This window comes from Ornithorhynchus anatinus, chromosome 15 (genome assembly GCF_004115215.2).
Source record: "Ornithorhynchus anatinus isolate Pmale09 chromosome 15, mOrnAna1.pri.v4, whole genome shotgun sequence".
In the NCBI taxonomy this organism is placed as follows: Eukaryota; Metazoa; Chordata; class Mammalia; order Monotremata; family Ornithorhynchidae; genus Ornithorhynchus; species Ornithorhynchus anatinus.
This window is the reverse complement of record NC_041742.1, coordinates 21810398-22387113: the sequence shown is the minus strand read 5'-3', so window position 1 is coordinate 22387113 and position 576716 is coordinate 21810398. Positions and strand designations below refer to the sequence as shown.

Genomic DNA, 576716 nt, shown 5'->3' with positions numbered 1-576716 from the left:
AGAGTTGGTAGTCACAATCCCCGCCCACAAGGAGATTGCAGCCCATGGGGGGAGACAAACTTTAAAATAAATTAAGGAGAGGGGAAATTAGAGAATATAGGATATGTACGTAAGTGCTATGGGGTTGGGGTGAATATCAACTTGAGTATCATCATCACTTCCCATAAAAAGTCGCCACCTGGTTCCAGTGATAATTGTATTTTATTATGGAGTGTACCAATATAGAAAGGAGACAATGTAGCTGAGTGAAAGACCATGAGATTGGAAGTCAAGAAACCCAGAATCTAATCTCAGTGCTGCTCCTTGCCTTCTGTGTGACTTTGAGCAAGTCACTTAACTTCTCTGTGCCTGTGTTTCCTCAACTGTAAAATGGGGATAAAATGCTTTTCTCCCCCTCCCTCTTAGATTGTTACTCCTGTGTCTAATGTGTTTATCTTCCCTCTTCAACTGTGGGCCTGGTGTGGGACAGGGATTGTGGCCAGTCTATTCCAGGGGTGCTTAACAAATACTGCAATTATAATTAATGTATCTACCCCAGCCCTTAGCACATAAGAAGTGCTTAAAAAATATTTTATATCCTATCGAAATTACCCCGACTGACTGGTAATCTACTGAATAACAGTGTGCCTATCCTTCTCTGTGCCTCAGTTACCTCATCTGTAAAATGGGGATTAACTGTGAGCCTCACGTGGGACAACCTGATTACCCTATATCTACCCCAGCACTTAGAACAGTGCTGTGCACATAGTAAGCGCTTAACAAATACCAACATTATTATTATTATCCCCTCACTGTCTAGGGAAGAGAATAGGGTCACGCAAATGTGCAGAAGAATCTCTCCCCAGATGTAAGTGTGGACTGGAGAGTCTTCCTTCCTCTCTGGGAATGTATGTGGGATCCAATGCTTAGTTTGTTTCTGGGCTTTGCCCAAGGCACCAAGTCCAGCCCAGATCTCAGGGTGGAGCTGGACTGGTCTTGGTGCCTTTGGGCAGAGGTCTGGGAGGACTAAGATACAAGAGGACGTTAAAAAGGAATAGCCTTTATAGTCTTACTCCAGAAGTAGTAGTAGGAATAATAATATTTTTTAAAGTGCTAGTTAAACACTTACTATGTGCCAGGGACTGTACTAAGGGCTGGACTATCCCACAAGATAACTAGGTCATTCAGAGTCCCTGTCCCACATGGGGTTTGAAGTCATTCATTCATTCATTCAATAGTATTTATTGAGCGCTTACTATGTGCAGAGCACTGTACTAAGCGCTTGGGATGAACAAGTCGGCAACAGATAGAGACGGTCCCTGCCGTTTGACGGGCTTACAGTCTAATCGGGGGAGACGGACAGACAAGAACAATGGCACTAAACAGCGTCAAGGGGAAGAACATCTCGTAAAAACAATGGCAACTAAATAGAATCAAGGCGATGTACAATTCATTAACAAAATAAATAGGGTAACGAAAATATATACAGTTGAGCGGACAAGTACAGTGCTGTGGGGATGGGAAGGGAGAGGGGGAGGAGGAAAAATTATTGAATCTCCACTTTACAGTTGATCGAACTGGAACACAGCTAAATTAAGTGACTTGCTCAAGGTCATACAGCAGGCAAATGGTGGTACTGGGATTAGAACCCAGGTCTTTTGATTCCCAGGCCTGTGCCCTTTCCATTAGGCCGTATTATTTCCTACTAGTTAGGAGCTTTTTTCTCTCTGGAAATTTACAGAAATCATTGAAAGTTGAAAATATCCTTCACACTGGAAAACAGTATCTGTTGGTAAAAAGACTTTCCCTTTCAACTCTGACTAAAACTATTTTACATACCATTAACACTTGGTTTCCTTTGCAATTAAAATTGAACTGACGGTCTTATCAACATTCATGACTTCTCTTATGAAAAGGGACTGCCTATATCATTGATAGGATCTGAAATAGTGTTCAATCCACTGAAGCGCTTGTATTTTCTTGTATTTTCGTGCTTGGAGTGGAGAATTAGAATGTCATTCAGCGAATCAGTCACCGGCCAGGAAAGAGGCAGGGTTCATATTGACCTGCCATCATTTCATGGGCATCTGTGAGTGATTAAAATAATGTATAGAAAGAGTCCCATTTATCCTGATTTCCTTTGGACTCTAGCCCCTTCATTGGTCTCCAGCTATATGTTATCATTATGGGCGGTCATGGGCACTGACATTTCATTTCGAGTTGAAAGCGAATGTCCTTCCAGGGGTTTACAAGGCAGGAAAGAGACTATCAGAGAGCCATAACTGGGGACATACCCAAAGCCTCAGGGCCCCCTGAGGCAGAAGCCTGGAAAAGAGAGAGGGGAAAAAAAGAGCCAGAAAAGCCACGATGAGAAGTTCCAAGGGGAAATGTCAGAGGGGCTCCTCTTGCCTTGACCGGTGAGATGAGAGAACCCGAACTTGCTTCTGCCAGAGTGGCTACTAGGAGGTGTGAATTCAGAACGCGATTTGCCATTTTGGAGGTCTCAACATCTGAGATTAGGGTGCCCCTTATACTCTGAGCTAGGTGGCCCTAAAATGGTCTCCTCCCTGGACTTCCCACAAATCCAAACAGGGCCCAAGGATCTCTGTCCTCAGTTCTCTTGCTGCAAGGTAGAATATGAGGCAGAGCAGAGTGGGAGGAGTAAAGAAGAGCAGGACCTGTACTATGAAACCAGTATGAAAATCAAAAATTACTGTAGTCGTAGAATTTGAAAAAAATATTCTGTGCCCTTGGAGGGCAAATTTGGCTCTACAGTCTTGTCTGCATTGGGCAAGTCCATCGTGATTCAATCTGCCCAAACGATATTGTTCCTTCTCCATTTTAACCATCTACGTAACATGAAATGGAGAACAAGCTTAGATGAATGATTAGGCAAGCTTAGCTGTTTCTGCCCAAACAGATTTGCATATGCACAGCAAGACTGCTTCCACTTCGACTGCTTCTGTCCCTGCTCTCCTTTCCTCCAAACCAACAACATTTTTGTTGTCCAGCCGGTGAGAGACCGGATAGCACTGTGGGTCGCAGGAATGCCTGTGGTCCCTCTGACACTCCCAAGTCGAAGGACTGTAGATACGAATCCTTGAATCCGGAGGGAATACTGCGTCGGAAATAATTAAAAGTCAACGCTGTCCCTTTAATTGCCCATTTTCAAAAGTGTGAAAAAGAATTACCCTTTTCCACAGAGAAAAATATGCACTAGTAGCTTGAGTATCTCAGATGCCAACTTCGAGAGGGGATGGCACACACAGCTTTTTTAGCCAAACTCCCAGACTTGCTCATCCCAAGTCTTTGACAAGATCTGAGAATTTCCTGTCAGTGCAGAAAAGGCCCAAGATGGTGGCTTTCAAAGGCCCCACCTCAGCTGCAGGCCATGCTGGAGGGCTTTGTAGCCCTCAGCCAGCATTTTGCACTATTCGCTAATCCACAGAGCGTTTCTTCCATCCACCCCTCTGCATCCCATCTTGGTTCATCTCGTCACCTAGCTTCCTGCTGTCTTCCACATGCCACACTGCCTGGGGACTGAGATGGGGCAAGAATCATTTCCAGGTGGTTAGGTTGGATGTCTGCCTTGTCATTGAATTCTGATGGAAATCCTCAAGAAGCTGGATGGAAAAGAAATATTTTCTGGTTTATAGCCTCAGGAAAATCTCCAAGCTTCACTGCCTCATGGGGAAATTTTATTTAGAATCAAGCAGTTTACTGAGGCATGAGAATTGTAAAGATCAGAAAATGGTGTTTTCCATTGTGCATCTGTCATCTGTGGGAACTGGTGGTTTGCTTGTAATGCTTTTTAATAATAATGTTGGTATTTGTTAAGCGCTTACTATGTGCAGAGCACTGTTCTAAGCGCTGGGGTAGATACAGGGTAATCAGGTTGTCCCACGTGAGGCTCACAGTTAATCCTCATTTTACAGATGAGGTAACTGAGGCACAGAGAAGTTAAGTGACTTGCCCACAGTCACACAGCTGACAAGTGGCAGAGCCAGGAGTCGAACCCATGACCCCTGACTCCGAAGGCCAGGCCCTTTCCACGGAGCCACGCTGCTTCCCCACGCTGCGTTTTAGTGGAAATGTCCACTCTAGACCTTTCTTTGCCACCTAATAAGAATGTAGGAATCCACGCACTGAATCTGCGGAGCTCACAAAAAGTATCAAACGGCATCAATAAGCCTGGACTTTAGTAGCTATTGAGTTATCCAGAAAAGTTCACCGAGCTTTAGAGAAGAAGCGTGGCTCAGTGGAAAGAGCCTGGGCTTGGGAATCAGAGGTCATGGGTTCGAATTCCGGCTCTGCCACTTGGCAGCTGTGTGACTGTGGGCAAGTCACGGAACCTCTCTGCGCCTCAGTGACCTCATCTGTAAAATGGGGATTAACTGTGAGCCTCACGTGGGACGGGCTGACAGACTGTTTAAAATGAGCTTTTGTTTTGTTTTGTTTTCCACAGTGTACTCAAACTTTACCTGTGTGACATTAGTCATGTACTGTTTCAGTGATTTCAAACATCTTCCCCTTTGGTTCTCACTGAGACAACACACTGTCGATAACCCGAGGGTTTACAAGAATGCAATTACCTGTGCTGTAACAGGAATGCCTTATAATGTAGTATGACTATGAAGGAGCAACTTCAGAAAAGTAGTTTTAAGGGAGTGTTTATATTCTCCAGATGTATCGAAATCATGTTTGTTTTTTCACACCGACTTTCCGTAATCTGCTAAAAGCGAAGCCATCTATGTACAGCATGGGCGCCTTCTTGCTACCAATTACAGGAAGTCCCAGCTGCTGGAATTTTCATTTACCGAATGAAAATTGGTTTTCTTGGTAATCTCCCCAGCGGCAGATAAGGCACTGGGCCTCCCTTCTCACCCGGTGCCAAGGTGAAGCCAAAGCCTAGAGGCCCAGGGTCAGTTAAATATTTTTTTCAAGTGCTTAATACGGTGCACTGCACTTAGTGGATGCTCAATAGATACCATTGCTAATACTCTCCGGTGGGTCCAATCTGAACCCACCTTAATGAGACTCCCTGCCATTCCATGCTGCAAGATTCCCTAACGTAGTGTGACTGTCAGTGCTTTAGCCCAGCGACTCTACTGTGGGATGCCAAAGTAGCAGTAGGAATGTGAGCCCAGCAGGGACGCCTGCCGTGGATTTGGAAATGGAGAGGCCTCTGCTTCCATTCCAGGATTACTCCATGGAAAATAAATACAGGGCTCCTCCTCAAAACCCTTTGATGTTTTCAGCTAAAGAACCTAGATTCTCTAACCCAAATTCCAAATGGCCCTTGGTAAACTTCCAATTCCAGATGTTTTCACTGACAGAAATTGCACTTTACATCTGGATGAAGACACCATATAGAGCATTAAAACTGACCGGATTTTAGGGTCAGGATAAGCAGCATGGCTTAGTGAATAGAGCATGGGCCTGGGAGTCAGACGGACCTGAGTTCCAATTCTGGCTTTGCCACATGTCTGCTGTGGGACCTTGGGCAAATCACTTCACTTCTCTGAGCCTCATTACTCAGAGAAGCAGCGTGGCGCAGTGGAAAGAGCACGGGCTTTGGAGTCAGGGCTCATGAGTTCGAATCCCAGCTCTGCCACTTGTCAGCTGTGTGACTGTGGGCAAGTCACTTAACTACTCTGTGCCTCAGTTCCCTCATCTGTAAAATGGGGATTAAGACTGTGAGCCCCACGTGGGACAGCCTGATTCCCCTGTGTCTACCCCAGCGCTTAGAACAGTGCTCTGCACATAGTAAGCGCTTAACAAATACCAACATTATTATTATCTGTAAAATGGGGATTAAGACGATGAGCCCCATGTGGGACAGGGACTGTATCCAACCTGATGACCTTGTAACTACCCCATTGCTTAGAACAGTGCTTGGCAAATAGTAAGTGCTTAACAAGTGTCATTATTATTATTATTTTCCCATTTTTTCCATTGTCATGAGGATTTTAAACCAAGAAACCTGTCACATTTACAGGTTAATTAATTTTTTAGCATCTGACCCACGAGAAGGCTGGTGACTCGCAGTTTTATTTAATGAAATTTGCATACAGACTGTTATACCTGGTATCATTTTCTGTCAACACCACATTTTTCAGACTTTGCCAGAAGAAGCCTTCAGCCTTGGGGTTATTGGGCCAGTTGAGAATCGAGCTTTTACAAATCCTCCTCCTCAGTCTCATATATTGAGAGTTCTGCAACACAGGCTCCAGCAAAATGAAAATAATCACATCCACATTCTCATCCATTAGCCTCTGCAAGGCTAAGTAGAAAGCAGTTTTAAAGTTCCAGTTTCTTGCATACTTTTTCGTCAGCACAAATACCGTCTTATTGCTCTGACTTACGCTCTGAATGAGGTTATCGATAATAGCTATCCCAGGGTCCCAATCCCTTTCTTCTAGGCAAAGGAGAACCTTCTTGTCTTCACTTTCTTCCAAGTGAACTCGTAACTCATTTATTACCCAGTCGGTCACCAAAGGGTCTGTCGTATCATAAGCAATATACGCATCGTAGACGGTTTTTGACGTGGCGATAGATCTGTAACCTCTAAACTTGGCTCTGCACCAATGATAAATATACCACACGTCCCAATGGAACAAGTGATGAGCCACAGTTATCAGCATAAGATGAATTGTGATCAAGAATGAGAGGCAAAAGAGAACGACCGCAATGGTATCTGAAACACAGGTAGTTAGGTCTAAGCTTATGATGCTTCTCCCTGTTTGGTCTCCAGGTGTGGCACACACAACTTCGGACGCCAGTCCGGGAATGCTGACGTTCTCGTTTTCGTCCATCCACTTCCGGATGTCACCCATTTTGCAGCTACAGTCGAAGGGATTTCCTCGTAAGTCCAAAATTGTCAAGTGATTCGTTACTTTGGTTTGGAATGTCGACTGGTTGATGATTTTCAGGTGATTGAAGCTTAGGTCCAGGTGCAAAAGGCTCAACCCTTCCGTGAGAAATCCCTCTGCGAGCTGGGAAATCCTGTTTCTCCTCAGTACCAGCGTCTGAAGTGAAGGTGTGAACGCAAATACGTTACTGGTTAAACTGGTGAGCGCATTTCCACCTACATCCAGCAGTTGGAGAGAGGGGAGTTGCCGTAGCACTGTCCAATCGAAGAACGTTAATCGATTGTTACTTAGATATAGCTCAGTTAAAGTCTCTGGGAGGTTGAAGAATGCCTCTTCTGGGATCTCATGAAGCATGTTGCTGGAGAGATCAAGTCGTGTTAGGTTGCAGAGGTTACTGAAAATCTGAATGTACCTGTCATCTTCAAGGTTCCACAAGATATCGAGACGGTTTCCTTTGAAAACCAATTCTTCCAGGGACCTGCTGATTAGCTTATGCTCGGTGAGGGTAAAAATGGCATTGTGGCTTAGGTTTAATACCTTCAGCTGCGTTAGATTTTGAATAAATCCCAGGCGATGCGTGATTCCTGCTTCCCTGAAATAGTGTATGTTATAGCTGAGATCTAATACCTCTAGGCCTGGCACTTCTTGGAATGCATTATCGTCATCAAAGTCCAACTTATTATATGACAAATCCAAATATTTGAGGTGAGGTAACGATGAAAACTCGGTGCCGTGTAAAACTTGTCCGATGCCGTTTGAAGACAAATTTAAGCAGGCTATTTCATTAAAGCCTTTAAACTGTTTTTGCCCGATAAAAAAAATGTTGTTCAAGCTAAGATCCAAGGCTTTACCGTAAGAACTGCACTGCGGTTTTATTAAGGGATTGGTGATGTGGTAAACGTTGGAATGCGGGTCGACGTTTGGGTTTATGCTAGCACCAACGGGTGACTCCATCTCGACATCTGTTGAGCGCTTTCGAGTTATGTGAAGCGGGGGTGAAACCTTACGAATATTTCCGTCCCCTACGAGAGGTGATATTTTATTATCTGACAAAGAAATGACCGTCAAGTTGGAGAAATTGTGGAAGAGCATGAGATCAATTTGCTTAATAAAGTTAATTCCCAAATTAATCGTCCTGAGGTTAGGAAGCTTGGTTAGTGGCTGTAGGTCTTGCTCCCTAAGTTCCTGGAACACATAACCTTTGACGTGCAGGGCCTGGAGAGAGACCAGTTTTGAGAAATTATCGGAGAGATTGATGTAGACCGGATATTCCTTAATGGCGTAGTTGAAAGATATGTCCAACACCTGTAGCCCGGGCAACTTGACTAAAAACTCGCCGGAGGCGATTTCGGGTAGCAGGTAGTTAAATTCGAGGTCCAGCACCCTGAGATTGGACATATTGTAAAACCAGGTGGCGGGTATGCTAGTGAGCGAGGTGCTGGACAGGTTCAAATGGCTCAGTTTGTTCAGGTTCTGAAAAGCGTGCAGGTCAATGTGGAGGGATGAGCCTTTCTCACAGGGCTGACAGGGAAACGGGGCGTTGAAACACCTCGGACAGTTCCCGCTCAAGTCGAGGACCTGCAGGTTTGCCAGCGCCTTCAGATCGTCGCCGCTGACGCGCCTGATCTCGTTATTGCTGAGGTAGAGCTTCTCCAGCGACAGGGGCAACCTGGGGGGCACCTGGGACAGGTTGTTAAAGGAGAGCGACAGCAAGGTCAGACCCGTAAGGTTTTCAAATGCCCCGTCCTCTATGTAAAATGACTGTTGGCAGGGGTTGCCGTAATAACAGTTCCATCCCAGGTAGAGTTCCTCCAGTTTAGCCAGTTCGGAAGTGTTTTCTCTGGTTATGGAGACTACGTTGTTGAGTATGACGCTCAGGGACGTCAAGGAAGGCGGCAGACCAAGGGGCAGTCTACACAGCTGATTATTGTCAAGCAGTAAAGCCCGTAGCTTTGTTAAGTTAAAGAAGGCGCCATCCTCGATGGTCATCCCTCTTTGGCAGAGGTTGAGATTGTCGTGCCATTTCTCTGAGTTGGTGTTTCTGTTTAGGTTTATCAGAGTGAGGTTTCGCCAGCCTCTGAATGATTTCGTTGTCACGGCCTGGATGGAGTTGTCAGAAAGGTCCAACTCGGTCACGTCGAGGTCCGTTCTGTCGGGGACCTCCCTGAGGCGATGCGCGCTGCAGTCGGCTGTGAGGGAGGAATTCTCCCTCCTGATATCACAAGGAAAGTTTCTAGGGTAACTCATCTTAGCGAGGGCCTTGTGAAGACCATAGACCAGAAGAAACAGAATGCTGAGTCTTGAAGTTTTAAGGGCCATATTTCCCTAAGGAATAAGAAAAGTGAGAGGGTTTAAGTTTTATTTTTTTTAAACAGCAGTGTAAGTACAGCAGTTAAAATGTTTTAATGGTGGATCCAGTGACTGTAAAACCCCAAGGTAAATATCTGAAAGCGTGGCTTTCTGAAGTCTGAACAGATAATGATCAGGAAAACTGGGCCAAAATGAAGCTTATAATTTATTTTTTAAAATCTCGTTACTCTTTTTCCTGAGTACTTGGGCCTCACTTAAGAAGGAGGTATATATATATGGGGCAAAATGATCCAGCCTTTCCCTTATTGCATCTCCTTTAATTTTGTATGGCCTGTAGCAGTGGTGTGGCGTAGTGGACAGACCACGGGCCAGGGAGTCAGAGGATGCGGGTTCTAATCCTAGCTCTGCCACATGCCTGCCCTTTGACCTTGAGCAAGTTGCACCTTCTCTGGGCCTCAGTTTCCTCAGCTGTAAAATGAGGATTGAATATCTGGTCTCCTTCCTACTTAGACTCTGAGCCCTATGAGGAACAGGGTCTGCGCCTGTCTTGATTATCTTTTATCTTCCCCAATGCTTAGTATAGTGGTTGGCACACGGTAAGTGCTTAATGAATTCTACCACCACCAAAATAAATCCAAACAGGAGAAGTGCCATTAACACAAATAAATCTGATGAGCCAGATCGGCCTCTAGTTTCCAAGTCCCTTACTGTTATGAAGTTATGTCCCAAAAGAGGCAGAAAGCCTTTTAAGATGGGTCATCTACATAGAGAATCCTAAGCATTAAGAGAAATTATTTACCTTACAGTTACATTGTACCCAGACATTACTATGGGGCTCAGTTTTGTAGATAATTTTGAAAGAAAGGCCTGCTTGTCTTCATATGTGTTATTCCCTGAACAGGTTAGCTTAAAAAAGAAGTCTTCCCCAACTACTTTTCGTCGATTGACTATAGATGTGTCTAGTGGCCCAGTATTTAAACTGTAAAGACATTCTGAGGTCATCCAACTCTGATTTGGTTTGCAGAGCATGATCTCAGGATGCTACCCTTTGAAACTGATGAAGGTGAAAAGCAGGTGGTTGCCTCTGAGGAGACAGGTACCATCTCTGACCCGTAGGACGGTTAGGCAACAATGGTTAATAGAATGCAGCACCAGAAATAGAATGGTTTGGCCAGACCAATGTGGTTTCTTCAGTCCAATATTCTGCCTTGGTGAGTGCTAAGATGCTTGAAGAGACAGGATGATGACTGTTCTCCTTGCCAACCCATCGTAACATCCAACATCCCTAAGTCCCCTCCCCATAATTAATCCTTACCTTCCCCTCGAGTACTTTAGGGCCCCATTAGGAACCTCTGCCTCATGAATTCATCTTTGGTTTTCTCAGCCAGCCCAATTTCCCGTGGTATGAATTCCGCCTGCTTACCCCTTTGAAAAGATGTGTTTCCCTTTGTTTGCCAGCAATTAGCGCAAGCACATTCCCCCCTCTTAATTTGCCTCCTCCTTTTTCCTTCCCCCGACAGTGAATACACACCCAACATTACTTCCTTCAAAGTGGGCCAGAGCATGTACTATTTTTTCTATGCTTGAGACCCTCTGTTCTGTCCCAAAGAGGCTAGGGGGACCCAGACTTGACTCCAGGGAGTAACATCACCTCAGGCTGCTCCTCATTGCATTTCTCCTATCAGATTGAGGTTTCGTGAGGCCGTGGGACAGGTAAGCATCATTGTTCCACCTGTCTAAGCTCAGAGTACTTTAAAGCAGTTTTTTTTTAAAGCTCAACTGCATAGGATTAATTAAAATGTATCCATCAGTAGATCAGGACTATCTGTCGAGCACTTACTGTGTGCAGAGACGTGATCCTACTCACGGGGAGCTTACAGTCTAGAAGAGCGCCTGTGAAGTCTACCCCTGAGCTCACTCTCTTTCCTCCCCTCCACAAGCTACTTCCCACCTAGTTCCAGCAGAAGGTTCCTGCAGAGGTTCTGTCCTTGAATGTGATTAGCCCCAGTGCAGTGAGCTCCTTGTACACGTCCCACTTCTGGAGGGAGATGCAGGAGGGAAAGGGAGGGTGGGCATTCATGGCACAGTCTCCCTAAGTACTCCTTCCCCACCCCAGCCTTCCTCCTCCTGAGAGGACCCCCCATCTCTGATGCAGCCCTGCTCTTGGTACAGAGACATTGCGAGGGGATGCCAGGATGGCACCTGCGTCAGGCAGAGCCAGCGGGATATTTGCTCATTCCTGTCCAAGAGAGCCAGGGGGAGAACGGAGCTCAGCGTGCGAGACTGTTTCTTCCTCTTGATTAGTTGTACTCTTTATGAGCCCGATTTGTCATTCAAAAATTACTTAACCAAGTCATTTTTAAAAGACCTTTGAAAACTAGCTTTGTTTTTCAAAGTGAACATAGATCCCTAAAATAAGACAGCACTAACTACTTTTACATGATTTTTTAAAAAAGTAGTCCTTTCAGAAATAATAGATTTCACATTTGTCTCCACCCTGTACTGCCTATTGTAATGGTTTCGAAGTGCTTCTGATGGAAAACATTGGGCAGTGGGCACATTGAATTTCTAGATTTAGTTACAGTTCTAATTAATTCTAAAGAATACAAAAATAAGTAACAGTGCCCGACCCCTTCCATTTTAAACCTTTAATTTATGGTGCTTAGCTTGTTATGGATAAGTTTCATTTAGTCAGAAATTGGTCACATTCTCACTCCTGGGCATCACACCAAATTATGTTTCTAAGTCAGAAATCAGTTGAAATAAAAATTTAAGCAACTTTGGTGAAATAATTCAGAGACTTACTGTGGTTCCTCTGGATTTGGTCTATCAGTTTTCATTCCACTGGAGCATTCTTTGAAATAATAATAATAATAAAATTAGGAGCTGGTACTCTGAAGACTTAAAGCACCCAGGGATCCGAAAGTAAACAGATTAACTTCCCTAAACCAGCCACTTCATCCTCAGCGGAACCTACTTTGCAGAAGTTCATATAGAAAGAACAGAAGCAGATTTAATTATTGCAAAATCGCTTCCCAGTCATACTGCCTCAGAAATGTATTTGAAAACTGTCCGAGCAGAAAGGAGTCCAAATAGGAGCCGGGAGATTTTTTTTTTGGACATTTCAAAGTCACATTGTTTTGAAAGAGCACAGATTTATTAACATAGAAGACTTCAAGTAAACAAGAAACACTTCCTAAGAAAAAGGCATCATGAATGTCTCCAAGGTCAAAATAGAGACCAGTTATTGACTGGATCGGTGTTGGGCTGGATGCCCAAGATGTTCACATTTAATAATAATAATATTAGTAATAATAATAAGGATGGTACTTGTTCAATGCTTACTTTGTACCAAGCATCCCTGTTCTAATCACGTTAGTCAGGTTGGACACAGTTCCTGTCCCACATGGGGCTCACTCTTTTACTCCCCAGAGGAGTTAAGTGACTTGCCCAAGGTCACACAACAGATTTATGGCAGAGCTGGGATTAGAACCCAGGTCCTTCTGACTCTGAGGCACGAGCTGTATCCACTAAGCCAAGCTGCTTCTCACATTTCCATTGCTCTGCCTTAGGGTAAGTGCTAATCAGACCATTTAAAAAAACACACAAAACCAAATGGTATTTGTTCATTCATTCATTCAATAGTATTTATTGAGCGCTTACTATGTGCAGAGCACTGTACTAAGCGCTTGGAAAGTACAAGTCGGCAACAGATAGAGACAGTCCCTGCCCTTTGACGGGCTTACGGTCTAATCGGGAGAGAATTTCTACTTTGTAATGGCGGTGGGTCTTTTCCCACTTACTATGTCTTGCTGGCGGGGAGTGAGGGTTGTGTGGCTTTTCTCTATGCAAACAAGAGAAGTAATAATAATAATTGTGGCATTAGTGCTTATTATGTGTAAAGCACTGTACTAAGCACTGGGGTTGAAACAGTATAAGGAGTTTGAACAGTAAGTACAGTACAATACAGTACAGTAGGTACAGTAGGTTCCTGACCCACATGAGGTACATAGTTTAATGTAATTTCTAATTTGTTAAGCGTTTACTATGTGCCAGCCACGGATTTAAGCACTGGAGTAGATAGAAGATAAGTTGGTTCCAGTCCATGTCCCAGATGGGGCTTATATGGGACCATTACTTGATATACCAATTTTTGCTAATTTGGCAAAGTCAATATTGTAGGACATCCCAGTTTTCTAGGCAACGAACTCCTAGAAAATGGAAGATACTAAATTAAGCCTCTGACTTCCCGGCAGTCCCTTTACAGCGGGAAAGTCAACATACTGTTACAGTGTAAACAATGAATGGGGACAGGCAGCTTTAAGATGGTAGGCACTGCTGACACTCAACAGGGCTTATTTGAAGAGAATGACTCAGAGATTTAGGAACTACTTGCAGAATAAGTAAATCATGCATTGCCAACCACTTTACACTTCCCTTTCCGAAGAACGGGGGACGGCCCGTGAAAACTCACTCCGTGACTTGCAGGTTAAATTAAGGGGGGGCGTGAATAAGTGGTGAGATGCTGAAGCTGAGGAGACCTGACTGCTACTCATCCTGGGAGCTTTGGATGTTTCTGAAGAACCTAAATGGATCGTACAGACTTCCCCAGCACCTTGGAAGAATTTGGTGGCTCCTCCGTCGCCACGAACAAGATGGGAAGCCTATCTCACAGCTCTCCTTAACAAACCTCTCCCAGTAGAGGCTTGCAAGCAGTAGAACACTTGTCCACAGGACTTTGCCTTTTCTGGAACTTCATGGTGGAAGTTGCTGCCGGCCTTTAAAGTCACGAAGCGTGGTGAAGGTCCCGAATTTAATGATCCCGAGATTCTACGGGCAAGGAAGGGATGACTTGCTAAGAGATGTCTGCCATCCCATGCTATGAGTATCTCTGTCAGTTGGAGTTCTTGCCAACTCTTTCCCCATCATCAGTGGAGGAAAGAAAATCTGTGAAGTAGATCCAATCTCATTTAACCCGAATAGGCTTGGCGATGCAAGTGACTCGGGGATGGAATTGGACTGTGCTTCTAGTCCTCTGGGAGACTTTTCCATGGCATCAGACTCTGAGCATCATCCAGACTCCCTGAAAATCAGTCATTCAGGCGTGACCACATGCTGAAGTCAACATTCTGGGAGCACTCACCCAAGCGAACCTACCAGCGGCTTATGAACCGGTCAACGGCGATGATGTTGGAGTTTCCCATCGGGGATGACGGATGGGCCTTGGCCCTGAGACTTCAGCAGGATTGAGGACCCGCACAGAGGAATTGAGTACAGCGACTATGGTTCGTGCAGTACCACTTGGGGTCTGTCTTCCCTGCCAGTTGTGTCCCGCTGGGGCACGCAGTGGCGTGAGCGAGTAGCTGGGAAGTGTGCAACACGTTGTGAGATGCTTGCAAAGGTCTTTTTCGTGCCAGGCCCATTTCGCTTTGAAGTGACCAAGGCGGAGTGCCTGAAGCAACGTGACCCAACAGACAGTTGCCTTAGTAATGGCGGTGGGTCTTTTGCCCACTTACTGTGTCTTGCTGGGGGGGAGTGAGGGTTGTGTGGCTTTTCCCTATGCAAACAAGAGAAGTAATAATAATAATTGTGGCATTAGTGCTTCTTATGTGTAAAGCACTGTACTAAGCACTGGGGTTGATACAGTATAAGAAGATTGAACAGTAAGTACCGTACAATACAGTACAGTAGGTACAGTAGGTTCCTGACCCACATGAGGTACATAGTTTAATAGGGAGGGGGAATGGGTACTGAATCCATATTTTAAAGTTGAAGAAACAGAGGCACAGAGAAGCTAAGTGACCTGCCCAAAGTCATACAGCAGGCAAGTGGCGGAGCAGGAATAAGAACCCAGGTCCTGCGACTCCCAGGCCCGTGCTCTGCCCGCTAGGTCACGCTGCTAGTGGTGTATCGGTCTTTCGGTTATTGAGGGCACTCCAGCACCCGGAAAATGAATTTAAATGCTATTACTATGCCGCTGTTCATCGCAGAAAAGGAGGATGGAAATGGGACTGTGGAAATATTCTGCATGAACATGAAAGTCACAACGATCAGGAGGCTGACAGTGAGGGGAAAGGAGAGAGTCGAGTACTCCTTGGCTTAATTTACCCCTTGAGGTGGCGACTTGGAGGGGCTGGTGTAGGAGTGCCAACTTTTCAGTTGGAGGGTTAGGTTGGAAAGCGGGTAGGGATTTCAGGCAAGAGGGGGACAGGATTCAAAATGTTAGGTTGAAAAGCCCCCATTTTAGGCTTTTTCGGTTTTGATGGTGGAACTCCTGGGCTAATGAAATCTAGGAGTCCGCAGGACTAGGAGGACAGTTGCTCCTCCCATCCCTAGAGATTGGGCCCCCATAGTCAAGCAGCGTGGCTCAGTGGAAAGAGCACGGACTTTGGAGTCAGAGGTCATGAGTCTGAATCCCAGCTCTGCCACTTGTCAGCTGTGTGACTGTGGGCAAGTCACTTCACTTCTCTGGGCCTCAGTTACCTCATCTGTAAAATGGGGATTAAGACTGTGAGCCCCAGGTGGGACATCCTGATTCCCCTGTGTCTGCCCCAGCGCTTAGAACAGTGCTCGGCACATAGTAAGCGCTTAACAAATGCCAACATTATTATTATTATTATTATTATTATTATTAGGATGGAGCTGGTGTCGGGGATTCCCTCAGGCCCCAGCAGCTGCAGGGATCCAGCCCTGAACCAGACCGGTCCTGGGTGCCAGAATGGCTTGGTGACCCCGGGGCTCAGGGTAGCCTCTGGTGAGTGAACTGTACTTTCCGAGTGCTTCGTACAGTGCTCTGCACCCAGTAAGTGCTCAATAAATATGACTGAATCAGTGAATAAGGATGAATTCAGGCCCTCGGGGAGGTAGGCATATAGATCTGGCTACCACAAGAGGTTGTTCAAGCTACCAACATAGGTTCAGAGAGGGATCAAAATATATATATATATATATATATATATGGGCAAGAAGTCCATAATGGTTGCCTTGAGAAGAGGTTAGGGAGGTGGAAAAGAATGTTAGGAGTATAATAATAATAATAATGGTATTTGTTGAGCATATACTATGTGCCAAGCACTGTTGTAAGCACTGATGTCGATGCAAGGTGCTCCTATGGTACTCACAGTCTTCATCTCCATTTTACAGATGAGGTAACAGAGGCACAGAGAAGTTAAGTGACTTGCTCGAGGTCACACAGCAGACACGTGACGGAGTCAGGATTAGAACCCTCATCCGCTGACTTCCAAGCCCGTGCTCTTGCTAGGACACGCCGCTTCCCTGGCGTATCAGGTGTTACAACCCTAACCATTAGGGAGCATGACCAGGGACATCCTTCAAACTGTTCCTCCAAGAGTCCTGTGGGAGCGTTGTCTGAGACAGCATCCTGGGCTGCAGTACCCATTGGTGTGACCCAGTCCTGGCATTCCTCAAGTTCTTATCATCAAAAATAACTTCACCTGAGTCAAAGATCATTTCTCCTTTGTGTCTGGTGAGATGTCATAGTCAGGATTTAATCGATGATAATATTTTTAATCGCCATCACTGTCGTAATCAAAGGAATGGGAAACCAGGTGTGTCGCATACACAGCCTCGTAGAAATCCTGACATGGCTTCTGGGAATCCCAGGACAGTGAAAGAGAGGAAAAGAGCATGGGCTTGGGAGTCAGAAGTCATGGGTTCGAATCCCAGCTCTGCCACTTGTCAGCTGTGTGACTGTGGGCAAGTCACTTCACTTCTCTGTGCCTCAGTTACCTCATCTGGAAAATGGGGATTAAAACTGTGAGCCCCACGTGGGACAACCTGATCACCCTGTATCTACCCCAGCGCTTAGAACAGTGCTCTGCACAGAGTAAGCGCTTAACAAATACCAACATTATTAAGGAGTAAAAGCCTATCTCTTCTTGCCACTTGAGTCCACACCCAAGCCTTGTAGATTTTTCTTTTATGAAAGCACCATTGTACAATTGGAAATTGAGGCAAAAGTAACTAATATTCACTTAGCATTAAAAAGAAAATTAATGAGACTTTCTGAAACCTGCAGATGGGGAATTCCTGCTCTAAGAATGTGGCTAGTTCAGGGCCAGAGGAAAGGTGGAGGAAGACAAGGCAAAGTAGGGCTCCTCCTCCACCTCCTATGATTATTCCAGAGTGGGCCAGGATAGCTCCTCACCGCTCCACTGCACAGTCCACCCTCCGAGTGCCCCAGGAATGAATCAATCAGTTAGTGGTATTTACCGAACGGTTACTGTGTGCAGAGCACTGTACTAAGAACTTGGGGAAAGGTTGGTAGACGTGATCCCTGACCGTGTAGTCTACGTGGATCTGAAGTGAGTAGCCTTTTGCAATGTTAACAGTTGGAAGGGTGTGATTTTCCTATATTTTTTCCATGTTTTCATAATTGCATATGGAAAATAATTTGATGGATGTAGCAACCTTAATGTCATCAGGGGAGTCCAGTTTTCAGTTTCTTGGAGGCAGACACCCTGCGTTCTCTCTGCTCAGTGAAAGTCAGAGTATCAGTCTTTTCACACTCAAAGGACTAGGTACTGAATATTGTGCAGGCACAAGATGCTGGGCAGTGGAGCAATAGAAAAAGAAAAAGGGGGACAAGGGAGTGAGCAGAAGTTAGGAAAGGAAGGGATTAGAGAGTGTAGCAAAAGGCCCAGGACTCGAAGGAGAAACCCGGAAAGTGTCCTGGATTTCACTCATACAACATGGGTAGGGTCTGTGACTACAGGGATGAGCATTTCTCACAATCGTTGAATCTTTCCAAGCCCTGCAACCCCTTGCCCTCGGGATCGACTTGGAGTTCTGGGCACAGAAGCTCCCTTTGAGCTGTGCCATGTGTGTGTCCTCATCTCGGCAGTGATCCAACACCTCCCCCTATCATTGTCTTCAGTGGGGGCCAGCAGTTGGGCTGGTGGTTCTGCTTTCTTTTTCAAAGCACACATACTGACAAACGCGAAGGGGAGCCCACAGACTTCTCCCCTGCCCCAGTGGAGAGCCGAGCCGAATTCTCCGGGAATTCACCTCCATTTGAATAGAGGTGGATGCAAGAGATGGAAGTGATGGAGGATGAAGTTGTGGCTAGGTTTGGAGCCAAGAAGAAGCAGCAGCTGGTCTCTGTTCGAACAGAAGGGCAGAGCCTTTCAGCTAGCCTGAAACAGTCTAGTTTTGGGAGAAGGAATTGCTCCAAGGTGATGAGGGTGAGCGAGTCGTACAATCCACTCGAAAGATCTTTGGGGCCAAAACGGTGGACAAAGGAATTGATGCTAGTGATTTTTGCTTGCTGAAGCACCTGTGACTGAACCATTTGAACCACTAGATGCCAGTGCTGTGCCTTAAAATAGAGAAAAATTAAGTTCTGCCGGCTCCTGGGCTAGCTTACAGCAGCACAGTGCTTCAACGGGAGTTGTTCTAAGTTTGCTTTGTCAGAGTTCCCAATCACTATTCGATAAAATTATCGGGGAGATGGAAGTTTTGGAAAGGAGGCCAACCATTAAAATTGGAGTAAAGACTCAGGAACATCCCCGGTTATATCAGGAATGTTGTAATGTCCAAAGAAATGAAAACCCAGTAATGATTTTCTTTAAAACCGGGAGCCCTAGACCAGATAAATTCTAATTTAGAGAGCCCTTGAGAGGCTACAACAAAACACACACGATTTGCAAGTGAAAGCGGTTTTCTGTTCAGGCTCAGGTAGTCTACTTGAAGGCAGCTTATCTTTGTGGGTCAAACAAAGAAAACTGAACTCACCGAATCTGGAGGACGGTTCAGGGAAGAGGTTAGTTTGGAGCTGGACACAGAGCCGAAGCGTGTAAGCCCTTGCTGTCATCCAGAAAAGAGACAGGCAGATTGCCCAAAGCCTGGAGGCAAGATTTGAATCAGGCTCTGAGCTGTGCCCATGTGACTCCGTTCGGTCAGGTGGGTGGCACAGAAATAGGTGAAAACACCCTGGGTCAGTCCTAGGATCGATGAAGGGCTGACATCCTGGGAACAGGAGGTAGGGTCATCACTGACTGCACTAAAGAATTCCAGACACCTCTTTGGTGACCCCAAAACCTAATTTCCGTTAAATTGAGTAAGTCCAGGTGCAGTGAGGATGCACGAGAAGGTTCTTTGGGGAAATTTGCCAAACTTGCCTCCTTGTCGAGTATGCTGACAGCTGGCCCCTGCGCCCTCTTCGCCTTTCCCCTGGGTCCTTGATCCAGAGCTGTGCCGTTTTCTGCCCAGTTTCCGGTAAACGAAGGTGCCACTTCTGAGCTGCGACACTCTGTAGTGACGGAGGAGACTGAGCATTTAAAAATAAAAATGAGGCATAAAGTCATACAGTGAGGAATTAGCACCGTAAGCTTGTTGTGGGCAGGGAACTTGTCTACCAACTCTGTTATATGGTTCTCTCCCGAATGCTTAGTGGAGTGCTGTGCACACTGTAAGCACTCAATAAATACGATTGATTGATTGATTGACAGACCAGTGGAAAACCCAAGTGCCTGGCATAAGACCAGACAAATGGGCCTTCTCAGCTGGATCCTATTCTAGGTATCTGGGCCTCCTATTAGCTGTTTGCTCTCGCTCGACCCCACCCCTTCCGGTAAGCAAAGTCCCAGCCAAGCTTTGAGAAAGATCCTGAGGACAAAAGTAGAGACCGTGTTAATCAACTTTTAAAATGTAATCTAAATAGGATAGACTGATATTGAATACGGAAAAACCCCTCCTCCGTTGTTGTCTGTCTATTAATAATGATCATTACAGTATTTATTAAGAGGTGACTCTATGCCGAGCCCCGTGCTAAACCCTGGGGTGAACACAATACGGTTAGATCTGACATAGTTTCCATCCCATATGAGACAAACTAATGGAGAGAGGAGGATTGAAGGAAAATGAAGCTTTACTTCTGAAAGTGTTTCCAAAAGAGGGACAGGCAGGTTTGGAGATGGCAGTCTTTTTTGTCTACTTTCAGCCGGGCAGGGTGAGCCCTTTCAGCTTCACCCCCCAGGTCTTCCACCACTGCTCAAAGAACGGGACAGCTGCCGGGCTTGGGACATAATGAGTGATTAATAATAATACTATATTATTGTTGTTATTAATAGTAGCAATGACGATGATAATAATGGCATGAGTTTAATATCTTGGGGAGAGACTAATAATAATAATGTTGGTATTTTTTAAGCGCTTACTATGTGCTGAGCACTGTTCTAAGCGCTGGGGTAGACATAGGGGAATCAGGTTGTCCCACGTGGGGCTCACAGTCTTAATCCCCATTTTACAGATGAGGGAACTGAGGCACAGAGAAGTGAAGTGACTTGCCCACAGTCACACAGCCGACAAGTGGCAGAGCTGGGATTCGAACTCATGAGCCCTGACTCCAAAGCCCGTGCTCTTTCACTGAGCCATGCTGCTTCTCCAGACTGTGAACCCCATGTGAGTCAGGGACGTGAGTCTGTTCTGGTAGTACCGTATACATCTCCAAGTTTAGCACAATGGTAAGCGCTTAACAAATACCACAATTATTTTTATTAATGGTGACAGGAGGATCAGAATTCAGGCTGAATGCAAGGTGAGGAGAGGGTGAGGCTAGCTGGAAATTATAAATTTGGTTTAGGAAGTGGGGGCAGTCTGGGGGGGAGGAGGAGTCAGGGAGTGAGAAATTCAGAAGTGCCGGGCGTATTTAGTAGCTCTGAATGTCTCCCTTGGTCCCTTTAACCTGCCGCTGTGATGTCTTTCACTTGCTTTTGAACTGGCACCCTCCCAGTGAAATAAGCTGTGTGACATCCACTAAACATGCAGACTTTCTCCTCAGAAATCCAATATAGAAGTTTAAGAAACACACAGAAATCACAGAGGAATAGAATCAAGCCAGCTTCTGGGTATTTTTAAACCGGAAGAACAACAGTGGTTATTTTTTTGAAACATAACTTCATGTTAAAATATTCCCTGGTATGGAGGTTTTATGGTGGTAATTTCTCTTCCTTGTTCAGTAAGTGTTTAATTCTACTTAACATCCTGTTTTATGATCATAAAGAGTACTTTACTTTTTCTGAAATAACTGAAAGGACATTCATTTTTAACAGGACATTTATGAAATATTTCTGTTGATTTGTTGTAGTTATCTTTGCTTTCTGCTAGTGGGAGGTAAATTATGTTTTTTAAAAATTATTTTACAAGTTGTTACTTGATCGATAACAAATTCATTACTCTGTGTCCCAAGTTGGTGTTAGGAAGCAACATGGCCTAGAGGCAAGAACGCGGGCTTGGGAGTCGGAAGACATGGGTTCTAATCCCAGCTCTGCCGCTTGTCTGCTGTGCGACCTTGGGCCAGTCACGTAACTTCTCTGTTCCTCAGTTACCTTAATCTGTAAATTTAGGATTAAGACTGTGAGCCCCACGAGAACAACCTGATTACCTTGTCTCTACCCCAGTGCTTAGAACAGTGCTTGGCACATAGTAAGTGCTTAAAAATACCATAATAATCAAAATAATAGAAAGAATGCTACCTACTTCTAAATTCTGATGTCTGGGATTGCTAGATGGCTTAGCAATCTGACACCCCTCTTTCCCTCTCTGGTCTCCTTCAGATTCATCCAGGCTTTGGATGGAAAAGTCAACAATCGTGGCCTTTTTTTTTTTTTTTTTTTGCAAGGAAAAAAAATAAATCTGAGGGTTCCAGCATAAATGATCCCAAGGAGTTGGCTGTATCTTACCTGGAGGGAGATGTGTAAAAATGCCTCCAGTTTTCCACATGACCCCCTACTATCCCCAGGTTCAATTCTCATATGAAGAGACTTAGACGAGTGTTGAATTAAAAACAAAACAAAAAACAAAATGGGTTATATGAAATGCCATAGAAAGAGAGAACTGAATGCCAAGAACCAAAAGAGAAAGGTAATGACAGAAATTCATTAAAGTGCCTATTAAAATGGGAAACCAACCCACCTTAGTTAAATAGAAGAATAATCTTAATGGGATCTCTCTCAACTAAGGGGCCACCCTTTGAGTCTCTCACACACATTTCTAATTTTCTCAAGGTAAATGTCTTTCACTGAGCCGTTTCTTTCCAATACGTAGATGTGGAGCCTTTCAAGGAAAATCCCGTGTGCAAAGCTTTAGCAACATAGTCAAATTAATTTACATTTATATTGCACCTTTTATTGCAGATGACCCAAAACTGAACATGAAAGATTACATAAAATGTATTCATTTCTTTCAAAATCTAGTAGCCCCTGGGAGGAACGAAATGGCAAATGTTTAACTGAAATAGAACAGAGACATAAAACTCTTATTTTAAGTAATCACTGCTCATTGGCAAAACAGAAGGAAGCCAGTTTGAAAATTTCTCCTTATTGATGTCATTAATTTCATGACCCTTACGTCTCTTTTTCCCTTTTCTTCCAGCAAGCAGCATACAATCTGTATATATCTGACTCCATTGAAACATTACAGCCTTCTTGACTTCATGCTCTTGATCAACATCGTGACAAAACACAATGTTTTTGATTTGCTTGGACCTTGAATTTTTTGCCCTCAGGGAGACCCGCTAGATTGTCTTCAATAACAGCCAGTTCACATCCCTTGCTCTGAGGTTCGTATTCTGTGCTTTTGTGCTGAAATCAATACTGCCCTCCAATTTGGGTTTGGGTGATTTATGAGGAAATAAAACTAAGTAGATTTTTGGTTTTTATAGCACACCACCTGCCCAACAGGAAATCCTACCCCAAATACTATTTCTCCCTTTAGTTGACACTGTTGTTGATAGTAGTTTCAGAATAAAAGTTGCTCCTTCAGTTCATGAATAAACCCCAAGTTGAAAAGTTGTATTTTCCATTCCTGTGGGGTAATGGAAATATTGTTTGACTGAAATCTGGGAGAATTTAAGCACCCATGCCAGCCTACTGCTGCCTGTGGTCAGGCAGGTGGTTGGGTTTCCTGGTCCTCAGTTCCTTATCTGTGTGTAAAGATGATAATATTGCTACATCCTGGCCTCTGTTTCGTTTGTAAGTCTAGGTAGGGTTAGCAACGACAGCACAGAGGATTAATCACAGCTCCAGGGAATTTGGGACAGTGTAGAAAATCACCACTGATTCTTACCCAAAATTGTTGCTCCTGGGAGTAGGGAAGGAAGGAAAAGTTGTTGTTTTAGGATTCACTGATCACCCCTTGATGCAGGTCACTCTACTAGGCACTTGGGAAACCCAGAAGAATTTACAACTAGAGTGGTCCAAAGAAATGCATAGAGAGAGTGTGTGAGTCATGGTCAACTGCTCTTCAAGTATATATCTATTGTATAGAATAGTTGAAGATGACTCACTGTATGCATACTTGGATATATAGTAGTAATATTATTGTATTTGTTAAGTGTTGTTAAGTGCTTACTGTGTGTCAGACACTGCTCTAAGCGCTGAGGTGGATAGAGGTTGATCAGGTCGGACACAGTCCCCGTATCGCGAGGGGCTCACAGTCTAAGTGTCTAGTGCATATACTAAAGTTGACAAAGACGAGGGTGCAGCTGAAATGGCCACAAATGTCTTTTCAGCATCTGTGTAGCCCAGACACTCTGTCCCTCTAGAGTGTAAGCTCCTCCTCTGGACTCTAAGCTCACTGGGGACGGGGACCGTGTCTACCGACTCTTAAACTGTGCTCTTCCAAGTGTAGGTACAGTGCTCTGCACACAGTAAGCGCCCAGTAAATATGATTGATTGATTGATCGTGCAGGATGCTTTTATTGAGTTTTGCCCTTTGCCGAACTGTTTGACTGCTGCCTGCAGCCTCTCTTACTGCTTTCTAGTTTGGCTCTGGGATTTTCAGCCTTCCCCAGATATCTGCTCATTGCCCCAAGTCAGACTGCTCTGCCGGCTGCATTGTCTGAGACATTGCTTCCCCGTGTCTTGAAGACATTTGTGCAGACTTTCTTGCTTTTTCAGGACCCTGTTTTATCTCCCCATCCCGCAGCAACGTACTATCTTGTTTTCATTCGTTATCCCAACACCTACCCCAGATGAAGCTGGGTGGCCTCCACCAGGACTAAGCTATAGACTCGATCTATGGGTCTAAAGTAAAGGAGAGATTCACACATTGTCCAGCTAACTGATTCCAGTCATTCTCCACAAACTGGATTGTCTGCCTACCTTGATCTAATTAACTGGATAATTGCCAATGCTACCCTTCATTTTTTGTTGGGAAGTGAGCCATAAAGGAAGAGAACTCAAATTTGCGTCTTTTAAAATTCAGGTTCATCATTTTTAAGGTCCCAACCGCTGATGATCAGCTACTATTCTTGGAGTTTGCAATCCTGCTACCGGCTGATAGACTCATTGACTCCTTGACTCCCCGATAATGGCAGCTCTTCTGCATTACTTATCTACCCTAGATCGATGGTCCTTTCGGGAAGCAGTTTTACTCTGGGTACAATACTGTACAGGCCAGATAAAAATGATTGAGTGATAGAGATGAAGTGCAACAGCTTAACGCTGTAATGAAAATTTCCCATTTGGATGTGGTCTGCCTTTGTTTCAACGCAGTTTTCAGGGAAAGGCGGGCAGTGTATCGTGAAGGAAGTTATTATTGCAGTGCGTGATGAAGGAAAGTAATAGGAGGTGGAGAAATAGCAGATCCTCACGTGGCACTTTCTTTCATCAGGGATTTCAATGGAGAGGGACCTCTGAAGTCTTCCAATGTGCTACTGGGGTCTTTTCCGATTTAGTGCCTTCATAAGAGGAATGGGATGAGCCGGTGGACTCAGCCTGATTTGGTCCTTGTCCGCAACCTCCACTGGGTGGGAAGGAGATCAGGTATTTAATCTCCATTTTACAGATGAAGAAATTGAAGCCCAGAGAAGTTAAGTGACTTGTCCAGGGTCACACAGCAAATAAATAGTGGTTTAGAACTCAAGTCTTTTTTCATCGGGCCATGTTTGCTGGTTTAAAACCAAGGCTGACATGAAAGGTATTTACTCTGCAAGAACTGGTACATATTGTTGACACTCAAACATAAGGAGTAATCCAAGATTTATTCATTATTTCTAAAGAATGAAATATTTGCTAGGAAGGTGATGATGTAGGTTTATGTTCATTCATTCAGTCATTTTATTGAGCAATTACTGTGTGCAAAGCACTGTACTAAGCACTTGGGAGAGTACAGTACAACAACAAACAGACACATTCTCTGTCCACAGCGAGCTCACAGTGAGGCGCTGTTTACTATCATGAATATTATGGCATGCTGTTTACTATTATAATTTTTTAAACAGTTAGAATTCCTAGCTGCGTAAAGGTTTAATTGCAAATAAAAGAATAAAGTAGTTTATGTGGTCCATTGATTCAGTGAGAATTCATAACATTCCAAAACCTAATTGTAACATTAAAATACAGTAACTTTGACAACCTGTCATAGCCAAAGTTAAGAATTTCAGCAGTCCCGTTGCTTCCTCTTGCCTTCACGAGGTACATATTTTATCCAAGTTTCATTTGGAATAGCAAATGGTCATTTTTTTGTGAACTCATCTCGGTACGTTCCCGTATGCTTGGGAAAACGTGAAGAGGAGTGCAGGATTCTACTCCAGTCCAGGTGCCCATCAGCAGTCTATGCCAAGTTCTCACAGTGCTCATTTCCCCAAATCCCAGCCCTTCATAAGTCCAGCTCTCTTTCCCCTCAGAACAAAAGATGCGAGGGTGAATAAGAAAAAAAAACAACTTGGTCAAAATATTTGGAAATCATCTGGGAACCACTTGTGCGAACCTGGGGGGGGGGGGCATAGATTTTTTGACAGCAAGATTGTGCTTCTGTGTGGCTTTTGGATGAGCCCAGGAGTCGGTCTGCTTGACCGCCCTTCCCCAGGAGGTAGAGATTCTGTACTCTTGCCCTGTCCCCAATGGCAGTCTCTGTGAACTCTGGAAATTGCCATGAAACTCCTCCGCCTGACAACAGGTGAGCAGGCTAGATTTCCTTCAGAGCTGTCAATCAGGTGGGTGCGGTTCAGGGTTCTGGGACAACCCCCTCACCTCGGGGACTGGATGAGCACTAAGGTGTGGGTGTGTGCCTATGGCAGCAGCTTTGTCTTTGAGTATGAAGTACAACTCTGTGTATGTGTGTGTGAGAGAGAGAGAGTCAGAGAGCGAGAAAGAAAGAGAAAAAGAGTGTTTATGTGGGTCTGTGTCTAAAGGCCTAGGCCCTGGAGATGCTTTCTGTTTCCAGTGGCCAAGACTCTTCCTGAAATCTGGATCTACAAGCAGGTAGTGTAGTTCATTAGGTAACAAATTGGGCCTTGGCCTGGCCAGTGTCTGAATCATTGGCGTTGCAGAGAGCAGGATGGCCTTCTGCACGCAGCACACCCTTTGGGCCCAGGGAAACAAGTAAACTGCCCACTTCTTGGGCGTCATGAGCAGGTGACACTAAGTATCGGTGATTTCCCAGCAGGTGGTGGACTGCTGAGAGTCCCCTCAACGTTTGAGGGGCTCCTGGCCTAGGGCACTGCTGTCTCAGCGTGCCCTTAGGAACACTGATGCTTTTCTCTGTGGCAGTTGGCCAAAACGCAAACTACACGATCTCTCGGAAGAGTTTCCCATAGGCCGCCTTGTTGTCGGTGGCGAGCGCGCTCCTCAGGCACTGCCAGAAGTAAGGCTGAGCCTGGGGGTTGGCGGGCCACTCGAGCACAGAGCGGCCGCAAAGCCTCTTCCGGAGCTGGAGATACCTGGAGTTCTGTAAAACCCTCTCCAGGAATATCAGGATGATCACATCGACCTTCTCGTCGATGAGCCGCTGGTGAGCCAAGTAGAATGCCGTCTTGAAGTTCTCTGACTTCATGAAGGTGTTTGTCATCACAAACACAGTTTTTTTACTCAGCTGTATGCTCTGGGAAAGGTTGTCCAACACTGGTTGCCCCGGTAACCAGTCTCTCTCCTCTAGGCATAAATTGAATTGCTTGTCTCTTTGGTCTTCCAAGTTGGCCACCAGCTCGCTCAAAACCCACTCCGCCGTGGCCGGGTCCTTAGTGTCGTAGACGACGAAAGCATCGTAGCAAGTGTCTGGCGTAATCAGCCGGCGATATCCTCTGAGTTTGGCGGTGAAGAAGTGATAGCTGTACCATACGTCCCAGAAATAGAGATGGTTCATAACTGCGGTGATCATCAGACAGAGAGTGATCGATACCGATACGTAGTAGAGGATCACATCGATGGAATCTAGCCCACAGGTGTAGAGATCGAGTAAGACTATGCTCTGTCCTCTGTGGGCTCCGGGCCCTGCGCAGATGACCTCAGTAGCAAGGTAGGGAATAGTAACTTGTGTCCGGTTGATCCACCAGACAAACCACACTGCGTCACAGGTGCATAAAAACGGATTGTGATGCAGAAGTAGCATCTCTAGGTTGTTGATGATGTTTTCGGGGAAGCTGGACTGCTGAATGATCTTGATCTTATTGTAGCTGAGGTCCAGGTATCTCAGCTTCAGAGAACCTCGGAGAAAGTGTGTTGTCAAGTGTTTGATTTGATTATTCCTCAGTATAAGTTTCCTGAGGCTTCTGGAGCAGTTGGACAGTTCCCTAGGAGTAGTCGTCAGCAAGTTGTAGCTAAGATCCAGGGTTTCTAGATTCCTCAGAAAGTGGAGATTCCCCCAGTTAAATTTCTTGAGCCCATTGTTGGCCAAGTTGAGGTCCTTCAGATTCGGGGGCATTCCCTCAAAGACGCCGGGAGGCAAGAAACTCAGAAAGTTTTCAGAAATGTCGAGTTGCTCCAAATGGGTCAGGTTCTTGAAGAACTTCAAATATCTGCTATCTCCATCTCTCCATAATACATTTAGGTGATTTCCTCTGAATTCCAAAGCTACAAGCGACTCACTCTCCATCACCATGCTGGTTGAGGTTGAGATTTCGTTCCCATTCATTATCAGCTTCTTGAGGTACAGCAGGTTTTTGGTGAAGTTGAGCATGTGAGTGAGCCCTTCTGACAGGAAGTAGTGGCTGTTGCTACTAAGATCTAGGACTTCCAGTTTCTGAAGCTCCTGGAAAGCTGTTGAGTAGAGCAGATCAAGCCGATTGTTGGAAAAGTCCAGATATCTCAATTCTGTCAGGGGTTGGAATTCACTGCCATTGAGAGTCTGGCTAATGGCATTTCCAGACAGATTGAGGCACTTGAGGAAAGAGAGATGCTGAAAATCAGTGGGATTCACGAAAAAGATGTTGTTCTTGCTTAAATCTAGGGATTCCCCGTAATTTTGGCAGGCCTCATTGGCAGGTGGGAAAGAGTGATCCTCTTTGTTTTTGAACTTGCAACTGCGCCCAAATTCATCGTACATAAAGTAATGTATTTCCCGAAGGAGCTGGTGACTGTGCTGGTTTGCTGAAGCCTTGGGCAAGGAACAGAAACCATTTTCCCTGGATTCCCCCGAGGAGGGTGATATTTTATTCACCGAGAGATCTAAGCTCCTCAGGGCTCGGAATTTTTTGAACACGCTCAGGTCTGCCACTTTGATAAAGTTGGTGCCCAGATCGAGGACTTCAAGGTGCGGGAGGCTGAGCAAAGGAGAGAGGTGATCGGTTTTCAGTTCCTGAAAGACGTAACCCCTGATCCTCAGAACTTTGAGCTTTCTCAGTGAAGAAAACTCCTTAGACAAGTTCAGAAAGGCAGAGTAGACCCGCAGCTCAAAATTGAAGGACAGATCCAGTTCCACGAGGTTGGGAAGAAAGCGTAAAAATCTGGCCTCGCCCATTTCTTTGGCGAGGAAATTCTGTGAGAGATCAAGAGCCTCCAGGTTCTTCATATTTTTAAACCAGCTTTTGGGGACGCGGTAGAGGGAATTGCTGTGAAGGCGTAAAATTTTCAGTTGAGTCAGCGAATCGAAAGCGTTTGCATCGATCCTTATGGACGAGTCATTTGGGCAGGGAGTACAGAGGAAGGGGACGTTGTAACAGCGTGGACAGTTGCCACTCAGATCGAGAATTTGCAGTTGTTTGAGGTCTTGAAAGTCAGCTTTATTCACAACTTGAATGATGTTATTATACAGGTAGAGCTCCTTGAGGCTGGATGGCAAACCGGCGGGAACGGCAGACAAGTTGTTGGCTTTGAGGGACAGCACCGTTAAACTCCTCATGTCCTCAAAGGCAGCAGCATCTATGAAAAATGATACATTACAAGGATTGCGATAATAGCAGTTCTGACCCAGGTAAAGGATTTCAATGTTGGCTAGTTCTGTCAGGTTCTCTTTCAAGATGGAGAAGATGCTGTTGGCTTCGAGACTCAGTAACCGCAAGTTGGGAGGAAGTCCCCGCGGGATCTCAGGGAGCTGATTTCCGTCCAGGTACAGCGACTTCAGGCGGGTCAGTCTGGCGAAGCTGCCGTCCTCGATCTCCAGGCTCTTGATGCACATGTGGTCTTTGGCCCCGAGACGGACAGGGATGCAGTTGCACCTGAAATCAATCTCCACCAGGTTGACCAGGCCGGCGAAAGATGCGGGGCCGATGTTCGGTATGTGGTTAATGGTGAGGGTCAGGTTGGTGGTGTTGGCAGGAATCCCCTGGGGGATTTCGGTCAGGTGCCGTTCGGTACAGTTGACGACCACCGCGGTTTCAGGGGCAGCCGCCGGGGCATCCGTCGTGACGTCGCAGGGCAGGCTTTTTGGAAACCACACGGCCCCAGGAAGCTTGGATAACAGGAACAGTTGAAAGAGGACAAAGTACCATTGGCTCAGTGTCCACCTGGGAAATTCCTGAAAGAGCCAAAGACAGCGAAGAACTGAATACTGAGGGACATGATTTTCTACATTTGTTGTTTGGGTTAATATTTTCTTCTTCAAATTTATCATTGAGCAGTTCCATAACGTTAATTCCGTTAACGTCCTATCCAAGCCCTCATGGTGCTAAGGCTTAAGGAAAGTTTCCCAAACCGTCCAGTAATTCAATTTCAAATGCTTTCTGGACTCCAGGAAAGCTCTAATCTCCTTTGGTGCTAAGACCTCAGGGTGGCCCCTATCTTTACTTGTAATTGAAGTCGATCGATTTACTAGGGTATTTTCATTAATTCTGGGTGAAGTTGGGGCCTTTTTATTGCACTGGGATGTGGTAAATAGTAATGGGCTGAGAGAGGGTTTTAAAACATCACTAATCTCCGTTGCTGGGTATTGTGATTACTCTTCTAGAGCTCTAGGGAATTCTCCCTTCTGCCCAGGGGTAATCTTGGCAACCAAACCAAGTGTTTCATTTAAGACTGGGATTGGGTCTGGCTGTGTACCTTCAATGTCACTTTTCAGCCATCACTTAGCTTCGCCACCATCAACAAGGAAATGCCTGGTGGTTTTTGATTAAAGGGAAAAAGCTGACTGTTCTGCCTGCTCCAAACCCATCTCAGCCAGTTCCCCGTTCCCTTCTTGAAGCCGCTTCACCAGATAAGGACTCCGGCAATGGCCAAATCTGGGATAGACATTTAAAGAGGCATTTTTTTCCCCTTCTTCTTATTTGGATTTCCTTTCTTTGGTAGTTCTGTGGTCTCTTGTCTTCAATTTACATTTTCCAACAGCTCACTGTGTTCCTATCTACCCCCTAGGCCTCTAACTCTCCTGTTCATCTGGGCAATCAATTTTGAGCTCGTTCTCTTCCCTGTTTTGGGGGCACCCAGATGAGACCTACAACTTCCTAAAGATCGCCAAGCACAACCCATCTCTCACTAATTTGATTTTAAAGAAGCGGAGAACAAGCCATCCAGGAGCCAAGTCTCCGGCAGTGAATCATAGGTAATCACACATGCAAATGCGTGGACTAAATTTGGATGCTTTATTAGAGAACTAATTATGTTGAAAATATAACCGTTCCCTTAGCATGCACAGGTATTTCTGTTCTCCCACTTAACCGCATACTACCCTCTTTCTTTATGAAGTGCCACCTTGAAAAATGGAAAGTGCTCCCGGGCAACCTTGGAGCCGCATCATCTCTCCAGCATAGTCCACTGCAGTTCGCAATGGGGGCATTTTGGGTACCTGCAACTCGTTCACTACATTTCCTTTCAACAGATGCTTTCTGGCCTGAGTGGGCCTGGAATGGGGGTCTGTACCTGTAAATGTATCTGTAATCTGAAAAAGGTCCTCCAGGAATTAAACAGAGGAAAATGTATGTTGAAGCAGGAGGAAGTTTGGGGAAGAATGAGCTTAGGCATAGTGGTCAGGATTAGAATATAAAGCACCTTGTGGGAAGGGAATTGGCCACTTCTTTATTCTCTATTTCCCAAGCACTTACACCCAAAGGGCTCTCAAATGCAACAACCACTGTGACCCTACATCTTTGAATGTTGCCTTTTGGAAAGTCACTTAACTTTTCCCCTCAGATCACACATGGGTGGAGAAAGAAAGGCCCCGCGGGTTTCGGTTAACGGGGACTCCGACGACTCTGTTGTCTTTTTAGCCAGCCAGTGGCATCTTCCTTGAATATTTGGGACACCTCTTTGTCTTTTGTTCCCATCTTTAAGATAGATATTTAATAAAAAATACTACTACTAATAATAATTGTACTTTTTATTGGTATTTGTTAAGCGCTTACTATGTCCCAGGCACTGTACTAAGCGCTGGGGTAAGATACAAGTTAATGAGATTAGACACAGTCCCTGTCCCACATAGGACTCACAATATTAATCCCCATTTTACAGATGAGGTAACTGAGGCACAGATAATTTAAGTGACTCGCCCAACGTCAGACAGCAGGCAGAGTTGGGATTAGAACCCAGGTCCCCTGACTTCCAGGTCTGTGCTCTTTCCACTAGGTTGGGCTGCATCTGCGTATCTTTATATGTGCACCTTTAAAGATGGGAACAATATTGGTCCTTTTCCTGTTTCCAGATAATCTTCCTGCCACTCAGTTTTCAAAATGAAGGCATCCACCACTTCCCCCGAGACCCCAATGTGCATATGAGCAATCCAGCTGTTGCTAGTGATTTGAATTTTCCCCAGAAGTCTGCAGATTCTCCCTAATTGTTGTTTTTTTCTATTCTGTCATCATTGATGGTATTTATTGAGCACTTACTGTGTGCAGAGTCCTGTACTAAGAGAATACGGGATTGTATTATATCTAAATGCAAAAGAATTGGAAGACATGTTCCCTTCCCACAACCAGATTACATTCTAGAGATTCTAGTTTAGCTTTCCCATTTTCTATCACAAGTAGGGTTTGTTCTGATCAACAGTTCACATTTAGAAGAGGAAAGGAATGAAGGCAAAGAAGGTCAAAGCTGTTCTTTTCAGTCATCTTCCTACCCAGGGGAAAACAAGATTTCCACTCCCTTAGAAAAAAGACTCCCTTTTTTCTAATATAATTAAAGCAATTGTCTACCTTGTGCTAATGACATTTACCATTTGATTTTACCTGTTCTAACCTTGAAACTAACTACATAATCATGCTCTTTCTCTATGCTTCTCATGAATGGTCTGCCCATTTTCCCCATTTTGTTCTTTTCCGATTGCTCTTTAGTTCTCTGCAGAGTTCTTGCTGGGTATTGCTAACTTGATAACCTTGTTGTCATTGTGATAGCTTGTGCTCGTCTGTACTGGAATAGTTTGTTACTGAGCCTGCAGAACTGTCTTTTTGAAGACAGTTAGTGTTCTTGGATTTCTCTGCCTCCAAACCTCTTTCTATTCTGATCCTCTGACCACTGTGCTAAACCTGTTAAATCTGCTTCCCAAGAATCTTTTAAAGGCAGTATTTATTACCCCTCTCAGGGTCACACCTGAGAGTTTCCTGAGGTCACACCTGGTAGAGTTTCCAGTACTCTATCAGTCTTGGCTATGGGAGGGAGAGTCAAGCAGAGGTCTATCCATTCCATTCCTAGCTTGGGCAGTGGCTAGCGAGTGGAAGGCAATATGCTACAATTCAAAACTCATCCGTGCTGGGCAGCAGCGGCATGGGAGAGAGTCGAGGGCGGAGACTCAAGTTGTCTGCGCGGAAGGCGGCAGTGGTAAAACACTTCCATAATTTTACTAGGAAAACTCTATGGGTACACTCCCACAACGATTACAGATGGAGAGGGGGCGTTCAGGGAGACGTGTCCGTGGTGCCGTTATGGGTTGGAAACGACTCGACACTGCCCATTTCATTCATTCGTTTGTATTCACTGAGCACTTACTGTGTGCAGAGCACTGTACTAAGCTCGTACAAAGTACAATTTGGCAACAGATAGAGACATAAGACAAGACTGTATTTATTAAGTACGTACTATGAGTCATGGATTTTGCCAAACACGAGGTAGATATAATACAATCAGATCATATGCAGTCTTTGTCCCACATGGGATTTACTGCATAAGAGGGGGAGAGAATGGACATTTAATTCTTATTTTACAGATGAGAAAACTGAGGCATACAAGTCAAATAATTTGTCCAAGGTCAAACAACAGCTAAGTGGTAAAGCCGGGATTAGAATCCAGGTCTCTGGACTCCTAGTGCTACGCTTTTTCCCTTAGGTCAGATTTCCCCTGCCTTCTTCCTTCCCAGAATATTTTGAATCCCATAATCTTGTGACCTCTTCCTCAGATTTTTATCCACTTCTTGATTCTGGATTAATTCTTCTCAATCATTCCCACTCAAACCCCAGAGGGCACCTACACAGGAGGATTCACTTACTTTTTATAATAGTTGCGATATTTGTTAAATCCTTATTGTATATCAAGCACTGTACTAAGCGCTAGGGTGGGTACAAGCAAATGGGGTTGGATACATTCTCTGTCCCACGTGGGGCTCACTGTCTCAATCGCCACTTTACGGATGAGGTAACAGAGGCCCACAGAAGTGAAGTGACTTGCCCAAGGTTACACAGCAGACGTTATCACCACTGCTGCACCAAAACCTGCTGACAAGCTGTTCCTTGTTGAATTACTTTCCTAGTGGGTACTAGGTGGTTACAGTCTCCCATCATCAGCAGATCTTGACCATAAAGGTCCCTATGGGGACCAGAGGAGGTTTCATCAACTGTCTCCTTCGTGTTTGGACATCTGTAATGGAATCCCACTGGAATTAAATCATAAGCTCCTGGAGGGCAGTAGCTATTGCTTTTACTGAAACTATACCTTCCCAACCGCTGAGTACAGTGCTCTGCCCAGAATAGGTACTCGATATTGTCACCCAGATCTCTTTCCTAGTGGAAGGTTAGTAGTGGAACTTAATTGCCGGACTTTTACTCAATAGCAGAGTTAATGAAGTAAACCAAGTACAACTTTTTTATTTTTCTTCTTCTGGAGGGCAAGCAGTAAGGAAAGGGTACACTTAGACTTTGGTAGTCAGGGTCTAAGCCTAAAACTTCTGGTGCAGCTTTACGGCAAGTCTAAGGTTAGTGGATGAAAAGGCTATTTGTCAATAAATTTTTCATTGTACTAGGAAACAGCCCTCCAAATCTACATTTCTAACTATTTTCTGTACTCCATTTCACCTGCATTTTGTAATATACGTTATGTGGTAAAAAGAGGAAGGCATTCACTGTCTAAATTTAACCTTTGTAGAGTGACCGAAGTTAAAAATAACAGCTGACTATAAGGTAATTGTGCTAGCTATTTCCTTTTTTCTCTATCAGGGTTACAAAGAGTGAACGTCTTTTCCAATAAACATCTTCCAGAATTAGCACCTGTCTCTCTAAGGAAAAAATCAGCCTTGTGCCATTACTTTGCCCATGCAATCTCCAGCTTTTAAATTAGAATGTGCCCTCGCTGCAAGCTTAGTATTACAATAGTATTTATTAAGCACCTACTGTGTGCAGAGCACTGTACTAAGGACTGGGAAAGTGTACACAGATGGGAATTAGATAGAGACCCTGCCCCTTGAGGTGCTCACAATCTACAAAAATAGGTTGGGGAGAAGAATAGAAATAGACACATTAGGATCCCTGAAAAAAAGATGTAAAAACAGCATAAGGGACAAGGACAAATACACAATTCACAAAATATACAAAAGTTAAGGTGCCGTATCTCCTGGCCATATGGATCAGTATTCAGAAACAGTCCTGTGATAGCTTTCCAGCCCTAGTATTTATATTTTGGAATGTGTTTTTGGTCATTCTTATCCCTAGCCCTTAGAGGAAGAATTTTCAAGAGATAATACACAAACAAAAAATACAGAATAATAACTCGTGGCGTACAGGCGAAAGAGCAGGAGGGAGGCAGATTCACTGAGATTGTGTAGAAATCGCTGAGGTATTACATCTCCACATACCCCAGTCATTCTAGAAAAACTAGAATGAGCAAGTGCTCTCTACCCCTTGGGAGAGGAGCTGTACAAGTTAACACTGGGTCTCTTCTTAAGAAATGGCAAGTTTATTTTTCATACATTAGAGCTTTTTAAGAAAGTGGGAGTCCATCCTACCATTTTTGCTGTTCCTCTACTATGCAATATAAAACTTCTCGTTGGAGAGCACTGGGAACCAGAGGAAGAGAAAACCTGTGGGAGCAAGTTCCAACAATTTTGGCTAAAGTCTGGGAAAGAGGCAGTAAGTGGGCTGGAAAGCCTTTCTTTACTAATACTCAAAAGAGACTGTTAAGTGAAACCACTGCGTATAGTTAGTATTTCCTCAAAGCTGATGTCCTTTCTCCCCCAAAGAACGAAAAGATCTGCTTTCTCCTTGTTCCCCCAGGAATTCCTCTTAGGGATGATTTTCATCAATCTTTTCTTTCTGATCTAACAGAGATGCTGTGTTTTCTTTGCCCTGTCCTGTCCAGCGCTGCATTTTATTCACAAATCGTATATATATTCAAAGTTTTAAATACCTTCAGCGGCTGCATCGTCTGAGCATGGTGCTGGGGTCTCCTATCGGAGGCTGAGCGGCCTTCTGGTGGTGGCAATGCCGGGGTAAGGAGAAACACGACTGTTCGACCAAAACTACCTCTCATTGGCATTGGGTTTGCAGAAGTGCACAGGTTCCTGTTCTTTCTGCCAGTGTCTCTTTGACAACGCTGCAGCCCCGTTAACATCTGCATAAATGGAAGAGCTCGGTGTTCAGAGATTACACAAGGGAGACGTTCTTGGTTGACGCTCTTAAAGGCTCCCTTCTGTGCTTATGTTTTCATTCAACCAGTCCGAGGTCCTATTTTTGCAGATGATTTTTGACAGGGAAGCCTTCCTTGGGCAGGGACCAAGTCCAGGCTCTGGAGCACCTGGCGTGCTCCCGTGCAGTCACCAAGAACGGGGTTAGAAATCCAGGTGCGGAGCTTCTTGGCGTCGGAATGAGTGAGGTGAAGATGGAGGTGTGAGGCTGGGGATGGACCGGTAGAGTTGTCCTTCTGTTCGAAGGTGAGGCTGCCGAGAGTGAGCTCGCATCCCCAAGTGGGAGTGTCTTTGAGATTATCTAATGTCCAGGTTGCCCCTGAGGAGAAAGAGCCCGGACTTGGGAGTCAGAGGTCATGGGTTCGAATCCCGGATCTGCCACTTGTCAGCTGACTGAGGGCAAGTCACTTAATTCCTCTGTGCCTCATTTACTTCATCTGTAAAATGGGGATTAAAAAACTGTGAGCCCCACATGGGACAACCTGATCACCCTGTATCTACCCCAGCGCTTCGAACAGTGCTCTGCACACAGTAAGCGCTTTACAAATACCAACATTATTATTATTATTATTATGTAGTACTTTTCTGGTCCCTTGCCTTTCAGGTGAACACTGCTCAGGCACCAGGGGTGGAGAGGGGAGAGATAAAGCCTACTGTTAGCAGAATATGCTTTTGAGAGAGGTTTTTTTTGCAGTAGTGGTGATGGCTTGCACGGAGCCATCTGCACTCTCTCGGCTGATGCCTCTGTGCTCAGCGACACTCGAAGGGAGATGGCTGATAGGGAGACCGGGTGCAGTCTGCAGTCTCAGATCAGAATATCATTGATTTAACCCCGGTGCCTTTATGGATTTGGTAAGCCATTGTTGAGGACATTACTCAGGCTATAGAAGGGGTTGGGGATTAGCTTTCTCCTTGGAAATGAAAGTTTGGCTTTTCAGTTATTGAGTGGTCTTGGATTTATAGAGGCCATCTCGAATTTGAAACAGAGCTGCCAATTTATTGGGCTGCCTTTTCGATCCCTAGTGAGTAACGGGGAAGCGTGAACTAGCCAAAGATGTAGATCTGTCCACCAGGAATTCACTTTTGTGCCTAAACTCTGAGCCTTATTGTGGGACTGGGACTGTGTCTGTCCTGATCACCTTTTCTCTCCCACACGACTTGGAACGGCGCTTGGCACATCCTAAGTGCTTAACAAATACCGCTGTTATTATTAGACTCATAGTAGAGTAGAAAATGCCCCTCCAAAATGTGTTTCTTTTGCCTCCTTCCACTTTTAAATATAGCAATAGTAGTAACTGTGTTGGTCGAGTAACTTCTGAGCGCGGTGCTTGGGAAAGTCCGACGACAACACGAGACGGGTTCCTGTAATATCTTTCACAGGCAGTCAAGTGCTCGGAACGGGGCTCTGCACATGGTAAGTGTTCAATAAATACCACTGGTTGACTGATGGCTAGATAGAAATGTTTATTCTATTTAGGAGGTTACGATGGTAAACCTCAGTGAATAGAGTTAGGTGAAATGTAGGCTTTATGCTAGGTTTTCTTTCTCTTTTTTTTTAGCCCCTATTGATTGCAGCGAATAATGTAAATTTGCACGTAGGCAAGCGTCCTTTATTTAAAGAGGGCACCCAGATCCATGTGGCTTTACGGAGCTTCCACCTAAGAGCCCAGGCTCCCTGAGCCAGCGAGCTTTTCGGAGGGAAGTCACTGCCTAATTCCAAAATGGCTTTTTCTCTGATCTGGGGCCAGGGGGACTATAATGGGACCTGTCTTGCTTCTCAGCTCTTTTCCCTTTGTTCTAGAGCCTTTGTGTTTGTGGATGTGGAGAGAAATCCTCAGAGGCTTTGGGGGGATAGGGCTGTGCCATGAGAAGATAGAAGACCCACAGTTACCTGAGAGTCAGTTAAAACAACCGAAGCTGCGGAAGTGGTGGGGAGTAGGGTGTAGACTTGACCTCCCCAGTGTAACTGGCTCATCACCGGCTTTTTTCTCTGGTCTTGGGAAGGATTCCGAGGAGACCGAAGAGGGAAAGAACAGTAACGTCATTGTAACACCCGTCCTCTTCCCCCTGCGTGCATCCCTATCGTTCCATTACGTAAACAGGCCCCAGCCTCCCTTTAAGACCGGGAAGGTGCTACCTCGGCCCCATGCGGGAGGCTACAGGTTACATGGAGAAGGGCCTGGCCTCGCGGCTTGTAGTGAGGTGATCTTCCAGGATGCCTTAGTTCAGGATCCCGGCCACGTGATGTCCAAGCGGCTCACGGCAGCTGTTGACGGGCTGCCCAAGAGGCTGGACTCTCTCACCGTGATCTGGTAATTTCAATTCTCTCTGGGTGACCTAGAAAGAAGTCAACTGCCAGTGGACTTGGGAGGGGGATCCCTCTTGAAGTGATGCGGAAACGAGTCTCCACCCCGCGTGGGGGTCCGTCACCCGGCTCGAGGTCTCCCTCCGCCTCACTTTACTATCTTTCTGGCCCTGCTCCCCAAGTCCCATCCCCAGCTGTGGCTTGCAGCGGAGCACTGGAGCCAGAGCAAGACAGCCCTCTCTCAGCCCCTCCTGACTACCCTGTCTCCAGTCAAGAGAGGCCTAGTCAGGGGAAACCCCTAAAAGGCAAGCAGATGAGGTGCTTCTTCCAGCCTCGGACGTGACTGGTAGTAAACGACAGAGCCACAGGGTCCCAGATGAAGCAGTCTCTCTTCCTTAACTACTTGCAATCCAGAAAGCCCAGTCCTAAGGGAGACTCGACCTGCTTCACGCTAGAGGACGTTTTTCCTGTGGTACGACATCGACAGAAAGCATTCACTTGACCATTTCCTTCTAGTTTCTTTTTTAACCTACGCAACGTCACACACCGTTTACTTCTTTAAGTTTCATTTCACTGTAAATTGAGAGAGTGGCCCAAGCCAGGAAATGCATAGTCAGGAAACCAAAAGACTCATGCTTGCAAATGGCCCAGTGAATAAATTAGGGGTTGTGACCATTCTCAGGAGACACAACATTGACAGGAGCTATACTGGGAGGAAAAAGAAGGGGTGGGCGAGAGTGAGAGCGAAAGAGATTTTTTAGGGTTTGACGTTGACGCTAAGGTTGTAGAGGTGGTGGCATTTATTTCGAGTCCTCTTGACGTAGTGGGCTTTACCTGGGAAGTACAGACTGATGCAGTGATGGGTTATCTGCCCACAAGCCCTTGCCTGCTGTCCTTGGTAAAATTGCTTAACTTTCCTGTGCCTCAGTTTCCTCAATTCCCAAATGAGGATCCAATACCCGTTCTCCCTCCTTCTTAGATTGTGAGCCTTATAATAATGTTGGTATTTGTTAAGTGCTTACTATGTGCAGAGCACTGTTCTAAGCGCTGGGGGAGATACAGGATAGTCAGGTTGTCCCACGTGAGGCTCACGGTTAATCCCCATTTTACAGATGAGGGAACCGAGGCACAGAGAAGGGAAGTGACTTGCCCACAGTCACACAGCTGACAAGTGGCAGAGCCGGGATTCGAACCCATTAAACTCTGACTCCCAAGCCCGGACTCTCTCCACTGAGCCGTGCTGCTTCTCCAACACATTGTCTGATCTGGTATCTACCTCAGCACTTACAACAGTGAAGCGGCATGTTGTAGTTGAAAGAGCACAGGCCTGGGAGTCAGAAGGTCATGGGTTCTAATCCCCACTCCGCCACTTCATTCTGTGACTTCGGGCAAGTCACTTAACTTCTCTGTGCCTCAGTTACCTAGTCTGTAAAATGGGGATTAAGATTGTGAGCCCCACATGGGACAACCTGATTACCTTGTAGCTAGCCCAGTGCTTAGAACAGTGCTTGGCACATAGTAAGTGCTTAATAAATACCATTAAAAAAACAGTGTTTACAAATATCATAAATTAATTAAATTAAGGACATTGCATTCTAATTTTTTCCTCTGATTTCCCTTTCCCTCCCTTGAGGGCCAGGAATGCAATCTGATTAATTTTTTTTAAATGGTAGTTGTTTAAGTGCTAACTATATGGCAGACACTGTACTAAGTCCTGGGGTGGATACAAAATAATCCGACTGGAAGGAGTCCCTGTCCCACATAGGGCTCCAAATCTTAGATCCCATTTTACAGATGAGGTAACTGCGGCACAGAGAAGTTAAGTGACTTGCTCAAGTGAGTCCGGTCTTCTGCATGGCTGCAAAGCCTGGTCTTACCCCAGGCACTGTTCCCACGCTCTTGGGAGCATGTGTGTGCACGCGTGTACACACACACACTCTTGCATTCACCTGCCCAGGCGTCTTTCCCCTCTTTTCTGGCCTTGGCATATTCCCATTGACTCCTCCACTCACAGTCCCATTTTCTCTCTCTTCCTCTTTCACGCGTACACACGGACAGGCAGAGAGAGAGAGAGACATACAGTCCTAGACACTTGTTTCCTGGCATCAAGAGGCCAAGAATCAAGCAATACCACCTAGGATTTACTGAAGCCAGTTCATCCTTCATCTGAGTCCCTCTAACTGAACTGAAATATATTTATTATTTCAGGGTCTGCAGAAAGTCAACATAGCTGCTGTTTTCTAAAATCAAGACCCGAGCTGGAGAGATCAGCTGGCTGGGTATGTCTCTCCCATCCACGGCCAGAGCGGGGACCGTGAGTGCTGTGCGACTTTTCGCAGAGTCTCCATGGAAACCTGTCCGAGGTAGTATTGCTGATTCTGGGTAGGGATGGCCCAGGCTAGCAGGTTTCAAAGTTAGGTCAGTTTTATTCTTTCCTCCTCCAGTATAGCTAGACCTCAATCATGAATCAGCTTTATCCCTTCCTCCTCCCGTTTAGCCAGGCCTCAAAGTTAAATCTGTTTTATCCCTTCCTCCTCCAGTTGAATAGGACTTCAAAGTTGTCAGTTTGATTCTTTCCTCCTCCAATTTAGAAGGACCTCAAAGCAAAGCCAGTTTTTCCCTTCTCCAGTGTAGCAGGATCACAAACTTAAGTCAGATTTTTTTCTCTTTCTCTAGTTTAGCAGGACCTCAAAGCTAAGTCAGTTTTCCCCTGCTCCAGTTTAGCAGGATCTCAATGCTAATTCAGTTTTGTTCCTTCCTCCTCCAGTTTAATAGGACCTCAAAAACTAAGTCAGTTTTGGTCCTTCCCCCTCCACTTCAGCAGGATCTCAAAGCTAATTCGGTTTTGTTCCTTCCTCCTCCAGTTTAATAGGACCTCATAGTTAAGTCAGTTTTATCCCTTTCTCCCCTAGTTTAGTAGAACCTCAAAAACCAAGTTAGTTTTAGTCCTTCCCCCTCCAGTTTAGCAGAACCTCAAAGCTAAGTCAGTTCTATCCCTTTCTTCACCAGTTTAGTAGGACCTTAAAGCAAAGTCTGTTTGATTCTTTCCTCCTCCACTTTAGCAGGACCTCAAACTAACTCAGTTTTAACCCTTTCTCCCCAGTTTAGAAATGCCTCAAAGCTAAGTCGGTTTTATTCGTTCATTCATTCAGTTGTATTTATTGAGTGCTTACTGTGTGCAGACAACTAAACTAAGTGCTTGGAAAGTATAATACACCAATAAAGGGAGACAATCCCTGCCCACAGTGGACTTACAGTCTGGGGGGGCAGAGGGGAGGCAGACATCAAAACAAGTAAATCAATATAAATAAGTAAAATTATAGATATATACATTTATACACAAGTGCTGTGGGGCAGGGAGATGTGGCAGGGGGAAAGCAAAGGGAGCAAGTTGAAGGGACAGGTAGCTGAGGAAAAGGGGGCTTAGTCTGGGAAGGTCTCTTAGAGGAGATGTGCCTTCCGTCGGGTTTTGAAGGGAGAAAAGAGAGATTGGAGGATTCCTTCCTACTCCAGTCTATCAGGACCTCAAAATGTCAGTTTTATCCCTTCCTCCTCCAGTTCTGTAGGACCTCAACGATGAGTCAGTTTTGTTTCTTCCCCTTCCAGTTAAGCAGGACCTTAAAGCTAAGGCAGTTTTATTCCTTCCCCCTCCAGTTTAGGAGGACCTCAAAACTAAGTCAGTTTTAGTCCTTCCTCCTCCAGGTTAGTAGCACCTCAAAGCAAAGTGAGTTTTAGTCCTTCCTCCTCCTGTTAGCAGGACCTCAAAGCTAAGTCACTCCAGTTTAGTCGGGCCTAAATCAGGTATATTCCTCCTCCTCCAGTTTAATAGGACCTTAAAGATGAGTCAGAATGATTTCTTCTCCAGTTTAGCAGGACCTCAAGCCAAGTCAGCTTTATGCCCTCCTTTTCCAGTTTAGCAGGCCACAAAGCCAAGTCAGTTTTATTCCTTCCTCCTCTGTTTTATAGGTCCTCGACGATGAGTGTTTTATTCCCTCCTCTTCCAGTTTAGGAGGACTTTAAAGGTGTCAGTTTGATTCCTCCCTCCTCCAGTTTAGCAGGACCTCAAAGCTAAGTGACTTTGATATCTTCCTCCTTCATTTTAACAGGACCTCCAAGTCAAGTCAGTTTGATTCCTTCCTCTTCCAGTTTAGCAGGACCTCCAAGCCAAGTCAGTTTAATGTTTTCCTTTTCCAGTTTAGCAGGATTACAAAGCTAAGTCAGGTTTATCCCTTCCTCCACCATTTTAGGAGGATCTCAAAGCTGACTTAGTTTTATTCCTTCCTCCGGTTTAGTAGGACCTCAAAGATGTCAGCTTTATCCCTTCCTCCTCCAGTTTAGCAGGACTTCCAAGCTAACTAACATTGAATCCCTCCTCCTCCACTTTAGCAGGACTACCAAGCCAAGTCAGTTTAATGCCTTCCTCCTCCAGTTTAGCAGGACCTCCAAGTTAAGGCAGTTTAATGCCTTCCTCCTCCAGTTTAGAAGGACCTCAAAGCTAAATCACTTTTATCCCTTCATCCTCCAGTTTAGTAGGACCTCCAAGTCAAATCAGTTTAATGTTTTCCTTTTATGGTTTAGCAGGACCACAAAGGTAAGTCAGTTTTATTCCATCCTCCTCCAGTTCAGCAGGACCTCAAAGCTGTTAGTTGTAGCCCTTCCTCCCCCAGTTTTGTAGGACCTCAAACATGCCAGTTTGATCCCTTTGTCCTCCAGTTTAGTAGGACCTTAATGCTAAGTCAGCTTTATTCCCTCATCTTCCAGTTTAGCAGGCCCTCAAAACTCAAGCCAATTTGATTCTTTCCTCCTCCAGTTTAGGAGGACCTAAAAGCTTAGTTTTATTCCTGTCCCCTCCAGTTTAGCAGGACCTCCAAGTTAAGGCAGTTTTGTGCCTTCCTTTTCCAGTTTATCGGGACCATAAAGATAAGTCAGTTTTATTCCTTCCACCTCCAGTTTAGCAGGACCTCAAAGCTAAGTGAGTTTTATTCCTTCCTCCTCCAGTTTAGCAGCACCTCAAAGCTAAGTCAATTTTATTCCTTCCTCGTCCAGTTTAGCAGCACCTCAAAGCTAAGTCAGTTTTATTCCTTCCTCCTCCAGTTTAGCAGCACCTCAAAGCTAAGTGAGTTTTATTCCTTCCTCCTCCAGTTTAGCAGCAGCTCAAAGCTAAGTCAATTTTATTCCTTCCTCGTCCAGTTTAGCAGCACCTCAAAGCTAAATTAATTTTATTCCTTCATCCTGAAGTTTAGCACACCCTACAAAGTAAGGCAGTTTAGTTTAGCAGTACCTCCAAGCTAAGGCAGTTTAATACCTTCCTTTTGCAGTTTGGCAGGACCATAAAGCTAATATGGTTTTATTCCTTCCTCCTCCAGTTTAGTAGGACCTCAAAGCTAAGTCGGTTTTATTTCCTCCTCCTCCAGTTTAGCAGGACATCAAAGCGCAGTCAGTTTTATGCCTTCCTCCTCCAGCTTAGCAGGACCTCAAAGCCAAGCTAGTTTTATTCCTTCTTCTTCCAGTTTAGCAGCGCCTCAAAGCTAAGTCAGTTGTATTCTTTCCTCCTCCAGTTTAGCAGGACCTCAAAGCCAAGTCAGTTTTATTCCTTCCTCTTCCAATTTAGAAGGACTTCCAAGCTAAGGAAGTTTAGTTTAGCGGGACCTCCAAGCTAACACGATTTAATGCTTTCTTTTTCCATTTTAGCAGGGCCATAAAGGTAAGTCAGTTTGATTCATACCTCCTCCAGCTTTGCAGATCTTCAAAGCTAAGTCAGTTTAATTCCTTCCTTCTCCAGTTTAGCAGGACCTTAAAGCTAAGTTAGTTTTATTCATCCCCCCTCGAGGTTAGCAGGACCTCAAAGCTAGGTTTTATTCTTATCTCCTTGAATTTAGCAGGACCTCCAAGGTAAGGCAGTTTTATGCCTTCCTCCTCCAGTTTAATCAGGACCATAAAGCTAAGTCAGTTTTATTCCTTCCTTCTCCAGGTAAGCAGGACCTCAAAGCTAAGTCAGGTTTATTATTTCCTCTTCCAGTTTAGCAGGACCTCCAAGCTAAGGCATTTAATACTTTCTTTTTCCAGTTTAGCAGGACCTCAAAGGTAAAGCCAGTTTTATTCCTTCCTCCTCCAGTTTAGCAGGACAATTAAGCTAAGTCAGTTTAATTCCCTCCTCCTCCAGTTTAACAGGACCTCCAAGCTAAGTTGTTTTATTCCTTCCCCATCCAGTATAGCAGGACCAAAAAGTTAGGTTAGTTTTATTCCTTCCCCCTCCAGGTTAGCAGGACCTCAAAGAAAAGTCAGTTTTATGCCTTCCTCCTGCAGTTTAGCAGGACCACAAAGCTAAGTCAGTTTTATGCTTTCCTCTTCCAGTTTAGCAGGACCTCAAAGACAAGTCTCCCCCGATTAGACTGTAAGCCCGTCAAACGGCAGGGACTGTCTCTATCTGTTGCCGAATTGTTCATTCCAAGCGCTTAGTACAGTGCTCTGCACATAGTAAGCGCTCAATAAATACTATTGAATGAATGAATGAAAAGTCAGTTTTATTACTTCCTCCTCCAGTTTAGCAAGGTCTCAGAGCTAAGTCGGTTTTATGCCTTCCTCCTCCAGTTTAGCAAGGCCTCAAAGCTAAATCAGTTTTATGTCTTCCTCCTTCAGTTTAAAAGGACCTCAAAGCTAAGTTTTAGTTTTATGCCTTCCTCCTTCAGTTTAGCAGTACCTCAGAGCTAAGTCAGTTTTATGCCTTCCTCCTCCAGTTTAGCAGGACCTCAAGGCTAAGATTTAATTTAATACCTTCCTCCTCCAGTTTAGCAAGGCCTCAAAGCTAAATCAGTTTTATGTCTTCCTCCTTCAGTTTAAAAGGACCTCAAAGCTAAGTTTTAGTTTTATGCCTTCCTCCTTCAGTTTAGCAGTACCTCAGAGCTAAGTCAGTTTTATGCCTTCCTCCTCCAATTTAGCAGGACCACAAAGCTAAGTCAGTTTTATGCTTTCCTCCTTCATTTTAGCAGGACCCCAAAGACAAGTCAGTTTTATTCCTTCCTCCTCCAGTTCAGCAAGACCTCAGAGCTGTCAGTTTTATGCCTTCCTCCTCCAGTTTAGAAGGACCTCAAAGCTAAGTTTTAGTTTTATGCCTTCCTCCTCCAGTTTAGCAGGACCTCAGAGCTAAGTCAGTTTTATGCCTTCCTCCTCCAGTTTAGCAGGACCACACAGCTGTCAGTTTTATGCCTTCCTCCTCCAGTCTAGCAAGGTGTCAAAGCTGAGTCAGTTTTATGCCTTCCTCCTCCAGTTTAGAAGGACCTCAAAGCTAAGTTTTAATTTAATGCCTTCCTCCTCCAGTTTAGCAGGACCTTAAAGACAAGTCATTTTTATTCCTTCCTCCTCCAGTTTAGAAGGACCGCAAAGCTAAGTTTTAATTTTATGCCTTCCTCCTCCAGTTTAGCAGGACCATAAAGGTAAGTCAGTTTTATGCTTTCCTCCTCCAGTTTAGGAGGACCTCAAAGCTAGGTCAGTTTTATGCTTTCCTCCTCCAGTTTAGCAGGACCTCAAAACTAGGTCAGTTTTATGCCTTCCTCCTCCAGTTTAGCAGGACCATAAAGGTAAGTCAGTTTTATGCTTTCCTCCTCCAGTTTAGCAGGACCTCAAAGCTAGGTCAGTTTTATGCCTTCCTCCTCCAGTTTAGCAGGACTGTAAAGGTAAGTGTTTTATGCCTTCCTCCTCCAGTTTAACAGGACCTCAGAGCTAAGTCAGTTTTATGCCTTCCTCCTCCAGTTTAGCAGGACTACAAAGCTAAGTTAGTTTTATTCATCTCCTCTCCAGTTTAGCAGGAACTCAAAGCCAAGTTAGTTTTATTCCTTCCCCCTCCAGTGTAGCAGGACCTCAAAGCTAAGTTAGTTTTATTCCTTCCCCCTGCAGTTTAGCAGGACCTCAAAGCCAAGTTAGTTTTATTCCTTCCCCCTCCAGTTTAGCAGGACCTCAAAGCTAAATTAGTTTTATTCCTTCCCCCTCCAGTTTAGCAGGACCTCAAAGCTAAGTTAGTTTTATTCCTTCCCCCTCCAGTGTAGCAGGGCCTCAAAGCTAAGATAGTTATATTCCTTCCCCCTCCAGTGTAGTAGGACCACAAAGCTAAGTCAGTTTTATTCCTTCCCCCTTCAGTGTAGCAGAACCACGAAGCTAAGTCAGTTTTATTCCTTCCCCCTCCAGTGTAGCAAGACCTCAAAGCTAAGATAGTTTTATTCCTTCCCCCTCCAGTGTAGCAAGACCTCAAAGCTAAGATAGTTTTATTCCTTTCCCCTCCAGGGTAGCAGGGCCTCAGAGCTAAGATAGTTTTATTTCTTTCCCCTCCAGGGTAGCAGGGCCTCAAAGCTAAGATAGTTTTATTCCTTTCCCCTCCAGGGTAGCAGGACTTCAAAGCTAAGACAGTTTTATTCCTTACTCCTCCAGTGTAGCACATTTTCAAAGTTAGTTTGATTCCTTAATTCTCCAGTTTAGCAGGACCTCAAATTTAAGGCAGGTTTATATTTTCCTATTCCATTTTAACAGGACCTTTAAGATAGGTTTATACCTTCCTCCTCCAATTTAGCAGGACCTCATAGCTTAGTTAGGGTTCATTCCTTCCTCCTCCAGTTTAGCAGGACCTCATGGGTAAGTCAGCGGAGGATGTAATTCCATTATCTCTTTCTCCTAGGAAGGAGTAGATCTTGGACTACTCCTTTCTCCTAGGTGTAAGAGATAGTGCGAGTCCTCAGCTGACTTACCCATGAGGTCCTGCTAAACTGGAGGAGGACGGAATGCCGGGTGTTATTTATTTGGCCTCATTAGTGAAAGAGGAGATAAAGGTTTGCTAGGGAGCTAGAGGGAGGAGGGAAGGCAGGGTGGTGCTACAGGCTAAGAGCCTCACCTTTAGCCCTAGAAGTTGGGTGTTCAAATCCCACCTCTGACTCTGTAGTTGGGAAAAAATAAAATTTTGGGGGATTTTAAAGATGGGGAGGAGGGGAACAAAGTGTTACATTTGTCTTTTCTCTCTTTTTCAAATCTAAGTGAATTTTACTTTTTCCTCCTCTAATTTACCACAACCTCACCCCTCAGTCACTGCTCCTGCAGATTAGCAGGACCTCCACCTAGGTTGTAGTAGGACCTCAAACCTAATTCAATTTTGTTCCTACGCTGTATAACCTTGCTCAACTGGAGGAAGAAGGCACAAAACAAATTGAGTTTTATGCTTTCCTCTTTCAGTTTAGCAGGACCTCACTGCTAAGTTTAATCTTTCCTCTTTCAGTTTAGCAAGACCTCAAAGCTAAGCCAGTTTTATGCTTTCCTCTTTCAGTTTAGCAGGACCTCAGAGCTAGGTCAGTTTTATGCTTTCCTCCTCCAGTTTAGCAGGACCTCAGTGCTAAGTCAGTGTTTATGCCTTCCTCCTCCAATTTAGCAGGACCTCAGAGCTAAGTCAGTTTTATGCTTTCCTCTTCCAGTTTAGCAGGACCTCAAAGACAAGTCAGTTTTATTACTTCCTCCTCCAGTTTAGCAAGGTCTCAGCGCTAAGTCAGTTTTATGCCTTCCTCCTCCAGTTTAGCAGGACCTCAGCGCTAAGTCAGTTTTATGCCTTCCTCCTCCAGTTTAGCAGGACCTCAGCGCTAAGTCAGTTTTATGCCTTCCTCCTCCAGTTTAGCAGGACCTCAGCGCTAAGTCAGTTTTATGCCTTCCTCCTCCAGTTTAGCAGGACCTCAGCGCTAAGTCAGTTTTATGCCTTCCTCCTCCAGTTTAGCAGGACCTCACCTAAGTAAAATCTATTCCTTCCTCCTGCAGTTTAGTAAAACCTCACCCCTAAAATTAGTTTTCTTTCTACCTCACATTAAAGTTAATGTTATTACTTCCTCCTCCAGTTAAGCCACACCTCAAAGCTAAGTGTGCAAGGCCTTGTTAAAGAGAAGGAAGGAAGGCACAAAACTGACTTAGTTTTATGCCTTCCTCCTCCAGTTTAGCAGGACCTCAAGGTTAGGTTTTAGTTTTATGCCTTCCTCCTCCAGTTTAGCAGGACCTCAAGGTTAGGTTTTAGTTTTATGCCTTCCTCCTCCAGTTTAGCAGGACCTCAAGGTTAGGTTTTAGTTTTATGCCTTCCTCCTCCAGTTTAGCAGGACCTCAAGGTTAGGTTTTAGTTTTATGCCTTCCTCCTCCAGTTTAGCAGGACCTCAAGGTTAGGTTTTAGTTTTATGCCTTCCTCCTCCAGTTTAGCAGGACCTCAAGGTTAGGTTTTAGTTTTATGCCTTCCTCCTCCAGTTTAGCAGGACCTCAAGGTTAGGTTTTAGTTTTATGCCTTCCTCCTCCAGTTTAGCAGGACCTCAAGGTTAGGTTTTAGTTTTATGCCTTCCTCCTCCAGTTTAGCAGGACCTCAAGGCTAGGTTTTAGTTTTATGCCTTCCTCCTCCAGTTTAGCAGGACCTCAAGGCTAGGTTTTAGTTTTATGCCTTCCTCCTCCAGTTTAGCAGGACCTCAAGGCTAGGTTTTAGTTTTATGCCTTCCTCCTCCAGTTTAGCAGGACCTCAAAGCTAGGTTTTAGGTTTATGCCTTCCTCCTCCAGTTTAGCAGGACCTCAAAGCTAGGTTTTAGGTTTATGCCTTCCTCCTCCAGTTTAGCAGGACCTCAAAGCTAGGTTTTAGGTTTATGCCTTCCTCCTCCAGTTTAGCAGGACCTCAAGGTTAGGTTTTAGTTTTATGCCTTCCTCCTCCAGTTTAGCAGGACCTCAAGGCTAGGTTTTAGTTTTATGCCTTCCTCCTCCAGTTTAGCAGGACCTCAAGGCTAAGATTTAATTTAATGCCTTCCTCCTCCAGTTTAGCAGGACCTCAAAGCTAGGTTTTAGGTTTATGCCTTCCTCCTCCAGTTTAGCAGGACCTCAAAGCTAGGTTTTAGGTTTATGCCTTCCTCCTCCAGTTTAGCAGGACCTCAAAGCTAGGTTTTAGGTTTATGCCTTCCTCCTCCAGTTTAGCAGGACCTCAAAGCTAGGTTTTAGGTTTATGCCTTCCTCCTCCAGTTTAGCAGGACCTCAAAGCTAGGTTTTAGGTTTATGCCTTCCTCCTCCAGTTTAGCAGGACCTCAAAGCTAGGTTTTAGTTTTATGCCTTCCTCCTCCAGTTTAGCAGGACCTCAAAGCTAGGTTTTAGGTTTATGCCTTCCTCCTCCAGTTTAGCAGGACCTCAAAGCTAGGTTTTAGGTTTATGCCTTCCTCCTCCAGTTTAAGTGCTGTAAGGCCCTGTTAAATTGAAGGAGGAAGGCACAAAGCTGACTTAGTTTTATGCCTTCCTCCTCCAGTTTAGCAGGACCTCAAAGCTCAGTTTTAGTTTTATACCTTCCTCCTCCAGTTTAGCAGGACCTCAAAGCTCAGTTTTAGTTTTATGCCTTCCTCCTCCAGTTTAGCAGAACCTCAAAGCTCAGTTTTAGCTTTATGCCTTCCTCCTCCAGTTTAGCAGGACCTCAAAGCTAAGTGCTGTAAAGCCTTGTTAAACTGAAGGAGGAAGGCACAAAACTGACTTAGTTTTGTGCCTTTCTCCTCCAGCTTAGCAAGACCTCAAAGCTAAGTTTTAGTTTTATGCCTTCCTCCTCCAGTTTAGTAGGACCTCAAAGCTAAGTGCTGTAAAGCTTTGTTAAACTGAAGGAGGAAGGCACAAAACTGACTTAGTTTTATGCCTTCCTCCTCCAGTTCAGCAGGACTTTAAAGCTAGATCAGTTTTATGCCCTCCTCCTCCTTTTTAGTAGAATCTCTACGCTAAATTCGGTTTTATTCCTTATTCTTCCAGTTTAGCAGGACCTTGAAGTCAAGTGTAAGGTCTTGCTACACTGGAGAATGGAAAAACTAAACTAATTTAGATCTGAGGTCCTCCTACACTGGAGGAGGAAGGAATCAAACTGACTCGCTCTGAGGTCCTGCTAAACTGGAGGAGGAAGAGAGGAATGAGTTGGCTTTATTCCTCGCCCCTCCAATTTGTCAGGCTCTCAAAGCTAAATCAGCTGTGAAGTCTTGCTGATTAAGTTGACTTTAGCTGTGAGGTTCTGCCAAACTGCAGGAAGGAATAAAACTGACCCAGCTGATTAAGCTTTGAGGTCCTGCTAAACTGGAGGAGGAAGGCTTAAAACTGACTTAGCTTTGAGGTGCTGCCAAACTGGAGGAGGAAGGAATAAAACTGACTTAGCTTTGAGGTCCAGTATAGCAGGACTCAAAGCTAAATCAGCTGTGAGAGCTTGCTAAACTGGGGGAAGAAGTAATGAAACTGATTTTCGCTATGAAGTTCTACTAAACTGAAGGAAGGTTTAAAACTATTCCTTCCTCCACCGGTTTAGCTGCAAAGCAAAGCTAAATCAGCTGCAAGGTCTTAATAAACTGGAGGAGGAAGGTACAGTACTGACTAAGCTTGGAAAACCTCAAATTTGGCCAGAAGTTCATAGCTGAATCAGTTTTATTCCTTCCTCCTCTAGTTTAGCAAGACCTCACAGTTAAAGTCAGTTTTAAGTCTTCCTCTTCCAGCCTGGCTGGACCTCATGGATAAGTCAGTTGAGGATACACCCCATCATCCCTTCTTTCTAGGAGGAAACGATGGTGTGAGTCCTCAACCCATTTACCTATGAGATCTTGTTAAGCTGGAGAAGGAAGGAATACCAGATGCTTTTTATTAATCATTTTGTGCAAGTAGACAGAAAGGCATGCTAGGTAGTTGTGGGTGGGTGGAAAGCCAGAGTGCTGTAGGAAGGGACTAGCCTCAAAAGCCAGAGGTTGAGAGTTCCAATCCCAGCTCTGGCTTCCAGCTGTGGGGAAAAAGGAAATTGGGAAGGAAATGGAAGGAGGGGAGGAGAATGCTGTGCCTGCCTTTCCACTTTTCCCCTCTCTTCACTGAAATAGGAAAAAAAGGGGAGCGGTGCCCAAACTCCTAGTCAAGACTTACCTTGGGCCTGCACCTGAGGGTTTCATGTAAATCAGGGAAATCTCCAACACTGTTACCTAAATAAAACATGCCAAGGGGATTCCTTGGAAAACGTTGTTGCGTCTTTCCTCGCTCTTTCTGGCTTTCACTGTGGAGAGAAGAAGGGTTTGGCTGCAACTCAGAGCAAAGGGTGACTTTTGGGCTAAAGCTGTTGTTCTATTCCACTCAGGAAAATCTCCCACAGTAGTTACCTAAAGGAAAAATACAAGATGTGGCAGGAGATTCACAGGGAAAAAGTTCCAGATTCCAGACGCCCTGGGGTATGTGTTGTGGGCCACTTGCTGCTGCTTCTTCACAAGGCAGTAGACCTAGGAATAAACAAGTGCTAGACCTAGGAATAAACAAGTGCTTGGGAGTCACTCGCCTTATCGTCTTTCTTTTGAGGAGAGGGGCTCTTGTCCGTCATGAAATCTCACACTGTCTGCCAACGCCAATTTATACACACATCTGCCCAAATGAACTGTTCGGCCTGCAAAAAAGGAGAGGAGCCATGAAAATGCATCTTAAAGACAAGAGGATGAGAGGATTCTCAGAACAAGTGTTTCTTTTCTGAGGGATCCCATGAACCACAAATGACTCCCGCTTTTGATAGAAAACAACCGAGGATTCGGGGAGTAGTGATTTGCAACTGTTTTCGGCAGACCAATTCAAGCCAGCAAGCCCAGGGCAGCTTTATGATACCTGTGGAAATAGGCAGCCAAGAACCCAAGACTCTTAGGGCCTAGGCTCCCCAGAGGACAATGTTATATTTCAGAAGATGGCAGGATGCTAATCACTGACCAGTGGTGGACTGAGCACTAAGGAGAATACAATGGGGTAAAATAATAATAATAATGTTACCTGTTAAGTGCTTACTATGTGCCAAGCGTTGGGGTAGATACAAGTTAATCAGGTTGGACACGGTCCCTTTCCACACATGAGGCTCACACTCTTATTTTAATTACTTCTACTCTTGTTTCCTAAATATGGAGTTGAAAAATGGGGAATCTCAGTACCTATTATTTGCTCTTTGGCAGTTTTCCTGTCAGATTTATCCATCGTAGGAATCCCAATTTAAAATTTCCTGAAAAAATCTTTACATTTCAAGCCCAAGATGCTGGAAGGACTAACAAGCAGGACTATAACTCAAGTCCAGAGCAGTTTATCATTAAGTAAACCCTTTCAATTCAGTGCACTGCACCCACTCAGCACCCAATAAATACTTAAACAACCAGTCAGGGGACATGGACAGTAAAATAAATGATGGCAATGGAAGTAAAGCGTGTAAAGATCTGTGCTTAAGTGGAAGGGGAGAAACTAATCAGAAAAGGACGGTTGGCTGGAAAAGGGGTAGCTGGGGTGGAATAGGAGAAGAGAGTGGATAAGTTAGAGGGAGAGAGGTGATTGGAGTTGGGGATTTAATGCCTGTTCTCCCTCGTAAATAGACCGTGAACTCATTGTGGGTCTTGATTACCTCGTACCTACTCCGGCACGTAATTGCCAGTATCCTGAACCACGGCATCTTGGAGGATCACTTCACTACAAAGGGGGAGGGTGGGGGGAAGGAGAGAGAAGGAGAAGCGGGGGAGGGAGGGGAAAAGAAAAGAGGAGCCCCCGTCCATTTCCATCCCACCTGCACACACACACACTCCTACGCACTCTTCCATTCACACGCCCAGGCATCTTTCCCCCATTTCCAGCCTGGGCGTATTCCCGTTCAGTGGGATTTGAACCTACAACCTAAAGGTCCGCAAGCAGGACTACCGAGTCACCCACATCTTCACCTTTACCTCTCTCCATGTAACAGAAACAACAACAACAAATATAAAATATAAAAGCCATCTTACGCTTTTTCACCACGTAACATACCAACCAATGTATAGACATATGCTTCTTTTATATTAAAAACACCATCTTATTTGTATCCTGACACATATTCAAATTTAGAACCTCACAGTCAAGGTTCTTTCCCCTTGCTCCACGGCATTTACCTCTCACCTTTCAACAGCAGTCTCTCTGCTTCTCTCCATGATCCAGGAACAAAAAGCACCTGCTCTGAAGACTTCATTTATCTTGCAAGAAGATTCTGAACCCTCTTACACGCTATCCTACAAAATCAAAAGCTATTTTGAATTAAAGCAAAACAAAAAAAATACACAAAAATAAATCCAAGACCATGTGAACCAACAAAACTATGTTTATAAGCTACAAACAGCCAAAAAATGAAAAATGTCCTGGAATAAATCAAAACCATTTTAATTACTGTAAAATCCCAATCAGCAAGGTATAACGAACCGACACCCTCTCCCAGTTTCACCACTTGTCTGGTGCGTGACCTTGGTCCAGACACTTATCTTCTCTGGGCCTCAGTTATCCCATCTGTAAAGTGGGGAATAAGACTGTGAGCCCTATGCCGGACATAATAATGTTGGTATTTGTTAAGCGCTTACTATGTGCCGAGCACTGTTCTAAGTGCTGGGGTAGACACAGGGGAATCAGGTTGTCCCACGTGGGGCTCACAGTCTTAATCCCCATTTTACAGATGAGGTAACTGAGGCACTGAGAAGTTAAGTGACTTGCCCAAAGTCACACAGCTGACAAGTGGCCGAGCGGGGATTTGAACCCATGACCTCTGACTCCAAAGCCCATGCTCTTTCCACTGAGCCACGCTGCTTCTCGTGGACATGGACTGTGTCCAACTGGATAAGCTTGTGTCTACCCCAGCACTTAGTAGAGTGCCTGGCATATAGTAAGCATTTAACAAACACCATTTTAAAAAAAGACTTGCCCACATATCGAAACTTGCCAACCGATTTTATTGCAGACGATGGAAAATACCGCCATCCAGACTTCAACTAAAAAACCTAACAAATAAAAATCCTTATGTTACCATTAAAAAAAAGCATGACAATAACACTGAAACAGTACTATGAAAATGGATTGCAATTTATTTATACAAAGACCTGATTTATAAAGCTCCCAGAAAAAAGACACATGTCCAAAGTATTCGTCATTCCCCATCCAGAAAGTAAAAAAGCTAGTATTTTCCACATCTCACTTAGCTACTTGCCTATACCTCATATTAGCGTGTAAAATGGTTTGAGCAACTTCTCCAATTACAGTTGGAATATGTGATCACTGACACTGTTGAACACATAAGAAATTAATTCCAAACACAATTAACGACCACACGAACCTAACACACAAAGTGGCATGTAAAACAGTATTCAGATGTCCATTTTGCCACTCATTAAACTGACTGAAACGCTACTTAAATGACTTATCAAATATCAGACCAAAGTCAGAGAACAAATTGTATACAACCTAGTCACTCTGAATCCTAAACATTATATTACAATCTCCTTAACATTACTCCTCACCACTTTTCTCAAAATCACTTTCTACTTGACTACTAAACTGTATCTACTTCTGGAAGATGTGTGAGGACAGAATAAAAATAAAAACACCCCCACGAACCCAACTAGCAATCCGACAGAGGCTAGACACACTCAACCAACGTACTACTGCCATACAAAGGAGAATGAACTAGAATACCTTGGGCAAGTCACTTCTCTGCGCCTCAGTTGCCTCATCTGTAAAATGGGGATTAAGATTGTGTGCCCCATGTGGGACAGGGACTATCCAATCTGATTTGCTTGTATCTCCCCCTCCCATCCCAGTGCCTGGCACATAATAAGTGCTTAATAAACACCACAATTATTATTAGAGGGAGACTGAGGGTGTGAGAGAAATAACAGAGAGAGGCAAAGATTCTGAGCAACCACTGAATACAGAGCACTCTAATAAGTGCGTGGGGAGAGCCCAATACAATAAGTAGCCACAGTCCCTGCTCTCAAGGAGCTCACAATCTAGCTAACTACCGGAACAGGGCGGGCAGTGGTGTTGTCTATAGGGCAGTGGTGCTGTCTATAGTGGTGGGAAAGTTGTCCACAGTGACGTGGGGCCTCACTTTATCTAATGTCTGGGAAAACCCGGCTGTCGTTGAAGACGGAGTGGTTCTTACTCTGCCTCCCGGGAAGCAGCCGGCCATTTTAACAACCACGGCCCTTGGAAAGCAAATTTCCTTCCCCCTCGCCCCGCGACAAGGAAACCGGTGTCACTTAGGGGAACATCTACCGGTCATTTGATAACCCAGTCAGTTGCGATCTGGGAATCTGATGACCTGTCTGAGCTGGTTCCCCTGCAGGACTGCGGATTTATATGGCAGTTACTGCTGGGGAGTCTAAGAATAATAACACTTGCCTGAGGGAAAATAGAGGGCAGTTGAAGCAGAGCCGCCGATTTCCAATTAAAGAGAGTCTTGACGGAAGGCAAGTGACCAACCCGACTTGCTTGTATTCACCCCAGCACTTTATACAGTGACTAGCACATAGTAAAGCCCGTCAAACGGCAGGGACTGTCTCTATCTGTTGCCGACTTGTTCATCCCAAGCGCTTAGTACAGTGCTCTGCACATAGTAAGCGCTCAATAAATACTATTGAATGAATGAATAAAGGCTTAACAAATACCACAATTTTTATTATTATTCTCTGTCCCAACCCTGCAGGCTGTATCTGTGAAGCAGTTATGTGGTGCCATGACATAACAATGATAATACTAAGTGCTTCACAAATACCAAAATTATTATTATGTGTTAAGTGCTGGGGTAGAAAATCAGACTGGACACGAACGGAGCGAAAAACTGTACATCTCTCTGCACACCTCCAGCTCAGAGGTTTCATTTTCTGTGGTGTTTCAGCACCAAAAAGTTGCTGTCCCCTGACCTAGGGTAATAGAAACACTTTATCTCCCAGGATCACCCAACCCAGTGTTCAAACTACTAGGGCAGGGTTTTCAGTCTTCCTGAAAAGACCTCGGTCTGGCCTATCCCGCCGTCGACCACTGGGCCATGTCCCCCCGCGGTCCTGGAATGCCCTCCCTGCTCACCTCCGACAATCTAATTATCTTCCCCTCTTCAAATCCCTACTTAAAGCTCACCTCCTCCAAGAGGCCTTCCCACACTGAGCTCCCCCCATTCCCTCTGCTCCCTCTACCCCCCCCTTCACCTCTCCGCAGCTAAACCCTCTCCTCCCCCCTTTCCCTCTCCTTCTCCCCCTCTCCCGTCCCACCCCCTCAGCACTGTACTCGTCCACTCAACTGTTTATATCTTCATCGCCCTATTTATTTTGTTTAATGAGATGTACATCACCCTGATTCTATTTATTTGCCATTGTTTTAATGAGATGTTCTTCCCCTTGACTCTATTTATTGCCATTGTGCTTGCCTGCCTGTCTCCCCCGATTAGACTGTAAGCCCATCAAAGGGCAGGGACTGCCTCTATCTGTTGCCAATTTGTACATTCCAAGTGCTTAGTACAGTGCTCTGCACATAGTAAGCACTCAATAAATACTATTGAATGAATGAATGAAAAACTGTACCTTTGGTGTCACTGGAAATATCCTCTCTCCCTCACGTTCTTCCAGGCTTTCTTCCTATTCTTTCCTATCCATTCCCCGCCTCTCACCACGTATGCAAACACCTCCAATATGTCTCTTCTCCCCTCATGTCCATCTCCCCTTCTAGAGAGTAAGCTCATTATGGGCAGGGAACGTGCCTGCGAATTCTGTACTGTACTCTCCCAGGGGTTTAGCGCAGTGCTCTGCACACAGTAAGCGCTCAATAAATACCATCAGTTGATTGCTGTCCCCAGAGAAATTCTAGAGTTCAGGACTGCCCATCTGATAGTGCAGAGAGGAGCAGCAGCCACAGGTGAGGAGAGAAAACCACTGTCTCAAAGCCTTTGGCACCAGAAGTTGCTTTTTTATTATAATGATAATAATTATGGCATTTATTAAGTGCTTTCTATGTGCCAGGCACTGTACTAAGCACTGGGGTGGATTCGGACAAATCGGGTTGGACACAGGCCTCATCCCACATGGGGCTCACAGTCTCAATCCCCATTTTACAACTGAGGAAACTGAGGCTCAGAGAAGTGAAGTGACTTCGAATCCCAGCTCTGCCGCTTGTCAGCTGTGTGACTGTGGGCAAGTGACTTAACTTCTCTGTGCCTCACTTACCTCATCTGTCAAATGGGGATTGAGACTGTGAACCTCACGTGGGGCAACCTGCTTACCCTGTATCTCCCCCAGCGCTGAGAACAGTGCTGTGCACATAGTAAGCGCTTAACAAATACCAACATTATTATTATTATTATTGCCCAAGGCCCCACAGCAGACAAATGACAGAGTCAGGATTAGAACCATGACCTTCTGACTCCCAGACCTGTGCTCTATCCACTACGCCGTGCTGCTTCTCACCAGCTCCTGCTTTATAGTTACTTCTTGCTATCTACGGCCCAGTGGTGTCTGCGACTGCCGAGGTCCGAAAGTCTCTTCTGTGATCACAGAACAAGCCGATTCTCTCTCCCAGCCTTCTCCCATGTGTGCCTCTGGGAGAGAGAGTGCGCCTGGCTGAGTGCAAACCATCACTACTAATGCACAAAACAACCCAAGTCCATGACATTTTTCCAAATCGGGGGTGCCTGAGCTTTGCTCTCCCTGATGGCAAGTGGTGGTCACAAAAGGTACACGAGTGCGTTTGTGGACATGGTCTAAGTGTGCGAGGGGTTCTCTCACTCTCACCATCAGCAACACTGTCTTAAGAGTGTAAGCCCCATGTGGGAAGGGACTGTGTCCAACCTGACTGACTCATATCGATTCCAGTGCTTAGAACAGTGCTTGGCACATAGTAAGCGCTTAAGTACCGTCATTATTATTATTAGTCTAACCGAACACAAGCCTACCTCCCTTTGCACTACCTGTCCCCTCTGTTTGCCACAACCAACCTTTGGAGAAGCAGTGTGGCTCAGTGAAAAGAGCGTGGGCTTCGGAATCAGAGGTCATGGGTTCGACTCCCAGCTCTGCCACTTAGCTGTGTGACTGTGGGCGAGTCACTTCACTTCTCTGTGCCTCAGTTACCTCATCTGTAAAATGGGGATTATCTGTGAGCCTCACGTGGGACAAACTGATTACCCTGTATCTGCCCCAGCGCTTAGAACAGTGCTCTGCACATAGTAAGCGCTTAACAAATACCAGCATTATTATTATTACGTAACGGCAAGATATGTCTCAGGAGAGTCCATGTCCCCTGCAGAAAGCCTTCGTCCTGAAACCTTGAAAGAAAATCCTGAAACCTTGAAAGAAAACCCAAACCCACCCAAAAGCAGGGAGTCCATCACTGCTTTTCAGTTGATTTGCTCTTCCCTTTCTATCACTCAGTTTCCAGAGTGTGGTGAACCAGCCCTTGAGAACCCAAGATGTTAAAACAAGCAAGTCTATTCTCCATCGAGTCGCACTCCTCTGATTCTCCCCATTTCTCTGATTACATACCATGAAAACCAATCGCGAGATTTCTCCAAAGCTGTTCCCACTGAGGGGAAAATCTTTCCTTTCCAAACTTCCAACGGGAGTAAAAGAAGAGAGAGCCATGTAAGTAGGTCGGCGGCGGTCGGGGGTTCCCTGCAGAAGCAGTCAGACCTATAAGATTGGAGACAGAGATAGGTAAGTGGCCCTTCTCTGATTTTCAGCTCCACAAAGTTTTTTTTCTGCAGAGCTTCGTACAACAAAATTCCTAGAGTATTTCAGGGGATTTGAGAGGTCGCGCCGACTTCATCTCTCCATCCACCCGGATTACGGGGAGAACAGACTACAGCCCCCAGATTGTGCTCACCCGTAAGCAGAAAGGGTGGAAGAAATGTTTTACAGACGCAGTGAACCCTCAGACTATGTATGTGGCTTAGTCGCAGAGGTTTGAGAGAGCAGAAGCAGCAGTAACGATTGCCTTTTCTGGTAATGAAGAAGAAAACTAGGGTGGGGAGAGTGAGAGAGAGTGATGCTAGAGAACCAATTTGTATTTGGTTATTTTCTCGCCCCACTGCCTCCACCATCACCTAAATTGCTCCAGACCTAGCTCGGGTGGGGGCTGATGGTATGTGATCGTGGTCCCGGCCCGGTGCGCGGACCACTTAAGCGCTTCTGCCAGCACACGTGGGGATGGGTGCCTAGGGGGGAGGGAGCGGGCTCCTTCCCTGGCCCGCTCGCCTGGTTTCCCCTTGGCGCCTCGGTTGCTTCAAGCCCAGAGTCTGCGGGAGGTTGGAAGCAGCCGCAGCCCCGCCTGTCTTTTAGCAACGAGCGGAGCCGCTGTTTTGGCTCCCCTTTGGCCCGGTAGCGGGTCAGAGGGACTCTGCCGGTCAGCTATTTCCTGCCCAGCTTTCTGTCGTTGGCATGGAATTCACCGAACCCAGTCTGTGGGCGAGGGACCCTATGATCGAGAGCCATAGCTGGTTCTCGAGCCCAACTCCTCCGTGTAGGTCCCCCGCAAAGTCCAACCGGCACCTAGACGCGGTGCGGGGGGTGAAACAGCTCTAGGTACGGGCATCTGTGCCATCTGCCATCTGTGGTGGCGGTTTCTGACTAAAGGACCACTTTGGGCATTTGGCGTGGCGGACAGGCGCAGCGGGAATCCCCCAAACAGAGGGTTGATATGGGTGGTGAAGACCAAAGCGGCTAGAGAAGCAGCGTGGCTCAGTGGAAAGAGCCTGGGCTTTGGAGTCAGAGGTCATGGGTTCCAATCCCCGCTCTGCCACTTGTCAGCTGGCTGTGGGCAAGTCACTTAACTTCTCTGGGCCTCAGTTACCTCATCTGTAAAATGGGGATTAACCGTGAGCCTCACGTGGGACAACCTGATTACCCTGTATCTACCCCAGTGTTTAGAACAGTGCTCTGCACATAGTAAGCACTTAACGACACAGGTACCCCGCCACCAACTGTGGGTTTATGGTGCCCTAGCCATAAAAGGGATATGCATCCAAAGTGCATTCAACACCCAGGTACTTGCTTACCGTCCCTCTGCTCCAGTGGGAGCGTGACCGGCAGAGACGAGAGTGCGAGTGATGCTACACAGATCACGTGGGCTGGTTTTGTCACTGACTTTTCACAGGTTCTCATCCCAAAGTAGTTGGGACTGGACCGAGGCTCGTCCGTCATCAAGGTGGGAGACTCCAGCATCACTGCGCCCAGATGATCTCGGGGGAGTCACTTGGCTTCTTCTCGGTGTCTGTTCTTCTTCTATAGCAAATGGATTTTAAGAGATACCTAAGTTTTACTGCAACAAATGAGTGCTGATGAGATGCTTACCTTCTTGCCTTTTAGATCATAAACTCCTTGAAGGCAGAGATAGTACATGGCCTAGCGGATAGAGCACAGGCCTGGGAGTCAGAAGGATCTGGGTTCTAATCCTGTCTCTGTCATATATCTGCTGTGTGACCTGGAGCAAGTCACTTCACTTCTCTGGGCCTGAGTTACCTCATCTGCAAAAAATCGGGATTAAGAGTGTGAGCCCAGTGTAGGACAGGGACCGCCTCCAACCTGATTAACTCATATCTACCCACCCCAGTGCTTTGCACTTAGTAAGCGCTAAACAAATACCAAAATCAATATTATTTGTTATATACCTGTTTGGTATGTTCCCAAGACCCTACTTCAGGGCGCTGTAGCCACCAAGTGCCCAATAACCTCTAGTGATGATAATAATAGGAAACCCCTATTAGTGCTTCTTTTCATGGTATTTGTTAAGCACTTACTATGTGCCAGGCATTATTTAGTTATTTCATTCACAATTTATGCTCACCCTTGGTAACTCAATCAGTGGCATTTATTGAGCGCCCGCGGTCTGCAAAGCACTGTACTAAGCAGGCACTTGAGATAGTACAAGTTGGTAGACATGGTCCCGGGCCACCTAGAGCTTAGTCTAGAGGGGACATCGACATTAAAATGAATTATTCTTAGGGGAAATGGCAGGGAAACAAAGAGCTGCCGGGCGTATATTTAAAGGGTACAGAGCCGAGTGGGGAGAGGTAGTAAGGACTTAGGGAAGACCTCTTTAGATGAGATTTTAGGAGGGCTGTAAACACAATAACTAGCAATAGCAGGTATGGCATGTTATCTCTTTTTGGGGGGGGTGGGGGGAGGATGGATTTTTTTTTTCCCATTGAAGTGGCCAAAGTATGATTCAGAAATAAGAGAGTGTTTAAGTTCCAAATCAGATTCTCCTCTGGGGATTTTCCAACATGCTATCAACATACTACTCTCCTTACTGGAGCACCCCCTTGGTGAGGATAACCCCAAGGCTTTTATTTCTTGAGCCAGTAATTTTTAAAAATCCCAGATGTCTAGGAAGATCTCCCTTTCTCAGCTGCACCAGCACCCAGAAGGATCTCAAGGAATTCCAAATGCCCAAGTAGTGTTGCGGCTGGCACCACTGTTGTCTTCGTCTGCACCCGGGCCGCGGGCTGGAGGGTTTAATGCAGAACTAGGAAAATGCAGTTGTTGCACTTTTCATATCCCCTTTAGAAGAGGAACTAAAGTGGAACAATCAGCTGCTCTTTCAAGTGGCCCCGACATGTACCCTGGAGTCCAGGATAGATATGTTGACCTAATTGGGCCTTAAATTCTGGGAATTGAGTGGGTTCTCCCATTGTTCCTTAATAATGAATGCAATCTATTTGGCACCCCTGCTGGATCTGAAAAAGAGGAGGTGTGTTCTTTTGGCCATAAGTCTAATAATGGTTAGGGATTGCACCACCCTCCACCTTGGGGCGCCTGAAATAGGGAAGTTGGTTTCGTTTTAGGACTACACGTGGTTTTCACCTGGTAGTTTCATAGCAGGGTGAAAAGCCACTTGGAGGAAAAGGGGATCTGCGCTCTGCTCAGTACAAATCTTTTTTAAACAGAACTTTTAGAGGTCATAGTTAAAGGCAGTATGCTCTGTGGATAGGAAGATATACAGCCACAAACATTTCTGTGGGGAGCTAGCTACAACTGGGCTTTGTGTTTGTCCTTTAGTACTAGCAGTGTTGAATGAGGATCTACTGTTTAGCGCTTAATTTAGTGCTCTGCACACAAAAAGAGCTGAATAAGTACAATTGAACGACTGAATGAATGCTTGCCCTGCGGAAGGCAATTGGGAGCACAGTAAAAGGAAAAAAAAACCCTGTTATTACCTTGGAACTTACCATCTAATGGAGGAGGGCAAGTGGACGTATATTTCAAACGTGCAATAAAGCACAAAGATACAGGCATGTGAGTGGTTAAGGTGGCTAGCTGATGGACTGACATGGGCTGGAAGCGGGTTTAATTGGAGATGGCACACTGGGTCCAACACAGAACTGTAAGCAGAGTAGAGTGTGAGGTGAGGGAAATCTAATAGTTTGGAGTTTTCCTTTGATCCCGAGTGATACGAGCAGCCACTGGAGGTTTCCGAGACGGGAAGCGACCTACTTAGGAACACGTTCTAAAATGATCTCTTCAATCGCAAAGGATAAATGTGAGTCTAGAAATAAAGATGTACCAGGAATTCATCTTAGAAAAGTTGAGTGTGTGAACCAATAAAGAAGAAATATTGCCGAGGAAGGTTTACGACTGGCAGGATTTCAACTGCACCTGCGTGTGGGAGGTAAGAAACAAAGAAAAGTCCAATTTGACACCAGGATGGGAAAGAAGATATTAGCAGTAGTAGAAGTAGTGTGGGATGATTACTAACCAGTCTCCAGAGAAGCGGTGTCCTGCACTCATGACAGGCAAGGATCACTTCTGTCAATTCTGATGTATTGTATTTTCCCAGGTGCTTAATATTTACCATTGATGATCAGCCAGAAATCTAAAAATATGGCAATCACACAATCCCATAAAACATTTATTTATTTTATTTAATGTGGGTATAAGAAGTAACTGATTTGTTTTAAGCTGTGGCAACCCAAGTGTATGTTCAGGAATTGAGCTTCAACCCAAGGTACTCTGCACCTGAGATTTTTTTTCATAGATAATTGCTAACAGAAAAATACAGATCCTTTTATAAACGTGTTGTTGAAGTGACTGGATTAAACTTACCAAGGGGGGGGGAATCTCTCTTCTTTTTTTAGGTGTGGGTTATACTTAATGTCACACACCAAAGATGACCATAAGATGTAGCGTGACTGACTTGAAAATCCACTCCCCACCTCTACAGTCAACCCCAAGGGAAAAGTCGGGACTATCGAGGAACTAGCAAATTTTTTGAAACTATATCAAATTTGCTCCAAACTTCCTTTATTATGTCTGTAGTTGGTGCGGATGAGTTGCCCTCGGGTCACTAAAAGCCCATAAATAATTGGTTCTGCATGGGCTTAGAGAAAAATGAAAACTAGAGCACAACCAGTTGATTTTTGCTCATCAGCCATTGGATCACTGTTCCACTTCGTTTGACCTGTAAAGTTCATATTTTATCATTATTTTTTGTTTTACTCCTCTCCAAGGATACGATAATTAAAAACAGCCGCCACAACAACATCTTCCACCGTAGCCCGGGATTAACAGGAAGAGGAGCTACTAATATCCGTGCTATAATGCAGCATGGAAAAAGGCCAAAAAGCATTCATGTGAGATTGGGTGGATTTTCAGGTCATGTATGGGAGCCTTTGGGCTGGCTGCTGCTTTGGGCTCAGGCTCGAGAACTAGGGACGTTGCAAACGTGAGTAGTCCATGGCTCTCAAGATGTTTGCTAATACTAAGTCAGGTTTAGCCCAGGCAAGAACAGGGAATTTCCACCAGAAAATTCCTTTGGCTGGCTGGCTCTCCCACATGTTGTTCTGGGCCCTGGCGGTAAAAATATGGCTTTTGCTTCAGTGCAGACTCCCTCCCCACTTTGGTCTGTAAACAGTCAGATTCCCAAGGGTAAAATGGGACTGCTGAGAAATCCCCCACTGCAGGCCAGATTTTCTCTGACCCATTACACACTAAAGCACACATTTCCTAGTTCTGAACTGAACGCGGAGGGCATTGGTTGACTACACTTTATGCACCTGTCCTGGGCTTATGTGAGTCAACTCTTCCTTCCCTTCCTAGATGACTAAGAGCTCAAAGAAAATCTGTATGACGCTTTTATTTCCTAGGCCCCAAAAGGATACGTTCTCTTCGGATACTTTTACAGCTCTCCCATGACTACTAACAAGTTTCAGGACTAAGTGGGATTTAGATTTTTAGGACGGTTTCACTTAGACCATCTAATTTTGCTGCTACTCACGAGGTCATTTGTCAGCAGAAACCCTCTGAGACTTTCTGGTTTCCTCCCCGGCTCCTGCCACAGACTGTGAATTAAGCAATATTTAGCATTTCCAATCCGCCATCACACAAATGCACAATCTTATACAGAGGAACAGTTTAACAACACCATTTTATTGAAAATATTTCAGCACAATATTGGAGAAATAATGTGAAATTTCATTTGTAACAGAGACCTGTTCAACAAGCACCATAAATGATAACTTTGATAGAACTAGTTTTGAGGTGAGCAACTTTGGTATAGTGACTACCTGGCCACTTTTAGGGACTTAAAATTTATATAAACTCTAGTTAATACACAAAAAAAATATAAAATCATGTTAAATAATGACAAGACTGTTATTTTAAACTGTAGAATTTTATCAGCAGAATACTTTTTTTCTTCCCAAAGGAACTGGGGTTTGATATTATGGATTGTTTACCAAAGAAGTTCATTATTTTAAGACTTTCACAAAACTAAATATACACAACTTGTTTCCTTATCAGGCTAAGAGGGTAGACTCAAGGGGAGCATTTTTAATTCTGCTGAAAGGGAAGGTGCCTCGTTACATTTTCTCATCTAAATGTTTGGGACTGTGCTTTCACTGTTGTCAGTTGAACAAGTTTTCTGCAATTCAATAGAGCTGAACTTCAACTACCTGGATGAAGATTATAGAACATTTTTTACCTGCCACAAACACTAGAAGGTAGTCGTGTTAACGGTTCTTCTTAGGCCAGATCTACCCCTACACTTCTGGGGCGGAGGGACTTACACTACCTGAGTGCAAGTCATGATTGTTCAACCCTTTCTTTGGCTGAATAGTTTGGCCCCTCGCTGCCTGATTTCCTACCCAGAAAATAAGTGCGGCTTTCTCTTTTTAAACCAAGTACCATCTTCCCACGGATGATGAAAGAAGAGAGCCAGTTGCCTGAGTGATACAATACTTCAGAGTGCAAGTAACTATTAATCCTGAAAGCCACTATATAAATATGCATCTCTAAATAGGCCCCCCTTGGCTATAAGGAATAAAGAGGGCTGGAGTTTGAGAGCATTTAAGGTCTCCACCACCCAACCCCCCTTGCAGTGTTGCTTTAATATAATCCGGGGGTCCATTATTGTGCTTACCTACAAACTGGAAGAGTAGATAGAAGCTGCAGTTAAATTCAGGACAAGACAAAAGACAAATGGAGTGGGGATTGACTGATGTATCAATGCACTGAGGGGGGAGGATTGTACTTACAAGTGATTTCCTAATGCTGGGAATGCTCAAGGGATTTCAGAGCTAGGAAGTTCTGTAAGGAGGGAGATGCCATACCATGCAGCCAAACCCCCAATCCTTAGCACTATAAATTGCTATCAGGTGGTCGACACCTTCTAGCAAAACAAAGAATTTGGTCAAAAAGCTGTCCCAGAGCACTGGGGCAAAGTAGTACTGAAGTCTTCTGATGCTCAAGCAGGGGGTAAGGGGCCAGTCTATATAGCAAGGGCTTCACCTTAATGTCCAGAGGCAGTAATATTAAATATAAAACTAATAAGTGAAATGCTTTAATACAGAAATAAATGCCTTCGGCATTTCCCAGAAACATACAAATAATAGCTAACTGTTGAAATGGAATTACTACTGAAATTGTAGCCCCCTAACTACTGCACAAGGACAGGTGACTTTCCCATTACCAAAAAGTTAGGGGATTAACAAGAAGAATAATCTCTGAAGCTTTAACAAACATTCATTATCTGAGTCCCAAAAATTTAAAGACAAAAAAAAAAAAAAACAAAGTGGAGTTGTTCAGCCAGCCCAGAGGAAGGCACGCCACACTCTGCAGTTATAGAGGAACATGGCTGAACAGGTAAGACACAGACTCTCCGTTGTGTGTTCTTCGGATTGCCTCCGCCAAAATCATTGAGATGTCAATAACCTAAAATGAATGAATGAATTAAAAAAGGGTGAAAAAAACCTCGGCTGAGAGTGATTTTAGCACTAAAAACTAACACGGAATTTCAGTACTTAGTTGTTTTTCTTCTAATATTAATTCCCCAAATAGTTTAACCTAAAGGTTACAAAAGAAAGCATAAATGAAAAGAGAAAATTCTAGTGACTAAGGAATTTGGAGAGGGAAAAACGTTAATTGGACTTGGAAAAACCTCTTCACCTTCCTACAAGGAATGGCCTTTAAGCACCTATCTGAAATAGGTAGCAAGAGATACCTAATGTACGTACTTCTCCTTTCTTCTGTTAAGTTCTTTTTTCTTAAAAAAAGATGCCAAGAAACCTTCCTGCAGGACCTAAGATTGCCGGGGAACCTAAACAGGGTATTTTTTTTTTCACTCTGTTTCCCCTCTCTCTCCCTTTCCTACAGGTAGAGGCAATAAAGTCTCAGCTTTTCTCCCTTCCCAGAGTGAAGATGGACCCTTGATAATGGCCATCTTTCCTAAGGCAGACGGACATTCTGCCATAAGCACTTAGGCCCTGGCTATCCCTTGTAAATAGTCTCAGGAAATGCAAGTGGACAGGGCTCGTGGGCCATCCCAGCACTAGGAGGTTTTCTTCTCCCTTTGCTAAACTTAGTGTTGAGCATGTGGGAAGAGAGACCCCACTTGTCCTCCCTCTTCCAGCCCAGGTCTACCTGAATCTTGGAGCAGTGGTTCATTTTGTCCTCTTGTGGAATCGTGTTTGTGACAACAACGGCCTCGAAAGCAGCGTTGTTGATTCTGGAAATCGCTGGACCAGAGAAGATTCCATGTGTAAGGATGGCATAGACTTTTGTGGCTCCAGCAGAGAGCAACCTACAAAGAGCAAAAAATAAGGTATTTTTAAAAAGTCTTATTCCACAAAATACTCAGAGTTATTCAAGATTGCCCCCCCACCCAAAACCAAACCCCAAAACAAACCCACCACCCAAAAAGGAATAATAATGCTAATTGTGGAATTTTTTTAATGCTTACTATGTGCCACTATTGAACTAAGTGCTGGGGTAGACAGAAGATCACCAAGATCCACAAGTCTAAGTAGGAGGGAGAGCAGGTATTGAATCCCCATTTTGCAAAAGAGGAAACTAAATCACAGAGTTCAGTGACTTGCCCAAGGTAACACACATTTGGTAGACAGCAGAGTCAGTACCCAGGCCCCTACTCTTTCCATTAGACCAAGCTGCTTCTCTGGTCATTCGAATGACTTACAGTTCTTAGCTGACAACTGAATACAAAGTTGGAAGTATGGGTAAAGTCTCCCTGTGCCCATACCCACCAGACGGTGTCTATTTTTTTCTTAAATGGCTCCAGATCAGGGATTCCTTAATATCACACACTTCTTTCTGCCTGTTCAGCATTTTCCTATCTTTCAGCCCATCAATCATTTTGGGTCCCTTTCAAATACTCTATTAAGATGGGGAAGGAAGAGTCCTTTGATGGAGTCTCATTTTGGCTTAAAAAAACCAATTATACAACACTGATGATTCTCATCCAGCTCACCTCTGAGACTAACCCCGAACCAACCCCTTAATGCTATAACTTGCATTTTTCCCTAATGAATTTAATCCGTGTCTTGCAGGACCTTTTCCCAAATTTTGTCATTTTAAAGTGTACTCTGCATTCCCTTTCCAATGAGAGTTTGGAGATTGGTGAGCAGTAGATTTTCCAGACTGCCACTTACTTATCTGCAGCATGGCATATTGTGCCACATGTGTCGGCCATGTCATCCACGAGGATAGCGACCCGATCCTTCACGTCGCCAACCAACACCATTCGGTCCACCTCATTAGCTTTCTTTCTTTCTTTGTGAATCAGGGCAAATTCGACATTTAGTCGATCAGCAATTGACGTGACTCTAAATTGAGAAGGAAATACAAAGTAAAACAAACTGCTGCATTGTACTCTCTCAAGCGCTTTATACAATGCTCTGCACCCAGTGCTTGCCCCAAGGCCTAAGGGAGACCTGGGGCTAAGCACAGCAGCCATCCTCTTTCAGCAGAGAGAATGGCAGGTTTTCTAGTTGCTGCCATCTGAAGGAGGCCAAAAATAAAATAAAGCTGGGCTAGGTCAACTCAGAACACAACAATGAAGGGCATTTCTTATGTTCAAAGATTCACTTACAGTGGGGGGTAGTAAACAAGGAGCTGTAGAAGATTAGGCACCGGCTATTTCCCTATTTGGAGAGGGCAAAGGTGAGCCAGTGGCTACTGCATTTGAAACTACAAAGCACAGTTCACATCATCAAGACAATGCACACTATGTAGTCCCACTAGATTGCAAGCTCATGGTGGGCAGGGAACGCACTTACCAAGTTGGCTCTATTGTACTCTTCCAAGAGCTTAGTCCAGAGTTTAGTAAGCACTCCATAAATAGCTCCTCATGAGGCCGGGGAGAACATTGAGTCTGTGCTTTACCATCAAGACGGGTTTAAAAAAGCAATTTATAGACTGAACTGAAACCCAAAGTCCCATCAATTTGCTCAGTGCTTTCCCGGTACTCGTGTACATACAGTATAAACTGATTTTCAGTTCGCTTTGGCCCCTTTCAAAACACTCCTACAGTGACCTCTTGTGGCTTAACTAAATTTCAAATTCAGAAAATTAACACCCCATCGGTCGGGTCTTCCGCTATTTTTGGACATAGACTTAGTCTCACCCTTGTAATGTCCACTTCAAATCACTTCCGAAGGGGTCAGTCAACTCTTACACTTCACATACAGTATTAGGACTATAACTGGATTTTCCCAGAACCAACCTTCTAAAAAGAACAAGCGATCACTGGTCTACGACAGAGGGAGCATCACGTGCCTCCTTTACAAAGGAGGATTTTAGAAGAAGCACCTGAAGTGAAGCTGGGAGCCGAGAGGAAGACACAACAGCAGAAGAGAAGCGAAGCTCAGGCTGCTCGGTACCTGTGAAATCTTTAAGAGCCTAAAGTCTAAGTCAGAGAAGTATTAAACCCAGGGAAAGGTTAGCATTGTGTGTCCTTTTCAAGTTGTAATAATAATAGTAATAATGTTGGCATTTTTTAAGGACTTACTATGTCCCGAGCACTGTTCTAAGTGCTGGGATAGATACAGGGTAATCGTGTGGGGCTCGCACTTTTAATCCCCATTTTACAGATGAGGTAACTGAGGCACCGAGAAGTTAAGTGACTTGCCCAAAGTCACACAGCTGACAGGTGACGGAGCCGGGATTAGAACCCATGACCTCTGACTCCTAAGTCCGTGCTCTTCCCACCGAGCCATGCTACTTCTCTTGTACTTGTACTTCCTAATAATGTAGCCTGTTAAATACCTAACTCTTGAGCTATAATAAAATTATTTTTAACTTCTGTAAAATGGAAAGTGTGTGCTTCTTGTGTCCAGGGCCAAACCCCTCGAGTTGGGTGGACTTTACCCGAAAGACTCTGGGCGGCCTCAGACTCAGCCTCCTTTCGGCTAAGAAATTACTGGAACCTCTCACCCTTGCTGGGGAGGGGGCCGGGGGAGAGACGCAAATCACTACTTTCATTCAATTGTACTTATTGAGCTCTTACAGTGTGCAGAGCACTGCAGTAGGCACTTGGGAGAGTACAGTGTAACAATAAACAGACATGTTCCCTGCCTACACTGACCTTACAGTCTAGAGGGGGAGACAGACATTAATACAAATAAATACTTCTGCTTTTGTTTCCCAAATTTGGAGTTGAAAAATATGAAATCTCAGTACCTATTACTGCTCTTTGGCAGCTTTTCATGTCAGATTTATCCATCGTAGGAATCCCAATTTAAAATTTCCTGAAAAATTTTTTAAATTTCAAGCCCGAGATGCTGGAAGCACTAACAAGCAGGACTAATTATTTGTTATAACTCAAGTCCAGAGCAGTTTATCATTTTGTAAATCTTTTTAATTCAGTGCACTGCACCCACTCGAGACTCAATAAATACTTAATAATAATAATGTTGGTATTTGTTAAACGCTTACTACGTGCAGAGCACTGTTCTAAGCGCGGGGGTAGATACAGGGGAATGAGGTTGTCCTACATGAGGCTCCCAGTCTTCATCCCCATTTTACAGATGAGGGAACTGAGGCACAGAGAAGTGAAGTGACTTGCCCACAGTCACACAGCTGACAAGTGGCGGAGCCGGGATTCAGACCCATGACCTCTGACTCCCAAGCCCGGGCTCTTTCCACTGAGCCACGCTGCTTCTCTTAAACAACCAATCAGGGGACATGGGGACTAAAATAAATGATAGCAACAGAAGTAATGTGGGTAAAGGTTTGTGCTTAAGTGGTAGGGGAGAAACTAATCAGAAGAGGATGGTTGGTAGAAAAGGGGTAGTTGGGGTGGAATAGGAGAAGAGAGCGGATAAGTTAGAGGGAGAGAGGTGATTGGAGTTTCTGCAGAATACAGAGAAGAACTGAGACCAAGGCAGGCTTTTGCGAAGCGGGGAGAATGCCAGTTTAGAAAAATGATCCAGACAGCAAAGGTTGGATGCAAAGGCTATGTTCTTGTCTGTCCGTCTCCCCCGATTAGACTGTAAGCCCGTCAAACGGCAGGGACTGTCTCTATCTGTTGCCGACTTGTTCATCCCAAGCGCTTAGTACAGTGCTCTGCACATAGTAAGCGCTCAATAAATACTATTGAATGAATGAATGAATTGCAGTACTCAGTCCTCTGAATGGTAGCATAAAATTACCCACCTCTGCCGAATACTTGATCGCCCAAGCCTCTCACAGAGTTGAATCTTTACAGTGCTCTAAACAGGGACAAAGGGTAGTCTGAACAGTACCTTTTGGCTCCACCAGCATCGGGCGATACGATGATACAATTCCTCCACTCTAGGATGTTTTCTCGAATCCACTGAAGCACAGCAGGTTCAGCATACAGATTATCCACTGGAATATCAAAGAAGCCCTGGGAGGAAAAAAGAGAGAGCAATAAACCATGGATAGGCCCCGCAACACTCAAAACATGTTCAAGTTGTCCAGAGCCACTTTAGTGATGCTTCCATTTTCGCTGGATGAAATAAAATACTACACAGCCCCTGAATGCTAATATCCTATTCTAATCCACTCGGCCTGTGGATCGACAGACCGGCCTTCTGGAAGGCCGCATCTTGAGCAGCACTCCGGTGCCGCTCTCTGATGCCTGGCAGCAAGAGCCAGCTGCCAAGGGTCAGGAAATCACTCCATTTTGCAGAAGAGTCTCAGATACACAGTTTACAATTAATTAGCAATTCACACCCATCGAAAATGAAAAAGAAAAAACAACAACAATCCCAACCTAACTTAAAACTCCAGCCAACGGCTCCAGTAGAGATTACAATTTAAGACCTGACGCAAAATTAAAATGCAAAGCTCCTACCAGAGCACTAGCATTTTCCTTAGCCAATTATCCTGCACAAAATGACATATCCACAGGCGACCCCAGGTGAATCTGTCATATCTGACTCCTAGCTACAATCACCTAGAGTGTAGAAATGTAACTACCTGTATTTGTGAAGCGTGGAGATCCATAGTGATGATGTGATCAGCACCAGCTACCGACAACATGTTTGCAACAAGTTTTGCAGAAATTGGAGCACGACTCTAAAAAAAAAAAACAACAAGAAATGCATTTTATAATAAAGAAACAGGAAGAAAATGTCATGATTTTCAATTCTGTTAGAGCTATATAGCAGAAAACCAGATAGAGAGGTACTTCTCAGAGGCATAATGCCTGGCAGTTAAATGAAAGATGTTCTAAAAAATTCTATCTTTCCCTGCAGTCCATGTACTTTTAAATGCATTACAATGAAATATTTTACAAAGTTTCCTATTCAGATTTCCCCAGGTGATAAAATTTTAGAGTTCCTTTTAAAAAAAACAAACAAAAAACTTGCCTGCTAACAAACGATGGGGGCCTTGGGAAGTGTTCAGTTAAATATTACTATTTGGTCAGAAAGGAAAAAAAACCCTGCAATTTCTACAGTAACAAGTAACTTACAATGATTAAACTCCTGAACTCATTTGGGTATTATCTTGTCACCTGTACTCTATTCCAGAAGCTAGAAAATAAGCGATGAGCTAGAAAAGTAATCATTTTTCCTTCTCCCGTCTCCTCAATACTACCCGACACATAAGACTGAGGGTTCAATTCAAAGGAGAAGGGATGGATGGGGAAGCCGGCCTTTAGGGAGCCAGGATCTGGGGAAGATTTCTGGACTCCATTTTTATTACGAAGACAACGATTCTGATAACGCGGCCACGGTGTCTTTGTGAAAGGTTCTTCCCCTCCTCCAATCACAACCATTCCCTCTGTACATTATTCTTACGTTCCAGCTTGAAAAGTCCAAAGAAGTGAAACCATTTCAAAAAGGGTTCACCATGATGATCCTATCTGGGGAACATCCGAGCTCCGGGAGTTGAACAGGCATTTCCCTCGAACAGGAGGTCGTTCCTGTGCACTGAGCACTGGCCTAGGATTCAGAGGACTCGTGTTCCAGTCCCATTTCGGGAGCTAGAAAAGTAATCATTTTACTGGACTGCTGGATGGCCTCAGGCAGATCACAACCTCTTCGTGTCAGGGATCTCTCATTGGGAAATGGGGATAAAATGCCTGCTCTCCCTTCGTCTGGGACTGTGAGCCCCCGAATGCGGGAGATTGTCGTATTTGATTATCTTGTATCTACACTTAACACATAGCAAGCGATAATAATAAATACCAGTGAGTTTCAAATGAGGAGGGCACCAACTAATGTCTTCTGAAGAGAGATTTAGGGTAGGTGATTTTTGTTCGCTTGACAAAATAGCACATATGAACATTTGATTTCTAAATTCAGGGGAGAATTAAGATGAGATGAGGAAACAACATGGCCTAGTGGAAAGAGCATGGGGCTGGGAGTCAGAGGACCTGGGTTCTAATCCCAACTCTGCCACTTCTTTGCTGTGCGACCTTCGGAAAGTCACTTAACTTCTCTGTGCCTCAGTGATCCCATCTGTAAAATGGGGATGAAGAAAGGGACTGCATGTAACCCAATTATCTTGTTTTTACCCCAGTACAGTGCCTGCTGGCACACAGTAAGCACTTAACAAATACCATAAAGAAGTTAACTTGCTCAGACTTTCTAATTTCATTTCCCTCCTTGTCAAAACCTGCTTTCTTTAAAATTTTGCCTCATTCTGTGTTCCAACACCCTTTACCCATTTAGGGGATAGCTTCAAGGAAGGTGCTTTAGAAAAAGAAGAAGAGAATGAACATTCGCATACGTTCTTAAAATGCCAATAGAGTCAAAAGAAGGCAAAGAGCCTTTCTACTAATAATAAAAAGTCAGTTATGCTATGGGGACCCATTTTGGAAGCCCGCCAAATTAAATTAAAAATAGTCCAGACAGTCATCTTAATCTTTAAATAATTAAACACCATATGCCGCCTAGCTCACTTTTCAAATCTGAAATGACCTGGCAATACAAATGAAAGTCAGTAGATTTGACCTTGCTTTCCTACACCCACTGCGGAAGAAAAACAGATGAACTCAACTCTGAAAATTAGCACGTGCCTGGGGCCTAAAAGAACATCGTTTAGTAAACCCCCAAATAATTCTAAGTCTCCTTTCGATGGACTTTCTGGAAGATTCCATAAGGTGGGAAAACTCGGTAAATCTGACTTCGAGTCTGACGGTCGTTCTTCAAATTGCAACAAAACAGAGACTTCGGAGGAAGTGAGAGGCGCCACCCCACCACTGATTTTTGTGGGCCTGGAGATTTTTCATCGATTTGCAAGGCCCAGGTTGTGACAGCCCCCTAACAGGTAAAGCAAGGCTGCACAGCCTCCCTCCAGGTACAGCCCACCTACCTTGTAGAGGGTGACAAAAGGTAAGTTGAGTCAATCAGTAGTTAACACTGGGCAGACACTGGGTGCAGAGCTCTATAATGACTTGGTCATATGTGTGGGGAAATGCCCTGGGCATCAACTGGGACCACAATCAGAATGGAATATGGAACTAACTGCACACGTAGGCTGGTGGTCCCTGCACACGCAATTCCCTCCCATCTCTAAGTTGCTCTGGGCCAGACAAAAATCAAAGCTACTATCAGTCCGACTGCATTCATTCCTTCGTTCAATCGTATTTATTGAGCTTTTACTGTGTGCAGAGCACTGTACTAAGCACTTGGACTTCAAGAGACAAAGCCCGACGGAATTATGAGTCCAATCCCAGTTTGGTTCCTACACTGGAGTTACTAGAAAGCTTTCACTCTCTCGCAGGAGATGGGATTAACCCAGAAAAATACAAACAGCCATGCCTCATTAAGTATTTCACAGCCTCTCAGACCTACACACAAGTGCAGGAGGCTTGTTGGGGTGCTCAGACTGAGGAGAACCAGAAATGGGGCTAATCTGGGATGGCTCCATGGAAGACGGGGGACTTAATTACTCCATCGCTGCCGTCTCTTGAAAAAACGAAGCGCTCAGTACAGCATTCTCCGAGTTCTCCAGCAATACCACTGGTTGACTGAGTAGAGGCGAACGCCCAGAATCCTTCTTTTTCTCTCTACAAACACTAGTTTCAGGACATTTCTCAGGAGGCAGATTGATTCCAATGGGCTGCTAGAACGAAAAGCCCGGTAGCCCTCTGGGATGTCAGAACCTGTAAGGAAACTGTGGGCCAACAGGGTAGCACCACCTGGCAATGAGGCCTGGCATAGATGGCTCGCCCGACTCGGTGTGGCCTCTGATTGAAATAATAGCTTATGGCTTCTCCATCTGTAAAACAACAAATGAAAGCCGCAAAACCTGGCCACTCAGGGGTGATTCAAAGTCCAGTCTATCCATTAACTAAAATAATTCATCTGTTCATACTTAGCCTGCACTCTTCACTCCCCTAATTCTACACTTCTCACTGTATCTCCATCTCGTCTATCTCGCCCACGTCCTGCCTCTGGTTTAGAGCGTCCTCCCTCTGATCTGCTCCCTTTATTCATCCCCCCTTCCAGCCCCACAGCACTTATGTACATATCTGTCATTTATGAATTTACAGTAATGTCTGTCTCCCCCTTAGACTGTAAGCTCATCCTAGGCAGGGAATTTGTTGGTTATATTGTTATATTGTACTCTTCCAAATGCTTCGTACAGTGCTCTGCACAGCATGTGCTCAATAAATACAACTAAGTGACTGACTGTTACACTCCTTATCTTGAAAGTCTTATTGAAGGCACATCTCTTCCATGAAGTCTACCCTAAGCCCTCTTTTCCTTTTCTTCCACTCCCTTCTGCATCACCCTGACTTGTTCCCTTTATCCATCCCCCCTTCCCCAGCCCCAGAGCACTTATGTACATAGTGGTAATTTATTTATAGCAATAATAATAATAATAATGTTGGTATTTGTTCAGCACTATGTGCAGAGCACTGTTCTAAGCGCTGGGGCAGATACAGGGTAATCGGGTTGTCCCACCTGAGGCTCACAGTTAAACCCCATTTTACAGATGAGGTCACTGAGGCACAGAGAAGTGAAGTGACTTGCCCACAGTCACACAGCTGCCAAGTGGCAGAGTCGGCATTCGAACCCATGACCTCTGACTCCCCAGCCCAGGCTCTTTCCACTGAGCCATGCTGCTTCTCCTATCTCCTCCTCTAGACCGTAAGCTCACTGTGGGGCAGGGAATGGGTCTGTTATATTTTTCTACTGTATTCTCCCAAGCGCTTAGTACAGTGTTCTGCACACAGTAAGCACTCAATTAATACCAGTCACTGTCGACTGACTTCTAGCTTAAAGCCCTAGCAATTACCTCTGCAGAAGCAACGTGTGAAAGAAAATGAGTATAAAATTTGAACAAACTTTGGAACGCAACACACCTCACCTACCTTGTCTTTTTTATCTTGCCTGGCGTAGGGAAAACACGGGATTACTGCCGTCACTCTGGATGATGAGGCAATTTTGCAGGCATTGATCATGATGAGAAGTTCCATCAGGTTGTCATTAATTTCTCCACAGCCACTCTGGATGATGTAGACATCTTCCCCTCTCACACTCTCCCCAATCTCTACACTGCAACAGAAAGACGAAGGACTCCGTTAAGTAAATACATTTTTAGAAAAACGGGTCTATATTTGGCTGTGGCTGTTGGCGTGACCTGACCAGGGAATGTCTTCTGGACATGGTTCAATCGGGGAGGGCTGTGGTTTAGTGGATTTGAGTGGGGAAGGGAGTTCCAGGCAGGAGGAAGGACGTGCACAATGGATTTCACATGGAAGGGTCAAGAGCAAATTAATGCCTGATGTTTAGCTTGGAAGAAGTGACGACTGCAAGCTGGGGGTGTAGACTGGAAGGAGTGGAAAAGTAAGCAGGCAGCTGGTGGAGGGGAGAAATGACTAGCTAACGGAAGACTTGAAGAAGGGGAGTGATGCATTCTTATGGCATTTATCGAGCGTTTACTGGGTGTCCTTGGGAGAGAACAATACAATAGAGATGGTAGACATAATCCCTGCCCATAAAGATTTTAAAATCTGGATGACAGAACCAGAGACAGGCATGTCTGTCTCCCCCGATTAGACTGTAAGCCTGTCGAATGGGCAGGGATCGTCTCTATCTGTTGCCCAATTGTCCATTCCAAGCGCTTAGTACAGCGCTCTGCACATAGTAAGCGCTCAATAAATACTATTGAATGAATGAATGAATTCAAAATAAATTACAAATAGGGGACACGGCAGATTACATGTACAGAAGTGGCGTGCGGCTGAAGGAGGGGTAAGTTTCAAAGTCTTTCGGAGGTAATGCACCCTAGACAAAGGGATAGGACACTTAATGGAGAAGATTCACAAGATTTTGAGCCCGTCAGTGGGCAGGGACCGTCTCTCTCTGTTGCCAATTTGTACATTCCAAGCGCCTAGTACAGTGCACATAGTAAGCGCTCAATAAATACTACTGAATGAATGAAAGGAACATGAGGGGGGGAGGCAGAGGGGAAGGCAAATAGGGAGGTGAAATGTGGGGCTATTCAGTGAAGGCCTCTTGAAGGAGAAATGACCTTTAATAGGGCTTTGAAGATGGGGAGAGCGGTGTTGGTCTGTCACACATGAAGGGGGGATGATGATCCCGGCAACTGGTCAGAAAGACCAGTAAGGAGGCTGATGGACTAACTTAGCTCAGTGAGGACGAGGGCTGGAACTAGGGTGGAGAGCGAGGGGCAGAACTGTAAACTCTTGTGAAGGAAGCACCAACAGAATTTAGACCCACTCAAAGTAGGAGGAGAAAGACAGAGATGAATCAAAGGTGGCTGGCAGGTCCTGGGCTTCTCTAATAATAATAATAATGACAGTGGTATTTGTTAAGCGCTTACTATGTACCAGGCAGTGAACTAAGCAGTGGGGTAGGTACAAAATAATCGGGTTGGACACAGTCCCTATCCCACCTAAGGGCTCCGAGTCTCAAGCCCCACTTTACAGATGAGGTAACTGAGGCACAGAGGAAGGGAAATGACGTCCAAAGTCACACAGCAGACGAGTGGTGGAGGTGGAATTAGAATTAGAGAAGCAGCATGGCTCAGTGGAAAGAGCATGCGCTTTGGAGTCAGAGGTCGAGAGTTCGGATCCCAGCTCTGCCACTTGTCAGCTGTGTGACTGTGGGCAAGTCACTTCACTTCTCTGGGCCTCAGTTACCCCATCTGTAAAATGGGGATGAAGACTGTGAGCCCCATGAGGGACAGCCTGATCACCTTGTTTCCCCCCCAGTGCTGAGAACAGTGCTCTGCACAAAGTAAGCGCTTAACAAATACCAACATTAACCCAGGCCCTTCTGACTGCAAGGCCCGTACTCCACCCGCTAGACCGTGTTGCTTCTCTGACAGGGAAGACAGGGGTTCGGTTGTCTGCTGCAGGGAATGCTACAAGATGTAGGTTTAGGAAGGATGAGGAGGAGCTTGGTTATTACAATATGAAGTGGAAGGTGCCATGGGTCACCCAGGTGCAGATGTCCTGGAGACAGGAAGAAATGCAGGGTTGAATAGCAGAGAAGTTAGGCTGGTGAGAAAGCCTGGGGAGTAAGTCAACAATTCCGATCAGTGGTCAAACCTTGATGGGGTTTTTGTCATCTTTAAATAAAGCATTTAAACTTTTTAAACTTTTTCCAGCCCGGCACTTACCTCATCACTGTTCACTCAAACTCTGACGTTTGCTCCCTGTTTCCTGGAATTAACTTTTCATTTTGCTTACCCATCTATTAACCCTTCTTTCGTTCAAGTACTTTTTAACGCAATTGAGAATGGCTTGATTTCCTTAAAATCCGTTCAATCATTCTCTGTCTCAATCTCAGTCGGTCGCGTCGCATCTGTCTCAACGTCTATCTTCATGACTCCCACATCTCCCGCTTTGGGTGTCTGCACAATGTCTCTACCTTTGTATGCTCCTGTCTTTTTTGGGGGGTGGAGGGGGGGTAGGGGACCAGAGTTGACCTAGATCTTCTAAGTGATGGTACTTCCAAACATGCCCAGATGAGACCCAGAACACCCACGGAGATATTATGGTATTAGTAGAAGATAGAAGAGGAGGAGCAGATGAATTTCTTAAATAGATTTAAAAATAATTAGATTTTTTTTTCCCTCCAGCTATGATCTCTCTGCAAGAGTGAAGGAAATAAAACTTTGTCTTTACTTTGCTGAGAGCAGAGCACTCACGCCACTAATTAAATCACATAGAAATGCATTCGAGAGGCAGCTGTCCTAGTGGATAGCACAAGGGCCCGGGAGTCCAAAGGACCTGCGTTCTGATCCCGGCTGCGCCACTTGTCGGCTGTGTGACCTTGGGCAAGTCACCTCACTTCTCTGTGCTTCAGTGACCTCGTCTGTAAAATGGGGATTAATAATAATAATAATAATAATAATGTTGGTATTTGTTAAGCGCTTACTATGTGCAGAGCACCGTTCTAAGCGCTGGGGTAGACACAGGGGAATCAGGCTGTCCCACGTGGGGCTCACAGCCTTCACCCCCGTTTTACAGATGAGGTCACTGAGGCACAGAGAAGTTAAGTGACTTGCCCACAGTCACACAGCTGACAAGTGGCGGAGCCGGGATTCGAACCCATGACCTCTGACTCCAAAGCCCGGGCTCTTTCCACTGAGCCACTAGGCTTCCGTTAATGCTAACAGCCTTATGTGGGACATGGACTGTTTCTACCCTGATTTAGCTTCTATCTACCCCAGCGTTTCGAACACTGCCCGGCACATAGTAAACATTTGAACAAATACCATCGTCATCATCATTCTCTAGAGCTGCAAGGCAAGTCACTTAACTTCTCTGTACCTCAGTTACCTCATCTGCAAAATGGGGATTAACCGTGAGCCTCACGTGGGACAACCTGACGACCCTGTATCTACCCCAGCGCTTCGAACAGTGCTCGGCACATAGTAAGCGCGGAACAAAGACCTACATTATTATTATTATCATGAAAACCCCGGCCTGAACTTCATTTCTATACCGTCCTTCACATTCAGGGGAGTCTTCCCATGCCTTGATCTCTCTCAAATTGACGGCCATCCCACTTGAAGGGGCGATGAAGGATCTTTTCAGATCTGAATATGGCCTAGTGGAAAAAGCACGGACTTGAAAGTCAGAGGACCCGGGTTCTAATCCCAGCTCCTCCACTTGTCCGCTGTGTGCCCTTGGACGGGTTCACTGTACTTCTCCGCGCCTGTTACTTCATCCGTAAAAATAGGGATTAAGACGGTGGTCTTCGTGAGTGGGCCGAAGTACTAAAGCAACCGATTGCCAAGTTATTTTGGACACCTGACTACGAGGCAGAGAAGCTGGGGGCCACCTCGGATCGCAGCTGGGCCAAAGGGTTTACCCCTGCTCCTAGGGCCATGAGATAGCAGCACCCTAAATTAGGGGAATGAATGATTTACCTGCCTCCCCAAAATGCCGGGCAGGGTCTGAGTGGCATTAGACTGTAAGCCCGTCAAGGGGCCGGGATTGTCTCTATCTCTTGCCGAACTGTCCATTCCAAGCGCTTAGTACAGTGCTCTGCACACAGTAAGCGCTCCATAAATACTACTGAATGAATTCGAATTCCACAGAATTCCTCCTCTTCCCCACTGAATATCTTTTTTCACGCCAATGACATCTGACCTAATTCTGTAGAACAAGCAGTGTCTTTAACTGATATCCTGAGGTGACTGCGCAAAGATGCTAGGATTAGAATTGTGGTGTACTGAGATAATGTGGCAGAGAAAACTCTAAACTTGTTTGTTTGGTTAAGTCAGGCAACGACTTTTACTGTCAAAATCCGCTTCTAGAATACTCTTCTTCAATGTCATATTAATAATAATAATAATAATAATGTTGGTATTTGTTAAGCGCTTACTATGTGCCGAGCACTGTTCTAAGCGCTGGGGTAGACACAGGGGAATCAGGTTGTTCCACAGTCTTCAACCCCATTTTACAGATGAGGTAACTGAGGCACCGAGAAGTTAAGTGACTTGCCCAAAGTCACACAGCTGGCAAGTGGCGGAGCCGGGATTTGAACCCATGACCTCTGACTCCAAAGCCCGGGCTCTTTCCACTGAGCCACGCAAAATTACAAAATGGCCCGAAATACTATACGGGAAAAATGGTACGTGTACTAAAGGTTCATTCCTGAACGTGATCGGGCACCGTCACCGATCGTAGCCGGGAGCAGAGGAGGGGTTTTTCCCTTCCTCTTCTTTTTTTTTCCACCAACCACATGATTTTGTTGCAGGTGTCAATTGATCACCGGTATTTCTCGAGCAGCTACACTGTAGAGAGCACTGTATGAATTACTTGGGAGACTTAGACATGATTCCCAAGCTCAGGGAACTTAAACTATAGCGAGGAACACAGAAACTACAATAATTTGCAGAAAGGAGGAAAAAAGAACGTGACTATAAGTTAGTCCTTAGGTGACAGGATTTGTTAAGTGCCTAGTTCATCCAGAATAGTTGAGGTGGTAGTTAAGGCAGGGGGATGGATCCTAGAGGGAAGGGAAGGGCTTTAAAATGAGGGGAGCTATGGTCTGATGGATTCAAAGGGAGAGGAAGTTTTAGGCATGAGCAAGGAGATTGGAGACAGGAGAGTCAAAAATAAATCAGATTGGGTAAAACCCAACTGAAAAGAATCAAGCGGGAGATCAGGGCATAAGTAGAACCTTAGGAGGAGGAGGTGTCTCTCTAGTCTAGGGATGGAAAACTTCCCGGGAAGAGGGTACCAATTCCAAGGAGACGATGGCAGCCGCTGCCTCCGTGGCTTTCTAGCCAGGACGGCAGAGAGAGTGTTTTGGCTCCTCTGATTTCTTAGCCTGGGCGCCCGCTCTCATTAATAATCATGATAAAAATAACAACTGTGGGATCAGTTAAGTGCTTATTGTGTGTTAATCACTGTACTAAGCGCTAGGGCAGGGACAAGCTCATCAGGTTAGACACATTCCCTGTCCCGCATGGGGCTCAGAGTCTAAAGTAGAATTTAATCCCCATTTTACAGATGACGTAGCGGAGGTACAGATAAGTTAAGGGACCGGATCAACTGCTAATAACTCTCCAGTAGAGTACCACTACTGGGTGGCCAGCAAAGACCCCAGTGACTTGTTTGGCTGATATGTGTGACACTTTTTTTTTTTTAATGGCATTTGTTAAGCGGTTACTATGTGCCAGACATCGTGATAAGCACCAGGGTAGATACGAGTTAATCGGGTAGCACACGATCCACATCCCGCATGGAGCCCACAGTCTTAATCCCTATTTTTACGGATGAAGTAACAGGCACGGAGAAGTCCGGTGAACCCGTCCAAGGGCACACAGCAGACAAGTGGAGGAGCTCGGATTATTCATTCATTCAATAGTATTTATTGAGCGCTTACTATGTGCAGAGCACTGTACTAAGCGCTTGGAATGAACAAGTGGGCAACAGATAGAGACGGTCCCTGCCGTTTGACGGGCTTACGGTCTAATCGGGGGAGACGGACAGACGAGAACGATGGCGATAAATAGAGTCGAGGGGAAGAACGTCTCGTAAAAACCGATGGCGACTAAATAGAATCGAGGCGATGTACATTTCATTAACAAAATAAATAGGGTAATGGAAATATATACAGTCGAGCGGACGAGTACGGTGCTGAGGGGATGGGGAGGGGGAGGAGCAGAGGGAAAGGGGGAAAAGAGGGTTTAGCTGCGGAGAGGTGAAGGGGGGGGCGGTAGAGGGAGTAGAGGGAGAAGAGGAGCTCAGTCTGGGAAGGCCTCTTGGAGGAGGTGAGTTTTAAGTAGGGTTTTGAAGAGGGGAAGAGAATCCGTTTGGCGGAGGTGAGGAGGGAGGGCGTTCCGGGACCGCGGGAGGACGCGGCCCGGGGGTCGACGGCGGGACGGGCGAGACCGAGGGACGGCGAGGAGGTGGGCGGCGGAGGAGCGGAGCGTGCGGGGTGGGCGGTGGAGAGAGAGAAGGGAGGAGAGGTAGGAAGGGGCGAGGTGACGGAGAGCCTCGAAGCCTAGAGGGAGGAGTTTTTGTTTGGAGCGGAGGTCGAGAGGCAACCACTGGAGTTGTTTAAGAAGGGGAGTGACATGCCCAAATCAGAACCTGGGTCCTCTGACTTTCAGGTCTGTGCTTTTTCCACTAGGCCATGCTACTTCCCAATGATTTGTCAGCTGCCTGCTTTACCAGATGACTCCCAAATCGACCTTCTCCAGCCCTCACCTTTCCTCATCTTCTCTGCAGTCTCCTATTTGCTGCACCTTCAGTGCACCTGAACGTGTCGCGGCCGCCGTCAACTTAACGTTTCCCCAACCCAACTCATCTACCCACCGAAACCCTATCCTCTCCCAGATGTTCCCATCCACTGTCGAAACCATGACCACCACCACCCTCCCCATCTCGCAAGCCGGGAACACGGGCATCACCCTCAACTCATCTCTCCCTTTCAATTTGCCAGAAAAATCCGGTTGGTTTTACCTTCGCGTCTCTAGGATCGGCTCCCCCCTCCACCGAAACCACTACAACTCTGGTCCAAGCGCAGCGTGGCTCGGTGGAAAGAGCCCGGGCTTGGGAGTCAGAGGTCATGGGTTCAAATCCCGGCTCGGCCACTTGTCAGCTGGGTGACTTTGGGCGAGTCACTTCACTTCTCGGTGCCTCGGTTCCCTCATCTGTCAAATGGGGATGAAGACTGTGAGCCCCACGTGGGACAACCTGATTCCCCTGTGTCTACCCCGGCGCTTAGAGCAGTGCTCGGCACATAGTAAGGGCTTAACAAATACCAACATTATTATTATTAATATCCCTTCTTGACCACCGTATCAGTCTCTTCACTGAACTCTCTGCCTTCTGTCCATCCCTACTCCAGTCCATCATTAATAATCATGTTGGTATTTGTTAAGCGCTTACTGTGTGCCGAGCACTGTTCTAAGCGCTGGGGGAGACACAGGGGAATCAGGTTGTCCCACGTGGGGCTCACGGTCTTCACCCCCATTTGACAGATGAGGGAACCGAGGCACGGAGAAGGGAAGTGACTTGCCCACGGTCACGCAGCCGACCAGTGGCAGAGCTGGGATTCGAACTCATGAGCCCTGACTCCAAAGCCCGCGCTCTTTCCACTGAGCCACGCTCATTCACGATGCTGATCAGAAGACGTGGCTGAAGAAAATGCGATCCCTGTCTCCCCACTCCTCAAAAACCTGCAGTGGTTGCTCATCCGACTCCACATCGACAGAAACTTCACGCGACACTCCAACTCCGGCCTAACTCACTGTACCTACATAGTACAGTGCCTGGCACATAATAAGCGTTTAACAAATACCATAATTATGTTACCTACATATCCTTACATTCTGACTCCCCTGTTTGTAATTTATTTTAATGCCTGTCTTCCCCTCTGGACTTGACACATGCCCGTCTTCCCCTCTAGACTTGACACTCCTCACGGGCTGGAATCGTGTCTAATAATAATAATAATGTTGGTATTTGTTAAGCGCTTACTGTGTGCCGAGCACTGTTCGAAGCGCTGGGGTTAGACACAGGGGAAACAGGTTGTCCCCCGTGAGGCTCACGGTCTTAATCGCCATTTTACAGATGAGGGAACCGAGGCACCGAGAATAATAATAATAATAATAATGTTGGTATTTGTTAAGCGCTTACTATGTGCCGAGCACTGTTCTAAGCGCTGGGGTAGACACAGGGGAATCGGGATGTCCCACGTGGGGCTCGCACTCTTCATCCCCATTTTACAGATGAGGTAACTGAGGCACAGAGAAGTGAAGTGACTTGCCCACAGTCACACAGCCGACAAGTGGCAGAGCCGGGATTCGAACTCATGACCTCTGACTCCACAGCCCGGGCTCTTTCCACTGAGCCACGCTGCTCCTCTACGTGAAGTGACCCGCCCGAAGTCACCCGGCTGACAGGTGGCCGAGCCGGGATTCGAACCCATGACCTCCGACTCCAAAGCCCGGGCTCTTTCCGCTGAGCCACGTCTACCCGTTTTTTATGGTACTTTATTCTTCCCAACGCTGAGCAGGGTGCTCGGAATACACTAAGTGCTCAATAAACAAACACTGACCGTCTCTCCGCGGACCCCTTGCCCCCGTCCTCCCTCTGTCCTGGGACTCCCTCCCGGTACGGATCAGACAATCCAGTCTTCTCCCCACCTTCAAAACCCTCCTAGAAAACCACACCTCCTCCAAGAGAGCTTCCCGGCTTGAGCCCTCAATTTTCCCTACTCCCCCTCCCTACTTCGGTTGAGTCTGAACCCTTTCAAGCACTTGATATGCACCATCCCTTGGCCCTTCGGCACTTCTGTCCGCATCCTCTGCGCACACGGAAAACACTCTAAATCCAGTGTCCGACGGATCGATGCCGACGACTGCGACACCGCACGGTAGAGCCCGGGCTTCGGAGTCGGAGGTCACGGGTTCGACTCCCGGCTCCGCCCCTCGTCAGCTGTGGGACAGTCACTTCCTTTCTCTGGGCCTCAGTTCCCTCATCCGTAGAATGGGGATTTAAAGCGCGGGAGGACCGCCTGATGACCCTGTATTCATTCATTCATTCAATAGTATTTATTGAGCGCTTACTATGTGCAGGGCACTGTACTGAGCGCTTGGGATGAACAAGTCGGCAACAGATAGAGACGGTCCCGGCCGTTTCTCCCCCAGCGCTTCGAACAGCGCTCGGCACCGCGTCAGCGCTTAACCGATACCAACATTATTATTATTATTGATAACAAATACCGTAAAAAAAAAGTTCGATGAGCTCACTTCAACCCCGTCCCGCTTGAGTGTCCCTGGGAAATGGACCGGGGTGCCCAGGCTACAGAATTTCTCCCCAATTTTCAAAAACCTCCAAGAGTTGCCCATCTATCTCCACGTCACACATAAGCTCTTTACCACCCGCTGAAGAGGAGCAGAGTGGTGTAACCGACAGGGACCTGGGAGTCACAGGGTCATGGGTTCTAATCCCGGCTCCACCACTCGTCCGCTGTGTGACCCGGGGCAAGTCGCTTCGCTTCTCTGTGCCTCAGTTACCTCCTCTGCAAAATGGGGATTGAGACTCTGAGCCCCGCGTGGGGACAGGGCCTGGGTACAACCCAATTTGCTTGTATTCGCCCCAGCGTTTAATACAGAAGCCGGCACCTAGTGAGCGCTTAACCAACCCCGTAATTATTATTATTTTAAGGGACTCAGTCGGTGGCCACGCTCTCATCTCTCTTTTCCTCCACAACCCAGCCTGCGCATTTCACACCTCCAACACCAACCTCCGCACTCCGCCTCGATCGTCTCTCTAGCCATCAATCCCTCCCTTCTGCCTGGAACTCCCTCCCCCTCCACGATCGACTGCCCACCCACGTCCCCACCCTCAGTTCCCTCAACTGTAAAATGGGGATAAAGACCGTGAGCCCCACGTGGGACAACCTGATTCCCCTGGGTCTCCCCCAGCGCTTAGAACAGTGCTCGGCACATAGTAAGCGCTTAACAAATACCAACATTATTATCATTATTAAAATCACATCTCCTGGGCGACCGTGGGCAAGTCGCTTAACTGCAGCAAGCCTGGCTCAGTGGAAAGAGCCCGGGCTGGGGAGTCCGAGGTCATGGGTTCGACTCCCGGCTGGTCAGCTGTGTGGCTGTGGGCGAGCCGCTTCACTTCGCTGGGCCTCAGGTCCCTCATCTGTGAAATGGGGATGAAAACTGCGAGCCTCACGCGGGACAACCTGGTCACCTCGTATCCCCCAGCGCTTAGAACGGTATTTTGCACATAGTAAGCGCTTAGCACATACCGAATTATTATTAACGCTCTCCCTCCTCGTATCCGCCAATCGCTCTTCCTCCCTTCAAAGCCCTACTGAAGGCGCACCTCCTCCATGAGGCCTTCCCACCCTTAGCCCCTCTTTTCCTCAACTCCCCCTCCCTTCCGCGTCACCTCGACCCGCTCCCTTTGCTCGCCCCGCCTCACAGCACTTCTGCGTATATATGTATACCCGTAATTCTATTTATTGATATTGATGCCTGTTTCCTTGTTTTGAGGTCTGCCTCCCCCGCCAGGCTGTAATAATAGTAATAACGATGGCATTTATTAAGCGCTCACTATGTGCCAAGCACTGGGGTAGATACAAGGCCGATCGGGTTGTCCCACATACGTCTGTCTTAATCCCCCTTTGCCAGATGAGGTAACTGAGGCTCAGGGAAGGGAAGTGACTTCATTCACTCCTCATTCCATTTTATTTATTGAGCGCTGCCGTGCAGAGCACTGTACTAAGCGGGTGGGAAATATAATTCATTAACAGAGACAATCCCTCTCCGCAACAGGCTCCCAGCGGCACAGCTGACAAGTGGCGGAGGCGGGATTAGAACCCAAGACCTCGGACTCCCAGGCCCGGGCTCTTTCCCCTAAGCCACCCTGCTTCTCAGGCCCGTTGTTGGCAGGGGAGGTTTTTCTTTATTTCGGTAGCGTACATTCCAAGCGCTTAGTAAAAAGAAATGATTAATGACGACATTTATTATTATTATTAATAATAATAAGAATAACGTTGGTATTTGTTAAGTGCTTACTATGTGCCGAGCACTGTTCTAAGCACTGGGGGAGATACAGGGTCATCAGGTTGTCCCACGTGAGGCTCCCAGTTAATCCCCATTTTACAGATGAGAGAACTGCGGCCCAGAGAAGTGAAGTGACTTGCCCACAGTCACCCAGCTGACAAGTGGCAGAGCTGGGATTCGAACTCGTGACCTCTGACTCCCAGGTCCGAGCTCTTGCCCCTAAGCCGCGCTGCTTCTCAGGCCCGTTGTTGGCAGGGAAGGTTTTCCTTTATTTCTGTAGCGTACATTCCAAGCGCTTAGTAAAAATAAATAAATGATTAATGATGGCACTTAATAAGCGCTCACTAGGTGCCCAGCAGTGGTCTAAACGCCGGGGTAGAAAAATGGTCATCGGGTTGTCCCGCGTGGGGCTCCCAGTCTTAATCCCTATTTTACAGATGAGGTCCCGGAGTCACAGAGAAGTGAGGTGACTTGCCCAGCGTCACACAGCCGACAGTGGCAGAGGCGGGATTCGAACCCAGGATCTCTGACTCCTAAGCCCGGGCTCTTTCCACTACGCCATGCTGGGTGCTTCTCCTCCCCTCCCCATCGCCCTAGCTCCCTCCCTCCGCTCTAACCCCTTCCCCGCCCTCCAACACTGTGCATATTTGTACATATTAATTATTCCATTTATTCTATTAATGATGGGTGTCTATCTATAATTCTATGTATTTATTATTTATTTTGATGCTACTGATGCCCGTCTACTGGTTTTCTTTTGTTGTCCGTCTCCTCCCTTCTAGACCGTGAGCCTGTGGCTGGGTAGGGATTGTCTCTGTTGCCGAATTGTACTTTCCAAGCGCCTAGCACAGTGCTCTGCACACAGTAGGCGCTCAATAAATACGAATGAATCTATAATTCCATCCATTTCTATTGATGATATTGATGCCGGTCTACTTGTTTCGTTGTCTGTCGCCCCGCTTCTAAACTGAGAGTCCGTGGTAGGGGAGGGATTGTCTTTATCTGTTGTCGAACTGTGCTTTCCCCAAGCACTTAGTCCAGTGCTCTACATGGAGGAGGCGCTCAATAAGTACAATCAAAAGAATGAATTTATAATTCTATCCATTTCTGTTGATGCCTGTCTACTTGTTTTATTGTCTGTCTTCCCGCTTCTAAACTGTTAGTCCGTGGTAGGAGAGAGATTGTCTTTATCTGTTGTCGAACTGTGCTTTCCAAGCACTTAGTCCAGTGCTCCGCATGGAGGAGGCGCTCAATAAGTACGATCGAAAGAACAAATCTAGAATTCCATCCATTTATATTGAAGATATTGATGCCTGTCTACTTGCTTTGTTATCTGTCTCCCCGCTTCTAGACTGTGAGCCCATGGTAGAAGAGAGATTGTCTTTATCTGTTGTCGAACTGTGCTTTCCAAGCACTTAGTCCAGTGCTCTGCATGGAGGAGGCGCTCAGTAAGTACAATCAAAAGAATGAATCTATAATTCTATCCATTTCTCTTGATGCTGTTGATGCCTGTCTACTTGTTTTGTTGTCTGTCTCCCCCCTTCTAGACTGTGAGCCCATGGTAGGAGAGAGATTGTCTTTATCTGTTGTCGAACTGTGCTTTCCAAGCACTTAGTCCAGTGCTCCGCATGGAGGAGGCGCTCAATAAGTACAATCAAAAGAATGAATCTATAATTCCATCCATTTCTCTTGATGCTGTTGATGCCTGTCTACTTGTTTTGTTGTCTGTCTCCCCCCTTCTAGACTGTGAGCCCATGGTAGGAGAGAGATTGTCTTTATCTGTTGTCGAACTGTGCTTTCCAAGCACTTAGTCCAGTGCTCTGCATGGAGGAGGCGCTCAATAAGTACAATCAAAAGAATGAATCTATAATTCCATCCATTTCTCTTGATGCTGTTGATGCCTGTCTACTTGTTTTGTTGTCTGTCTCCCCGCTTCTAAACTGTGAGCCCATGGTAGGAGAGAGATTGTCTTTATCTGTTGTCGAACTGTGCTTTCCAAGCACTTAGTCCAGTGCTCTACATGGAGGAGGCGCTCAATAAGTACAATCAAAAGAATGAATCTATAATTCTATCCATTTCTCTTGATGCTGGTGATGCCTGTCTACTTGTTTTATTGTCTGTCTCCCCCCTTCTAAACTGTGAGCCCGGGGCAGGGGAGAGATTGTCTTTATCCGTTGTCGAACTGTGCTTTCCAAGCACTTAGTCCAGTGCTCCGCATGGAGGAGGCGCTCAATAAGTACGATCGAAAGAACGAATCTAGAATTCCCTCCATTTATACTGAAGATATCGATGCCTGTCTACTTGTTTTGTTGTCCGTGTCCCCCCTTCTAGACCGTGAGCCCGATGTTGGGGAGGGCTCGTCTTTCTTTGTGGTCGAATTGTGCTTTCGAATTTAGCCTAGCGCTCATTCATTCATTCATTCAACAGTATTTATTGAGCGCTTACTATGTGCAGAGGACTGTACTAAGCGCTTGGAATGGACAATTCGGCAACAGAGAGAGACAACCCCTGCCCGTCGACGGGCTCACGGTCTAATCGGGGCAGACGGACGGACAAAAACAAGACAATCACGAGAAAGAGAATCAAGGGGATGGAGACCTCGTTAACAAAATAAAACGAAATAAATCTGCACGCAGTAAGCGCTCAATCAATACGAACGAATGGATCTATAATTCAATCCATTTCTAACGACGCCGGTCTGCTTGTTTTATTGTCTGCCTCCCCCCCTTGCTGGGCCGTGAGCCGGTGGTTGGGGAGGGAGCGTGGGCTTTGGAGTCAGGGCTCATGAGTTCGAATCCCGGCTCTGCCACTTGCCGGCTGTGTGACCGTGGGCAAGTCACTTCACTTCTCTGGGCCTCGGTTCCCTCATCTGTCAAATGGGGATGAAGACTGGGAGCCCCACGTGGGACAACCCGATTCCCCTGTGTCTACCCTGGCGCTTACAACAGTGCTCGGCCCATAGTAAGCGCCTAACAAATACCAACATTATTATTAGTCGTCGTTGAATTGTCCTCTCCCAAGCTCTTAGCCCAGGGTCGGGCACACGGTAAGCGATCAATCGATACGAACGGGTATCGATGAATCTACAACTCGATCCATTTCTAGCGATGCCCGTCTACTTCTTTGGTCATCTGCCTTCTGGACCGTGAGCCCGTTGTCAGGGGAGGGACTGGCTCCATCCGTTGCCGAATTGCCGTTTCCAAGGGCTTAGCCCAGCGCTCTGCACGCAGGGAGCGCTCCATCGCTACGGCTGGGTGAACGGATCAAGACGACCGACTGAATGGATGAAGACGACCGAATGAATGAATGAAGGACGACCACCATCGGAGCGAATGATGACCGACTGAATGAATGAACACCACCATCGGAGCCAATGATGACCGGCTGAATGAATGAACGCCACCGACTGAATGAAGGATGAGCGACAATGAATGAAGACGACCGACTGAATGAATGAAGACGACCGACTGAATGGATGAAGACGACCGAATGAATGAATGAAGGACGACCACCATCGGAGCGAATGATGACCGACTGAATGAATGAACACCACCATCGGAGCCAATGATGACCGGCTGAATGAATGAACGCCACCGACTGAATGAAGGATGAGCGACAATGAATGAAGACGACCGACTGAATGAATGAAGACGACCGACTGAATGGATGAAGAGGACCGAATGAATGAATGACGACCACCATCGGAGCGAATGATGACCGACTGAATGAATGAACACCACCATCGGAGCCAATGATGACCGGCTGAATGAATGAACGCCACCGACTGAATGAAGGATGAGCGACAATGAATGAAGAGGACCGACTGAATGAATGAAGACGACCGACTGAATGGATGAAGACGACCGAATGAATGAATGACGACCACCATCGGAGTGAATGATGACCGACTGAATGAATGAACACCACCATCGGAGCCAATGATGACCGGCTGAATGAATGAACGCCACCGACTGAATGAAGGATGAGCGACAATGAATGAATACAACCGACTGAAGGAATGAAGACGACCGACTGAATGGATGAAGAGGACCGAATGAATGAATGAAGACGACCCACTGACTGAATGAAGACGACCGACTGAATGAATGAATCAAGAGGACCCACCGACTGAATGAAGATGACGGACTGACTGAATGAGGACCGACTGAATGAATGAAGACGACCGACTGAATGATGATGACCGACTGACTAAATGAATAAAGACGACCAACTGAATGAAGAGGACTGACCCACTGAATGAATGAAGATGACCGACTGAATGAATGAAGTCGACTGACTGAATGAAGAGGATGACCCACTGAATGAATGAAGAGGACCGACCGACTGAATGAAGATGACCGACCGACTGAATGAAGATGACCGACTGAATGAATGAGGACAACCGACTGAATGAATGAATGGAGACGACAACTGAATGAAGATGACCGACTGACTAAATGAATAAAGACGACCAACTGAACGAAGAGGACTGACCCACTGAATGAATGAAGATGACCGACTGAATGAATGAATAAAGTCAACCGACTGAATGACGAGGACTGACCTACTGAATGAATGAAAACCAGAGCCTGAATGACTGATGACTGACTGAATGAATGAAGACAACCGACTGAATGAATGAAGAGGACCGACCGACTGAATGAAGATGACCGACTGAATGAATGAATGATGACCAACTGAATGAAGATGACCCACTGACTAAATGAATAAAGACGACCAACTGAATGAAGAGGACTGACCCACTGGATGAATGAAGACCAGCATCTGAATGACTGATGACTGACTGACTGAATGAAGACGACCGACTGAATGAATGACAACTGACTGAATGAATGAAGACAACTGACTGAATAAACTAAGAGGACTGACCCAATGAATGAATGAAGATGACTGACTGACTGAATGAATGACAACCGACTGAATGAATGAAGATAACCATCTGAATGAATGAATGAAGGCGACCAACTGAATGAATGACAACCGACAATGAATGAAGACGACCAACTGAATCAAGACGACCCACTGAATGAATGAATGAATGACAACTGACTGACTGAATGAAGATGACCGACTGAATGAAGAGAACTGACCCACTGAATGAATGATGACTGACTGACTGAAGACAACTGACTGACTGAATGAATGATGACCGACTGAATGAATGAAGAGGACTGACCCACTGAATGAATGAAGATGACTGACTGACTGACTGAAGACGACCGACTGAATATGACTGACCGACTGAATGAATGAAGACAACCGACTGAATGAATGAAAGACGACCGACTGAATGAATGAAGACGACTGACTGAATGAATGAATGAAGAGGACTGACCCACTAAATGAATGAAGACGACCGACTGAATGAATGAAGACAACTGACCGACTGAATGAATAAAGATGACCGACCGAATGAATGAAGATGACCGACCGAATGGAGAGGACTGACCCACTGAATGAATGAAGATGACCGACTGAATGAATAGGACTGACCGACAGAATGAATGAAGAGGACTGACCGACTGAATGAATGAATGAAGACAACCGATCGAATGAATGAAGAGGACTGACCCACTGAATGAATGAATGAAGATGACCGACTGAATGAAGAGGACTGAACAACTGAATGAATGAACGAAGACGAGCGACCGAATGAATGAATACGACCGACCGAATGAAGAGGACTGACCGCCTGAATGAATGAAGACAACCGATCGAATGAATGAAAAGGACCGACCCACTGAATGAGTGAATACAGATAACCAACTGAATGAAGATGACTGACTGAATGATGTCCGCCTGAATGAATGAGGACAACCGAGTGAATGAATGAATGAAGACGACTGACTGAATGAAGACGACCGACTGAATGAAGAGGACTGACCGACTGAATGAATGAAGACGACCGACTGAACGAATGAATCAAGAGGACCGACTGAGTGAATGAAGACGACCGACGGACTGAATGAATGAAGAGGGCTGACTGAATGAAGATGACCGACTGACTGAATGAATCAAGAGGACCGACTGACTGAATGAAGATGACCGACTGAATGAATGAATGAAAAGGACTGACTGACTGAATGAATGAAAACGACCGACTGAATGAATGAATCAAGAGGACCGACTGACTGAATGAAGACCACCGACCGGATGAATGAAGACGACCGAATGAATGAATGAAGAGCGATAATGAATGAATGAAGAGGACCGACTGACTGAATGAACCAAGAGGACCGACCGACTGACTGAATGAAGACGACCGACCGAATGAATGAATGAATGAATGAAGCCGACCGACCGAATGAACGACCGAAGCCGACCGCCTGAATGAATGAATGAAGACACCCGGCCGAATGAATGAATGAACGAAGACATCCGGCCGAATGAATGAAGAGGACCGATAATGAATGAATGAAGAGGACCGACCGCCTGAATGAATGAATGAACGAAGACATCCGGCCGAATGAATGAATGAAGCCGACCGACCGAATGAACGACCGAAGCCGACCGCCTGAATGAATGAATGAACACACCCGGCCGAATGGATGAATGAAAGGGAGGCGCACGTGGACCGAAGCCGGAAGAAGGAAAACAGAAAGGGGGGGGGGGAGGGGGCGGCGACCGAGGGAGGGAAACTGAGGCGGGGAGGGGAGGGGGAGGGCAGGGCCTGGGCCGCGCCGCGCCGCGCACCTGGTCTCCTGGTTGCTGAATTTCTTGGTGACCACCTTGCCGAGCTCCAGCCCCAGGCGGTCGGCCACCTTCTGGGACAGGTCCTGGTGCGAGCTCCCGCTGAACAGCACGATGTTGGGCATCCTGGCCCCGGCGCCCACGGCGGCCCAGACGGCCCAGGTGGCCCAGGCGGCGGGCGGCAGCGCGGGACCGCGGGGACGCGGAGGGGGCGGGGCCGCGCCCGGGCCAATGGGAGGGGCGGAGGGGGGGAGGCGGGCGGGGTTAAGGAGGGACGGAGCCAATGGCAGGGGCGGGAGCGGGGACGTGGGCGGGGAGAAAGCGGGTCCGAGCCAATGGGAGGGGCGGAGCGGGGGAGGTGGGCGGGGAGAAGGTGGGTCCGAGCCAATGGGAGGGGGCGGTGGGCGGGGAGAAGGAGGGACGGACCCAATGGCAGGGGCGGGAGCGGGGACGTGGGCGGGGTTAAGGAGGGTCCGAGCCAATGGGAGGGGCGGAGCGGGGGAGGTGGGCGGGGAGAAGGTGGGTCCGAGCCGATGGGAGGGGCGGTGGGCGGGGATGAGGAGGGACGGAGCCAATAGGAGGGCGCGGCCGGGAAGGTGGGCGGGGATGAGGAGGGGACGGAGGTAATGGGAGGGGAGGGAGCGGTGGGCGGGGAGAAGGGGGGACGGAGCCAATGGGAGGGGGCGGTGGGCGGGGATGAGGAGGGACGGAGCCAATGGGAGGGGAGGGAGCGGTGGGCGGGGAGAAGGAGGGACGGAGCCAATGGGGGCGGGGCGGGGGCGGGGCTAAGGCGGGCCGGAGCCAATGGGAGGGGCGGGACCGGAGCGGTGGGCGGAGCTAAGGCACTTGGAGCCAATGGGAGGGGCGTAAGAGCTGGGGAGTCCGAGGTCATGGGTTCGAATCCCGCCTCTGCCACTTGGCAGCTGGGGGACTGTGGGCGAGTCACTTAACTTCTCTGTGCCTCAGTTACCTCATCTGTAAAATGGGGATTAAAGACTGGGAGTCCCACGTGGGACAACCTGGTTCCCCTGTGACTCCCCCAGCGCTTAGAACAGTGCCCGGCACATAGTAAGCGCTTAACAAATACCAACATTAATTATTATTATTAAAATGGGGATTAACTATGAGCCTCATGTGGGGCAACCTGACTCCCCTGGGTCTCCCCCAGCGCTTAGAACAGTGCTCGGCACCTAGGTAGCGCTTAACAAATACCCACATTATAAGCAGCGTGGCTCAGCGGAAAGAGGCCGGGCTTTGGAGTCACAGGTCATGGGTTCGAATCCCGCCTCTGCCCCTTGTCAGCTGGGTGACTGTGGGCGAGTCACTTGACTTCTCTGGGCCTCAGTCCCCTCATCTGGAAAATGGGGATGAAGACTGGGACCCCCACGTGGGACAACCTGATTCCCCTGTGTCTACCCCAGCGCTTAGAACAGGGCTCGGCACATAGTAAGCGCTTAACAAATACAAATACCAAATACCAAATACCAGAGTCAGCGCTTAACAAATACCAAGCAGCGTGGCTCAGTGGAAAGAGCATGGGCTTTGGAGTCAGGGCTCATGAGTTCGAATCCCAGCTCTGCCACTTGTCGGCTGGGTGACTGTGGGCAAGTCACTTCACTTCTCTGGGCCTCAGTTCCCTCATCTGTAAAATGGGGATGAAGACCGGGAGCCCCACGTGGGACAACCTGGTTCCCCTGTGACTCCCCCAGCGCTTAGAACAGGGCTCGGCCCATAGTGAGCGCTTAACAAATACCAACATTATTATTACCAAGATTATTATTGACTCGCTTTTGCAAGGCGACCACAGCCGGCAGGGACTCCGGCTGCTTTAGTCGACGACTCCGTGTCAGTTCTTGGGGGGATTGGGGCTCCTGGGTTACTTTCACCGCCACCGACAGTCGCGGCCCCCCGACTTCTTTAAAAAAAGGGAAAGCAGACTGATACAAGGAAGAAAATAGCTATATAAGGAAAAGATGGTTTCAGTTGAGAACTCGAAAGACATTTCTTTTCTGGCAGGGGACTGGGATGGAGGGGCTGAAAATATGCTGGCACTTTATGGTTAAAAACTAGCTACCTAAAGATGAATCTGACAAATAGGAATAACGAATGGTGGTCTTTCTTACAAGCTTACTATGTGCCACGCCCTGTCCTAAGCACTGGGGTAATAATAATAATAATGTTGGTATTTGTTAAGCGCTTACTATGTGCCGAGCACCGTTCAGGGGAATCAGGTTGTCCCACGTGGGGCTCACAGTCTTCATCCCCATTTGACAGATGAGGGAACTGAGGCCCAGAGAAGTGAAGTGACTCGCCCACAGTCACCCAGCCGCCAAGTGGCAGAGCGGGGATTCGAACTCATGAGCCCTGACTCCAAAGCCCGTGCTCTTTCCACTGAGCCACGCTGCTTCTAATAAGCAGAATCGACACAGTCCCTGTCCCGCACGGGGCTCACGGTCCAAGGGGAAGGGAGAGCAGGTGTTTAAACCCCATTATAAAGCGGAGGAAACTGAGGCAAAGATAAATTGATCCACTTGCTTCAGGTCGCCGAGTCAGGTGGCGGAGTCAGAATTGGAACTCCGGTCTTCTGACTTCCAGTCCTCTGTTCTCTTCACTAAGCAAATCTGCCTCCCGCTCTGTCTGGCCTCCCATGTGTCATGGTCCTTATTTAATAAAATGTCAGAGAAGTGCTGTTTTCTTCGGAGTTCAGCAGACTCCACATCGTGCCAAGACAAATGCGTCGATTCCTCGAATGGAAAGTAACAGTTCCCTAAACGTAACGGGAGTGTTTCCTAGTCCCATGTCATCTGGACAAGCAGTCGATCAATCAATCAATCAATCACATTTATTGAGTGCCTACGGTGCGCAGAGCGTGGTACTAAGCATTTGGGAGAGTCGGTAGACACAATCCCTGCCCGTAATGAGCTCGTTATACTTATTCGCGCGGCTCAGTGGAAAGAGCCCGGGCTTGGGAGTCAGAGGTCACGGGTTCAAATCCTGCCTCTGCCATTTGTCAGCTGTGTGACTGTGGGCAAGTCACTTCACTTCTCTGGGCCTCAGTTCCCTCATCTGTCAAATGGGGATTAAGACTGGGAGCCCCACGTGGGACAACCTGATGACCCTGTATCTACCCCAGCGCTTAGGACAGTGCTCGGCACATAGTAAGCGCTTAACAAATACCAACATTATTATTATTCCATTGGAGTGACACACTAACGTGCCCTGGCTTCACAGGTTTGTGTTTTCTGGTCATGTCCAACTTCGAAGTAAAGTATCCCACCCTTTCTAAAGACGATTAGAGGCTCCGTTCTGGCTCCCCTTCTAGTCTCCTTCTACACCCACTGCTTTGCAGAACTCATTCCCTCCCACAGCTTCAACTTCTTCAACTCAGAGAAGCAGCATGGCCTCGTGGAGCGAGCACAGGCCTGGGAGTCAGAAGGCGCGGGGTTCGAATCCCCTCTCCGCCACTCATCTGCCGCGTGACCTTGGACAAATCACTTGACTTCTCTGCCTCAGTCACCTCATCTATAAAACGGGGATGGAGAGCGTGAGCCCTATGTGGGACGGGGACTGTGTCCAACCTGATTAACTTGTGTCTACCCCAACACTCCGTATGGTGCCAGGTACATAATATGCACTTAACAGATATCATAAGACAAACCAAAAAACCTCTACCATCTCTACGGGGATGATTCTCAAATCTATCTTTCTCTTTCCCCGCAGTTTCACATTTCCTCCTGCCTTCAGGACATCTCTACGTGGATGTCCTGCTGACCCCTCAATGTCGATTAGACTGTAAGCCCGTCAAACGGCAGGGACCGTCTCTATCTTGCCGACTTGTTCATTCCAAGCGCTTAGTACAGTGCTCTGCACATAGTAAGCGCTCAATAAATACTATTGAATGAACAAAGCAGAATTTATCTTCCCATCCAAGCCCTGGCCTCCCTGCGACTTTTCTATCCATGGAGACAAACCACCGTCCTCCCTGTCTCCCAAGCCAGTAACCTTAGCATTATTCTTGACTCGGTTTTCTCTCATTCAACCCGTATATTCAATGTCACCAAATCCTGTCACTTTACTTTCGCCACCTCGCTATAATCTGCCCTTTCTTCTCTGTCCAAACTGTGACGGAGCTGATCAAAGCCCTTAGCTATTCCACCTGAACCACTGCTTCAGCCTCTCGCTGACCTCCCTGCCTCCCTCCTCTCCCAAATCTAGTCCTCATTTCACTCTGCTGCCTGGATCCTTTTTCTAAAAAAAGTCCAGTTCACGCCTCCCCACTTCCCAGGAGCCTCCGGGGGTTGCCCATCCACCTCTGCATCAAATAGAAACTCCTTACCATCGGCTTTAAAGCAGTCAGCTTGCACCTTCTTACTTGACCTGGATGATTTCCTACAACCCAGCGAGTTACTATAATTATGCGAGTTATTTCGGGGCCACCCCAACCCTTTTGTATATGTTTCCAGGTGACTACAAATTTGGAGAATTGGATTATTAAACAGACTTGTTTGTACCCACAAGTCTATTTTTTTCCTCTTTTTTTTTTTAAAAAAAAAGGGGGACACACACACACACACACACAACATTTACCCCTTTTGAATTCTCTGGGCTTTATACAAAAACAAGTAGTCACTGGTTTGGCAAAATAGCAACCTATTCCTTCAATACCTAAAAATGTTTGTCCTTGGGCCCTTTGCCTAAATTCTTCCAGGTGAAACGGGTTTCCCTCATTTGCATTTGCCTTTCCAAGGAGGTATCCTAAATGAAGTGGCCCCAGTTAGCTGTTCACATCTGATTCTATGGGCCAAAGTGAAAACCATTAAAAGTTTCCGCCTCTTCACAGTCATCTGTTGTTGGCTTTCCTTCCTGCCTACCGAAAGAATGCCATTTCCCCCCTCCCCCTTTCTGACCTGACACAATTCAAGAGTATTTCTGGGGGCTTTTGGGTCTCCTTCCCAGCAATAGATGATTTTATTTTACCTTCCCCAATGGTGCTGCTGTTTTATGCTTTCTTTTGGCGATCTAACCTGATATCCACTTTTTGTATTTTTCCCAGTCCTAAGTGCCGGAAAGCATATCGTGGTCTGCCTGACCTTTTAAAACTATTTACACTGAAGGGTGTTCCTGAATCATTTTTTCGTTTTTGAGAACGAGCTCAGGATAAAAAATAATAATCTACAGAAGTTTCTTTAGGGCAAAAGTCACACAATCAATTATTAACTTAAATTGCACTCCCTCAAGGGTTCTATGTCTTGAAATAACTGAATGGGCAGATAGCGAAATAGAACAGAACTAGAATTCAACTTTTAGTTTTCAGAGTACAGTCTGTGAAATTTCAGTCCTTTGGACCCCTCATGAAATGATTTTAAATTTCATTAATAAGCTGAAATAAGTTTCCATTCAATTTACAAGCAGTGTTTTCAAAATGCCAGGGGTTTAACACAGAAAACCGAGACTTATCTGAGGAGGGTTTTCCTCTTAATTCACCTGATAGAATTTCCATTTTAAACCCAATTGTTATCTGCAGAATGGTAGGAAGGTTTCAGTCCTGGGGAATTGGAACAGGGTAAACAGGCTGAAATAGGTGATTCAGGCCAAGGAGAGGCTTATTGAAAAGCTTTATTTTGGCCCAGTCTGGTTTCTTATCTCCTTGAATTCACTAGATAAATAGCTTAGCTTTCTGCTATGCCTGGCCACCAAGAAGATCTGTGTAAGAAGTCTTCCAACCTACGGAAAAATACAGGGGGCTTCCAATGGGACCCTGAAGACCAAATTAGAGGGCTCTGATGGTCAGAAAGGATCACTTCCTACTGGGTAAAAGCTAATTGACAAGAACCCAGACTTTTATTTCATTTTCCTATTGCCTTACATCTCTTTCATTTCAATTTCCTAGTTTTTTTGCCTTTCCACCTGTCCTCAATCCAATTGATTGTTCTGTGAGAAAACAATAATTAAAAAAAAAGGGTGAAATCAGCCACAAGGAAATTGGCAAAGGAGTTCTAAAAAAAAAAAGTGCAAGTAGGAGGGAAATAAAACAAAACTGTAACTGGAGTTCAGTGAGAGGGAAATCAATGATTACTACTTTTGCCAAAGGAGAAATTTCACTCAGTATTTCTGGCACATTAACGTGGTTCTGTACCGTAAGCATGCAAGGAATTAGTGTTTATAAACCTGAATATGGAGATAGAATGAAGTTATAGGAAATATTATAGAAAGAAATGGAAAGGAGGGAAGAAGTCGGCTTTCAATACAGTGATTATCTCCAGGAGGCCACAGTTGCTTGGAAGATAATGGTAGAACCATCTTTCGGGGGTCAGAAGGCCCGCCTTCTTCCAAGGCTTCTATCGGCTAGACCCACAACAACCGCTTCCATTCTTATCTTGTCTGCTGGAAGCAAACTCCAAGGCAGTTGGAAAAAAAAAAAAATCTGAGAGGATCCTGCCTATCTTAGCCGCTGCAGTCTTCCCAACCCCAATTCAAACGAACACCAGAAAGACCCGTAATCCCTCTTATTTGTCACGAGGCAGTCCAGCACTTGGAGAAGTCTAGGTAGGACTGATGGTGGTAAGGGAGCGGATTCATGGCTGCGTGAGCCTTCTGAGGGGTTGTCAAGAAGGCATGATGATCACAAGGAATGGGGTTATGACTTGGAGCATAAATCTAAGAGCTTCTGAGGGTCCCAGTGACCTGCTTCATCTCTGAGACAAGAAGTCCTAGGATACCCGAGATCATTCAACCTCCCCATTCCTCTTCAGTTAAGGCCCAAGGCCTGTTCTGGTGGTAATTCTGCCCCTGGCAGTAATTACTAAATGAAAAACTGATTCAACAAACATTTCGCTGCTAACATTCCAATAGATGAGGCCTCCAAGGGCATCTTTCTGGGTGAACCATACCGTCAGTGAAAGGAAATCTTCGGTCAGGCTAGAGGAGGAAAGCTGTATAAGAAGCCGGCATATTTATATCATTCCTGATGTTAACCACGGCTCCATTTCTGAAAGTTCAATTATTTTAAGTTTTAAAAATACATACTGGATCTTCAGAGATGGGAGGGACGTTTGGTACATAAATCTAGTTTTTGCTTCGTTACATAATTCTGCCCATTAAATCTATTTTCTTTTCTAGATGAACTGCAAGTCAGGCAATTTATGATTCTAACTTTACAACACTGATTTACAGGCTCATGGAGCAGTTATATCAGCAATCTATTTGCATCTGCATTTCTTTATAGGAAACAATACTAAATCTCATCATGATTCTCTAGTTTCCTCTTATGGTAACTCTAGGAAATTCATTTTTCCTAAATGCCATTGTTCTGAATTTGGTGACAGCGTAGATTGTGTATTCATTACTCGTGAATTCACAGGCTTCTACATAGGTCTTAGTGACAGTTTTCATTTTTAAGGCCTCTTTTCCCTAGCGCCTTAAAACACTCGTTGGCTTTTCTTGTATTTGTCCCCATAAGCTGGGCATGGGGAGGTTAGGGAACTTGCCTGATGCCCACAGGTAGTGTCAGAGTGAAGGGAACAGGAACAAATTTTCTAGGTGTTGCCGCCATTCCTGGGGAAGAAGTTCGGTTGTAACCAGCTGTGGAGAGGCAAGCGATTTTTAAATTACTCACGCCACCGCCCATACCTCTATTTTAGTCTCCCCCATCCCATATCCCTCTTTACTTTTTAATTTACACTCCTCTCCCTCCCGGCCCGTCATCTCTCATCCCATCTCCGTCTCTGTCCTCTTCCCGTTCTCCCTTCCCAAACCTGGCTTGGGGGTACGGAGGAGAGGGTGGTGAAAGATGGGGAATGTGACCGGGAGAGTGGAAGAGTGGGAAGTGAGACTGCAGTGGCGGGGAGGGGAGGGACCAGAGCCCATGGAGGGAGGCTGAGGCCAGGGCTGGGGAGAGCAAGTTAGAGTTGCTTACCTGAAAAGACCTGGTCACAACAGGAAGTTTCTCCTTGAGAATGGCAGTGACCCTTGTCAGGCTTGCAGGTGTGAGGCCTAAGTGGACAGAGCCAAACGGTTATGCCGGCTCCCTGACTAGAACATTTTTTATGAGTCTTTATGGTTGCCACAGTAATAATAACAACGAGTAGCAGCATAATGTAGCGGATAGAGAATGGGCCTGGGAGTCGCAAGGTCATGGGTTCTAATCCCGGTCCTGCCACTTGTCTGCTGTGTGACCTGGGGCAAGTCACTTCACTTCTCTGTGCCTCAGCTACCTCATCTGTAAAAGGGGGATTGAGACCGTAAGCCCCGCGTGGGACCAGGGACTGTGTCCCACCTCATTTTCTTGTATCCACCTCAGTTTTTAGTACAGGGCCTGGCACCTAGTAAGCACTTAACAAATACCATAATAATAATAATAATAATAATTCTTATTAATAATGACAATTATTGTTATCAACGATAGATACGTATTTAATAAGCACTAGGAAGAGGGAAGGAGGGAGGGAAGGTGGGAGGAAGAGAGAGAGAGAAAGAAGGAAAGAGAAAGAAAAACAAAGCTCTAAATCCAGTCGAAACACATCCAACAGCTTATAACTGCCAAAATAATTCAGTTTTATAGGCTCGGTAACTGAAACATTGAGCAGTTCGATGAGTTGCCTAAGAACAAATGATTAGACTGCAGAAGATCCAGGACTAAAAAGTTGAACACATTTTCCAGCCCACTACTCTTTTAAGATTATCCTGCTATGTCTATGACTCCATTTACCACCGCTGCCCTAAAATCTTTCTCCCGGGATTGAAGGCTGGCACCCACGGTTCCCGTGATTTCCCCCATCCTGGTGCCGTGTGAGGAGTTAACACTTCCTCCCTTGGCTTTCAAACCCTTTAGGGAGGGATCTTCTTTGAGGGACGACTGCCCGCTAAGGGACCAGTGCTGGATGATTGAACTCTGACTTAGCCTGCAAAAATAATGATTCCAGTTGAACAGTCCCCCGAATTGCCTTCTTTAATCTTGAATCTCTTCCTTTTAAATTGTTTTTGTTTGATAGCTTCACTTTCCTATGTTTTTTCTCTCTCTTACACTACAGGGATTATAAAAAACATGTTATGTTCTAGGGCTAATTGATTATTCCAAGATCAGCAGAACACTTAGTTGCTTTGTTCAGGGGCCTGGGGATGTTACTTGGACGCTAGATGGCAGGGATTTGCAAAGAATAACACAAGGCCGCCTATTCTACACCTAATAGAGCGCACCCAGTTCTGCTAAAACACACATTTTCACCACAGGTTTGGGATGAAGTGCCATTATGGAATTACAGAATGTCCATCCAACAACACGAGCCTGTTTGGACACCGTGCAGCTTCTATCTTTTTGGCCTGACCCTATCCTGAGCTTGCTGGATGTCAAGGCCACTCTCCTGCTGATAATAATAATGATAATAAGGATATTTGTTACAGGGCTTACAACGTACATGCTAAGTTCCGGGGTGGAGACAAGCAGATCGGTTTGGAAATATCCCTGTCCTACATGGGGCTCACAGTCTTAATCCCCATTTTACAGTTGAGGTGACTGAGGCACAGAGAAACGAAGTGACTTGCCCATGGCCACACAGCAGGCAAGTGGCGGGGCGGGGATTAAAACTCGTGACCTTCTGACTCTCGGGCCCAAGCCCTGTCCACTGTGCCATAATTGTGGCATTTATGAAGTGCTTACCGTATGCCAGGCACATGGTAGGAAGCAGCGTGGCCTAGTGGAAAGCGCACGGGCCCAGGAGTCAGAGAACCTGAGTTCTAATCTCAGCTCTGCCACTTTTCAGCTGTGTGACCTTGGGCAAATCACTTTAACTTCTCTGTGCCTCAGTTATCCCATCTGTAAAATGGGGATTAAGATTGTGGGAATATCCAACCCAATCATCTTGTACCTACCCCATTGTTTAGTGCAGCCCTGGCACACAGTAAGGGCTTGGGAAGCAGCGTGGCTTAGTGGAAAGAGCCTGGGCTTCGGAGTCAGAGGTCATGGGTTCGAATCCCGGCTCTGCCGCTTGTCAGCTGTGTGACTGTGGGCGAGTCACTTCACTTCTCTGTGCCTCAGTTACCTCGTCTGTAAAATGGGGATTAACTGTGAGCCTCACGTGGGACAACCTGATTACCCTGTATCTACCCCGGCGCTTAGAACAGTGCACGGCACGTAGTAAGCGCTTAACAAATACCAACATTATTATTATTATTATTATTAACAAAAACCATTTAAAAAAAATCACTGGGCTAGTGTCAGGATAAGCAGATGGCACACGGTCCCTGTCGCCCATGGGGCTCACGGTCTAAGTAGAAGGGAGGATGAGATTTTAATCTCCGTTTTCCAGATGAGGGAACGGAGGCACAGAGAAGTTGAGTAACTTGCCCCAGGTCACACAGCAGGCAAGTGGCAGAGTTGGGTTTAGAGGGCAAGTCCCCTGACTCCCAGGGCTGTGCTCCTTCCACCAGGCCATGACGGGATGGTCCGTCTTAAATGGGTTTAAAGAAAACTACCGCTTGATGGATTGAAAGAAATTCAGATTAAACACCTATTCAGTGAAGTTTTGGGATTAAGGTTTTGGCCAAGAGGACTGCTCAGCAGAGTGCTTCAGAGTGAAGGAAGGACCCTTGGAGCAGCTTTCTCTGGCTCTCTTTCTCTCTCTGATTGCCGGCCATCCCGCAATCAGATGCTCACTGAGATCCACTGAGCTCACTGAGCTCACTGAGATAGAGAAGCAGCGCGGCTCAGTGGAAAGAGCCCGGGCTTGGGAGTCAGAAGTCATGGGTTCGAATCCCCGCTCTGCCGCTTGCCAGCTGTGCGACTGTGGGCAAGTCACTTCACTTCTCTGGGCCTCAGTTCCCTCATCTGGAAAATGGGGATTAAGACTGTGAGCCCCACATGGGACAACCTGATCACCTTGTATCCCCCCAGTGCTTACAACAGTGCTTTGCACATAGTAAGCGCTTAACAAATTCCACCATTATTATCCTTCAGTGACCTCACTGTTCCTCAGACCTCTGGCCTGCAAACAGAGCAGGTCACTCCATGGGGCTGGGAACTTCTTTTTCCAGGCTCCACTGAGAACAACAAGAACATAATAATAACAATGTTGTATTTGTTAAGCGCTTACTATGTGCCGAGCACTGTTCTAAGCACTGGGGGAGACACAGGGGAATCAGGTTGTCCCACGTGGGGCTCACAGTCTTAATCCCCATTTTACAGAAGAGGGAACTGAGGCACCGAGAAGTTAAGTGACTTGCCCAGGGTCACCCAGCAGACCAGTGGCAGAGTGGGGATTCGAACCCACGAGCTCTGACTCCAAAGCCCGTGCTCTTTCCACTGAGCCATGCTGCTTCTCCATAATGACCAGAACGTGGAGGGACAATTGTGTCTCATTCCGCCATTAATGTTTTTTAAAAGACTTTGGTATACTGCAGAGAGAGAGAGAAGTGTGGATGGAGGTCTATTCACGGCACATTCATTTTCCCCCACTCTTTCAGATAAGTGATTGCTGGGGAAAAACTGCAGGAGGCCGAATGTTCATATCAGAGAACTCTCTGGCCCATGAACCACCTCTGCAGGGTAGCATTCCTAACTCAGAGATTGGCAGTGCGCCTCCAGATGGAATCACATTTTGTATGTTCATTTCTGTTTTTCCAAACAAACTGAGAAGGGTGATTTTGGTAAGATGGTCTACTTGTTTCGCCTCAGTAAAAATTGCTGTGGAAGACAGTGTGAAAAAAGAATACTAAAATCTTTCCTATGGGAATTCGTTCCTTTGACATCCCTAATAGGCATGATTGTATTTAGTTGGCTCTTCTAACCTTTCTCAGGTAATGGAGTGAAGTGTAACATTATGTTAATGAACAGGATATTAACTGTGGCTGCCAGTCTTCTTCACTTGTAAAATATAACCTATTCTGTCCCAGCCCGTAAATGGAGAAAAAGACTTTCAGTCTTTTTGCAAAATAATGAGGTTCATGCAGTCATATTTACTGAGCGCTTACTGTGTGCTAAACGCTTGGGAGAGTACAATATTATAATAATAAGCAGACATATTAGCCGTCCACACTGAGCTTGCAGAGGTTGGTTCTCCCTTATGTGAGGAGTAGGGTAGGTTCACTGTAAGAGAGTTACCTGGGGCAGAGTTTTTTGACCCCCAAATCCCTGACAAAGTCTCCGGTGAATAGGTGTGGAATCTGGGTCTTCCCCTTCTTTCCAACAAAGCCACCCGTCATTTTCTGAGTCATAATCAACCAAACGCAGGACATTTTTGGAACGCTACAAATAGCTTTAGCGACACCGATAGCTTTCGCCACGCAAAAGATGTGCCAAAATTTAGACCAGACGTTTTCCAACAGAGTTACAAGGTATCCTAGGGAGTCCGGCAACTCCAAGCCTCTTGAGGTGCTTCTTGGTAGCTCCTTTAATAATAATGATAATAATAATAATAATAATGTTGGTATTTGTTAAGCGCTTACTATGTGCCGAGCACTGTTCTAAGCGCTGGGGTAGACACAGGGGAATCTGGTTGTCCCACTTGGGGCTCACAGTCTTAATCCCCATTTTATAGATGAGGTAACTGAGGCAGCGAGAAGTTAAGTGACTTGCCCAAAGTCACACAGCTGACAAGTGGCCGAGCTGGGATTCGAACCCATGACCTCTGACTCCAAAGCCCGTGCTCTTTCCACTGAGCCACGCTGCTTCTCATAATGTGGTATACTTTCCCAACTGCTCAATAGTGTGTTACACTGAGTAGGCACTCAAATGCTAGTATTACTACTTCCACTATAATGCACCCCTGATGTGTAATATCAATAATAATAATGATAATAAGGAGAGTATTTGTTAATAATTGTGCTATCTGTTAAGCACTTACTGTGTGCCAGGCACTTTACTAAGCGCCGGGGTGGATACAAGCAAATCGTGTTGGACGCAGTCCTTTTCCCATATGGGGCTCACAGTCTCCATCCCCATTTTACAGATGAGGTAACTGAGGCCCAGAGAAGTGAAGTGACTTGCCCAAGGCCATGCAGCAGACAAGTGATGGAGCTCTTAAAAATATTAAGAGCTGTACCCAGCCCTCCACCCTGTGTTCCGGACATTACAAAACCATCTGATACTAACAGACCTGGGCTCTGTCAGGTATGTGATGGGGTGCTAACTGGGGTGCATTTGATAGGAATTCTTTCCAATTGCCTTCTATTTTCTTCGGCGTCTCCTCACCCACTCATCCTCCACAACGCATGTCAGGCTAACTCCTCTTCATGAGCTTAGTCCTTTCTCTCGGTTAGTACGGGACAGAGGCTATCTCAACATGGTCCTTTGGTTGGTGATGATTACCCTAATTTAAGTACTTTTTTATGGAAGGAGTCTTACGCCTCCCACCCTTCATTAAGAGAGAAAAATGGAATAAGAAAGCAATGTGTTTCTGTTAAGCCAAAAAGAGCTCTAGTTGTGGAAAAAAATAGCTCTAGTCTGAAGCCATAATCATTTTCTAGCCCATAAAATTGGATTTTCATTTAGTCTGTGCCGGGAAAATAGAAGCAACACCTCCCCAAACGTCCTACTCTACAGTCAGTCTGCGAGTCTGAGATCACATCTCTCTTCTATCCTTTCTCCTCCCTTTATCGACTTCTTCCAAGGAAATAATTCTGCAGTCCTTAAAGCAGAGTATATTCCCGTGAAGCTGGCATAGGAAGGGTGCTCTTGCTCCCCAGGTGGCAGTTTCTGGCTCCCAAGTGCCCTGGGCATCGCTTCCTACCTTCCAACCCTGCCTCCCTGCGGCTGGGTTAAAGCAGCCTGGAACCTGAGGAACTGCCAGGAGTTGGGGGAAAGAACAGGCCCTTTGGAGGCTCGTTAAGGGTGTAATCGATTCATCGAGTGCTTACTGTGGGAAGAGCACTGTACTTGCTAAGTACTGGCCGAGTAAGCTCCTTCGGCCCAGGGAACCTGATCACTTCTTTCTTTGGAACGTTCTCAAGCACTTACTCCAGTATCCTGCACCCGGTGAGATCTCAATTCATATCATTACTACCACTCCTGCTCTTCCTGGGGTTCTGGAAAAACAGCAGCCAGAGTAGGGGACCCATTGGATTAAGGATCAGGAGCACAGCTTTTCAGAGATCCTGCTAGAAATGTCTCTCTCAGGAGGAAACGAATTAGATAACTTTTGCATATTCCAGGAATGTGCAATTGCTGCTTTTGAAAAGGTCGGCTGGAAGGGGTTCTCAGGAAACGCTCGGGTGGCTCCTGAAATTCAATTAATCCCCCAGATGGGTCTTGAGAAGTATGATTTTAGTATTCAATTAACCAGTCATCGGGTCGTGAACGAGAAATGTCATATCCTTTAAAAACTTTAAAATAACCAGTGAAAGCTTTATGGCAAGGGAAAAGTTATTACTAGTTGTTACTGATGGCACATTTTTAATTTAAAAAGGGAGTTTGGTAGGAAAATCCTCTTTCCTAAAGAATGCCTTTAAAAGCAGCAGTAAACATATTTACTTAAGTGCTAATACTGTACATTATTAAATTTGGAAATGAAAAGTTTTAATTTATTGCTCAGCAATGAGTCTAGCGTTCTCCCCTGGGGAGTCATCTTGCACATTAAACCGTAGCCCAACTTTGCCTCCATAGTGCTTTAGGCAGCTTTCTAGTCTCAGACTTTCTTGCCAATTCTACTTCGTATTCTATTTAGATTCTATTTCAAAGAGAATGGCATCAGTTTCAAGGTGCTTCCCTACAAGGAGTTTTTGACTATCCTGGGGGTGGATTTGGGGTTACAGGTAAATAAGAATATAGGGTAATCAGGCTGTCCCATGGGAGGGTCACAGTCTTAACCCCATTTTACAGATGAGGTAACAGAGGCACAGAGAAATTAAGTGAGTTGCCCAAAGTCACACAGCTGACAAGTGGCAGAGCCGGTATTAGAACTCACGACTTCTGACTCCCAAGCCCGTGCTCTTTCTACTAAGCCACGCTGCTTCTCAGAAGGCTCCCAGCTTCATGTCCCCTGATGGGTTGGCAGAGGGGAAACAAAACATGGCATTCTTCCTCCCTTTGTCCCCCAGGAAAACATACTCTCGCATGACACCTCCATCACATACCTGAATAGAAACCGTGATACCCTGGTCTTGGCAACTCCAAATAGAGAAGAGTTAGAATTACTAGCAAGTCATCGACCGTTTGGGCTACTTGTCAGATTTTGTTCCAAAACTTGTAATTTCACTCCAGAAAGAGTGCAATGGAATGATCCAATTGCTATAAAATGCCAAGTTGACAAGGCAACTGATGCAGATGGACCAAATATAAGCCTTCCAAGTCAATACATCACCATAATTAGAGTCACTGACCCCTAAGACCACTCAGCAGGTCACCGCAGGAACATTTCACAGTCGAGTGGGCGGCTGAGATGCCTAGATCACAGTTCGTAACGCAATTCACTGCTGCGGCTTCTGACCGAAGTTCTGAGAAAGAAAACGTACACTGAACTTCAGCATCTAGCGGCTCTTCGGTTCTAACAGCCTCCATCGGAGCACGTTGGCTTTCCTGCCTCTACCAAAGGCACAGTAAGTTGGGCAGAGGATGTGCTATAGGGGCCAAGTGGGTAGAAGAGTCCATGGACAGAAATTGGATTCTCCAAGCTTTCCAGTATTGCCTTCTGGAAGGACAACAGAAGTGAAATTAGATGGCAAAAGGGAATCGGGCATGGAGGCTTCTCAGACTAGTGGACTAGTGGACTAGTGGACACAATGGTCCATTAGAGCTAAAGGAATGATAAACACGCCCAAGAAGAGAACAACAGAGTCCGCTGCGTCCTTTGGAGGCTATGACTGGAGGTAGGTGGCTGAGCCAGAGAAGCTTAAAAGTTACCCTCAGGTGGTTGATGAGGGAAAGCAGGGGGCTTTGGGTAGGGACTAGCTCTCATCAGCATTCAGGCTGAGCAGGCCTGGTTTCCCTTCCAGCCCCAGTGTGATACACAGTTCATTCGATCAATAGTATTTATTGAGTGCTTACTATGTGCAGAGCACTGTACTAAGCGCTTGGAATGTGCAAATCGGTAACAGAGACATCCCTCCCAAGCTCCTACCTCGTTGTGAAATTGCAGGATCAGTCCAACCAGAGCGCAAAAGACATTTGTCAACCGGAGGGTCAAAATGCTAAAAGTAGCGGGAATAGGGAAGCAGCGTGGCTCAGTGGAAAGAGCACGGGCTTTGGAGTCAGAGGTCATGGGTTCGAATCCCAGCTCAGCCACTTGTCAGCTGTGTGACTGTGGGCAAGTCACTTAACTTCTCTGAGCCTCAGTTACCTCATCTGTAAAATGGGGATTAAGACTGTGAGCCCCACGTGGGCCAACCTGATTCCCCTGTGTCTACCCCAGTGCTTAGAACAGTGCTTGGCACATAGTAAGCGCTTAACAAATACCAACATTATTATTATTATTATTACCTCAGTTCCAGTCACTGGTGGTCAAATAATAATTATGGTATTTGTTAAGCGCTTACTATCTGCCAGCCACTGCATTAAGCGCTGGGGTGGATACAAGCAAATTGGGTTGGACACAATCCTACTGGAGTCTGAAATGATCCAGTGTGCACATGCAGGCCAGTCGATATAGAACAAGTGCACACGCACGTGCTAAAGATTTTTAACTTTGGGGTGTATGCTACCCTCGATGGACCTTTTTTATTCAGTGAACTGTTTTATTACGCAGAATCCCCTTGCCGGGCCCGAGATATAAGTATTCTGTTTGAGAATCGAGCCTGAGATTCCCGGATACTCAAATAAAATATCATTCTCTCTGACACAGCTTAGTGGATTTTGCTTAATATTACGGTTAACTGGATAAATGAAAGATAACCCAAGATAGTACGGTGCTCTGCACACAGTAAGCTCTCTATAAATACGATTGAATGACTGACTGAATGAATAACCCGACACTTATCTCCTATGAAAGGGGTCACTCCTGTGTGTCAAGATACTTCCCCTCTCATATCTAGGGCCACAGTTTCAAGATACGCATTAGGCTGTCACGTGTTTCTGAAAGAGCGAGAGAGGAAAGGAGCGATGGAAGGTAGATTCAGGGGTGGGGGCAGGTCAGGTAAGGTATCTTTAGGCCGTCCTGCAGCCGGGCACAAAAGACCATTCAAAACAACTTAGTTCAAAACAGAAAAGAGAGTCAGGTTAGTGATAAACACAAATAACATCCTCAAATTCTGAGCATCAACCATACATGCTATCTAGCCAATCCAGTCCCAGCAAAGAGCTCTAACATTTAGTGGAGGTGAGGAATAAACTCGGTAAACATAGCTAGAGCCACGGCGAAAAAAGACGCAGAGAATGGACGTCTTCAAGCTGGGGGATCTGCCGGCGCAGCGCAATCCAAAATGGCACCGAGCGGAATGACGTTCAGAGTGTTTCGAGGTGAGGCTGGATGATTTTCAGAACTTGTATTAGGAAGTGAATCAAAATCCCAAAGTAGCTGACAGAGTCTCACTCTCTCAAGTTAGCCATGAAAAACAAATTGCAGGAATGAAGTCCTGTGCTATTGCTGCGGGTCAAAAATTCAATCTTGATTGTAAGTACTGCTCTTTCAGCAGATGATTTCTCTTAGGCTTAAGATAATGTTTTGGGGGCAAGGGTCTATGACAATATGAAATGGTTGATGCTAATGCACTGTCTGTGTGACTTTTTATTGCTAGGGCGGTATACTGGTAAAAGGAGAAGCAATGTGGCCCAGTGGGAGAAGTCTGGGAGTCAGAGCCCCTAGGTTTTAGCCCTGGCTCTGCCACTTGCCTGCTGTGTGACCCTGGGCACTTGCCTCGGTTTCCTCATTTGTATTATGGGGATTAAGTACCCATTCACCCTCATAATTAGACTGTGAGCCTTGTGTGGGACAGGGGACTGTGTCCACCCTAATTATTTTCTATCTACACCAGTGCTTAGTACAGTATCTGACAGAGAGGAAGCGCTTAACAAATACCAAAAAAACCCTCCCAATAAAAGTAACCAAAAAGCCCTGCTCTCCCACGCTCCCCCTCCCCTTTCACACGGCAAGAGGCGGGAGAGTTTCTCGAGACTGTCAGCCCGTCTGGCCCTGCTGGGTAGAGACGAGCCGAGAAAACAATGTACTACTGAGGCAGGGAGGTGCCTGATGCAATTCTGCTGCCCAGGACTGCTCCTCCAGGGAGACAGACTGCCCGGGCACCTCCCTGAACATCAACACGGCTGGCCACACCTGGCTCTCGTCTCTGCTGGCGGGCCAGGCCGATGTCTAATACTTGAGGAGTGCATCGTTTCGGGACCTTGCTGTGGCCCGAGGGTTTCCTTGTTATGCTAGACAACAACGGTTACTTTTAGTCTCTATTTCAAAATCCCATTTACCATCTGAATATGTGGTTGTAGGACCAGAGCTATCGTTTCTGATTTCAAAACCTGTCACACTTCAAGAAATGTTTTGCCCAAATGCAGCAATGATGCTGAAGGAACACTGCTGACCCCAGGGAGCTGGATATTCTTCCCTGGCAGTCATCTTAGTCACCTTTAGCCACGGCAGGAATTGAGTTCACGGAAGAGTGTACCGATGGTGATTTTCTATATTACCTATTCTAGGGGCCTGAAAAAAACACTGCAACAGTAACGAGCCCGGTTTAGAGGGCGCGGACTTAGATGTTCCGAGTGAAGGCGAACAGCATTAGTGGTTCTCATTTTCACTCTCCGACACATTGGTTTCAACTTTCCAACATTAGCCCCTTTTGTGGCATGAGCTCCAGGGAAGCAGGCAATAAATCGACAAGGGGCCCAGGGGAGCCACAAGGTACTGAAGAAACAATTTTGGAAGCCATAATGGGAAATTTAAAAAGGGCTGGGAGGGCAAAGTGAGAGAAGTTGGAGTTGGATTCAAGGGAAGAGGGTGTTACCTGGTCACCGGGCGGCGATCCCAGGGACGGTCGACGGGTCCATCTCACTTCCGGTGCGGTCAGAGCCGGCTACCCTATCGTGGAGCCTCTCTGACAATATAAATGCATGAATGTATTCTCTATTCCTACTCGTGGGACCCCTTTCTCCTCTTCTCCCACCACCAATCTCTTGCTCACATCCTCCTGCCTGCCTGGAAATTTCCTCCTTCACCCCCGGCAGATGACCGCTCTCTCCACCTTCAAAGCCCTTCTGAAAGCACATCTCCTCCAGGAGGCCTTCCCTAATTCATCTTTTGTGTCCTCACCCTATTCCCCCCTCTACTGAGCCCTCTGCCTTCCACGTGCCCTGAGCACGTGGCTACTTAATTAACCACTGCCCGGTTGGACTCCTGTTGATAATTTTAAACACAGTTTCCTCCCCCCCGATTTGTGTTTGAATTTAGTCTTTGTTTCCCCTGTTGGCTGTTAGCTCCTTGAGGGCAGGGATTATGCCTATTAACACTACTGTACTCTCCCAAGCACTTAGTATAGTGTTCTGCACAGGTTATAGTTTAACAGATACTATAGAATGACTGATTAAATTTAATTATATTACCCTTCTATAATTGAGTACACAATTCTGGTAAAAAATTGGGTTATCTAACCTTGGTTCGGGCCCGAGTTTCCCATTCACAACATTGTCCCCGTGCCAAAACTGGGTATCTGAACTTGGTTCAGGAACCGATCACCCATTCGTAATGCTGTCCTTACGGGAAAATTGGTTCTGACTTACAACTTTTTGACTCGATGCAGTTTTTCAGGAACCAGTCGGGTCCTAAGTCCGAAGACTGCTTGTACTTCCAAGGAATACCTTACGCCTGGGAAAATCCAGACCAACTGGAGGGAGGAAATTTGAAAGCCAAGTCAATTATATTTTAATCATTTTCTGTATTCACCATAGAGGGTAGGCTGGGCTTTGGGTTTAACAGAGATGTATTAACGGATGGGCCTCTGGGCCTAGGCGAGTTTGTTGGACAGGATTTACTTAGAGCAGTTTTTAATAGGGTTCAGCTCACGTGCAGCATAAAATTCTCTGAAGCGTTCCTCAAAGTAAGAGACAGCTCAAGCAGCCCATCGGAGTGGACAAAAGGAGGGTCCGATCTTATATTTCGATTTCTGTATATGAAACAGATTTTTTGGCCATACCAAGTCAATCAATTTCTCCTCCGGTTTTGGATCTCGTTCATTTGATTCAATCGGGGACCATTTGAAACCCCAGACGATAAATTATTTGGGGTAAATCTGGATAAAGACCACAGCTTTCGCAAGATTCTCTCTGGGCTCATCTTTGCAAAAGAAGCTGGGAATACTGAGGAAAAACCTCCTGTCTTCAGAGCAGAAACCAACCTTTTATTCCCTGGGATTGTCTTTCTAGAAATTACCCGTAGCTCCTGCTCTCAGACCCTTCGCTCCACTGTGCCGGAGATGCTGATTTGCTGTTCAGCTGTAGCCTGCTCTCTGAAAGCACCGCAGTTAGCAACCAAGCCTGGGTTTTCACGACTCTGGGGGGTCTAGAAAATAAGCAGCGAGTAACCGGGCAATATGAACAAAAGTCAATTTATTATATATATATTCTCTAGTAATTTATAATAGCCTCTTGGATTTTAAACATCTTTTTGCTCTTTCCAATGCTTAAAAATTATAATTTTAAAACATTAAATACTGTTTTATGTACATTATGATGTCATTTTCTTATTTCTACACCGAATGGGGTGGTCCTCCACGTATAAACCTGGAGGGAGGAGAGGCAGGATGTATTTATTATTTCTCTGACTGTGGTATTTAAAAGGTCAACAAATATAACTGTAGATTAGACTATATGAAAAATAGCCGACCGTCATGACCTTCTGGTATACTTCTTATATATATGTGTACATATATATAAAAACAGAATTCATCTGATCAACTTTGTCAATTGTCAGCTAATGCAACTTTTTTTTTAAATCCTTGTTCTTTTATATAAAATAACAATATACAGAGAGTGGGGTTTGTTACATTTGTTCATCCTACACATACGGTAAATAAACGTTTATGTATGGCTTTGCAAAGGTAGGTTATGAAGTGACTTTCAGACTTTATTTATTTAAAAGCATCTTAAGAGACCGTGTTAGTGTGCTTACAATAGCAGCCATGGTGGTTGAATGTCGAGCTAAGAGTTTAACGCTAGGGTCACCGTTGTTCTGGCCTATTGCTGCCTGGGCAGCTTTCAGAAGGCAGATGTAGTTTATCACCACCTCCTTGATCTTGGCTACAATTTCCTGCTGCTGTGTTTTCGAGTTCACGACTTTAACTAATCGCATGCAGGCTTCTGTTAAGCAGCAGAGGACTTGAAAGCTGGAAGTCATAGCTAAAAGCATTTCCTCGGGGCTCTTCTCAGCCATGGCCAGCTGCCTGCAGGCACTTCCCAACTGCCTCGACTCCACAGATAACAGCTGTTTGTACCGGGACAGGTCGAGGATGTCGTAGGCTTCGGGACGCGCCTCTCCTCCCTCCCCGACGCTGCCGCGGACCAGGCAGAGGAGCTCGTTGGCGTCGTTCTGGGCGGCGAGGAACCCGTCGGGCATCGTGTACGTGTTCGCCTTCAGCACGTTGATCCTCGCGATCCGGGCGTCGAAAGCCAGACAGCCGAGGCTCCCGTCGGCCCACTCCCCGGGGTCTCCCGGCCCGCCGCCCCCACCGGGGCTGAGGTGACAGGGCTCCCCGGCGGACACGGCGACGGTCCTCTCCATCTCCGGGGACGGGGACGGACGGGCGGGTCCCGACGCCTCGTTAGATATTTGCGGTCGGTAGAGGCAGGCGAGCTGGCGGCCGCCTCCGCCGTCGTCCTCGTCGTCCTCGTCGTCCTCGTCCACCTCCCTCCCTCTGCTCAGGAAGCAGTAGCTGAACGGGCCGCGGCACCCCCAACCTCCGGCCTCCGGCCTCCGCGGGGGCAGCGTTCTGTACGGCTTCAGGACCTTCTGGGCCCACCCCACTGAGGACTTGCTGTTATCTTTACCTCCCAAGCTCAAGTTCAGAGAACTCTGTGAGTGACTTTTGGTCAACTTCTGGCCCAGCGGGAGCTCGGCCCTTTTTTCTGACTTGGACCCGTCTGCCTCCGGGATGTCCGGGCCCTTCGAGTGAGCCATCCGCTTCCGTCGCTCGAGGAACATTTCAAAGCCCGGAGATCCCGTAATGACGCTGCTGCTGCGCCTCAGTAGGCTTCTGCTGGGCGGCACCCTGAAGCTTCCTCCCCTCACGTCGCGTGGCTGGAAGCTCACCGCTGCTCCACAAGCCTGCTTCACTGTGGGAAAATCTTTAGAATCGTGGTTTTGACTTGGCACCTTGGATTCGGAGTGAATGTTGGATGACAGCATAATGGAATCAGCTTTTGGATGTTGAGAAAAAGCCGAAGGCATGCCTCCTCGTCTTCCTTTCCCAGGCTCTGTGAAAGCTACACTAGGGGTAGTAGAAAGACAGAGAGAATCATTAAGCATCTCCCTGACACTATTTTTACACTCAACCAGGTAGCAACCGTAGAGCTAATAATAACAACAATAATGATGTTATTTGTTAAGCGCTTGCTATGTGCCAGGCACTGTACTAAACGCTGGGGTGGAGAGAAGCAAATGGGGTTGGACACGGTCCTTTGTGGGACTCACAGTCTCAATCCCCATTTTACGGATGAGGTAACCGAGGCCCAGAGAAGTGAAGCGACTTGCCCAAGGTCACGCAGCAGACAAGCGGGGGAGCCGGGATTGGAACCCCTGACCTTCTGACTTCCAGGCCCATGCTTCATCCACTGCGCCGTGCTTTTCTCTAAGGCGAGCGTCCGGGGGAAATGGCTATACGTTTGGGTGACAGCTTTGACCTTTTGATAAAGAAGGGGATTTTCGAAACCCATCATTCCAGTTAAATGGACTCACTCATAACTGGGACCAGGGACGAAGCAATAAGACGGAATGCTAGAATCAGATAGGGGTATTTTCAGGAATTAATAATTATGGTATTTGTTAAGCGCTCACTATGTGCACAGCACTGTTCTAAGCGCTGTGGTAGATACAGGGTAGTCAGATTGTCCCACGTGGGGCTCACATTTTTTTATCCCCATTTTTACAGATGAGGTAACCGAGGCACAGAGAAGTTAAGCGACTTGCCCAAGGTGACACAGCAGACAAGTGGCGGAGTGGGGATTAGAACCCACTACCTCTGACTCCCAAGCCCATGCTCTTTCCACTAAGCCACGCTGCTTCTCTATTTATGCTGTGCCACTCACTAAAGAAAGGCTTTACCCCCTAAGAAATCTTTTCAGCCTTATGCTTGACACAGTTTTCCGGGTGGAGCGTTGCCAGTGACTCAATTCAAAGAATTCTATTCAGAGTCGGTACTGGTCTCCTATAGGTGGTGTCACAGAGGTTTGAGGGGATGGGGGCAATGGGGTGCTACTATGTTGAGCTGACGATGGAATTACGACTTTACTCTAGAGTACGTGTTCAAATTAAACCACTGGCTTGGAGAATCAAATCATAAGATTTCCCGCATTCCACTGTCACAAAACTTCCACCTGGCAAGCCATGAAAGGAGGGGTTTGTGCTGAGAAAGTAAGATCCCTTTACTTGAGGGGACTTGCGAAAGCACTGCATTATGGAGAAAAACACCAGAAGGAACCACTGTTTATAGCCTTCTAGATTAAAGGTCACCTTCAGGCCACACACTTTTATTCGCTTATGGACAAAGTAAGTTGAAATTTCCCTCTAAGGAAGCTGGACCAAAACTCGTGATATATTCCACAAGCATAAATCAAGAGAAAATGATTTCTGCAAAAGGATTAGTCTGTAGTCCTGGAAATTTTGACTAGCAATAAGGCCTTCCAGACCCTGAGAGTTTGTTAAACACAGGAATAGGTTCACAAAGGAGGTTGGATTTGCCCTTCCTGGAGATCCACAACTGTGGTATTTGTTAAGCACTTACTATGCGTAGGCACTGTACGAAGCACTGGGTGGGGAAAGCAAATTGGATTGGACACAGTCCCTGTCCCACGTCTTAATCCCCACAGTCTTAATCCCCATTTTACAGATGAGGTAACCGAGGCACAGAGAAGGTAAGTGACTTGCCCGAAGTTACACAGCTGACAAGTGGCGGAGCCAGGATTACAGCACTTGACCTCTGACACCCAAGCCTGTGCACTTTGAGCCACGCTTAACAAGCCCCATAATTTGATAAAGTTGATTCGATTTTTTTTTTAACTTTTTAACTAGTGCTAAAAAAGTCCATATTTTTGAACAGTTATCAGAGTCCACACCAAAATTATTAATAAAAATTAATGTGACATGAACCTATATCGATTTCTATGTGGGCCACTTCGGAAAAGAACCTGGGCATTCCTTCCCCAGAAAGAGAAGGTGGAGGCAGAAAAAGAAGTGAAAGAGAAGAAAGTCATTTAGGAAAAAAAAGGAGGAAGGAGGAGAGGAGGAAGAAGGAGAGGACAAAGCAGGAAGGAGGAGGAAGAGTAGGGTGGAAGAGAAGATGGTAGAGGAGGAAGGCGAGGCAGGAGGAGGAGGAAGGATTGAGGGAGGAGGGAGCAGAGACAGGGAGGATGGAGAGGAGAAGGCAGAAATGAGAAGGAAGAGTACGGGAGGAGAAGGAGGAGACGAAGGAAGAGGTGGAGGGGAAGGTAGAGAAGGTGAACGAGGCATCTGAGGAGGAAGAGGGGCAGGAGGCCACAAATGAATAGGAAGGACAAAAAAAGAGGTGTTGGTGTATTTGGAAATAATAATTATTGTAATGATAATAATAATGGTATTTGTTAAGCACTTGCTATGTGCCAGGCACTGTATTAAGCACTGGGGTGGATACAAGCAAAGAGGGCTGGACAGGGACTGTGTCCCACGTGGGGCTCACAGTCTCAATCCCCATTTTTTACAGATGAGTCAATTGAGGCCCAGAGAAGTGAAGTGACTTGCCCAAGGTCACACAGCAGACAAGTAGCAGCGCCAGGATTAGAACCCATGACCTCCTGACTGCCAAGCCCATGCTCTATCCGCTGGTGAGTCTCCCAGATGCTATAGAGGTGAGTGGATCTGGGCAGGGCAGTCAGTGCGGTTTGGTCTGTGGAAAGGAAGAAGGAAGGGACAGTAGAGACAGGAACTAGAAACCTCTTCCCAAATCCACCAATGAGCTTGCCCGAAGGGATTACTGGGAATTACTGCTCTGCACCCAGTAAGCGCTCAATAAATACAACTGAAATAAAGGGAATTAGGTCTGGGGATCCCCAAGGTTGACACTTGAGCCGACAGCATATCTTTTATTTGAGGTTTCTCATCTTCCCGTGAGTTTCGCCACGGGTTTCCATCCCAAGGTACGTTCTCTTTCTCGTCGGGTGGTCTTGGCAACCCCGCCGCCCACCCCGCCTCGGGAGAGAAGCGCCAGCCCCAGACGTAGCATTTCTCGGTTGCCGTACCTGTGGTTTCCTTAATCTTGGGGATCCGATGACATCCGTCTCTCAAAGTGCCGAAGAGGGGCTCGGCACCGATGGCCGCGTGCACCACGGGCACCGTGACCCGGTGGCACATGGCGTCGGCCTGCTGGTGCAGCTCCTTAAACGCCGCCCCGGCCGCTCTGTCGTCCGCGGGAACGTAGCTCGCGCCCTTCGCCTCGGAGATGATGCGCTTCGCGTCCGAGGGGCACAGAGGGGACTCCACCGGGGTGGCGCATGTGCTGCTGCTGCTTCCGGTGCTGCAGCCCGCGTCCACCGAAGAGCACTGGGAGCTCTGCAGAGAAAAATGGCCCTCGCTCTGTAGGGAAGACATGCGCTTGGCCAAGTGGTACTCACAGAGCCGGGTCACGCCCGGCTCGCCGTCGGGAAGCTCGGGAGGGCGGTCGTCGGCTGCTGAAGCGGCACCCTCCGGATGGGACGGGTCTTTGGCCGAAGACACGCAGGTTAGGTCGGGCAGGAAGCTGTCGCCTTGGCCGAGGCCGGCGGCCCCGTGGGTGTCTCCGTCGGGCTCCCCTCCATCCTTACACTCAGCGTCCATTGCCCCGAGTCCCGGAATTCGGGGAACGGCCTTTCCGGGGCCGGGCTCCGGACCCGACGTCTCCCCAGCTCCGCCCTCGGCAGGGGTGTACCACCTCTGCCTGTCCTGGCGAAAAGCAGTTCTCTCCAGGTTAAAAGCGCCCAGGCGCCGCTGGCCGTCCCTTGCCGACAGAGCCCCGAATTGACCTTTGGCTTCCTCTTCCGCCTCGGCTTTTTTAGCTCCCTGCTGTTTTTTCCCCGCCCCGCGTCCGTCGGAGGCTGTTTTCCCATCCCCGTCAGCTGGCTTGCTTTTCCTTTTGCTAGTGCAAGAATACACCACGGACCCCATGTGCAATTTGCTAAAGTAGTCTGTGACCGATTTGGTCTCCATGGTTTCTGGCTCCATCTCCATGTTATCCGAGTGAAGGATCTGCTTCGAAGGCACAACTTTGGACTGCAGCTCTGCGCCCGGACAACGAGCCGGGGCCTGAGAGCCCTTCAGGGACAGCCCCCCAGCATGGTTTTTAGAGATGGGGAATTCCGTCTGCTCCTCCACGAGGGGGTGGTACCCTTCGCTGGTCGTCAAGAACAAGCGCGTGGCATTTTCCGACTGTTTCTGGGCCGAGGCCAGCTCTGAACTCTCAGTCATTTCAGAAGAGTTTGTTTCATTGCCCGAATCGGAAGAGGACTCGGGGCTATAAGCTCGTAAGATAGCTACACCTGTATGCCATAAGAAATAAGAGCCGATTAATAAATACATCGGAGGCACTTCGATACACGTAAGAAAACGGGACTCGGCACATACAAAAATACATTCTTTTGTCTTTCGCCTTTCATTCAAAGGACACGGTTTATTGCACAGTTGCTCCGGAAACAAAACAAAAAAAGTGCCACAAACATTTAAAAAAAAAAGGGCGGTTCCAGCGCGTGCTATGAAACGGGTCATGCGGAAGACGAGGTGCAACGCAACACAAGGGAGGACGTCCAATGGTAAATGGCTCGGGGATGAAATGGTGGTGTGAATTATCAATGAATAAATGTAACAATCGTGAAAGAACCTGAATTGTCATTGGCCTGATGCTCCTCTGATGCAGCCAGAGCCTCCAGGGCCTGCAGAGTAGAGACTACAGCATCGTCCAGCTCCTTTTCACACTTCCCTTCCGGGTCTGTCGGGACAGCATCGATGAGGGACACCGGGATGTCACTGTTCTGCAGGCTGCCGGCAGGCTCTTGGTCTTCCCGACGCTGGGCTGCTTGGTGCTGAGAGTCTTCCTCATCTGAGCTGTCTCTGAAGCCAGGCGGAGGAGCAGCAATGGCCATGTTTAAGGAATGCAACAGGAAGTCATCTTCATTATCATCGCCTTCGGGAGGGGGCAGGGATGTCAGGTCAATGATGTCGTCACTCGATCCCGAGAGGTTGAGAATGGTGGGCTGGTTCATTTCTCCCACCACGATATCTTCCTCGCAGCTGACTTCATCCTCATCCTCGACCTCATCCGTGTTCTCCGCGTAACAGATATCGTGCAGCAGAGGCTCTTCTATGCCTTCGGCGGCGCCGAAGTTTTTCCCGTCACTGATGTTGGCGTACACCGAATTAGCCACGAACTGAATGCTCTCAGCATCGGGAGACAAGTCGAGATCTTTCATGTCATTGGCATGGCTTAGATAGAGCAGTCTCTGTTTCTCCAACCCTTCCGGACTTTCATCCAGTAATCGTTCATAACCAAGGTGCTGCGGATTAATACTGTCCAAGGCGAGTTCTCCAAAAATGAAGGAGACCTTGGCTGCTCGGGGAGAATCCTGTGCTTTCTTGTTCGTGTCCAGCCCCGAGAGGGACAGAAACGTCTGCTGAGTTACACCTCGGTTTTCGGCTCCACAGGTGGGATCGTCCTGGTCGCTCAACTGACCTTCAAGCCCCTGTGGATTTTCCAAGAACACGTGCCTGTGGTCTTTGGGGGTCAGGGTGCCATCTGCAGTATCGGCGCCCTTCTGGGTGGTGTCTATGAACGTTATTTGGGTTTCTTTATCTCCTTCGGCAGAGAAGGTAGTCATTTTGGGAACCCAGTTCCAATCAGGGGCATGGAGGTTATGCTTCTCTTTATTTTCGGACCCTAGGGAGAGAGTCACAGGAAAGAGAGACAGAGAGAGAAATTCCTTAGAGACACGAAACAGAGGACCGAGGTTTTTGTGACTGATCGGACAGATTCTCCAACTTGAATAACTGTCATTTTAAATGATGCAGGGACACTGGCGTGAAGTTGATCATGTGGCTAGCCAAATACTTCACAGGAAAAGTCATAATAATAACTGTGCTATTTGTTAAGCGGTTATTACGTGCCAAACACTGCTCTAAGCACTGAGGTAGTTACAAGGTAATCAGGTACACCACACAGTCCTTGTCCCGCATGGGGCTCACAGTATCGATCCTCATTTTACAGATGAGGTAACTGAGACACGCAGCAGACCTGAGCTAGGCCCAAGCTCAGGATTAGAACCCAGGCCCAAGCTCTTTCCATTTATACTGAAGCCTGAACTTCTACAGCCATGAAGGGACAGTAAGGGACAGCACTTGGGCACTTCAAGAAGGGCCAGGAACCTGGGGACAGGCCAATCTCTTGGGTTCTAACATTAAAGCGTGAACACAAGGACTTAATCAATACACAGTACTCTGGATCCCCAGAAATGATTGCCATCTAAGAGTCTGCCAGCCTGGTGGTGGTGTAAATTAGGTCCCTGAGCCAGATTCTTTAGGCAAGGCAAGGTGGCGGCTCTCTAGTTTTCTGAGTAAAGAATAATAATGTTGGTATTTGTTTAGTGCTTACTATGTGCAGAGCACTGTTCTAAGCGCTGGGGTAGACACAGGGGAATCGGGTTGTCCCAAGTGGGGCTCCCAGTCTTAATCCCCATTTTACAGATGAGGTAACTGAGGCACAGAAAAGTTAAGTGACTTGCCCAAAGTCACACAGCTGACAAGTGGCAGAGCTGGGATTTGAACCCAAAGCCCGGGCTCTTTCCACTGAGCCACGCTGCTTCTCTTGAGTAAACCATAATAACGGCCTCAGGCAGAATTCGGAGGAGGGAGCCCCGGGGTCGGGGTGGCTCAGGAACCTCCCCTCCCTCCCCTGCCAAGAACGGCAGCTACGTACAAGTCGCCTTCTTTAGGCACCACCAAGGCGGGAGAGCCTAAAGCAGCTATCTCCAACATGAGGCTTCCTGGAATCCAATAACCACCGCTGTACCATGGCATAGTACGGGAGATGATACACATTGGGTTTGTAAACGTAAAATAGGAGGGATTCCTTGGGTCTCTGATGCCATAAGAAAGGGGATTGGGAGACTATAAAAATCATCGAAATATCCTTTGGATAACCCCATTTCTCAACGCGATATGCACCGAATTCTGAAATTAAGTACTTCCTCTTTCCAGTAGGACGAAGCCTTAATCTAATTTTCTTTTTGGGGACGAGGAGAAGGGGGGTAAACGTTCCACCGTTTCAGGAGCGTCGATACCTGTTTCTCTGTTTCCAGCATTTTTCTTGTTGGCCATGTTAAATATGGAACGTCTTGAATCAACCAGTAGCCTATAGTATCCAGCTGTTAAGCAGGCAAGATTCATGGCATCTGATGATTCCATTAGCAGAGTAATAGGCTGAAAAGAAAATGATTTCTTGGTTATAGGCGATCCGCTTTTAATTAACCACCGTATTAAAATGTCAATGCCTACATTTATACCTTTATGACTTCTAAAGGAAAGGAATTCTTTCAAAAGACTACTTTTGAGAAATGAATTAATTGGCTATAATAGTGTTTGGGAGAGGCCAGTTCCTGAGAGAGAAAAATTACGAAAGGGACATGTTAGTTTGGAAATACTGAATCATCTCAAATACTTTCTTACAATGTGAATTTGAAATTAGAGTACATTTATTATTTTATGAAACCTGTCAAAGCCCAAATCAGCTTCCACGATTTAAAATGTGATGCTTTCCTCTCAAATAGCTTATGCTAAAGAATCAGTCGACGTTGGGGAGCGAGTTACCATGTTTTTCATCTCTGCAAGAAAATCTGGAGAAAGTTCATCTTATGGATGAGAGTGGTAACTACTATTAGAGACACTGAGGTTGGGGGGTTAGTTGGAAGAAGAGTGGAAAAGTGACTGAGGCAGGAAGAAGTAATGCTGGTAAAATGCAAATTCCCTCAGAAGTGTGGGTGCATAAGAAGCCAAAAAGTCCAAAATGAATTTGAGATGAGAAGTTTGGGGCTAAATGTTCCTGGATATATCAATATTAGGAGACAGCATGGTCTAGTGGAAAGAGCGCTGGACTGGAATCAATCCTTCATAAGTGAATGATTTATTGAGCATTTATTTATTCATTTATTGAGCACTTACTGTGTGCAGAGCACCGTTATTAACTGTTTGGGGGATTACCATATAGCAGAGTTGGTAGACACGTTCCCTGCTCACAACAAGCTTACAGTCTTGAGAGGAGACAAACATTAATATAAATGAATAATTTATAATGTATAATTTATAGAACTGGTAGTTAAGAGACCTGGCCTCTAGTAATCTCTGTTTGGCCACTGTGCCTGCTGTGTGGCCTTGGGAAAGCCACTAAAGTTCTCTGGGTCTCAATTTGCTTTCCTGTAAAATGGGGGTAAAATACCTAATCTTCCTCCTTCGGATTGAGATTCCTTTTGGGGAAAGGGAATGTGTCTAAACTGATTATTTGGAAACTACCCCAGCACTTGACATAAAGTAAATGCTTAGGATAGTAAATACTAAATAGTAAATGCTTCTCTAGGCCAAGGACTAAGACTGTCTGAACCAATGTCCATTTATGATTCTCTGCAGCCCACTAGAGAGTCTTGTGTTCTAAAAGCATTTAATAAATGCTATTATTGTCCGATTGATTAGTCAATCCTGAAATATCTTTCCATCATACAGAATGCTTGATCGATATTAGTCAACATTTACTGAGTCCTAAATATGCTTACCTTCAAAGGCAGCATGACATCTATACTGTACACACTGGACACACCTCTATATAAAAATACTACTCTAATGTTTTCAAAAGAGGACAGTCTACCATGTTCAGTTATCTAGAGTCTGCTGTAGGTCGAGCACTTTGTGATAGAAGGCCAGAGTTTGAGCTGACAAAAAGAATCAGTTTGTGGCAAACCACTTAGACCCAGGCTGAGGAGAAAGCAAGCTCCAGTAACGAAGGTCCTAAATGGGAAAACTCTCCGTCATCCCTTATCCGGAACTTATATATGAAAACTGCTGACTGGAGTTTGGTGACTTCTTTAAATGGTATTTATTAAGTGATTACTATGTGCCAGGCACTGTACTAAGCGCTGGGGTGGATACAGGCTAATCAGGTTGGACACAGTTCCTGTCCCACATGGGGCTCACAGTCTTAACCCCCATTTTACAGATGAGGTAACTGAGACACAGAGAAGCTAAGTGACTCACCCAAGGACAACCAGCAGACAAGAGGTGGAGCCAGGATTGGAACCCAAGTCCTTCTGACTCCCAGGCCTCTGCTCTGTCCACTAAGCTATACTGCTTCTTATGTGTCATTGGATCTCCTACTCATTCATCTTACAGCCTTCGTGAGGGCTCCCCAAAGAACCATCCCTGTCTTCACATCACCGCCCCCAGCACACTTTCTTAGACCAGAAGCTAACAAGAAGTGAGGCGATAATGCTGTTAATAGGAGATGTGGGTGATGAAGATGGAGTGTCTGTTTAATGAGGGTCAGTCATTATCAAGAAAGGGAGTAGCACCTAGAACCAAAAAAAACCCAAACACTTTCAGAGGGTTATCTGGCTTCTGCCAGGCCTGGGAGTCAGAAGAAAATGGGTTCTAATCCCAGATCTGCCACATGTCTGCTGTGACTTTGGGCAAGTCACTTAACTTCTCTGTGTCTCATCTCAAAAAAATGGGGATTAAGAGTGTGAGCCCAATGTGGGACAGGGACTGTGTCCAATCTGATTAACTTGTACTACCCCAGCGCTTAGAACAGTGCTTGGCACATAGAAAGCACTTAAGTACCACAATTACTTTTATTATTATTCTGGCAGCTTTAGTTTCATCAGTCACCTCAAAAATTTTCTTTTACAGATAAATGAGTTACAGATCCCAAAGGACTGGTGAATATCAGTGGTTCAGCCCCGGAACTATACAAGGAAGGATGGGTGTTTACGGACCACTCACCGGGGGTCCCTCACAGATGCCTCGTATTCCCCATTTGGAAAATTCACAAAGGCATTACAAACCTTGAAAATACCAAGGACACAGCTTTATATCACTCAAAGCATCTGCTCCAGCAATGACATCGCATGACACAATCACCTCTTGGACCACGAGCAGTTAGCGGGATACTTACTTTAACATCCAACACATGGAGCTCGACCCGCACGGAGTTTTCTTCTTCTGTAAACATCTCGATTCGGTTTACGTGACTGAAGTCGGCTAACAGGGCCACCAGGTTGGTTTTTGTGTTTATCACGTGGCTTATACCATACCGGGGCCCTACTAACAGAGTCACTTCTGATCGCTTTTCTGCCTGCTATGTTGGACAGAAAAACACAATTAGAACATTGAACAATTTCCCATTTGGGGTTTAGGATGTTACATTTTGTTTGTAAACTATTTCTGTGTTACAAATGACCAGATCTTCCAGTTAGAAGAAAAGCTAAACACTGATTGCCCAGAGGGCATACGTTACGAGTAATACAGAACAAACATCATTGTCAATCATGGGTCACTTCAGGCTTTTGCTCCGGGTAACTCTGTCTACATGGTTCAGATGAAAAACTCAGCCTTGAAAGAATCAAGGTTTCTATCAGAGATTGCTTCTTAATTTCAACGTAAAATGGAGCCACCCAGTTCCTTACTTCTAACATTTTTCAGATCTCACTGAGGGTGAGAAATAAACGCTCCAAAAGAATGACGCCATATTGGCTTTTGTCATCAGAGTTGAATTTCACTCAAGGAACACTGCCATAATATTTTTTGGACCATAAATTCTCTAAGAAAAAATAATGAAAAAGAAATTACCACCAACGTTGCTTTGAACACACGCCCCCCATATAATCGAAGGTCACTGAGGAATTTGAGATAATGTACCTTGGCTTGCAAAGCAGACAGCTAGGGGGAAAGGGAAACATCAGATGTTATTGCTGTTGCGGAGGGATGTAATAATTCACAGGGGAAACAATGATGGGAAAATTGAAATATGATTACATTGCTAAAGGAGAGTAGGCTAGGACACAGACCCTTTAGAGGGAATAAATGAAAATTGCAGCATGCTTAATTTCCTGATGGAGGAACACGGAAGGAATCTTGAAATAAAAATGCTACCTATTGTGGAGAAATGAGCTCATATGTACGGGACTAGATGAGGGCATTCAATAATCCTGGATCTGTTCTAGAACAAAAAGTTAAAAGTGCTTAAATGAAGCATCTGTTCACAGAGGGTTTGCAAAAGTTGTCTGGAGCTTTCTTGCTGCAGTGCCAAAAATGAGCTTCACACAAACTTTGGCTAACCACTGAGAATTCAGAGTGAATCAATGCAAGGAGGAGTCTATTTTGCATTTCCTAAGAGTATATTTTCTTTCGTGCATGTGCAGTAGGTGCATTGGTTAAGTAGCTTAACCCAAATTCTGCCTCTAAAGGCTTTCTTTAAATAGAGCAATCCTTGGAATTCTTCACAGGCTTTGAGTCACTGAACTTTCTGGGTGCAAGTAAATTGCCATAATGATTTAAATTTTCTAATATAGCATGTTTAATATTTTCTTCACGAGGGAATTTGCATCACAATAATTATTTAAAATTGACATTCAATTCAGGTAACATGTATTTTTTAAATGATAAGAACTAGGCCCCTAACTGTGAAGTACTTAATTTAAAAATCCGCTCAACTCCATGAGTAATGAGCCAATAAATGAGCACCGTAATTCAAAATTTACAGGAGTGTCTACTATTGGTGAACACAATTATCAGTATAGTGTAAATTACCTTCTACTGGAAACAATTTAAAAACGCTTCTCAAATCTGTATGTTGGGAACAATCATTGGTTAACTAACACCTCTGAATATATTTCCCTTGTTGTTCGTTCATTTTATGAAGAGAAATACCGAGGCGTAGAGGAAACTATGCGAAGGATACCAGGCCTAAGAGCAGTCATCAAAATTACACAGGTCCAAATCCCTAGGACTTGAAAGAAATTAGAGTACAATTTAAAGAAATCGGGCTGGGATTTATAGAAAGCAAGCCATGGGAAATCAGCATTCCAAAAAACATGGGAAAATCTGACTCCCACCTCTGGTCCTGGACTTCCCCAGTGACTAAATGGGGAGGAAAAAAAAGCCATCAAAGACCTTCTGGGGGAAAATTTCCCAGAACTTTTAAGACACTGAGATGGTTTCCTGGCAAAGTAATTAATTATTTTTTTAGTGCTCTTGGAAACTTGCTAATAGTCACCCAAAAGTTATACAATATTCCCGTTTCTGAAAATACAGTGCTAGATATTTCATCACAAGGCCAATTTTAAACCTTTCTCTTTAAAATATATTTGCTATTAAGATGCAAATTTAATACCTTTTTACCCGGTGGAACGAGGTTTTGATTTGCTTTGACAAGGTGCGAAAGTGCTTTCTTTATATTCTTTTCTTTCATGCTTTGCAGCACGGCAGATGGGAGGAAAGTCTCTAATCCCCATTCTTTTCTGCAATGAAAAGCATATTTTTAATTTCACATGCGGAGGCTGATCGGCTATCTAAAACTAAATGGTGCTGTGGTGGTAGTCTCAGTTAATGAGCTCCTGAGAATGCAGGGAGAGGATAAAGACTGCAGTTAAGCAAACAACTTACCTTTTGCCTCCAGACTCTATTGGATCATCAAAAGATGCTCATATTTGGGGATTAAAATCAGCTTCTCTCCTGGGATTCAGTGGTAATGGAAAAGGAAATGGAATAGTGTTTCGCACAACCATCCAACCGCGTGTTTACCTAGTCAAGAGATACTTGGGCCCTGATTAAACGCTTGCCCTACGAAGGAATCTTCAGAATCTTGCTTGAACTGCAGAATAGTCGAATAATCATGGACCCACAGATCCGGAAGAGCCAGGGCAAAGGAATGATCTATTTTCCTAAAGATCTCCTGGGAGTTTGCCCTAACTGAAAGACCCTCCTTGAGCCTGAGTCAACTCTTTCCACCTTTAATTAGGGCCTACTTGTTTTTGTTTGGTCCTATAACTCTCACATTCAATCCTGTCAAATCCTGCCAGTTCTTCCCCACATAACGTCTCCTGGATTCGCCCCTTTCTCGCCACCCCAACAGTTACCACCCTGGGTCCCCGTTGGCCTTAACCATCACATACACACTCGCAGGTGAATTTCATCAGTGGAGGTGTCTTCTTCCCATACCCACTTCTCTCATCCTTCTCTCCTTGTTTTTTTTTTTTTATGGTACTTATTAAGCACTTACTTTGTGCCAGGCGCTGTACAAAGTACTGGGGTAAGTTACACGCTAATCAGGCTGGACGCCGTCTATAGGCACCCAGTCTTCATCCCCACTTTACAGATGCATTAACGGAGGCACAGAGAAATTAAGTGACTTGCCTGAGGTCACAAAGCAGACAAGTAGCAGAGCTGGGATTAGAACCCAAGCCTTTCTGAGTTTCCAGGCATGCGCTTGATCCATGAGGCCAAACCACTTCGCCTTTCCCTTATTCCCTTACCCTTTTCACCATCCCCATTTCTCAACACCGCTTGTCTCCCTTTGCTCTTGGTCCTCTTTTTCACTGTCTCCCCCTCTCTACTCTGTTCCCTCCTTATGTCCCAGCCTTTTTTTTTTTGCCCATTCCCTGCCTAAGGAACCAAATTTCTAGTCACTGTTAATTTACCGCACACCGAAGCCAACCAGAATTCACTAACGAACTAACTGGGCTGCTTCCATCAGGCTCCCGATGCAGATTAGTGTCTGCGAGGGAGTTGAGAAATGGATGAATCTGGATAACAAGGTAATTTTTGTTTAGGTTAGACTTGACAATAACAACTGGCCCATAAGTCTGTGACTTAAAGAAAGCAGGTGGCAGATGGCTTGAAAATCAGACAAGTGGGGAGTCCAGAGATATGTGAGCCTACTCTGCCATCACAGGAATCCATGTTTGGGACGAGACTGAGGGAGTTTCTTGTGATGAATGCTCTCGCTTTCATAGGGCTAAGGGGAGAAGCAAAAGTAAGGGAGGATTATTAAAAAGAGAAAAGAGAAGGACATCATGGTAAATTCAGATAAGCCCAAGGCAAGTGGTATGAGGGCTTAATGATTTTCCAAACTTGCAGTGAAATGTGATTGATTGGATGGTACAGATGTAACTGCAGCAAAGCAGTTAATCAGATGCTGGGTGTCTTCACAGAATAATAATTATGGTATTTGTTAAGCGCTTACCATGCGCCAGGTACTGTACTAAGTGCTGGGGTGGATACAAGCAAATCGGGTTGGACACCATCCCTGTCCCATATGGGGCTCACGGTCTCAATCCCCATTATGCAGATGAGGTATCTGAGGAACAGAGAAGAGAGGTGACTTGCCCAAGGTCACCCAGCAGACGAGTGACAGAGCTGGGAGAAAACTGGGGCTCTTACTTAGGGCTCCAGTCTGGGACAGGGTTAATGTGGGAAAGCGAGAGAGGGGAAATGCAAGGACGGGGAAGAGCGAGGGGGAAGTAGTTTGGGTTAACTCCCAGGAACTGGGTCTGCTTAGGAGGTGGTCAGCTGGGACAGTCTAGCCTACTCAGCCTCACCACCAGTCCTGGAGCAACCTGACACTCCAAGGGACACACCAAGAGGTCCCTTAGACCAATGACCCCAAGCCCAAACCCCCTGTTCCAGCCAGGACCCTAATCACAGTAGTCATCATCACCCTCATCATGTTGCCTCCTGGAGGGAATGTACATATTTAATAGGCTTTTCATCAGAGTCAATGGAAAAACCACTGTCTTTTCCTTAGGAGGCCAATAAAAGTTAATCACATTTGATTTAATTTACTAATGGATTTTCTCTCAGAGGACAAAAAGCACTGGCCACGGTTTTGTTTGAACGATCTAATAGTTTTCCCTTTTTCTCAACCACTAACGTTACAGAATGTCAGGATTAAGTCTTGATCTTTCTTCTTCACACATCGCTGCCGACTGAAATCAGAAAACACTGGTTACAGGAAGACATACAACTGAATCTGTGGAGCAGGGAGAACCCTTCAAATCTAAAAGTACTCCAAAACATTCTTACCTTCCTCAGAGTGTAGCATTTAATTTAGTTTACAGTGAGACAATTTGGCTTGCAAACTTTCTCAGCACAACTTCTTTCCAGTTCCACTGACTAGTTTGGTCATGTCTACATGTAGGAAGTGCATTTTTCAAGTAGAAAAATACGTTTCTGCATAGAATCCACCTGGCCCAAATATGACATTAAGGGGCAAGCTATCACCAAGCTGGGCAGACAAGCTCAACATTTTGGGGGGTCTCGACCAACCAGGCCAGGTCCACCTTGAGAACCTCATGTCCCAGAATGGCAGATGGAATTTTCCCGCCATCCCAGGGGGCCCAACCAGCCCAGAGTTATATATCTGTCCATAGCCACAAAGGCCTCTCCAACATCCGAGTGACTTGTCAGGGCTAATGTAGTAGCCCCTCTGCTTCCGAAGCCATCGCAGCAAGTAACACTTACTCGATGTATTTGAGAGAGATTTTCTGAGTTTGCTTGGTGGTCACCGTGGCAATGTACATTTGCAGTGCTGCCAGACGGAGGGCTATGTCGTATTTCAACTCTGGCCCAAATCTCTCCTGAACCACATCGTTACAACTCTATGAAAGAACCAGAAGAGGGAGTAGTAAGTTAGATATCTGGAAACTGGTTTCATTTAAGATGCAAGGAGAATGCGATAGATTTAACAAAAAGTCTTTCAGTCAGAGCTTCAGAGGTAAGGAGGCTAAATATAGAAAAAAAATCCTACGCTTTTTATTGGCAGGGAACTCGATGCAGAACTAATTGCATTCACAAACAAAGGCCCAACATAATACACTTAAAAACTGCTCCCGGCTCCTCTCTTTTCACACTTTCCAATACAGTAATTAGGCGTCTGGATTTAACTTTGAAAGTCCAGGTGCCTATCATGAAACTACAGACTACATAAGGGCACAGATAAATTTTAAAAGATGCCATTGGGAAGAAGTGAAAATGCTCCAAACAAAGGGTTCTTTCAACACGGTTGCTCATTAATGCCTGTCTCCCCCTCTAAACCGCAAGCTTGCTGCGGGCAGGGATTTTTTCTGTTTCTTGTTGTACTGTACTCTCCCAATTGCTTAGTACAGTGCTTTGCACACAATAAACACTCAATAAATATGATTGGCTGACTGGGGCTTTGTAGCCCAAGTGAAGTGAATGAGCAGAAAGATATCTGGATCATTTACACCATGAAGGTGGCCAACTCGATGATAATATATTTTTCAGTGATTGGACCGTACAGTCTGGGCAGTCTACCAGACAATTGTTCAGTAAATGTGTGAGGGCCTATAAGAGCATAGAGACCCACAGACATTCATGACCAGAGACACGCTTCTAAATTCTGGGCAATACACTGTGTGAGGCTGTGTTGGGCAAAATGACGGGTAGCTCAGCATGGCCTGGTGAAAAGAACACGGGACGGAGTGTCGGGAGATCTGGTTCAAACCCTACCACTATCACTTTACCTCGCAGCACCTCAGAGCAATACCTCTTGTTCAGTACCTCCTATTTTTTCTTCTTCTTAGACTGTGAGCTCCACAAGGGACAGGGACAGTATCAGTGCTGAAGATCTTGTATCTATCCAAACAGCTATTACAAATACCATAATTCTTTTTAGTAGTACTTGTTTTCCCTCCCTTCTGGACGGTGAGCCCTGCGTGGGCTCACAGGAATGGTGTCCCACAGGATGGTCTATCTCAGGCCCTGACACAGGAGGAATGGAAGGTAGTTGACAGATACAGGTCTCCTTTCTAGTCCAGGCTTGGCTACATTTCAATCTAATAGTAAGTCACCGTAGGAAAACGGAGACCATTGCTTCTACTTAGTCTATCATTGTAAAAAAAAAAGAGACCCAATGGACAGGTAATAGAAGCAATTTTACCAATGTCCTCTACCTGCTTTTCCTCTGGCTGAAGCTAAATTTCCTTCTTTCCTAGAAGCATCATCTTTGTTGAGTGAAATCAGACCTAGAAATCTACATATATTATACTACCTCCCTTAAAACCCAAATCCCAGATCCACAGGTAGCAATTCCTGGATTAATACAACAACATAATCACCTAATAACCCATTTGGGGCAGGTAGACCAGAGGAAAGAAAGATAGCAAAACCAAATATCAGATGATTAAAACCACTTTAGCCCACAAACCAAGGTCTCATTTTCTCCTTACCTGCACATAAAGATATTCAAAAGCCACTGGATCTCTCCTTAACAGGTCTATAGGATCCTTTGGGACAAAGCTAATTCGGAAAAGACATCTCATCTTATGAGAGCTTGGTTTCTGGGTCACCTGAGACAAGAGATCGATTACACAAAAATCTTTCAATACTGGCAGATGGAAAAGATTTACTAAAAACACTAAAAAGAGGCCCTCTCTCTCCTTGGGAAAATGAAGTGGGAAGTGGCTGAGTTTCTCCAGGATCAGCAATTGAATAGATTGTTCATGTGCCTTGGAAACTGCACATCTTGCTGGCAGTGTCTAGACTGCCTGCTTTGGAACGGAGCTCGCTCAGAGGGTCTGTTCTCTGCAAGCTTTCCCTAGCTGGGCTTAGAGAGTGATAAAACACTCCCATTGGGAACTTGGAATGGGAGAAGGATTTTGGTCAGGGTTTAAACGCACGCCAAATCTGGATTCCAGTCAATTCTTGACTTCCGCTCTTTGAGTTGATCCAAATGTGAATGGTAACTTCTGCATCTTAATACATCATCACAGATGCAGTTATGATGGAGTGAACTGCTGAGAAGAGCAAGCAGGAGGATATTTGTCCTTATTCATTCATTCAATTGTTTTTACTGAGCGCTTACTGTGTGCAGAGCACTGTACTAAGCGCTTGGAATGTACAGTTCAGCCACATGGCAACAATGGGACAGTGCCTTCTTTCTCTCTCGAAGGGATGTCATGTCTACAAATAAAGTTTAACAACAAATTGAAATGGGGTTTGAAATCCTTGGAATGAAATGACAAAAACAATAGCATTACTCAATGTGTCTAACAGGTACTCAGTACATTTTACAATTTTTTAAACCAATTTAATGACATACATATGAACTCTTCTGTAAAATGTAAGGTATTTGAAAAAGAAAAAAACAACACCTAAAGATTTGGCAAATTTTCAGCCATCTCATAATCATTCAAGAGATATTTGACAAACAAATTATTTTGGGAAGATTCTTCACTTTTCTTTATTCATGGGAATATCTGAATTAATACAGCTTGATTGCCTGCCTATATTTTAAGCCTGTTGGTGGGGTTTTCTGCCCAAGGACCAAAAAGGGAGAGAGCATGTATTAATTTCATGATAATTTCATTTTGGCTCTGGTTCTCAGAAGAGTCCCTTAGGGGGAAGAAGGGAAAAATGTTCACTAGTAATAACTCTTTTTCAGTTAGGTCATTCCAAATTAAAAGATACGATACAGGATGAGGGTCAGGTAAAAATGAAGGCTGATATAGCATTTAAAAGGTTAAAAAAAACCCAAACCCTCTGTTCTTCTGAATTGGCACAAGGCTTTCTTTTTAGGATTGTGGAATAGACTGATATTTATAGACTGCACTTATTTTATATTAGATATGGTACTGGCTCTTCAGATAAGTCCATGGAACTTGATAATCCACAGGAGGTATTTGAGATAATCAATCAACGGTATTTATTGAGAGTTTACTATGTGCAGAGCACTGTTCTAAGAACTTGGGAGAGTACAGTGAAACAGAATCGGTCAACACATTCCCTGCCCACAAGGTGCTTACAGTCTAGAGGGGAAGCACACAATAGAATTATGGATTTGTACGTAAGTGCTGTGGGACTGAGGGTGGGAGTGAGTATCAGGTGCTTAAAGGGTACAGATCCAAGTGCATAGGCGACACAGAAGGGAGAGGGAAGCGGGGAAATGAGAGTTTAGTTGGGGAAGCTCTCTTTGAGATATGAGGATCCAGGCAAGGGGTCGGCAGAGAACCTTGTTGCTTAGTACTGAGCTCTGTCCACCGTACGTGCTCGCTAAATACGAGTGACTGACTGAGGCAGACAAGTTTGAGTTAGAGATTGGCATGATTGGAACAAAGTGTGTGAGCTGGGTTGTAGTAGGACATCAGCAAGGAAAGGTAGGATGGGGAGAGCTGATTGAGTGCCTTAAAGCTGATAGTAAGGAGTTTCCATTTGACGTGAAAGTGCATGGGCAACCACTAGAGAATCTTGAGGACTGGAGAGACGTGGACCAAACAGTATTTTTTAGAAAGCCGATCCGGGCAGCAAAGTGAGAGACAGAAGACAGGGAGGTTGGTGAGGAGGCTGAGGAAGTACCCAAGGTGGAATAGGATAAGTGCTTGGATCAGCATAGTAAGCAGTTTGGATGAGGAGGCAAGGATGGATTTTAGCAATGTTGTGAAGGTAGAACTGACAGGATTTGGTGATAGATTGAAAATGTGGGTTCATTCATTCAATCAAATTTATTGAGTGCTTACTGTGGGTTGAATGAAAGATATTTGAAGTGATTGATTCTTTATTCCTACTGCTGAATAAATGTTCATAAAAAAGCATCAATTTACCAGGAAAGTGAAGAATGAGTCATCGTCCTATGAAATCTCTTGCCCTTGTTCTATTTCTTGGGACCCAGAATGTGTGATCAAAAAGGCATGGACAACATGAGTCTGAATATCTGGATATAGAAGACCAGAGGACTTTTTATCATAATAGAAAACATCATGGCATTCAGTGAAAGGGGTGATATAAATGGTAAATGGCAAGGTCACCTATGAAGAATGGGTCAGGTTGCGGGGGCAAAATCAGGCTTTCTGAAATATTCTCTGAAAATATTCTGAAAATATTGAGTATTTGAAATATTCAAAACAAACTATACTCAATGTGTTTGGGACACCTTTAAATGATCTCTAAAAACACAACAAAAGAAAAAAAGACTGACAAATAGCAATACTCCAAATTGAGGAATATGAGACTTTACCAGTATAAACGTAGCTACTCCAGAGTCATATTACCCACTAGCAGCTCTTGAGGCTTTAAACTAAGTATTCACGAATTAGATAAATTGGTAACCTTTAAATGACTGACTAAAACAGTAACAGGACTGGGCTAGTTGATAATCACTTATGGAAATTAGTGATTGGTGTATTCTTGAGCATGGAGGACATGATTATTAATTCACTTAAGGGTTTGGAGAGAGAGATAATTCCGAGATTATTACACCTCTTCTTTCATTAATTTCACAGACCTGAGTTAGAGTCTCCTGTTCATGCAGCAACAGAAGCCGGGTTCCAGGTCCTTCCATCCTCTGTTCCAGCATCAGGGAAAAGTGCTCTATGCATTTGATGGACAGCTTTTCTTGAAGTGTTAAGATGACATCCTTAAGAAACCATTTACAATATATGATCAAGAGCGTGAAATCCCTGAAGTTTAATTTACTGTAAACTCAAAGCCTTTCTAAATTGAGCTCTGGATTTTTTTTTCATTCTAGCAGTCAACTGAATCTGAAGGCTGATGCCTGTAAAAAAATATATAAGCAGAACTTCCACAAGAGATATAAAAGCATTTATGCAGTGGACCTTTTCAATATTTAATACAAATGCTTAGTACCGTGCTCTCTGCACACAGTAAGCGCTCAATAAATATAATTGGTCGATGGATTGATTATAGTTTCTCATACTTGAATCATTTCTGGTACCATTCTCTCTCTGTAGCGTCTATCTTCCTCACTAGATTTGTAAACTCCTCGAGGGCAGGCACTGTGCCTACTAATTCTACTGTACTCTCCCAAGCGTTTAGTACAGTGATTTGCACATACTAAGCATTCAATAAATATTGCTGATTGATTCTCCCTACCTCTTAGATTGGAAGTCCCATGTGGGAACAGGGGTTGTGCCTGATCTGAATATATCTTCTCCAATGGCATAGCACAATGTTCAGTAGAAAGTTGGGCCTAGTAAATACTATAGTTATTAAATAGGAGAATTTTAGGGAAACCTCAACATCTGGGTATTGTGAATCAGTGTTCCCAAATCTTAGACTGTGAGCTCTATGAGGGACAGGGACTGTATCCAACCTATCTTGCATCTACTCAAGCAGTTAATAATAATGTTAGTATTTGTTAAGCGCTTACTATGTGCCGAGCACTGTTCTAAGCGCTGGGGTAGACATAGGGGAATCAGGTTGTCCCACGTGGGGCTCACAGTCTTAATCCCCATTTTACAGATGAGGGAACTGAGGCACAGAGAAGTTAAGTGACTCGCCCACAGTCACACAGCCGACAAGTGGCAGAGCTGGGATTCGAACTCATGAGCCCTGACTCCAAAGCCCATGCTCTTTCCACTGAGCCACGCTGCTTCTCCAAAATACCATGCTAGGCACATAGTAAGCACTTAAATATTATTATTAATAATTATTATTATGATAATTCAGCCTAGTTTATCCTTTCATTTAGATGGAACTACCTACACCCAAGACAATCTAAAACAGTGCCTTGCCTATCTCTAGAGCCTCAAGGTAAGAATAGCCAAATATCTTTCTTGAAAAGCAATTCCGGCATTTCACTCCCCCTACAAGCAGAAAACTCTTCCTCATATGTGACCCAACCTCTTTGTAATACAATTAAATTTCTTTCATTTTCATGCAAGAAATGGAGCAAAGTTGAGCACCTTCCTCCTTAATCAATTTTGAATGACAAATTTTGCTATGAGAGAGCTTCTGTAAGCCCTCAATATTCTCCAGTGTATTTTTGCAGTGCAAAAGTTCAGACATTTTCACTGTAAAAATCAGGGGCTTTTCTTCTTCCCTCTCCAATTTCATGTGCCCACTGTGATAAGAACATTTTTGATCTGCAAGTGAAGTTTGAAAAATAAATAATGATTTTGTACATTTGGAAATCTTGATTATTACTGGTAAGAACTGCTTGTCCTATCCTGGTCACCACATTGCCATCAATAACCCGCAGGGAGGGGAAGTTTATCTAGATTAAGGAAATCGGAAATCCTGATTTGGATAGGACAAACCTTCCCAGCTCTGCCACTTGTCAGCTGTGTGACTGTGGGCAAGTCACTTAACTTCTCTGTGCCTCAGTTCCCTCATCTGTAAAATGGGGATTAAGACTGTGAGCCCCATGTGGGACAACGTGATTCCCCTATGTCTACCCCAGCGCTTAGAACAGTGCTCGGCACATAGTAAGCGCTAAACAAATACCAACATTATTATTATTATTATTATTAGATTTTAATCTTCTCTCTTGCATCCTTACAGGTCTAAGGTGGATATTTTTAAGGGCTGCACTGGAGTGGGGAAACTCTCAACTGTAATGTCTCACGACAATGCAGGAGGGGATGTTCCTGCAACTGTAGGTCTTGGCTATCCATATTGCCTTCCTTTCTTGTACCTTAGAACAGTATAATGCTCTGTATAAAGCCGGCACTCAATACTGTTGTCAATCATGAGTCTGTTGCTCATCACATTGCTGAAACATCTTACTTTTTCACTGCTCCAGGTGAAGAAAATTTACTTCAAGGAAATGAATTATTAGAAACAATTGAAATAATACACCATTTTTGTAGACGAAAAAGATAAAGCCTAATTCATATACACTTCTTCAAAAAGGAATCATCTTTTCAGCCATAACAATAACTGTGTTGGATTATGGAGATCTAACCCAGTGCTTAGTACAATGCTTGGCACCTAGTAAAGAGCTTAACAAATACCACAGTTATTATTATTATTATTGATAACTGCTTTTAAAGCATTTGTCACCTGCAACCAGAACCAGAGTAGTATCGATAGCAGCCTTATTTTATCATCACCGACATGTCTTTTCTATATTTTTATGCACCTCTTCCATGAATAGATTTCCAAGAAATGCCACAAACAATTTAGGCTTACATAATCCTCTCCCCCTCATTTTGCTGGATTCAATTAGCAACCAACATCTTAATCTTCTTGACTTTTGACTGATCTGACAAATCACTCTGGCTTCTGGCAATATCCAAGCCTTCCTAGTGATGACCATGCATTTTTAATTTTCCTACCCTCACGTGAAAGTTGTCATTCCTATCTTGGCTTCACTGGCATCGAATAATGTTTTGAAAAGCCCCAAACCTGAGTCGGTTCTCTTAATTTCTTGACACACTTGACACACTCACATATTTCAGGAAGCAGCCGAGTATGAAATAAGACTGCACAGAACAGGTTCTGCTTCAAAAGGAGCTTCCGATGATAGAGCCAGGACAGAAAGCTCTAAGGGTAAGCGTGGCCATTGGCATGGATTTTGACAAATTTGCCTACCTTTATTGAAGTACTGCAGTCAAAACGGAAAGATTTGGTTTGCCCATTTTCAAGGTAAACCTTCAGAACATTTGGCATGAAGAGAAGAGAATTGTCCTTAACTGATTCCTGTCAAAGGAACAAATCAGTCACATTATAATCCTCTATTAGAGACAACAATAAAGCCATAGGATAGTGAATGGTCAATTCTATTCAAGACATGAGAACAACAGAATTACATCTTATAGATTGCCAGGAGATAAAGTTGCAAAAATAACCCTATGGTTCCTGCTTTCAAGATCAGAATTTACAGCAGAATTGCCTATTTCCAAGTGACAAATAACTCAGCTGTTGCTTCTTGGGCATAAAATATCTCACACCCACTTTCAATTGGGTGGCACCATTTAAAAATGTTTGAATTACATAAATGCTCTGCACTTAAGAAGCTGGGTAAAATTTAACAACCTCAATTTGGATTGAATGTGACAGAAAGAGATGCCATAACACTTGCTAAATCAGATTCAGCACCGCACTGGGGTCTAGAGAAGCAGTGTGGCTTAGTGGAAAGAGCACAGACTTGGGAGTCAGAGGATGTGTGTTTTAATCCCGGCTCTGTCACATGTCTGCTATGTGACTTTGGGCATGTTATTTTACTCTTTTATGCCTCAGTTACCTACTCTGTAAAATGGGGATTAAGACTGTGAGCCCCATGTGGGACAACCTGATTACCTTGTATCTACCCCAGCACTTAGAACATGCTTGGTACATAGTAAGCACTTAAAAATACCATAATAATTATTATTATTGTTAGGTGTCCAGATTTGGCAGTGAACCACAAATATTTGATACAATTCAAATGGAGAAATGTCACGTGGTTGTTCTCCTTTGTGCCAAACTAGAAATGTGCTTGAAATCTACTCTAAGAAATCTTCCTTGCTCTTCAGAGAAATTATGGATATGTCTCTTTTGTGGAAACTGAATATCTCCTGTTTCAAAGTTTAAGTTTGCAACTGCCATTTCAGATATAAATCAATAAACGGGTCCCTTAATCTTTTTAGGAAGGTAGGGTGGAGCTGGAAAAAGGAGGTGGGGCCTGGGAGGAAGGATGGAGGAGGAAGAGGAACAAAGGGGAGAAAGAGAAAAGGGGGAAGGGGAAAAAAAGAGAGGGAGAGAAAGGGGCAAATGGGGTTTCCTGGTGGCTGTGGCTTCCCTGTCTTTCAATCCGTCTAATCTTCCCTAAATATGGAGAGACAGGTGTGTCCTGACAGAGCATGTTCATGCAATAGTATTTATTCAAGAGTATTTATTGAGTGCTTACTATATGCAGAGCACTGTACTAAGTGCTTGGAATGTACAAATGGGTAACAGATAGAGACAGTCCCTGCCCTTTGACGGGCTTACAGTCTAATCGGGGGAGACAGACAGACAAGAACATGTCTTGCTCTGTCTCCCTTCTTGCACGGCCCCTCCCACCGGCCAAGATGTGTACACATTCCAGTTGACCTTTTGTTTTTTTTCAAGTCTTTCAGTACACGAATGTCTCCAGAAATCAAAAGCTGGAGACAGGATAGACCTTGAAATCCAGGAACCGTCCTGCTTCAAGTGGGTTGTCTGGCCACCTTAAGCTCAGGGAGAACACAGGGTGAGATGACAAAATCTCATGAGAACCAGCCCTCAAAAATGCCACTATGTCCAACAGCTCTGGATAAACTGAAGCTACCGGCTCAGGAGCAGAAAAATTGCAGTATGCACATTCTGGATTTCTGTGCTCAGATGCATAGAAAATTACTTTTTTATATTCAAAATTATCTGCTAGACTTTTTCTGGGACAAAGTGAAATTGAAGCACTGTGTAGATTAAACAAATGAAGCTATTTCTGCTTTAGCATGTATTTTTATTACATGATTTGGATAGGTCCCTATGGAAGAATAGAAGATCACAGTTACCATAACACAGCTGTGAATTGGTTTTAAGGGGATAGCCCCGGCCAGAAGTGCTGTTTCAAATAAATGACAGGATGAGGTGGAACAAACGCTTATAACAGTGCTCCGCAATAGTAAGCGCTGACTAAATACCATTGGTTGAATACTGATATGACTTCTTTATTACGATGGGACTAAATTAAAATTATTTAACTTTCCTTGATTACTAGAAATTGATTTTAAGAAGTGCAAATCAATTCCCCATGAGGTGCTAATGATCACTAATCATCCTTAGAGAAATGCCAGAGAGGCAAATGAAGTACAGTGGTTCACATTTTAGCTTTTAAAGCTGGAAACAAGCTAAATTCGGAAAAACACATGAATGAACATTTTCCCACATAGTCCTAGAGAGAGAGAAACATTGTTATTCAGTATATATCTTTGAATAACCCTTACCTTCAGCGATGTTCTTTTATGGATGTGTATCATCTACTCTCCCTCAGAAAGAAGGAAAAATAAGTCTGCACTCACCGAGATTTGGCCATTAATAATGACCTCTTCTGAGAAGCGCACTTTGACAGGGTTAGACTTCAATCTTGCCTTTTTCGCAGCACTTATAAATGCTGATTTTGGAGACTGGAAGGAAAATCAAACCATTTTATCATATACTCCACAAGACCTCATCTTCCATAGAATCCCAGAGAACACCCCAGTCAACCAGATACCAGCAGATCTAAGACATTCCCTTTTACTCAGCCATGCTGGGTTTCTGTGGCCCGAGCCAGAGATTTGGCTTATTGATGGCTTTTTCCACAGTGAACTGAGGGCTCATAAAAATGGTGGATTCTGAGCCTGCAGAACTTCGTGTTCTCGGCACACGTACTGCAAGATAGGAATTTGCTGTTGAAGGGCCTCATCCCCAGGAAGAAGCAGTTCTTTTTGGGATGAGCCTCATGACTAATAGAACCTCATTCCAAAACTTAAGTGATCGGCTGCTCATATCCCACTCTTTGCCTCTGTAATTATAGTCCGAGTTTAGAAATGATTAACAAATCACATAGCGGTAGTTCATTTGCTTCTCTAATACCATCTTTCAGCTGAAGGGAAGACATTATTCTCCCTTAATGATTTTAAGCTGGCGGTATTTACATTGGCACAATGTGTTTGTCATCGCAAGTGAGATATCTGCATCGTCTGTAAAAAAAAAAAATAAGCCCTATTTGCTTACAAATGAAATGAGCTATTTTAACAAATGAGCTGGAAAATCTAAAGGACTCAAGCAAGGCCCTTAAATGTACTGTTATAACAATAATAATGTGATATTTGTTAAGCACGTATTATGTGCCAAGCATTATACTAAGAGCTGGGGTAGAAACAAGTTAATCTTGTCAGTCACGGCCTGGGCCCACATGGAGCTCACCCAGTAGGAGGGAATACAGGTTCTGTTACTCTCTAAAAATGTTAAACTAGTCAGACAGTAATTATGAACTGGCAGAAAATACAACCAACTATAGGCTCATAGGGTTATGGGGCCCAAAGTTCCACCCACATATTTTCTTTTTTGTGGTATTAGTTAAGTGCTTACTATATGCCAGGAACTGTACTAAGCGCTGGGTTTAGATACAAGCTAATCAGGTTGGACAGAATCCCTGTCCTACGTGGCGCTCACAGTCTTACTCCCCATTTTAACAGATGATGAAACCGAGACACAAAGAAGTAAAGTGACATTTGCCGACCGGTGGCATAATGAGGATTAGAACCCAGGTCCTGCTTTCTCCCAGGCCTGTGCTCTATCCACTAGGCCTTGCTGCTGCTTCAAAAGTTTTAGTGAGACATCCCTAAGACAAGTCGGGCTGGTGATCTTACTATTGTGCAAGCACCTCTGCTGGCATTTTCTAGGGATCATATCAACCCACATATTCAAAGGAACTGGCAGGGCAGCTAACAACTGCAATTACTCAGGCCAAGTAAAGGCCTAAAGCACCAGGGACTTGGCAATGAATCTGGGCAACCTTTCCAAATCCATGGCCATTGTTTTGGGTACGACCTTGACAGCATGCATAGCGCATTCATATTCAAACCACTGAGGTACCATTCTGTGGGACCACTAAGGCCTGAACAAGAGGAAATGAGAAACGTTGTGGTCTAGTGGAAAGAGAATGGGTGAGAGCCCTGAGTTCGATACCCCGCTCTACCACTTGTTGGCTGTGGGACCTTGGGCAAGTCACTTTAACTTCTCTGAGCCTCAGTATCCTCATGTGTTCTCCCTCTTCTCTAGACTGTGAGTACCATCTAGGACAGGGACTGTGATTAACCTGATTGTCTTGTATCTACCGAAGCAAGCACTTAGTACAGTGCTTGGCACATAGTAAGCACTTAAATTCCATGGTTATGTTATTATGACTCTCTACTGCAACGAGGGAAAATTTTACTTTTACTTCGAGACAAACCCTTTCATAAAACACTGTAATAGGGTATGAAGCAAGGTTGTGGGACTGCCATTCCTAGTGATCTTAAAACAAAGAAAACAGAAAAAAACCCAACTAGCAATTCTGAATGCTAGTCATTCTCCTGCCCTTGGACGGAGGAGGTTAGACCTGATGACCCACTGACGTCCCTCCCAACTGTCCAATTCTATGACTCTGTGACTGGTTTATTGTGCAGAGCCCTTTACGTAGAATTTAGCAGAAGGGATTCAAACACTGAGTCTTCAGTTTTGGAGGCCATATTATGTGGAAAACCGAAATAAACATAAAAATGCCGGGCAATGGGTTGTCAATATACACAAAGTCCTCATTTTTCCTTAATGAAATAAATGTAGCATTGAATAACTTTTTTACTGATTGGATCATCTGTCTCTGTTAATTATGGCTTCATGCTGAGGCCATGGTTAGCAAAGAAGGTTAGCATCAATTTTTTTTTTCATTAAGAAGGCAGCGCTTTAGAGGTAAATTTTAAAATCACATTTGAAAAATTAATCTGCTTGATTAGTGAGGCTTCTTTGAGCATAAATATGGCATAAACAGCTGAGAAAGCAACCACAGAGGGGCAACTGATCTGATAGAGCATTCCAAGAGCAAATATAAAATTTGGTGAGAGGGCATTTCCTGTTGGAGGGATTAGAGAAGCAGTGTGGCTTAGTGGAAAGAGCACAGGCTTGGGAGTCAGAGGTCACGGGTTCTAATTCCAACACCACCACTTGTCTTCTGTGTGACCTTGGGCAAGTCACTTAACTTCCCTGTGCCTCAGTTACCTCATCTGTAAAATGGGGATTAAAAGTGTGAGCCCCACCTGGGACAACCTGATTACCCTCTATCTTCCCCAGTACTTAGAACAGTGCTTGGCACATAGTAAGCGTTTAACAAATACCATCATTATTATTATTAGTATAGTCCCAAGATTAGGTTTTTCTCCTGGGAAATAATGCAGCCCAACAGAGCCTGGAAATTGCACTTTGTTGCTACTGACAATAATTATGGTTCAGCTATCAGCCATGTACACAACCGACATAGGTTTCCTAAGATGAGTTGCTAATGTTTATTTTAATGAAGCCATCCAAGATTCAAGTCTCTCAGAGTACACAATTAGGACTGTTCAAATCCTAGGCTACTCCCATGTTCAGTGATTCTCTAACTGTGTCAAACTTGACTTTTGAGTGATGTAATCCCAGGAAATTTCTTAAATGACAATCTTTAAAAGCTAGCAAGAGCCGAGAGAATATTGTATAGGAAATTTCCCATCCTTAGAGAAAATGACCAGCCCCGCCCTCCCCCATGACCTAAAAGCATTGCATTGAACAAAATATCACATTTCAACAACCTTTCAAATTTAATCAGGACAGTAATCTTTGTTTCCCTCTGGCTTGAAGTGAAAGAACAGCCACATTTTAAGATACATTAAGACCTGATGCTGCTCCATCCCTTTTTTGTCAGTAAGTACTCTGACTGGTCTCAGAGAAATGCAGTAAATTGAAGAAAACAGTGACTATTTTCCAGTAAGGTGAAAATGAAATGAAGCACTGAATCCGAAACATCTCCATTAGAAAAGTCCATCCGGTAACTGATCTGTATCTTCAATTACTAACTGTAAACAGAGGCATAACTTGGACTTGTTCTTTTTTAATCTGTCAAGATCTTGAATACTTTTTGTCACACTGGTGGCTAAGCACAAAAAGACACACATATGTTGGGGAACCATTTTGTAAACTAAATACAGGGCTCTGGTCTAATGATTAACCAAAACCAAAATGAGGTTTTTATTCATGCTACTCTCAATGAGGGGTCCCACCAACACATTTTAAGGGAGTCTGGTTGTTAGCTTCCCAGTGCATTGTGCTCTGGCTTTTTATGTGATGATTTTGGTACAAGTAGAAACTTTGTAAAAAGGAACTTGTGCGAGGCCTTGGGCCACTTAATTACCGTTCACTTACAGGATAGGGTTGAACAACAGTGAGGAGGATTGATTCTTTGCAGCTTCTGTAAAAGACAACAAAAAACATGCATGAAAGACTGAAAATTTGAAATGTCAAGGCCCTGGCTTTTCTTTGGGTTTCAGCTGTTGTCGCCTGGTGAAAAGGGTCCCTTGCTTCCTGACACCATACATAGAAAGCAGATATGCCAGGCCCCTCACAATGAGGGTGAAAAAAATCACTTGTTTTCTAAGTGTAACAAACAGTTAATTGGAAACCATCATTATCATCATTGTATTATTATTATTAGTAATTATTATTAATAATAAGACATTTCACAGTTTCTGTTGAAGAGGAATGCCTCCAATTCTGAGTGACTTTTCCCTGTTAATTGAATTGATTTTTCTCTCTCACATTTTCTGTTTTATGCTGCTTTAAAATCTCCTCATTTTCTCTGGTTTGTGCTTTTAATTTTTCACGGTGGGTGAAAGGAAAGTTAAAACTATTTCTCTCACTTGAATTCTCACCTGCTAAGTATTTACGTACTCACCACCCTGCCACACAACACTTATGCACAACCTTTAAAGTCTGTTCTTTCCCCATACCTGTAATTTATTTTAGTTTCTGTCTTGTCTGCCTTGTGATAAGCTTCTTGAGGGCAGGGATGGTGCCTGCCAACTCTTTCTACTCTCCTTACTGCTTAGTACAGTGCCCTTAGACTATAAACAATATTGATTGATTACGCCAATGAAATAAATGGAATTGGAAAACATAGAATGGAATGGCTTACTTATTTTGCCAAAAATAACCCCAAATACTTATGCTAGCTTCAGATTCTTTTTCTTAATTGTAAATTATAAATTACTGTCTGATCGCCATTTAACAGAGCTGAAATTGGCTTTCTGGTGGCCCCTCTGACCATCTGACTTACTGCGTGGTTGAATGAAGTAAACTGATCTGCGTGCACCCAAAGTCTCCACAGACAAACCACTACAAATTCCATGTGTTACACAAATTGCTTTGTTGCTGGGCCTTAGTGCTCTGACTGTATTGTTGCAGTGCTCTCCTGACACATCATTGGAAAAAAAAATCAATTGAACACTGGGAAGCAGAAATAGAATAAAGATTCTGGGAAGAGGGAAGAATGATTAGACAACATCAGACCTGTTCAGGCACTTTGCAGCATTCTGTACCTGTTGACCCCCAGACTAACAGCAGACAAGTGGTTGGGAAGGGTTGAGAAAGTGAGAGAAAGGGAAACACTTTGAGAAAGAATTGGGAAATTCTAGGAGTTGTGACCAGAGGAAACTAAGCAACCACCTCCCTTTCCCATGTTCCCTCCCAGACCAGTTTGCCAGAAATTCATCTCGATTTGCTTGTGCCTAACCTAGCGCATGGTACAGTGCCTGGCACACAATAAGGACTTAACAAATATCATAATTATTTTATTAGTCTTCCTATGAAAATGAATTCAGAGATCACTCAAAAACAGTTGGGGGAACAAAGAGGTCAAATGGCCCTTCTTACAAGAAAATGTTTTTACGTCAGTGGATCAGCACAAGGAAAGAAGTTTCCCCCCTTGACTCAGTGTCAAGAGTCTTCCATTATGTTAACTGTTTCTAGTCACTAGTAAATCTTAATTACTGGAACAAGCACATGAATTATCATATGGAATCTTCTTTGTGGACTAAGAGGAACTGGCAATTTTGCGGAAAGAACTAAGGTTTGAACTCATTTGGGCTAGGATCAAGTTTTACTTCAAGACAGCCTCTTGTGAGTTTAGAACTTTGGATGTGGCCCTCCAGCTTTCCCCACCCCTCACAGGCAAAAAGAGAAGACTTCCGCAGACTTCTGGTTAGGAGGATGCATGGCCATCGACTGCCATATTCTCGGGGTACAGTACTAGCCGAAGCTCGCTGGTGTGAAGAACCACTGGGGAGAGAGGGAGAAGAGAGCATTTGCGTTATTAGAGAAGCAGCCTTCTGCCCAGTGGTTCTCGTCAAGCATCGAAGGGTGGGAGAGGCGGGTGAGAATGCCAATTAGAAGGTGTGGTTCTCCACCACTGGGCCATAGGACCGTGGCTTGCTGTCCAACCTGGAATCCTGGTGAAGATCCTTCTCCTGTCGGGAGAGCGGGAGTGGAGAGAGACCTCCAGTCATGGCAGAGCAGTATCAAAGCCCTGAGAAAGATGGGACTGTCCTGAAGGTGAGTGGGCCCTGCTTCTCTGCCAGGCCCTCATAGCTGCTGCTCTTTTCTGACAGACACCTTCAGCAGCTGGGTGGCCTCTGGGGAAGTGTTTCTGCCAGTGCTTCTGATCCCAGAATAAACTCAGATATCAGCAAATGCAGAATCATGCTAAGTTTGAAAGCAGATAACTGGGAAGCTTGTGAAGTACTTTTCAATTGTCAACTATCATTATAGTTTCCTCTCTGGCATTTTAAGAACATTCATCACTCAGTAATATGAACAACATGCCTCAAAACACCTCCATTATATTTACTTAATTAAAACCTCAGTAACACGCCTGGTAGCTCTATAATTGCCCAAAATATATCCAATTTATCCTAATTCCATCTTTTAAGTGAATAAAATGAATGATTCAAATTGAAATCAAATACTCTTCTGTGTGCTTTATTATCAGTAACATGCAATCCTCTCTTTTAACCATGGCATCAACTCTTATCAGCTATAATTCAATTAAAACCTGCCCAAAGAGAGAGAGAAATTCTACTGCATGCTGAAGCTCCTCTCCAAAGACAAGAGAAATAGAAAATGGTTTTGCAGCAAGATTAGAAAAGATAAAGGGGAACCAATCACTGATAAAGTAATTAAATCTCTTCCACCCTAAATGTTCCCACCAAAAATTTAAAATTAAATCAAAACCTGAAAGTGACTGTAGTCTTAGTAATCACGCCTGGTCACTTGTAGAAATGATAGTTCCTCATGAATTCGTTTTCTATTTTCAGAAAAATAAATTCCACAGAAGGGGTCAAATTCCATTAGAATGATTTATTGAATTGGCTGTAAACCCTTTTTAATTCCTGAGTCACTGTGCTGACCTACCCGGAGAAATATAGTGCAACCTTACCTTAAACCTCGTCTGTAAACTTTACTATTAATCCTTTTTTCTTCATTCCTGTAGCACAGGTCCTTTCTCAGCCCTTCTTCTGGAGGGGTCCTTTGTGTCTCCACAGAACCATTCTCGGGGACCCCAAACATCAGTGGCTGCACAGCATGCTGTGTTTTCAGCCTTCATTTTATAATTTCATTGGATGCGACGCTGCTGCAGAGAGCAATGCTGAGTGAAGGAGAAGCCCTCATGAGAGGTGGAGCTCTGAATGAATTACAAATCTCTTTCTCTCAACCGTGAGGGCAAAACTGGTGCCCCAATTCACCTATTAAACCTAGTGCCACCATTTAGTAGGTTTCCTTATTACTCTTCGAACCCCTTCTACAACTTCCTCTGTTTAACCTACCCAGCACCCATTTTGCGCAAGAAAATGCCGGTGTGTATGCATCGATGGGCGTATTACATACAAGTGATGATTTTTTTATTTCCCACAAAGGCTTGAAGCTGCAGATAAGTTCAGCAATTAAGAACCTATATGATCTTGAAGGGAACTGGGGAAAAAAAAGCAAAACACCAATCAATGACTGTGTTTTCTGGGGAAACTTTTTCTAGTTGTTGAAATTCTAATTTCCGCCTCTATTCTCCCCAACATGGTTCACTTTGAGGGTTTGAACTTCAGTTAACAATCAGTGCTGCCAGATGAAATCCACTGATTAGAGCAGAAGGGGTAGGTTTATCAGAAGAGCAACTAAGAGGTTGACTGGGGTAATTATTCTTTTTTTATGGTATTTGTTAAGCACTTAGTAAGTGCCAGGCACTGTATTATTATGCACTGTAGAACAACCCTAAAATGTCCTCTAGCAACTCACTAGGAGCCTCTCATTTACGAATTAAGCCAATCCCTTTTGGAACCTATTAGCGGTTTTTTAGTCTGCCTGGTTGGCAGTGAAAGTGTCAGGTTTTTTCACACTCTCAGTTCTTTCCCACAGCCTGCTGATTCTCCAGGGGGCCACAAGGCACCAAAAAGTTCACGTAGAAAGAACACAGACCTGGGAGTCAAAGGACCTGGGCTCTAATCCCACTTCTGCCACTTGCCTGCTGAGTGCCCTCCGTTTCCTCATTTGTAAAACTGGGGTTGAAAGATCTATTCTCTCTCCTATTTAGGCTGAACCCCATGTGGGACTGTAACTGCATTTGACTTGATTATCTTGTACCCACCCCAGTGCTTAGGACAACATTTGGCACATAGTAAGCACTTAAATACCAAAATTGTTACTATTATTATTATGAGATGACAGGGTACCACATCGGCACCCCCAAAGGTCAAACGGATGCATGGGATGAGGATGCAATTTCACGACAAACAACCCTAGCTGTACGATCTTTGACGCTGAGCTGTGGTGAAAAGCAATACTATCAAACATCCCCAAAATTATCGGGCAAAAGAAGCAGATGCTTTTAGTGCCAGTGAAGTGCACAAAAATTCATGTGCACCGAGAAGACACAGCAGAATTCCCTGGCTCTTGAATTTTCAGTCCTGCTACTACAGAAGTCACACCATTGTGACCTCCTCAAGACAAAGGTGAAGGAAAACATTATTTCCCTTCACTTAAAGGAGCTGAAGGGTACCACAGGGCTACACTCGAAAAGTAGCGATGACAATGGAGGTTAATGCTTCATCAAGCTGACCTATACAATTGCCTGTCCTGTGATTATAATTGTCCATCACAACTATTCCTTACAGGGAGTGAAGTCATTAGCAGAAAGGATTGGAAATGTCTCCGGATCAAATTACCATGCCTTAAAATAAGTCAACATACTACTATTACTAGGTGTTGTTGCTCATGGGGTTACAGGTAGTTAGCTCCATCTTTGACCCTATCTTGGTTTCTGTAAGGTAGAGCGGAGACTCCTGACAGTTTTTGTTTTTTGGCCGGTGACACCATGGGAGAAGGTGTGGGAGGAAGGGGAGGTCATCTCTGCCCTTGTGAAATTGGGATCATATGAATAAATGAAGTTCTGGACTACTCTGAAAACTCATTCTAATAATAATTTTCACCACTTCCATCGCACCACTCATTTGCTCCAGTGACAAACAAGAAGGAATACTGTTGAATTAGATTTTTACCTTTTTCTCCTATCCCTTCTCCTCTTCCTGTTGGAAGTGTTATGACCAGACGGGAAGAAAATCTAAGGATCACGATTAATTCACATATGGGGTGATAAAGAATGGACTATCCAAATAGTCCAACCCCTCAACTCATAACAAAAATGCACAGGCCTAATACTCTCTCACAAAGGTATTCAAGCCACTTCAAATTCAAGCCAGTTGTCGGCTTCTCAAAAAGAACAAAATGAAGCTTAAGCCACTATATATCAGAATGCCGATGTGGAGCACATGTTGTTATGGTTGCTGGATTGGTCAGTATGTGGATGTCCTTTTTCTACAGAAAAACGTCCTTGTGTTTTTAATTTGATCAATACTTATTCAAGAAGGACATATGCACATGCTCCTAGACATATTTTAGCATTGCTGCTTCTCCATGAATCTCACCAATTTGACTTTTTACTTACACAGGCCAAAGTTACCTAGATTTTACCTAGGATGGATGAAGATGATGGCATTTGCTGAGCTCTTACTATGTGCCAAGCACTGTTCTAAGTGCTGAGCACTGTTTTGTACTGAATGGCATGTCACTGTAGGGATAGCGCAGGAGGGGGAGAATGATTTTGCCCTCTTTTTAGAATGTTTCCACCATGAGCAGAGGGGCATTACCCAGAGGCCTCAAGTCACTGGAAACCCCATCCGCGTAGCCCTGAAAGGGAATTAGGGGGAGGCCAGGACATTGTGGGAGCTGAGTTCTCCTGGAGGCTCCAAACAACAGCAGCGGTGGTGTCCCCTCCCATGGCAGAGAAGCAGGATGGTCAAGTGGAAAGAGCCTGGGACTGGGAGTCAGAGGACCTGAATTCTACTCCTGGCTATGATACTTGCCTGCTGTTTGGGCAAGTCACTTCACCTCCCCAAGCCTCAATTTCCTAATCTGCTAGGCTGTAGACTCTGTGTGGGATTGGAATTGTACCCAATCAGATTATCTTGAATCTATCCTGTGCTTAGCACAGTGTTCAGCACATAGTAAGCATTGAATAAATACAGTCATAATAATTAGGAGACTCAGTAGCATCTCATACACAAATTGTATCCTTATCTCTAGCTCAGTTGCAGGAAGAAGAGATGGGAAGACTGGTGCCATGTGGACTCTCTTTGGCTGAGGAACCAGGTCGATTAATCAATCAGTCACCGGTATTTATTGAGCTCTTACTGTGCACAGAGCACTGTTTTAAGCGTATGGCCAAAGAACAATGTCACAGGGTTGATAGAAGCACAATCACTCGCCACAAAGAACTTAAAGTCCACATGTCCTTAGCTTCTGCTGTAAGGTTCATTTGCATATACTGAGTTTATTTTAAGGTTTAACTGGGTCCTCCTTTTTTCAAGGAAATTATGCTTTTAAAATACAATGCAGGTGCTAGTTGCAAGACTGGTAGAGTGATTTTTCTAGAAATTCAAATTTTTTAAGCCTTAACTTTCTGCTTAAATTTGGTTCACCCTACAACCTTTAAAGAGTTCAAATTGCAAATGACAGTTTCCTTAACTTTGCCATATTACAGTTCTTGTTGAATATTTCGTTTCTTATTTAATGGGTGCTCTACTTCACCCCAGAACTAGCTACATTTGAATAATAGATGAAAATGATACCTGTGAGTGACACATATAAAATACAATGCTAGCTTCTAAGATAAAAATCAATGTATAAATTATATTATGCATGCATAATGCTAGTGCACCAGCATTAATAATCGGAATTATAGAGCTCTCCAGGGGATCAGTCAATCCAACCCTCTTCCTAAAAACAATTTGCAATGCAACTATTTGAGACAGCGATATCTCTCCTAGTCTTAAAAATCTCCCATAACAGGTAATGAGTTTCAACCACCAGTTGGGCCCTAAGGACTAGCTAGAGAGAATGAGAAAATGGGATATCTGGAAGAGGTGTTTTTGTTTAAATGCAAATGCAGACAGAACCCATGGAAAAAGGCTATCACTCTGGACAGATGAGGTACCTGGGCCCAAGGAAAATTTTACCCATTAACGCTGATTCACTGAGACTGTCAATCACTACTTGAACAAGGGCAGAAAACTTAGCATGAAAATCCTGAAAGATTTTAACACAAGGTTCTTTAAGAACTTCAATTCCAGCCTTAGAGGAGAATGGGCTGTATTTTAAACAAGAGGATCAGGTAGCAGCAATTCATATAATAATAATAATGGCATTTGTCAAGCACTTACGCTGTGCCAGGCACTGTTCTACATTTTGGGGTAGACACAAGATAGTTAGGTTGCACAAAGTTTCTGTCCCACACATGACTCACAGTCTTAATCCCCATTTTATAGTTGAGGGAACTGAGGCCCAGAGAAGTTAAATGACTTGCCCAACATCACACAGCTGACAAGTGGTGGAGCCAGGATTAGAACCCATGACCTTATGACTCCCAGGACTGTGATCTCTCCACTAGGCCTTGCTGCTTCCCATATAAATAATGCAAAGGATTAACCATATCCCACTTTTAACTCTTCCCCTACAGGGCCTTTGCAAATGCCACCATTTCCACATCTGGCATGGTCCCTTCACATCCCCCTTGGTCAAGCTTTTCTTCTTTCAACTCCTTGATGCCCCATGCTAGAAGCCCATCTCTTCCTCAGCACTTCCCTGATTTTAAATCCACTCGACTCTTGGGCCATCACCCAAATCCAGTATTCCCATGGAATTTAATAGGGTCTTTTTGGAAATGACACCTATTTCTAGACTTTGTGCCACTGTGTTTCTTACAGAAATAAACTTCATTCACCTGTGCTTTACACTTATTTGTAGGTTTCTGTACTTGTGTTTTTCCCTTTTCTCCCCATTCTATTGAAAGACACTTGGAAACCAAACCCTTGCCATCCTTTTTCTTTGTAACATTTATAACTATATAATGATAATAAATTGTAATCCCCTCAGCATTTACATACAGGTACATCTTTAAACTCTGTTGCTTTTCCCTGCCTGAAACTTATTTTAATTTATATCTTCCCCATTTGACTGTAAACCCCTTGAGAGAAAGGACTATATCTACTAACTCAATTTTACTCTCCCAAGCACCCAATAAACTGCATAAGCACTCATTAAATATTATTAACTGACTGTTAATGAGCCCAAACAAATGCACAAATTCCATAAATTAATTCATTTATCAACAGGCTTTTTTGGGGGGTTGGGGATATATTTATTCCTATAGCTTTCCTTTGCAAAAGCAGAAGGATAAACATATTCTTTTTCATATACTACTTCACTTTAAAATCTTCTGAGTCATTTTTAAGAGGAAGCATTCCAGCACTTGGATGGCATCTATTTTGGGTTTTAGAAAGATACTTTAAAACTCATTATGTGAGTCACTAGAGAGGAGTTTTCAGTGTGGGAATAAAGAGCTTCTCTGTAACGTTAGCCATCTTCCTGTATCAATAATAATAATAATAGTATTTATTAAAAGCTTACTAGGCACCAGGCACTATACTAAGCGCTGGGGTGGATACCAGGAAATCGGGTCGGCCACAGTCCCCTGTCCCACATTGGGGCTCACAGTCTCAACCCCCATTTTCCAGATGAGGTAACTGAGGAATAAAGAAGTAAAGTGACTTGCCCAAGGTCACACAAAAGACTGGCAGAACCAGGACTAGAACCCAGGTCCTTCTGCCTCCCACGCCCATGCTCTATCCGTGCTGTGTCAGGAAAATGACAATAATTTATGCAGAGCACCAAAGCTGAAGCCCCCATGCTTTGAATCATTGTGGGTGAAGAGGGAGAAAGAGGCATGTCTAGTGATGGGAAGAAACAGAGAGGCTGAGTGAGACCGTGGCCAGTTTTCAAAAGCCCCCATTGCCCCAGGGGGTGGGAGATATAAGATGGCTTTTTTCCTTTTTTCTTTCTCCCAAGGCTAAAGAGACAAAGAGTCAGTTTAACAGACAATCCTCAAAATTGGGAAGAAGTGGCCAGGGGAGAGAGAGCCAAATAGCAGCACCATTGGGAGGGCTTGAATCAGACTCAAGTCCTTTCTTTTCCCCAGAAAATATTTTTTATGTACAAAAATGTGTACATATTATTTTATTTATTTTATTAATGATGTGCATATATGCTATTGATGCCTGTCTACTTGTTCTGTTTTGTTGTCTGTCTTCCCCCTTCAAGAGTGTGAGCCCATTGTTGGGTAGGGATTGTCTCTATCTATTTCCAAATTGTACTTTCCAAGTGCTTAGTACAGTGCTCTGCACACAGTAAGCGCTCAATAAATATGAATGAATGAATGAAGGCTAGGGGCATGCCAATTCCTCAAGAAGTTCGATTTCTGCATTAGGTCCATCAGTTAAAAGTCCACGATTTATGTTCCTGAGATACTAGCGGTGGTCTAGTACATGTTAAAATTGAGCACTGGAAGCACCGCAAAAGAACAAGGTTTGATTGTATCCCTGTAGGTTGCTGCTTCTCATTATAACAAGTGAAATAGGAAGCGTTTGATTGTGACCGCGTTGTTCTTATCAGAAACAACAAACAACATCAGTCTTACAGTGGTCTCAGGGATTTGGGGAAAACCCTCATTCCACACACGCCAGGAAAGAGAGCTGAAGTCCAGGGTTTAGCTCGCTGGAGCATACCGACTCTGGCGGCCAGACTCGATTGCTTATTTGTGAGGATTTTCAGAAGAAAATGACATTGAATATTCCACAGGCAGAAGTGGATTAACTAAGAGGGCAAGGAGATATTTCCCAAAGCACCCTTCCCTCCAAAGTATCTTTCCACATGAACCAAGAACCCTTCTTGCCTGCATAGACATCCCAACTCTTCCTTCTCCCCACCCTACCTTGAGCCCCACAGCATTTGAGTGTCCCCTGCATATCCACCAGGAGTTTCCAATAATTAATCATTAAGATTGCTGTTTTAGATATAGTAGATTGCTTGTGCTTACCTCATCTACTACTTTTAGATAGTGTTAGAGGATAACAAATCCCTTTACCCTATTTAATGCTTCTCAGACTGATTACGGAGCAACCTTTCCAACTTGCAGTACAGTGATCTTTCCCCCAAATACAGGCCCCGACTATGCCAGTGTAAGGTTATACCACCATAAGACAATGCAGCTGACCATATACAAGCTCAGTTGAATATGCAAAAATTCTTTATCATTTAGGTTACTCCTTCCTAAGGGAGAAAGCGCTATGTACATGAAGATTCGCTACCTGGAACTAAAGCCATTTAGGCTTTGAAAAGACTTCACAACACTGAAAAAAACTAGCGGAAATTTAATCCTCTCTGAATATTAAGAACTATTCAGTCAACCGAGCCAATATTTTAATTGAAAGATGTGGATTCAGAGGCAGCAGATTCAAGAAAAGCTCTTAGAAATCATTCCAAGTTTCAAAAGTCTGTGTTCGTGTGTTGTCAGCCTTACCTTACGAGAACAGCCAAGATGTTAATTGTGGACAGAATTCATCAGCAATAAGTTAGAATTTAAATTACGTTGTGTGGAATAAAGTAAAATTGAGGTTGGGCAGAAATTCTGAATGCTAAGAATGGATTTTGATAGCTCAGAGCATCCCATCTAGAACACATTCGAGGTCAAACACCACTCTGATATTGGTCAAAACTGAAAAAAAAGATAAACTTTTGTATTGGAATTGTTCCCTACCACCTAATGGGCAATATTTCAGTCCCATTCCCTCATCCCCCAAAACCATATTACAGATAAAATAACCAGCCTGGTGTGCAATAATCAGAGGAGAGTTTCCTCTCAATCAATTAATCAAGAGTATTTATTGACTAATTACTGCTTGTAGAGCACTGTACTAAATGCTTGGGAGAGTACAATATGATACAGCTTACAACCTACTTAAGTAAATGCTTCGTGAAGATTGGAACACCGCATGGTAGGATCAATAAACCTAGACAGGCTTTGTTCACACTAACTGATGCGGCACTCACCCACACAGACAGGATGTCTCAGCACCATCTTAAGGTTCACTTATGAAAATGAAGATCAGGACATAGAGAGTGTATTTTATAATGTATTGTGAAGATGAATGATAATAATAATAATATAATAATATATGTGAAGATTAAGAATGATGGATGAATTTCTATCCTGAGACTTCAAGACCAAGAAGCAGTGTGGACTAGTAGAAAGAAAACAAGTCTGGGAATCAGATGACCTGGGTGCTAAGCCCTGCTCTGCCACATACCTGCTGTGTCACCTTGGGCAAGTCACTTAACTTCTCTGTACCTCAGTTCCCTCATCATTCATTCATTCAATAGTATTTATTGAGGGCTTACTATGTGCAGAGCACTGTATTAAGTGCTTGGAATGTACAAATCGGTAACAGATAGAGACAGTACCTGCCCTCTGATGGGCTCACAGTCTAATCGGGGGAGACAGACAAGAACAATAGCAATAAATTCATTCAACAGTATTTATTGAGCGCTTACTATGTGCAGAGCACTGTACTAAGCACTTGGAATGGACCAATCGGTAACAGAGACAGTCCCTGCCCTTTGACGGGCTCACAGTCTAATCAGCAACACGAGGTTTCAATCTCCGCTCTCCCTGCTCCTTAGACTGTGAGCCCCATGTGGGTCAGGGACTGTGTCCAACCCGACTACCTTGTATCTACCCCAGCATTTAGTACAGTGCCTAGCTCATAATAAGTGCTTAACAAATACTAAAATTACTATTATTATTGTTATTAGACTGTGAGCCTCATGTGGGATCTGGAAAAGAAGCGTGGCTCAGTGGAAAGAGCATGGGCTTTGGAGTCAGGGCTCATGAGTTCGAATCCCAGCTCTGCCACTTGTCGGCTGTGTGACTGTGGGCAAGTCACTTAACTTCTCTGTGCCTCAGTTCCCTCATCTGTAAAATGGGGATTAAGACTGTGAGCCCCATGTGGGACAACCTGATTCCCCTATGTCTACCCCAGCGCTTAGAACAGTGCTCGGCACATAGTAAGCGCTTAACAAATACCAACATTATTATTATTATTATTATCTGGTTATGTTGTATCTACTCCAGGACTTAATACAGTGGATGAATATCAATAATATTATTATTTGTTATTATTGAGCTGGGGTTGTGAGCAAAACTATTTGCTCTGCCTCATTCCTGTTAGTTCTGCTCCTGCTAGGACACAGAGTAAGCCCGTCAAAGGGCAGGGACTGTCTCTATCTGTTGCCGATTTGTACATTCCAAGTGCTTAGTACAGTGCTCTGCACATAGTAAGCACTCAATAAATACTATTGAATTCACAGAGTAACAAGTGCAAATAGATGGGCAGGGGCATGGCACAGTGAGAAGTATGCCCTGGGTTCTTTTTACAGGTAGGACTTACATTGGGCCAAAATGGACACAGCATAACGTCGGAGCTCTGCCATAGCACTATAACCCAGTTGGTTCTTCCCTTAGGAGTCACTGCAATCTTTTATTATTAAATATTCATATAATATTAATATTGGTTGTGTGAGAGCCAATTCGCACTGTCCACACCCGATTCCTTTTTTTCTGCATACAGTACAGGTTTTATTGATTTGAAGTGACTTGTAGATACAGGGTGGGGAAAGGAATTACAAACTGAGCAACTGTGCAATTAAAACAAAATTCCAAAAGAAAACTCCTTTCAAGTTACTTCTTGCTGGGGATAGATTAGGCCATCAGCACCAGGGGAAAACAGGATTGAACAAATAGAGCAATGTTTGTCATGCATCACGATGTTTTGAGAAATCCCTTGGAAAGGAAATCATTTCAATCTAATTTATTATCAAGATGGAAAATTCTTCAACCGCTAGCTAATAGGAGAGGACTGTTTAACTATGCATTTACAAACTCTTTTAAAGCCTTTTATTGTCATAACTGAGAAACAGAAGCAGCTTCAAAGGTACTGTAAGACTATTATGCAAACACACATTAAGGATACTTTTAGAAATGCATTCCGTTTGCCCTAAAGAGCTTAATGGCTCCTTTGAAACCTTTGTAATTTATCATATAGGTACATCTTAAAGCCCATGCCCCATAAAATTGGTAGGTAAAGTAATAACAGTCCAGGTGAAGGTAGACACTTTTCATGGTTAATAGCTCGCCATTTAAATACCTTGCCATCTTTCATATTCAGTCACTTTAATGCAGATGAACTATTAGCCATTTTTTTCCTCAACTCAAGCAAGATTCCCAGAAAGCAGTAAAGTCAGATAACAAATTTGAACAAAAAATGTAAAATATGTACTACTCCCTCCTTACACTGTGAGCCCCATGAGGGACAGGAGCTGGTTCCCACCTGATTGTCTTGTAGGGACCCCAGTGCTTAGTACAGGGTTCGGCACACCAGTAAGTACTTAATAAGTATGAGTAGTATAATCATTATTATTTTCATTATATGTATATGCACACATATATACACTTCAGGTTTTTAAATTTTCCTTTAAAGTCAATATTTTCCTCCAGGATTTTATTCAATCATATCTACTGAGCACTTACCATGTGCATAGCACTGTATTAAGCACTGTATTAGACTGTATTAAGCACTGATTAGACTGTAAGCCCATGATTAGACTGTAAGCCCGTGATTACACTGTAAGCCCGTCAAAGGGCAGGGACTGTCTCTGTTACCGATTTGTATATTCCAAGCGCTTAGTACAGTGCTCTGCAAATAGTATGTGCTCAATAAATACTATTGAATGAATAAATGAGGCGCTTGGGAGAGTACAAAGGAATTAACAGACATGTTCCCAGCCTACAACAAGCTTATAATATTATAGCCTAGGGTGAGTCCACTTGACTAAATTATAAAGTCTTCCAAAGAAAAGGTTGGTTGTTTGAGAATTAAACACAGCCAGAGAAAAGAAGTCAGAAATAAAATGAAACATCTTTAAAGTCCATTTTACTATCGCATTCCCACGGAAACTGGAAGCGTCTTAAGATGTTACTTTCTCATACCACTTCAGAGGCCATTCATGATTTAGCTTCCTAATGCAGACCTATAGCATGATGTGAGCTTACAGCACTATCATGATGGGCTGAGGATCGTATCTTAAGGCTCTTGACATAATACCCAGTGAGACAAAGGGCATAGGCCTGACTGGTTGCAGTTTCAAGGTCAAGCTGGTCTGGGCGGGACACAGGGTAACAGTTGCCTCTTTTACGCCCTAGAGCTCTGCATGGCCAGACCCGAAATGTGTTCTGTACCTAGCCCACTTCCTGCTGTGGCCTAATTTTGTTCCGGGGAAAGAAGAGTGAGTCAGTTGATGCAATGGCTTACATAGGGGTCTTTGGGAGTTGCCATACAAATGAGTCTACAGACAGTGGGGGTGCTGCAGCGGGTAAAGAGGGTGCTAGGGTAACCTAAGAGAGGGAGGGACAGGACCAGTGGAAGTTGTGTGTGACTAATCATCTCCCAGCTGTTCTGAGCCTCATGCTCTATCTTCCGCTGATTTCTGCTGAGGCCAGCACCCCTTCAACAGGGTGAAATATTCTGTAAAATGAAAATCAGAGAGGGAAGGGGCAGGCTCGCACCCACCACACCCAAAGGAGGCTTTCCCAAAAGAAAAGGGGGCGGAAATCAACCTCTTAAAACTGAATGTGGCATCTTCCCGCTTGTCAGTTTTTTCAGTTAAATTTTCCACTAAGAATGTTTTTGTTACTTTTCCTTGGTCCAGGGGGAGTCTATGCACAGAAATTGGGCATGAACTATGATGCCCCATTTTTGACAATCATATGCTAAGGACAAAACACCCTTTGGCTGAAGACTTCCAAGTCTGGCCTGCCTCAAAGGGTTAATTTATTTGGAAAGTTTGGGCAAACCCCCTTCAGTGATTTTTATATTGGAAATGCATTCAAGCACTTACTACTGTGCACTCTATCCAGCGGGTGCTCAATAAATATCATTATTATGACTATTACTACATTTAGATTATTCATTTTCTGTCTCAAAGTCAATTTACTTTTTGTCTGAAGAAAATACCAAATAGAAAGGGTTTAAAAGCTGAAATGACTTTAGAAAGCAAGGAGGGAAAATTTTTCTTCACAATTCAAAAATTAAATAGCCAACTACCTGAACGTAAGCAGAGGACAACAATTAAACAGATAGGATTTGGAAATTTACCTTTAGTGAGATAGAACATGTCCAGGGGAATGGCTATTTCATTGCAATTTATTCTTAAATCAATGTGGAATAGCTGAGCAACCTAGCAACCAATTGGTTCCACTTTCTGGCAGATGTGGACAAGTGCTACATAACTTTTTCTTTTCTTTAATCTCTGCAAACTCACGGTCCAAATTTACCAAAATGCAATGCTAAGGATTATAAAACGCAAGCCCTTCCACATCAGAAAGTGGGATTTTAGGGTACCCTCTAACCTCGAAGGAATTTTCTCTCTCTTTCAGCTATTAATGCAAGAGTTAAAGTGCATTCTCACAAGGGTTACTGGTTCCCAGAGCTGTATTTCATTCACAAGACAGGGTACTTGCGGAAAGCTTGTTTGGGAAGTGATATGGCAGTGGAACTTGGTCAATTATTAAAGACCAATATTATTTCTGGTTAGGTTTATTAATGTATAATTCACTTCCCAAGACATTAATTGCCCCGTGGAAATGCTTTGTTTTGACAGACGCACTTGTAGCCTCCTGACTCCAAGACTACATTAAACTCTGTAGTTAACCATAGAAAAATGATCTGCCCTTTTGCTTCAAGACAAAAACAGTGAATGACCTTGCTGCCAACATACATAACTTAGTTTTTGCTCTTGCACCCACTTGCTCAGTCTGTGGTTTAGGGCTTTTGCCTCCAGTACAGGCTAATCTATATGAGTGGCGGAGGACTCGGGCCAGCCTCCTTGGAGGGATCTCAAATTAAAACATCATTTGATTACACTTGCCAAAGCTCATTCACAATACGGCTCCCCCAGTTCCCAAAGGGTCATCCAAACCAATATCCAAATGTTTCCGTTAAAATCATGTAGGACTAAGATGCTCTGACAATGATGGAAAGTCATGGGCAGGAAGAAGTGAGACCGTCCCTCGGTCTCACCTATCCCGCCGTCGACCCCCGGGCCACGTCCTCCCGCGGTCCCGGAACGCCCTCCCTCCTCACCTCCGCCAAACTGATTCTCTTCCCCTCTTCAAAACCCTACTTAAAGCTCACCTCCTCCAAGAGGCCTTCCCAGACTGAGCTCCTCTTCTCCCTCTACCACCCCCCCTTCACCTCTCCGCAGCTTAACCCTCTTTTCCCCCTATTTCCCTCTGCTCCTCCCCCTCTCCCTTCCCATCCCCTCGGCACTGTACTCGTCCGCTCAACTGTATATATATTTTCATTACCCTATTTATTTTGTTAATGAAATGTACATCACCTTGATTCTATTTAGTTGCCATCGGTTTTTACGAGATGTTCTTCCCCTCGACTCTATTTATTGCCATTGTTCTCGTCTGTCCGTCTCCCCCGATTAGACCGTAAGCCCGTCAAACGGCAGGGACTGTCTCTATCTGTTGCCGACTTGTTCATTCTAAGCGCTTAGTACAGTGCTCTGCACATAGTAAGCACTCAATAAATACTATTGAATATTGAATGAAAAGAAGTAGGAAGGAAACTCAGTTCCAAAATATGTTCAGAAATCGTGCTACTGCGGCCTTTAGAGATGAGGGCGAGGTCCTCTAGGCTATAAACTCATGGTGGGCAGGAAATGTTTCCATTTATTGTTGAATTGTATTCTCCCAAGCGCTTAGTACAGTGTTCTGTACACAGTAAGCACTCAGTAAATACGACTGACTGACGGACTGACAGGAGAGGGAAGAGACAGACCTCACTGAAGTAGTCACCTACTTAGTTCAGCAGCCCTGATGTTGGTACACTGTAAAGAGCACTGCTGTGGGAATCAGGAGACAAATGTATTGTTTCCCAGAGTTGCCTACCAAAGCTATGCCATCAGAGGTGAAGATTTCATAACCGCTTAGAGCCTTTCGGGAGGTGGACAGGTCCAGAAAAATCTTGAAAAATACAGCTGTAATCAGGACGGTGAAGATTTCAGCGGCTCCTGAGGCAACTGCCTTCCGGATTATGGTGCTGCAGCACAGTGCTGACACTCTGATGCAGTCGGTTTGGCCAAAAATGGGTCCCGCATGTCAAAGGGAACTTCGCAATGTGCTACACCTCTCCTTGCCCGCCTACCCAATTGTTGCTCACTGCTCCCCAGTGGGGAAATTACTTGGCACGGATGAGAAAGTATAACTGATGCTGTGAAAACCACTAGAATCAATTCCTTCATGCAGGTACTCAGTTGAAAAACTTAAGTCCAACACTAGTCCTTCATTTCCAGCGGGAGAAGCAGCATGGCATAGTAGATCGAGAACAGGCCTGGAAGTCAGAAGGTCAAGGGCTCTAACCCTGGCTCCGCCACTTGTCTGCTGTGTGACCTTGGGCAAGTCACTTTGCTTCGCTGTGCCTCAGTTACCTCATCTGTAAAATGGGGATTGAGACCGTGAGCCCCACGTGGGACAGGGACCGTGTCCAACCTGATTTGCTTATGTCTACCCCAGGGTTTAGTACAGTGAGTGGCACATAGTAAGCGCTTAACAAATACCATTATTATTGTTATTATCATCATTCAGTTAGCAATGGAATAGGCTCCATTTACTTGACAGTCATCGTGGAGGGAAACAATCTGAAAATGGCCTCTCAAGCAGGCCATAATATTTAAGAACTTCAAGTAGGAAAAGCTTCAAATTTTGTTTTAGGTTTAAAAGAAAGAGGTCTTATTTCACTTAAAGAACATTATCTTTGATTATCAAATATTTTACACAAGTCCACGTTCCTAATCCCATCTTCCAGCATATTTAATGAAGCAATAAAGCCAGTTTCTACCAAGTCATAAAGATATTAGCTGGGTTTATTGACTTGAATCTCAAAAAGCAATATTACTGTATCTGTTTCTGTGCTCTCCATAGAGTCATTTCACATTCTCTTTTCCCATTTCCAGACTTACTGAGCAGCTTATTAAAATTTAATTTTGTCTTCTAATCACAGGGTAACATAGTTTCTCCTGAGATAACATAAAGAGACACCAAGGGAATTATGAAAAGCTCTGGCTTCTACTGAAAAGGTTCCTTAGTAGTTCAGGCTTGTGGAATGCCAAAAGCGATAATTCATTCCAAAGAAAAGATGCAAAATAGATCATTCTCTGTCCCTTAATATCCTGAATCCCTTTATGCTGCATTCTTCTTGAGGAGGGTCCAAGAGTTTTAGAAACATTATCAGCTTATTCATTTTTCACAAAATCTTTTTGTTGGCTTTTCAACTTTTTAGAAGAGAAAACTGAGATCCCCACGGTACCACAACAGACAATATAAGATCCCGTAAAGAATGCACCCCTGCTAGCACTAGACAAGTTTACAGGATATCCACCAGATTCTCAATTTGGTTTTATCTTGTTCTTAAGCCGTGGGCAGCTCTCTGGGAGATTGGTTCCGAGGTCCCACGGCTGGGCGTTTTTCTGGCCCAGCCCCGTGCTCCTCTCTTTAATTTGGAAATCAGGGTTGGAGGAGCTGAAGTTCCCACGATTCATCTAGCCAACTCAAGATTTTTTACTTCTTTTGGTCTCTGGAACGAGGGAGGCCACAGAGGGCTGGGAAGGGCTGGAAAGGGCTAGCGGGTTGGAGTAAGGAACTGACTCAGAAAACTGATGCCTCGGATGGCAATTTCTGCTACTAGCTTCACTTTCTGAGAGGAGGGAGAGGCCTGAGTGATCCATCGTGTATGAGCAACGGTGACTGACCAAGTTAAAGAGACATAGCCCTTCCCCCACTGCTACTCAGTCTCTCCACTTCACTTTTGCACTAGAATATACACACCCTAAGAATCTGTGCACTTCCCAAGTAGCACATAAGAACATATCTTTAAGCTTCACTGCCTCTCCCTACCTATAATTGATTTTCGACAATCTTCCCTGTAACCTGTAAACGTCTTGAGAGCGGGAATGGTGTCTAACTCTCTCGTAGTCTTTCAATCACTGACTGCAATGCTTGACACGGGTAAGAGCTCAGTAAATATTACTGATTGATAATGATCACTACCACTCCAAAGACTCTTACTCATCACTTCATAAGCATCCTGGCATCATGAAGAGGAAATAGGTACCGAGGGAATCGTGCAGAGCTGGCAAAAACCCTATAATGATCTTCCTCGCCACTGTCTTCTCTCAGATCTCAAATTGAGATGCTGAATTTAAATTTCCAGGAGTGCGAATCCCCTCTTTGATATAGGTTTACAATTACTTTGGTCTTGGAAATGTCAGTTGAAACTCTTTTCATTCAGGGGGCAGAGAAAGAAGGAATTAGCAATTTTCAGTCCTGATCTAATTTGTTCTTGCCCACTGCTTACTTCAAGTAAGTCCTCTAAGGTTATATACATACTGAGTGATATGGGTGTGTGTATAATGTAACATGAACACACACAAACAAATGAAAGCAGCAGCCATAAATATTCCATAGCAATAAGTTTTCATTCTGCCTAAAGTATGTTTACCAGAAGTGCAATCATTAGCCTCAATTTAATTCATAACCATGATTAAAATGCAATCCCTCATTCTGTAATTACAAAAGTACAAGGAAAACATTTGCAGGGTCTTTGTGCAGAAGATATGCTAATTTACAAAGGATGCAGACCTTTCCAAGGTTTCCTCTGAAAAATTCACTCTAAAATCTGAAATGGAGTTGACAACCTAGATCACTAGGTGATGAATCGAACTGGCCTCTCTCCAATACTGAAACTACAGTTCTTCTGCTGAACATATGAAAACCCAAATTCTTGTTACTATGGCAGTAAACTGGCCTCAGAGACCTCAGCAATTTTCTTAAGAAAAAAATTAATTTCTATAGTAAAAGAACCAAATGATAAGAAAAATAAGCCTCAGTGCCTCATAAAGGTATCTGGTAACAACAACAAAATGAGAGCCGAAAGCAGATGCAAAAGCTGCAATGGGAAATGTAGTCCAAAAATGATGCCTACCCCACGAAATAGAAACCAAATCTTAAATAGAGGGAATTTTACAGCACTATTAAAATGACAAGTATTTTCCCCGGATCCTTTAATGGAGAAGCAAATTGGTTATTTTATTAAACAGAAACAAAATGCATCTTGTGTAGGATAAAGACATTAAAACATCCATTGGGTATATAGGCAGATTAAAAAAATACTACAGTATTGTACATCAGTGCAGACAAAAGACTACAGTTAAAAAAAGCATTATTTTAGAGAAGCAGCATGGCCTAGTGGAGAGAGCACAGGCCTGGAAGTCAGAAGGATCTGGGTTCTAATCTCAGCTCTGCCATTTGTCTGCTGTGTGACCTTGGGCAAGTCACTTAACTTCTCTGTGCCCTCAGCTACGTCATCTGTAAAATTGGGATTAAGACTGTGAGCCCCATGTGCAACTTGGACTGTGTCTGACCTGATTAGCTTGCATCTACCGCAGCGCTTAATTCAGTGCCTGGCATATAGTAAGCGTTTAACAAATACCACTTAAAAGATAAAATTAAAATTTTCCCCCAAAGGTTATGAAATGGAACAGATTATTTTTACTTTCTGGTGCAATTTATTAATTTTAACAACATTGATATATGCACTTTTATGCCTGAGATTGTTGAAACATTAAATTGGCTAATCTGACACTTGAGACTTTGTCCAGTTGCAATTTCTTCACATCCATTACTCCTTCACAAGCTTTGTTAGAAGAAAGAGGTTTGTTCATCTCAACTTGAAAACTGTATAAGCCATAACATGAAAAATAGCAAACATCCTGGATAACTAGACACTGGGTACCCCAAGTTGGATGGGTCTCATCTTGTGGATGCCCAGGGTGAACAAGTCTTATTACAGAAGTCTTATTACAGAAATGAGGAAATCCGAGCACATTTCGGTTGTTCCGTTACCACACCACTCTTCCTCAAAGATGATTTGGCCACCTATCTGTGCAGTTAATATCGTCTCGAATAAGACAGGTCAAATCCCTGTTTTCTATTTCTTCTTGATCCTTGAAAAAATATTGCCTCAACAGTGGCATCTTTCCCTCACCTAGTCTACAATGGAGCAAGGGAAAGGGAATAGTGTGGAGGAGAAGGCAGGGGGCATAATGAGGAGAGGACATTAATCTCCATGATTTCTTAATAAATTTCAAGTCTTTTCTTGGATATTTTCCACACATGATCATTGTCCCATGGGATAGTACTTGGGAGAAAAGTGTTAAATAACTTCCTGAAACATCTGGAAAAAATATGGAAAATTATAGCCCCATCATCTCGTCTTCACAGTCCTGAGCTCTCAATACTGGGAAGGCAGTTCAAGTTGCCATTCAAATTATGAATCCATCAATCAATCAATGTCTTTCCTCCCACCTTTTGCATCTCTGACTCCAAAACCACTGGGTTTAGGTTTCCCTCTGGATCTTTTAATATGAATCAATCAATAGTATGTATTGAGCACTTACTGTGTGCAGAGCACTGTACTACACACTAGGGAGAATGCCATACAATATGGATGGTAGACATGTTCCCTTCCCAGAAAGAGATTACAGTCCAGAGGAATATATCCTATCTTACTGGGAATCCATCATTCATTTCTGCCTCTCTTGCTTTCTCTCAGATTCTCTTTCTTTTGGCTCCTCTAACAGCGCTAGGCTGTAAGCTCACTGTGGGCAGGGAATATGGCTACCAAGGCTGTTGTAGGTTGGGGTAAGAACAAGGTATTTCAGATTATTCCTTTTTTTAAATAACTCACTAAGGAGCAGAAGTCCATTATTATCTTTGTCATTAATGGCACTCCTGCAATAAGAAGGCAACTGATGTCCTGCCATATGGAAACCAGCTTCTGTTCTTAGATGCTTCTAGAGAAATCAGCTTGTTTTGAGACATTTCTAGAGAAACCCGCTTCAGTTCCCCCATGTTTCTAGAGAAACCAGCTTCTGCTCCTAGATGTTCCCAGAGAAATCAACTTGCTTCTCGATATTTCTAGAGAAACCAGCTATTTTACTAGTTCAAGACACACCTCCAACAGTTTCACTGCAATACAAGTATCGAATCAGTCCTTCTACAGCAGGGAACCAATAGCTAAAGTCCTTAATGACAATATAATTCCCAGGGCTTTACACTTCTTAATTCTCAGGCAAAACCTAATATCAAAGAGTTTTGGAGAAGACTTACATCACCAATATTTTAATAATTTTAGAAGACACAAAACACATTTGCTAATCTTCTCTAAAGCCCTGTAAATAAGGAAACAACTAATGCCCAAACCAATATATCGACCAATTTTATGATGATACCTTAACCTTTCCTTCCTCATGGTTTTGGCTCCTTTAAAAATCAGAAAAGTTCAGGAAAGCAGCTTCCTTTTTACAAATGATAATTTGAGGCTTTCTTTTGCTAGAATTGGGCTCATGGGTCAGTTTGGAATCGCCAGTTTTCATCCACAATGGAAAATGTGAGAAAAACAACACATATTTTCAATATAAATGCCAATGATTGTTCAGAGCTGAGAATTCTCCTCCTTCCAAAGTATTACTTGGAATAAAGCTACTTGGAAAATGAAGGGCTCTGGGTTTATCTCTTTTGAGCACAATTCTTTTCCCCTATTGAAGATCTCCAGCACTCACTAAATTGGACCAGTTGGACTAAAATATACAAGCTTTTGGCAAATGCATTGCATTCAGAGAGCTCTCAATAAATGCTCTTACTATTAGTACTATTAGGTTTTTGCCAGGTTCCTCTACACAAGAGAGAATAGAGATCATTCTTCCTCTGCTCAGGTACTGGGTTAGGACAGTGCAGAGCTCACACAGTAGGACAAAAGTCAAAGGTGGATCGACTACCTGACAAGGTCGATGACTCTCTCCCTTGGAGCAGTGCTGACTGGCTCATCATTAATCATTATGATCTGATCTCCTGGGATAAGTTTTCCTTCAGAGGGGCCTCCTGGAAACAAATGAGAGTTAAGTACCAGTTAGCAGATAACAGATAATAACCTGAAAGATTCCTCTACTTGGCCTGCAGAAGCAGTACATTCCACCTTTGCAACTGGCTTTATTCCAGAAGAAGCTCTCCATGCTAAAGGACCGCCTCTCGAATGCTGAAGTTTAAGCTGCTAGCCTCACTAGAATACACAATGGCTCTCCCCTTTCACAGGCCATCCTGGTAATTTTGTTTAGTATTTGAGCAGCCTGACTCAGTGACATCTCTTAGTGACACAGTGAAATACATGAGTGACATATCTCAGTATTTGGTGTTTTGGTGGACTTGAAAATGTTTTTCCCATTTGACTTCTACATGGGGAGATTTTCATCCAGAAAAGAGACTGAAGTCAAATGAGACGGGAATGTTAGCATCAATTTGCAGATGAGGAAAATGAGGCACAGAAAGATTATAAGGATTAGCAGGGATAGAGCCTGGAAATGGATGGTGAGAGATTTAATCTGGTTCTTCTGGGTTCTCATTCGTAGTCCTTTCCATTGCTCAGCCTGCCTCTCCTTCCCCGGTGCACACATAACCCTCTGAAGTCTCTGTCAAACAGGCAGGTTCTTGGAAAGAGAGGAGAGGCCTTGGGCATGAAGAGTTCAGAGATCCCAGAAAGAGGAGTGGTTGGCTTCCTCATATTTGAAGAGATAATTCGACTCCCAAGATAGAACGTATATCAGGAATCACTAATTCTTAAGGCTTCACTAATTCTGAAGGCTTTGCTGAGTCAATTTACAGCACACATCCATTAGGATGGCTACGGGTGATTTAAATCAAGAATTCAGAGAGCTGAAAACACAGCAACTGGTACAGTCTTCCATAGTGGGTAACAGCAGGTCTTCTCTACTGAAGAGGTTCTCACCTAACAGAAAAGGAAATCTGCTTTGCAACTGAAGCTGGGAATTTCAGTAAAGCTAGTTTCATGGTATTCACACATTTCTTCGGTTCAAGGAACTTTTTCCTGACCGGGATAATGAAAACAAGGCTGTTACGTGCTTTTAAGAAGCTTCTCTTCCAAGTGTCTCAAAGATGTCTAGCAACGTGTCTTATTCCTTTTGCATGTGGCAACAGGGTAAAGGTGTAGGAGAGAGGAAGCAATTGATCACATTCTAAAGGCAATCAAAGTGAGAATAGTGGAAGCTTAGTTGAACTGCCACTTGCCATCTCTGATATTATTTTTAGAGGGCCTCATATCGGAAGGTCTCAAAGCATTCAAGAACACGAGCTCATTCCACTCTGCAAATCGCATGCAGGAAGGATGAATGTGACCTAGTCTCAGAAGGTAAGAAAGCCAGGGCACAGGCAGGTTACTTGGTCACACAAGGAAACAGCTGAGATGGAAACCCAAACACTGTTCCATCTTGTGGTCACTGGCCAGGATTACCTCTGCTTGGATTTCCCATTCTGGATATTGGGTTTAAGAGTAACACGCTGAAAAACTGATTTGCCAAGCTCTGGAGATTAATCAGTGCAGTGGGGAGATTTGTTTGATCTGAAAGTAATCCCAAAGCTAATATCAATACACACAAAATCAGCACATGAAATATTCCCTCTCAAGAGAAATTCTGCAATGTTTTCTGCCTGATGCAGAAATTAAATACGTGCACTGATGAAGAAACAATGACTTTTCCCCAAATGTCCAGTAAGTTTCTATGCGTTTAGAGAAAGCATGGTAATTATTTGCAAACACTGCCTTATTTCATTTTTTAAAGACTTTTGTTGAATCCAACAAGCCTTAAACTGTACAAAGTTTTGGTATTTGCATTTAAGCACCTTGTGGGCAGAGATCATGTGACTTCTCTGGTTTGTATTTCCCACGTGCCTAGAGTACAGTAATAATAATAATAATAATTGTGGTATTTATTAAGCCAGGCAGTGTACTAGGTGCTAGGGTGGATACAAGCAACAAATCAGGTTGGGCAAAGTCCCTGTCTCGCATGGGGCTCACAGTATTAATCCCCATTTTAAAGAAGAGGTAACTGAAGCACAGAGAAGTGAGGTGACTTGCCCAAGGTCACACAGCAGACTAATGGCAGAGCCGGGATAAAAACCAAAATCCTTCTGACTCCCAGAGCCACGCTCTATCTACTCCACCATGCAGCCAGTGCCTGGCACCTTGAAGGAATTCGATAAATACTACTGCTACTGTATTTCAGTGACCACAAACTGAATTCAGGACTTCTGCGTAAGACTGGTGGCAACTGACCATCCCTCATGGCCTAAGTTCACTCAGTCAGTAATGGGTCGATTGAAAAACAAAATATTTTGGAGAAGTAATTTTTTTGAAGAGAAATAACGGCTCAAATGGTTTAAAAAAAAGATAATTCCAGCAAAGTCAAATCTCGTACTGAAAAATCTTTAGAAGCCATTTCAATCCTCATGGCAGTCTCACCACATCCATCATCTCTGCCGGTCAGTCAGTCTGCACAGCAAGGCATTGGCAAGTCAGAGTGCTGTCTGTCTCTCATGGTTGCATCAGATGGGAAGGAGGAACTTACCTGGTGTCACTGAACGTACAACCACGGGCTTTTCGCTTCCAGCCACAAAACCGAAACCCAAAACAGGATCCCTCCTCATTTCCACTCTCCGGGGGGCTGGAGGGATGATTTGGCAACTCTCTAATCGAGGGTCTTCAAATGTGGCTGACTGGGTCATGTGACTACAAGTAAAACAGAAACAGCAGAAAGGAGCCATTAAACACTTCTATAAAATCTTTTCCTGGATGAATTCTAAACTGTCAATCTCAATTTGACATGAAATACAAGGGAATGCAATGGAACTCACTTGTCTTGAAAAACAACATGCACATGTGTTTGGTTACCCAGCGACTAGAAATAAAATAGGTATAAGGAATAAAATTCATTTTCTGTTAGACAGCAGTTACCTCTACCGAATGTGGCATCTGGGCCCTCAATCAATCAATGATATTCATTGAGTGCAAAACACCGTACTAACAACGTGGGAGATTACAGTACAATACAGTTGGGAGATACAATCCCTGCCCTCAAAGACCTTAAAATCCTAGTGGAGGAGACTGTCGAAGTAAATTACAGAGCAGGGAAGCAGCAGAGTATAAAAGCATATGTATCTAAGTGCTATGGGGCTGGGGATCCTATCATCAAGGAGCTATTTCCCCACTTGTTTATGGCAATCTGGGCCTTACTTATCCCACAGTCAAGGTACAGCCATTAGAGCAAAACATCATAGCTTCATTTGGGATGGTGATTCTCAACTGTGACATGATGGGAACATTCAGTATCCCATCCAAGCGTGTGATAATAATAACAATTGTGGTATTGATTAAGCGCTTATTACATGACAGGCACTGTTCTAAGCACCGGGGTGGATTCAAGCACATCTTATTGGATGCAGTCCCTGTCCCACATGGAGCTCACAATCTAAATTCCCAATTTACAGATGAGGTAAGTGAGGCACAGAGAAGTTATGTGATTTGCCCAAGGTCACATAGCACACAAATGGTAGATCAGGATTAGAACCCATGACTTCTGACTCCCAGGTCCATGCTTTATCTACTAGGCCATGAATGCTACTTAGGGTCTCATCCTGGATTTCTGCTACCTTCTCCATTCCATATCACAGCCCTCGTCCTTTATACTTGTGTTCCAGCTTTAGGAGTGGAGTAGGTGCATTGTGAATTGGAAGAAAGGGGCCAAAGTGTAAGAAAGCAACAGCGAGAATCAAGACAAGCTATCTTGCAGTAAGGAGGCCCTTGGAAGAGATACTCTTGAAAGTTTTGTACACCCAGTAGGCAATGGGTTCCTGCAAAAATGTAAAGCCTGAAATTTGGTTTGGTGGTAAAAGACTTGATGGGGTCATGTTAGCAACTTCGGAGTAATTCTGTTTTTGGAATTGATCTTCTCCCCCTGATTAATGTGAATTGGCTCATGAAAACATTAGACTTTGAAGCTTATTTTAATATGTCGACTTATTTTTCGCATCCCCCTAATTAGAGCAGTTTATCCTAAAAGAGAATACCCATTCGTTTGAAATCTGCCCAACAACAACAAGAAAAGCAGATTGCTTCTCTCCCATAATGCCCATTACTTTTTTTTCCACAACCTTCCTCAGTAGGTAAATCTTGTCAAGTAAAGCCATTTTATAGCACACTAGAAGATAAGAACACGTATGCCATCTGGACAAACATATGTTTCAAATAATGAAAAAAAGGGATTTTGCTGTTTCAGAAGTCTTTGAAGAAAAAGAAGGAGAGGGAAACATTTCTACTCAAACATTTCACTATCTATTTCTGTGGTTTGAAACATCTAAACGATATAGACTCCCAATAATTGACAGATTTCTGTCAAGCAGGGACAATGAGAAAATTGAACTCATATAGATCGATAAGCAATGGGGCTCGAGGGAGGCAGAAGGCCAGTCCACTGAATAGTAACACTAAAATAAAATGAATGATAACCCTACATTGGAAATGACTATAACAAATAACAATGGGACAATGCTTTCTATGATTTTTGGCATTGAAAAAACCTGATTGTGGTAACTTTGCTTCAAAACTGCTTGCTCTGGGTCATACAAAATATTCCCTCGTTGTACCTGAACTCCGCCCTCAGATTAAGTCTCAGGACAGAGCATCATTTTCTTTCTGAACAGTTTTGAACAAAAGAAGGTCACTTGGATGATCAAAATACGTCAACACTGGTATCATCAGACAGTATCACCCACTTTAAATCTTTTCCATGAAAAATCATTTTTCCCTGGTTCACATGAGCCAAGCAGTTTTTACCCCTGGATTAGCAATTTTATACAAAAAGAAGCTCAAGTACTTTCTTTAATGAGCTGAAAAGGCGGCTTCTCTTTACCTGTCAACCACGCCTCACTGGATCCTCATGCTGACTATACCAGAAGAGGATACACCACCCCCAACACACACACATACACATGCTTTACTGAACGCATAGCAAATTAATCGAGGTTGAAAGTGTATTCTCCAGAAAATGATGAACAATTCATGTTTGTCTGGGTTTTGACAGGTCTCATTCCAGAAGAAATGACAGTAATCCATCTGCTTTTCTTGGCCTACCTTTGCATACCAGCAGAAAGGGATTTGGTGAATCCCTTGAGTGTGCCTTAATCAGAAGGAAGAAAGAATTGATACACCCAATTCATCATGAAGAAACAATTTAGCTAGCAGAGTCTGCTATGTAAGAAACCCTAAAATGAGCCTTTGGCTTTTTCTTGGGCTCATTAAAAATCAGCAGGGCCCTCAAATTAATGTGTGATAAATTGGAAGGCTGCTGAAATAAAACCCACTTTTAAAAGTTGTTCTACTTTGGAGAGAAAATGTGGTGGTAGAACAGAAGCGTACAGTGGGAGAGAAATTATACTGCTGGACCAATATGCTATGGATTATCCCAGCATCAATGTCATTACTGTCATTATTGGGCAGGAAGGAGAAAAACGGTAAGACAAATTTCTTCTTTATCAATGAGTCCATGCAGGTCTGGTGGGGAGATGCCAACAATGAGATTAATTTTTCCAGGTCAAGGCTCTGTATGTACAGTGAATTTGAGTCTCAGTGGGGTTTTAGGGTATGAATGATCTGCTTTAACTATCTACAACAAATTTTATACATAATGATATTTTTCATTTCACAAAGGGCGATAATGAGCCAGGGACGGCCAGCTGTGGGAGATAAAGTGCAGCTATAGAAAGCTGAATATTTAAGCCTCATCTTGTGGGGCCTACATTCCTGCCTGTATTGCTTCCAGTGACATTAAAGGACTGCAATTCCACATTATACCAAATGGTTCTTCCATCCCAGACCACATATCCTCCTAATTATTTTCCAACACCATTTGTGATCACGACGATGGGAAGCCTCCCTCTGAAACTTGCCTTGTGCCTGATTCTTCAGGACCGAAAATCTGCACGAAAGAATGGATTATAATGCTTTGTGCAGTGACACAATGAAAACCATCACTATCATATATTTGACAAGTGAAATGAGTGACAGAGGTGGCAAACAAAAGCTTTCACTTGAGCCATTTAGTTAATTAATTTCATTTTTTATGGTATTTGTTAAGTGCTCACTGTGTGCCAGGCACCATTCTAAGTGTTGGGTAGATACAAGCCGATCGGGTTGGACACACTGGGACACAGTCCACGTCCCACTTGGGATGCAGAGTCAATCTTTATTTTACAAACGAGGGAACCGAGGCACAGAGAAGTTAAGGTACTTGCCTAGGGTCACACAGCAGATGAGTGGTAGAGCCTGGATTAGAAGTCAGGTCCTTCTAAACTCTCAGGCCTATGTCCTATCAACTAGGCCATGATGCTTCTCCCATTTTCTGAGTGGAAGCGATCCCCATCTCCTTATCTTCCAATGGAAGATATTCCTCTTGGCTCCCAATTTTCAGAACATGTGGGGACCAGCCGACCAGCTAATATTATTGAGTGCACTGAAATATGCAAGGTGCTAGCACATTTTAACTTTTGCTGCTGCAGGCAGCAGGATAATAATGTTGGTATTTGTTAAGCGCTTACTATGTGCCGAGCACTGTTCTAAGCGCTGGGGTAGACATAGGGGAATCAGGGAATCTCATTCACCCCACACATCCTATCCGTTACCAAGACCTGCCGGTTTCACCTCTACAATATCGCCAAGATCCGCCCTTTCCTCTCCACCCAAACGGCTACCTTACTATTACGGGCTCTCGTTATATCCCGGCTAGACTACCGTGTCAGCCTTCTCTCTGACCTCCCTTCCTCCTCTCTCGCCCCGCTCCGGTCTATTCTTCACTCCGCTGCCCGGCTCATCTTCCTGCAGAAACGATCTGGGCATGTCACTCCCCTTCTTAAACAACTCCAGTGGTTGCCTATCGACCTCCGCTCCAAACAAAAACTCCTCACTCTAGGCTTCAAGGCTCTCCATCACCTTGCCCCTTCCTACCTCTCCTCCCTTCTCTCTTTCTACCGCCCACCCCGCACGCTCCGCTCCTCTGCCGCCCACCTCCTCGCCGTCCCTCGGTCTCGCCTATCCCGCCGTCGACCCCTGGGTCACGTCCTCCCGCGGTCCCGGAACGCCCTCCCTCCTCACCTCCGCCAAACTGATTCTCTTTCCCTCTTCAAAACCTTACTTAAAAATCACCTCCTCCAAGAGGCCTTCCCAGACTGAGCTCCTCTTCCCCCTCTACTCCCTCTGCCATCCCCCCTTTACCTCTCCGCAGCTAAAGCCTCATTTTCCCCTTTTCCCTCTGCTCCTCCACCTCTCCCTTCCCATCCCCACAGCACTGTACCCGTCCGCTCAACTGTATATATTTTCGTTACCCTATTTATTTTGTTAATGAATTGTACATCGCCTTGATTCTATTTAGTTGCCATTGTTTTTATGAGATGTTCTTCCCCTTGACGCTGTTTAGTGCCATTGTTCTTGTCTGTCCGTCTCCCCCGATTAGACTGTAAGCCCGTCAAACGGCAGGGACTGTCTCTATCTGTTGCCGACTTGTTCATCCCAAGCGCTTAGTACAGTGCTCTGCACATAGTAAGCGCTCAATAAATACTATTGAACGAAGGTTGTCCCACGTGGGGCTCACAGTCTTAATCCCCATTTTACAGATGAGGGAACTGAGGCACAGAGAAGTTAAGTGATGGCAACATTGGCAGAAGCAGTATTCATAGGAGATGGAGAAGGACTGAGTTGTGTCCATTAAATATGGAGTGCATAGTGTAAAGAATGGAGGGGTCAAGACCTGAAGATAAGGACAGAATGCTCTGATCAGAAGCCCAAGCCCCATAGACTCACTTTTCCCCTTCGGGAGCAGAACACTTTAATTCATCTCCACAGTTTTCTAACTGATGGCCCTGATTTCACTAACTGATTTCACTAAAAGATAAGAAGGGAAAGGAAATATGAGTTGTTTTCCTAAATCTCCCTTCGGGGAACATCCCTAATCCCTGATGATTTTTTGTGTTTGCATACAAGAGTTTTTGGGAAAATACAAAAGGTCAAAGCAAAGAAATAACGGGATTTGAGCAAATTGGGAAGAATTTTGGTTTAGTCAGAAGTGAATTAGTCTATTTTTAAATGTGGACTTTTAAGGTTAAGCAGCCAGGACATCAATGACTTGTGCTCACTTGAAGAGTTGAAGGCAAATATGAATTTCCAGGGAGGAGGTACTTGAAGACTTTGTACATTAAAAAATTACTATTTCCTACGAAATTTGGTAGGATATTTGCTTTATATTATTTAAAGAACCACTTACTCTTGAGCAAATTAAAAAAAAGGAGATTAATAGCCAGCCATTTGGTCCATTAATTAAGAATTTGGTACCAGATTGTGAATTTTGACCTATGAAGGAAGCATGAAAGATTAAAAAACAAAGAAAAGGATATTGCTCATTGAACTAATCTTCCCAATCAGCACTTTGATGGTATTTTTGATCTGGATTTATATCATAGCCATTTTGCCCACATTAATTCAGATTCCATTTTTCACTATCCAACACCTGATATTCAGAGAATCAAAAATGATTAATATTGTCCCAATTATCAATGTAGAATAGAAAAGCCAAAGCTCAATCACTGCCATTAAATGTATTCTTTAAGCATTTAGTGAAATTGCATCAGTGGCTACTTTAGAAGCTTTTTTTATAGTTAGATCTTTGTTAAAGTCCAATTGAGCCACCAAATTGATTTCTGTCATCAACAAGTGGAATTTGGGAGAGAAAATGTTGAGGAAATGCTCACTGTGAGTCTGACTGTGGCATAAAGAGGTCAAGATACGTGTCAGTTTGCCCAGGGTAGCAAAACCCCTTAGCCAATCTTGTTATCAACTAAATTAATTGAATCCTGTTCAATATATTTAGAGGTAACTCATACGTTAATGACATTTTAACGTGACAGAAGCAATAACAACCAAGGCTCAGGGCATATCTTTGGGCTGAATGACTTGGCTGGATGAGCACGTCAATGCTGGGGTCCACCTAACACCGTTAACCCCTAAGACACATCATTCTTCAGGAAACATCCTGGTGCCTTGCTGATATATTTTTACTGAGGGGGAAATACAGTTTCAGGGATGCCAGATGGGGTCGGAGACTCAAGCATCCTTTATGATAACCAAGCTGACTGCTTAAATTAATATCCATTATCATATAAATATGACTGTTAGGAGTATTTCTGAGGACTTGAAATAAACTCGTAGGATGTCCTCAGGAAGGCTGGCTATATCTTGATATGAAATAACCTTTGAAAATTGCTTTCCTCCCTCACATTCCCTCTGAGGAAGAAGGGAATAATTACGGTACTTGTTAAGTGCTTACCACGTGCCAAGAAGCACTCTATTTTTCTCAGCTTCTGCTACTTTACTCAATCCAGATAAGCACTGGTGAGAGGAGGAAAGGCGGACATGGTGGTGGAGTGGGAGGGCACAGTGAAGTGACCAATTTGGCGAGCTAAAAACTCTTTGCATTTCATATTTGCTTCTGGTTATATTAACACAAAATATCCCAGGGGAAATGCATCCTTTTATCTGCTTAATGTCCAGTAGGCTAAGCTAGACATAGCAGATACTTTAACAGGCCATGAAGACTATACGCACACTGAAATCTGTTAAGAGCTTAGTGATTTTCCGATACCATTAACATAACTGTGAGTAAAATCAGGTTTGTTCCTATTGAAACGCTAGGGACACTAATTAATATTAGCACCAGGCTTCCTGAATGTCATTTTTTTTAGCAATTCATTTTATGAGCTCTAATTAACCTTTTATAATAATCCCCATTTATTCCAGTTTAAAAGTCTAATACTATTCCAAACTTGATACCAATATTATTATAAACATTTACTGCTTTTGTTTGGAGTTCATTACACCTCCATCATATTAGATACCACTAAATGCCACTCTACCACCTTATCAAATTGCTTTTCATGTAACACTCTCATATTAAATATAAATGAAATCTTGCTAATGGAATACAATGAAGGCATTATTACATTGCAATATGTAGCATAAGCAATTAGCATGGTCTAGTATTAGGCAGCCTCAGAGGTTCTATTTTCTATTATTATTACAACGACTAGTAATAGAAGTATTTGTTAAGTACTTACTATGGAGCCAAGCACTGGGGTAGATAGAAGATAAAAAGAACAGTCACAGTTCCTGTCCCACATGGGGCTCACAATCTAAGGGGCAGGGAAGGAGAACAACTATTTAACCCTTGTTTTATGGAAAAGGAAACAGACACAGACAAATTAAGTGACGGGTACAAAATCACACAGCGGGCATATGGCAGAGCCAGAATTAGACTCCAGATCCTCTGACTCCCAGGCCCTTTCCACCACGCCATGCTGCTTTTCTTATTTTGTGATAATAATGTTTGTATTTGTTAAGTGCTTACTATGTGCAGAGCACTGTTCTAAGCGCTGGGGTAGATACAGGGTAATCAGGTTGTCCCACGTGGGGCTCACAGTCTTCACCCCCATTTTACAGATGAGGTAACTGAGGCACCAAGAAGTGAAGTGACTTGCCACACAGCTGACAAGCGGCAGAGCTGGGATTCGAACCCATGACATCTGACTCCCAAGCCCAGGCTCTTTCCACTGGGCCTCGCTGCCTCTCTGGTGATGGAAGGTTGTGCTGCACAAGTTTGGCCCCAATGACTGACTTTAAAAGAAATCATGTTAATTAACAATTACATATGTGTGGATGAACATGGCTGGTTCAGTTGGGAAAAAAACCCCACATTTTGGGATTATTGGAGAACGAGTAATGCAAATAAAGATGACTGTCTGTCTATCTGACCCATTCAACTGGCCCAGTATCTCCATTACCATGCATCAGGGTTAACAATCTGAGCGGCAGTAACCCTACCAAACGACACTTGAGACATGGTCACGTTTCTGTTGCCCGTAAATTAAAATATTTAAAGGGATATAGGGGTTATGCACTCTCAATTCCTATATGGTATTTGTCCCAAATATTGAGCTAGTCCTTATGATGAAATCATGATAATAGCAAACCACCCGGATCTGGTGGTAGGTGGGATACTGTGGACGGACCGCTATAGGCTACTACAGAATTTGTTTGACCATTCTCTCCCTTAACTAAAATGTACCTTCAGGCATAAAGTATCTCCCAAATGAATGTGAATGTCACTGAACATCAGATCAATCAATCACTGGCATTTATTGTGTGCTTACTTTGGGTGGAACACTGTACACAACACTTGGGAGAATACGATAGAGTTGGTATACATTCAAAGAGCTTTCAGTCTAGACATAGGAGAAATGCAGGGTACAGGATGTCTTCCCCTCGTCACGTTTCTTAAATATTTATACACATCCTCAGTACAGACGCCTGGTGCAGTGGATAGAGCACGGGCCTGGGAGTAGAAGGTCATGGGTTCTAATACTGACCCTGCCACTTGTCTGCTGTGTGGCCTTGGGCAAGTCACTTCACTTCTCTGGGCCTCAGTGGCCTCTCTGTAAAATGGGGATTAAGACTGTGAGCCCCACGGGGGACAGGGACTTGCTTGTATCCATTCCAGTGCTTAGTACAGTGCCTGGCAAAGAATAAGTGCTTAACAAATAATTATTACTATTATATAAACATGCATGTGTATATATATATATATACACATACACACACACATACATATATATATACATATATATTTATTCAATTGGATATTCAATTACTCCTTTTGATTGCTCTGTTGGTACTTTTATGTTTGTTTCACTCATTACAATGTATGCTTCTTATGGGCTGAGAATGTGCCTCCTGCTTTTTTTGAATCTCCTAAGTGTTTAGCACAGTGCACCGCACCGGTGCTCAAAAAATGTTGTTACTCTACTGGAGAGCATCAGCAGAGTTGTACAGATTGCACAGATCAGAGTTGTACAGAACGGTAGAATTGTGAAGCAGTATGGCTAAGTGGAAAGAGCAAGGGTCTGGGAATCAAAGGCCTTGGTTTCCAATCATGGTTAATTAACTATGGTATTTGTTAAGCGCTTACTATGTGCCAAGCACTGTTCTAAGTGCTGGGGTAGATAAAAGGTAATCAGGGTGTCCAGCACTTAGGCAAAACTCTCTTCAGGTTGCACTCCAAGGAGATGAGAGAGTGATCAGTGGTGTCAGAGGGACCAGAGAGCTGATAGAGGATTAGGATCTAAGAGAGTCCACTGAACCTGGCTATGAGTGAGTGGGTGGCATTGGTTCCGTCACTTACCTGCTGTGTGACCTCCGCTATGTCATAACTTCTCTAGGTTTTAGTTTCCTCAGATGTAAAATGGAGATAAAATACCTGTCCTCTCTCCTACTAAGACTGCGAAGTCCCAGTGGAACAGAGTCTGTGCCTGACCTGTTGATCTTGTATCTACTCCACTGCTTAGTACAGTGCTTGGCACATAAGAGATGGTTTAAAAATATCACAATTATTATTATTCTTATTACATAGAGCTAGTCATTGTGAAATTAGGCCCCCTATTTTTTCTGAGCTGACTTTTTTTAACATTTGGAAGTTTTTTGATCTTTTTTTCCCATCTGAATGGAACTCCACACAATTCACCAACATTTACTGTTAGAACCAAAGTAGTCTTGAAATTGCTGACCATGGTTACGGAATTTTGCCTATGTGATCAAAGCTAATAGAAAAGCAAGCTGTCCATATTTCTTCAGTGACCTAGAGGCCAGTAGTACTTTAGCGACCCAGACTTCTGAGAGACTACATCTTCTTGTTTATGTACTTGAAAAGAGTTTATAAATTCTTTGAAATATAAGAAACTCAGCTAAAAACTAGGAATTATATACACTGTGTTTTGTGTGACATATGCACCAAAATTAATTAGAATATTCTTCGGAAGCCTCTGTTGAAATGTTTGATATTGCCTTCACTCTTGAAGTACACTATTTCCAAAGGAGACATCACTGGTACAGGAAATTGATTGGTTGGTCGCATTTTTGACAAGCATCAGATTTAAGTTGAAGCAGAAATAGTAATCGCTATGTTTTCAGTTCTCATAAAACCTTGCTATAAATGGAAACCTGACTACTTTTCATCATTTAATTATAGCTATTTTTATTTTGAATGAAAGCAATGCAAATTAGCTTTTATTATGCTTCCAATCAATAGCTCAGAAGGTTTCAGCCAATCAGTTTTCAGGCAGCTATCAATCAAAAATGAAAAAAAGGAAAATAATTAGCAGAGACATCTGCAAATACACACAATGTCTCTTCAAAGTGTTACTTTTGAAATGTTATGACCATAAGTACCAGGTTATAGGCATCATAAATCCATGTTCAATTAAAAAGCAAATTAAGGTGAAAAAAATCACATTTTTCTTTTCTATATGTGAGTGCATACATATTTAAGGAGTGAAATATCCACTAGGATTTCAAAGCATTATTGTGCTTGAATATTTTAGGAGTTAAACAGTGGTCTTCTGAAAATATCACTTGGCGATACTATATAATTTTAAATATTTCCCATACTTCCCTGTATAAAATAATGCCTGATAGATTCCAGTTGTCTGACATGACATCCGTTTACTTCACACGAGGTAATTGATGTGGAAGATATAACATATCCGAGAAGCCAGTGATAACTCAGTGAGTTTACAGTGGTGGGAAGATTTGCTCTACTTTGCCCAGAGACCATCCCATTGGTGCCCAGCACAATTGAGGCAAGGCAGTAAGTGGTTGGGCTGCTGTATGCTAGCAGAGATCCAGAATGTGACCTTTTCGAGCTGTAATAATGCATCCCTCCCGTGCACTATTGATGCACACCAGAAATACACCTTCTTTTACAAGTTGATTAGATTTGGTTAATTTTTATAAAAGTTTCTAAAAACCTTTTTATCCATTTCTTAAACTCTCCCATTCAGTTCTCCAAACCCTTCCTACCCTTACACCTACTTGCTAACACCCCTTCTCTCTGCTCCCATTCCTGTCCAATGTCCTCCTCCTTGCCCAATCTAGCAGACTCTCTTCTTTGTCTTTGGTCTCGCAGCTACCTTCGGCCATTCCTTTCTCATGGAAATGGTATTAAACCTTGGTTTTACTTGAACAGTTGTCTCCTGGCTCTTTCTCTACTTCAGTCCATTCTTCCTCCATCTTTTTTGTGGGCTCTTCTTCTCCTGCTCCTCCTCTAATGGTGGGGATCCCATAGAGCTCTGTTTTGAATCTCTGGGTCTCCTACTTTACAGTTTTGACACTCGTTCGGGGAGTTCACCTGCCCCAGGGCTTCACCTCTAGGTGGATGAGTGCCAAATTGGTCTCACTTGCCTCCAAACCCTCACCTGCTCTATCTTCCTCTTCTCCTCCTGCAGCCTGGATATCTTCACATCAACGGGCCTTTGGCCCCACAAAACACAATATGTCTAAAACCCCACTATTCACATTCTCCCCCCAGCCTCCCCACACCAACACACCCATATCTCAGTGAGTGCATACTTCAACAGCCAGCTAGATCTTATTAGAAAAACTGGGCTCAGGGCTATTTTTTCCTGGTCGATCATGTGCAATGGCATTTTCATCACCGCTAAGGAAGTTGAATCATGCCACTTTTTCACTGATTTCATCTTCTCAATTATTATCCTTCAACCTCCCTCATATATACCAGATCCTCATAAAAATATATTCACTCAAAAGCACATACCTTCTCTTATGTACATACTTCTATTTGTAGCATACACACACCACCCCCTCTGAGAGTAAATAGTCTTATAAATTTAACTCAGAGTAAAAAAAATTCCAGGATTTACTCTGCTCAGAGTTTACCTAATAAGATCTAGTTGGCTATTGAAGAATTCCATTTCCCTTTCTGCAGGTGCCTAAGGGATTCTAAATTCCATAAAGGACAGTGTTTGGGCTTAGAGAAAATGGCACCTCTTCCAGTACGGCAACTCTCCCTTAATGCAGGGATTGAAAGTGTTCTGTAATTGCTGAGGTCATGATTTGAAGATGAATATTTGTTTTCAAGAGCTAAAAATAGAGACAAAAACCCTCTTCTTGGTTTCAGAGCAACATGGTAAATACAAAAGAATAAGCAATTACACACTCTTATACATAATGACAATTGCATCCCACTGAGGTGTATAAGATAATTTAGTAATGGTGTTTAAAAGGAAGCACCATGCCTGAACCACAAAGAAGCAAAAATGCTAGTCATTAACCAAGCTTTAAGAAAATGCTGTACAAATATCATGGGCGTGTTCGTGCTCACTCCCCAAATTATCTGAAAATTATCTCCAGTTTTTCAAAGATTTGCAGTAATCCCAGTTATTTCAAGGGACCACTCTAACCATCTGGGTAGGCTGCTTGTATCACATATTTTACCTGGAAAAAGATACAGATGTTTAAAGTTGATCTGAAAAAAATCTGGATCCTGTGCTTAATATATATCCAAAATAGCCTGAAAACTTTGCCAATATAACTGGATTTTTTTTAGGCTTTATACAAGAAGTAAATTGAAGAAGGAAAATACCATAAAGTGGATTGGAATCTGGATATTGTTGTCCAAGAGATGACACAGCTAATACATTTTCGGCTAGGTGAGAGCTCATCTCCTCCAGGAGGATTTCCCAGACTGAGCCCCCCCTTTCCCTCTGCTCCCCCTCCTCCCTCCCACCCTCTGCTCTTTCCCCTTCCCCTCCTCTCAGCACTGTGCTCATTTGTATATATTGTTACCCTATTTATTTTGTTAAACAGGTATACATCTCCTTGATTCTATTTATCTTGATGATGTTGCCTTGTTTTTGTTTTGTTCTGTTTGGCTTTGCTGTCTGTCTCCCCCGTTTAGATTGTGAGCCGGTCACTGGGCAGGGATTGTCTCTGTCTGTTGCCAAATTGTACATACTATTGATTGAATGAATGAATATGAACATTCATACAAACCTCCCAAGTTCAACTTTGTTGCTTCCAATTTCCATACACAATGTGTATGAAGCGACATGTCTTGACATTCACAGATGTACTTAGGAAACCATTTTCGTGAAAACATAGGAGGGAAATGTTTCTGTGTACTGACCTGAAAGAATTAATGGATTTTACCCTTTTTATAGTTAAAAATACTAGGACATTAATGCTTAGACCTTCATTGGCCTGGTTTCTGCCATCCCCATCAAGGTAAAGGTATTTGATCCTATGGTTCGGATTCTTTGAGCTAGAGTCGGTGACCCAACATGATGAGTAAAATATGAACAAAAAGCCCCCTCTGTTGGGTACTAATTTTCCTTCCTGTCCTCCTTTTGGGTCTGTAGGCAAAGTTTCCAGGTGCATGGGCCGGTAAAGGGAAATTAAAACTCTGCTCACTAATGGAAACATTTACATAACATGTTTAATCACTTCTCACCCTCTCTCTAGGGATGTGGGGGGGATGGAGCAGGGGAAAGGAATTACTGGGGTAGAGCGTGAAGGAAGAAAAGGGGAGGAACAAATTCACTCTACCTTCCAGTGGAATAATTTGTAATAACTGTTAGTTCAGGTTCTTGGAGTGATAGCCACGCTTGTGATTCTGGGCAGGCAACACTCTGCAGTAAAATTAGCTATTCATCTCCATTCTTCTGTATATAAATGAGCAAACAAGTGAGAGCCAAAGCATGTGCCTGAACAGTCTGCTCCATAATTTAGAATACTAAATTTCCAGAGCACATGCCCTTTAGCTAAATCTACCTCCCAACAGTCAGTCACTGATGCTGGTAAATATAATGCTGGACAACACCACCTAGCATAAATCTAGAAAGTTAAATCACACCGATTTTGGCATTTCATACCTAAAGCTATCACTCGTTTAAGTGAAGCCAACAACACTGGGTCCCCAACATTTACTAAGAAGGAAACTGGATTAAATTAAGCCAGACCTTTAATGCAGGCACAGTTTCCACATTTCAGAAGGACAAAGATCAGAATCATACACTCACAGCATCAACTCATAAGAGAGGATGGTCACACTATGGAGAGATAAAGTTGGTAAAACACTCAGTGCTAGACTTGGCAATTTGGTTGAGCAGTCAAACAATTCAGGTGGTTTTCCAAGGGCCTCTGAGAAAATTAAGATCCTTAGGAAATGCAGTCTTGTAAGGTAAAATTTCAATTTGCTGCATTAAAGAAATTGGTTGGAGGCATCCTTTCCACTGTCCATTCTGGATCTCTGACTCAGTCCTGAATTCACTACCTCAATCCTAGGCCTCCCCATTCTTTTGAGCACCGATTTAGTTAAGGGTTCACTATCTTACCCTAATATATGACAGAACATACCAGTGGGAAGAGATATTTTGACCCAATGTTTCCTAGGGCAAATCTAGTTGCATGTGAAGAAACAAACACATGCTTATCAGGGCCACTTTCTTTTTATGGCAATTGCTTACCTTTGGGCTCAGAGAGGGAATAAAGAAACAACTCCACCTAACAATTTGCCAGTGTGGCTTTGGAAGCAAATGCAAATGTACTGCCTGAAATTTGGAAAGAGGCTAGGCTTATAAAACTTTTAATGGAAACCCCCCTTTTAAAGGCACATGAAATTTCTCCTCACTCCCTCTCTGAAGATTATTGAAAACAATGCTTTCCTATTGTTAGAGGTAGCTATGGCTTGAGGATTGCTTGTTAATATTAGATGGTTTCATTATAAATTTCATTCTTAAGATGACCTCGGGAATAGTTTTGAAACTTTGGACACCTCATTTTTAAAGCCAACTCGATGCTTGGATGGCAGCACCAATTCACAATTAAAGACTGCTGGTAATTATTATTATTATTTTTTTGCCTCAATGGCTATTGTTGAATCCTTATGATCAGTTTTATGGACAGGGAACTTCCTTTTTTTGGTGAGAAAGGCATTCAAGGATCATTGAGAAAAAATCTTTGCAAAAGGGTAATGGAAATGAGATTCTGGAAGACCTGATACTTCCTCCTGGTTCTACAAATACTTTTTCAGTGGTAACAACTTTCATCTTCAATTCACCACCTGTAAAATGAGAATGAAGCCACCTGGACCTGCAGAAAACTTAGGCTAAAATATCATTTTGAGAAAAATAAAAATATTCCAGAAAAAACTACTCACATTGTCAACCATGTGGGACCGGGACTATACTCAACCTACCTATATTGTATCTGTTTATCCCATATTGTATCTATACTGCATCCATTAGTACAGGGCTTGGAACACAGTATGCTCTTCACAAACACTATAATTATAATTTATCCATGCTAGTGAACAACTGGAAAATTTCAGTGATTGAATTCACAGATAAGCCAATAATCTTATTTGAACTACAAAACTGATAGTTCCTTGCACCGCATAACTTCATCTAAATTTATTGGAGCTGCTAATAAGTAAAGGTGTAATAGAGCTGAGAAGGGGCAAAGAGTCTCATAATCATTTCTGAATAATCCAAAATTGATTTGTATAAATCACTGCCTTGAGTTCTTTACAAGAAGCATTTTTTTCTTCCTGAGTGAAGGTTGAATGAACACTGTATTCCTTAGCCTAAACAGAGCACGATTCCCTGAGAGGAGGAACTTGGCATATTTGAGAGTTTGTCTCTATAGAAACTGAAAATTCTACATTTAGGCTAAATCACAGCAATCAGGAATTTCCAAGATGAGTGCACATAAATATGCCTTTCCAAGAGATAAGGGGAAATGAGTGCAAGTTAACTCTTTGGCCATTAAATCAATCAATGGTATTTACTGATTGCTTAATACGTGCAGATCAGTGTACTAAGTGCTTGGGAGAGTACAATATAACAGAATTAACGGACACATTATACTAATAAGTGCAGGGTTCTCTGCCACCTGAAAGACACACAACTGCACAGAAGGAGCATGGCCTAGTGGAAAAAGCATGGGCTTTAGAGTCAGAGTACCTGGGTTCTAATCCCAGCCCTGCCACTTGTCTGCTGTGTGACCTGGGGCAAGTCACTTAACCTCTCTGTGCCTGTTACCTCATCAATAAAAATGGAGATTAAGACTGTAAGATCCATGTGGAATATGGACATGGACGGTGTCCAACCTGATTGGCGGTTCATACAGTGCCTGGCACATGGTAAGTGCTTAACAACAACACAGTTTGCCTGTATCACCTCAGTGCTTAATACAGTGCCTGGCACATAAAAAGCACTTAACAAATACTATTATTATTATAATTATCAACAAATACCATTTTTTAAAAGCTATGGAACCAGGTTTTTTCCTGTAATTCAATAACACTTTTGTGTTAGATAGCAAGCCCCCTGAGGGACAGGGATAGTGTCGAATTTTCACCTGTGTATTCTCTCCCTGGGCTTGCTACAGGGCTCTGCACACACTAAGTGCTTAATAAACACTATCACTATTACTCTGTGGGGATAAAAATAAAACAATGCAGGGAAGTAAAATAAAACCTTGATGTTGGAATTTTATGAGACTTCTAAAACTTTGATTCTATTCTGCCTTATAGGAAGGCTGGTCTTCAGTGCCGTCTAAAGTGTGGTGCCCCAGTGCTGCTGCTTCTTCATCGTCATCATCATCAATGATACTTATTGGAGAAGGCCTCTTCTCTAAGATGCCTTCCCTGACTCAGCTCTCATTTCCTCTTGTCCCACTCCCTTCTGCATTGCTCTGATTTGCTTCCTTTACTCACCCCCCTCCCTCAGCTCCAAAGCACTTATGTACAGATCCATAATTTATTTATATTTATGTCCATCTTTGCCTTTAGCCCGTGAGCTCGCTGTGGGTAGGAAACGTGTCTAGCAAGTCTGTTATATTGTACTCCCCCAAGCGCTGAGTACAGTGCTCTGCAGAGAGTAAGTGATCAATAAATACGATTGATTGACTGAGCACTTGCTGTGTGCAGAGAACTGTATCAAATATTTGAGAATGTGCAATGCAACAGAGTTGGTAGATATGTCCTTTGCCTACAACGAGCTTACCTCTGATGATTGGACCGTGTCCAACCTGATTATCTTGTATCTATCCTAGCTCTTAGCTCAGTGATTGGCACATAGAAAGTGCTTCCGCATCTAATTTCCATATGTGAATTTTCTCCCAACGCTTAATAAAGTGCTCTGCACAGTGTAAGCATTTAATAAATACTATTACTGCTACTTAGATACCATAATTCTTATTAATATCTCCCAAGGGATTACTAGCCTTTCTGACTTCATTGTGTACTTAGAAATAACAAGAGGCCACAGCAGGCTTGGGCTGTGATTGCTCCTAGATTTTTATAAAATGCAAACTATCATCATTACTCTTCATGAAGAGCATGTGAAAGGCATCAGTCAGTCAATCCTCAAAACAACCTTAGAACTCTATAGACCCAATTTACAAATGAGGACACTGAAGCCAGAGATTGATGCATGAAAAGTTACATTAAGCTCCAGAGCTGAGGATCGCTGTAGCCCACATATACTATAAGGGGCTTGAAGATATGGCTATTTAATTTCGGGATGATACAGTTCCGTTAGGGCCTGGGATCCAAACCACATCAAATGATCTAACCAACAGAACCTTGATTCCCACCTCTCATCTGGGAGAGAGCAGAACGTATTCAAAGTGATGGTGTCTTATTTTTAGGAACTTGAAAACAAATGAACAAATGCATTTGACAGTGATGAACTAATCTGCTTTATTATGAAAAATCTAGATTCTCTAATCATACCTCATATTGAATTGTACCTTTTACCCCCTTACTTTTTCTTTGTAACTTGAAAAATCTCCTTTGCACAGAGTCTGTGACATAAAGGTAAGGTCAGAGAATAATAAGCTATCTCTAATCATACCTCATATTGAATTGTACCTTTTTCCCCCTTACTTTTTCTTTGTAATTTGAAAAATCTCCGTTGCACAGAGTCTGTGACATAAAGGTTAGGTCAGAGAATAAAAAGCTATCTCTTAATGTTTATGTGGGTAAACAAAAGGCTTGAATATGATTTGATCTTTTTCCGATAAAAATGACTGCTATTGGGAAGAAAAAAGTTTCTCTTTGGTCTGCTTCTGTTCAGTACAAAAAGGGGATAATACATTGAGCAAAAAGGCAGAAGACTACGCTACTTTCAAAGATGTTCTCTCTGAAACCTTCTTAGATATGCTTTATAATTGCATCGTCAGAGATATTAAGCCACACAATCAAAACAGGCATTAAATGTTTTATCTTGCCTAATCCATAAACATCAATTACCAAACAAGGTGAGCAAATTTTGAGGGACTTTAATGTTGTCAAGTAGAAAATGTCTTAAAAGCCATCCTACTGTTAGGCAATTTGAAATCTATTGACTCATTAGTTTTAGTCTTTTCAGAATGCTGTCATGTCTTTTCTGAAGGTACCATTCACTCCATTTGAAAAACAATGGCCTGCCTCTGAAGGTGTCTCTTAGGTAATTAGCGGAATGTTAATACTCAACTTTAAAATGAAGTTTAAAGAAAGAAAAAAAATCTTTGAGGAGCCAAGACATGACATTTTAGGAGTGAGAAATCCTAAGATATGAATGTTTAATGTTCTAGATTTTTTAAAAAAGGAAGATCTCAAAGTTTCTAACACTCGGTCTGTGGAAAGTAAGAGAAGAGCAACTTCGCTTATTCATTAAAACTCATCTTTAACATGCAGCTTATGCGTGATGACCACCTGATTTAGGAACAGGTGTGCAGATTTTAAACCACCTCAACTTTCGGCCTCCCAGATGACAACTTTTCATTTGGAGTAGGGGGCTAAAAGGGAGTTAGGGGACTTCAAAGGGCTAACGGGACAGAAAGTCAGCATTGTGGGGCTTTTCAAACCTGAATGGAAACTCTCAGTTTCATTGAGTCAGTTGGTCAGTCAATGGAATTTACTGAGTGCTTATTGTTTGCAGAGCACTGTACTAAGCACTTGGGAGAATACAAGAGACCCATTTCCTGTGGAGAAGCCTTGAAAGTCCAATTCCAAAAGCTGAAGGGCAGCATCTACCGGTGACTTAAAACGGAATGCACTTACCTGGAAGACAATTAAAGGAGTGACTGTATGAAGATTGTATGAAGACTGACTGGCCCTAAATCACATTCTTTGAATCCCCAAAGCAGATTGTCTCTCAATGCTAAGCATTTCAAAAGTCCAAAATTCACCATGAAATTCCTCTGGATAATCACAGATAGCAGCATTAATGTGGATGGATATCAAAAACAGACGTTCCTCTGTGCGTGTAGCATGAGAAGCAGCATAGCCTAGTGGATAGAGCACAGGCTTGGGAGTCAGAAGGATCTGGGTTCTAATCCCAGCTCCGCCAGGCTTGGGCAAGTCATTTCACTTCTCTGTGCCTTAGTGCCGTCATCTGTAAAAGGGGGATTAAGACTGTGAGCCTCATTTAGGACAGGGACTCTGTCCAACCTGATTGGCTTGCATCAACCCCAGCGCTTAGTATAGTGCCTGACACATAGTAAGCGCTTAACTGATATCATAAAGTCGCGAGAAAGAGAACAGCTGCATGCCTCCAATATAATGTGACAGAAAAGCCAGAAAATTCTTTGATTAGAGTCAGAATTTGAATTTATCAATGCTAACTACAGGACAGAATTTTGGCTCTCAGCATTACTATACAATTACAGATGTATATTAATGAAGATGGACTTTAAAGGCCGGAATGGTTGGAAGTGCAAAGAAGAAATATAAAAGGACAGCACCATTAAACTGCTGCTTTAAAAAGTGCAGGATTACAATGCATATAAAAGAATAGTAAAAAGGACATTCGTTAAAAATGACTGCCCCAATAATTTTTAATAAAAAACACGGCTGCTAGAGGAATACCTGGCCATGAGTAGCACATAAATATGTGCCTATGAAAGGTAATAAGGATTTTCAGGCTGCTATCATTTGTATGGTCTTCACTTAATAATTTCAGAGGCATGCATGGCTGCATAATGAATTATTCATTATGAGGAAAAAGATGTCCGTAGATGCTCGATACATAAAGGTCAGGCAGGAAAAGCAGAACAAGTGAGGTGGTAGGAAACATTTTTCAGCATCATTTCAAAGCTCAGTTTTGGATATGAGGAACTCAGAAAATAGAGTTTTTTATTTACTGAATTCATTTTTTGTTTAAGTAGTGTTATGAATATACATGGTGTTGCACAATTGGAAATTTGCCTTGAGAACTGAGAAACCCTGGCTCCAGTTAGGACAGAAACTTTGGAGGAAGAATACAGAGCTCATTCTCTAGGTTTTGCTCAGGCCTCACCAAATCAGGTTGGGAGCGTCCAGGCAGTGGGAGGGAAGCCAGATTTTCTTTTGGTCTCAAGAGTGAAAGAAAAAGAGGAAGTGACTGTCCCGCATGGAGATGAGGGGCAAGAATGCAGGGAGTGGTTGAAAAAAATGGAGGAGACTGTGATCTGATACTTCCAGTTCACAGTTGTGAAACCCTATTCTTGTTATTTCCATATATATAAACTACTTAAAAAAATTTTATTCCACTATCGACCACAATAATCCATGCAAGCTGTCTCCAATGGTGGCAACAAGAAGTTTGAAGGAACAGGGAGATGGCTGGCCAATATATCACCCACACCCGATTTTTAAGGATGGTCGTCTCACTTTTACCTCTGCATTCTTGCATAGGTGTGGGGGTGGGAGGACTAGGTGCATATGTCCAGCTCTGCCACCAGCTGCTGTAAGATCTTGGACAAGCCACTTAATCTCTCTATCAGTCAATGTTAAATATGGTCTATTCAGAAGGGCTTTTGGAGGACCCCTTCCTTGCCCTATAAATGACTTTCTGCATTATCATGAATATGATAACACTATCATTACTTAATTCTCTTTGCACATTATGTGTGAATGGACATCTTACCAATACAGGCAGTTGGCCAAAAACATTGAAATGACCTACTACTGATTTGAAAAATCTTCTGGTTTTATTGCAAGTATCCCTAAGTACTGCTTCTGATTTAAACGTAGCTTATAAAATTTTTATCAAATATTTGGGAACCATCCCAGACTCCCTAATAATAACTGACTTTATTTTGTTGTAGTTCATTCTCCAAATTTGTTTCAACTCTTCTATCACATTTGTGACTTGGGCAAGTCACTTGCTTCTTTGTTCCTCAGTTTCCTCATCCGTAAAATGGGGTTTAATACCCGTTCTCCCTTCTCAGAGTCACTCAGTGGTAAATACTACTGTATTTACTGAACACCTCCTGTGTGCAGAGTTCTGTATTAAGTTCTCGGAACTTAGACTCTTTCTAACCTGATTATCTTGTACCGAGCCCATAGCTTAGTACAATGCTTGGCAAATACCAAAATTATTTTTATTATTTGTCTTCTTATTTACCTTCTCTGGCTATATGCTCAAGAGAAGTACTAACAATAGCAGCAGTAATAATAGAAATAGTAGTGTCCGAAGAGCTCGGAAAAGAGCAGCAGGCAAAAATGGCATTCACTGTCCACAAGAAATGTACAACCTCATGGCGAGGCAGGCGTAAAAATACTTGTACTGAGTAAAATCAGAATAAAGTGAATGTTCGATTGAAATATGCATACTTATCCACAGTGCTGGGAGGGAGATAGCAGTTATCAGTGAAGTCCAGTGCCTTAAATTTACCAAACAGCAGAATGTCTCTGTACGCCAGAGACGTCATCAAACTGTATTATGGTACAGTCTGTTCACTTATTTGTATTGAAAAGGTGTTGATGTACAAAACAATTTGAGGCCATTATCAAAACTTCTGACATTTTCTACAAGAATAAGGGCTGAAAATCCTATCACCTACATGCTGAATTGCCTTGCTCGTTCAAATACTATTGAACATTTGTCATCTGCACAAATCATCAAGTTTTTACTTCCCCAGTACATCTAGGAGGGTGCATAGGGCCAGACTAGAACATAAGTCTTCATTTTACCTCCAGAGTCGGATTTAGGGGCAGGAGAAGCAGGCGGCCAAGAGGATGTATGACAGAACTGGGAGTCAGAAGAGCTGAGTTAAAATCCCAGCTCAGCCACTTGCCTGCTGTATGACCACAGACAGCTTGCTATCAAGAACAACAAAGTCATCCACAGAGGTTAACATGTGATGTAAATAGGTGACAGGTCCTACTAATCTCCATTTGGGAGATAGAAATTCTGTAAGAAAGGGTAAAAAATTATCCATATCGGTGTATGGCCACGTAAAGACGGATTTTAGATTAGACCACAAGGAACTGCCATATTGAGTCAATCCAATATCCTATCCAGGTCACTGTTTGGCCTCTGACAGTAGAAACAAGAGCTGGGTAAAGGACCAGTAGATGGTTGCCCTCCTTGACATCCACACTACGGTTTAGGTGTGTTACGTCTGACATTCCTACCTTTCCCTTATAATGGCCCATATATATCTCTCATCTGTGAGCTGTATGAGAGACAGGGATTGTGTCCAACTGGATTATCTTGTATCTATCCCAGTGAGTAGAACAGTGTCTGACACACAGCAAGCACTTAAGAAATACCATCATTATTATTATTAACTTGCCCAAACCCATCATGAATATATTGGTCTTTTCTGTCTGCCATATTTTCTTTACTAAGAAGTGTTTCTTTTAGCTTGTTTCAAATCTACCACCTTCAAGATTCAGTGCACACCCCCTCATTCTGGTATGGTGGGATCTGATAAACATCAATTGCAGTTTCATTCAGTCCATAACCTTCATAATTTTATAGGTTTAAAACAAGCCCCTATTCAGATTTCATTTTTCCAAACAATACAGTCCAAATTTTTTGGTACCATTCTTGAACAGAACCTGTTTTACGCCCCTGACTCCATTTGGCAATCTCTAGCCAGTGTCGATACCCACTGCAATATAATGGAAAGAACACTATCTCAAATCCTGTTGAAGCTTTAGAATTTTTTCTTTGTTTTTATTTAAACTCTTCTTGGGTCCTATATTGAAAAAAGAAACATTTAAAAACTTCTAGAACATTAAAAAAAAATTTCCCATGGAATGTTTAAAAATAGGCATCTTTTTTTCAATTATTTACACGGCAGCCTGTTTAAAACTATAGTTAAATCAATATTTTTCTTCATTAGATTTTCACACATCCAACGTCAGAATCACATGGAATAGCCCTTTACAACACTTGCATTTTTGATACTGATAGAAGCTTTTACAATTGCCAATTATTGGTTCAAAACACAGAATCTTCCCCACTAAGCTCCACTGTTCTGAAACCTGCATTTTCACAGGTGGAAAGCCAAGTGCACATTCAACATAATCTTCCTCTTTATCTTGGGTTCCTGCCATCCTGATCAGCCACAGAATACGGGGATATAGGTTTTCATTTGTTCAAAGGGCAACTCCGAGCTCACACTCATCCATTTTATTTCCTGTTCCATAAATTCAACATTTTCCAACCGCTTCTCAGTGATCTTGCCAGGCAAAAACCCCACAATCCTTCCGGGTAAGAATTTATTGATTAAGCGATACGGCACTAACCTAACTCATTGAACCAACGCTCATCTCTGGAAATACAGTGACTGCTTTCTTTTTTTTTCATAGGTAAATGAAGACAAGACGACAGCAATGGCTGTCTGCATTCAGGGACTGTTTAAGACCTTGAGAGAGTTGGCAGGGGGCAGGGAGGAGATGTATACTGAAAACAGATGAACACCCTGGGCCATTTGGTCTCCCCAGCCTATTTCTCCTCCAACTGGCAGTTTGGCATTTGGATTAACTCCTTCTCCCTCAGTTCACTTACATACATATCTTTACATTCGACTACTTGCTCCTATCGGAAACTTCTTTTACTGTCTTTTCCCCCCACTAGACCCTAAGCTCCTTGAGAGCAGGGATCATCTCTATTACTTCTATTTTACTCTCCCGAGTACATAGTACAGTGCTCTGTACTATCAGAAGCTTTACAGATCGCCACCTGACATCCCAGAGAGGATTAGCTGCATCCAGAGAAAACCAGCCACCTGCTTGCCAACACGGAAGCAACAGATCAATGTTCTGTTGAGGGTTATCTAGGTTAGTCAAAGAGGCATAAGGGTATCATAAGAACATACGAGGAAGCTCTTGGCAGAAATCTGCAGAACCTCGAGTGTGTCATGGGGAGAACACCTATCTCCCACTCCTCATTCCATAGCCATTGTGTTCTCCCTGTAACGGCAGGGAGAAGTAGATGGTCTAGTGGATAGAGCACGGGCCTGGGAGTCAGAAGGATCTGGGTTCTTAATCCCTGCTCTGCCACTTGTCTGCTGGGTGACTCTGACCAAGTGACTTTACTTCTCTGTGCTTCAGTTCCCTCATCTGTAAAATAGGAATTAAGAGTGTGAGCCCCATGTGGGACTTGGACTGGGTTCCACCTGGTTAGCTGAGTCTACCCCAGCAACTAGTACAGAGCCTGGCCCATAGTAAGCACTTGACAAATGCCATAAAAACAAACAAGAAACCACAGGCACTTCTCCAAGTCACAGGATTTGGTGGTAGGAGCTAAAATGGAGGGAGGATGGGTGCTTAAAATAAAAATACCGGAGATAGAGGCATCCAGTGATCAATCAGAATCAGACAGGCCAGACTGGCTGAAACAGAACTGTCAATATAAAACCAGATGAATGACCACCCTGATCCCAGAGGATGATGGAATATGTGGCATAGCCAAGAAAATGGCGATGGGTGCAAGAATGAATCTGGGCCACTGAGCTGGATGTTTTGGGCCTCCTGTTGGTCAATGGACCCTAGGCAAAAGTTCAGATTGGGCATTATTATCATTATTATTATCATAATATTTGTTAAGCGCCACGTGCCAGGCACTGTACTAAGCGTTGGAGTAGATACAAGTTAATTAGGTTGGACACAGTCCTTGTCTCACATAGGGCTCACAGTCGTAATTGCCATTTTATAGATGAGGTAAGTGAGGCCCAGAGAAGGTAATTAACTTGCCCAAGGTCACATAGCAGACAAATGGCAAAGGCAGCATTCCAACCCAGGTCCTCCGGACTCCTAGGCCTGTGCTCTATCCACTAAAGCAAGCTGCCTCTTACCTAAGAGGAAAAGCATCCCTGACTGAGGTACCACCCACATCCTGAGCCATCATAAAAAGCCAAAGCTTATTCACGCCACCCTTCCGAAACCCGCTGCAATCCGGCAATTCTGTCCGATTTTACATTTCCTCTATATGAAATATGAGGCTTGTGCACAACTTAGAGTTCTTAATTTTTCAAACATTTTCATGCAATGAAAAAAAAATCAGCCTACCTAAATATATTTTAAATTATGAGGACTGAGGTCTGTGACTATTCTGTTCTGCTTTTAAAAATGTTATTTTGCACCATTAGAGTCAATGGACACTTTATGGAAGGGGTAGTTGGGGCCACTTGGATAACAACTGTTCACGCCAATGTATTCGGTAAAACCGATTGGAAAGCCAATGGATGGTTTTCCCAAAATAGCAAAACTCATGCATTTCAAAAGCTCTAAACTGTGCAGCAGTGAAAGAAAAAAAAAATCTGTTCATCTTGAAAAGCCAATGCATCTTCAAAGCCAAAGAATGCACTGTATTTCCTTGGGACTCCAGAGTCAATATATTAAATTCCAGATGTCAGCAAATATTTTACAGAAGTGGACAAATGGAGTTACAGCTTAAAAATAGCAAATCCTGATTAAATGATGTGACTCATGCTCTTATTTAAGCAACAGCACAAAACTCAAGGAAAATGCTAATAAAATTCTGCTGATGCACTGAACTGTCCTTCATATTTGCAGTTCCCTTTAATATCTTCATTTTACATAAATACGCCCGAACATTTGTTTTCTGTCCTTTCACTCTTTCATTCTACAAGCAAACAGAAGATTGCATTTTTCTCGTTATCTCCTGCTACAAGCAAAATGATTTTGTACATATAGCATTGCACAATAAAGTCTAGAAAATACTTTTTATGTTCTTAAATCATTTCAAATTCTCATAGTGTGTCGAATTAAAAGATATTGCTAGACACTAAACAGATCAAAATTACCCATCTTCCTGTAAATTTAACCCGGCGAAGTATATAGAATACATTTCCATTGTTGTCTTTGATTGAAGATGGTACTTTTTTTTGCATTTCAGGTAGCTGCGGAGAGTGCGACTTGCACTTTGCTCTTTTATTCTGATAAAGTATCATCCAAACTTTTCTCCTTTTATGTTGTTTTTCAGAGGCATACACAAATAGTACTCAAATTAGTGATTTTACTATTTTATATGACAAAATGAAAGGAAATTGCTTGGTTTTGCTAATGATGGAGTCTCCCATTACAAGCAGCAGAAGAACCTTGGCTGCTGGTTACTTTAAGAAAAACACCTAAATGCATTCCCTTTCACCAGAAAAGGAGATCACAGCTGGGTTTGCGAGGGCCGTTTTAGGGAAGATAACACCAATTCAGTTGGCATCCTGAGCTTGCAAGGAACAAATCTGCTACAGGCCAACCTTTTTTTTACCTTTTATGGTATTTGTTAAGCATTTGCTTTGTCTCCAACACTGTTCTAAGAGCTGGGGGAGAGAAAAATGAATCAGGCCGTACACAGTCCCTGTCTCACATGGGGCTCAGGGTCTTCCAGTAGTGAAGACTGGGCTGAGCAGACAGAGCCAATACTTTGGCCCTATGGGACCCCTGCCATCTGCACATCCACTTGATGGACAGATGTCCAGTGTAGCCTGTGGGTACCTTGGAGGTCATGATAAGCTAGCGGTGGAACTAGGGGTGGGAGGGGAACAATGCAGAATGATAATAATAATAACGGTGGCATTTGTTAAGCAATGACTATGTGCCAGGCCCTGCACTAAGCGCTGGGGTGGATACAAGCCAATCGGGTTGGACACAGTCCCTCTCCCACATGGGGCTGAGTCTTAATCCCCATTTTATGGATGAGGCATGGAGAAATGAAACGTCTTTCCCAAGGTCACACAGCAGATAGGTGGCGGAGCTGGGATTAGAACCCATCACCTCCTGACTGAAATGCTCACACAAGAGCACCAGGCCATAATCTCTCACAGAGAATTCTTATCAAAACAACTCCCTCAATCTTAATAATGGATTGATTGATGCACGTGAGCCTGGAGCATATACATTGCTACCTACTGCTTTTCTACTTGTAATGACTTCCCTTGTCAGAAAATATTTCCCAAAGCACCTTGAAGCAGTCCCAACAATGTATCCTTTCAATTTGACATCCCGGCTCTGCCACTTGGCAGCTGTGTGACTGTGGGCAAATCACTGAACTTCTCTGTGCCTCAGTTCCCTCATCTATAAAATGGGGGTTAACTGTGAGCCTCCCGTGGGACAACCTGATTCCCCTGTATCTCCCCCAGTGCTTAGAACAGTGCTCTGCACATAGTAAGCTCTTAACAAATCTCAACATTATTATTATTATGTGAAGGAGAAAAAATATCAATTCAACAGGCTATTTGCTAGAGGGACCAGAAAGTGTAATGCCTTTTTGTTAGCAAATGCTTTTCCTGAAATTCTTCTCTGGTTTACTGTATTCAAAATGAAGTATTTCATAAGCCAATGACAATTTGAGTAAGTCATTAGCTATCGTGATATTAATTAGTTGTCAATTAGCGAGGTTAACGTGAATATCTTTTTTTCAAGAGTATCAGTACTGACAATAACCATCAACCATAGCAGTTCGATAGAATGCATTTAGGATGCCAAAATTAACAAGATAAGGAGGTGACATGATGACCCATGAAAGGGATGGTTGATATACTAAATCAGTCTAGGGAAATCTGATACATATGGAATGTGATTTGCTCAAGATACAGTAACGAATCAATTGGGAATTAACCCAAGAGGCTCAACTCCAGGTTCTCAATTAATGTCTCTCTTCATAGCTAAAGTAAATGTATACTCAACAATGACCTAATGACACTCTTTAATTGCTTGAATGTGATTCAAGTATGTTTGATTGCAAAAAAGTGATTAGAATGTGTGAGATTTGACTATGAGCTATGCTCCTATAGCATTTCATAATTAAACTGTCTTTGCCTTTAAGGAGTATTTTATTACTTGGCATGCATGTGCCAACTCTTTTTTATATACATATCTAGAAATTACATATTATAAATTATTTATTTACATTAATGTCTGGCTACCCCTCTAGACCGTAAGCTCATGGCAGACAACAGGGAACCTGTCTTCCAACTCTATTATTCTGTACTCTCCCAAGTGCTTCATACAGTGCTTTGCACAGAGTAAGTGCTCAATAAATACTATTGACTATTTTTTATTATTATTATTGTATTTGTTAAGTGCTTACTATGTGCCAGCCACTCTTTTAAGTGTTGGGGTAGATACAAGATAATCAGCTTGGACACAGTCCCAGTCCCATGTAGGGTTTACAATCTTAATCCCCATTTTACAGATGAAGGAACTGGAGCACAGATAAGTTAAGTGACTTGCCCAGGGTCACATAGCAGGGAAGTGACAGAGCTGGGATTAGAACCCATGACCTTCTAACTCCCAGGTCTGTGCTCTATCCAGTAGGCCATGCTGCTTCTCAAGAGCAAACATTCCAGAAAGCATCTTAGGAGACCAAAATCTTCATTCTTATTGTGTTTTCAGTGCAAAAATGATCAAATCACCAACCCTGATTTTAATGTCATCAACCTACACTCAGAAATCAGGCATGAATTGACCTAAGGTGCACAGCCTTACCCTTGGCTACGGTGAAAGCTTTCTGTCCACTCATTCCCCTGCAGGTGACCTTCGTTGCAGTTTATCCCCATCAATACAGCGTTTCACCAATTCGGAGAGCAAAGTGTCATCTGCAAACATAGAGCTTTCACTGTGCACTTGTTCTTCCAGATCATTTATGAATGTTTAAAGAAATGAGCCTTAGCACCAATCCCTGGGGGGGATGAAGGGCACTCTAAGTAGCCATTTATCCCTTCCCTTTGTTTCTGATTTTTAGAGCAATTTCTACCTAAAATAGAAAATTCCCTCCAACCCCAAGCGAATCCAATTTTGTTTGAACACTTTGGTTTGAAGTCTTCTCAATATCGAATATATTATGGCTACTGGGTCCTCTCTATTCATATGCTCATGGATCCTTTTAAAGAATTTAATAATAATAATAATGATAATAATGTTGGCATTTGTTAAGCGCTTACTATGTGCCAAGCACTGTTCTAAGCACTGGGGCAGACACAGGGGAATCAGGATGTCCCACATGGGGCTCACAGTCTTCATCCCCATTTTCCAGATGAGGTCACTGAGGCCCAGAGAAGCTAAGTGACTTGCCCAAAGTCACCCAAATGACAAGCGGCGGAGTCGGGATTTGAACCCACGATCTCTGACTCCCCAGCCCGGGCTCCTTCCACTGAGCCACGCTGCTTCTCTTATAGCGAATCAGTGAGGCTTTTTTCCTTCTGCAGATATATCTTTCCCCCAACAGACTTAGAGATCCAAACATACAGATTCTACCAGTTTTCCCGTTGTAGCATTGATTTTCATGGGTCAGCCCTCACCTTTGGCGATTTTTAAACACAGTATAAATAAACCACATCTGACAGAGAATTGCCTTGCTTGGAGGCAGTAAGAGCACAGCCTCGAATTCAGAGGATCTTGGTTCTAATCCCGCCTCTACTTCTTGCCCCTGTGTGACCTTGGGCATATCATTTAACTTCTGGGAGTCAGCAGGTCAAGGATTCTAATCCCAGCCCTGCCACTTGTCTGCGGTAGGACCTTGGGCAAGTCACTTAACTTTTCTGTAGCTCAATTACCTCATCCATAAAGTGGGGATTGAGACTGTGAGCCCCATGTGGGAAAAGGACTGTATCCACTCCAGTGCTTAGTACAGAGTCTGACAGAAGCTTAACGAATACCAGAATTATTATTATTGTTATTCTCTTTGCTTCAGCTCCCTCATATGTAAAATGGGATTCAATGCCTGTTCTCCCTCCTACTTGGACCATGAGCCCCTTGTGGAACAGGGCCCATATCTGACCAGATTATCTTGTGTCTCCCTAGCATTTTGTACATTGCTTGGCACACAGTAAGTGCTTAACAAATACCATAATTATTATGATTTCTTCCTAATGCTTAACTAAAATTCCTCCAGCTACAATTTTTGCCTATTCGCTGATGTTCTATCCTACAAAAAGGAGAAGCATCTTTAGGCTGCTCATCACTACCTTGCATATGCTTCCTTGCTTATGTATGCGTCCCTGCATCTGCTTGATTTAAATTCTGAATTCCACCCCTCTAATAAAAATGGTGATACTCATTAAGTGTTTACTGTCTGTCAAACACTTCAAGAGCTGTGACAGATACAAGATAACCAGATTGAATGCAGTCCCCGCTCCATATGGAGCATACAATCTAGGAAGCAGGGAGAAAAGGAATTTTATCTGACTTTTTACAGAAGAGGAAAATGAAGGCAAGATATTTTAGATGACTTGGCCAAGGTCACACAGCAGATCACTGGCAGAGCTGGGACGAAAACCTGGGTTTTGGTTCCCATACGCGTGCTCTTTCCACTAGATCACACTAGCTCCCATCCACACACCTCTAAACCTCCTGTCTCCTTTTCCATATGCTCAATAGCCCCAATTCCCTTAGCCTTTCCCCATAAACTCATTTTGCCAATTTTCAATCATGTTCATTGCTCTCTTTTGGGTCATCTTCAGGTTATTCATAATTCACTTAACTTATGGAGTCCCAAATGGGTCACATTATTTTAAGTTCTAACCAATATTGAGTTTAATTTAATCCTTCTACAAAAATCCACAGTCTTCTCCTACTGCACACACCAAGTTCATCATTAAATACAATTATCTGCTTCTTTCCAAATTATAATGCTGACAACTTTGCCGGAGGTGATTATTTTAGATGTCCCACATACTGCATGCACGTAATTCCCAATGCAGACCCAAAGATGCTGCACTTCATTAATTAAAGGCACACAGTCAAGAACACTCTTGTGTTTGTCAAAATTTTGTCTTCCCTTTCTAAGGTCAATAAGTCCCTCTTTGAAATCCTTCAAAGAATCCTCTGCTGATTTATCCTTTTCTATTTGGTTAACTTTCAATTTCCTAAAGCATAAACCATCCTGGCATGTTTTCATTTATGTCCCTCTTCATAATGCTCTTGATGGCACCAGGACATAAGTAGGGATATTACTTGTTATTTCATTTGTGCTGCCGTACCAAGCGGATGCCCGATTTTGAAACGACCAAGTGCAAAATCCTCCGGGCCTTCTTGAATACCATTATCTATTAAATGTCAAAATGGGTTCTAGTTAGGTTAAAATTCAAAAGCTGGTCATGGCTATTGCCCAGTGGGGCAAAATCTGAATTAATAGATAGTACTTTATTAATTCTCTTTCACTGTGGCAAATTCAGTTTACTTTAGAAGACGATATATTGTACTTGAAGAATGTCTCCTTTCAGACTGTTACGTACCAGACCTGAAGGAAAAAATATCTACTGGTCTAGTGGTAGTATTTATTAAGCACTCATTGTCTGGAGCAGTGTATCCTAGTGGAAAGACCTAGGGCCCGAGAGCCAAAGGACCTGAGTTCTAATCCCAGCTCTGCTGCTTGCCTGTGTGTGTGATCTTGGGCAAGCCATTTCATTTCTCTGTGCCTCACTTTCCTAACTGCAAATTGGGATTCAGTGTCTGTTCTCCCTCCTACTTAGACTATTAGCATTCTATGGGAGGGACTGTGTCTGATCTGATTATCTTCTATTTACCCCAGTGTTTGACAGAGAAGCCCTAAACAAATACCATAATAATTACGTGCAAAGCCTTGTACTCGGCACTGAAAAATGAGTATAAGGATGAGATACAGATACAGTCCCTGGCTCTCCAGGGACTTACAGTCTAATAATAAGAGAGAGAAGGAGTTGGTGACCGACACGAGAGGAAAGGCAAAGAACAATACAGAAAGCAAGGACGACGATCAACTTGAAAGGAGCATTAGGATTTCAGGCTCTTCACAGCTCAGAGCGCTCTCTCCCCTTTGTAATGTCAAAATGCTTGCCCAGTGTTTATAGGACAATGTGACACCCATACAGTGCTTTCCTTTCAAAGTCAGTTCCAATAGACAGGATTTGGCTAGGAGGGAACGGTAGGGATTGGTATGCACTTCAGACTCACCATCTTCATTAAAAGCTGGAGGGAGGGTGGTAAATAGCTTGCCACAGATATTCATGGATAATATTGAGCTGTAACATGTTGCGAACACCAGGGGAGTGAGGGAAATAATATAAAACCACCTAGGCAAATTACTCTTATGGATAGGAGGTAAATGGAATTTAACTCAAAGAAAGGTGAACTAATACCACTGCAGTGAAAACAGCAACCTGAATGTAGAAAATCACTGGGCAGGAGAAAGCTGGAAACGACGGAGCTACCCAGAATCTTGTGGATAACTAGTTTTCAATCTTATCAGGTGGGAATGTTCCCTACAGAATTATAAATCTAGTGCAATTTCCCTTCGTTTTGAGGGCCATGTTTACGGAGAACACTTTGGAGGTCAGGGTAGTCAATTCTCTTGATGTTTTCCGAGATACCCCGACACCAAAGCCATCTGCTCTCTCTTCATTGATCCACTTCCCTTTGGAGTTGCCATTCTCTTACTCAATAGAGATTTGCTTCTCACCACTAGATTTTTAAACTCCTAGAGAGCAGGTATTGTGTCCATTAACTCTACTCTCCCACACGCTTAACACAGCATTCTGCACAGCGTTCAGTAAACACTACTGACTGATGTTTATGAAGAGGAAATGTCAGGAAATTTTGAGATGCAAAGTAAAACTAGGCTAAATTACCTAACAATTGTTGAACTGATTTAGAGGTGCAGGTCTTTGACTTCTAGGTGAGTTTCAATCAGTGATATTTATAGAGCACTTACTATGCACACAACACTGAAATAAGTAGATGGGAAAGCAGCACACAGTGGAGTTGGGGAAAGCAGCACACAGTGGAGTTGGTAGGCACATTTCCTGGAATTCATGACCACTCTAAATGTGCAGACAGAATGTCTGTAGGTTCAAGAAGGGCAGGGATGGATTTCTGGACGAAGGTTCCGTGACAGGTAATGAGGGGGAAACATTAGGGATGTTGAAAGTCCATCCCTAACCATGACAAGGGGTTATCAAAGAGGGGAATGATCACACTAATAGTACAGATACCCGGGCCGGCATCCGTGATTTGACCCAAAACATAATTTCTTATATCCTTTATTGGGGTAATGGGTTGGGGAGAGTCAGGCATGATTGTGTGTGGATTATGGTCATGGGTTCTAATCCCAGCTCCACCACTTGTCTGCTGTGTGGTTTGGGCAAGTCTCTTACTTCTCTGTGCATCGGTAACCTCATCTGAAAAATGGGTAAAAATTTCGGAGCACCATGTGCAACAGGGTCTGTGTCCTACCCAATTTGCTTATATCCACCCCAGATCTTAGTACAGGGCCTGGCACGTAGCCAGCGCTTAGCAAATATCAAAAATGATCATTATTATTATTATTAGCTCCCATTAATGAAGGGGTTCTCTTAGACAGTGGATCAGAACTTCACCCCTACACAAAAGGGGCAAAGTCCCCTAGCTTGGGGCTACTCCAAAGCACTTAATCAGGTTGGCTCCCTCTTATCTTACCTCGCTGCTACAACCTAGCCTACACACTTTGTTCCTCTAATGCCAACTTACTCACTATACCTCAGTCTCATCTATCTCGTCATCAACCCCTTGCCCACGTCTTCCCTCTGACCTGGGATTCCCTCTCCCTTCACATACAACAGACCGCCATCCCCCGACTTGCAAAGCCTTATTAAAATGACATCTCCTCCAAGTGGCCTTCCCCATCTAAGCCCTCTTTTTCCCTACTCCCACTCTCTTCAGGTTCACCTATGCACTTGGATTTGTACCCTTTAAGCACTTGATAGGCACCCCCGCTCAGCCCCACAGCACTTATGTAGTTATCCATTATATTTTAATATATGTCACCCCCTCTCTGTTGTAAGATCCTTGTGTACAAGGACTGCATCTACCCACTTTGGCATTTTACTCTCCCAAGTGCTTAGTAAAATGCTTTGCACACAGTAAGCGTTCATTAAATACCTTTCCTGATAGATCTACAGAGAAACTTTTGCACCCAGGAAGCAACACCTATAATATGAGAGATTTATTCTGGGCAACAGAGAGAATATGTGCATGTTGTGATGATTTTAAGGGTTTCCTTGAACCAATGAGTATGTTACCATATCTATATGGCTTAAGGTTCCCCCAAAAGAATACATTCTCCCCAAACAATGGGCAGATATATCAAGCAGTAGAGTTTGAAGGCCTAAAAGAACTAGATTATGAGTCATCACTCGGGGAACTAAATTCAATGAAAGGTTACTATATTAAGCTCAGTAATTATCACTGAACTAATATATTAAAGATCATTTAGCATAATACCTGGGGTCAGAAATGAAAGTAAATGGACGCAATTAAGATGGGTAGAATTATGCTAAAAAGCAGAAGTAGGATAATTTGGGGAAAAAATCCTTAACAAGGATATATATGAGGTGATGAGTCATTCTGAACTTCAGAATCTTACATGCCTTAGGATAGGAAATCAAAAAATATATTAAGGATATTTTGCATGTGGTTCTAGGAAAGGTACTACTCAAAAACACAGTATCCCTAAGAGTTTGCAATCTAAAAAAGATGCACAGGTAGCACATGCTCTAACATTCATTTCCATTTAATGTGGAGCTTGTTTTATAACTCTTTTGGTTACTTTCAGTTTACAAATCTCTCCAGCCCACTCTGGATATAAATAGATTACCAGTACATCTTCTGTCAAAGGTTTGCACTGAATCTTTAAATAGATCCAGGAAATAATCACCTATCTCTGAACTGGAGCTTGTTCCAGACAAATCCAGAAGCTACCACCCACTACTCTCCCCACCCCCACAGCCTTTCTGGCCAATATCAGCTACCCATGTCTGCTCCTTTAGGACAATGAGATGGTATCTTGCTCTCCAAGTCGCTTCCTTTCGATGCCTAACATGGGGGAGGCTCCTTCTCACGACTCTGGGGTTTCTTTCCACTTTCCTAATCCCCGCCTTACGGTCCAAATCCTCCCCCTGTAATTGGTTGTGCTCCTGTTTACACAACCAGGGGAGCGATTGACAGCCCGTGCAAAGAGCTCTCCCTCTTGGAGGAGTTCTGAGGAGTGAGTGACTTCCCTGCTCTAGAAACTTCAGGATATTCAGAGGGTATTCATTCATTCATTCAATAGTATTTATTGAGCGCTTACTATGTGTAGAGCACTGTACTAAGTGCTTGGAATGGACAAATCGGTAACAGATAGAGACAGTCCCTGCCCTTTGATGGGCTTACAGTCTAATCGGGGGTATCCCGGGTAAGGTTTTGGAGGTTGTCGATCCAGGGGCTAGGAGTCTGGAAGAGCGAGGCTCTTGAGAGACTCTGCTTCTGAATGACTAGGAAAGGGCGAGACTAAAACCTGAGATGCCCCAAGAGAAGAGGCAAGGGAATCAAAGGAGCTCAAGCCCAAGGATGTCTATGGGGATGAGCAGAGGGTCCCGGGGGGGAGAAGTATTAGATCTGGAGAAAGGCAGTTTGGACTGTTAAAAATTAAGAAACAATTCAACACGATTCAAATCTCAGATCTCGGTGTCTGCCTGCATGGTAGCAGTTGGTGGGGAAGCTCCAGGTGCTGGGGAGACACGCGGTCCTAGGGAGAGACGGGAGAGGGAGGGAGCGCTTTAACCACAAGCTCCCAGTAAACCAGCCCCTGGAGGGAGGTGGTATGCTAGTTCGCCTCCAGGACCTTGCCTCGGCTTCATTCGAAGGGTGACGGCAGAAATATGGGTGCAGGGACATGGGAGCCCTGAGTAGAGAAGGTCCCCAAACCTACATTAGAAGACCTAGAGGGCTTTAGGACCCCACTGAGGCTGACTGGAGCCTGGAGGCTCTTGCACCTAGGATTTTTGGCTGAGAAATCCTGGAAACATCATAACCAGATAACCCAATTTCACTAGCCACAGAGCCATCTGGAAATTGAACAAGAAATATATGGGATCCAGGAAGGGAACCATACAGAATACAACTCTCTGGCATGAGAAAATAAAATATCAACTCTACATTTTCATCCCAATCTTTATAAACACCACCACCAACCTATCTAGAAGCAAGAACTTTGGGAGATCAACACCACAACCAACTGTGTACCTAAGATGAAGCATTTTAACACAATGCTTGGTTGACATTTCTGCTCATGGAAAAAGAGGCAATTTTATTAAAATGTCAGAAGCCTTACATGCTCAGTAGGAGATGCTGGTTTTTCCCTCAAAGTAGTTTCTCCTTGGAATTTAAATTTCTCTCATTATCATCTGTCCATTATTTCCCTTTAAAAGGATGTGCAGTAGGAGTTACAGTTCCCACGGTGCTGTTACAGGCATTTCCAATGCTCTGCTGGCCACCAGACGGCTACTGTTCATTTCAAAAGAAGCCACAGGGAAAAGGCTTTCGATGGTGGTGTTAGAGACCAAGGGAAAACACTCTGTAGTAGAGGTGGGCTAGGTGCTTTTGAGATTTAAATGACTTTCTGATCCTTTAGGAGTAGATTTTGGAAGAGGCTGAGATTTGTCCAACAAGTGGAACAAGAATGTTGACGATTCCATACTACCTGAAGGCAATCTTACTGAAAGAATATATGAGCTTGTACAAATGAAAGCATGATAACTCAAGGGAAGGCAGTTATCCTAGGCTTCAGTCATATGTTCTGAACTGGGGAGGAAGCACATTTTACTACAATACATTGGAAGTTTACTTAAAGCTCTGTGGCCATGAAATGACAGAAACAGATAAAACAGAATTGTTCAGACCAGTTTATTTTTTTTCACATTCAGTGACTGGATTCAAGGAACAGCAGAGAAGCGGAATGGCTAGGCGATGGTAAAGTGGGAGTTGAAGCTGGATTGGGTGACTAGTGAGGAATGGGATTAAGGATGTCATTCTCTCCTTGCGTGATGGTGTTTCTAGATCTCTCGGGGTTTGTCTTTCTCTGTGTTTTTCATGTGTATTCCTCTGCTGCTTTGTTCTCCTTTTTCAATGTCCCTTTCTCTTCTCTTCATAGGGGGTTAAGAGAATGACTATTTGTCCTGTTCAATCTGGAAATTCCTGTTCCTTGAGAACGGGGATCGTGTCTACCAACTCTGTTGTAATCCCAAGTGTTTAGTACAGTGTTCCGCACACAGGAAGCACTCAATAAGTACCACGGTCTTGAACAATCTGGGCATCAAAAGAAAATGTGGGGGTGCAGCCAACTGTTGCTTGAATTTAGGCCTTCCCCCTGCCCCCTATGACCTTATCCTCTCCAAGGAAGCCTGAGGCTGCAGAGAGCAGGTGCAAGTGGAACGAGAGAGTGAGTTCTGGACCGGGACCAGCACACCGACCCCTTTCCGGCACAGCAAGACCTCTGGCACAATGGGAATTGACGTCACAATTTCATCGGATGGACCTTTCCTTTTTTGCAAATCCCAGATCACCGCAGAGTAGGAAGTAGAAACTCACAGCGAAATGACCCCAAAGCCATTCATGTGGTTAATAGCAATAGATTGGGGCCTTGGGCTCTGTTGTTCACTGCATCGAAGCGGAATTGGTGTATGACCTTGGACAAGCAACTTAACTTCCTGTTGACCCCATTTATTGAATATGGAAAACACTGGGCAAGACTCATTTGACAGGGGTACTGTGAAGATGAGGGAACTAACACTCAGTGAACCACTTAAGAAACTTGAATGAAAAGTGCTGCCCTGAGAATTAAAGGGGTGTCAGGGGGGCATCAGCTTGATCTAGTTGCAAACAGCATAGGCCTGGGAATGGGGGAACTGGGCTCTAATCCTGGCTCCGCTATTTGCCTCCTGGGTGACCTTGGGCAAGTCACATAGCTTCTCGGTGCCTTTGTTTCCTCATCTATAAAAGGGGCCCTTAGACTATGAGCCCCATAATGGGGGGCAGAGATTGTGGCCCATCTGCTGATCTTACGTCTACCCCAGTGCTCAACACAGAGTAAGCACTTAAAGACTACAATTAAGCCCCTTTCTTAAATCAGGCTTACAGAAGCCTTCCCTGTTGAACCAGTCTCTAGAGGTGACATAATACAAATCCCTACCTGGTTTTTTATTCAGAAGGCCATTGGTGGAGAAGCGAGGGGTGCAAGGTCTGAGTAAACTTTCTCATGCCTGCAGACCTCTTAGCTTTTTATAAAATACTATTTTTGAAGTACTTAAAAGTAACTGGATTAATAACGCTGACAGGAGATGAGCATAGAGGGTTTGAATTTGGAGCCCTCTGGGACTGAAATCCTCTCTGATGTGGAAAACTTTCTTATGAGGTAGAAAATGAGGTCAAACCCTAACCACCGTATACTTATGCAGCATTTAGAACTGGTCTTTGGAGGCTAAAACATCCCACATTTGTTTGATTTGGGGCTGAAAGAAAAACAGTGGTTTTGATTAAAGTGAACATATTCATCTAATGAGCAGATTAAACCCCCAAAAGGCTTTTTCACTGTATATTTAGAAGAAATCCTGTTCTCTAAATTCCACATCTCTCTAGCATAAAACCCACCACAGATCTTTCTTACATAACCTAATGGAGCAGAGAATTTAGGTAAACAGAGCTCACCTTGGACTGTTCTTCCCTGCTAGTCTGTAAACTCCTTGAGGCCAGGGATCATGTCTGTGTATTCCACTGCACTCTTCCAAAGCACTCAGTACAGTGCTCTGAACAATGCGAATGTGCAATAAATACACTGATTGACTGATTGATTGACCTCACCTTCCTTGGGGAAAAGCTTTATGTCTAGGTCTTCTTCCTGACTGGTAATGAGATGCTCTTCCCCTTGATTCTATTTATTGCCATTGTTCTTGTCTGTCCGTCTCCCCCCATTAGACTGTAAGCCCGTCAAAGGGCAGGGACTGTCTCTATCTGTTGCCGATTTGTCCATTCCAAGCGCTTAGTACAGTGCTCTGCATATAGTAAACGTTCAATAAATACTATTGAATGAATGAATTTATTGCTATTTTTGTCTTTCTCCCCCGATTAGACTGTGAGCCCCTCAAAGGGCAGGGACTGTCTCTATCTGTTGCCGATTTGTCCATTCCAAGCGCTTAGTACAGTGCTCTGCATATAGTAAGCGTTCAATAAATACTATTGAATGAATGAATTTATTGCTATTCTTGTCTTTCTCCCCCAATTAGACTGTGAGCCCCTCAAAGGGCAGGGACTGTCTCTATCTGTTACCCATTTGTTCATTCCAAGCTCTCAGTACAGTGCTCTGCACATAGTAAGCGCTCAATAAATACTATTGAATGAATGAACTCCCTAGTAATCAATCAACAGTATTTATTGAGTGCTCACTGTGTGCAGAGCACTATGCTAAGTGCTTGGGAGAGCATACTTCAATAGAATTGGTAGAAACAATCCCTGCTCTCAAATATCTACTCCTTCAAATCCAACAGACCACCCACCTTCCCATCTTCCAAGTCCCACTAAAAGCCCATCTCCTCCTGGAAACCTTCCCTGACTAACTTCTCCTCATCCTATGTATTCCCTCCCTTGATTAAACACTTGGATCTGTACCCTCTCCGCCCCTGGATACTTGAAGAAGCAGTGTGGCTTAGGGTATAGAGCAAGGGCCTGCAAGTCAGAAGGACCTGTGTTATAAATCTGATTTCACCACTTGTCTGCTGCATGACCTTGGGTGAGTCACTTAACTTCTCGGTGCCTCAGTTACCTCATCCATGAAGTGGGGATTAAGATTATTAACCCAGTGTAGAAGAGGGACAGTGTCCAACCAGGGGAAGCAGCGTGGTTCAGTGGAAAGAGCCCAAGCTTGGGAGTCAGAGGTCATGGGCTCGAATCCCGCTCTGCCACTTGTCAGCTGTGTGAATGTGGGCAAGTCACTTCACTTCTCTGTGCCTCAGTTCTCTCATCTGTAAAATGGGGATTAAGACTGTGAGCCTCACATGGGACAACCTGATTACCCTGTATCTCCCCCAGGGCTTAGAACAGTGCTCTGCACATAGTAAATGCTTAACAATTACCAACATTATTATTATTATCATTAATTACCTTGAATCTACCCCAGTGCTTAGCACAGTGTCTGGCAAATAATAAGTGCCTAACAAATACCACAATTTTTAAATTATTATTATTGTTATAATCATTATACTCACCCCACCCCAACAATGTAGCCTTATATTCTGCTGCTTTCCCTAATTAGTTTAGTTTGTCTGTGTCCCCCATTAGACTATTAGCTCCTTGAGGGCAGGGAACGTGTCTACCAACTCTACTGCATTGTACTGTATTGTAGAGAAACAGCATGGCCCAGTGGATAAAGCATGGACCAGGGAGTCGGAAGGACCTGGGTTCTAATCCCGACTTCACCACTTGTCTGCTGTGTGACTTTGGGCAAACCACTTAACTTTCCCGTTTCTCAGTTCCCTCATCTATAAAATGGGGATTAAGATCCTGTACCTTATGAAGGCAGGGACAGTGTCACACCAATTATCTTGTATCTATCCCAGTGCTAAGAATAGTGCCAGACATAATGTAAGCACTTAAATACCACAATTATTATTACTCTGCAAAGGGCTTAGTAGAGTGATCCATTCTTATTAGAGGCTCAGTATATACCACTGATTGATCAGGACTTTGCCAGCAACACCTGGTAAGCTGACGGTCCATGGCCCTCCTCGGTGAGGCTGAGATTTTTCTCCATCCCACCAGTGTCTCTTCCCAGAGATAATCACAACAGAGAGTTACTGCTGCCTTTGCACTCCGTGGCCCGGAAGCCCGGCAACGTGGTCGGGCTCACACTTGTGCTGCCCCGCTGGTTCCTTGCCGAGGCCGACACCTCTCGATGCCAGGGCCACAGGCGGCGATCAAAATTGCTCTCCACGAGAGCTGGCTCGGCTGAGCTGCAAGCGCTCCAAATGGCACTGACAGGAATCCAGGGGGTGGTCAAGCTGCCCCAAGGTGATTTTTCAATTACAGGCTGCTAGGAAAACCTGGTTTGCCAGGTGCTTCTGCCCTCCACAGGTTTGGATTTCAGAGAAGTAGACTGTAGGGCACTGACTCAAAGGACTAATTGTAGCCCAGCCGAGGTGGGAAGCTTACAGGGGGCCATCTGTCAGTGGGAGCGTGTGCACAAACCATGCGCTGGAGTAATGTCGGAGGATGCCATCCACTGGGACCTTCGGAAAACAAAATGAATTTGGTCGGGTTCTCTTCCTCCAACAAGCGCCTGCTGTGGCAAAGTTTGGAGAGGGTACATGGGAAAAATCAAACAGCACTTGATTCAATCCCGGCATGGCCTGCAAAACACAGGTCAATGAGGGAGCTGCTAAGACTCAGCGGGAAATGATGGTGCCCCCGAAAGCCTTCAATCAAACTACTCAATCAATCGATGATATTTATTGAGTGCTTACTGCGTGCAGAGCACTCTACTAAACACGTGGGGCAATACAACACAACGGAGTTGGGAGACACATTTTCTGTCCACAAAGGAGGCTTCTACGGGCTTGGAAACATTCATTCATTCCTTCAATGGTATATTGAGCGCTGAATGTGTGCAGAACACTGTACTACGAGCTTGGGAGAGTGCAATATAACAATAAACAGTCACATTCCCTACCCACAACGAGCTTACGGTCTAGAGTGGGAGTTAAACTCTAGAGGGGGGGATGAGCCTGGTATGTGACAGGGACCATCTGACCTGATAATCATGGATCTATCACAGCGCCTACAGACATGTTGCCTTGGAGCAGGGAGTAGATTTTAAGACCACTACAGATCGCTGGGGGCTTTGTCAGATAAGAAAGAAAGTTTCTTTCAAGGAAGGGGATAAGCAGATTTTATTAATGTTCAGGCTGTAAGTCTTTGAATTGCAACTAAAATTCCTTTTACTTTTTGGGGTGATGCGCTCAGATTCTCTTTGCCCCTACATGTCCAAATTACCCTATTCTTTCTGCCCTCTGAGTAGATTCCTGGGCTAGGAAATAATTTAGCAAAGAGGCACTTGTTCCTGCAATGAGTAAATTATTTGCAGTTTTTTTTTCTTTGTTGCAAAAACCCTTGTCTACTTAGGATGTGATATGTCTGTTTAAGAATCCTTAATCCAAACAAGAGAATGGAGGGTAATCTTCACTTAAATTCCTTTGGCTTTAAATGTAAGCTTCCCAAACAGTAGATCACTGTTGAGGATAAGATTATCAATTTACAGCATCTCCCTCCTGCAGCTTTATTCCTAGAAACAGGAGGGCCCAAGCATTTGGTACTTTTATTGCACCGGGAGAATAATGTTGGTATTTGTTAAGCGCTTACTATGTGCCGAGCACTGTTCTAAGCGCTGGGGTAGACATAGGGGAATCAGGTTGTCCCACGTGGGGCTCACAGTCTTAATCCCCATTTTACAGATGAGGGAACTGAGGCACAGAGAAGTTAAGTGACTTGCCCACACTCACACAGCTGACAAGTGGCAGAGCTGGGATTCGAACTCATGAACCCTGACTCCAAAGCCCGCACTCTTTCCACTGAGCCACGCTGCTTCTCCAGCGTGAGAAGAAATTGAATTGACCGTACCAGAAACCGAGGCTTCCATTAGTCTAGCTGTCTTTTTTTTAAAAAAGATGATACTATTGATGGTAAAATAATAATGATGATTAAGTGCTTACTATGTGTCCTGAGGTAGATACAAGGTAATAAAGCCAGACACAGTCCCTGTCTCTCATGGGACACCCAGTCTGAATAGGAGGGAGAACAGGTATTTGATGCCCATTCTGCAGATGAGGGAACTGAAGCCCCGAGAAGAGAGAGACAGGACTTGCTCAAGGTCATCCAGCGGGCAAGAGGCAGGGCTGGGACTAGAGCCCAGATCCTGCTCCTTTCCACTATGCCATGCTGCTTCCCTTTGGTTTCAGATCTAAGTGTAGCCCTGCAGATATGATCTTTGCAGCAAGATAGAAAAAGTACAGAGAGCAACATCAAGACCTCAGTACTGTGTTTCTTGATCTAACAAAGGCATTTACCACCACCAACAGGACAGGGCTCTGGAAAGGACGAGGGACATTCGGCTATCCTGAGAAATTCACCACGATCCTCAAGCTACTACATGATGGAATCTAGTAGCCGAATCAGAGAATCGGAATTGAGGAACCCACACCTGACTCTTTCTTTCCCCATCACAGCTGGAGAGAAGCGGGGCTGTGTGGTAGGTCTGGGCCTTTCCAGCCCGTTCTATGCTGCAATGTTTGAAGGATACAGCAAAGGATCTGCAAACTGGAGCCCCAGTACTCTCCATAGTCACTGGGAAACAGCTCAACAGGGTTGGCCGACAAAGAAAATCACCAGTCACCTTTCACGATGAAGAATACAGCAAAGGATCTGCAAACTGGAGCCCCATTACGCTCCGTATTCATTGGGAAACAGCTCAGCGGGTTGGCCGACCAAGAAAATCACCAGTCACCTTTCACGATGTGTTTCAATCCTGCCCTTTACAGGTTGTTAGAAATGATAAAAAGATGCTGTCTTTTTAGGGTATAAGAAGCCCTGAAATCGTAAGTATGGGGTCACTCTAAGGAAACAGTCGCCTAGGAAAAAGAGCTGATATTCTAAGTAAGCTTCAAAGAACATTCAACATCAAAACCAGGAGAAAATACACTTGGGGGAATGATTCTGCACTGCTAAGAGGAGAGCTCAATCAGTGGCATTCATGATTAGACCATAAGCCCGTCAAAGGGCAGGGACTGTCTCTGTTACCGATTTGTACATTCCAAGCACTTAGTACAGTGCTCTGCACATAGTAAGCGCTCAATAAATACTATTGAATTAAGGGCTTCCTGTGAACAGAACACAGCACTGAGCACTTGGGAGAATGTAATAGAATTGGTAGACCCCCGCCCTCAAGGATCTTATAATCTGCTGCATATCTGTGGATATTGTCAAGTCCTTACTGTGGGCCAAACACTGTCTAAAAATCTACAAGATTTGTAGATTGCGATTCCCCTACTCCTCCCAGCCCCCTACACCCCAGTCAGGGGACTGTGTCTAAATTCCTCCTGTGTAATCTCTTCCAGTGCTTAGTACAGTTCTCCACATGCAGTAAGAACTTAATAAATACTATGTTATAATCGTGTTGGACACAACAATCCCTGCTCAGTAAGGGGCTCACAGTCTAAGAGCGAGAAAGCAGGTATTTAATCCTCATTTTACAGATGAGAAACACACACAGAGAAGTTAAGTGACTTGTCCAAGGTCACACAGTGGGCAAGTGGCAATGCTGGGATTAGATGAGAACTCAGGCCCCCTTGGCTAGGTCTTTTCCAGTTCTGATTTCCATGGTTCTGCAATCCTTTCCCAATCAGCCCTTAGGCCCCTGCTGAAGATAACGTTTGGCTAAAAACTGCACCTCGTTCATATCCATATGATAATTTTGCTGCACTGCACTATTCCAAGAACACAGGACAGTTCTCTGCCCAGAGTAAGCGCTCAATGAATACCACTGATTGACTGATTCACATAGTGCTTTTAGAGCATCAGGCTGACGTCTGATGACATTGTACACAGGCTGTTCAGAAACTGTTTGAAGGCAGTGGCTGAATCACTAACTAACCTGGACCAAACTATACTCGTGACTGAAATGGGAGGTGTGGAGTCCCATTACTAATCCAGAGCAATTCAGTTTCCAGAATTAGCAGTTCCACTACATTAAGGAGGAAGTGACTCAACTTAATGGGCCACTGTGAGGATTGTCTTCTCGATTAGCAGTGGTGCTTCCCTAGAATCCTAGAATAAGCCTCGCTAAGCAGCGCGGGATGTATTCACCAAGGTAACTTGAAAAACCAATCGAAGGAGTTGATCTCACCTATACCCTCATCCTCACTATTTCATTATCATCATCGATACACAAGGTACTATACTAGGTCCTTGATAGCGTACAATGAAAGGAAAAAAACACCACAGTTCCTGCCCTCCAGGAGTTCATGATCACTTCTTTCCTGTTCAGGTTTTTCTTGAGGTGTACTAATCCAAACTCCAGGTTTCCAAAGTCCTTTAGCTTACAATGGTAGAAATATAACCTTTCTTTATAAAACACTGTCCTCTAAATATGGATGCATAAACTCTGATCAGCTCATAACCTCCACTCACAGCCAGACCTCATGGGTATTTAATAATGTGTGGATCTTTGCTGCCTTTTCTTAGAATGCAACGTCTTGAAGGGCAGGCTTATGCATCATGTACCATGTATAAGAGTGCCTTGTGTATTCTATCACTGGAGCCTGAAGATGCTTGCAAGTTATTATTGGATAGTAAGGAAACAGATTTTCACTCCTTTATTTTCTCTGCCATCAGCCTTAATCCTGTTTGGCACTCTCTCATCCTATTAAATCACATCTATGATTTGGATAGATGATGGAAGATTCAGGAGGTGGACACATTCCCAATGGCCCCTACCTATCTTGGATGCCCTGGTACAATTCTGACATGAAAATGTAAAGTTTAAACCCTTGTCACTCCCTGGAACTCGCTTATCTTCTCATCTTCTCCTCATGACCTAGTCGAACACTATTCTGCCTTGGGGAAACTGGAAGTTTGTCAGCTATTTTAGACAATAGTGAAGTGAGGGATTTTCAGCAACTTGGTACTTGGGAGAATTACACTGTGAAAGAATATCATATCTCTCCCCAATCAAGGGGCTAGATCAAGAATGAGGGACCCATGTTCATTCAAAGGGTATTAGCAAACAATGAAATATTACAAAATACTAATTACCAACTAAATTAACTTTCAAAATGCCCTTTTAATTTCTAACACTAATGAGTCCTAATTTATTCAATATTGCCAACAGCAGCTACGCTGATGCATAGTAATTAGGGTACTTCTTCGTGACTAGCATTTACCTCATGGGTGAGAAATGAAGTTGAGAATTTAATAAACTAGAGATTGGGTGAGAGACAGGGAGGGGAGAAAGGAGGGAGCAAGAAGAAAGAGGAAAGAAATAGAGAAGAGATAAAAGAGCAAAAGAGTGTGGAGAGAAAGTGGACAGAATGAACAAGTTGAGAGTAAACGTGAGGAGAGAGGGAGGAGAGTGAATGATGGAGAGTGACAGAAAGAGAGAGAGAAAGTGGAATACTACATGTATGCTTTTCAGGTGGGCAAGGAAAATCATAGTTAACTCATTTTGGAAACAAAATGGAAGAGAACTTGGAAAGTGAAACTAATGACTTAGGAAATCTGGTAATCGGTACAAAGAATACCTTTATTCGAGAAAGCTTTATACACTAGGCTGACTCTTAGTCTCGAAAGCTTATGGTGGGAGGCGCTAGACCAGAGTAAACCATAAATTGACACATACTAATACTTGAAAATGTCAGGGAGAGTAATGGAAATGCATAAAGGTGAACCAAACTGATAGTCCAATTACTTCAAATCAATTTGTTTCTACTTGGATTTCCATTTATTGCCAGAAGAAGAACGCTACCCTGGAACAGACTCAAACCCTAAAGTCCAGTCATAGGAAAGGAAAAATCCATTCCTCTAACTGGACTTAACTGCCCACTAAACGAACTCCAAAAATACACTATACATTTATCTTAGTATTTTCATAAATTCCAACTGGTCCATTATTTTTCCATTAAAATTTTAGGCCAAGAAATCAAATCTGCCTTGATTATTGTAGCACACCAAGAACAATTAAATTAAGGCTCATGTTATATGCTAAATAGAATAATTTAACATTTAAAATATTTATAGGTCTATATTTTAATTAGGACTCTATTAGGCAGACTAAAAGAATTGCTTGTTCAAAATTCCCAAGTTGATCAAAATGAAGAGCATTCTGCCATTCCAAAGTACTTTTCTTCTTGAATTTTCATTTATATAAAATCAACGATGCATGAGTTTTCACTAGACATTTAGCAAAACTAGTAATTTGAGAAAAAAAATCGCTGAATGCCTTGCAGAGCAACTCTTGGGAACATTTTCATTTCTATAACAAATAGCATTTTACCACTGCTTGCTTCTATCCTACACTGCCGTAAAGGGAACCCAAGTATATACCTTCAGTGTAGTGAAGAGGGTAGATAAAGAGCAGGGTGATAAAGCTGAGCCAGTAGCAATTAAGCAGTCCAGCCCATAACACCTAAATGCTTTATTTTTATTACTGCAGGATTGTATTTTTGTGTAACAAAATCTGTTCCACTTACTTGATGAAGTAATCTCTCCCATCTCTGGTTGTCGTCATCTCCCACCCATAAGGTGGTCCCTGGTTCACGCTCCAGGTTCCTGTGGGAGGTGGCCAGCCTGAAGACTTGGTTCTGTGGCTGAAAAACAACAACAAAAACAACAACAAACCACCATGAGAAACCCTCCAGGATACTTCTATTCCAATTCCCTTAGGAGGAAATGTCTGAACAGAACATAATTATATCAGTGTCCCTCTCGATCTCTCAAGACCCAATCTGGAAACAAAAGGCCTTAGGCTTTGCTTGTTAATGCACCACAATTATCAGCAAGTTCAAGAAGAGTTTGAATACATTCTTGGATGAGTGGTCCACAAGGGGTTCCAAGAGGGAAAGTTAAGGCTGGAACTGTACATTCCAAGCACTTAGTACAGTGCTCTACACATAGTAAGCGCTCAATAAATACTACTGAATCAACAGGAAAAAACTTACAGCTGGGTGGCCTAGTGGAACGAGCATGGGCTTGGGAGTAGCACACCTGGGTTCTAATTCCTGTCTCTACCACTTGCCTGTTGTATCCCCATGATCAAGTCACTTAACTTCTCCATCTCTCAGTTTCCTCATCTGTAAAATGGTTACTTTACCTGTTCTCCCTATCCCCTTAGACTGTGAGCCTGCGGGACAGGGCCGGTTTCCTATTTGATCATTATGTCCAGCACTCAGTAGAGTATTTGCCATTCAGTAGAGTATTTGCCACAGAGTAAGTGCTTAATTCTATTATTATTATTATTACAGAGGCTAGATGGTGTATCCCTAACCCCGAGGATTCCTGTCAAATTGGGCAAACATCACAAAGTTCCTCCAGCATCCTGTTGAGACATTTGGAGATAAAACATTTGAGATCCTGTAATGGCACTGCTTATGTTCTTTCAAGTAAATTCTACAACAATGGCCCATCTGCAGAACAGCCTTTATGTACAGGTTTTCACTTAGTCATCCTGTACTTTCCACTTAAACTCGAGGAACTCTAACAACACAAACAGTCAACTCCTGATTTTCCCTGAGAAGTTTTAAGCTCTCACCAGCTCTGACCCTACTCCCATCCAAAGCCTGCCAGTCTTTCTCCCCAGGCTCGACTGTCCCAGATAGCTTCGGAATGTGCCTTCCCTTCTGCCTCTAACCCACTCCCAGGGATGAAACCGGGTAGGTTGAGCAGAAGCAGGAGGCAAGGGAAAAGCGTCTGGCTATTCAGCCTCTCTCATCTGTGGCCTGTTTACTCTATCACTTCTCCTCCAGAAACCAGCTGCTACTCAGCTCCAGTTCTCTTGTGCTCTTCTCTATATTCATTCATTCAATAGTATTTATTGAGCACTTACTATGTGCAGAGCACTGTACTTAGCGCTTGGAATGGACAAATCGGTAACAGATAGAGACAGTCCCTGCCCTTTGATGGGCTTACAGTCTAATGGGGGGAGACAGACAGACAAGAACAATGGCAATAGATAGGATCAAGGGAATGAACATCTCATTAAAACTATAACAAATAAATAGAAACAAGGTGATGTACATCTCATTAACAAAATAAATAGGGTAATGAAAATATATACAGTTGAGGGGACGAGTACAGTGCTGAGGGGATGGGAAAGGAGAGGGGGAGGAGCAGAAGGAAAAGGAGGAAAAGAGGGCTTAGCTGAGGAGAGGTGAAGGGGGGGTAGAGGGAGCAGAGGGAAAAGGGGAGCTCAGTCTGGGAAGGCCTCTTGGAGGAGGTGAGCATATGTATCCCCAATATCACTGCTGCTCCAGAGCTACTAAAACAAACACACAAACACAGTCGCCACCCTCATCCAGCAGCCCTGAAAGCTGAACACTAGGGGACAAGGAGGTGACTCCCCACTACTCTACACTAATCTGCTGTTCTGTATTGTCCACACCATTTTTCTTTTGGACTCAGTACTGCCTATTAAGCATTGATTACAAAAGCACAATCCAGAAACCAGCACTCTAATAGTATTACTGCTAATTATAATTGCCTTACTGAACCCTGAAGACAAAGGCAAGTCACCAATAATGATGTAAATACACAGGTGCTATGACATATCCCAATACATCCCCAGAAGCACGTTTTGTGTTAGTGCACAACACGGACAACAAAAGACGATTTAAATCTGTAACTTGCAGCAGAGTTGCAAAGAGCTGTAATATAAAGTAAGTCACCAAAGAGGAGTCACTCTTCCCTCCCCACCCCCAGCATTTATTATTATTACTACTAAGAGTAATATTTACTACTCTCTTACTACATGCCCAACACTGTGCTGAGCACTGGGGATAGTTTATAATGAAATCAGATGAAATACAAGCCCCGTCCCACATGGAGCTCTCAGTCCACTGGGAAGAGTATTTAATCCCCATTACAGATAAGGAAAGTGAAGTGGAGAGGAACATGTCTACCAACTCTGTTGAAGTCTCCCAAACACTTAGACAGTACTCTGCACACAGTAAGTGCTCAAAAAATACAATTGATTGATTTACTGTGATTTGACCAAGGGCACCCAGCAGGCAAGTGGCAGAAGGCATCTAACACCCAGTTCTAGCCTATCCAGAATTCTCCCCTCCCCATCATCTGTTGCCCCCGGCAAACCATGTGTAAATATACCCTACGGTATAGCCTTAAGGGCTACAACTCCTGCTTCCATTTTCTTGGCTCTGGTGAGCGATAAAATACAAGGCCTGGAAGCATTTTGAGAAAGGGCAAGGGAGGAGAGATAGGGCTGTTGGAGTAGATGAGATGATCTTTCTTGTAAACGTTGTGATGTAGCGATGCTAAGAAGTGAGATGATATGAGTTATAAACCACCAATACCAATCTGAGGCAAGCTTGCGACTAGTAATCTACTACTATTTGAATCCACTATGTCCTGAAAAATAAATCTTTACGTTTACAGAAGTGTCATCAACTCGATTCGGATGCATTATTCTATCTATCCATTTATTTAAAAAGTTTTCCCAAAGCAATATTCTGGAAGAAGTTACTGAGTGACTGTTTCTGCCACAGAAGACCCAACGATTCAATGTGGATTACTAAATAGCTTATGACTGTATAGAGTTCACCTTCCCAAAAGGATCTACCTTATTAAAAAACAAACAAATCTCTTTTTTGTTTTTTGAAACCTTAATCACTACTGAGGAAAGATCCAGTCCTTCCTAATATAATTTACATGTAAAGTAGAAAATTATAACTGAGAGTAGAAGTCTGAATTTCATTACAAAATAAATTCAGTGCTGTTCAGTACATTTAAGAAGCAGTGAAACACATTTCAGCATGTTTTCTACAAATAATAGCCTTTTCCATCAGCTAAAGGAAAAAAAAGAGTTAATTTCAAAAATGAAGAAATCCAAAAGTCTAAACAAATGCAACCTCCTCCACCACAATATCCAGATGATTAGTAAAGTGAATAATTTGTTTTAAAAGACAGCAAAATCTGCTAACATTTTTCAGCTGGAAAGGTTTAATAGCATTTACGAAATTAAAAGTGTCTGTAAAGAAAGGAGCACCTGTTAAAGGCATCACTGCCAATATTCTCACTGGTGGATAAAGATGAAGACACGGAAATTCCTCTACTATGAAGGATCAAGCACGTATGGGATCTATAGAGATGCTGCTTTCCCGAGCTTTCCAGGTAGTAAGATGCTGGAAAACAAAGTTTTTACTGTAATATCGTGCCTACAGGTGAATGACCAAAATGAATCCAGGGGCATGACTGAATGGATGGGGCAAACCACTCAGTAAGGGAACTGAAGCCACGTACCACCCTAACCCAGAAGCAGTGCCAAGCAATGTGGCTTAGTGGATAGAGCATGGAGCTGGGAGTCAGAAGGACCTGGGTTCTAATCCCATCTCCACCATAGGTCTGCTGTGTGACCTTGGGCAAGTCACTTAACTTCTCTGTGCCTCAGATACCTCAACTGTAAAATGGGGATAAAAGTGTGAGCCCCTTATGCAACAGGGACTGTGTCCAACTGATTAACTTATAATAAATAATAATAATAATGTTGGTATTTGTTAAGCGCTTACTATGTGAAGAGCACTGTTCTAAGCGCTGGGGTAGATACAGGGTAATCAGGTTGTCCCACACGAGGCTCACAGTCTTAATCCCCATTTTACAGATGAGGTCACTGAGGCACAGAGAAGTGAAGTGACTTGCCCACAGTCACACAGCTGACAAGCGGCGGAGCTGGGATTCGAACCCATGAGCTATGACTCCCAAGTCCAGGCTCTTTCCACTGAGCCACGCTGCTTCTCTTATATCTTACCCCAGCACTTAGATCAGTGCTGGACACATACTAAGCGCTTACCAAATACCATTATTATTATCACAGTAATAACAACAATAGAAAATGCTCACCTGGCCAGAGTTTTGATCAATCACTGGGATTTATTCAGTACATATTGTTTGGAGGATAATGAATGAAGCATTTCCCCTCTGAAAATAAAATGTAACCTGAGTCTAAGTAAACATTTGCATCTGACTGAAGTCAAGACAGACTCAACAGAGAGTAAACATATTTGCAGACTCTTGTTTGACTCATCCCCTCTCTAAACCTAAATTGGGTCAGGGCTCCATTACGGATCTTCACTTGGTTCTATGGATAGCTTTCTCAGAGGTCTGTAGTCCCATACCAAGATGTTCCCTGGCCCTTCTATCCCTCTGGATTGCTCCTTCTCCTTTCTCTCTGCTCTTCCTTCCTGTGACTTCCCAATCTGCATTTACTTCTGAGCTCCATGGGATCAGAGCAAGTGTATCCCGCTGTTATCCAACTTACTCCTCTCCACCTCATCCCCAGCTAGAAGAGAGCTCTCCTTTTTTTTATGGCATTTGTTAAGCACTTAATATGTGTCAAGCACTGTTCATTCATTCAATCGTATTTATTGAGAGCTTACTGTGTGCAGAGCACCATACTAAGCCCTTGGAAAGTGCAATTTTAAGTGCTGGGGTAGATACGGGTTTTTCAGGTTGGACGCAGTCCCTGTCCCACATGGGCTCACTGTTGAATTAGGATGGAGTACGATTTAATCCCCATTTTACAGTTGAGGAAACTGTGGCACAGAGAAGTGAAGTGAGTTGCCCAAGGTCACAGAGCAAGAAACTTGCAGAGTCTGGATTAGAACCCAAGTCCTCTGACTGCCAGGCCCATGCTCTTTTCATGAAACCACATTGCTTCTCCTTCCTCCACACCCCTCTTCACCTTCCCAGCCCCACCCCAGCACCATACAACAAACCAGGGTGGCAGGTTAATCGGGTAGATTAGGGAATCCCTCACGCCAAGGGTGGGGAGTGGGGGCTATAGGGAGTGGAGAGCATAGAGGGGCAAAGGAAGTGGGTGAGGGAGAATCAGTTGCATTGTACTAAATCTTGGGGACACATAGAAGATAATCAGATCCCCACCCTCCCACTTCCTGTCCCACAACGGGACTCAAAACTTAAAAACTAGCCCTAGGAACAGGTGAGGAGCAAGGAGTCCTCAAGACGGCAAACTCTGGCCATGTTTACATTCAAGATATATACAGAAGTTTAGGAGAGCAGTTTAATCCAGTCTAGGAGAGTCCTAACAGCTTTGGTTATAAGTTTTACACTGTCCGCTCACTACATTAGCAAAAACAAGCGAACCATATCCAGTGGGGAGAGGGAATTCACTGATTGACGGAGCTACGGCTGACTGAGAAACAGATTACCAGATGCATGATGCAAAAGCCCCGAGGAAGCGGCCTTCAGGACTCACACACAAGCTCCTCCACAAGGAACTGCCCCGCCCCATATCGGGTCATCACAGACTGCTTTTGAGAGCTTTCCAGTTAGTAAGATGCTGGACAACAGAGCCTTTACTGTAATACCTTACATTTTATAGAACTTCAGTTGGAAAGATCTCTCTGGTATTACTCCCAGGCTCAAAACGCATACGTGTGCATTACTGTCTCCACTGGATGAGCCTCAGAACTGGCTGGTGACTTGTTCACTGACACACTGTTAGTGAGCGGCAGGGCAGGATACAGAACCAACTTCAGTTTCCTTAATCCCAGTCCTTTGAGCTCTTATCTAGTTCGGGCAGCAATCTATTCCTAGTCTAATGACTGGGTCCCCTTCTATTTTCCATCTGCTCCCATTTCCTAGGAGAACTCATTTGTTCCCATGACTTCAACTACCACCTTGAAGTGGATGATTCCCAAATCTAAATCTCCAGCCCTGATCTATCTCCCTCTGCAGTCTCGCATTTCCTCCTGCCTTCGTGTCATCTCTACTTGGATGCTCTGCCGTCACCTGAAACTTAACGTGTCCAAAACAGAACTCATCTTCCTACCCAAACCCTGTCCTCCCCCGACCTTCCCATCACTGTAGACAGCACCACCACCCTCCTGTTTCACAAGCTCATACCTTTGGTTTATCTTGACCCCCCTGTCGCATTCAACCCAAGTATTCGATCTCTCTCTAAATCCCGTTGGTACAATCTTCACAACATGGCTAAAATCTGCCCTTCCTCCCCACGCAAACTGCTATCACGTTAATCCAAGCAATTATCCTATCCCAACTTGATTACTATACCAGCCGCCTTGCTCACCTACCTGCCACCTGTGTCCATCTAATCCAATCCATACTCACTCTGCTGCTCAGATAATCTCTCTACAAAGATGTTGAATCCATGTTTCCCTTCACATCCAACAGAAACTCCTTACCATCAGCTTTAAAGCACTCAATCACCTTACCCCTTCCTACCTCACCTTGCTGCTCTCCTACTACTACCTGGTCCACACACTTCTTTTCTCTACTGCCAACCTACTCACTTTACCTCGATCTCACATATCTCACCACCAACCTTTCACCCAAAACCTGCCTCTTGCCTGGAATGCCCTCCCTCATATCCAACAGAAAATTATCCTTCCCACCTCCAAAGTCTTATTGAAGGCACATCTCCTTCAGGAGGCCTTCCCTAAGCCCTCATTTCTTTTTTCTCCCACTCCCTTCGGCATCTCTATGGTTTTTTCCCTTTATTCATCCCTCCCCTCAGACCCAAAGCACTTATGTGTATATCCGTAATTTATCTATTTATATTTCAGTCTTTCCATCTACATTGTAAGCTCACTGTGGGCAGGGACTGTTTCTACCAATTCTGTTCTATTGTTATATTGTAACCTCCCAAACACTTAATACTGTACTCTGCAAACAGTAAGCGCTCAGTAAATATGAATGATTGATAGTGAGAAGCTGCATGGTCTAGTGGAAAGATCACACTGGCTTGGGAGTGAGAGGACCAGCAATCTAAACCTGGTTCTGCCAACTGCTTGCTGTGTAACCTTGGGCAAATCACTTCTCTGTGCCTCAGTTTGCTCAACTATAGAATGAAGATGAAATATCTGTTCTCCCTCCTCCTACTTAGATTGAGAGCCCTATGTGAGATAGGAATTATGTCCAAACTGATTAACTGGAATCTAGACTACTGGAATCTAGACTATAAGCTCCTGTGGGCCAGGAACGTGTTTATCAACTCTGTCCCAAGCACTTAGTAAAGTGTTCTGCACACAGGAAATACCCAGTGAATACTATTCATTGATTGATTACTTACTTTATATGGTATGATATTATAATTCTATAAGGTCCCTATGAATTTTGGGAATATTAAATCTAGAGATAATTTGCAGATTATTGGCTCAACTTCATGAATAGGTTAACTTTATTATATATACATGCATATATGTGTATATATATATATAACTTTTTATATTCTGACATTTTTATAGAACTATATTTTTGTATGTGTGCAATCTAATTTTGCAAGATGGTTTTATTTTTGAAAGATAAGGGCTTAAAAAAGCACCTAATTTCATTTTGTTGAAATTTTAAAACTGTTAAAGCTGAAATCCCATCTGTAAATCTCAGCTCTAGGGCAATTTCTTAACATTTGAGTTATAAACAGAGAGAGGAGGTATTTTGAGGTGAACGGCCAGGCTTCCTCAATAAGATTATTTCTAAAGAGCTGCAGAATATTTAGATTCATGGTAAAAATATGCGATGAAAACTTCCATTAAAAGCAAGGTCTATCCAGCCCTCTTTCCCCTTTGTATTATTTTTAACATGTTATTTAATAAGAAATAGAGATGAACAGGATAAGTGAATCTGTGGCATTTCTTCTTTATAGAATTCTAGGAAGAGTTCCGCTAGCATCTCATCCAAAGATCTTTATGATGATACTTAATTTCCTCTCCTGAATGATGGAGACTAACTTGAATTCATCTTAGCTCACAAAATTTGACTCCTAAAAATCTAATATTTTTTCAATCACATTAATAAATAATGTTTACCTTGAGTAAAAACACAGACACCACCAAAGTAAAGCCCTATGAGGAATGTCTAATACCAATGGTGACCCTTTCATCACTGTGTTAAAATATCAATCAACGTTATTAATTGAGCACTTACTGTGCGCAGAGCACTGTATTAAGTGCTTGGAAGAGTACAATTCAGCAGAGTTGGTAGACACGTTCCCTGCCCAGAACGAGCTTACAGTCTAGAGTGGGAGACAGACATCAAAGTAAATATATAATATATAATTTATAGGGTATGTACTTAAGTGCTGTGGGGCCGAGGGTGGGATGAAAGCCTGAAGGTCACAGATCCAACCTGAAGATCACAGATCCAACTGCACAGACGACATAGAAGGGTCTGAGGCCTAAAATCTTTCTTGAGACCTCTCAGGGGATATGAAGTAATGCTATTTATGCACATCCACTGAGCCTCTGCTGAGTGCAGGTCACTGTACTAAGTGCTTGGAAAGAGGGCAATTGAGGTTAAGAACAGGATCGCTGCCCTTAAGTGGGCATAGGATACTAATAACTAATTATTATTACGGTATTTGTTAAGTGCTTACCATGTGTCAAGCACTGTTCTAAGCACTGGGTGAGATACAAGTTAACAAGGCCAGGCACTGATGCTGTCCCACATGGGGCTCACAGTTTAAGTAGGTGGGAGAAGCAGCACTGAATCCCCATTTGACAGTTGAGGAAACTCAAGGCCAGAAAAGCAAAGTGGTTTGCCTGTAAGCTCATTGTGTAAAAGGGCTAAGTCTATCAACTCTGTTATACTGCTCTCTTCCAAGCACTTAGTACAGTGCTTAGTATAGCACAGTAAGAGCTTGACTGAATGACTGACTGATTGCCACAGTCACAGAGCAGGCAACTAGCAGAGCTGGGATTAGAGCTCAGGTCCTCTGACTTTCAGGGCCATGGTCTTTCTATTGGGTCACATTGCTCCTCGTGTCACTATAATGTCCCTATAGCCTCCAATCTCTGTTTTAATGAACACTCCCAGTGGATTAGGGGCTCTATGCGAACAATAATACATGTCCCTGTCCCTACTATCATAATGTTTTAAACCCCAGAATCAAGTGAAAAAAACAAATAAGGAAACTTTGTATTCAGGCTAATAACATTTTGAAGACTTTCCCTAGAATTTAACTAAATCACATTTTCCTAAGTGGCAAGTTTTCTATATCAATCAATTGTATATTAATATATTACAGTGCAGAGCACTGTACTAAGCACTCGGGAATATACAACAAAACAGAGTTGGCAGATACGTTCCTTGCCCACAACGAGCTTACAGTCTAAATGGGGAGAGAGATATTAATATAAATTAATCGAGTACAGTGCTGAGCCCACAATGGATGCTTAATAAATACTATCAGATGCATGACTGAATGACTGACCGACTGACTGATTCCTGGTATATGGGTCTTCCCAGATTTGAGAGCCACTGGAATGCTTTCCCAGCAGGGGAGATTTTTCTTTCCCTTTGGGATAATCCACATTTAAATAAACTCAGGAGCTGGGTTCTGAGGGGTTCAGCTTTCACCTTGAGGTGACTAGAGTTTTAGTCACCAGGTTGAGGGAGGGTGAGATCCTGGCTAGTCCCTCAGCACTGGATCACTGAGGCCCACAGCCCCAGACAGAAGCCGTCCAGACCCCGACACTATCAGGAACTCCCATCATAACCTTATCCAGCTACACAAGGGAAGTGACACGGCCTAGTGGATTGAACACGGGCCTGGGACTCAGAAGGCCCTGGGTTCTAATCCTGGCTCTGCCACTTGTCTGTTGTGACATTGGGCAAGTCACTTCACCGTGCTTCAGTTACCTCATCTGTAAAATGAGGACTAAGCCTGTGAGCCCTATGTGGGACAGGGACTGTGTCCGACTCGATTATCTCATCTCTACCCCAGCGATTAGAACAGTGCCTGGAACACAGTAAGCCCTTAGCAAATACCACATTTATTAATTATTAAGGAAGATGGAATTGGGGAGGCACAGTGTCAGTGGTGGAAGCTGTGGTAGGAGCAGAGATCCCAGTAGCAATGATGGGCAGAGAGAACCAGAATGTGGGGAAGGAGAAGCAACGAGGACAAGAAGAGAACCTGCCACAGGTAACCCAGGTCTGATGGAATCTCTTCAGTCAAGTCATTGAGAAATCCACCTTCTACCTAACTTCCAAAGGCTTTGTTTCTCTCCAATCATCCCTGATCCTTTGGCTGCTACTTATAGAAAACCGGCCATGGATGTTTTTTGGTCAGATACAAACACAGAACTTTCTGAAAACCAATCAACATCCTAGGTGCATTCAGTTTAGTAACATGATTATCTCGTAAAGCTTTGGGTTCCCAAGTAGTGTTCAGACAATACTGTACTGATGCTTGGAACCTTCCTAGGTGGAACTGAAGCGCTCTTACTTGGATCAGGAAAGTGGTTTGCCCACAGCTATCTAGAAGACCAGCTGCGAATGATTTTAGATTTTCAGAAGACAGTCTTCAGACCTATTTATGATCAAACCTGACTCTTCTGGTGCTCGAGATAAGAGGAGAATCACTTTTTGACTTCCATTTTATTTATGTTAAATATTTCCATTGATTTGTTTGCTGCAAAAAATAATTAAAACCACTCTATTTATGGATGCACCCACCCCCCCATACAATCTCAAAGCTGCTCTTCAATCCCAATTAAAAGACAGAACACAGTAATAAAATTGGATCTTTAAACAACTAAAAGTATTTAGGGAATTCATTTTGTACTTTTAAAACTCAATAGAAAAATCATACTGATTATTTTCAATAGCACAGGACCTGCAATGTTAGGTGGTTTTCTGAGTAAAGACCACAAAAAATTTAATTCAGGGTTATAAGCCACCTGTGCTATAATAAAAATCAGCCTCACTTACATAGCCTGTGGTGAAAACCATCAGTCATTTTGCCACTGTTCCAATATCAGGTGTTTGTACCACTGCAAAGCAAAACACATTACTATGACTCCCATTAGATTTTCCTCTATTCAGAACAGAGCTTCAGCAAGTAAAGAAAAATATCACAGACTATAAGAGTGTAATCCTTCAGTGTCAAGGGTATTTTGTGTTATTGACATACCATCAAAGCATCAATACACTCAGTAAGGCCTCTTTGCTTCTGAAGTGGTCCCCTGATGTTGATACTTTTAAACAGGAAGCAGATATGCTTGGAAGAAATGTCATTCTCAGGGCCATTCAGAGTACATATCGACTATTTGGAAATATGGGATATGCTCTATTTAGATGGATAAGTACTCACATAGTAGTAATTATCTGTCATGGGCAATGCGGCCTGCACAGTACTTGTGCCAAATTTCTGTCTCCAGAGTGGCCTTAAGAAATGGTTCCATTTTCCCCTTCCCTACTTTTTACAATTTTGTGCGTTCTAAGACGACAACCTCTATTTTTAGACTAATGCAGTATGGTAATAGGTTCTTTTTTTTTCTGACAGGATTAGAAGTGTCTTTCAACTGGATTTTGAAAGTTAACAGTTAAAATTAACAACTAACCAGCATCTAAAACAATGTTAAGAGCTTAACTCTGCTTCAGAGATATTTTAAGTTCCATTAACCTTACCCTTCTTCGATTGCCTCTCATTCTCTTACCCTGGCCCCTCTTATCAACCTCCCCTCCAGAAACACATCACTCACCAGGGCCCTGGTTAGACTGAGGTCATTGTCCATGCCAAGCAAGAAGTCTGTGGTTGGAACAAACAGGAGACGGGGCCAAAAGAGTTTCTAGGATGGGTTTGAAAACATTGAACTTCAAGTAAAGCTTGCTGAAAAAAGTTCCTAGAAATCAACTTTTAGAAAGCTTGATGTTTTAAAGACTCTAGCTTGGGTGGTGAAGGAAGTAAAAAAAAAAAAAAAATGAACCAGCTTTTCAGTTTGCACTGATGAGAGTCTGGGCAGAGCTGTAACCAGAGTGATGTTGAACAAAAGGATCTATAGTTTAAGATTCATATCTACAAGAAAAGTCTGCCTTTTAAATGAAGATAATGAAAATGAAGTCAATTTGGGGCCCATTTTTTACTGCATTAAGTATCATGTATTATTTAAGTAAAATTCTGTCTGAGATGCTCAATACCATGTTAGGAAGAGAATCCATCCAAATAACGAAGGGCGTTAGCTCCTTGAGGCATCTGAGCTGATGAAATGAGAATCATAAGGCAAATCAGTATTTGTTAAGTGTTCTCCTCACTGATTGCAGTGAAATGGATTTTCAAGTGGCTGTTCCAGGACATGTTGTGAATTACCTGCTCTATCCCATCTTCACCTCACCAGGGATTGAGTGAAGAGGCAGAAACAGGGAGCAGGCAGTTTGCTCTCCAAATTCAGCAGTGTTCAAAACTCAACGGGTCTAACTAAACAACCTGGGACCATAGAAATGCTCTAAAATAAATTCCTCTTTCTTCTTTATCTACTGTCTGTTGAAGGGTACATAATATATTTATTTATGTGAATGTTTTTCTCCCTTCTAGACTGTGAACTCGTTGTGGGAGGGAAATGTGTCTACCAACTCTATTATATTGTACTTTGCCAATTGCTTAGTACAGCGCCCTGCACAGAGTAAGCACTCAATAAATACAAGTGATTAAAAATAAGATCTTGATTAAAAATAAGATCTTTCCTCCCTGGAGATTCCATTTTGTCAAAATTTTACCTTGTTAGCTTTTCCCTAGAGAATGTTTTTGTTCCAGAAGAGCATCTAGATGACATATAGAATTGTGCAGGCATTTTGAATTTATTGTAATTTTTAACCTTGCTGCTGATGAAATTCCTATTTTGATAATTGCCATTCAGGGAAAGGTAAGAATATAATAATGTTGGTATTTGTTAAGCGCTTACTATGTGCCGAGCACTGTTCTAAGCGCTGGGGTAGACACAGGGGAATCAGGTTGTCCCACGTGAGGCTCACAGTCTTAATCCCCATTTTACAGATGAGGGAACTGAGGCACAGAGAAGTTAAGTGATTTGCCCACAGTCACACAGCCGACAAGTGGCAGAGCTGGGATTCGAACTCATGAGCCCTGACTCCAAAGCCCGTGCTCTTTCCACTGAGCCACGCTGCTTCTCAAGAATATCAGGATTCTTGGGTGATTCCAAAATCAGTCTTGTGAGCACAGCATGGTGGTCACTGACATCTTCTGTTCCTGAAGATGGGAATTACCTCAGGCAGATTCATGTCATAAATTATTTTCAAAAACATGCCAGGCTTGTTTCAACACAGCCATTGTTTACACTTATCCCTAAGAAGATGTTACAACAAAGTCCCTTTCCTCAGCTTTCTTCTTTGAATATTCCCCGTGACACAATTTTTTTTTTTTGAAAGGTGAGAAAAAGACACCAGGATGCCAATCAGGATGACTGACACGAAGTACCCTCCCACTAAGCACCATCTCCACCAGCCTTGAATGGAGAAGGCGGATTACTTACGATTCACATAGCCTCCATCATCAGTGAGACCAAAAGGAGACAGGGTGAACATTTTGACAGAAGCCATCAAGGAGACCAGCCCTTCAGGTCTCCCTGAAAAGAGGTAGCAATACCCCGCAGCCGGGGACCCAGAAGATTACTATAGGCTTCACAGCATCGTCGTTGGACTCCTGTTCGACTCATTTAAACTTGCAGCCACACAGGGGCAGACCTGGCTCAGATTCTCTCTAGGCCACAGGGCAGAGGAATTATTGAAAGGGTTCGATTCCAGCACTGCACAGCCCGATAAAGTGTGTTTCCTAAATGATGGTGAATTCCCTCTCCCCTACAATTGGACTTCAGCATCTGTACCAATCTGGAATGAAATAATCTCAGGGGCATGAGCAGCACAACTTTGGCCACTGACAATCTGATACTTAGCAGAGGACTTTTTATAGGTCTCATCAGTGTGTAAATTCTCAACGGGGCCCACTCAGCTTGGCTGAAGGAGACACCCAGTGGAGTTATATTTTGTTTTCCACCGTGTCTTTAGGACAGGATAGGTCTCTTAAAATTAATCTAAAGAGGAGCACCTCTGGGCTGGGATGCATATGAGACACCAACACCACCTGCTAATCATTCACCTTGGCAAGACTAATTACCACAGGGAGATTTCTTCATAACTCTCCAGAACAGATCCATGCCACTGAAGTATACTTTTGGCCCACCGAGTCACCCTGCTGACATCCACAGCTGGCCTTATCAGCACTGTACCTGGCATCAAGTACACGCCTATTGACCAGCCCCTTATGTACAGTTTCTGGCTCCTTCCAGCCTATTGGGTAATTTGCTTGGACAGGCAATAGCTGAAAAAGGCCAGGGCTACAGAGATTTGGGCTCTGGACACCACCTGCATTCTGAGTAGCAGCTGAAATGCTCAAGGAGCTACGCAGAGAGCTCTAACAGAGCCAAATCAGCTGCACTGGATGCTAGGAGTCTTTGGTGGCAACAAACTGGTTTAAAGGTACTGTCTTTGACTTCAAATCATAACTATTTCATAAGCTTCGATTCCACACTCCGGCTGACCGTGAGTCAGCAGACCCGGGTTCTAGTTTCAACCCCGCCATTTTTCTGTTGTGTGACCTTGAGCAAGTCATTTTATCTCTCTAGGCCTCTCATTTTCCTCATCTGTGAAATGGACATAAAATAACGAGTTTAGTGTGGAATAGAGATTGGGTCCATTCTCATAATCTTGTATCTTCTCTGATGCTCAGCACATAATAAATGCAGAATAAATACCAAAGGTATCATTACATATGTATGCACTCACACCCACTTGTAGCACTTCTGTATGTATTGTTTTACATAACCTATTATCTAAGCACTTACTCCTCTACAGATCTGTTTTTCCTTTCTCATCCATCTCCCCCGCTATACTGTAACCTCCTTGAGGGTAGTGATCTTGCGTTGTTAACTTTTGTTCTCTCCTAAACTCTTAAGAGAAGCAGCATGGCTTAGTGGAGAGAGTAAAGGCCTGGGAGTCAGATGGTCATGCGTGCTAATCCAGACTCCACCCCTTGTCTGCTGTGTGACCTTGTGCAAGTCACTTCCCTTCTCTGGGCCTTGGTTACCTCATCTGGAAAATGGGGATTAAGAGTGTGAGCCCCATGTGGGACAGGGACTATATCCATCTGATTAATTTGTATCTACCCTAGCGCTTAGAACAGTGCTTGCCACATTGTGCTTAACAAATACCATAATTATTACTATTATTAGTCGGCATTGATAAATATGGTGGATTGATGGATGAGCTTTTTAAATCTTGATATTTCTGGCTCTGTTAGACACGCTCCCCAGGATGGTGAAGTCTTCAATACTCAAGTTCCTGGCCATGGCCAGGCAAGGCTCTTGCTTAGACTCCAAATCTATAGCCACAGCTCCTGAAAGTGAGGGAGGAAACCCTGTTCCCTGTTTAACAGTTCCGAGTGGGTTAATGGACTTGTGAGCCAGGAAATAATAGTATTGATAATATTTATTAAGCGATGATGATATTTGTTAAGTGCTTACTAGGTGCCAAGCATTGGACTAAGCACTACGATAGATACAATATAACCAGTCCTTGTCCCCATATTGAATTTACCCCAGCTTCCTTAAAATCACCTTTCCTCCAAGACTCCTTCTGTGAATAAGCCTCTTTCCTCCTTACCCCTTCCCTCTTCTGCAATGCCTATGAACTTGGAGCTGTTTACTTTGAGCACTCCAAGTAAGCATTCTAGCTCCATTTTACATATTAGAAAATTGGAACACAGAAGCTGTGTCCTGCGTAAGATCACGCAGAGCCTAGAGACAGAGCTAGGAGTCAAGTCTACTGACCCATTATAATCACGCTGATGGGCTGAATCCTCCTTTATGGGTTTCTGAACTCCTGGACCGATGAGGGAAAATACACTTTCAAAAATGAAGCACTTTTCCACTGGGTCTAGTTCAGGTCCAGTAGGGCACACAGAATTGCTGGTACAAGCAACAGGGGGTTTACCCTAATCCTAGGCCAAGTGGTAATGAATTCTAATCCCTGCTCTGCCACTTGTCTGCTGTGTGACCTTGGGCAGTCACTTCACTTCTCGGTGCCTCAGTTACCTCATCTGTAAAATGGGGATTGAGACTGGGAGCCCCATGTGGAACAGGAACTGTGTCCAACCCAAATAGCCTGTATTCAACCCAGCATGTACTACAGTATCTGGCACAGAGTAAGTGCTTAACAAATACTGTAATTATTATTATTATTATCTTCATCATCATCAATAGCACTTATTTCAAACCTGCAGTATGCTAAGCTCTGTATTAAGTACTTGGGCAAATACAATGAAAGTAAAAAAGAGGACCCCGGCTTTGAAGGAGCTTGCAAGCTAAAACATCAGTGTACAGTTATAATTAAAAGCAAAATCAGTTGGCAGAACAATTCTTCATATTCTGCAGGGTGTTACCCACCCATTTTTTAACCCCTCAACTCTACAGTGATCAGGAAGGGAGGGTCAAAGGCGGTTCTGTTTACACTCCCTATCATCTCCCCCAACTCCTTCACTACAAGGGCTGCTGCAGCTTTCTTCCTTATGACACATGAGTGAATTTCTAAAAGCTTATTGGAATAAACAAATCTTGTTATGTTTACAGACTAAGCATAATGACAGCACTTGCCTTCTTCTATTCTACCGAAGTAGTTTATATGTTCATGGGACTATGTGTGAGGATTACATTCTCATCTAGAACCGAGCATTTACTTGATACCATTCGGTTTTGAAATTATTTCTTGCTGCTTATGAAGAACTGCCAACGGAGCCAACGGCATCACCTTATACTGAGCAGGATAAGCAGAATAAAGGGCACAATGATCACACTGACTAGAATAACTTAAAGGAAAATGTCGAAAACTCCTCCCACTCAACTCTTAATGCTTACAGAAACAGGGACAATGGGCGGGAATACCTCCCAGAGAGAAAAAAAAATAGGAGGAAGAAAACAGGAAATTAAACAGAAAACTGAATTTAAAAGATCAACATGATTTTCAAAAGACTGAAAGACAGGGTGGCAACCACAGTATATCAAGCTCCACACCAAGTGGAAGATTTATAAGGGGAGAATGTAACAAATCAAAGCGGCAGTGAAAGGAACCAACTTCACCCCAGGCCTCTTTCTCACCCCGATCTGAACTGCTCCGAACTGCCACAACCTCCCCATATGTGAAACGTTGACAAGACAACTTCTCCTCTAGGGTGATAGGTAGTGGGATATGTAGCCCGCTATGGCACCCACCCAAAAACAGACCTTAGAACTTGAGTGGTGGGGAAGATCCGGGTTGTATGGTGCCAAGCTCTCTGCCCTCTCTCTCCCCCTGTTTTCCACCCAAGTTGGTAATGCCTTCTGGAGTTTGGAGATCACAGCAGACACACCTAGTACATCTATATGATATGGAACCAGCTCCTATGAATGGTTCTCAAGAAATGGCAGAACGTACATTAGGGGATTCTCGAACCAGTGGATTCCAAATTATATTTTCTGTGGGGTGGGGAGAGAGGGGAGGAGGGTTAAATGTCTTCAGTGGACAGCGGTAACACCCTCCCCTCAAAAACCCACTTCACTTTGACCTTGTCCTTTCTCTTTGGCCCTGCTAATTGATGGGCAAACATCTTCCCAGTCAAAGCATGTTTTTGCTGTGTTTACAATCATTTAAAATCCCTTAAATTACCATTGTTTGCTATGACATTAATAAATGAAAAATAGGCATTTGAGCATCTGAGGGTATTGTCCAGGACTACAACCCAAGGATAATTAGAGTCTCAGTTGAACATTTAAAACCATATTTAAGGACAAGTAAAATCAAATATGTTCAAACTACAGGAGAAAACTACTTGGAAACATATTCTGGTAATTCATATGCATCATTTCAGGATTTGAAATTTTCTTTTGGGGCTCATTATGTTCATGTACTTCTCCCCCCCTTTTGGAGCTAGCTTTTCTGTAACTTACTACCTGGTTTTCATCAAAACCAACCCTTTCTTCCTATTAGAGAAACAGCATGGCTCAGTGGAATGAGCCTGGGCTTTGGAGTCAGAGGTCATGGGTTCAAACCCCGGTTCTGCCCCTTGTCGGCTGTGTGACTGTGGGCAAGTCACTTAACTTCTCGGTGCCTCAGTTCCCTCATCTGTAAAATGGGGATTAAGACTGTGAGCCCCACGTGGGACAACCTGATTCCCCTGTGTCTACCCCAGCGCTTAGAACAGTGCTCGGCACATAGTAAGCACTTAACAAATACCAACATTATTATTATTATTATTATTAGCTCTCTAAATACATCCTTCTGTGAATGACCTTTCTCGTCAGTCACAGAAGGCCTGATTGCTCATGACACTCTTAATTCTCCTGCTCACTGTATTGAGTTCCTAAAAAGAGCTACTCCTCTGACAGTGTGAGTCCTTGCCTTCTGCAATCTGACCATGTAAGGAAAGGCCTGCTGATGACTTCAAAATAGAAGTGATTGATGTATTTTAAATAACAATGGGAATCAAATTATGCAATTACATGTTACAAGCAGCCCAGATCCTGTCCCACCTTTTGTAATCCAGTCCTGAAGGAGAGATAATTGCCTTTTTGCTGGGCAGGAGTCTTGGCACCACCACACCTATCTCCAGGACAAAAGCAGTCAATGCAGTCACCATGATTTGACCAGTCAGCTGGTGCCGGTCTTAACTCAGCTTAAAGGTAATGGTAATTCACTGAACTACAGGAAGCCCTGGCAGTAGTTCCATTTTAAAACCAGCAATTTTAGCCTCATCAGTGGCAATTTACAAGCTATTTCACTGCACTGACTCACCTGTCTGCTGAAACTTTATGACTGGAGGTAAAAAATTATGACATCTGCACAGTGCAAAATTAATATTAATAATAAAAACAGATCTATCTGAATAAGAGGCAGTTGAGCTATTAGTGAAATGTCACTCGCTTTTCTGTAACCAACCCGTAAAACTCTCAATCTGAAGATGAGGCCTTAGGGTCCTGGGAAAACAAGCAGAAAACAGCACAATTTGGAGAACTAAGAACAGACTGCTATAACAGCTCAGTGGGCTAATGAGAAGCTGAGTGACCACCAGTACCAGTCTCTACCCTGCTATTGAGGCTATCCACAGTGGCAAGTTTCTCAACTAATTATGGCATTTATTAAAACATTTCTCTATGAGAGAAGCGCTGGCTTAGAAACAAGGTCATCGGATTCGACTCCATCTCTGCCCTACATGGGTCCCACAATCTGTGAACTTGTCAGCAACAGTTTATATGCAGAAAAATAAGTGATATAAATTTGTTTTGAAAAACCCTTTGAAAATGCTCAGGGAATTTAGGAAATGGAGTTATTAAGTGATCATGTTGAGCCTAATAAAGTCATTCATTTTTTAAAAATAAAAAAGTATGTCATTTTTGGCTTTCTCTTTCCCAGAATGTAGTCTTGCTAGGTTTATTTTTCCCTAAAGAGACCCTGAATTTATCACAGTTACAAAGGATGAAAATTTTGTAGAGGGGTGGAAAAAATGAAATTGTCACAAGTTTATATCATGGGAAATAAGGCACTCTAGGAGGAAATTTTATGATGGCATTTCTTAAATGCTTTCTACGTGCCAAGCACTGTACTAAGCACTGGGGTTGATACCAGATAATCAGGTTACACAAAGACTCTGCCCCACATGGGGCTCACAACCTAAGTATGAAAGTTCTCCCAGTTGACAAATAACTGCTTTTTGGACCAAGGATAGGCATAACAATATTCACTCATTCATTCAATCGTATTTATTGAGCGCTTATTATGTGCAGAGCACTATATTAAGCACTTGGAATGTACAATTTGGCAACAATCCCTGCCCAATAACGGGCTCACAGTCTAAACAGGGGGGACAGACAATAAAACAAAACAAGCAGTTTCTTTGGGGGCTATTTACCTACTTTTCTTCAGAATTAAGAAGGGCAGAGGCTGTTAGCCCCACAATGATAAAAAAATGCACTATATCTAAAATGGGCACCAACTGTCACTACTGGTTAACTCCAAAAACCATTTATGAGGGGTTTCCTTGTAAAGACACTTTGGGATTCCAAATGATTTTTCTGCTGCTGTTAAATTTGGTGATAAATGTCTCAGGAGATTTGGATTCTGAGTATTGAATTATTTGGAGTAGTCAGTATTCATTATGAGGGAGAGCTTGCCAGGATATTAGAGTGTTAGGTTTTCATTAATGGAAATTTTAAATTTGTGATGGTCCCTTTAGATCACTAGTATTTAATCTGTAAATAAGGTAAAAACTATTGTCCATGAAAATTAATCAGAACCCAACTCCCTTCTGCTGTCCCGGCTCCATTCCTGATTGAAAAAAATGGCAGATTCGGTGAGCTTTTTGCCTGAGTGATGTGACTGCAGGGATTCTCTAGGGGATCTGGAAGAAGTAGATAGGCCGATAATGACCCTCATGCTTTGGGATGGGGAGGAATTAGGGCAAGGGGTGGGTGGGGCTGCAGCAACAGTTGTCAGATAGGATTGTGGAACAAGAACAAAATTCACTTTCCTCTGAAGAGCATTTGTCTGATTTCCAGTCCCTCCAGAGAAGAGGGACTGGGGCAAGAGGTGAGTGTTACTGTTACAGCGGGGAATGGGGGAAGGTGTGTGTGCTACTTTCACAATTGAGTCACGCCAGGCTTTCCAACCATTTCCCTGCGGGACCATCTCAAAATAATGGTAATAACAACACTAGTAATAGTATTGGCAGTAATAGTAACTGCCATTGCATTTATTAAACACTTACTGTGTGCAGAGCACTTCACTAACAGCTGGGAGAGGGTACACGGGTGGGAGGTCCCCACCTGGGAGAGAGTAAGTAGGTCTGAGACTATCAGAACACTCAAAGGAGGGAACCCCAAATTCCTATTTATTTGTATATATGGGATACTGTTGTGTCAACCATAAAACCATGACTGGCAAAATCAGAGGCACTTTAGAATTTGAATGGGCACGGTCATGAAGTTATCCAATTAATGATTCTCCTCAGACAGTGAGTTTGTCACTTGTGCTGGACAAGATGTTGGGAAGGCTGCAAACAGGCAGACTGGCATCCCTTCCAGTGACAGAACAATCTCCTCTTGGAATACTCCTCTTGGAAAGGGCGCCAAGATCCGCCCTTTCCTCTCCACCCAAACGGCTACCTTACTATTACGGGCTCTCGTTATATCCCGGCTAGACTACTGTGTCAGCCTTCTCTCTGACCTCCCTTCCTCCTCTCTCGCCCCGCTCCGGTCTATTCTTCACTCCGCTGCCCGGCTCATCTTCCTGCAGAAACGATCTGGGCATGTCACTCCCCTTCTTAAACAACTCCAGTGGTTGCCTATCGACCTCTGCTCCAAACAAAAACTCCTCACTCTAGGCTTCAAGGCTCTCCATCACCTTGCCCCTTCCTACCTCTCCTCCCTTCTCTCTTTCTACCGCCCACCCCGCACGCTCCGCTCCTCTGCCGCCCACCTCCTCGCCGTCCCTCGGTCTCGCCTATCCCGCCGTCGACCCCTGGGTCACGTCCTCCCGCGGTCCTGGAACGCCCTCCCTCCTCACCTCCGCCAAACTGATTCTCTTTCCCTCTTCAAAACCTTACTTAAAAATCACCTCCTCCAAGAGGCCTTCCCAGACTGAGCTCCTCTTCCCCCTCTACTCCCTCTGCCATCCCCCCTTTACCTCTCCGCAGCTAAAGCCTCATTTTCCCCTTTTCCCTCTGCTCCTCCACCTCTCCCTTCCCATCCCCACAGCACTGTACTCGTCCGCTCAACTGTATATATTTTCGTTACCCTATTTATTTTGTTAATGAATTGTACATCGCCTTGATTCTATTTAGTTGCCATTGTTTTTACGAGATGTTCTTCCCCTTGACGCTGTTTAGTGCCATTGTTCTTGTCTGTCCGTCTCCCCCAATTAGACTGTAAGCCCGTCAAACGTCAGGGACTGTCTCTATCTGTTGCCGACTTGTTCATCCCAAGCGCTTAGTACAGTGCTCTGCACATAGTAAGCGCTCAATAAATACTATTGAATGAATGAATGAATACTTGATATGGTGGGAGAGAAGAGGAGGTTTGAGTACTGTACATCACTACTCCCTCCCACAACCAGGACACCTTATAGCTCTGACTTCCTGATTCCTGGGTCACTCTTCTCACATGGACCTGGTGACCCAAGCCCCAGCAAAAATTAAGCATAAATGAAACCCAGACCTAAAGGAAAATCCAAGCACTTATCCTAACCCACCTTGACTACGTATTTGCCTCATCAATGACCTCCCTGTTTCCAATCTCCCCACTGCAGTTCATTCTTTACTCAGCTGCACAAATCATTTTTGTTTTTTAAAGTTCACTCCACACCTCTCCCCTGGTCAAGAACCTCCAATAGTTGTCCACATCAAGCAGTAATTCCTTATCCCAAGAGATTAGAAGAGTTCTGTGCACACAGTGAGTGCTCAATAAATATGATTGATGGGTTGACATTGAAGCACTCAGTCAGCTTGCCCCATCCTACCTTACCTCGCTGATCTACTCCAACCCAGCTTGCATACTTCACTCCTCTAGCACCTGCATACTCACTGTGCCTTAGTCTCATCTATCTCACCATTTACCCCTTTGCCACATCTTCCCCCAGCCTGGAACTGCCCCCAGCTCCAAATATGCAAGACCACCACTCTTCCCACAATCAAAGCCTTATTAAGTCCAGATCTCCCCAGTTGTCTTCCCCGATTAAGCCTTTTTCCCTGGCCTCCTCTCCCTTCCACATTGTCTATGCAGTTGGATCTTCAACTTTTGGGCATTTGGTATTCACCCCACTGTCAACCCCAAACAATTTATGTACATATCTGCACATTAGACAATATAAATGATTTCTTTATATGAATGGCTGTCTTCCTTTCTAGACTAAAAGCTCATTGTGGGCAGAGAAGTTACCAACTCTGCTGGGTTATGCTCTCCCAAGTGCTTAGTACACTGCTCTGCACATAGTAAGTGCTCAATAAATACCATTGATGTTGATGATGATGAAGAAAATTAGCTACCTATCCAAATTCCTAAATATGGCATCAAAGTTAGATATTTGCAGTCACTAGGGTGAAAACTATGGTAAGATCATTAGAGTGACAACTCCTTGTGAACAGGGACTGTCCTGTGCTTTTTTTTAAAAAAAAATGGTGTTTGTTAAGCATTGACTATGTGCCAGATGCTGAGATAAATTCAAGAAATTCAGGTTGGATACAGTCCCTGTCCCATCTAAGGATCACAGGCTTAAATGCCAAGTTTATAGATTTGGTAATTGAGACACAAAGAAATTAGGCAACTTGGCCAAGAAAAATGGTGGAACTGGGATTAGAACTCAGGTTCTCTGAGTCCAGGGCCAATGTTCTTTCTACTAGGCCACGTTCTAAGTTTCCTGTGTCTAAAAATGTGTACCCTTAAAATCTTACTAAAGAATAATTACAGTTGGTTGAAGATGGGGAAAGCCCTAGGGATGAGGGTTTCAAGAATAAGGGCTTCTAAATTCTACTGAAGGAACCCAGCCAATTACTGGGAAAAACAGCAGGTGGAGATATTAATACTGAGCAAACCTTCGGGAGCTTCCAGTCCTTCAAGACGCACAAGTCATTTTGCCATCTAGGTAAGAAGAAACTTTCCCAAGTACCATGGGAAATTTAGATAGATCTATATCAAAACTCATTAGTGATATTTCTCCTCCAGGAAATACTCTGCTCAGGGTGTTAAAACATTAGAATATGCAGGAGGAAAAATATACAAGTATAGATTGTTAAAATCTCTTTAAGCCTGTTTAAGACTGATCATCCCATTGTGGCCATTAGGATAGAGCAGAGGCCTGGGAGTCAGAGGACCTAGGTGCTAAATCCACCTCAACCACTTGCCTGTCATGTGACTTTGTGCAAGTAATAATTTCTCTGTATCTCAGTTTCCTCATTTGGAAGACGGGGATTTATTACCTGTACTTCCTCCTACTTAGACTGCGAGTCCCATGTGGGACAGGGACTGTGCCCAAGCTGATTATCTTGAATCTATCCCAGTGCTTAGTACTGTGCTTGGCTCATAGTAAGGGCTTTACAAATATAATTATTATTCTCATCATTGTTATGATTATGATGATTGTGTCTGCAGTACACAAAAATCCTATGCAAGTAGTTGGCCCAAAATAAAAATCATCCGATCGCTGAAAGGGCAACACTGGTGCTCGTTGACACTGAGTGCCGGAGCAGCCGATCGGAGCAGCACTGCCCAACCTGAAATGGGGAGAACCTAGAAAAGGTGTCCTAAACATTGTCTGGGCAAGTGTCAGGCTGGAAAACTGAGACAAATCCAACAGGTCAACGAGGATCAAATACATACAGAAAAGGTGACTTGGTGCAGCCACAAGCACACACGTGGATAGGAGAATATCACCATTGGTTGTATCCTCTCCGGAAATGAAGGACAGCTATACACTGCTCAGTGATAAGCTGGGGCACAAAATGTTTCCAGCTGTTTGATCTGCTCTGAATACAGTAAGCTCTCAATAAATACCATTGACTGATTGATGAAAGCAGACAGAGCTGTCTTTCAGAGATCTGTGCTATAAGGCATATGGCTGCATCTTCACCTCAAAGCTGATAGAATAATCTCTCTCAGAATCTTACTTTTAAAGTTAAAACTTGGCCTGGAAATAGCAGTGCGTGAATTATTTTTATTAAGCAGCAAGAGTTTTGTTAAGACTGCATTCCAACACATCTCTATTATGTCTCTTTGCAACTTACCACCATATGGAAGAAAACATTTCTTCTACACATTTACTCCTAATATCCCAGTGAGTCAACAGACGATGCATATTAGCAACTGTGGGTAACTTTTGATCCTTGACCTGAGCATTGATATTACTGCAAAGCGCTAAACCAATCTTACACCTCAACTCCTGATGAGTCTCTTTGGTGAAAAAAACGGCCTCAGCTTGAAGATGTTTTTAAATATTAAAAATTCTATAAGTAGTCCACAGAGCCTTAAATCTCCCTGACACTCTATGAGACTAACCTAAGTACTTCATACACGAGAAGGGATAAGAATGTAAAAATTAAATCCATAAACCTTTATTATAGCAGTGGGCAACACACAAATAGTACTCTTTCTACCATCAAGGGTTTACCCAAAAGCCTCAGAGTCAAACAATTCCTTTCCTGTATAGAACATCCTCAAGCTAGTAGGAATAATTTTATTACCTGCACACCCTCAGCAACAACATTTATTGACTTCTCTGGGTAGAATATTGTACTAGGTGCTTGGGAACATATAACAGAAGTAAAACACTGGGAGCTTAAGATAAAGCAGAGGAGACGGGTGGACATAAATAGCCAGATATGCAATAAGTAAAAAAGAGCACTAGCTATAATAATGGTGGTATTTGTTACGCGCTTACTATGTGCAAAGCACTGTTCTAAGCGCTGGGGGGATACAAGGTGATCAGATTGTCCCACGTGGGGCTCACAGTTTTAATCCCCATTTTACAGTTGAGGTAACTGAGGCACAGAGAAGTTAAGTGACTTGCCCAAAGTCACACAGCTGACAAGCGGCGGATTCGGAATTAGAACCCGTGACCTCTGACTCCCAAGCCCGGGCTCTTTTCCACTGAGCCATGCTGCTTCTTATAGACAACACTAACCAGAGCACACAATTAAATACACAGATATAATCCTGAGTGGCTGATGGTGGTGGCTGCTGAGGGGTTGAGAGGGGGAAGATAGAGATTAATAAGCGGTGGTAAATATGCTGAACAGAATGATAAACTCTAGTCTCTTGGGATATAATGCCATAGCAGAAGCATCCCGAGTCCTTACAAAAAGGATACAGGTTTCCCAGATCACTGGGAGCCAATAGTCGTAACACAAAAAGTGACATCAAGTTTGCAGTCTTGCCAGAGAGAACAAGAAAAACAACACCCTGAGAAGTAACACCCTTTTCATACAATCCTGTATCTCCATCCCTCTCTTGTCCTAGAATCTTCCTCAGCTTCCTGAGAAGAACTCCTTACAAAGTTTCTCACCATCTAAGGCAGAGGGAGAGCAGTTACCTTATTCTCATTTTCTCAAGCAAGTCCAGAAAGATGAAGTGACCATCCCAAGGTCACAGAGCAAGCCAGGGACACAACTGAGATTAGAACCTGGCTCTCCTGACTCCTGTTCCTGTGCTCTTTCCACCAGGGCAGCTGCCTCCAACGGAGAGGCCAGGCTTTCACTCAGTAAAGAAATGATGCCAGCTATATGCAGAGCTGTTCCCACGCAGGAGGCAACCCTGCCAGAAGACTCATCTTCAAATAAATGAAAGACAACTGGTGTAAGTTCCTTGAGGGCAGAGATTGTGTCATTTACCACTTTTATACTACTCCAAGTGCTGACAATAATGGTTTGCACACAGTAGGTGCTCGATAGACTACTGATTGGTTGATGTATGCACACCAAATAAACAAGGATATCCAGCCCGCACCCTCCCTAAGAGGAGTTCTCCCTGGCCTTGGTGATCCTGTCCACAAAGAAGAAACTGGTCAGCTGGCCAAAAACAGCAGCACTTCAGGAATTGATTTCATCTTAGTAGAAGACTTCTTAACTGCAATCATTTGTAGAAACAACGAGCCTTGCCAAAGACCAAATATGTATCTATTTGACTAAAATTTTCCGAATGCATAATGCATAGTTTTCAAATTGTCAAGTTAAGACGCTCATTTCAATTACTGCTTGAATGTCCCTAGTCCAGGGATTTATTTCTTTTCAGTCCACTCCTGTGTCTAGGCTGGCCAAAATTGCACCTTCAAAGTCCCACGGGGAGGCCTTATTACGAATCCCTTCAGCTCCAAACGACCCAGTTCATGAAACGCACAGTGCGTCAAAGCAAATGAAGAAGTGGTATACCTTTCCATCACTCCATTTTCCAATTTTGACCATCCTTAAATGGTCAAAATTAAGTAACGATAACTATACTAATTATGGCACCTAGTAAGTGCTTACTCTGTCCTAAGCACAAGGTTATGAGATTGGATACAGTCTCTGTCCCACATGAGATGGACAATCTCTCTCATCCCCCATTGTACAGATGAGGAAAATGGCCCGAAGGGGTTAAAGATCATACATCAGGCCAGGAGAGGAGCTGGGAATAGAAAACCCAAGTCTCCTGGCTCCCAGTCCCAACCTCTTCCCACTACGCTAAGTTACTAAAAGTACCCATATTTATTTCACCCTAAGCTCCAAAATTCTACTTCCCACAGAGTCCGAAAAGAGTCATCCCTTCTGCTCAAGCCAGCTATAGCATGCTGGGGGATATTAATTACCATTACACAACTATAGATTCGGAGATGCAAGAACAATCACCATCTGTTCCATTGTCGTATCTCTGGTATCACTCATCTAATTCTAACACATGTTTTTCAGGAAAGACATAATGGGAATTTCTGGTAGCAAATGAAGACAATGCTACATTTAATTTGTAGAGACAAAAGGCCAGGGAAATGGAAGATGTCAAAAACTGCAGCACTTATGCATGGGAGAAATAAAACCCTTTTATAACTACATCACTTTCATTACAACTGAGCCAGCAAACAAAAAACTCAACACACCACCAATTGTATCCGCTCACTAGACAGAGTATGGTATCACATCAGGGTAGGATTTTGTTGATAACCTGTGAAGGTTTTTTAATTTTCATTTACAAAATCAGTTTTCATTTCAAGGACTAGACTATAGATCTGAATCTCTTTTATTTAGTTCGGTGGCAAGGCCAACCTGCCAACTTCATATCCAAATTATCGAAGTGACGCAGATAACTGCGAACCACTTGGCCGAGTCAGTCCAAGGCTACAAAGACTGATCTATCTTCACCATCTCAAGAGAATACTTCTGAAAGCTAACCTGACGTATTGCAACAAAAAGTACCCATTTTAATCACCAGCGGATTAGTGGGTGAGATATTGTTCAGCCCTTACGGGAAAATTGGTTGTCTAAAATGTTTTCAGCCTGCTGTTAGACTCATGCAGATGTGGTCATGGGATCCTTTAGACCACCAACCTGATGGGACTCTCTCGAGACTGCCTAAAAACCCCACTAGCTAAATGGATCGAGGTGGACTTTTTCCAAAGGAGACGGGAAAGACTGATGGGTAAGAGAATGTGGAGATGATGAAATGATGTGCAGCTGCTGGCCCCCTTTTGATGCCAGGTTCATTTGGATAGTGTAGCTTAGAACTCTTCACTACTGGTTTCAAAGCTCTCCATCACCTTGCCTCCTCCTACCTTACCTCCATTCTCTCCTTCTACACCCCACCCTGTACACTCCGCTCCTCTGCCGCTAACCTCCTCACTGTGCCTCGTTCTTTCCTGTCCCACATCCTACCTCTGATCTGGAATGCCCTCCCTCATCACATCCGCCCACCTAGCTCTCTTCCCCCCTTCAAAGCACTACTCAGAGCTCACGTCCTCCAGGAGGCCATCTCAGACTGAGACCCCCTTTTTCCTCTGCTCCTCCTCCCTTCCCTATCGCCCCTACTCCCTCCGTCTGCTCTACCCTCCTTCCCTGCCTCACAGCACTTGTGTATATTGCTATATATTTATTATTTTATTTTATTAATGATGTATATATATATAATTCTATTTATATTGATGCTGTGGATGCCTATTTAATTGTTTTGATGTCTCTCACCCCCCTTCTAGACTGTGAGCCTGTTGCTGGGTAGAGATTTTCTCTATTTGTTGCTGAATTGTACCTTCCTAGTGCTTAGTTCAGTGCTCTGCACACAGGAAGTGCTCAATAAATACGACTGAATGAGTGAATGGTCTCCACTATTAGTAGAAAAAGAGATTTCTGAAATAATTACTCACTCAACCACACGTATAACCCATTTAGTGTTCAGAAAGGGATGTTCCACAGTATTTCATGGTTGCTCCCGATTTTTTTTTTTCCCCATGGCATTTGTTCAGTGCTGACTATGTACCAGTGGATACTATTTAGAACAACAGCCCAGAATTTAAAACCTACTCTGTTTGGGTGGTGGATAAGAATAAAAGTGACAAAAACAAGAATACATCACCTCTAACTTGCAAGAAGGTTGTTTGCACAGGGAAAATGAAGACACTGGCTTTGGGAAGTCCAAATGTATTGTAACATGGTTTCCAGTTCCCAGAAGGAATCACCACACTATTGTAACAATGTTTTCTCCATTGTAAAGATTAAACCAAATACTGCACCAATTTTTACACTCTTCCTACGGTTCTTACCAAGACTGCCTGGCTTTAAATAGGATTTTATCTCCACCTGTTGCCAATTACTAGTCAAAATAACTAAATTTAAAATATAGTATACAAATAACATTGGGTTATTAAAAGTCATTGCCATGGAGCCACAACTTCCATGATTCTATCATTTCTTTTTAAATCCTATATTTTTTAGAAATTAAGTCACAGGCTCTTAAACTTTTCCTGACAGACCGTCAAACAAATCTGTCTAGAGGAATTCTAAGCCATCTGATAACAAAATAAATGAATACTTTCCAAATTGGGAAAGTTTTTTGCTTCGTGCCCTTCTGCAAAACAACTTTGCAACAAAGTAATGAAATACTTCAGTCTCCAGCGTCATAATGTAAATAACAATAATTTTAAATAAAGCCGAAATGTTTGGTCAATGCCCCACCACATTTCGAGTTTCTTTAAACTCAAAGTCTGTCCTCGTTCACAAAGAGAAAGGCCAAGTTTCCTGGCTTGAATGTTGGCTGAGATTTGGGATAGCCCTCCTTGCATTTAATTCTCAGCAGAAAAAAACTTGGCTTTTAGTTAACGGATCATGTGCCAGTCATGTGGGCAAAGCTGCTTGCTGCCTCGAGGTCAAGAGTGTGGTTATGGGGTTCGAGGAATCCACATATCTCAGGGGGAGTTGGAAGAAAGATTTAAGTCCATGTTTGGCCTCCCAGATCCACTCTTACTTCCTGCCTGATGCTTCTAATACGATCAGTATTTCCTTTTCCTCTCTTCCTCCCCAGACCTCCAACTACCTCAAAGGCAGTCCATTAGCCAGCCCACTGATGGTAGAGGTTGAGAAAGAGAGGATAAGAGGGACAGTGTCGGGAGAGAAAGGAAAGGAGATGAAGTAAAGAAACTTCTCCTACCTCACCCACCCCGGATATTCTCCAATGCCAATCTGGACCGGTGGTGACAGTCGGCAATAATGAAAAATGATCGTCATATCGTGACTAACTTGGTCCTTCAAGTCCAATGATGAGAGTTCTGGCAAGCATCCACCAATGGCCCCAGGGGGCGAATTCTGTTAGAGTGGTAATAGCGGCAGCAGAAACAGTGTCAGTAGCTTCCAAGAGCTTAGTATAGTGCTCTGTCATAGTAAGCGCTCAATAAATACTACTGAGTGAATGAAAGTAGCTGTTGTTGTACCTGCTGAAGAGGGGGCAGTGGCTGGCTGCCTACTGAGTGCCAGGCCTAAGCACACGGGAGTGACCACCAGCAGCAAGATATGCATTCCCTACCCGGCAGGAGCTCGCAATAGAATAGTGGAGAAAAGCAAAAATAATTTACAAATAATTACAAATATTTTGCCGGAGGTGAACAAACCTGAAACAACGGATAACTCTAAAGATTTGCCAACTTCACCAGTACACCTTGTGACTTTTGTTTTGACACCTACATGAGAAACGGATCTAATTTACACACCCTCTGTTCCATGCAACCTCGACTGACATGTCAATATATCCAGCCTGGAAGAAACAAATGGACTAGGTTTGCACTAGGGCTCCATCATAACCCAACTTAAAAAGGTTCTCATATTCTTCTCCAAACAAATATCTGTGAACAGAGGACTGTGAAGTTCTTATGTGCATTTACTCATTTTCAGTTTGTTTTCATCTGGTTGGGTGATCCTCTCTCATTTATCAAATTTATTTCAACAGGTCACAAAGAAGACGCTGTCACTGCTTTGCTGACGCTCCCCAAGTTTACTGTGTTGTATCTGCAAAAGTAATTATATTCTATATAGAAGAGCATATAGAATATTCTATAGAATATAGAATAGAATATAAAATATTCTGCAACAATAGTTCTTTTTATCTATTTTGATGCTATTAATGCCTGCCTACTTGTTTTGTTTTGTTGTCTGTCTCCTCCTTTTAGACTGTGAGCCGGTTGTTGGCTAGGGATTTTCTCTGTTGCTGAATTGTACTTTCCAAGTACTTACTACAGTGCTCTGCACACGGTTAGCTCTCAATAAATAAGATTGAATGAATTGAATGTGATTGAATGCATGACAACGTGGTAACCCCTTTGCTCCATGATGCCCCCTTTCTTGTTCTCAGGCAGACAAATAGGCAACCACCCTTATGGGCTTTCCATAACCTACTCTGGTCAATCTCGTGTGGCCACAAGTACCTTCCTGAAAGTCCATCTCCTCCAGGAGGCCTTCCATAATTCATTCCTATCACCCCAGACCATGTCACCACAACAGCCACTTCAGCATTTATGTATTTACAGCCACCCTGGGCCTTATTTATTCACTTCTTTAGTCACTAATTCATCTTGCCCTGCTCTTCTTATTACCAGTTGAAACTTTTTCCTACTCTTGATAAATCACTTCTGCTCATCCTTCTCTTCTGTTACATTTCCAGTCTCCTGAAGACGGGGATCATTTTCCTCATAACCCCATCGTACTCTCATCTTTAGTACAGTCCTCTGCATAAAATAATAATAATAATAACAATATTAATAATAGTATTTGTTAGGTACTCATTATGTGCAAAGCACTGTATTAAGTGCTGGGGTACATACAAGGGAATTAGGTTGAACGTAGTCCACAGCAAACAGTCAATGCTCAAAAAATATGACTGGTTGATTAGGCATCAAATGGAACCAGTCCCTAGACAAAACGTAGTCCTCCACACACAACAGCCCTGAGTTATTTAATGACCTCTCTGCAGTTTACTCTCAAATGTCTCACAGAGCTGGAGAAAGGACAATGGAATTTTAAGTGTTTCATAATGGGCCCACCCGATCCCTTCTCAGAGATGGGAACCCAGTGCTTTCATTCTTTTCTCTAGGCATTTGTTTTTCCTGAAATGCTCAGTTCTCATAAATACATCCCAAGTTCTATCTTGTAAAAGGCCTTTTCTTCTTTCCTCAGCTTCTCAGTTGGCTCCTTTTCTTCTCTAAATAATGCACAGGGTAATGGGCAAAATACCCTCCCGATAACCCTATCATTTTGCGTACTGAGTGCCACACGCTTGAATGAGGATGAGGAGAATGAAAGTGAAGGGAGTGGATTGCTTTTGCATTGAGTCATTGTTTGAAGAAGAGGAAGGCAGGGACAGGAACTAATGACTTCAAAAGACTTGTTCTATTTATAGTTGTTTGTATAGCTTCTTATTTTAATATTTAAAGAGTTTTATAAGGCAAACAGAGCATGTAGCCCCCTGGGGAAAACGTCCTTTAAACTGTCGGGTTTCTAAAGGACAAATTTAGGCACCATCTTAGGATGGTTCACTTCCACTTCATGCTTCTCCTGTCAGGGATCTGGCCACCCACTGCGTCCTCTGGGGCTCCAAGCTACAGAACGGGCCTATTGAAGCTTCAGGTTAAGTGCTGAATTCCAGGTCAGCATGACCTATAAAGTCCTCATGGGTGTTCTTGGGGAAAACTCAATTTGCTCTGGGATAAATGCAAGTCAGAGGCTATTTGGGTTGCTACCTATTTATTCCTCTAAGTAAGCATTCTAGGAATAAAGGGCTGGAAGGAGGGAAAGTATCTTACTGTAGGGATGATAAAGAGTGTATACGTGCTCTGCTGAGGATGTAATCTTCTGGACCTCTTCCCTCCTCTAATGACCTCTAAGAAGACTGAATGCTAAAGGAAGACAGAGAGAGAGATGGAGAGACAGAGAGAGTCAGAGATAGAGATAGACAGAGAGTGTGAGAGAGAAGGCAGAAGAGGAGGACAGGAAAGAGGAAAAAAAGGCAAAGGAGAAGGAGGAGAAAGAAATAAAGAAATTGAAGACAAAATCAGTTCCTTAAAGATGGATGACAAAAATGCCCAATATAGCGTTCAACACACAGTAAGTGTTCAATGAATACCACTGATTGATGTTTCACAGTGAAATGGGTGCTATGCAGATATAGCTCTAGAAGCGTTAAAAAACCCAGATAAAGTTCAGTCAAAAATATACCTCTCAGATGATAGAAAGTTCCTTCCGAGGAGCCCTGAGTGTTTGAGGCATGTGATTCATTTCACTTCTGGTCTTCAAAGGTTACATGCACATCACCTTGGAGCTGCTCTAGACTAGCCAGGATTGTCTGTATTTGCCAATATCTTCTGTGTGACCTTGGGCATGCTATTTAGCTTCCCTGGGCCTCCGTTACCTCCTCTATAAAATGAATCTTAAGACTGTGAGTCCCATGTGGGACAAGGACTGTGTCCAACTGGATTAGCTTGTATCTACCCCAGCGCTAAGAACAGTGCTTGACATGTAGTAAGAGTTTAACAAGTTTTATTATAATTATTATTATTAGTCTATCACCTATCCTGACCTCTGTCATGCAATTATTACAAATGCCCCGGTAGATAGAACTACCTTTCTAGCGATATGCCTCTCCTCAATTCTGACCTCTTCCTTCAGAGGGTGAAACAATGGGTTGACTGATTTGCAAAAAGCACTCTGAGCTTGTTAGAAGAAAGTATTTAAGAAATCAAAATCAATCATCAATCATATGATTCCAAAATACTAAATCATTGCTGACCTCAATCTTTTAGATGTCACGACAGCCTCCGCTTTAACTGGAACAGATTTGAGGGAGAGAGGGGTGACATCCTGTTGAGGTTTGTTTAATCCATGGAATGTAAACCAGTAGAGAGTGGAACGGAGGAACAGAAGCAGAAATTATACCATGAATCATACTTCATGGACTTCATTAGGTATTGCTTCCTGACTCCCTCATTTCCCTTTCAACTTTTCTCTGGAACTTTAATATTACCATTTCACGATCCCCCCACAGAAACTGCCTTGAATTCCTCTGCCCATCTGGATGCTTACTACCTCCCTCTGGATGTGTTCATTGAGAGATTGGAACAGTGTTTACTTGTCAGCCTCTAGAGGAAAACAACAAGAGACCCATTCCCATCTCCACCCTTTCAGACTCTTGTAAAAAAATTTGCCTTTCAAGTCATGTAGAATCTGTGGCCAGACTGGTGATGCTAACCCCAATGCCATACTTATACCTTAATCCTCTCCACCTTAGGACCTAATGGGAAGAACGCTGTATTGTATTTATTCTTCTGAAAACTGGGGCTCTCCCTATCTTTTAGATTATGAATCCAGCATGGGACAGCAAAGCATCTGAGCTGTTTCTACCCCAGTAGTTAGCTCAGCGATTTGTGCAGAGCAAGCAAAAAATTACCAATTATTATTATTCTCTCCCATATCATAAGAAATACATGGGTGTCTGCTTTGCTCTGCTGGAGATTTTATTTATAGAAAAATGTATCGAGAGAATAAACATCTTCTACTGTAGAATAAACATCTTCTACTGTTCCTACAGCTTTACTGATTGCTCAACACCACTTTTTAATGTAGGTATCTATACATCCAAACATTAACACTTGATAACATTGAGGAAAAAAACATTGATTTGTATTTGGAGGAAGGAAAAGTAATGAAATTTCCTGACACACTCAGAAACAGTGTCTTATAGAGTGAATGCAAATTCTACTAATGAGTCATAGAAATGGGCTGGCTAAAACTAAGGTTCCAAAGAAAATAACTGAACCACCATTTAAAAGCAGTTAATCATCACACCTATTTCCTTTCTGGGGACCCAAAAGCCCACTATAAGCTAAGTTTCTACAACTCTTCAGCCTATCTGAAAGTTCTCCCAGAAATTCATTTCACTAAATATTACTGAATGAGCAGACGTTCAGTTTTCGGGCACCTTATAGTTTTACAATCTCAAAACCAGAAAACAAAGAGAAAGAACATGTAGACCAGAAAACTCCTCCCTCTTTCTCCCTCCCTCTCTCCCCCATGATTCATTTCTCTTTTCTCTCTCTCCTCCTCCGCTCTCCTCTCATCCTCAGAGATCTCAGTTCAAAAGAAGAATTCAGGGGATTCATCATGAGTGTACGGGAATGAGTCTCCCACAACATCTAGCAAAAATAAATAATTATGCTCATTTCTTTGATCGTTCAGGTTCAAATAATGATATTTCTACTGAAGCTTAGACTTAATCATTTGGGTCACGGAGTTAACTCTAATTTGCATAGTCAGATAGGACAAAAAAACCCATGGTCCTGTTGTGAAATTATTGTTACAGTTTTCTCTTTCTTCTTTTGATCTTAAAATAAACTGTCTAATTTAAGAGATGACAAAAATCCAGTGTTGAAGTCTACAGATCTCTTAAATTTGACATTTGAGACAAGGAATGCAATTTGACTTGTGACACCAGGATAGACTGTGTTCTTCCTTGCAGTCTGAATATAAATTACTCATCTGAAACCTGAGTGCTATAGAACACTCCAAACTAATGTCATCCATCAAATGCTTGAGAGAATTTGTTTTTTTCTGCAAATACTGCAGTAATGACATATTTTTTTTTCCTAAATCTATGTTTCGTATTTATGGGATGCAAAACAACACAAAGCACAACACTTAAAAATGATTCCAAGGGGTAGAAGGTAAAGGGGTTGGCCTTACAGTAGGAAAGCAAAATTGCTCCAAGGAGTAAATCATCTCTTCAGAACCAGGAATCCCCACAAGACATTCTAAGCTTGGCCATTGCAAATTATTATTTATAAATGGCTGGTGGAACCAGAATCTGGCCCAGATTGGAAAGGAAGATTGAGCACCCACAGCTTCAAGCCACTGGTCAGTGCAAGATATGCAATTCGCACCTTTAGTGTTCCAGCAGGTTTCTTTTTTGTAATGTTCTTCTGCAGATACCTCGATCTATTCTTGAAAGAGACGGCTCTGACTCAGGCAGTGGGAAAGGGCTTCCAGAGTATTGCTAGCCAAAACCTTTCCCCTAAACCACCAGCAGGCAATGGAGGCTTTTTCCGGAAAGAAGTTTCTCGAAGCCACTTCTGACCCTCCCACTACAGTAAAGACCCTAAGACTCTAAGTTCCCTGGAGGTAAGGAATGCATTGGTTCACCATAATTTTCTTCCTTAAGTGCTTAGTACAATACATTCCACCCAACAGGAGCTCAATAAAAATTATTATTACTACTTACCAGTATATACAAATAGCAACTGCCAAGGAGAGTCTATTTGGCTAATACCCACTAAAAGCGTAGAGAAGAAAATGCACTGGGACAGGCTAAATCTAGATGTTTTACTCTTCCAACACTTCATATATTGTTTGAGGGAGATGAGAGAGAGTTCTCCCAGGAAATACAACCTTGGATTCCCAAAGCTGCAAGCAACTAGCAATGCCAAGAAATCCACAGGCCATGACTGTAGACTGATTCAGCATCTTTTTAAAGATGCTGTCAATGATAGAGGTCACTGAATTTTGTCCCTGGTTCAAATCAATCTCCAAAGAGTGGAAGCAGAAGGTAATTGTCTTCTGGCTGCTGTTCAGAGGCCTCTTGGAATGAGATGATGGTTAGCCTAGACCCCAGTGGACAACAGCATGCACCTGAAATATCTCTCCTGGGAAACTGGACTATCCAGTTTGTGGATTATCTGATTTCTTACTTCCTTTCCTCCTTATAGAGAGGAAGGGAAAGGAAGGGAAACTGGATTCAATTAATTTTGCTAGTGGTCAGCAGTTAGGATAAAAGGTGGGAAAGGTGTCTGCATGCAAAAGCTGATATTAGTGAATTAATTGCGTTACTTAAGATTACATTAAACTTGTTCCCCATTGCTGCATGTAATTAAAATCTGGAAAGCAGCGTGGCCTAGTATAAAGTAATCTCTCTGTGGGCAGGAAATGTGTCTACCAACTCAGTTATCCTGTACTCTCCCAAAGGCTTAGTACAGTGCTCTGCACATAGTAAGCGCTCAATAAATACCATTGATGATGATGAGGGCAGAATATTGAGAATCAGAACTTCTGGAATTTAGTTCTGGCTCTGCCACGGGCCTGCTGTGAAACCTTGGCATGTCACTGATTTACTCTGTGCCTCAGTTTCTGCATCTCTTAATGAGGGTTAAGATAATTGCTCTGCCTACCTCACAATAGTAGTAATAGTGATGGTATTTATTGAGTGCCCATTTGATGCAGTACCCTGTACTAAGCACTTGGGAAATATGCTGACCAAACTCCAAAATTCATTGGCTGCTTTGATATCCATCTTGTCCTGCAGATAGCCATCATATCAGTCTTTAGGCCAAGGCAGTTGAACAACAGCTTGCTAAATTTCGTAAATGTCGTAATGTACATTTATAACTGACCATTGGAGGTTTTTCAAAGAAATTATCTCTGTGAAAATATCTGATTTCACTGCAGAGATATTTACATACACAAAGTACATTATACTAATGGGGGTTCCACAGCCAAATAGTTTGAGCATCAAAGCAAAATTAAACCCTAAGGAGTTTAAAAGTAGTAAAGAGAAAAAACCCAGTTCTTCTCAGCAGATGAAGGTTGAAGAGAGGACAATATACCTACATTAGTTCTAGGAGGAAATGTCCAGTTTCAGAGTTCAACACTGTTCATGTAGATTCACTTACCTACCAATCATATTTATTGAATGCTTACTAAATGCAGAGTAATGTACTAAGCACCTGGGAGAGTATAACGGAATTCGCAGACACGTTCCCTGCCCATAATGACCTTTCAGTCTAGAGGGGGAGACAGACATTCATATCAATAAATAATTGATAACAGGTAATTTAGATATGTACATAAGCGCTGTGGGGTTGGGGTTGGGGTGAACATCCAGTGTGAAGGTTACAGATTAAAGTGCATAAATGACACTGAAGGGAGAGTGAGCGGGGGGAAAGGGTGCTTAATTGGAGAAGGCCTCTTGGAGGAGATATGACCTTAGAAATGCTTTGGAGGTGGAGAGAGTGGTGGTCTGGACAATAAAGGGGGGTACGGTGTTCCAGAACAAGGGGATGATATGGGATCGAGGCTGGCGGAGAGACAGATGAAATCGGGGCACCGTGATTAAACTGAAGCTAAGGAGCAGAATGTGTCTGCTGGGCTGTAGTAGGAGATTAGTGAGGTGAGAGGGTGGGGTGGGCTGACTGAGTGCTTTAAAACTTTGTCTACTAGCCCCTTTGAATTAATTCATAATGGGATCACTTCTTCATTAATTGATTGTGCAGACCTTATAATGAAAGAGGAGAGGGCACCTAATCTTAGCACAGTATCTTTTGTTTTTTGGTCAATGTGAGAAAAGGAGAGAGTAATGTACTTTTGCTTGGTTTGTGTAAGGTTGTTTAATATGCTACTTTGTATTAGCCCAGAATAAAATCAAAAAGAAGAATCGGTCACAGAAGGCGGAGAAAAAAGCCAGGAGGAGAAAATGTGTCCTTGATGAACATCTCTGTACCTCCCTCAGATAAAATAGAGAAAATAGTCCAAGGAACAGGATCATAATTCAGTAGGTGATGTGACTTCATTTGGAAACAAGGACAGCAGAGGAGGAGAGATGAATGGGAGATGCTCCCTCCCAGAAGGAATGAGCTGCTATTCTAAGAGTTGTTGTTGAATTGCTTTTTTTTTATGGTATTTGTTACGTGCTTACAATGTGCCAGGCACTGTAGTAAGGGCTGGGATAGATACAGGATAATATGGTTGGGCACAGTCCGTAGTCAATAATTACGATTGAATGAATGAATGAATGAATGAGTGAATGAATACAGGGGTCACAGTCTTAATCCCCATTTTACAGATGAGGAGCTAGCTGGGGCCAAGAGAAGTGAAGTGACTTTCCCAAGGTCACATATCCCACAAGTAGAGAGTCAGGAGTAGGACCCAGGTCCTTCTGACTTCCAAGCCCATGCTCTACCCACTAGGCCATGCTAGTTTTGATTGTTTTTTCTATTACAGGATTCTTTCTCTGGGTGCCTGTTCTCCTTTCCTGGAGATTATGAGCCCTCTGAGGGCCAGGAAGTAGGTCTGAATGAATTCATAATGGGAATACTTCTTCATTAATCAACTGTGCAGACTTTATAATGAAAGAGGAGGGAGTTCTTGTCTATATGACCAGGACTCAACCAAGTATCTTTATTGAATGCTTACTTGTAGAGAATACTGTACAAAATATTTGGGAAGGTCCCACAGAACAATAATAATAACAATAATGGTATTTGTTAAGAGCTTACTATGTGCCAAGCACTGTATTAAGCACTGGAGTAGATACCAGTTCATCGGGTTGGACACAGTCCCTGTCTCACACGGGCTCACAGTCTCAATCCCCGTTTTACAAAAGAGGTAACTGAGGCACAGAGAAGTGAAATGATTTGCCCAAGGTCCCACAGCAGATGAGTGGCAGAGTCGGGATTAGAACCCATGACCTTCTGACTCCCAGCCCCATTCTCTATCCACTACACCATGCTGCTTCCCAAGTAGGGGTGGTCCCTGCCCACCAAGGGCTAGCAACCAAGTGTCAGAGACAGATAGAAAATACTCTATGAATAGGAGAAAGTGCACTAGTAAAGATAAATAATCTTTTCAATAGGCGATAGTCACCTAGTAATAAGGCTTCCGACTCACTCAGTCTCCTGTCTGTTTAAATATCTGTCATCTCATAGATTGAATCCAGAATCCCAAACCTGCTATAAAGCAAGGAAAGGAAACCTCACATTCAATTTTCAAATCTGCCCCATTATAAAAATACAAAAATAATAGAGATACTTATTCATGCCACTACCTTCTTACCTTGATTCATTAGCAACAATGCCACACCTTAAAAATCCATAGAGCTTCTGACTTCACCAAGTAGTCAACTGGCCCAAAAATCGAGTGTGTCCCTTAAGACTATTGGAAGTAAGGTTCATTTTTTTTCACTCAAAACACTCGTGACAGGTAAGCTAAGTCAAGCAGCGCTTCATTGCATTTGTCTTAGCTTTAAATAGAGGACCTGGTTGTCAACCAGCAAGCTGCCAGCGACACTCAAGAATGAGTCTTTCTTGATGTTGATTTGCAATTCACCCCAACTCTCTGGACAATTCTAGAAATGTCAACATTTTATTCTACAGCTAAATACTGCTGTCCTGAACTTGGCAATGTGACCAAGGGAAAAATTATGTCAATATTTTTCTTCAAAGACCCAAATAAGCTAAAGAATGTAAACTTGAATAACTAACCTAACGGGCATTTGTTCTTCTTGAGAAAATAAACATGTGACATCTTCTTGAGAAAATAATGGGGAAGAAACAGATACAATAACAACAAGAAGAACTGTGGTATTATGGGCCAATCACTGTTGTAAGCCCTGAGATAGATACAAGATAATCATGTCAGACACTGTTCCTGTCCCATATGGGGCTCACAGTGTAAGTAGTAGGGAAAACAGGTGTTGCATCCCCATTTTCCAAACAAGAAAACCAAGGCATAGAGAAATTAAATAATGCATTCAAAGCCTCACAACATTCATTCATTCATTCAGTCATATCTGTTGATCGCTTACTGTGTGCAGAGCTTGCGAGAGTGCAATATAACAATAAAGAGACACATTCCCTGCCCACAGTAGACAAATGGCAGAGCCAAGATTAGAACCCAGCTCCTCTGACTCCCAGGTTCGTGCTTTTTCCACGAGACCATGTTGCTTCCCAGGAAGAAATGGCATTAACTAGTTTCAGTAGCAGAGAAATTGCAACAATTATTTATAAACTGCATTACAAATATAAATGTTATCTTATTAAGCACTGAAGAAAAATCTTAGAACAGCATAAAAATCAATGTAACTGGTCTGGCCTTCTGGCAAAGCAACAAAAATATAGAGCTGGCATAAAAGGGACGCTACGTTTCATCTTCCTGCTTCCAGCAATGTTCTGAATAAAATATGGGCATGTGTAGGAATATTTACTTTGCAGTTAAACAGCAACCCTGATCCTAATATCTTGTCACCCTATTTGTAAGCAAGTAGGAATGGTATTTATTGAGTGGTTACTACATGCCAAGCGCTCCCCTAAGCACTGTATAAATATAAAGCATGTGAGTTAAGGAATTCAAGTTGGCTTTCCTACACCATAGTGGTTGAGTAAGGAGAGTCATAGCCCTGTTGGTGGAATGCTAGGGTGGGGGAAAGAGGAGAAAGGAAGGAGGGAAAGAAAAACAAAAATTGGGTGAATACACTTTAGACACGAGGTTACTGGCACAAACCTCCAAAACCACTGAAGGTTAGTTTTTCCCCTAGGCATGTCTGATGAAAAAAAAAATAAATCTCTTCCAGTAAAAAGCCTTTCAAAAACTATGCCTGCCCATTCAGGCTTTGTCTGTATCTCCATGGTGATGGACTATTAAATCACAACCCATGAGTAAGAAAGCAAAAGGATGTCAGGGAGGTTTTGAACACAGTCATTCAATAGTTTTTGCAATCTCTCCGGAATTTCAGATATATAAAAAAAGTATTGCTTTCTATTTGGCCTCAAATTTAGTTTTTTTTCTCTGTGCTGGAAAAAGAGGCCTTGACCAATTAGCTTTCCCGATTTCTTGGGGAGTCTCTGGCAAGATGATGTTGTTACAAACTAGCATTCAAGCACACTTGTTATCTCAGTCAGCAGCAGAATACTGATCTGAAGATATGACTGGAGTGACAGTATCACTCTCATGGAGAAGCAGCGTGGCTCAGTGGAAAGAGCACGGGCTTTGGAGTCAGAGGGCATGGGTTTAAATCCCGGCTCTGCCATTTGTCAGCTGTGTGACTGTGGGCAAGTCACTTAACTTCTCTGTGCCTCAGTTACCTCATCTGTCAAATGGGGATTAAAACTGTGAGCCTCAAGTGGGACAACCTGATTACCCTGTACCTATCCCAGCCCTTAGAACAGTGCTCTGCACCTAGTAAGCACTTAACAAATACCAACATTATTATTATTATTGTTATTATTCTCTGTGCGGCAGCTTCCTCTGTAAAATAGGGAGTCAACGCCTGTTCTTTCTCCTTCTTTGACTGTGAGCCCTGTGAGGGTATGGGACTGTGTCTGGCTTGTTTATCATATATCTATCCCAGCACTTAGTACTGTGCTTGGAACATGGTAATCACTTAAATACCATCATTAATCATGATTTTCATATAGTCAAATTGGAAAAAGAAATCACCCACAACACACCCTACACCAGAACCTTCCTTTCTATAGAGAAGTCACCACAGGAAGAAGGACTGACTCTCAAGAATTCATACAGGGTCTCAATCTAGAAACGCAAAGATGTAGGAGAAACAGATCTTCAGTTATTTAACAAGACTGGGAGAGAGGATTTGATTTTTAATGAGTATATAGGATAATCCCTTTTTTTCCCATTCTGATTGACAAGGAAACCTGAATTCAATTTTAAGGATGGTCTCCTTTACACTTGCATGGCAAATTTTTCTTATCAAAAATGTAATGAAACCTGGTCCACAGCTGATAGAAATTAGAGTGATGTCCCAGACTGCTGAATTTTAGAATGCTTTAGTAACACTGTTCAGTCAATGGCTATTTTTGTGCACACCCCAAAATGAAGACTTAATCTGGTTAAATGTTAAATTCAGAAGATGCTGATTTACTTTGCCTTCTACTCTGAAATCAGTCTTTATAAGTTACTTTATTATAGCTTCTGAAGGTATGGTAGAATCTGTATCTACTTAAAAGTAAAATCAACATAGAGACCATTCTATACATTCAACCAGACACCCTCCTTTTGAGTTGTAAGTCATGGTAACAATGATTTAAGTAACAATTAAGTGAATGGAAGATGCTGAACATGGTCTTGAGGATTCTTTTCTGCTAAGTTGTGTTTTTAAAATAATTAAAAATTAGTCAACAACAGTGGTATTCTTACTAAACAGTGGTGAAGGATCAGCAATTTATCCTCACCTTTCAACAGACTTGTCTAAAAACTTACAAAATATGCCTTGATGGGATGAATAAAAAACTATTTTCCTGAGGCTACAATACATACATAACAGTGTACTGGAGTCTACGAAAATAATATATCCATTTTGTGAATGGGACAAAGGAGATCCAGAGCCAAATAGAGACATGAAACCTAACGCATACTTGATTAGGTTATGTATGTAATTCTGGCGATTTAGTCAGAATGCTATTTGCATTAAGAGGACAGGGTTATTCCATGTGTGAGGGAAAGGCTTTCTTTCATTTAGTAACCAACCTCCATAGAAGCTATTCCAATGGTAATGCTCTTAAAAACCAGCACAGTGTAAATTGGTTGCCTTGAAAGATGACAATAACATCTGTTTAGTGTGAATTCATTCTACAGGAATCAGAAAAGCAAATTCCCTGGAGTTTTATTTTTCCACTTCTGGAAATTATTCCTACACCTTGAGAGAAGCAAGCTGCCAAAGGTCTACAATGGGGCCACCCATTCCAACCCGGCTAACCTTTCCAGTATTTGTAAAAGTAACCAAAGGGGTGTCTTTCGAATTAGATTAGCGTCCCATGGATTACTGTAAAAATCACAAAACCTTAAATAGAGACCACACAAAAACAAGTAGAGAAGCTACAAATTTTTACAGAAATACTGCTATGAAATGTTTATAAATCCACATCAAAAATCATCTTGCATAGTATATAGATAAGAAAGACTTGAAGGAGCTAGAGAATAACAAAAGGAAGCAGAATGAAGAACTCCAGATTTGTAGCTTAAAGTCAGAGTGATGGGAATCTGTTCCTGAATCACAATGTTAAATGAGAAACAAGATTAGTGAGCACCTGATGTACAGCAATGTGCTTTAAGGGGTGAAGGCAAAAGAAAAGCATATTAAATGATAACTGGGTCTTTAACAAAGAAAGCTTAGACTTTATCTTTTCTTTTAGGCTGGATATAGTTATAAAAAAATGTTGTCGCTATCCTTAGACATCCAGATTAATGCGGTCCTTTAAATAGGTGTAAAAGGACAAAGTTTAAGAGTTGTGATTAAAAGATGTATATCATAAGGATGTCCCAGAAAGACACACCTCTTGAAAGCAGAAAACGGCATAAACAACTTTCCCCACAGAGAGCTGTTATCTTGAAAAGTGCCCTTTAGGGAAGCCACCCATGAGAACAATCCAAGCCTCACAAACTAAAAGCCCTCTTTTAAACTCTAAATTACATGAACAACTGGACTTTCACACACCGAGAGCACACTTCTGCAGGAGCCAGTAATAGTTCAATAGTATTTATTGAGTGCTTACTATGTGCAGAGCACTGTACTAATCATCAACACAAAACTACCCCCATTTCAATTTATCCCGGGGCTACCCATGATTCTAGGAATTTCAAAATGAGCTGACATTAAGTTCATTTATGTTGAAATCGGTAGCGTAACATTTATGGGCTAACTGTTTTGGTTCTTAAGGAGGTTCACCTCGAAACTCTAGTTCCAGATCACCAAGGTCCACATATGTATTCCGTTCAAACAATCCCAGCAGACATATATCTCATCCAACCCCAACTCATGCAACTACCAAAGGAAAACAGGTTTTGATCTAAAGAAGGAAATGTCTGAACTACCTAGATTACTTACTTATATTGTTATCACCCTGAAGTACAGGGACCATGTCCAATTCCTACTTGTGTATTTTCTCCCAGCTATCAGTACAGTGCTCTGCACATAATAAGCACTTAATAAATATTACAACTACTACTAACTAGAATCGATCAAGGCCTCAGCAAAACTGCAAGTGGCAGAAGACACACAAAAGCGACCAAGAGAAGAGTGAAAGAGAGACATTTCTTAAATCTGTACTGTAGAAAGATCTTTCTTTATATGATGGTCTCTAGAAATAGTTTAGACACTGGGAAATTAAAACTAGATTTAGGACATAGTCCTATTGATATAGTGCACTGCATCCAGTAGTAGATGCTAAATGAATACTATCATTCATTCATTCATTCATTCAATTTATTGAGCATTTAATGTGTGCAGAGCACTGTACTAAGAGCTTGCTAGGGTACAATATAACAACAAACAGACCCATTCCCTGCCCACAACAAGCTCTACAACCAACAGGAAAGGAAGACTACTTCAAACATCAAACATCAAAATTTAGACTTCTACAGTATCTCATTAAATAAGTACGAATGCCCTCCCTTTTAGTGTAAATTAACGATGCATTACTGTACTTGATTATGGTTCATAAATTTTTTTTAGTCCCTAAAGAAATGTAATTTCACATGTTATTTTCATAGTCAGAAAAAATAATCCCAAAAAATAACATGCCCTGAACTGGATATTTACCTCAAGCCTAGTAAGTTTTTCTCCTTTCTCCACAGTAATCTCTGGAACATAACTACACTGTCTAAAACAGTAAGAAAGTCTAAAGAATGAAGACAGCATTGATCTTCCAATCCAGGTAAACAATGAAATTTATTTATCTCATTATTCGTTTGCTTCTGCAATGATTAGTTTCCCAAGTACAAGGAAGTTATTTAACAGATGAGGGCTAGAAGCTTACCTTGATCTAAATAACCCAAGGTCCATTGGCTTCAGAAGCTTCTATAGTGAGCTGCTTAAAATAATTCAGCCTCGCTACAAGTGCATTCAATTGCACCGATTAAAAAGCTCCCAAGTGTTCAAAAATTGCATTTTGGTTCCTAGTTGAACCTTTACAAATCTATTGAAGGATCTATTATGGGCTCTGCTAAATCAATTTTAATTGGATTGTTTAGAAAGTCCTCTCTGGGGTTCTCAAGTTATTTTTCCTTTTTCCCAGAAAAAAAATTGCAAAATGCAATAATCAGAAAGTTTAGCTTTTACCTTCCAAACTTGATCTATTTCTGCTTTGTTTTTAATCAAGAGATTCAGTTAGGGTAGCAGGTTTAAATATCTTCTAATCTTCACCTTCTCGTCTCCCATGTACCCCACCCCTTTAGGAGAGAAAAATCAACACTTTGTGTTCTGTGGTGAGGCATATGATTAAAAAGCAAATTAGATGATGTATTATTATGTGGTTGATCATATCATGGCTCTCCTTTCCTTGTTTCAGACTGAGCCAAACTGAGGCACATTAACTGTAACTAACAGAAACCCGCAACCACTGGAACTAAAAACATTTCCATTAAAATGAAAGGAACTTTATTGGTGTGGACCTTTGACTTTTCCATCCGAACATACTGGAAATCAAAGTCCCCAATCAGATGTGACAGGCACAAACATCATATTGATTGAACTGGTGCCACAGAGTCGATGCTAGCTACACTAAGGCACTGTCGCCCTGACTGGATTTTAGTTCAAAGCAAAGGAAGAAGACAAGAGTAATTTGGCCTAAAATAAATTCTTTACAGTTCTTGTTCTGGCTTAAAAATCTTCCCTGTGACAGAAACCAAGCAACCTTTCTCCATGTTTGTCCTGGTTCCCACCAGTTAACGAGGCCTAGTCAAATTAAAAGGGGCACAATCTTCCACCAGAAGAGGCACTGCTCTACGATGTATGCTGCCAGTTTGTTTCTCTTCCTTGATCTGTGCAGATTTCCCAGACGGATACACTGGTTGCTTATGAGCTCATCCAAAAACCATTTTAGCAAATTGAACAGCACCTCTGGGCAGGATTTGGAAAAGTGGATACAAATATGAAGAAGCAGACGGGGACACTTTCACTTTTTAAGCACTGAGATTTTTCTATTTATTGACTTTGCCTGGAATTTCACTCACCATCAAGGAAGGTCTAAATATTGGTTCATCTTGATAGAAAAAGGCTTTCACAGTGTTCACTGAGAGACTGTCTAAATCCTCCCTACTAGTTTGGGGAGCAACATTAAGCATTAAAATTGGTGTTAGATTTGGATGAAACATTCAGAGGTTGCTGTTTCTAAGGCACATAAAATGGTTCACCAGCTTTATGGTGAACACTGTACTAGGAGAGAACCCAAGAGGAAGACAAGAGAACAAATGAGAATGAAGAGTAAAATGATCTCAGAGTATTTTTGACAGTTACAACAGGTCTTCATTTCGATGAAATAAAAGGAAAACTACCCAGTATGTGTTAGCCAGAAAGTCCTGGCATGCCAAGGAAAAGGATAGGTGAAATACTTCCTAAGGAGAGCCAGTTCCCAAACATAAAACCAGAAATCAGGCAGCCATGACAGTAACTGGACCATTTCCCCTCTTTTGTTTCTATTTTCGATGCTATTTAAAGGCTTTATCTCAAAGGTAGAAACCCTCACAAGCAGAATATTTTAAAAAATGGAAATTCTCAATATAAAACTCTAACCACCAGTGTAGGCAAACCATTTGTTCCCTTTGGCTGCCAGTTTTCAGGATGTGATTAACAAGAGAGATCCTTGAACATATTCTTATACATCTACTTATAAATAAAACATATTGAAATCTCAAATACTTAAAATCAAATTCTTAGTACTTAATACTAGGGCTACAGCACGGGTTTAGGAGTCAGAAGTACCTGAGTTCTAATCCTGGCTCTGCCCCTTGGCTGTTGTGTGAACTTGGGAAGGTCATAACTTCTCTGTGCCTCAGTTTCCTCATCTGTAAAATGGGGTGTAAGACTGAGCTCCATGTGGAAAAAGGACTGTGTCCAACCCTAGTTTCTTGTACCTAACCCAGTGCTAAGTACAGTGCCTTGCACACAGTATTTAACAAACACTACAATTATTATTACTAAGATTGAGATTTTCTAAAGTTACCTTCCAAATGTCCTTTATTCTAGTAGTAAAAACATTCAAATTTACCATTGCTCTCAATCTCCAGAAACAAAAAGTACAAGAAAGGATCTTGAAAATTCCAAAATCTAACTGAAAATGATCGTCTTAGTCCACAATATCCATAAAATGCTGACGTTTCGATGAACAACATGAGAAAAACTCATAGCAAACATGTTTCAGTGAAAGTCACTACTCCTTGTTTGAAGATTATATGAGTGAATTGTTCAGCTTATTACAATTGTGACCTATAGTGTGAGGACTCAGGGTGGCTACCATGACTTAAATACACTAATAATAATAATCTAAACACCATACATCTATCTATCTACTAGGCCATACTACTTGGGTGAGTCTTGTCTATTGCTAAGAAGCAAGAAGAATGATATATTCCATAGAAATCGAGTTTCAGCTACAAAATCCTACGGAGTCAAAAGCGGTGGTTTGTTGCAACACTTCCATGCAGGTGTGCTCAGCTCCCATGGGTCTCCCACCGTGAAATCCCAAATGACTAATTAACACAACTGTATGTTTGCCAATAGAGTTTTGCAGAAGACTACATTAGATATACTTGGAAACTGAATTGGTAATAGTTGATGGGCATTGCTCAACACCAAAACTCGGGTGGCACCAAACCATCCTCATGAATATCAGACACCCTTTGACTACACTGTTCCTCCCCTGTACTGGAAAGGGACACAGAAGCTATAAAATGAAATATGTGGCATAAAATTGGATGAATGGCCATCCTATGATATATAGCAGATGCCTGTTTACATGAATATGTCAGTGCACACCTCTCACAACACATTTCACACTTCAGATGGGGCAAGCCGAAACCAGACTGCACTTGCCCATGAAATACCAACCTGCAGGATATTGGAAACCCGACACCAGCCAGAGACTTAGCCATTTCTCCCCAGCACTTGGTTAAATAAACTCCATTCTCATCCCTAAAATTACCATGTTCAATCTTCATAAAGAAACATTCTGCATTATATATTTGCCATGGTTCAGCACTTTGGCTCAGAATGCAAATGAAATACGAGCAGAGAGATATAAACAACAAATGCACTTTTACTCTGTGAGGCAGCGGCACTGAGTTAAACCTAATCAATATAAAAAACGACTTGGTCGTGCACACCAGCATTTTGCTCCCAGCCTAAATGTTCAGATGTTTGGGAGACAAAAACAGTGCCAAATCACTCCCGTCAAAATATATGGGGAACAAGCATTTAACACTTTCCTCTTTTTAGCAGGATCACCTCCCATAAGAATTAGAATTTAACATTTTCCATTTGAAATGCAATTAAAATGACAACAAAAGAAAGAAATTATGCTTGCCTCCAGGATTACAGCTGTGAATGCCAGGAGCTTCCACTAGCCCGTGGCAATTCGGGAGGACCTTGCTCACCTAAAAGTTTTTAGCTGATTCTCTGTATCATTTCTCAGCTGCAGGGCCTAGAAATATCTCTGACATCTTATAAGTGACTCAAGACCATTGTGATCTCCAAATCGAATCCCTCAGGATGGCACAGAAGTCCATTCACATTGACAAACCAATGTTATTACCCGAGCCTCATTCCTTCCTTAGGATAAAATATGAACATCTGCACACTGATCTTTCACTAGGCAGTTAATTTTTTTTTTTTGCTACCTCAAATTTATAGGGTTGGTCCTAAGAAAGTTATTTTGTCGCTAACTTTCAGCTGCAGTTCATAGTGTAAGGTCAAAAAAATAAGTATTTGTTATTTCTTTAGTGCAATCTCTGCCCTACTTTCCTCTGGGGATGGAAATGCTATCCCAAGAAATTGATTTCAAGGGGATAAAATATGCAGTTTCAAGGCTCTTGGTGAAAAGAATTACTGAAGAAAAAAGTCTCCATTCTCTAACCTTATGGAAAAATGATAGGTTTTCAGTTTAAAAATGAGATTAAGAAATGAGAGATAAGTCAGAATAATAAGTTCAATTCAACTGATAAAAATTTGGAAGTTCCCAATGGTTACCTAATTTGAAAATGGCAGTCGTAAAAAATGAGCAATCGATGTAAGCCCCTTCCCACCCCCAAATCAAATGTGATGGACCTTCTTTCCTTGCTTAGTTCTTCCTGTCCCAGAATTGGTAGAGCTCCCATATGTGAATTCTATAATGGACAAACCAAATGACTTATTTATCTTATTATTAATAGTTGCGCCATCTTTGAAAATGAAGAACAGTTATATATATTTCCACCGGAGGGGGTGGCAGGGGAGAGAGAGAAAGCAGGTGCTGTAAATAACTAGATCACTCATTTTCTAGTGCAAGTAACTAGTATTCATCCACTTTAGAAGAGAGTGGAAAGAGCATTGACTCGGGAGTCAGAGGATCTAGGTTCCAATCCCAATTTGGTCATTTAGCCTAATGTGTGATCCTGGGCAAGTGATTTAACTTCTCTGTGCCACAGTATCCTTATCTGAAAACTGGGGATTCAATAAATGGCTCCCCTACACGCTTTTTGTAAAATTTGACAATGTGCCAGACAGGGTGTAGTGGATAGACCACAGGCCTGGGAGTCAGAAAGTCATGGGTTCTAATTCCGGTTCCATCACTTGTCTCCTATGCGCTCAGGAAGTCACTTCACTTCTCTGTGCCTCAGTGACCTCATCTGTAGTACGGGAATTAAGACTGTGAGCCCCACTTTGGACAGGGACAGGGACAGGGACCAACCTGATTTGCATGTATCCACCCCAGCATATAGTAAGCGCTTAACAAATACCACAATTATCATTATTATTACTAAACTCTGGAGTAGATGTAAACTAGTCAGGTTGAACATGATCCCCATCCCATGTGGGGCTCACAATCTTAATCCTCACTTTCAGATGAGGTACCTGAGGCACAGAGCTGTTAAGAGATTGGCCCGAGGGCCCAAAGCAGACAAGTAGCAGAGTCAGGATTAGAATCCAGGCCTTCTGACTCCCTGGACCATGTTCTTTCCACTAGGCCAAACTGCTTTTCTCTGTTCTCCCTCCCCCTGAGAATGTAAACCCCATGTTGGACAGGGACTCAGTCTGACCTTATTATTTTGTTTCTAATCCAGTGTATTGTTTGGAACATAAGTGTTTAAGTACTTATTATTATAATTATTCACAAACAACAACAGAAAAACTTGAACAAATCAATGTGAGACCAAAACTGGATAACGGACATTCTTCAAAATGGAAGGCAGATGCGTAATTCCCAATCTACTAATTTATTTACAGTCTTCAACTCCCATGTTTCTGCCCTTACCATTCATTATGGGAACATAATATAGTGGAACAAAAATGGGCAGTAGAGAATTAGACTGTATCAAAACACAAATTCCTGGAAAGCTTGAGAAAATATAGATTCAAACCAATAATCTCATTTTCTAAATCGCTTCAAGTCATTGCTGAAACCCAATATTTTCTGAAAGGACAGTACATCATGATATGGATCCATCACTTATAGATACCTCCAGAAAACATACAACTTATCTCAGGGACATTACCTTGGAAATGTTTTTTTTCTCCTTTTTTTGACAAAACAAGGACTTTGAAGAAGCAATTCTGATTTATGTCATTTCTTGTTTTCTTCCCCATTTCAACTACAAAAGGAGGAAAAGAATCTGTGGCAAATATTTTTCCCTGGTTCATTCTGTTTGTTGGTTTATGAGAAACAAACTTTTTTAATTCTCTTTCCTGAAACAGCAGCATCTCAATCAATCCATCAATCAGTGGTATTTGGTGACGCTTACTGTAAGCGCTTGGGATAGTAATTACAGATAGTTGGTTCAATCTTTGTCCTCAAGGAGCTGACAATCTAGTTGAGGAGACTGTGTTAAAACAGAGTAAAGCCAGGAAAGGAGAAGTGTGAGGATATGGACCTAAATGCTGTGGGGATGGAGTCGGATGAATATCAAAGAGCTTTGCTGATACAAACCCAAATGCACAGGTAATTTAGGAAGGAGGGAGAAGAGGGAAGGAAGAAGAGAGGTTAGTCAGAGAAGATATTCGAACTCAAATAAAATAACACAGATATTCGAGGCATCTGAGGGGGCATTTGAAGTGATAGAAATTAAATTCTGGTAATGAGGTATAACTGGAAAATAAAGGCTTCAGCCTTTCTTGAGATAGGGATATGTATTTCTGAAAAAATACCTTGTGCACATTGTGGCTGGGTCTGTGGGTCCCATGTTGTAGTTTTTAGGCACACGTGGCCTCCCAAGTGAACTTCATCCATCAATCAATCCATATATTTATTGAGCACTTACTGGGTACAGAGCAGTTCACTAAACTCTTGTGAGAGTCACTGGAGTCTTCTCAGGAAACGAAAGACAACTTCTTCTTGTAAGGAGTCCACAAGATGAAGATGTAAAGCAGGGGGACCACTCATTTAGTGAATAATAATGTTGGTATTTGTTAAGCGCTTACTATGTGCAGAGCACTCTTCTAAGCGCTGGGGTAGATACAGGGTAATCACGTTGCCCCATGAGAGGCTCACAGTTAATCCCCATTTTACAGATGAGGCAACTGAGGTACAGAGAAGTTAAGTGACTTGTCCACAGTCACACAGCTGACAAGTGGCAGAGCCGGGATTCGAACCCAGGACCTCTGTCTCCCAAACCCGTGCTCTTTCCACTGAGCCACTTTGGCAGAAAGTGTTGACAGTCTAATAAGAAAAAGGGTGATTTTCATATAAGCTGTTTGGAAATATTAACTAAGATAAGAAGGGTCAGTTAAAATAAAAATGAGCTTAATCCCTTGACTAGTTAGGAAGTATTGGATTTCACTTCCAAGAAGACTAATCATTTGCAGAATTCAATCAGATAGTCATAAAAAGCCATCCATGGCTCTAGTCCTCTGAGTCAAACTGAAAACCAAAAAAGCCAAAGGCACTCATTAGGTTATTGGTCTTTCATTTACTGACGCAATTTTTCTTCTTCATGCCCAGAGCTGCAGCTAAATACGGAAGTTTGACATTTGTACCTTCTGCATCTAATAGAGAGACATGATTAAATCTTTGAAAGTAAAAATAATTACTAATAAGTTGCCAATCTTCCTGTCAGTTAGAATGTTGGGTCATCCCCAACTCTGGGGTAGTGGCCTATCTTTGGCTCTCAATACATTTTACAAAGCAATACTGAAGAGCCTCCTGACTTGCATTATAAGCTTGTTGTGGACAGGGAACAGCACTCTTTATTGTTGTATTGTACTTTCCCAAGTGCTTAGTACAGTGCTCTGCACATAGCAAGTGCTCAATAAATATGACTGAATGAATGATCATTTTAATTTTCCAATTGACAAATTTAAGACAGAATTTAGTTAAAGGTCTTTCAAAAAGACTTGTACAGGATTAGCAATAAGGGCACAGATGTCAAAGGAAAAGCTTTTGGAGTTGAAATTTGGGGTCACTATATTATTTATTTTTGTCTTATTTGATGTCACTTTTAAATCTGGCATTTCTTTAAAGAACTTCATCACGAAGAAGGGGCAGGCAGGGGTAACCCAATGAGCTGCAGTCATTCTCTGTTGGAACTGGGTGTATGCAAATGGAGAATGGGGAATGAGAATTAGGTCTGTAAGTTAAATGTTTAAATGGCAGTTGCATGCTACTTTATCGCAGAGTAGTGAGCCATAGTGCCAAACTGAGAGCAGAATCGGTATCAGCACATATCCATCACTCCATCCGCAGCGTGTCCCCTCCCCTCAAAACCCTGCTCTTTGCCCAGAAAAATAATAATAACAATAACTGGGTGCTTGTTAAAGTGCTTACTTGTTAAGTATTTACTATAAGCCCTGGGATAGATACAGTAGAATCGCGTTGGACACAGTCCCTGTCCCACATGGGATTCATAGTCTTAAAAGGAAAGGAGAGCAGGTATTTAATCCCCATTTTACAGATGAGGAAATTGAGACACAGAGAAGTAAAGAGACTTGCCCAATGTCACACTGCAGCTAAGTGGCAGAGCGGGGTACAGAGCCCAAGGCAAATAGGGCTGCTTCACTCCCACTTTAATCCAGTGGCTCCATCTAACTAGGCAGAACTAAACTTGGTTCCTCCCCAACGCCCATTCCTTTACAGAGTGGAAAAATCAAATTCAACAGTAGGTATTTCATTGCTATTCCCATTATTCCCATAACCCACCCTGCTACCTTCCTTTCAGGCAGATTCATTTTATTTTAAAAACATCTAGACATCCGAATCCTTCTTGCAGCACCTTTCAGGAGAGTGCTCCCTTCGATTATTTATCTGTCTTGAAATCTTCTGGAGGGCTGGATTTAATGCAGTGAAATAAAAATAAGCTGCCTTTAATCATCCCAAGCTGACTGAAATGGTGTTCTCTCTAGGCCTAATGTACCCTCATACCCACAGGGACTTGTGCACTGTTATTAGAAACAGTTCAAGGTATTTATGAAGGCATCAGATACAAATTTTGACAGCTAAAAAGCAACGTCATTAAGTTTACCACTCAGATGCAGAGATGAAAAAATGATATTTTCACTCTCATTTTATCTTGTTTTTAACACGGTAATTAAAAGTTGAGACAACGGCCCTATAAACCACACAGAGGAAACTGAAAAAATAGATAAAAGAATATTTCTCAATCTTCTAACGTGCTATCTTTTCAAGGCCCAATACTAACTACTTGCCAGTGGTAATTTCCTTTTAACACAACTGGTAATGGCTCTCTGAATGTTTCTCTCAATACATTCACCCAGGGCTCAAAAAAGTCTAACCTACATTTATTGTAATCTCGAAAGACTCTAATTTCATGCCAATCAACTTCATGTATTTCCCTGTTCAGCCCACTTTTGCTGGGTCACGCTGTGGCTCGTTTCCTCTCTGTAATTTATCATGTGTGAGGCAAACAAGCCAGTCTTCTAGGGGATTTCATGAAATATAAAAAATCACCACAGCTTTGTTTCAGACCCACAGAATAAGTTTATCCTCCATTTATTCTCAAATAGGAGTAAAGTAATCCAACTGGACAAATGACCAGCCACTACTCACAAAACACAAAAATACTAGTTAAATCCCAGAAAACCTTCTGGATCCTCTCTGTCAGGGTGTGTGTAAGCCTGAGATCCCTTAAAAATGCACACCCAGTGATCTATTGTCCATTCACACACGCTCTGCTATGTGATACACAAATTTTTCTCAGTCCAAGATACTGAATAAGCCATTTCATCTTAGTTGTGCCTTCTGGAATCCCAATCACTTTTCTCTTTCAAAAAGTTTGGGATCAAAATGGATCATTTATGACTTTGTCCCAAAGTCATCGTGGAGCAGATTATTTCACTTTTGAGAGTTTTCAACTGAGCTGAGCTCGTTCATATGTCATGAGATGAGCATCTGATCACTTGGCCTCCCTAGGAAGAGTTGGGTTTTCATTTTGTCACCTGGCAATGGCAATTGAGCTGGTCAGTGACTGCATAAATGAAGTTATGATTCCCTCTAGACCCAAAATCCTAGATGAATGAGAGAAGTAAAGAGCTTGCCAATCTCTTGAAAAGCTGCCTGAGCTGAACGGGGCACAACACTGCATTTCTTTTTGGAAAGCTAAACTTGGATTTTATCAATTGGAATTTAATTTCTATTTGAAGCAGTCATATTGCAAAAGAGCACTCTTAACCTGCCTTGTTCTTCCTCTCCCACATGCTCATTTCACTGCAAACTTTTCTTATACCTTCCATGCTCTGTTTTACTTGACTCTCTTTAAGGATGCATTTGCTTTCTCAAAAACTATCATCAAGTCTGAATTCTGGTTTACTGACAAAGCTAGAGCTCTAATAAAAACAAGAGAGTTTTTATCAGAGGGACAATTCCCAGTTTGGACATATTTTCATTTCACCAGAATGATTCATGTGTTTGGGGAGAAACTGCAATATTGGTGACAATCTATACATGAAAGACAAAATGATGTGAAACAAACAATGCATCTTAGCTGTGGGAAGCAGTAGCAGTGCTAGGCTCCCCTGGGTGTGCAGAAGATAAAAATGAGACAACTCTCAGAAAACAGAGGGCTCGGCAAGATGGTGTCACAAAGATGCAGATATGAAAATGGACTCAGGCATTTGGGGAAAGAAATGAAATACCACAGCCAGGGAAACTATTTATATGAACCCACTATGGAAAGAATTGTCATTCACACAACTGTCTTGGCCACAACTGTGCGGAGGCATCTATTTGACACTAACCTGGGAATCAGCATGGCCTCCTTTAAACTGTGAGCCTGTCGTTTAGACGGTGAGCCCGTTATTGGGCAGGGATTGTCTCTATCTGTTGCCGAACTGTACATTCCAAGTGCTTTGTACAGTGCTCTGCACATAGTAAGCGCTCAATAAATACTATTGAATGAATGAGTGAATGAAGAGCATGGGCCTGGGAGTCACAAGACCTGGGCCCTTACCCTGCTCTGCCAGTTGTCTGCTGTGTGATCTTGGGCAAATCACTTAACTTCTCTGTGCCTCAATTTCTTCAACTGTAAAATGGACATTCAATACTTGTTCTCACTCCTACTCAGACTGTGAGCCCCAAGTGGGACAGCAGTTGTGTCCAATATGATTAACTTGTTTTTAGCCCAGCACTTAGAACAGAACAGTGCTTGACACACAGTAAGCGCTTAACAAATATAAATAATAATGTTGGTACTTGTTAAGCGCTTACTATGTGCCAAGCACTGTTCTAAGCACTGGGGTAGATACAAGGTAATCAGGTTGTCCCACGTAGGGCTCACGGTCTTCATCCCCATTTTACAGATGAGGTAACTGAGGCACAGAGAAGTTAAGTGACTTGCCCATGATCACACAGCTGACAAGCAGCAGAGCTGGGATTAGAACCCATGACCTCTGACTCCCAAGCCCGTGCTCTTTCCACTGAGCCACGCTGCTAATTGTGATAGTTGTTACACACTTAACTAGGGGCACAGCACGGCAGTAAGCAGCAAGGTTGATATAATATAAGCAGACCAGACACAGTCCCTGCGTGGCTCAGTGGAAAGAGCATGGGCTTTGGAGTCAGGGCTCATGAGTTCGAATCCCAGCTCTGCCCCTTGTCGGCTGTGTGACTGTGGGCTAGTCACTTAACTTCTCTGTCCCTCAGTTCCCTCATCTGTAAAATGGGGATTAAGACTGTGAGCCCCACGTGGGACAACCTGATTCCCCTATGTCTACCCCAGCGCTTAGAACAGTGCTCGGCACATAGTAAGCGCTTAACAAATACCAACATTATTATTATTATTATTATTACATGGAACTCACAGTCTAAAAGGAAGACCATCAGCTATTTAATCTCCATTTTATAGTTGAGGTAACTAAGGCACCGAAGAATTGAATGACTTTCCCAAGGTCACCCAGCAAGCAAGTGGAAGAGCACAGTCAATAAAATAAAATAAATAAATGTTGGTATTTGTTAAGCGCTTACTATGTGCCAAGCACTGTTCTAAGCGCTGGGGTAGACATAGGGGAATCAGGTTGTCCCACGTGGGGCTCACAGTCTTAATCCCCATTTTACAGATGAGGGAACTGAGGCACAGAGAAGTTAAGTGACTTGCCCACAGTCACACAGCCGACAAGTGGCAGAGCTGGGATTCGAACTCATGAGCCCTGACTCCAAAGCCCGTGCTCTTTCCACTGAGCCACGCTGCTTCTCCAATACTTCTTCAATACTTCAACCCCAAGAAACATGCTGCTTCTCAGTCTCTTAGGATTTCTTTAAACCTAGCACAACCATCCTGAGCATGTCTACAAAAACAAACAAGATTCTCAGAATGGCTATGAAGTGGATTTCCCAGGTCCCTGTGCCATGGTGACAGAGTATCCCCAAAATTTGTCATCTTCTTAGTTACATTCTTGTTTGAATGCTCTTCTTCCCTCAATCCCAGGTGGGCATTCAATGGCAAGATTTAATTGCCAGAACTATGTCTCAAGTTAAAACACCAGTAGGTCACATGCCCCTTTTGCTTTCTGACATTTTCTAATTCTGCTGCACCATGCGGGCGGCCTTTAAGCAAGATTTTTTCCAAGGCATGAACTCCGTCTGGGGCAGAGGTAGCCTTTTGGCATCATCAGCTTATCACTTCATGGTCTGAACGTTCACTGCCCTGATGCATTCTCTAATATTGACCCACAAACTAGGTGGTCTTGTGCTGGGCGTTGTGGACCAGATATTTAGCATGGGGCAGAAGGAATGTAGCCTTGTGACAAACAGCTAAGCTTAGGGTTAGGAGCACTTGGATTTGTCCTGGGTCTATGGCAACCTTCTCTCAGTGCCTCAGTTATCCAAACTTCTAAAGCAAGGTATTAATGCTGCATCGATATTTCCCAGTATCACTGCAAGGACTAGATCTTGCCCCCCCAAAACTCTGAGCTCTTCATGAATGTATGTCCTTTAAATATTAACAATTACATTTAGAAGACTCTTGCAAAGTTAAAGAAACCACATGTATTCAATTACTGATTTCAAACCTTTATCCCAGAATTATTACAATCTCTAATGACTTTTAACAGCAGGCTGTGGCTAGAAAACTGCTCTCAGTGAATAGAACCATTATTTTAACTGATGGAAAAAAGAATGACTTCCCTGAGGAGAAGAATGACTGACACTGAGTAGAAGAGAAACTTTCCTAAATATAAAGCATCATTATTATCATCATTATCATTCATCAAGATTCAAATTGCTTTCAGACATCTTTGAAATACTTGCCGAATCCTCTTTCTTTTTCTTTGCCATGGGATTCAACATAAAGCTAAGAGCAGATAAAGCCACATTTAAAAGATACAAAAGAAAAATATTCTACTTTAACATTAAGCAAATCGCCAATTCACTACCTTAGTAGTTTACCTGCTTGCATCTTTATCAACTGTGGTCAAAGGCTCAGAATGACAAACACAAATTTACTTCAGCAACTAACTCTGGGAACTTGCCTTGTTGCAGAAGTGTTCAATTGTATTATTCAAGCCAGAATTCACAAATACAGCGGAATATTACCTGAGCGAATGGTAATAATCATGTGATAATCCCCTCTGTTTGTTTACCAACACATACAAACACAATCCAAAGGAAATCAGAATGTTTATGATCACTGTCAAAAGCCAGCAAGGAAAATGATGAAAGATGTCACTTGATAGCCTCAAAGCTATCTCAAGCCATGTATCAAATTTGTAAATTTTTCAGTCGAAGAAAAAATCAAAGATGTTAAGACTCTTTCCCTTGCATAACTGCATTCCTCCTGTACCTAAAGAGCTTCCAGCCAGCTGACCATTACTACATCAAAGAGACAGAAAATATTCTCTCTTTCTTCTTCTCCCCCAAAGAGATAGCAAATGTCATGACAATGCTGTGATCATACTGCCTTCCCCTTCCCTCTTTTCTCAAGCTTCCTTCTAAACTAAACCTCCTTCTTCCCTCGGAACACAACAACATAAACACAACACAAAGCTGTGAGACAGCAACCTTCATAGAAACATAATGAATCCCTAATCAGCTGGTTCTATCGCTTCTCAAATGAGACAGTGGGGGAATCATACATGTTAGGAAATCATTCAGTCTGAAAACTGTAACATGCCAGGACCTTTATTGAGAACACTTACTTATGCCAAATGTTTCACTAAACTAGATCTTCTGAACTAGGTAATAACCAACAGCACTGTTAGTGTCATTGGCTTGAACATGATCGCCCAACTGTGGAGATGTAAATATAGATCTGTCACTGAAATGGGTTAAGTAAACACACAGGTTCCCCCTTATTTATGATAACAGAAGACGTGAGCCCAACATGTAAATGGGTTTGTACTGTGATGAAAACACTAATAGAATCAGCTGATTTATTTTGCCCTTCTGACTAGATAATTGCCTTTATATTCCCTGGGAAACCATGTATAGAGAACACATTAAACTCTCAATCCACCCTCTTGCCATTATAAATCTTTAAAAAGGGTCCAGCCAATCAAACCAGTGATTTACTCAGCTTGCGAGCCAAGCTTATAGCTAATAAAGGTCTCACATCTAAGTGCACGAGGAGACATTTAAGAAGCTAGGAGGTTTTCATAATAGTCTTTTATAAATGTAGCATATTGGAACTGGATAAAGAAGATGATACAGCACTTATTAGATGGAATTTTTTATTAAGCGGGTGACATTTGATTCCTGAACTTTGCCCTTTTCGAATAATTGTTTCCTCTAAGGAGTTAAACAAAATGCACTCACTCACTGAAAAATATCTCACAGAAATCCTGTAGCTTTGGATTTCTGAATACCATTTCTTTCTGCATCAGGAAAAACAAACAGTCTCCCGATAGCAGTGAGCTCAGGGAGGGAACATTTAACACTAAAATGCCCACTGGCACTGAGAGATATAAACTGCTTGCTTTCTGGTGGACAAAGTTTTATTTTTAAAAAAAAATCCCCCCCTGCACCCATTTAAAATAAGCCCTTTTTCCTCTCCAGTGGCTGCAGTGGTCAAAATTCTTTTCTCTTGTGAAAATGCTCCTGATCATCACGTAGAAAAACCACGACTTATAAAGCCAAATGCAACTTTTTAATCACCTTCTCTGCAGGATAAAGCCAAGAAGATAGAGTCAGGCAAAAAACCCATGCACTTTCCCCCGTTCGCTTTACCTTGTGGTTACCGGTTTCAGTTAAGTGTCCTTCCTGAAATGTCCAGTAGAAATGCAAGCTGAGCCAAGTACCTCACCCAAGAGAGACATCTGACTCCACTTCATGGCATCACTCAATGCAGTATGGATGAACTGGTCAAGTTCGGGTTCACTAACCTACACAGTTGTTATTTACGCCACACAGCCCCGTTACCCAGTGTGACAGCAGAAATATTCCGTGGATATTTTTTAAAGGCAAGAAACTGCAGAAGTTTTGCAGACAATCTCTTTTTAATCCAACTGTAGCAAAGTTAAAGCTGCAGTGCTGAGAGAAAAAAGAAAGAGAAAAGCCAAGAAAAATAAAGCACGAACTGCTCCTCTGGGTTATCCTTGTCTTCTGGCAACATTCCCGCGGCAGGATAGGTAACAACAGGTGAAGGCATCTGCGAAGAGCTGAACTTTCGGCCAAAAAGATTTCTGGTAGAACCGCAACAGGACCTATGCTATGCAGCAATCTGTATTCCTATCAATGATTCTTTGAAGTTCACCTCCAGTGCACACTAGGGCCAGCAAATAAACATCCAATAAACAGCACAGTAACCGGCGGACAGCTTAACCTTTCTCCTATCTTCAAAAATGCCAGACTGTTCTCTGTTTGCTCAAGACTCTCCTTTTACCAACATTCAATTTGAATGAGCCAGTGCGAATACACTGCTCATCCTCTCATGAGAACAGGATGCATTTATGTGAAACATGAGGAGAATGCCTAATGGTGAAACATACTCTGCATCTCCAATGAGCTTTTATTACAGGCTCTCTTACATTTCACTGCATGGATCACTGCCTGCAAACACGGCAATGTATGGGCATTTGAACGTTTTATACACACACACACACGCCGCGCGCGCACACACAGTTGTTATGCATTTACTGTGTGCAGTGGGGTGGATACAAGATAATCAGATTGGACACAGTCCCTGGCCACATGGGGTTCACATTAGAAGGAATTACAACTTAATCCCCACTTTACAGATGATGAAACTGATGCCCAGATAAGTTAAGTGACTTGCCCAAGGTCACCCGGCAGACAAGGGACAGGGCTGGGATTAGAACCCAGCCCCTTTGACTCCTAGGTCCATGCTCTTTCTGGAAATGATTTATCACAGATCCAAGTTTCTTTGATGCATAGTATTCTGAAGCATCAAATTCAAGCAACACAAACACATTACAAAAGCATGGCTATTTATACTGTGCTTAAATGTGATTCCTAGCTATTGAATAGCAGTTTCAATCTGATGCAAACCGAAGGCTATGTGAAAGAAACAAAGCCTGGGAAAGCAAAATACTCCATCATATTAGATACTATCCAGAAAGTTTACAGTTCCAAAGTCTTCAGCACTATATATGCAGTAAAAAAAACTGTCTAAATCTTAAATATCTTCCATAAACATCCAGGAATTGGTGAAATGACTATCCTTATTCCTTGTGGCGTACTCTCACCGACTGACCTATTCTCTTCTATTGGGATTTTCTATCTCTTAACAATGCAGAGGAACCATCCCACCCCCTCACCACCCCCCAAATACCCTCCAGTGGACTGTGAACTGCCCTGCTGGACCAGGGCAGGAGCAAACCTCAGTCAAGGAGGCGAAAGCCCCCGAGCCCCAGAGTGGCAGCGGAGTTTTCCTGGAGGTGGGGAGCTCACCCGTGGGGCAGCCCAGACATCTCTCTCTGTAGCTAAGAGGGGGCTGGGTTTCAACTGCAGGTGTAATGTACTCTCCAAGGGACTTAGAACAGTGTTCTGCACATAGTAAGCGCTCAATAAATACCATTGATTGATTGAGTTTGTGATTTGGGAAAGTCTCTGAGAAAATAGAAAATCACAGAATGATACCCGACCTCATTCAACTGGTGGGAGATGAATTAGCTATATGTAATAATAATAATAATGTTGATATTTGTTAAGCGCTTACTATGTGCAGAGCACTGTTCTAAGCACTGGGGTACATACAGGGTCATCAGGTTGTCCCACCTGAGGCTCACAGTTAATCCCCATTTTACAGATGAGGTGACTGAGGCAAAGAGAAGTGAAGTGACTTGCCCACAGTCACACAGCTGACAAGTGGCAGAGCTGGGATTCGAACTCATGATCTTTGACTCCCGAGCCCGGGCTCTTTCCACTGTGCCACGCTGCTTCTCACCCTGAACACCCTGAAGATACAAATCACATTAGCCCATCACATTCCATACAAAACTGTCAATTAACACTAGGAGGGTCTAATACCCAGGCCGGCTACACCACCACAACCAGATCAAACTGCGTTTGTAACTGCCATCTCATTTCATTTGCCAATTATTTCCATGCGATCTAAACTATTAATTGAAATGATAAATGCAACATTGTTGCCTAGCCCATCTTTTCCTATTTGCAAGAGCCTGCATGTTACTGGACTCACTTTCTGCTTTTGCTCTAGCAAAAAGTACATTTTCCAAAATGGCGTTTGCATAGACTACTAACATCACCAACAGCCAATTTGAGAGTTAACGGTTTCACTTGTGCTAGGATGTAGGTCTTGGTCTTTCCCCCGCGGACCTAAAATAGTTAGTGGGTATTTTTCACCAGCTCTGAGATGCAGAAAGTTTTGTTTTTTGGATTATTGGCAGGACAATTTGTCCTGCTGGCATTTTGGCTTTGTTAGGATGAGAGTTAATAATGCTTTATTGTCGGTGGAGCCTGGTGTCTTCTGAATGTGAGAAGGCACAGCTCTAAAAGTGTTCTTAGAGCCAATTTAAGCAACATTGAGAAATGGAAAGCCAGATGACTCAAAATGCATGAAGTGTGTCCTAACGAATCCCTATAATTGATTGTCTTGGACTGAAGCTTTGAAGGACTTGTGTGATTGGGATGCTAGGCTATGATCACCACACTTCATGTCGATCGGACTGTCCTAAAATTTCAGTAATTATCAAATGTAATGCATTAAGGCGATGTAATCTTAACTTTGACACCCAGGATAAAACACTCAGGGGCTGTTGAAGATAGTTCCTTTTAAGTGGGAATTCTAACATTCCCTTTTGCAATGGCCTCCGAGTAGTGAGAGAAGTTCATCAGTCTGTGGAGACCTCTGGTTTGGCATTTTGGGTCTTGGCAGGTTGAGTTCGGCAAAGACCAAAGAAAAAGAAATGCACTCCCCATCTTCAGAGTCTTACTAAAATCACTTTTCCTCCAAGAGGCTTTCTCTGACTAAGCCCTCATTCCCCTTATTTACCCAGCGTGTAGAGAAGCAGCGTGTCTCAGTGGAAAGAGCATGGGCTTTGGAGTCAGAGGTCATGGGTTCGAATCCCTGGTTGGCCACTTGTCAGCTGTGTGACTTTGGGCAAGTCACTTAACTTCTCGGTGCCTTAGTTACCTCATCTGTAAAAGGGGGATTAAGACTGTGAGCCCCATGTGGGACAACCTGATTCCCTTGTGTCTACCCCAGCGCTTAGAATAGTCCTCAGCACATAGTAAGCGCTTAACAAATACCAACATTATTATTATTATTATTACCTAGAATCCTAGAACCAGTCGTCTACAATCGATGCCTAGAATTCCTTAACTCCCATTCTCTCCTAGACCCCCTCCAATCTGGCTTCCGTCCCCTCCACTCTACCGAGACTGCTCTCTCTAAGGTCACCCATGACCTCCTTCTTGCCAAATCCAATGGCTCCTACTCCATTCTGATCCTCCTTGACCTCTCTGCTGCCTTTGACACTGTCGACCATCCCCTCCTCCTCCATACCTTATCTCACCTTGGCTTCACGGACTCTGTCCTCTCCTGGTTCTCCTCTTACCTCTCTGGCCGATCATTCTCGGTCTCCTTTGCTGGAGCCTCCTCCCTCTCCCATCCTTTAACTGTTGGAGTTCCTCAAGGGTCAGTTCTTGGCCCTCTTCTGTTCTCCATTTACACTCACTCCCTCGGTGAACTCATCCGCTCTCACGGCTTTGACTACCATCTCTACGCAGATGACACGCAGATCTACATCTCCGCCCCTGCCCTCTCCCCCTCCCTTCAGGCTCGCATCTCCTCCCGCCTCCGGGACGTCTCCACCTGGATGTCGGCCCGCCACCTAAAACTCAACATGAGCAAGACTGAGCTCCTCATCTTCCCTCCCAAACCCGGTCCTCTCCCAGACTTCTCTATCACCGTGGATGGCACGACCATCCTTCCCGTCCCGCAGGCCTGCAATCTCGGTGTCATCCTTGACTCGTCCCTCTCGTTCACCCCACACATCCTATCCGTTACCAAGACCTGCCGGTTTCACCTCTACAATATCGCCAAGATCCGCCCTTTCCTCTCCACCCAAATGGCTACCTTACTATTACGGGCTCTCGTTATATCCCGGCTAGACTACTGTGTCGGCCTTCTCTCTGACCTCCCTTCCTCCTCTCTCGCCCCGCTCCGGTCTATTCTTCACTCCGCTGCCCGGCTCATCTTCCCGCAGAAACGATCTGGGCATGTCACTCCCCTTCTTAAACAACTCCAGTGGTTGCCTATCGACCTCCGCTCCAAACAAAAACTCCTCACTCTAGGCTTCAAGGCTCTCCATCACCTTGCCCCTTCCTACCTCTCCTCCCTTCTCTCTTTCTACCGCCCACCCCGCACGCTCCGCTCCTCCGCCGCCCACCTCCTCGCCGTCCCTCGGTCTCGCCTATCCCGCCGTCGATCCCTGGGTCACGTCCTCCCGCGGTCCTGGAACGCCCTCCCTCCTCACCTCCGCCAAACTGATTCTCTTTCCCTCTTCAAAACCCTACTTAAAAATCACCTCCTCCAAGAGGCCTTCCCAGACTGAGCTCCTCTTCTCCCTCTACTCCCTCTGCCATCCCTTTACCTCTCCACAGCTAAAGCCTCATTTTCCCCTTTTCCCTCTGCTCCTCCACCTCTCCCTTCCCATCCCCACAGCACTGTACTCGTCCGCTCAACTGTATATATTTTCGTTACCCTATTTATTTTGTTAATGAATTGTACATCGCCTCGATTCTATTTAGTTGCCATCGGTTTTTACGAGATGTTCTTCCCCTTGACACTGTTTATTGCCATTGTTCTTGTCTGTCCGTCTCCCCCGATTAGACTGTAAGCCCGTCAAACGGCAGGGACTGTCTCTATCTGTTGCTGACTTGTTCATCCCAAGCGCTTAGAACAGTGCTCTGCACATAGTAAGCGCTCAATAAATACTATTGAATGAATACCCTCCCTTCTGCATCATTTCCCCTATTTGCCATTGCATCTGTACCTATGCATTTGGGTCTGTACCCCTTTAGCACTTAGATTTTTGCTCCACTCCCACAGCACTTCTGAACAAATGCATCTGAAATTTATTTTAATGACTGTCTCCCCCTTTAGACTGAAAGATCCTTGTGGGCAGGGATCATGCTTACCAACTGAGAAGCAGCATAGCCCAGGGGATAGAAGGACCTGGATTCTAATCCTGGCTCCACCACTTGTCTGCTGTTTGACCTTGAACAAGTCACAACTTCTCCATGCCTCAGCTACCTCATCTGTAAAATGGGGATTAAGACCGTGAGCCCCATGTGGGTAGAGGACTGTGTCCCAAATGATTGGCTTGAATCTACCCCAGTGCTAAATTCAGTGCATATAGTAAGCACTTAAACGACATAAATAAAAATCTATTGCATTGTACTCTCCCACGTGCTTGGTACAGTGCTCAAAAACTACCATTAATTGGGTATGACGGACAGTAAGAGCTGCTCCGTGCTCAGTTCCCGGTTCACTCCACCTCCTGGAGCTGCCAACCCTGATGACTCCATTCTGGATCCCGTATGGTCGCTAATGGGGACGGGCCAGTGCCCCAACCCCTGAATGACCTGGAAAGTTTGGCGGTCAAGAAAGCCCAGAAAAGGGGAGGGTCAACTAGATCATAAGCATCATGTGGGCAGGGATCACGTCTACCATCTCTACTGAACTCCCTCAAGGGCTTAGTACACTGCTCTGCACCCACTAGGTGCTCAATAAATATTACTGATTGACTCTTCAAGGGTCAGCATATACCATGGCCAATGGAGTGGTCCCGCAGTGTAATAATAATAATAATAATAATGTTGGTATTTGTTAAGCGCTTACTATGTGCCGAGCACTGTTCTAAGCGCTGGGGTAGACACAGGGGAATCAGGTTGTCCCACGTGGGGCTCACAGTCTTAATCCCCATTTTACAGATGAGGGAACTGAGGCACAGAGAAGTTAAGTGACTAGCCCACAGTCACGCAGCTGACAAGTGGCAGAGCTGGGATTCGAACTCATGAGCCCTGACTCCAAAGCCCGTGCTCTTTCCACTGAGCCACGCAGTGTGGCACACAATGTCACTCAGTGCTCGTCAACCAATCAGTGGAGTTTCCTCATGGCTTCTGTTGCCAAAGGCCTGTCAAGACAGGGAACCTGAATCCTCTATCCACTTCCCAGGGCTCACCACAAAAAATGCTATATTCTCAGAATAATAATAATGGTGGTATTTGTTAAGCTCTTACTATGTGCAAAGCACTGTTCTAAGCGCTGGAGGGATACAAGGTGATCAAGTTGTCCCATGTGGGGCTCACAGTTTTAATCCCCATTTCGCAGATGAGGTAACTGAGGCACAGAGAAGTGAAGTGACTTGCCCAAAGTCACACAGCTGGCAAGTGGCGGAGCCGGGATTAGAACCCACGACCTCTGGCTCCCAAGCCCGGGCTCATTTGACTATCAAGAAGCATATGAAAATCAGCATGGCCCAATTAGGTCAGGAGACTTGGGTTCTAATCCTGGTTCCTCCAAGTGTTTGTTTGTCTCAGTTTCCTTATCTTTAAAATGGAGATTAAATACCTGCTCTCCCTCACACTTAGACTACAAGCGCCGTGTGAGTTATCGACTGTGTCCAAACTGATTATCTTGTTGCTTTACCTCAGCTCTTGGCCCCAGGTTTGAATAGTGTAAATCTTTAATAATACACAATTATCCCCATCACATTATTATTATTTTGTTATTAATAATAATACTAAAATTAATATTATCCCTCCTTACTCCCCAAAAAGAAGAATTTTGAGTTATTGGAATACAATTAGCACAGAGTGTGCTTGGATCTGGTTTTGTTCTTTTTTTTTCCATAATTCTTTCTTCTCTTCCTTCCAAATCCTCTCTGGCCCAAAACTTCTCTTCCCACCTTACTCTCTTTACCATCAGTTTGCCTGCTCTGCTGTTGAAGTTCTTAATAAGAAAGTACACAGGGAGACATTTAAAGAAGAGACAGCAAAAATGTTCTTCCAGCAGATTTACATCCCAAGCAAGAGATGGTTAAATGCCCATAGAAATTATCACTGTAATCTGACTGACTTGCATTTCAGAGAACCTTCTCCCTTTTCTTTTGATGTCGAATTCTGAAAGACTAGAAAAGGTTGAAACAGACATGCTTCAGATTCCAACCCTTTCCAGTGAAACAGCTTTTCCGGCACATGGGACAAACCCTCGGAGGAATAACTCCCCTGAAGCCAAATGTACTTCTTTAAAGCACAATCTGCTAGAACTTATGCTACAATCACTCTCCATGGGTACAACTTTTTTAACCATCCTGGCATCCAAAAAAGGATTTATATTTTAGCAAACGTTACATAATCTAAGCAGGTAGATTCAGCCTTGACTTTAAACACTATCACATTTTTACATCCTCCTCCTCCTCCTCCTCACCCATTATATTTACTGAGCACTCATATCATGCAGAACACTGTTTAGTTGCTGTGGAGAACTACAAAAGGAGCATACTGCATGTTCCTTCAGTGTTTTAAAAATAGAGTTAAACCTGAAAAAAATCCCCAAATAGTAATTTTAAGAAGCCTACGTTTCTTGCAATATCTCACCTGGAAAAATATGGTCAATTTACACATCCACCCTAATTTTGCTGCATCATAACTTTTTTTTTCCTAAGATTTTTTTTTCTTCCTTCTGACACCCAGGGTTAGTTTCCATTTATCTCTTGGGGGAACGTCATCATTCTTTTGCTACCACCACAAAACCGAGATCTGGATACTGATGATCCTGGGAAGGATGCTGGACTCCAGCCTCTAAATTAAAAAAGGTTGCCCTATCATTGTTAGGTATGGATAATGCCAATGGCCATACCAACACTTGGCATGTGCAGATGCCAGGAAGGAATCATATTATTAAAAAAACCACTGCTAGGCAGATGTTGTTAGAACATTAAGCTGTGTGCAACATCATCACTAGGTTAGGCTGATGAGCCAAACAGGCCACTGCCTGCCTTCAACAGTGGCATCAGAATGTCTGAAACAAACATATGATGATGACCTTCCTTGCCAATCCTAAATTAAAAGCCGAAATTGAACAGTGTGCTAACAAGCTTTGGCAATTTAAACCTGAAATTTTTTTAAAAAGTCTAATTACTCTCAAGTTTATGATTCTTCCAAAATCTGGATCCTACTAAGGATGGATATTTTTCAACAATTCAGTTTGGGGATACTTTGATTTAGATTTTAATAAATGTAGACCATCTGAATGGCAGCAATTCACATCTAAGCTGTCTGATGTGAAATTATTTGTTCATTTTATCGAGATAAATGGACCTCTTGGGCTGGATGTTTGGTTTTTATGCTAAAAGACAGGATTTCCACCTTGCTGTGGCTTGAAGTGATTCTGGGGAAGCTCACTACAGAGAAGGAATACTGCATAATAATTAAATGGCCCAGAAGACCTATTTTTGTGATCTTCTTGATTTACCCATTCCTTTTCAATGAAGTAAAGGAATTTACATTAACAATGTGTCCACTAAAGGCCCTCTCTCTCAGCATAGTATGTTGTTTTTAGCTAATCAGCTGTGGTTAAATGTTTTAAAACTACTGACTTACAATAAATAGCACCAAGAAGAAAATTAAAAGTATTCTCCCTTTCTGAAAACAACAAAAAAAACCACCACACAAAAAAAGAGAAACATGGGAATGATTCCCCTTCTCTCCACTGTGCAAAAACTTGATTCCATTTGTTTAAAAGAAGTTTGGGGTGCATAACTCAAAGCAAGTCTTCTTTATCGTCTTATAGGTTCTATTAAAGTCATTTCCACTCAACCCCTTTAATTCATTCCCTCCTCAACACTGCTACATCTTGTACTTCATCTCAGGCAACTAAGATACAAGGCAGAGGAGTGAAACTGTCTAGACATTTCATTAACTACAAAAAAAAATAATTCATGAGCACTGAACTCTTATTAGGCTTGGCAGTATCTCTTTACTCGATCCACTGGTTTAAAGGAATTGGCTTCCTCCATCTTCAGAACTGTAATTCTTGTTAAGTATCTGACTTTGTAAATATACAGCTCTAAGAGTTGGTGAAGATGAAGAAGAACAGGATTGTAAGGGAGAGTGATGATGCTGGCTGCTAAGGGAATGTTCCAGTGAGTCATTAGTTAATTGGCCCCTTGATTGGCCAGATTCTCTCAACAAAGTTAATGGCAATTTGCTTCTCACGTCACCTTTCAAGTTTCTTTCTACTAGCAGACAGGCCCATAAAAATACCGCCTTTAGATATCTAACAAAATGAACTTTCTTTTATGTAAATCTATATGCAATATATTTATGTAGGCATATATCCCAAGCAAATAATTATGTTGGCCTCTCGATTGCATATTTGGGTCTAGACTCTTCATAATTTGAATGTGTAGCACCTGTATACTATTTCTTGTTGAGCCATTTGGATTGAAGTTTCAGCCAGATTTCAATGAATAGTTTCTGGGTGGCTCTCTACTCTTGAAATAGCCGTCCTCTATAATCACATGATTATTTTCTCCCTGAGAGCCCCTTGATTTGATGTTGCCTGGTAGCTCCGTTGTTCTGATGTTGCATGATTCAGACCTCATGTGAGTCTCCATATTATGTTCTTGGCCTACCAAAACAGTAGACTCAACATGGCCCACTACGGGTCCAGGCAGGGAGAGAATACTCATTTTACAAGACAGCACCATCGGGTTATTCAAAAAGAAGCGGAGTCTGATCAGAAAGCCATCCTGAAACAGCTAGTGACTCTTAAAGGGCTGACCAAAATAACTCGACAAGATACAGCAGGATCATGGCAAACATTATTATTGGTGGGGAAAGTCTACACAACATACAAATAGAGAAAAGAAGAGAAGAGAGCAAAATGAGACCCTACTTTGTCCATCATATCCTTGACTAGGATCATTTTCCAATTATACTATCAGCTCCTCAAGTCAATCAATGGTATTTACTGAGCACTTACCTTGTGCTGAACATGGCAGGGACTTTTTTTTAATTAGACTTTCCCATGAGTCTAGTACAGTGCTTTGCACAGAGTGGGCTCTCCCATTCTACTGACCGGATGAATGTGCAGGTGTGTTTTATCAAACCACTGGATGACGACACAACTTTCATTTAGATTGTCCTTTAACCTGCAGGTGCAGCTACTATTGCAGAAACTGGCAGTGACTCAGCCTCTGTACTTCCTCACTTCCCAACTCTTCCAAGCTTCTGTTTAAAAAAGAGCCATTTCAATGCTTTCTGCATTCCAAGCTGATCTCTGCTACTACGGTTTTCCAGCAAATCACAACTAAACCACAATTTGGGAAGCACCCATGTTCATCTCACCCCAGTGCATCATTGGACAGCTGCTTGAATATGCTGTGGTCATCTATTTTCCACACGTCCCATCCAGATAAGTTGGTTTGGGAGCATGATTGGACATATTTCAAGACTTTACAATGGTCTAAATAGTCCCATAGTGACATGTGGATTTTGAATATTTTTTAAGAAAATAAAACTGTCTCTTGGAATCAATGGCAATCATTAGCAAATAAAAGCTTTCAGAATCTATATGCTGACAGAAACACTTATCCAGTTGCCTTACAAACATCTCGATACATGTCAATCTGTGACTAGTTTGGGCATCTTGAGGTCTCCTAGGGTTCTCTCCCGCTATGGAACTTACTGTGATGTTGCCAAAGGCACTTGACAGTTGACACTACCGTGCCCTCTATTTCATTATAAGATGACACTACATATATAGTGCTGTCATTCTGACAACTCATCATTGTTTTCCTTAAGAGGTTGTCAAATACAATTGCTAAAGAGAACAGAATGTACCCCCATCACCATGACTCAAGCTCTCTGGGCCTCTGTTTTTCCATCTGTCAAATGGGGAATAATAATGAGCCTTATCATAAAGTGATTGCCAGATAAACACTATGTGCATATGAAGAATCTTTCTCATTTTTATCACCAAAAAACACTGGGACCTTGGGAACTGGCCTGATATAATCTGTCTCCTACAGAGGCAATAGGATGCATACAGGTGTCATGTGATCGATGCCCTCCATCATCCTAAATATGGCTCCTTCCACTGAGCCACGCTGCTTCTTGTATCCACTTGTATCTACCCCAGTGCTTAGTTCAGTGCCTGGTACATAGTAAGCACTTAACAAATACCATAATTATGTTAGTATTATTGCAAATAATAAAGAAGCATGGTTTAGTGGATAGAGCTTAGGCTTTGGAGTCAGAGGTCATGGGTTCTAATCCTGACTCTGCCACTTGTCAGCTGTGTTTCCCTGGGCAAGTCACTTCACTTCTCTGTGCCTCAGTGACCTCATCTGTAAAATTGGGATGAAGTCTGTGACCCCCACGTGGGACAACCTTTCATTCATTCATTCAATAGTATTTATTGAGCGCTTACTATGTGCAGAGCACTGTACTAAGCGCTTGGGATGAACAAGTTGGCAACAGATAGAGACAGTCCCTGCCGTTTGACGGGCTTACAGTCTAATCGGGGGAGACGGACAGACAAGAACAATGGCAATAAATAGAGTCGAGGGGAAGAACATCTCGTAAAAACAATGGCAACTAAATAGAATCAAGGCGATGTACAATTCATTAACAAAATAAATAGGGTAACGAAAATATATACAGTTGAGCGGACGAGTACGGTGCTGTGGGGATGGGAAGGGAGAGGTGGAGGAGCAGAGGGAAAAGGGGAAAATGAGGCTTTAGCTGCGGAGAGGTAAAGGGGGGATGGCAGAGGGAGTAGAGGGGGAAGAGGAGCTCAGTCTGGGAACGCCTCTAGGAGGAGGTGATTTTTAAGTAAGGTTTTGAAGAGGGAAAGAGAATCACTTTGGCGGAGGTGAGGAGGGAGGGCGTTCCAGGACCGCGGGAGGACGTGACCCAGGGATCGACGGCGGGATAGGCGAGACCGAGGGACGGCGAGGAGGTGGGCGGCAGAGGAGCGGAGCGTGCGGGGTGGGCGGTAGAAAGAGAGAAGGGAGGAGAGGTAGGAAGGGGCAAGGTGATGGAGAGCCTTGAAGCCTAGAGTGAGGAGTTTTTGTTTGGAGCGGAGGTCGATAGGCAACCACTGGAGTTGTTTAAGAAGGGGAGTGACATGCCCAGATCGTTTCTGCGGGAAGATGAGCCGGGCAGCGGAGTGAAGAATAGACCGGAGCGGGGCGAGAGAGGAGGAAGGGAGGTCAGAGAGAAGGCCGACACAGTAGTCTAGCCGGGATATAACGAGAGCCCGTAATAGTAAGGTAGCCGTTTGGGTGGAGAGGAAAGGGCGGATCTTGGCGATATTGTAGAGGTGAAACCGGCAGGTCTTGGTAACGGATAGGATGTGTGGGGTGAACGAGAGGGACGAGTCAAGGATGACACCGAGATTGCGGGCCTGCGGGACGGGAAGGATGGTCGTGCCATCCACGGTGATGGAGAAGTCTGGGAGCGGACCGGGCTTGGGAGGGAAGATGAGGAGCTCAGTCTTGCTCATGTTGAGTTTTAGGTGGCGGGCCGACATCCAGGTGGAGACGTCCCGGAGGCAGGAGGAGATGCGAGCCTGAAGGGAGGGGGAGAGGACAGGGGCAGAGATGTAGATCTGCGTGTCATCTGCGTAGAGATGGTAGTCAAGGCCGTGAGAGCGGATGAGTTTACCGAGGGAGTGAGTGTAAATGGAGAACAGAAGAGGGCCAAGAACTGACCCTTGAGGAACTCCAACAGTTAAAGGATGGGAGGGGGAGGAGGCTCCAGTGTAGGAGACCGAGAATGATCGGCCAGAGAGGTAAGAGGAGAACCGGGAGAGGACAGAGTCCGTGAAGCCAAGGTGAGATAAGGTATGGAGGAGGAGGGGATGGTCGACAGTGTCAAAGGCAGCAGAGAGGTCAAGGAGGATCAGAATGGAGTAGGAGCCATTGGATTTGGCAAGAAGGAGGTCACGGGTGACCTTAGAGAGAGCAGTCTCGGTAGAGTGGAGGGGACGGAAGCCAGATTGGAGGGGGTCTAGGAGAGAATGGGAGTTAAGGAATTCTAGGCATCGATTGTAGACGACTCATTCTAAGATTTTGGAAAGGAAGGGTAGTAGGGAGATAGGACGATAACTGGAGGGGGAAGTGGGGTCAAGAGCGGGTTTTTTTAGGATGGGGGAGACGTGGGCATGTTTGAAGGCAGAGGGGAAGGAGCCCTTGGAGATTGAGTGGTTAAAAATAGAAGTTAAGGAAGGGAGGAGGGCAGGGGCGATGGTTTTAAGAAGGTGAGAGGGAATGGGGTCCGAGGCGCAGGTGGAGGGGGTGGCACTTGCGAGGAGGGAGGAGATCTCCTCTGAGGATACTGCAGGGAAGGATGGGAAAGTAGGGGAGGGGGTTGTTGGGGGGGAGGGGAGAGGCGGAGGGGTGACTTTGGGGAGCTCAGACCTGATTACCTTGTATCTCCCCCAGAGCTTAGAACAGTGCTTGGCACATAGTAAGCGCTTAACAAATACCAACATTATTATTATAAACTCCTGCTTAGGCATGATCTGCATTCTCTCTGGTGTGTACAAAATATCCCCAAGGCATCGGGCTTGATCCTGCTTTTGTCTGTCACCAATGCCCTCCCCTCCCCCAGCACAGTGCCAGCCTCTTGAGGACCAGGAAACTCTTCTTTTAATCCATGAGTTTTACCCCCAGTGCTTAATGCAGTGATTTGCACATACTAACTGCTCGATAAATACTTTTACTATTACAACCTTGCTTTCAGTTAGCGACTTCGATTTATTTAATCCTACAAGAGTTTAAGCCATCAGAAAAGGTTTTCGAGCGAAAGAACGGCTCTCTCAGATGTCAGGGAGGATGGAGAAATCTAATTATTACATTCAGAAGGGAGACCTTTGTTGTCATGGTATTGCTTCCTCACATACCATTTTAAAGCTCATGTTAGAGATATTTCACCTACAAATTTTGTCTTCACACATGAGAAGATGGAGATGGGTTAGTCTTGTCATTTCAATTTTGTTAATGAGGTGTACATCCCCTTGATTCTATTTATTGCTATTGTTTTTGTCTGTCTCCCCCGATTAGACTGTAAGCCCCTCAATGGGCAGGGATTGTCTCTATCTGTTGCCGAACTGTACATTCCAAGTGCTTAGTACAGTGCTCTGCACATAGTAAGCACTCAATAAATACTACTGAATGAATGAAATGAAAGCTAGGCACGGTTCCTGGAAGAAGGGGAATAAAAGCCAAAGGAGAATTTTTAAAAAGGGGAAAATGCTTCACCAAAGAAAGCAGGGACCAACACCAGAGAAAGAGTGAAGGGAAGCCCAACTGATGTGGGAAGAATTTGATCAGACTTCTTACATTTACCATTGAGATGGATTTAGATGATTTTGAGAATACCTTGAAATAAAATCAAGCCAAAGCCAGAAATCACATACGGTCTACTAATGGCCTTGAGGGTGATCACACTGGTAACATTATGGCAACACATTTCCCATTCCACCTACCTGACATTGACTATGGTTCCGGGCATTTTGTACCCTTGTTCAAGAGGAAATAGCTCTGGGTGGCTTCAGGGTAAAGATCGGCTATAAAAGTGACAACACTTTGGAGGAGAGATTTCACTAACTATTTAGAAGTCCAGTTAAAAGCACATTGTGTGATCCAACAATCTACTGCCAAGGAACTAAGCAAGCGACATTTGCTTTCTGAACACTTTCAGCACGTCCCACAACTGTTCTAACAGACGCCCCGGAGAATTATTGAGGCTCTGCTTCTTCCACCTGTTTCTGTGATGTGCAAGAGTCAAACTGTCCTTTTGCGAAGTTATTCTTTTTTAAATGAGCTGGTCACGTTTCTACCGCACCTCACGCTGATAAAATCTTAAAATGAATCATCTAGAAAAGGTGGAGAAAGACACTTTGAGAAGCTTCTTGGCCTAATAAAAGAGCAGGGGGCTGGGAGTCAAAGGGCCTGGGAGTCAAAGGACCTGGATTCTAATCCCAGTTCCATTTGCCTGCTGTGTGATTTTGGGCAAATCACTTCACTTCTCCGTGCCTCAGTTCTCTCATTTGTAACCATGGGGACTAAATTCTACTCACTCTTACTTAGACCAGGAGCCCCATATGGGAAAGGGACTGTGTCTGCCCTGATTACCTTGTATCTACCCCAGTACTTAATACAGTGCTTGGCACATATGCTTAAAACTAGGAAAAAAACCCAAACACTCAAGAAACCAGATCTGGGCACTGAAGAAGTCATAATCTTATGACCTTTGATTTGTCTGAAAAACCAGTGACAAATAGACAAGCACTGGGCTCACATGTGTCCCCTTTGACCATACTCAAACTACTGCCTATCTGATTCTTCTTTCTCTAATGACTAACTGCCTAACACTCAGCTCAGGTTGTGAATGTATGAATGTGGATAATTATAAGAAAATACAATTCCTCATCTTCCCACCTCTACTCCCCCTGACTTCCCATCACTGTTGACACCACCACCATCCCCCCTGTCTCACAAACCCATAACCCTGGAATTATGCTCAAGTCATCTCTCCCATTCAACCCACATATTGAATCTGTTAGCAAATTATGTTGGTTCAACCTTCGTGACATCTCTAGAAGCTGCCCTTTCCTCTCCCTCGAAAGTGCTGCCACACTGATCCAAGCACTTATCATATTCTGCCTGACTACAGACAGCTATATCCTCTTCACTGCCCTCCCTGCCTCCTGACTCTCCACACTCTAGTCCATGTACCACTGTGCTGCCAGGATTCTTTTCTTTAAAGCACACTCAGCCCATATCTCCCCACTCCTCAAAAACCACCAATGTTTCCGCATCCACCTTCTGATCAAACGGAAACTCCCTAGCACCAACTTCAAAACACTCAATCTGCTCTCCCTCTACTACTTTACCTTTCAAATCTACTACAAACCAATCCACACACTTCACTTCTATAGGGCCAACCTACTCACTGTACCTGGATTTCATTTATCTCACCCCTGACACCCCTCACCCACATCCACTCTCTGGCCTGGAACTCCTTTCCCTCTTCATAACAGACAAGCCACTAATCTCTCCACCTTCAGAGCCATCCTAAAAATCCACATCTCCTCCAAGAGGTCTTCCCTTCCTTAGCCCTCATTTTCCCTCATGTTCTTCCTTCTGCTTTGCCTATGCATTTGGATTTTTTCCCTTTAAGCATTTGATATTAACCCCTACCTTAGTTTCAGAATACTTATGCATATATCCTTATCCCTTGCCATTCCCCTCTCTGTATTTGCTTCAGAGTTTGTCCCCCCTTCTGGACTGTAAGCTTCTGGTGGGCAGGGTTCATGTCTACCAATTCTTTTGTATTGTACTCTCCCAAGACCTTAACACAGTGCTCTGCACATAGTAAACACTCAATAAATACCACTGACTGATTGATTCAAATATATAAATAATTCCACTTATGCTGAAAAAATAAACAGCCAAGAGAGCATAAAATGGAATGCTAGTTTAAAAAAACTGGTGTGGAATCTTTATATTCAGCGTGGCTCAGTGGAAAGAGCATGGGCCCTGGAGTCAGGGCTCATGAGTTCAAATCCCAGCTCTGCCACTTGTCGGCTGTGTGACTGTGGGCAAGTCACTTAACTTCTCTGGGCCTCAGTTCCCTCATCTGTAAAATGGGGATTAAGACTGTGAGCCCCACGTGGGACAACCTGATTCCCCTATGTCTACCTCAGCGCTTAGAACAGTGCTCGGCACATAGTAAGCGCTTAACAAATACCAACATTATTATATTCATCTTTTCCCATTTTAAAAAGTATTCTCTGTTAATAATAATAATAATAATAATGGCATTTATTAAGCCCTTACTACGTGCCAAGCACTGTTCTAAGCTCTGGGGTAGCTACAAGGTCATCAGGTTGTCCCACGCGGGGCTCACAGTCTTAATCCCTGTTTTACAGATGAGATAACTGAGGCACAGAGAAGTTATGTGGCTTGCCAAAGGTCACACAGCAGACAAGTGACAGAGTCGGGATTAGAACTCACTTCCTCTGACTCCCAAGCCCGAGCTCTTTCCACTAAGCCACACATAGATCACTTCAAATATCAGAACAGCAGCAAACTCAGCCCTTAGTGAACTTCAATTCTACACTACGACTAAATGCCAAATACTTCAGATCTCACTATTTTCTCTTTCATGAGACAAAGTATTATTAAACAAGGACAAGATCAGGGATTCGCTTGTTTTTGACATCAATAGTTTAACTTCATTTACAGTCAGAAAGAAGCAGCATGGCTCAGTGGAAAGAGCCCGGGCTTTGGAGTCAGAGGTCATGGGTTCGAATCCAGGCTCTGTCGCTTGTCAGCTGTGTGACTGTGGGCAAGTCACTTAAATTCTCTGTGCCTCAGTTCCCTCATCTGTAAAATGGGGATGAAGACTGTGAGCCTCATGTGGGACAACCTGATTACTTTGTATCTACCCCAGCGCTTAGAAGAGTGCTCGGCACATAGTAAGCGCTTAACAAATACCAACATTAATTAATTAAAGCAGTCAATTATAGTTCCTGGAGAAGTAGATACCATGCCCTTTATATCTTTTCTACTTTCCCAAGTGCCTAATACAGCACTCAGCACATGGTAGTAATTTAACGTTGATGTTGATAACTTCTCCTGTCCCTTGACATCAGTGGAAAGATTTTTCTTTTTCATTTTTTTTTAGCATTTTTAAATAAAAAGTCCTAGCCCTTTAAATATTTTGACACAAAATATACATGACTGCCTCTTCCTTTTGTGCACTATTATTTTGGATTTACGATGAATATTCATTCATTCATTCAATAGTATTTATTGAGAATAACAATCTAACATACAGATCAGCTGTACACAAATGTGTTGGCTGGGCTTAAACATTTCTGTTTGTGATCCCACTGGGAAGAGACCATTTCCAAAGCTACAGCTTTGCAGCTCCCTCAAAATTGTTGTTATTCAGTAACTATGTTATTCAAACTGCATTACGGTTCCTATTATAGCTTTCTCCGCTTTTATAGAGATGATGCTAAACTGTACTCAACGATTTATGGATTCAGAGATATATCTAACCACCAACCTCTCCATTACTCCAAGGGAACTCTACTTTCTCTGCCCAACTCTTGGAGGCCTAGAGTTCAACACAATTTAGTTGCCATTCATTCCATGTAATCATAAATCAGACTTTCACATGGTAAATTTCATTTATGAGCCTAGCCCTTTCCCCAGTATTTGCGAATGATCTCTCCCCCGTAAAGTCAGTGCAGTGTTAGAGTGTGGAAATAAATCGGAAGAAGTATGAGTTCCTGCTCCAGAGTCAGATACACAGTTTTTGAGGTTCTGCTCACCAGCTGTTTACTTTCCCCTGATGTGTGGAAGATAGAGGAACTGAAAACCACATCAAGAAAGCCTGCATGGTCTTTAACTGGTATAAATACCCAACACACATCAACACTTTTGAGACGCAGGCCAAGAAGATCACCGTGTGCTGAAATCAGAGGGCATTTGGCTCTTTATGAGCAACAACAGGGAGTGTATCAGACACTGATATACAGATGTGTGGTTGTGTGTGTGTAATGATAATAATGATCATGATGATCATGATGATAACTATTATTATTACGATATTTGTTAAGCACTTACTAAGTGCCGGCACTCTACTAAGTTGTGAGGCAGATACAAAATAATCAGGTTGGACGCAGTTTCTCTCCCACATGGGGCTCACAGTCTAAGAAAGAAGAGGTATTATGGTAATATGGAAACTGAAGTACAGAGAAGTGACTTGCCAAGGGTCATAACGAAGGCAGTTGGAGCAGGTGTTAGAACCCAGCTCCTCAGATTCTCAGGCCCTTGCTCTTTCCATTAGCCCAAACTTTGTGTTTGTGCACATGTAAGCACCCTTCCTAGAATTTGGCACAAAGGGTTCTAAATCCTCCATTCAACACAATTTGTTACCTCATTATTCTCATCTCGACATTTAACAATACAGATCTGAGGAAGGATCTATTAACCTCCCTCTTCACTAAGAGCCAACAACTTATAATTACTCTTCATTTTCTGCACGCTGGCCAGTTTTTGACCTCTACCAACCCTGATTAGTCTGGCTCTTATCATGGATGTTACCCGAGGCTTTTTCCAAGGCATCTTTTCCCTTCTTGATAGTCACTTATAAAGGTAAATGACACCTTTAAAATATGTTACTACTGGATGGTAACTGTTGGACCAATAGGTGTTAGATGTTAAGACACAGAAAAGTGTAGACAATGCAATGTATTCATTCATTCATTCATTCAATTGTACTTACTGAGTGCTTACTGTGTATGGAGCACTGTTCTGAGCACTTGGGAGAGTACAATACAACAATAGACACATTCCTTGCCCACAACGAGCTGGACAAATCATTTTGACAGATGCTGTGATGACTGAAAAACCTGGCAAGGTACAGGATAGTGTTTGATAACCGCAATGTCAACCGAGTTAAGTCAACCATTCTGAAAAGAAGTCAGAGACCAAATTCCAACTCCAATTCCTAATGGGCACGGGGGGACGACTGATACTCAGACTCATCTCTGTCAGGGAGACAAGGGGGGTTTCTTCTCTCCCACTCTCCAACTCCCAGCTAACTCTATTTCTGCATCCCTCTTCCCTACCCTCTTCTTATCATCCCCCAGCCTCTGATCAGCAGATAGGGTATACTGATGTGATCTACCACTGAACAGTAAAATTGCTGCAATCTGCTAGACTCTGATAGCTGCTCCTTAACGTTCTCCTTTGCCCTTAAAGAAAAGTTTTCCATAAAGCAAATTCTGCATCCAAGACCTGTGCACCAAAGAAGGGGGTTTATTATAGATCCCTCAGAGATGATATTGTAGGCTCTTAGGCAGGGTTCGTGTCTATGAAGTGTACTGTATTGTACTCTTCCGGGTACTTAATACAGTGTTTTGTACAGAGTAAACCCTCAATCAGTTTTGATTGAAAATGTTTCCAAACCACTCTCATAAATGAAAAGTAAAAATTTCAAAAAGGACTAAGCATGAAAATGATCATTTAAATGGACCCACTGATGAACTTTATAATAAATATTTGTCTGATTTGGCTGAAATTTAATTTCCCTACTTCCAAATGCACAATAAACCCCTTTAAGGTTTCAAGGAGTGTCCAGCTAAAATCATTAAAATCTAATTAACTTCACTTGTGCCAGAGAAACAAAAGGGGGAAAACTTGAATATACTTGATTCTACAATATTCTTTAGATGAAATTGGACTGTTATACCGAACAAAACAAGGGCCCTTGAAAATTAGAGGGCTTGAATAATAATTTCTTAATAATTATTACATGCCTGCAACTATTCTATAAACAGGATTTGCTATCCAAGATTATTTTGGCCCTGACAAATGCGCTTCTTTAATAATGTTGGTATTTGTTAAGCGCTTACTATGTGCCAAGCACTGTTCTAAGCACTGGGGTAGACACAGGGGAATCAGGTTGTCCCACGTGGGGCTCACAGTCTTAATCCCCATTTTACAGATGAGGTAACTGAGGCACCGAGAAGTTAAGTGACTTGCCCAAAGTCACACAGCTGACAAGTGGTAGAGCCGGGGTTCGAACCCATGACCTCTGACTCCAAAGCCCGTGCTCTTTCCAGTGAGCCACGCTGCTTCTCTATCACCGTGGCCTTCGGACTGACATTTAAAGTGTATTTAGTGTGCTAATCGAAACCACAAACGGAAGGACGGAGAGTACTACTGTCTTTTCAGCCTTGTTTGGATATGTGGATGAATCTCAGCCTCTTCAAAGGACAGCTACACTAAGCACAAAGAATTTGAGCACTCGAACTCCACTTAATAAACATGTACCATGGAAAAGTCACTCCTCATTTTAGTTCTGCTTTCAAATGACAAGCCAGCTTTCATTTTTATAATTGAATTGATTTTAGTGTCAAAAAGTAAAATCAAGTTCATAGTTGGTTTTTGCTAGCCTGTTTTTAAGGAATAATAACTCTCCAGCAACAGTCTCAACATGTATCATTTATTCAAAAGAGAGATTAAATTGTAGTTTCTTGTGGAAAGCCAAATATTAACTTTCCTGAAACTTGCCTGCTGTTAATTCAGATCCGTCTGTGTCTCACTGTGTTATTGGTGATCACCCAATCAACACCACAGATAGGTCACATATGTTCAGCCAAACCTTAACATCAGATTCTTTGTTTGAGTAATAATGTGTCAACTAGGCAGCCAGTTAAAAACAAAAGTGAGTCAGAAGACCTTCAGGCAGTGCCCTCAATTAATTTCATACTGCTAAATGTCTCACTTGAAAATATTCCATAAATTGTTTGAGTATCTATCTGAATTGTAACGGAGCATCAGAAAGAATAATAAGTTTGAGGTACCCAGTATTGAACTGATCCTATAGAGCCACAAAGACCAGACAATAGTTTTTATTATTCAACAATAATAAAAAATAATGGTAATCATTAAGTGTTTACCTTAAGATAAATGCTGGATTAGCTAATCACATCAAACAGTTTCTGTCCCACAAAGAACTCAGAGTCAAGATAGTGGAGATATGAGGAAGGTTAAGTTACAAGGAGAGCTGAGGGTGAGCTCATATCAGTGGGAATTTTCTAGCTTGTCACATTAGTATAACTATCTTTTCTTCCTTCCCTCCCTGAATGCAACCATCTAAAGATAATAATATCACTCTTTTATTGTCCTCATTTGCATCATCATTGTCAGCTGAATTTTCTGAGTAAATGAGGGCGGAGCACTGTATTAGGTGCTTCAGAATACTCAATAGCAGCCGAAGCAGAGTGGACTAGTGGATAAAGCATGGATATGAGAGTCAGAAGGACCTGAGTTCTAATCCCAGCTCCAACACTTGTCTGCTTTGTGACCTTGGGTAAGTCACTTTACTTTTCTGTGCCTGAGTTACCTCATCTGTAAAATGGGGATTGAGACTGTGAGCCCCATATGGACAGGGATTATATCCAATTCGATTTGCTTGTATCTACCCCAGTGCTTAGTTACAGCGTCTGGAACATAGTAAATGCTTAATAAATACCATCATTATTATTATTATTTCACAGGGAGGGAGTTCCTTGCAGGCAGGAAGATGTACGCAGTGTTTAGAGACAGGAAAGTCAGGAAAGTGGTAGTTAGAAGGTTCCTTGGGAGGAGGAGCAAAGAGTCTGAGCTGCCCCATAGTGGGTGATAGCAAAAAGGACACAAATGAGAGAGTGCCTTAAAGACAATACTAAGGACTTGTATTTAAGAAAGAAATGTAGCCCCTGGAGGTTTATGAGGAGGGCACTGATTTGAATCCACAGTTTAGGAAGTAATACAGGCAGCTGATGCAGGGCACAAAAAGAGAGAAGAGAGGCTGTAGGTAGGAAGATAAGGAAGGTGATGTAATATTTCAAATGGGAAATGATACGGGCTTAGACCAAGGTGGTGGCTGGAAGTCTAGAGAGGAAGGATATGATCTGGGAAATGGGGAGAAAAATCTGGCAAAGTTTCAAAACAGACTGAGGACTCTCTTTCACCTCCCACTTTAAAAGGCAACACAAGTGGGGAAAAAAAAATAAAGTCACAAACTTTAGAAATAGACACCATATCAGTGTTCATAGTTATCTTATGAATTAGAGGGGCTTCAACTAATGCTAGAGTTACCTTAAGCTTAAACAGGTGTTTAGACTGCAAAACTTGATGCTAAAATTGAAGGCAAGTTACCAGAGCATTAGCCCAGATGAGCTTGATTTGGATATTTTTCATTTTTTTCTAGTGAAGATCTCATTCAGGTGCGTTGAAAACAATAACTGACTGCATGGGCCATGACTGAGTTATGATATTGGCCCCATTTACACCCAGTCCTAAGAGTTTAGACTTAAAGGGCTTTGCCAATGCTGTTTTTCTGCTCAATTGCTATGTGGAAAATCCTTTACAGTTGTGGTGTCTACATTGTTGCACACTCCCAAAAAACTGCAGGTGAGATTTTTCCCTGTTTGCAAAAGAACTAACCCATTCCTAGAACATTTTTTAATGGTATTTTTTAGGCTTTTACTATGTACTATGAATTAAGCACTGAGGAAGAATCAAGATAATCAGGTTGGACACAGTCCAGGTCCCACCTGGGGCTCAGTGTCTTAAACTCAATCAGGTTTTGCACATAAACCAGGGAAAAGTTATTCTTCTGAGTTTTTCTATCTTTTTCAAGGAGTCAAAAAGATGGCCTGTCCAATCCTTCCCAGATTCAAAGAGAGAAAACTTGTCTTGGGCAGGATGTCCACTTTCTTAGCCTCAAGCAGAAGTCATATGACTGGGTTATAAAGCCCAGAAAAGAAATGAACTGAATTTTGTCACACATTGGGAATGAATTTGGAATTCACAAAGTGGAGAATTAAGAGCACCGATCTGAGTCAGACCTCGAAGAGGCAGATATGGTGCATGTTCCCCGACATTCCGTTCTCCTGATAGGTTCCAAATGGCTTGCCAAACTGGACATTTCAGAACAGTCATTCTATGGGATGTGGCAGTATGGCTGAGGTCAGTCAAGCCTCCTAGATACATCTGCAGGGCAGCTGTCCTTGGATAGAAGCCATGGGGGTGTATTCTAAAAGGCACCTGGCATATTATGTGTCTGCCAATGAAAGGTATAAAAGCAGTAATGCAGCTTGACTAAACATCAGTCTTCCATGCAAAGTTCAGCAAGCCTTCTGTATCCTCAATTAAGGAATTGCACCTTAAATGAGGTGCCACTCTGGTCTGGGGGTTGTCCATAGCCATCCCCATCTAACAGAACTCTGCTGTGTTGCACCAGCCCCCAGGCCGCTCTGATTCCTTTCAAGATGAGCCTGAGATGGATCACTGTCAATCATATTTATTGAAGACATACTGTGTCCAGAGCTCTGTACTGAGTGCTTGGGAAAGTACAATATAACAATACAACAGAATCTAGGATTCTGGGCCCACCCAATATGAGCCCCAGAACCAACCCAGACTGTCTGGGAGCCTTTGGATTGAGACATTTCAGGAACAAGGTCAGCCTGGACCACCTAGGGGCCGTCAAGGCCAGAACCCCAAGTCTGCCGGAGCTCAATCCCGACAGTCCGGCATCCCTGGGACTAGGCTGGGCCCAGCTAGTTTCTGGTGGCCACAGGCCCTGGGCTTGGCCAACCTGGACATACTCTGGATTAGGTTTATGGTTTACTTTTCCAACAGAAAAGAACACAAGGTCTGCTAACACCATCCTCCAGCCAGTAAAGGGTGCCATCAGCTCTGTCCCTCCCACCAGATTCTTAGTCTAACTTGACGATGCGAATCTCTCAAGGTAAAGAGTCTCATTAATGCATAGGAATTCACAGACCAGAACAGCTGAAATCGGTTGGTTTCCTATTTCGTAATTGCAGGGTAGCTGTGCTTCAGTAGCTAAACCCACCCTGGCATTTGAAACTAAATACACGGAACAAGTGTTTTTAATGGTCCTTTGAGTAAAACAGAAAAAAGGAACAAACAGAAGCAGTGTACAAGGCTAAAGCTTTGCTTGCTTGCTATTTTTGGCAGTCCTGTTCTTCATGCAGCTTTAGGCTGGCATTGGGCTTTCTGGTTCCATATTCAAGTGGAAAATGGGAAGTTGGCACCCAATTAATGTGGCAAATGGCATATTTGCTTTCCTATGGATAGAATGATCTTTCAGGAGATAAAAGGTAAGAAGCACTATTCTTCAAGGATAAAGAGCAACTTGGCTTTTGGGTTTTTTTCAAGTTGGGCTGTTTCTTCTAGACTTCCTGCTGGAGCCACTTTGCTGAAAAAGTAATTTTATTTGAAGTAATAGCAATTTTGGAACCCTCTAAAGACGACTAACTAGTTTTCAGCTGGCCACTATGGTGATAAATAGCCTTAAACCAAAAGATGCTGAGACAGAGGAAAAGGTATTTAAGGATGATAGCACACTTCGCGCACTCAAAGATAGACATAAATGCAGTTTCTCTCACTTCAGGAACAAAGAAAGTTATTTTCTCATTAACCCTCACTCCAGTTATCATATAGGTGTTAAAACTCTTGGAAAGACAAAAATATGCTCAAAATCAAACTCCGTCATTTCTGAGTCTTTAGGAGCTCAATGTCCCATACGGTTACTTCTCACCCATATGGTTTTTATCCCAGCCCTTAGAACAGTGCTTTACACTCACTAAGTGCTTGGTAAATACAATTACTACTTCTGTTATTACTTCAGTTTCTGATCCATAACTCCCAAATTGATTTTTGCTTCTCTGGGACACATAGGTAATTTTTGTTTGGGTGTCAGATGGATTTTTTTTTGCCTTTTGTGTCAGTGTGGGTATTTCCCTGCCCATGTTTCCAAGCCCAGCAGGACAAAACAATCCAAATCTGATTCTTGCTAGATCTGACCCAATTGGCCATTTTGTGGTGAAGTCTCAGAAGCTGGTAAATGCTTAACATGGCTGGGGTTCCACTGGGGTTCATGATTGAGAAGTATCCACTTGCATCATCTCACCACTGCCATGTTCCAGTTGCAAATCTGGCTTTTGGCAGTTCCTGTCAGTCTCATGCTCATCCAGGGAAGTAGGAGGAAGACTCACCTTCATTATCTAAAACCTCATCTCAACCAGTAGTTTCGACCTTCTTCCTTGCCAGACCTGTCACCAGAAACAGGGCAGAAGTGGCTCAATACACTTTTTCCTCACCCAGTTAAGGTGGTAAGAGCAGTGAGCAGGGATGTAGGTAACAGAGAAGGCGCAGGAAGGCAGAGAAGAAAAAGTGGTGACGAAGCCACATAATTACCATAAAAAAGGAATAACAATGGTTTAAGATAATGGAGGGCTTTATTTCTGATTGTAACTTTCTAATTCCTATGGGGTGCTGGGGTGGGGGAAAGCAGGGGGATTGCAGGTATTTTCCCTATTTTATGGATGAGAACTAAAGTCCAGAAAGGTTAAGTCAACTCCCTAAAGACACCAGCAACTCTCTTCCAAAAGCAGGGATAGAATTCAGGTGATCTGATGCTAGCAGAAGAATGTCCAGAGTGCCATTTCTATATTACTGTTTCCTTGGGCTAGGGCAGGATTCAACATGGATGGTGAAATGTGGGGGGAAGGAAGAAAGAAGGGACTAAGAAGATATTTAAACTATCTTCCCTACTTGGTTTAAGTCTTTATAAGGCACTAACTAGACAGGCCTACTCTAGACCCCAAATTTAATTCTGAAAAAATTTCCATCTTAATTTTCCTTCACATCCACTTTGCTCAAGAGGCAGTTTACTTCTTTGTATGTCAAAGTCCAACGTGCACATTAACTAACATTCAAAACAGAAAAGTACTAATGGTGTAAGATAAAAGTCAATAGTAAATGCTTGCTATCACTATTAGAGAAGCAGCATGGCTCAGTGGAAAGAGCATGTGCTGGGAGACAGAAGTCATGGGTTCTAATCCCCTCTCCGCTGCTTGCCAGCTGTGTGACTTTGGGCAAATCACTTAACTTCTCTGTGCCTCAGTTATCTTCATCTGTAAAATGGGGACTAAGACTGTGAGCCCCAAGTGGGACAACCTGATCACCTTGTACCACCCCCCCAGAGCTTAGAACAGTGCTTGGCACATAGTAAGCGCTTAACAAATATCAGCATTATTGAGAAGCAGAGTGGCTTAGTGGAAAGAGCATGGGCTTGGGACTCAGAGGACTTGGGTTCTAATTCCCACTCTGCCACTTATCTGCTGTGTGATCTTGGGCAAGTCACTTAACTTCTCTGTGCCTCAGTTACCTCATCTGGAAAATGAGGATTAAAAGTGTGAGCCCCACATGGGACAACCTGGTTACCCTGTATCTTCCCCAGAGCTTAGAACAGTGCTTGGCACATAGTAAGCGCTGAACAAATGCCATTATTATTATTATTATTATTATTATTATTATTATTATTATTATTATTCTACCCCCTATTAACATGGGTCAGAAGAAACTATTTCCAATTAGTTGACTGACTGCCAACTATTGCTAATCGATCAATGCTGAGCACTGTACTAAGCACTTGGGAGAAAACAAAAGAAGTTAGAAGATATGATCCTAGCCTTTCTAGTCTAGTGAGACAGACACATAAATAGATTAAAGATAGGGGGATAGATTAAAGATAGGGGTAGTAATAAGAGTTTATAAGATAAGTACCTAAGTGCTAAGAGGGTTGTGGTAAATGCTTTGGTGGTAAAGGCTCAAATAGCCGGAGAAGCAGATGGCCTATTGGATGGATCATGGACCTGGGAGTCAGAGGACCTGGGTTCTAATTCCGGCTCCACCACCTGTCTGCTGAATGACATCGGGCAAGTGACTTAATTTTTCTGTGCCTCAATTACCCCATCTGTAAAAGTGGGAATTAAGACTGTAAGTCTCTGTGAGACAGGGACTGTGTCCAACATGATGATCTTGTCTCTATCCCAGTGCTTAGTAGAGTGTCTGGCACTTAATAAGCACTTAACAAATAACATAAGTGGTGAAAGTGGCATATGAAGTGGGGATATTAGTTGGGAAAGGCCTGGAAACGATATGATCTCAGGCTCAGAAACTAGAGAGAGCTATGGTCTGTCCGATATGAAGGGGGAGGGAGAGAACAAAAGGTTGATCGTGAGATATGGGTAGATAGCAAATATGTAATGATAATAATGATAATTGTGGTATTTGTTAAGCGCTTACTACATGCCAAGCACTGTACTAAGTGCTAGGACAGATACAAGATAATCAGTTCCCACTTAGGAGTCAGTCTAAAAAGAATGAGTATTCAATTTCCATTTAGTAGAAGAGGGAACTGCGGCATGGAGAAGTTAAGTGGCTTGCCCAAGGTCACACAGCAGACAAGCAGAGGAGCAGGGAATAGAACCCAATCCTTCTAACTCCTCAATCCATGTAAAATTAGTTGTCTGCCTAAGACTGAGAAGATTCCCGTTGTCTGGAGTCAGGATTCTCTGGAGAGATGGAGTCTGAGGCAAGTAAAACTTAGGACTGAGACGCTGATCTTCCCAGAACCCGCTGTGCTCAGGTGTTGGAGTTATAATTCTTTGGAGGGATGGCATCTGATGGGCAGGTGAAAGTTATATGAGTATGAGATCCTCGTCTTTTTAGAATCCTTTATGCTCAGAAGATTGGAGTCATGACTTCCTGGAGAGAAAGAAACTGAGAGGCACGGGAAGTTCAAGAGAAGAAAGGCAGTACTGGGGAGCCAAAAAGAAAAACCAAGTGTTGGGTGTTTAATAAAACATGATGTGACTGGGATGATTTTCAGTGCAGATACCCAGAGAGGGTTCCAAATGTTCATTTCCATTCTGGGTTTATGTGGGAGTTAGAAGTAAAGCAGGATGAAAATCAATTGACCATTCCTGGTTTATGATGCTTCTGGCTGGAGGTTAGCTCATTTGCATTACTAGACTCACTCTGTTAAAAATAGATTCTCTTTTGAACAGCTGGAGAATGTCTATGGTCTTGGCTGGACTGTGTTATGAAAAGGAATTTTATATGATATATTACACACACATATATTTTTGGGTCAAAATCGATCCCCACTTTTTCATTAATCAATTAAATTAATCAATAAGCAATTTAGATATTTGTAATACCCATGTAATTTTTATTAAATAACTTTTTCTAATGATCACTGTCCCCTTCATTGTCATTCTCAAAAGAACTAATTATTGACCTCCCTGTCCATTTTAACTGGAGCATATAAATTGCTCTGTTCTATAGACATCTGTTCTGCCATGTAATTAACCACAAGATGGAAGAACACCTATGGAACACTCCTTATAAAATCAAATATTACCTGTAAAAAGTTAGTCAAGAAAATTTAGATTTTTACTAAATTTACATCTAAATCCTAGAAAATATATCTGTGCTATTTCCTCTAAAATATGAATCCCAAACTTTACATTTAAATTGTGTATTAATAGAATGACAAATTATGTGGGTGTATGAATAAATACAATTGATTATTAGTGTGAATAAATACAATTTTTAAAATATGTATATGCAAAATTGTCCTTTGGGGCCAAGGAAGAAGCCATTGTCACCTAGAAGTGTTTGAGGGGGTGAAAAGGGTAACGTGACCCACTACACCAACCATACATGGCATGCACAAAAAATTTCGGTTACTGTGATAACATGTTAGTTGTTTGCAGTGCCTGGTGCTGTCTTTAAACACCCTACACTCTGACTATTTTTGGATAAATAAAATACTGAGTACGCTTTTGTAACAACTGAGAATACATTACTGTACTTCAAAGTCTTAGACATTTGCATAACAATTCCAAATATTTGGATGTTTCTGAACAAAGGCAAAAAGATGAACAGTTTTTTTTCCTACTAATCCAACAACATTTCAAGCTACTAAGTTGGAAAATAAATTTAGAGGAAATGATTCTTAATAATAGCCTGCAAGAAGCTAAACTTCTATTGCCCAATTGATCAGGTGATTTTAGCAGGTATGGGATATCTTGAACATAACTTTTGGTTAGGATAAAAGAAAGTCCATTTTTGAGTCACAGAAGAGAGCAGGGGGTCTGGAGTGAGAGATGGGGGCCGAAGATGAATTGGTTCAATGCTGGGGTGAGGTCGGGGGTTGAGTGGTGATTAGGGTGTCACAAAGCAGGAGTGCGAGCAGCTGGCTGTAGCCAAGCGGTCCCAAACTCACTGGCTTTGGTGAGGGAAGACCTCCTTTCTCCTTCCCACCTGCCAACACAAGGAAAAAAACCTGCCCATCGGAAAACAAGCCTGACTAGCCAGAACCTACAAGTTGGCTAAGCTGCTTGTCTTGGAAGTTGCCCAGCAGTAATGTCCTGTTGTTTTTCCCATTGTTTAGTTTCTTCTTGTATTTGCCCAGTTATTTCTTTCCCGTCATGCCAATCCTCCCCACTCCACCTAGACTGTAAGCTCTGCGGTCAGGGTCTGATTCCAGAACAGTGTAACTTTCCCCAATGACTAGTACAGAGCTCCGTAATAATAATAATAATTATGGTACTTGTTAAACATTTACTACGTGCCAAGCACTGTTCGAAGCACTGGAGGAGATACAAATCAATCAGATTGGACTCAGTTCCTGTCCCACATGGGGCTCAAAGTCTTAATCCCCATTTTACATATGAGGAAACTGAGGCCCAGAGAAGTAAAGTGACTTGCCCAAGGTCACACAGAAGACAAGTGGCAGAGCCGGAATTAGAACAAGACCTTCTGACTCCTAGGCTTATGTTCTATCCACTAAACCACACTGCTTCTCCTTACAAATATGCCCTTACATGCTGGAAAGATACATCAAGGCATCATGACATTATGAATACTATGAAATAATAATAATAATAATACTTGTTAAGTACTTATTATGTGCCAAGTACTACACTAAGCATGGGGGTAGATTCAAGATAATCGAGTTGAACACAGTCTCTGTCTCACGTGGGTGTCTCCGTTTAATGGGGAGGGAAAACAGGCATTTTAACCCCATATTAGATATGGGGAAAACGTGGCACAGAAAAGGTGAGGGACTTGACCAAGGTCACACATCAAGAAAAATGACAATTTGGGATTGGAACCCAGGTCCTCTGACTCCTGGGCCTGTGTTCTTTTTTTGTCTAGTTTTGCAACAATTTCCAACTGCACAGTGACAAGAAGGCATAGAATAATCCTTAGGCAAGTCGATCAACTTCTCTGTGCCTCAGTTACCTCATCTGTAAAATGGGGATTAAGACTATGAGCCCTATGTGGAACAGGGACTGTGTCCAACCTGATTAATTTGTATCTACTCGAGTGCTTAGCACAGTGCCTGGCACATAGTAAGCTCTTAATAGATACCATTAAAAAACAACAGTAGCCTTGATGTCACAGCTTAGGTGTCTAGCTCTGCAGTATTTCTGCAGGAGAGTTTTATGAGTAAATCTTGATGAGAGAGCTAAGCAAAGAACCCACACCAAGAACCGGGTGCCTCCTTTTACTACAATCCTGGTAAGCTTAGGAATAGTGTTGTTTCTCCTACAACATAACTGCAAATCTCCACTGCAGAAAAAGCATTTGAGGGTATGAGCATCCACTGGTGTTCATTCATTCATTCAATAGTATTTATTGAGCGCTTACTATGTGCAGAGCACTGTACTAAGCGCTTGGAATGAACAGGTCAGCAACAGATAGAGACAGTCCCTGCCGTTTGACGGGCTTACAGTCTAATCGGGGGAGACGGACAGACAAGAACAATGACACTAAACAGCGTCAAGGGGAAGAACATCTCGTAAAAACAATGGCAACTAAATAGAATCAAGGTGATGTACAATTCATTAACAAAATAAATAGGGTAAAGCAAATATATGCAGTTGAGCAGACGAGTACAGTGCTGAGGGGATGGGGAAGGGAGAGGGGGAAGAGCAGAGGGAAATGGGGGGAAAAGAGGGTTAAGCTGCGGAGAGGTGAAGGGGGTGTTGTAATGTGCAAAATCTGAGTGGGGCCTAATGAGTCATATCTCCTGGTAAAATGACCACTACCTAAATGCATGTCCATTATAATTTTGGAAAATTAGCCCATCTCCTGAGCTTGCACATATGGCACATAAAATGTGTCACTTTTTTCTTTGATTCATAGACTCCGGTGTTATCCAACAACATGCTATTTATGAAGCAAACAGATGCTTACCTTTAAAAGGGAAAGGAAAAGGGATTACTTTTCTGGAGTGATAGCGTATACTTTACTTTTTAAAAAGACAGAGGAAAACATGCCAGTTAGAAGGATTGGACTAAGAGCTCCAAGACCTCTGGGAACAGCAACTCTAGGGCTGATAAACTGCGTGTATTTAAAATGCCTAGCTGGTTTGCTATTCACTATAAAAATGGTAGTTCCATCAGAAATTTAATTTGATCCATCCATATGTTGCTTCTAAAGTAAAAGGGCACCTTCTTAGAAGTTATATGAGCGATGCACGTCTCATAGGAAAAGAGGAAGGCATGGTATTTTAATAACCTTTCCGAGCTTTTGAATCACATTACTGAGCGGCATTGAAAAACTGATTGAATAATGTTGGAAGGAAATTTTGTCCCTTGGTCTCTGTAACCTAGGTGTCAGAGGCTCTGTGTTTCTCTGTGACACATATATCAAAGACAAGTGGCATGGTGTAGAGGAAAGAGCACAGGACTGGAAATTGGGAGATCTGGGTTCTAATCCCAGCTCTGCCACTTGCCTGCTGCGTGACCTGGGGTGAGTCACTTAACTTATCTATGTCTTTGTTTCTTCATCTGTAAAATGAAGAGTCAATACTTGTTCTCCCTCCCCCATGGACTGTGAGCACCATGTAGGACAAGAACTGTATTCAGTCCGATTATTCTGTATCTAGCACAGTGTTTGACATATAGTAAGTGCTTACAAATGCCATAATTATGATGATGATGATGATGTAGATCATCCCAACTAGGTTATCACTGGTCACTACACCAGGTACCTCCCTTTTTTTTTTTTATTTTGCCTCTTCTGCCCTCAATTTTCTCGCCCTCCTTTACACTTCTGTTCCTGTGGCTTTCTGGATATGTTCACTCAATCCCCTCTACCCCACTTTCCTCCTCCCTGTACTGATTCCCCCACCCTGAATGATCTAGGCCTCCCATAAGCCCCCAGTATAATAATAATAAATAATAAATATGGTATTTGTTAAGCACTTACTATGTGCAGAGCACTGTTCTAAGCGCTGGGGTAGATACAGGATAATCAGATTGTCCCACATGGGGCTCACATTTTTTCATCCCCATTTTTGCAGATGAGGTAACTGAGGCACAGAGAAGTTAAGTGACTTGCCCAAGGTCACACAGCAGACAAGTGGCAGATCTGGGATTAGAACCCATGACCTCTGACTCCCAAGCCCAGACTCTTTCCACTAAGCTATGCTGCTTCTCTATCCTCCCTGTGGGGGGATTGAAATGGTGAGACAGAAATAGTGCATAAACTGGACTCCAGGTCACAGTTCCCATGGGATGGGGCTTCAAAATGGAGAGTGAAATTATTTTAAAAAAGGGGATAATGAGTAATTGTACACTTGGAAAAAAACACCTGAGGAAAACATTCCCTAACCTTTTTCTTATGGGGAATCTGGGAAATTGGGAGGACAAAAGTCGAGTTGGAAGGGGGCAAAGAGAATGGAGAGGCTAAGAATGAAACAGGAGTGGTCAAAGATGAAAGGACAATGGAGTCAAGTGAAGATTTCCAGGATGGAGGAAAATGAAATATGAGTTCAAGTATAAGGAAAAGAGGCCACTGAGAATCAAAGGCAAGAAACAAGGGAAAAGGAAGTGATTAAGACACAGAGAGCTCCTGGCAGGTGGGTGATAACTTGATTTTAGAGTGTATGGAAAACAACTTTGGCCGCTTTTTTCCTCAAAACAGACATGACAAAATATTCTAGGTCTTTGGCATATTTATGTGAGTTAAAACTGAAGCGTTTAGCTTACTGCTGGCACCAGGTGGCTATCATTCTAAATTCCCCAAATGTGGAGAGCTATAAGCAATAAAATATTTTGTTGGTGGATTGGAATATACAAACAAAAGCAATGATACGCTGGAATAGCATATCATTTTTCCACTGCAAGGGAACATCAAGCTTTCATTTTTCCTCACTGGTCCTGCCACAATTATAGCCACAAAAGGGATAGTTTGCCATTGGTGTTGCTTTAAATTTACTGATCCCTGCAATGCAGTAACGGTAAACAGTCCCTGACCCCAGATGGGTTTTTTCCCTAAACTGCTGAGTCATATACTTTAGATGTCCACACACCTCCCTTTATATATTTATGAATGTTGTTGTTTTTGCCGTCCTGATTTGGTAGATATAATATGGACAGAATGTCAGGGCAGATCAGTGACAAAGCAATCTGGGATATCCTCAACTCACCCTTCTCATCTGTGTAAGTTTCCTGCAGGAGATGCAATTTGAAAAGCGAAATATTTCATGTAAATCATAGTAGCTCAACTTGGCCTATCAAGCTACCCAATAGCAGAAGCAGCCTGAGCAAGCCTCCGCAAAACTACGAATCTTGGGTAGGTCTCTCCATATCAAACAGAAACTCCTGACCAGCAGGTTTAAGGCACTCCGTCAGCTCTCCCGCCCACCAACCTATCCTCAATCCTCTCCCACAACAACCCAGCCCGCACGCTTCACTTCTGTAATGCCATCCTGCTCACTGTGCCTCATTGCCATCTCTGTTATTTGTGGCCTCTTGGTCAACTGCTCCCTTTCTCCTCATACCTGGCAGCTCACTACTCTCCCCATCTTCAAAGCCTTTCTAAAATTAAATCTCCAGGAAGCCTTCCCTGATTTATCACTCATCTCCCCACCCTATTTTTCCCCGTTACTACAACACTTCCTAATCACCTCTGCACTTGCGTCGACACCCACTAAAGGCACACACCCTTCGTTCCCTGCCTCCAAACTTACATACATACCTTTGAACTGTTACTTCCCCCTAGCTGTAATGTATTTTGGTGTTGGCCTCTCCCGCTAGATGGTACACTCCTTGAGGGCAGAGATCATGTCAACTAATTATGAACTCTCCCAAGTGCTCTGCAAATACTAAATGTTCAATAAATACTGTCGACTGATGGAGGCTTGCAGATGCTGCAAGGATAACGGGGGCCACAATTTGAATTGTTGGATTTCGAGTCGCAAGGAGCCTGAAACTCTGCTCCTCTAGCCTCAATATGCTACTGCTTTTTATTTTTATTTTGTGTATATGTCCTTGTCTTTTATTTTGTATTGCTGTTTTATTACCGTTTCATTATTTCATCCCTTCTGTGTGTCTCACCTATCCTCTGCCCCACTGATATTTTCCAATTGTGAGCCCTTGAGGGCCAGGGAGAATGAATGTCTATTTCTTGCCCAGTTTTTAGTACAGTACTCTGCACACATTAACAAATATTACTACTGCAGCAACAGAGAATGGCTCCAACTGTCAAAAACTCTCCTACTCTGATTTTTCATGCTCAACTGTGAAATTTGAGTGGCGTTTTAGTTTTCACTTCACCAGTGGCTTTCAAGAATATGAAATCAACTCTTCTGCCTTAAGAATCAGGCAATTCTCCTGGATTTCTGACCTTCCTTTCATTTATCAGTTGAGAATTGGGGTCAATGAGCAGGCCACCTGCCCGGTCCTTAGTACAGAAAAGAGACAGGTGGTGGGTCAGCACCATTATTAATTGAGCCTTCCAGGCCTTAGCATTGAAAAACAAACCTGGAGTGATGGCCACACTTGGCTAAAGCAACTACCGGTAGAGGTATATAGGATACAAGAACCAATTCCAAAAAGACGGTTCCTTAATTTACCAAGAATCCTAGGAGGCAATCCATCTGTTCACCTTCAAAGCCTTACTAAAAGTCGCATCTCCTTCAAAAGGTCTTCCCAGAATAAGGCCTCATTTCCCCTGCTATCTGTCCCTTCTGCGTCACCTATGCACTTGGACTGACTCACTCCCGCTTCAGCCCCTTAGCACTTTTGTATGTATGTGTAATTTAACTTCTTTCTCCCCATCTAGATTGAAGGTCCTTGTAGGCATGGAATGCATCCACCAACTCGGTTGTAATGTACTCTCCCAAATACTCAGTACAGTGCTGTGCACACAAAGTGCTCAATAAATACCATTGATCCATTCATTATTAACTTATATTGAATTTTCAAAACAACTCTCTTACAGTAATTCTATTCTTTGGTCTAGCCAGTTTTCTTAGTGCCTGTTAAATTGCCCCTCAGTGCTTTCTATCTCAAAAAATGGCCAGCTTCATTTCCATAATCATATTCCAACTGGTTGACTTGAAATCAGAATTTAAAATGTATTTATATACCACTATTTGAATGTCTCTAGGCTAAATATACTTCAAACTTTACGATGACTTTCATATTAATGCTTCATGTTAATATGAACAATTCCTCCTCTTCTATCCTTGGGGAAATGACTGCCAAATGACAATACTGTTGATGCTTATTACACAGAACTATGACAACTAAAAAAGGAAAATAATTTTTTAGAACTGGAACCAATTTGCATTATGTTACAATTTTTAGAGAATCTGATTAAAGAGATATTTCTTGGTTTTACAGATAGATGTTGGGAATCAACATACGCATATATGTGGGACACACATAAACGTGCTGATTCTATGCATCTTCATCATCCTCATCGCCGGTATTCATTGAGCTCTTACTGTACAGAGCATTGTACTAAGTGCTTGGCAGAATACAAGATAACAGAGTTGGGAGATGTGTTCCCTGCATACAATGAGCTTACGGTTTGAAGGGGGAGATAGACATTAAAAAGTAAAAGCTAAGCATCTTTGCTTAGAATATACAATTTGCTACCCCCAGCAAGGGAACCTGAGAATTTTCAAGAGACGTTTCAACAAATGCATAGACATACATTCCTTAGCAGGATACCAGAGAGAAACACCGGGGCTTATAGAAAAAGCACAGTTGGAATGTCAATCCATAATGATGACTATATAAGCAACCATTTTACTGTTTCTCCCAGCATTCCATGGCCACCATTAGGGGTTGAATACTGGGTTGTGTGAACCACTGCACACACCCAAAAAAGTCCCTTTGTGGGTTCTTGAGTCTACTTCCCTCATTTGCATTTGAGAAAATGAAGGTCAGATGTAGTGATCTGGAATGATCGTCACTATAACTAGCGCAGAACTACTGAAGAGAAATGAGGTACTTCCTGCTGCTATTGCTGAGCGAGTGATTCTCCTTTGGAGACATGCCTGCCTTCTTCCAAGGGAGGCCCAAGGGGAGGACAGCTGGAGGGTGCAGAAAAAGCTCAGCTATGAGAATAGCCCTGAGTTTCCCCTTAAGTCCAACACCTCTCTTCTAGACTCTACTAAGCTCACTGTGGTCAGGGAACATGTCTGCTAATTCTGTTGTACTCTCCTCTCCCAAGCACTCCATACAGTGCACTGCACACAGTAAGCGTTCAGTAAATACCACTGATTGAATATTTAATGAACATGTTTATCTTAGAGAGAGTAACTTCATTCTGTGACCCTTGCGGAATTTTCTACAGATGTTGTCAAATAAGGTTGATCACCAACTCACCTTACTACTTAGCAAGCACTTGACCAAAAAAAAGATTATCTAGAAAGACTTGGAAAAAAATCAGAAGCAAATCACAATCACAATAATAGTACAACATGGGTCTTTGCCATTTATGGGAAATTACATTTACGCTGCCATCTCAGACCTTAAAATCCAAATGCCCTTAAATTCCAACTGGATGCTTATTAACCTTCCACTAAATACTGAATACTCAATATTAATTTTAATAACATTATTCACATTACAAAATATTAAATGATGCAAGTCATTGTCAGTGACCATTAATAGGGATAGAAAAGTTTTTCCTATAAAACCGACGTAGGGTAGTACCTACCAAAGATTGACACCATGGCAAATGCCAGGTTTTAATCCAAAGCGTTAAGAGAAGGGGACGCAACAAACCAAGTTAAAAAGTCTGGTTTTGCTTTCCAGTGACGGTAAAAACAACCTATCTAGATTTGTGTCAGATTTTGAGATGAGAAAATAAGAGAGGTTTTGGAAATTTTTCTAAAGACTGACCTTCAAAACCCACAAGCCAAGATCTTTAGGCTTTACGGGCCTCCTTGGTATGCCAAGAAAGAATTAATATGACAACTATTAAAATACTGAAACATCTTGCTTAAATTTTCCTATATATATCTTTGGAATAGTAGCAACTACTGAAAATTTTAAGCAGGATATTTCTGTATTTTGATCCTATGTGGTCCTAAAATAAGTGAGTAAAACCCCCCAAAATGGAGAATATAAGAATTCAAAACGTCACCGATGCCATACTGTCAAAACACTAATCTCAAATAAAATGATACTTGTGAAATGCCTTTTCATCAAGCAGTGTTCCAAGGGCTGGGGTAGAAACCAGTTCATCAGATAGCATATGGTTTCTGTCCCACATGGAACTCACAGACTAAGTAGAAGGGAGAACAGGTACTGAATCCACATTTTGCAGTTGAAAACTGAGGCACAGAGAAGTAGAGTGACTTGCCCAATGTCACACAGCAGGCAAATGGCAGAGCCAGGATTAGAACCCAAGTTCTCTGCTTCCTAAGCTTGTGCTACCTTCCATATGCCTTTCTACTTCAAGAACCTGGTTTAGATCATCATCATCAACATTATTGGTATGTGCTTATGATGTGTCAAGCCTTGTATTAAGCGCTAGGGCAAGTAAAAGATAATTATAAAAGAAACAGTCCCACATGGAGCTCACAGTCTCAGGGACAAGGAAGGCAGGTTTTTAATCCCCACTTTGCAGACGAGTAAACTGAGGCCCAGACAAATTCAGTGATTTGCCCAAGGTCATACAGAAGCCAGATGCCAGAGTGGGGATTAAAACCCAGATCACCTGACTCCCAGTCCTGTGATCTTTCCACTAGGTCAGACTGTTTTCTTAATATAGATTTGCTTAACATAGTTTCAAAGACATAAAATGTCCATGTTAGTGACTATAATAACTCACATCCCATATTTAGGAACAAAAGACGTTAACAATAAATAACTTTGTTTTGACAAATTTATGTTTGGATGAACCACATGTCACATAAATGAAATCCAGTAACTTTATCTTCCTTCATTATGTTAATCTATATAGCAATAACTAATGATCACAAAAATAAGTTTCTCCAGCTTTAATGAATTAACTGTTTCAGTATTAATAAATTACATTGAAAACCTCTAATCTCAAACAATAAGATGAGTGCTCCAAATTCTTGGATATATCAACCAACAAAAAAGCACATTTCCAGTAATCCTGAACAAGATACTCTGAGAGAAAAATCTATCACCCATTGGAGCCAAATCATAGCAAGGCATCCCAAGAGAGGGTGTAAGGCATCCAGGAATATTGTAATGTAGCAATAAAAGTAAACTTTATAGGTTATAAAGGCATCTTAGTATAATACTGTAATAGAATTGGCTTTTCTTGTTAATGGCTCAGTCCCAAACCCTCAACCATTAAGAATATGTCTAATCTGGGGTTTTTATTCAGAATTTAGCTGACTGGATTTCATGTACCTGGGCTTTTGAAAAAGTCTGGTAGCACTATTTCCTCTTGGGAACACCCTCACTATTTCCTAAAATTTGTAAGGCTTGATTTATACTCTGACTCAAAGTGATGGAGAACAGTACATATTAAACTCAGCTCCAGGTAGCAAATAAAGAACAAGCAACATGTCAAAACCTCTTCCTCTCCCCATGTTCAAAAGAAAACCATGTTCATTTTAAATGACTTAGGCCAATTCTTCGGGCAATCTTGGCCTGTCTTAAGCATACAGGAAAACAGTTCATTAGCCCCTATTTAGAAGCAAATTTTTCATGGTTAAATTAAGCATGACTTAATCAAGACCAAATTCCTAAACTAAGAGTATTAACACCAGGTACTGGCATGGAAAATGTTAGCTATAGAAATAGTCGAAACCTAAGAATTGCACAAATGCCCACATACAAAAGGTATCTTTTAAAACAACAACATGCTTGGAGTCTAACTGCAGCACATTCTTTTTTCTTCCTGGAGGCATCAGAGCAGCTGTGGTTTCAAATACGATCCTTGCTGAAATACACTTAAATGAATATTTATAATCTTTTCTCTACAAATTTATGTTTAACAACTAGAAGCAGTTGCTCTCACCTTCCCAGTGTATGCTGTATCACTTTTACAATTCCTCACCAACCATGCTCTTTTTTCTCCCACTCTCAGTCATCTGCTTAACACTCAGTCACATTTAGAGAAAGAAAAAGATATAGACATAGTGTATTCTTCTCTGATTGAATACTTCTAAGATATACATATAATATCAGTGTAGACTGCTGCATATTAAAACACTATAGAAAGAGACAAATAGAAGGGAGGAAGAACAAAGAATGAAAAATCCAGTAGAGGAAAAGGTGGGAGGAAGGAGAGATCATCACTCTCCCCACCTTCAAAATCTTGTTAAAAATACTATCTCTAACAAGAGGCCTTCCCCAACTAAACCCTCATTTCCCCTATTCCCCCGCCCCCTGTGTCCCCATGCACTCGATATTCACCCCATCCTCAGTCCCATAGCATTCAAGTATGTATCTGTAATTTATTTTGATGTCTGTCTTCCTCTCTAGACTGTACTCTCCTTTTGGGCAGGGAGCATGTCTACCGACTCGGTTGAACTGTACAATGCTCTGAACACCGTAAGCGTTCAGTAAACACCACTGTTCAATTGATTGCACGCAGGGTTGCTTTGCTCTTTCAATCAATCGATAGTATTTATTGAGTATCTAGGAAATTAGGGGTGAGGAAGTGCTGAAATGGCACTAGTGGGGGAAATGGGTGGGGAGATTGGAGATTAAATCAGGGAAGGCCTCCAAGGGGGCTAACCTTCTGAAGCTTGGCTTCAGTGAGCACCCTCGTAACTGATATTTCACAACTTTCAAACCCTTAACCTTGGCATTATCCTTGACTCTTCTCTCTCACCAAATCCACCCCTTCTCTCTGTCCAAAGTGCTACCACATTAAGGCATGCACTTATCCTATCCCGCCTTGATTTTTGTATCAGCCTCCTTGCTGACTTGCCTGCCTTCTGCCTCTCCCCACTCCAGTCCATACTCCATTCTACTGTCCAAATCATTTTCCTTCAAAAACGTTCAGACCATATTCCCCCACTCCCCAAGAATTTCCAGTGGTTGCCCATCCACCTCCACATCAAATACCCTTCACCACTGGCTATAAAGCACTTTATCACTCTGCCCCCTCTTACCTCACCTACTACACTCCAGCCTGCACACTTTGTTCCTCTAATGCTAACCCTATCATTGTACCTCAATCTTGTCCATCTTGCCACCGACCTCTTGCCCACACCCTACCTCTGGCCCGGAGGGCCCTCCTTCCTCATATCAGGTGGATAATTGCTCTCCCCCAACTTCCAACCATATTGAAGGCACATCTCCTCCAAGAAGTCTTCCCTGACTAAGCCCTCCTCTCCTCTTCTCCCACTCCCTTCTGCATCGCTCTTACTTGCTCCTTCAATCACCTCCCCCACCATCCCCACAGCACATATGTATATACCTGTTTATAGCTGTAATTTATTTATCAATTTATTTATATTAATGTCTGTCTCCCCCTCTAGACTGTGAGCTCCTTGTGGGCAGGATTGTATCTACTTGCTATATAGTACTCTCTCAAGTGCTTAGTATAGTGCTTTGCACACAGTAAGCACTCAATAAATTCAAATGAATGAATGAATAAATGAACTTCATTGTTGGTGATCCTGCCCAGCCATGTGATGTTGCATGTGTCTCATAGACGACATGGACGTACTGCTTGAGAAGTCTGATATGTCTCCTGTGGTATGTCTGTGTCTCACCCTTGAAACCAAGGTTAACATACTGTAATGTTCAGTTTTATATGAACCTTAAAGACAAAGTGTTCAGTAGAGCAAACACCTAGATAAGGAAAATAAGTGGAGGGAGAAGACATTATATAGAGACCATTCTCCCGCAAAGGCCTGCTCAGGATCCTTGACTGCCAATCTCACAAACTAGGCCTATTAAGCATCCTTCTCTCCCAGTACGAGAACCGTCTGTTCTACTCCCTTGGCTTATCCTTGGAGTAAATCACAAAGGCATAAACCTCAAAAAACCCAAGCAAGAACAGTATCTTTAGTGGAAGGTCCAAAATGTTTAGCTCACTTATTTTTGCTATCAGTGGATTAGAGGAAAAATAAAATTGTACACTGGTAAGTTTTACTGCAACCACTCACTGAAGCTGCTTGAGGAGAAGCAGCGTGGCTCAGCGGAAAGAGCACGGGCTTTGGAGTCAGAGGTCATGGGTTCGAATCCCTGCTCGGCCACTTGTCAGCTGTGTGACTTTGGGCAAGTCACTTAACTTCTCGGTGTCTCAGTTACCTCATCTGTAAAATGGGGATGAAGACTGTGAGCCCCACGTGGGACAACCTGATTCCCCTGTGTCTACCCCAGCGCTTAGAACAGTGCTCGGCACATAGTAAGCACTTTACAAATACCAACATTATTATTATTATTGAAGCGTGGCCTACTGGAAAGATCATGGGGCTTGGTGTCAGAGGCCTGGATTCTAATCCCAGCTCTGCTAGTTTCCTGCTGGGTGACCTCGAGTAAATCACTTAACTTCTCTGTGCCTCAGTTTCAATATTATCTGTAAAATGAGGATCCACTTTCTGTTCTCCCTCCTACTTACACTGTGAGCCCCATATGGGGCAGGGACAGTGTCCAATCTGATTAACTTCTATATACCTCGGGACTTAAAACAGTGCTTGACGTATATAAGGTGCTTGAAAATAATAATCTGTAATACAAGGCAGGAACTAAGACTGGGGAATTCGAGTCATATGTGGAAATTCCCCATTTTTCCCTGTGAATCATCTCTATTATTCATGAAAGGATTCTAGCTCCATCATATGGACAAGTGTTGAACAAACATGGCAGGGAGAGATTTTCAGCGCACTGGGTGTGCAGTGCTCCCTGTTGTTAACTAGACTGTGACTTAATAGAGACTTTTTTCAAACAAAACATTTATCTTCTTATAATTAAGCCATCCCTTACCTTCCGTCCCTAACACCTGCCAGTAAGACTACTGAGCACCTGTGTGGCTCGATCCGACGAGAACTCTGTGCCGTTCTAAACAGCACATATTATTCTTAATTGTTTTTTGGAGTTCCTGCTGCCACCATGACAGAGTTCGGTCTCTTTTTCCTACACCCCCCAGTCACCCTCCTCAATGGGTTCTGTCATTGCATTCCCTGCTGGTTCATCAGGAAACCCAAAACAACTGCCAATGCTGCTGCTCCTCCAAGAACATGTCGTTCTATCAGAACAAACACTCAGACCCGAAGCCCAGAAAAGCAACCAGGGTGCCAGCCAAAAGCCTATTGCCACGGAGATGAGCTTTATCCAAGAGAAAGAAAAAGCTGCAGCCTGAGAGGGCCAGCCGTTCCCATCCGCGCCTATACAAATGCATTCATGTCCATCACAGCAGGAAAATCATATTTTCCTCAGGAAAGAGCTACAACCGATCTTTGCAACTTGGGGGCAGTGGGTGGCAGAGGCCAAGATCTAGCCTCCTATCCGTGGAGACCCCAGACTTTGCCGGCTCGGAGTTGGTTCTAATCAGTGCTCTAATCACCAGGTATCCAGTTTTAAGGGATAAACTCTGTTACTTTCTCTAAAGTAAATATGGTCGTCAGCTATAAGAGGAGGATTGGGGAGCACTGCAATAGAGAATGGGAGATAGTAACTACCGGGGTATTGCTTAAACGCCAAGCACTGTACTAAGCACTGGGGTTACAGGAGTTAATCACATCAGACAAAGCCCTGTCCCACAGGGGGCTCACAATCTAAGCAGTAGGGAGAAGGCATGGAGAAACTGAGGCACAGAAAAGTTTTGTGATGCCCAAGGTCATACTGCTGGCAAATGGAAGAGCTGGGTTTAGAACCCAGGTCCTCTGAATCCCAGGCCCTTGCTATTTCCAATAGGCTTTCCTGCCTAGAGATGGCAATCACTGAATGGGGAAAAGCTTTCTGGAAGAAAAAGGACACAAAAAGCAAAAATTTGTGTTTCTCAGAGTGTTTTCTTGAATCACAGGCTTGGCATTATGCATTCAAACAAAATCCTGCACAAACATGCAAGGCGATAAACCTGTTTGTTAGGATTAGGAGGAGTGAGATGCAGAGGTTAGGTTACTCTAGGATGCTCCTCAAAGATAGGGACCATATTTTATCTATGTCCTGTGTGGGACCAAGGGACAAAATATCAAACCAAATTCTCATCTCAAGAAGTGGTTGCTTCTGCTTTGAGAAAAATTGTAAGTAAATCAGTCTAGACAGGTGAGTGTTTGGTTAAATTATCTCCAGGGAAGAAGATTTTCCAATGCTCTTGGGTTCTTATTTTCTGTGATATTTTCTTAGGAGTGAGGGAAGAATGTGGAAGGCTGAGGTACTCTTGTTTATATTCAAAAGGAATTATGGAAACCTTCCTTAGTTGCTACCCCAGCTCTGTCTCATCCTCCTAATTTGCCATCTCTTTGATGGCAGGAATTTTGTCTTTTGTACTCTCTCTAGTGCTCTTTACAGTGCTCTGCAAAGAGGGAGCACTCAACAAATACTACTAATTGACTATTTGGGAGAATCAATTTCCCGCAAGGTAAGCCTTGATATTCTTCTGGGTAGCCAATAGCATTGGCTAGTATTTTCAAAAATATAACACTTCAAAAAAGTCATCAAAATTTTCTAAGAGATCTATAATTTATTGTATCTACTCTAGTGTTTAGAACAGTGTTTGACACACAGTAGGCACGTAATACTATTATTTTGGTCCTGAGCACACTAGTTCACTTTGAAGAGCACTACAAAATATGGTAGTATTGGGAAAAATCACCCAGACTTTTAAACTCCTCTCCTAGATCTTACAAAAAAGGCATACCATGATAATAATAACAATAATAATAAAAATGGTATTTGTTGAGCGCTTACTATGTGTCAGGACCCATACTGAACTGGAAAGACAACCTGCCTACTTTCTCTTCCTAAGTGGAAGAAGGTATGCTCTAGGGGAAATGATTGGGTCTAACAAATGAATGAACAAAAATGAGCAATGGCTGGCTAGAATCTGCTTCATCCAATATTGAGGCAAACGGGGAAATTGGTGCAGTATAGAAGGCATCTGGAAGACGGGTGATCAAAAGCAACCCCAGCACAAAGCAGCAGTTAAAATCTGTGAAAATCAAAAAAGCTGGAAAAAAATCAATTCTGACATTTGCTTCAAAGAGCATAGTTTAAGAGTTCTAAATTTTTGACAGCATTTTAGAGCCTAATCCCATCACAGAGGATAATTTACCAGATTCTCCCTGAAATGGCCCTAAGTGGAGTGAGTAGTAAAGGATAAAAACAAGCTGGAGAAAAGAAATGAAATAGGGATTTTCAGGGTAACTTGCATGAAGAGAAAAAGGCAAAACTCAAATCATTCCCCATTCTGTTATTTCTGATGCTCAAACCTTCCTATTTCTTTACCGCCTTTAATTTTCACCTCCAAGTTCAGGCTGGAAAAGAAGTGGTGAGTTTTTCTGAAATGTGGAAGGATTAGAAACCGGTCTGGAAGGTCAAAGAGAGCAATTCTATCTGCAATTCTATGGCTTTTCTGCTGTCTGTCCTGAATGATTGGCAATGTTTTTGATTGTCTCCGGTTGAGGTTCAGGAAAGCAAATATTTCCTATATAAAGAACAATGGAGCTGTAAATTTTACTTGGTCAAGCTGAGGATTCCACATCATGGGGAAATGGGAATAATTTTTCCAGAGAACAGCTCTGTTAACGGTAGAGTGAAAATGGATGAACTACCGAACATAGAGCCCTATTATCTCAGAATGGAGGGAAGAGAGAGCCAGGAGGGGCTAGTGGCTATCTTTTCTCTCTTTCTTTAAATCTGTGAGGGCTGACTCACTCTGGCTCACTGCTGGTGCACCCCATCCCCACAGAGAAACAGCATAGCTCAGTGGAAAGAACACAGAACTGGGTACTGTACTCTCCTAAGCACTTAGTACAGTGCTCTGTACACAGTAAGCGCTCAATAAATACGATTGAATGAATGAATGAACGAATCTGATTCTAATTCCAGATCCACCACTTGCCTTCTGTGTGGCCTTGGTCAAGTCAACTAATTTCTCTGTATCTCAGTTGTCTCACCTGCAAAAAAATGAGGATAAAATATCTGCTCTATCTCCCCTAGACAGTAAGCCCCGTGCGACACAGGGACTGTATCTGGTCTGATTATCCTGCATGTACCCTAGTGGTTACCACAGTGCTTGGCACAAAGCATTCAAGTGTCACAATTATCATTATTCTTTCTTTGCGGCCCAATCTGCCCCTGCCACTCCACCTTTTGACGGGACCTTTCATCTACTATAGAATTTAATGTTCACAACCCAACATGAAAAATAACCTTTGTAACTGGTATGCTATTGGTCTGTTTCTACCACCTGCCGCTATTACTAATGTGATTCAGTCACTGAAGAAACCCCAGATCCAATATAAACTGTTCATCATTCTATTATATGAAATGATTATATACTGTGGTTCACATAAAAGTTATATTTATGTCATCTTAAATGCTTTTTTATTTCCACAACCATAAGTACTTAGAAAAGAAAGCTCTGCCAGCCTTTATACTTGTAATATTTCTTGTCTCTTTGGATATGTTTGCTCTGAATGTGAAATTACCCTAAATGCTAGGAAATTTTTTTTGTGCTATATATCAAAATGTGCAATAAAAGGAATTAAGGAGTGAAAAAGAGCACAGTTCTTTCTCCTTAACTATTTTAGACATTTTCTTCTTAACACCTTCTGAACTGCATTTTCTTAAGATCATTCCAAAAGCTTATAACAAGCCTTCATTTGCTAAAAATATCCTTGCTAACACAAAGTAGTTTGCTCAGAAGATGACTTATTGAAATGAGGAATTTACAAAAACTACATAAGGGTTAACACTGGTGTGACTGACAGACTAAGTGAAGACCTTTTCTTAAATACTTGTTTAATAAGGGGAAAGAAACCTTCATACTTTTAGGAACTTTTTTTATAAATTAAAAAAAAGACTGTAAGCTCCTCAAGGGCAAGGGACAAGTCTACCAACTCAATCACATTTATTGAGTGCTTATTGTGTGCAGAGCACTGTACTAAGCGTGGCTCAGTGGAAAGAGCGCGGGCTTGGGAGTCAGGAATCATGGGTTTGAATCCCGGCTCCGCCACTTGTCAGCTGTGTGACTGTGGGCAAGTCACTTCACTTCTCTGTGCCTCAGTTACCTCATCTGTAAAATGGGGATTAAGACTGTGAGCCTCACGAGGGACAATCTGATTACCCTGTATCTACCCCAGCGCTTAGAACAGTGCTCTGCACATAGTAAGCGCTTAACAAATACCAACATTATTATTATTACCCCAGCGCTTACAACTGTGCTCTGCACATAGTAAGCACTTAAATACCAACATTATTATTATTACTAAACGCTTGGGAGAGTATAATATAACAGACACATTCCCTGCCCACAAAAAGCTCACAGTCTAGAGGTGAAGGCAGTCATTAATATAAATATATAAATTGTGGACAGGTACATAAGTGTTGTAGGGCTGGGAGAGGGGATTAATAAAGGAAGCAAGTCAGGGCAACAAAGAAGGGAGTGGAAGAAAAGGAAAGAGGACTTAGTCAGGGAAGGCCTCTTGAAGGAGCTGTGCCTTCAATATGGCCTTGAAGAGCGGGAGAATAAATGTCTGTCAGATATGAAGAGGGAGGGCATTCCAGGCCAGAGGCAGGACTTGGGCAAGAGGTCGGTGGTAAAATATATGAGCTCGAGGTACAGTGAAAAGGATAGCTTTAGAGGAGGGAAGCGTGTGGGCTGGGTTGCAGTAGGAGAATAGCAAGGTGAGCTAGGAATGAGGGGACAAGGTGATTGAGTGCTTTAAAGCCAACGGTGAGGAGTTTCTGTCTGATGCTGAGGTAGATGGGCAACCACTGGAGGCTCTTGAGGAGTTGGAAAACATGGACTAAAAGTTTTTTATAGAAAAATGATCTGGTCAGCAGAGTGAAGTATGGACTGGAGTGGGGAGAGACAGGGGACAGGGAGGTCAGCAAGGAGGCTGACACAGTAATCAAGGCGAGATAGGATAAATGCTTGGATCAATGCAGTAGCAGTTTGGATGGAGAGGAAAGGATGGATTTTAGTGATGTCGTGGAGGTTGAACTGACAGGATTTAGTGACAGATTGAATATGTGGGTTGAATGAGAGAGGATTCAAGGATAATGCCAAGGTTACAGGCTTGTGAGAATCATCTTGAACAAAAACAGTACTCTGTTGCATTGTTTTCTTCTGTGTACTTAGTAAGTCCACTGCACAAGTAAGTGCTCAATACATACCACTGATGGATTGATTTATCCATAGTGTTTGGGATTTGAGTCTTTTCCAAATGCTTTTAAGAATTTCAACAGATCACCTCTTTCAGAAGAGTAAAAATGATGCTCAGAGAACATATGTGCCCTCTACCACTCCAAGAGCTCAAAAACTGGCAAATAGATTCTGGCAAAATATCCTGGCTGGGCCTCCAGGTCACTGTTAAGAACTATTAAATATTTTTCTAGCTCCAAAAAGAGAGTGGTATCATTTAAAAAATCACCCTCAACCTTCTAAATGTTGATATCGTCTCACAAACAGAGAAAAGTTTTGCCACTGCTATTCTTTCAGGGAAGCTTCCTCCTCACCTCTGTTTCTTCTTTGGCCTGTCTATATATATGCTGAGGCTGACATCCTTCCTCAAGCCTATTTAAGTCCCATCTATTGTCCTTCTCCCTCCCTGCCATTACCTGTTGACCCTCTAATTGCTCAGGGTTGGATTGGTCAGTTAGTGGTTTTGGGCATCACTCATACTGCAAACTACCAAACAGGTGGCTAGAAAGGTCACCATAAATCAGTGACACCAAGAATGGGAAATCAACACCGATATCCATCAGAGGCATCTTGTTTCTAAGCAACAGGGGAAGCAGTCCCTGGACCCAAAGTCATTACATTCTGAGAGAAGACAGGCCCCAAGTTACAATAGTCACCTTGCTCAATGCAGCATTACCCTATGAAAATTCCAAAGATGAAAGGGAATGTCTGAAACTTTTACCAACTCAAGCTGAATGCAGGATTCCTATTGTTGCTATACACATTGCTCTGTGGCGCAGGAAAGAGCAGCGTGGCCTAGTGGAAAGAGCACAAGACTAGGAGTCAGAATGACCTGGGTTCTAATCCCAGCTCTGCCACTTGTCTGCTCTGTGACCTTGAGCAAGTCACTTCATTTCTCTGTGCCTCAGTTATCTCACCTGTAAAATGGAGACTAAGACTGAGAGCCTCATGTGGGACAAGGACTGTGTCCAACCTGATTAGCTTGTATCTACACCAGTGCTTAGTACAGTGCTTGGCCTATAGCAAATGCATGTTATAAAAGAGGTATATCACAACGCAAAAAATGACATGATGCACAAATCAATCAATCCATGGTATTTATTGAGGGCTTACTCTGTGCAGAGCACTGTACTAGGCACTTGGGCGAGTGCAAACATCTCCCACTTCTTTATGTCCACTTTATACTTTGAATTTCACTAGCACTTAGAACTTTATTCCATTAACTTGGCCAACAATCCCATGACAAAATTATAGCACACTACAGCATGATTTCCCCCAAGTCTCACAGCAGTCCTTGATAGAGGAAAGGAAAATACAAAATGCTATTCTATCCATGCTGGCTGTCTATCACAGAAAATTACTGAAATACAAGTCAAAACTGAAGGAATGATGCTCTCAAGTCTTTCTACCCAGAAACATATAAGAAACTTATTTGCATTCCTATTTTTGAAACTCTTCATCCCTTCTCTTCCCACTTAGTGAAATGCAAAATGGAGAGCAAGATCCCTCCTAGTGAGGAAGATCAAAATAAGGAACCAGACCTCAGCACTGGAACTCACCAGCAACATTCCCAGCCTTGAAACTCCATTTGGATAATTAGCCCTTTGCTTTGGATAGGGTAGCTGGGCCTGGACTACATGATTTTGATGCAAGTTTTGAAAGGCTCCAAATTGTTTTGACTCATTCTTTTAAGACTGTTAGATAGTTCTTCGATTTCAATTAAGGGTGGTGATTTGTTCATCCATTTAATTGATGACATGTGGAGATCTTTTCCATGAGAAAGCAACGGTGGCCAAAGAGTGAGAGAAAATAGGATCAATCAGCTAAAAAGAATTAGGGTCTGGAGGTTTGCAGGAAAAAGGGGAGTCTTTGCAGAGAGAACAGTTTAGTGGTGTTGATGGTGTCGGAGCACCCCCGTGAGATGTGATTGGATGAATGTCGATCCTGAGGCCTTGGGGCCAAGAAGCTTGCCCAGAAGAATGGATGATAGTGCTGGTGTTTTCTCAGCGCCTCTTGCAATCTCTCCTGTCGGTCATGTTCCCAGTGGGGCTTGGAGCGCAACAAGTCAATTGGTAGGCAGGGGTGCAGCACGTTGCCAAATGAGTAGGCCGTCTTGACTCATTTTAGCCATCGACAATAAGAACCTTCACTAGAACCCAGATCCTCTGACTCCCAAAGCAGCTCTCTTTCCACTGGACCAAAAGTGGGGCTCAAATGGCCGAGTTGGAAAGGAGTAAAGTGTGTGCGTGTATGTGGGCATGTGCGCGTATGTGGGCATGTGCGCATGCATGTGGGGTCGGGGGGAAGGATGGGGAGAGAGAAGGGGAAAGTGAAGTTAAGCGGAAGATTTCCCTTTAAAATTAGATCTACAAGTGGGGAACTTGCCACTGACTTAACTTCACCAAGGATTGCTTAGAGCTGATAAAGCTACCATTGTGCAGCATTGTACCTTTTAATCTCATCTCCTAACCCAGAGCCTTAGTGTCAGCAGTCAGCACAGATGCCTGCCCACAGCCTGCACTCGGACTATCTGCTTTCTCCCATCCTGCCCCCACCAGCCTGGCCTTCTTTCCCCCACTCTCCTCTCCTACAAGGAACTTACAGTCTAGGGGAGCATGTCTATAAACTCTATTGTAATACTCTCCCAAACACATAGTACAGTGCTCTGCATGCAGTAAGCAGCAAAGACCACATTATATGATTGATTCTCTGGTGGCCTCCCGGTAGTCCACAGAGATTGGGCAGGCTGGTGCTGAGAGAGAGATGCCTTGCCACTGGCCATCCCAGGCAAAATAGGCTACATGTAGACAAGACATGGGTTAAAGAGGTGCACACATTTTTGGTACTAACTGTCGATAATTGAACGGAAGTCGGCACCGAGCCAAAAACATACACATAAAGTTAATGGATACATTCCATCCTGTTTTCAATGAATGAAAACTAACATTTAAAAGAAATGCAGCGAAGCAACAGCTTTAAGCATCTCAAAAATAAAACTTCAATCTTCCAAATAACTGGCACTGTCAGCTTCCCAGATCTAAATCTATTGCCTTAATGGTTCTCTTCTATTTCCTATGGTCAGATACACTTTAAGTAACGGAGAGTTCAGTATTGTCAGGATAGAAAAATGAGGAAAAAAATGCATTTTGTATCAGAGAAGGAAAAAAACCTAGAATAGCACAAGCGATTGATGATCAACGATCTTGCTATAGCAAAACCTAACCAACAATTGCTTATTAAATTTATCATGACTTTTGCTAATAACTACTCTCCAAGATTTCATTTCCAAGCATCCCCATCTGTCTTAAAAAGAACAGCATGGGCTATTTGGAACACTCTGCTTTATTTTTATATGCAAAGAAATGTGAGAAAGAAATGGGTTTTTGGAATAACAAAGTTCAGAGTAATTAGTCAGTACTCACTGTTCTAAAAGAAATTCAAGAAGGTTACTAAGGAGCTTTTCAAATTTTTCACCTGGGTCATTCAGGAGCCACATATTCCTTGGGAACTCTGATACAGGCCCAAAATGATCACTATTCAGTTTCCCAGATTTTCCATTTCCTGGAATGAACTCACTGCTAATAAAGATGATGCTTGTCTCATTTGACTTAAGTACAACATACACATGTACTTCCAAGAAGCCAACCCTATAGTCCGACTCACAATGAAAATGGAATATAATTGCTACTAATCATCCTGCTTAAATTATCTGCTAAACTAATATTAATTTGGTTTAAATATGTTTAATATGTTTAAATATTTAGTTTTAATATGTGAGTGACAAACATTTACACAGATCATATTGATTTTTTTGGGGGGGTATCTCTCAAACTCCCCATGTGAGACTCAATTTCAATACAGTTTTTATAGAATTGGGGTCTGATGCACTCTTACCCTAACATGGCTAGCTAAGTTTGGTGCCAATCCAACCTGGCCCCACCAACTCAGAACCCATGGGCCAATTTCAACCCAAATATGGTCTCTCCCACAGAACCTGATACTTCATACTCTTTTTTTTTTTAAGGTTAACCAGTTAGTAAAGATTGTTCACACAAACCAGCAGTTCGGAACACCGATGTATTAATGTTGCCACATATCCAATTGGATCATCAACCCACATAAAATATCTAATTCATTACCACTGAGAGCATGGGCGTAGAAAGCAATATTGAAGAAAGCTCAGGAAAAGGAGAAAGAAAGAAATAGGGCCCATCAATTTATAAAAGCAAAGTGTAAAAAATTTCCCCAAAGAGCTGTGTTGTACATCAAAGCTGCCTCCAAGCACATATGCAGCAGCTGAGAAGATATGGTGAGACTAATCCCCTCAGCCAGAATGTCATTATGCTTGCCAACAATTCCTCTAATGAATTAGTCTTGCTCACACTCACCTTTAAAATAAGGAAGGGTTCTTTCTTGCCTGTTTCCCCCTTCTTCAAGTCAATTTATTAGGATAAGCTTTAGTGTCCCATGACCCATGATGCAGCAATGGGTTCCAAATAACTCTTATTTCTTCAGAGTCTGAATCACCAGTGGCATTCACATTCTCATTAATTAAAATTCAACAAGATGAATGAAGGGACTCTATAGCCCTGCTTTTCCACTTTAGTAGAGTTCATTCTCTTTGAACTGAATCCACTGGGTTTGGATTTTTCGTATCAGCAGGGAAAGGAAGAGGATAGGGAAGAAGACTGGATGAAACAGCCTGCATGAACAACTTCAACTTGGTTTACCACAACTCAAATTTGAACACATGACTGGTGCGCGCACACACACACACACACACACACACACAAAAAGATTTTGGGGGGATTTGACTGAAGCAAAAGAATCTAAAATATTTCTCTTTAGGAAAGCCATAGATAGGGATTTTGAAAACAACAGCAAATCAACAGCTTCAGGCTCTTGCCAGAAAAAAATAAATGGGGTAATCAAATGCCTCCTGATAGTCAACCATTAGTTATATTAAATTAATAAACAACTCATTAAGACCTTCGGGGAAAACAAACAGACAGTAGGCTACACTTCCATCTCAGTTAACTCTAATCAACACCTGTTTGGGAAAGAGAAATTTATCTTACACACTGCCTTTTTGGAAAAACATTAATGTAGCCTGCTTTTTCAATTTAATAATCAGTCCATCAGTCATAAAGTACTGAGTACCACAGCAGGCACCAGGTACTGGAACACTTACAAAAATGGACCATCCACACTAGAAAATTGGGAAAGCTGCCAAAGACTGGGGCAGTATTTAGGTGAGAGTAATTGCGATAGAATCCTTACTCCGTCAATAACTACCACTTTTTTGATGAGATGGAGAACAGTGAATATTGCCAAGTCCTTCTATTTTTGTCCTAAATGACTATTGGTGAGAAGGATCATTTTGAGGCCGTGGCTCAAGCTGAACTAAGAGAATTCAGGAGAAGGAAAAGAGTAAGGTAGTGGGGTTGAGAGAGAGAGAACACTGAAGAGAAGCAAGCTTGAGAGAGAAACCTAATGAAGTCAGGAAAAGAGTCAAAGAACTGGAAAACACTAGAAGCAGGGGGAGGAAAGGGAGAGAGTTGTGGGTCACTGACCTGAGAAAGCAGGGGCCAGATTATATACCCTTAAAATTGCCGGAGTATGTTAGTGGATGAAAGGACCAGGAAGGTCATAAAGACCCGAAATTGTGGGAAAGCGGAGAGAAAACTATCCATACCTTAAACAAATGCATTCTCTTTAAAGACTGAGGCCCTTCTCCAGGAATGTAGAAACAATGGACAAATAAACTGTAATTCATACAGAATAGCTTTTGGACATATCAATGTTTTTATGGCATTTCTTAAGTGTTTATTTGGCGCCAGACACTGTACTAAGCACTGGAGTAGATACAAGTTAATCAAGTTACTGTGTGTAGAGTTGGTAAACACATTCCCTGCTTTAAAAGTTTCCAGTACCCTATAAAAGAAAAAGTGTCCCATTCCTTTGGCCTAAATTGGGTCTGAGAAGCCTATCCCATCATCTGGGGGTTTCTAGTGAGATGAGATTTTAACTTCAAAATCTGGGGTGGGGGCGGGGGGTCTACTGGTTCACTGTTATTCTAAATCCTGAGATCTCTTTGCTATAAAAGATTGGATCAATGTACATATACATATATCAATCAGTGGTATTGATTGAGCACTTACCATCTTCCCCTCTAGACTGTTGTCTCCTCCTCTATACCATAAGCTCATTATGGGCAGGGAACTTATCTGCTAAATCTGTTTTATTGTATTCTTCCAAGTGCTTAGCATTGTGTCCTTCATAGACTGAGAGTTCAATAAATATAATTGATTGATTGAATAACTGATTGCAGAGTACAATACAAAAGAGTTGGTAGGCATATTCCCTGACCACAGAGGAGTTTATAGTCATGGGTCAGGGGGAGAAGGGAGCTCAAAAGCATCATATGTGTGAGTTTGTTGTGGGCAGGGAATGCATCTGTTTGTTGCTGTATTGTACTCTCCCAAGTGCTTAGTGCAGTGTTTTGCACACAGTTAGCGCTCAACAAATATGATTGAATGAATGAATGAATGAATGCATTTAATCACTGTCTGGGAGACTTTTCAGTTAGATCCTTTGTTATTTAACTTATGAAATCCTCGTCAACTGATATCCACCTATGCATCGTTTAGTTGTCAAAAGTTATAGAAAGTGACTACTGAACATACCATCATGAATTTTTGAGAATTTTATCCCTCTGCACCCTGGAAGTAAAAAATTATCACAAGCCTAAAGCATATTTTCCTATTGACTTTCAGCTACAATGCAATATTTAATCCATTTATTCATTTATTTTATTTTTCTTTCCTCTTCTAATCAGAGCTATAATTTTCCTGATTCCACTGTATTAATGCAATTCATGTTTGTCTCCCCAATAGACTGTAAGCTTCATAAGGGCAGGGATGATGTCTTATTTTTATTAAACTCTCCCATGGCTCTAGCACCGTATTCAGCAGTAGAGGCTTAATAAATACTATAAAATGAATGAACGTGAATTCTGTTCCATTTGCAAGTCCAAAATATACTCTGAGATTATAAACGCACTATATGAATCAATTATTGTAATGTAAACCCAAACGATTTCTTAGTGATATAAACAACTGAAAACAGAGTATCAACTGATTCATACAGTTTAATACCATTTGCTACACACTGACAATGGGGACAGAAGCAATGCAGAATATAAAAAACATCATCTCATTTAATCCATAACTGGTTTCCTAGGCAATTCTGCATGACTACAAGGATTTGTAAGGAGTAGGTTTCTCTTTCTTTTAGCAAATGTCTCTAAATCTCAAAGGCAATTTGCTAACCCAGGAAAATATTTGACAGAATTCTTGTTTTCCTTGCCCTTTTCCCCTCTCAACATAAGCTTTTGTTTCTTTTTCTGAGTATCACTTCATTATCCATCAAAGTCGTATCACATTAACTCCCTTAGTCACATCTGCAATTGCAACATGTCAACATCTATGTTCTTAGCACGGCTGTATCCTAACTGAAAGCAGGGAAGAGAGTATGCTTCAAAAGACTGACAAATTTAAGTGGATAATTACGCAACAACTAGTCATTTTCCACTCCTAGAAAACTCTAAATAATGGGTTGTGTGTGGCTTGTTCTGGAGGTGGCTAACCTAGTTTCAGTCATATCTGCCACTCACTTGCATCTCTGCCATGAAGTTACAGTCTCTATTAGAGAGGCATTAGTTTCTACCTATCTTTTTATGCTATAGTGGAAACAAATTTCTACTAATAAGCAACTTGAAATGCAATGACCTGGAATACAATAAATTAGATTTTGGGCCCTCACAACTTAATTTCCAGTCAGTGTCAGATTCTGACCAATGGGTTTTGTTCTCTGCATGCTATTGTTTGGAACTACTCTACCTTCTTAATAAGACTAAAACTGGAAAATACATGCTATTCTACCCCAGTATATATCTTCAGTACACACTTCAGGTAGTCACAATTAGGGAAATAAGAAGCTCCTGAAAACTGTTTGGATTAGGTGTGCTGCATTACTGGAAGAAGTTTCTTCTGCAAACATCTACACATACACAAGATGGGGTGAGAACTACTGTGTGAATTTTCCTTAATGGGAGTTTTCACAAGAACACAATCTCCTTGATCCTCCCAAGCCAACCTCTCAGTTGCACCACATTCTCATTTTAAGGCCTCTCGTTCATGCGGTTTTCTGGTTTGGCACTTCCTCCCAATCCAAATCTAACAGTCCACAAACCCACCCATATTCAAAGCCCTTGTAAAATCCCACTTCCACCAACAGGCCATTCTTGATTCATTTCTCAACATCTTAGGCCATACCAACCCAGCTGCCAACACTATTTGTTATGAAATTATTCATTCACATTCTCAGCATTCAGCAATCTGTTTCTTTCAATTATTTATTTTGATTAGTTGTAGCTATTTCTACATTTGCTCTCCCATTTGGAGTATGGGCTCCATGGGGGCAGGGAATGGGTCACTTCCTTATTCTGTCCTTTTCAAGTGTTCAGTATAGTGCACTGCCCTAAGTGAGAACTCGGTCAATACTACTACAAGGAGAACTTGATGTACACTGCTTCTTCTGACCTCTTTCTAACAGTTGAGTAATGTACTGTTCTATGAATAATAGCCTAATACAAATCCTTCCATTATTGTACATGCCACTGAAACTGATTTTATAGGGAAAAAAGCCCCTACTTGCTTATTTTACACTTTAGACCTGTCTCTATAACAATGAAAAATAATAAATCCTATATTTAGGAGGGGAAAAATATCAACATATTGGTAACTCAAATACCTGAAGTGTTAGACTGGCAAGTGTGCCAACTGAGATTTGAGCTTATTACCTGTTAAATGCCTCTAAATAATTTTTCTCAAAATGGTTTGCAACAAGTCTCGAACAGTGCATCAAAAATAGTACTAAAGAAGCATTACCTATATTTTCCTTTTGGATTCCTTTAACTATCTTATTAGTTAAACTAATTAGTTAAACTAATTAGTTTAACTATCTAATTAGTTAAACTAAACTATCATTTAGTACTTGTATATTTATTGTTCATTTCTACTGCCACATTTAAATTTTCATATTTCAGTTACTGGTGTATTTCAGACACATCTTTCAAATACAAGAGTGCAGAAATATATCCCTATTACAAGGTTTTGTTCAAAGGGTTTCTCTCTTGGAATAATTCTAGCTACGAGTGGTTTCTGCCCCATTTTACTTCCCTGAATATCATGCAAGTAAATCACAATGAAGATACTCCAAAATTCTAGAGAAAGCTCTGATTAAACTCACTCTCTTCTAAGGGTTTAAGAAATTACAGTAGCCTCCAATGAACTGAATTCCTCAGATCATTTGGGTCTAAAAACAGTTACAGCATTTGATAGGTGAAAGAGATCTGATTTCCATGCTTTTTCATCCTTTCAAACCAAAGGATCATCAGCAAGTCTTTGAAGTAGCATACTCTTTATGGTAGCCATGGTGACAGGGCATGGTGCAATTTTTAACCAACTCTTTATACACAGTTCCTTTTTTAAATACAATACAACAATAAAAGAGTGACAATCTCTGCCCACAATGAGCTCACAGTCTAGGAGGAGAAGGCACAATAACCCGAGGAAAAGAGAATTAGCATTATGTGCTGCTAGTATATTCATGTGCCAAAATCCTGTAATGGACTCTAATCATTTTTTTTCACATCAGTCAGCTTAACCTGAAGTTTTGAAAGAACTGTGTTGCCAATATAAACTGCTCTTCTTACTGTTGGGATAAGCAACTGTCTATACATCAGGAACTTCTATGAGGGTTTGAAAGCAATATGCATTGATGAAATTTTGAAGGAACAAATTAAAGTTGATTGGAGCCTAAAATTCCACAAGGTAGCAAAATATTACTCAAGAAAGTCAATAAGATCAAGTGGATTCTAAGGACTTCCTGTCTCCCTGTGTGCCTACCTGAATTTTGAAGGCTAGTCAGGTAGTGTTTAATGCTTTTGTGATGTATGTTAAAGGCCATTCACTGGGGCATCTTTCAGCTCCTTAGGGGTTTCTTCAGTGGGACAGCTCCAGTGTGCTTCTTTTACCAATTGAGTCAAAAGGGGCTTTAATCAGGTTCTGAACCCAATTTAGGATGCAGTTTGGGGACCAAATGTCAAGAGCAGACCTTTCTCAAAGGCAAGGGGAGAGTCCATCCTGATTTCTGTGATGCTAAGTGGGTACCTGGCAGCCCAACAAAATAATGAGAAATGCCTTCAGTTGCAAACATCAGCAAATGGAAAATGAACCAACAATTGAAGCATGAATTCCTTTTGTTTTAGAATTCAATGATACAAACTATTTGGAATGCAACAGAAGTGGGGAAAAATAAAGCAAAGAATTACAGAATGCACAAGAATGATAAAACCTAAGAGGTATTTTCAGCAAATACAAAAGACAGATTGTCCTCCAGGCAGCTAGATAATTATGTCTGCTTGTTTGCAAATAATGCCTATAATACCAAGTATCAGAGAAGCATACATAGAATTGAAAACACCAAACTATGAGAACACAAAGTAAATGGATATGTAAAGCAGCAGTCATACTGATGGGAAATAGCAATAATGAATGTTCTAGTAGAGTCACATCAACTCAAACAACTAGGGAGAATAATTCAAATTCAAATTAAACAATATCTTTATTGGAAACTAACCTTTTTCCCCAAATCTGGAAAAAAAATGTTTCCAAGCACTTCTTGCTCTTGTGATCAAACTGATAAAATCACAGAGAAAAAAATATTTGAGTGTGAGTGCCATCAAACGTCTGGAACACTGAATATGCACACGTCACTGTATTTGAGTTGTTGGTTAGAAAAAGATAATTTACCTAGATAGATCACATTCTGCCCCAAACCATCCTGGTTCAGAGTCAATCACATAATAGTGTTTATGAGCACCTACCTTATATGGAGCACTGTTCTAAGCATTTGGAAGGGTACAATAGAATTAGTAGACGTGATCCCTACCTTCAAAGAATTTACAATAAAGCAGAGAAAACCAATATTAAAATTAATTACAGCTAGGAATAATCTGCAGATAAATATTCAAAGTCTGATTTAAGTCACTATGCAAAAGGATGAAGGTCATTCCTAGGTAGTTCTTCAACTCTACATGTTGTGTAATTTAGTCATAAAATGAATGATCCTTCACAATGATCCAACATCCATAAATGAATGCTCTCTTTGGCTTGAAATATTACCTTTTAAGTATTTGAAATACTAATACATCAGCTGGGGTTATTCCCCACTCACCACGGAAAAACATTTGGGATTTGGAGGAAAGATATTCCCCACTCTAGATTGTCTCCCCCTTTAAACTATAAGCTCCTTGTGGGGAGAGAACACTTCTCTTCCCAGCTCTGTGTAAATGGCTTCTTGGTTTTTATAAACAAAGAACCAATGATCCTTCAAATGCATGAGTTAATTCATTAGAAACTCTTAGTTTCTTTGATAGCAGGTTTTAATAAATGGGTGAGGGGACCACTCTGGCTAGCCCTATATCAAACTAACATGGCCCACAAAGCCTCTTTGCTCCTTTAAATCAATTAGTCAGTCTATTAATTCTTCAACATCTGCCTGAAATTCATTGTCTTTGATAGAACTAAAGCGCAAAAACAACAAAAAAATTCCCACATTACCTCTAATAGGAGATCTCAGAGAATCACTACTGAAATTCTACAGTGATAACATTCACTTATTTTTAAAGCATTTGGAGGTTTAATTACTTCATATTGATCAAATAAATACTCCCAGGTAAATATGAAACCACTAATGTTAAACCTCTCCTAGAAAATAGGATTTGGTCTTAATTTTTGCAATGCTAAGTAAATGGAACAATTATTTGTTCACTTATACAGTTGTATGTTATACACTCTGATTTCTGAGAATTTAAACATCTGTGTAATCCAGGCACTAAAACTATCAGCTTCCCTTAGTTTTATATTCATAAACCCACGGCACCCTCTAATTCTATGCCATTTCCTGAACTCTGTGGGTCAGCAACCTATTTGCCACTAGTCACCAGAACTGAGGATTGGCAGACCTAGACTACAAATCAACTTCCTTTGAGGCTATCCTGACAATATTGCTGACAATAGGACTAATGTAGCTGGAGGATTAGTTTTGTTCTCTTAATTGAACGCCACCCTAAAGCACTTCATTTCATTGTGTGACCCCTCTTGAGTTAAGTGAACATTACCTTTTAGCCTAATGCTGCATTCAGGCTCTACTAAAGGGGGTCGGGTCTATAAATTAGAGATTGTTTCCATTTAAATGCCCAGCTACATTTCACTTAAACTGTAGCAAATAAATTAGGGATTGATTGCCTTTGAAATCCCAGCTATACTTCACTGAAACTGTAGCAAATTATCGGGTAGTTACCAATTGAGATTGGAGTTATTTGTCCTGGAAACTGATGAAAAAAACCCATTATTGCCACAGAGACAATACAACTTTAAGGTGCAAATAAGAAAGGAAGATACTAGTACATGAAAATCCTATCTCTTCCTGTGAACCTTTCCCAACCAATTCACAACACCTTGAGTGATATTAACTTAGGGACCAATATTTGTTTACTTACTCTGGCCCCTCAACCCAGAATATCAGGCTCAGTCCGTCCCACACAGGGGTCACAATCTAGCATCCCCATTTCACAGGTGAGGGCACTAAGATCTAGAAAGGTTCAAGTCCCTAGCCCCGGATCAGAGCTGGGTCTAGAATCTGGGTCTTCTGGCTCCGAGAGACATGCATTTTCCAGAGATTGGTGTCATGAGCTCACTACAGCCCTCGTTAGTGACTACAGCAGAAGGTGAGAAGTGAAAGAGAAAGGACGTGAACCCGACAGCAGCCATCATACATTTGCTTCACGATGTATCGGTACAACCTTTCTCATTTCTCTCTCTGGTGAGCTAAAGCTAATGGTTCCAGATGTAAATTTGCAGAATCAGGCTCTAATGAAAAACATGGCCAGAAACATGAAATGAAGGAATGGTGGGGGGCAGGGGGGAAGGAAGGGTGGACATCCTTGCCTTTTGAAAGTCAAAATCAAGTATTATATATGGTTTCTCTGCACTAATACCAAATGTCTGAAGGTCAATCAATGGTATTTCAATCAATGGTAATTATTTAACACTTACTGCATTCAGAGCACTGTACTAGACACTTGGGAGAGTGCAACATACAGAGCTGGTAGATTTGTTCCCTACCCACAAGAAGCTTACAATCTAGAGGGGAAGACAGACATTAATATGTCAATAAATTACAAATAGGTATAGAAGGGTTGTGGGGCTGAGGGTGGGGTGAATATCAAGGCTTAAAGGGCACAGATCCAAGTGCACAGGTGACACAGAAGGAAGGGAAAGTAGGGGAAAGTAGGGTTTAATCGGGGAAGGCTTTGTTGTGTTACCTTATATGCCTGATCTTGACAGCTAGATCAGAATCTCTGAATTGGCCGAAAGCTCCGCTGTCCTGAATAATGTAATTCACAGTGGAACGCTGGAACACCGCAATACACTTTGGGAGTGTGCCCCTCTAAGAAGAATCCAGAAAAGGCAGCACTGTCCTGATAAGTAGTTCAACACTTTTTCTGTGTTTGGTCTAGCACCTTTACAAATCAGCTTGTCAGGCCCAGTCATCTCAGTCCTCTCCCCCATCCCGCCTCAAATGTTGGACAGTACTTACTGGTTAGGCATGCTGAAAGAGTAAAAAATGATGTGCCAAAATCCTTTGTTTTGGGGAGAGAGAAAAGTTAGCACAGACTTGACATGCTAAAAATACAAGGGCATAGCTGAGATCAGTCCTCCCAGGAAGCCTATGGAACTAGGACTAGTTTGGGTTGCGACAATGTGTCTAATACCATCAAATCTTGATAGTCAAGCCTTCTTTCTTAATATTGAGAGATTAAGTAGCTTTTAATAGTCGCTGTTAAGGGCTAGTACTTTTTTTAAAAACTCTCAGCTACTACACAAAAATGTATGAATGTCATTCTCCTGGAGAATCAGTCTGGCAATCTCCACTCCTCCGATTTAGCCTGGATTAGGATTTCTTTTCAGTAAGTATTTAGTTTGTGCCTTGATTTGTTTTTTGTCTAAGCCAAGGGGATGCTGATGAAATAACTGCTGGAGTGTGTTTGAGCAGCACCACTGGTGATGACTAATTGTCATAGGATAGATGTTGTGCAGAAGAAATAGCACTTGTCCTAAAGAAAAATGGTGTGATTTCATTCTCAGTAATGGCTACAATTCCCTTTTAATGTGCTGAATTGATAACCCACCCACAGACAAATACTCTGTCTTCAAGTCTGCACAAGGAACAACAAAGAAAATCATTTTCTAGAATAGGGGTGGAAACTAGCATATAAACTTTACTGTTCTACTGCTTAAAGAATATGCAAAAACAGATGTAGTAATTACACCTTTTCACAATCCATGATTTCGCAGCAGATGCTATATCTGGTTTCCGCACTTCTAAAGGAGGTATTTAAGAAAGAAAAGATGGATTCGGAAGGGATTACTGCACACAATATTCGCTAGCATTTGGAGCTAATATATATTGTCATATGAATAAGGGTGCACATTGATTTTTTTTAACTGTTATAATTTTACCCAGAATACTAATTTTTTTTTAAAGCCCTTGACCTCTTCCCATGTGTGAGACCACTCCATAGGCTTACATCATCTTATGTCCTAATTTCCAGTGAAAATCATTAACATCCATCAACCTGCTATGGGCTCAATAATTGCATTGATTACAGACCAAAAACAATACTATATAAGGCATTAGTTTTGGCAAAATGTGGCCCTCAGATTTATATTTTATTCAGTAAGATCCTAGCCAAACATCCTCGTCTTCCAATCTTTCAATATGTAATTAATCTTTCTGGACATTTGAGGTCAGTGTTGTGCCACTCAGGAGGAATATAAAAAATCCATCAAATAAGTTGATTTCTCCTTGCCAAAGAGCCTAGTCATTCCGAGGAATGCATGACAAAAAGACCATTATATAATAGCCCATGCTCAATACTGATTGTCACATTTAAACATCTCAGTTCTGTTTCCAAAAGCTTCCCTCACTGCATGCCATCGTGTTCTCCGAAGATTTGCAGAAAATAAGGAGGGGAGTGCCAGAGGAGAGTTGTTGGATACCCAAATCCATAAGTACTGTAGATCCTTTATTTTGAGAAATTTCAAAATTTGTTCTCATTTCACTTTTCCTTACTTTCAGAGAAAATGAGTCTTTAGACCTGGAATACAAACAGAATACACACTCTTCTGTTGCCATGGTTTTCCCTCTAAATGTGAGTTTGAGTGTTGGCCAGAGATGCTTGTGAATCACCATAGCAATTATAGTAGGAAATTAACTAAAATTAACTCTTACTTGAACACTCATTCTACACTGAAACAAAGCTAGATAAGGTATTAGATTAAGGAGGAGAAGCAGGGAAATGTTACCCCTGTGGCAGGCAAAAAAGGAAACAGAAACATGACTCAAGAGGCGGACACATGGGTGTTATTTTTACTTCAGTTTTTCAAAAGTGAGTAGTTGGCCAGGGCCAAGTTCCTATAAGGACTGTAAAATTGGGAATGCAAAATAGAATTGGGAAAGAAAGAGTTACAGGGCTTACAATAATTGGAGGCATTTAAATCAGCAAATGTTGCTCACTCATTCACACACACACACACACACACACACACACACACACACATATTTACAAGTTTCTCAAGAAATTGGGAGTTGTTTCTCCCCACCTTCTAGATCGATCGGGACACTCAAGTGGAACAAGAAATTGGATCTGTCCTGATTATCTATACTTACCCCAGTGCATAGAGCAATGCTTCAGCCTATAGGAAGCGCTTAATATATATCATGCCATGACATGATATAGCCGTCAGTTTTACAGATGATAATTCCTACAAACTGTGAGCAATCCCTGTGAATTGGGAAAAGGGCAAATACTATTCACCTTAGTGATTATAATACTGGTCAGTTTGAGAAAGGTTCCTGGGATGATGGGAGCAAAAAATCCCGTAAACACCTAGAAGAGCACAAAGTGCTAAGAAACAATCAAATGGCTTTGTGATGAGCCAATCATTCCAGACCAAGGTTATTTCTCTTCACATTTAATCTCCTACTTAGGATGGAAGCAATAAGTGTCCTCTATCTGTGTTTTGAATTCCATCTTGTCATCCATCTGACAAGCCTGGACAGTAAATTCTTGCCTTACAATTCCTACGGTCCACCTGGCTTGAGAATCCCCTATTAAAGGGGAATCTTTAATGGTGAGAGGTCAAACTCAGGCAGCAACTCACAAAAATCAATCCTGGATTGGTTCTGTTCAATATCTTTCCTGATGACCTACATGAAGGAATTTAGAGCATGCTCATCAAATTTGCAGATGATATTAAATTCTGCAGGCTGCTAACACTTTGAATGCTATTTCTGTCTTCCAGAGTGGCTTAGGGCAACTTATAAAAATGCTCCCTCCAAAATAAGGTGAAATTCAATAAAGACAAGTACAAAAGAGTGCCTTAAGAGAGTGAAAACATATAGCTGGTGAGGTCAGTCTTTGAAGGCCCTGCACAGCTGAAAAACACAGAGCAGTTAGAGTCAACCCGAAGCTGAATAGGAGAAAGGAATACGGTGCCCTTATTAAAGATGGTGCTGGGAGGGAACAACAGAATTATGAAATGTGAGACTAGGGACATGGTCTTACTGCTTTTCTCTGTCCTAGTTATATCTTTATATGAGTATTGTGTCCAGTCCTCTGAAAAAATTGTGCAGAGAAATTTTAGGGGAACCAAACAATGGCAATGAAAATGATAAATGGGATGGAAAATGGGTGTTATGAGGAAAAGTTAATGGATTTGGAATCTCAGAAGCTTTAGAGAAGATTCTCTCCATATACATGAAGAGTTTTTATGGGGAGGAAGTTCATTAGTTATTTCTATGCAGACTAAAGGCCAATAAACAGAACTGATTGATTAATAAAAGTACATATAATTGAATTAAAACAGAAGAGATTTTAATTGGACATCAGAACTTCCTGACAGTAAATGTGTTCATAACTTGTGTTTTCACTACATGGTCTAAAAAGACTCTGTTGGGGAACTAAGGGACATTCTTCCAAAAAAGCACATCTATCTGGCTAAATTGTGAAGTTGGAAGAAATAGTTTGGGGCATGCAAATGAGGTTAACCAAGACTTGAGTGCTAGCATATGAATGATCCTTAATGTGGGTTTTGTCAAGAATGTAAAAGAGTGTAACCCCTGTGTCATAGGAGAATTGACTAAATAGACTAACGAGGGAAGCTATGAAGTCCTCTTGAAATGTTTATAACAATAATGTGGAAGAAAAAAAGGAATTAGAAAGAAAGGAGGAGGAGAAGGATGCTACTCTTAAGTGCTTACCATGTGCCAAGCACTGCATTAAGAGCTGTGATACAAATAGGTCAACACAGCCCCAGTTCCACGTGGGGTTCACAGTCTAAGTAGAAGGGAGAACAGGTAAATTAATCCCCATTTTACAGATGAGGAAACTGAGGCACAGAGAAGTGAAGTGACTTCCCCAAGGTCCCGCAGAAGGGAAGTGGCAAAGCCTGGATTTAGAACCCAGGAGCTCTGGCCCCCAAGCCCGTGTTCCTTCCACTACATCCCTTTGGCAGGGAGGGGAGAGGTTGATTATCTTTCAGCCTCAAAGCAGTGGGCTGGGTGCAATGACCTCCCTAGGTGTCTTTGGTTCTTTTGTTTGATTATTCTAATATAGTTCATTTAGGAAACAAATATCAGATAAATAAAGTAGTAGCTACTTCTGCATGTTTAAATGATGCCAGATGTGGAGTCTTGTAATCCTGCTTTTGTAAGTTTGGCTTCAGCCCAGGGCACACATGCAAATATTTATAACATCTGCCCAGTTACTGTCGGTATGATGACTCCCCTCAAATTCCATTTTACTTAATCAATATTTGGGAAAGATCCAAGTTCCTTACGTCTTAATCCATGACATCACACGGTCAAACCAAAATCATCACTTCCTCCAAGATCAGCTCTATTGAAAGTACCTAAACTATTCTGGGTAAATCAAAAAAAAAAAAAAAACACTGCCACCACACACTATTTATGAAATACTTACGTACTTCAGAAGATTTATTTGAATGACATTATGGTGTTGATATATTCCGATGAACAGTTAAATGAAACCCGAGTTTGTTAATCCCTAACTCACATCCTCCCTCCTGTCTGGAACTCCCTCCTCCAGGATATCTGACAGACCTCCACTATCCCCATCTTTAAAGCCCTACTAAAATCTCATTCATTCATTCAATAGTATTTATTGAGCGCTTACTATGTGTAGAGCACTGTACTGAGTGCTTGGAATGTACAAATCGGTAACAGAGACAGTCCCTGCCCTTTGACGGGCTTACAGTCTAATCGGGGGAGACGGACAGACGAGAAGAATGGCAATAAGTAGAATCAAGGGGATGAACATTTCATTAAAACAATAGCTAATGGAATCAAGGCAATGTACACCTCATTAACAAAATAAATACTTCTCCAAGAGGCCTTTCCTGACTAGCCTCACATGGAAAAGCAGAGTCGCTTAGTAAATAGAGCATGGGCCTGGGAGTCAGAAGATCATGGGTACTAATCCCGGCTCTGCCACATGTCTGCTGTGTGACCTTGGGCAAGCCAAGTCACTTCTCTGGGCCTCAGTTACCTCATCTGTAGTATGGGGATTAAGAGTGTGAACAGCAGGACACACTGTGGGACAGAGACTGTGTCAAATGTGACTACTTTGTATCTACCCCCGCACTTAGAACAGTGCTTGGCACACTGTAAGTGCCTAACAAGTACCATAATTATTATTATTATTACCCCATCCTATTCACCCTATTACCCCATCCTATGGGAAGCAGGGTGGCTCAGTGGAAAGAGCCTGGGCTTGGGAGCCAGAGGTCATGGGTTCAAATCCCATCTTTGCCACTTGTCAGCTGTGTGACTGTGGGCAAGTCACTTAACTTCTCTATGCCTCAGTTACCTCATCTATAAAATGGGGATTAACTGTGAGCCTCACGTGGGACAACCTGATTACCCTGAATCTACTCCAGTGCTCAGAACAGTGCTCTGCACATAGTAAGCGCTTAACAAATACCAACATTATTATTATTATTATTATTAATCCCACCTCCCCCCACTTGCCAGCTGTGTGACTTTGGACAAGTCATTTCACTTCTCTGTGCCTCAGTTACCTCATCTGTAAAATGGGGATTAAGACTGTGAGCCCCACATGGGACAACCTGATCACCTTGTATCTACCCCAATGCTTAGAACAGTGCTCGCCATATAGTAAGCATTTAACAAATACCATCATCATCATTATCATCATCTTCCCTTCTGCTTTGCCTAAGCATTTGAGCCTATACCCCTTAAACATTTTGATATTCACCCCACCCCAACCCCACAGCACTTAGGTACATATTCTTATACTCTGCTTTACATTATCTGTAATTTATTTTAATGTCTTTCTCCCCCTATACTGCCAACTCCTTGAGGTCAGGGATCCTGTTTACTAACTCTATTGTATTTTACTCGCCAAAGTACTTAGTACCAATCTCTGCACATAGTAAGGGCTCAATAAATACCATTGATTAATTGATGAAAATGTCTTAATACAAATCACCAAACTGATATTTCTTCCTGGCACTTTATAATCTTTTTGCATTCATTCAGTGAGATAAAAATGCCTGTAGGGAAATCAGTACCAAGAAACTATGTGTAGAAAAACTGGAGTATCTTTCCCTTATATATAATGTTTATCATTTTATAATTACAGCTCACTTGATTCTCCTCTCTCCTGATTGCCAATACAAAATCAATTTGTGCTGGAGATAGAAATAATGTGACACCTGAAACTCTAGACGGCCACAACAAAACTAATCACTTCTCTAAGGACTGACTGTGGGGGAATCTGTCTCCCCTGAAAGTTCTGAAACAGGACAGCCAGGTCAGGCATAAGGAAAATAGAACCTCCTCTCCTTCCATCTCTCAAATTCTCCTCCATGTCAGCACTTGGCACCTGTTTTTATGTTGGGTTCTTTTTTTCCCCTTCAAAGCCCATGCCAGCCCACACTTTCTCCAGGAATGGCTGTGCTCTGCCAAGCATACCCAGACTTTCGATAAATAGCATGCAATGATCTCATCTGCCACCACCCACAGAGGCCACACCCCTTTCCCAGCTTCTGGAACCAGGCCACAGACAGCATTCGCAGAGGCGGTGGTGAAAATGGAGGGGTGGAGGGTCCTGCAGAGAAGACCACCCTTTGAGTTAATCAGCAGCAGAAAAAATCAGGTGCTGCCCAAGCAGGTGGTTCTGCTGATGACATATTCAGCAAGATCTGGCTGCAGGAAGTAAAAAATGAAAAGCTGATTAACGCTAAATATAGAGGCTGATTTTATCCCCTCTTTTTTCCTCTCCTTCACCTGGTCCCCCCTCCCCCCGCCCCCCATTTAAAAGAGCAACTCAGAAAGATGATGATAAATCTGTTACTTATCCTGAATGCATAAGCCAGCCAGCCCCACTGAGTTTAAAGAAACTCTGTAATTACAGGTGTCGTCTGCCTCCTTGCGATTGTCCTGTTTTGACAGCAGGTAGTAATAATAATAATGATAATAATAATAGTGATATTTGTTTAGCACTTATTATATGCCAGGAACTGTAATAAGCAATGGGGTGAATATAAGCAAATCGGGTTAGACACAGTTCCTGTCCCATATGGTGCTCACAGTCTTAATACCCATTTTACAGCTGAGGTAACTGAGGCACAGAGAAGTGAAGTGACTTGCACAAGATTCTAAGCAGGCAAGTGGCATAGCAGGGATTAGAACCCGGGTCCCCCTGACTCTCAGGCCCATGCTTTATCCTCTAGGCCATGCTGATTCTCATCAGGTAGAGCACAGTAGGCCACTTCACTGCTTTTTTTACTCAAACACCATTTTTCTCCTCTATATGTTCCACACCAAAGAAAATGTACGGGATTTCTGGTGAAGCTTCTTCCAGACTCTCTGAACTATTATACTGTTATCAGGCCCTAAAACTTTCTGAATTCACTTTACTTCACATAAGAGATCATAAGAGAGATTGTGAGCTCTTAGCAGGCAGGGATCATGTCTATCTACTGTACACTTCCAAATGCTTAGTACAGTACTCTGCATGCAAAAGATGTTAAATGAATATTAATTGCTTGATTTTATTATGTACATATATCAAATCAACCTAAGCGTTGGAGTTGCTACAGTGAAATTTCACACCAAGGTGGCCACAGTTTCCTGGGACAGTAGAGAGAGACCCAGAATGAAAAAAGCTTAGAACACGATGAGAACAAAATAATCTTTTCTGGTTGCAGGCAATAAGAAGCAGGTAAGGATGGAGTGTTTGAGCAAGAAATTCTCTCGCTGGGTTTCCTGCAACTCAGTATGGTTGTCACCTTTGGGACAGGGGCCAGCTAGTTCTCCTATATACTCTATTGCCAACCGAGAAAAAGAAGTGCAGAGCCATTCTAGAAAGAGGAAACACTTTTGGTCTCAACCAATGACACTAATAAAAAGAAACTTGCTAGATGAACAGAAATGGCAGAGTCTTCTGGACAGGGCAGGAATCATCCTCATCTTTTGACTGATGCAGTCATCTTCATTTTCCCCATTTTAACACAGGAACCATATTCCGTATGATGATTGGAATGGCAAGAAAAGTTTCACAAATGGATACTTTCCGCTACCATGGACCAAAATGATGCCAAGCATCTTTCCACAAATACAATTCCAACCCTCACAATTATTACGGCTGTGATAAACACGAGTAAAAGCCTCACCATCCCACTAACTCTACCATCTTACTCCCCCTTGGATTCTTACTGACTCCAGTCTCCAGTTAAGATTGGCAAGCTCAAAAGATTGTAAATAGAAAGGGCTATTCTTTAATTGAAAGGCTCATTTAAAGCATGGTGAGCTTCTCAGATGAAGCTACTACTGATTATTAAGTACAGAGCAGTACAAAAAGAATTAAACTAGTGGAAATCTAGTTGCCCCTAGACTTTAACCTATTTATGATGGATACCCAAATAGTTCTGCTCTCATCTTACTTGCTTTAACAAGTCCACCTACCTGCCTTTATCCCGGGAGCTTTAGAGCACATTTATACACATAGAGAAGTGTTTTTAATAAAAAGACTTCTGAGCAAGTAAGATGCAATTTCTTCTATCAAATATTTGAATAAAGAGGTTCCATTGTACTATCATTTGTACTTTTACAATGTACATTAGTACATTTAAATTATTTTTAACTCATTTACTTTCACTTGCTAGAAACGTAACCTCTCGAAGGAGTTTTGACCAATAAAGACTGGTTTAGCACCATCTGTTTGGATAGAAAAATCCATAGGTGAGAATGCTGCCAGCTTAGTTCCCCTGGAGAGGTTGGAAAGCATGAGCCCCTCCTTATCCAGATGCATCAAGGAACACATGAGAAACAGTGTGGCCTAGTGGAAAGAGACCAGAGTTGGGAGTCAGGAGATTGGGATTCTAATCCCAACTCCATCACTTGACTGCTTTGTGATTTCAGGGAAGTCACCACTTCCATATGCCTCTGCTCCTCCACGTGAAGACTTGCATTTAGGGTAGTCTAAGGGCCTAATGTGGTCACTAAACTCAGTTAGGCCATTCAAGGGAGGAGCAGAAAGATGGTTCCTTCTCAGATTATGTGCTAAGGACTTCTGGGAACACAACATGTTGTATGCTTTCATTAGGCACATGTCAGGCCTAAGTGACCCACTGTGGCCTGGGGTTCTGACCAATCATGGTCTGGGGATCATCCATATTTTATGAACATACCCTAGGCCCTCATAATGCTGCCATCCACTCCCATTCACCAGATCGCTGGGATGCTTATTCATAACAATTCCTAAGTGACACAAAAAAAACAGATCACTTCATTTTCATTATGAAGAGAGTTTGCCACAGAAGCCCTGCAGTAAATGAGGGCTCTTCGGGAATTTTCCTAGACACAGAAATAATAATATCACTCCTAGGGGACACCTGAATAACTAGTCCAGTATGGAATTCTTAGCAATGGATCCTGGAGTGCACATTATTCCATGTCAAGTTCCCAGCACCTAAATGATTTCCTTCACCTAGGCACTGGTGGTAATTGCCAGTTATTCAACTTGCAGATTAATTCACTGTGGCTCAGCCCCAGGTTCCTCGGTTAGTAAAATGTTAAGATTCTCTCAGGTCCCTGGCGCTGTAACATCCAAACCCCCAAAATTTTTACTATTGCAGCCACATATCTGAAAATCATGGAAAGTCTTTTCACAATTTCTTTAATTGGTACTCATTTAACTGAATACCACTGTACTTTAATATTGGTTTATGCATCTTAATTGCCCTCTTACTAGGAGCTCAGTTGATAGATTCATAGGCACCTACCCTGACCTCCTTTTCCCTTAGCATTAAAACCTTTAAAAAACTAAATCTTTAACAAGGAGGCCAGGAAATGGCCTTTCCATAATATGACTTGCCCTGACCAACATACTTGTTTTGAAAATTCATTGGTTTTCCCGACACCTTTCTCTTGACTGAATACATAATTCAGTGCGAAGTCAAGTATACACCAACTTAGAATCTCTATGTGACTCACTGCATTAATAGCAAGGAAAAAGGATCAGAAATTTGACATGTGCTTTCTTAAAACATTTAGGTGGAAAGTTTAAGCAAAGGAAACCTCACCAAAATATCCATTCTTGAGATAAACTATACTGCAACTCAAGTTTTTCAATAACAAATCACCAGTATTTATTGAGCACTTACTCTATGCAGTACACTCTATAAGGATTCGAGAGAATATAATAGAGTTAGACATGTTATCTAACACTGTCTCTCAATAACACCAACATGTTTTCATGTATGAACAAAAAGGGAAGATATATATACATATATATATATATATATATATATATATATATATAATATATACCTGAATGTAGACACACATATATGTGTGAGTGTATAGATATTTTGTACATGTTTAGTCATATATTCCTTAGCATAATAAGAGTACTAAAATGACTCCTCAAAAGGGGTCCACCTGCGGGAATGTTCCATCATTTCTGCCTCCAAGAGCTGTGAAGCCACAAGTAAAACTAATTCTGAACCATTTTTTCTTTTCCTTTGAAAGAAGTTTTGAAGGAGGAGAGAATGGGAACTGGAGCCTTAAAGGGGGATTTACTATGAAATTAACAAGTTTGAGAATCCTTTTTCAGAGAAAATGTTGGGGAATCCCAGCCCGGGACTGGAAATACTTGTTACAGATAGGTCATGATACCCATTTTCCTGCCCCTGCAGAATGACTACCTCATTCTGGTTAGCCTTATCTGCAGCATTAAATGCCACAAAAGAGACAAGGCACAGCAGCTAAAACACTCCAGATAGTAACAGACTAGACAACAGCTGCGATTGCAAGGGGCAGGCCTAGAGACACAATCAGCACTTTTTCTTTTTTTTTTTAAACCCTGAATCCATATGTTTTCTCTATGGTGCAAATGTTCTCACTCCTTTTACTTAAACCAAAAGAGGACCCACAAATATTATATTTAAATATTGGAGGTGCTAGGCAGCTAGTTCACAGGCCTGGTACTGATTTTGTTGGAACATTCTGGGAGGAGCATGGCTCCTCCACCAAGAGTGAGAATGCTTCATCCACTTCCAGGGCACGGCATAGCTCTCCTGAGGGGAGAGAAAAGAGGTGAGGAAGTTGGAGCTATGTGCCTGGTGCTGCCTGTTTTCCCAAGATCTACCAGAAGGAGAATTTCATGTGGTAGCACATTTCTCTTAGCCTAACCTATACCTCAGTGAATTTGGGACTTATCCTAGATTTGGGGTAAAAAGTGAGGAGAGTAGATAACATTCAGTTTATACAACTAGACGTCCATTCCATTCTAGACACCACCACATTTCTCCTATTCAATACCAACCGTGATCTCAGAGAGCAAGAGACTGCTTCAAATGAACAAATAGAGAATCTTTGAAATTTTGGCCAATTAGCCTTTATGATGAAACATTATTTAATTTGAACAGGGCACATTTCCTGTACTACAACCAACATTTATTCTTCTTAAATAGTTACATTACAAATCAATGTCCACTGAGAAGGAAACAAAATAGAACTTTCTATTATGTACTATTTTGTGGCTCATGAAAAGAGAAAGCGTCAAAGCTTTTAATTTCACGTCTTTTTCTAACTTAGGGGTGAGAGTAAAACAACTCATTAATATGAAGTCAATAAATATACATCAGCTTCTGGGACTAAAATTTTAATAAGTATGATTAAGCATGCAGATTCAAAATTTAAATCTCATCATTCATAACTTAGACAGCTGCAGAGTTAATGATAAATGAAGACAGCTCCCCAAAGCTCAAAAACAGAGCTTTAATCAGTCTATGGTACTCATGGCCTAATCAGTGGCCATGGAACTTATGTGAGCAGTAGCATACTTTGTGAAATGGCAAGTCCTGAGATGCAAGGGTTGAATTTCAGGAAGGTTGGCACCAATTAAGCAATGTTCAAATCATTTTTAGAGCCTTAAAATCTTCTAAAACTCCTCAAGGTAGGGGCCATGTCTTTTTCTCCTCTCGCGTAATAATAATAATGTTGGTATTTTGTTAAGCGCTTACTATGTGCAGAGCACTGTTCTAAGCGCTGGGGTAGACACAGGGGAATCAGGTTGTCCCACGTGGGGCTCACAGTCAATCCCCATTTTACAGATGAGGTAACTGAGGCCCAGGGAAGTTAAGTGACTTGCCCACGGTCACACAGCTGACAAGTGGCAGAGCTGGCATTCGAACCCATGACCTCTGACTCCAAAGCCCGGGGTCTTTCCACTGAGCCACTCTGCTTCTCGTGTATTCTTAAACATCTTGTCCAGTGTCCATTAGTAATGCTGGTATTTATTGAGCATCTGCTATGTACTAAGTGTCTGCGTGAATCCAAATAAATGCAATCAGGGATGGTCCCTGTCCCCTGTGAGGTTCACAATCTTGGCGTGGGAGGATTGACATTTAGAATAGAGAAATAACTGAAAACCACAGGCAATGGGAGCACTTAGAGAAGAAAAATCAAAAGAAAGGGAACCAGAAAGGCAAAGGAAAAGCTAAAAAGCCCTTGAAAGGGGCAGTTCTCATGATCTTCCTCACTCCAGGATCTGAGTGTGGGTAATGCTTACTGAGGAGACTAAAAAACCAAGTAGGGTCTCCTACTGTACAGAGGATTAAAAACTAGCCTATTAGGCCCTCCAGATTCTATTTCCAATTTCCAAGTCTCCAATTTCTCTGGTTTCTGGAGGAGGTCATTGGCTAAGCTAATTTCCCCATTTGCCTAGCTGTGCAATGAGAATAACACAGGAAAAATAAGCAGAAGTAATAATAGCAATAATAATTTATTAATTTATCAGTAATACTCCAAGTGAATCTTCTAGCAGGGATCCAATAACATGCATGATAGAATTAGAGAGAGGGAGATAGTGTTGACAGAAAGAGTAGAACTGCCTTCTTTTGGGGGGGCCAGTACCAGGAACAGAGGCCTGGAAAATTCAGTATCAGTCTGAGGATAGAGGGTACTCACCTGCCCCCAACTCTGGGGTAGATCTAAAACAGGTGAGGCTGAGAGAATGAGAGTGTATTCCTGTACATGTAGCGATAGGTATGGAGATGATGTAGTGCCTTATGGACAGGGCTACTGTGTGAATTCATGGCCAAGTGAAATGAGCACGGGCCTGGTCAAAAAAATAAATAAAAACTGTGGTATTTGTTAAGCACTTATTAAGTGCCAGGCACTGTGACTAAATGCTGGGGTGGATACAAGCAAATCTGATTGGACACAGTCCCTGTCCCGCGTGGGGTCACATCACAATCTCAATCTCCATTTTACAGATGAGGTTACTGAGGCGCAGAGAAGTGAAGTGACTTGCCCAAGGTCACACAGCAGACAAGCGGTGGAGCCCCGCACCCCCACCCCTTCCAGCCCCACAGCACTTATGTATATATCTGTGATTTTATTTATTTCTATTGATGTCTGTTTACCGGTCTCTACACTGTGAGCTTGTTGTAGGGAGGGAATGTCACTGTTTATTGTTGTACTGTACTTTCCCAAGTGCTTAGTACAGTACTCTGCACACAGGAAGCGCTTAATAAATACCAATGAATGAATGATTAGAACCTATGATCTTCCAGTTCCCAGGCCTGTACTCTATCTACTGTGCCAGGAGATGATTTTTTTGTAATGGTATTTGTTAAGCACTTACTATGTGTAAGGGTCTGAATTCAGTTTTGGGAAGATACAAGCTAATCAGGTTGGATATAGGACCTAGGTTCTAATACCAGGTTTGGCAACTTCTTGCTGTAAAACATGGTACATGAGTTAACATCTTTGGGCTTCAGTTTCCTCATCTGTAAAGTAGGGATGAAATATCTGTCCTCCCTCCTACTTGGACTATGAGCTTCAAATGGGTCAAAGACTGTGTCTAACATGTCTACCCCAGAAATAAGAACAGTGCTTGTCTCCCAGTAAGCACTTAAATACCATTAAAAAAAACTCAGCAAGAGGGCAAGACATTTATCTTCTCTGTGGTTCAGTTTTCCCTTCTGTAAAATTCATTAGCGCTTACTATATGCAGAGCACTGTACTAAGCACTTGGAATGTACAAATCAGTAACAGATAGAGACAGTCCCTGCCCTTTGACACGCTTACAGTCTAATAGGGGGAGACAGACAAGAACAATAGCAATAAATTCATTCATTCAATAGTATTTATTCATTCCTTCATTCAATAGTATTTATTGAGCGCTTACTATATGCAGAGCACTGTACTAAACGCTTGGAATGTACAAATCGGTAACAGATAGAAACAGTCCCTGCCCTTTGATGGGCTTACAGTCTAATCGGGGGAGACGGACAGACAAGAACAATAGCAATAAATAAATAAATATTTATATACCTGTTCTCCCTCCCCCTTGGACTGAGAGACCCATGTGGGACAGGGAATGTGTCTGACCTGATTATCTTTTAACTTCTCAGAGCTTAGTACATTGTTAAGCCCAGAATAAGGGCTTGACAAATACCACAGTTATTATTACTATTATTATGGCAAGAATAATTTAGTTTAAGAAGAAACTTATGTGTGTGAGAATGTATACATGAAATTCCCTCACAGAAGATAATGGAAATAGTTTGAGAGCTAAAGAGAAATACCAAAGAAAGGAAAGGATCAATCGGAATGAAAAGGAGAGAGGGGGGAATAAACAGTTATTAAAGAGGAAAGACAGGGTCAAACAGAAGGCAAAATTAGTTAATGAGTGGGGAGAAGCCCAAGGAGAAAAAAAAACACCTATAAACTTTAAATATCTCAGCTACAGTAGACCTAGTCTGTAACCTTGTAACTGCGAAAGCCATTTTCCATCAAAATCTGTATCCAGTAAGTCAATAATGGCACAATGAGATACTCCACTGCAAAATAGCTATCAGACCAAATGATTAAACTTCCATCTATTATTTGATACCCGGAACAAAATAAAGTCAGTCAAGTAAAACAATCTCAGGAGATCAATGTCTCTTTCTTAGAAAATGTGTCCAGCTTCTTCATGACAAACATTTGCCATAAATCTTTCAGCCTTCAGGTATCAATGTATAAATATAATCTTGTGAAAATACCCCTATTCTATTAATCTCATCATAACTTTACATTTAGGGTCAGAACAGTCATCAAAAGTTTTGACTTTGTTCAAGGTTTCAACTTACACAAAATAGCATTTTTTCAGGACCAATAATACTGGCTGACTTGAATTTTCTGAAAATTTCAGGCTCCACCTTAACCCCCACCAAAAAAACCACAACCTAAAACACCTTAATCTGAATTATCCAAGTATTTTAGGGCTCAAGAGCAGTTTCCTTAAAAGGACAGGTTGGTAAGACCAAGTCTAAGACGAGACATGATTAGGAAGTAACCTGAGAGTGGACAGAGCACATCTGGGTGTCAGGGGTACTGGGTTCCTCTGCCACTTGCCAGCTGCATGCTCTTGGACAAGTCGCTTAACTTCTCTTTACCTCAATTTCCTTATCTGGAAAATGGGGATTAAACACCTGTTCTCCCTCATACTTAGACTATTTGCCCCATAAGAAAGGGGCTTTCTGATCTGATTATCTTGTATCTGCTCCAGCCCATAGTACAGTGCTTGTCACCTACTAAACACTTAACTGGCAGTGTAAACCCTTAGTCAGTAACTTCATTATTATTATATTCAAGAGACTAATTAACAATCTAAGGTTCATGAAGATATATTCAGTTGGAAAACCTCTTTTTCAGCTTTGATCATTTTTTCTAAAATAGGTTTGGACCAATGAACTTCAATATTCAATAGAATACAGTCAAAAAATTAACTTACCACAAAAAATCAATGCAAAGTGTCAAGTGTCCCATTACCTTTCTCTCTATTTTCACTAACTACATTTAGAAAGTACAATACTGCACTTAATACCAGAATTGTGCTTGTAATCATTTCATTGCAGTAAAGAGCTCCCAAGTGTTTCCAGTAATATAAAAGTAGTATCCTTTGAGCTTGAAGATGCCACTGACAGTGAAATTCACCTGATAGTGAGTGAATGTATGTGTGTGTGTATGAGAGACACAGAGAGACAGAGAGAGACAGAAGGCCAATAGAGGTGTCACAATCCTGGCTGCAATAGATACACAAAAAAAACAGTCTTTTGTAGTGCTTCCATATTTGATGTTTGCAGTGCCTGGCATAGTTTTCACTTTGGCTCCATGGTCACTCGATCTTCCCAAAAATTACAGCTCAAAAAGAGGTACTCCTTTATTTGCAATCTAATTGACTCCCAGTTTCCAGCTGGGGTCAGTGGCATTTGTTTTATACCCTTGAAACATTTCCTCTCTTCTTCTTGCTCTAGGGTTCAATTTCAGTTGACCACACAGCAGCTATTTGGGTATCCGGCTGTCTTTCTTTCTCCTTACATATCCCAGCCATCTTCGCCTTACTGAGTTGAACACAGTTTCAAAGCTAGATGACTGACTTAGTTTGGGATCTTCCCATCTTGTCATCTGCTGTTAGGCATAGCCCGTAAATGATGTTGATGGAGAAGAATGTAGCATTTGCATGGGTCCAGGTCAAATAGCCAGAGAGAAGTTGGGACATCATTAAAGTTCTGGAGAAACACTACTACCTGCCTTATAGTTACCACGTTATCCTCATCCTATCCCGACTGGATTACTGCATCAGCATCCATTCTGATCTCCCAATATCTTGTCTCTCCCCATCTCAGTCTATACTTCATTCTGGATTATCTTCCTTCAGAACCTTCCTGGGAATGTCTACCCCCTCCTCAAAAATCTCCAGTCGCTGCCTATCAACCTCCGTATCAAGGAAAAACTCCTCACCATTGGCTTCAAAACTCTCCATCATCTTGCCCCTCCCTACCTCACCTCTCTTTTCTTCTTCTACATCCCAGCCCACACACTCCGCGCCTCTGGTGCTAACCTTCTCACTGTGCCTCGTTCTCGCCTCTCCCGCTATCGATCCCTGGCCCCCGTCTTACCTCTGGCCTGGAACGCCCTCCCTCCTCACATCTGCCAATCACACGTCCCCCCTTCAAAGCCCTACTGAAGGCTCACCTTCTCAGAGGCCTTCCCAGACTAAGCCCCCCTTTTCCTAGCTCCTTCTCCCTCCCCATCGCCCCAACTCGCTCCCTTTGTTCTACCCCCCTTCCGCCCCACAGCACTTGTGTATTTATGGACATATCTATAATTCTATTTATTTATACTAATGCCTGTTTACTTGTTTTGATGTGTACATGTCTATAATTCTCTTTATTTATTTGATGCTATTGATGCCTGTTTACTTGTTTTGATGTCTGTCTCCCCCCTCCTAGACTGTGAGTCACTTGTGGGCATGGATTTTCTCCCTTTGTTGCTGAATTGTACTTTCCAAGCAATTAGTACAGTGCTCTGCACACAGTAAGTGCTCAAAAAATATGAATGAATGAATCAATAGTTAGGTCTACAGCTTGATTCCATGCTGCCTCCACACTCTGACAGTCTCCGGAAGGATGTGTTGGCCTTCTTGATTCTGTTTTCTACCGTCTACCACTGAGTTGCTGATTAGTGTTTTGTATATTTAACAGGAGTCTTTGACATGCTTTAGCTCTGAGTTTTCAACGTAAATTGCCGAATGTGTTTATGGTTTCCCTGTTAAAGGCTGATGAATTGGCTCAGTTTTCTTTAGCCCTGCTGGCCTATAACACTTGTCTGATTCAGTGAGTTGACTTACAATTACTCGCTGACCTCACCCACATCCTGCCTCTGGCCTGGAATGCCCTCCCTCCTCAAATCCCACAGACACTCTCCCCACTTTCAAAGCCTTATCGAAAGCATATCCTGTACAGGAGGCCTTCCCTGAATAAGCTCCCCCTTTCCTCTTCTCCCACTCCCTTCTGCATTGTTCTGACTTGCTCCCCTGTTCTTCCTCCCAGCCCCACAGCATTTATGCAAATATCTGTAATTTTTTTATATTAACATCTGTCACCCCCAGTCTAGACCATATGCTCATTATTCTTGTACTGTACTTTCCCAAGCACTTAGTACAATGCTCTGCACAGAGCAAGGACTCAATAAATAAAACGGCTACCTTACTATTACGGGCTCTCGTTATATCCCGGCTAGACTACTGTGTCAGCCTTCTCTCTGACCTCCCTTCCTCCTCTCTCGCCCCGCTCCAGTCTATTCTTCACTCCGCTGCCCGGCTCATCTTCCTGCAGAAACGATCTGGGCATGTCACTCCCCTTCTTAAACAACTCCAGTGGTTGCCTATCGACCTCCGCTCCAAACAAAAACTCCTCACTCTAGGCTTCAAGGCTCTCCATCACCTTGCCCCTTCCTACCTCTCCTCCCTTCTCTCTTTCTACCGCCCACCCCGCACGCTCCGCTCCTCTGCCGCCCACCTCCTCGCCGTCCCTCGGTCTCGCCTATCCCGCCGTCGACCCCTGGGTCACGTCCTCCCGCGGTCCTGGAACGCCCTCCCTCCTCACCTCCGCCAAACTGATTCTCTTTCCCTCTTCAAAACCTTACTTAAAAATCACCTCCTCCAAGAGGCGTTCCCAGACTGAGCTCCTCTTCCCCCTCTACTCCCTCTGCCATCCCTCCTTTACCTCTCCGCAGCTAAAACCTCATTTTCCCCTTTTCCCTCTGCTCCTCCACCTCTCCCTTCCCATCCCCACAGCACTGTACTCGTCCGCTCAACTGTATATATTTTCGTTACCCTATTTATTTTGTTAATGAATTGTACATCGCCTTGATTCTATTTAGTTGCCATCGGTTTTTACGAGATGTTCTTCCCCTTGACGCTGTTTAGTGCCATTGTTCTCGTCTGTCCGTCTCCCCTGATTAGACTGTAAGCCCGTCAAACGGCAGGGACTGTCTCTATCTGTTGCCGACTTGTTCATCCCAAGCGCTTAGTACAGTGCTCTGCACATAGTAAGCGCTCAATAAATACTATTGAATGAATGAATAAATACGATTGAATAAATGAATTTGCATGCTATCTTGGGTGTGGGTCTCTAGTCACCTGCTTACCATAATTCTTGAAGGATTTTGGGTGCTCAAAGTCTGTTGGTAGACTTGGTAGCCTGTTACTTCATAGAATTTCCCAGCAGTGCAGAAGTAGAGTTGGCCACCTGTGTCACGTACGACATGGCTACATAGACTAAATTGAATTAGACCAGGTATATGTATATATATATAAAGAAAGAAAGATATCTACTTTAGTCCATTTGCAGCAGGGAATGCATCAAACAGGGCCCCTTCGGCCTAACCAGGTAACCAGGTCAGCCAGTAGGTAGTTTCATTACCTTGATGAAGTTTTCAGGGTGGCCAAATGTGCTTAGTAATAGCCAGAGACCTGATAGTTGCAAAATGTATTCCCTGATATTCTATCATATTGACCATTTGGAGTGTAAATTTAATGAATTTATGTGGAGTTTGGTGGATTGCTTTGTTGAAATAATTTACTTAATCCCAAAAAAATCATTATATTAACACAGCGGCATTAAATAAAATATAACCTTACAATGAGTTTAGGATGAATAACAATCCCTTGTACTCTTCTGTCATGACACCCTTTCCATTTTATTCTTGTTAATGAGTCTAGTGCTGTCTTTATGCTCCTGATTCAAAGGCAGTGATTACTATATTATGCATAATGATAATTAAAATGTACCTTTTTGGAGGTGCACAAAGGCCATTTCCAGAAAGTCATTCCATGTTTCCCCCACCAATCCGCTGCATGTGCATACCTTGTGGGGATTTTTTTTTTAAGTGAGCTGAATTGACCTGCAAAGTTTTATCTTTAACTGACTGCTCTCCTGGAAGTTGCTAAGCACACACCAGAAGAATGCACCAAGTCTTTGTTTTCATGAACAGGAAAGAATGGCTAAAAAAATATCCCCAACAAGACTCATTTTGAGAGAGGTTTCAGCTTCCCAATTAGGTGTGAAGTAACCTTCTGGAAGTAGTCAGAGGAATTATATTTTCTCACCTTTAACAATCCATGGTCCTTTTAAACCTCTCCATTCTAAATTCCAAGACTTCAGCTAAAAACTGTTTTAGAATTTCCTTCAGAATAAAAATTGAAATCCTCTTATTCAGAGGGAAAATGCAGCATAAACATTTCTTACTCAGCTAATTCTGAAATCCTCAGAGTGTCTTTGCATAATTTTGATTCCCTGAGACCTTGATGCCACTACGGTATTTAGCCTAACTGGAGGAAATAGTTCCCTAACCAAGAGGATGGTTAAACACTTTAGTGGGGCTCCTTCTAAGGCAGTTTCTTAAAAACAGAATAGTGCTTATCAATCTCCTATGGTTTAAGTGGATCTGACCAGAGCCATGGGAATCAATTAAGTGACAAATCCTGGTCCCTTCCAGAGGTACTCTACTTTTATTTGCATCTTAATTTTGCTTCTGCTCACTCTGGAACTCTTTCAAGAGGCAAATAAGCAAACATTAAGGTTTTATAAAGCTAGCATTATGCTTTTTGCCCTTTTCAAGTTGGTTCAAGTTGATGTCATTGTTCCAGAAGTCAACAGTAACAAGACTAGAGACATACTACCAACTGGGGCCAGTGATGCAAGGACCCCCTTCCTAAACATACTCCTATTTGAAAACAAAACAATAACGGCAAAACTTAATGGAAGCATGGTTTCGTGGGAAGAGCACAGGCCTGGGAGTCAGAGGACCTGGTTTTTAATTCTGACTTCACCACTTGCCTGTTGTGTGACCTTGGACAAGTCACTTCACTTTTCTGTGCTTCAGTTTCCTCATCTGTACAATGGGCATTCAATACCTACTTAGACTGTGAGCCCTCTATGGGACAGGGACTCTGACCTTATGAATGTGTATCTACCCCAGTACTGAGAACAGTGCTTGACAAACAGTTAGCACTTGACAATTATTATTATTATTATTGTATAATTCATTTTAATAATAATTAATATATTAATAATAAGATACCAACTCTGCAAAACTGATTACTATGTGATTACAATTCCACTTTGGTCTTCGGGGAAGCAGCTATACTAATGGGTAAAACCATCTGTTTTCTCTTCCACATGTGCAGTAATAATAATAATAATAAGAGTTTGGCACTTGTTAAGCGTTTACTGTGTGCCAAACACTGTTCTAAGGGATGGGGGTAGATACAAAGTAATCAGGTTGGACACAGTACCTGTCCCACATTCTTAATCTCCATTTTACAGATGAGTGAACTGAGGCCCAGAGAAGTTAAGTGAACTGCCCAAGGTCACACGGCAGACATGTGGCAGAGCTGGGATTAGAACCCAGGTCATTCTGACTCCCAGGCCCATGTTCTGTCCACTAAACCATGATGCCTCTCTTCGAAGCCCCTGCCCACCCGCTTTTAGCTCCTCAAGGCTGGCCTGATGCTCCAGAGCTGAAATCTGGCCCTTGGCAGATCCTAATCACGTCACCTGTGAGGTCGCATTTGGGGTCCCCAGAACAACGCTGAAAGCTTGTGCAGCGAAGGAGCAGGGAGAGGCTTCTGGGTCAGAATGACCCCTCACAGGGTGGAGGCCTTGAGCCTTGGTGGAAATGAATAATACAGGGAGGACAACAGTCTCTGGAGTGTCCAACACACTTGGGCTTGTGTCCCCTGCGACCCCCACCAACTGTGCAGTAGTTCTCTGGGCCCCATTTCTCTTCCGGATCATCCTCACCACCAGGGCACGATCAAAGGCAATGGGTGCCCTCCTGCAAAGTCAGACAAGCTGAAACCTGCTTAAAAGGGACCCAAAGAGTCAGCTACTCTATTGCACTCCTTAACTGATTAGTCCAGTAGTCTGCACACAATAAATACCACTGACTGACTGATTCAAGGCAACCTTCTAGTCAGGGTTAGAATTTCCTATCCTTAGATGATCAGTTTAGGTTTATACTTTGGCCATCTCAGCATGGGGCAAGACTGCTTTAGGAAGATCATTTTTCTAGAATGTCAGAGTAAATCTAGATTGTGGCATTTGACTCATTAAAGACCACTGATAAGGATGGAGTTGACTCTTTCTGTAAGTCTTTAAGACGTCAATCAGGATAAAGCATACAGAAAGACTGGCACAGTTGAGAAATGGCTATTTGGCAGGCTGAGAGTAAATGAAGATTAAAGAACCAAAATATACTGCACAAGGACATGGGACAAAAATACCTCCAGACCAGACGCAGATCAAAACCCTAGACAACAGCTGAGTCTCTGCAAATCCTTATGTAATGATACAAAAGCAATAGCCTGTTTTGCTCTTTTTACAGCTGGGATATGGCAGAGGTGAATTGCCCAGTTTCACTTTCACATCACTTTTGTAAATGGAGACATTAGATGGGGGTGGGAGTGAATGCATGCAGAAAGAACTTCTCGCTAATAACAGTTCAATCTCACAGTCATGGGTTCTATTTTCTCTTCACACACACTAAACAATCTCACTATCCTCCTTCTCAGCACCAAGCTGCAAAGAGGTTGCCCGGATTAGTAAACACATTTACTCACTAGACCTAATATGACATCAACAACACGAGTAATTTCTTCAGTTACTGAATCTATTGAGTGTTAAAGCTCAGAGTACTTCTTTTGCATGAAAATCACCTTATTTTACCATATTTCATCAATAAGGGGGAATATTTCAGGCCAGAGCCCAGATGAAATGAACTACAACAAAGAGGAAGAGGAGAAGGGAGAGAAGGAAGAAGAGGAATGTGTCTGTTAATACCACTGACTGACTGACACCCTGAAATAACAAAGACATGGTGAAAATAAAGTTGAAAAGAGGGAAGGTGGGAGTCATTCATTCATTCAGTTGTAGTTATTGTGCACTTACTATGTGCAAAGTACTGTACTAAGCACCTGGGAGAGTACAATACATTGACAAACAAATTCCTACCCACAATGAGCTCAACGTCTATGGGGGGGATAAGCATTAAAATAAATAAATAAATTACAGATATATACATATGTGCTGTGGGGTTGGGAGGGAGGATGAAGGAGCAAGTAAGAATGGCGCAGAAGGGAGTAGGAGAATAATAATGTTGGTATTTGTTAAGCGCTTACTATGTGCCGAGCACTGTTCTAAGCGCTGGGGTAGACATAGGGGAATCAGGTCGTCCCACGTGGGGCTCACAGTCTTAATCCCCATTTTACAGATGAGGGAACTGAGGCACAGAGAAGTTAAGTGACTCACCCACAGTCACACAGCCAACGAGTGGCAGAGCTGGGATTCGAACTCATGAGCCCTGACTCCAAAGCCCGTGCTCTTTCCACTGAGCCACGCTGCTTCTCCAAGAGAAGAGGAGGGCTTAGGGAAGGCTTCTTGGAAGAGAAGTGCCTTCAATGAGGCTTTGAAGTGGAGGAGAATAATTATCTGTCTGATATAAGGAGGGAGGGTGTTCTAGGCTAGTGGTAGGATGTGGGCAAGAGGTCAACAGCAAGATAGATGAGATTTAGATAAAGTGAGAAGGTTAGCATTAGAGGAATGAAATGTGTGGGCTGGATTATAGTAGGAGAGGAGCAAGGTGAGGTAGGAAAGGGCAAGATGTTTAAATGCTTAAAAGCTAATGGTGAGGAGTTTTTGTTTGATGCAGAGGTGGCTGGACAACCACTGGAGTTTCTTGAGGAGCGGAGAAACATGGTCTGGATGTTTTTGAAGGAAAATGATTCAGGCAGCAGAATGGAGTATGGACTGGAGTGGGACAGAGGCAACGAGGTCAGCAAGGCAGCTGGTACAATAATGTATCAGGTGATATAGGATAAGTGCTTGCTTTAGTAGTTTGGACAGTCAGTCATTCAGTGAGGGGTACAGTGAGCCTGAGAGGAGCTGTGAAATGGAGAATTACCATGAGAAACCTTGCTCAGCAAAGCCCTGTTCTCTCCAAGATTCTGACCGATGGGCCTGCTGACGTTCCAAACATTTGCTCGACTTGCTCCAAAGAGGAAATCCAATCTTTTGCAGTTGCATTTAGCAGGCAAATGCTGCATCCCTACAGCACATAAATGCTCCTCAAGTGAGACTAATACTGGACTGAAGGTAATTTTCCAAGAAAATCAGAGAACAAGCAGACAAGGTACTCCCTGGCCCTACTAGGGAGAAATCTCAAAGGCAGACTGGTCAGTTTTCAAATCACCATGCCTTGAATGGGCTTCTGCTCATATTTTTATTTAAAACAATTGTCCTGATTTCTTTCCCAGGATTCTATATTACGTCCTTCTTTCCCACCCACATATCTGATTGCTAAAGTCAAAAAAGGTATCTTTTTATGACATCTTCAACTAACAAGCCTTAGACAGATGCAATTTCCAGTGCTGAACTGTCAAAGCTGATTGGACTTATGCCTTGAAATCGGTATCATGGAAAAGCAGATTGGTGGCTCTTCAAGATGTCTCCCCTGTAAACTACAAAATTCCTGGTGGACAGTGTTTGTGTCTGCCAACTCTACTGTACTGTACTTACCCAAGTTCTTAGGGCATTGCTCTGCAACCAGTAAACAGTCAGTAAATACCACTGATTGAATGATTGGATTCCCTGATACAACATGGTTTGATCTGCTGTAAATAAATGGTAAACTTTCTTGTCATTTCTCCTTACTTATTCAACACCTTGACTGTGATTACCATTACATTCCCTTCTAAATAAAAGCATCAGCTCCTTTATAAGCAGGTTGCTCTGTCCTATGCTCAATAGCCTCAGTGAGATTTACAGTGTAGTGCTCAGAATGGAGCAGATATGCCTACACGAGTGGTTAACTATATTGTGTAACAGATCTAACCATGATAATCATTCTTCTTTTCCTTGGAGAGTTTTATGTATATATATGTATATAGGGGTTTTTCCCCTAGATGACAAGGAAATAGAAAATTACGCAACACGGAAAAGTATTTTACAATGAACTTGGAGGATTTAGAAATAAGGTTACCGATTTGGGGTTTTTGTGATGGGGTCCCTTTCAAAAAATAAGAATCAATAAATTTCATTTCAGAGCAATACAGTTTACATCAGGAGGTTCACCTCTGAATCTAAATTACAGCCATGGGTGCTGCAGGAATGAGAAGCAAGAGCTAACTTGGTCACCTTGTTGTCAACTAATCAATTAATAATACTGAGTGAGCACCTATTGTGTGCAGAGCACCATACTAAGTGTTTGGGAGCATGTATTAAAATAATTGAACACAAACCCTGACCTCAAGGTATCCAATAAATGGTATTTATTGAGCAGCACTGCACAGACCACTGTAGTAAGCGGTTGGGATAGTACAGACGTCCCTGAAATGGTAACATTCGTACAATAAAGCATTTTTCAAGAATCTTCACATCGAGTAGAGTACGCTTCTGAATAGCCCAATGAGCAGTAATTAGTATACACATTTCAATTTCATTGGACTTCAAAACAATTAACAAGTGAGGTTATTGCAGTTGTAGGCAATAACAACAAAATTCTAACTTCACTTGAGATGAATTACTGTGCCAATTTGGTTTGAATTTTGGCTTGTCTGTTGGTAAACTTTGTCTTTTCAAAATTCTACCTACTTTGTCTTTTCAAAATTCTACCTACTTTGCTTTATTCAGCCAATAGTCTTTGAAATAAAACAATAAATATGTCCCTTTTAAGCTTGGAAGTGTTACTGTTAACTCCGGAGAGGCTAGGGCCTGGGCTATCTTTCAGTCAATCGATCGATGGCATTCACTGACCACTTATGAAGTGTTGAAAGCCACACTAAGCCTGGGTGAAAAGAATTTCTATGAATCTTTCACTTTCAATCCTTCACTCCAATCTTTTCACCCAAAAGAGTCATCTCAGGACAAAAGAAGAGAAGAGCAAATCTCCCATTTCAACATAGGCATTATTTCCATTAAACACATGCCTGGCTGTTGGCATTACCCAAGTGTGGTTCTGCTAGGAAAGCCAAGTATGAAAATGAACAACTTCCTTCATTTGGCTTTCCTGTGCTATTTTGTACCCTTGAATGTCACAACTGAACACCAAGAATTGCGAAGAGTCTGCTCCAAAATTAGAAGTTGTATCACCAAGAAGGTCTTGCAACTTTATCATCCATGCTGACCTGTTGATAGAAGCACCATGGACTAGAGAAGAGAGCATGGGTATGGGTGTCAGTGGCCTTGGGTTCTCACCCCAGCTCTTCCCCCTTTCAAAGTAGTGTGAGACCTTGGGCAAATCATTTAACTCCTCTCTGCCTTTCTCCTCACCTGAAAATGAAGATTAAATATGTGTTCTGATTAAATATGTGTTCTTCCACATACTTGGACTGTAAACAGCGCCATGTGGGACAGTGACTGTGTCTGACCCACTGATTATCTTATCTCTACCCCAGTACTTAGTACAGTGGACAGGGAAGACAGAGAAAGGGAAAAGATGAGCAGAGGAAAGGAGGGGGGAAAACAGAAGGAAAGGGGATAGATTTAACTTGAAGAGACAGCTGAAGGAAGACTTATTAACAGGGCCTGCTCTTAGAAGAACTATGGCACCCTGATCCACTAAGCCTATCTGAACAGACATTCGTATACCTGAATGTATATTTGAAATAAAGTTTAAGAACTGGAATTGTAGCCTTTAAAGCTTCCCACTAGCCCTAATGGCTTCATGCCTCCCTTTTTTTTAAAGAGCCCTTTGCTGGGAGTCCACAGGCTCAGAGCCCCAGTTTTCTTGAAGATGAGAGAGACAGTTCGCTCTCAGGTAGAAGTTGTGAACTCTAGTTTGTGATATTACCATGGATCACAGCAAAGTGGTCTCTTTTTTGCACTGTTGTCTTATGCTGTTGAGTTGTGACCGACCCAAATCGAGGCCATGGACGCATCTCTCCCAGAAGGCCCTACCTCCATCGGCAATTGTTCTGGTAGTGTATCCACAGAGTTTTCTTGGGCAAAATACAGAAGCAGTTTACCACTGCCTCCTTCCATGCAGTAAATCTGAGTCTCCGCCCTCGACTCTCTTCTGTGCCGCTGCTGCTGAGAACAGGTGAGTTTTGACTTGTAGCAGATGGTCTTCCACTAGCTAGCCACTGCCCAAGCTAGGAATGGAATGGATATGACTCTGCTTGACTCTCCCTCCCGTAGTTGGCTCAGTGGAAAGAGCCCGGGCTTTGGAGTTAGGGCTCATGACTTCGAATCCCAGCTCTGCCACTTGTCAGCTGTGTGACTGTGGGCAAGTCACTTAACTTCTCTGTGCCTCAGTTCCCTCATCTGTAAAATGGGGATTAAGACTGTGAGCCCCACGTGGGACAACCTGATTCCACTGTGTCTACCCCAGCGCTTAGAACAGTGCTCGGCACATAGTAAGCGCTTAACAAATACCACTATATATATATATATATATATATATAGTTGAAACTGGTAGAGTACTGGAAACTCTCTAGGTACGACCCTGAGAGATGCTTTTTTTTTTGCATTATCAGCTTGCTTTTCTGTTACTCTCAAATCCTGGGTGTCCCCATTAACAGCATCAAAATGCCTAAGTTTCCCATTTTGACTCACCACATCACTCACTATACCACCTGCCCCAATCTCATTTGCTGGTTGCTTCCTTGCACCGTTTATTGGATGTTTGCGATGTTCCAGTATTTCAGGGTGTCCTTGAAAAGCAAAAGAAGAGAAGCAGCATGACCTAGTAGAAAGAGCAAAGGTCTGGGAGTCAGGGAACCTGGGTCCTAATCATGGCTCCACCTGCTACCTGCTATGTCACCTGGGGCAGGTCACTTAATTTCTCTTGTGCCTCAGTCTCCGCATCTGTAGAATAGGGGATTTCATAACTATACTCCCTCCCCGCCAGACTGTGAGCCCTATGTGGGGCACTGTGTCCAACCTGATTATCTTGTGTCTATCCCAGTGCTTAGTTCAGTGTTTGGCACAATTATTATTATTAGATGCCTTTCCCCTTTGAATCAACAACCACACTTCTTCACCTTTCCCAGCATCTGCTATGGTAGCTATGGGTCTTCATCTCCTGCAGATGTCCAGCTCAATTCAGCTGATTTTGAGATCTCTAATACCCGAAGATTACAGCCCATTTATTAACTTGTAGTTTCCCTGGGCAGACCAGTACATGTGGAGTGTTTTAGTAGGCTGGACAGCAGGCAGTTACATTTTTATTCTTGTTTTACACATTGTCTTCATTTTTTTTTGTCTCTAAGACCTTCTCTCCTACCTTCTCATTCATTCATTCTTAATGTCTTTCTGTGAATGTCTTAATGTCTTATCTGAATTTCTGCACATTCCTTTCTAAGTTGCCATACCTCTCAAAATGACAAGTATCTTTAACCTCCCATTTACCTGTACATCTTTAATTATCAGACAATAAATGGTATTTATTGAGCAATTTCTATGGGCAGAGTACCTTCCTAAGCACTCAGGAAAGTATAGTACCACAGAGTTGATAGGTGTGATCTCTGCCAAAAAGAGCTTTCAAGGACAGGTCTGCTTTTTATTGACTTATCTTTTTCCCCTAGTATCCTCCCACATGGCCTCAGAAATGACCTTAGTAATGCAGCAAAATGACCTTCTTACATTTACTCTTACTTGTACCTGGAAGCAGAAGCCAAGGATGGATCCCAGCTTTCATCTTGGAGATGAGGGAAAGCAGATGGCAAGGAGGTGAGTGTTCCCGTCAGACACAGCTGCCAAGGTGAGGAAAAAGTAATGATTCAAATTTGGCCAAAGTCCTTGCCGCCTCGACACTATGGAATATTGAGCAATTTGTTTATAGCCTGACTCCGGAGTCAATGTCACCATTGCTGCCATCTTTAAAAAAGGCCCCGATCCCAAGGACCCAAGGAACTCCATAGAGTCACTGAGCCTCCTGAGAGCAGCTGTGCACAACAATGAGGTCCAGGAGCCCAGGGTTTCTGCACCGGCCTCATCACATCTTGTCTTTGCTGGAAGCGGCAGGTGAATGGATACCAGCCAGACACCCAAACAGTTGGTCTACATTGAGCTGAAGTGACGAAACTGTGATCCGTGTGGGCAGGAAAAATACTTCAAAGACACGATGAAGCAAAACCTCAAACTCTGTGGCACAGCAATACATAGTCTGGAGAAAGCAACCAGAGACAGTTCAGCCTGGTATACAGCCATCAGGAACTGTGGGTGACAAATGCAAACAGGGCAGCAGACTACATGCTTCCCATGCCCAGACTTTGGGAGGGTGGGCAGTCACCCATTGGTTCCTCCAGCCCAACTAGCACACATCAATAAACTCATCATCAGTAGGTTCACCTCTGAACCTAAAGTACAGCCATGGGGGCTGCCGGAATGAGAGGCGAGAGCTAACTTGGCCGCCAAGATGCCAATTCATCAATTAATAATATTTACTGAGTATCTACTTTGTGCAGAGCACCATACTAAGTGTTTGAGAGAGAACAATTTAAATGAGTAGACACAATCTCTGACCTCACGGAGCTTACTTAACCAATCAATGATAATTATTGAGCAGCAGTGTGCAGAGCACCGTAGGATGTGCTTGGGATAGTATAATACAACAGAATTGGTCGACATGTTCCCTGCCCACAATGAACCTACAGTCTAGAAGGGAAGACAGATGTTAATTTAAATAATTTATGACATATAATGTATAGCTATGTACATAAATGCTGTGGAGCTGAGGGTGGGGCAAATACCAAGTGCCCAAAGCTCACAAATCCAAGTGCAGAGATGATACAGAAGGGAGAGGGAACTGTGGAAAAGAGGGTTTAATTACACCAGTATGTATTTGCTTAGTCTTTCTTATTAGGATGCCAAATAGGTGAGCTAAACCCAGAATGCCTGGTCCAGTGCTACACCCCCAACCTACCCCAGAGGTGTTCAATATTTCCTAGCTGTCAGGAAAAGGGAGGAAGAGGGTTGGTGTTACAGTACTCCCCAACAAAGACCTGGGGAGCTGGGAAAAGCTAGGCAAATCAAGACTAAGAGTGAACCAGCCATTTAAAATGTGGGCCTCAACAAGGGGATCCAAGGATTCCTTTTTAGGTTTTATAAATCCTTCCATCACCTTTTCTATGTCAAGAAGTAGACAGCTGCAAACGTTAACTCCAAGACTACAGCACATCAATCATTCTCTTTAATCAGAGTGGACTTGACAGCCGCAAATTCTTATTAGAGCGCATTTTATGACCCCAGGAAATTGAATTTGAAACCTACCAGAATGTAAGTACTTCTGTCAGTACTTTCTGAGTTTTCAGGTACACAACAGGACAGAAAGCTATGACCTCCATCCCACCAGATACTAGCTCTCTGAAGCACGGTGAAGTGTTCCCTGCAGTACGGTGCTCTATGCTTCAATGGGTCGATGCCTGAGGATCCTGCTACTCGTTACTGTACATCCCCTCAGTCATTCAGGGACTCAACTTTAGTGACTGGTTTTTAAGGTTGTTGTATTTTGCCCTTTTAGACCGGGTAAGGGCTCGAGGTTTTGGCTGTTCTGGGGCTTTTACTTTGTCTAGATCACATCCTGTAACGTGCCCATCACCGGGAACACTGCCTGGCTGCCCCGTTTCTACAGGCATCGAGCTATTTTTGTAAACTCTCTAAATGGCACGAAGCTCAGCTTTCACTCATCTCCTGCCCCTTCTAGGTGGTTGGGGATGACACCATCCCACAGGACATGGTGACCGACTGGTTCACCTGTTACCACATTCACCGGGGCCATGACTGCAAGGACGAAGCCCAGTTCAGCCCCGTCGGCAGGCTTGGAACATCCTTTCCTTAATGAGCTTCTTCCAACAATAAGAGTGTAGCGATACCGGGCTTCCTGCTTCCACACCTCCATCCAGCACCACTGCAAAGCTTCCACGGGAAAACGAATTCTCAGCTTTCCGAATTCAACCAGCCTTTTGGGAAGAGGGAAATGTTACTCAATTCTCTGATTATCTGATCCTTCCTCTCATATGCCAAGCTCAAACCTGATCTAGGAGATAAGCTCAGGCAGCTTGGGGAACTTGATTATTTCCTAAAAGGCAGGGTTGTTAGCCACATAGCATGACCAGCAGCCTAATTTTGCAAGTTTGGGTCAGCATGCGTTCGAGCTTGGCTCTGGCACCTTGGAAGGGTGTTGCCCAGCCTGGTGCTACTGCATTAGCCAGTTTGCCCTGGGGTAACACACATTTAGGCTCCCACAAGAGCTGAAGTAAGTATGCACCTAGCTGAGCCCCCTACTAAACTCCTGGAATTGACTTCAATAAAACCAAATTGTCAGCTTTTCAGAAGCAGTGGATTGTCACTCTTCTGACTGGGAAGCAAAAAAGGAAAGAAATGAAAGGCAGCAAAGCTGGGGAAGGGGAGAGACTGGGGAAGCAGCCTCTCTGCTACAGAAGCAGTATGACCTGGTGGGTGGAGTAAAGGCCTGGGAGTCAGAAGGACCTAGATTCTAACCCCAGTCTGCCACATGTCTGCTGTGTGACTTTGGGCAAGTCACTTCACTTCTTTGGGCCTCAGTGACCGTATCTGTAAAATAGAGATGAGAGTGTGAACCCCATGCGGGAGAGGGACTGTGTCCAACCTGATTAATCTGTAACTACCCCAGTACTTGGAACAGTGCTTGGCACATAATAAAGCACTTACCATTATTCTTCTTATTCTTATTATTATCAAGACCAGGGCAGAGGAGGTGGGGCTAGGGGAGAGGAGTGAAAACAAGGCAGGAAGTCTCAAGATACAGACCTGATAGTAATTTACTACTTCAACTTCCTTCATTCTTTACATTAATAAACATGCTCATATAGCTGCTGCCTCACATTCTTTCTCAAGCTGTTCTTAACAACCTCTTCAGCATTTTCTGTCAAAATGTCCTGGCCGCCTTGTCAATGGGACTAGAGCATGAGGAAAGACTTAACTGGATATAAGAAGGCCCAATAAGGACAAATCCTGGCCCGTTCGCTTCTCTTCCTATTTTTTAATGAGCCCACTCTTCTGGGGAGCTCTGTTGAAGTTTTCACAACAGAGATCACATGTGGGTGAATTGCACTTTTTGGATTTATTGCTGATTAATCATTTGGACTTAGGTCTTTCATTTTCAGGAATTTGTCATTCCCACATTTTGGGGGACTAGATTTCTAAAAATACAAAGCTGAGCCTCAGTGCTGGCTTTAGATTTTTCTGATCCTGTTCATCCTAAACTCCTTTCACTGATGCTCAATACAAGTGCCTTTTTTCTAGAATTTAACATCTTGGTGCGTGTTGTGTGAACAAACCAACTTTCGCTCTCAGGCAAACAACTCTTCCTGTTCTGGCTGCAAAAATTGAATTCAACTCTTGCTGACGTCCATAATTTTGCCAAGGTCACCACAATTAGGAACAGTATTTACAACTGAAATCCCCACTGTATATTGAAATGCCATGCACGGGATTACACAATTCACAGAGCTCAAAAAGAGAGACAAGAACTATCTTCTAAACCAAGAAGGGCAACTTCTCACATTATTTTGTTTTCATCCTTTCTCCTCTCCCTTACGTGCCTGACATAACTACTCACCATGGAGAATCTCTCTAGAGGACACTAGAAGATAATCTTGGGGAAGACATTTATTCATTAGGTTCTATTGTCTTTGAAAGGCTCTAGTGGCCTTTCAGCTGCTAAATGTCAAAAGGAAGATTCCCATCATGCAGTACAAATTGTGTGTCCAGACTTTCACACTCTGTCTGAGCTGGCAAAATGGACTGGAGAGGGGTTGGCTGAGTTTTATAGGATTTCCACAGCAGTGACCACATCTGATGTGGGGAAGATTCTCAATTCCTCTTTCGACTAGCCAGAGAAGGTAGGGGAGCTTCAGGTGGTGACTGTTTCTGTTCTTTAAGCATTGTTGCAATCCATCAGAATTACTGCAGGGGCACCAAGGTGTCCAGAGCCAACTATTTGAACAGCAGAAAGATAAAATCTGCTGCACTCTAACCATATTTCTGTGAGATTTCCCCTCCTTTTCAGTGCCAGCACGGATGCTGTTGGATATTCGGTGAGAATCTTCCTTCCTCTCCAAACTGAGGTGGCCGAGGCTACTTTTCCTCAGTAGATTTTCTGCTTATGTGAAGACCCACCTCAAGTCATCCACTGTCTTTAAGGTTTGTGTGGTCAGTTTATCTAGGCCAAAATGCCTCCAGAAAACAAAACAAAAAAAACCCTTATAAGTGCATGGAAGAAATTCTACAAGTGTCATGCTAATGCATAACCTAGAGCAGCAGGTAACTGTAATTACAATCCTAAGGACTATCTTTGAAAATTAAAAACCTCATTGGCCGAACATCTATTTTATCTAAGCCTGGGCACAAAATCTTCATCTCTTGTCTGTCAACCCAATGCGCCTCAATTCCTTAAAAGATGAAATTAATAGTTCCAATATTTAGAAAAAAGATGAGGAAAAAATTTACCTAATTCAGTAAACTTGCAAATGTTCCATTTACGGAGAGGGACACTGAGTCAAGAACTGTCCTGAATACATTTTTAACCAATAACATCAAAATTGAGTTGCCCTAAGAAAAACACATATTCAAATAAACTGCATGGGTCAAGATTGACTTTCATCTATTAGAACCATTCTTACCTTCCAAATGTATCATAATAGTAAAGTCACTGAAGTGCCTTACAGGAGATTTGATTTATTTCATCTCAGAAGGATTCATGAATGGGAACTGTCCAGCCAAGTGGGTCAATTGTTTAATTCCAGACATAGTAGTAATAGTTGATAGTAAGCACTTATTCTATGCAATCGTTAGGAAAAAGGACACCTAACCCTACAATCAAAGCTTAATATAATTGGGATTTATTTTCACACCTCTTTTCCTTGCTTCTCCCAGTTTCCATTTTCTAGAGCCTGATTTTAAATGCCATTAAAGAAGCTACCCAAAATGTGACCTGCACACATTTAAAAAGTGTAGATTTAATTGACTATTCTCTTTGGAATATATGCCTTTGAAATAAATCTTTCCTCAAGCTACATCGGTTTACAGTGGACAGTCAAGGCCCAGTGGAAAGAACAAGGGCCCGGGAGCCAGAGGCAAGGACCTGGGAGCCGGAGGCTCTGGGTTCTAATCCTGGTTTTGCCTGCTGAGTGACCTTGGGCAAATCACTTAACTTCTCTGATTCTCAGTTTCCTTATCTGTAAAATGGGGATTCAATGCCTGTTCTACCAAAGCAGCACGGTGTAGTGGATTAAGCATGGGCCTGGGAGTCAGATGGTCATGGGTTCTAATTCCGCCTCCGCCATTTGTCTGCTGTGTGACCTTCGGCAAGTGACTTCACTTCTCTGGGCCTCAATTGCTTCATCTGCAAAATGGGGATTGAGACTGTGAGCTTCTCCTGGGACAGGGACTGTGTCCAGCCTGACTTGCTTGTATTCACCCCAAGCGCTTAGTACAGTGCCACATAGTAAGCACTTAACTAATACTGCAATTACTGTAATATTATTATTATTTAGGCTGTGAGCCTCATGTGGGACAGGGACTGTGTCCAACTTGATTACCTTCTATAATCCCCAGTGCTTAGAAGAGTGCTTGGCACATGGCAAGTGCTTAACAAATATCAAAATTATTACTACTACCATGGACAGTGTTGAACTTCAATGTCTGTCATTTGTCATTCCCTCAACATCAACCATAATTTTAGTAAACATTAACTCTGCTTCTCTCCAGCCCCTTCACAGACTTGAATTAGTTTATCTAAGGCTCACAAGTTGGTGCTTCAATTAATTCTGAATGGTATAATATTAACTGTTGGATTTTTAAAAGTCAGGAATGTATTTCCTCTGTGTATTGAAATCTTGATCTTGAAAATCTACTGATGAAACAAGGATTTTGTATTTTAAAAAAACAACTACAGCAGGGGAAGAGAGTTTTAAAAGGAATTTCAAAGACTTCCACCCTATTTATTTGGGTGTTTACTTATTTATTTGGATGTTTTACAATGTTGCACGGATTTTCCCAACAGTTTATTTTGTGAAGAACTTTGTGAGTATCATTTATCTAGATTCAGAAATAATAAAAAATAATCCTAGTTTACAGACCAAATAGGATTTTTTTTGAATGCCTACTGTATGTAGAGTACTATTCTAAGCCCTTGGGAGATTACTGGTTCCTCAAGGAGCCTACAATCTTTTGAAGGTAACAGGCACTAAATTCTGTTGTTCCTGCTTTTCTTTCTAAGGCGTATGGGAGTCCTTTCTGAAATGCCACATCTACACAGAGTTTGTAGGTGGAAAGGAAAAGGATGAGACTTTTCTTGCCTAGACATGTATTACAGATGCCAAAATGTACAATTGGGACATTGCTGATGGTGAATGATGGGATTATCTATCCAATTAGAAAAGAGAACGAAGGAAAAATAAGCATATGCTATTAAATTACTTCGCCTCCAAAGGCAAGTATTCAAACAAAAAACAACTGGCTTTATTTATAGGCACATGAATAAAAACATCCTTCCACGGTTAAACCTTATTCCACAACCAAATATTCTTGAATGCAAACCATGTACTAGTTATCTGAATCTAAATTTCACTGAAAATGAAACAAAGTGGCCCATGAAAGCACATTATGCTCATCACTGTGACTGGCTCCCTTACTGGGCTGAGTGGATCTCCCGCTGTTGAAATGGCCTTTTGCTCTCCTGAATAACAAGAGATGATGTGTCCAGAAAACCATGTTTGTGAATAAGTGTTAACCTTTAAATCAGTACACAAAAAGTATTTATTAAGTGCCTACTCTGTGCTAGAACACTGTGTTTTCCTCTTGGGAGAGTTCAAAAGAGTCAATAGACACAATCCCTGCAGTCAAGGAGATTACAGTCAAGCAGGGAAGACAGACACCTAATAATAACGATAATGATAGTGGTACTTGTTAAGCGCTTACTATGTGCAAGACACTGTACTGACTGCTGTGGTAGATACATGATACTCAGGTCCCACATGCAGCTCATGGTCCAAGTAGGAGGGAGAACAGACAGAGCATGGCCTAGTGGAAAGAGCAGGGGCCTGCGAGTCAGAGGACCTGGCTTCTAATTTTGACAACAACACTTGCCTGCTGTGTGACCTTGGGCAAGTTACTTAGCTACTCCATGCCTCAGTTACCTTATCTGTAAAATGGGGGTTCAATACCTGTTCTCTTTCCTACTTTGACTTTGAGCCCTGTGTTGCACAGGGACTGTGTCTGACCTTGTTATCTATATCTTCCCCAGTGCATAGAACAGTGCTTGAAACATAGTAAGGGCTTGACAAATACCATAGTTAACAGGTATTGAATCCCCATTTTGCATATGAAGGAACTGAGGCACAGAGAAGTTAAAGTAACTTTACCAAGGTCACACAGCAGGTAAGTGGCAGAGCCAGTATTAGATCCCTGGTTCTTTGACTCCCAGGCCTGTACTCTTTCCCCTAGGCCACGGTGCTTCCCTAAAATGAATTACATATTGGGGGAAGCAAAAGAGTATAAAGATGTGTACATCAGACCTGGAGGGAAAAGCACGGGGGGAGGAGGAGAGGAAAGGTACACATTATTAAAAACCAGATAGTGAATTGAAAGTGAAATACTAAAACTCCTACACATGATATGAAAACGCTCAACAATAGCTACAACACATCGTTTTCATGTTTTAAACATCAAGATCTTCCCTTTTGGACTACATTAGAATTACAGGTAACCCAAGCTTTTAAAAAAATTAATTTGATGCTAAGCATACAAAATACCTTGTAGTTAATAATTAATAAACGGAACTGGGAAATTATGTAACTCCTTCCTGATTTTACATTCCTAACAAGAGACAATCTAACCTAGATATAAGAATTAAAGGACTTCAATTCAAAGCCATTTTGTGCAATATAAAATTTTAAGTAAAGATATCATTCTTTTCCAATTATTACAGAGAGATACCTCCCGGGTTTCTTTCTGATTTTGGTCATAAAACTACTGTGCTATTAAAATTTAATACAGCTAAAACTGCTACTTTATATATTTTTTTTTAAATATAGGTTTAATATATTTGAGAGTTTCAAGTTTAATTCACTAAAATCTTCAAAACAAAAGCAGTCAGAACAGATAAGAATGCAAAGGTCAGCTCTGACAATTCACCTCATGCTCAATAATGTTCAAGCTCAAGTCTGAGAAATATGATGATGGTGGTGTTTATTTCAGTGCTTAATACATGCCAAGCACTGTGCTAAGGACAAGATAGTCCGATAAGATATAGTCCCTGTCCTATATGGCATTCACAGTCTAAGACTGAGGGACAGCAGGTATTTTATCCCCTTCTTACAGATGAGTAAAGTGAGGCACACAGAGGTTAAAAGGCTCAAATGTCCTATAGATCTTCCAATAACTGAATGCTTTTTACAAAGACTACTCCTGTTGATACTCCTAGACACCAGAGAAGATAAGAATAAAGTTATTTGTTAAGCTCTTACTATTTGTCAGACACTGTACTAAGTGCTGCGGTGGATATTAGCAAATTGGGTTGGGCACAGTCCCTGTCCCATATGGGCCTCAAAGTCTCAATCCCTATTTTACAGATGACGTAACTGAGGCACAGAGAAGTTAAGTGACTTGCCCAAGGTCACACAGCAGGCAGACAAGTGGCATAAGGCGGAATTAGCACCCATGACCTTCTGACTCCCAGGCCCATGCTCTATCCACTATGCCATGCTGCTTCTCCAGATGTGACAGAGCTTGGAGGTAAAATTCCAATACAGATTTTTATCCCAAATACAAACATCTCTGCCCCAAAAATAGGGCTTTTTTTTTTCATTCTTTCCTGTCGGTTCACCTCTGTTTGGTTTGCCTTTTGAAAACAAATTTTTTCAGAGACATTTTACTGCTACTTATTTTTGGTTAAATAGGGAGAATATTTCCATTCAGAGACAAGCCTGTTCTACCATAATTATTCCTTGCAATAGCTATCTGAATTGCATTTTAAAATTACCTTCAAGACACTGCTGCCAGCCCACGAAACGCTACATTTATTACAATGAATGAAATATACAGATCTCAGAGCATTTTTCCTATTATCTCATATTATTATCCCCTTCGTTTTGCATATGGAGACCCAATGCCATGTGCTGCATTAACAAGGAACTAAAGTTCACAAAGGAATATATGGAGAAAACCAGGACAACCAGCCAGATTCTAGCCTATCTTAATAAAGACTCTGTTTTCTCATGTAAAAATTGATAATAATTCAACTATGTTACTTCATAAACATTAATCAATGGTAAATACTGAACACAGTTTATTCATTTATATTGTCTGCCTCCACCTCTATGCTGTGAACTCACTGGGGGCAGGGAATGTGTCTACCAACTTTGTTGTACTGAACTCTCCCAAACACTTAGTACAGTGCTCTGCACATGTTAAATGATCAATAAATATAACTGATTGATCGACTGACTTAGCACTTACTGTGTTTTTGGGAGAGAGCACTATACTATACTAAGCCCTATACTAAGCGTCTGGAGACTACAATAGAGTTGGTAGACAATTTATTTTCCATGATCAATGGATGATTCTCTTTTTTTGACAGATTTAGTTTTTTCTTTGTATTTGCTTTAATGTGAACAAAGTATGATTTCTGCTAGCCCATTTATTAGTTACATTTATTTGATGAGTAAAAGAGTGCTCGGAAAGTTTTAAAAGCATCTTCACAAACAAGAACCTTCAATAGATCATCTCTGCTTTAAGTATAAGTGCGTGTATGTTCCTTTCAAATGTTCTGAAATATATGATGGTGTAGACTATGAGCCCCATTTGAGTCAGGGACTATGTCTGACCTAACTGACCCCAGCACTATGAACAGCGCTTGACATATAGTTAGTGATTAAAAAAAATAATAATAATAATATGATAGTCAATTTTTCATTATTCAGAAAGAACCATCTAAAATGGCAACTGCCATATAAATGTCAGCAAAAGTGGGTTCCTGCTAATACTTTCACTCAGAAAGCTATTACTAAGTGTCACAAAAGAAAGTTCAGTTCTGTCCCCATGTCTGTCATCCACTCATTTTTAAGGTGTGTGAACTCATTCAGAGTTAACAAATACAGATCACAATAACCTTTAACCTAAAAGAAAATGACCTCAGAACCAGAGTTGTTAGAGTAGACATGACTTCACATCAAATAATTCTTATACTAATCAGATGTCAGATCTTGAAAAAGATCCATGAAAACATATGATTAAAGAACTGCTCAGGCAGAAAATCCATCCTTTGTCCCACTGTCAAGAAGATATGGCAAAGTTCACTTGTTTGTCTGAAACAAGTTTCAGGTTCCTCAAAGAAAACTGCTAAAGTTTATAGGTAATTATTAGGATTGTTCTGATGGAAGGAGGATCTCGGTGAAACACTTTTAAAGATAGGGAAGACTTTCAAAGTATTTTTTTCCTCTTCCCAGCCAAACTATGTACTGTATGATTTGGGTAATGAAAAATGTAGGTTAAATCAAATTCTAAATAAATACTACCTGTTCATTGTAGAAATACAGCTATTTATTGAGTACCCACCGGGTATGAGCCTATTAGTGGGCAGGGATTGTCTCTATCTGTTGCTGTATTGTACATTCCAAACACTTAGTACAGTGCTCTGCACATAGTAAGCACTCAATAAATACTATTGAATGAATGAATGGCACTGTACTATATGCAGGGGAAAATATAACAGATCAGTAAAAATCAGTGGCACTTATTGAGCACTTACTTTATGCAGCGCACTATACTAAGCACTTGGGAGACTATAATACCATTTTTGGACACGCTCATTGCCCTCAAGGAGCTTAAAGTTTATGAATGCATGAGACACATTCCCTGCCCACAGTGATCTTACACTCTAAGGGAGCAGACAGGCATGAAAATATTTACAAATAGGATAATCAGGATAAATAAGTGGACTGTAAAGTTGATTTTATATATATATAGGCATAAGGGCTGGGTAGCGTATAAATAAATAAAAAATAAATAAATACACCTGCGCTAGCAGTGTACTGACCTTGAGCCTGCCTGATGAACAGTTGCTGAGCTTGGAGTGGTATATCCATTACCCCTCCTCTTTTTTAGGGAAGGAATTCTTGCACAATTTGAAACAATTTGATTTTGTCTTTTCTAGATTCAAAATGTAGCTGTATGTGGCACTGGAGGAGTCCACTGGCTGAGCAGATCAAAGTCAAATGACGGAAACAAAAATATTCCTCCCAAAATGCATTCTATGAAGCTGGGGCTGGAGAGAGAGCTGCTTCCACTGTGGGATGGACACGAGCTTCCTGCCCCTGACCAATTTTCTCCACACCAATCACTCCTAGATTTCAGACAGTGAAAGGGTAGCCCTATGGACACTTAGACCCTTTCAGGGACTGAATTCATCTTTAAAATCAAAAGCCTCTTCTGTAGGTGGTTCACACTTTCTGGAAATCAGTACTAGGGAAAGAACAAATTAATCGACTCCTAAGAATTAGCAGGGTGTTTTTGTGGCACCTTTTTCTTGTTGGAGAATTCATCTACCCTGGAGTGCTTCACAATTTCATCCCCTTCTCCTAACAAGCTTCTGCCTGTGGCAGACCTGAGGACACTTTCCAGCTCTGTCCTCTCACTTCCCTGCTTCCAGTATGCTGCCTCATCTGCCTGTTTTGAAGACTCCCTCCTATACAGACACAATGAGAGCTATATTAGCACAGGTCTCTAGACTGTAAACTAGTGGTTGGCAGGGAATGTGTTTATTGTTGTATTGTACTCTCCCAAAGGCTTAGTATAGTGTTCTGCACACATTAAGCACTCAATAAATATGACTGAATGAATGAAAGGAGCTGCAGGTACTAATTTTTGGCAGGTTTCCCTCAGTGACCTATCTATCATTTCCAAGCCTCAGAATCTGTCCTAAATTATCTAATCAGACAATCCAGTAAGTGTCCAGATGTCCCATATTAGAGGGCGCAGTCATCCCTTTGGGGGAGATTTGTCCAACCACGGCTAAGCTGGCTTCCCAGGGCAGGGATGGGAGTTTTGGGCATAGCTGGAAAAACATTACCCGGCAGCGCTGGAAACTCCCATCTTTGGTTCTAAAGGGTCAGTTTGGGCACATCTGTGTGATCAGGAGGCATGGGTAGTTACTAGCTACTAACTATGGCCAGTTTGGGTAGTGGAAGAAAAGGGCAGGTATTTTTTTTTTTAATGGGCTTTGTTGAGCACTTATTATGTATCAGGCACTGAGGTAGATACAAGCTCAGCAGGTAGGGAGCAAATCCATGACCCACATAGGGCTCACAGAATTAATCGCCATTTTACAGATGAGGTAACTGATGCTTGGATAAGTGAAATGACTTGCCCAAGATCGCACAGCTGACAAATGGTGGAGATGGCACCAAAAGACAATGGGTTGGTGAGTGAAAGCAGTGGCAATGGAGGAAAAGGGGAAAGAACTGAAGGAGGAAAATGAGAAAACAGGGAAAAAGCAGGGAGAGGAAGAGAAGGAAGCAGCAAGCTTTCCTGCCCCTAAACCATAGCTTTCCCCATGTTCATAGCCCTCCTATAAGCCAACTTCCTCCAGCACGTCTTCCCTGATTTACTCCCAACAACTCAAGTCACATCCACCACCTTGAGGACTTACCCTCCCTCAACGATTATGCATACAGTCAACTGCACACTCAATTCTGTTTAACTGATATTTTATCTTCCCCTTTAAGGCACTAACCATCCCACTCCTGCCTTATCTCACTGAAACCCAACCCACAAACTTTACTCCTTTAACATCAACCTACTCCCTGTATCCTCTCCATCTCGCTTAACTCACTGTCGACCCTCGGCCTACGTTCTCCCTCCTCCTTCACATCCAACGAAGCCGCATGACCTAGTGGATAGAGTAGGGGCCTGGAAGTCAGTAGGAGCTGGGTTCTAATTCCAGCTCTGCCACTTGTCTGCCATGTTTCCTTGGGCAAATCACCTAACTTCTCTATGCCTCAGTTACCTCATCTGTAAAGTGGGGATTAAGATTGTGAGCCTTATGTGGGAGAGGGACTGTGTCCAACCCGATTACCTTGTATCTTTTAATCAGCCAATAGTAAATAATAATAGTAATAGTAAAATTAATGCATCTATAGTAACGGTATAATAGTATAATCCACTTCCCTCTAGACTGTAAACTCCTCTCTAGACTGTCCGCATGTGGGCAGGAAACATGTCTACCAATTTCCTTATCTTGTTCCTTCCCAAGCATGTAGTACAGTGTTCTGCACACAGTAAGTGATCAATACGATTGATTATTCTCATAACCATGGACTGACTCTACTGCCCCTCTGGCCAAGCAGCGTGGCGCAGTGGAAAGAGCACGGGCTTTGGAGTCAGGGCTCATGAGTTCGAATCCCAGCTCTGCCACTTGTCAGCTGTGTGACTGTGGGCAAGTCACTTAACTTCTCTGTGCCTCAGTTCCCTCATCTGTAAAATGGGGATTAAGACTGTGAGCCCCACGTGGGACATCCTGATTCTCCTGTGTCTACCCCAGCGCTTAGAACAGTGCTCGGCACATAGTAAGCGCTTAACAAATACCAACATTATTATTATTATTATCTGTAAAATGAGGTGATGAACCATCAGCAGTAGAATAGACATAAAATCAAGTACTGAACATAGCCACCAAATTAATCAACAAGAAAAAGAACTGAAGTCATGTTCACTCTACTCACGTGAGGCATCACTTGGAAAAAAAAAATCATGATTTCTTTGGATTCACATACACTCCTTGGAGTCAGGAGGTATTACCATATGCTCTTCTATTAAATCACAGGTTTCATAAGTGCTAAAAATATTGCCCGAGCGATACGGGTGACACAGTCGATACAAAGAGCAGTAATAAAAATACGTAATTATTTTTATAGGTATTTCTGGTTTAAAGCCTATCATCGGTAATGCTCTCGTCTACAAGAAGAAATGAGAAATGATATATAACTGTTACCAAGGAAACAGTGAAATAAAATCCTATGTAAACTCTCAAGAAGTCTAATAAACAGAAAATTAAAAGGACATGAAAAAACAACTCGGGACAGAGCTGTGAAAAAATGTACCTTCTAAGAGAGGTTCAGTCGAGGATCACATGCAAATGTGTAAACTGAATGGCTGAAATTTGTTTGAATTCCAAGCCCTGGCTTCCCTGGCAGGACATAGTGCTATGGTATCTTTGCAAGAGACAATTAGAATGCTGATTCTGCTCCAGAATGGAGGCAGAGATTCTGAAAAATGTGATTTAGTGAAAACAAACTGATTTTTACAAATCCAAAGAAGCTCCCAGTTTATCCTTTCATTGGTTTTGATAGTCCCAATTCTACGACCGGTCTTCCAAAAGGAGCCTTCCATTTTATCATTAGGCTTCCCTTCTTTCCCGGCAGAAATGGAAGCATCAACTTGAATTTCCGTAACAATCCTTTTCTTTTCTTCCAGACATACAAATTCACAAGAACTGAGGCAGTAGTAAAGGCCATCTGCAACTGTGGTGTGCCGCCTGCTAAGCCAGGAGAATTTTAAGCACTCGTGTACTTCTGTGATCAAAGCTAAATCTTTTAGGAAGATTATCCATTCCGAAATCAGGAAAATCCTTCAGTGTAAGCACATTTATGCTGCATCTTTGAGAAAATAATTTATTTTCCATAACCCTCTTTTCAATACGTTTCTTGAACGAGGGCAAACATCCAGTTCCAAGCATGGATTTTTGTAAGCCATAGGCACTGATCTAAAGTCATCTCCATCAAGACCTGGAGACCATTCTTGGGTTGATCGCGAGGAAGGAGAGAGTTCCTTTTCAGCAAAAACTTAGCAAATCAAGAACCGGTACTCCTTAAGAGAAAGCATTCCAGTAACCTGAAGCCAAAGTCCTGGCCATATCGTTACCTTGAAAAGCGGCACACCGACCACTAATCTAAGACTCTCTTACAAAAAGAGAAGATGACACAGATGAGTGGCAGGGGTTTATTGAGGTTAGGTGGAGTTGTAAACATTGACAAAGCAACCCAAGGCCTGTGGTAAGGAACACTTTCTTCTGATGCAAAAGCAAAGAGTTTCAAGTACCTTGCCCTGTTGAGAATACTTTTAGCACACACACACAAAAGTCTAAGTAAAGCTCAGTGGATTTAGTACAATAGCAACTCCAATTTCCAATCCCTTTCAGTAGGCTACCTGTCCATCATAAAGAAAGCTCAACACATCCACCTACCCTGGAAACTGTTGCTTATAGCCATTACCAACATACAACAAATAATGTCAGCTGTTTGTAAATCAGCCACAGGCAGAAGCAGAAAAGAAGCTAATAGAGGGTTTGGTTTACACTAGTGTTTAGGGATTATAGAGCGAGGGCAAAATATCTGGAAATCCTGTGCTTGCCCCCAGCAACACCAAGTTCTGACCACGTAAGGGTTGGCAGGGCCAAGCCTATTTCTTTGGGAGGGAGAACTGATTTACAAGTGGTCCAGGATATTGGGGAGATTATTTCTGGGAGAATATTATGGTCACCGGGAAGGGCCCAGCTAGCTAGGCAGGGGCTGAGAGCATATGAAAAGAGAGCAGGAATGGGAAGAGCCAAAGGGGATTTCTACTTAAATGGAGTGGCTGCAGGAGGCTTTGCCGAATCAAGACAGGACAGTTAAGTAAACACTTAAATCCAGGTCTCATTCAGTCCCTGTTCAAATCAGACAAGCCACAGCTCTCCCCATCGTCAAAGCTCTTCTGAAATCACACCTCCTTCGAGAGTCCTTCTCCCATTAATTTCTACTCTCCCCAGGGGTCATTTCAGCATTTCTGAACACCCGGGGCACCTGTGTGCTCTCAGCTTCCTGAACCACTCACTGCTGAACATATCTTCTAAGTCTGTTTAGTTCAGCACTAACCTAAGCATATACCCATTTTCCCTCCTTCTCCTAGCCACCAATTATTTTAGCATCTGCCTCCCCTGCAGGATTACATGACGTTTGAGGGCAGGGATGATCCCTACTAACTCTATGATTCCCTCCCAAGTGCCTAATACAAGTGCTAGGCACAGAATAGGCAATCAACGACTTGTAAGCTCGATGTGCACAGGGAATGTGTCTGTTTATTACTACACTGTACTCTTCCAAGCGCTTAGTACACTGCTCTGAACCCAGAAAGCGCTCAATAAATACAACTGAATGAAATACTACTGATTGATCGATTGACTAATTGGAGCTGGAATAGTCTCAGATTGCTATTGCCCTAATGTCGTTTCCACCTTTCAGGCTGTCACGGAGCAAGGAGGGGAAAGATGATCTTCCCAACTCAGTCCCTGATTCTTGAAATCCCCTCCCCCTCAGGTGTCTGATTATCCCCTAACTAGGTTCTACTGACCCAAAATGAAGATAAACCTAAAAGCTGGCCTTCCCCTCTACCCTCATTCCAGTCCAGTTCAGATGGCATTTGTAGAAAGGATTTCTGAGGATCCCTCTCTCTATTTTCTGCCCCGAGGCCATCCTGGAGGAAGCACGTTGACCTCGTGGCTTAACGGAGCTTTCCAAAAATCTGAGGCAACATCGGAGATTACTGGGATCCAATGGAAAGTGTCAACTGGGGGCAAACCGATTCCCACCGTACCCTTTTCACTTCTCCGGCGGTCATGACCAATTATGCAATTTGGCTGACCACAACCAATGGAAGGATGACCACAGTGTAGCACTCTAGACACTCTGGTTACCTCTTCCAGGAGACTAGCCTGAGGAAGGATAGCCTAGAGAGAGAAGACTTGAGGCCTTCATGTACTGTCCTGGGCTATGCTCTACACACTCCCTGAAATGACCTGACCCCTGCCACTGCAAACTCTCCAGTTGACCCTTCCCCGGGTAAATGAACCTGGGCATCCTTGCTGCGGTCAGCCCTTAGACCCCATCTGATGCCGCTCTGACACCGACTTGATGCCAAATTGATAACAACTCAATTTAGCTTGTATCCACCCCAGCGGTTGGTACAGTGTCTGGCGCTTAGTAAGCACTTAAATACCATAATTATTATTATTATTTGCTGCCCTGTGCTCACCCTAGCAGCCCACATCACAGCTTGGATGGGTCTGTCCTACTTGTGACGGCGATACTCTCTCCCAAGAAGAAAACGCGGACGGCACGGAGCGGAGTTCCAGCCCGCCCCCAACCTCCTGTCGAGCCCAAAATAAGTTTGGCTTAGTGAGAAGTGGCATGGCTTGGTGGAAAGAGCACGGGTTTGGGAGTCAGAGGCTGTGGGTGCTAATCCCTGCTCCTCCCCTGGTCTGCCATGTGACCCGTGTGGGGCAAGCCACTTAACTTCTCTGTGCCTCAGTGACCTCATCTGTAAAATGGGGATTAAGACTGGGAACCCCACGTGGGACAACCCGATTACCTTGCATCTACCACAGCGCTTAGAACAGTGCTTGGCACATAGTGAGCGCTTAACAAATACCATAATTATTATTAGAAGAGCAGCATAGCAGAGTGGATAGAGTACGGGTCTGGGACTCAGAAGGTCAATGGGTTCTAAGCTTAAGAAGCAGCGTGGCTCAGTGGAAAGAGCCCGGGCTTGGGAGTCAGAGGTCATGGGTTCGAATCCCGGCTCTGCCACTTGTCAGCTGTGTGACTGCGGGCAAGTCACCTAACCTCTCTGTGCCTCAGTCACCTCATCTGTAAAATGGGGATTTAAGACTGCGAGCCTCACGTGGGACAACCTGATTCCCCTGTATCTACCCCAGCGCTTAGAACAGCGCTCTGCACACAGTAGGCGCTTAACAAATACCAACATTATTAATCCCCACTCCTCCACTTGTCCGCTGAGTGGCCTGGGGCAAGTCACTTCCCTTCTCTGTGCCTCAGTTACCTCGTCTGCAAAATGGGGCTGAAGACTGTGAGCCCTATAACAATGACGGTATTTGTCAAGCGCTCACTATGTGCCAAGCACTGATCTAAGCGCTGGGCGGGGGGGGGATATGCGGGCCAGGGGCTGCGTCCAACCCGATGGGCTTGTATCCACCCCGGCGCTCAGTACAGTGCCTGACACATAGTAAGCGCTCCAAAATACCATCACCGTTATTTTTTAAGTTACCTCCCGCGGCTAGGGGGCCCGAGCAGGTGATGCCGCCCTTCCTGCCGGCGCCGAACGAAATTCCAAAGGATCCCGGCTTAGGTCTCCGGCCGTTCCTACCTTGCGAGCTTGGAAATCTTCACGAAGCTGAACACATCCATGCAGGCAGCCTGGTGGCAGGGCGCTCGCCGTTCCCCCGCGCCCTTCACTCCTGCAGCAGCTGCAGCAGCTGCAGCAGCAGCAGCTGCAGCCTCATCGCGGGGAGTTTGATGCGCTTCGGGCTCAAGAGGTTTGGCCGGAGCAGGAGCAGGAGCAGGAGGAGCAGCTCCCGAGCAGAGCAGCCCCGGAGGACGAGGATGCTACCCACCTCCGGCCCGGAGCTGAGGGTGCATCTCGAGGAAGAACCATTGATGGGCACCCAGCTCCCGGGAAAGTCGGGGAAGAAGCCAGCCGAGACGGGGCTGGAGGAAGGGGGCGGGGAGGAGGAGGAGGAGGAAGGAGCAGGAAGGAGGAGGAGGCGGACTGCCCCGGCAGGGAGCAGGGATTGGGCTTCGGATGGCGTGGAGGAGCTCAGACCGAGCCGGGAGGAGCAGCAGCAGGAGGAGGAGCAGGAAAAGCAGCAGGAGCAGCTGGAGGAGGAGCAGGAGCAGCAGCAGAGGCGAGGAGGAGGAGGAGAGGAAGCAGGAGCAGCCAGGAGGAGCAGGAGGAAGAGGAGGAGAGGAAGCAGGAGCAGCCAGGAGGAGCAGGAGCAGCAGGAGAAGCAAGGAGGGGCAGGAGGAGGAAAGAGGGAGAAGCGAGCAGGAGCAGCAAGGAGGAGCAGGAGGGAGAGGAGGAGAGGAAGCAGGAGCAGCAAGGAGGAGGAAAGAGGGAGCAGGAGGAGGAGAAGCAAGGAGGAGCAGGAGGAGAGGAAGCAGGAGAAGCGAGGAGGAGGAAGAGGGGGAGAGGAAAAGGGAGAAGCTAGGAGGATCAGGAGCAGCAGCAGGAGGAGAGGAAGCAAGGAGGGGCAGGAGGAGGAAAGAGGGAGAAGCGAGCAGGAGCAGCAAGGAGGAGCAGGAGGGAGAGGAGGAGAGGAAGCAGGAGCAGCAAGGAGGAGGAAAGAGGGAGCAGGAGGAGGAGAAGCAAGGAGGAGCAGGAGGAGAGGAAGCAGGAGAAGCGAGGAGGAGGAAGAGGGGGAGAGGAAAAGGGAGAAGCTAGGAGGATCAGGAGCAGCAGCAGGAGGAGAGGAAGCAAGGAGGGGCAGGAGGAGGAAAGAGGGAGAAGCGAGCAGGAGCAGCACGAGGAGGAGGAGAAGCAAGGAGGAGCAGGAGGAAGAGGAGAGGACGCGGGGGAAGCTAGGAGGAGCAGGAGCAGCAGCAGGAGGAGAGGAAGCAAGGAGGAGCAGGAGGAGGAAAGAGGGAGAAGCAAGCAGGAGCAGCAGCAGCAGCAGGAGGAGAGGAAGCAAGGAGGAGCAGGAGGAGGAAAGAGGGAGAAGCAAGCAGGAGCAGCAGCAGCAGCAGGAGGAGAGGAAGCAAGGAGGAGCAGGAGGAGGAAAGAGGGAGAAGCAAGCAGGAGCAGCAGCAGCAGGAGGAGAGGAAGCAAGGAGGAGCAGGAGGAGGAAAGAGGGAGAAGCAAGCAGGAGCAGCAGCAGCAGCAGGAGAGGAAGCAAGGAGGAGCAGGAGGAGGAAAGAGGGAGAAGCAAGCAGGAGCAGCAGCAGCAGGAGGAGAGGAAGCAAGGAGGAGCAGGAGGAGGAAAGAGGGAGAAGCAAGCAGGAGCAGCAGCAGCAGCAGGAGGAGAGGAGGCAAGGAGGATCAGGAGGAGGAGAGGAAGAAGCAAGGAGGAGCAGGAGCAGCAGGAGGAGGAGAGGAAGCAGGGAACATCAGGAGGAGGAGGACGACGACGAGAGGAAGCAAGGAGGATCAGGAGGAGGAAGAGGAAGAAGCAAGGAGGAGCAGGAGCAGCAGCAGGAGGAGAAGAGGAAGCAGGAGAAGCAAGGAGGATTGGGAGCAGCTGGAGGAGGGGAGGAAGCAGGAGGAGCAGCAGAAGGAGAAGATGAAGCAGGAGAAGCAAGGGGGATCGGGAGCACCAGGAGGAACAGGAGAAAGTAGGAGAAGCAAGGAGGATCAGGAGGAGGAGAGGAAGCAAGAGAAGCAAGGAGGATCAGGAGGGGAAGCAGGAGAAGCAAGGAGGATCAGGAGCAGCAAGAGGAGGGGAAGCAGGAGGAGAGAAAGCAGGAGAAGCAAGGAGGATCAGGAGCAGGAGAAGCAAGGAGGATCGGGATCAGGAGCAAGCTTGGCCCACACAGACACACACGCAGGCATCAGCACTGCAGCGGTCTGCTGTCCCCCCTCTCCCTCCCTCCCAAATTAAAGCAGCTTTGCGATGACTTTCTCCCGGCCTCTCTCCCCCCCTCCCTGTGCTTTCTCTCTAGGTGTGACGGAGGTTTCATTTTGCACTCCCTTTCGGCGTCTCGGTGACATGCGACTCGAAAGCCTTGGTTCAGATGTGAGCAGGGGCCGGCCTTGCTGGGGGCCACGGCCAGTGGCCAGGATGGGGATGATCGAGACACGTTATTGCTGCCAAGAATATCGGGAAAGGGGGGACAGAGAACCGGGAGATGAAAAAGGTTGAAAAGTCGGGGGTTCCTGCCTAGAACGGGATGCCTGGAAGACCTTAAACAAAATTACCCAAGGGCTGGCTTGGAGTCGGAAAGTAGGAGTGATGGAAGGTTTCCAGGGGAAGGATTCTAAGAGAAGGATTCGTTTTGGGTCTAGAAAAGGAATTTGCAAGGAGAAACTGTCCATAGGGGGGTTTCTGGGAGTGGGAGGAAGGCAGAGAAAGGGATGACAGCTTACAAAGAAATGAGTGATTGGAACTGACACACTCCCTGTCCACAAGGAGCTCACAGTCTAATAATAATAATAATGTTGGTATTTGTTAAGCGCTTACTATGTGCAGAGCACTGTTCTAAGCGCTGGGGTAGGTACAGAGTAATCAGGTTGTCCCACGTGAGGCTCACAGTTAATCCCCATTTTTACAGATGAGGTCACTGAGGCTCAGAGAAGTGAAGTGACTTGCCCACCGTCACACAGCTGACAAGTGGCAGAACCAGGAGTCGAACCCAAGACCTCTGACTCCGAAGCCCAGGCTCTTTCCACTGAGCCACGCCGCTTCCAGTCTAGAGACAGACGTTAATATAAATAAATAAATATGGATATGTACATGAGTACTGTGGGGCTGGAGTGGTGAATAAAGGGAGCAGGACAGGGAGATGCAGGAGAGAGTGGGAAAAGAGGACATGATAGCTTTTAGTCAGGGAAGCCTTCCTGGGGGAGACGTGCTTTCAGTGAGGCTCGGAAGGTGGGGAGAGTCACTGTTGGATATGAAAAGGGAAGGCGTTTCAGGACCTGATGTGAGAGGTTGGCGGCGAGATGGATGAGATGGAGGTACAGGGAGTAGGGTGGCATAGGAGCTGAGGGTTCGGCCCAGGTTGTAAGAGAGCAGTCAGGTGAGAGAGGAGAGGGGAAGGTGATTGATTTAAAGCCAGTGGTGAGGAGTTCCTGTTGGATGCAGAGGTGGATGGGCCACCACTGGAAGAAGGGTCCCAAAACCCCAGCAGTTTAGAACAACAAACAAGGGTCCTTCCAAAAACATTCAGGTGGTGAAACTTCTTAAAATGTGACTTTTTTATGCTGTTTCTTAAGCACTTGCTATATGTTAAGCACTGTTTTAAGTGCTGGGGTAGAAATAAATTATATCAGGTCAAACACAGTCCCTATCCCACATGGGGCTCACATTCTAAATAGGAGGGAGAACAGGTATCGAATCCCTATGTTCGAGCTGAAGAAACGGAGGCACAGAGGAAGTGAGTGACTTGCTTAAGATCACTCAATCTCCTTCCCCTCTCCTATCTCACCTGATTGCTCTCCTACTACAACCCAGCCTGCACCCTTGGCTCCTATAATGCCAACCTACTCCCTGTCCCTTCATCTCATCTATTTTGCCGTCAGCCTCTTACCCACATCAGAACCCAGTTCCTCTGGCTCCCTGACCCAAGTTCCAGCTGTGACATCTCTTGTGATTTGCACTATTATAGGAAATCCCACCACAGAGTAAAGCATAATCCTGGGGAAGTCTCATTTTAATAGAGATATCTCCTATTTTTCAATTAACTTCACAGCTTTTAGTGACTAACCCTCATGATCACTCTCTTTCTGACATATCGGCCCAGCACCTTGGCTCTAAACCTAAACAATCACTCTGAATAATGACGTTTCTCCCTGACCTTAAGGGCCTGACTCTGGTCCGACTAGGACAATCTGAAGGCCGGTGACTGAGCTCCTTCCCACAAATAACCCACTTTGGGAAACAGGTTAAGCCCGAAAACCTTTAGGAAGTTTCCTGTGGAGCAGAAGTGAGTATTTTTCAGCCAGATTTTTTTCAAGCATCCCAAAAAGTTACTGCTACTTATACAATACACTTGAAATATATCCCCACATCATTCATTCATTCATTTAATCATATTTATTGAGCGCTTACTGCGTGCAGAGCACTGTACTAAGTGCTTGGAAAGTACAATTTCGCAACAGAGACAATCCCTACCCTACCATGGGCTCACAGTCTAGAAGGGGGAGACAGACAACAAAACAAGTAGACAGGCATCACTACGATCAAAATAAATAGAACTGTAGATAAATTCAGATCATTAAAAAAATAAATAGAGCAATAACTATGGACAAATATATACAAGTGCTGTGGGGAGGGGAAGGGGGTAGAGCAGAGAGAGGGAGTAGGGGCAATGGGGAGGGGAGGAGGAACAGAGGAAAAGGGAGGGCTCCACTTGGAAGGCCTCATGGAGGAGGTGAGCTCTCAGTAGAAGCTTCCTTAAGCCTCAGTTTCCTGAAGCTTTCTAGATGGACCTATTTTCCAATCCTTTAACCATTTTTATCACTCTTTTCTGGACCCTCTCCAGTTTCTCTGCTTCCCTTTGTACATGCAGTGACCCTCAACTGGCACAATCCTCTAAAAGGGGTCTGACCTACAAAGAGTACAGCAGAAGGATGGCTTTCACTAAAGCACTACACTGTTGAGTCACTGTAGATTCCTGAGTAGATTGTAAGCTGCTTGAGGACAAGTATCATTTCTCCCAATCCTACTGTACTCCCCAAGAGCTCAATTCAGTGCTCAGCACAGAGGAGGCACTCGACACTTTTGATTGGAAGCTGCGTGGCCTAGTGGAAGGACCATGGGGTGGGAGTCATCTGCTGTGTGACCTTGGACGAGTCACTTAACTTCTATAACTCTCAGGTTATTTATCTGTGAAATGGGGATTCAATACCTGTCCTAGCTTATCCTTCAACTGTGAGCCTAATGAGGGACAGGAACTGATTCTGACCCGATTATCTTGTGTCCACCCCAGCGCTTACTACAGTGCTTGACACATAGTAAGTGCTTAGTATCACATTCTTACTATATTTTTCCAGCTCTCATTCCACTCTACTGTGCCTACCAGTTTTTCCACCTTGCATATAATAGTAGTAAGCTCATAGTATAGTGAGTACTCAATAAATACCATTCATAGATAATGGATGAATGGAATGGAAATTCTTGAGCACCTGAGTACAATGCACTGTAATAACAATGATAATAACGGTATTTGTTAACAACTTACTATGTCCCAAGCACTGTTCTAAACACTGGGGTAGATACAAGTTAATCAGGTTGTCCCTCAGAGGGGCTCACAGTCTTAATCCCCATTTTACAGATGAAGTAACTGAGGCACAGAGAAGTTAAGTGACTTGTACTAGGTCACACAGCAGAGATGTGGCACAGCCAGAATTAGAACTCACATCCTCTGACTCCCAAGCCCATGCTCTTGCCCCAAGGCCAAGCACTAAGCACTAGGGGGGAGTACAAAACACACAAGTCCTCGATTCACTGCCCACGAGGAGATTGCACTCCGATGAGTTAGCTAGAAATGGAAATATCAAATATACATATATACAATTGAGCTACAAATGGCCAAAAATACACAAATACATAAGTACATAAGTGCAAGGCCTTGTTTTGGTCCATAGGTATATGTCACTGCATTTTCCCTAAGTGAATTTCATCTTTTGCGGGGAAACCATTTTTCCAGTTTGCAAAGGTCAATTGGGATTTTATTCCGTTCTTGCATCATATCAGCACTTTGGCCAAAATAATTGATCATGCTCTTAAATCGTCCTTTCATATCATCAATAAAGATATGGATTACAACTGGTACCAAGACTAGTTCCTCGGAGATACCCCTCAATAGTTCCCCCCAGGTTGAATCGAAGCCCTTGATACCTACCCCCGGACGGCTCATTGTACATACATGTAATGGTAATGTGTTCAAGGCCTTGTTTTCCTCCCTTGCTAATGGGGATGTATGGGGGAATTAAGGCCTCCAGTCACTGGGTCATTTCAATGTGAAATGGCTGTTGATTTCAAGGAAAAATGGGTGATTTTGATTCATCCAAGGGAAGGAACACACCTTGATACTATCACTATGAATGCAGTGACAGTAGAAATAGATCCAAAAGAATGTTGGCTAGGGAGAGAGTAATGAAAACCAGTCATATAAGATGTTAATTCTACAAAAGGGAGGGGAGAGAAGCTGCATGGCCTAGTAGAAAGAGCACAGACCTGGGAGTCAGAGGATCTGAGGTCTAATCCTGGCTCTGCTACTTGTCTGCTGTGTGACCATGGGCAAGTCTCTTAAATTCTCTGTGCCTCAGTCATCTCATCTGTAAAACGGGGATGAAGACTGTGAGCTCCATGCGGGACATGGATTGGTGCCACTTGGATTAGCTTGTATCTACCCCAGCACATAGTAAGTACTTAATGAATACCATAAACAGAGAGAGGGAGAGAGATTGTAAAAAAAGGTAGGAGTGCTAGAGTAAACTGAGCACTTTCAACAGGAGGCTTAAAGAAAGAAAATAAATACAATGGAAATAATATACTGGTGCAGTCAAAGAGAAAGTATTTTTAAAATGACGGAGATTAGCATAATGGAGAGTACCAGAGTCATTATAGAAAAGGTCAAAATGTTCTGCACAACATCTCAAGCTCTTCAAAGAAGAGAGCTATAAACATCTAAAACCAGATAAATAAAAAGAGAGTTGCCAAAAAGATGGAAAAAAATTACATTTTGGCTCAGCTTTTCACCAATTTTTTTATTATTCTATTTTCAAGCTCATCCCAGCAGGTGCTCAGTAAATCCGAACTGATAAATGAAAGATGCCATGCAATCTTATTTTTCAAATGTACTTCAATGTGGGGGGAGAACTCCCTCAAATGTTTATCAGACCACATTTATCACACAGAGACTATTAATGTGGGGAAAACTCACAAGAGTTGAAAACATCTGATAAAAAATATGAAAATCTAGCAACTCGAAAGTAAGCATGGAGAGAAACCCAAATACTTTTTACATATAGCTTGGCATCACCCTACACCCAAGAAGCATTCTCTGGCATGCAAATGAATTAGTTTATTTTGAATTCATAAAGAGATAGGAAGCTACTTACTTTGATGGATTACTAAGGGAAGAGGAATAAAAGACTAGCCTTAAATTATATTGCAAAAATTATGCTCTTAGGTAGATCTTCCTACCTCTATCACTTTCCCATTAGCTACTCTTTAGATCCTTAACCTTGAAAAATCTAAAATTGCAAAAACTAGTTCCTTTTCACCCAGGTGGGATTTTGTTAAAATTAAACCTCCATTTGACTTGTCTTATGCTTTCGAGTCGTTTCCGACCTATAGCGACACCACAGACACGTCTCTCCCAGAACGCCCCGCTCTCCATTGCAGTCGTTTTGGTAGGGTATCCATAGAGTTTTCTTGGTAAAAATATGGATGTGGTTTACTGTGGCCTCCTTCCGCCCAGTAAACTTGAATCTCCACCCTCGACTCTCCCCCATGCTGCTGCTGCCCAGCACGAGTGAGTTTTGACTTGTAGCAGACTGCCTTCCACTCACTAGCCAGAGCTCAAGCTAGGAATGGAATGGATAGACGACCGCTTGATTCTCCCTCCCATAGCCGAAACTGGTAGAGTATTGGAAACTTTCCAGGTGCGACCCTGAGAGGGGATAACAATAATAATAATGTTGGTATTTGTTAAGCGCTTACTATGTGCAGAGCACCGTTCTAAGTGCTGGGGTAGATACAGGGTCATCAGATGGTCCCACGTGAGGCTCACAGTTAATCCCCATTTTACACATGAGGTAACTGAAGCCCAGAGAAGTTAAGTGACTTGCCCACAGTCACACAGCTGACAAGTGGCAGAGCCGGGAGTCGAACCCATGACCCCTGACTCCGAAGCCCAGACTCTTTCCACTAAGCCACCCTGCTTCCCCCATTTGACTACTTAATAGTAATACTAAGAATGCATTTATTAAGCACTTATTATATGCCGTGTGCTGGAACAGATAGAGGTCATCAGATCAGTCACAATCCTTGTCTCATATGGGGCTCACAATCTATCATATCTCCATTTTATTAATGAGAAACTGAGTCCATAGAGAATAAGTGACTTGCCCAAGATCACACAGCAGACAAGTGGCAGAAGTGAGGCTAAAACCCAGTCCTCCTGAGGCTCCCTCCTGTGCTCTTTCCTCTAGGTTTTTCACTGCCTCCCTGGGCCTTACCATTTGACGTCTACCATGATGAAGGGAAGTGCCATGGCCTGGTGGAAGTATCATGTGCTTGGGAGGCAGAGGACCTGGGTTCTAATCCTGTCTCTGCCACTTCCCTGGTTTGTGATTTTAGACAAGTCACAACTTATCTGTGCCTCACTTTTCTCATCTGTAAATTGAGGATTAAATATCTGTTCTCCCTCCCCCTTAAATAATAATAATAATGATGGCATTTGTTAAGTGCTTAGTATGTGCCAAGCTCGCTTCTATTTATTGCTACTGTTCTTGTCTGTCCGTCTCCCCCGATTAGACTGTAAACCCATCAAAGGGCAGGGACTGTCTCTATCTGTTACCGATTTGTACATTCCAAGCACTTAGTATAGTGCAGAGCACTATAGTAAGCGCTCAATAAATATTATTGAATGAATGATTGGAAAGCTAAGAGCCCCATGTGGGAACAGGGACTGTGTCCAACCTATTTATGTTGTATTTACCCTGAGACTTAGCACAGAGAAAGCGCTTAACAAATAACAGTAAAAAAAATAAATGAGGAAGGATGTTTCCATAAATAACAATGGTCCACAAGCTTCCTAAACCCAACTCCAAGACAAAACAGTGGGTGCAGAAAGAGGGTGTCATTGATCATGGAAACTATGAATCTTGAAAAGCAACAGAACTGATTACCATCCACAACGATGTCACTCTTAGACTTAATGGCAGAGCTAATAAATCAAAACTTATGAATTATATATGAGGCCTCACACAGTATGGCCATTATTTTTAGCACTGGAGAGTAACATTATGCTGCAGGTGTTATTTTTGCCAACCCTGTTACCAGAAAAATGAACCTAGGAACAACAAGGCCAAGTGAAAAAAGCCGCTGAAAAATTTTCTCCTGGTGGAAACAGAATACAGTATCTCTCAGGTGTAAGAAGGTGGCTAACAGTTTGACAGGAATAAAACCGTATATCCATTTTTTGTTCGGGCATATTATTTCTGAATCCAGCCAAAGAGTCGTCCAAGCATTTTGGAATATTCAGGTAAGTAAAGATGAAAGAATAACATACGATAATAATAATAACAGTACTTGTTTATTGCTTACTATGTACCAGCAATCTACTAAGTACTATATAGCTACCCTAATGCTTAATGCTTAAGAAGCGCTTTGCAAGTATCACAAATTACTACTCTTGTTATTATTGTTATTTTTATTACTATGGCAGATACAATATAAGCAGGTTGGGCGAAGTCCTTGTCCTATATGAGGCTCACATTCCAAGTAGGAGGGAAAAATAGGTATTATATCCCCATTTTACAGATGATGAAAATTAGGCCCCAAAGAAGTTAAGTGACTCATCCAAGGTCATGCCATAGCTAAATGGCAGAGCTAGGATTAGAATAATGTTGGTATTTGTTAAGCACTTACTATGTGCAGAGCACTGTTCTATGCGCTGGGGTAGACACAGGGTAATCAGGTCCCACGTGAGGCTCACAGTCTTCATCCCCATTTGACAGATGAGGTAACTGAGGCACAGAGAAGTGAAGTGACTTGCCCACAGTCACACAGCTGACAAGTGGCAGAGCCGGGATTCGAACCCATGACCTCTGACTCCCGAGCCCATGTTCTTTCCACTGAGCCACACTGCTAAGAACCCAGGTGTCCTGACTTTTTTTTTTAATGGTATTTGTAAAGTGCTTACTATGTTCCAAGTACTGTACTAAGCGCTGGGGCAGAAACAAGCTAATCAGATTGGACACAGTCCCTGTTCCACAGGCGGGTCAGAGTCTTAATCCCCATTTTACAGATGTGGTAACTGAGGCACGGAGAAATTAAGTGATTTCCAGGACTGTGCTGTTTTCTTCAGTGGCCACTTCTTCAACTTAGACTAATGCCAAACACCTAAGGAAAAAACTGCTGAAATGAAATAATGTTGAACACAAAGAGCAGTACTGAGTACTTAGAAATTAATAATATCCCCACACACATACACAAAAGAGGAAAACATTTTAGAGAGATTAATGGAGCCCCACTCATCTTTCAGACACTTCTGTTTTGTTTTGTGTCGAGATCCTTTATTCTCTGTATGTTTAATTTAAAGAGTGCAGGATCCATTATTCACATACCTATGGGTGATCCTTCAGACCCACATATCTGACTCCCTATCTCTTACAAAACTTCAGTTTTCCAGAAGGAGCGGTCTAGTCTACTTGAGCCACATCTTAATAGTAATTGTGGATTCTGTTAAGTGCTTGCTCTGTGCCATATAGTGTACCAAGCCCTGGGGGAGATACAAGGAAATCAAGTCAGACACAGCCTTGTTTTGGTGATCATTCAGCCAAGTCTTATTACTTCAAAGTAGGTTGGAAACAACTCTCCATAATGAGATTCTCAATGCCTATTTTTCTCGACAGACACTGATTTTTCCTCTACAACGATCTAATATATACAAATCTATGTAACTTTCAATACTCGTGTATAAAAAATCATTGTACAATTATCTAATATATAAAATTACATGATTGTATATCAAATTGTCCCAGGGGACTCATACTGCTAAATGAAGACTTGTGCCAGGGCTCCTTACTATCTCCTTCTTCGAGGAAGAAAAATATGTCATCCTTAAAAAGCTAAACCTCTGATATCTTCCCCAAGATAAGGGGAAATAAAATAATTCTTGTTTTTGCACACAAAGAGAAACCATTCTTCCTAAGTTTCTTGCCATGATCCACTTGGGAGAGAAAATATACTGAAGGGTTTATAAAGGGGGATTCTTGTCCAAATTATTTGAAAAACTGTCTTCATTCTCCTCTCCAATGTGGTGAATAAAATATGATCTGTTAATATGAGGCAACATGGGCTCTACATCCCCAAACATCCCTCAAGGCTCTAAGCCTTTTTGACAGTAGCAAATGTGTCTACCAACTCTATTATATTGTACTCTCCCAAGCTCTCAGTGAAGTGTTCTGCACATAATAAGTGCTCAATAAATACAGTTCATTGATTGACCTTCATAATGTGCTTGGGCCCAGATCATTGTTTAAGTTTGGGAGAACAGGCCCAGTAGAAATGATTCTGGAGAGGTGCCTAATAAACTCTTGGCTACTAGATTTGGAAATTTTGTGAATCCTGTACCCACTATCAAATCTCTGAATCTGATGTACATAAATGATGACTCTGAGTCCTCTAGACTGTAAACTCGTTGTGGGAAGGTAATAGGTCTACAAACATTGTTATAGTGTCCTCTCCTTGCGCACTGTAATTGCTCAATAAATGATTGATTGATGTTACCTGTCGGTCAATGGATGTTTCATCCCCCACTTTGAGCCAGACCACTCCATCTGCACCAGGATTCTCCACGGAGTATTACAACATGAGCCTTGGTTTTCCTGCTCACTTTGGATCCCACAGAATAACAGAATTACAGCTGCTTTGACAAGCAGCTGACAACTCAGATCACTGAGGCTGCCAAGACGGTCACAGTTTCAAGCAGTGAAAAAAGTACCCAATTTAAATGATGCATTTTTTGGTCTGGAAAGGTAGGTCTTCTGGGAGAGAAGGGAGGAGAAGCAGAGACGGTGGCTGAGGTTGTTATTGCTCAATTTTGGCAACTACTTGAATCACACTTTCAAGCAAAGCTTTTTCAGTTCTCGGGCCATTTAACATGTTTTCTTTGGCAGTTATACCAAGTCTGCTTAATGGAGATTTATTTATCTAGTGGTCCTTAATTTCCAAAGACGGAAGCTACTCCAGGTAGAATCCTAGCCAGGGGCATGGGTGTGGCTGAAAAGAGCCAGGTGTAACAGAGGCTTCCCTCCACACTTGTGCAGGTATAAGAAAAAATTTGCTGTGCTAATTTACCTATTTTCAAGCTTGCCTCTTGGTGTCCTGATCTTTGTGGAGCCTCTTCTAAAGAAAAAAATCCCTTCCTCTGATTAACTCCCCTCCGTAATGATAATAATACTGATAATAATAGTAATAATAATAATAACTGTATTTAAGAGTTTACCATGTGCCAAGCACTGTACTAAGCAATGGGATAAATGCAAAGTACTCAGAACAGATACTGCCTCTGTTCCAAAAGGGGCTCACGGTCTAAGGGGATGGAACCACTTGGATCTGTATTCTTCACTCCACCCTCAGCCCCACAGCATTCATATTATTTATATTTATATAAATATATATATATAAATTATCATATAATTTATATTATTGTCTCTCTCCCCCTCTAGATTATAAGCTCCTGGTGGGTTGGGAACGTGTCTACCAACTCTGTTATACCGTTCTCTCCCAAGAGCTTAATACGGTGTTCCACATACCGTAAACACTCAATAAATACTACTGAGTGATTGGAAGAAGTGGTTATGATTGAATCCTCATTTAACAGATGAGATAACTGAAGCACAGAGAAGTTAGTGACTGGGGCAGGGCCACTAGAAGACTCTGAAAGATTGAAGTTCAGGGGAGACTGAGAAAAGGGAGAGAAAGAAAAGGCAGCAGTTCGCCCAAGGGGGAAGAGGAAAAAAGGAAGGGCCGATATTGAGATGGAAAAAGCAGAGTGAACAACCGACAAAAAGTGACAAGGGAAATGCCTGGAGATTTTAGAAAACAACCAATGTCTAAGCTTTAAATCTTTAAAAATAAACTACAGCCTCTAAGAAATCTGTAGCTGCCTTACAACGTTAACCTTCTCACTTTTAGACACTTCAAAAGCCAGGCTTCAAATCTTTTAAGCTACACGAGCAGGATATTTAAGTAAAAGTGGAAAAAAATATCACCAAGTTAAGCCACTAAAACCTCTAGCTAACACACTTCAAGTACCAGCAATCTATTGTGTTTTTTTTAAAAAAACAAAACTAAGAATTTGCAGTCAGTGTCATATACTCCCCTTTTCTGGAGAATTCGGAAAGTGGCAAATGATGATTAATTCTAATATTAGTTTTTTGGGGCCATACCTAGACCCAGATTGTGACTTCTGACCCCACAGAATATTTGAAAACAGAACCCTGGCCAGCCAAATCCAAAGGCAGAATGCCTTGGGATAGTAGGACCCCTAAACAATCCTCTCTCCGGACGGTCAGGATTGCATGATTTCCCTTAGAAGGCAGGGCTCTGCTAGCTATATAAAGCAAAGAATTGTGGCAATTACATAGATCATCCAAGAATAACCCTACTTGCTGCCTGAATTATTTGAATTTCATTCGCACAGTGGGGTGGTTTGTTCAGGAGTCAGGATGCTGCCACAGTTTTCTACTTCATCTTGCCAGCAGAGAACAGTGGATTTTAAATTTGGGAATACCAAATTTACACTGGTCACAGTAAGTTGCCATTAACTCCCTGAAGTCAGCATGCTAAGAGAAAGCAATATTTAAAGCAAATGGATTGGTTGGCTCCAGCCGTCTTTTTTCACCTCCACCTGCTCTGGGCTTCTTCAAGTAGTGAAGAAACTTGGCAACAGTTTCTGGAGATGACCCATTTTTTTGGGGTGGAGGTGGGGGGTGCCAGAAGGGAGAGAAGGGGGAGAATAGCCCTAATCATATCCAAGAGCGTGTCCTACCTCACCAGCTCAGTCCAGATCCCAGGGACCCACGGCTCAAGATAGGGGAGAGACAGACAACAGACCGGCCTCAGGAGTCCACTTTCCGAAACCGGAAAAATAATTTGTGAGCCCATGTCTTTCAGCTCAATGGGTCACTCTAGCCTCCCACTAAATGAGTGTCCAGATACTAGAATCCTATCTCTGAAACTTGGCTGCTGAGTGACCTTGGGCAAGCAGCGTGGTCTAGAGGAAAAAGCAGGGGCCTGGGAGTCAGAGGTTCTGGGTTCCAATTCCGGCTCTACCACTTGTCAGCTGGATGACCTTGGGCAAGTCACTTCACTTTTCTGGGCCTCAGTTATCTCATCTGTAAAATGGGGATTAAGACGTGAGCCCCATGTGGGACATGGACTGTGTCCCAGTTGATTATCTTCTATCTAACCCATTGCTTAGTTTGGTGACTGGCACTTGTCCTGTCTTGTCTTATGCCGTTTAGTCGTTTCTGACTCACAGTGACACCACGGACACATCTCTCCCAGAATGCCCCGCTCTCCATCTACAATCGTTCTGGTAGTGTATCCACGGAGTTTTCTTGGTAAAAATACAAAACTTGTTTACCACCGTCGCCTTCCGTGCAGTAAACTCGAGCCTCTGCCCTCGAATGTTTCCCATGCCGCTGCTGCCCAACATGGGTGAATTTTGACTTGTAGCAGATGGCCTTCCACTCGCTAGCCACTGCCCAAGCTAGGAATGGAGCGGACAGGCCTCCGCTTGACTCTCTCTCCTGTAGCCGAGACTGGTAAAGTACTGGACACTCTCCAGATGTGACCCTGAGACGGGAGTAAGCACTTAAATATCATAAAAAACCCCTTCCCTGTGCCTCGGCTTCTTCATCAGGAAAATGGGAATTAAATTTCTGCTCTCCTTCTCTAAAATGGGGAGCACATATGTTCTAAATTATTGTGACTCTATCCCAGGGTTTAGCACACTGTTTAGTACTTACAAAGTACTTAAATACCACAATTATTCTTATTAGAATGAAAATCTGAACCTCAGAAGCACCTTGTTCTACCCCCATATTGTCCTGATTTGTGTGGAAAGCTGAGATGACTGTTTTTCTTTACTAGTCTACTCAGCTTTCAAAAAGGAGGATGAAGATCATCTTATCCACTCTCACTGGTGGGTGCTAAGGAAATGAATTCATGTTCCTCAACTGCTCAAAGACTGATAAATGAAATATCTGGTATAAGTGCAAAATGCTGGCTAATTTTTATTTGCTATGTTTATTAAATCTTAGCTGCTGCCCTGGTTTCTGGGAACATCTATGAAGATAAGCACAGTGTTTTACCAGCACACCCTTTGCACAATACTCTAATAAAAATCACACTGAAGAAATCTACCTTACCCTTCATCTATCTAGAGAGCGAGTTCCTTCTGAGTTGCATTTTTAAGGGGCACCTTTCCTCAGGCCTCAATACCTACTCCACAAGACTCTTTAGTAGAAACTACTCTCAGCAATAGGGAGACCCTCTGCTAAACTGTCCAGAGCCCAAAGCATCTTATCAATCAATGATATTTACTGAGTGCTTACTGTGTGCAGAGCACCACACTAATCCCTTGGGAAATTACAGTGCAATAGAGTTGGTAGGCATGATCATTGTCCACAAGGAGTTTACGGTCTAGAAATGTACTAGTAGCATAATTTGGGTCTCACTGAGATTCTTGTTCAGCTGCATGGAAGAAAAGTTCCAGGGGATTTCGGCCCTATACACATTGTTGTGAATGTCCGCCTTTCCTCCAACCGTCCCGGCGTTGGCCTAGAGGTATTGGTCTGAATGCAGACTTTCCTTTTAAAATAGGGTAAGAGCACAAGAGTATACGGTCAAAGGGAAAACGCCCATTCTCACTTGACTCTGTGTCAAAACTCCCAGTTACAGAGGAGAAACAGTATTTGACTTGTTCACTGATGAAGAAAAAGCAAATGGACATCTTCAATTTTCATGACCGGATCTTTATAAAAGGCTAAATTATTTCAGCTGCAATTAATTTCAGGACCCCATGAGAACCAATAAAAGTATGTTCTATTTTATTTCAAAAATGACTGCAGCCCCCAAGGCCAATCAATTTGGGCTGTCTAATCTTAAAAGAGCTAGGTCAGCTAGGAAGCAGCACCACCAAGTTGTATTTTATTGAGATGATTCCAAAAGGCTGGTCCCCTTGTGTTATGAGATAGAGAGACAAAGACAGAAACGATCTATTATGTGGGGAGAAAATGAAGAGAAATTGAGTACTCTTCCCTCCTCCGAAGAAGCCTTATTGAAAAAGGTCAGATTCAATCTTCCTGCACAAGAAGATTGGGGCCGACAGAGGCTCACAGAGGTAGAAAGACACACAGAGTCAGAGAGAAAAACTTAGAACAAAGAGACTGTGGAGAAAGGAGGGAATAAAAGTCTTCTTATAATCCTTCGCAACAGTGCAGGAGGAGAAGGGGTTGGGATAAATTCCTTGTGACTTGGTCAATTTAGTGGCTGAAATGTTAGCTCTTGGTAAGGGCAATATTTTGAACAAAATTTATCATTCCCTATAAATTTCACAATCTCTCAGTCTCTTCCCAATAATTTTCAGGGACAATTTCCAACGGTATTAAAGAGACTTGAAATACATCTGACAAAGTCATTCTGATGACCTGCCTTCACAGTCTTAATAGACAACACAATTATCATTTTCCCCTTTACTTTGTGCTAGGGAGGACCAGCATAAAGCTTCTCCATAAACACTGGACTTCCTAAAAATCTTTTTATTTTAAAAGTAATAGACAAGAAAGGCAAAATTCATTAATTTTTCCTTTAGGGCCCTCTGCCTGATTCTTTTTAGGCTGTGGGTTTGTTCTGATTTATCTAACAGAATTGGGAAAATATTTATATAGCATGGATGTTTCAGATTGGTACAACATTTTAAAAAGCTGTAAAACAATTCACTGGTTCCTTTCTCTTTTTTTTCTTTCTGGTGAAACTAAAAAAGAAAGAATCTTTATGTTCCCCATTTCCAAGAAGAGGATTAAATTAATCTACTTACCATCTTCAAGATACATTTTTGTTTTTCCCCTCACTGCACAAAAACGGAACAGGAATAGGCAAAGCTTTGAAAAAGAGTGTGTTACACAACCAGGTAGTCCTTTTGAATCTTACTGCTGTCCACCAAGAGGAAGAAGACTAAAAGTGGATCACTGTCTATTGACTATCCTTCTGCCCGTATAGCTAGCATTTCAGAGAGAGAGTGAAAATAAGAGAAATAGGAACTAGAGTGAGGGCCAGGCAACTAATGAGGTTCATCTGAACTGTCAGATAAAACTGAGCTCACAGTCAACATTCCCTAAGGGATGTGCAAGATCCTTATCCAACCGCATTTATTAAACTCTTCTCCAGGCATGTTGCTGGAGAGGCCCTTTAGAAAGCTTGGCCCCTGTTCTCTAGGAGGTTGCAGTCTAACTCTGACACAGACACACAAAGTTTTCAAAAGACTGGAAAGCACAGGGCAAGAACATAAATATAAGAACCCGAGTTAAATTGGAGATAAGGACTGCTTGGAAAAGGGAGAAGAAGAAGCAATCCAGTCTGAGCAATAATAATTTTCCATTACTAAAATATTAAAAATTGTGGCATTTGCTAAGCACTTACTATGTACCAAGAACTGGATGAGGCACTAGAACTGATACATTAGATCAACTCTATTACAAAATAGTGGGTAGTTGTTTCCCCCAATGTCATTTTGGGCTAAGAGTAGACTCTATTTCTCAGTGCCTGTCATGATCTTTCGCTTTAAGTTGATCCAGTGCAACTGGAGACTTAGGACTCTCTCTCATCTCTGCTCCTTCCTGTCCTCTTCTTCCTTTCCCCTCTGCCCCTGACACTGGATCTCTGCTTAACTGCATCTTCTGTCCTGGACAGGTCAGCTGAAACTTTGCTGAGCCCAGTGTAGATCAAATCCTTCCTCCTTCAGCTCAAAGTATTTGGCAACAGTAGAGATAGCAAAAGATGCATGAATGATTAGAATTTTCCCATTATATACAAATCACTCGATGAGCGCCTTGCAATGTAAACTCCTTGAGAGCAGTAAACATGTCTTGCAACTCTTCTGGACTCTCCCAATCACTTAGTAGAGTGTTCTGGCTTAAACAAATACTCAATAAATACTAGTGATTAATATTTGGAAAGTCATGGATGTTGCTTGTAATTACAGAGGGGTGAAGTTCAAAAAGAAATCACCTCTTCTAAATAGCCAAGGAAAGACTTGGAATACCACTGGAAGAGGAAAGCATGTTCTGTCATTCAACAGTATTGGAGTGGTCACGCTGTGCAAAGCAGATTCTGTTTACCTCCATAAGAATTGCGAGCACTCCTATCTGATATTTAAGTCTCAGGATATTCTGTTATAAAAAATAGATATTTTCCTGCTGAGATCTCTACTTCATATCTTCTTTTATTCCTACCACTGTCTGACAGATTTACTGCTTTGAGCCTAAATTCCTTACTATGCTATTTTTCCTCTCCTATTTCCCCACTTCTTTTAGACACCTAAAATTTATAACAAATTAAATTATATTTATAGTTCTCAAGTTTCAGGTACCTACTTCTAACCCTCAGCACCAGAGAGACTGCCATTCTCACTATTTTGAGTTAATTATCAGAACTCAGCATTTTGGGAGGTTTCAGTTCACCATAAATGATAAAACCAAAGAAAGGACTCAACAGGCTCTTTTCATTCTTTCTCCCTACACTGTATTAGGTGACTCAGAAATCACAGGGAAAACAGGTATTATAAAATTATTGATGCCCTTATTTCAGAAAATTAAAACTTTGACAACTGAATGTACCAAGCTAGAGCTGAAATTGGGGGGGGGGGGGCGGGAGAGGGGTTGTTTACAGGGGAATGGTGAGTGTAAATGAATACAAGTACACAAAAAGGAAAATCCTGCATTGTTCGTAGCTTCTCTCTCCTAGGTACAGAGAGAAGCAAGAGAGCCTTGGAGTGCCCATGTGGTTAAGACCTGAATGGGATTGCCACATCCTTTCCCAGTAAAAAAAGTGTTCAGGAAGCTGAAGATGGCGAGGCACACCCTAAGGTAAAATCTCTGCCATAAAACCCAACCCAAAGGGTTGCAGAACCCCAGATTCCTCTTGATACTAGAACACCTGCTTATGTACGAATATCGATTCCAACTGAGAGCTGACTTTGCTACTGAATTAATGTGTAAAGGGGGAGAAATGAACACGGGTTTCTGGTTAGGGTTGGTTATAAACCAATACCACACTTGACAATTATTTGAGGTGCTAGCCAAGCATGTCAACAAAGAGTCTCTGCCTTCTAGGAGTTTGGACCACTTAGTCATCATTTTTCCAAATACATTTTTTAGAACACAAATAGAGCTGTAATTTCTAAAACATTAAGATTTCATTTTAACCCCCAAATCCATTTCAATTCCAAATGATCTACAGAGCAACTAAGAAGTAAAGTAGATTTACTGTAATTAAATACTTGATATGAAACGATGCTCACATTCCAAATAACTACTTTGTAGCACTAGATTAGAAACATATCTTTTCCCCACTGTAAGATCTTGGTGGAAAAATAAATTCCAATTAACACTGGCAACATAGAAAGCTGGAACCAAGATGGTAGAGCTTAACAAAATAAATGATCTAAATCAGGCTATGACTTTAGAGCTGGCAGAACTTAATACTGCTACCTCAGCCTGCAGCACAAAATATTACCCAATAAAACAAAATAAATGGAAATAATCTTTCATGAGTGTCAATAATTGAGATTTACAGGGTAATCCATACATATTGCTATTCCTAATGGATTGCCGAATTCTCATTGGGGCCTTTCATTTCCTACCTGGTGCATTTTTATTATCTTTTGAAGGGCTGGAAAATTGAAGTCTTAAATTAAAGAACTAAAATGGGGATATAAACAAACATTTGCAAAATGGATCTTATGGTTGGGAATTGTTATGCAGGCTACTTCTCTCAAGGGTATTTTTTATTAATGTGCGCTTATATCACTGGTGAATTCTTAACCCTGGTTCTCCACTGTAAAATGAAACAGTGCCAACTACTGGTACTCGAGGGCTTCAAAACCACCACACACACTGGAAACATGAATCGAATAACATAGCTGCATCTCGGCTCAAGCCCCTGGGGAATGAGGCACACTGGCAGTACAAGACACCACTTCAGCAACTTGGAATTTTAAAGCGCCTTTCTCCCAGAGACTTCGAGCAAGCCATCTGCTTGCCAAAGGATCTTGAATTATTTTTAACTCTTCAGTCAGATCTTTCTCTTTTAGCCTGTACTGTATCATCCATTTCCATTCTAATACACTCCAGATCAGCTGGACCTGCCTTGTGATCTCTCACCTCCTTATGGATCTTAAAAACTTGTAATAGGTAAAGAAGCCTTGCCCCTTTAAGGAACACCACTGAAAACCACTGACAGGTAGCACTCGAGTCACCTTTCTGCTGATTCAAAGTGGAGGAGCCATGTGGCCCAGTGGGAAGAGCTCAGGACTACTAATCGGTTAGTTCTAGCCCCAGTTCTGCCACTTTTTTTCAATGGTATTTGTGTCCACTATTTATGTCCAAGCCTTGATCCCCATTTTACAGATTAGGTAACTGAGGCATGAAGAAGTTAGGTGATTTGCCCAAGGTCACAGAGCCAACAATCTCTGCTGGGTGGCCTTGAGCCAACTTAACTTCTTAACTTAACTTCTTAACACTTAATTTCTCTGGGCTTAATTTCCTGATCATGTCTTCTCCCAGACTGTGAGCCCCTTGTGGGACAGGAGAGTTACCTGATATGATTGATTATGGATTACACTGAGGGCAATTATAGGCCTTGGTCTGCTCTGGAGGCCACTGTTCATCCAGATTGATATAGAAATCCAGGTAGTTTTTGGCCCTAATCCTAGTTTCAGGAAGGACAAAGGATCAGCATCTCCAACTTTGTGGGAATAGTCCCAACTGAAGTTGACAGCTCTATCTGATTGTGAGGAAAGACCTGGGGGAGGGGAGGGCACTGTCAGTCTGTTAAGGGGGGGGGCAGTGTCATGCAGTGGAAAAGTTCCAGCAGACCTGGGTTTGAGTCCTCACTATATGACCGAGGCAAAACATTTGACCTCTTTGTAGCTCAGTTTCCTCATCTGTAAAATGGGGATAGCAATACTTGCCTTTCCACCTACCTTACAGGGTTGTTGTGGGGACAAAAATGAGATATGCAATTTGAGAACACTTTGGGACACAACTACTATATATAAAAACCGAAGTATTATTATGGAGAGGACAGGTGATGGCTCCATTCATAGCACAGCAGAAACAAGAGAGGGTGGGAAAGATGGGGACAGAAAAAATTCAGAAGTGGAAGGAAAGACAAACAAGAAAACAGGAGGGAGGGAGAAATGCACATTAATAATGGACAAAAGGCAGGGACAAACAAGCAGAAAGAGACAATGCGAGAGGGCCATCACTGAAACTGGAATTTCCCATAGGTTTCAACTCATCCTATTCAAAAAGGTAGGTAGGTCCAATACCTAAAAGAATCAAAGCAAGAGAGTAAATCTGTCCTTCCCTCCCTGCCTTCAAAGTAAGAGATTCTGGATATTTAAGTCTTAAAGGAGGAATCTTTTACAGTCTCTTCACTTGGGCCTCTTTTACAATGCGGGTTGCCAGACGAAAACTCTTGAAACTACCATTAAACTTATGAGATGCCTAGTGAATATCCAAGTGAAGGCAAATCCCATGCTGCCAAGGACCAGTTTTCCTCACATATCTCTCCTTCTCTCTTGATCTCTGTAGATATTCCTATCAGGGCCACCGATGGGCTTCTAGTCATCTATCCCTGTTAGTGTGACTACACCCTTCCTCTGAATCACTGCAACTCTCAATTACTATTAACCTGGTGTAGATTACAACCAGCATTTATACAATGTTACCAGTTCTGGCTGCCTGCCATATGGGCCATTCAAGAATACGAATGTTTTCTGAGCATCAGCCGAGAATGTCTGAATTCCTGTATTAACGATTATAAGCCTACCCCTACTTGTCCTTTATGATCCACCTTTTCCCTTTCACAAACACTGGGCTTCTGTTTTTAAATCCAAATTATTAAAAATAACTTGTGGTAGGAGTATTTGTACAAGTTATTATAAATATTGCAGGATAAAAGAGTCGATCCTAATTATGTCACTCTACATGGTGCAATATTCAAGCAGAGAATGTGTATTTTATTATGCTCTTCTATTATGACAGAATATTTAAAGCTATTAAGGCACACGAGTTCTTTGAAAATCGCTCCATAATCTTATTTTCCTAAACAGCTACATATTTACTGAGTAGTATTTGTGTGAATCAGAAGCAGAGTATGTGTTAAATCAAAATCATATGCGCACACATACACATACACACACACACACAAATTCTGCTCATTCTATTTTATCTTCTGATAGGATGATGATTATCATTACCCGATCAAAGTGGTAGGAATCCTTCTAAAGCAATTATCCTTTTTCTGCACAAACACAAAAACCAAGATCTGGGTATTTCCTACCACAGAATAAATTAAAAGCTCCAATTATTCAAAATGCATCTTTTCATGCTGCTCCAGTATACCTGCAAGGCCACTCTGCAATAGCACAGTGCCAGATGGAAAGAGGGCCTGGCTAAGGGCAGAGTTGGGTTTGTGCATGAGCAATGACCATCCTGGCCAAGTAACCAAGGCCACCAGTGACTGAGGAGAGCTAGTCTCTTGCAGCTTGGTGCAGGCCTGTAAAATGGGCTGGGAATGGTTTTGTTCTGAGAAGGAAGCAATTTGACTTTATCCCTCGGACCCCAGGGATACTTGAGAGAAGCCACGACTGCCCATTTGAGCATGAGTAAATCACTTCCAATTTGGAGATCCCCCATCAGTCAATCAGTGGCATCTAATGAACGTTTACTGTGTGAAGTGCACCCACCTAACCACCTGGGAGAGTACAATGCGAATGAGTTGGCAAACATGATCCCTGCCCACAGGGAGTTTATAATCTAGAAGAACAGGAGAACAGTCTCTTCCAAAAATGGGGTTGAGATTGGTATTGATGGCAAGTTAAATTACTGCTTTCTTCCAGAGTGTCCGTATTTTTGATTATGTATCGAAGATTCTACAAGTGTAATTCAAGAAAAGTGCTTTACCTTTTAACATAGCATAACTTTTGAAGTGGGCCAATGAGCAACTATTATTCATGTGACCTCAGAATTTCCAAATGCTTAGTGAAAGAAATCAAGCAGAAGCCTTTGATTCATGTCGGCTTAAAGCTTGTGTCAGCCCTACAGTGTTAGATGCTGTGAAACACAAACTCCATCATTAATTATACAGTCCATAAAACAGCATTATCCAGCTATCTACATAATTAAAGTAAGCACTATAGGGCGGGAATGAAAAAAACATTGCTCCAGTTCTTAATTTTAACTCTCATGAAGTGTCATGTTGCAACACGGAAGAAAACGTGTTGGATTGTGTCGCTCTGTACTCCTTTTGGTAGGAGTGAGGCACTGACTATTGGTTGACAAAGTGTCCCGTAGGCAAAGCAGCTCCTTTTATGTATCGGTTTTCTTCACTGAAGGGGAAGGAAAAATGAAGCAATGGGGGTCATTTCTACCTCCACCTGATAATGAAACTGGTCTGTAGAAATGCTCTTTTTACAAGTCAGGGATGAAGGTCCGGTGGGGTTAATAGTCAGGAGATTTAAGTGCTCTCTCCTGTGTCAAAAGGCAGACCCATAACATCTGTCTTCCCCAACGAGCACAATTTTTGATCATGTCCAACAGACTGACCTTCTGGGTTTCAGTGCTCCTGCTTAGCGCTTCCTGAAGGACTACATCTGAGTTGCAATACTGCTAATGTAATAGAGACAAGACCCTTACGGGGTCTGGCCATTGATCCATGCAGTCCAACGTTTCTGCCTCCAACAGTGGTGGCCAGATGCTTGCAGGGGGAGACCTGATCCAGATAAATGAGCACTCGTTCAGTCGGGGCTCCTTCTCTGCTCCAGAATTCCCATTAAGCTGGTTCCACAAGCACCCACTGGGATATAACATGGCCTGAAATGTTCAATGTCTCTGTTCACCTGAGCACAGTATCCTTCACCTATCCATCCATAATGAGAAGAATACGTCTACCCAAGGGATCATATAAAGATGAATTAATACCAACTAAATCTTACCTAGCTATATTGTCATACATCCCCTCTCCCTCTCCCACCCTCACCAAATTATTATCTAATTATCGCTAGACTCCGATAATCACTCTTAACAAACAAGGCACAGAGTGTTGTGGCATACAGTTACCTGTATTTTTTTAACTCTGCTCTTGAATACTAGAGTATTCTGTTGAAAGGTAACTATTTAGGATTCAACAGATCTAGATTTCAGTCCCAGTACTGTCACTGACATTGTGAGCTATGAGACAAGTCATTTAACCACTCTTTTTCTCAACTAGCACCTGAATTTTGGAAAATGACACCTACAGTCAGCAGAAGGATAGGGACCTAATAAAATAAGCTAATTCCTTTGAGAGCATTCTGAGCTCTTTGAAATCACTCAGGAGCATTTATTAAGAGGCTTGGTGGGCTGAGTGCATGAAAAACATGTTCCCTGAGCTCAAGAAGCTTACAAATTGAAGAATGTGTTACTGTAATACCTGTGATTTCTATATCTATATGGAAATGACTCACTGGACTATGTTGGGCCAATTAGGGTCAGGTCCCTTCCTGGGAAAGCATCAGTGAGCAATTCTGGCGATGCAGGATTTGATAGTGAGGGAGAAAACAGGTCAGAGTTGACTCACGCAGCTAAGTCTCTTTCTCAGATGAGAAGAAATATGATCTCCATCTACGCCTGCCTGCACATTTCCATCTGCAATGCAAATTTCCAGAATCAGAGGGCTTGCGCTTAAGTCATTTTGTGAACCAAAAAGGAGCTTCCTCAGCGGCAAAATGTCAGGGGTGATAAGTAGGTCAATCACATTTACTGAGCGCTTTCTATGTGCAAAGCACTGTACAAAGTGCTTGGGAGAGTACAAAATATTAATATAACAGACACATTCCCTGCCCACAAAGTGGAACAGCAAGATGCTGTAGAAAACGTTATTGGTCTCCATCTTTCTAACCCAAAATTCCTTTCTTTTCCTTCGAGCTCTTTCATGACTTTAACTGAGGAATCAAAGGCAGAGGGTGAGTAAGTGACTTAATTGCCTCAGGCCAAAGTGGCAATCAGTTTTAAATAGAATTAATGCATTCCTTAGCCTCTGTGTTGTGAGATGAAAAGATGCATTGTGATTAGTCTATCTGAGCAACAGCTTCAAAACTAGAATGGTCTCCAGGAATAAAACCCTAGCTACCTGCCGCAACGAACAGGCAGGCCAACCAAGCTCATTTTAAAGACTATGGGGGCATCAATACTGTGGGTTCTGAGTCTCAGTATTTACATAGACATACGTTCCTAGCTAGTTTAATTATAATTTTCTAATTGGAGTGCTTGATAAGCACTTACTGTGTGCAAAACACTGTACTAAGCACTGGAGTAGATAAAAACAAATGAGGTTGGACACATTCCCTCTCCAAAAGGGAGATCACAGTAAGAGGGAGGGAGAACAGGTATTTAAGCGCCATTTACTAGCTTAGGAAGTTGAGGCACAGAGAAATTCAGTGACTTGACCAAGGTGACCCAGCCGGGAAGTGGTGGAGGCAGGATTAGAACACAGGTGTCCTGACTCCAGGCCCAGGCTCTTTCCAATAGGCCATGCTGCTTCTAGTTCTGGTGATAACAGTGTAAAGATGATAAACCTAAATTCATCTTGATTTTCTCAGAAGTATACGCTTAGATATAAACATATTTAAGATACAGTAAATTCAAATGATAAAGAGAAATGGTTTAAGGGGGAGGGAAAGTTCAAATCAACAAATAGCATTTTTACCAGCCCACAGTTCCATGTAGGCAATTATTGCACAATTGATTATTTTAATTATTCAGTACATTGAGAGACTTTATTTAAAAAGCGATGGAATACTAGTAAGTGAAACTTGAGGGGTTTTTTTTGCTCTCCTAGTTATAGAACTGGGAAAGATGGAGTCCTATCTTTCCCCCCTTCTCCCTCTTGGTAATACCTTCATCAAAACTTATATTTGATGCCTCATCTTTTGCTCCCACACACCGATCTAAGCCGTGAAGTCAGTCACAAACTCTGAACAAGTTTGAAAATGCCAACTGACGATTTCAGTAGAATCCACAGAAGGAAATTATGGGTGGGTGTTTTGGGAAACTAACTGATTCATTACTTCAAATTAACCACAAAGAGACCCAAAGCCAAAAGCTTTTCGCAAAGTACAAGCATATATATATATAAAGATATCATACAGGTAGCATTCATCATGATACCTGATTCCTACAATCATAGTTATTGAGTGCTTACTGTGTCAAAGCACTGTATTAAGCGCTTAAACCTAAGGGAAAAAGAAAGATTAGGAATTAATCCCAAAGAAAATCAGTAAATTTTCCATACTGGATCTGGTTACCAAGATAGCTCTGAACTTTAAAACCAAATTCTTTTATGTTTGAGCAAAAGACAATTTTGAATTAGTGGGGAAACTGTATAAAGCCCAGTAATTGATATATTCCCAAAATATATTCCCATAGCTGATGGCTGCCCAGGATAAAAGACTTCTGGTGAATTAGCTAATAATGATGGACAACTATTAACCAGGCTGAACCAAAATGCATAAACTTCATTAAGTGTAATACTCTTTCAAATGATGAAATTGTTTTCAAAACTTAAAAAGCAGTGCTTTTATTTATGGCTGGGAAACCATTTCAGGATAGCAGGAGTTAAAAAAATACATATTCCACTATTCTATTTTCCTTTCCTAACAGAGAATCCCAAGCACAACATTTTCCTGCTAACCATCCATTTACTAAAGACTCTTGTTTTCTTTTTTTACTCAAGGACAGTTTTGGAAATCTCTGTAAAAGTAATACCTGGGTGTGATAACACTCTGTAATAAGTGTGGCCATGACATGAGTGCTAACCTGATCATTCAGTCAAATCCTTGAAGACTATTTCTCTCAAGCTGTAGAGTCAGGAACTTTGGTTCTCTTTCCATTTTCCACCCAATACTGAATAGAGATCATCTAGTAAAATGGGACGGTGGATTTCTTGCCACATCGCTGAGAAACCTTGAATCTTCTCATATTTCATTCCTACGGGCTTCACTTTCATCACCCCTACAATTCCAAATGGCACTGCCCTCTTATCAGCACACGGAAACTCAGACAATTACATGGTTACCACCACCATTTCTTGCCTGGCAAAGCAAAAAATAAAAAAAAGAGCAATTATCTGGATAATTCAGACAAAAAATAGTTCCCCTGAACTAAATTAGTAATTCAAGATAAGGTGTGAGCTTTTCCTGAATTACTCTTGGACTTGTCTTATTTTCATTCTGCTTTGCCTGGGAAGAACTCACATATCTGCCCCAAATGCAAGTCAGTGATCCAGTTTCTCTCCTAATTTATCATTCCTAGACTCCCCCATCTATTAGGGGAGACCCATTTCATAGCTCCCTTCCTCTAATAATCTTCCCACCTCTAGTCCAGATTCAAATCCCCTCTGGCTCTAATCTTGTTTGCTGATGTCTACAAACATGTCTAGAAGTTGATTTTTGTGGTAACATCCATAGTATATGCACCTGTCACTGGCACCTAGGCTTACTAAGGTTAATGAGTGCCTGTTAATTAATGTTGGTATTTGTTAATCGCTTACTACGTGCAGAGCACTGTTCTAAGTGCTCGGGTAGATACAGGGGAATGAGGTTGTCCCATGTGAGGCTCACAGTCTTCAGCCCCATTTTACAGATGAGGGAACTGAGACACAGAGAAGTGAAGTGTCTTGCCCACAGTCACACAGCTGACAAGGGGCAGAGCCGGAATTCGAACCCATGACCTCTGACTCCCAAGCCCGGGCTCCTTCCACTGAGCAACGAGTGCAAAGCATTGTACTGAGCATCTGGAAGAGTGTCAAAGAATGAATAGACTTTATTGCTGACCTCAAAAAGCTTACACTCTAGTGAGGGAGGGAGAGACACTGAAATAAACTACACTTAGGAGGAAATAAAAGAAACATGAGTGAGCGACTATAAGGACCCAAGGTGGTGCAGAAGTGCCAAAGTAGGAGATGGGGGAGAAATATAGTTTGGAATATATTAAGGAGATGAGAAATTAAAGAGGAAAGCCCTCCTGGAGGAGATGTGATTGTTTTTACCTAAGGAGACCTAGCAAGAATATTTCCTTGGAAGGATAAAACATCATGCGATTCCCCATGGTTGTAACTGGGCAAGGGACCTTTCAGAGTGAAATGGAAACTATCTCTTCTCTCTGGACATTGCCTGGATTTTCCCTTCTCTTTTGTACTATTTTCATACTAAAATAACAGTGTGGCCAAAAAGCCCAGGTACTATGATCCGATATCCAAATATCATTTGAATTGGATTGAGAGGATAAGAAATAAATCCTCCATTCAATTATCATGATGGCTCTGTTTTAGCCTCATTGTACGAGGAAATTTCATAAAGCTTCCCACATTTTCTCATCCAAAATTATACTCCGTTCACATCAGATGTTGCTCTGACGTTGTGAAGCCTGGGTCTAACTTGTGGCAGCAACAACAACCAACTTGGGCATCAGAGTAAAAAAAGGAATTTTCCTTCATATATGTGAGTTTGTTTTTAGCCTAATGTCTTCGCCTGAGTGCTTAGCTACTATGGTGATGGGTACCATAGCAATGTATATAAGGAGAAATACGTTAGAAGCAGAATCCATCCCAGAATTCTTTTCAGCACTTCAAATGGAAGGAGAAATTAAAAACTAAAACTCCTTCAAGTTAGGTTTTTTTTAGTATTTCATACAAATTGTTTCTTGTCATTCCTTTCTGACTTCAGGGCCTGACAGTCTTCCAGTTCATATCTAAATGTGTTACTAGGAAAAATCTTCTTCATGATAACCTGTGGGAGTCTAGAGACAACTGCATTTGAAATTACCAGTTTTTTGGAAAGTCATAAAATACCCATTTAAACGAATTGAAAGACTGATTGCAAATATTGTAACCTTATTGCTTCATTAGCATTAGGTTCTGGGTTACTAATGAAGATCTTTGGTTGTGTAAAGGATTTATTCAATGTACATTAGTGTAGAAACTTGGTTTTCTTCAGGCTTATTGTTGGTCCAGACCACTGTGCTAACTTGCAAATAGCTTCGCAATCATTTGTAGGGTTAGGTAGTTGGTGGGGGAATGGGTGTGTGTGTATGTGTGTGTGTATGAGAGAGAGAGAGACAGAGGGAGGGAGACAGTATGTGTGTGCATATGTGTATGTCAAGAATACAGCTGTAGTCAGAAGTTTCTAGATGACTCCCTCGAGGATTTTTTTTTATTGAGTTGGAAGAATTGCTTATTATATCCTAAGAGCATTCTTACTCCACTACTAGATTCATTTGATCCTGAAGTATGAAAACAAAATGGGATTCCCTGGACCTACCTCACAGGCTTTATTTTCCCAACAGTGACGGGAAAGGTCACAGAGATCATATTCAATTCTGACTCAAGCAACAACACCACTGTGGAGTTCAAAAAAATCAATCAACGGCATTTATTGAGCACTTATTCTACGTAGAGGACTACACTAAGAGCTAAGGAAAGCACGAGTGACTTAGTAGACACCATCTATGTCCTAGTTAACAATCAACAGGTGGAGATGGATACTAAAATAAATTAAAGGTAGGGGGAAGCAAAGGAATTAAAGATTTTTACTTAGAGAAGCAATGTGGCTTCCTGGAAAGAGCATAGGTTTTAGAGTCAGAAGACCTGGGTTCTAATCCTGACTCTGCCAACTGCTTACTGTGTGACCTAGGACAAGTTACTTAACTTCTCTGTTCCTCAGTTTCCTCAAGTGTAAAATGTGAATTCAATATTTGTTCTTCCTCCTAAATACAATGTGAGCCCCAAGTGGGACAAAAACTGTGTCCAACCTGATTAATTACATCTAGCCCAGCACTTAGAAGAGTGGTTAAGTCAGTACTTAAATAGCATAAAAAATAGAATATAACGTATATGTGAGGAGGAGGTGGAGTGATACCTAAGCATTTGACGGGTAACAACTCCAGTGCATAAGTGATGTAGATGGGAGGGAGAATAGGGTGGGGAAATAAGAGATTGGTCAGGGAATGCCTCCTAGAGAAGATATGATTTTATTTAGGCTTTTGAAGATGGGAAAGCAGTGATCTACTGGATATGAAGGGAGATAAAGTAAGAGGCCATGAGAAGGAGATTGATGGCGATAGAGATGATGAAAATGAGGAACAGTGAATATGTTGGCAATTGAGGAGCGAAGCATTTCTTCTGGGTTATAGCAGGAGAGGAGCAAAAATAAATAATAGAGAGAGATTGCCGGAAAGCTTTTTTGTCTTGTGCCCAAAATGGCCACTGAACTTCTGAAGGTTGGCTCATCTTTGAAAATCTATCTGAGGTTGAACAAAGGCCATTTGTGACCTGCCTCATCGTAATGAAAATTTTCAAATCCCTTGCTGATTGCCGATGAACGCGAAAGGAAAGTGTGTGGTCCATACACAGATTTATCACTAACCTCATCTATTGCTGTCAGCGTGACCTGAACAATCATTTTGAATGTATTTGTTCTCCTGGCTCCTATAATGGAAAACAAGCCAGACCTTGTATAAAATGCACTTGATTCTTTCTACACATTTCATTTTGATAGATGAAGCATTGACATTTATATAAATGCTAAGCCAAGGAAGTGTTTCAGAAGTTATATTTTTAGCCAATGTGTGCATATATTTAAACCTATGGAATCTGATGTAGTTCTAGATCATGACAGTACTCTGTTGTTCATTATCTTTAAATGATTATGACAACTTGCAGATCCTTCTAACAATAAACTTACCAAACTTTAACTATGTGCAGAAAAACAAATCCTCCTCCCAAGGACAGGCTGACTTCTGGAATCGCAGGGTGTCGGTCAACCTATTATCGTTTCTAATTAACAGTCCTACAGCTGTAACTTTTCCACCAGTGAACAAGTAGCATTCGTTCATTCATTCCATCATATTTATTGAGCACTTACTCTGTGCAAAGCCGTGTACTAAGTGCTTGGGAGAGTACAATACAACAACAGACACATTCCCTGCCCACAAAGAGCTCACCGTCTAAAGGAAACAAGGTGTAAACAAGTTGCATTTCAAATAAGGTACAATAATAATAATGGCATTTGTTAAGTGTTTACTATGTGCCAAGCACTGTTCTAAATGGTGGGGGGGTACAAAGTAATTAGGTTGTCCCACATGGGGCACACAGGCTTAATCCCCATTTTACAGATGAGATAACTGAGGCACAGAGAAATTAAGTGACTTGCCCAAAGTCACACAGCTGACAGCATTCTCAACCATCTCTAAAAACAATGAAAAAACTTCTTAATGAATCTCTACAACGGCAGGAGTAAGAAGCTGTGCTCCTGATTGGATGGAATGATACTGGCAGGGAGGGATTATCCATGTGTGCCCGTGAGTAACACTGAAAGGACAGATCTCTTCAGTATGCTATATCCAAAAGTAACAAAAGGCCCATTTTCTAGCCCCTTCCCCAGTCAGGATGAGAGTGCCTGCTTAGATTGGCTGGCCAGAGAACAAGGACGTGACCAAGATGCTCAGCTGTTTTTTCAGCAACAGGAGACTAACACTGGGTAGCCATAAAAGGAAACTAATAATACTGTCTGTGTGGTGTTTGTTAAATGTTTATGATGCACTGGGCTCTGAACTATGTGCTGGGGTAAATACAAGTAAATCAGGTTGGACACAGTCCCTGTCCCACATGGGGCTCACAGTCTGAGTGGGAAAGAGAACAGAAGGGAATGATTTAACTGAAAATCATGCAACAGGAAAGTGGCGGAGTTGGATTAGAACCCAGAACCTCTGACTTTCAGGCCACTGGTCCTTAGGGTAGAACTGGAGGTGTGGATAAGGGAAAAGGAGTCTTCTACTGCCAGTAGAGTTATTTTTCTGGTTGTGCAGAATCATTCACACCTGCTCAGTTCCCATGTATTCCCAGTTTATATTGTAAAATAGCTGTATAGGTTCAAGTAAGATCACAGAACAAAGTAGCTCAGCAGCAACTTCCTGTTTAATAAACAACTCTTGGTGGATACGCCGTGCTCTCACTGGCCCTGCAAAAGCATGGGTTCACTACTTGATGCTGAAACCTGCAGGAATGAAAATTTGGACAAACTGGGATAGTCAGGTAGGGAAGAAGGCTTGGCACAAAGAAACAGGCAAGCAAAGAACAAGGCATCAGTCTGATGGAGCACCTCTTCTCCTGCATTCAGAACATTAATAGACTAAAAAGTCTAACAGGAATTTTGAGAGAGGGAACTGATAGGCAAACTTATGATAACACTTGCCTCTCAGTGTCTAGAAAAGAAGCCACAGCAGGGATGTCAGCAAGGAGGTAATAATGGCACAAGGAGGAAGTAACCGGCATCTTAGTAGCGGTCATAGTAATAGTATTAATAAGCATTAAGGCATTATTATTGTGTCAAGTACTGTGATAAGCACTGGGATAGAGAGGCATGATAAACAAATCTAACCTAATCCCAGCCAAGTGGAGCCCACAATATGAGAACCAGGGAGAGCGGTCATTTTATCCCTATTTCACTTAGCCTCTCTGTGCTTTACTTGCCTCAGGTCACACAGCAGGCCAGTGAGGGAGAGGGGATTAGAATCCAGATCTCCTATCTCAAGCCTCTCAATCACTCCACATGAAAAGCCACACTACATGAAGCACTGACGGAGGATTCGAGGGTTAGGACGGATAAGGAGAGAAGGTATTTGACGAGGGAGCAGCAGGATTTAGCATCCCAGTGGAATTGGGGAGTAAGTCAATCAAGCAATAATATTTCAAGACTCTGCTGGGTGCCCATCACTGTACTGTTTGGGAGGGTAAAATTGAAAGAGGCACAGTCCTTATCCTCAAGGAGAAGCAGCATGGTTAGTGGAAAGACCTAGGGGTCAAGGGGTCAGAGGACCTGGGTTCTAATCCCGAGGCTTTCCATATAGGCATTGTGTAACCTTGGACAAGTCACTTGACTTTTCTGTACCTCAGTTCCCTCAACTGCAAAATGGAGATTCAATTGGAGATCTCCTTCCTCTTTAGATTGCATGGGACCTATTTAGGACCTGATTATTTTATATTTACCACAGCTCTTAGAACAGTGTTTGGCATACAGTAAATGCTTAACAAACCCCACAATTATTTACAGTACAATGGAGGAGTCAAAGATGATACTGAATTCCAGGTGAGGGAAACCCAGATGTTAGAACGGAAAACAAGCCTCTTGTTCAAGGGCTGAATTCTAAGGAAATTTCTACCGTGATCAAGAAATAATCCTGAACATAAAAATACCTATGAATTCCCTATTGGGCCTACCCCAATTTATCTATTCAGTTCATGATCCTGGACATTTCTCTTCTCCTTTTGAAATGTCTTTTGTTCTCAACTGGTGCCAGATTTTAGTCTGGTATAAAATATATGCATATGAAAATTCTAGGAGAAGATTGTTTCCATTTTTACTTTTACTTGAAAAGGAAAGATGACTAAGTTTTTTTTTTTCTTTTCACGAGCAGTTCTCCCTAGCATAAAATCCATTTTTTAATGATAATATTTCTTCAAGTAGTTTTTGCTCAGGCTGGAGGAATATTTCTATACCTTTACTTAGGACATTCGTTTTCTCTTTGTAAATGCAGGACCCAGCGTAAGAAAAATCTAAAATACGTAAAGGAGAATGGTAGCTGTTTCCTTCCCAATTCTGAGGAATACAGAATGTAATGAGCAGTGCTTTCTATTCTGGAAGTCATTCACCATCTGAGTATCTAGACAACAGACATACAGTGTAAATCACAAAACTCTTTTTAACATTCATGAATGGCTCAAAATTTCAATTCACATTAATAAATAGCCTATAATTAATTGACAATCACAGAAGCGCATTAATAAATGGAAAGAATATATCCAAACTCATTCAGATATGTATTGCCCCCCAAAATAGCCAGATTTATACCGGAAATCTGAGTAGATCAAATATTACTTTTCTTTCCCATTTTCCCTCTTTCATTAATTGATTTCATTATCCCTCTCTGCTCTCATTCATCATTAAATTTCATTGGGGGACAATACTAGCAGCTACCCAGTTTCTTGACTTTTCTCGTGCAAGATGTTCAATGCAAATCAGCTGTTCAGTTCTACCCTCTCTTTTATTCAATACTGCTTCTGACGCATGAAATTAACAAAGGAGGGCTAAAAGTGGAAGCCGAGAACTTCCGCTGCTCTCCCTGCTCCAGCTGACCTTTGAACATGCCTGGATGACTTCTCCTGACTACATTGACCATCATTTCAGTTCTAAGTGCCCGACCCTTAAATTACCTAAGGAAATTTGAGATGCTCAGTGTCCTGTTAAAATGAGTCTCATTTAATGCAGTAAAGCTGTATTTGTCTACTGCCCTTGACTTTCAGCAGCTCTTGGTGCTCGTTCATATAATTTCTCTTTTAATCATGAGATTTCTATTACTACTCACTAAAAATGAAAACAATCAACTTTCAAAATGTGTCATCTATAGTTTGTAGAGCGTTCACAGAGAAATAATTCAGAAAAGGCTATCGTTGGAACTTTCCTTTCTGCTCGGTATGCATTTGCTACAAAAAGGCATCAGTAAAGATCTAGAATTCAACTCTCTAAATGGGAATGAAAGGGCTGTGAAGGTTATCAACATCTCTGACCCCTGGCAAAATGCAATTAAAGTTTAGTGACAAAAACAATTACCGTAAGAAATTTTCCCTCTCAGCGCGCCTGACAAAATGATTTACAAGGAGACTTATTAGAGACTATACTTGACTAATGGAACCATTTCCAACTTGACATGGAAGTGTACAAATTTCATCCCGTCGAGATGTTTGCAGAATATTGGTAAAATTTCTGTCCCGGGAATCTTTTTCATTTTCAGCAACAAAAGAACTGGAAAGACTGAGTTATTGAGAATGAAAAATTAAGGATGCAACTTGGAGCCCCCCAAAATCTTTCTAGATGATTAACCAACTACATTAAGTCAAGTCCACTAAACCAATGGAAACCCTTTATGCAACTCCACACTTAAGCCAGCCAAAAATTGCAATCATTGTTTCCTCTGGAAACTCAGATCGGCAGCCAGAGAACTGTCTGAAGAAGAAATCATAATGGGAACTTCAGCCAGAAAGGTTAAGCTAACGACTGACCCTTGTCAATGCCAACTCATTTTCTATTTCCCTCAACAAGAGTAAAGGCCACCAACATATTCAGATCTCGGCACAGTTATAATGGGAACAAACTGAAGCTTGGAATTGGTGATTTTCCATTAATCCTGTCAGTATCGTTTTCATGGGGAGCTCTTGTCGGTAGTTAGGGGACAAAGTTGCCAACTGGTGATAAACTTATTATTGTTTGAACATTCTCACCACAAAGTGGAGGCAGGGTGGCTTTGTGGAAAGGGTGAGGGCCGAGGACCCAGAGGACCTGGGTTCTAATCCTGGTTCTGCACTTGCCTACTGTTTGACCTCATGCAAATCACTTAGTTTCTCAGTGACTCAGTTTCCTCATCTGTACAATTCCTCTTCTCCCTCCTACTTAGACTACCCCTATTGGACAGGGGCTGTGTTGATCTGATTATCTTCTATCTACTCCAGAATTTAGCACAGTGCTTGGCATATAGGAAATACTTATATACTACAATTATTATTGAAACTATGGTCTTCCCTCCAACTAATGTCCTATCGCACAATCACAAAAGAATCTTTTCTTTCTAAATTAGCCTGCATCATCAATAAGGGGTTGTCCTTTGCCATACAGGAAGGAAAAATCTTTCCTTAAAATTTCTTAATGATGGAAGAACAGATCAATGCGGTCTCAATAATTATGACATTTATTCAGTATTTGCTATGCCCCAAGTGCTGAGGCAGATACAAAGATCTGAGACTGGACACTGTCACTGTCTCACAAGTGTCTCCCAGCTTAGCGTATCCCTATTTTACAGATGAGGAAACAGAGACTGACTGATCTGCCACAGTAACGGGGCCAGTAACAGAGCTGGCAAAGGAATTATTGTCTCCCAGCCCCTGGTCCAATAGTCATCTCTGAAGAATTGCTTTCCATCAAGCTAGGTAGTGTTCTCTCTCTTTCTCCTCTGCATTTCCCTAAGCAAACTGGGAGCTCAGATTTATGGGAACGGATGCCACCCTCCTCATGAGCCTAACCAAACAGCTGGGCCTCAAGGTTTGGGAAGAGTGGGTTTATGTCGTTGAAATGGGAAGGCGTATGCAACTGCCAGCTCACGTAAGTCTGTAGCGTGTCAGCAAACTGTTGCCAAGAACTTTGTAGCATATGCCACTTTTAACTTTGGGCTCCCACTAGCTTGAGGCGTGTGTTCATAGGTGACAAGAAAGAGCAGACCAAGAAGCTGAAAATTATGCCAATGAAATGGTGGGCCCTAATAGTTGCAGAAACATATGCTACTGATTGTTCGGAGGGGGTTAATTGGGTACATTTTTCCCTAGCCAACATCATATTTTTTCCAGCAAAGTTTTTATGAGCCGGAAATCTGTGACAACTCAGTAAACTCAGCATTATTTTTTACGAAAGAGAAAGAAACAGCTTGCTTACTCTTCCAGCTTGCTTACTCTTCCCAGTAATATAAAAACAGGTTCTCTCTATGTTCCAAATGTGGGATTTACCGTAGAAATCAAGCTGCCAATTCATCCTGAGTTGCCTCCTAACAGGACATCACTTTACCTTTGCAACACTTAACTGAGGGAATGATGGTGGCTGGCATTAACCCCTTTTGGGAACTTGCCCAATGTTTGGGACATTGTTTACACCTTTAAAATCATTTGCCTTTTGCCTTTCCATTTAAATTTTGTTTGGTTTTCATTTTGGCACTCCTTGGTTTCCATGCCAGCTTTATGGCTTCCTTTCCCTGCTTGGCCCCAGACGCTTCCCAAAATGCTTTCAAAGCTCTAATGAGGAGAAAAGATGCGATTCAAAATAGAAGTTCACAAGTGGTCCCCTTGACCCCTTAAAATGGACTGTTATAACATTAGAACTTCCAGGACATTCAAAAATCTCAAAGATCACAGAGAGAGTCAGAGGACATTTTATCAATTTACATCATAACCTGATAAAGTAGTAGTAGGGAATTTATTAAACTCTTACAACATTCAGAGTCTTGTACTAATTGATGGGAAAGAATATTCAGAAGGAAAGTAGACAACCAGAGGCCATGGGTTCACAGAACCCAAGACCCTAGAGAAAGATAAGTGGTAGAGAACGGTTCAGACTCAGAATCTCATCTCTAATCCCCTCCAACACACTGGCTGCAGAGAGCAGTGACAGTCGAGATATTCTGATGGAGTATTTGCTGAAGAAGGAAGTCTCCCCTAAGTCGAGTCAAAACAGATGAACTCTTTATGGTGGATGGCTGAGAAATGATCAGCTTTAAAATTAAGTATTTCCAGACACTAAAATACAGGAGAATATAGCTAATGTGTACATCCTGAGGGTCTAGCCAAACTGTTTTTAAAATTACATTCAAATGAAGGAAGAAACCCACTGTGGAGAAGAGAGGGGAGATATACGTTCCACAAGGTCACAGATGCAACTCTTTCTGCTGATTGTTGAGGACTTTTGGGGGAGGCAGGGAGTGTCAAATGTGTTCTGCAAACTGTCGGTCGGTAACCTTGAGCATCCTTACAAGACTTCCTCAAGCTGAACTTGAATGATGTCAAATTGCTTCCCCTAGTTCCCAAAGATTTCAAGACAGTTTTAGAACAGATTACAATATGTTCCCACATTTTAAGGTTTATGCCCTCATTAGCTAAACACATGAAGTACAGATATCTGAGCTTACTTACTGAATCACAGTAAAGATTCCCAGGGAAGCATCACAAGGGTCCATTGTAGTTGAAAATAGATGAAAGAAAATGGCAGCCAAGAAAGCTGCTGGGATTCAGTACTCTTCCTCCTGTTCTCTTCTCTGGATCCTCTTTGTGTTTTATGCTTGGGATGCTGCTGCGCTGATTTTGTAACAGCCAGGCTTTTAGAGTAAAAATAACACCCACTGCTCTATAGGAAAAGCAAGGGACATTGCTAATGTAATGAAAAATGTTTCAGCAGATCCCGTGTCCGGACAGCAGACCAAACATGATCAATAGATTTTGCCTGTCTCAGACTATGCAACAGTGATTCAGTGGTATTTAAATACAGCTAACCTTGAACCTGGCTGGAGAGAAAGTTAAACAAACACATTTTGCTACAAGACAAACTAGCAGAGCACTGAAGGGAAAACCAGTTGCATCTAGATAACTGCACTATAGTTACCTCCCTCTTTGGGTTTGTGAGTGTACAACGCAGCATTGTGGCAAAAGATGATCTTTACAAACAATGGAAAATGAACTGTACATATGAATGTACAGCTATATCGTCATCTCTAGTGATCAAAGGCACTTCCCCTGGCAGCCAAGTTCACCTACGTATGAATTCATGACCGGAAAGGCCAGTGTGGGACCTGCAGTCATCAATAGTATTTATTGAGTGCTTACTGTGCGCAGAGCACTGTACAGAGCGCTTGGGAGAACGCAGAGCTGGTAGATATGTTCCCTGCACACAAGGAACTACCATAATAATAATAACAGTGGTATTTGTGGCCTCCTGTACCTAAGAGCTTTTCACTCTTGTAGAAACTGCTGGGAATGATTTTCACAAATAATATAAATAAGAATGACTGCCTCCCAAACCCTTTACTGGCAAATCAACCAGCAATAGGGAACACACATTCAAAGTCGGGTTAGCATTTGGCGGCTGTTCGTGTGCTATCGGCCATCCCGGTGCACAGCTAACTCTTTTAGTAAAAATCGTTCAGCACAAGGCAGCCACAGTGTGGCTTCAAACCATTCCCAAACCAGCATTTGAGGAGATACCCCATGCTTCAGGCAGTTGGGGAGGGCAGGGCAGAGACTGGAGTGGGACGACTGTCTAGGGATATGGCTGGGAGATCTTGTCAGTGCCCAGTGGTGATCTCCAACCTCTGGTCAGCAGGGTTGCATCCCTTCTGCGGGCCTGATGCCTTGGCTCACACTTAGAAAGTCCCTGAATGAGTCACCTTAGGTTGGGAAACAAAGGGGAAAGCCTTGAACCGGGTTTTGGCTCCCAGCATGCTCCAAACCTCGCTGCCCCAAGGGGTTACCAATGACAGATATTCAGAGGTTGCTGCCCCTTCCGTCTGGATTCCAGTCAAGACTCTCTGGGAAAGAGTCCTGGCTCTGCCTGTCGCCCCATCTCCCTCCCTGAATTCAGTAACCGAGAACTCGCCATCTCTTTAAACAGCAGCGAAGTGACAGTGACAGTGGTGGGGGGGTGATAGCGGCCAAGGCAGGGGCGACCACCATTCCCAGAACTCTTCCTGCCAATTCCTTGAATCGGCAGCTGCCCGCATTTACAGACATGTGATTTTTTTTTTAGAGACCATGGGGAAGCTCTGCTCTTCCAGGGCAGGGATTATGTCTTCATTTTCTATTGCAGTCTTTCAAAAGTTTAGCCCAGTACTCTGCACCCAGTAAATGCTCAATAAATACCATTGATTGACCCATTTTAGCTCATTTTTACCGACAGTTGGCAACTCTGTAACCCAGCCACTTGTACACTATTTCAGGTGGATGGATTGACTGGACTGCTGAAACTGTCTTCCTAGCGGGTTAAATGTACAAACCTTTCACTTCAGAGAGTCACAGCCATTAGTTTGTGTTGCAAGCCCTTGCAGTGAAGACTGGTTTCTTCATCTTGAGTTCAAATGCTTTGTAGAAGATGACACTACAGCGCTAAACAGAGGGAAGCTAAAAATTACATCTCCAGCTTTTATCAACCCTAAATACACAGTCAATCCTACTAAAATGACTCTCTGGTAAAGGAATAAATCAGTTACCCAAATTGCAGATCCTCAACAGTAGTACCTCCATGCTGTTTTATGAGGTAGTTTAATTCTGCTCGAGTGGCTAAACTATAATGCCGAAGCCTAAATAGTTCATTGCAGCGAGGGAGTGGGATTACTGAAGAATAAAACAGCCAAGCTATACTGTAATTATTGCTATACTACTAGAGCTGAAATCAACATTGATAAAGACAGTGGTTCACCAGGGACCTGATGGAACAAAAGAATTACGTTTAAGATGAACATTGCTTCACTGAAATCAATTCCCCAAGAGTGACAAGCAATTTATAAAACAGGCTTACAAAAACTGAAGGCTCATAATACAGGAGTATAAAAGGGGAGATAAGCAACGGGAATGGATTGGGAAACATGTAGGTACTGAAACGGAGGTCCTTGAAATCTGTAAACATACCATTTCATTGGCATCTGAAGCATATCACAATGGGCTCCTGGTTCCAAGGCTTTAATGTAGAGTATTTTTAAGAACAACTTTAGACCACATTTTGGCTATGTGCCTCTCACCAGAAGTGGATCACCATCACTGGCTTCGGAGTCAGAGGTCATGGGTTCGACTCCCGGCTCTGCCACTTGTCAGCTGTGTGACTGTGGGCAAGTCACTTCACTTCTCTGTGCCTCAGTTACCTCATCTGTAAAATGGGGATTAACTGTGAGCCTCACCTGGGATGACCTGATTACCCTGTATCTCCCCCAGTGCTTAGAACAGTGCTCTGCACATAGCGCTTTACAAATGCCAACATCATTATTATTATTATTAATATCACTGTGGTTAGGGCTGTGCATTTCCTTTCTGCTTTCTGTCAACCACCTTCTCCTGCATCTCAACTGTGACCATGTCTCTGCTTCACACACTCTTCTGAACCAAAGGGGTCATGGTGGAATGTGTGTGTGGCAGGGGATATGGTGGCACAGGTCTTAGCGGAAGAGTGCTGTCCTGGAAGCAGAGGACTTAGATTAGAATTTGAGCTCTGTGCCAGCCTTCTGTGACACCTCTCTGTTCCTCAGTTTCCTCATCTGCAAAATGGGGATAATAATACCTGCCTTTCTACCTACCTCAGATTGTTGTTGTGAGGACAAAAGTGAGCTAAATAATTTTGGAATGCAATGTGAGTAAAAGTGCTATATAAAAATCAAGATACAATCAGCTCAAGCCTGAACAGTGTTGACTATGGTAATTCATCCTGGGAGAATGTACTAACACAGCCTAGAGGGAAAAAACACAAGTCTGGGAGTCAGATGACCTGAGTTCTAATCCCAAATCTTCCATTCACCTGTGTGACCTAGGGCAAGTCACTAACTTCTCTGTGCCTCAATTTCCTCATCTGTAATGACGGAAATGCGATTATTTTCTCTACTCCTTAGGCTGCGAGCCCTGTACGAGACAGGGACTGTGTCTGACCTGATTATCTTGTATCTACTCCAGCACTTAGTACAGTGCTTAGCACATAATAAGCAGTTAAATACCACCCACAAAAAAGGCAGTACTAGCCATTAACAGCATGCTCAAACTACAAAGGACATGTCACCAAAGCAAAGAAATACACATGAATGGTTTCAGGTATGGTGGGAAGCAGGGTATGAGAGTCACCAAGTGGACAATCAGCCACAGCCACAGCTCAGTCGGGATCATTCCCCATCTCCTCCTTTGGTCTAAAGAAAAACTTCCTTTCCCCTGACACACGACTATCAGACGCTTCCCCAATCCTTCGCTACAACCTCTCACTTTCCTTTCCAGACTTTGAGGGGCTAACTTCCTAGCCATAACAATCTCCTGCTTTCCCCTAATGTATTTAGAAAAACTAAGAGGGATCAAAGAGGGTAATTATTTGACAGCCTCCATTTTTGTTGTTTTTGTTACGGAATATGGACAAGATAGCCTGATGGCACTGCTATGGTCAGATGATTCTGGGATCTTTCCAATATAACCAATCAGTGGTTTATATTGAGTGGTAACTGTGTGCAGAGCACTGTTCTAAGCACCATAAAACCAAAGAAAGTTAAGCAGAGGAGAGGAAGACTAGTTTTAATGGCATTTGCTAAATGTCTGCTATGTGCCAGGCACTGTACTAAGTGCTGGGGGAGATAGAAAAATCAGGTTGAACAGAGTCCATGTCTCACAAGGGGCTCGCAGTCTTAATTTCCATTGTAGAGATGAGGGAACTGAGGCTCAGAGAAGTGACTTGTCCAAGGTCACACAGCAAACATGCGGGAAAGCCGGAATTAGAATCCAGGTCCTCTGACTCCCAGGCCCATGCTCTTTCCACTAAGCCATGCTGCTTCTCAAAACTTGATTTTAAAACAGTTCACTTTCATCAACCCCTCTCTATCTTTGATTAGTCGAGATTAACTCTTACATTCGTGGTTAACATGTGAACATATGTATAGGTTCATGTATATCAGTAGCTTGGCCTAATGGAAAAAGCCTGGGCCTCAGAGGACCTGGGTTCTAATTCTGGCTCTGTTAATTGCCTGGAGTGTGACCTTAGGCAAGCCACTTCATTTCTCCGAGCCTCAGTTTCCACATCTGTAAAATGGGGATTCAATATCTGGTCTCCATATCTCAGATTGGAAACCCCATTAGTCTGTGGGCAGGGAACGTATTTACCAACTCTGTTATGTTGTACTCTCCTAAATGTTTAGTAGAGTGCACTGCACACAGTAAGTGCCCAATACAAATGACTGAATAACTTGTATCCACCCTAGTCATTAGTCCAGTGCTTCACACATAGTAAGGGCTTAGAAACTACCACTACTATTATTATATTTAGGGTTAATTGTATTGACAGAGCAAAAACAGTTTTAAAATACCAACAAAAACATAATCGCTCAAGTGATTAGACTAAGAGCCCCTTAAGGGGCAGAGGCCAGATCTAATTCCCACCAGTATTCTCTCCCAGAACTCGGTGGTGTTCTGCACAGAGTAACAATAATGTTGGTATTTGTTAAGCGCTTACTATGTGCAGAGCACTGTTCTAAGCGCTGGGGTAGATACAGGGTAATCAGGTTGCCCCACGTGAGGCTCACAGTTAATCCCCATTTTACAGGTGAGGTAACTGAGGCACAGAGAAGTTAAGTGACTTGCCCACAGTCACACAGCTGACAAGTGGCAGAGTAAGCAGTTGATATATACTATTACTACTTAAGATACAGCTCCAGTCTCAAAATATATCTTTGAAGAATTGTCCCGATGCTGAGAAAGAAAAAGGTTGCCATCTCTTTCCCTATTTCCAAAGACTCAGATGCATTTTAAATGTTCAAAAATGCACTCATCGACCCTTTATGGACCAAAGCTCTTGGAGGCTTCCTGGTTTTTAAATTCCAAGTGGAATTTGCTCTGTCATGTTCACTCAAGCCCCTCTAAATTTGAGGGTACTAGGGAACCAACCTACACTGGTAAATTAACTTAATGCTCTTGGGAGAGGTTCTTACACTTGTAAAAAGACACTTGATCGGTCCACAGATGTAGAACTGGGACTGGTTCAAAAGCACAGAATAATTGTGCGCAATCAATTATTCACTGAGGTAAATTGTTCACAATCAGCTAATTCTTCAGATTATCACTCAGCTCCAAGAGAAGACCTAGAGAAGAGAACTGAAAAGAGAATGTGGATAACTAAGAGAAGCAGCAAGGTCTAGAGGAAAGAGCCCAGCAGTAGAAACTGGGAAGCCTGGTTTCTAATCTCAGCTCTGCCATCTTCCCTTTGTGACTTTGGGCAAGAATCTTAACTTGCCCGTGCTTCAGTTTTCTCATCTGTAAAATCGGGATTCAAACCCTGCTTTCCCTCCTCCACTTAGGCTGTGAGCCTCATGTAGCTCAGGAACTGTGTCTGATCTGATTGCATGATATCTTCCCCAGTGCTTAGCACATAGCATATGGATTCTTGTTCTGGCTCTGCCACTTGTCTGCTGTGTGATCTTGGGCAAGTCATTTAACTTCTCTGTGCTTCAGGTACTTCATCTTTAAAATGGGGATGAAGAGTGTGAGCCCCATGTGGGACAGGGATTGTGTCCCACCTGATTAGCTTGTATCTACCCCAGTACTTTGAACAGCGCTTTGGCACGTAGTAAGCGCTTAACAAATACCTTAAAAAATACTAAGAACTTAAATACCAAGGAAGGTTTGGAGATTTTTTTTCTCATTTTCAAAAATATTCCATGCATGAAGCTCCTCATCTTCACTAAAGGGAAAGGTAGTGTCTACATCAGGTGACTTAGCTGCAGGTACAAAAACAATGGAAGAGACATATCCTAGGGTTGTTGGTACAGAGGTTAAATACTAAAGAAAAACCCTTCTCTTCCTCTTTTTCCTTCTAATTTCTTCCAGAGATGAACAAGTTTACACAGGCAATGCCTTGTCCTGTAATTGAATCTTTCAGGCCTTTGACTTGTCAACCATATGTTGTTTCAAGGGCGATGGAAAAAGGAGCTAAAAGAGTGCCTCATAATGGTAGGGAGCAAGAAAACTATTCTTTGGAATTTTTTCCAACTATTAAAACCTGGGAACAATGATGACTCTTTAAAGAAAGAAGAGGCAGATTGGGTGTTCCACAACTGATGTTCAAGGTCCTCATCCCCAAAAGCTGCCAATGGACCAGGAGGTCCTGGTGACTCCTGGTCACTCCTTACCAAAGCTTCAGTTTCAACATTAAGGAATAATTCAGCAGTAGGGAGCAGGAATCTTCTCCAGTGAAACCATCTCACTCTTACTGCATCTCTTTCTAATGATAATGAAAAGGCTTTAGGGGCTCCAGCAACTGAGTGAACACCCAAATGCCAAATTGGATTTGAGAGGTGCTGTGCAGATGGGATCCCATTTAAGAACACTAAATTATAAATGGGCCTAATGAATTGGAAATACGTCCTCAAACTCGGCACCAGGTACCAACAATAGATAGAGCAGGCAATCAAGCCTCCCAGAATCACAGTGTTTGCCACTGTTTGGCATGCTATACCAGGAAGCCTTTGAAAACAAAATTTCACAGTGAAATTTGGAAATAGCCAAATTATACATTGGCGGAAACTCACATTTCATAAGGGATTTCTCTTCTCATTCAGGAAGGACATAAGAGGACTAAAACCTAGTGTTTAAATATGGAGTGTCAAGGATTATGATTGGATGAATCCAGGAATAATGAAGAGACAAATACTTTCTAAACAAAAGTCCATTTTAAGAGGACATTTTCATTCTAATTAGCAAAAGCACTGGGATACGGTACTGCTCTGTAGTCTTCGATTTAACTCAGTGTGATTCTTGACGAATGCCAAGGAGGGCCCATTTTTCAGTGCTTAGTACAGTGCTTGGCACATATTAAGCCCTTAATGATGCCATAATTATTATTCAGTCCACAGAGCTAAAACACAGAGCAGTATCAAGGGACCAAAATATATCATTAAAAGACTGGCTTCAGGTAGAGACAGCCAAGGGCATGGAGACAATGAGTGGATTCCTTAGCCACACTCAAAAATTCCTTTGGGATGGCTTGGGAAGAACTTGGTGGTATTTTTCCAAATCCATCTGACCTCTATTATTTGGAATTCTCAGAAAAACACAATCACACCAGGAGCTCCATCTTGAGCCTACCGATCCCAGAACTGGCCCACTGGCATACTAACACCCACGCAAGACTCTGCATTTGGTGAGATTAGACTGCGAGCTCGCTATGGGCAGGGTCGTCCTTGTTTATTGTTGTATTGTACTTTTCCAAGCGCTTAGTAGAGTGTTCTGCACCGAGTAAGCACTTAATAAATACGACGGAATGAATGAATGAATTAGGGCCCACATTTACCTTGTGGATTGGTTTGAACAACTTTTCACTTCGCTCAAGAGCAGGGCTTGCTGTTTGAGGAAAATCTCATGACAAAAAAATTTCCGCAAAAATGGGGACTCAGGAGATAAAAAGGGAAAAGGACTTCTACTGGCCATTTTGATTTTGGGGCCCTATACTGTGCCCAGCCTAAGAGAGAGAGGACTGAAGGAAAAGGGAAACATTACAGTTAGAATGGTTTCCAGCTAGGACTACTATAAATGACTGTAATGTGCTATTTCGATGACAGAAAACAATGGTCTTTGATGTGGTTTCTCATCCCGGCCTATTTTAACTCCCTATTTGGTACCATTCTGTGCCCTGAAGTAGAGCACCTAGCTAGGTAGGGTCGGCATCAAGGCATCACTCTGAAGAGCAGAGCTGACCTGACCCGGGACCCAAAGGAGCTGCCCCAAAGTAATTCTGGAAAAGAAATTGAGCCCCACACCTGCCAAGATCATTGCAGGCAATAGAGTGCTTTCCTGTACCATTTCTACTACACGCAGAGAGGGGAAGATCCAAAAGCACAACAGAGCCCCAGAAAGTTAATTAAAATACATTTCTCTTAGTCTAGATTTGAGGTGATAAATACAACAAAAATGCACATGAAACAAAATCCAATCCCCTGTTGCCACATTTTGTTCAGTTTCCTTGCTACAATTATGAGAGCTATCCTGGGGTGCCTGGGAAACCTGTATTAAACTCTGCCTGGGTAGGAACCAATGCATTGCTGGCCCTGAAACAGGAAGCAACAACAAGAGCGACAATCATTTAATCCACAGTTTCACTTCTCCGCGTATATCATTACACTTAATGATCACACTAAGGATGGAGTCTGACATTCTGATCGTGGCACTATGATTCCAGTTTTATTTATAACCAATCACCTTCAGGGGAAAATTGATACGGGGATTATTCATTAATCTGATGGCCATTATATGAGCTGCATTTAGAGAAAACAACTTAACCTTGATCATTTAATCATAAAGGGTAAAAATAGCAGTCTGAAAAATCAAATCAATGTAGAATGTCACTATTAGCAAAGCTTTCTGAACTGGATATTGATATTCTGAATAACACAGACCTGAGGGATGATTTTTTTTCTCCTCTAAAATAACTATTTCCTAACATAACTGCTGTTACTCAGTTATTTCCTTTGTTCCTCTAGAAACTCTGGTTTGATAAAAGTAGTGTTGGGTTGGGGAAGAGAATCATTCTTCAAAAAAAAAAAAAGAAATCAATATTTGACTGTATCCATAGGGCACCCTGGAAGCATTTGCTCATTTACTTCCCACTTACTTTGGGATTTTCTTTCTTCGTGATTGAAAAAATCCATCACTTGCCTGAATCTGCATTTGGATTTGTGGTGATTTTCAAGAGACCCATCAGAAGAAGCAAGTAGAATCTTGAAAATATTCTTTCAGTGAGAGTTTTTTTCAGATATACCACTCACGATCATAACCTGCATTTATGGTACCTAAGAAATGTGTGGGATTTCCCAATGTCTTTCATTCAATATTACTAGCTCTGCTGCAGTGAGCTATGGGTTATGGAAAAGATCTGTTATCTCCCCAGTTTCCTTTTTCTGCTTTTCATTGCTTAATCAACCCGTAATATTTCAACCAGAAAAAGACGACGACGAAGAAGAGTATTTGTCAAGGCTCTTTACCTTCATGTTTCTGTGGGTGTGAAGCAGCAGTGGAGATAAGATGGGAAGATTGGCAGAATGCATGTTCGGATATGTCCTGCCAAACTATGAAGATGACAAGGTAGGGTCCAGGGTAGTAAGGAGTTGAATCCATTAGACCACCAATCAGTGGCATTTATTGAATGCTTACATTGCACATAGCAGGGTATGTGGGCAAATACAATTCAGGTGGGTTTCACAATAAACTCCTCAAGGAGTTCACAGTCTAGCCGGAATTTAGGCAGGGTAGAAGGATCCCAGAGGTCACAGACAAGAATGACCATAATCTTCCCACTTAACTTGGCCTTCCTAGATGGTCAAGAGTGCCCAGGGCAGATCTTGATTCTATTTATTGCTCTTGATTCTATTTATTGCTATTGTTCTTGTCTGTCCGTCTCCCCCGATTAGACTGTAAACCCGTCAAAGGGCAGGGACTGTCTCTATCTGTTACTGATTTGTAATAATAATAATAATAATGTTGGTATTTGTTAAGCGCTTACTATGTGCCAAGCTGGGTAGACATAGAGGAATCAGGTTGTCCCACGTGGGGCTCACAGTCTTAATCCCCATTTTACAGATGAGGGAACTGAGGCACAGAGAAATTAAGTGACTTGCCCACAGTCACACAGCCGACAAGTGGCAGAGCTGGGATTCGAACTCATGAGCCCTGACTCCAAAGCCCGTGCTCTTTCCACTGAGCCACGCTGCAAGTGCTTAGTACAGTGCTCTGCACGTAGTAGGAGCTCAATAAATATTATTGAATGAATGAAAGGTCCAGGTAAAAATTGTTGGGAAGACTGAAGGAAAAGAGAGCTTTAGGTAGAACAGAAAGCTGCGTGTGTCAGGGATTTGATTGAGCCCAAGGTGGATAAAGGCAGAGAAGGTAGGAAAAGTAGATAGATTTCTCTAGCTCTCAATAACAGAATCCAGGAGCCACATCAGGATTTTTATACACCCAGGAAAAGATTACCAAAAAGTTGTTTTTTGTCTGTCCAACAATCCAAAAACTGCTTACATTTAACAAATATCTGCCAGAGTTATTTCAAATCTGGCTCAAGCCAAAAGAAACAGAATGCTGCAGCAGCCCACACAAAGCTATTCAAAGCAGATTTATTTTTTAAGGCTTCAAACTTTATTATAGGATGAAAATATAGTAAAAGGGAGGTTATAATTTTAAGTTACAATCAAGTAGATCATTTCTGTTTACAAAACAGAAAAAAAAATCCCCCAAACCTAAGTCAGGGCAATGGTCCAACCAACTTCTGAACTCTTCTATTTCTAACAGTGTCCCTAAGGTCAAGTAGAGGACAAGTATTGCCCATTTTGATGGCAATCTTAATGGTCAGCAAAAAACTTAATATCCATAAATTTCCTCTAATAACCCATTGTGGACTTCTAATCCATGAACTGATTCAAACTACTGAAGTTTTCCGCATGTCCAACTTTCATTTCACTTTCCTAGGCCTCAGTTACCTCATCCGTAAAAACGGGGATTAAGACTGTGAGCCCTATGTGGGATAGAGACTGTGCTTGACCTGTTTAACTTGTATCTACCTGAGCGCTTAAAACAGTGCTTGGCACACAGTAAGCGCTTAACAAGTACCACAGTCATTATTATTTCAAAGTCTACTGGGCTACTAACCACTGAGTGAAGAATTAGCCTATTCCGACGACTCCAGGCTCCACTATATGTTATACAAAAAGTACCGCAAATATCCTGGCATAGAAAAAGAAACTGTAGCACTAGTAGCTGTCGTAAAAGTTATTTATTGAGCCCTCCTGAGTACACTTGGGAAGTTCAAGATGAACTAGCGAGTAGTGACGCTATTCACAGGGAAGAAGCATGGCATAGTGGATAGAGCAGGGCCTGGGAGTCAGAAGGTCATAGATTCTAATCCTGGCTCCTCCACTTGTCTGTTGTGTGACCTTGGGCAAGTCACTTAACTTCCCTGGGCCTCAGGTACCTCATCTTTAAAACAGGGATTGAGATTGTGAGCCCCTCATGGGACAGGGACTGGGCCCGATCTGATTTGCTTGTATCCACCCAGCACTTAGTACAGTGCCCGGCACATAGTGAGCACTTAACAAATACCACAATATTACTATTATTATAATCAATCAATGGCATTTACTGAGCACATATTGGGTGTAAACCACAGTACTGAGCTTGGGCGGCTGCAAGATTTGGTAGACAGTTTACACTTTAGTAGGGAAAACAGACATAAAAATATTCACAAATAGAGTAATCAGACTGAAAATTTAAATGTAAAATTGAATAAATATATATACAATAATGTTGATGATGGTTAGAAATACTGTGAGCCTCATTTGGGGTGGGGACGTACCTGACCTGATGGGTTTGTAGCTACCTCATCAGTACAGTGTGGGGAACCAAAATGCCATAACTGCGTATGAGTTTAGGGGAGACTCAAGATGCGGCTCTAGCTAGATTGTAGAGGTGCATTTTGAGGACTGTAGCCCAGCTGTATCATGGGATACAATTGCACTGGCAGCTGGCCTAGCACAGTGATACATCGCAATGCCAAAGACTGGGGGAGGCAAGTTGAGACGTGGGAAGATGTGAGATCTCATGTGAGCTAAACAACATTTTAGGGAAATTATTTTACTCTAAAGGTGAACCTCTTTAAGTAAGTGCCACTTGTAGTGGATTTGCAGCAGTGACATTGTACATTTTAATCCTCTGACACAGAGTGAGGTCCTTGTCTAACAGAAACTCCCTCCTGTCAGCTTTAAATAACTAAACCACCTTGCCCCCTTTACCTCACCTGGCTACTCTTCTACTACATCCCTGCCCACACACTTCTCTAATGGCAACCTGTTCACTGTTCCTTAATCTCGTCTATCTCGTCACTGACCTGCCGCCCACATCCTGTCTCTGGTCTGCAATGTCCACCCTTTTCATATCCAACAGACAATTACTCTCCCTATCTCCAAGCCTTATTGAAGACACATCTCCTCCAAGAGGCCTTGCTTTACGAAGCCTTCATTTCCTCTTTTTCCAATCCCTTGGGCATCATCTTGACTTGCTCCCTTTACTCACCACCCCTGCCACCCCACAGCACTCGCGCACATATCTGTAATTTCTTTATTTATATTAATGTCTGTCTCCCCATCTAGACTATAAGCTTGTTGTAGGCATTGTTGCGTTGTCCTCTCCCAAGTGCTTAATACAGTGCTCTGCACACAGTAAGCACTCAATAAATACAACTGATTGACTGATAGTCAGTCTGTCAATCTCAGAAAAATATGGAAGCTGGTGGAGATTTGGGTATGTGAAGGAGGAGAAGCAAGGTAATACCCTACAACTCACTTTTTAGATCTTACCAGAAGCATGCATTTTAAATTTGCATTCTTAATTAATTTTCTTTGTCAACCAACAGACTTATTCGACAGCTTCGGTAATTTATCATAACTAGTGTGTCAAGTTCCAGAATTAATGTACATATTGACATGGAATTACATTTCCTACATACACCGTTGAAGGTTTTTCAGAAGAGAACCTATCTAAATAATCCATTCTTCATGGTTCAGCACATTTACTGTGTGCAAATTTAATGTCCTGCTGTTGATTAGAAAGCAAGATTCAATAACCAGCTTTTAAAAGGAGTTGCAAATAGATTTTTCTGAATAGCTAATATTCACCCATGACTGCTCGGGCCAGTGCTGCACCAGGGAATTAAATATTCCAGGAGGAGCCAGTTCAAGAAGCAGAAGGACTGTGGTAGCCTCCAATTCCCCCTTTAATCCCTTATTACCCACCACCCCAACTGTGAGTACTACACTAACCTATTCTTGGAGAGAAAGAAGAAATTTAGGAATAAAAATTTCCACATCAGAAGCAAAAGACTGGATTGGGTGGAGCATTGGTATGCCTCAGTACTGGATGCTTTTTATGATTTTAGCCTGGTACATCCACAATCAAGGTGAGAGGTTGCTTTCAGAATACAATTCACCAGGAACAAATCACAGCTATGAAGGGAGACCCTCAAGGAAGAGTCTTAAAATTATTCTCATCTTGGAACTTTTCCAGCTCAAGAAAAGGGTTGTCAGACATCCTGAATGGTGGAAAGGCTCTAAAACAAAAAGGACTAAGAGGTGTGACCTTGGGCAAACCATTTCACTTCTCTATGCCTCAGTTATCTCATCTATAAAATGGGGATTGAGAATGTGAGCCCCTCGTGGGACAGGGGCTGTGTCCAATTCAATTTGCTTTTTCCACCCCAGCTCTTAGTACGGTGCCTAGCACATAGCAAGTCCTTATCAAATACCATCATTATTATTATCTTTATTATGGACTCTTAATAAGAGAGCGGGACAACAGTTTTCCACAGGAGCTTGTACCTCCTATATCAGAACCGAGAAAGGAAAGGCAGCCTCCCCCGACACCATCCCTTAATGGAACCTTACCTTCGATTAAGAATTAGAACTGATAATGAAAGCTCATTAAGGGTAGGAGAAGTGTCTGCCAACTCTTTTGTGTTGTACTTTCCCTAGCACTTAGTACAATGTTGTGCACATAGGGCTCAATAAATACCAATGATGATGAGGGGTTTCAGTCCCCTGCCACTTGATATATGGGGGCTAGACTACAGCATTAACTTTCACCCTGGTCACCCCAACTCACATTCTTTGCCCCACCCAAGTTGCCCTCATAATTTAACTCACCCCTTCCTTCCTCACCCCTTTGTTGATGCTGTTCTTCAGATCTGAAACTCTCTTCCTTTACTCTCTCCCCCAAAATCCTCTTGAAATCCTTCTTAAAATCCCATCTCTTCCGGAAGACCGTAAGGCCACCTGGACTGTAAGTTTGTCTCTAGACTATAAGTTCGCTGTGGGCAGGGAATGTCACTGTTGTTATACCGTACTTTCCCAAGCGCTTAATATAGTGCTCTACACATGCTAAGCGCTCAGAAAGTATGATGGAATCAATGAATGGAAAGGAAGTGATGTTAATGGGAGTATACCTCCTTTTCAAGGATTAATTCTACTGTTGTACAATTAAAGGCACCCCACATCTGTGAGAGTTACTGATTCAGTAGAAGGCAGTTTTCATCCATTCTTTGGCCTGCCAGATCCTTATTTTAAGGAATTAACAACCCACTAGTAAAAATGATATAATATGTGTGCTTGTGTATATTAATTACATGTATCCATTTTTGTAATTCATCACTGAAATCTTTCAAATTCCTTTCTTCATGTCAGATCAGACATAATATCCATAATACCCACCCTGAAAAATATGATTTCAAATGAGAAATCATTCTGCACCTTTCAAACGCATGGCAAATTATATATTAAAAAAATAAAAACAAAACCCCCAAAGCCCTGCTGTCTTTAATTACAGGGCCATGAATCCAGGCTCAGAAAGAATGTATAATAAATCCATTAATCCACTGAGATGTATTATTTTTTAAGAACTTTGAAAGTAGTAGGGTTTTTTGGGAAAAAAAAAATCCTCCCATCTGGTTATAAATTATCTAATTTTGCAAGTAATACAGTTGGTTTTTCTGGTGGATAAACAGGTGCAATGAATTTCCATATTCACCTGCCACAGAAATACTGACTAGAAGCCAGTGCTTTATAGCATACAGAGTGGGCAGTTAGCAGCCCACCTCACGAAGCAGTGTGGCCTAACTGAATAGCGCAGGACCGGAAGCCAGGAGATGCAAGTTCTATTCCTGGCTCTGCCGGGTCACTTAACTGCTCTATGCCACAGCTTCCTCATTTATACCAGTTCTCCCTCCCTCTTGGACTGCAAGCCATGTGGGAAAGGGACTGTGTCTGACCTGAATATCTTGTATCTACCTGGGAGATTAGCAGGGTGCCTGGAACATAGTAAATGCTTAACAAATACTATATTATTATTACAATTTTTGTTATTATTATAGTGCCCTTCCCACTAGGCCAACAGGGCTGGCAGAGTGAGAAGGGGCCATTTAGCCCCTGCAAAGAGAAGAATCTTAGCTACATGCTGAAGATGGTGTTAACTCCAGCCAATCCCCCTGAAGATTTTGCCACTGCTTGTTTAGAAATGAACCAAATCACTCCAAATCCTGAGAGCTCCTCTTGGTCAACAACTCATGGCAGCAGCCTCATTTGTGTTCTCAGCTTTTAAAAAGCAAGAACTTTGAGCCACGCTGAAAAGCAGTAAATATTACTGACGGGGCCCACTATTGCTTATGGAGTATTTACGAGCTTCAGAATGATCATCCTCCACAACGTTAATAAGAGATTTCCACTCCTCCCCCTGCTTTCTTAATTAGGAATCTGCATGCGACAAAAAACCTATCAACATATTCTAAAGGGACACACAAGATAAAATTAGAAAAAAAATGACTCTCCTAAATCAAAGATAGTATCTGAACACAAAATAAAGCGACTCCCTGAGATCCAGAATTGAGGGCCTGTGCAATACTATTTTGAGATTCTGTCAAAGGCTCCACCGCCATCCTGCCTCAGGAGTCTGAGCAAGCTCCTGAACACCCTCTTCCGGCAGCTGCCGAGCATGTTTTTAGCAGGGTTACAGGAGCATTGCCACGCAGGGAATGTCCGTCAATCCATCAAGGGTATGTATCCAGTGCTTACTATGTACAGAGCACTGTACTATGTTCTTGGAAGAATAGAACGGAATTAGCAGGCACATTCCCTGACCCTAATGATCTTACAATCTAGAGGGGAAAACAGACAGACACGAATAAACAATTTATAATATGAAATTTAAAGAAATGTGCACAAGAGCCGTGGGGTTGGGAGTGGGCGGATATCAAATGTCCAAAGAGAACATATCCAGCCTGGATAAGCGACAAAACTCGGACCGTTGCTAGGTCAGTAGGTGGCTGGTGACTGAGCTTTAAAGGAATTAAACCGGGTGTTCTATTTCTAGAAGTGCAGGAGAGGAGTCAGGCTGAGGAAAAGGAAAAAGTAACCAGAGTTCAACAACTGACATCAAACCTTAGTCTGTTCAGCTTTGTAACAGCAAAAGGAGCCTGCTCTCGGTTTCTTCCCGTAGCGGAGATGAAGATCTAGTAGGGCGAAGATGGACAGCTAGATGCAATCAAACATTCACTTGGGGGCATTCTACTTTCCACTAGAGTCCCACCCCCTCAACAGAAATTAAAGTGGCTTCAGAAAATAGGGTTCACCACCAGCCTCATCTCCTCCTAAACCTTCTGCCACAGCTTGGTTGTTTTAGGGCCTTTTTTGTATAGAGCTTATATTTTTCCATATTACGTGCACACCAATGATCTTAATATACTCCCACATCATTCTGGTAGGGTAAAGGGAGGTGAGTAATATCATCATCCCTATTTTGCAGGTGAGGAGAGTGAGGCACAAAGAGGTTAAGTGACTTGCTCTCGGTCACACCAAAAGACAAAGGTAGAGTTAGGACTAGAATCTGGGCTGACTCCCAGTTACCAGCCCTTTCCAAAATAACAAGCAAAGTAGTTAATTTATAGAACAGTTAGTTGAAAACTTCAGTACCTAATAACAATTGTGGAATTTACCAAGTTCTTACTATGTGCCAAATACTACGCTGAGCTCTAGGATAGATAGAACATAATCAGGTCAGGCAAAGTCCATTGCACATGGGACCCACAGAGGGAGAACAGATGTCAAATCCCCATTTTACAGATGAGGAAACTGAGGCACAGAGAAGTTTAGGGACCTGCCCAAGTGACAGAGCCAGATTAGAACTCAGGTCCTCTGATTCCAGACCCAGACTCTTTCCACAAAGTCACAGTGAACTCAAAAGAAATGTTATTCCCTGAGGTGAGTGTTTCATTTTCTGGGGGGTTTACGCTAGGGGCAGGGAGCTATCTGATGGTGACATTTGTGAGACGTAGCCCAGATCATCAGAGACCACCCTCCAAATTTTGCCACTCTAGTATATCGACATTCTGGATGTTAACTCGAAAGGGAAATCCCTCAACTAGAAGCCATGTAAAGCAAAAATGGAGATATTTCAGCTGTTCCCTTTTGTCCCTAGCCTTTGATCCTCTCCACAAATAAGAATGATTTGAAAATAATACGTGCAAGGCCCATTTTTGCACACTTTAGCTCTGTGATATTGATGTGACCAGCTTATCCCAGAATCTAAAAGAGACAGACCACTCTGAAGATGACCTATGTGAAAAGGATCTCCTTTCAATGTGCCAATTGGGTGCCTGGGGTCTTTTCCCCAGTGATTTCCATTCCTCAAGGAACTGATACTGTGCTATCTACTCTAAGGGTCTAAGCAAATAGATTTCTAAGTCTAAAGTGCTGGTTCTCTGTCTGCCAACTTTTTTAAAAAAAATCAATCACCAAGCATTTAAAAACAAATTTAAAACCCAAATGACCCCAGAGCCTTCTCTCCTACAGAATGCCAGATGGCACTATAAATACAGCCAAGTGGTCAGCATCTAGGAGGGTCCTGAGAGCAGGAGAGATGGAGGGTCAACAGGCCGTGTACCCCCATTCCAAGAGAGTGGGGCCAAATCTTATTTCTGAATGGGAGGTGGTTTGCATTATCTTTCCACATGTGCCATGGGAACAGACAGCCTAACTACCAAGATGGTTTGGGCTTTTTTATGGTATGTGTTAAGTGCTTACTATGTTCCAGGCACTTAACTAAATGCTGGGGTAGACTGACGGTAATCTGGTTGGACACAGTCCATATACCATATGAGGCTCACAGTCTTAATCCCCATTTTACAAATGAGGTAACAGGCACAGAGAGGTGAAGTGACTTGTCCAAGGTCACACAGGACACAAGTGGAGGAAGCAGGATTAGAACCCAGGTCCTTCTGACTCCCAGGCCCATGCTCTATCTACTAGGCTACCCTAACACCATCTTCCATTCATTCAAATCGTATTTATTGAGTGCTTACTGTGTGTGCAGAACACTGTACTGAGCGCTTGTAAACTATAACAAGCAGTTTTATGTGAGAGAGACAATCAACCACACACTACTATATGAAGGAACGCCTCTGCTAGAAAAACTACTTTGTCATTTCTATACCTTAGTAGTAGTAATAATAGCATTTACTGAGCTCCCACTTGGTACAACGCACCACACCAAGCATTTGAACTTCCAATGATGTTACAAACAGGAAGGGTTAAGCTGGATGGTGATGGTACGAGCCACTGAGTTAAAAGAGTCAGCAATGTCAAACTTTCAAGATGATGCTCTCTTGGACCCTGTTATGGAAGTCCCAGCACCAAAATACTATAAGCAGCATAACATTGGCTCTAGGTTGAGATCTCAAAAATTCACAGTACATTAGCAAGAAAAATACCCTTTGAAGTACAAAACACTTGAGCCGGCTTATTTACGCATAAAACAAAATGTACCACCTCACTAGAGCTATGCATAACTGTCCTTCACGCTCAAATGATGAAATTCACCTGGGAGGGTGTGAGAGGTTGAAAAAGCCAATTCTAGACCCACAGGTCTGGCTGCCCTGCTCATACAGGAATGTTGGCCCTTGATGTGTTGTGATGTTCGTTGCTTGTAGTGGCTGGCTGTTTCCACCTTGTCTCACAGTCATCATGGAGCTTCTGCCTCAGCAGAAACACTCTTTTCCTGATTCCAGGGTGCTATGCTGGCCTTTCTGGATGAATGGGTTCCCAGCACTCAGAACCCACCTACAGAAGCAGTACTAGCTCAGTCTTTTCCCCCTGGGTTGGGGGCAGTGGGAGTTTGCTCTATTTCCCTTTTCCAAACATAGCCCAACCCAATATGCTGCCCTGGTGTGGCCATAAGAAAAGGAAGTGGAAGCAAATAGCCAACAGCCAGAGGAAGTAGCGGGAGTTACCTCTTTTAGTTGGGTGCCTTCAGGGGAAAATGTTATAAGCAGGAAAAAGAGGCTCAGACTCCTCACAATTGGAGCAGACAAGGGAGGAGAAGCAGACAAGTCCCCCAGACAAGTCAGGAACAGGACCCTTGGAGAAGAGCAGTGAGAAACCAAAGGAAAAGTCAGTGCGAGAGGTGGAAGCCAGGCCAGGGCTTCAAAGAAGAGTGGGAAGGGCAAATGTAACTTCAGGAGGGCATCTATTTCCCTGAAAGTGTTGGCCAAGGTGGGGAGGGGGGGTGAGAAAGAGATGGAAGAGAAGACAAGGAACAATGTCTTACCATTTCCCTATTTATTTTGTCATTACCCTATTTATTTTGTTAATGAATTGTACATCGCCTTGATTCGATTTAGTTGCCATTGTTTTTACGAGATGTTCTTCCCCTTGACTCTATTTATTGCCATTGTTCTTGTCTGTCTGCCTCCCCCGATTAGACTTTAAGCCCGTCAAACGGCAGGGACTGTCTCTATCTGTTGCCGACTTGTTCATTCCAAGCGCTTAGTACAGTGCTCTGCACATAAGTGCTCAATAAATACTACTGAATGAATGAACAATGGGAAGAGGAGTGTGGCACAGAGAGCCAGAAGAATCAGAGAAAAGAGAGAGAAGGAATCCTATTTATTAAGCTACTGTGTGCCACGCACTGTACTGAGTGCTTGGGAGAGTACGACAGTAAGACCTAAAGAAGTTTGCCATCTAGTAAGTAGGTCTGGAGATAGAAAATAAATTACAGATAGGAGGAAGTAAAAAAGTCTAAGAAAATAAAATGGAAAGGGAAGCATAAAAGTGGTGGGCTAGACTGGGAGTTAAGAAGTCTGCATAAGGGCCTAGAGTTTCCTATGTGACTGGTTGAACAGCGTATTATTTCTGGTCTCTAGCTTTTATTCTTCAAAATGTCTCTACTTTCTTTTATTTACTACTCACATCTTTTGGTTCCCAAAGCATTAGACAACAGTGCCCAGAGTAACTTGCAGTTTAATAGAATTTCATCTGAAAATTTAATTACTGTGTCAACCTGATCCCTAATGAAGATATTGAAGGAGACTGGAAACACTATACATCTCCCCACAACTCAATTTCTGTCATTAAACTGTAGGCATGGTCTTTGCGTGGTTTTGGATCTGATTAATTTTTCAATCAGAGCTTTAGGTACTAAAAGTGAATTATTTTCAAGTAGTCCTCTTCTATTTCTTTAGTCCATTTTGTAAAAATCTTTCCAAAAGAATTTTGTGTGCCATGATTTATCTTAACACAAACTGAGATGCGGTTTTCATGGAGTGGTTGACCCTGCACTAAGCGCTTGAGAAAGTATAAAACAGCAGAGTTGTTATAAACCAAATATATTTTTTCAGGTTAGTACTCTACAATTTTATTTCCCCATGTCAGAAATAGAATCTAACTCCAACCCTTTCCTAGTTTTAATGCTTTCTGACATTAAATGTTCCATTTTGCTGACATGTGTCTATCTTGGCTTATCAGTCTGGTAAAGCATACTATCATTTCTGATTGTTTTTTCTTCATTTTCAACAGCATTCTATCCTCCAGAGAAGGTCACACTGAGGCCAGCGTTCACTGGCTTCATATTCCGTGCCAATGGAGCGTATATATAGACTTGAGTGAGAAACCTGTTCGGGTGCTCGATGTGATGGGAAGAAGCTATAAGAAATGAGTTGCTAGAATATGGGTGTTTCTCCTAGGCTGGTAATCAAGTATTTTTTTTTTACAAGAATTAAAAAAATATTAAAAGGAGCAACAATTTGTTCTCAACAATTTGTTGAACTTCTGCAGCTGCTTTTCATAGGGGACGTACATATAAAAAGATCTATTCTTCTAGTCCCAAATGGTACAGAACAAAGGGGTTAAAATTCCAAATCTCAACCAAGGGATTCAATAGCTGGTTTCTGTGAAAAGCAGAGCTGTCAAGAGAATTAGCATAATAAGATGAGAACACACTCATGTGTAACCCAAACAAATGTGGTTTTATAGCAATGTTTAATCCAACACTTAAACAGCCATTTGCCTTTGTACAACAGCTTCTTTGGAAATGAAAGGTAGGGATTAAACAACAAATGAATTCAGTTTTCAGGAAGATTTTGCATAAAAATCAAACCTGAAGTTCAAAGGAAATGAACGAATCAGGATGGAATGGGAAGAAAGGATTGGTGATTAGATGGAAAACAAATTTGAATAATTGTTTGGTAATTTCTCCCGCTCAGGAGAGGGTGGTCTCAAACCTACAGCCATGCAGGCGAGGCCCACTTGCCTGATTCTTGTCCATCGCTTGAAACACACGCAAGCTCTGCACACGAGGACTCGGCTGGGAGCAGCTAGAGTCGTGAGGTCCAGAGGGCCGGTGTGACTTTGGAGGGGCTGAACTAGAGAGTAGTTTCCTGGATGTTCTCCTGCAGTCGTCCCTGGCTTCCCCAAAGCTAAATTCATTGCACCATTCAGGTAGTTTCCTCTGGGAAACCAAGTTTTCCCTGGGTGGGTGAAGGGTAAGAGAGAAGGTGAAAGGCCAATGGGTTCATCCTCCCTGCCATGTCGTCTTCTTGCTTTACTCCCCTGCCACTGCAAGTGCTCCTCCCGCCCTCAGTGAATGTAGGGATGGAATCCAAGACATTCCTTGCTCCTGGTTCTGAAGCTCCCAAGGGGACCAGCTGCACCTGTGGCCTAGTGGATAGAGTTCAGGCCTGGAGTGAGAAGGACCTGGGTTCCAACCCCAGCTCTGCCACTTGTCTGCTGTCTGGCCTTGGGCAAGTTATTTAACTTATCTCTGCCTCCGTTATCTCATCCGTAAAGTGGGGATTAAAACTGTGAGCCCTCCATGAGACTGGGACTGTGTCCAATCCAATTAGCTTGTATCTACCCCAGCACTTAGTACAGTGCTTGGCACAAAGCAAACACTTCGATATCAAATAATATATTATTATTGTTATTATTCATCCTCACCCCACACTGTCTGGTCCACCCAGGCAGCCCTGAGGATGTTTAGAGAAGCAGCGTGGCTCAGTGGAAAGAGCCCGGGCTTGGGAGTCAGAGGTCATGAGTTCAAATCCCTACTCTGCCACTTGTCAGCTGTGTGACTGTGGGCAAGTCACTTAACTTCTCTGTGCCTCAGTCACCTCATCTATAAAATGCGTCTTAACTGTGAGCCTCACGTGGGACAACCCGATTACCCTGTATCTACCCCAGCGGTTAGAACAGTGCTCTGCACATAGTAAGCGCTTAACAAATACCAACATTATTATTATTAAAACCAGGTTTAGGACTCTGGAGTGGCTGGAGCATTTTTGGTTTAAACCCAGACAGTCCCCGCACCACTTCCACCTGTGGCTGATGATGGTGGCATTGGTCAGAAGCAGCGTAGGAACTGCAGCCCTGTGGTAAGGTTAAACATTTGCCGGAGCAGCTCTAGAGTCCTGACTCCTGTCTAGCTCACCAGATTTGTGCATAAATGCTGGGAGGTGAGAGGGCGATGAATAAAGGGATCAAGTCAGGGTGAAGCAGAAGGTAGTGGAAAAAAAGGAAAATAAGACTTAGGGAAGACCTCTTGGAAGCGATGTATCTTCAATAAGACTTTGAGAGGGGGGAGAGTAATTGTTTGTTGGATGTGAAGTGGGAGGGCATTCCAGGCCTGAGGTAGGACATGGGCAAGATGTCGGCTGTGAGATGGATGAGATTGAGACAGTAAGAAGGTTAGTATTAGGGCGCGAAGTGTGTGGGAAAGGTTGTAGTAGGAGAATAGCAAGGTGAAGTAGGAGAAGGCAAGGAGATTGAGAGCTTTAAAGCCAATGCTAAGGAGTAAGGTAGCTTGCATTTACTCTGTGTGCAGAACACTGAACAGTTGCTTGAGAGACCACAACAGAATAAAGAGACAGGACTTGTGTCCTCAAGGATCTTACAATTCTTTTAAGATAATAAAGAATAGAGAATAGTTCCACCACGTAAAGGAACTATTAAAACTCCAGATAGGGAGAGAGTAGTGATTCTCACTCACTGTTTCTTTCACTGGTCTCTTGTTCCCTTCAGACAGTCTTCATGGAAGAATGGAAGTGAAATGTGGGCGTTGCCCACTAATAAAATCACAACGAATTCTAAGTTCAACACAAATCTGACAGCTGTCACACTCCTTGAAGTTCAAGAGATTCATGTGATAATAATGTTGGTATTTGTTAAGCGCTTACTCGGTGCAGAGCACTGTTCTAAGCGCCGGAGATACAGGGTCATCAGGTTGTCCCACGGGGGGCTCACAGTCTTAATCCCCATTTTCCAGATGAATGTAAACAAACATTTCATAACCATATAACTGTAAGAATGTTAAGTAAATGACATTTTTCTTTTATTAAAAAATTAATTGAAAATTGAGGAAGAATAAGTTACAATAAATTGATGAGCCCATGCCACAAATTAAAACAGATTTAATCCAGCTGCCTTATAGGAAGAGCTCTTTCAACATTTTTACAAGGCATGCAGTTAAAAAACAAATGAGCTTCCAGTTCAGTTTTTTAAACCTCATCTTCATAGTCTGATGACAAAACCAGCTTCCTTCAGTTGTAAAGTGAAAAGGCAGCTTCCCTGATTGAAAGTTACATTGAAATGAATCCCAATCTACATGAGCTATCAGTCTGAATTACCTCTTTTGGATTTTTTTTTTTTACATTTCTGCAAATATTCAGGATCAGTAACAAACTGCCAAGTACAGCACGTGTTACCTTTACCCTCAGATAACTAGATGTCAAACTGCTACATATTTTCCCTGCATGTGGCAGATTGCCCAAATGCAAGAATGAATAATAATGCCAACAAGCATTACTTTTAAGGGGTACTGGATTTTAATTAAGGAGATAACCCCACTCTGACACAGCGTACCATAATGTCAATGTGCCATTTCTTCTTTGCCTGGTTGGCAAGGAGTCAGACTTTATGTGACGACAATCCCTTGACAGTGACAATATTAATTAAGCAGGCAGAATTCTGGTTTCCTTGATCTGGGAAAAGCAGCTTCTTATGCCTTTCAATCATCAGAAATATAAATGTGTCATTTTGAGCACCAATCAGGACACCTGGGTTCTAGTCTCAACACTACCACCAACAGACTGTGTGACTTTAGGCAAGTCACTTCACCTCTCTGTGCCGCTCAGGGATGCTGTAAAATGACTAATGAGAATACTCTAGATTAAGATACAAAAGAACTATAAAAATTCAAAGGTAGTGAGTGGAAGGCAAAATGCTACAAGTCAAAACTCATCTGGGCTGGGCAGCAGCAGCATGGGAGAGAATCACGGGTGAAGACTCAAGTTTACTGCACGGAAGGAGGCAATGGTAAACCACTTCCATATTTTCACCAAGAAAATGCTATGGATACACTCCCAGAACGATTGCAGATGGAGGTGGGGCATTCTGGGTGAGAGGTGTCCATAGCGTCGCTATAGTTGGAAGACAAGTCGACGACATAAGACAAGACAATAATATTATGAAGTTGGAGAGAGGCAGAAGGGAGGGTGAAGCAGGAGTCTCAGAAAACTAAGTGTTTTTTGAAGGGAACAATCTACAGCCTTTTTAAAACTTAGATTTTGTCTGCTGCAACAATACAAGAGCATTTCTGGGCCTCTAAGTAAGGTTCCCCAGTCTTTTTATAAATGATTGTCCCTTATTTCATTTTTCTGCCCCATTTACCCAGGAAAATGTTGGGAAGTGTGGATAATGCACCACACTGAGTGAAACACAACATGTCTCTCTGGAGAAGACCGTGGGTAATGCCAGACCACAGTCGCTGTCCTATAGTATCAAAATAAAAACCAGGCTATTTATGTCCAATAATGGTGTTTGAGTGTTTACTGTGTGCAGAGCACTGTACTAAGCTCTTGGGAGAGGACAGTACAACAAAGTTGACAGACCCACTCCCTGCCCACAATGAGCATACAGTCCAGCTACATTCTATGCAAGGATTTATGGGCTCTTTCTTTCTTAGGCTAATAGAGCAGTGTTCCATGTATCCCTCTAATGATCACCATCCTTTCAGATTCTTGAACTACCTATGGAGCTGGTACCCAATATCATTGCTCAATTAGTCAGGCTGATTTTTCCCTTCAGTTCTCACTCCAATCCAATGAAGCAGTTCAACTGCCTAGCAAGGAAGTCTACTCTACACAATCAGTGGTATTTATTGAATGCTTACTTTGTGCAGAGCACTGAACTAAGTGTGTGGGAAAATACAAACAATAGAGTTGGCACCCAAGGATCTTACAGTCTACAGAGGGAGATATACATTAAAATACATGTAATAAAATATAGAGAGGGGAAATTGTAGAGTGTAGATATATGCACATGAGTGCTGTGGAGCTGGGGTAAGAATCAGAGTGCTCAGAGAGTACCTAGCCAAGTACACAGTCAACACAGAGGGGAGGGACGATAGGGAAAATGAAGGATTAGTCAGGGAAGGCCTTTTGGAGATGTGCTTTTAGAAGATTTTGAAGGCGGGGAGAGAGGTAGACTGTCAGATATGAAGGGAGAGGAAGTTCCAGGCCTGAGTGAGTATAATGGCACAGGGTCAGTGGCAGGATAGGTGAGATCAAGGTACAGTGAGTAAACTGGGGTTGGCATTAAGGAAGTGGAGTGTATAGGTTAGACTGTAGCAGGAAACCAGTGACGTAAGGTAGAAGCGAGAGAGTTGATTGAGCACCTTAAAAACGATAGTAAGGAGTTTCTGTTTGATCCGGAGGTAGATGGACAACCACTGGAGGTTTTTGAGAAATGGAAGAATATGGATTGAACAGTTTTTCAGAAAGAAATGACCCAGAGAGCAGAGGACTGGTGAGGGAAAAGAGAAAAGTCAGGGAGATCAGAAAGGAGACTGATGCAGTAATCAAGGTGGGAAATTAGAGAAATGACATTTGGAAAAAAATGTGTTTTGTTATTAAGGAACCCAAGCTTATCATTTTTACCAGTCAGTCAGGATTTTCTGTCTGGAAATGATGTTATCAATCAATGGTATTTATTGAGCACTTACTCTGTGCAGAGTAGCAGGGTTGCCCAGTGGAAAGAGCACGGGACTGGTAGTCAGAGGACCTGGGTTCTAACCCTGGATCTGCTACTTGTCTGTTGTGTGACCTTGGGCTAGTGATTTAACTTCTCTGTGTCTCAGTCACCTCATCTGGAAATCGAGAATTAAGACTGTGCGCTTCATGTGGGACATGGACTATGTCCAACCTGATTAGCTTGCAACTACCCCAGCACTTAGCACAGTGCCTGGAACACAGTGCTTAAATACCATTAAAAAAAAAAAAGCCCAGCACTCAACAGTTGGGCGAGTATAATAGAAATGAATAGACAAGACTCCTACCTTCAAGGAGCATCCCTGTTTAATTTACCTGAACTGTTGGGAAAAAAGGTCAGCTGCAGACTGAGCAGATATGAATTTTTCCCAGAAACCTACCTTCTTTCTTTTAAAATGATACATTTCATCGGTGATAGTCCTCCTACAGGTCCAGAATGGCTAACTTCTGGATATGAACCTAGCTGTGAAATGGGAGATGTTGTGGGGAGATAGGAGGAAACTGAGTTCTCAAGAATGATCTCCTACAGAACCAGGCTGGAGGAGGAAAGGTTGTGGTTTGGGGGACCCTCGCTCTCTTCTCTAGGCTGAAGTGAGCATTGTCCAGTATTTCTTACATTGGGAGAGAGAAATAGAGATTCATTATTATAGCCTTGTTTCCTTCCCAACTAACAGTAACGGGCACTGCTGCTCCTGCATGATGGGAGTGACATCACCTAAAGAGTTTACAAAAGTTCAACTTGAAACCTGGGAGTCAAAAGGACCCGAGTTCTTATCCCAGCTCCGCCACATGTCTGCTGTGTAACCTTGGGTAAGTCACTTAAGCAGAGTGGCTTAGTGCAAAGAGCACGGACTTGGCAGTCAGAGATCGTGGGTTCTAATCCCAGCACCGCCACTTGCCAGCTGTGTGCTTTGGGCAAGTCATTTCACTTCTCTGGACCTCAGTTACTTCATCTGTAATGGGGATTAAGATTTTGAGCCCCACCTGGGACAACCTGATAACCGTGTATCTCCCCCACTGCTTAGAACAGTGCTCGGTACATAATAAGCGCTTAACAAATACCATCATCATCATCTGTAAAAAATGGGGATGAAGACTGGGAGCCTCATGGGGGATAGAGACTGTGTCCGACCTGATTAACTTGCGTCTGCCCCAGTGCTTAGAACAGTGCTTGGCACATAGTAAGCGCTTATAAAGTACCATGATAATTACTATTGCTATTGATCTGAACCCTTGAACGTGGATCACTTGACGAAGTTAGCACATGCTTCATGCTTATTCACCTTCCAGCTTGGCTGAAATTTTCACAGCAAACTTGACTTGTACAGATGTTCTTGACTTTTCCTCATTTTCACTGAAAATCAAAATCATGAATAACAAAAAAGGTTATGTGCCCACAGCATAGAACAGCATAGAAAAATAATATTTCAGAAAGAAGAAGCTAAAAGGTCAGCAGGTTAGTCTGAGAAATTTCAAGGTTGTCAGTCTCTATCAGAAAATCTTTTCTAAGTGGGGTTGAGTTCTGGGCCTCATTTTAGGAAAGCCATAACAGAACAAGAAAAGAAACTGGGACGCATACTTAAAATATCTTCAGGTATGGCGCATCTTCTATTTGAGGAACTAAAATCCTGGGACCCCAGTTTTGGAAGACAAAACTGTGAGGAAATATACCCAATTTATATTAACAAAATAAAGAAGGGTAGGGACAGAGTTTTTCCCCAAATCCCATAAAGCCGAGCTAAATGCCACTCGATGGACATTAGGACTCGATGGCGAGTCACATGCCACCAACGGGGATTTGGGGAAAGACTGGCCTCCAAGGGCATGTTGCTCTGCCCTTCCAGAGGAAAGTTTTACCCAAAATGGGGCTATCTTAAGTTGGGATTACAACAGGACTGATATTTTTATTTGGCTGCTTCCTTCTTGGGCAGGAATCGAATCCTTGAGTAACTTTCAGCCATAGAGATTGAAGAATAAGATGAAGCAGATGGGATTGGACATGCTTAACCACCCAGGAAAGAACAAAAAGCAGACTAGCTGTGAAAACTTGTTATTCAAGGAAGCAAAATTCTGTTTAAAGCTGCAGACCTCTAAAGTGAATACAGAAAAACTTCACAAAATGCTAGGGAAAGGAAAAAAATATACACTTCATGTCAGTGTCATCATATCTTCTCCCCACAATCCATTCTACCATCTAGTGTAGAGGCACAGATAAGATTGTAAAATGCTGGAAATAATTTCCATAGCTCTTCCTGCTCCAGCAACCACGTGGCTATCCGGGGCAGCCATACTATGCTCTCAGCTGGTCTCCAGGAAAGGAAATTGAAGATCTAATTGGAGATTTAGGGCCTGGAAGACGATATGCTCCATTTCCATTTTCTCTTGACATGGGAGGTTAAATAGTCTAACTCTACTGTATTCTCCCAAGTACTAAGTACGGTGCTCTGCACCCAGTAATAGCTCGATAAATACCACTGATTGATTGTCACATTTGAAGGAAATGGTTGCTGTCTGGGATTGGCAACAACTTTATGAGCAAAACTAGACAGGAAATCATTTTAATAGCTTGGGTGGACTTCATATTCAGCATCTCATAATATTCATTTCTCAATTTGTTAAATCAGCATAGAATGGAAGAGAGACATCTGAGGAACTTCTCACCTATATAACTGCAACAGTGTCCTTTCCAGATCCTGTTCCTCTAACTTCTCTCCTTTCCAATTTAATCTTAGAGAGGAGACTCAACTTCCTCAGGCATCAGCATCATTCTGTCTCTCTCCTTATTAGAAGCAGCGTGGCTAAGTGGAAAGAGCCTGGGCTTCGGAGTCAGAGGTCATGAGTTCGACTCCCAGCTCTGCCACTTGTCAGCTGTGTGACTGTGGGCAAGTCACTTCACTTCTCTTTGCCTCAGTTACCTCATCTGTAAAATGGGGATTAACTGTGAGCCTCACTTGGGACAACCTGATGACCCTGTATCTACCCCTGCGCTTAGAACAGTGCTCTGCACATAGTAAGCACTTAACAAATACCAACATTATTATTATTAGAAGCCTGTGATTGGTAATTGCTCTTATACCTAATTAACAGTCCAAACCATGACCTTTAAAAAATACATTAACTATCTCCCACTGACCGCACAGCTCTGTAGTCTCACCCCCATAACCTTGTTGTTGGTTTAGTAAGAAAGACTACTTTCTGAAGATCAGGAAAAGTGGGTTCTGGTCCCAATTCTGCAAGGCAAAGCCATCAGTAGTGATGTTTCTGATTCAAGAACCACATAGGAAACTCAGCTAGTGGAATCTTGAAAAATGGCTGATATGGATGGGGGAAGACCACGATGGTTTCCAGGATACGAGCTCCTTGCTAGGTTAATGCTATGGCACTTCATCTGTTAGGCTGAACATTCAGTTCACCCTCCCAAGAACAGCCAAGAGATTTGGGGTTTGGAGTGAGCAGTTTTATCGACTAATGGAGTCCACAAGCTGATTCATTCGATAACGGAAGCTTACCACTGAGGTAGCACTCCAGAAGGGCTTGCATTACCTAGATGTCCTTCTGCTTAGGGAAGCAGCGTGGCTCAGTGGAAAGAGCACGGGCTTGGGAGTCAGAGGTCATGGGTTCAAATCCCCGTTATCAGTTGTGGGACTTTGGGCAAGTCACTTAACTTCTCTGTGCCTCAGTTACCTCATCTCTAAAATGGGGATTAAGACTGTGAGCCCCACGTGGGACAACCTGCTCACCTTGTATCCTCCCCAGCACTTAGAATAGTGCTTTGCACATAGTAAGCGCTTAAATGCCATTATTATTATTATTATTATTGTTCTTCTGGCACAACCTGGCTCCTCTTCCACCCCTCCTCCAGACATCCCTTTTATGGTCCCTTTGTTGGGCCATGTTATGTGTCCAGTTAGAGGTCATGTCTTGTGGGTGGAGTTATGGGCAATACTTCTCCATCTGTGCTTGTGCTAGGTTTCACAACTACGCCTTGGTATGCATGAACTAGCTTAATAATTCTACTTTATTCTTTCTCTATCCTCCTCATGTACTTTTAATTTCCCCTCCTAGTTTAGCTCCCTTGTTTTGCCACAATAAATCTGTCACTCCCTCTCCTCCACAGACTCTGTTTCCCATCCTTTATGTTAACCCTTTTGCTTTCCAACATTCTACACTAGGCTACTGACGCTTCAGGTATAAATGGTCCTGTACAAGCCACTAGCACTATAAGCCATTTCTCTGTGCAAGTTCTCAGCCCTGAATTCTCAGAACCTTCAGGATCAACTCTCATAGCCCATGGGAGAGCCACCCATTATCTCAAAAAAAAAAAAAATCTTTCCTCATGTCCTCCAATCCAGAAAAACAAACCTGTTTACCATCCACCGAACACTTTTTGGACATTTTTACTGTATACGCTAGCCTCCTCTGGAATACCTTTCCTCTTAACCAAATGATGTGCCCACTGATTCCTTAGAAATCCTACTATATTTCCTTCACCGTGTAGCCTCCCATGATTAACCCTACCTAGTTTCTGTTTCCCGACCCCCGACACCAGCAATTACTTTATAAAATACTGAAAAAATTATCTATTTTCAATGTAAAAAGCAGTGCTCACTCATCGGGTCATGGTAGTTGTGAACTACACTATGAAAAAGTTGGAAATGATTATACTTCCCCCTCTGTTGCTCATGGCAACTCAATGATACAGTTGCTCTTAAGTCTTCATGATCTCAACATTAGTGATAATTTTTTTCCTAATTAAGCACCAACACTTGAAAAACATTTCAGTCAATTATTTTTAGAAGGTGCTAATAGAACCACCTGTGAGCACAATCTTAGCCACACTTTTCTCACTTTTTTGCATTTTCATTCCTATTAACCATTTTGGTATTCATTGCTGTTGGTTACTACCCAGTCCTTTTTTAGACACTGCATAAATTGTCAGGAGAAAACAAATCAGCCAACCACAAAAATCACAAGTCCACTGTGAAATGAAACAATCTGACCTAGTAGAAAGAGTACAGAATGGGGAATCGGGTGAGCTAGGTTCTAATCCCAGTTCTGCTAGGTGTCTATTGTGTGAAACTGGATAGATCACTTAACCTCTCTATGCTTCAATTTCCTCAACTGGAAACTGGGGCTTAAATACCTCCTCTTCCTGCCCCTTTGACTGTGAGCTCTATGCAGGGACAGGGACTGTGCTTTATCTGATTTTATTTGTATCTACTCTAGGTTTAGCACAGTGCTTGGGACATAGTAAATGTTTAACAAATACCACTTTTGGACTATTTTGTCAATTAATAATATCTGAGCTCTTATTCAGTGCAAAGCACTGTACTAAATCCTAGAGACATTACAGTAAAGTTAGTAGAGATAGTACTTGCTCTCATGTCTGTTGACAAATTGTACATTCCAAGAGCTTAGTACAGTACTCTGCACATAGTAAGCACTCAGTAAATACAATTGAATGAAAGAATGAAGGGCATCCAGTCTATTTTATGACTGAGAACCTGTTCTTGAAAGAAGGCACTAGTCCTCCATCTGAAAGGGAACAAGCTTTTAGGCTTAAAAGCCAAAATGCACAGCAGAGTGAGGTTAATTACAAAGAAAAGTGATCAGATCACTAAGAGGTCTTCTTTCAGAAAGCAGCATCCCAATCATGCCTAAATTTGATCCACAAAAAAACCTTTGCCCAAAATAGCACTGAATACGTATGTTACTGGATGAAAGTTAGGCAGTCTGAGATTTAGGAATGATTAAACCCAAATGTTTACAAAATGGAGCAGCAGTTGATCTCTAGCCACACTTTGAGGGTGTCTTGAGCTGCCTTGCCAACTCTTAACCAAAATAGAGCACACAAGTGGATTTTAAGCTTCTTCAGAGTCTTTCTGCAGGCCATCCACTTCAAAATAAAAATAATAATTGGCACATTTGTTACATGTTGACTATGTGCCAGGTGCTGTACTAGGCTCTGGGGGTAGATACAAGATAATCAGATCAGACAGTCCCTGTCCCACCTAGGGCTCAGTCTAAGGGGGATGGAGGACAGGTATTGAATCCTCATTTTACAGCTGAGGTAACTGAGGCACAGGCATGTGGCTTGCCCAAGGTCATAAAGCATACAGTTGGAAGAGCTGGGACGAGGACCCAGGTCCCCTGACTCCCAGGCCCTATCCATCAAGCTATACTGGTTCTGATCATAGCACTTATAACTGGAGAGGCAGCAGGACTGAATTTTCCACTGATCTAGTTTTTGTCAGAGTGCCATTGCCTCCTCCTTACCCCAGCCCGAGGCTCACTTACAATCAGGAAGAAAAAATTGGCCACTAAGGCAGATAACATTAAATTAGCAAGATTTTATTCAGTAAGTGAAGATGTTAGCAGCCACCAAAAATGACAAATGACACAAAATTGTCCATGTCCTTTAAAGCTCTTACTGCTTAATGTTATAATTAGCCACTACTGCAAAATCACTATTAAAACTCATAAAGCTGAATGCAACACATCCTTTCCCAGGCAAATGTTCTTGGTACTGTGACCAGACTCAATCTTTATGACTTTGTATTCTGAAAATAAACTGTAGCGCCTTCCAGTGAGCAGCCCTTAGCTACACGATCAATCAATGGTATTTACTGAGCACTTTCTGGGTGCAGAGCACCGTACTAAGTGCTTGGGGGAATACAAGAGATTTGGTAGACATGTTCTCTGCCCAAAATAAGCTTACAGTCTAGAGGTCATGTAATAGTTCCCTGCTGGACTGTCCCAAGTGCTGCAGTGATCTTGCTAGCAGCTGGACTGCATATTTTAGAAAGTATGACTCTGGCTCTCACCATCCAGGTAAAGTAGACCTATTTCCTCTTCCTCTCACATTTTAGATTGCTCCACTCCATCCCCATATTTGATTAGCATTTGGAGTAGAGAGTATTAGAAGCAGCATGGCCTAATGAAAAAAGCACAGGCCTGGGAGTCAGAGGACCTGGGTCTCAATTTACCTCTGCTAATTGCTTTCTGTGTGACCTTGGGCAAGTCACTTAATTTCTCTGTAACTCAGTTTCCTCAACTGTAAAATGGGGATTCGATACTTATTCTTCAACTTACTTAGACTGTGAACCCCTTGTGGGACAGGGAGGGTGTCCAACCTGATTAACTCCCATCTGCCCCCTGCACTTAGAACAGTGAGTCATCCACAATAAGCACTTAAATACAACTACAAGGGTAATAATGTTATTTCAAAGGCCATGGAGGCTTAAATGAGGCCATAAGTGGGAGGAACAGTTAAGGGAATTTAGATTTTTTTCCACCTTTCCAATTTCCATTTGCGGTATTCTTTGACTACTTGAAGAGACTTGAAATTCTATTCTATTGATTCTATTTATTGCGATTAAGTTGTCTTGATTTTGTCCGTCTGTCTCCCCCGATTAGACTGTGAGCCCGTCGATGGGCAGGGAGTGTCTCTCTGTTGCCAAATTGTACATTCCAAGCGCTTAGTACAGTGCTCTGCACATAGTAAGTGCTCAATAAATACTACTGAATGAATGAAATGTTTCCAGGAGAGCTGTACCTGTCTGTTCTTGTTCCCAAAAGAAGGGGCCCAAACTAGGAACATCTGCCCTAGGATTTGCCCATATCAATCCCTCAGTGTTTCCAGTCCAGCACAGGACCCAGCAGCCTGCTCAGAGCATGGAGGATGCTGCTGACACAACTTGTCCAAAGGTTAGAAGTGCCACTTTTGCAGCCTGCTTCCCAAGACTTCTGGGAGCCCCTGCTTTCTCTAGTCCGTCCAAGGAGAACCTAGTACAACTCTTTCTAAAAGTCAGTCATTTATTTAGCACTCTAGTTATGCCACCAATTCTTAAGTCTTCAGAAATTGTATACTGGGGATTTTTAAGATTTTCTTACTCAGAAAATGGAACTAGTTCTGGTTCATGCTGATCATCAAGTGTACCCAATCCAGCAACGTCCAATGGAATCCATGAATTGGGCCTACTTTTACAATTCCCTTCTCCCTGGGCTTCTCTGAGGATTTAAACAGCACATCTATTATAGTCAAAACTGAAACTCAAAAAAAACCTTAACTTTTTTACATGCTTGAATTTAATGATGGCCAAATCCATGCCTGCACCCCCACGCCCTCCAGGTCCCAGGTTTTGGAAGTTGAGGAATGATGACAGGCAAATAACATCCTGAGGTGACCTAGGTAACAAATCGGTAGTATTTTTTCAATTATTGAAGGTAACAAATGTAAAGAACTTGGATAGATTAAAATAGTACTTTAGTCTTCTAGTGGCAAATTGGCTGCCCATACTCATTAAAGAAGACTGATTCTCCCTCCCTTTCTGTTGTTTCAGAGGAGAAACAAAGTCCAAATCCAAATGTTCATAAGTCAGAAGGCGTGCTTAATAGCATTGCTTTGGCCCAACTCATGGCCCAAGGCAACTTGATCAATAAGTCAATGTCCTATTGCATTTGGCATTGAATATAAAAGCCCAGTTTGGAAAGACTAAATGTGTCTATCTGGTGGCCCAAGTTTTAATCCTAGTGGGCAACCAGAGGAGTGATGGTCTCCAGGTGCCCAAGCTATGTACTAGGTTGCTCCAAGACACTAAAAGCCTAATAATAACAATAATGATGATAGTGTTACTTGCTAAGCACTTACTACGAGCCAAGCACTGTCCTAAGAGCTGGAAGAGATACAAGATATTCAGATCAGACAGTCCCTGTCCTACGTGGAGCTCACAGTCTAAGGGAGAGGGAGAATAGGATTGAATTTCTATTTTACAGATGAAACTGAGACACAGAGAACTTCAGTGACTTGTCCAAGGTCACACAGCAGGCAAGAGGCAAAGCTGGGATTAAAGCCCACACCCCCTGATTAATAATAATAATAATAATAATAATGTTGGTATTTGTTAAGCGCTTACTATGTGCCGAGCACTGTTCTAAGCACTGGGGTAGACACAGGGGAATCAGGTTGTCCCACGTGGGGCTCACAGTCTTAATCCCCATTTTACAGATGAGGTAACTGAGGCACAGAGAAGTTAAGTGACTTGCCCACAGTCACACAGCTGACAAGTGGCAGAGCTGGGATTCAAACTCATGACCTCTGACTCCAAAGCCCGTGCTCTTTCCACTGAGCCACGCTGCTTCTCTGATTCCCAGGCTGATTCCCAGGCCTGTGCTCTTTCCACTAGTCTACACTGCTTCTCTTGGCTAAATCCCTGCCTATCATATCTAAGGTGTAGGTATTGACATTTTCCATGAAGTTATAGTTTCTAGGTGCCTCCCAACTACCCTAATGCATTCACAACACAAAAAGTGAATCAATAATAACGATTTTAGTATCATAGAATTTGAAATTCTTACCAAGGCAAGGTGGAAAATATCAGGCAGAGATTGATAGACTGTAAGCCCACTGTGGGCAGGGATTGTCCCTATTGCTGAATTGTACTTGCCAAGCGTTTAATACAGTGCTCTGCACAAAGTAAGTGTTCAATAAATACAATTGAATGAATGAATAGGAGCCTAGTCAATCAGAATAAACATTACAAATACTAATATAGGCCATTAATCTTAGGCCAATTTACCAGGACACTAGAGTGTAATGGTATTTGAGTGCTTTGGAGAGTACGGTACAACTGAGTTGGGTAGAAACATTCCCTGCCCACAGTGAGTGGTGGAGGAGAGGAAAGGGAATAAAGATTGGGAAGGGTGGGGTTCTTGTCCATTGATAGCACATTTCCAGGGCTCAAAATGGTGTTTCTGTGCCTGACTTGCAGGAGAAAGTGCCTCTTCTCCTTTCTTCTCAAAGCCAGTGGTCTGCAGGATAAGGTCCTGTGATCTGAATGACTCCTTTTTCCCTCAGACCCAACCCTGAAATCCATAAAAGATGATAGTTCCCATGTGTTTTCAGCACTTTGCTAAATTCCTCATAAATAATCTTTTCTTTGCATATATTTTTCCCCCACATAAAATATCTCAGAATGGGTTAAAGGCATCTAGTGACAGAAAAAGTGAGAGAATGGGAGATAGGAGACACATGTTTTCATCCTGCTTCTGCCTCTTGCCAGCTGTGTGACTTTGGGCAGGACCCTCGACTTTTCTGTGCCGCAGCTCCCTCATCTGTTAAACAGAATTGAAATATCTGATCTACCACTTAGAGCTTCAGCCCCATATGGGATGGGACTGTGGCTAATCTGATTGTCTTTACCCCAGGGATTAGCACAGTGCTTGGTCCATAGTAAGTGTTTAAATACATAGCATCATTAGCTGTAGTGCTTAATAAATAATATTATTATTATTACTATTCCTTCCCTTCCTATTCTCCCGCTGGAGTCCTTTTGGGATGAGAGGGCCTAGCTAGTTTCACTGTGCTAAATTAAGGCATAGCTGTACCTCTCTGAAACAACTTCAGTCTCAAGCTAAATGCACAGTGATACAAGCATCAAGGCAGATGGGTTGGAGTCACAATAAAGAGGGAGGCAGAGCAGGAGAATGAACAGGCATGGCTTCAAGGATCTATGCCAAAACATTACGATTTCACCTTCCATTTCCAACACCACCAGGTGTGCTTAGCAAACTAGCTACGCTCTCATCGTGTGCCTTCCCGAGGTCAAAGCAGGAGGAGATGCTCAAGCTTGTTTGAGAATACCAGTGACACACGCTGAAATTCTCACCTTCTTTAACCACCCTGGGAGCTTAGTTTCACCTCATTACTTTTGTTATCTTTTAAATACGAGGAGGCCTATGTTAAAATGGATTTAACAGCAACCTAGCTAAATAAGCTGCCTCTGTGAGACCTTTGAAATCAATTTAGAATCAAAGTAGAGTGTCTCCTTGACCTCCTAATCATTTTCAAGACTTTTTTTTTTTGCCAATTACTTGATGCTTTCATGATAGTATTTTTCACCCATTGTGATCTGTGTTTGAGATTAGGGCAAGACATTTTCTAAGATCAACCAATGCTATTTCTTGAGCACCAACTAGGTGCAGAGCACTGCATTAAGTACATGAAAGTATACACCAGAAGCTAGACACACAGCTCCTGACTTTAAGAGCTTACAATCTAATGAGTCAGAGAAGACAAGCATACTTAAATTGTTGGCAAACAGTACGAGCAGGAAGAACAAGGTTGTGGATTCTAATCCCAGTTCCATCACTTGTCAGTTGTGTGACTTTGGACAAGTCACTTAACTTCTCTGTGCTTCAGTTACCTCATCTGTAAAATGGGGATTAAGACCGTGACCCCCCATGTGAGACGAACAGCCCCACGTGAGACGACATGATTAGCTTTCATCTACCCCAGTGCTTAGAACAGTGCTTGATACAAAGTAAGTGCTTAACAAGTACAATTATTATTATTATCTAAACAGAGTAGCATAAATATGACAAGATGAATAGCTGAATATATAATTGACTATGCATATATTCTTAAGTCCTGAGGATAGGTAAACTTTAGGTTTACTCATCCTGTGCCTTCTAATAATTTTCAGGTTTCTGGATTGCACTGAGCAGTACTACTTGCCCCTAACAAACAGAATTTGAACGAATATGATCGATTGCTTTCTTAGCATCTGTAATCCAAACTTCCCCTCTTCAGGCTATTTGGTTGGGCAGAAAAAAAACACCCTCACTGATGCATTTGCAAGAAATACATATTGCCTTAGAGCATAAATGACTGTGCATCTCCTTTCAACTCTTCACTAGGTTGCAGATCCTCCTAGCAACAAGTGTGTGTATGTGTGTGTGTTCTCATGCATGCCCAAGCATTGTGGTGCAGCTGGATAGCTCTTCTGGTAGGCTTAGAAAATAAGATAAGAACTAGAATAAGTGGGGAGCAAGGCCAGCCCACTCCCTTTTCCAGAACAAGTGTTGAAGGAAGTGGGACAAAAATTCCCACCAATGCAAGACCAACTCACAGTTCTGAACCCTGGAGAGTGAGTGAAGAATATTAAATCTCTGAGCAAGGAGGGCACAAAGTACCTATCAATAAGAGAGAGAAAAGAATTCTGGCTTTGATGGTGGTGAAGCTGTTTCTGGACATGAAAAGAGAACATGGTAAGATAAAGTTGAGCTGGTCTTTAGAACTCCCCTTGGGCCTTCATCCTGGCCACAGATCCGTCTTCTAAGCCCTGCTGGCCTTGAGAGCCTCACTTCTGAGGCCTTGTCACCCAGGGAGGTTCAGTGCTCCATGTGCTATCGTGCAGAAGGGAGTTAGCCAGCTCCAACCAAGGGCATAAACATGGTATTAGAGACCATTTCAGCAAGAAGAAAACACGGTGGGGAATACCATTTGTTCAACTGCAGGCCATGCTGTTATTGCCGGTAACTATTGAGGAAAAACCTGCAAATGATATGTTTCCAAACAAAATTCTAACCTGGAAGAACTCCGGTGTCATTTCAGAAGTATTAAAGCCAATTGCCATTCCTCTGATTTCCCCAGGAAAAGTTCCCTTTAACGATGACATTTGCCCCCAAGAATTTTTTTATGGTATTTGTTTAGTGTTACTAGGTACCAGGCACTGTATTAAGTACTGGGGTATTAGATTATATTAATAATATTAATAAATATTAATAATATTAGATAATCAGGTAAGACAGTCCCTGTTCCACATGGGACTCACAGTCTCAATCTCCATTTTACAGATGTGGTAACAGGCACAGAGAAGTTGAGCGACTTGACCGAGGTCATACGGGAGATAAATGGCAGAGCCGGTACTAGAACCCAGGTCCTCTCATTCCCAGGCCTGTACACTTTCCACTAGGCCCTACTGCTTAAGATGGTTGGGCTCTCGGGGAAGCTGAACTTTATATCTGCCCTGGAAAAGGGCCAAAATTCAGTGAAAATTCCCAAATGCTACAGTCTGAGGTTAAAGGAACCCCACCCCTCCCACTCCTACCTGCCCCAAGAAAAGCGTTGAGTGGATTGAAGGTTTTGGTTTTTTTTTCAGACAAGCCAATCCTCACAGATTGGATAGTGGCTTCATGCCTAAAAGTCATTTTCTCCTCTTGGGGACCTTACCCCAGTTATCTGTAGATATGAGCTGACATATGGCTAACTGCAGGAGAAAAGTAGCAGAGCATATCTATATTTCATTAGAGGGCTGCAGTAGTAGGAAATGCAGTTACCAGCAATAACAGCATGGCCTGCAGGTGAACAAATGGTATCTGTCATGATGCTTAACACGAGAAACCTTCCAGCACTACTTGCGAACAGCACAGAACAAAAGATTCCACCAACTCATTGTTTTCTTTTCCCTACATGGATAGAGTAAGAAGTTTCTACTTTAAAAGGGAAGGGCTTATTTTACACCTAGTATTATGAGGGCAAATAGACCAAAGGTCCTAGAAAAAATATGAATCTTGAGGATTTTGATCAGAAGCAGGTTCAGGATGTCTTAAGTCCCAGTTTTAAAATGGTCAACAAAACCTATCAGCATAGTGTCCTACAGATGCCTTCCCAGACAACATTAACAATATCAGTAGTCTGAAGAGCGAAAAAACATAGTCCCAACTAGGAAATAAACTGTTCTGTACCTTGCAGGAAATTTTCTCCTCAATCTCCCTATTGTGCTGCTGCTGCGGCTTCAAAGCCCTACAGTTAACATATCTCCCCCCGGAAGCAACACTGACATCCCGCAGTACTTATGTCCAAATCCTTGTATTTGGCTGTGCCCCTTTCACGTAATTTAATTTAGTATTCATGTCCCTCTGTTAGACTGTGAGCTTTTTGAGACCAGTCAGTCAATCATATTTATTGAGCACCTGCCATTTGCAGAGCACTGTACTAAGCACTTGGGAAAGTACAATATAACAATAGAGGAAACATTCCCTGCCCACAGTGAGCTTACAGTATGCAGGGTGGGTGGAGGAGGGGAAAGAGGGGAGGACAAGGATCATGTCCACCAATAGTACTCTACTCTCCCACATGTTTAGTGCAGTGCTCTGCACCGAGTAGATGCACAAGAAATGTCCCTGATTGGTGCTACATAGAACCCAGTTTTATTGGGCAAAATATAAGTTGTGAGGCAGAGAGGCAAAGAGAAAGAAGCACCAGGTGCTCCGAGCAAACCCGTAACAAAGTGCCAGGGGTGGCCAGAGCTGCAGATGTTGCATTGGACTTTTTAACCCCACACAAGAAACTTACTTCAGCCATGGGACAGAGAGAGATAGAAGTAGAGTTCTGTGATGGAAATCAGTAGTACAACTGAAATAAAAAGTCTGAGGAAAAGTAGAGAGATTAATGAGAAAATTAGCAGAATGGCAAATGCAAATGAAGACAAAAGCCATTGTCTACAGGAGGCAAACACATGTGCTCAATGGCACTGAAGAGAATACTTGCCTTCTCTCTTGGAATTCATTTTCCATCATTTCAGCTTATAGCCCATCCCCACAGAATTAATTGCCACGTACAAGATGCTCTGAGCTGGGAGCACGGTGTGGGCGGTGAGGAGGGTCTGTTCGGCTCAGCTTTCCAACATGGAAAACAGTTCATGGCATTTCTATTCTTACCACACGCAGCCGCAGCTGACTTGAGTTTGCCTGTCATAATAACCCCAGCATTTAAACGAAGATGTTAGCATTAATCATCATTTATGATTAGAGTCCACGGTCATTAGATTATCTGAAAGAGAACGTCTTTATTCCCCAGCGTCGTTCGCTGAATGGTCTCCATGAGCAGAGATTCTAAATTCAAAGAGGGCCTAGAATCAAAATTCTTGAATTTATTAGGAACCAACACAAAGGGTATGCTAAATTGTGGGGTTTGAGTATTAAAAAAAAAACCTTCAAAGGAGTGTCAGCTGCATTTCTTTTATTCAGAATTAGAAGGCACAAAGGAATTATCTAACACTTCCTTTCTGCATTCCTCATTACCCTATTATCTACTGAGTCGAAAATAGTTAACTAGATACCTAGCAGGAAGTGTGCTCCACATTCCCGGTTGCCAAGTTCTTTTTCTTTTATGAGCTCGACATCTGTAGAAAGACGATGGGAGACTAAAAGATGTGCGAAACAGCTCTCATGCCAGTCCAGGGAGGCCGAGTGTGAAATCCAAAGAAGCAGCCAGACCTCTGGAGACGATCCTGTCTCTACGCAACCCAGACTTGTGCTGGAACTAGGAAGGGGGGCTCTGGCAACCACAACTATAGCCAACAGCCTGGGGGCTCAGCCAGAGGCCAGAGAGAGGTGGGACCGGAGCCTCATCTGTAAAATGGAGACTCAGTTTCTGTTCTCTCTTCCCCTTACGCTGTGAGTCCCTTGTGGGACAGAGACGGTATCTGATTATCTTGTAGTTACCTCAGTACCTGGCACACAGTAAGTACACAACAAATACCCCAATTCTATCCCCACAGTACTTGTGAACATCTTCTTATATGCCACTGTCTACCCTATCTGTAACATATTTTAATGTCTGTCTCCCCATAGATTGTAAGCTCTTTGAAGGCAGAGATCATGTCTACCTATTAGACTGCAACCCCGCCCCCTCCCGCCACCCCGCCGCACAAGTGCTGGCTAGAGTACTCTGCACATAGCAAGTACTCAAGAAATACCATGAAATAACTGATTGATTTCTACCCTCAGGGCAGTTACCTCCTCATAAAGGCGCTAAAGTCCGAGGCACTGGGTAGTGGAAACCACCCAAATCTCTCTCACCATCAGCCTTCACTGAAGCATGGGCCTGCCACCTCCTTGCTCTAGGCACTCCCATCACTGCTGGTGATTCTATGAGGTGGGAAATAATGGTCTGCTGTGAGTCACGGGTCTTGCTGAACTGGCCCTGATAGGCCCTCTGACCACCATGGTCTGAAGCCCCTACAGAGCAGTGGGTCCAAGGCAGTGTCCAATTATCAGAAACCCAGGCAGGGAGACAATAGCTATGAAAAAGCAGCCAGACACCGTTCCAGGGACAGGCCGACGGTGCCATTTCCTCCATTAAAAATGACTTTGGAAGCTCACGGTGACAGTGAAGAGAAGGCAGCAACAGGTAGAGAGCAAGATCCTATCATTTCTAGCTCTCAACACTTAGGGATTTCAAATGAGATCAGTATTGATGGTCAGAGCCCACTCTCAAACAAGTTCCACTGGGTAACAAATTATCCTGCCTCATTGCCTGCTAAAGTCACCTGGCACATTCTGAAACTCCGAGAAGCGATCACATTCTCAATCACATCAACACACATTAGGCATGAAAAATTAGATCACTGCACAGATAGCTATGTGGAACATTGCCATTTGCTGTTAGTGTTCCACAAAAATAACCAGCAAAATTTTGGCTGTGATCTGCCCATATTTCCATAGTCCTTCCCAAATCTAGTTTGACAGAAAAGCTATTTCATAGTTTTTAGAAAGCTGTTGCTTGAGCAGAGCGTCTAATCTTTAGGAAGTTAAAGATAACACGTTCACATCAAAACGAGCGGGTCAGGCCCTCACGCTGAAGGCAGCACACAGAGCAGTCTGCCGCTCCAACCCCTCCCTCCTATGTCAAAGAGCCCCCGGAAGATCACATTCACTTCCAAGAAGGATAGCTGTGAGTTAAACTTGTGTTTGAGGTTTATTCTATTTAGACAAAGAACACAGCTTCCATTTGAAGAGGTCAAGAACTCAAGAAAACCCCATCGAACACTGCAAAGTTAAAAAGCAGGATTGCAGAGATAGTGGCACTACAACCCAAAATAAAGGGTGGGCGGGCACATTGTGACAGGCAGGTGACCATCCTAGAGGATTGGTCAGGCAGCTAATTATATTTTTCCAAACAGTGGTATTGACCAAACACTTACTGTGGACAGAGCACTGTTTTGCTCACTGAAGCGTACCACGACAGCTCAGAGAATGTGAATCTGCAAAAATCAATCATTTGTATTTATTGAGCATTTACCATGTGCAGAACACTGTACTAAGTGCTTGGGAGAGTGCAATATTACAGATTTGGTAGACATATTCCCTGCTTACAAGGAGCTAACAGTCTAGAGGGAGGAGCTTTCAGTTTAGAGAGAGGAACCCCCTTTTAGGACCAACAAACTCCACTGCCCTACAAATAAACACTATGAGTCAGGGGCCATTCAGAGTTCCCTTGAAGTTCTAATACAACTTGGGAGCCCCCAGAAATCAGGAATCAGAGATACTAGATGTAGGAATTTCAGGGAGAGTCACCTTACTTCTGTCCCCTTTTTGAACGGCCCAGCAGACTCTCAGGGAGTATCTGTTAAGTGCTTACTATGTTCCAGGCACTGTACTACGCAGTGTGATAAATATAAACATATCAGCTTGGACAGTCCAAGTTCCACATGGGGCTCAGAGTTTTAATCCTCATTTTACATATGACATAATCGAAGCACAGAGGAGTGAAGTGACTTGCCCAAGCTCACGTAGCGGACAAGTGGCGGAGCCAGGATTAGAACCCAGGTCTTCACTACGCACCAGGCACTGTACTGAATGCTGGAGTAGATACAAGATGATCAAGTCCCTCTTGGGGTTCACAGTCTAAGCAGTTTAAGCCGCTTAAGGGATGATCTCTATTTAAAACAAGCACTCTATTGAGCTATGAAGAGGGGGAATCTGAAAAGAAGTAGTAGTAGATTAGAGGAAAATCTCCATTTCATGAACAAAGGATTCAGCTCTAAAGAATGACTGCTTACTTCAAAATGGCCATAAAAATCTAGGAACACTAAAACAATTCTGTCAGAGCTATAAAAATGGACTCAGCTGCAGGAAGAAAACAACTCTTCTGAAGTAGAACTCTACCTATTACATGCTTGGGAGGTTTCTGGAACAGCAAAACATGTAAGGCCTGAGCATTTGGACTGATTGAAGATGAAGAGACTGAAGATTTCTCTTCTCCTGCCATGACTATAATCGAGCACTTGTCTTGGATGATACCCAGTGCTTCCTAGAATTTAGCTTGGCTTGTGGGTTTTGATATTTTGATAGTTCCACTGGCAGAAGTAGTTTGAATTTCCATTTTTTTAAGGTCTAAAAAAACTACCTGATTCTTCGAAAGGCTAACTGTTGTACAACAGGTTCACATCACTGAGTATGGAAAAGATCATTTTCTCTATAACCTATCCCCAAATCTTGCCAGTTTTCATTTTGCACATCTGCACCTGAGTTTCCCCTCAGCCACAGTTTTCATTCAAATTTCAACCTCCTCTTCTCTGCATTCCTGCAACGGCCTCCTTGTGCCGGCTTCTTCTCCAGACATTGCAACCTCCACCCAGCAGCAAAAGCAATCACTCTCTTCCCATCGGCATTTTGGCCAGATCCCTCCCACCCGTGGAATTCTCTGAATGGATTCCCAGTCCTTCCATGAAATCATAACTCCTGGACAGAGGCTCACTGGCCCTGGAATAGGTATTGGAGAGACTTTTGGAAGCTACTACTGGAGGCATTATATGAGTGAACTAAAAAGATAAAAACACAACACTGGAAGAACACCAGGCCCAGCAGCACCCCCTTACGAAACCCCACGTAATGCTGTCTCTCCAAATTAGAGTAGAGATTGTCTAAACTGGACACCTGACTGCACTCTCTACCCTTGGCAAGCTGATGAAGCCACAGAATCACAGAGGTGACCCATTCAGGGTGGCAAGTTACAGCACCGTACCTGAACTGGAGTTAGTTCAGGTGGCTTCACCCACAGAGCCTTTTTTTTCTAAATGGTATTTATTAAGTGCTATGTGCCAGTCTCTCTACTAAGCACTAGGTTAGACACAAGATAATCAGGTGGGACAAAGACTCTGTTCCTCATAGGACTCACAGTCTTAATCCCCAATTTTCAGATAAGAGGCACAGAAGTGAAGTGACTTGACTGAGGCCACATAGCAGCCACAGAGGAGAGGGGCTTAGAACCCAGGTCCTCTTTCTCCCAAGTCCTTGCTCTTTCTATTAGGCTATGCTGTTGGCTGTGGGTATTTTTGCTCACAGGCTACATTTCTTTCCTTCCATGCCAACAGGAGGAAGGGGAAGGTGTTCTTTGCCCTAACTTTTCCCTGGCTGCTCCTCATGATTTCTGCCCTGGCCTCTCTCACTCTCTTCTCATTCATGGAAGGAGAGGAGCAAGAACAGAAACATCTTTTCTTCCCACACATAGCTAACCCTAAACTATGAAAGGAAATCCCGGCGGCGTCTTTCTTCATTCCCAACCCTTGCCTTTGCTCTCACAGTCTTGGATCAGCTCTTTCAGCACTCGACTCTATTCTGTGTTTCAGGCAGGTCAGTGGGGGCTCTGGTGTCCAGAGTTGGCCTCCAATCAGGGCCGGATTGGGTGGCCAACCCACAAACCAACCCCGTCGGAGCCCCCTGGAGACCAGCCTGAAGTGCCACCCAGAGATGGCAGTTGGAGGATTACCAGCTTGGGAAGGCACAAGCCTTAATGAGAAAGCAGAGCCAATGTGGGATTTTGCTCTCTTATGCCACCTCCGTTGGAAATTCCTCAGAAAGGAATCGGCCTGGCTGGCGACCGATAAGCCCCACAGCTGTGTGCGTGGTGCCTAAGGTACAGCTGTACATATGAGCCATCTGCTCTGGATCCCATGCCAGCTCCTTTATTTCTGAAGAGCTGGAAGTCAGAGCCATTAGAGCAAGCAAAGCCACAGCACGATAAAGCAACACTTCCCTGTTCCCCTTCTCTACTAACCTCATGACCTGAAACGGGACTCTTACCAAGCCAGCGCAGGCCGGCTAGCCACATCTCTGGTTTGGGTTTTTAGTGTCCTTTAGGACACATACAGGCAGGATGGTCTCTCACCACCTCCAGTAAAAAGCTAGAATATTCACATTTCAACCTACACACAGTGATGATGTCATTATGGTGGAGCTTCAGGTAGAATAGTGAGAAACAAGCACATGGGTTATTCACCTAAGCACATTTATAAAAGCCCCAAAAGCTGGCTTAAAAATTGGGAAATTTAAAGAAGCTAAAAATGTCACATGGCTCATACGGGCAGCAGTTTTGCTAAATTAAACCATGAATTTTGAGTCAGGTGATGGAGTTTTCATATGATACGAGTAAAAGAACTTTAGAGGTTGAATGAGTAAAAACCGTGGGGGTGTACAGTGAAAACCTGCTTTCTGGCTGAAGAGCTTCACAAATAACCTGGCTCACACACACAAACCCTCCCCCAGCAAAACCCATAACAAATAAAACAAACTGAAGTGGGACATAAGAGAAGTGAGAGGGGCTGAAATGGAAAATCAGGAAATGGATACCAGGAATCTGAAACCCAAATTTGCATCATCCCCCTTCTCTAGACTGTAAACTCATTGTGGGCAGGGAATGTGTCTGTTAATTGTTATATTGTACTCTCCCAAGTGTGTAGTACAGTGCTCTGCACATGGTAAACGCTCAATAAATATAGTTGAATGAATGAATAGGCCTCAATCCTTGAAAACAATATTCCACATTAAAAAGGATGGCATGTTAAAGAGTGGAGCCCCATAAAACTCTATTAAAAAAAAAAAACAACTCTGGGGCAGGAACTTTTCTGTTGGCTCCCAAACTGGGCAGATGAAGAGCATCATCAACACGCACCGATAAACAAGGAAGTGCAATTATGGGGGACAATTACGCCAAAAAAAATCAACAAGTAAAGCCATTCCGAGTGTGAAAATGGTCGATATGTTCACGGGGCTGTATTAAAACTCCCTCTGAACAAGGTGTAAAATTCTCCTTCATATGCAGAGGCTATGCCACTTGCCTGCTGTGTGACCCTGGGCAAGTCACTTAAACTATCTGTGCCTCAACCTTCTTAGCTATATAATGGGGATTCAATGCCTGTTCTCGCTCCTCCTTAGTCTGAGTGCCTTATGTGGGACAGGGACTATGTTTGACCTGATTATCTTTTATCTTCTCCAGCGCTTGGCACACAGTAAATAAATGCCACTATTATTACCATTACTTTTAAGGGGGCTGGTGGCACTGATGATGATGATCATGCTATAGTTTGAACATCCTCTTGTCTTCATAAAGCTGGTGGTGGGGAGGACTCTGGGCCCTTCCAAGCTGTCACTACCCCAGCCTCCCCTTCCCACCTTCATCATTTGTCTCTTCCCCCACAACCCTAATCAGAAAAGTGGGGCCACAAGCCAGTGAAGGGATAGCTGTGGCCCAGGGAGAGTGGCAAAGGTAACTGTGGATGCCATGGCTGCCGCCAAGGCAGAACCAAAAGGTGAATGAACGATCCACAAACAAATTAGTAATAGGATGTTTACTATGAGTTAAGCATCGTTCTGAGTGATGGAACAGATACAAATCAATCAAGTCGGACACAATTCCCATCCCACATGGGAGTCACAGTCTAAGTTGAAGGGAGAACAGGCATCGAATTCCCATTTTATAACTGAGGAACCGAAGCTCAAAAAAGTTAAGTGACTGGTCCAAAATCAAAGAGCAGGCAATTGTCAGAGCCGTCATTAGAAACCAGGTCCTCTGACTCCCAAGCCCGTGCCCTTTCCACTAGGTCACACTGCTTCCTCATTTCTTGAGTTCCCACAAAGTGCAGTGAAGCACTGGGAAGTACAAGCACTTGGGAAGTACGAAACAGAGAAGCACCATGTCCCTGCCCACTGGGAGATTACGTTCTATTCAGAGAGGAGTTAGAAAAATTGGGAACAAAAGAGGGTGGGATGGAAATGAAATTACCTGCTACAGTTGGATATAACAACCACAGTGAAGTTTACAAATGCCGGGTTTAGGTGAGCAAACAATGAAAAATGAATCCCCCAGATTATACATAATTTGGGGTATTCATAACCTGTGGTCCGCCAATTTCCTTCTTAGAAACACTTTTGATACACCGATAAAAATACGCAGTCTGTGTGGTCAGTTGGCAAGCACAGAGTTTTGGGCTCACAATTTATCCCTCATTCCTCAAACAACCTATTTGCCCTTGCGCTGCAGGCCTCTCGGCCCAAACCACAGATATTTCCTCACTAAAGAGGAGTTTGAGCATCAAGCATTCAAAATAGACAGAGGGGACTTTAAGCAGCAGCATAGGCGGAAAGTCTCACAGTTACATGGAAGAGATCCAATTACCAGAAGATTCTGTCTGAGTCTTTCCAGGCAAGATATTTAATCTATTAAATCACAGAAACACCAAGCCCCCCAGGTTTGGTGCATTGGGAGGATTGTATTAAATGCCATCAGCAATTATCTGTAATATGGGATAAAAATCTTTACCCTGAAAGTTAGCTTGCAAGGTCGGAGCATAATCCCTGCCAGAGAAGAGTCCTGGAGTACACGTCAACCTGGCGGGTGGAAGGGCATTTGACATCTCCATTTGCCTCTCAAAACACGGATCCTTATTTTCACTTTGCTCTCTCAAACTTGGTGGAAAGAGCTGGCCAAAACCCAGATGATGCTAATAACCATCCTGCCCCCTTCCATTTCTTTCCCCTCTGCCAATTTCCCACAGGCTCCCTAGAAGTGCAGACCACTGACAGGGAATGGTTAACAAATAAACTGAAAATTTAAAATGCTCAATTGTGCTTTGAATTAAGAAAGGCACTTCCCTGAGTTCATCTGCCCTGCTAATAAAAAAGAAAATCATATTTTTAAAATGACTGCTCCTCTCTCCAAATCCATACATTTTTTAAAGACAGCAGTCATACAAACATCTAACTCCCTTCACAAGCATTATATAGTAAGCTATGTTATTAAGTTACTATGTATCCATATAGCTCCAGACTGTATAGACAGTAATCTTATTAAAACCCATATAAGCGTGGCTTAGTGGAAGGAGCATGGGCTTGGGAGTCAGAGGACGTGGGTTCTAATCCCAGCTCTGCCACTTGTCTGCTGTGTGACCTTTTCACTTCACAGGTCCCTCAACTGTAAATTGGGGATTGAGACTGTGAGCTCCATGTGGAACAACCTGATCATCTTATATCTACTTCAATGCTTACAACAGTGTTTGGCACATAGTAAGCTCTTAATAAATACCATAATAATAATTAAAACAACAACAATAATAAAAATCAACCATTATTATTAATCTATAGTATATTGTTTAGGTTCTTTCCTTAAAGAGAGCATCCATATCTTGATTTCAAAATAATAAGGCTGTCACTCGAATCCCAAGTCTGCTATGCATAGAGAGCGAACCGGGAAGTATAACTTGCTTATACTGAGTTTATTGAAGTCAGCCTGCCAGCGAAAGCATTTACTTTCAGGTTGTTCATAGTCCAATATAAATGTAATCTTGCAATGGGATATAGGTTGGCAGTATTTTTCTGCATTCCAAGGTTCATGGGTTGAGAGATCTAGCACACAAAATCTTTGCAAGATAGAACTTTACACTGAATCTCCTGGTCTTGAAAGAATTTCTCACTTATCTAGCTGGACTCACCTGTAGATTTCTCTTTTGTTTTGACACTAGTCTAGCACTTGGTTCATATTTCCATCACTTTAGTCCAATTTTACACTGAAGAGTAAAATTAAGTTTTAAAGGAGAGTTATGATCAGACTATTCTTTTCCCTTCACCAATGAATGACACGTACGCTATTGTTGAAATTGCCCAATACAGTTATAGCCCTAGCTTAAATCAAGTTCCTAGAACATCCTGCAATGACTTATTTAATGCCTGTTTTTAGCCCACACACAAAACAACCAACTCACAAAGAAATCAATCACATAAAGAATTGTCAACCTAAGGTGAGTGAAAAAACCTCATGTTAAGGAGTTTAAAAGAATTTTCTCTGAAATTCTGTAGTATCTACCCCAAATCAAGGACTAGACACAGAAAACATGACGAGGCTTGTACTCCTAGACCTGAGGCTAAATTTAGCATTTCAGTGAGTGTGTTATCAAATGGGCCACAGTACAAACCATTACTAATAAAAACAGGTAATATCCATTAGAGAAGGTGCAAATCAACTCTGGTACTGGTCTCAAGTCATGGATCCAGTGTACAGTCACAAACGCCACCAACATTACTGAAAACAGAGCAAATTGACTACATGAACTGACTGAAAACTTCCACCCCAGATTTCTCCTCTTAAGTCAGGAACCATGAGGAAAGGGCCACATTTGTGAATTTGGGAAGGTGTCTCAGTTCTCTAATTTTCAACAAAACAAAGACTCAACTGGAGACTGATTGACAATTTCTATGAAGAGTGAAGGCAAAACCCAAAATAGAATTGCCCAGGAAATACCTGCTAAGCTTGAAGGTACTAGGCTCAAGACAAACCAGAAGAAACACTGTTTCACACAGCTAGGAGGAAAGCAGTTGGAATTTGTTACCTCAGGAAGTTGTGTGCAGATAGAAAACACGGTGCTCTGCACACAGTAAGCGCTCAATAAGTACGATTGAATGAATGAGAAGGGTTGATACGTGCATGGATGAGATGTCCACAGAGGGCCAGAGTGTAAAGATGGAAACGATGAGTGGAAAATCCACATCCTTGAGGATGGATGAAGGGGAGCCGCAGAAGCTGCTTGCATCCTCTGTGAAGAATATCAGTATCAGAGTCAAATATTTGGGCAGATCTTATGTTCTTCAGCGTGGCTCAGTGGAAAGAGCCCGGGCTTTGGAGTCAGAGGTCATGAGTTCAAATCCCAGCTCTGCCACTTGGCAGCTGTGCGACTGTGGGCAAGTCACTTCACTTCTCTGGGCCTCAGTTCCCTCATCTGTAAAATGGGGATTAAGACTGTGAGCCCCACAAGGGACAACCTGATTCTCCTGTGTCTCCCCCAGTGCTTAGAACAGCGCTCGGCACATAGTAAGCGCTTAACAAATACCAATATTATTATTATTCCCTCAACAGGTTCAGTGTAAAAGAACTTTTGATACAGTATGCGACAGTGGGACACATTAAAAAATGGCCCATATATAGTTATGGGGGAGTTAAACTACTTGAGAATTCATGCTAAAACAATTTAAAAAATCCTATAGAATATAGAAGTAGTACTTTTTTAAGACACCAGCACAAAATTATAATTAGCCTGAAGAATAGTCTACAATGGAGACTAAAGTACTTTAAGATCTGTGGTAGTCGGTAGCTTATAATGACCAATTTCTAGTAGTAACCATCAAAAATGCTAACCCACTACTGTAAGATGACTGTGTAAACTGACCCCTGGCATGAGACCAGTTCAGTAAAGCATCATGGATTTCCCCAAGGGTACTGACTAAGTCTCCCCCACGAGAGCTCACTTACATTGGCAACACAGATTTGGCAAGCAGCTAGTGGAGCCCTGCTCATCTCACTAGCAAACAGTTCTCACTCTCCCCATTAGTGGCTGATCCCCAGTCAGCTTCTACGGGAACTTTATTTCCAATTATGTAGTATTTATTAGCTGAAGGGATAGGTCCATGCTTTCCCAGTAGCGGTGATGGGTCCTTCTATGCCACCCACAGCATTTAGTCTCCTTGTGCACATTGCAAGACAGATGGCCAATATTAAGGGGTGCAATCTGGAGCTGGCAAACAAAGGTCTGAGCTTTCTCTAGCTAAAGATTCTTTTTAATGCCACTGTTGAATGTGGCACTCCTTTCCACCATAAAAACTGGGGTCTGCTTGCTATTTATCTAGAGATTGGGCACGCAAATCCTCAGAAGTAAAGTAGGTCGTTGGTAGACTGCAGTCAAGAGAAAGATTTTGAAGTATTGAAAAGGGGAGGAAGGAAGGGGAAGAGAAACAAAAATAAATTAGAGGTCTAAGGTTTTCTTTTTTTTGGGGGGGGGAGCCCCCTCATACGTATGAACTTCCTTACATCTCTGGTGGGGAATGCAATGGAGGGTTTTATGTTTTCCATTGAAAACCAGGACTGAGTGTTTAAGGAAGGTAGAGTCTGCAATCCCAAGCTCCCCCTTCTGGAAAAACTCAGGGTTACTGCTCTGCAGTGTTTCTCATTGGCCATGTCCTTGTCCCCTGGATTTTCTCTTGTGTTTATGCAGTGGTTGATCAAGATCTCTCTTTCTGAGCCTGTGACCCTTCCTATCGTTCAGATACATCGCAGGTACATGAGGAGAGAAAAACCCACGCTTAAAGGAATGAGAAGAATTTCACCATTTGACTAAGCAATTCTTTGGAAGAGACTGAGGCATCATTATCTTCAGTAGCCTGATGCCCAAGAGATAAAGACAGCAGTCTCCTAGAACTACTAAATTTGTGTATATCTCAACCCTGTGACAAGCAGGGAATGCTTAGGGAAACTGTTCTGGTCTGGGAAAATTAGGCAATGACATAAACTTTGAAAGAAACTGAAGCCATAAGTTATCTAAGATCAATGAAGTTCACACTCACATGAAGATAGTCTCCAAGCTTTTGAAGTTGACATATCCTTATACCATTTTCTTTGGAGGAAGTGTAACATCGAAATAATAAAAGTTTTTGAAAGAACAAACGTTAAATACCCCAAGTGACTTGTAATTCAAAGCATAATATAGGGGACTGTTAGTATAAACCTTGAAAAATTAGATTGTACAGTAACTTTCAAATTGAAAACCTGCATAGCATCTCAAAAGGTATGCTTTCGTAATGGAATTATTGATTCTATTATGCCAAACAACTGAAGGAACCACAAAAGACTTTACTAGGATCAAATATTTATGTAAACCACAAGTGAAATCTACTCCTAAACATCCTTTAAAAAAGTTACCAAGTTCAAACTGTAACCAAAACAAAAAATATCTTCTGCAATCATATCTATAAAAAAGAAAGCATTGTAAAAAGTAAATATCATGTTTCTCTTTTGTGAAGCCAAAAGACTGTTCCACTTAAATAAATGGGAAGGAGAAACCTTTCACACATCACTATATATATATATATATATATATATATATATACACACATGAATTTTAATTTAATATATATTTTAAATCAAAACATTTCATTTGTTGTTAGGCATGAAACCATCAGTACTAATGGAATTTATGTTGTCATATAAGCCCTCACATCAATAAACCGAATGATCAACTTCTTTTCTGTAAGCACATTGCAAGCCAAGTATAGGGCTTAAAAACAAAAAGAACAGAAAGTTCAAGGTATGTATTCTCTCTCTCTATGGAAGGTCTCTAAGTCATCCTAAAGTTATAGCCTTGAAAATCAAGGTGACACAAACAACTCTCTTGAAAGTCACCTCTCTGGGCAATAGAAATCCTTCAAATCCCCTGCAAGTCTCAAGTGATTACACTGCCTGACAAACCCTTGCCCCATTTTCTGGATTATGGGCTGGTCAGCCCCAAATGGCAGACCACAACACCGAGTTCTATTGATTGATTACTCACCAGCAAAGATGGTCATCTTCCACTTCATCTTTGACCTTGACGGTACCCCAGGGCATGGTGAAGGTCTTCCAAATTTCTCCTTTGCTGAAGTCATCTTCCATGGTGGGAAGCAGAAATAACCCCCTCTTGGGCCCTTTTTCTAAGGGAAAAACAAATAGTGAAGTTCTTGATTCTTCTCTCAAGAGAAATGGTGAGCAAACAACAAACACCAGCTAGGAAAGGAAGAAGCAAAGGAGAAGGAATCAATGTGCCAGACCAATCACATTTCCTTATTCAGCTACTTGGAAACCAGATATGCTTAAGAGATCATGTGCTTCTAGTGATGGGTAGATGCAATAGCTGCAAGAAGAAGTTTCACCTTTTTTTTTTTAATCGTCAACAGGGCTTCTGATATTTCAACCAAGCTACATTTCAGTGAGGCAACATGAGTTAATGGAAAAACACACCAAGCCACAATGAATCAGGAATGCTGGGTTTAATACCCAGACATGCCGTATTTTCCACTGCAGGATCTGTCCAGAACAAAATCTCAAAACCCCTTGAGATTTTTCCAGAGGAGAAAAGATATGATCAAAATCCACAAAGGCCAGAACAAGCCTCTGGTGCCAGACAAGTGCCTGCAGGGTTGATTCCAGGTAGACAAACTAACATGAAGTTTGGAGACCCCCTGAGAGCTCTGACAGCAGAATGCCTGCCTGATTTACTGCACCCTAAGCTCAGCTCTGATGGACAGGGCCCTATAGTTTGAGAAGAGGGAAAAAAATTGCTGAACCTGGGACTCTATATGATGGTTATCTCTGTTGCGGAGTCATAAATGTCAAGTGATATTAGTGATAAGATTAGTGATAATAAGAGGAAAATGTCAAAGTCACCTGGAAGCAACAATCTCAGGAAGCTGACAAGCTTGTCTCTGATGCTGTTTCCAAGAAGAGTAGCCTGCAAAGACATGAGGGAAGTGATAGACTTATCAGAGGCCTGGAGTGAGGTTGGGGAGGTGAGGGGGGCAAAGGAAATAGAGGGGGATGAATTTCCTTATTTTAAAGCATCATATATATATGGGTCATCTTATATCTTGGGTTTTTTTTAGGTTTAGCATTAATAGACTATGTTTGTATTTTGGTGTTCTGAAGCTATGACTAAGACTGGCTGAACCACCCCCTCTCCCTCCACAATATGATAAAGCGCTTGAGTTGGCATGGGCTGTATCTCCAGGGTTCAACCTGGCCCAATCCTCCTCAACCCCCAACTCTATGCTTGCCCAGTATTTAGTACCTTCTCTAATCTAATCTAACCTGAGACGGGACCTCGGGCAAGTACATAATCAGTCTCCCTCCTGCTAGACTGTGACCTCCTGGGGGACAGGGTCCATGTCTAAATCACCCCTGTATACTCTTTAGATGCTTACAGTACACAGTAAGAACTGCAGACGTACCATTATTACTACGACGACTTAGGCAAAGAAAAAACAGGGGCCCATTCCCTTCACACCTCCTCCCCAGCCAATTATTCAACTTTCCAAGGGACCTCATAATGGGGAGTCTCTTACCATAGCCAGCTGGAGAAAGGAAATACAAATTTCAGGGTTCATTTAGAAGGCAGAACTAAGGATAAGGCCTTGGCATTTGCATTGAGACCCCTTCTTCCTCTGCTGGCTGTGTCTTGCACACGGTGGGGCCCAGGTGACAGAGACCTGGGCCCCACAGACATAAGTCCCCAGAACTGCTCAAACCTCACGGGGCCTCAGCTTGCCCTCTCTTGTCCCACAGACTCAGAGCTCACAACCCATCTGGGCTGCTGATGGGGCTTCAATGTAGTAGGATGAATTTGGCCCATTCAGAGCACACTAGAATACGTAAATCACATTTTTACTTGGGCCTGAGAGATCCACTCAGTCCCCCTCCCCAACCAACTCTTCACATTCCCTGATAGCACAAGAAGCTCCAAAGTCTCTAGTACCATTTATTATAAACAGCCAACTGGCACTCCACCTCAGGTCTTTCTCTTCAGTCCTTTATCTCAGGAACCAGAAAATGGAAGAGAAGGTTCTGGTGCAAACGGTACCTGCTCTTCCACAACCCCAGATGTCTCCTTAATTACCCACTTTCCGTTCCTCACTGATTTACTCAAAGACTCAGCTGTTGGTCAGTCTGTTCTCAGCCAGGGGCATAAGAGGGTTCCATAAGACCAGAGCTTCAGTTGATCAGATTGATCCTTCAAGGGGCCCCTCACCCTGCAGATTACTGCTTTGACAGTGCAGGAACCCACAGAAGGAGAAAAGTTGATGTAGTTCTTTCCTTAAAGGGGAACAGAAAAAGACATATTGTAAACCTGAGTGTCAGGAACTTAGACGCTACCACACCCAAAGTGGTGGAAAGAGCACAGACGTAGGAATCAGAGGACCTGGGTTCCTACTTCCTGTTCTGCTGCTTGGCGGTGTGACCCTGGGCAAGTCTCTTAACTTCTCTGAGCTTCAATTATCGCATCTGTAAAAGGGGGATTAAGACTGGGAGTCCCACATGGCACAAGCACTGGGTCCAACCTGATTATCTTTTAACTACCCCAAAACTCAGTACAGTGCCTGGCACACAGTAAGTAGGTGCTTAAGAAACACCATAAAAGAAAGCAAGGGTCTCCACTGTTTGTGTAAAATGGAGAACCCAAAGGTAGAAGCACCTCTGCCTCAAATTCCTTACCTCAGTTTTTTTTTACTGAATGAATAAACCAATGTCCTCTCTTGCAGAAAAATAAATCATTTTCTTCTTACAGTGTTGAGGTTGATAGCTTTAGTCATCTTCACAGTCATTACATTGTTTTGGGTGTTATGCCTATTAAACATTTCTAACATGGAAGCAGCAGGACCTCAGGGACTATAAAAGCAATGTATCTCAACACCACAGGAGGGAAATTCTCATTTAGCTGAAATGAAAAAAGTTCTCTTCTCTGCTTTTATAGCTCATTGGCCTACTTCCTAATTACCCCACCACCTGTGTGCAGCGCAGGTCAGGTGGACAATGTCTGCCAGAGTTTTAGAGATCACAAAGTACTTAGGAACTGGCCAGTTTAACTGGGATGACAAATACAACTTCAAGTCTCCCTTTAGGTTACAAACACTCAACCAGATTTACAGTGAGAAGTCTATTTTGCAGATGGCCTATCCCTTGACCAGCACCAATATAGAGCAGAAAGCTTTTATGTCTGATTTTACCATTTTAATCACCTCCCTCTGCTGCTGAGTTTCACAGCTTGGATGTAGCACTGGGGTACAAGTGGACCTAAGAGGGAAAAAAGGGTGGTCATGGTGTGTGTGTGTGTTTGTGCAGAGGTCCCCCTGAAGAAGCACTCTAGAATCAGCCCACCTCTGGCTTGCTTTTATCAGGAAGAGAAGAATAACATGGGACGTTAACATGATCATAACTTACTTTTTAAATAACTTTTAAGTTTTGACAGGTATTTCTATGTCGAGAGTTTGGTGACTGAAAGAGTTCATGCTGATGTCCTAAATTAATATAGGAGGTATATGTAATATGGAAAACAATTTGTAAAGAGCACAATCCTGAGAGTCAGAGGACCTGGGTTCTAGTCCTGCCTCTCCCATTTGCCTGTGTGACTTGGTAAGTCACTTGACTAATTTTTATGGTACTTATTAAGCACTTACTGGGTGTCAAGCACTGTTCTAAGCACTGGGGTAGATATAAGTTAATCCAGTTAGACAAAGTCTTTGTCTAGTCTAAAGAGGAGGAAGAACAGGAATTGAATCCCCAGTATGAAGTTGAAGAAACAGACACAAATCTGCCACCAGGAACATTTTTCTACAAAAGCCTTCAGGACTTGTCACCCCTCACTGCTCAAAAACTCCAGTGATTGCCCAACCACCTCCTTATCAAACAAAAACTCCTCACCATTGGCTTTAAAGCACTCCATCACTCCCCCACAGCATGATTTAGCGCTCATTAAATACAATTGAATTGAGGTGAATAAGTGACTTGCCCAAGGTCACACAGCAAGCACAGTGGAGCCAGAATTAGAACCCAGGTCCTCTGAGTTCCAGGCCCATGCTCTTTCCCTAGGCCACTCTGCTTCCCAAATGTAAATTATTGTATTTCTTGCCTCCTTTCAGTTCCCAATTGCACACCAGTCTGATTTTTACATTTGTCTTTTGAGTGGATTTTGGAGCACATGGGGACCTGGAGCCTACTGTGCTTACCCAAGTGCTTAGTACAGTGCTCTGCACACAGTAAGGGCTCAATAAATACAACTGATAAACACTAAAAACAGACTACAGAAGCTCAATGACCTCACATATTTGCTTCTCTGACCTTTGCCTTTACTGTGCATTTCACCAAAGCTTACAAAAGGGATCAGTGTAGAACCAAAGCATAGGACTTATAAGCATGTCCCCTTTCCAGAACCAATGGATCAAATACAGTGCCTCATCAAGCCATATGAACTCATCTTTATAATTTACATAGATCTTTTAATCTTTTGATTCAGTTTCAAGCATTCCATGACTCAAAGATCATCTGAAATAAGGGCACAATGGACTTCCAGCAAAAAGCACCTAGGGAATCTCTTATGAAAATATGGGGAGTAAAATCTACTTCTTCCTGAAGATATTTAATCCTTTTTGATCCTGAGATTGTTTTAAGCAACAATAGACTTGGAAACATTTTAGCTGTAATTTTTTTTTCTTCTGAGGTTATAACTGGGTTCTAAGTAACAAAATCTGAGTGCCTTCCAATGCAGAATAGATTGGCATTTCTTGGCCTGATCATGACATTTTTGGTTCTGCAAAATACCTTCTGGAGGAATATTCCTGATTGAAAAAGTTGCATTTAAAGAGCCACTCACTTGTTTTAGGGAAACTATGGCATCTCTATACAATTAAAAGGGACCCTGGGTTGTGAGGGCCATCCTGAGAGGTGTCATCCTCAGACGGGTGGCTGAACAAGTACCACTGTTGAGATGTATATTCCACCATTTACCCCACTGGTAATTTTGCTCTGATGTCTGACTCACAGTGGTAATTATATTTGTTCAACACTGTGTGCCAAGGTCCTTCTCAGGATCATACCTGGAGAGTTTCCAGTACTCTACCAGTCTCCGCTACTGGAGGGGGGGTCATTCTGTTCCTCGCTTGGGCAGTAGCTAGCGAGTGGAAAGCAATCTGCTACAAGTCAAAACTCACCCATGCTGGGCACTAGCGGCATAGGAGAGAGTCGAGGGTGGAGTCTCAAGTTTATTGCGCAAAAAGAGGCAATGGTAAACCACTTCTGTAATTTTACCAAGAAAACCGTATGGATACGCTACCAGAACGACTGCAGATGGAGGTGCGGAGTTCTGGGAGAGATGGGTCCACGGAATTGCTATGGGTCGGAGATGACTCGACAGCATAAAACCATGTGCCAAGCACTGAACTAAGCACCAGGGTAGATACGAAGTAAATAGTTTGACATGGGCTCTGTCCCACACGGGGCGCACAGTCTAAACAGGAAGAAGAGGTACTAAATCCCCATTTTAAAGATGAGGAAACAGACACAAAGAAGTGAAGTGACTTGCCTAAGGTCACATGACAGACAAGTGGCAGAGGGGGATTAGAACCCAGGAATTTATGGACTGTAAACTCCTTGTGGCAGAGATTGTATCTACCAACTGTTTTGTATTCTTCCAAGCATGTAGTACAGTGCTTTGCACACACTAAGCACTAAAATGCAGATAATTAATTTCAAAAATACCTGTCACATCACGAGACTCCTGCATCTGGGGATTATTTTGGTTCGGCCCACAAACATATTCTTTCTCTGGAACCTGGGGAGGAAGGCAGCATGGCCTAGTATAAAGAGCAAGGAAGTGAGAATCAGAGGACCCGACTTCTGATCCCAGCTCTGCCACTTGCATACTTTGTGACCTTGGGAAAGTCAATTAGCTTCTCTTGCCTCAGTTGTTCATTTGTAAAATGGGAATAAAATACCTGTTCTACTCCCCCAAGGAGTTAGTACAGTTCTCAGCACACAACGATCAGTGTTCAATAAATACTATTGATTGAGGTTTTGAGACAAGGTCATAGGTTGGTAATGACATGTACTAAAGGAAGGAATGTGTTTCAAAGGGAGATTTTTCCAAATATTGTATGAAATAGAAGAAATTACACCCCATTTATTTATGACACAAGAAGTATGATATTTTAAGGGGGTCTTGAGATGTTTTGAGATATTTTTAAGCAGTTGGTCTTGTGAACCACTAGAAAGAAATGGATTTAAACTTCTATATCATCACGTGAATTAGATTCAGATTTCTCCATTTACCTTGCTTTTATAAACAGAAAAAAATAAGATCTATGGTTTGGAAGACTTCCCATTCTGAAGACCTGAGAAGGAGGAAAAATGAAAACAGAGAAACAATGTTTCAGGGCTTGAAAACATTCAGATGGCAGTGGGGAGGAGAGAAAAAAAATGAGAGGAAAATTCTCTTCTCTATCAACTTTCTCCATTGTCCAACTCTGGGGGGAGCTTCTCTCACAATCAATCAATACTTCTGCCCCTCTGGGAGGGGTAGTCTCGCAGGAGGCTGCTCAGGCACTAATAATAATGATAACTAAGTGTTTAACCACTATGTGCCAAGCACTGGGGTAGATAGGAGATAAGATACAAGACCCACAGGCCCAGAGGGAAGTAGAAAAGGTATTTTAGTCCCATTTTGCAGGTAAGGAAATTGAGGCAGAGACACTTAGTATCTTGCCCAATGTCACACAGCAGACAAGTGGTGGGTCTAGGATTAGAACCCGGATCCCCTGACTCATCCTGTGCTCTTTTCACTAGGTCACACTGCTTCCACACAATCTGGGTATGTGTCTCCCCTGCTGTGGTGAAATGGCTGAGGACTGGAACCTTTTTGGCTCCCAGAATGCTGCAGTTGTCACTGGTGCTAGAATCTTTTTTAGACCAAACCCGTCCTCTGAAGAGACCACACTTAAGATTTAGTCAGAGTTATTTTTGTGTGTTTATTAAAGAATTTTTTTTGGCTGTAACAAATAATTCGGTTTTATCTTTGAAAGCTCACTGGCCAAGACTTCACTTCTCACAAAAGGGAACAACCAAAGACAAATTGGGCCTCTCCCGCTGCTGCATAAACCTTAACAAAATCGATAAATAGGAGCTCTTAGTCTGGAAGATTCGCATTCTCTTGTCGGATTGATTTTGATGTTCCCTCAGGTAGAGTTGGCTCAGTGCTGGGGTGAGGCCTGGGGTTGGAGGGGGGAAGGGGCGAGCGCTCTCATCATCATGGGATCATCATTCTGGAGACTGCTGCTGCTTCTATGGGATAAACAGCAGGCCCGAAAAAATAGTATTATAACCCCTCACTGCCCCCTCCAGAATCTGCTCTAACATAAGGATAGCTGGAGGGGGGCTCAGACCTAGGCCTAAGGAATCTTTGGGAAGAAACAACATTGCCTAATGGGCCACCTGGACCCGAGAATCAGAGGACCTTGGTTTTATTCCTCACTCTGTCACTTGCTTGCTGTGTGAGCTTGGGCAAATCGTTTAACTTGTCTGGGCCTCAGTTTTCTCAACTTTAAAAGGAGGATTCAATGCCCGTTCTTCCGCAGACCGTGAACAGGGATTGGGCCTGAGGCAATGATCTTGGATCTACTCCTGTGCTTAGAACAGTGCTTGGCACATTGTAAATTCTTAATAAATACCATAGTTATTATACCAGAGTTTCGGTTTCCCATTACCTGCTGGCCAACTAAACCAGACCCCTGGTCAGCACTGACCTCCTCCCTCCAGTGAACCATCACCTGGGACCACAGCAGTTTTGGCAAGCGAGAAGCCATGCAGAAAGGCTGGGGAGGCCACCTCAGTGTACTCTGCCAGCACAGTTTCCTTCTTGGTCCTCTAATCACTTCCTCTGGAGCTTGTCTTGACTTCCTCTTTGAATGCAGTTTAAACACAACCGTTTCTAAGAACCCCAGGATCGACGTCCATGCACATAGTAGGGGAAAAGGAGATAGCATTAGGGCTCGATTTGCTTCCTAATTTTCCCCTCCAATCAGGGCGGTCACCTATGACACCCGCTGCTTCCGAGCCATGGAATTTGGGGCCAAGAGGCTAGGCAAAGGGAGGTTGGATACAAAATCGAAGTACAAGGTATAAAGGTGTCAGGTGCCCTAGCCCAACTGGCTCAAACAGGGGGCAGACCTGATGAAACTGACGTATGGCTTCTCCACTTGCAGTGGTTATTCATTTTCTCATGTACAATTTCTAGTTTCTCCTTATGCTGACCTGCATCCTCAACTGGAAGATTCTGGCTTTGCATCAGTCAATCAATCCCTGGTATTTACTGAGTACTTACTATGTGTAAAACACTGTACTAAGCACTTGGGAGAGAACACTATGACAGAATTAGCAGGTGTGTTCCCTGCCTATAATGTTATATTAATGTTTCCTGTCTCTTGAGGGGGAGACAGACATTAATATGAATAAATAATTAACAACATATAATTTGATACAAAATGGATAAACCTAAACCACTTAAAACCTAGAACATGAATTATCTGAAAAAGAATTGATGTCATGAAAATTTGGGTCCACTTGTTACTTTGTGGAGGGTTTTTTCAATAAAATGAAAACTGTCTTTAATGAAATTGCAACTTTAATTTCTGTCTCCCGCATAGTCATGCATAATTCTTTCCCTTTGTTTTCTCAATGAGAGAGAAAATGATCTTCTACCCTACAGAGAATAAAAGAAAATTTTGCCTTTCAAATGTAGTTAAGAACAAGCAGAAGGGTATTTTATCTTACTAAAGAAAATATGTCATCCAAATTGATTTAATTCTTGAAAAATGAAATGGAAGATTTTTTCTTCAAAATTATTTCTCTAAATCTAAGTGCTTTACTACCATTGCTTAAGGTTTAAATAGGTCAGTTATTAAATTACTTGCACATGTGCCAATCAGAGCTTTGATTGCTATAGAAAGTTTAGTGTGCGCTAGGACTGCATTTGAAATGGAATTTAAGAAAGCTGATTGTGCAATCCCGTTGACCTTCCCAAAAAATTCATACTCTCAAAACAGTTGTAATCATTTGCCCCCATTGTCTCCAGATTCTTGTGGAGGTATTGGATTTGGGGGATTTCCTTTAAAGTCAAAGGGTGGAAGAACTTTAGGTAAACTCACCAGAATGGTCAAGAAACTGGCTCAAAAAGATAAGACTGAAAACGTCAAAATGCAAATAAATGGGGTCCTATCTATCACCACGGACTAACCTCCCTCCAACACCCATCTTCTACCCTGACTGAAAATATCCACAAGCTCTGTACAACTCAACTGGAACATAGTCAGAAGGATGAAGGCAAAAGTAGTGCTTCTTTAGCCTAACATTCCTCCATTCCTGCTATAAGAGTTTTTCCACTAGTCCCAAGATTCAGACCATCCAATCCCCAGTTGGGAATGCACAGGACTCAAGCTCACTGTGGGCAGATAATGTGTCAGTTTATTGTTTTACTGTGCTCTCCCAAGTGCTTAGTACAGTGCTTTGCACACTGTACACAGTAAGGATTCAACAAATACAACTGACTGAATGAATCCAACTCCCTGTGTTCATATTCTCTGAAGGCATACTTCCATAGCTTCATTATACACTTTTATAATGACCCTTAGTTTACTGAGTTGTTATTCAATTCTCATCAAAGTTAATGATAATAATAATAATAATTCTGTTAAGCAATTACTATGTGCCAAGAAACTCTGGGATTCACATATCTATAAAAATAAGTACTGGCCTGCATACCCAAAGTCTAAAAAAATGCAACAGCGTCTTGACGGCAGGGATCATTTTGACCGACTCTATTGTATTCTCCCAATGGCTTAAAACAGTGCTCTGCATCATTCATTCATTCAATCATATTTATTGAGCACTTACCGTGTGCACAGCACTGTACTAAACACTTTGGAGAGTACAATACAACAAAGTTGGGTAAACTCACTTCCTGCCCGCAACGAGCTTACAGTCTAGAGGACACAGTAGGCACTCAAGAAGTATCTTTGATTTAATCACAGACATAAAAGAAATGTATTATACCCTTCACTGACTCATTGACTCTTTTGCTATCCATGCAACTCCCTCTCTCCCTAGGTGCCTTTTCCCTGCACTTTCAAAGCCCTAATAAAACAACTGCCTCCTCCAGGAGGCATTCCCTGACTACCTTTACAGTCATCTCAATATCATCTTTAGCGTTCCCGGGCATAGTTGTTTACTTCTTCCCAAGCAGGACAGAGACTGTGTTCAACCTGATAACCTGGTATCTACCCCAGTGCTTATAGAAGTGCTTGACACATAGTAAGCACTGCACAAGACCATACTTATTACTGAGGCTTTTAGTACTCTCTTTTTGTTTAGCTTGATTATTACCACTTGAATGTATATTTCTTCCTGTTCTCACTGTATCTATTCTACATGTGTTAGACTGTAAGCTCCTCATGGGCAGGAACCATGGTTTTAGCTTTTATTTTACACCCTGAATCAACCGATTCAGGGCTTTGCACACCCTGGGGCTCAAAAGTACTGATGATAATCATGAGGACTCTCAGTTTCTCTGTTATAGACCTTTTTGAGTTTGGGATTGTACAGGCTTAACAACTGCATTTACTTCATTCAGACACTTGGGTCCTCTTCATTTAAGGCATGGGAAACAATCAGAAGTGGAGCTATTTCCCCTGAGGAAAAGAGACAAGGAAATATTATCAGCAAATCCCAGCAAGAACTCATGAGACAGAAAGAGAAAGAGAGAAAGAAAGAGAGGAGAGAAAGAAAGGAAGTGAGTACATAATGAGCTGGAAAAACATTTTTCTCTGGGCCAAAAATGACCTCATCTCCAATTAGGGAAATTTCAGTGGAATTCAGATTGCATATTGAGCATTATCTTTCCACAATATTGCTCTAGAATAAAACATGCCCTTTGATAAGGTGTTGCTGATAATGGATTCTGTTCTCTTGGGGGAGACACAGTCCCTTGGTGGATTTCCAAAGGGGTGGGGGAAGTTTAACATCCCTGCTGTGGGGAGCTCCCCAAAGACAGGGTGGGACATTTGGAGGCAGGGAGGCTGTGATTAGACTGTGAGACCATCAAAGGGCAGGGACTGTCTCTTACCGATTTGTTCATTCCAAGCGCTTAGTACAGTGCTCTGCACATAGTAAGCACTCAATAAATACTATTGAATGAATGCTACGGGCTGGTGGTAATTTTGCCATCAATGTAGGGGCATGGCAGTCTGGCACACTTAGAGATGTGATGCTGAGAGCCACTTGTAGGACCCCGAATCTATCAGATTTCCCCCAAGGTCCTAGAGGACCTGCTTCAAACTGTGGTAAACCTGAGAGACTCGGCCCAGGATGATGCCCCGAAGTGGGAACTAGGACCCTCTCCCCGGGCCTTCCTAAACCCCTGAGGAGCTCAGTGTAGTCCAAGCACCACTGGACTCAGGCTTTTCAGCTGCAGCAAACACTGCCTCCTCCTGTGTATTGTACTCCCCCAAGTTCTTAGTACAGTGCTCCGTACCCAGTAAACACTCAATAAATACCTTTGTTTGACTGACTGATAGATGAATCCATCACACTGCTCAGGAGAAATGATCATCTCAGACAATGAATCCTGCTTGAAACCTATAATAGTGGTGATGGTAGTGGGAATAGCAATAGCATTGCTTGAGAGCCCACTAGGAGTGTTGCATTACACACTTACTGTTGCGTGACTGTGGGCAAGTCAATACTTCTCTGTGCCTCGGTTTTTGCAACTATAAAATGGGGATTAAAATGCCATGAAATTAGTGATATTTATTGAACAGTTTTTCCGTGCAGGGCACGGAAGCACTTGGGAAATTACAATAGAGTAAGTAGATATGTTCCCTGCTCTCCAGCACCTTACAATCTAACCAGGAAAACAAACACTAAAATGAATTGTAAGTAGGGGAAGCAACTGAGTATAAAGATATATACATAAGTACTTTGGAGAGTGGGGGTGGGCTGAGTATCTAAAAGCTTAGGTTTTAAGCAATAGAGAAACAGGGAGATGAGAGAATAGTGATCCCTCCCTCTTAGACTGAGAGCTCAAGTGGGCAAGAAACTGTATCCGATCAGATTACATTGGCTGTAACCCAGCACACAGAATAGAGTGAATGCTTAACCAATACCACTGTGATTGTTATTATTTCTAGGCACTAGGGAAGTAAAAAACTAAGGAAGTGACTGACGCATTCCCTGCCCACATGTAATTCCATTCTATAGGTGGAGACAGGCATAAAAATCTTTACCCCTAGAGAGGCCAAAATAAAGAAATAGATTGGACAGGTATAAATGATGCTAAGGAGCAGGGGGGATGAGGTCATCATAAGTGCTGGCATGAGGAAGTACAATGGGAGGATGCAGCCCCAGGGAGTCACCCCCAGAAGTCATCTAAAGGAGAACAGGATTAAGGAAATAACATTATTAGAGCTATTTTTATCACGTCATCTTAGTCACAATTAGCTGCCTACAAAGCACTCCGACAAAGCACCGCGAGAGTGCTAAGCAGCATTAAGGTTCTGCTGCTCTATTCACTTAACCAAACCACAGGAATAAACTCCGGGCAGATCGCTCCATTATGTCCTCTGAAATGAATACACCTCAGCATCTTGGTTCACTAATGGCATATCAGGATCTCAGAAACATCATTTTTCACAAGCACAAGCAGCACCACATTAAGACAGTGTCTTAGTGAGGTTCTCTGCCAATATATTCCATTTTCCCTTGGTGGATCAAGATAAAAAAATGAGTAATGAAATGCAACTCTCAAGCTGTAGCATCTTCTTAAAATAGGCCTCTCCACAATGGCACAAAAGGAACCCCAAAACCCATATCTCTCTATTCTTTCTGCTTCCTTTAAATTGAGCGCTTTTCTTACCTTTAGATGACTTGGAACTCTTGGTTTTTCTGGCCTGGCATGCCTGCTTCCTTCTCCTCTTGCCCTAAAACCAACAGATCCTAGTCTTTCCCTTCTTAGCCCTTCTACAATTCCACCTATTTCAGGAAATCATCCCCAATTTATTCCCAATATTTCCCAACAAAATCAACCCTAACTCCCCCTTTAGCACGTTGTATGTAGAGAGAAGCAGCGTGGCTCAGTAGCAAGAGCCCAGGCTTGGGAGTTAGAGGTCATGGGTTCGAATCCCAGCTCTGCCACTTGTCAGCTGTGTGACTGTGGGCAAGTCACTTCACTTCTCTGGGCTTCAGTTACCTCATCTGGAAAATGGGAGTTAAGACTGTGAGCTTCACGTGGGACAACCTGATTACCCTGTATCTACCCAAGCGCTTAGAACAGTGCTCTGCACATAGTAAGGGCTTAACAAATACCAACATTATTATTATTAGAGAGACAGCATGGCCTCTTGAAAAGAGCACAAGACTGGGTGTCAAGAGACCTCTAGACTCACCCTTCTCCACATGCCCACTGAGTGAACTTAGATAAATCACTTAACTTCTCCGTATATCAATTTCCTCAACCGGAAAATGGGGATAAAGTTCTTGCTCTGTCACTTTTTGGATTGGGAGCCAGAAGTGGACAAGCGATTGTATCTGATCTTATTTTGTTTTTGTACCCACGGTAGCATACAGCAAACTCTAAATCAATACCATCATTATTATTATCATCACCAGTACACCTTACACCAACATAATACATGTTGTGCACATGTCCATGACCATGGACACAAAGTCCCTCTGTTGCCGAATTGTACCTCCAAGCACTTAATACTATGCTCTGCACACAGTAAGCGCTCAATAAATACGAGTGAATGGAGTGCTAGAGCACAAGTTTTCCTTATTGCAAGATGCTTCATAACCCCCATTTTTACAGAAATGTGTATGTTCTATCGTATGCTCAAATATTTGTTACCTCATCCTCATATTCACCCTACTACCTATTTCATCTTTTTTCTTCCTCCTGCTTCCACTATTTGAAATTTTTTTTTCTGTCTCTCCCACTGTTTGGTGAGCTCTTCGAAGCCGTGAGCTCTGTCTTCTTGATAAATCCCATCGATAGCTACTTTACACTCCAAAACATCCAGTGGCCTCCCCCACCAAATATTTCTGCATCCTACTCATTTTACTTCAGGAAGTTATCCTTAAGGTAGTAGTTGTTGGCTTTGTGAATGGGGCTTAGTAACGGTAGAGACGACCAGAGGACGAAGGGTGTGATGGTCTCCTCCAATGCAGGGCGGATGGATTCTTCAGGTAAAGTTCATCCCCGAGTTGGATCATCAGTCTCCCTCCCTGTGTACCTGCTGGAAGAGCACAGAGGAAGAGGAGTAACTGGACGGCATATTTTCTAATTTCCTGCTTGTGCGTTGGGAGGAGGAGGAAAATGGGGGTGAAACAAAAGGAAGGTTTCCCTAATAGTAATGATAATTCTGGTGTTTGTTAAGGGTTTACTGTACACTCTATGAAGAGCTGGGGTAGATGCAATCCAATTACATCAGTCTCTAATCCCATATGGAGTTCACAGTCTGTCATACCCATTTTACAGATGAGGAAACTGAGAAACAGATAAGTTGAAGAAAATACCCAGTGTCACCCAGCAGGCAAGTGGTGGCATGAGGATTAGAACCCAGGTCTTCTGACTCCCCAGCTTGTGCTCTTTCCACTAGGTGCTCCTGCATCCTTCTCATGCTCTATCAATCAAATGTATTTAACACCTACGATGGGCAGCACACACTTGCAAAATGCAGTGGAGGTAAAAGACATGATCCCTGCTAACAAAGAGCTCACAGTGTAACAGATTTACTATCAAGGGCACTTCCCTGCATTCTGATTTTTTAAAAAACTACTCTAATGGACAAAGAAGAACCACTCCGATATGAAAGAGACTCAAAAGATTTTTGCCTTGTGGGTTTTTCACTGGGAAAATTCTAATAGCATCGGGGGATAGTTGATCAGCTAGGTTCCTCACACAGCACTTCAAGGGGCAATTATTTTCCAGGAAGCTTTTACAGTGAACCTTCCCCTAGTCTTTCCAAAAATCTAAGTCACCCATTCTAAATGCAGCCCCAGGAAAAGTCAAGATGACTTTTCAAACTCTTGCTCTTTTTCCTGAACTCAATTACAATCAAGTTTCGAGAACCCTCATAAAACACTTTCAAGGCAGAAACATTTTCCTCTGAGACAATTCATCTACTTTAAATGTCATTAAAGTGTGATTGGCAGAGTATCCTTGGGGAGCTGAAACGCAGACATGAAATAGCAGCATTATAAGGGAGGTAGGCAGAATCCAACTCATTCTCAGCTGCCAACCTCCTTTCCAGGAGAAGGGGAAACCATGAAGGTTACCAATTCTTGGGTAAAATCCCAGGTGGTCTAATATAAATCGACTGCTTCTGGGTACCAGACCCACGCAGGAGATGCCCGAGAGCCACCCAGCCCAGGTGGCCTCGAAGCCTGGCCAGGTTAGGCAATGGCCAGGCCACCCGCCATTTGCTTAATTTGAAAAATTATTCATTTACAACAAATGGGAAGAATGACATTTGCAGTTGCATCAAGGGAAGCAAATGACTCTAATGGATTGCTTTCATCACCACTGCTGTATTTTAGAGCATCTATTGAGTGGAGTACTGCAATACTTGGAAGAGTATCCCAGAAGCAACACCCAGACCTGTGCTCTTTCTGCTAGGTCACACGGCTTCTCAAGATCTTTTTAGATTGGCTTCTGAAATCGAGAACTGTTTGCTCCCAGAGTGATCTAAGCCTACAGTGCCATCCAATCTGGCCAATCTAGTCAGATCTCTGCAAAGCAGTCATATCTTGAATGGGAGTGATGTGTCTTGCTAGGTTCTACAATCAGTTTTCTCACCTGTGTCTTGAAGAAGAAAGTCTAGCAAGAGGTGAATAAAAACTTGCTTTCATGGAGATCCCAAATCAATTAAATGGTAGGAAAAAGATTTCTGAAGATCGTGTCTCTTGTAGACCTCTGTGAGAAATGAAAAATCTCAGATGAATATTGTTTTTCTAGGCCAATCATTCAGGCAACAGTGAGAGCCAGTATCAGCAGGGATGCTACTGCCATAGTTTGACAGTCTGACTTTAATAACCACAAGCGCTGGGATAACTCAGGCTATTGCTAAACTGAACATGCAGCTTTTGATGGAAATATATACTTGGAAAATGGTTTCGGCTCAATTAATTTTGCTCTAACAGGGAAAGTGAGAAAGCAGACAAAAATGTCTGAAAATTAAACTAAGAAGTGTTATACTGGGTTTCCTGCCCATTTCTTCTTTACAGTGCTTTCCCACGATGCAATACCCATTCAACTTTGGAGCTTTTTTTTTAATGGTATTTAAGTGCTTACTATGTGCCAGGCATTGTATTGAGCACTGGGGTAGATACAAGGTTATAGGTCGGACACAGTCCGTGTCCCACATGTGACTCGAGTCTTAATCCCCATTTTACAGATGATGTAACCGAGGGATAGAGAAATAAAGTGACTAGCCCAAGGTCACACAGCAGGTAGCTGGTGGAGCTGGGATTAGAATCCAGATCCTCCTGAATCCCAGGCTTGGGCTCTTCCCACTAGGCCAAGCTGCTCATCTCAATCCCACTTCAATGCCTCTCAGGACATCTTGCCATACTCTAAGGTGTCTCAGAACAGCACGCTGCTTGGTACTCAAAAATCAATATGGTCTGTGTTAAGGACTTACAATGTGCCAAGAACTTGCTAAGGACTTGTGTAGATACAGTATAAGAAGATCGGACACATTGCCAGTATCATAATAGTGATCGATCAATTGATGGTATTTATTGAGTACTTACTGTGCAGAGCACTGTACGAGTGCTTATTATGTGCTTATTATTTGTTAAGTGCTTATTATGTGCCAAGCACTTTACTAAGCACTCGGGATGACAGAGTATAAGCAGATTCAACACAGACTCTGTCTCACATGTGACAAAGTCTCAGAGGGAAGAACTGGCATTTTATCCCCACTTGAAAGATAAAGTAACTGAAGCACAGAGAAGTTAAGTGACTTGTCAAAGTTACACAGCAGGCAAAAGGTAGTGCCAGGATCAGAATCCACATCCTCTAACTCCCAGGCCTGTGCTCTTTGTACTGGGTCACCCCATTCTTTATGGCTCACAGTCTAAGAAGAAGGGAGAACAGGTATTGAATTCCCATTTTGCAGATGAGGAATTGAGGCACAGAAAAATTAAATGACTCCCCCAGGTTACATAGCAGAGAGCCACAGAGGATAAATGATAACGATTTTTCCAACACTGTCTGAAATTTTAGCAGACAGTCTCCTATCATAATGTTTAGGGAAAAAAATGTGTTTTTAAAGCACCTTTGAATTGGAGCTTCCTGGTTGAAAAAAATCATAAAGAAAATCCACCAGCCACTTCTTGTGTTTGGCACCTCGGTAACTGAAAAAGATGACAGATTTTTTTCCCACATTTTATATTTAAAAAGTTGCTGTCAGACTAAAACTTTGCCAAGTTTCCACCCAGAGTAAAATGGGGAGACAAGCATGTATAAAAAGTGAGAAGACGATATTATAAAAAGGCATTCTTTTTCCTTAAGACCCACCAATTGGGCGTAATTATCATATTCTGTACCATATTTCTTATAGTCTGTCTTTCCCATTTTCTTTTTTAATCAATTATTTTTAAAGTGTAGTAGTAAAAGTATTTATTAAGTACTCACTGGGTATAAGGGCTTTCTAAGTGCCAAGCACGGTACTAAGGGCTGGGGTACCCACAAGATAATCAGTGGGAGTCACAGTCTAGGATGAGGTATTTCATCATCCCATTTTACTGATGAAGAAACTAAGCTACAGAGAAGTTAAGTGACTTGGTCACAGTCACTCAGCAGGCAAATGGCAGTCATCTAATAAGAAGCCAGCTCTCCTGATTCCTAGACCTGTGATCTCTCCGCTAGGACAGGCTGCTTCACAAGTAGATCGATAAGAGTGTTGTGGGCAGGGACTGTATCTACTAATTATGTTTTAATTGCATTTTCCCCAGCACTTAGCACAGTGCTCTGCACACAGTAAGTGCTCAATAAATACAGTTGATTGAGTGACTCATCAGTGATATGCAACTGCTAAGTCACCACCCAAAGCTATAGGAGAGCTACAATAAAGGAGACAATAAATGGGTCATTTTTGTGGATTCCTTTTCTTTGACTTCCTCATAGACCGGCTTTCCCTTGTTGCAACTTCAGATGGGCCAAATAGTTAATGGGACCTACATTCAACTACACTTGGAAACGTGATTACAGAATATCCAAACGTAAGACATCTGTATACACCAAATACATTAACAGTGCCGAACAAATCAGGCCGAAAGTCTATCTTTCTGCACTAGTTTACTATTAATGCACTAATGAATTACAGTAATGTAGTGCATTAGTCCCTAATGCATTACGGAATGTTTCCCCTTTGATAAATGGTTTGGATACTGAAGGGAAAAAGGAAAAAAATGCATTTTGACTTTACCATTCGCTATATTAAAATGAAATGCATAATTTAACCTTTTTTTTTTTTTTTAACAACTGCACCCTGAATGGCATGTCAGTCAGTCACAATGAACAGATGGCACTGTCTCCCATCAAGTTGGAAATGGAATTATGGTTATCATCTTCACAAGTTTTATAAAGCAACCAATTTGTGCAGACATAGTACTAGAACTGGGGAAGTTTCAGTGAGTATATAAAACAATGTGCCTGATAGACAGTCACTTTTCTCACAATAAGTGTTCAATAAATATTCTTGATGAATGGAGCATACAAGTCAACTTGGAAAGGAGCTTTTGAGGGCAGAGATGAACTCAGTCCTGGGACTGTAGTTAGAGGCCCTCAGAGAGGCAGCCAGAGCAGATTCACAAGGAAATGAGAGAGAGAAACAGCAAGAGTGAACCACAGAGAGAAAGACTTCTTCAAGGCTCTCCATCACCTTGCCCTCTCCTACATCACCTCCCCTGTCTCTTTCTACTGCCCACCCTGCACACTCCGCTCCTCTGCCGCTCACCTCCTCACCGTTCCCCGTTCACGCCTACCCCACCATCGACCTCTGGGTCACGTCCTACTGCTGTCCTGGAACGCCCTCCCTTTTCACCTCCGCCAAACTAACTCTCTTTCTTCAAAGCCCTACTGAGAGGTCACCTCCTCCAAGAGGCCTTCCCAGACTGAGCTTCCCCCTTTCCCTCTGCTCCTCCCCCTCTCCCTTCCCTTCCCCTCAGCACTGTGCTCATTTGAATATATTTTTATTACCCTATTTATTTTGTTAATGAGGTGTACATCCCCTTGATTCTATTTATCGTGATTATGTTGCCTTGTTTTTGTCCATCTGTCTCCCCCGCTTAGACTGTAAGCCTGTCACTGGACAGGGATAGTCTCTATCTGTTGCCAAATTGTACATTCCAAGCGCTTAGTACAGTGCTCTGCACATAGTAAGCGCTCAATAAATACTATTGAATGAATGAATAAATGAATGAAACACTTAGGACAAAATGGACTGGGCCAAGGACAAGCCAGTTTCTCCACTGTCCCCGTGAAACATAAAAGACCATAAAAGGCAGTAAGCATTCAATAAATACAATTGGTTGATTGAAGTCATGTAACTTTTCTGTACCTCAGTTCCTCATCTGTAAAATCTCATGTCCTCCCTCCCCTTTAGTCTGTCAGCTCAGTGAAGGACAGGGACTATATCTGATCTCACTCTTTTGTAACTACTCTTGTGCTTAGTACGCTTTTGGGCTTACCGATGTTTTCGTGCTTCCACTCTGCTAGGCTCCGCTGTCTGATTCGCTAGACCTTTAGTACTAGTTCTTTTAGGCACCCCCAAATCAACCACATTTATGCTTATGAAGATATGAATGCAGCATGATGATGTTTATGGTATTTGTTAAGCAGCTACTGTGTGTCAAGCACAGCTCTAAACATGGGGTAGATAGAAGTTAATCAGGTAGGACCCAGATCCTGTCCCACAAGGGGCTCACAGGTTAAATAGCAGGAAGAACAGGCGTTTTAGATGAGGAAACAGATGCAGAGAAGTTAAATGATATGCCCACAGCAGGCAAGTGGTGAAGCCAACATTTGAACCCGGGTCCTCTGACTCCCAGGCCAGTGTGCTTGCCGCTAGGCCACTAGGCCACACTGCACCTCAGTTAGTATCTATTCCTTCAAGAACATGCCGTTTCTTTGAATGCTGGAAAAAGCAGACCTATTTGATAGTGTCGTAGAGGGAGAATCTGGAGGGGTGGAATTTATATCCTTAAGGTAACTGGAGAGCTCAAGGGCAGAGCTGAGGTAACTGTGCACCCTAAGAAAGAAAGCTTAACAGTAACATATTGTTTATAAGGAAGGGACAAAACTGCCAATGACAAAACTATTAGTCTTTCTAATGCTGGGGAGGAAGGGAGAGAAAAGGAAGCAAGGGAGAGGAGGTGGGAGGAAAGAGGGTAGAACTCCAGGACCCTTTAAAAGGAAAACTGGAGACAGAATATGGCTCCTTTCTGGGGCTCAGAACAAAAGGATTCTGAACACCAGTGGAGAATGTGGGTTTAATCAATCAATCGGTGATATTTAATGAGCACTTACTGTCTGCACAGTACTTTAATAATAATAATGTTGGTATTTGTTAAGCGCTTACTATGTGCAGAGCACTGTTCTAAGTGCTGGGGTAGATACAGGGTAATCAGGTTGTCCCACGTGAAGCTCACAGTTAGTCCCCATTTTACAGATGAGGTAACTGAGGCACAGAGAAGTGAAGTGACTTGCCCACACTCACACAGCTGACAAGTGGCAGAGCTGGGAGTCAAACCCATGACCTCTGACTCCGAAGCCCAGGCTCGTTCCACTGAGCCACTAAGACCTTGGGAGAATACAAGAGCGTATGGTTTTGTTTTTTTATAATATTTGTTGACTCTGTCAGACATTATACTGAGCGCTAGGGTAGACACAAGATAATCAGATTGGGTCAAGTTCCTATTCTATGTGGGGCTCTCAGACTTAATCCTTATTTTACAGATGAGGTAATTGAGGCACTGAAAAGTTAATTGATTTGCCGAAGGTCATAGAGTAGACAAAAGGTGGAGCTGGGATTAGAATGGTGGAAGTGGGAGTAGAACTTCCACGCCCATGCTCTATCGACTAGGCCACGCTGCTTCTCACATGTTCCCTGACCACAATGAGCTTACGGTCTAGAACGGGCTTCTGGGCAGCCACAGGAAGAATAAAAATCCCTTTGAGGTGGATAAAGATGTCAGTGTCCTGCTTCTGCAAAGCTGGAGCTTCCTAAGAGAGAGAATCCAAGGTTCCAGGTCACAAGATGACACGGATGGCAACAAAGTGGGATCCATGGTCTGGTCTGAAAAATATTCAATTTCCAAAAGGATCCTTTACAACATAAACAAAACCTCGGTCTCAAGATTAAATGCATCAGGCTGAAGCTAAGATCTGGAGGGCAGAAGTTACAACCCATTACTTTTAACACCATTCACTGCGCTGCTACAATGGAATACGATGTGATGACTCAATTACAGCCACTGAAATTGAATATCGTATTTGCTCCTAATCTCCGAAGCATAAAAGGAAGTTCCTTAAAAAATGCAGAGATACATCAAAATGACTATTAGAAGGGCAAATACCTTCATTTTCAATTAACGTGGCTGCTACATTTTTCAAGACTGACTGCCTTGTGGTCTACTCCAAATTGAAACACAGAACTTCAGGGAAAAGACAGAAAGGATGCTTCAAAACAGGCAGTTTCAAGGACTGGAACTGGAATGATTAAATATCACTTCTGGAGAGTCCAGGGGATGCGTGAGGAAGAAGACATCGGCAAAAAGGACGAGAACAAGGCATGGTAAGTTAGCATGAGAGGAAAGAAGAGTGTGAGAGAAGGGAGGGAGGGAAGAAAAAAGAGAGGAAGGGAAGGAGGGAGGAAGGGTGTAGTGGGAGAAGAGCGTGGGTAAGTAGGAGAGAAAGCTAGAGAAAACAATGGAAATTGCAGGCTAGCAGGGGCAGGTTCAGGAAGTGATTAGGAAGCACTCAATCTCTACCTTTCTCAAGATCAAACTGAGGACTGTTTCCCCCAAAAGAGACAGATCAGAAAGCTGCTAGACTAAAACTTCTTATGATTCTCTGAGGAAAGTCACCTTAAGTTCTTTATTGGCTTCTCTCTACCCCCGTTACTTCCTAGCTGAGGCAGTGGACAGCAGGGAATCCAAAGAACTGGCAAAAGAGCAGTTTTTAGCACAGAACTGTGAATTACGGAGGGTAAAGAGCTTAAGAAACAAACCGGGTGGAAGCTGGTGATGACTTAAACCTTAACCTGAATTTGTGGTGAAGAAATGAGAGGAATTTTATCAACATTATAAGGAGCAGACTTCACTTATGGACTGTGGGGGAAAGATGGAAAAAGGAGAGGCAAAAATGATTTCGATACTGTCTTAAAACCCTTGGATGTGTCCTGGTCTGGCTATAAGTTACTATTTTGAGACATGCATCAAAAATAGAAACTGTTCTTTTTTAATCGAAACCTTGATCTCAGTCTAGCACTGTAGTCATAAAGAGCAAATACTCAGTGTCACCTCAATTCAAATGGGGGCATTTACTGCCATATCATGACATCTGATCAAATTCTGGACTCCCAGAAAAGGAACGGCTATTTTTGTGAGCAGACTTAATTCTAATAAATAAAGTATGCCAGGCATCCTGGCCAGGACAGGGCTTCTATTAGAAAAGGAGGCTGACAACTCCGAGTCAAGTCACTAAAAGTGAAGTGTAAACTCCTTGTGGGCAGAGAATATGTCTTCCTATTTTGCTGTATTCTCCCAAGTGCTTAGTGCAGTGCTCTGCACACAGTAAATGCTCAATCAATACCACTGATTATTATTATCAATAATTAATGCCCGGGTTTGGGAGTCAGAGGTCATGGGTTCGAATCCCAGCTCTGCCACTTGTCAGCTGTGTGACTGTGGGCAAGTCACTTCACTTCTCTGTGCCTCAGTTGCCTCATCTGTAAAATGGGGATGAAGACTGTGAGCCTCATGTGGGACAATCTGATTACCCTGTATCTACCCCAGCGCTTAGAACAGTGCTCTGCACATAGTAAATGCTTAACAAATACCAACATTATTATTATAATTAGTACTATTGATTGAGGGCCAGTGTCGCCCTTTTGCCTTATTCAACTAATTTTTGTAGGTTTGGTCCATGTTGAGGAAATCCTTCTTTCAAAATCGAGATTGCTTCCTGACAGAGCTCTATCAAAATATTCCAAGGACACTTGGGGCAGCTTGTTTTTGTTTTGTTTTTTTTAAGTATTTTTTAAATGCTTACTAGATGTCAGGCACTGTATTAAGAGCTGGGGTAGACACAAAATCAAGTTAGGCACAGACCCTATTCCACATGGGGCTCATCATCTTAATCCCCATTTTAAAGATGAGGTAACTGAGGCACTGAGAAGTTAAATGACTTGCGAAAGCTCTCACAGCAGATAAGTGCCGGAGCAGGGATTAGAACCCAGATTATTCTCATTAAAATCCACACTGCTTGTGAGAAGCAGCACGGTCTAGTGGATAGAGCACGAGCCTGGAAGGCAGAAGGTCATGACTTCTAATCCTGGCTTCGCCACTTGTCTGCTGTGTGACCTTGGGCAAGTCACTCAACTTCCCTGTGTCTCAGTTCTCTCATCTATAAAATGAGGATTAAACCTGTGAGCCTTTTGTGAGACAGGCCTGTGTCCAACCTGATTGTCTTGCATCTACTCCAGCGCTTCGAACAGTGCCTGGAACATAGTAAGTGCTTAACATATGCCATAATTATTATTTATTATCCTCTGACTCCCAGATCCGTGCTCTTTCCACTAGGGCACCTGGCTTTTAGTTAAAATTGGATAGGATTCAGCCTCATGGTGGTAGGATAATGGACTATCAATGATATTTACTTTGTGTTGTGTGCGAGCACTTCAAGTAGGCACTTGGGAGAGTCAATAGGGTTGGTTGAAATAATCCCTGTCCTTGAGTAGCTTGCAATCTAGTGGGACTATACAATCAAACTATTCCCTCTCCATTTTCTACGGTGAAGAAAATCCATTCTTTCTTTGAATTGGGATGCTAAAGAAATAATAGTTAAGGATGGATGGCTGCTGTGTCACTTAACTCCTCTGTGCCTCAGTTTCTTAAAATGAGGATGCAACACCTATTCTCCCTTCCCTTTAGGCTGTGAGCCCATGTGGATAGATACTCTGTCCTTCCGGCTTATCTTGTCTCTACCCCAGTGCTTGGCACACAGTAAGCACTTAAATACCACAATTATTCTTAGGTGCATCATCTTTTCTCAACAGCACTTTAGAAGAGGATTTCACTTGAGTATTGAGCATTTTTCATTTGGCTGCAGTGAGTGTAACAAAACCACAGCCCACAGGATTGGAGCAGCAAAAGGCAAATTGAACATTAAAGCCCACTTTTCCCTTTGGGGTACTCAGTCATTCCTCATTATTGCCTGTGTCTTGAGTAGTCCAGTCAATTTCTTCCTGTCTTGTCTATCCGTTTAAAATCAATTAGTCTTTATGGCTTTAAATTTAGCAGTGCCCTGAAGAATTTGATGTTTCTAGATGATTGCTCTTTTTTCGTACAGCGTTTCTATTTACTGGAAGGTGAGAGGCTATTGCTGTAGTCTCAGGAGGAAAAACTTCCAGCGTTGCTGAAAGGAAATGGAGTCAGGTTTTCATCCACAGCATCAGAAGGATTCCTCAACCTAGTTCTTTCAGACTAGTGAGGGGATTGGCTCCCAATCCATCCATCAATAAGGAGCCTAGTGTATGCAGAGCCCTGTGCTAAAAAGTGCTTTGGAGAGTAAAACAGTGCCAGGTTTTCTGGCAAAGGTACATCAGCGGAGGGTTTTGCAAGTGCTTTGGAATCTACTATGGTATTAGGAAAGGCGCTTTTAACACTCAGTTTTTATGCACTGACTAAAAAGGGCTAGTTCACTGCATATCACTGTTTGGTTCTAGAAGGAGCTGAAATCCCCTTTGGGTTTCCATCCCATAATTCCCCGATAACGTCATATATTCTGCTCTCCCTCACAGTCACAAAAATACCATGAAGTTTGAAAAGACTCGATCAAAAGCACAGGCACTCACATTCCTCTTCTGGTTTTTGGAGGATGAGTGAATTTGATATTTGCAATTTGGCCTAAATCTAACACTTCATCGAGAACACACAATTTTCTCCATTTCAAAATCATTGTTCTCAGTGGGGAATTATTTTAAGATTCAGAAATTCCAATCTCTATCTCCCAATTTCAATTCCAGTCACTTAATGGTCAATAAATGATATTTTGCCATGATACTAGTTGTTTAGAAAACTGGGCTTTTCAAGACACAAAGGAAATAAGCCAATATATTATGCAACAGTTAAAAGAATCCATTTGAGTATAGGATGGAAAATATACTTTCCCAATGAAGTCATATGTTTTCTCATAGCTTAGTGGATAGAGCATGGGTCTGGGAGTCAGAAGGACTTGGGTTCTAATCCTGACTCTGCCACTTCTCTGTTGTGTGACTTTAAGCTGTGCTTCAATTCCCTCATCGGTAAAAAGGGGATTAAAACTGTGAGCCCTATATGGAACGGGAACTGTGTCCAACCCGATTATCTTCTATCTACCCCATCACTTAGCACAGTGCCTGGAACATAGTAAGCGCTTAACAAATGCCACAATAATTACTATGAGTAGCAGCGTGGCTGAGTGGAAAGAGCATGGGCTTGGGAGGAAGAGGACCTGGGTTCTAATCCTGACTCAGCCACTTGTCTGCTCTGTGACCTTGGGCAAGCCACTTCACTTCTCTGTGCCTCAGTTACCTCATCTGGAAAATGAGGATTAAGACTGTGAGCCCCACGTGGGACAACCTGAATACCTTCTGTCTACCTCAGTACTTAGGACAGTGCTTGGCACAAAGTAATCACTTAACAAATACCATAATTATTATTATTCATTATTATTCTCCTTTTGTCCTTATCCTCAGTAGCTACTGAGGGCCCTGTGCTTGTAACAATGCAAGTTACATGTAATTCTGCTCTCCAGGAATTTCCTATCTACTGAGGGAAGTAGTATGTTTTAATTAAGATTAGCGAGACCATATGAAAGACTTGTTTGATATCCAGGATGGCCCATTTTAGAAAGCCCTATGCATCTCTATGTCATGTCATATGAATCCTTCGGTAATTTGGATTCCTTTACTTTGTTTCAAAAGTAAGATACATTTAAGCCAATGGTAATTTAATTGATTTGGTGTATGTCCCTCGTGTTGAAGTGCTTGGGCTTCCGCCTCCCTTTTTATCAATGAAGTTTGACCATTTCTGCAAATGGCAGCCTAGACCACTTCCCAGAGGAAAAAGCCAATCTGAATTGGAACTAGGTGTGGAGAAGCAGGCTAAGAAGGAGACTGCCTCAATTAGGTAATGTCATATGGCACTCAAGGGGAGGAAAAGATGGAGACTGTAAAGTGCTTGTGGGTAGGAAACGTGTCTCCCAACTCTGTAACACTGTATGCTTCCAAGAGCTTAGGACAGTGCCCTGCACATAGTAAGCACTCAGTAAATATGATTGACTGATTGACTGATTGATCAGAGTAAATATCTTCACTCAGGTAACAAGAGTCTGTGGTCTTTGCTAAGGTGCATCAAATGTTGACCTTTTAAATAATGATAATAATTATTATTACAGTACTTGTTAAGGGCTTATTATGTGCCAAGCACAGTTCTAAGAGCTGGGGTAGATACAAGTCAATCAGGTTGGAGACATCCCTGTCCCCCATGGGGCTCACACTCAATCCCCAGTTTACAGATGAGATCACTGAAGCCCAGAGAAGTTAAGTGACTTGCCCAAGGTCACACAGCAGATATATGGCGGAGCCAGGCAGTTAGGATCCCAAAACACATTTAGATTTACCCATTACACATTCTTTTCTAGTGGTTGTTTTAACTGAGGACTCTAGGTGACAGGAATTTGAGTGAGTTTCTGATTTGCACAGTAGTTAATTTCCCCATTTAAAAACTTGTCACTCAACTCACTTGGTTTCATTTTGACAAGCCTGACTTTCTGCAAGCAGCGTATGAATTACATCGCTTTGTTATACCAAAGAATTACAAGTTAGAAAACCATGCAGCAATGCCAAAGCTAAGACACTTAATTAAATGTAATCTCAAGCAAGCGCCAACCCGATACATTCACCATGGAACAGCAGAAGATGAAAAATGGAACAGTAATAAAAATGGTTCAAAGATGAATTATTTATCAAACTGGTAATCTCGAAGTCCATTAAGAAGCATAGGCACGAAAAGCCTGTGAAATTACTCAAACTGACAGGGCTAGTGCGGAACCCTTACAACTGGGGTTGAAGCTACATTTCAAACAAGACATGGGCAGTCAGGGTAAAATAATGTGAACGCTGCTAGTCATAGATATTATTCTAATTTTTTTTGGTAAAGCATATCAGTTGACCTAAACCATTCAACCAATCAAGTATTTAAACAAAACCTACGGGTCATGTTTTACAGATAAAGGGAAGTGCATCATCCCATTATACATATGACAAATACATTGTACTTCCCAGCAAAATAGTCACTAAATTCACAAGACATGAGATCAAGCCAATTGTATGGCTACTGGTAGGCAACACCTCCGTGCGAAAATTTAAAAAAATTGCAGTGAAGCCTTAGCAATCTGGAAAGTGCTAGAATATTTTCAGAGAAATTACCATCATTTATGTTTTATGAACAAAGCATCTAATATCAATCCCTAAGAGAACAGAGTTTAAGAAATGACATCTTTATTTAAATGCTAAGTTTTCAAAATGTATTGCAAAGTGCACACTGACAAAATTAATACTCCCTAGATGGCAATTGGAGGGGAAGCAAATGACATATGAAAGCCGTTTGTTTTTCCAAGATGTCAAGTTTGGGTCACTACTGGGGTGGAACTTTCAAGTAAGATAGAAAACAGAAAAGAAATAACTCATTTATAAGGCTTCAAACAACTCAATACAAGAACCCTCAAACCATTTTAGAGTAGTTATGAACTATGGGGAGAAAGGTATTGGGCTTTCTGATGGATTTTCTGTGAGTTCCTTAAAGTCCAGATTACCATTATAAATCCCCGATGTCACAATTCAATCCAGGCAGACGTGATGAGAAAATAGGGGGAGCAAAGGTCAGTGAGAACTGAAGGAGGTCTCCTTCCAGGAATTGGCTGTAAAAGTCCTGAGTTTTTTCTCTGGACCACCCCACCCCCCTCAAGCTAGTTGGCCTAGAGTCAGTGGGAGCAGCTTAGCCACTGAAATCCAATGAAGCTGGGGACCAAGTTAGAATTTAGTTCTCTCAAGAAAGCAGAGACACTGGGTTTCATTTGTATAAGGACGAGTGCCATCTTTTTAAGATGGGTGGGGTTCAGATCATGAAGGTGTCAATCATCCCAACAGCATATCCCGGGCGTTATCCATGGATGTTTGGGGACACTCGAGACCTGTGGACACCCATCCCAGACTTGGGACGTGACTTTCAATACCAGATAAGCTTTCTCCACACTTATTCAAAGCCTTGTCCAGAGCAAGGTGTACAAAGTCTATGACTACAATTGGGCAATTACGGATTTCCCTCTCATATCCTTGACTTCCAATGTGGCCTTCAACAGTAACTTCCGAGTGACCGGGAACATTGCTTCTTGATTCTCCCTAGCTTGCAGCCTTGGGAAAGGACAAGCAAGGACGGAATACTATAGGATCACTTACCACAGTACAGTATGTTTCCTTACTCTTGCCATTGTTAATTAGTTCTTTTCGATACCTGAGGAGAAGTAAGGAAAAGAGGGTCACTGAAATGGAACTGTAGCAATATTCTGAAGTCTCATTTGCAAGTAAAAAAGAAAATACAATCGGGCAAGGCTCTGATGTAGCATTGATGAGCTGTGAGGTGTTTGAATTTAATGATTCTTTTTTGACCTAAGCCTCAGTCTGCAACTACTAAAAAGTACTTGAGAGGCTTTTTAAAAATTATGGCTTTTACATTTGTGTCATTATTCACTGTGCTTAGAACCCAAAATATTGCTTAAATGAATGTCAATTTAACACAAGTAGATACGATAACTGTCTAGACTACGTATACTTGAAGCTAGGAAAATATAATTTGACACTAATATGGCACGTTTCCTCTGGGAGCCCACGTGAGTTCGTAAAAATAATTAATTCTCAGCTCCTGTGAGATGGGCAAGCAGAAACCAATACCTCACTCAAATAGCTCACAATATTTTCCCTCTGCCTGCGACCGATTTTAGTATCTGCCTCTCCTGCTGGATTGTAAGGTCCGCAAAGACAGAGGTCATGTTTACTAACTTTACTGTACTTTCCCAAGCACTTAGTACTGTGCTCTGGTTCAGAGGAGGGTTTCAAATGTGATTGATTGGTTGACGTAGAGATCCTTTCACATTTATTGAGAGTAGGTGATAAGCCTCTGTTGCACTAGAGTAAACTGGTAGCCGGGATGTGGCAAAGACAAGACTGTACTCGCGGTCAGCCCATTCTTTGTTTTTGTGGCCACCATATAAGCATTCTGAGGAGAAATCTGTGCAAAAGAATTGCCTTTAGAGCTAGTGATGACGATGATGGTATTTGTTCTCCTCTTACCTCTTACCTCTCTGGCCGATCATTCTCGGTCTCCTACGCTGGAGCCTCCTCCCCCTCCCATCCTTTAACTGTTGGAGTTCCTCAAGGGTCAGTTCTTGGCCCTCTTCTGTTCTCCATTTACACTCACTCCCTCGGTGAACTCATTCGCTCTCACGGCTTTGACTACCATCTCTACGCAGATGACACGCAGATCTACATCTCCGCCCCTGTCCTCTCCCCCTCCCTTCAGGCTCGCATCTCCTCCTGCCTCCGGGACGTCTCCACCTGGATGTCTGCCCGCCACCTAAAACTCAACATGAGCAAGACTGAGCTCCTTATCTTCCCTCCCAAGCCCGGTCCGCTCCCAGACTTCTCCATCACCGTGGATGGCACGACCATCCTTCCCGTCCCGCAGGCCCGCAATCTCGGTGTCATCCTTGACTCGTCCCTCTCGTTCACCCCACACATCCTATCCGTTACCAAGACCTGCCGGTTTCACCTCTACAATATCGCCAAGATCCGCCCTTTCCTCTCCACCCAAACGGCTACCTTACTATTACGGGCTCTCGTTATATCCCGGCTAGACTACTGTGTCAGCCTTCTCTCTGACCTCCCTTCCTCCTCTCTCGCCCCGCTCCGGTCTATTCTTCACTCCGCTGCCCGGCTCATCTTCCTGCAGAAACGATCTGGGCATGTCACTCCCCTTCTTAAACAACTCCAGTGGTTGCCTATCGACCTCCGCTCCAAACAAAAACTCCTCACTCTAGGCTTCAAGGCTCTCCATCACCTTGCCCCTTCCTACCTCTCCTCCCTTCTCTCTTTCTACCGCCCACCCCGCACGCTCCGCTCCTCTGCCGCCCACCTCCTCGCCGTCCCTCGGTCTCGCCTATCCCGCCGTCGACCCCTGGGTCACGTCCTCCCGCGGTCCTGGAACGCCCTCCCTCCTCACCTCCGCCAAACTGATTCTCTTTCCCTCTTCAAAACCTTACTTAAAAATCACCTCCTCCAAGAGGCGTTCCCAGACTGAGCTCCTCTTCCCCCTCTACTCCCTCTGCCATCCCCCCTTTACCTCTCCGCAGCTAAAGCCTCATTTTCCCCTTTTCCCTCTGCTCCTCCACCTCTCCCTTCCCATCCCCACAGCACCGTACCCGTCCGCTCAACTGTATATATTTTCGTTACCCTATTTATTTTGTTAATGAATTGTACATCGCCTTGATTCTATTTAGTTGCCATTGTTTTTACGAGATGTTCTTCCCCTTGACGCTGTTTAGTGCCATTGTTCTTGTCTGTCCGTCTCCCCCGATTAGACTGTAAGCCCGTCAAACGGCAGGGACTGTCTCTATCTGTTGCCGACTTGTTCATCCCAAGCGCTTAGTACAGTGCTCTGCACATAGTAAGCGCTCAATAAATACTATTGAATGAATGAATGAATTTGTTAAGTGCTTACTATGTGACAAGCACTGTTCTAAGCGCTGGGGTAGATACAAGCCAATCAGGATGGACCCAGCTCTTGTCCCACATGGGTCTCACAGTCTTCATCCTTATTTTACAGATGATGTAGCTGAGGCCCAGAGAAGTAAAGTGACTAGCCCAAGTTCACACAGCAGACAAGTGGCAGAGCCTGGATTAGAACCCAGATCTTTCTGACTCCCAGGCCCATGCTCTATCCACTAGATCAGCGTGGCTCAGTGGAAAGAGCCCGGGCTTAGGAGTCAGAGGTCATGGGTTCTAATCCCAGCTCCGCCACTTGTCAGCTGTGAGACTGTGGGCAAGTCACTTCACTTCTCTGGGCCTCAGTTCCCTCATCTGTAAAATGGGGATTTACTGTGAGCTTCACGTGGGACAACCTGATTACCCTGTATCTACCCCAGCGCTTAGAACAGTGCTCTGCACATAGTAAGCCCTTAACAAATACCGATTTTATTATTCGCATTGTCCTGCCTCAGTCAGTCATGTTCCTGCTGGGGCATGGAGTGTAATGAGCGTGTAGATGGGCAGGAGGAGGGAACATTGGTAAGATAATGTGTGCCCTTCACCCATCGTCACCAACTTCGGGCCCAACAGGGACTAGCACCAGATCTCCCAGCTCCAGAGCTCTGTGCTTTCCACTGGACTAACAGCAGTGACTCCAGTGAAAGAGAGAGTTTTGCAGTGACTCCATTGTTGCTGCCCCGTGACCAGGAGAATATTTGGCCAGGTATATGGCTCTGTCTCAAGTATCTGGTGCCTAAAATGGGAAACTGAGGCGCAGAGAGAGTAGGTGACTTGCCCAAAGTCATACTGCAGGCCAAAGGGAGAGCTGAGATTAGATCTTTCGTTTGCTTTGAATTTACCACCTTCTAGTGCTTTAGAGAGTAATGATAATAACTGTGGTATTTGTTTTTTTTTTTTTACCATGAGAAGCAGCATGGCCTAGTGGCAAGAGCATGGGTTTGGGAGTCAGAGGAGGTGGGTTCTAATCCCAGCACTGCCACCTGTCTGCTGTGTGACCTTGGGAGAGTCACTTGACTTCTCTGTGCTTCAGTTACCTCATCTGTAAAATGGGGATTAAGACAGGAGCTGTGTCCCACCTGATTAGCTTGTGTCTACCCCAGCACTTAGTCCTTATCAAATAATAAGTACCTAACAAATACCATAACTATTATTATTACGTGGCTCAGTGGAAAGAGCACAGGCTTGGGCGTCAGAGGTCATGGGTTCGAATTCCAGCTCTGCCACTTGTCAGCTGTGTGACTGTGGGCAATCACTTTGTAAAAGAGTCACTCTGTAAAAGAGTGACTAAAAATAGACCCATTAGCAAACTACATGAGAAGCAGTGTGGCTTGGTGGAAAGAGCACGGGCTTGGGACTAAGAGGATGTGGGGTCTAATCCTGGTTCCCCCACTTGTCTGCTGTGTGACCTTGGGCAAGCTACTTAACTTCTCCGTGCCCCAGTTTACCCCATCTGTAAAATGGGGATTGACTGTGATCGCCATGTGGGACAACCTGATTACCCTGCATCTACCCCAGTGCTTAGAACAGTGCTGTGCATATAGTAAGTGCTTAACAAATACCAACATTATTATTATTACTATTATTATCAGGGTTTAACTGGTGTGTTGATCCCTGGAGTAAGTACAATACAATCAGGTCATATACAGTCCCTGAAAGGGAGGAGGGAGGAAGAACATTTTACAGATGAGGAGACTGAGGCCAGAGGAATTAGTGACTTGCCCAAGGTCACTCAAGTGGGATGTGGCAGAGCCAGGATTAGAACTCAGTCTCCTGACTCCCAGTCCTGTGCTCTTTTCACCAGGCAAAACTGCTTGTCCACCCTGTATGGTTTGGAAAGATCTCTTTCCTTACTCATGCCTGACAACTCAGAGTCAGTCATCATGAGGTTTGGATTCTTTTACCCTACAAACACTGCTCTGCACTTGCTCAAATTGAAATTGTATCTTTGACTTTGTCCAGCATAAAAACAGTTTATCCCCATCTGGCATTTAATTTCACAACCCCGAAGAAGGATTTCATGTCATCTGCAACCTAGGATATTTCATCACACACTGCCTCTTCCAGATCCTCTATGAAAATGTTAAATGAAATGGCTTTTAACATTGACAGCTTTCACACCCGCACCTCCCCCCCAGCCAAGAAGCTCTTCTCCACTAAGAAAAGCAGCTGTTTCTCTCTCCCCCTTCGTTTCTCACAATCTAGAACATTCCCTCTAATCCCATGATGCCTCAGAGTTGGTAAGACCCTTTATGGTGGAATCCCTCAAAGCCTTTTTGGGAATCTACATAGATTATGTCCACTGGTTCCCTTCAACTACATGCATTCGACCTCTTCTTTCTCCAGCAGGAAGAGATATTTGACCCCACTGAGTAAATCCATAGAGATTCCAATTGTACTCTGGGGACTAAAATCACAAAATAAAAGCCACAAAACACTAACGGCATTGGTTGTTTTATAAATTTGTCTAAAGAAGCACCTGGTATAATCCATGTAAAAAGCATGCTCTTACATTTCCCTATTTAAAACATTTTTAAAGCAAACAACAATAATAAAATAAGTCAATTTACCCTTGCCTTCTTCCTTCCATATAAGTCTCAAGTCAAGGCTCAGACAATCTTTTGCACAGCAGAGCACAGATTTTGCTGCTCGACTTTCAGCCTGGATCAAATATGTGCATTTTATGGTCAGTTTATTGACCTCTGAACATTAGGAAGAATAACAGCAGTGCTGGCAAACAGAACCACTGGAGAATTATCAGGAGCAGTAATAACCTAATGATACCCTTCGTTTTGACCTCCAAATCTCTTTACAAAATCCTTCCACTGGAACGAAATGAGCTGAATGACCCAAAAGATTAAGCTTTAAAAGAACAAAATACAAGTTCTGTGGTGTTGAATGTTCCTGTTAATATTGAAGCTGCACCTTCTCTGGATTTAAGTTATTTTTGCTGCCTCTTATTTAGTTCAAAAAATAAGCTTTGAGAGAAGGATACATTCTCCTAAAGTCACAGATGCACAAAGTGTGAACACAAATAATCAGCACAAACTGTGATTAGTATGAATCCCGAAGAGGAAAAAAAAAATTAACTGTAAGACACTCTAAGAGAACTGGATGTAAATCACAAATACCAACAGACTTTGAGACCGAGGTCAAGACGAGAAATAACAGGACTAGACCAGTGATTAATACTTCTCGATATAGTGCACAGAACACAGGCCTGGGAGTCAGAAGATCATGTGTTCTAATCCCAGCTCTGCCACCTGCCTGCTGTGTGACCCTGAGCAAGTCACTTCACTTCTCTGGGCCTCAGTTATCTCATCTGCAAAATGGGGATTGACACTGAGAGCCAAGTGGGCCTGGAACTGTCCCCAACGCAATTTGCTTGTATCCGCCCCAGCGCTTAGTACAGTGCGTGGCACATAGTAAGTGCTTAACAAATGCCATAATTATTAACAACCCAAAATAAGGAGTGGATATGGTTGCTCAGAAGACAAGCATTTTGGGAACTAGATGCCAAGGCCGGGTAAGCTGTCATGGACTTATACTGCTGACAGTACAATCATAGCTCAGCCCCAGAAATTTGGTTACCTGCTCTTTTAGGGCAAAAAGGGTTTTTTTAAAAAAAAAATCTCATATCTCAACACAACCCCCACCAGTGATGGAACTGAAGTTTTTGAATTGGAGAAGAATTGCTCAAACAATCCATCACTAATATCTATCAAGCACTTACTGTGGGCAGAGCACTGTACTAAGCACTTGAGAGTGTTGCAAAGCAGAAATTTAGTTTGGAAATTCGCCTGTTCCTCCTCCTCCATCAGGTGGGACCTGGGATTTCACCCGGAGAAAGATACCAATAGCTGCTCCTCCTCAGACTCTTTTAATCACCAAGGGGGCCAGGGTAGTGCTTTGCCAAAGTGTGACTTTGTGAACAGAACAATGAACTAAAAGATTGCCCCCTAGTAAGTGAAAATCTTAATGCTCCCAGAAATTATATCCCTGAGGACATAGAATGGGGGATGAAGGGGGAGTTCCTGCTATTCATTGTCCATGGGTCCTACAATCAATAGATCAGTGGTATTTGTTGAACACTTACTATTATTATAATAATGGTATTAAGCGCTTACTATGTGCAGAGCACTGTTCTAAGCGCTGGGGTAGATTCAGGGTAATCAGATTGTCCCCCTTGGGGCTCCCCTTTTTTTTTTTAATCCCCCATTTTTACAGATGAGGTAACTGAGGCCCAGAAAAGTTAAGTGACTTGCCCAAGGTCACACAGCAGACAAGTGGTGGAGCCAGGATTAGAACCCACGACCTCTGACTCCCCAGCCCGGGCTCTTTCCACTGAGCCATGCTGCTTCCCGTATTATGTGCAGAGCACTGTGCTAAGGGCTTGGTAGAGTACAGTGCTACAGAACTATCATACACATGCACAATCTAGAGGACTACAGATTAGAACATTCAATACCTTTTCAAAGTGACAGAGGACAGGTGGGTGACATGGACAATTTCTTGGAAACATTACTTAAGTTTCTCCATGTTGTAAGACGCCTGCGTTAACGGCCCTTATTTTTGCCTCTGCGGTCCAAACTTTGCCTTTAGTAGCCCATGAATTTATCCAAACCTATCTTGAACCTACTGACACTTTTATCTGTACAATTCCCTTTAGGAAGAATCTCCTTCCCTTCGTTTCGTTCAGCATCAGTGAGTGCCTCCATCACTGTGAGATGTTGAACAACCATTCTCTGTTCTCCCTATCAGTGCTCCCCCCTTTCTTTTCTTTATAGCATTTGTCAAGCACTCTTCTAAAATGCTTGGGTATTTACAGAATAATGAGGTAGGACTCAGTCCCTGTTCCATATAAGTCTCACAGTCTAAAATGGAGGGAGGAGGATTTATTCCCTATTTTAGGTATGAGATAACTGAGGTAATAATGCTGCTATTTTAAGCACTTACTATGTGCAAAACACTGTTCTAAGCGCTGGGGGAGATACAAGATGATCAGGTTGTCCCACATCAGGCTCACAGTTTTAATCCCCATTTTCCAGTAGAGGTAACCTAGGCACAGAGAAGTTGTGACTTGCCCAAAGTCACACTGCTGGCAAGCAGCAGAGCTGGGATTAGAACCCATGACCTCTGACTCCCAAGCCAGGGCTCTTTCCACTGAGCCACGCAGCTTCTACAGAAGTTAAGTGATTTGCCCAAGGTCACCCAGCAGACAAGTGGCAGTCAGAACTAGAACTCAGATCCTCCGGTTCCCACCACCATCCTTTTTCCACTAGGTCTCCCTGCTTGCCTAGGTTTCTTTATATTTCAAATAAGAATGCCTCCAATTCAGTCTTCGTCTTTTCAGGCTAAAACTCCCAATGTCTTTAGTCCATCTGCAAGTGAAAACTCCTCCATTTCCTTATTTTGTCTGTAATTAAATGACTCGACAATATGAACTCGTTTTTCAAACATCTCCTCAGAGCAAGTATTATGGTTAAGACATCCCCTTCCTCCAGATGATCTTAGAAGTTAATTTTGTCAAAGATCATTCCCTCTCTACTTAATTGGGCTCTGTGGCTGGACCTACCTCACAGAGCACAAGTGGAAAGTTGGCAATTACCTTGCTAATTTGCTCCCCGTAGGCAGTCAATCAACAGGTATTCTCTTGGCTTGAAGGAGTAATTGGATTATTATCTATGTGTTTCAAATGAAGTTGATGATCATTCAGGTTCCACTTCACTTTGTGTGCCTGGAAGTCTGGCTCCTCACTTTCCTTGAAGTTAAACAACTCTCTCCTGGCCCCACCCTGTAACCACCTTTCCGTCCAAACTTCATTCCCATCGTTTAGGTCCGAGTTCGTTCCTGCGAATGAGCAGATAGGGAATTTAATCTGGTATGCCGCAAGAGTCAAGAGACGTTTCACTCCGTTAGAAGTGGAGGAAGGAATGGATGCTTTAGCTTGTAATTTACTCCGTGAAAAGATTTTTTTGAAAAGGACATGTAAAGCTATTTCTTCAAAATGAATGATTCAGCACCAAGGCGGGTGTTCTGCATTCACTTCTTATCTTTGTTCGCTTAAGGGCGGGAGGATTGGATATTACCAAGCACTTTCAAGCAAAGAAGCATCTTATCATCTCAGCCCCACGACTATACCCGCATTGCATCTTTACTGAATTTGCCTCAATTTTTTCCAGTGTAAACTAAAAGTAGAGTGTTCATCTACCAACAGAACTGGCTCAAGCTTGCTGCAGGGGCTGAGGAGAATCTATGACACTTTGTCTGCTGGCTGGAGCAGTGGGTCTCTTATGCCTCCAGGGATCCCTCAGCCAGGGACTGGGTTCCTCACCGGGAAACAGAAGGGTCAGGCCAAAAGGCAAAGCGGGGACCCCTCCCTGGAACAGTCTGAGGGGAGGAACAGAGAGCCTCCACAGACACAGGGGCAGTATCTGTGCCTCAGTCACCTCATCTATAAAATGGGGATTGACACAGCAAGCCCGCCGCGGGACAGGAACTGTGGCCAACCCGGATGGCTTGTATCCACCCCAGCGCTTACCAAAGTGCCGGGCAGATACTAAGTGCTTAACAGATACCAAAATTATTATTCTTGCCGTGAAGGTGCAGCTGAGGAGGTGATGCCCCTCTGTGTCGGGGAAGGGTCCTGAGCTGCTTGAGCCCTCCGGGCCTTCCCCAGCCTGAGAGCATTCTGCCCCCCAAGAGGAACCGGGGTGGGGGCCAGAATAGGGCCTCAGAGTTAGGAAAGATTGAGGATGGGGACTGCTCACAGCTGCTTATGGCTGGGGCTGAGGGAGGCGCTGGACTTTTCATTCATTCAATCGCGTTTAGTAAGCGATTACTGTGTGCGGAGCACTGTGCCAAGCGCTTGGGAAAGAACAATACTACAATAAACAGTGACAAGCCCTTCCAACAATGAGCTCACAGTCTGGACTACTGTGCTTCGGCGAGCTGGGAGCGCTGCTTTGCTCAGAGTCTGGGCCCCATGCCCACAGCACTTATGTACCTATCTATTACATATTATAAACTCTTTAGTTACATCAGTATCTGTCTCTCCATATAAGCTGCAAGCTCACTGTGTGGAGGGAATGTGCCTACCAACTCTTTTGCACAGTGCCCTGCACACAGTAAGCACTTAAAGCACCATAAAAAAGGACAACTCTGGGTTGAGACGCTCTGAGAGCAACTGGGTTCCGTGCAAGAACAGTGACCATAAAGCACCATCTTCTCCTTTACCATGACATCCTGGTGCTCCGCAATACTGGCGATGCCTTAAACAATGAGGAGGATGAGGAAGAGGCATTTCAGTGACATTTAGTACTACTGTACTGAGACGCCACAGTTGCAAAAACACGCAGCGTTCCATCTTAGGTATTATCACCATGATTGGTTCCACTGAGAATCATAGAGCACCCATAGCTGTGGCTACTCCAGACTACAGTTATCAATAAAGCATTTGCACAGATTTACTCACTGAAGAACTACCTGTTTCAAAAAATTCTGCAATTATTTAATTCAGAATATTTCTATGCCCCCAAATCAGTATGGACTCAGATCAATCAATAGCATTTGAGTACAGAACACTGCATTAAGCATTTGGGCAAGTAAAGAGTTGGTAGATGTGATCTCGGCCCACAACGAGCTTACAGTGTGCAGTTTAGAGACCCCACTCTGATACCACTGATGAAGTAGTGTTAATCTAATGAAAGAAAGCACTGTCCCAATGTATATGGATACCTAACGTATATACTGCGGCCATCATGAGAAACACCATAATGCCTCACTGGTCCTTTTAACTTACCTGAGGTCAATCCACTCTGTTAATATCTGGAATTTCTGGCAACTTCACAGTTGCCATCGTTTTGATATCATTTCATGCCTAAATTGCTTTAAAAATCAAGCTCATGACGACAAGATCTTGTTCAATCCCTTTGCCATTACTAATGGAATGAGCGTAATAATGATGGTATTTGTTAAGCGCTTACTATGTGCCAAGCTAATAATGTTGGTATTTGTTAAGCGCTTACTATGTTCAGAGCACTGTTCTAAGCGCTGGGGGAGACACGGGGGAATCAGGTTGTCCCACATGGGACTCACAGTCTTAATCCCCATTTTACAGATGGGGTAACTGAGGCCCAGAGAAGTTAAGTGTCTTGCCCACAGTCACACAGCTGACAAGTGGCAGAGCCGGGATTCAAACCCATGACCTCTGACTCCAAAGCCCATGCTCTTTCCACTGAGCCACGCTGCTTCTAAACGCTAAAGGTAGATACAAAGTAAACAGGTTGTCCCACATGGGGATCACACTGTCAATCCCCATTTACAGATGGGGTAAACTGAGGCACGGAGAAGTTAAGTAGCTTGCCCAAGGTCACACAGCAGACAAGTGGGGGAACCGGGATAAGATCCCACGTCCTCTTAGTCCCAAACCCGTGCTCTTTCCACCAAGCCACACGGCTTCTCATGTAGTTTGCTAATGGGTCTATTTTTAGTGACTCTTTTGCAGAGAATCTGGGCAGTAGGATTGAGATATTACTAAAAGTCCAAGAAGCAACAGATTCACAAAAAGACCCTGGAGACAATCACTGTTTAACAGCTTTATGATGGTGACTGCATCTTGGAAGAGTAAACACAAGCCTATAATTACACAACATTTTTTTTCTTAAATCAGCAGTGTTAAAAGCTGACAGCTTAAAGAAAACAGAACCTGCAAGCCTGAGATTGTGGGTTGCCAGTCTTTTATGGGTGGAAAGGTAAAGTGATGCTCTGAGGATTTTTTTGTTTTAAAAAAGCTCCCCTATTCCTAAGGGGATGTGGTGAAAGGGTTTGAGTGAGAGAAAGGGGAAGTAGAAGAGAGTGAAGTAATAGGGGAACACTGGGGGAGGAGGATCAAGGGGGAGAAATGGGGGTGAAGAATGGGAATGCAAAGGAGTTAGGCGGGGGGTAGCGAGTGAGCACTCAGGATAGCTTGGAATACCAAAGTCCTCAAGTTTTTCAAGACTCCTCTGGATGTTCCACTCAGAAAAGGAACCTGATATTCAAGAGGCTGCTTGCCACAGTTTTATTGATTACTGAAGTACTGAAGCAACAGCCATTAGAAATTGCAGCATGAGGATGGAAATCCATTATCAAATCATTCTATGGAAGCATACATGGAATATATAGATACATAAAGCTGCCCTTCATTTTAAAGGATGAAGCTACTGACGGTGAGCTATTTGTGCTTAGCACTATGGCTGGAAAGGCCCAAGGGTCCCAAGTAGGCCACTGTGAGGGCGTACATATAGTCCCCTGCTGTCTTCTTTTACTGCAAACAGAGTCTACCTTGCCTTCAAGGCTTCCTGGCATTTCAAATTTTGCAAAGGTGACTATTACCATCAAATTGACTCAGAAGAGAATGCTATCACCATGTCCAACTCTCACTTTTAGAACCATTTCCAGTTAATTATTGAGTGCGATGTAGAGCATTGTTCTAAGAGCTTGGGAGAGTCCAATTGGCAAATATAATCCCTTTCTCCAAGGGGCTTATATTTTACTAATTGAGAATTGCATTTGTTAAGCACTTACTGTTTGCTGGAGTAGATAAGTTAATCAGGCTGGACATGGTCCCTATCCCACACTGGATTCACTGTAAATGCTTAATTGGTATTTGTTAAGCACTTACTCTGTGCCAAGCACTGTTTTAAGCGCTGGGCACTCTAAGTGTGGGAGGGAGAGCAGGTACTGAATCTCCATTTTACAGATGAGGAAACAGAGGCACATAAAAGCAAAATGACTTGCTCACAGTCACAAAGTAGGTAAGTAGCAGAGCGACATTGGAACCCAGGTCCTCTGACTCTCAGGCCTGTGCTCTTCCCACTGGAGCAATTCGCTTCTTAGTGTGTCAGGGAATCCAAGAACAAACTCTACTAACTGCTGCCCACTAGATTACAACCTGTTCATTCTGGTGGTCTCCAAACTGTGAACTGCTCTATCATTTCTAGAGACCCTTTGTCTTTAAAACTATCTTTTCTGCTCTGCTTAGTCACGTGTTTCCCATTTCAGTTCACCACATAGCAGTTGCTTGAGAATCCTACTTTTCTGTTTTTCCTACAGGCCCCTTTCTGACTAGTGTAGCAGTTCTGGAGAAGCAGCGGGCCCAAGGGTCAAAAACCTGGGCTTGGGAGTCAGAGGTCGTGGGTTCTAATCCCCCTTCCACCACTTGTCTGCTGTGTGATCTTGGGCAAGTCCCTTCACTTCTCTGGGCCTCAGTTACCTCATCTGTAAAAATGGGGATTAAAAAAACGTGAGCCCCATGTGGGACAATGTGATTACCCTGTATTTACCCCATCTTAGAACAGTGCTCAGCACACATTCAAGTGCTTAACGAATACCATAATTATTATTATTGTCTCCGCTCATGATCTGAATCTTGACAAAGAGTTGGAATGCAACCAATTGATGTCAAGTTTAAGTAGTTGGAAAGGCTAATGTAACTGCTCAGGAAACTAGATGTGGCTTCTCTGATTCTATTTATTGCTATTGTTCTCGTCTGTCCATCTCTCCCGATTAGACAGTAAGCCCGTCAAAGGGCAGGGACTGTCTCTATCTGTTACCGATTTGTACATTCCAAGCGCTTAGTACAGTGCTCTGCACATAGTAAGCGCACAATAAATACTATTGAATGAATGAATAAATCAACAGATTACTGGAGATTAGCAACCTTCCATTTGATAGGAAGTTTACTTTCCTGCAGTAGTCATTCTCTGTCAACCTTCCCCAAATCATGCTGGCCTTTGGAATTGTCTGCCGCTTCTCAGTACTACGAGTAGTTAATAGTGATCACTTACAAAATGGGGAGCACCATGCTCAACTCTGGGGTTCGACAGCACCATGACTGAAAAGCCATTAAAAAGACACCAAGAACCAAAGTGAAACAAAAGTTATAAAAATACACAATCCAGGATTACAATGCCAAAGCAGTTTAAGGTACCTGGTGGGAGGAATCGCTATAATTGGCTAATCGAGATGACCACTTTCACTTCTGACCCACCCATCTAATAATAATTATATTTGTTAAGCGCTTACTATGTGCAGAGCACTGTTCTAAGCGCTGGGGTAGATACAGGGTAATCAGGTTCTCCTTCGTGGGACTCAGTTTTCATCCCCATTTTACAAGTGAGGAAACTGAGGCACAGAGAATTTAAGTGACTTGCCCAAGTCACACAGCAGACAAGTGGCGGAGCCAGGATTAGAACCCACGACCTCTGACTCCCAAGCCCGTGTTCTTTCCGCTAAGCCACACTCTATTACTAAATAGTCTTAGGATCTCGGTGAACTTAGCTACATTTGCAGAGCATCCCGAAGAGCCCTTCTCTGAATAGTGAAGGGGAAGTGTAGAGTCAGTAGAGAAGCAGGGTGGCTTAGTGGACAGGGCACGGGCTTAGAAGTCAGCAGGACCTGGGTTCTAATCCCTGCTCCACGTGTCTGTTGTGTGACCTCGGGTAAGTCACACTTTTCTGTGCCTCAGTTGCCTCATCTGTAAAATGGGAGATTAAGACTGTGAACCCCACGTGGGACAGGGACAGTGCCGAACCTGATTACCTTGTATCTACCCCAGTGCTTAGAACTGTGCTTGGCACACCGTAAGCACTTCAATACAATTATTCTATGAAATCAGGTATCTTTGATGTCAAGTAGGGATTATCACACTATGCCCCGTACCCTAGTGGAAATGGCATGGGCCTGGGAGTCAGAGGACCTGAGTTCTAACTCCTGCTCTGTGAATTGCTTGCTGTGCGGCCTTAGCAAAGTCACTTCACTGTGCCTTAGTTACCTCATTTGTAAAATGGGGATTAAATCCTATTCCAACTAAAACTGTGAGCACCAAATGGGACAGGGGCTGCATTCAAGCTGACTGATCCCAACACTTAGGACAGTGCTCACATGTGGTAAGCTCAATCTGCTACATGAACTTGGACAAGTCACTTCACTTCTCTGCACCTGTTATTTCATTTGTAAAATGGAGATTGAAACCCTGAGCCCCATGTGGGACAGGGACTGTGTCCAACCCCATTTGTTCACATCCACCCCAGCTCTCAGTATGGTGCCTTGCACATAGTAAGCACTTAAATACCACATATCATTATTATACTATTATAAATATATTATCTTACCTGGCTGGAAGCAGAAATGAGGGCTTGATGGGCGGCCATAGTTTGAGCCAGTAATAATTCATTTTATGTTCTTCCTTTAAAGAACTGACAAGAACCACCTTGGAAAGGAACAGTTTCTGACACTCTTTGTTAAACTCTATGTCAACGAAGTAAACTTCAGGATCAGAATAATTTAACCTGGCTCTCTATGAAACCAATGTAGAATAAATTGCAGGATATTTTCAGACAAAATGAAACCACTGCACATGTCTTCTGAAATCAGAAAACATGCACCATACTTTCATTTAACAACCATCACATTCTCATTTAGCAACCAATATGCTACATTTTCCAAGTAATAATTATCATACAAATGTATGCAGCTTCAGTGATTTCTGCTCAATGTTCTCTGAAGAGCTCACAGTCTTCATCCCCGTTGTACAGATGGGCACAAGCGAGGCACAGAGAAAGGAAATAACTTGGACCAAGATCACACAGCAGACAAGTGGCAGAGTGGGGATTAGAATGCAGATCCTCTTGACTCCCAGGCCCTATCAACTAGGCAATGCTGCTTCTCTAAGCTATTGCCTTCACCTAATTATCAGATAGTGCTGCCCACCTAGTCTCACTTTGGCCTCTCACTTTGGTCCTGTAATGGTAGAAAAAAATGACTAGCCTCAGATTGGCGCCACTCCCCCGCTAGACAAGGGTCCGATCCAATTCCCACCGGCATATCCTCTTCCAGCGCTTAGTACAATGCTCTGCACACAGTGAGAACTAAATACTGTTACTACTGGCCTGCAGCAGTCCAGAACCCATGCCCAGATGTTGAGCAACCACATCTCCAGCCCTAGATATGGGCTGCAAGTAGCGGTTCTTCTTCCCCCAGGTGTGAAGGGAAGAAGGGAGAAAAAGCAAAGGAAAGAGAGGGAGAGAGGGGAGTTGAAAAACCTGGGGTGATTACTGGACTCCCACGTTTTCGGTCAGAGGAACCTGATACCTTTTAAAAAGCCAAGTAATTGAGACTTTTTAACTAAACCAAAAAAAAAAAAATCTTCATACTACTAATATAGTTCTAGGTAGCTAATACATTCTGATGATTCAACTTGTTTTCCTCTAAAATTGGCTGACAAAATCATTTGTGGGTACCGGGTGTAAATAAAATCCATAGGTCAGAGTTAGTCTTCCACAAAACAGAAGTGTGACGTCAGTCTTATGTCTGATGCCAGGAAGAAAACCCTCAACTTTTATTTTAGCGGAAACAGCCTCTATTATTTACATTTTTATTAAACATTTTACAACCAATACACTTTCTCTCTTCCACTAAAAAAAACAACCCTGCATTTCTCTGCATTAGGCCAGCCCAAAGTTTTTTGTGGCACCTTGATGAGATGCTTACAAGCAACAATGGAGTCATTCAGAAAGTATCTCTAGATCTCCAAAATACGAAGTGGTCCATCTAGGCCGAAGGAATGAAACTGCCAGTTTCTTCTGAAAAATTCTGTCAGCTCTTCAGCTTCAGGAGCCAAGGAGAAATATCTTGAGGGTAAAGAAAGAGTTTCGACAACTCCATTACGAATTTCAGTAAATTGCCCGAGGATTCTTGGTACTGTAGTAGGCCTCACATGCAGCAACATATGCCGATTCTGGGAAGAAATCATCGTGATATTCTGCTAAGAACCTGAAATAGAGAATAAAGAAAAAAATCATAAAGAGATTTTTGTTTTAGACCACAGCTTGTATTTAAACATATGTTGACACATTCAGCCTAGAAGGCATAAGTGATTAATCTTCCAAAACAGAACTTTAATCTGACATGGAACGGGGATGAGAGAGTCCTCCAACATTAGATGCAACATTTTAGACATATAGAAGTTCCTCTTCCAGAAGCTCTGGAGGAGTTTTATGTCAGTTATCACCAAATGTAAAACCTTTTTGAAAAAAAGAGAATCTGTCAAGAAGCCTGTCACCAATGCAATTATGTTCCTAAAGGCTAAATATAACCAAGAAAAACACTGGATTCCAACCTGCTCTAGAGTCGACTGCATTTGATGGACCATTTGCTATTCGTCCGGAGAGGAAAACGTACCTAATGAACACAATGGATAGACACTCTATGGTCTTTTCCATAATCTGGATAATACTGCCCAATCAATGGTATTTGAGTGCTTTTTCTGTGCAGAGCACTGTAATAAATGCTTGGGAGAGTACAGTGAGATGCAGCGTGGCCTAGTAGAAATGATAATGGTAATAATAATAATAATAATAGTATTTAAGTGCTTACTATGTGCCGAACACTGTTCTGAGCACTGGGGTAGGTAAACGTTAATCAGGTTGGACACATTCCTTGTCCCACTTGGGGCTCACATTCTTAACTCCCATTTTACAGTTGAGGTACCCGAGGCCCAGAGAAGTTAAGTGACTCGCCCAAGGTCACACAGCAGACACGGGATGGAGCCAGGATTAGAACTCACAACCTTCTGACTCCCAGGCCCATGCTCTATCCACTCAGCCACACTGATTCTCTAAGAGCATATGCCTGGGATTCTGAGGATCTGGGTATGAATCCCATCTTTGCCACTTGCTTTCTGGGTACCTTGGGCAAGTCACAACTTGCCTCAGTTTCCTCTTCTGTAAAATGGAGATTAAAAATCTGGTTTCTCTCTTCTCTAGACTTTGAGCACCATGTGGGACAGGGGCTCTGTCTGACCTAATTAGTTTGTACCTACTCCAGCGCTCAGTTCAGGGCTTGTCAAATATTAAGTTCCTGACAGATACCAAGAGTATCATTACAGTACAGTTCATAGACACAATTCCTGGCCACGAGGAGCTTACAATCTATGGGGGAAGTCAGGTATTAAGTAAATTTCGTAAGGGAAATGGAAGAGAATAAGGCTACATACAAAAGTGTTGTGGAGCTGATGGTAGGGTGGATATGAGGTGCTTAAAGGAGAGCGATCCGGGTCATAGGTCTCTGCCACTGAGACTCAAGTGAGTGAGTCTGACATGCCTGGGCTAGAGCATTGGGCGCACTTGCTTCTCTCAGAAAAATATCAAGATGATTTTTTCCTATTTGAACAGTGAGCAAGCATTCTCCCAAAACACTTAGAACATTTAGAAACTAGCACAGTAAGCGCTCAGTAAGTGTGACTGAATGAAACTAAATATTACCCAAGCAGATCTGGCAACATTAAAATTAGATGTTTTCAATTGGAAAAGATTGATTTTATTTCTATAGGGTCAGTCAACTCACTGGAGTTTTATGCTTAAGAAAAATTAAAACCCAAAATAAGTTCAGGCCATAAAACTTCTTGGCCCGCACAAATCTAAGTCCTATACTTGGCCAGCCATAAAAAGAAAAGAAAAATAGATCAATTTTTTTCTCATTGGAAAATTCCAAAACAGCTAAGGAGAGCCCCTAGTGGTTTCCTTCTCTAAAAAGATATTTATCAAAATTGATTCTGGAACTAAAACTGCAGTTTGCCTCATTATCTTAAACAGTGTATTATGGATAAATTTATGCCTGGTTGAGGTAAGCAGCCTCAGAATAATACAAGACAACTCGCAACTGTATTCCAGTATGTTCTGAAGAATCAATAGTGAAAAATTCATTAATACAACTAAGTAGACAGATGAATAATTCTCAGGTCTGCCCCCCCCAACTCCTTTTAATTTTTTTCTTTAATTTTAAATAAAGTCTGACAAGGAGAAACTTGATTTCAGTAAGTTGGGTATCTTAAAATACAAAGCTGAGCAGGTTACAGAGCTACACAAAAGCTCACTCCTACTGCTGAGAACTATCTTTGCCAAATACTATTACGAAAAGGACTTTCAAAACACATCCTATGACTACGATTTTAAGAGCAGATGGTGTCATTGTCTTAACACACCAGAAATCTGGAACAAATCCCACAATTGTGAGATAGTTATTTCTTCACATTCAGTTACAACACTGCTATGATGCTGAGATGAATGTCATGAAGATTACTATACAAACACAGGTAAATGATAGGTATGTAGTAGTCCTATGATCTGCATAAAATAAGCACTTAATATATACCACTGAGTGATTAATTATCTTGGAACTTAGTGTCTACTCAATGTGTCACTATAGCCAAGAGGTTGGCTGAGTTGAAGCAAAATAACGGGCAAGGGAAACTGTATTCCAAGTTCAGTCAGTTCTCCCATGATGTGTTTGGAGAAAACCCTGATGGGAGTTAGGAAACATTCTTCCAATGAGTGTCTCCCGGGATAAATTGTGATGGGATTTCAGTTGGCTGCACACACAGGCTGCTCAAGACATGCATAGCCTATCAGGAGCTTTCCTTAATGTGAGAGTCTTCAAGAATGTAACCCCGCACTATAAAAGAAGTGACAGTATTTTATCTATCCTTTCCAGGACCGTTTCAATCCTACTCGATCAGGTACCGTTCTCAACATCACCTCCCAACTCCTGAGATTTGAATGTGACCTTAGGCGAGTCACTTCTCTCTCTGGAACTGTTACCTCATCTGTAAAATGGGAGTCCTATGCAGGACAGGGACTGGGTCCAACCTAATTAACTTGTATTTATCCCAGCACTTAGTAGAGTGCCTGGCACACAGTAATTTCTTAACAAATAGCACAAAAAACAACAAGAACAACAATGAATTAGTTTACTTTTGCTCAGGCAGATGGATAAGAGGGCAAATAATATTGCACGACTTTAGTGAGAAAAAATGCACAAAGAGCATCCAAAATGTTAGGTGACGACGTATTTTAAGAAATAGCCCAATGCATTCTAAATAATATTTCTTTTTTTTATAAAAGGTTGAAGCTATAAAGCTGATGTTGGGACATTCAATTGATTTCAGATTTGAAATCTACAGCTTTATCTACTACATGAAATGAACAATTTCTTCTTTCTCAGCCTGAACTGAAGCACTAGCTAATGGTTTCAACATACTATTAGGGAGATAATCAAATTTCACTAAAGCTGGATCTGTAATTACTAAGGGAGAATGTACTACTGCATGAAGGAACTGAGGACCAGGCTGCATGCTTTCCATGCAGTTTTCAATCCTGCCACCGGTAAGCAAATATCTTCAAAGCCTTGTCTTGTCTTGTCCCCCGCTCTTCTCCCCCTTACTCTGTGAACCATCCTGGGCCTCACCTCCAGCACAGATTTCTTCCCCAACTAGAGTCCTTCAGCTGTCGGCGGGCTGTCGAGGCCCTGATTCCAAACTCCTCTCCCTGCGTTGGCCCCCTCTAGTGTACTAGGACCTTGCTCCAGTTACTTTTGAGGCCTAAACCCAGCTACCCTCAAATTATGACATGGAGCATAGTTTAGGACCCTGCCTGTTGAGGTAGAGAGGGGAGAAAAAAATACCCCAATACTGCCGTCTCATTCACTCCTTCAATCGTATTTATTGAGCACTTACTGTGTGTAGAGCACTGTACTAAGCGCTTAGAAAGCACAATTCAGCAAGAAAGAGAGACAATCCCTCCCACAACGGGTTTATTGTCTATGGGGAGCAGGGGAGGAGAAAGACACCGAAACAAGTACACAGGCATCAATATAAATAGAACTGTAGATATATACATAAGTGCTGTGGGTCGGGGGGGGTGGGGGAGCAAAGGGAGAGAGTCAAGGTGACGTGAGAGGGGAAGCTGAGGAAGAGGGCGCTTAGTCTGGGAGGCCTCTTGGAGGAGATAGACCTTCAGTAGGACTTTGGAGGGGGAGGGACAGTGATTGCTTGGCAGATTTGAGGAGGGAAGGGGTGCCAGGCCAGAGGTAGGGCGGGGGCCAGGGGTCCGCAGCGAGACAGGCTAGATCGAGGTAGGTCAGTGGCCTGGTAGAAAGAGCACGGGCCTGGGATTCAGAGGACCCGAGCTATAATCCCAACTCGGCCCAATTACTTGCTGTGTGATCTTGGGCTTCACTTCACTTCTCTGTGTCCCAATTACCTCACCTGTAAACTGGGAATTAAATTCTCCTCACTTCAGTTTAGACTGTAAGTTCCATATGGGAGTGGGTCTGTGTCCAGCCTCATTACCTTGTAACTACCCCAGTGCTTACAGCAGTGCTTGACATATACTCTATTAATACTCTAATGTTTTTCCCAATTACCACGGTAACAGAGTCCATAAATTTGCTCCTCCACGATGAATTTGGCCCTTTGAAAAAAGTATTAACTTCCTCGAACTCGCCTTTGCAAATCACTCTCCAATGTACTCTATAGACCTTCGTGCTCTCAAGAAGTCCAGTCTCTTCCCAGAGAATTTTATAACAGCCTGGGGATAACTATACTCAACATTAGAATCACAATAGGTCTGGTGGTATGGAATTAATAATGGCATCTGTTAAAAACTGTGCCAAAAACCTCCCCTGAGCAGTGGGGTTGATGCAATATAAACAAATCGGATACAATCCCTGACCTATCTAGAGATCACAGTCTAAAGGGGTGGGAGAATGAGTACTTTATTCCCTTTTATCAGATGAGGTAACTGAGGCCCAGAGGAAGTGATTTGCCCAAGGTCACACAGCATGGCAATCCTACCAACTGCTTCAAATTCAATCTTTAGCCTACTTACAGTTATTCAAACTGGATTCTTCTAATGGGATTACTAATAAAAGTAATTTGACCAAATACACTGAATACAATCGCTCAAATTAGGCTGTATGAAATTTCATCAGTTTTACTACTCTCTTAAAAATATATCACTGAGAATATTTACCACAGTATAAAACTGTTTAAGCCAATGTGAATTTCCCAGACCACACCTGAAAGCCTAACAGTTCCATTCTAAATACAGCCATCTGTAGTTAGATATAACCTATATCACAGAAAAAGCATTTTTAAAAACTTGATTATATAGGTTTTGGCAAGTTACCTCAGAAAGAGCTCAAAGTGCTTAACCAAAGCCTTCAGGTTCTTATCAGAAAAGCACATCTTCCCTAGGATCTCTGGAAGTTTCACTGGAGGAAATACAAAAATACAGTCAATAAAACAGAATACCTTGTCTTAAAAAAAGGTTAAACTACAATGACCAATTGTCTACCCTTTCAGTCCAGCCCGATTATCTTGTTAAATATACTTGCAGCAGTGCTTGACATATAGTAGCTTCATATAATAATAATAAAATCAATTTTAACAATAATGATAACCTTAACAAAAGTGTCCAGCAGAAGGTGCCAGCTAAGGAGCCAGGAAAAAAAAAATGTTATTTGTTAAGCGCTTACTATGTGCAGAGCACTGTTCTAAGTGCTGGGGTTGATACAGGGTAATCAGGTTGTCCCACGTGAGGCTCACAGTCAATCCCCATTTTACAGATGAGGTAACTGAGGCACAGAGAAGTAAAGTGACTTGCCCACCATCACACAGCTGACAAGAGGCAGAGCCGGGATTTGAACACATGACCTCAGACTCCCAAGTCGGGGCTCTTTCCACTGAGCCACGCTGCTTGTCTTAGCGTGGTCAAGGAAACCACCTTGGAGAGGCTCAAAGCTCGGCTGATGTTTTTCTGAATGATTATGGTAACGGAGTCCATAAATTTCCTCCTCCACGATGAATTTGGCCCTTTGGAAAAACCATTAACTTGCTCAGATCCACCTTAGCAAATCACTCTGCAATGTACTTTATAGACCCTAGAGCTTGCAACAAGTCCAATCTCCTCCCAGAGCATCTTAAAACAGCCTGGGGACAACTATACTCAATCAGGGAAGCAGCGCGGCTCAGTGGCAAGAGCCCGGGCTTGGGAGTCAGCGGTCATGGGTTCGAATTCCCACTCTGCCACTTGTCAGCTGTGTGATGGTGGGCGAGTCACTTCACTTCCCTTTGCCTCAGTTACCGCATCTGTAAAATGGGGATTAAGACTATGAGCCTCACGTGGGACAACCTGATTACCCTGTATCTACCCCAGCACTTAGAACAGAGCTCTGCACATAGTAAGCGCTTAACAAATGCCAGCATTAATTAATTAGAATAACAAATGGTTTGCGGTTTCAAAAAGGAAATGTGTTCCGTCTCCAATTAATATTTAGATTTTAAGAAGTATTATAAATACTTGCAAAAATTTTCTCCTTTTTTGAACTTTTCCCACTGTTTCGCACTCCTGGTAATGGACTCAAAAATCATTATAATTAGAAATTCACATTCCAATTGTGGGGGTTATTAAAGGGCTATTCCCCAGAAAGCTAAACTATGTTTTACTTGGGTTATTTCACTGTATGGAAGCTTCTCCAAATTAACAACACTAATTAACAATTATATTTCAAATTTACAAAAATAACCTTTGAAAACATGTATGAGACTAAGATTTCTTACCAAACATTCGCAGCAAATGTTGGGAACCATAGATGTACGACGGAGGAGGAGGCTGATCACTGTGGGGATAATTTTCTGGCATGAGCTTCCAAGACAATACCTGAAAAAAATAGTTCCATTGAAAATACATTAATCTACTTATATAAATCAACATCACCACAGCAAAGCAGTCACTTTATAAAACAAATTTCCAATCCCCAGAAGAAAACCTATCTCCGCAGTGTTATCACGGTTCGGAATACCTCTGTGGGAAATTCCTTCAAAGAAGCGATTCTGCCACATGATTAATTGTAATTAATACTTGTTAACAATAATAACCACAACACTAATGATATCTGGCAAGGGCCTCCCATATGCCAGCCACTGTACTAAGCTCTGGGGTGCACACAAGCAAATTGGGTTAGACAGCCAAGCCCACATCACACTGAAACCTTGACTATAGTCTCACCTTCCTTACATTCCTGTCCAAGTGCTGTTCTGAGAGCTGAATATTCATTTGTTACCACCACTTGCTCTCTATCAGCTCTTACCAACACCCTGCAATCCTAATCCCGGCTCCACCACTGGTCTGCTTTGTGACCTCAGGCAAATCACTTCACTTCTCTGGGCCTGTTACTCATCTGAAAAATGGGGATTAAGACTGTGAGCCCCACGGGGGACAACCTACTTTATACCTACCCCAGTGCTTGGGAGCAGGGCTTAGCACAAAGCAGGTGCTTAACAAATATTATTATTGTCTACTTTATTGCATGCTCTCTCTGTTTTGGGTCTTCTACTCTTCTTGCTCTACAGTCACGCTCTGTGACTGTAACAGGTTTTCAGTATTTTTGCAGCCTCTATTTCACCAGCCCTGTCTTTTCATCTCTATTAACATCTTTTGCAGGGCTTCCTACTCCAGGTCTCTTCAGCTCATTATTGTTGAATGTTCTGACACTTTATTTTGCTCAATACAAATCATCTTTGGTGTCTAACTGGAAGCCCAGTAGTAATATTTTCTGAGTTACGAGGAACATGTCCCTTGTGGTTTTTTACAACAGTTTACTGTGTTAAGAAAGGCACTGTAATTAACTGCAAACTTTACAATGTTGAAAAATGACTCCAACTGTCATGTCCGTAGGCCCCGGAAGACTAAAACACTCATTGTACAATGTTTCGCTTCCACTCATGGGGATCTAACTCTGAGAGGTTAAGATGTTGGAGCCTCCTGTCAAGAACGAAGAAGGACAAAGTAAAGGAAGAGCCGCAGTCCTGAGAACCTGAATGACAGAGCTGATTATAATGTTTCTTCTTGCAAAGCACCACTACACGTTCCTGGCCTTCCCACTTCTGTTGGTACCGGGAAATGTCTGAGAAGGTGAGTCACTTTAGGAAGTAGGGCCAGGCTGGTAAATATTTTAAGCTGATCGTTGGATTAAAAATAAAAATCTTTTGCAAAATTCAGTGGTGCCCAAGGACCCATATTTGCTTGTGGACAAGGACAAAACTAAGACTTTCTTCACCTTTTGTGGATCTCCAGTCATTTCAGAGCTCTGAAAAAAATGTGTAAAAGCTAATGGACGGAACATTCGGATGCTTTATATCCATACGCTTCTATGGCTAACAACAGATAACAAGCCTAGTTTTCTTTAATTCATGAACTCCCACTAAAAAAATGGGAATTATTAGGTTTGAAGACATTAATTCCCCATTCCTCCACCATTAAAAGTGATAGGCAAAAACATTTTCGCTATCTACTTTTCCAAACCTGAACATACTGCCTTACATAATTCAACAACGAAGTGTTTATGTGAAATTCCGGCTCCTGAGATTTTTACCTCTGCAGGCAAATCTAAAGAAGTCATAAATAAATGCTAAGAAGAGAGAGAAAGTACTGTGATAATTTTATGTAAAGCAACACAGTCACTCCTAACCAACAAGTGCTTAGTGTCGTGCACTGCACCCAGCAGATGCTCAATAAATGCTATGTTTTTTGATTCGTCAGGTTTCTCAGAGGAAATATCAAAATGGAGAAGGAAAAAAAAGTTGGAATTACTGATGATCCAATGTGAGCTTTTTTTTTTTTTTTTTTACCTCATTTAATTCATTGTTTCTTCTACCTTCAAAGCCAGCGAAGACCGTACTCCCTTCTTTGCTGGGTGTCAAAGTTATAGGTGATGATGATCCACTATGTACAGGAGTTTCTTCAAAAGAAGAAGAAGAAAAAATAATCATGTAGCTTTTCCTCATCAAAACCAAGCTGCGATAAATTAAACGTAAAGGCTACGTTAGCCACACGTTTAAAATCCATACCATACAGCTTTTCCTGCGGTTCCTCAGTAAGTCTTACACACGTGGATGCCCTTCTCTTGGTCAAAGTGGAGCGAATGCCATAGGGGACCCTCCTAGTTGGTAGCACTTTCTGAGACTGCTACACTGAAGGGTGGCAAAGGGAGGGAAGGAACTTTGCTCGAAGAACCCGGCCAAAACTTCTCCTCCCACCGCAGCACGCTAAGCCCACTGTCACTGAATATGCATACTTACTAATTGCGTTGAGTCCCAACTAGGAAAACGGTGACTGATAAGGCCGGGTTCCACCTTATCAGCACCCTTAGCAACAACCCATCACTGACCGCCAGCTTAGTCCTGAGACCCCAAATTATCAGCAACCCTGTCGACAGTGAATTACTGGTCATAAACCCATAGCCTTGAAACCCAACACCTGCATTTGCTTAAGACTGGTTGCTGAAGACTTCTTCAGCCACAGAGTGTCCGCTGGATGACCCAAAGCCGATAATGAAGGAACTTGGTGTACAGTGAGAGGCTAATGATGACAACGACAAACAGGGGCAGAGCGGCACGTGGATAGGCCAATCCAACACAGGAACAAATGGGACTTGGGGGAAAGGGTCAGACTAGAGGGAGGGACTTGGTGCTGCGTCACCTAGGGAAGCGGGACCAGCGGGAAATAAGGATGGACTCACCCTCAGGTCTCTGTCTTTGCCTACCAAACAGCCACTGACCTTTTGATGCGACAACATGAATAAAAGGCTAGCCTAACCTGATTTTCTTTTACTTGGGATATTTTTCCAACACAGGGAAGCAGCGGAATACTTTTCTGAGCTCTTGTCCATCATTTGCAGGGAGGAGGAAGACATTTAAGGGGGGGGTGGGGGAAATACGGCCAACATCCACAGCCAAGCCTTTGTATTTTTTGTTCATATGTCCAGATTTGTGAAGGCTCTAAGAGTTCTACTGAAATCAACATAGGGGACCTAGGAACCACTGGATGTCAATGTTGCCACAAACTGTCTGCAATGGAATGAAGAGCCTGGAAAGGGAAGAAGGTCGAGTGTGTCCCAGTCCCAAATCTACCAATCAATCAATCAATGCCAAGTGTGGGCATTATACCTGGCCTGACACTCATGCTTCTTTAGCCTGAGCCCAACTCGACTTTCATTGGTTAGGGTTGGGAGAATGCTTCATAGGTGTGCAAGGGTCACTGGAATGTAGAAAGGAGTCACCGGGGCTCAGAAAAATAGCCTGAAACACTGACTGCGAGAGGAGTTTTGGAAATTTAGCTGGGGAACGCTCCTTAAATACTGATTGATTCACTCAAAAATGGATGGATATTTAATATTCACTATCATTAGGCTTTATTTAAATTCTACCTTCAGCAATCCACAATGAAGGGGGTCAGGGCATTGAGAATTGGGAAATGTAATTGTCAATACAGACCATCGTCTGGCACGTAACTATTTAAATAGCTTCTTAAATCACACAGTGGCATTTTTTGAGCCTTTACTATGTGAACAGCACTGTACTAAGTGCTGGGAGAGTACAATATAGCCAAGTTGGAAGATATGTCCCCTGCCCACAAGGAGCTTAGTCTAAACTAAACATTTAAAGAGGTGTAGTTTATACTTTTGGTAATATACACGCCAACTATTTTTCATTATCTTTTATAATAGGAAATTTCACTTCGTCTTATTCTAACTCATTTCAGAATCAAAACTATTTCATTTTGCAGGAATAGGTAGTCTGACAAGCAGCGTGGCTCAGTGGAAAGAGCCCGGGCTTGGAAGTCAGAGGTCAGGTGTTCGAATCCTGGATCCGCCACTTGTCAGCTGTGTGACTGTGGGCAAGTCACTTAACTTCTCTGAGCCTCAGTTCCCTCATCTGTAAAAGGGGGATTAAAACTGTGAGCCCCACGTGGGACAATCTGATCACCCTGTATCTACCCCAGCGCTTAGAACAGTGCTCTGCACATAGTAAGGGCTTAACAAATACCAACATTATTATTATTATTATCTTCTACTCCACTAGTCAAGAACTACATTATCTAAAACAGATAGACGATACGTTAAACTGGCCTCTGAGACAATGGGATCTCTGAAGAGAGAGTTAGGCGCATCCACCAAAAATGAGAGAAATAATTAAGACATGCGTTCTAGGAATACAAAGCAAGAGAAACTAAATAAACCATTCAAATACCACAATTACAATTACTATAAAAAACTGTATTAAGATCAGTTGTACCCCCAGCTTCCTTCACAGAAAAAGAAAAAGAAATTTAACTACACCTACTCTTTTCCAGATGCAAAAACAATTTGGGCATTGAAGCAGATGTGTCGAGATGCCGTCTCTTTGGCTGTGGAGAAGCACTACTTTCAGATAACCGGTCACAGTTAGACGTATGGCGGGTAGAACGCCTGAGGGATTGCAGCAATTCAGGTTCAGCTTTTCGTCTTTTGGGTGTTGCTGGCTCTCCTGTAGTAGGTTGACTGTCTGTCGACTGCGGAGTTGGTGGATTCAGCAAAGGTGGGCTTGGTGATAGTTCTTCCTGATTCCTAGAAAAAAACACGAAAGGACTTGATTTTACTAAATACCATTTTTAGAAAGGGACCAAGAGAACAGCCTAACGGGAAACCATGTGACTAGTAAGCTTCCACCGTATCAGGAGGATTTCCATTTTGAAGTCACATTAGAAATTAAAGGACCGTAAAAGTACTTTCAGATGACAACAGTCCCCTTAAACAGGATCTAGTAAAAGGATAACTATACACAGCATCTAAGCCTAAGTTTATAGCATGACTGCCAACTCAATTATACTGTACTCTCGCAGGAGCTCAATAAATACCATTAACTGAAAGCAAAATATAACAGAGAAAAATGCAAAACTATTTAAAATTTTGTCAAGGAGTTTCAACATACCAGAGAAAGCCATCACTAAGTGATGCAAAACTATTCCAAAGATCAAAGGAATTATCTTCCTGTTGGCTCCTATTGAACTAATTGTCTAAAACTAGAGTTTAGAATACACCTTACCTGTTTGTATTGGTTGCATTTTCTTTAATTGGGAGAAAAAATTTGGATGAAGTTACTTTCTTAAATTGTGCTTGTTCATATGGATAGAGCAAAATCAACGGAAGAGTGAAATCGAATGTAATCCTTAGGCCATCAACCATTTCCTTACACAACTCAACGCTAGGAGAGAAAAGGGGTGGGGGAAAAAGAGTTTAAAAGAAGGATTATGTTTTAGAGGATGAAGTCTAAAGCTGAGTCTTTTGAGGTTTCACAAAGCAATTACACATAATCTGGGAAAAAGTAATCAAGAACCACAAAAATAAAGTTGAGTAGGATAATTCAATAAAATCTAAATCACTCTAGAGAAAATGAGGATGAAAGGTCTTTTTTGATATTTAAGAGAGGTGTAGGCGTCATTTAAAATTCCTAATTGTCTTTAATAGTCATAGTTATTCCACTGTCAATCTTTCTAATATGTTACTGTACCCAAATTGTCATTCATTCAATCGTATTTATTGAGCACTTATTGTGTGCAGAGCCCTGTATTAAGCACTTGGAAAGTACAATCCGGCAATAAAGAGAGATCACCCCTGTCCACACCATGCTTACAGTCTAGAAGGCATGGCCTAGTAGCTAGAGGATGGGCCTGGGAGTCAGAGTCATGGGTTCTAATCCCAGCTCCGTCACTGGTCTGCTGTGTGACCTTTGGCAAGTCACTTCATTTATCTGGGCCTCAGTTCCCTCATCTGTCAAATGGGGACTAGGTCTGTGAGCCCCAGTTGGGACTACCTGATGACCTATCCCAGCACTTAAGACAGTGCTTAGCATATAGTAAGCACATAACAAATACCGTAATTACACAAACTATCAAATCAACCTCCCCAAAGAACCTTTACTTTTTTTCTTTCAGAAACAAAGTTGTTACCTAGTAAGAGCTTTGTCAAAGAAAAACAAAACAAACTAATTGTGAGAATGTGTGTTCTCTGAAGTCCAGAAGCTAATAATAACGGGTTCCACTCCTCGTATAATTGTAATTTTTATCATGGGTTTCTAACTCTTAATTTTTTCTAGTTTTGAAAAACATGTATGAACTACAACTTTATACAAAATTGGAGGAAGCATTTCAGGCTGCATCATGACCCAGCTACATTAGACACTGGTTACTTTTCTGACCTTTTAGGTCTCGATACATTTCTACCTAAGAAAAAGCACCTTAGACAATAGCATTCCATTCTCTAGTATTCTAGAATGCAATCCACTTGCTGTAAAAATCCTTGGTAAAAATAAGAGGGACTGGATAAACAAGGTACAATGGAGACAGAAGCATAGGTCAAGGAAACAAGTATTCAGGTGGGTCATCTTTCCTAATGATAATAATTATAATAATTATAAAATCCTTCTCCCTCTACAGACTGTGAGCCCTGTGTGGGTCAGGAACTATATTCAATCTGATTTCCCTCTATCTATCATAGTGCTTAGATCAATACTTGACACATAGTAGCGCTTAAAAATACCTTTTTTTTTTTTTAAAAAAAAAAGGGAAAAGTGATTTAATCCCCATTTTAGAGATGAGGAAACTGAGGCACAGAGAAGTCAAGTGACTTGCCCACGGTCACAAAGTAGGCAACTGATAGAGTCAGAATCAGAACTCAATTCTTGACTCCCCGGCCTATGCTCTTCCCACATCACCATGCTGCTTCTTTCTTGCTCGGAGAAATCCACAATACATTGGAGCAGTCAAAAAAATGAATTAGGATATGGACAATAAGGTTCTTATAGGAAAAGGTATTACAGGAGTTCTGTTATAATGGAAGGTTTATAAAATAAAAATTTTGAAAATGCTTCCCTCATTTCTTGGGTGGAATCTTTTCTTCATAAAATCGGAAAAAAAGAAGGGGTGGAGATAAAGGTTGGAAAATAGAACCAGATTTCAGAGACACAGGCGCAGGTACAGTATATTCCACTCGTTTCCTCTCTCTTTCTACCTTGTAACCAAGAGTCACCCATACCCCTGCCCAATCACCTACTTCTTTTCCGGAGGGATGTAATGCACATTCATGTTGGCGTGTGGAGTAGTCTGATGGTGCCGAGATCTTTCATTCGCCGAAAAAGCTGCATTTATGGCAAAATGTTTCACGTATGACTCCAAGATAGTTATGATATTAGTCTGGCATGGCAACTTCACTAGCTGTGAATGGAAAATAATAAAAATCAGACAAGAATATTTACTGAGAGTCTATCAAGTGCAGAGTACTGAATTAAGTGTTTGGGAAGATACAACAGAATTAGTAGACATGACTGCACCCTCAAGGAGCTTGCGATTCAGCAGGGGTGCCATGGGGAGCAATAAAAGTGTATAAAGGTAGGGAGGGGAGGGGAGACATGTCCCCAATTTCTTGGGGAGGTTAGAGGGGGCAAGAGAACACTGATAAGTTATAAACAGGGAAGGTCTCCTGGACAAGGTAATACTCAATGTGCACATGAAACAATAAGATACTATTCTTTTTAGGCCATTTTTTTTCACAGTTCCAATTACACCTAAATGATTTACCCCATGTCAGCACCACAACCCTATAAAACTTTTTGCAAGCTACAGCCAGCTTGCATGGAAAGATATTTTTCTCATCCTTGCACTGTTATGCGTTCTAAAAGAAGTGGTACAGCTGCATCAGGCCCCACACTTCCCTACAAGACGTCCAAACAAATCTCTCCCTAGCATACCCGTTTTCTCCGGTTAATGTAGTAGCAGTCTTCTTCAAGCTTCTTCTTCAGAATATCAGGGATTTCTATACTTATTGTTCTTTCTTCCATGTCCCTTTTTGTGTGAAATTCTTGGTCTTCTTTCTAAAGTGTCACAAAATAATTTCCCATCAGCTAGATTCATCAGAGCCTTAACCGAGGTAAAGTGTAATATAGGAAAAAGAAAAAATTACCACTCAAATCTAGTTCATTCTCTATTCCCCCGGCCATAAAACATACTCTACGACCACCCAACAACGCCTCTCGACTGAACATAGTTCTAAGTGTTTGTGGAACAAAGGATTACAATGAATTTCATGGAAATGCCCATTTGGTTAGCACATGCTTTGTTAATCAATTAATCATATTTATTGAGTGTTTAATGTGTGCAAAGCACCACACTAAGCACTTGGCAGAGTACACTGGAAATATAATTAACCCAACTAATGCAACTCTGAAACTGAAAACTGGTCACTGGATTTTGCAGTGGAATCAGACCCTCTTTTCTCTGCAGTGCTGCTTCTCTCATCCCAGAGAGGACTGGAACAAGACACATAGGATTGCAGGTTAATGAGCCTGACTCTCCTCTGGTTATTTCCATCTCCTTAAGAAGGAAGTCACGCTGGAGTCTCTACACTATCATTCTCTCTTAAATTATGGGAATATCTGCTAAGAGCCAAACTGACAGACAGTCATCAAACTATATGCAAACACATAAAAAAGGTAAATTTGAGTTTTATGCCACTGAAGTCTTAATAACAGGACCTAGTTATGAGTGCTCTGAGGAGAGGTCAAGAGAAAACACTATTCACTGCTTGGGCCAGTGAATCCCCAAAGGACACAATGTAACTCTTACTTAAACACAGAATATTGTTGACTTCATTACAGACAAAGCTTCTTGAATCTAGAGGAGAACTGGGAGTACAGAGCAGGAGGCTGTGTCTGACCGGAAGAAAACATGAGACACTTCTGAAGTGTGAAATATTTACCACTTCCATCAGCTGGACACTCCCTCCCACCACTTCAGGAAAGGAGTTCAGGAGCAATGAGAGGGAAGGAGAGAGGAAGGAGGGAGAGAGGGAGAAAGGCAAAGGAAGAAAACAGGGTGAAAGCAGTCTTCTCTTTCTTATATCAGAATAGGTGGATGTACTCTCCCAAGGGCTTAGTACAGTGCTCTGCACACAGCGTTCAATAAATGCAAACGATGAAGATGATGATGATTAGGCCTATGCTCCTCACTGGCCACAAGTTTGTTACTCTACCTTAGTAAGATTTAATCCCTTCTACAAATTTGCCAAGTAGAGAGTTCTCAATAAATTTCAAGGGGCAATAGAAAAAGAGACTACTGGGTGATTTCCTGAATCCACCAGGAGACAGTCATTAACCATCTCAATCCAAATAAGGAGACAAAAAGGATATTTTTAATTGACAGAAACAACTGTGCAAAAATTTTGCATATGCTGAGAAAACATACTTAGGTATTGCTTAAATGGACATAAAGAGCTATTAATATATTCCTGACATTATAAAAACAAGACTTCTGAAAAGTCTAGGTAAAATTTTACAATACAGTATAAAAAAAAAAGCTGGGGTGCAATTTCTTCATAGTGGAGAAATAAATTAACACACTACAGAAAAAATTTCCAATTAATTTCCAAACAATACCATTTCTGTCTTCTCCTCGATGTCACTTTCTTCACTTCTTATTTCCTCATCTGTCTCTTCACTACTGTCTTCTGAAGAGCTGCTTATAGCTACATATTTGTATACATTTTAAAAAATTGGTTAGGTCTTTTGACATTTCAATCCTTCAGTTCTCTAATTCATCACTTGGTTAAAAGAGGAGATGGAAAAACTGTACATGGATATTAATATTGTTATCTTACAGCTCTATTAAAATTTCTTTCTGAAATGGTTGCTAAAAATACTTAATAAAAAAATCTACAGTAATATACAAAAACACAATGATATCACCCAATGTTTCTTAATATTTTGGGGGTTCTTTTCTTTAATAACATTCAGGAACACATCATGGAGCCATAGCAGCCTTCTACCTGACTGGAGGTTGGAGGGGAAGATTAAAACCTCAGATAGTCTGTGATTAAAACAGGCAGTGTTACAGGGAAGGGTAATGGGAGAGAGAAAGGACTTGAGTTCATATATTTCATGCCACATTTTTTTCCCACCTTATCATACTAAGCTTCTTGAGGGCAGGGACTTTGCCTTATACTTTCCTCCCGTGGTGCCGCAACCGGCACGTTTTATGAAGAAGAAGTTAATAAATTCTATTTTTACCTGGCTGAGTAAATTCTGAATTTGTTAAGATCATCAAACGCAGCTCTGCTTATTTCCATTCCTCCACACGCTATACTACTAGCATATGCGCTTTGGGGAGCGTCCATGAGCCTCAATAGCAGAGTAAAATAAGCATTTGAAATACGGGCTACCTAAGCATACACAACGAGCTGTAAGGATATATAAATTGGAACACATTCTCCTTTAACAACAAATTCTTAGTAGTTTCTTAATGACGTATTTATCATACTCAACCAAATACCTTATACCCCTGAAAAAGGCTCATATTCTTGTATAACATAAGGAAGAAAAATAAAGTGTGCCTAAAAGTAAATAAAAAACATGCAAATCCAGTAATGAGATTAAGCAGAAGCAGCTTGGTCTAGTCAGTGGAGTCTGGGAGTCTGAAGATCTTGGGTTCTAATGCTGGCTCTGCCATTTGTCTGCTTTGTGACCTTGGGCAAGTCATTTCACTGGTCCTCAGTTACCTCATCTGTAAAATTCATTCACTCATTCAATCCTATTTATTAAATGGGGATTGAGACTGTAAATCCCATGTGGGACAGGGACCGTCTCCAACCCAATTTGCTTGGATCCACCCCAGCGCTTAGGACAGTGCCTGGCATATAGTAAGTGCTTAACATATACCACAATTATTATTAGTTATTAAGGGTCCATATTTTATTTAATATGCCCAGATGGACAAGGACCTAACTCCACACAGGATTTTGGGTTGGAAATGGTCTCTCTGGGCCATTCTTGGAGTATTAACCATCACTTTAAAAAAAAATTAAAGTGAAAGTGGTATTGAAATAAATGGAATTAGATAGTTTTACCCTTTTCCAGTAGTCCATGAATTCCAAAGTGACCAAATCCACTTCTGCTTGAACAACTTAATTCTCACCCTGTCGTTGGGCAGGTGGATGGGGAAGATTTTGGAGGATCGTTCTGACTCCATTCCCTAGTTATTCCCCTCTTGATCCCTACTGAGATTTAACGGAAATGTGGATACTTCACTTGTCACCCCGAGCCATGTCATACTGGCCACTGCCTAACGGCAAAACCGTACCAACCAACCAAAGGGATAGATGACAGGAGATGCAAGAAGGGAGACACCGACCGGCGTGAAGACCCTAAAAAGCGGCTGAAATCACTTTGAACTTTTTTTCCCCCAAATCCCAGCCAGGCAACAAGAGCTAACTGCCACTCGGGGAGGGTGCCACCCCGCGTAAGCTTGCAGCTGTGATGTGCCTTCCGCTCTGCCTAAGTGAAGCTCCCACGCTGCCCTCGTGGGTCTACGATCCACCTCTGCTGAACCAGCAGCAGGGCCTAGTGGATAAAGCACAGGCCTGGGAGTCAAAAGGACCTGGGTTCTAATCCCCACTTCACCACTTGTCTGTTGTGTGACCTTGGGCAAGTCACTTCTCTGCGCCTCAGTTACCTCATCTGTAAAATGGGGATTAATAATGATGATAATCATAGTAATAACAACAACTGTGGAATTTAAGCACTTACCAGGTGCCAGGCACCGTACTAGGCGCTGGGTGAACACAAGGGAATCAGGTAGGACACAGTCCCTGTCCCAAACGGGGCTCACAGTCTTAATCCCTATTTTACAGATGAGTGGAGGAACAGACAAGTCAAGTGACTTCCCCAAGGCCACACAGCAACAGGTCCCAGGCCCACGGTCTATCCTCTGGGCCACGCTGCTTCCCTTAAGACTGGGAGCCCCATGTGGGACGGGGACTGATTAGCTTGCATCTCCCCCAGCCCTTATAACTGCTCTTGACACCCAGTAAGCGCTTAAATGCCATCATCATTACTGTTATGTAACTGAGCTGAGCCACGCACTTCCAAAATATAAAAACCTCATATAAAGAAGGCCTATGCGCAATGATGATCAACTCACAATTTTCTTCATTTTCATCTTTTCCTTCCGTAGGAAGGCTTTTCAGCACAGAGTCCACACCGGGCAACCTGCAGCGTCTCTTCTTCCTTCCTTTTCTTCTCCTGATAAGATAAATTCAAACGCAAACGCTAATGCGCCTTCGCCTTTGTACTCGTGTCTTTTACCGGTCAAGCACTCTGATTTTCACCCAAACCCCACAGCCCTTGTGTACATAGCTATCTGTAATTTATTTTCCTGTCTGTGTCCCCTCTAGCCCGTGAGCTCCCTGTGGGTAAAGGTCATGTCTACCAATTCCATTTGTATCGTTCTCTCCCAGGAACTTGGGACTGTGCTCGGCACAAAGTAAGTGTTCAAATCCCACTGAATCATGACGCTCAATATGATCTTGCAGGAGGTGACAAATAGTCTGCAATAATGGAAAATGATTTTGCTAATAGCTTTATGTAATGCACTGTAGTAAGTGCTCAAAAAAATCCATCCTTTCCTCTCCAAACTGCTAGTGTGCTGATCCAAGCACTTATCATATCCCACCTTGACCACGGCATCGGCCTTTTCGCTACTCTCCCTATCTCTCCCCACTCCAGTCCACACCTCCCCTCTGCTTCCCCAATCACAAAAAAAAACCCCAAAACTCAGTCCATGTTTCCCCAGTCCTCGAGAACCTCTCAGTGACTACCTAAGCACCTCCACACACAAAAACTTCTTACCACTAGCTTTAGAGCAACTTGCCCCCTCCCCCCATCTTACATTTATTTCTCTCCTCTATCTCCCCACCGACTCTTTGCCTTTGTCCTCCTTCCCCGTTTCACAGCAGACAAACCACCCCTCTCCCCACCTTCAAAACATTATTAAAATCACAACTCCTCCAAGAGGTCTTCCCCCACTTTTGGATTTGTACCCTGCAAGCCCTTGATATTCTCCCCACCCTCAGCACTCGAATTCATACCCGTAACTGATTTTAACATCCATCTCCCTCTCTAGACCATAACCTACTTGCGGGCAGGAAACAATTTTTTATTTTGTTTTTTTACCAACTCTGCGGCACCGTACTCTCCCAAGTGCTAAGTACAGTGCTCTGCACACAGTAAGTGTTCAATCTAGTCCACTGACTGACTCATTTGGAAGGATAGGGAAGTTCAGGAAAATCAACAGTGACCATATTAGGTTTTGGATACTTTAAAAACTCTCTAATTATTTTAGCAATTAATCAAGGCTAAGAAATTTCTACTCTGCTTCAATCCACCAAAAATGATGTTTCTACCGCAACAAGTTCATAACTATGTGTTTAGCTTTTAGCAACACGAAATTTCCAGAAAATGCATTTTTGTTTTGCTTTTACAAGATGTGAAAAATCTGAACTGTGACACGATTCTGGTATCCTTACATGCGAGCTACAGCTTTTCTTGCCAATTTACGTTGTAATCTACGATTTTCGTCCGTGTCTCGAAGCACATGATCCTCAGCTGCCCACCGGTCCCAGCTAAGGAAGAAAGGAGTTTATTTTTTTTAAAAAAAGATAAATACTACGGTAAACACACCCTAAGAGGTGGCACGCGCCTGATTAATTTTCCTCTTCACAGTATGAATTACTTTTCATCGATGAAAAGCCCACAGATCGCGACTGAACAGTAAACATGGCTTTGAAAGAGAAAAAAAAAAAAGCGGCTCCTTCTAACAGGCCGATCTTTAGGGAGGGGCAGAACGGCCAGCATTCCTGGCACTAAAAAGAAAGCATTTCTTTCCAAGAATGAAAACACGCAGGGGCTTTCGATTAAGCGCGGCCGCCGCTCGCTTTAGAAAGAGATGGCAAAACGCACGCTCACCTCCTGTTCCAACCATTAAAATGGATCAGATACTCTGGAATCTTTCTGCCCTTCTCATCTTTTCCAACAACGACGTCGACGATCTGCAAGGAGGAAGGGGGGTGGGGGGGAGGGGGGGGGAAAAAAAAAAAAAAAGAAGAATTAGGTGAGTGGCATTGGCCGGCCAGGCGGCTGGGAAGGCAGAGGGCAGGATCAGGTGATCCCCTAAGGGAAGGGGGGGATTCTCCCCGTCTGGGGGCCCGGTATTCCAAGGGGTGCCGAGGACTTCCAGCCTGGGATTTTTTTCCGAGCGTAGGCAGGGAGATAGGAAGTATCCGCCCCATGCATGGTGATTGGCCTGAGTTGGGAAAATCCTCAGTGGCCACTGGCTGTGGGCTCCATCAAGAAAAGAGCCAGGCCTGACCCCCCCCCCCCCCCCCCCCCCGCCCTCCATCTCCTGCCCCGGACCCTTTTTAGGAACGGGAAAACCCCCCCAACCCAATCCCGTCTTCGGCCCCTTTTCCCAAGCCGGGGGGGGGGGCCAGTTGTGGCCCTGCAGGACCGGCTCCCGGGCCCTCCCTTGGCCGAACGCTCCGCCGGAAATGGGCTGCTTCGGCTCTTTCGGGCCCGGGGAGCTGACAACACTTGGCTAAGGCGCCCGGCACGTAATAATAGTAACAGTGGTGGTATATGTTAAGCCCTCAGCAGCGTGGCTCAGTGCAAAGAGCCTGGGCTTGGAAGTCAGAGGTCACGGGTTCGAATCCCAGCTCTGCCACTTGTCGGCTGTGTGACTGTGGGCAAGTCACTTCACTTCTCGGGGGCCTCGGTGACCTCATCTGTCAAATGGGGATGAAGACGGTGAGCCCCAAGTGGGACAACCTCACTACCCTGTATTTACCCCAGCGCTTAGAACAGTGCTCTGCACATTGTAAGCACTTAACAAATACCAACCTTATTATGTGCCAAGCACTGTTCTAAGCGCAAAGGGGGAAGGGGGGGAAGATACAAGGTCATCAGGTGGTGCCCCGTGGGGCTCCCAGTCTTCATCCCCATTTTCCAGATGAGGTCACTGAGGCCCAGAGAATAATCATGTTGGCATGTGCTCTGCACATAGTAAGTGCTTAAATACCATTATTATTATTATTATTTGTTAAGCGCTTACTATGTGCAGAGCACCGTTCTAAGCGCTGGGGTGGATACAGGGTCATCAGGTTGTCCCACATGAGGCTCACAGTTAATCCCCATTTTACAGATGAGGTCACTGAGGTACAGCAAAGTTAAGTGACTGCAGCGTGGCTCAGTGGAAAGAGCCCGGGCTTGGGAGTCAGAGGTCATGGGTTCGAAATCCCCCCTCTGCCACTTGTCAGCTGGGCGACCGTGGGTAAGTCACTTCACTGTGCCTCAGTTCCCTCATCTGTAAAATGGGAATTAAGACTGAGCCTCACGTGGGACAACCTGATTTCCCTGTATCTACCCCAACGCTTAGAACAGTGCTCTGCACATAGTAAGCGCTTAACAAATATCATCATCACAGTCACACAGCTGCCAAGTGGCAGAGTCGGGATTCGAACCCATGACCCCTGACTCCCAAGCCCGGGCTCTTTCCACTGAGCCACACTGCAGCGCAGGACTCGCCCAAAGTCACCCAGCTGGCAAGCGGCGGAGCCGGGATTGGAACCCATGACCTCTGACTCCCCAGCCTGGGCTCTTTCCACTCGTGAGCGCTCAATAAATACTACTGCATCCTGAATGAATACTGAGCGGGGAGGGTTCATTCATTCAATCGTATGTAATAATAATAACATAGGTATTTGTTAAGCGCTTACTATGTGCCAAGCACTGTTCTAAGCGCTCGGGGAGATACAAGGTAATCGGGTTGTCCCACACAGGGCTCACGGCCTTCATCCCCATTTGACAGATGAGGTCACTGAGGCCCAGAGAAGTGAAGTGACTTGCCCAAGGTCACACAGCATACAAGTAGTGGAGTCAGAATTAGAACCCACCACCTCTGACTCTGTTCTAAGCACTGGGATAGAGACGGGGTCATCCGGTTATCCCCCGTGGGGCTTGCAATCCCAATCCCCATTTTACAGGTGAGGGAACTGAGGCCCAGAGAAGTGAAGTGACTCGCTCAAGGTCACACCGCTGACAAGCGGCAGAGCCGGGACTGGAACTCACGACCTCTGACTCCCAAGCCCGGGCTCTTAATAATAATAATAATAATGTTGGTATTTGTTAAGCGCTTACTAGGTGCCGAGCACTGTTCTAAGCGCCGGGGTAGACCCAGGGGAATCAGGTTGTCCCACGTGGGGCTCACAGTCTTCATCCCCATTTTACAGACGAGGGAACTGAGGCACGGAGAAGTGAAGTGACGCGCCCACAGTCACACAGCTGACAAGTGGCCGAGCCGGGATTCGAACCCATGCCCTCTGACTCCCAAGCCCGGGCTCTTCCCCCTGGAGCCGCGCTGCTTCTCCGTCTCTACCCCAGCGCCTACTCTGTGCAGAGCCCTGTACTAGGCGCTTGGGATACACAATTCTGCGGCCGCACTGTACATCCCAGGCGCTCAGTACAGTGCTCCGCACACAGTAAGCGCTCCATACATACTCCGGAACGAACGCTTCCACAATCCCTGCACCACGGCCGGCTCACAACCCAACCAAACAGGCAGTCGGGCGTCAATTCCAGCAGAATCGAAGATATACACATTATTCACAAATAAAAGGGTGATAAATAACATATACAAATCTGCACAGGTGTTGTGGGGAGGAGGAGGGGACGCAGGGAGGGGAAAAAGTGGGTTTGGAGACAACCATGGGGCCCTTATCCTCACCAAATAAAGTTTACCCATAATAATGTTGGTATTTGTTAAGCGCTTACTAGGTGCCGAGCACTGTTCGAAGCGCTGGGGGAGATACCGGGTCATCAGGTTGGCCCACGTGGGGCTCACGCGCTTTTAATCCCTATTTTACAGATGAGGGAACTGAGGGCCCAGAGAAGTGAAGTGACTTGCCCCCAGCCGCACAGCTGACGAGTGGCCGAGCCGGGAGTCGAACTCGTGACCTCTGACTCCGAAGCCCGGGCTCTTTCCCCTGAGCCCCGCTGTACCCCAAGCGGGGTCTGCAGGGGCGTAAAAAGAGGAGGAAAAGGGAAAGGTAGCTGCCACACTGTTGGATCTTGGACTCTCCCAAGCGTCTGGTACAGTGCTCTGCACGCCCCAAAAATACAATTGATGGGGGGGGGGGGAAGGTGGAGGGGGAAGAAGGGAAAGGGGGTGGGAGCAGGGAGATGGGAGAGGGGGCTCGTTGTGGGCAAGAAATGTCTGTCCTCTCCCTGGCACTCAGTACAGTGCTCTGCACAGAGGAAGCGCTCAATAAATACAACTGATTGAAGGTGGAGGGGAAGGAAAAGGGAGGGGGAAGAAGAGAAAGGGGGTAGGAGCAGGAGAAGGGGAGAGGGGGCTCGTTGGGGGCAAGAAATGTCTGTCCTCTCCCCGGCACTCAGTACAGTGCTCTGCACACAGTAAGCGCTCAATAAATACAACTGATTGAGAAAGGTGGAGGGGAAGGAAGAGGGAGGGGGAAGAAGAGAAAGGGGGAAGGAGCAGGGGAATGGGAGAGGGGGCTCGTTGTGGGCAAGAAATGTCTGTCGTCTCCCCAGCACTCAGTACAGTGCTCTGCCAAGAGTAAGTACTCAATAAAAACAACTGATTGAAGAAGGTGGAGGGGAAGGAAGAGGGAGGGGGAAGAAGAGAAAGGGAGTAGGAGCAGGGGAATGGGAGAGGGGGCTTGTTGTGGGCAAGAAATGTCTGTCCTCTCCCCAGCACTCAGTACAGTGCTCTGCACACAGTAAGCGCTCAATAAATACAACTGATTGAAGGTGGAGGGGAAGAAAGAGGGAGGGTGATGAAGAGAAAGGGAGTAGGAGCAGGGGAATGGGAGAGGGGGCTTGTTGTGGGCAAGAAATGTCTGTCCTCTCCCCAGCACTCAGTACAGTGCTCTGCACACAGTAAGCGCTCAATAAATACAACTGATTGAGAAAGGTGGAGGGGAAGGAAGAGGGAGGGTGAAGAAGAGAAAGGGAGTAGGAGCAGGGGAATGGGAGAGGGGGCTTGTTGTGGGCAAGAAATGTCTGTCCTCTCCCCAGCACTCAGTACAGTGCTCTGCACACAGTAAGCGCTCAATAAATACAACTGATTGAGAAAGGTGGAGGGGAAGGAAGAGGGAGGGGGAAGAAGAGAAAGGGGGTAGCAGCAGGAGAAGGGGAGAGGGGGCTCGTTGGGGGCAAGAAATGTCTGTCGTCTCCCGGGCACTCAGTACAGTGCTCTGCACACAGTAAGTGCTCAATAAATACACCTGATTGAAGGTGGAGGGGAAGGAAAAGGGAGGGAGAAGAAGAGAAAGGGAGTAGGAGCAGGGGAATGGGAGAGGGGCCTCGTTGGGGGCAAGAAATGTCTGTCTTCTCCCCAGCACTCAGTACAGTGCTCTGCACAAAGTAGGCACTCAATGCGATTGATTGAGGAAGGTGAAGGGGAAGGAAGAGAGAGGGGGAAGAAGAGAAAGGAGGTAGGAACAGGGGAATGGCAAAGGGGGCTCACTGTGGTCAAAAAAAGTTTGCTCTCTCTCCAGCACTCAGTACAGTGCTCTGCCCAGAGTAAGTGCTCAATAAATACAACGGATTGAGAGAGGCGGAGGGGGGAAAAAGAGAAAGGGAGTAGGAGCAGGGGAATGGCAGAGGGGGCTCGTTGTTATGGACAAGAAATCTCTGTCCTCTCCCCAGCACTCAGTACAGTGCTCTGGAGAGTCGGCACTCAATAAATTCAACTGATTGATGAAGGTGGAGGAGAAAGAAGAGGGAAGGGGAAGAAGAGAAAGGGGGTAGGAGCAGGGGAATGGGAGAGGGGGCTCGTTGGGGGCAAGAAATCTCTATTCTATTGTCCTCTACCCAGCACTCAGTACTCAGTAATAATAATAATAATAATGTTGGTATTTGTTAAGCGCTTACTATGTGCAGAGCACTGCTCTAAGCGCTGGGGTAGGCACAGGGGAAATCAGGTTGTCCCACGTGGGGCTCCCAGTCTTAATCCCCATTGTACAGATGAGGGAACTGAGGCCCAGAGAAGTGAAGTGACTTGCCCACAGTCACACAGCTGACAAGGGGCAGCGTGGGGATTCGAACCCCTGACCTCCGACTCCAAAGCCGGTGCCCTTTCCACTGAGCCACGCCGCGCGGTGTTCTGAGTGCTCAGTACAGCACTCATGAGCGCTCAGCACATGCAACGGATGGCTGGAAGAGGGGAGGGGAGAGGAATCAGTCAATCCTATTTCCTGAGCTCTGCCTGGGGTGCAGAGCACTGCAGTAAGCGCTTGGAAGGGGGGGGGGGGAGAACAGAAGAGCAGGAGCAGAGAGAGGGTGCCTGTGCAGGCCGCATATGCAGCTTGGGGTGGAGAAAGGTAGAGGAGAAAAACAAGGAAGAAGAAAGAGATGTCAAGCTGTGGAAGGGAACAGCCAACTTTTTAACAGAAAAGCCTGGGGCCTTCTGCGCCACGGCGCGTGCGCAGACTGGGGGGGGGGGGGGCAGGAGACGCCGCTACTGCGCGTGCGCAGACGGGAGGGGGCGCTTGAGCCAGCGGGGGGCGTGGTGGCCCCTACTGCGCGTGCGCGGACGGAGGGGGCGCTTGAGCCAGCGCGAGTGGGCCCCCCCCTTACTGCGCGTGCGCGGACGGAGGGGGGCGCGAGAGCCAGCACGAGCGGGCCCCCTGCTGCGCGTGCGCAGACGGAGGGGGCGCGAGAGTCAGCACGAGCGGGCCCGTCTCCCCCCCCCCCTCCCCCCACCGCGCGTGCGCGGGAGGGCGAGCGAGCACGAGACGCCCCTACGGCGCGTGCGCGCTGTCTCCCTGCCCTCCGCGGGGTCCGGCCCGCGCCCCGGGAAGGCGAGGAGGCACCGCATCCGCCCCCCCCCCCTTCCCCCCGACCCACCCCTTCCCCCGCCCCCCCCCCACACAGACAGAGACACCCCCGCCGGTTGGCCCCGCGCGGCGGCACCTTGGCATCGTACAGGACTCGCGCCTTGGTGGGGTCGGGCTCGAAGCACAGCACTTTCTCCCCCGAGCGAAATTTAAATTTCATCCCCCCGCGCGAGCTCATCTGTTCATCGTGGCGGAGGGCGAGAATCCGGGGAGGGGAGGCCGGGGGAGGAGGGGGGGGGGGGGAGAACACGGACGCTCCTCCAGCCCGGGCTTCGGCTCCGCCTCCCGTCCCCCGGCTGGGGAAGACCCGCCAAGACCGCCCCGTCTCCGCCTTCGACGCGGGTTTAGAAGGGACCACGACGGGCCCGCGCTACTGGGCATGCGCGGCTGGCCTCGCTCGGGGGGAGGGGGGAGGGGGCGGGTCCGCGCCCAGGTGTTGGCCGTGTTCTCGCGAGAACGCGGCGCGAGAGGCGGGAAACGGGAGGCGGGAAACGGGCGCGCGCCCGGGCCGACGACGCCATCTTCCCGGCCTCGGCGTTGCCTCCCGCAGTTCCCTATTCATTCCATCGGACCGATTGGGCGCTTATTAGGTCATAATAAAGCTGGTACTTGTGAAGCGCTTACTGTGTGCAGAGCATTCATTCATTCAATAGCATTTCTTGAGCACTTACTGTGTGCAGAACATTCATTCAACAGTATTTCTTGAGCGCTTAGTGTGTGCAGAACATTCATTCATTCAATAGCATTTCTTGAGCGCTTACTGTGTGCAGAACATTCATTCACTAGTATTTCTTGAGCACTTACTGTGTGCAGAACATTCATTCATTCATTCAATAGTATTTCTTGAGTGCTTACTGTGTGCAGAGCATTCATTCATTCAATAGCATTTCTTGAGCGCTTACTGTGTGCAGAGCATTCATTCAACAGTATTTCTTGAGCGCTTACTGTGTGCAGAGCATTCATTCATTCAACAGCATTCCTTGAGCGCTTACTGTGTGCAGAACATTCATTCAACAGTATTTCTTGAGCGCTTACTGTGTGCAGAGCATTCATTCATTCAATAGCATTTCTTGAGCACTTACTGTGTGCAGAACATTCATTCAACAGTATTTCTTGAGCGCTTACTGTGTGCAGAGCATTCATTCATTCAATAGCATTTCTTGAGCGCTTACTGTGTGCAGAACATTCATTCACTAGTATTTCTTGAGCACTTACTGTGTGCAGAACATTCATTCATTCATTCAATAGTATTTCTTGAGTGCTTACTGTGTGCAGAGCATTCATTCATTCAATAGCATTTCTTGAGCGCTTACTGTGTGCAGAGCATTCATTCAACAGTATTTCTTGAGCGCTTACTGTGTGCAGAGCATTCATTCATTCAACAGCATTCCTTGAGCGCTTACTGTGTGCAGAACATTCATTCAACAGTATTTCTTGAGCGCTTACTGTGTGCAGAGCATTCATTCATTCAATAGCATTTCTTGAGCACTTACTGTGTGCAGAACATTCATTCAACAGTATTTCTTGAGCGCTTACTGTGTGCAGAACATTCATTCATTCAATAGCATTTCTTGAGCGCTTACTGTGTGCAGAACATTCATTCACTAGTATTTCTTGAGCACTTACTGTGTGCAGAACATTCATTCATTCATTCAATAGTATTTCTTGAGTGCTTACTGTGTGCAGAGCATTCATTCATTCAATAGCATTTCTTGAGCGCTTACTGTGTGCAGAGCATTCATTCAACAGTATTTCTTGAGCGCTTACTGTGTGCAGAGCATTCATTCATTCAACAGTATTTCTTGAGCGCTTACTGTGTGCAGAGCATTCATTCAACAGTATTTCTTGAGCGCTTACTGTGTGCAGAGCATTCATACATTCAATAGCATTTCTTGAGCGCTTACTGTGTGCAGAACATTCATTCAACAGTATTTCTTGAGCGCTTACTGTGTGCAGAGCATTCATACATTCAATAGCATTTCTTGAGCACTTACTGTGTGCAGAACATTCATCTTTATTGAGCGCTTACTGTTGCAGAACATTCATTCATTCATTCAATAGTATTTCTTGAGCGCTTACTCTGTGCAGAACATTCATTCATCTTTATTGAGCGCTTACTGAGTGCAGAGCATTCATTCATTCATTCCATAGTATTTCTTGAGCGCCAACTGTGTGCAGAGCATTCATTCATTCATTCAATAGTATTTCTTGAGCGCTTACTCTGTGCAGAACATTCATTCATTCATCTTTATTGAGCGCTTACTGTTGCAGAGCATTCATTCATTCGTTCAATAGTATTTCTTGAGCGCTGACTGTGTGCAGAGCATTCATTCATTCATTCACTCAACAGTATTTACGGAGCGCTTACTCTGTGCAGAACATTCATTCATCTTTATTGAGCGCTTACTGTGTGCAGAGCATTCATTCATTCATTCCATAGTATTTACTGAGCACTGATTGTGTGCAGAGCATTCGTTCATTCAATAGCATTTATCGAGCGCTTACTGTGTGCAGAGCATTCATTCATTCAATAGTATTTATGGAGCGCTTACTGTGTGCAGAGCATTCATTCATTCATTCAATAGTATTTATGGAGTGCTGACTATGTGCAGAGCACTGTACTAAGCGCTTGGAATGTGCAAATCGGTAACAGATAGGGACAGTCCCTGCCCTCTGACGGGCTCACAGTCTAATCGGGGAAGACAGACAAGAACAATAGCAATAAATAGGATCAAGGGGATGAACATCTCATTAAAACAATAGCAAATACATAGAATCAAGGTGCTGTAGATCTCATTAACAAAATAAACCGGATAATGAAGATATATACAGTTGAGCGGACGAGTACAGTGCTGAGGGGATGGGAAGGGAGAGGGGGAGGAGGAGAGGGAAAAGGGGGAAAAGAGGGCTTAGCTGAGGAGAGGTGAAGCGGGGGTAGAGGGAGCAGAGGGAAAAGGAGAGCTCAGTCTGGGAAGGCCTCTTGGAGGAGGTGAGCTTTAAGTAGGGTTTTGAAGAGGGGAAGAGAATTAGTTTGGCGGAGGTGAGGAGGGAGGGCGTTCCGGGACCGAGGGAGGACGCGGCCCAGAGGTCGACGGCGGGATAGGGGAGAATTCGGGGCGATTATTATCACTCATTCACCCACTTATTGAGCGCTCACTCTACGCAGAACGTTAGGACCAAGCGCTGGGAAGGGACAGTTGGGCCACGGGGAGGGACCATCCCCGGCCCAATGACGGGCGCAGTCTAAAGGGGGGAGACAGCAGAGCGAAACAACAAAACTAAAGCCAGGCGATATCATCACGATAAAGAGACAATAATAATAATAATAATGTTGGTATTTGTTAAGCGCTTACTATGTGCCGAGCACTGTTCTAAGCGCTGGGGTAGACATAGGGGAATCAGGTTGTCCCACGTGGGGCTCACAGTCTTCATCCCCATTTTACAGATGAGGGAACTGAGGCACAGAGAAGTTAAGTGACTTGCCCACAGTCACCCAGCCGACAAGTGGCAGAGCTGGGATTCGAACTCATGAGCCCTGACTCCAAAGCCCGTGCTCTTTCCACTGAGCCACGCTGCTTCCCTAGGAAGCAGCTTAAGAGACTCAAGACCTTAAGAGACTCAAGGGGTTGTACAGCTCATTCATTCAATAGTATTTCTTGAGCGCTGACTACGTGCAGAGCACTGTACTAAGCGCTTGGAATGGACCAATGGGTAACAGAGAAAGTCCCTGCCCTTTGACGGGCTCCCAGTCTAATCGAACAAAAGCTCATGAACAAAATAGGGCAAGAAATAATATATACAAATGAACACAGGGCTGAGGAGAGGGGGACATGGCTTAGTGGAGAGAAGGCAGGGCTTGGGAGTCAAGGCGTGGATTCTAATCCCCCCCCCCCACTGGTCAGCTGTGTGACTTGGGGCCAATCGCTTCACTTCGCTGGGCCTCAGTTACCTCATCTGTGAAATGGTGACTAAGACCGCGAGCCCCACGTAGGACAATCTGATAAAACCCTCCTTAGAAAAGCAGCGTGGCTTAGTGGAGAGAACTCGGGGCTTGGGAGTCAAGTCGTGGGTTCTAATCTCCCCACTGGTCAGCTGTGTGACTTGGGGCCAATCGCTTCACTTCGCTGGGCCTCAGTTCCCTCATCTGTAAAATGGCAACTAAGACTGCAAGCCCCACGTGGGACAAGCTAAGGCCCCCCCTAGAGAAACACCGTGGCTCAATGGAAAGAGCCTGGGTTTGGGAGTCAGAGGTCGTGGGTTCTAATCCCCCCACTACCACTGGTCAGCTGTGTGACTTGGGGCTAATCGCTTCACTTCTCTGGGCCTCAGTTCCCCCATCTGTAAAATGGCGACTAAGATTGCGAGCCCCACGTGGGACAACCTAAGGCCCCACCAGAGAAACACCGTGGCTCAGTGGAAAGAGCCCGGGTTTGGGAGTCAGAGGTCATGGGTTCTAATTTCCCCACTACCACTAGTCAGCTGTGTGACTTGGGGCCAATCACTTCTCTGGGCCTCAGTTACCTCATCTATAAAATGGCGACTGTGAGCCCTATGTGGGACAACCTAAGCGCCCCCCAGAGAAACACCGTGGCTCAGTGGAAAGAGCACAGATTTGGGAGTCAGAGGTCATGGGTTCTAATCCCCCCACTGGTCAGCTGTGTGACTTGGGGCCAATCGCTTCACTTCTCTGGGCCTCAGTTCCCTCATCTGTAAAATGGCGACTAAGACTGCGAGCCCCATGTGGGACAACCTAAGCCCCCCACTACAGAAGCAGCATGGCTTAGTGGAAAGAGTCCAGGCTTGGAAGTCAGAGGTCGTGGGTTCTAATCCCCCCACTGCCACTGGTCAGTTGTGTGATTTGGGGCCAATCACTTCACTTCTCTGGACCTCAGTTTCCTCATCTGTAAAATGGCGACTAAGACATGTGAGCCCCACGTGGGACAATCTAAGCCCCCCCTTAGAGAAGCAGCGTGGCTTAGTGGAAAGAGTTCGGGTTTGGGAGTTAGAGGTTGTGGGTTCTAATCCCTGCTCCACCACTTGTCTGCTGTGTGACCTTGAGCAAGTCACTTAAGTTGTCTGTGCCTCAGTTACCTCATCTGCAAAATGGGGATTAAAAGTGCGAGCCCCACGTGGGACAACCTGATTACCCTGTATCTACCCCAGCGCTTAGAACAGTCTTGGCACATAGTAAGCGCTTAACAAATACCATAATTATTATTTTTCCTCAGATCCTCCTCCCTTCCACATCACCTCGACTCGCTCCCTTTTATACATTTATACATTTTTATAAAAAATATGCATAAATATTACTTATAATACATAAAATATTTATACATAAATATAGTTACTTATATTTATATATTGTTTACAGTATATATAAATTTGTATATAAATATATACGAATATAAGTAAATATGTTATATACATATTTTTATATATGTATACATTCTAATACAATAACTATTCATCAATATTATTTATAAATAATATAGAAATATAGAAAACAGTTACATATAAATTAATTTATTGTCAAATACATTTATGCATAGATTTATATATTTATATATAATATAAAATAATATATAAATATAAATATTATTTATAAATTTTATACAAAAATATTTATATTTTCATACATGTATACACAACACTTAGATATACATGTATATCTCTGTAATTATGTTTACAGTGGTGCCTGTTTAATTGTTTTGATGTGCATAGAGTTATAATTCTATTTATATTGATGCCTTTTTACATCTGTCTTCCCCCTTCTAAACTGTAAGCCGGTGTGGGCAGGGATTGTCTCTCTTTATTGCTGACCTGTATTTCCCAAACTCTTCGTACAGTGCTCTGCACACTATGAGCGGTCAATAAATACAGTTGAATGAATGAATTGCCTCGTATTTACCCTCGTGCTTAGAACAGTGCTTGGCACATAATAAGCACTTAACAAATACCACCATTATCGTGGCTCAGTGGAAAGAGCCCGGGCTTCAGAGTCAGAGGTCATGGCTTCGACTCCCGGCTCTGCCACTTGTCAGCTGTGTGACTGTGGGCAAGTCACTTCACTGGGCCTCAGTTACCTCATCAGTAAAATGGGGATTAACCGGTAGCCTCAAGTAGGACAACCTGATGACCTTGTATCTACCCCAGCGCTTAGAACAGTGCTCTGCACAAAGTAAGTGCTTAACAAATACCAACATTATTATTATCAAACCACTGGGATGGTTTTCGGAGAAGCCAAGCCTTATGTCGCTCAACTCCACCGACCTCCTGGCTCCATCCCACCCATCCACTTGGACGCACACTCGAGCTCATCATCTCTAACCACTGCACCATCTCTACCCTCACCAACTGTGAAATCCCCCTCTCTGACCACATGCCTCCTCTCCCCATAAATTTGCACTATTCTTTAGAACAGTGCTTGGCACATAGTAAAACACTTAAATACCATAATTATTGTTAGTGCCCCACGGAGATCATCTATCTCTCGACTCCCATCCATCTCACTCTGCGCCTCACACCCCACCTCACACTCTACTAGCCTCCTTACCCAATCTACCCCTCATGATGACTTTCTAGGACTTCATTGTGGATAACCCTCTTCTGCCATTTGGTTCCTTATTCATGCTGATGCAGGTGGTCAGGTAGGCAGGTATGGAGCTTGTGGTAGGTCCAGTTTGTGGAGAAATCAGAGGAGAGAGGGATGTCCGTGTGGATACGGGTCAGATGGGAACTCATTAACAGTTTGGGGATTTTTTTTTTTTTCCGAGCATGATTGACTGTTGCTCCAGGTCTGCATAAGTCCTTCCAGATGTGTTTATTATTGCACACAGAGCCCAGGTGGGGAGGGTCCACATGCAGACAGTGATGCTAAACCTCTCTCCTCCCCCGCAAAAAAAAACCAAACAAAAACACATCTGAGGAGAAAAGGATATGTATTTGGATGAAAGTTAGGAAAGGGATGAATAAGCAGTGTTGTTTGGATTAGTGCTCGATCTGATAATCTTGTTTCTACCTCAGCGCCTAACACATAGGAAACACTTAATAATGCCACTGGTGAACTCTTAAAAATGTTGGTATTTGTTAAGCGCTTACTATGTGCAGAGCACTGTTCTAAGCGCTGGGGTAGATACAGGGTAATCAGGTTACCAGGTGGACGTCCAATCAGACGTCCAGGTGGACGTCTCCACCTGGATGTCGGCCCGCCACCTAAAACTCAACATGAGCAAGACTGAGCTCCTCATCTTCCCTCCCAAGCCCGGTCCGCTCCCAGACTTCTCCATCACCGTGGATGGCACGACCATCCTTCCCGTCCCGCAGGCCCGCAATCTCGGTGTCATCCTTGACTCGTCCCTCTCGTTCAACCCACACATCCTATCCGTTACCAAGACCTGCCGGTTTCACCTCTACAATATCGCCAAGATCCGCCCTTTCCTCTCCACCCAAACGGCTACCTTACTATTACGGGCTCTCGTTATATCCCGGCTAGACTACTGTGTCGGCCTTCTCTCTGACCTCCCTTCCTCCTCTCTCGCCCCGCTCCGGTCTATTCTTCACTCCGCTGCCCGGCTCATCTTCCCGCAGAAACGATCTGGGCATGTCACTCCCCTTCTTAAACGACTCCAGTGGTTGCCTATCGACCTCCGCTCCAAACAAAAACTCCTCACTCTAGGCTTCAAGGCTCTCCATCACCTTGCCCCTTCCTACCTCTCCTCCCTTCTCTCTTTCTACCGCCCACCCCGCACGCTCCGCTCCTCCGCCGCCCACCTCCTCGCCGTCCCTCGGTCTCGCCTATCCCGCCGTCGACCCCTGGGTCACGTCCTCCCGCGGTCCTGGAACGCCCTCCCTCCTCACCTCCGCCAAACTGATTCTCTTTCCCTCTTCAAAACCTTACTTAAAAATCACCTCCTCCGAGAGGCGTTCCCAGACTGAGCTCCTCTTCCCCCTCTACTCCCTCTGCCATCCCCCCTTTACCTCTCCGCAGCTAAAGCCTCATTTTCCCCTTTTCCCTCTGCTCCTCCACCTCTCCCTTCCCATCCCCACAGCACTGTACTTGTCCGCTCGACTGTATATATTTTCGTTACCCTATTTATTTTGTTAATGAATTGTACATCGCCTTGATTCTATTTAGTTGCCATTGTTTTTACGAGATGTTCTTCCCCTTGACGCTGTTTAGTGCCATCGTTCTCGTCTGTCCGTCTCCCCCGATTAGACTGTAAGCCCGTCAAACGGCAGGGACTGTCTCTATCTGTTGCCGACTTGTTCATCCCAAGCGCTTAGTACAGTGCTCTGCACATAGTAAGCGCTCAATAAATACTATTGAATGAATGAAAGGTTGTCCCACGTGAGGCTCAGAGTCTCAATCCCCATTTTACGGATGGGGGAACTGAGGCACAGAGAAGTGAAGTGACTTGCAAACAGTCACACAGCTGACAAGTGGCAGAGCCGGAATTCGAACCCAGGATCTCTGACTCCCAAGCCCGGATTCTTTCCACTGAGCCATGCTGCTTCTTACTGTGTGCCGAGCACTTAGCTGAGCAATTGGAAGGGTACAGTAACATTAACTGGCTCACTATCTATCCTCAAGGAACTTCCCATCTAGCTGAGCATTTGAGGCTAGTGCATTTGTACAAGATCAAGTCAATAAAGACTTTCCCCCATTCCTAAAAAGGAGGAAAAGGCAACTGTACATTCAGTCCTGTCAAAATGGGTATTTTCGATGAACTGTGTCAAAAGCAGCTTGATGTGTCACTTTTCCACAGATCCATTTGAGCCCATGTGTGCAGAGTCAGAATGGGTGAGGACTAATGTAATAATTATCTTGAATATGCGGTTTCACAAGAATGCAACTCTTTGGATGTAGGGGAACTGAATCGAGCTATCTTTCATGTTCAAAGCTGACAGCTCCTATAATAATGTTGGTATTTGTAAAGTGCTTACTATGTGCAGAGCACTGTTCTAAGTGAGCTTCTATCCACACTGATGGGCGTGATCCACCACATTCTTCAGGAGCCTGTTGAGACATTTTCTGGATAGGCTCTTGCTACCGGTAAAATAACCCAGTAGTTCTCACTCTCAGCTCTCTCACCTTCCTTCTTGAATTTGGTGATTTATGATGGTGTCCTTGGGCATTTCTTAAGCATACTTTATATTGAGGAAAAGCCTGTTTGGCTAACCAAGTAGTAAAACCACTCTTTGCCTGCAGATTTCTGCAGAGATGCCATCAAACAATAATTGTTGGTATTATGCTAATGCACTGGGGTAGTCACAAAATTATCCTAACAGACACAATTTTTGTCCCACAAAGGGTCCGCGATGTCAGAAAGAAGCTGGGGATGTATATTGTACTGTCATTTTTCAGAGGGGGGGAAACTGAGGTTCAGAGAGTTTAAGTTAGAGAAGCAGCATGGCTCAGTGGAAAGAGCCTGGGCTTGGAAATCAGAGGTCATGGGTTCTAATCCCGACTCCGCCACTTGTCGGCTGTGTGACTTTGGGCAAGTCACTTCACTTCTCTGGGCCTCAGTTACCTCATCTGTAAAATGGGGATTGAGACTGTGAGCCTCACGTGGGACAGGGACTGTGTCCAACCCGACCTGCTTGTATCCACCCCAGCGCTTAGGACAGTGCCTGGCACATAGTTAAGCGCTTAACAAATGCCATAATTATTATTATTATTAAGTGATTTGCCTAAGCCCAAACAGCAAGTCAGGGCAGAAGTCGATTAAAACTTTGGTCTCCCAACTGCCAATTCTGTGCTTTTTCCAACAAGCCTCACTGCCAGTGCTTTTTCATTTTTCCAGGTTTGGACTGTAGTGCGGAACTCATAGGCATGAATACACAGGAACACCCAAACATCTTATTGGTCCAAGAAGCTTAGTTAAATGTGAGCAAGTGAAGATCTCCTTTGCTAAATCACTACACACCAAATGTCCATGACCAGAGTTAGGGGAGCAATGAAAAAGTGTTAATGTGCCATTCTTTCCCCAGGAATTTGGATTTCAGGAGGCGAGGGGAAAGCACAGCGCCCAAATGGACACACTCACAGTTAGACAAAGACAGGGATGCAAACAGGAAATCAGGGAGAGAAGAGCACATTCAGAGCCTAAGAAAAAGGCAGAATCAAAGTCAGGCTAGAAAGTTAGCTAAGAGAATGACTTTAGACCATAGAAAAATGGAAAGAGACACTACATATAGACAAAAATAAAAACAGAGACTGAGACAAATGAGAGAAAGAAAAGAGATAAAAAGGAAAAACTAGGGTACCCCCCAAAAAAGACAGATGCTGGTCAAGACTGCGTCAGAATGAAACAGAAACAGAGGCAGAAACTTAAGAGATAGATATCTAGGACAGAGGCATAACTTAAAGTCATTAAAACATAAGCAATGCTATTATTTAGCCAGAACAGTAACCCGTCAGTTCAGTACCAAAAGATAGTTGACATAACCGGGTGCCCATTTTAAATCCAAACGTCCTTTAGGAGGTACCAGCTAGCATCCCTAACTTCCATCAAACAAACCTAATATGGATCCATGTGTTTATCCAAACCCGACTTGAACCTATTAATATTATCTGACTACACAATTTCCTGCGGTAACATATTCCATATGCTTGCCACTCACTGCATAAAGAAGCGATTTTTTCGTTTTGTTTTGGTGTGATTTCATTTTGAACCCATCACCTTCAAGTTCCCAAGATCTGGTGGCTGCGGGGATTCTCTCTGTCCACCCTCTTTCTGACTTTGTAAATTTAAATCATGTCAGCCTCTGCTTTTCCACACTGAATAAGGCTAACCATTTAAGGCATCCTTGTACAGAAGCTGTTCCATCCCTCAATCATTTTTCAAGTTCTTTTTAGGTTGTTTTCCAGCTCTATTAATTTCTGTCTAAGCTGTGGAAACCAGAAGTGCAGAGATTAATCTAGGTGTGAAAGTACCATGGTTTCTCAGAGCAGCAAAACCCTAACTTGCGTTTTCCTTTCTATTTCTTTCCCCTTGACAGCCAATATTTGGTTGGCCTTTTTGACTAGTACTTCACATCAAGCTGGTGGTGAAAGTTGTTAGCAGTTGTGATCGTTAGGTCAGAAGCCATCATCGGATAGGTACAGTTCAGATGATTTTTTTTTCCCCCTAGGTGCATTACCTGGCACGTTGTTGGGTAGAAGCCCTAAAAGGCGAGTGAGTGAAAGCTGTGTGGAGCAAGTGGGAAGAGCGGGCAAATCTGTTACAATTAATCTACCATCCACAAACGTATTCGATTATTTTTAAGTGCACCCAGTGGAAATATTTGGTGGCAGTTTTTATACTTTTCAGTAGTAATACACAATTAGATGTTTTAGGAACTCGTCCCATATGCCTGGTGTCAAAAGAAATCAACAAAGCCTAAAGATAAATCATCTAAGGAGTAGTTGACAACCCGATTGTTGATATAAATTCTGTATTTTAAGATCTTTTCCTAATCCTTACCCTGAGTCCTAACCCTAGACCTCACCCTAACACCGACCCTAATTCTAATGAAGATTTTTGATAGTAAAGAGTAGCTGATGCTTGATTTCAACTTTGGGGAAAATCAGTGACTATAGGTGCCCAAATATCTCCATCCACTGGAACATATCTCCTCCATTCTCTCTGTAGACTCTTTTTTAAAAACAGGATTGACTACTTTTCTCCACAAGCCACCAGGGTGCTGAATTTCATCGTTTCATCCCTCATATTTTGTTCATTACTTGCTTGAAAAAGGCTTAGAGGCTTCCAACCCCATCTGGCAGACCACAGATGAGGAAGCCGGAGCTGAGTCTTTACTCTGTTTTTCTTTGTGTGCCTTTTGTCTCTAATTTCTAACCAAGCATCACATGAAGTGTGTGGATACACAATGGATGTGGCGGGAATACTCCTGTTACACTGAGGAAAGACTTGCAGCTGTGCATTAAACTGGGTTCAGAAACAATTTTTTCAAATAAACCAGGAGATTTTTGCATGAAAATTTGACTTATTCAAGTTCAAACATGTTAGGAAATAATCAAGTCAGTCCTAAAACATTGCCAAGCTTTTGCGACTATCACACTTACAGCTGTTTCAACAGGGATTGCCGACTGAAGAAACTGTAAGAACTGAACAGGAAATAAAAGTTTTAAAGACTTCAAGAAGACAAATAAGCAAGAGAGCTATCTTGTGTCACGGCACATCCAGACATCCAGCGGTTTGATTGTTTTGTACTGCGATGGTACTAGATACCAAATCAGAGGAAGTCGGTTGTTCCAAGAGGAAGCAGATTTTGAACCGACTGCTGAGCCTGGGGAAAAGCCGTAATCCAGAAAATATTTTTACCTGAATTTTGGAACAATGGAGTCTCACAGTATTTTGCATCCTTTGGATTTATTTTGAGCAATTTGTATTCTTGATTTCCGTCTCTAAGAAAATAATGGTCAGAGTTCCACAGTTGGAACTGCACAGTCAGCTCAGAATACTCAGTTCACTTAAAATTCATGCACGTCATGACCTTCTGTGGCATCTATGTATAAACATGCCAAATGTTGTATGAGGCTGGTGTTTCCCCAGCTCCTACCCCATAAACCTCACTCCTTGTTTCCATTTTCCTTTACCTCTCTCTTCTGCAGTTAAATTTCTTCCCTCTCCTAGAACCCATTTACCCTGGGTCCCAACGCCCTGGCTCTTCCAGATCTTCTATGGTCCCATACCTGCTATGTACTGTGGCAGCACATTCCCCCTCCCATGTCTCTTCTCCTCATAGACCCACTGTCACTTTGCCTCATATATGAGATCTTTCTGAGAAGGACTCCCAACCACAAGCTTCAAGTCTGTACACTAACTACTTCTGTCTCACCTGTCCTCTCACTTCTCTTGCCGTGCTCCAGGTCAAAAGATGCATTCCTACAAATTCATTCAATAGTATTTATTCAATAGTATTTATTGAGCGCTTACTACGTGCAGAGCACTGTACTAAGCGCTTGGGATGAACAAGTCGGCAACAGATAGAGACAGTCCCTGCCGTTTGACGGGCTTACAGTCTAATCGGGGGAGACGGACAGACGAGAACAATGGCACTAAACAGCGTCAAGGGGAAGAACATCTCGTAAAAACAATGGCAAATAAATAGAATCAAGGCGATGTACAATTCATTAACAAAATAAATAGGGTAACGAAAATATATGCAGTTGAGCGGACGAGTACAGTGCTGTGGGGATGGGAAGGGAGAGGTGGAGGAGCAGAGGGAAAAGGGGAAAATGAGGCTTTAGCTGCGGAGAGGTAAAGGGGGGATGGCAGAGGGAGTAGAGGGGGAAGAGGAGCTCAGTCTGGGAAGGCCTCTCGGAGGAGGTGATTTTTAAGTAAGGTTTTGAAGAGGGAAAGAGAATCAGTTTGGCGGAGGTGAGGAGGGAGGGCGTTCCAGGACCGCGGGAGGACGTGACCCAGGGGTCGACGGCGGGATAGGCGAGACCGAGGGACGGCGAGGAGGTGGGCGGCAGAGGAGCGGAGCGTGCGGGGTGGGCGGTAGAAAGAGAGAAGGGAGGAGAGGTAGGAAGGGGCAAGGTGATGGAGAGCCTTGAAGCCTAGAGTGAGGAGTTTTTGTTTGGAGCGGAGGTCGATAGGCAACCACTGGAGTTGTTTAAGAAGGGGAGTGACATGCCCAGATCGTTTCTGCAGGAAGATGAGCCGGGCAGCGGAGTGAAGAATAGACCGGAGCGGGGCGAGAGAAGAGGAAGGGAGGTCAGAGAGAAGGCTGACACAGTAGTCTAGCCGGGATATAACGAGAGCCCGTAATAGTAAGGTAGCCGTTTGGGTGGAGAGGAAAGGGCGGATCTTGGCGATATTGTAGAGGTGAAACCGGCAGGTCTTGGTAACGGATAGGATGTGTGGGGTGAACGAGAGGGACGAGTCAAGGATGACACCGAGATTGCAGGCCTGCGGGACGGGAAGGATGGTCGTGCCATCCACGGTGACGGAGAAGTCTGGGAGCGGACCGGGCTTGGGAGGGAAGATGAGGAGCTCAGTCTTGCTCATGTTGAGTTTTAGGTGGCGGGCCGACATCCAGGTGGAGACGTCCCGGAGGCAGGAGGAGATGCGAGCCTGAAGGGAGGGGGAGAGGACAGGGGCGGAGATGTAGATCTGCCTGTCATCTGCGTAGAGATGGTAGTCAAGGCCGTGAGAGCGGCTGAGTTTACCGAGGGAGTGAGTGTAAATGGAGAACAGAAGAGGGCCAAGAACTGACCCTTGAGGAACTCCAACAGTTAAAGGATGGGAGGGGGAGGAGGCTCCAGCGTAGGAGACCGAGAATGATCGGCCAGAGAGGTAAGAGGAGAACCAGGAGAGGACAGAGTCCGTGAAGCCAAGGTGAGATATCCAACACTAACTCATTTGTGATTCTCCACTGCTCAGCCCTTCCCTGATAGAATGTCCTCAACTCCAACAAACCAACCAAATCTTGTTCTTCCCCACCTTCAAACTCCACCTAAAAAGATATTCCTGGTCTAATTCCTTGCTCTGGCAATTATGTCTTCCCATCAGCCATCTTATCACTCACAGTCAGTCCTGTTAACTTACTATTTGTTCAATTTCTTATTTTGTTTTTTATCATCTATTTCTAGGCTTATACTCTTCTACCCCATGTGTATTTGGCAGTTTTTATCTTTTTGTCTCCCCCAATTGATTATACGCTAATTGAGGCCAAATGTTTACTCGTGCTACCTACAGAGTAGGTGGTCAAGAGAAAAATAATGATTTACTGCAGTCAGAAAATAGGATTTTTAGTTTGTGAAACATTCCAAAGTACTTAGTACACTACACTGCATGCATTAGGCTGTGTAAGCGTGTGCAGTTAAAGATGACAATCTTGAATAATTTTATCCTAGTGTGATATTGTATTGTAAACTTTTTAAAACTCCCCAAAACTTTTTCTGTAAAAATAATGGTTGAATCTTGACTTAACAGCAGTGTCAACATAAACTGTAACTTTTTGTTGTCAACCACTTTCTGAAAATTGCTTGTTTTCTTCTGAAACCCTTCAAATATTCCCATCCCACTCAGTGACTCATGAAGGCAGTGATCTTTGAATTTATCTGATTGGAAATGAGGTATTTCAGTTCCCACATTTAAGCGTTTTTCCATAATTCATGACATTTATGAAATTCATGCATGAGGAGAGGATGAGGGGTTTGGAAAAATTTCAATTATTTTTCATTTTCCTAGGAAGTTTGAATTCAAGTTATTTTTTCCGCATAAGGCAGTCGCTCATTTTAGACAAACCTTTAGTTTGTTGAAAATCGCCCTGAAAACGATCTCACAAAAAGAAGTCATGTCGGGAGGTAAGAGGGACAGTGGTAAAAGACCAAATTTTGCCAAACTCAGAGTGGCCTGTGGTTGGAGGGGTGCTTCTTGGTGTAGGGTTAGTTGGGGGCGAGGCAAGTGGCCCCACAGTAAAGGAACAAAAAAGGCAGAAAGGGAGAACAGACAAACTGGATGTGAGGGAGAGAGTGAAAATGGGAAAAGGGAGGGAGAGACAGAATGGTGGGGGGGAAGGGGAATCAGAGGTTGCCCCTCTCATGGCTGCCACCACCCCACCCCCTGCCAACTCCAGCATAGTCACTGTGGACACAAACTAGTCCCAGGAGGTTTTCAAAATGGCAGCAGGTGTGGCTGTTAAGATTGCAGATATGACACCATCAACAAAAGCAATTATGGCAGAAGCAGCATGGTCTAGCAGAAAGAGCACGGGCCTGGGAGTCTTTTAATCCCAGCTTCGCTACTTACCTGCTGTGTCCCGTGGGCAAGTCACTCAATTTCTCCGTGCCTCAGTTTTCTTATCTGTAGAATGGGCATTGAAAACCCCTTCTCCCTCCCACTTAGACTGGGAGCCTCATGTGGGAGAGGGACTGTGTCCAATCTGCTTATGGTGCATCTACCCTGGCATCTGCACATTATTAGCCCTTAGCAAAGATTGCAATTATTAGCCGTGGCAGAGAGAGGTTGGGAGCTGAAAATAAAATTATGAGACACAGAGGCATTTGGTCCTCTATCTGTAGCGACTGGGGACAGATCAGCTAAAATCACACAGTCCAGTGTGAGATTAGATGATTGGCTTCCCTGGACCTTTAAGCCTCAGGAACTACCCATGGAGTCACAGATATTCTTCTTCCCTTGGGATCCCATTTTCATACGATACCCCAAATACACTGAAAAGTCCAACAGCAAAATCTACTTAGCAGATCATAAAAAAGTAGTCGCTCAAAATACAAAAAAACCCACTTAAAATCCTCCTAGACATCTTGTACCCTTTGTTCTTTTTTAAATGATTCAAGTTTGCTTAAAAAAATGGGATAGAATGAGGGTCCTCAAAATGATGAATAACCCAGTTCTACAGATAAAGGTCAAACAATGGGTTGTGGCCCACATGTGGAGACCCCTTGAAAATAGAACAAGTTGCAAAGGCAGATAGCACATCTCTGGACCTGTGCCCCTGATCACTTGTGCCCACATTCAGCTACGCACTCCTGAGCGTGGAAAATTATTTCCACATGCTTCCTGATATGCTTCAAAAACAGAACCAGAGAGTTGTGTGGCTTTCACACAAATGGACATGTTATTCCCTAGTTAAAGCTTTCTGTCTTTGAGAGCAGACCTCAAGAGCATCTGTCAAATCAGGCCAACACACTGGGTGCATTGCTATTACTGTTACTTACCTCGTGTACCCTAAGCCTGATTCTACTCCTTATGCAGGGCTGGAGTTAGGCTTGGCCAGGCAGCTGCCCATAGCCCATTCCTTTCGTGAAGCCTCTGAGCTGTGGCATCTGCTCAACCGTGGAGCTGAGGCCGCAGCAGTTAACTACACTGCCACGGGACATGGTGGAGGTAATGAATATGACCTTCGTGCCTTTAAAAGCAGGGCCTAAGGATCGCACCGCTGACCCAAGTGTTTATCGGACATGCAGTTGAAACTCTCTTTGTGCCACTAGATATATAAACATGCAGGGCTTCGTTTATATCCATTCTAAGTCAATCAGGAACATTCAAATGTCCCACCAGCTCTAAAAATTCTAAACTCTTTCAGAAGCCATCACATATCATCCTTCTAACTGTGGCAGGATGCTCTCTTTTAAAAGAGGGTTCTCTCAGTTCTCCCCTCCCACTACCCCCGATCTTCTGAAGTATGGATAGGTTAAATTCCCAAGCCCCGCTGGAGTTTTCTGACTATCTGAAAGATCGTTAGTTCAATGTAACTTCATCCTAGTTTTGGGGTGGTGGCTAAGCGAGCATAGGGAGGAGGTGGAATGGCTCATTATTGTAGCATAATGCACGAGTAGGAAACGAAGATGGTGGTTTTTCAATGGGCAGATGCAATCTAACTAAGCTCCCTGGCTCTTTTGTATACTTTGGAAAAACTTCCAGTCAAAATGGATAACAGTAATGCATACAACATGGTTAATCTCAATTTTCAAGAAGCCTTTGATATTGTTCCATTTAATGTGCTACTTAAACGAAAGGCAGCAGGAATCCTGATGGGACCCTGGGAAAGAATGAAAAATTGGCCAGAGAACAAAACAAAAAATAGAACGAAACAGAACAAAAAAAAAAAGATAAAAGTTGAAGTTACGGCCAAAGCAGAGACAGAACGGAACACTGAGTGTTGCTAACTATAACAACTCCTCTTAAGCACTTAGGTATTTATTCATGTCCCAATGTACATTCAATCATTTATTAATGATAGCTGTGGTATAGGCTGAGCAGTAACTACTAAACACTGGGGTAGGCAAAATTCAGTCTAGCCCTGCCCCACATGGGGCTCACGGTCTCTTGTTCTTTTAGCTGTAAATATTTTTATATCTGTCTCCTGATAAAGTGGAAGCTCCTAGTGGGTAACTACATGTCTTGCACATCAGTTTTGCTTTTCCAGGCAGCTAATAAAAATGTATTGCACACAGTAAGCACTTTATAAATACCCTTCGACCACTGTTACTGTTAGGAGTATGACTGTGAGGCTTATCTTGATTAAGCACAAATAGTAAATTTGCTCATGATGTGAATTCTAAACAATATTGCATTTAAGGAAAGACTATAAGAAGCAATGGATTAGATTAAAAAGGCTACTGAAGAACTCTTTAAATAACCTTAAGTCAATTGAGTGTAAGAAATAAAAGATCACCCAACTGCCTCACTAGGCATTTCTGAGGAAATGATATCACTATTGGTATTACTAACACTTTTTAAAATACAGTGTGCAAGGCAATGGGATACACAGAAGACAATTGATTCGAACATAGTAACAGGTCCCCAAGGGGCTCATAATCTAAGTAGGGAAAATTGTCAAGTACCACAATAAACACAGATCCAAACCAGTTAAAACACAGTCCTCAAAAAGGGAAAATTAGATATCACTTTAAAACTAAAGGGGTTGAAGAGGAAGTGGAGTGGACAGTTACTGAGTACTTCACTCTTCCAGGCAAATATTCACTGGGCTCAAATTGTTGCTGTACTCATCATGATGTTCTCTATATCGTCAAGTTAACTCAATGCTATTAAAAAATATGCATTTGCTATAAAAATGTAGAGCATTTACTGAGGACCTTCTGGGTGCACAGCACAGTACTAAATGCTTGGGAGAGTACAACAGAATTAATGCAAGTGAACTCTGCCCTCGAGGACTTTATAGTTTATGTGTGCAGAGCCCTGAACAGTAGCGTTGGGGAGAGTACAAAAGAGTTAGAGGATATGATCCCTGTCCTGATGGAACTTTCGATTCAGAGGAGGCAGACAAATGAATTACCTGTATGAAGAAGTACATATTACTTACGTTACAAGTATGAACATAAATGCTATATTGCTAAGGATATTCACTTTTTACATGGCCCTTGAATATGCCCTGGATATCTACAAATAACAGCTTTCTACTCAAAGCCACTGCAGCCCAAATGAGTGGCTGGCTGTACAGTAGCCCTTGCTGCCAGGCGGCAGTTCTTCGGGTTTCTCTAAGCAGGTGGGTAGAGGTGAGAAAGAGGAATAAGAAAACCAAAGAAAGTTAATATCTGCTGTGACTTTCTGTTCTCTCAGAGCCCCTTATTCTCATTCCCCCTAGTGAGCTGCCCTGAGGTTGGGTTAGAATCTTTCAGGGGTAAACATTGAGTGCTTACCTCAGTTTAGGGATTTGTTTCATATCCCTGGCATGCTAAAAGACTGCCATCCTTGGCTTGCCTACTTTGTGCAGAGCACTGTACTTAGCGCTTGAAGCAGAATCAACAGCTAAACTTGACTGGCACTACGATGTTTACGTCTATCTGAGCCAGCCAGTCAGTGGGGACATATTGTAATTTCCGAGTGGAGAATGATGGAAAGGACAGAAGGATGAACTATAGCTACTCCTGAGAAACAAAAAGTAATCCCAAATCAATTTTAATGTCTCCTGGTTTCTCATCCTCCAAAGCACCTATGAAAGAAGATAAAACCCTAATAAGATATCCTTAATGTTCAACACTGGCTCTCTTATATAGGGCCTAAATAGATGTAAATATGCAACGAGCTTCAATTAAGATTCTAAGGTTTACTCTGGTTTAAACCCCAATCAAGTCCCACCCCGGTGGAATTGTCATTCTTCTCTCACTTTAGACTGAACTAATGACACGTGTTGACAGATGATTCAACCTTTGATTTTGGAGAACACAGGGAAGTCTATTATTTTGGAATTGTGTTCTTGATGAACCTTGATAAACCCTAGAGAAGCAGCATGGCTCAGTGGAAAGAGCCCTGGCTTGGGAGTCAGAGGTCATGGGTTCGAATCCCGGCTCTGCCACTTGTCAGCTGTGTCACCGTGGGCCAGTCACAACTTCTCGGGGTCTCAGTCACCTCATCTGTAAAATGGGGATTAAGATTGTGAGCCTCACGTGGGACAACCTGATTACCCTGCATCTACCCCAGCACTTAGAACAGTGCCCAGTACATAGCAAGGGCTTAACAAATACCAACATTATTATTATTACTATTATTGTCTAATGGGAAAAATGTGTGACAGTACTTCAGTGGGAAGTAATGGGTTAGGCAGTAGATGGTTAGAAGACACTGACTGATATTTTTGGACACAGATGTTTATATTACTATGTCCACCATTCAAAAGACATAGATGATGAAGAATGGAGCCAGAATTAGTGTGCCCAAACAGCTTAATTCCTCTGACCCCACTGAACTGAAGGAAATGGGCTACAATTTGGGCTGGTTCTAAGTTCAGACAAATCAGTTCTACCATCTCTGGTGGAAATCTGTGACCCAAGTCCCATGATGTGGATTTCTTTCTTTTTTTTTTTTAAATCTGCAGAATTTTAAGTAGAGAAGTCCTATCCATTTATAGACGAGAAGTATTAAAAGTATTAAACACACAGATCAAACCATGGATGACAACTGGGTTATGGAGAATCAGCCAAAAATTGCCATCTCTCCCTGTTTGGCAAACTTTTTTTTTCAAATAGGTTAAGCATGAGAAAGGGAGAAAGAGCAGCAAGACAGCTGTATTATCTCTACTTCTACAAAAAGAGGGAAATGAAATGAAAAATAGTTGCTAAACACTGAACCACTTCAGGCTCAAAGAAATCTATTTATTTTTATTTTAAATACTCTCACTGGGATGGCTGCGTGACAGAGGCATCTTTTTCATAAAGGTCCCTGAGCTCCAAATATAAAAGAAGATTAAAAAAAAAACCTCACTGCTTATGTGAAAAACATTTTCAACCAGCATTACTACAACAAAAGCAATGTAAGATTGATATCTAAGCAGTATTTTGATTCAAATTCTCAGAAGCACTGACAAGCATGGCAGTGTTTAGTGCCAGCTTAGAAAAAATGAGATTCTTTGATAGCATTCTGAGAGAGAGAGTGAGCAGTGGCTGGAGAGAAATCAGGACATCTCAGTTATTATTATTAATAATTATTATTATTATGGTATTTGTTAGGTGCTTACTATGTTCCAGGCACTCTAAGTACTGGGGTGGATACAGGCAAATCGGGTTAGACACAGTGGGGCCTCACAGTCTCAATTCCCATTTTGCAGATGAGGTAACTGAGGCACAGAAAAGTGAAGTGACTTGCTTGGGGTCACTTAGCAGACAAATGGCAGAGCTGGGATTAGAATCCATGACCTTCTGACTTCCAGTCCCGTGCTCTACCCACTACTCCATGCTGCTTCCCATCTATTGTTGAATCTTTTCATGAATCTAACATCCATAGGAATGCTTAGCTTTTCCAACTCAACTCTAAAGTCTTCAAAAATTCATTGTGCAACGGTTTGTGAAGCAGGATATTGACTTTATGGCTTTATTCTGATATCGAAGCAAGCTATAATAACCACTTTGTCTAAGATAACAACTACGATAATAATGGTGTTTGATAAGCGCTTACTATGTGCCAAGCACTGTTCTAAGCGCCGGGGGAGATTCAAGATTACCAGGTTGTCCGAGGTGGGGCTCACAGTCTTAATCCCCATTTTACATATGAGGCAACTGAGGCACAGAGAAGTTAAGTGACTTGCCCAAAGTCACACAGCTGACAAGAGGCGGAGGAGGAATTAGAACCCACGACCTCTAACTCCCAAGCCCGGGCTCTTTCCAGTAAACCACGCTGCTTCTCAAATGCATGTTAAGACACATTTCAACATTCATAAGCAGCCCTTTTACCAGGAAATAACCTTGCACATTTGGGGATGAGGCATAATGCTTTAATGCAGAGACCACATTAATATTTTGTTTCTCCTTCCCTCCCCCCATGCCAAATGTCATGGGTTCTAATCCCGGCTCTGCCACTTGTCAGTTGTGTGGCCTTGGTCAAGTCACTTAACTTCTCTGTGCCTCAGTTACCTCATCTGTAAAATGGGCATGAAGACTGTGAGCCCTACATGGGATAACCTTATTACCTGTATCTACCCCAGAGCTTAGAACACTGTTTGGCACATAGTGAGCGCTTAACAAATACCAACATTATTATTATTATTATTATATGTCCAGTTCCTCTGAATTAAGGGGAATTTCTTAATTGTAACTTCCTCACTGGCTGTCAAGCAGATGGATCGCATTTTATCTTGTCTTTAACACCTCTTTATAGCTCTGGAAGAAAAGACAGAACTATGGAAAGGAAAATAAATTTGAGGAGAAAAAGTAAAGTGCAGTTAGGAAAAGTTTGCACACATAAACCAGTCAGTGTTTTATCTCCACCTACAAATTCTAACTTTATATACTAAATTTAATTGAGTTGGATTGATGGCTGAATCAACATATAAGAAAATGTATGGTTGGGTCATTTTCTCTTTTTTATTAATAACATTAATAGTAATAATAATAATGATAACTGTGGCATTTGTTAAACAGTTGTGCCAAGCCCCGTTAAAGCACATGGCACAAAGTCAGATCAGTTCCTAACCCAAACGGGGCTCACAGTATAAGGCGAGGCATTTAAGAGATGTAGAAACTGGGGCACAGAGAAGTGACCTGTCCAAGGTCACACTGCAGGCAAGTAGCAGAGATGGTATTAGAAGCCAGGTCCTCTGATTCCCAAGTCTTTACTAATTCTACTAGGTCACATTGCTTCATTTACAGAATAAGATACATGAATATTCACTTTGGACCTGCCTCATGACTGTACACATTATTAAGGATATGAGAGAAAAAAGTGCACGTAGATGTATTACCTGGCTTAATTTAGAGCTAATTATGAATAGACCAATTTTTGCCTAGAACAGTCATGGCCTTAGAAGATCCACATGAGGACAAATCTTGGTACAAACCACAGAAAAATAAGTGATATCAATTTTGGCAATTACACATACTCTTCTCACCTAGTTTGTGCTACTCCTTTCAACATCTTTGTTTGTCCGGTTGATGATGACAACTTTGCTGGGCAAGGTTAGGTGATAGTAGCATGAGCTTTACTAGGTACTTGAAATTAATTAGCAAGACTTTATATTGAAGAGTTTTCGTATTTCTTTGCATTGTGTTGGGGGGAAGGGGAGAAAAATCCAGAAGCAGAGTCGTTTTATTGATATCTGATTCCTTATGATGTCAATCAGTAAGAGCAAGGCCTTAAGGAAAGACCACAGGACTGAGAGTCGGGAGATCTGGGTTCTAGTTCTGACTGTACTAGTGTTTGCTGTGTGACCTTGGGCAAGTTACTCAACTTCTCTGTTCTCACTTTCCTCATCTATAAAATGGAAATTAAATACTTGTACTCCCACCTTAGACTGTGAGCCCCACCTAAGTCAGGAACTGAGTCTGATCTGAATATCTTGTATCTAACTCCAGGGTTTAACATAGTGCTTGACACACAGTAAACCCTTCAGTGATACCATCATCATTAGGTTGCCCTGAATCCAAACCAGTAGCTAGTCATTAGGCAAGAATGAGACAAGAGCATGATCATTCTTTTCATGCAAGCTCCCTGATTGCAAAAGGCATCTATAGTGTGAAAATGTAGCCAGTACACTGACTGCCTCCTCAGCTGGAGCATAGGAAAAGAGAATTAATAATAGATCCACAGCAACTTTACTTAAAATCCCCACTCTGCCGCTTGCCAGCTGTGTGACCGTGGGCAAGTCACTTCACTGGGCCTCAGTTACCTCATCTGTAAAATGGAGATTAATGATGATGATGTTGGTATTTGTTAAGCGCTTACTAGGTGCAGAGCACTGTTCTAAGCGCTGGGGTAGACACAGGGGAATCAGGTTGTCCCACGTGGGGCTCACAGTCTTCATCCCCATTTGACAGATGAGGGAACTGAGGCACAGAGAAGTGAAGTGACTCGCCCACAGTCACACAGCTGACAAGGGGCAGAGCTGGGATTCGAACTCATGACCTCTGACTCCAAAGCCCGTGCTCTTTCCACTGAGCCATGCTGCTTCTCATGATTAAGATTAAGACTGTGAGCCCCACGTGGGACAACCTGATCACCTTGTATCCCTCCAGCGCTTAGAACGGTGCTCTGCACATAGTGAGCGCTTAACAAATACCACCATTATTATTATTATTACTAAATTTCCCAAATTTCCCAAAGTGCAGGGAGTTTTTTCTTCCAAAACATGCAAGTCTCCAATGCTACCACTAGATGGCAGGTTCAAGGCACTCTTTCCTCCAAACCCGTTGGCT

At 43.1% G+C, this 576716-nt stretch overlaps 5 protein-coding genes and 2 non-coding genes across 12 annotated transcripts; 1 reads left to right on the top strand and 6 right to left on the bottom strand.

Annotated features, from left to right (window-relative positions):
* Positions 1–6012: 6012 nt before the first annotated feature.
* TLR8 (toll like receptor 8) lies at positions 6013–12084 on the bottom strand. The gene is made up of 2 exons (XM_007670390.3): positions 11967–12084; positions 6013–9176 (listed from the first exon to the last, which is right to left on the bottom strand). The coding sequence occupies exon 2, from the start codon at positions 9168–9170 to the stop codon at positions 6030–6032; it is 3141 nt and encodes a 1046-aa protein (XP_007668580.1). The 5' UTR covers positions 9171–9176; positions 11967–12084; the 3' UTR covers positions 6013–6029.
* Positions 12085–25145: 13061 nt separating this feature from the next.
* Positions 25146–36333, bottom strand: TLR7 (toll like receptor 7). Its single transcript, XM_007670389.3, has 2 exons — positions 35876–36333; positions 25146–29855 (listed from the first exon to the last, which is right to left on the bottom strand). Exons 1-2 carry the CDS (start codon positions 36083–36085, stop codon positions 26691–26693), a joined length of 3375 nt encoding a protein of 1124 aa, XP_007668579.2. The 5' UTR covers positions 36086–36333; the 3' UTR covers positions 25146–26690.
* LOC114817116 lies at positions 32860–32998 on the top strand. The gene has a single exon (XR_003764967.1). It is a non-coding gene; the product is annotated as a small nucleolar RNA SNORA7 (small nucleolar RNA).
* A 28295-nt stretch (positions 36334–64628) lies between the features above and the next one.
* On the bottom strand, positions 64629–94352 carry PRPS2 (phosphoribosyl pyrophosphate synthetase 2). Of its 2 annotated transcripts, none has more exons than XM_029079974.2 (7): positions 94179–94352; positions 76300–76492; positions 71958–72056; positions 71258–71382; positions 68165–68338; positions 67140–67299; positions 64629–66431 (listed from the first exon to the last, which is right to left on the bottom strand). In XM_029079974.2, the coding sequence occupies exons 1-7, from the start codon at positions 94298–94300 to the stop codon at positions 66339–66341; spliced, it is 966 nt and encodes a 321-aa protein (XP_028935807.1). In that variant the 5' UTR covers positions 94301–94352; the 3' UTR covers positions 64629–66338. The 2 variants fall into 2 exon arrangements, with proteins under 2 accessions (XP_028935807.1, XP_028935808.1); XM_029079975.2 differs by having other exon boundaries at positions 76309–76492.
* A 20276-nt stretch (positions 94353–114628) lies between these two features.
* On the bottom strand, positions 114629–389458 carry FRMPD4 (FERM and PDZ domain containing 4). 4 transcript variants are annotated; one of them, XM_029079950.2, is made up of 17 exons: positions 389151–389456; positions 219298–219414; positions 171635–171795; positions 168995–169097; positions 145967–146012; positions 142069–142173; positions 139637–139744; positions 136587–136718; positions 133537–133656; positions 131810–131946; positions 128682–128808; positions 127139–127228; positions 126465–126647; positions 123589–123727; positions 121137–122189; positions 119527–120798; positions 114629–116520 (listed from the first exon to the last, which is right to left on the bottom strand). In XM_029079950.2, the coding sequence occupies exons 1-17, from the start codon at positions 389189–389191 to the stop codon at positions 115166–115168; spliced, it is 5289 nt and encodes a 1762-aa protein (XP_028935783.1). In that variant the 5' UTR covers positions 389192–389456; the 3' UTR covers positions 114629–115165. The 4 variants fall into 4 exon arrangements, with proteins under 4 accessions (XP_028935783.1, XP_028935784.1, XP_028935785.1 ...); XM_029079951.2 differs by lacking the exon at positions 389151–389456 and adding an exon at positions 280037–280706; XM_029079953.2 differs by having other exon boundaries at positions 116438–116525; positions 389151–389458.
* Positions 389459–396989: 7531 nt separating this feature from the next.
* LOC114817092 lies at positions 396990–397127 on the bottom strand. Its single transcript, XR_003764942.1, has one exon. It is a non-coding gene; the product is annotated as a small nucleolar RNA SNORA7 (small nucleolar RNA).
* A 128378-nt stretch (positions 397128–525505) lies between these two features.
* On the bottom strand, positions 525506–552808 carry MSL3 (MSL complex subunit 3). Of its 2 annotated transcripts, none has more exons than XM_029079912.2 (13): positions 552672–552808; positions 546648–546730; positions 546209–546304; positions 544825–544925; positions 542286–542374; positions 540603–540725; positions 539909–540069; positions 537903–538061; positions 537162–537424; positions 534669–534778; positions 532599–532698; positions 531166–531250; positions 525506–525973 (listed from the first exon to the last, which is right to left on the bottom strand). In XM_029079912.2, exons 1-13 carry the CDS (start codon positions 552771–552773, stop codon positions 525874–525876), a joined length of 1572 nt encoding a protein of 523 aa, XP_028935745.1. In that variant the 5' UTR covers positions 552774–552808; the 3' UTR covers positions 525506–525873. The 2 variants fall into 2 exon arrangements, with proteins under 2 accessions (XP_028935745.1, XP_028935746.1); XM_029079913.2 differs by having other exon boundaries at positions 552685–552741.
* Positions 552809–576716: the final 23908 nt, after the last annotated feature.

Bases quoted from the DNA above. Each gene is read 5' to 3' on its own strand.
- TLR8 (XM_007670390.3), bottom strand. From the start codon at position 9,170: ATGGCCCTTAAAACTTCAAGACTCAGCATTCTGTTTCTTCTGGTCTAT.
- TLR7 (XM_007670389.3), bottom strand. From the start codon at position 36,085: ATGCAGATGTTAACGGGGCTGCAGCGTTGTCAAAGAGACACTGGCAGA. The intron at 29,856-35,875 runs GTATTTAAAACT...TGGCTCTTTCAG, and splicing joins AGACGATGCAGCCGCTGAAG to GAATTTCCCAGGTGGACACT.
- PRPS2 (XM_029079974.2), bottom strand. From the start codon at position 94,300: ATGCCCAACATCGTGCTGTTCAGCGGGAGCTCGCACCAGGACCTGTCC. The intron at 76,493-94,178 runs GTGCGCGGCGCG...TTTCTGTTGCAG, and splicing joins TTCAGCAACCAGGAGACCAG to TGTAGAGATTGGGGAGAGTG. The intron at 68,339-71,257 runs GTACTGTTCAGA...TTCTCAATTTAG, and splicing joins GATGCTGGTGGAGCCAAAAG to AGTCACGTCAATTGCTGATC.
- MSL3 (XM_029079912.2), bottom strand. From the start codon at position 552,773: ATGAGCTCGCGCGGGGGGATGAAATTTAAATTTCGCTCGGGGGAGAAA. The intron at 544,926-546,208 runs GTAAGGATACCA...TTATCTTATCAG, and splicing joins AGAAAAGCTGTAGCTCGCAT to GAGAAGAAAAGGAAGGAAGA. The intron at 532,699-534,668 runs GTAAAAAAAAAA...TATTTTTTTCAG, and splicing joins GAAACAATGAATTAAATGAG to GTATTGTCTTGGAAGCTCAT.
- FRMPD4 (XM_029079950.2), bottom strand. From the start codon at position 389,191: ATGGATGTGTTCAGCTTCGTGAAGATTTCCAAGCTCGCAAG. The intron at 142,174-145,966 runs GTAAGTGAACGG...TTTTCCTTCCAG, and splicing joins CTGTTGTTCAACCCTATCCT to TCTCCAAAATCAGCATTTAT. The intron at 116,521-119,526 runs GTACGGCAACCG...CCCCTAGTGTAG, and splicing joins CAAGATTAAGGAAACCACAG to CTTTCACAGAGCCTGGGAAA.